Below are 576,716 nucleotides of genomic sequence, written 5' to 3'. Positions count from 1 at the left end.
TGCAAAATATTGACTAATAGGGCAGATGTAAAACGGACATACTAATATATCTCTTTCTATTGAGTTGGAGGACAAAATAGGACTTAGCTGATGTACAGAGTAAACGTTCCTTATAGCGTCCATATTTTAAGTTTCTATTAATGTTAGAAATATTTAGCTGTATTTCCCTTCCTTTTCCCTCACCCTCCTCATTTCCCCAAAACCCCTTCTGTCTGTCTTGCATAGAGATAAACAAGCTGGCTGACCCTCAGTTGCCTGATAGTCAAAACAGGTTTGATTGACCGTTGTGTCCTTATGGATTTTATGGAAAAATTAAAGAAAGAAAGAAAGAAAGTGTGCCGCACATCTCCTTGGGAATCACTGCCATGAATGTTAATAGCATTTTTGTAGCTTCCCACAACAGCCTCTTGTGAGAGTGAGCTGCACTACGTTCGTTTGAGACGTGTGATTCTGCTGTGTTTACCACACTTGTGAACTTTTAAACTCCTTTTTTTTTATTTTGTCGCCTGCTTTTTTTTTTTTAATTATCATTTTTAATAAGGGTGACTGAGGTTGCAGAGAGATTAATGTGTGCCGAGTCTGCATAGCAATTTCAAGTAGGGTTGCCATGATAATAAACAAACCGACTTTGTTGAAATTCAGTTTTGAAAAACTGGCCATCACCGGTTACCTTTCTAAGTCTTATATTCGTAGCTATGAACTTTCATATTTGCTAACCGTTTTGTTTTGTTTTGTTGGTTTTTTTTGGTTTTTTGGGTTTTTTTGTATGCACCCTTTACAAAATTATCTTTAAAAACCTTAATCAATCAAGCCTTTGTTAAATCTCATATGCAGCACTAGTCATTATGAACCTTGATTTGGTCTCGGAACTTTGGTGAATCCGTGCTACTTAAGTAATCATAAGTGAAAATTCTAGCAGGGAGGGTCATGCTCCATGACTTTGGCTCCTGCCGGAGTACTTTGGATGGACCGCTGAAAGTAGATATTATGGCAACCCTATACTCATAATAACCACTAAATTTGAGTTTGTCTCATTTCTGATCAATGAATGCAACAGGTGGGAGGCGACGGCTGCCTGACTTTGTTTCCTATTTCTCTACAGGATTCCTGCCCACTATGTCTACCCGCAGGCTTTTGTGCAGCCTGGAGTGGTCATTCCGCACGTGCAGCCCACGGCCGCTGCAGCCTCCACCACGCCCTACATTGATTACACTGGAGCTGCGTATGCACAATACTCCGCTGCAGCTGCTGCAGCTGCCGCGGCCGCCGCCTACGACCAGTACCCCTATGCAGCCTCTCCAGCGACTGCAGGATACGTTACCGCGGGGGGCTACGGCTATGCAGTCCAGCAGCCCCTCACCGCTGCGGCCCCTGGGACAGCTGCGGCCGCCGCTGCCGCCGCTGCAGCCGCTGCAGCCTTTGGCCAGTATCAGCCTCAGCAGCTGCAGACAGACCGAATGCAGTAAACCAGCCATCTGATCAAAAGTTGAATTGTTTTCTCTTTCCCTCCCAATTTTCCAATTTTTAGTAGCTATTAAGAGAGTTAACATTGACTTAACAGCTTTAAAAAAAAAAAAAAGCGATGCTATTGTGAAGCAGAGTTATTATTATTATTTTTTTTTTATATATACTCCAGGTAGTGTTCTAGATAAAAAAGAGGTGAGAATGAGGGGCATGGGCGCAGTTTTGGAAATCAATCCCAAAGAGCCTGAGTCACTGAAGGCCACCACGAGAGGACGGCAGGCGCACCGATGGAACTTCACTTTTGTAACGGGATTTTTATTTTTGCTCTTTTTATAGTATCAGGGAAGCAAACTGCCTTTTACAAGTTAGAAAAAAATGCTATTTGAATCTAGTTGAACCAGGGAATACAGAGTGAGCAATATGTAGCTTGAAATGCATTTAAAAGCAGATTTTTTTTTTTAAACCAACAAAACGGGAAAGCACTGATTGTCGCTTTTAGCGGTCACTATTGGCCTCTAGGACTTTTCTGAGGAAGAAGGTGGTGTTTATTCTATCTCAAAAATGGGCATCGAACAATCAATCCAGGAGCGTGGCAGTGGGCACGGTGGTGGACAGGCTCCCTCATCTGTCCGCTAGATGAGTGGGACAGTGTGGCAAGTGATGTAGACTTACTGGGCGCAGTCGCTGTACAATCAGTCACCCACTGTTCTGGAAGGAACACATCACTTGTGCATGTTTGATGAGCTTGTCACATCCTAATCCCTCTCCCCATCCTGTTTCAATTTTGGGAAACCTGTATCTGCTGCTGTCAGCAACTCTGATCCCTAAACAGGATCAGACTTTTACTACTACAGCCTTCTTTTTCTATTTATCGTTTCGACTCGAGGCTTAGGAATAGAGGCAGGCCAAGTTTGCAGACGCTAAACCCTTAAGAGCTGTCTTAAGGACAATTTATTTTTCCCCCCCTTTTTAAATAATTTTACACTTTTTAGTATCTATTTCAGAGTCCTATTTAAAACTATTTATTAGTGAATACAGTTACCTGAGACAACAAGGTTATTGAGATTACAATTCTTCAACGGTTAATGATAATGTGGTTTATACTGTGCCTTAATAGTAATGCTATTTAAGATATTTATTTTTAAGTTTTACTATGCTGCACTCTAAAGAAAGGAACTTTAGATGTGACACTGTAAAATTATGTATTCATCTCATGGCATAAATTATTTAGTAGGTCTAGATGTAGCATATTAAATATTAACCTATTCAACTGAAGATGTTGACTTGGATTTATTTAAATTCGTATGTGCACTGTATAAGAGAGTACTCTTACATTAACACATCTTAGTTTATTTTAGTTGAGATTTTTTTTTAAACAAGCTACATTGCTAGTTCCATGCTTTCTTCTCTGATTTTTGCTCGTGTAGATCTCATTTATCAGTAATTCGTTCCTCTAACACTATTCTTATGTAGTTTATGTAGTTTTTAAATGCTGCTTTACGTTTTTCTTCTGAAACCGCAATACTTGCAATTTTTATTCTTAAACTAAATTGAATACTATTTTACACTGTATTGGATTTTTATACTTGAACAATTTCATACAAGGGAAGACAGGTTAGCATTTTTATGGACTTTCTCCATTATCACTGGATTTACTTTTAAGTATCCCCGTACTAGACAGTGTTACGTGATGTAGACATGACTCTCCTGTGCAAATTATTTATTCATTGTGTATATTGCTTTATAACATTTCAGATCTTCTAATCTATTCACTTGTATTAAATATAATTTTTAAAAACTTCTGTTGCAGTGATCATTTCTAATTCTGTAGTAAAGGCGACGATTTCTCCTTTTAACTAGTGTTAATAGCCATGATTCACATGAAATTCTTTCAGCAAGCATAAAACTTTCCCAACCGCCTCTTTTTTTGTACCTTTAAAGTTCACCAGTTGTCTACCTCATCCTTGGCAAGTGATAAGGGCATCCCCCAGGAGTGAACCCTAAAGGACTCTTGGTATCCCTCAGAATTTTTTGGATGAAGTTGGGTGGAAAGTAGTGGGTTATGGCAGGGACCAGTCCGAAGCCGGGATTTGGAACCATAGCCCACCATTTTCTACCAATGTAAGTGGAGCAGACTGCTCTCTGATCCCCATTTTTTCTTGATGTTTTTATGGGTTTCTCATGTCTCATCATTGGGATAAAGATACCAGTCTCTCATAATTATTTAAATATTAAATAAAATACACCAACTACTTGTCACAGAGCCACATATGTGGTAAGTCAATATGTAATAGCCATTGTTATGAAGCCCTACCATGACGGCTGACCAAAAGAAAGGAGTTGGTTTACGATTTTTAAAATTTCTGTCCACAAAGGTATGGTAATATCTAATGAGGTGTGTGTTAGCACATCGAGTGAGAGACGTCACATCCATCGCCATGAAGCATGTGCTCTATTAATTGTAGAATGGGTTGATCTCTGTCCGAATGTTTCCGAATCCATGATAGATCTTTTCTTGAACTCCATTAGTTTCAATAACTTTGAGCAACAGAAAATGGTGATAACAACAGACTTTTTACTTCATAATTACCACCCCATTTAGAGACATCACAGGCGCAGATTTTAATTGCCTATAATTTTCCAAGGAAAAATAGATACCAGGCAGCGGTATTATTGCACTTCAATGTGTTATTTAGGATCAGTAAAATAATTTCTAAGCTACTGAATTCAGTCAGTGCACCAATGACTATCTTCTAAAAGACATGATTTACTTTTAAATTTTTCAGGTTTATGAAAGGTCACTTTTCGTCTGCAATAAGCCATCTGTTGCAGAACTTGAAATGAAGCAGTATTTGATTTATTGATCAAAAATAGGTCAGACAGTTCTGGAGAAAGCTTGTCAAAAAATAGCCATATTCAAGAATGTTAAAAGTCCACCCTCCTCTGGACTTAACTTTCTTGGATGTCTCCTGACATGTAGTAATAGCAGCAAGATTGTCACATTTAATGCTAAGGCATACATTTCTAAAAAGAAACAGATTGTAACAGGTGATCCCGAGAACTGAGGAGTCATCATTTGTCTAGCAGGCGACCAGTACTTGAGTAGGAGTGGTGTGTCTTGGGATCCAAAGTGCTGGCTGAGTCCTGATTTCCTTACTTCCTAATAGGGTGATCTTCACCTCTCCAAACTAGTGAAACGTGAGTTGCTCATACCCAACACGATTGCTCGCTCTGTCTCTGAGGTTATACTGATTAAATGAATGCTACGATTCAAGTGTAATTGTTATTTTTTGGTCACTCGTGTTGAAAATTTGGTCCCCATTATGAGATATTAGGAGGTTGGACCGAGTGAGTCTAAGAGGTGGTTGAGGCTCTGACCTCATGAACGGATTAGCTCATTCGTGCAGTTCATGTATTAATTGGTATATTAGCTTTTCATTGCTGTGACTAAAATACCTGGCAAGAACTCAAGAGGAGAAGAGGTTTACTTTGGACTCACAGTTTCAGAGGTGAAGTCCCTAGCCGCCCAACCCCGAAGCTGTGGGCCCAAGGTGAGGTAGGCCATCATGATGGAGCTGTGTGGCGGAGAGGGGCTGCCTGGCCCATAGCAGCTGGGCAGCAGAGGGGGAGCAGGAAGCCAGGACCTTCCCCCAGTGACCCGCCTCCTCCAGCCAAGCCCTCCCTGTCTACAGGAACTCCCAGCACTCCATTCTAATCATAAACCCACATAGTGGATTAATCCACTCTTTAGTTTACAGCTCTCATGACCTAAACACTTCACCCCTAGACATTCCTGTCTGACTTGAGCTCTGGGGGAACACCTCACATCCAAACCATAACAACAGGTTAAAGGGTTATCTGGAGAGTGGGTTTGGCTAGATCTCCTGTGCGCTCCCCGTCTCTCACCCTGTGATGTCCTGCACTGCCTTGGGACTCTGTCAGTGAGGAGGACATCACCAGGTGTGGCCCCTTGACCTTGTACCAGAACATGAGGCCAAAATAAACCTCTTTTCTTGCTAACTTACCTAGTCTGTGAAGTTGTGTCATTAACCACAGAAAATGGACTAATACAATAAAGTCAGTTGATAGGAGAACATTTTAGAAATTCTAACGCTTTGGACAAATGGCCATGGTTATACTCAGGTGATATGTACGATATTGGTGACTGACTTAATCAATTATTAAGTGATCCTTTGAAAAGGAAGACACAACTGCATTTCACGAGATTGTGTGAAATATGATTTTATGCCAAATGAGTAACAGATAAACAGCAGCATGAAAGTCACACGGAACGAGAGAGAAATCGCCCAGATCAGGGAAGGAAGAACAGACAAAAAGATTATGGAATCCATTTCTCTCGTGGAGGAACTAAATTTAGTCCTTGGTTTGCTCCTGTCAAATATGGTTCTTAATTCTCTGCCAGGTTTGAAGGCGTTCATTAAGCTGACAGCCTGAGGTTTAGAGGGGCAGAGGTGAAGAGGAGCAAAAAATAAACAAATGCATGTTCAGCCTTACCCTAGTGCTCCCTTCTCCTTCAAGAGTTCCAGGCGGTTTCCATGGAAATTCCAACTTTGTTTTTCTTAAGCACTTCAAACAGAAGCAATTTCATTTTGGGTATTTGTTCTGAGTTGAGTTTCAGTTGTTCAATCCCAATTTTAGCTAAATCGTTTAAATCTCAAGCTGTCTTTTAATTTTATTCTATTTGTCATTGACATAATAATTGAATTTATTTATAGAGTGTGATGTTTTGTTATGTGTACACATTGTGCAATGATCAAATCAGGGTCATAAGCCTATCCATCACCTCAAACGGTGAGGTGGTCAGAGCACTCAAAATTCTCTCTTCTGGTCAGGGATGGTGGTTCATGCCTGTAATCCAAGCCACTCAGGAGGCTGAGGCAGGAGAATTGCCAAATTCAAGGCCAGCCTCAGCAACTAAGGAAGTTGCCAAGCAACTTAGCAAAACTTTGTTTCAATATAAAAATATAAAAAGGGCTGGGGATGTGGTTCAGTGGTCAAGTGCCCCTGGGTTCAGTCTCTAGTACCAAAAAAAAAAAAAAAAAAAAAAAAAGACTCTCTTCTGGCTATATTGGCATATATAATACATTATTGTCAACTGCAGTCACTCCACTGTACAATAGATATCAGAACTATTCCTCCTATGTAACAACCAACCTCTCCCCTTTCCCCACTCCCCACGAACTACTCCAGCCTTTGTTAACTACTATCTACCTCTGCTTCCATAAGATCTGTCTTCTAGATTCTACTTACAAGTGAGATCAAGCAGTATTTTTCCCTCTCCCCCTGGACATAATGTCTCCAGGTACATTCATGTTGTTGCCAACGATAGGATTTTGTTCTTTTTTTGTGGATGAGTAGTACTTCACTAGGTATGTATGCCACTTTTAAAAATCCATTCATCCTTGGGTGTACACAAGTTATTCCATATTTTGGTGACTTTGAGTAAAGTGCAGATAGCTCTTTGATAAACTGATTTAGTGTCCTTTAGCACACTGAGTAATAGGATTGCTAGATCATGTAGTTCTAGTTTCAAATTTTAATAATGGTGATAATTAGTATTCCCACCTAAGTGCATGCGTTCCTCTTTTCTCCACATCCTCACCAACATTTATTTCTTGTCATCCTAACTGAGGGGAGGTGATATTTCATTGTGGATTTGGTTTGCTTTTCCCTAATGATTACTGATGTTGAACGTTTTCTCATCTACCTATCGGAATTTCAGGTTTTGAAGTACCAGTTGTAAATCAAGAAGAAAGAATGAGACAACACATATACAAGTCCTTTAGAATTTTTAGATAAGAAAAGTGATCTACATTTTATACTTTGATATAAATAATTCTGAGTAATTGTGCTGTACTGGGCCCTTCTAGACCGACTTCCTCAAGGATAAGGTCTACAAAGCCCTCCTGTCTGGGCCACTGTCTCCCACAGGACAAATGCCATTTCTCTCTTACAATCAACGTGCCGCCACTAATCTATTAATATACTTTAAGTGGATTGGAGGGTACACATTGTTTACCATTCTGCCACCGTTAGAGGTAATTCCAATTACATTATGACAGGGATTGAGTACAAATCGTTATTTCTTTTCATTTAATCGCTCAGAGAATGCATTCATCAAAGGGCCGATATCTAATTCTGACTCCCAACGTGAATTCTAAATGCAAAGGCATGGTTTTGCAAAGCAGAGAACGGTGTTTCAGCTCTATTTTAAAATGCTGTTCATCGGACAGTCCCAAGCAGCTATGGACTCGTTTACTTTATAAATACTCCTGCTCTGTCACCTGTCCTTGTAGATGCCTCAAGAAAAATAAAGGGACACCGTGGGTGCTGCTTGGGGAGCCAGGGCAGGCACTTTGCATTCTGCGTACACTTAACGTACATTTTGAAATTGAGAAAAGGGATTACAGAAAGGATGTTAAAAATAAATAAATAGATGAAGAAAGTGGTTGCTGAAATCAAAAGCATCTCCTAAAAATAGGAGCATGAGATGAAGGCGTGGGGGTCACGTGGGCTGGCCACTAGGGAGACCATGCAGGGAAGAGGGGTGTCACTTGCTGAGTGCTACGAGGTTGGCTCTGATGGTGCGAGTAGGGGGACAGCAATTAGTTGCATGGTTTCCTTCTGTTTAATAATTGAATCAATGGCATTCGGGATAGCAGCTGAGTTCCTTTTAAATTTTTAAATTTTAATTGACAAATAATAATTGTATATATTTATGGAATGCATTGTGATGTTTTGATTGGAATCATCAGTTTGGGCTAATTAACACATCCATACCTCATGCACTTATCATTTAGGGTGAGAACATTTAAAATTCACTCCTTTAGCAATTTAGAAATAGACAGCACATTATAACCATGGTTACCTTACCATGCAATGGATTTCCAGCATCTGTCCCCCCTGTCTAATGAAATTCTGTCTCTTCCACCAACATTTCCCTTTTCCTCACCCACCAACCCCTCACCAGCCTCTGATAACTTCCATTCAATTCTCTGCTTCTATGGGCTGGACTTTGGTAGATTTCACATGTGAGATCATGAGATATTTGTCTTTCTGTGTCTGGCTTATTTCACCAAGCATATGGACCCTGGATTAATCCATGTAATCAAAATGACAGAATTTTGCCCTTTTTAAAGGCTGAGTAGTATCCCATTGTGTACCACATTTTCTTTGTCTGTTTATCTGTTGATGGACACTTAGATTGATTCCACGTCTTGACTCTGGTGAACAGTGCTACAGTGAACACGGGGAGTAGATCTCTCTTTGACGTACTGATTTCAGTCCCTCTGGCCTCATACCCAGAATCAGAGTTGCTGTATCATAAGGTAATTCTATTTTTAGTTAACAGCGGAGTTCCTGAACTATGTTTTTCAAAGGTTAAAACATGATAAAAAATATGTGCTTTGTAACTGATAACTCTTAGGAACAGAGAATTATAGAGCCTTTGGCAGGTTTAGATAGATCCTGGTCACGGACCTTGGACCTCCCAGAGACAGGGAATGTTGGCATCATTTTAATGTTTCGATCATCTTTTCCCATTTTAAGTAGAAAAGCAAGTGAGTCGAAATGGAGGAGATTAAAGGAAATGTTTGCACCTTGCCTTTAGTATGCTTTGTTTCAACATTTTAGAAGCCATTTGTAGCTGGGAAACTTGAGCTCTGATATCTCTTTGCAGGTGATTTGCTGTCTCGGTCTCAGGCTGGTCTGCCTTCAATGAGCCTTTAGAGAAATCAAGGACAGTTTGTGGTGGGATGGACCTGCACCCACTCACCACCCACCCTGTCCCTGTCCCTGTCCCTGTATTTAATCCTCATAACAATGACAGGCAGGCCAAACCACCCCCCTTGTTCAGACAAAAGGCAGCAGCAAGCACCCAGCCCAAAGCCACAGCTTCAGGACGTGCAGAACCCAGGTTTCAAGATGGGGTGACGGAAGCCAATGCTCTATGCACGTCAGCACACCCTCCTGCTTCCTGTCTCTGTCCAGGGAGCCTTGGGAGCTTCACCTGGGATCCCTTAGAGCCACCAGTTCCTGTCCTCTGTCTCTTACTCCATGTGAGAAGGCAAGCTCTGACTTGGAGGAAATGGACCTGCATGAAGATTTGAGTCATGGGGGAGGACGGAGAGGGAGGAGGCCAAAGGGGCTACAGAGCCTTCAGTGGTGCCCTGAATGGATTTGATTTATTCTGAATCTGCTCTTTTATTTGTTGTTATTCTGGGGATTAAACCCAGGGTTACTTAACCACTGAGCCACATCCCCAGCCCTTTTTTGTATTTTATTCAGAGTCAGGGTCTTGCTAAGTTGCTTAGGGCCTCGCTAAGTTGCTGAGGTTGGCTTTGAATTTGGATCCTCCTGCCCCAGCCTCCCAAGCCTCTGAGATTAAAGGTATGTACCACCACACCCAGCTGAACCCCCTTCTAATCTGACTTCCAGTTGTACTTTCTGTACCTGCCTTGGATTGGGAGACCATATTTTAAAAAATTCTTTTAGTGCTAACTTTCCACATTGCATCTCCTGTCTCAATAATATTTTCAAAACACTCTGTATGCTCAGTCACGTACCCTGTTTGGCAGTATTTAACTAATGCTTGGTGGGAAGATAATATGTTGGAAACGTGCAACTGGGTAAATGCAAAGTAAAAGAAAGATTCTGAAGTTCCAGGAGGACTCCAAGGGCTGACGTGAACAGAGAGCCTGACCTCATGGATCCTTTGGCTGTGGCTCTCTCTCTTTATCTATCTGTCTCCTTCCCTCACTCCCTCCAACTCTTGCTTCCATTTCCATTCCAAAAAAATTTACAGAAAAAAATACTGGTTGTCATCAACATCAAATTGAATACGCTATTACCATCATTCACCCCTTCAAATATCTATCTAGATCTTGGCTACAACTTTCTGAGCATCCATTGGTGCCAAACACTAAAACCTCACTGCAGCATGAGGTTTCAAAGTCACAGCGCAAGGTGGTCGAGTGGTGAGGGGCAGCCCAGTCTGGCTGATGCCAAGGACTCCCTGCCCTTGGGATATTTCATCAGTCTTTTTCTCTGTCACTAGGAATTGTCTCAGAAACTAAGGAAAACTGAATAAACATGCTTTCAGTTTGGAGATCAAAATCAAATGTGAGGGCTGGGGCTGTATCCCGGTGGCAGAGCTCTTGCCTAGCACAGGTGAGGCACTGGGTTCGATCATTAGCATTGGGTAAAAATAAACTAAAGGCATACTGTCCGTCTACAACCAAAACAAAAATGTACATATAGAATCAAAACCTTAATAAAGACGGCAGAACATAAACGTGTCCAGGCTCATTTTCTTTGTTTCGTTCTTTTGGCAACGTTTGTTTGGTGAGAGTACTAAAGAGCATGATGACTGTTTAGTCATCTTGACCTCAACTCACTTGAGCTTTTGCAGGGAAAATATTATACAGATGCTGTGATTAATGATGGTGAACTGTTATAAAACTGAATGAGAATATAATAAGAGCCTCATAAAATCAAAGACAAGTAAAATTGTGAATTTATGTAAAAGGATGTCGAATAATAACACGCGTTTCATGAACATTGCCAGGGAGGTTCGTGATAACATTGGACTTCCCTGCAGAACCCAGTTGCTACAGGTAACTACAGGCCAAAGTCCCCTCCGCCCTTCGGGGCTAGACCTCGTCGATTCAGATGGGGAGGAGATTGAGGAGGGATGGTGGCTAGAATGAGTAATGCCAGAGGCAGGAGCCAGGGTGCTTTAGAAGTGGCAGAGGGGCAGGCACAGCATCAGACCTTGGAGCCGGTTTGAGGAGTGAAACTGCCAGGCCAAAGCTGTGACCGTGCGGTGCCTTTAAGGGCACGTGTGGCCGTCCTGTGTCCTGGGCATCCTGAGAATCTTGATAATTCACACCTTCCCTGCAGCTGTTTTTCTTATCGTCTTTGGCTACTTTTCCAGCGTGCACAAAGCCTCTTATCTCGCCAACAGGCCCTCCCTGGCAGGCCAGTGTCTCTCTCAGCTGCTTAGAGGCCACATCCCTGAGACCTCCCAGCTGTCTCTCCTACTCCCAGCCCTTACTTCTTTTATCTGTGTTTTTAAAAACTCTCGCCCAGCTGCCACTTTTGGCATGGTGCTTGTCTCCCAGAATGAGACATTTCAGCAAGGGGATGTGGCGAAGGCTCCCAGCCATTGTAACAATGCTTTTTCAAAATTAGCCCTGAAATCTATCAAGGAAAAAAAAATCTCAGTTTACATCCGAACTATGCTCCATGAATCAAACATTCATTTCTGAAAGGATGAGACGCCCCAGAGACTCCTACAAAGAAATGGATAAGAGAGAACCACGGGGCACTGAATGGTACCAAGTAAGAGACCCTTAGAACTAAGAGACCCTTAGAAATGCAGGTGCTCTGGCTGCAGCCCCCCAACTCTCATCTCAGCTGGATGAAATGCCCACGGGGCCTTCCCACTGGGCACAGAAATGTAAATGCTGGGAGCTGGGAGAAATTTCATTTCATACTGGAAATGATCTGCCAAGGGAAAAACCTAACACCAACACCTGTAGTAGATTCTGGCCTTGACTCAACGTGATTGTCATTTTTCCAAGAGAATCTAGATGGTTCCATGGGATTACAAGATGTTCATAAGGTAATGAATTCTAAGGGACTAAGTGAAATTGCATGCTCATAGTATTGGGGGACTTTTATAACTATGCAATAAGGGCCTGAGGACGTCTGTGAGCAGATGGGGACAGTTCTCACAGTGGCACTGCTGGGCACAGGTAGGCAGCGTTGGCTTGATAGTGATCACTTCTTGATTCCCATTCAAGAAAAGGCTCACAGAGGACCAGCATGTTGTAATAGTCTAGTTCCTTTTGGGATTGGCCAATACCTTCTATATTAACCCCAAAAAAGTGAACAGATTTGTTCAGATATCTTTCTGTTGCTAAGGTAAATGATTATCCCAAAGAATGATATCAACCAATATTAGAGGTAAAGCTCTTGAGTGTACAGAGATCCCTACCTACCATATGTTGAAGTAAGTGGGAATATTTTGTGTGCTTAATTAAGCCCAGGTTCTCAGAGTGAGGAAAGTCAGGAGGTTAAGGTCCCTCTAAGCTGGATTTACTGGTGTTGGCTACCAAGCTAAGTCAAGCGCCACATCTGAATGTGTTCTGTAGAAATCTGCACTGATTACCGTGTGCCAGAAAGAACAGTTGAACAAATACATACACATACACATATGCATCTCCAAGTCACAAAGGACAAATTTTTTTCTAGCTGTTGCTAATTAGATAATAATTTGAACCCTGATAGAAACTCTTTGTATTAGAAAGATAGAGGCTCTCTAAACTGTAAAAGATGGATCGGTACCATGGTTGAGATCCTGCATACGCCCATCCCCTTCCATTACTGAAACAAATGTCTGAGACCAATCAACATAGGAAGAGGTCAGGCTTACTTTGGCTTAGAGTTTTGGAGGTTTCACTTCATGGCATATGAGTCCCGTTGCTTGGGTCCGTGGTGGCAGAGAGCATCATGGCGGGAGTACATGGCAGAGGAAAACCATTCCCCTCATGGTGACTGGGGAGCCAAAGAGAAAAGGAGGAAGGGGCAGGGGTTCCACTATCCCTTTCAAAGGGCACATCCCCAGTGACCCGAGACTTCCCAGTAGGCCCCTCCTCATGGTTCCACCATCTCCCAGTGGTACCAGTCTGGGGACTAAGCCTTTGACACATGGGTCTTTGGGGAACATCCCCAACTATAGCACTGTGATTCCAGACATGGGTGACCTCACCGAGTTAGCTCAGTATGTGACAATCTCAGGGCAGCCAAATGATGCAGCCGGTAGAGGCTACGAATTATTTTTTTTTTATTATTTTTATTTTTTAAGAGAGAGAGAGAGAGAATTTTTTAAATATTTATTTTTTAGTTTTCGGTAGACACAACATCTTTGTTTGTATGTGGTGCTGAGGATCGAACCCGGGCCGCACGCACGCATGCCAGGTGAGCGCGCTACCGCTTGAGCCACATCCCCAGCCAAAAGAGTCTACGAATTATAACTTACAAAGTTGTAGTTAGTTTTCACCTCCAGAGTGGTTCTTTTGTCTTTTTGTCCTAATAGTGCTCTCTGTTCCTGTTCTAATAAATTAATATCAATACTAAAATCAAATCTTGATTGAGCATGTACTATACATAAAATATAGTATGGAAGTGGGTCACTGGATTTTGCTTCTATAGAATAACCCGTCAGCATTGGCTTTCCTGGATTACATTATTAACGGTTACCAGGTCTCTGAATAACTGACTTTCAAAAATCTCTGATTAAAAGAAGTAGGAGTAACTACAAAGGGGGGAGGTTTTGTTGTTGCTTTCTGTTTGTTTGTTTTGGGTGGTGCTGGGGATTGAAGCCATGGCCTTGTGCATGATGAGCAAGTACTCTACCCACTGAGCTATATCCCCAGCCCCAAGCTTATTTCTTAAAAGTAAACTTCTCTTTGTTTTACAGATCAGTTATCTTTCTTACAGTCACTCCAGAGGAATTGTTTGCTATTGATCATAAAATATCAATCCTTTTCCTGAGTTCGATTATGTCAAGTCAGATATAACTAGTGTGGGTTCGTAGATTTTTTTTTCAGATACAAAGGAGATGTCAGTTAAAGCTACAGAAAGACTATGGAAGCCGGTAAGTGCATCAAAGAAGAAGGTGAAGCATTCTCTAGGAGTGACAAAATAAAAACAATGTGTGGCATGATTGAGGAATTAAACATTTGAACAAAGGGAAGCACCAAACTATTTAACTGTCCCAGTTACCTATTGCCATATAATAAACCACCCCCAGCCTCAATGATATGAAAACAAGAAGGGTCGTTCCCTCGTGCTCACTGTCTATGGGTCAGCAACCCTTAGGTGCAAGGCACAGCTGCCCCCTGCCCTTCAGTGTCTGCTGTGGACTCATCCAGGAGGATTAGGATGGCTGGGGGTGACGTTGGCTTGGTGGCCTGAACAGATAGGGCTGGAAGACACTTTCAAGATGGCATCTCAGCGTGGCCTCCTCGTCCTGTCACACTACCAGGTGGAAGCTGCATGTCCTCCCTTGGCCTTGCTCAGGAAGTTAGGTCACATTGCTTCTTCCCCATCCTGTGGATTCCAGGTAAGTCACCAAGGCCAACCCAGAGTTGATGGCAAGGAGCTGAGGACTGCCCCCCACCCCCCTGCACCTTTGTTGAGAACCAAAAAAGTACCTGGTGCCATCTTTAAATCTGCCACAGTAAGAAAGTTTCTCTTTCCTAAATTCACTTTGCCTTTAGTGACATTTTCACTCCAATATCGAATTTGTAAAAAAAAACAAAAAAAAAACAGTTCTCTTCTGCTTTCTATAGGTCTATTTTCCCATTTTTGAAGGGTAGGAATAAGTGTGTTGCATTATGAGTGGCAGAGCCCCTAGATATATCTTCAAGAGGTTACTGCTGATATAGTACTAATTGCTGGTAATAGTGAAACAGAGATCCAAGTGTCAGTAGGATTATGTTAAATAGTTATTACACATAACTCATCAGCCACTTTTTAAGAGACTGACACTTTTTCTAAATGACACTTTTCTAAATGACAACCAATATTACAGGCATGAGGATGTAGGACCGGAAAGCCAGAGGCTCAGAGATCGATCCATACCCTCCCGTAATCCCCGTTAGGTGCTTGGGAAAGTGACGTGATTTCCTTATATCAGTGTCCTCGTCTGTAGAGTTGGGACTGGGTGATCGCAAGAGTGCTTTTCTCCCTTTTCTCTTATAACTAGAAGAGCATTATGATTTCAGCTCAAGTTGCTCCTACACCTCTTCTAACAGAGCAGTTCTTGAAGTATGAAAAGAAGATAGGAAAAATAATTAGGTATGCATTCCTTTGCTAACCTACTTTCTCTTACAGAAGCTCTTGTAACACTTTGTATTTCCATGTATTTTTCCACATAACAAAATGTCTAAAGTAGGAGAAGGAAGACTTGAGAAAGAGTCTGGAAGAGAAGGTATTCTGGGGCCACCAGGTGAAGATGTGGAGTCTGGAGAATGCTGCCCGGCCATCCTGAGAAACATCCATAATGATATCTGTCAGGGAGATGGCGGTCATTGCCAGCATCTCTCCCCACCCCGGGAAGCTCACCTGATACCTCCACTACGCACTCGGCTGCCTTTGAGCAGCAGCTTACGTGGGAGCCACCTCCCACTGCCTTGGGTGAGTACGCACGTGGGTGCTCTCAGGGGACATCTGTGCTTGCTCAAGGAAGGATGAAGAGCCATGCTGTGTTTGTCTAGGGTGACAGGCAGCCTTGCCTAAAGGAGAGACCCATCAATAATCTATGGCTCAGTGGAGAAAGAACCCCATGAATAAGAAATGCTGCTGTTTGGAGAAGCCTCGCCAACCATGCCCTGGTTCCAGGGAAACAGAATATGCTCGGGGTGACACAGCGCTCTCTGAACTTTCCAGTTACGTCACCAGATAGCTTAGATCAGGAGCAATTTTAGAAGATGCATTCAACATGCTAATGCCCTTTCGGCCAGCTTGATTCCTTTGGGTCAAAGTCTGGTCAGAAACACACTTGACCAGAAGTTTGCTTATGTGTTTGCCTTTAAGATTGGTCAAGGACACTGAATTATTTTTGGCACACTCAGCTCCACATCAGGTCACTGTGTAAGTATAGAAATGTCTATCTGGGTGGTTTTAGATCCAATATGGAAGACTGAAAAATCAACATAATTCCCAAATATATTTTCGATTCCATTTAAAGCTCACTATCTTCTAGGTCTGTCTAGTTCTTCTTTATGGTAACATTTAATTATTAATCCTTCCTTACTTTTAGGATCTAATTTAAGAGTGCATTAATAGATTGCTCATAGGGAGTTTGCCAAAATCATGGCTGGACGGAGTCGTCAGCGTGTGAGGGTTGAGTGTGTGGATTTGGAGGCAGGTCGACCTGTGACGGAGTCTGGGCTCCCCCACTCACCAACTGCCTGACCTTAGGCAGATTTTGTCTCCTTCTTCATAAGAGGAGGCCGACTCGTAAAGTACGCAAGCACAGAGCAAGGCGAGTAATGAATTTTCAATAAAGGTCAGGCATTTTTAATTGTTTTTCTTAGTTGTTCATCCAACAAATGTTCGTTGAGTGTTTTGTAGGGGCTAGTGATTGGGGACATGGTAGTAGGAAACATACAGTGTGGGCACTCTTAGGGCTTCTATTCTGGAAGTAGGGTAGACCAAAAACAAAAGTAAGTATTATTTTCTGGGTTGGGTTAAAAACTAATAAAAAAAAAAAGTAGGTAAGGCTGGAGAATGCTAGAGGAGGTAGGGAGGGGTGCTGGCACTGCCTCAGGTTTTCTGATGACATTTAAACCAGGGGGGAAAAAAACAGTAAGGAAAGAAGCCAGGTCACAGAGATCATTTCAGGCACAGGGAACTGCTTGTGCCAAGGCTCAGGGGCAGGAGTGTGCCTGGAGTGTTCAGGAAGAGCAAGAGAGAAAGTACAGCCGGAGTGGAGAAAGCAAGGGGAGGGGAGCAGAACACGTAGAACCTTGGGGGCCGTGACAAGGACTCGGGATTTTACGGCCAGTGAGACAGGGAGCCACCAACAGGTTTTGAGCTCAGGAGGATCATGATATGATGGTGTTTTGATGGGATTCCTCTGCCTGCACCGAAAAGCGTAGACTTCGGGGGTGGTGGGCAGACAGGGAACAGGAAACCAGGTAGATTGCACCTGCAATCACCTGTGAAATAGAGGACAGTGGTTTGGACAAGAATGGTCATAATAAAGAGGTGAGAAAAGGTCATATTTTGCATGTATTTTAATGACAGAGGCAGTAGGATTTTTAGGTAAGGTGGGGTTTGAGAAACAGAAAGAACCCAAAGATGACTCCAAGCCTGCGTAGCAGACACTACAGTTCTATTTATCACAATGACAGACAGGGACTCGGTAGTCGATTTGGCCATATAGAGGATGAGGGGGAAAGAAACTGAAGATTCTGATTTGGGTATAGTAACTTTGAAGTGCCTATTAACTACCTGGAAGAAGATGCCAAGGGTCATTTGATACACTGGTCTAGAGCTCAGCAGATATCAGGGTCTGAGACAAAACGGTGAGAACTCACCAATATGGCCGGCTCTGCTGCAGCTGGGTAGGCCTGTACTTCCTCCAAGTTAGGCATAGCCATGTGACATGCCTTAGCGAATGAAATGAGAGCAGAAGTGACGGACAGCTCAAGGCTTAATCTTTAACAGTATGATTCACTATGTCCTGTTTTCCTGGCCAGATGATGGAGGTGTAGGCCCTGAGTGACCAAGTGAGCAGATGTCCTTGCTGATTTGTGATGGACATTTCAAAGTGAAAGACACAAAATGTGTGCTGTTCCAAATCACTGAGCTTGGAAGGAAGTGTGCAGAAAGATCCAGCCTATTCTGACAATTGGGTATGACGTGCAGACACAGATGGATTTTAAACCCACAAACCAGATGAGGTCACCTTCAGCACAAGTGTTAATGACAACCAGGAGGGGCTTGAGGGCTGAGCCCTTCAGTGTCACTGGGATAGGAGAAGAAAGGAAGTCCAAGGAAAGGAGACTGTTAAGGACTTAATGTTTGGTCCCCACAAAATTCGTGTCATTCGTTGCCTTGATCACCTACCTGAAGAGTATATTTACTGGCTGATTTATTTCCGGCCTTCCCTGTTCCCATAACTGAAGCTTCATGAGGACCAGAACTTTGTGCTTCAAGGAGGGAGAAGCTCTATAATGAAGATCTAGGAGTGTGGGTGACTTAAGAGAACCAGACCTTTGGACAGCTCAGAAGGCCCAGAAGCCTAATGGTCATGAATTAAAACATTACCTATTTAGAAACGTGCTACTCTGTAGAATTGTTCTGTCTTGTTTCTGCACAATCACAAGAGGTTAGGAGAAGAAAATCCACGAGATGCCTGATACTTGGGTTGCCCCTTGAACAAAATTGTGGAATATGTTTTGTGAGCCCCCAAGAGTAATAACTAGCCAACTTTGCCCCCAAGATACCTGTCCACACCAATATCCCACATTTCCTATTAGACACTGGTGTTTTCTTTTTAAGAAACTCAAAGGACCCATCTGGACAGACTATGTCACCCACATTACAGAAAGCTGAACAACCAGAAAAAGAAAAAGAAAAAATTTTTAAAAGCTGTATAAAGTTTGAGTGTTTGATTTGCCTCTTCAGGATGAAGCTACCTTAAAGACCAGAAGAGTCTTTGTTTATAACAAATGTAGTTTTGTAATAGTGGCAACTAATTTAAGAGGATCACAAGGCAACAGTAACGTCTCACTTGCCGAGTGACCAAAAATGCATTCTCTGGAACAAATTAAGACTCATCAAGGTCATGTTCTGTCCTTTCTAGGAGCTGCCTTGCGTTCACAAAGAATGTGGCTTTGGTGGCCCAGCTCCTCAATATCATATTAAACTATTGTCGTGCATTTTCTTGCAGAGGACACTGGGCCCACAATCCCTGATCAGCCCTTGGAGGTGTGCAATGTGAACGGATCTCAGAGGCTTGGGACAGCTTGAATCCTCCTCCAGCCCTGAGAGCATCATGGCTGGCTGCAGCTGTGTCATGTCATCTGCTCTACAGGACCCAGGACAGCCCAGCAGAAACTTGCTGAAAGGTAGCTGGGCAGGATGGAGGAGGAAAAACAGAAAGCACACACTGCTCGTGAACTTGTACATGGATATAATACACATGACTTCGTGAAGCCCATTGTCATGTTTCACAGCAGGCCTGCCTTGGGGGTCGAGCTGATGTCAGCGAGTGGTGATACAGTCTACCAAGAAAGAGACGTCCCTGCCTCCTCTGCTGCATTTCTAGAGCTTCTGAATGCTTCTGTTATAAAGGAGCCTATTATATTGTTGACCTGACCATCTCCCCAATCAAACCAGGACTCTGGGAGGATTAGGATGGCCTTTTATTGTCTTGTCATTTACACAAAGCCTGGACGTGGTGAATGCCCTGCTGAATTAAATGGGACTGGATGGATTGATAGGGATTGGATGAATGAAATGAGATTAGGTGGTTGTGTTGGATTAGAGTAAAATAGAGTCTCTGAATCCACTGGTTGGTGCATAGTGTCAGTAAATGACCTTGGGTAGAACGTGGCATAAGGTTGAACTAGCCTGGACGGGATCTTGGATTTGGATCGCCAGGGTGCTGGGTGTGGGAGCCAGCAGATACAAGGACTGAAGAAACAGACACAAAAGACTTCAGGTGTTTGGATGATCGGAGAGTATAATCAATGGGCCAGACACACAGGAGAGAACTTGTGGAACCCATGGGTCAGTGATGATACTTATAGGTGAGAAAATTGAGGCCCAGGTAGAAGAAATGAGTGGTCCCACGTCATACAGAGTCATCATCCAGTCCGCTATGACTTGGATGTGGTTTGACCTGCAGCAGTTCCCATGGAACCTTGGCCCCCGCTGTGTCCTGCAGTGAGGAGGGGGTGGACCCTCAACAAGCGAGGCCTAGTGAGGAGTGGTCACTGGGGAGGCTACGCTCAGAAAAAAACCAAGGACCCTGGTTATTTCTCAAGAGAGGGCTGTTACACAAGAGCAAAGCTGCCCGCCCCCCAGTCTCTCCCTATCTCCATGTGACCTCTCCTCTCAATGCACTCCTGCCATGATGTCATCCCTGTGATGTAATGCAGCCAGAGGGGATCTCCCCAGAGTTGGCACCAAGCTATTTGGACTTTCAAATTATTCACTGAACTATTGAATTATTTTTGCTTTCTACTGACCTTCACAGTCAAGACTGACACCTTTCCAAATTGTCTTCTTTTCTTCACTAACTTATCATGAAATTCCCCTTTAATATGTTTGTTTTTCTCACCTGTTCCTCGTGCCTCTATTCCTCCACACTTCTTGTCTTTTGATGCATTTGAAGCGACACTTCACTCCTAAGAATTTCAGCACACAAACCACTAACTGAGTCAATATTTGTTTACAATTCTCTTTTTGGAGGATATAATCTAAACACCATGAAATACACATATTTTAGGTTTATCAATGTGTAAGTTTCGAAGCTATCAATACAGTGGTCATTAACAGGACCCCAGAAAGTTTTCTTATGTCCCTTGTTCAGAGCCACTGTCTGCCGCAGCTCCAGCTGAGGCATCAATTTTTCTGATTATTTTCCTTACTCGAGTAGCTTGGCATGCTCTATTTGTATAAATATAATCATATCATTTGTGCTCTTCTGAGTGAGGCTTCTTTCCCTTGGTCTAATGTTTTCGGATTTCATCATGCTGTTGTGTGTATCTGTACTGCGCTCCTTTTTGCTGCTGGCTAGTATTCTATTGTGTACATATACCACAACCTGTTTATCCATTCTGTGTTGATGAACATTTGGGCTGTTTCCAGTCTAGGGCTATTATAAATAAGGCTTCTGTGAACATTACCATATAAGTAATTTTGGGGACATTTTGTTTTTCTTGGACAAAGACCTCAAAAGTAGAGTTGCTGGACCACAGGGTAGGGTTATGTTTAGTTTGCTAAGAAACTGCCAGACCATCTTCCAGAGGGGCTCACAGTTTCATTCTCCCACCAACGTTGTATGGGAATCTTGTTTTCTCTTCCCCTTCACTCACTGAAGATCTACCCCTTTAGGATCTGGTCTTTATATGGGGTTTTCTATTTTACTTGCACTTTGGGTGGGCACAAGACTTCATCTCCTTCTTCTGTGCCCTGAGTATCAATCAAAAAATAGGCTCCATCCTCAAAATTGAGAAAATGCCCTTCAGATAAAATGCCCTTCAGTTTTAGCCACCCAAAGACTCCTAGAGCTAATAAACAAATTTGGCGCAGTAGCAGGTTACACCATCAACACATGAAAATCAATAGCTTTCTTATATACCAACAGTGAATCTGCCGAGAAAGAAATCAGGAAAAACAATTCCATTCTCAAAATTCTCAAAATCCTCAAAAAACATAAAATACCTAGGAATAAATCTAACCAAGGAGGTGAAAGACCCGCACAAGGAAATCTATAGAACATTGAAGAAAGAAATTAAAGAAGACACCAGAAAATAGAAATACCTCTCCTGTTCATAGATAGGCAGCATTAATATTGTTAAAATGGCCACACTACCAAAAGCAATATACAGATTCAATGCAATCCCCATCCAAATACCACTGACATTCTTCACAGAACTAGAAAAAAACAGTCCCAAAATTCATTTGGAAGAATGAAAGATGCAGAATAGCCAAAGCAATTTTAAGCCAAAAAAAAAAAAAAAAAAAAAAACCAATGCTAGGGGCATCACGATATCTGACTTCAAAACATCCCACAGAGCTATAGTAACAAAAACTGCATCGTACTGCATAAAAACAGACACATAGACCAAGGGTACAGAATAGAAGTCACAGAGACAAACCCATGCAGATACCATCATCTGATCCTTGATTGACAAAAGGTGCCAAAAACATTCACTGGAGAAAAGACAGCTTTTATATATATAATACATGATGCTGGGAAAACTGGTTATCCACTTATAGAAAAATAAAACTAGACCCTTATCTCACACCCTGCACAAAAGTCAACTCAAAATGGATCAAAGACCTCAGAATTTGACCAGAAACTACAATTCCTAGGAAAAAATAACACTCCAGCTTTTAGCCACAGGCAACAACTTTCTCAATAGGACCTTAAAGCTTAGAAAATAATACTAAGAGTTATAAATGTGACAGTATCAAATTAAAAGCCTTCTGCACAGCAAAGGAAACAATTAGGGATGTGAAGAGAGAACCCACAGAATGGGAGAAAATCTTTGGTAGCTTCTCTTCTGACAGAGAATTAATATCTAAAACATAAAGATCTCAAAAAACTTTGCACTAAAAATCAAATAATCCAATTATTTAATGGGCAAATGAATTAAACAGACACTTCTCAAAAGAAGAATTATAAATAGCCAACAATTATATGAAAAAAAATGTTCAACATCACTGACAATTAGGGAAATGCAAATCAAAACTACACTGAGATTTCATCTCACACCAGTCAGAATGGCAGTCATCAGGAACACAAATGATAACAAATGCTGGAGAGAATGTGGAGAAAAATTCACACCTTTCTACCTTTGGAGGGATTGCAAATCAGTGCAATCGGTGTGGAAATCAGTATAGGAATTTCTCAAAAGGCTAGACACAGAACCACCATATGACCCACTCCTCGGTATTTATGCTGAAGAATTAAAGTCGTCATATTACAATGATACATGCACATTCATGTTTATAGCAACACAGTTCACAATAGACAAACGATAGAACCAGCCTAGGTGTCCATCGACAGATGATTGGTAAAGAAAATGTGATATATATACACAATGGAATTTTAGTCAACTATAAAGAAAAATGAGATTATCTCATTTTCAGGTGTTCTAAGTTTCTCATAGCCAGAGCAAAACTCCCCACGTGGTTCCACACAACTTCCTCCCGGGGCCTGGTTCCCAATGTTATGCTCTGGTCATCGCCGCATTGAGTTGGTGGAGGAATACTGTCTTTCTGCTTCCTTGGTGCCACTTGCAATTGTCTATTCCTCTCCATCCCCATTACCATGGGTTTAGCCACGTTCATTATCTCAGCCCTGGATGTTCTCTGGAGTCTTCTGTCACCCTTAAGTCACTCTTACACATACGCTACGTCCATATCATGCATATTATGGATATCAGATAACAGAGTGGCCACTGTGCCACAATGTCATATTTTGCAAAATCATATAATGCATTAGTCTTTCTAAAGTTTCAGTCGGATCCTCTCTCTGGCCCCACTCTACCTGCGGCTCCCTGTGACACAGCTATGCCACCCTTTGTAACCAGGACCCATCTCCGGCCTTGTTCCCCAACACTGTATTCACACCCATACACTCAGCCATGCAGACAAAACCTGTAGTCTCCTGAACATGCTCTTTCACGCCTGAGAGGCAGGTGGAGCCTGCCCTCACCACCTCAGACTGCATCTCCTGGGTCTTTTCTCTCCTCTCCGTGTCCTGGTGTCGTGGCAGTCACCCAGCTGTATGGACCTCCCAATGTGGAGCCAGCACTAGCCACATAGGAGATGGAACAAGCACCCGTGGAGTAGACGGGGGACTCCTCACGTGCCTGGTAACTTTCTCCTAAGGAGCACCGTCTCCAGTCTCTGGTTGATGAGCTTGAGTTGATATTTCCCCATAATATTCTCCCTTTAGTACTTTAGGACACACTTCTCTTGCTTCTTTTGTAGGTCTTTAGAGCAGACTTTAATTAAATCATCCTTAATAGAATCTCCACCTAGCTACCGCAGGGAGAAGAGCCTGGGCTTGGAAAAGAAAAGACAGAGCCCTGGTGTGGGGAAGCTCACCTGTCTCCTGTGAGACAATGGTGCCGTCACTAAGCTGGAAGAGATGCTCCAACTTTGATCCAGCCCCGAGTCTTACAGAAGAGACGGTGGAGGTGGGGGAGTGGGGACGACGCGGCGAGGCAGGTTGGGATCCAACCTGAATCTCCTCCTGGGAACGATCTGACACACAGGTCCACCTGTGCAGAGAAGGCGACCCAGGGCCATGAAGAGCAATGAGCCCATGGAGCATTGGTGTGTGGCCAGAAAAAGAAACACTGCATCAAAACCAAGAAATGCAGGTGAAGTGACTGAGGCCGAGGTAGCCTTAAACAGTTGTTTAGATTCTTCCCACCCCGGTTTCCTGGCTTAAGGAATAGGAAGAGAACAGCTACCCTTCGGGTGCCCTGCGGGTGCTGTGGGGATTAGGATGTCTGCCAAACGCCCCATCAGATGGGGATAGCTCTTGCCAATCACATAAAGCCCAACCGATAGTATGGTAAGCAAAGAAGAGGTTATTTTCTCATGTTGAAAATGCGGAGAGAAGAGGCTTCTGACATCAGTCGGGTGACCTGTGTCACCCAGCATTTCTTGGCCTTTATGTTAGAAGCCTCATGGTGGCCAAATAGCTACAGCTGTCACGTCGGCGTGCAAGGCAGAAGTGAGGGGAAAAGAGGAAGACCCTGCCAAGCACATCTATCCCTGTGATGGGGACAGCAAGGTCACCTAGCAGAATTCTGCTGTTTCATGGGCCCTGTGCCATTATATTATCACCCTCAGCTAGACAAAATGCTCCTGAAAGTGAAATGTCTGCCTTTAAAACTCTTTAAAACTCATGGGGACAGCAGGGAAACAGAACTAAGAAGAGCATCCGACGAACAGGACCTGCCACAAGAGCCTCATCTAAAAAGAGGGTTAACAAAGGGAGGGCAGGTTTGGGGATTTTGAATAAATCTTTGAAGTTTGCCAGGAACCGACCTGGTCACCTTCACCTCTGGGCCCTTCAGCAACAAACCTTATAAAGAGACCACAAGAAAGCCGTGACTGGCTTCTGGGTGAGGTTTTGTGGCTTCATTTCTTTATTTCTTTTTCACCTCTGGTGGATTTTTCTGAGATCGCCCTGGGATTATGGGATTCGGTGATGTGGGTATTGAACACCATTATTTTGACACCAACCTTCAAAGTCCAGATCCAAAGATTAAGCTGGTCCTTGTGCCTGTCTTTCCTGCCTCGGATCTGGAGCTCAAGGAAGTTGGATGAGCCTCGAACACGCACTCGCGATTGTGAAAGGATGGAAATGTAAGCGAAAGCACAAAGATTCCCTGTGCCCCATATCATCCTTAACAGCCCCAAATAAAATGACCGACTATTCCTGGAATCCAAAGCAATTCAATTCATTTCATTGGCAAAGGTATTTTAAGGACCCATCTCTTTCTATTTTTCTCCTGTCTTGGTAAAGCTATGAATTATGTTGCAAGCATTGAACATCTTGAAATAGTTACTAAGACAACGTATCAAACGAAAAATTAATAGGATTTTTAAAAATTCTCCTGTGTGAGCATACAAATATCTTGGTCTTGTGCTTCTTGTTTTTCCTGGGCACTGCATCTTCCTAAGAGACGCCTACGTGTTCTTTAAATTCTGAAAGCTAAAATATTCTCATCTCTATAAGTACGTAGAATCATTTGAGCATCATAGCAGACCTCCTTCCTAAAAGAGAATTACTTATTACAAATTTCAGAGCCATAGTATATATTCATTAGTAGTAGGTACTCAGTCTGACTCCCAATCAGATTTTCGTAAATACAGTGTCCCTCAAGGGATTGGTTCCAGCCCCCATTCATACTCAAATCCCAGGTGCTCAAGTCTCTGATGTAAAATGATGTCGCATTTACGTATAACCTATGCATAGCTTCCAATACATCTTACACCATCTCTAGATTATTTATAGTAACTAATATAATGCAGTGCTGTATAAGAAGACAGAAAGGTAGGAGGGTGGACATGGGAACAGAAGGAAGCTGGGGCTGGGGGCATAGCTAAATGGCAGAGCCCCTGCCTAGCATGTACGAGACCCCAGGCTCAATCCCTCGAACCATAAAATAATTAATTTCAATTAATTAAATGGAGCCTCTGATTTCATCTTCTCTAAACAGACACTCTCAAAGAAGTAAAGTAATAGTTTTGTGTCCAACAAGCTGAAAGAAAAAAAAAAAACTTGAACTCAGTCATTGACCTCTTTACATGTTCGTTTCTTGATCTCTCAATAAGAATGATAGTAGACGGGCACAGTGGTACACGCCTGTGATCCCAGTAGCTTGGGAGGCAGAGGCAGGACTATCACAAGTTCAAGGCCAGTCTCAGCAACTTAAGGAGGCCCTAAGCAACTTAGCGAAACCCTGTCTCAAAATATAAAACCAAAAGGGGCAGGGATGTGGCTCAGTGGTTGAGCACTCCCTGGGTTCAATCCCAGGTACCAAAAAAAAAAAAAAAAAAGAATGATAGAAATGCCTGTCCCCTACCTGTGACAGCGTGGTGAGCTAAGACCTCTAATCGGAGCATTTTAAGGGGAAGAGAGCTTCCTATTACCAGAGACCTTCAGAAAATCTGAGTTTCATCATGTATTTATCTTGTCTAGCTTTTCCCACCTCAAATAATTTTCCCCTCGAGGCTAAGAGAAAGCCCTCCACAGCTGGCTCATGTGCCTCTTGGATCTGGTGGCTTCCAGGGCTCTTGGTGATGCAAAACCCCTAGAAATCACAAGAGTGAAGGGTGGGCTAGGAGTGGCTCTGTTGAGTCCATGGGGATGTGTGGAGGGGAAATGGAGGGAAAGTTCCGGCAGCCTTTGCAGGCTTCTTAGCTGCCAGCCCCTCCCCTGGGTGGCTCTGCAGCAGGGAAGACTGAGCCCTGTGGCCTCAGGGATCATGGCGTCTGCTCACTCCAGCCCCGAGGACAGCGAGAGGCACTGCTTTTTAGCTGAACTAGGAAAGTGCCATTGCCTTCCCTGGGAGTGAGGGACTGGAAGCACCGCTGGCCTTTCTCATGATCATAAACGATCATTATTTTCTCCATTAAAAAAGAATATGTTATTTTTTTAAATCAGAAAAGGAAAAATGTTGCAACATAGACCCTTAATGTTTTGAAACTTTGCCATCTTTCAAATGCAAACACGTCTGTGAATTTTTGAAAAAGTTTTGAGTTTAATGGTTTGCTAAAATTAGATAAATGAATATCAAAATCTTAGCACTGTTTCATGAAAAATGCTTTTCTTGGCTGAAGCTTTAGAGTGTCGTAATAAATGCATTCAGAGGATCCATTTGCATCATTTCAAGTATCTTGATTGGATATGCATACAATTATGTATATTTAGGGTGTGTATTTATTGCCCATACAGTTAGGAAGCCTAAGTGAATATACATGATTTCAAGGATAGCTTTGCAATCGTAATAAATTAATATCTCTTACTATAGGCTTCCTGGACCCAGTGAAAAACAAAAATAAATGTCCTCAAAGAGTTCAGAGCCTGGTTGGGGAAACAACCATTCATTGCTGCCAGAAACTGACCTCACTGTCCTGTTAGCAACTACTGTCTGTGGCCCAAGATCTAAAAACAGTCACCCAGCTCACACACCAACTGCACGGCCAAGGTGATTAAGTGACAGAAGAAATACAGTGGCCCACCCACCACCAGTCTCATGGTCTTTATCTCTGTATTCCACCTTCTTAGGGAGAAACATGGGATTCTGGGACTTGGTCACACTCACTAAGTGCAGAACCAAAGACATCACTCCCGTTGGCCCAGTCACTTGGGGTTTTAAAAAAACAGATGATTTGCCCATGGAAAGTTTTGCCCTGAATTACCTAAATATCTGCCTTGATTTTTTTCATTCATTTTTGTGCGTATCCACAGGGTAAGATCAAGTCCTAGTCAAGAAAATGTTTGTTTATCTGCTTATCTGGTACACTAAAAAAGGAAGGTATATTTATCCAAACCTCGGTTGCTTAGCAACTGCATTGCTTTCCATTCCACTTAACAGCTGTGGGCAGGGCCTGACCCACGGAAGGCTGGCGCTGACACTCGTCATATGCACAGGAGGCTCAGGACCCGGGTTAGGGATCGAGCTACCATCACAATAGAGTCCGTGTTTTTTTGTTTTTTGTTTTTTTCATTCATTAAATAATGGGCTCTCCAACCTGAAAAGAGCCTTATATAATATTTAATGTAGGTGCCATCCTGTCTAGAACGTCATCGTAGAACTATGGATCAACCTCTGTGTGATCTTCTGCCAAAGTCAGTGAACTATTTAAACTCAAAACGTTTGTCCCCCCAATGCCCTAGCAGGCTTGAGTTTTAACAGGCTTCAAAGTACTAGCCATGTTATATTCCACCATTTTTATTTTGTGATCTTTTAAAAAGGACAGGCCTCCTTCTTCCAGTGGGGGGGAAAAAAAGGTCATTATGGTTTAAATGCCATCTTTTTACAGAAAAATTCTCCCTTATAACCAGACAAAAATTGATCTGTCCATTAACCTCCCCATGTCGGTGCGTCACAGTTCAAATCTAACTTCTTTGCCATATTCCAGCCTAGCCACACCTTATCTTGCAGTTTTTTCCTCCCAGAGAGGTCTCCCCAGTTTCTTCAATCACCCTTCATACACAATGTCAAGCCCCTCCGTGATCCTGATCAGTCAATCATCTCTAAGCTCAATGTGATTTTTGCAGGCTGTGTTTGAACCAGGACCCTGCGAGGAGAATACAGCCCTTCAGAATTGACAGTCAGTTGGAACCAGGCCCTAGCTTAAGTTGATGCCTCGTTTCCATTAATGCTACTCAAGGGTCCAAGATCTGATTGATATAAACAGTCTTTGAAGTTGGTACGTGCTGAGTGCACCGAAGATAACAACTCAGTGACTTCAAGTCTCCTCCACCATGGTTACATGACTTAGGATTTTTTTTACACCCAAATGCAAGTCCTTAGATTTATCCAGTTAAATCTCATCCCAATTCTGTCCCTCATGTTAACCACAACCCAAATCTAAATTTTTCCCAAATATTTCCTTGCTATCACGTTGGTGTTATACAAATATCTGATGAACCACATGACTTATGCTTTTGCCCAGGTACATAAAAAAAATTTTTTTGTGTGATGCTGTGGATTGAACCCAGGGCCTATGCATGTGAAGCAAGCACTCTATCAACTGAGCTATCCCTAACCCCAACAAAAATGTTTAATAAGTAAAAAGGACAGAGTCCCGTGGTAAGGATTGAAACCCACAGCCAGATTAACAGTGACCCTTTAACTCACCCTTGATTCTAGTCATTGAAGCCATTGCTTATCCTTGCCTCAGTCCATAAACCTCCCTTCAGGAAGAACATGCCAGAAAGAAACTTACCAAATGCCTTGCAGGAACAAAGGAAGAGAACTAAGCTACACTGGCTACAGCCAACATGCAGGTAACTTGATATTAACTCATTTAATTCCCTTTTCAATAAAGATTTATTGAGGACCTATTGTATGTCTGGTGTTATTTTAGGCTCTGAAGATAGATCAATGGCAGATAGATAGTAGATTGAACAAAACAAGTTGTTTATACATTGTCATACAAATGAATCTTATCCTCCTCATTTTCCGGGGTAGGAAAACGAGGCTCAGAGATGTGAACTCACTTCCTAGGTGAACATGCAAGAGTGCCAGAGTCAAGGCCAGTTTCAACCAAGCAATAGTCTTTCACTACTGGTTGCCATCTCTGAAGTCCACTTCCACTACTGTAGCTCCCCAACCCCCAGCCCCTTCAAGTATTTAACTTCAGCTTTCCATGCAAAAGGATTCCCTCTTTATTATAATCCCTGTCCACAGTTTGTAGCTTAACTCTAAGGAGTGACGATAGTGATTTAATAGTATCATTACACACTTAAGCACTGAGCAACATCCCCAGCTCTTTTTATTTGGAGACAGGTTCTCACCAAGTTTCTGGGGCTGGCTTTGAACTTGGACCCCTCCTGCCTTAACCACCTGAGCTGGTAGAATTACAGGTGTGCACTACCATGCCTGGTAGTAGTAAATGTTATCCATGTGTCCTGGCCTGAAATCATGGTTTGGAGAAGAGAGTGGACGATCTTCAGAGGTGCTCCAGTTCCCAGAGAAAACACTAGAGTTGTGTTTAGTACAAAAAGACGCCAGCAAAGCACTTCAGAATCTCTAACACTTGTCTTTACTTTTTCAGATGACACAATTAAGTACATGTCCTTAATTTTTTTCAATAATCCTTTTTTTTTCTCTTAACAAAATTACAATTAACAAAATTAGAAAGCCAGATTAAAATTTTTAATGGAACCAAAGGGGTATATAATACAAAGGACATCTTTAGAATTCCCAGCTCTCTTTGTGCATCTCAGAAGTGATGGTAAATAATAGTTACCTGCATGTTTTTCCAGACCTCATTTTCTATGTAGACATGTATATGTGTGTGTATTATTTTTTCTTGGACATCTATACATATAAGACAGGGGACTGTGTCCCATTCTTTTTCAGGGGACAAGTTGCATTATATACTCCTGTATAAATGCACTGCGTAGAACCAACTTCATACTGATGGATGTTTAGACTTTTTCCCACTCTTCACAGTTATTTAATTTAAGTATACCTATGTGACTTGCCTGAATGCCAAGCTGTGCCCTCAGACACTTTGTAAAAGTGAGTGCATTTAGTTTCTAAAATAGCCCCCTGGAATACTCACTAATGTTATATCGTCTCTGTTTTCCAAATGAGGAAACTAAGTGAAGAGTAGTGAAGTGACTTGTCCCAGGTCACATGCCTGGTGAAAGCCAGAGTGGAGTTCAGGGCCAGGCTGCTTGGGCTCAAGACTGCACCAGTCATGCGGGAGTCTTGATTCTCTAGATTACTGGGCAGGATGGTCTATTCCTCAGCAGATAAGCTGCAGGGCAAAAGGAATGAAAAATGCTTTTTGAAGCCAGCATTAAGCTTGTGAAAAAAACTGGGAAAGAAGAGGAAAACATCGATGACCAAATAAATACAAAGAGCTAGTCCCATCCCATGCCACCACCCTCTGTGATGTTTTTTTTTTTTTTTTTTTTAAGAGAGAGAGAGAGAGAGAGAGAGAGAGAATTTTAATATTTATTTTTAGTTCTCGGCGGACACATCTTTGTTGGTATGTGGTGCTGAGGATCGAACCCGGGCAGCTCACATGCCAGGCGAGCGCGCTACCGCTTGAGCCACATCCCCAGCCCTGTGATGTTTTTTTGAAAGGTAGACTGAATCCTCCTGCAAACCTGATAAATCACCCTGCAAATGTGAAACCCCTTTACCAGACCTATTGAGGGAGTGGAGGTGCCAGCTCCGAGAGCTTTGCCTGTTGGGAAGACCATGATGCAATTTTGAACAAAGCTTCATTGGGGCGCATGGTTTTAAGTTCAAGGTGAACAATCTAATCAAGGCCCTTTAAAAGAAGAATTTGTCTCAAGAAACCTTTTCATCAGAGCTACCAATGGAGTTTCTCAGTCACAAGAGAAGCAGTTTTGTGGCTCTGAAAAGCTCTGAGGCCGAAAGGCATTCAATTTTCCCAGATGCAGGGCACTTGGTTTTCCTGTCCAGTTTTGGTATTTCTCCAGGCTGGTATTGCTACTGGTGGTGGTGGTGGTGATAGTGTTGGAATCTTCAAAGACTTGAGGTGAACCTTGTCAGTGTTCTGGGTTTTCAACCTGACCCCAGCCTTCCATTCCCAAGTGGTGAATACGAAATGTAACTACCAGATCCTTTTAGCACATACAATGCTCATTAGTTCTCTGCTCTGGTTTTCCTCCTGGTCTTGGGTACAGCTGAAACATCACTTGTGTATTAGTAATGACATAAATGTTTGCACATTTTCCAAAGTCTGAGGATATGAATCACCTTGAAGAAAATAACTTTGATCAGAACATGAGAGCTACATTTGAACAATATCTTTACTGTTGTTAGCAGCAGTCGAAAAGGAATTTGAATCTCAGGATGAAAAAAAGAATCATAGAAAACAAGTCAAGAGGGACAGGAATGCAGCTCAGTGACAGAGCACTTGCCTAGCATGCACCCTGGGTTCCATCCTCTACATCACAGAAAGAAAGAGAGAGATGAGGAGAAGGGAGTTCAATGTCAAGTATCCGCAGCTCTTGGAGAAGGCAGTCAAAAGAGGAACAAAATCAGAAAATGAATGACTCATCTGTAAAGACGCAAATGAAGCTGATGATCTGATAAAAGAGAAAAAATAATGTTTTCCTGGATTTAGAAGAATCTACAGATAAATTTCCAGAAATGACGAAAATGTTTAAAAGGCTTCTTGAGATTGCATTTGACAATCCCAGAGGTCAAGTCCACTGAGGATTCAGACAAAACCTCTGCCCCCTTCCATCCGACGCTCCCTCAGGTCTGATGTCTCCCCTCCCATCTAGTGGGCTCTCCCTAAGCCACGGGAAACATGCTCCAAGATGGGAGCCAGTCCTCACTAGCCATTGTGTTGTTCTGCTCCTGCAAATTAAACTGAACCTCACCATCCAAAAATAAATGCGTACCCTTGCACTATTTGGAATGAAATTTAATCTGATAAGCCTCCATCTGCATCAGATATGCAAACTAAGACCTTGAGACAATCATAGGAATCATTCAGGAAAGTGTCCTGCTATGCCTTGGCTTTAAGCCATCTATATAGGAAAAAAATGTTGTAAAAGACTGAAATGTACCAGCAGATTGCCAGATATCTTCAGTGAAAAACGATGTTCTGCTTGGATCACATCCTTCATTATCTGCTTCCCTGACCTGTGTGTCTCTCATTGTCTTGGAGCTATGTCCCAACACTCAGATGCGATGCAAAGATTTTTTGTCAATAGACCCGTAAATAAATTCTGTGTGGTGGAGACGCAATTTGTTTCTCTCCCTCATCCTGGAGAAATAGCCGGTTTTTCATCTATTGGTGAACTTATTTCATGGCCTCCGCATGCTGCCTCTTTTAAATTCTCCTTGGAATCAGTTCTAGAATCTCATTGCTTCCCATATTAACTCATGAGTTAAGCTCCTTAGCATTTATTCATTTTGTATGCGTATAAAATTCATGATTTTACCTTTTTATTAAATCATCTCTGACAATTTAAACAAGTGCTATGCATTCTACTATAAGAGATTTTAAAAATTGTCCAAGCTATTAACTTCATTTTGCATTTGTAGAAATCCTTTGGGTTCTTTTCCCAAGAGCAGGATATGGAAATATACTAATTCCTCCCAGCTCTGTTCCTCTTCCTTATCTCACAAGAAAATTCTTTTTCTAATAACCTCATAAGATCTTTTGTTTTCCCCTACAAATTTTCAACCAAATATTTCCTTGGAAGTCTAAGTCAGAGATTGTCAAACAGGGGCCAATCCCTTAGTGGATGGGTTTCCTTTCCTTTATTTTTTCCCTCCGTGGAGGGGAAGGTACATTTAAAATACATACTTACATTACCATCCTTCCCTTTCTCTTTTTATTTCATAATGGCTAAGACAATTGAGCCAACAGAGTGTGGCTAACTAACATTTAGGTACAAAGTGTGTTTGTGAGGAGCTCAAAATTTTAAAAGACCCCCAAGGAGGCCTTTGAAGAAATGCAAGCCTTGCACATTTTGTCTAGGTGCTTCTGGCCCATAAATGAATGCTGAGTGTGCATTGAATAGAGTCTAGAAACTAGACTCTCTTGCTTTCAGGAAATCTTTTAATAAATGAGTAAAACAGTTCCCTTGTCAGTAGTCACTAGGTCTTGTACACGCCATCAATCCAATCATCCTAAAAGTACTGACACAGAGGTGTGCATTTTTCATTTAAAGTTGACTTCATTTGGGGTCTTCTTTAAAACTGCAGTCACTACAGCCTCCAAATAGGTGGACACATTTGTGTGATCCCTGTGTTGTTCGAGTATCAGAAACAGAAGGAAGACCAGTAGCTTAGAGGGACAGTTTTATAAACAACTTGAACCATCTACACAGAGCCCATAGCTAAGGGACACAGAAGAGGCTAAAGAAGGATCACAAAGGTTTGTTCCACTCAGTGGTGACCCAGCACCCCTGTCTACAGCAACCTCTTTATAAGGGTTAAGAATCATGGTTTATTTTCTCCTTTGTCTTATTCTTTCAGGAAACCTAGGAAGAGGAGCTAGGGCCAACTCTGATCCTTAAGCTCCCCAGGACACAGAGTATCCATATAAGCAAAAGAGACCAAAGAATGCACTTATGTTTACAGATTAAGCCATTTTGGTTTAGTTTTATATTTACTAACTCCATAAATGTCAACACTTTCTATAATACTCTACTTAATAGCAAAGTGACTTTGTGCGTGCAAAACCCTCAGTCCTGCTGACACTCTTGCTGATCCTCCCAATAATTCCACTGGTCACCTCTAAGAGAGGTCTAAGGTGGCGTTTAAGAATCAAGTCAGATTCCACCATCTGCTAGCACTTATTCAGTCTCCAAATTCCCATTCAGGAAAATGACTAATGTATCTATTTTAGAGGGAGGCTTTGAGGATTAAGTCAATTGATGTGTATGAAGCACCGTATTCTGGGATGCAGTTGGATATTCAATAAATATTTATTAGCAGCACAAAGGTCATAGATTGGCTTAAAAGCCAGTACATGTGGAGTCACCTTAGGCAATAATCCAGGAACAACCCAGTCCAATGAGCACAACTCTGCCTGGCTTCTTCCAAGACAGAGTGAGAGCAGCCCTTTGTCTTGAGGTAGAAGACCGAGGGCAAACTCAACTAGAAAAGCACCCAACAAAACTGAAGCAGGGGTCCCAGGATGCCCTGTTACAGACTGCCCAGAAGCAGCAGTTCTCAAAAGAGGCACACATATCTCTAGTGGCTCTTAAATACCTCCAGATGGTCTGTGGACTTGCCTATCAATTTGATCTAAGTTTAGGTCTCCCAACCTGCAACAGTTATGTCCGAGAAAGAAGAAGGAACTGGCAGATGAATATATCAAATAATTATAATAATATCAAATAATTATAAGTGAAAAAGGAGTCTTGGAGAATGAAAGGCACATCAAAAGATTAGGGAAAACATTATTTTTCACATTCATAAAGGGCAGCTACTGTAATTGTCAATACATATATTGAGCAGAGATCCCAGAGAAAAATTCTAAGGAATATTATTAGATTAGTAGATTTTTAGCACTTGTAAATTAAAGGGGAATGAACAAAATTTAAAAGACTGACAATATCTTATTTGGATGAGGAAAAGAATACATAGAACAGTGCTTATCAAAATTTTATGTGCATATGAGTCATCGGGGAATCTAGTTAAATGGCCACATCTCATTAATTAGATCTGGTTGGAGCCTGAGGTTCTATATTTCTAACAAGTTCCCAAATCATTCCACTTCTCTTTGTCATAGGGTCATACTTTGCACAGGTAGGTTATAGACTATTATCATGTGCACTCTTGAAATATAAGTTGAAGAAAAAAATCATCAGAATTTTAAAATGTGCATGAATTTTAATGTAGAAATCCTATTTCTAGCTATACTACATGAATTATTTCCCATTTGCTTGAATATGTATATGAAAAGATGCTTATACAGTGCTTAGCAGCACTGTTTATAAAAGCAAAAAAAAAAAATAACAATAATCTAAGGGTACATCAATAGGGGGATAATAAGGCAAATTGTGGAAAATGCAGGACTACTTTGAAGCCATTAAAGAGAATGTGTACTGACATGGAAGAGACTCTGGTATTTTTTTCAGGAGGTAATATGGAGGACTGTCCATTATACATTACTAAATAATATATACATTTATTGTTACAGGTGTAAAAGAAAGTATCCCGCAGAATAAGCAACAATTCAGTTTTCTTCATATAAGGTTATGAAATTAAGTAAGGGGAGAGAAGAGGGAATGGTCATTTTACTTCTGTATTTCATGTGTTTTTACCATGAGAATCCATTTTCCTTTTGTGAAATCATTTTATAAAGAAAGGCAAGAGGTGACCCATAGAAGTTGGCATGGACTTGTTAGGAACATGCTTATGCATGATGTCCTTATAGATGGCTTGGATCCAAGGACATTGAAGTGATTGTTAGAAGCCACAAATCTGGTCCCTTTCACCAACAGGTAGGTCTCTTGTGGTGTGATACAGGTCTCTGTCCTTGGTTATAATTTAAAAACATTCACCTGTAATTTTCATGAGAAAAAAGTATTTGATTAAATGTTTAAATGATATGAAGCTAGAAAAAAATAACTAGTTATTTGGATGTTAAAAATTAGCATTAAAAAATGTCCTGGTTTCTGGAAACATTCAATCAAATCTAACAAAATGAAAAATCATTTGGGGGCTAGGGTTGTAGTTCAATGATTCAGCACTTGCCTAACATGGGTGAAGCACTGGGTTTGACCCTCAGCACCACATAAAAACAAGTAAATAAAATAAAGGTTAAATTCTTTTTAAAAAATCATTTGGAGTAAATGTAAAGTCCTGCCCTTAAGTTTCAAAACCTGACTATACAAGAAGAAAATGGGGGAGGGAATCTCCTATAATAAAGTAGGGATTTTGGCAGACTAACACTTCTGATGAGCTAAGAATATAATTTGGATTGCAGACGCTATGCCTAGTGCAGGATTAGTTCCTGATCAGATCACAACCAATGTGTTTTGTTTAGTTCTGTACTGAATTATATAAGACTATTTCAACCAATAAAGAACACCCAGAGTCTCACATCCAGGAGGTAGAGAGGATTTTCAACACTATATCATATGAGAGTCATTGTGGGAAAATTTTTGAATTATTGGGTCACAGGAGAAGACTTGGGGGAGGGAGACAGGAGGATAATTGAAAGATGATTTCTCAAGACTCAAACAAGGACCAAAGAGTGCTTAAGTTGCATAGAGACAAATTACAAGTTAATACAAGGAAGAATTTATGCCTGTCTAGAAATAAAAAGGAATGTTTTGTGAGGTCTTGAGTTCCCAACAGCTGGAAATATCCAAGCAGAGATCAATCTACATAAAGAAGTAAGAGCATCAGACCGGTGATATATGCAGCCAGTGCTGGCATTCTAAATATGTCCATTTTTTTGTGACATTAGTGTCATTTATGTGTGACTTTTAATGTTTAAAGACCATATCTTAAATAATTCATTTAGCACTAAAAAATGTCCTGATTTCTGGAAGCATTCAATCAAATGTAACAGAATGAAAATCATGCATTCATTTGATTAATTCTATCAAGAGCAACAGAGTCTTTTACTAGGCAGAGGGGGTATGACAGGTGGCCCAGGGTTTTCTGCCTCACTGAACCTGGTGGTACATACATCCTTATGAAAGCTGCTTCCTCAGATTCCAAGTCTAGAACCTTCTAGTCTGGAGCCATCGGGGTGAACATGAAATCCCACTGCACATCCGCAGCAGGGTGGATCCTGATGCTCCACTGGCTCCCTCTCGCTCCTGGCCCCTCTTCACCCTTCCTCTCTTGCCTCAGTTGTTCAAGGGCACCTGGTGTCAAGGATGCCTGCTACCATTTGGGATACTGGTAGTAGTGATGTTCCTCTCGGACGCCTGTCTACCCCAACAGTAATTTCTGGTAATACTCAGGAAACAAAATCCTGTATCTCTGAGACAAGACGGAGCAGAGTCTTGGACAGTTTTTCTTCTCTGGACTTAGTTCCCAGTGCAGGACTGCCAACTGGCTTCACTGATGTCCATGAGAGACTTCCTGCCAAAAGATTTCCTTGTATCTCTGGCATAAAACTACTTGGCAATGAGTTTATTTTTATCCTCCCCCACCATCAAATTACTCATCCCAATATTTTCATGTTTAAATTTTTTCAAGCTATAAAAAAAGAGCTGGGTACCTTGATTGGAAGAGTAGTCAGCATGGAAATGGAACAAAACACCACATATTTCTCTTTGTCATAGGGTCATACTTTGCACAGGTAGGTTATAGACTATTATCATGTGCACTCTTGAAATACAAGTCGAAGAAAAAAAAATCATCAGAATTTTTAGATGTGCATGAATTTTAATGTTAGTGCTGGTGTGAAGTTAGGTAGAAAATGACCTTCAAAAGAAAAGCAAATCGATTCATTTTGGGAGTTCAAGGTTGAACACAGGAGGGGAGTATTTGTTTCTGGGAGTGTCCTGCAGTCAACTCTAGAATCTAATGCTGGTGGGCAGAGCCATACAAGGAGCCACTTCCTCTCCAGGAAGAGAAAGAGAGCTGGGAAATACTCCCACGATGGTTCATTTCAAGCTACCCACATGCACACAATTGAACTCGGGGTTGGAAAAAGGTATACTGGGCTCTCATGAGTTAAGTGAACCCCCTCAACTGGAAATGGGAAAACGAATTTAGTGGGTTATATTTAGAGTTAAAAAAATACCTATGACACTTGACATCTTTTCCATAAAGGACCTACAGGGGTATTTAAGGCTGGTCTATGCCTGGTTCATTAAAATAAAGCAGTATTTGTTTCTTCTTTCTGTCTTTTTGCCAACTATTTTGATCATCCATCTAAATGTGTTTTATTACTGAAAAAAAAAGTATTTTAAGAATGAGAATTGCAGCTATTCTAGTATTTGTCTTGAGGCTCTGCCCATCATTACAAGGCTTAATCTGTACTTTTATAATAGGGAGAAACAATCAAAGCTATGTGGTTATAAAAAGAAACATCATTTTATATCTTTAGAATGATTCAAATGCCAGTGATACCTTTCCCCTATAATTTATTTATGCACACAGTTTGATCCCCTTTCATATAATGACATCTATTACTTAAGGCTGATAAGTCTCCAGAGGAAAAGCAAAGAAGGGGGCAGGAACTCTTGGCTGGATACACCAATACCCATTCACAGCCCTTCCTTCTTGCCTTCCTGAAGAGAAGCTAGAAAATGACATCTGTAATTTTTGAGCATGACTAGAAAATTCCATGTTTAAGAGGTCTATCCATTAAGATATAAGTTGAAGTCTGCTTAGGTCTTACAGGTAAGCTTGTTTTCCTAGCTCTTTCTACTCTTCCTTTCTTTCTGGGGGTCTGCGGGTAGTGTACAGATGAGTAGCAGCCAAGATTGTGGAGAAGGGGCATGAGGTTGGGGTCAGCACCCTGAGGATGGCAGTGTGGCTGGTGAATCCCAGTCATGGTCAAATCCTTGACTAGACCTGGAGTAGGTACATCAAGACATCTTATTAAGAAAACATTTCTATTTTAATAGTTTAACTTCAGAATAATTCATACACTACAAGTTTTGCCTTTTGTTAAGTATACCAATGACTTTTTAGTAAACATATTGAATTGTGCAACCATCAAAACCCACCTTTTTATTCCAGCTCATTTGTGGTCAATCTGTATTCCCACTACTGGTGCTAAACAAAGGCTGATCAGCTTTCTGTCTCTAAACTTGCCTTTTCTGAACATTTCATAACTGCCTAAATAGAATTATGCAATATATAGTACTGTGCATCCAGCTCCTCTCATTTACAATAGAGGTTTTGGGGTTTACACATGTTGTAGCATATAGTGGTATTTTATTCCATTTTAATGCGGACTACTCTTCCATTCAAATAGATACACTTTGACTTGTTTATCTATTTGTCTATCTACTGACAATTGCATTCTTGTCAGTTTGGGTCTGTTACAAATGTGCTGATATGAACATATATGTATGAATCTTGATGCAGACTTAAGTTTTTCTTTCTCTTGGCTACATTCCTAAAAAAATGAAATGAGGGGCTCAGGGTGTGGCTCACGTGGTAACGCGCTCGCCTGGCATGAGGCATTGGGTTCGATCCTCAGCACCACATAGAGGTGAAAAGAAGATATTGTGTCCACCTAAAACTAAAAAATAAACATTTTTAAAAAATGAAATGGGTGGGGTGGGGGGATCATGTGGAAAGTTCATGTCTAACTTTTAGAAAAATTGCCAGACTGTTTTCCAAAGAAGCTATACCATTTTACATTCCCACCAGTGACGTGAGAGTTTCAGCTTCTCCACTCCGTGTCAACAGTTCTTATCCTTAGCCTTTGCTGTCATAGCCATTTTGAACAGGCAAAATAGCATCTTATGATGGCAATAGTTCTCACTCCCCTGGGAACTAATGATACTGAGCACTTTTTTATATGCTCATTAGCCATTCATATGCCTTTTTGGTAAAATGTCCATTCAAATCCTTTATCCTTTTAACACTAGGTTGCTTGTCTTGTTTTTTAATTGTAAGTGCTCTTTGCAGATTCTATATATTCTTTTATCAGACTGATTTGCAAATATTCCTCTCAATCTGAAGCTTATCTTTTAATTTTCATAATGTCTCTTGAAGCTCAAAGTTTTAATTTCAATGAAGTCTAGCTCATCAATATTGTACTTCAATGGCTTGCATTCTTGATGTCATGGCCAAACTGCTAACTCAAAGTTGTTAAGGTTTACTCCTGTATGTTTTTCCCCCCCACCCGGGTAAAACTTTTATTTTGTGAAAATCAGTCTTATAAAATAATGCACTTCACTAGGTAGACTGCAAAAGTAAGTATGCCATTATGTATGATATTCTGTACTATAATATAAGCTCCATGAAGACTCAAACTTTGTTTTGTTCAGCACCTTATCCATGCCACCAAGGATACAAGTACTATTTTTGCATGAATTAATGCATGCTTCTAACTTTTTAAAAAATGTTTTTTAGTGGTCAATGGACGTTTATTTTATTATTTATATGTGGTGCTGAGAATCAGACCCAGTGCCTCACACATGCTAGGCAAGCGCTCTACCACTGAACCACAACCCTAGCCCCTAACTTTAAAAAAAAATTTTAAATTAATTTTCCAAAATTTATATACGACAGCAGAATGTATTACAATTCATATTACACATATAGAGCACAGTTTTTCATGTCTCTGGTTGTATACAAAGTATATTCACACCAATTTTTGTCTTCATACATGTACTTTGGGTAATGATGACCATCACATTCTACCATCATTTCTAACCCCATGCCCCCTCCTTTCCCCTCCCACCCCTCTGCCCTATCTAGAGTTTGTCTAATCCTCCCATGCTCCCCCTCCCTATCTCACTATGAATCAGCCTCCTTATATCAGAGAAAACATTCAGCATTTGTTTTTTTGGGATTGGCTAACTTCACTTAGCATTATCTCCTCCAACTCCATCCATTTACCTGCAAATGCCATGATTTTATTCTCTTTTATTGCTTAGTATAAAAGCAAAAATGTATATATGACACATTTTTTTATCCATTCATCTACTGAAGGGTATCTGAGTTGGTTCCACAGTTTAGCTATTGTGAATTGTGCTGCTATAAACACTGATGTGGCTGTGTCCCTGTAGTATGCTGTTTTTAAGTCTTTTGGATATAGACCAAGGAGAGAGACAGCTGGGTCAAATGGTGGTTCTATTCTCAATTTTCCTAGGAATCTCCATACTGCTTTCCAGATTGGCTGCACCATTTTGCAGTCCCACCAGCAGTGTAAGAGTGTGCCTTTCCCCCACATCCTTGCCAACACTTACTGTTGTTTGTCTTCATAATAGCTGCCATTCTGACTGGAGTGAAATGAAATCTTAGAGTGGTTTTGATTTGCATTTCTCTAAGTGCTAGTGATGATAAACATTTTTTCATATATTTGTTGATTGATTGTATATCCTCTTCTGAGAAGTGTCTGTTCAGGTCCTTGGCCCATTTATTAATTAGGTTATTTGTTTTTTTGGTGTTTAGCTTTTTGAGTCCTTTATATATCCTAAAGATTAGTGCTGTATCTGACGTGTGAGGTGTAAAAATTTGCTCCCAAAATGTAGGCTCTCTATTCAACTGAAAGATTGTTTCTTTTGCTGAGAAGAGACTTTTTAGTTTGAGTCCATCCAATTTATTAATTCTTGACTTTAATTCTTATGCTACAGGAGTCTTATTAAGGAAGTTGGGGCCTAATCCGACATGATGAAGATTAGGGCCTACTTTTTCTTCCATTAGGCGCAAAGTCTCTTGTTTAATTCCTAGGTTCTTGATTCACTTTGAGTTGAATTTTGTGCATGGTGAGAGATAGAGGTTTAATTTCATTTAGTTACATGTGGATTTCCAATTTTCCCAGCACCATTTGTTGAAGAGGTTATTTTTTCTCCAATGTATGTTTTTGGCACCTTTGTCTAATATAAGATAACTGTAGTTATATGGGTTAATGTCTGTGTCCTCTATTCTGTACCATTGTGTACAGGTCTATTTTGGTGCCAATACCATGCTGGTTTTGTTACTATTGCTCTGTAGTATAGTTTAAGGTCTGGAATAGTAATGCCACCAGCTTCACTCTTCTTGCTAAGGATTGCTTTGACTATTCTGGGTATCTTATTTTTCCAGGTGAATTTCATGATTGCTTTTTCTATTTCTATGAGAAATGGCATTGGAATTTTGATTGGGATTGCACTGAATCTGTATAATGCTTTTGGGTAATGATGACCCCAAAACACTTTTGGTAGTATGGTCATTTTGACAATATTAATTCTGCCTTTCCAAGAACAAGTTAGATCTTTCCCTCTTCTAAGATCTTTTTAATTTCTTTTTTAGCATGCTGTAGTTTTCATTGTAGAGGTCTTTCACCTCTTTTGTTAAGTTTATTCCCAAGTTGTGTTTTTTTTTGTTGTTGTTGTTGTTTTTGAGGCTATTGTAAATGAGGTGGTTTTCTTAGTTTCTCTTTCTGAGGATTTGTCACTGATGTACAGAAATGCCTTTGATTTATGGGTGTTGATTTTATATCTAGTTATTTTGCTGAATTCATTTATTAGTTCTAGGAGATTTCTGGTGAAATGTTTTGGGTCTTCTAGATATAGAATATATTGTCTGCAAACTGATACTTTGAGTTCTTCTTTTCCTACCCATATCCCTTTAATGTCTTTTGTCTGTCTGATTGTTCTGGTTAGAGTTTCAAGAACTATGTTAAATAGAAGTGGTGAAAGAGGGCATCCTGGTCTTGTTCTAGTTTTTAGAGGGAATTCTTTCAATTTTTTTCCAGTTAGAATGATTTTGGCCTGGGGCTTAGCATAGATAGGCTTTACAATGTTAAGGTATGTTCCTGATATCCCTAGTTTTTCTAGTGTTTTGAATATGAAGGGATGCTGCATTTTATCAAATGCTGAATCTATTAAGATGATCATATGATTTTTATCTTTGAGTCTATTAATGTGATGAATTATATTTATTGATTTCCATATGTTGAACCAACCCTGCATCCCTGGGATGAACCCTACTTGATCATGGTACACTATCTTTTTGATATATTTTTGTATGTGATTTGCTAGAATTTTGTTGAGTATTTTTGTTCATCTATATTAATTAGAGATATTGGTATGAAGTTTTTATAGAGCTTTTACCATTCAAGTTCTTCTAGGGTTATGATTCCTTTGGAGATAAATTGCGTGTGTGTGTGTGTGTGTGTGTGTGTGTTACTGGGAATTGAACCCAGGACCTTGTGCATGTGAGGCAAGCACTCTACCAACTGAGCTATATTCTCCGCCCTGGAGATAAATTTAAATTTTTTAAATAATGTGAGGTAAAATTCTATGTTTGCTTGTTGATATAATTTGCTTATATATATATATATATATATATATATATATATATATATATATAAAATGATGATGATAAAGTTGAGGAACTGCAATAAAGACCACAATATTGCAAATAATTACCATATGGCCTTTTATAAACATTTACCAGTACCTAATTTATGTGTTCATCCTTATGTCAGTACCATATTGTCTTGATTACTATAGCTTTATGGAAGTCATGAAATCAGGCAGTGTAAATCTTCCAGCTTTCTTCTTAATCAAAATTCTTGGGCTATCCTAAGAACTCTGTATTTCTGTGTACATTTTAGGATCCGCTTGTTAGCTTCTTCAAAATGGCATGCTAGAATTTTTATAGGGATTGTATGAAATCTATAGATCCATTTGGGGAGAACACCTACCTTGGTAATGTCGAGTCTTCTTTCCCATTCATGAGCATGACATCTCTCCATTTATTTCAACCTTCAATTTTTCTCAACACTTTTTTACTTTTCAATGTACAAACTTTGACTTTTTATTAAATGTATTTCTAAGTAATTATTATTTATGATGTTATAAATGAAAGTGTTGATTTTGCTTTCAGATTTTTATTGCTACTATATAAATATAAAATTTATTTTTGTATATTGATTTTATATCCTATGAACTAACTAAAGTAGCTTAATACTTCTCTTATTGTGTGTGTGTGTGTGTGTTGTATGTGGATTTTTAAGGATGTTCTATCTTTAAGCTACAAATACAGTTTTACTTCTGTCTTTCCAACCTAGACTATATACATTTTTTTTAACTTATTGGTCTGTCTAGAATCTTACAATAGAATGTTGAACACAGAGGGAACATCTTGGCTTTTCCTGCCCTATTTTAGGGGGAAAACTCTCAGTCTTTCCATATGGTGGTAGGATTTTAATCTTAGGTTTTTCATAGATGCCCTTTATCAAGTTGAGGTAATTTCCTTCCCTTATGAGTTTTTAGATTTTTTTAAACTCATGTGTGTGTGATGGGCCTTTTACATGCTTTTTCTGCATCAATGAAGACAGTCATGTGATTTTCATTCCTTCTTATTCTATTACTGTCGGGATACTAAAGTAATTGATTTTCAGGAACTGAACCAACCTTGCATTCCTGAAATACATCACACTGTTTACCAGGCATAACCCCTTTATCTATTCCTGAATTCTGTTTTTCAAATCTTTTGTGAAAGACTTTTGCATTTTGCTCATGGTATCAGATAGTCTTTATGAGTGTCTTGCTTTGTTTTCAGGGTCATAGAGTCCTCTATTGTAATGAGTTCAGAGTTTTTCTTCTCTGTTTTCTAAAAAAGTTGTGAAAAGTTATTATTTTAAAGTTGTATTTTTTTTTTTAGTACTAAGGATTGAACCCTGCCAGGGTTGCTCTACAACTGAGCCACATCCTCAGTCCTTTTTATTTTTTATTTTGACACAGGGTCTCACCAGGTTTCTTAGGACAACTAAGTTGTTAAGGCTGGCCTTGAACTTGTGATCCTTCTGCCTCAGCCTCCTGAGCCACTGGGATTACAGGTATGTACTAGCACACCTGGCTAAAGTTGATGGTATTTTAACTATTTTAAAATATGTAGTAAAATTCACCAGTTAGGTCACATGGACCTAACTCTTCTTTGTAAGATTATTTTTAATTATTAATGAAACTTTTCTCATCATTTTGAGTGTACTCAATTTTTCCATTTCTTCTTGAGTCCGTTTTTGGAATTTGTCTTTCTAGAATTTTTTCCCCATTTCACTAATCTTTGTCTAACTTATTGGAATAAAATCACTATATTTCTTATATCCTTTAAATTTCTCTTCTGTTCCTGGTTTTTGGTAATGTGTGTCTTATCTTTTGTTTTCCTAGTTAGTTTAACTATTAGTTTTATTGCAGTTTTTATTTTTTATATTTTCTCTATAATATTTCCTACAGGCTCTTGGTCTAGTTTTTCTTTTTCTAGTTTTTAAAGTTAGAATCTTATGTTATACACACAACTTTCTTCCTTTCTGAAAATAGCTTTGCTGAAAATTTGATGTTTCTTAATTAACTTAAATTATCAGGTAAAATAGCACTCAGATATGTAGTTTATAGTATGTTGAAGTCATTTATATAGTACCTAATATTGTTTAAATCGTGAATAATGTCAACATGCTTTGAGACTTCCTGTGCTGGTAAAAATTAAGGTAAGAAACATCAACATGCCAACTTTCAGTACTGTCTTAGTCAACCTTGTGTTGCTATACATTATATGCATATGTATATACACTATATATATATATATATATATATATATATATATATATATATATATAGTGCTGGGGATTAAACTCAGGGGAACTTGACCACTGACCCATATATCTGACCCTATTTTGCATTTTATTTAGAGACAGGATCTCACTGAGTTGCTTAGCACCTCACTTTTGCTGTGACTGGCTTTGAACTCATGATCCCCTTGCCTGGCCTCCCAAGCTGCTGGGATTACTTAAATATATTTTTAAAAGAGGTTTATTTGGCCCACAGCTCTGGTGGAGTTTAGATGGCATTGGTCCTACATCTTGGGAGGGCCTCTGGCTGCATCATAACCTGGCAGAGAGCATCACATGGAGGGAGCACGTGCAGAAAAGAGGAGGGAGAGAGGAACCGGTCCACTGTGCAGAGACTCACTCTCATAAGAACTGACTCATTCCTGTAGATCAGACTCACTTCCACAAAAGGGGCAGGAAAGCATTAATTCCCTCAGAGAGTGTTGTCTCCAGGATATAATGACCTCCCGTGAGGCTCCACCTCTTAAGGGTCCCACCACCTCTTGATACCATTACATTGGAGACAAAGCTTCCAGTCCATACACTACTTGGGGGAAAACCCTATCCAAACCATAGCAAATGGATCTATTTTCTGATCTTAATTTAAGAATCACATAGAATTCTATAAATGCCTTACAAGCAATTAACATAACATTTAATTAACATATTTTTATAATATTATATTAATACTTAGAAGTACCTACCTATTTGTTTTAAAAGATATTTTTCAAATACATAAATGCACGTGAATCTTAAATACATGAATACATAAAAACTTATCACAGATTAGCATTAATAAATGAAACTTTGTAGTTCACTTTGATGATAGGGAACTCTAGATCTGAATCCCAATTAAGTAAAATGTCATCTCAAGAAAGAACCCTATTTTTATTATTAGACATGTCTTAGCAAAAAAAAAAAAAAACAAACAAACAAACAATAATTATGATTGTATTTTGAACTTCATCAATAAAATTGCATCAAAAGGGATGTGTGTGTGTATGTGTGTGTGTGTGTGTGTATGCCTGCAAACCCTAAATTATTTACTTTCTGGTTCCTAATTAAAGATTTGCCAACCTTATTCTAAAATGATATCTGCCTGGCAAATTACAGATTTATCCTTTCTGAAAAAAGATAACATCTCCACCCCTCTAGAATTTTTTATATACAATGCCTGGCATTTAAAAAAAAAAAAAAAAACCTTGTAGTAGGCATACCTAGCAATAGAACCAAATGGCAAAAAAAAAAACAGACAATATAAACAGAATTATATACATTCTAGATATTGGGGTTATCAGGCAAGAGTTTTTTAAAATTGAAAAGATAAGGAATTTAATCAGATAATTGGTGTACATGAGAAAATTTTCCAAACATCACAAAATTTAGAATAAAAGAAGAATGCTCTTGTTTGTAATATTGACACATCACTATAATGCTCTTTTTCTGACTTTTGGGGCAACTTAATCTTGTATTGCCTCATTGCATGAGAAAAAATTATAATTTTATTTTATATGGACATAATATATAGGTTATTCAGTCTAACAGGTTGAGTTTGTAGCAATTTTGGGTGCCACTTCCCCCAAAGCACCAAACTTTGTCAGGGCAAGCTGTATGAATTATGCTAACACACCATTCAACACATTGGGATACATAAGATTTGTGACTCCTCTCTTAGACAGTTTCACTCTTGTGGCACTGCTGGTTTGTGTTCCACAAATGCAGATATTCTCAACAAATGTGATTTTACATAATTCTCATCAGAAAAAAAATCTGTGGTATGTACCATGTCCTCACGTGTAATCTTGGGGAAAGTATTAGTTCTGATCAGATGTAAATAAGAATCAAATCATTTATCATTTGGTATGTTTGATGTTTGAAATAACTTTCCACAGACTAATTTTGGTTTTCTACTCTTCAAACATTATTTCTGCTCTACTATAAGTGTTTCTCCAGTGTTGTATACACTTTGACATGTCCAGGTAGAGATCAATTCCTGGCCATGGACGGTAGGAATAGTCCTAGAATCTACTCCTACCAACAATTTACTATACATAAAGTAGCTGTAAAACACATAAATACATACTTCTAAGCCTAAATTAAATGTATCCCACAGTCAACTTCCTTTGGTAACACCCCAAAATTGGATGGAACCACTTTATCACCACACAGGTGAAAAGAGCTGTATTGGAGGGAAAGTTGAAATGGAAAGAGACGCTGGTCTTAACTCAGCGTAACAGAAAATATCTTATTCTTGGAAAGGTTACAAAAATATATCTCTTTGTGAACTCGAACCCCAAACAAGAGCTTCAGAAGGGACGTAGTAAATGCAACATTCTGAAGCTTAAGCATCATTAGCTGAAGAACAAAGGAGAGCTGGGCGAAGTGGTGCACACCTGTAATCCCAGGGGCTCAGGAGGCTGAGGCAGGAGGATCTCAAGTTCAAAGCCAGCCTCAGCAACTTAGCGAGGCCCTAAGCTATTCAGTGAGATATTGTCTCTAAATAAAATTAAAAAGGGCTGGGGATGTGACTGAGTGGTTAAGAACCCCTAGGTTTGATTCCCAGTACTGGGGGGGGGGAGAACAAAGGAGAAATAGATAACAATGACCATACAGTGGAGCTTTGGGAACTGAGAAGATAGGGGACAGGAGTAAGAGAGACACTTTCCACAGTATGCTTTCTTATCACTTTGATGTTTATATATAAACTATTAAAATTAACTTTCTATGTTTCAGTTGATGCCAAATAGAATTATTATTTGGAAATTCCTGGCAACTACATTAAGTACTGAGAGAACTCTGCTAAAATAATAACTTTCTGGAGAGAAAAATCAGGAGCTTACGACCGTTATTAATAAAGCAATCTATCCTCAAACTCTGAGGCCCTCAGTAGGTCCAAATGCCAATCAAGTGGTGAAACAACCACTATACTTGTGATCAACCTCCAGCCTCTGCCCTCCCGGGGGGCCCTTCACAAATACGATGCTGAGATATAGCCAAGTTCTACTTAATGGGACTCAATGGGCCCAAAAGTTCTGCTACTGTAACTGCAAGACATGTAGAATTCTAAAGGTACCTGTGCCAACCCCTGGCCACATGTGCCTACTGAGCACTTAAAATGAGACTAGTATGAGTGAGTTGTGTTCTAAGTGTAAAATATATACGTATTTCAAAGATTTAGTGAAAAAAAAATCTCAAAAATCAACTTCACAAAAATTTGGAAATCGTGTTTTTAATATGTTTATTGAGTTAAACAAAGCATATCAAACAGTATTGAAATAACATTAGAACACTTGTTGGAATAATATACCAAAGTAATATTTAAATGATATTGGGTTAAATAGGGCATATTAAAATTAATTTTACCATTTTTCTCCCCACTTTGCGTGAGATGAACTACAAAAATTTAAAGCATGTGTGTGCTCACGCTACTTTCCAGTGGGCATGCTGCTCTACATGTGCGTCCAATTTGTAGGTCTACTGATAAAATAACTCACACATCCATACTTTGTCACTTTTTCAAGAGAAAGTTAAATTTCAAAATACCAAACTCTAAAAAAACGCCCAGAATGAGAAAATTACATATCTATCACCACAATTGAATAGCTCTATTAAAGTATTATGTAATTACATTGTTCCACGAGTTTGAAATCATCTCGAGAATTCTCTTTAAAGTAATAAGCAGTTTCTCCAAATAGTTCATTCTAGTTTTTTTTTTAATTTCCAAATCGCTTTTTTTATGATTATCTAAAATGTCTTAAATTATATGAAATTAGAATGATGGACTTCCATAATATTTTTAAAAATCATGAGAAAAAGTTATAAACAGCAAAGTGACACATACAAAACCTGAAGAATTTTTTTTAAGTAATCGAAATTATTAGAGTAAAAATTGTAGTGTCTCAGGCTTCTGTATGAGCATGTTCTCAGATCAAAACCTCCTGTGGGAGAGTTCCGCATTTGAAAATCCATCAAGATAACATAATTTGCCAACAGAAGAGAGGGGGAGAAATTCCGCACAATCCTCTCAAATTCTGCAAGGAAAGCATTCAACAAAATTCAGCATTCATTCATGAAAAAGAAAAAATTGAATAAACTAGAAGGAAATGACCTCAAGATGATCAAGATCCATGTATGACAACCAAGCAGCTGACCTGGCTTCCAGTGGTGAAGGACTGAAAGCTTTTCCCCAAGGTCAGGGACAAAACTAGGTGCCAGTTTCTGCCACTTGTATTAAATACGGTACTGGAAACTCTGTCTAGGACAATAGGCAAGAAAAGGAGATACAAGGCACTCAATAGGAAGTAAAGGACAAAATCACCCCTGTCGACAGACAACATGATATACTGATACATATACATGTACCCAAACTGGAAGGTTTCACCCATGTACACACCAAATAACCAACCAACCAAAACAACAACAGAATGACCTTTTATGAACTAAAAAGTGCATTTATCAAAGCTGCAGTCTACAAATTCAGCATTTAAAATCAGATGTTTCTATACACTAAAAATGAACAATGTGGAAAAAATACAATTTCATTTATAGTAGCATGAAAAAGAATAAAAAACTCAGGAATAAACTTATCAAAGGAGATGAAAGACTTATACACTGAAAACTAGAAAAGTATTGCTAAAAGAAATTAAAGAAGATATCATTAAATAGGTGACCCATGTTCATGGATTGAAAGAATTAAGATTGGTAAAACAGCAATACTACCCAAAGTGATTGACACATTCAGCTCAATCCATATTACTGTAACAACAAATCCCACTACTGCATATAACAATAATGCCCTAATAAAAATATGGAAAAAAATTAAAATCTGAAAAACATAAAATCAAGTTTTTATTTTAACAGGTTTTTTTTAAAAAAAAAAAAAAAGAAAAAAAAATCCTAAAATATAAGGGAGCTTAAGAGATCCAGAATAGTCCACAGACAATCCTGGAAAATATAAAGTTGGAAGTTTCACACTTCCCGATTTCAAAACTTAATACAAATTCACAGCAATCAAAACAGCGTGATGCTGGAATAAAATCAGACATCATATAGATCAAAGGACTAGAACAGGATCCAGAAATACACCCTGCCTGTGTGGTCAAATAATTTGTTTTACAAGGATGTTAAGATTATCATAGAGAGGGCTTCTCCCTCCCCCCCCCCACAACAAATGGTGCTGAGAAAGCAGGAGATCCACAAGAAAAAATAATAATAATAAAGGTGATCCACCACATTAACCACACTCAAAAATCAACTCAAATGGACCAAAAACCTGGAGTAGAAGCTAAAATTATGAGACTCTTAGATGAAAATTTAAGGGAAAACTTTATGACATGGGATTTTATAATATCTCAGAGGTGACACAAAGAAGCACAGGCAACAAAGGAAAAATACGTGAGCCAAACTGCATCAAAATTAAGACTTTCATGCACGAAAAGTCTACCTATAGAATGGGAAAAAAATAATTGTAAGTCATACATCTGGTAAGAGATCCATATCTAGATTATATAAAGAAATAAACTCAACAACAAAAACGACCCAATTTAAGAAAAAAATAGGCAAAGGACATGCATAGACATTTCTTCAAAGGAAATATTGGAAGTGCCAATAAACATACGAAAAGATGCTCATAATCACCAGTCCTAGGAAACGCAAATGAAATCTTCCATGAGATACCACTCAACACGCATTTGAATAGCCATAAAGCAAATGAATAAACAGAAATTGCGTGCTGATAACTTTGTGTAGAAACTGGAACACCTGTGCACTGTTGATGGGAATGCAAAATGGCCCAGATCCTGTGGAAAATGGTATGAAAATTCCTTAAAAAAAAAAAAAAAAAAAAAAAAAACAGGGTTGGGGTTGTGGCTCAGTGGTAACGTGCTTGTCTTGCATGCAGGGGACACTGGGTTCAATCCTCAGCACCACATGAATAAATAAAATAAAGGTATTGTGTCCTACAATTAAAAAATAAATAAAATAAACATAGAGGGGCTGGGGTTGTAGCTCAGTGGTAGAGCATTCACCTAGCACGTGTGAGGCACTGGGTTCCATCGTCAGCAACACATAAAAATAAATAAATAAAATAGAGATATTGTGTCATCTACAACTAAATATACATATTAAATTTTTAAAATAAAAATAAACATAGAATTACCAGATAGCCTAGCAATCACACTTCTGAATAGACCCAGAAGAGATGAAAGCCGAGAATCTGATGGATCCCACACGCCCACGTTCCTAACAGCCTTACGCCCAGTCGTCAAAAGTAGAAGCAACCCAAGTGTCCATCAGTGAATAAAATGGCTGACAAAACGTGGTGCGTCCATAAGATGCGGTGTTATTTAACTTTAAAAAGGAGGGAAGGACATGATGAAAAAAGCCAAGCACAAAGCACAAACGTGTGATTGCACTTATAGAGACACCCAGGGTAGCCAGTCATAGAAACAGAGAGTAGTGATGGTGGCCAGCGGCTGGCGGGAGGGGATGGGACTGTGTTGAGCACATAACAGAGCTTCATCTGGGAAGGGGAAAACACTCTGGAAGGAGACGGTGGTGATGGTGGAACAATAACACGAATGTAATTAACTGTGCACTTAAAGTGGTAAATTTTATGTTGTGCATATTTCAACATAAGAAAAAAAAAACGTGGAGGAAAATGTAAGGTTTTGGGGTTTTTTGGAAATTCTAATTATCTTTCTTTATTAAGTGTCTTGAATTTGGATGCTTTTAGGCAAAAATTAAAGCACTGTTTTCAAACCTCATTTTTTGAAAATATGTCTTGAGCTTTGGTAATAATAACAATTTCTTCTTTCCTGAGGACAACCAATTTAGAAAACAATCTCAGTTATCAGCTTGAAGGGTTGATTAGGAAAGCGGAAGAGATCAAGAATGAACAGTGGAACTTGCCCTGACATTCCTTCACCCGGGGAGCTGGGAGATTGTGGGACTTCAGGGTCCCTGCAAGACCAATCACTTGTCATAAGGTTGCTGAAAACCATGCAGATCTCTCCGAGAGATCACCATTACTGATTTCTGTTTAGTGGTGTATTTAGTAACTCCAATTGAATGCGTTTAATAGAAACTGGGAAAAGATACAGACTTGAAAAAAAAATAAATGATTAAATTTTTAGTGATTCAAATGACTTAGGGTTTTCTTACCACCCACCAACATGCCACATTGTTTTTTCTTCATATAAACATTTTTTTTTCAATTGAGATACAATTCATGTACCATAAGAATTACCTTTTAAATATATGGTTCAGTTTTCTTTATTACATTCACAGTTCTGTGACCATCTCCACTGTCTAATTCTAGAACATTTCATTAACCCCAAAGAAACTCCATACCAATTAATTGTCATTCACCATTTCCTGCTTTCCCCAGCCTGTAGCCACCACCAATTTACTTTCTGTCTGTATAGATTTAACTCTCTGGACATCTCATACAAACGGAATCATACAAAGCCACATGTCTAGTGTCTGCCATGATGGATAAGAGAACTCTGGAACACGGATGTTAGGAATGTGTCATTCTTTCCTTGTCCAACTGCTATTTTATTCTTCTGTCCTTACTCAGAAGAGCAGGAGGCTTCTGCTCTGAAGGATAAATCAGGGGGAGGGAAAGCACACCTGGACTTTTCCAATTAACTTGGACACCAACACTTCCATTATCACAAAGTCCTTCTGGACAGCACTGCTCTCCAGAGAGTGGCCAAAGGCGTTTGCACATGATAGACTTAAACTCACTTGCAAAATAAAACTTGCCTTCTGCTTAATTCCAAAGCCTGGAAGAGTGATTGAGCTGTACTGGCTGCCTGTCTTGAAATATACAGAGCAAATGACTGTCATGATAGAGCTTGCTCCAGAACACAGTCTGGACTTCGTTGCTGCAGACACCACGGAAAGACAAGATCTGGAATTTTGGCACTCGGGACTGGATTTTGTATAGAGTTGAAAAATCTATCTACAGAATGTACTCTTACATAATGGATAAGCTTCTCCCACTGATAAATGCCAGTTTTCCAGTGGACCGTGGAAAATTATCTATTTTTGGCCACTCAGTGGGAGGCCATGGAGCTCCTACTCCTGTTTTGAAGAGCCCTGGAAAATGCAAAGCTGTTGTTCAGCATTTGCGATCAGTTCTCTGTCTTTGGGTGGATGGTTGAGTGGGGACAAAACTCTCTCAATGGATATTTTGAGTTAAATCAAAACAAATAAAGGGCTTATGATGCTTCTATTCTAGGGAAATGCGATTCAGATTCTGGTTAGAAGAGACCAAGGGAATGATGACGAAACACTCCAGGAAGACAGTTTCTTCCTGACATCAATTGTTTTCAGATGACAAGAGGCGTGTAATTATACTTACTGATCTTCGAAGTCTTTCTTAATACCTGCATGAGACTTCATGTGAAATACCTGAACACAGAAAACATCAGATGCTGGAATCACTTCTGAATTATAGAAGTCAGAATAAAGAAAAATGCAGTTATTAGATTTTAAATTATGGGTTTTCATGATGCTAAGAGAGCTTCATTCATAGAAGAATCATATTCAAAAAAATGTGCATAATACACACAAAAAGTTCAGAAGTATGCTGAATGATTTTCAAGTATATTTAAGACTTATCAACCACCAAACATGTTTGAATGGCACCACACAGTTCTTCAGACTTTCTGCAGTTGCTTTTACAAAAATGTGAAGCAGACTGGTCTTATTTTATAGATCCCTTTGACACTTTTTATGAGGCTGTAGTAAATCATTCAAGACTTGTCTGAAGATTAGGTTTTGTTGCATGAAGAATGGATTTTCACTGCTACATCTGTGAGAAGTAAGAAATTAATCTTTTTTTTTTTTTCTTTTCTAGGGTCAATGTAGATTTTGGCCCCCAAGATTCTTTTTCTTCATCAAGTCAGAAACTTGAGATATCAACTTTAATTCATTCTGTGCTGTAGAATTAATTCTTCCCTATACTGTCTACCACCCTTTTCTCCAGGGATTTCACAAAGGTTCCATGGATTTTTTTTCATCCACTTTTATTTCATTATTAATCTAGAAATCCAAAAATCCAAAATGCTCCAAAAGCCAACAAGTAAAAAATTTCACACCTGACCTCATGTGACAGGTCGCAGTCAAGACACAGGTGCACTAAAAATGCTATATAAAGTTACCTTCAAGCTATGGCTATAGTTAAGTATGAAACTTAAGTGATTTCCTGTTTAGATTTGGATCCTATTTCAGTTAGCTTTTTATCACTGTGACCAAAATACCGGACAAGAACAATTTAGAGAAGGAGGACTTTATTTTGGCTCATGGTTTTAGAGGTTCAGTCTATGGTCAGCCAACTCCATAGCTCTGGGTGGAAGATGAGACAGAATATCATGACCGAAGGGCATGGTGGAGGAGATCTGCTCAGGAAGTGATGGCCAAAAAGCAGAGAGTGCTCTGTTTATCAGGCACAAAATGTAAACCCAATGACCTTCCTCTTCCAGCCACACGCTACCTGCCTACACTTAGCATCCAGTTAATCCATATCAGTGGATTGATTCACCAATTATGTTGTACCTCTCACAACACAATCATTTCACCTCTGGAAATTCTTGCATTGACTAACACTAGAGCTTTTGGGGGACACTTCATATCTAAACCATAACAGATCCCATACTCAAGATATCTCATCATATGTATCCAAATATCACAAGATACAAAAAAAAAATATTTAATATAATTCTGGTCCATTTTGGATAAGGATAGTCAACCTGTATTAAGAGAAACCCACAAAATTATAATTAGACACTGATTAAAGTTCCAAAAAATGCATAATTTCACTCACTCATGAATTTTAAAACATTAAACATATTCTTAAAACATGAAAAAAAAAACCCGCAGCCCCTCTAAATTCTTTCAGTTTAGATTTAGGATCTCTTCCAATTGCCACAGATGGTGGATCTGAAAGTTTTTGTTCCAGCCAGATCCTGGTGCCACCATTTGATGACACCTGCCAGCCACCGCTTTTCACCAGTCCTGGCTCTGTATTCGGTCTTCTCTGGCCTGCACAGTGTCCCACACCTTCTGCATTAGTTAGTTTTCCGTCACTGTGACAAATACCTCAGAAAATCAACTTATAAGGAAGAGAGGTTTTCTTTGGCTCAACTTCAGAGGTTGTAGTCTGACGTGGCTTGCCCCTGTGGCTCTGGGGCTATGGTGGCACACTGCATCAGGGCAGGATCTTGTGGCAGCGGAGGGCTGCTCATCTCATGATATCTGTGAGGTAAAAGAGAGAGGAAGGGTCTGGGGTCCCAATACCCCTTCCCAGAGCTCACCCCAGAGACCTGACTTTCTCTCTAGGCCTGAGGTCCTGAAGGTTCCACCCCCTTCCACGAGTGCCCCCAGGCTGGGGACCAGGCCTTCAACACACAGGGACTTGGGAGACACTCAGGGTCCAAGTGTGTCTCCCTCCCAGTGTCCTCCATGACCTCCATCCATGCCCAGTCCTGGGGGTCCAAGGGTATCCTGCCTTTCCACCTCCATAACTGTTGTGCCTCCAGTTTCTCCAGGTAAAGCTGAGCTCTCTCACCACACAAACCCAGCTGATGGTGATCTAGTCCCTCCTGAAATCTGCCTCCCAGGAACAGGGCAGAAACCAAAGCACAGCAATGACAGCACAGTGTCTTTTGTTTTGTTTTGTTTTAATTAAGTTGTAGTTGACAAATAAAAATTGCCTATCTTTTTTTTTCTTTTATCTGGGATTGACCTCAGGGGTCCTTAATTACTGAGCCACATCCCCAGCCCTATTTTGTATTTTATTTAGAGACTGGGTCTCACTGAGTTGCTTTGCACCTTGCTAAATTGCTGAGGCTGGCTTTGAACTTGCAATCCTCCTGCCTCTGCCTTCCCGGCCACTGGGATTCCAGGCGTGCACCACCATGCCCAGCTTAAAAATTGTATATTTTTACAGTGTGCAATCTGATGTTTTGACATGAGTACTCATTAGGAAGTGGGCTAAACCAAGCTAATTAATATATCCCTCACCTCCCATACTTACAATTTTTTTTTTGTTGACAGAATATGTAAAATCTAGTCTCTTAGCAACTTTCAAGACTACAATACCTTATTATTACCACGCTGTACAATGCATCTCCCAAACTTATTCCTTCCATCTACCCTCTGATGGGTGTTTCCTCATCCCCACACTCACCCCTCTTTCCAGAGTCATATCTGCCTTCACCCTACTGCCTCATACTCTCTGCACTTATAAATTCAACTTTTAGAGTCTGCAGGCTGAGTCTCAAGGGTACTTCAGACACCCTTTGGGGTGCACTGTTGAGGTTCCCCCTCGACTACCACCAGAAGCCTGCCTGGAGTGGTGCAAAGTGCGCATGCGGATTCTCCCTCCTTAAATCAGGAACTTCCTCCTGAGTGATCAAGTTCTTGTGCTGGCAGCTGAGAGCGCCGTGGACAGCTGGGGAGTTATTTTCTCCTTCAGTCACAAGACGATGAAGCTAATCTGGATGGGAAGTGTGGGGGAGAGGGGGACAAATGCTCCTGCTCTGACCAGAATTGGGCAAGGTGGCTCACCGCGCTTGCTTCCCTGTCAGTCAGACACCTAAATAACTCATGAGTCTACCCTCACAGTCGCTGAGAAACCACTGGATCCCATCCGCAGGACTCTGGTGGGGTCAGAAGGAAGGGTCAGGGTTTAAATCAGCCTTCTTGTTATTTTTAAGCATCACCACAAAACATACTCTGTACTTACAAACATGTGAAGTCAATAATATAGAAATGATACTGCGTTTATTGAATTCATGAGAGGCTGCTGACATCTTATGGCTTGGGGGATAATCAATGTTTCTCCTGGACAATGCATATTTCCCTGGTTGTTGCCTGACTGCTGTATGTCACGGTGTTCAGATCAGCAGTATCTGTTGAGAGCCTCTACTTGCCACATAGCTGAATATTTTGGCATCTTTTTCATTTAAAAGAGGATCATAGCTGGGCTGGGTGGTGCATGCCTTTAATCCCAGTGGCTGGGGAGGCTGGGGCAGGAGGATGGCAAGTTCAAAGCCAGCCTCAGCAACTTAGGGAGGCCCTAAGCAACTTAGCAAGACCCTGACTCTGAATAAAAAGGGCTGGGGTTGTGGCTCAGTGTTTAAGTACCCCTGGGTTCAATCCCTGGTACAAAAAAAAGGGGGGGACTGGGGAGGGTTTATTCATCTTGGCTACATTCTAGGTAGACGTCTCCATGCCTCTCGAAATTTCTTTCTCCATGTCTTATGCCCCTTGTAGAGCAATACTGTAAACATTTATTTCTGCTATCATTAAATAAGAGGAGCAAGAAAACTCTACTTAATAAATATAGTTATTTTATTATTTATTTATTTATTTTTGGTACCATGAAATTGGACCCAAGGACACTTCACCATAGAGCCACATTCTCAGCCCTTTTTATTTTTTGAGACAGGGTGTCACTAAGTTGCTTAGGGCCTTGCTAATTTTCTGAAGCTGGCTTTGAACTTGCCATCCTCCTGCCTCAGCCTCCACAGCCCCTGGGATTACAGACATGCACTACCATCCCCAGCTAATAAGTATAGTTTTAAAAAAAGCTGAAATATAATCCCCCATTTCAACTATACATTACAGTTTCATCTTTAATGTATAATTGTAAAATATGTCACACAGAAGAGAGATGAACTGCACATGCCTGTAATCCCAGAGAGGCAGGAGAAGCACAAATTCGAGGCCAGCCTTAGCAATTTAGTGAGACTCCGGCTCAGGGAAAAAAAAAAAAAGGGCTGGGATGTAGCTCAGTGGTAAAGCCTCCCTGGATTAAGTCCCCAGTACCCAAAAGAAAGAGAGATGAAAATATGAAAGAATACAGAACTACTCACATATAGTATTAACATGATGAAATCTTTTTTATCTATTCTTATCCTCATAACTCTTGAGATATTTAAGTGGAAAATAAGTAAGCCTGCCTTCTTACTGACAAACCCTGGTCTAATCACTAGCCTCGTACAATTACGTGGTCTTAAACTGTTGAGAGCCACAACCAGGTCAGGATGGTGCCTGGCATCTTGCCAGAAGGAGTGGTTGGGAGGTGACGCCAGCGAGCCATTAAGATGATGATAATTAAGTTAAGCTGTGTATAATTATTAAGATAATGACTGATTGCTGTAACTGGATGATGCTGAATTGAAACAAGCTGTGTATTCAGTTGTGTATATACACCTCTGCTGTCCGGCAATAAGGCAGCTCCTGCCACCTCGGGTGCCTGCTACTTTTGAGTTCCCGTTGGTTCTCAAGGAGTTTCGGTTGAGTTCCGGGTGTGTTCTCGTGGGGTTCTGGCAATAAAGTAGTTCCTGTTTGAACCTACAAGTGGCTCGTGACCTCCTGGTTATTTTGTGCCCAGCCAGACTGCGGCATTATACCTTTGGGAGGAGGCTTCGGGTTCCACTGGTAGCTTTTTTGTATACTCGATCTGAGTTCCAATTGACCTGCAGGTCCCTGAGATCCTCTTGGATAATCCCATTCCCTTAGACTGTCTCTGAACTTTTAAATCTGACTCTTCTTGATTAGTTTTGCTTTCAAAGCCATTCTCTTAGCTCTTCCCAAAAATTGGATTTTAAAAAACTACATGACTTTTGGCAATAGCTTATTTCTGGGTTTTGGAAAAATGTCTCTATTTCTCTAAGATTTGATTTTACATCTTATTTTGTTTCATTAAACAACCAAGTGTTTACTGACCACTGATCGCATGTTCTATACAGTCCTTGGTGCAGGCCAAGAACTGTTCCTGGGCAGGGGTCCCTTACACCTGGGCATCTGGCTAACAGATAGATGGAGGGTGGATGGAGATTATTTGCTAATATGTGACAAGAGGAAGAAATGTCATAGGGACTGGCAGCAGAATTTGGGGGGGGTGCATTGAGAAATGATGTCAAAGAAATTCTTAGGCACTTAGATATTGATAAAAGAGAAAAAAATTAAGAGAGTGATGTCTTTCTAATTCAACGAGTAAACGGTAAATTTCAAAGAGACAACTGTGAATCTAAGCTGAATAGCTGCACTATTTAGGTACAGCTCCAAGGAGTCAGTGGAATTTTAAAAAGGTCTTCAGGTCTGTGAAGGTGGGCTGTCTTAGCTATTTCTAGTTACACGAAACCTTTATGCAGAGACAATCTTACCCACCGACTGGGTGACTGGAGCCAGGCACCATGGTTTCCATGGTGCTATCAGCCCCTTCCTCTTCTCAAATGCTTTCTGACCTTGACCTACACCTACCCAGTCCCTGGAAGAGTTGGGTTATGCCCTCAAAGGAAAGTGCAGGCATCTCAAGATCTCCTTTATAAAAGGAAGGTTTTCCCAGAAGGCTAGAGGTGTGGAATGTCAAGGACTCAGATGATTCTGCCCAGGGCCTCTGCTCCCCAGGACCCAGAGCTTGTGCTCACCTGAGGCTGAGTTGCTTCCTGTGTGAAGGGACTCAGAAAGAAAAGGCAGGTTGGAATTGCTTTTCTGTTTTTGTTTGGGTTTTGGTTTTTGCTTCTGGAAACTGTTATATTTCAATCATTTTTAAGATATAGATCACTGAAAATATGACTAAAGCTATGAATTGTCTTCCTGGACAAATGCACAAACGTAAAACCTTAAATAATACAATTTGCAGACTCTCCAAACGTCTGTAGAGGAGAGCTGGGCATGGTATCACACGCGTATAATTCTAAGGACTTAAGAGTTGAGGACAGAGGATGACAAATTCGATTCCAGTCTCAGAAACTCAAAAAGACCCTGTCTCAAAGTAAAAAATAAAATGGACGGTGTGTGTAGCTTAGCAGTAAAGCACCCGGGGTTCAATTACAGTACCCAAATAAGCAAAAGCTTATCTGATAACAAATAAACAAAAGCTTATCTAGAGGTGAGAGGATGGGTTAATGGGATCAAGGTGCCATTGGATGGGAGGAAAAACTTACTGTTCTGTAGCCCAGTAAGAAAGCTATGGATGACAATTACTTGATTACTTCAAAATAGCTAGCAAAATTTTGAATGTTCCCAACACAAAGAAATGGTGTTCTGTCTGAACTAACAAATATGCCAATTACTTTGATCGGATCATTACACTGCATTCATGTATTGAAATTTCACATTTAGTACCCTTAAATGTGTACGGTGGCTATATGTCAATTTAAGAAAATATGTTTTAAAAACCTACCTAGGGGCTGGGGATATGACTCAATCGGTAGAGTGCTTGCTTTGCATGCACAAGGCCCTGGGTTCAATCCCCAGCACCACAAACACAAAATAAAATAAAATAAAACAAATTTTTTTTTTTAAAAAGCCTATCTAGAGCTGGGCGCAGTGGCAAACTCTTGTAAGCTAGCAACTCCAGGGGCTGAGGCAGGAAGGAAGATCAAAAGTTCAAAGTTAGCCTCAGCAAGGTAGGGAGGCCCTGAGCAATTTAGTCTGTTCAAAATTAAAAAAATTTAAAAAGGGTTTGGGATGTGCCTCAGTGGCTAATTACCTCTGGATTCAATCCTTGGTACCAAAACAAACAAACAAACAAAAACCAAACAATGATCTAAAGATCCCAGGTTAAGAATCCCTGTTCCTTGCAGCCATGTGTAGTGGCCATGGGGCCTGAGATAGAAAAGTAGGGCTAGGGAGACTTGGATCTTCCCCTTTGCTGTCTGCTCCACTCCTGTACCCTCCGGCCCTCCACTGTACCATTTGTGGGTGGGCAGGGTCATCTAAGAGATGACGAAGAATCATCACTCTGGGAAAAGGAAGGCTGGGTGCTGCTGCCATCCAGTTTATTTCTGTGTTCTAGAACCACTTAACGAAGAGTGAGTTGCAGCCAAGGGAGGCTGGCTCTCTGGACAGTGGTGAAGGGAAGGCAGGTGACCGTGGAGGTGAGGTGGCTGCAGTCAGTGCGGCCCTACTTTGCAGCTCCTCCATCACGTGAAAGCTCAGCATGGCTTCTAGAGAGCAGGGGAAACCAGCGAGACCGTAAACCTGGATTGTCAGCTTGATGGGAGTGATAGACACCTAGGAAACGTCCAGGATTAAGAGGTTTCTGGATGTGTCTGTGAGGGTTGTTCCTGAGATGATTGGCACCTGGGACAGCAAACCGAGTGGGAGATCTGCCCTGAATCTGGGTGGCACCGTCCAATAGGATGTCCCCACCTTCCACGATGGAACAAATAGCAGCAGGAAGCCATGGAGGCTCCATTCTTCTTGAGCTGGTGAGCCTGGTGAGCCTGTTGCTGCTGCCTTCTGCCCTGAATGTGGGACTCCAGCTCCTTGCTCCCTGCTCTTCGGAGCTCCAGGCCTCCAGCCTAGGACTGGGGCTGCATCCCTCATCCCTCTTCTGAGGCTCCAGCTGCTGGGACCAAGGAGCTGCTGTTTCTCTCCAGCCTGCAGAGGGCCAGGCCATGTGGGACAGCAGGTACCTCCTCGTGTCAGCCAATCTAATTAATGCCCTCTTATAATTAGATATCCTGGTGGTTCTGTTTCTCTAGAGATCCCCGACTAATACAGATCTGGGTACTGTAATGCCAGATTCGGGGCTGGGGTTGTGGCTCAGCGGTAGAGCGCTCGCCTAGCACATGCGAGGCCCTGGGTTCGATCCTCAGCACCACATAAAAATAAACAAACAAATAAAGGTTAAAAAAAAGACATAAACCTCATGTAATGCCAGATTCGTGGGACCCCAATAGACCTCCAGGAGCCGAATCCAGTGCAATCACACAAGAGTCTTTATTGCAAGCTCGAGCCTGGACTCACAACCATTTCTGACGCATTGGTCCCAGGGAGTGAGTCCCAGTCCTTTGTTCAGTGAGATTTTATAGGTTTTGGGGGGATATTCCATGCGTCACAACATCACACAGCAAATCATTCCACACCACGGGAAGAACAAACAACAACTCTTAGCATTGATGAGCACATTCACTGGTGGGAACAAGTTGGGTAGGGGTGATTGGTTAGTACAAGAGGGGGATTCCTTTGAACTGATTGGTTTAGGCCACGAGGGGGGTACGTGCTGAACTACATGGTTTCCCAACATGTTATCAACCACCATAAACTACTGGGGGATCATCTGGCATCCCAGGTATTTCCCTGTCTCATGCTGATTGGTGGTTACTAGGGGGTTCCTATGGGTCCCCACCTAGCCTGACTGAGTCAGGGACACCTGGCGCTGCAGATCTCTCCTGTTACTTGTAGATAAACAACTCAGCAGGGTGGGCATGTGCTTAGGAGTGCTCTGTGGGTCTTTCCAAGGACAAGAGTCATGCCCCCTTCCTTAGGGCAGGCCTTGAGGTTGAAGCTGGTTTCTCAAAAATGGAGTCACATCCGTTTCTCAGGTACCAAGAGTGGATCTAGAGAAACCACACTGTAGAGATGAATTTCCTGAGTTGGCTCTCTGGGTTTTGGAGTTAGTTGGTTCTCTGGATTGTTTCTGCCTGAAGTTGCTGAAGCCTCTCCAGCCGGTAACATGGACGGCACCAAGAATCCGTGGTGTGAACTGTTGAAAGAGATTCGCAAAGTGATTGCACCCCTTGCTCCTCATTCGCCTCTTGTGAGAAGCAAGGAGTTTAGTGACTGTGCAAGTGATGCTTTTAACCATTTCTGGAAAATGAAGAAATAAGAAGATGTTGGCTGGTTGCTTCTGGATTCACTGGACAAAGTAGAAAAAGAGGAGGATGAGCTCAGAGATCAAGTTTCTCAGCTCCAGACACCCATGGATGAGGTGACAGCTTCTCCGTGTGCTTTGAAGGAGACTCTTCTCTCTAGTAAGCACAGGGCTGAGGTTGCTGAAAACCAAACTCAAAACTCTCATCATGTGATTAGCTGAATGAAGATGCAAATCTCAGCCTAGAAGGGTGTCTGCAAGGTGAGGGTGCAGCTTGGGAAAGAATGGGCTAGTGTAGGTTCAGATGGGGATGTGAGGGAGGACCCCAAGAGGCTGGGGACCTTGAACTCCTACCTTCCCAGGGTTGGTTTTGCCAGAGGAAGTGGCCTCCCCACCCACCTCCTGTGGTCTCAGCCTCCCCACCTCCCCTGAGGGAACTAATCCTGAATCCTCTGTGGAAACTGTCATGACCTTCCATGATGCACTTCCCAAGGGGGACAAAGCCACTACGCCTCAAGACCCACCCCAACCACCTGCTTTTGCCTCTGGAACTGGAAGCAGACTCAAGCCCAAGCAGGTCCCAGAGGTGAGGTAGACAGTGTGACCCACGAGGAGGTGTGCTTCTCTCCAAAGGAACTTCTTGAGTTTTCTAATTGGTACAAGCAGATGACTGGGGAACAGGTCTGGGAATGGATTTTAAGGGTATGGGATAATAGTGGGAGGAACATGAAATTAGGCTGAATTGATTGATATGGGCCCTTTAAGCAGGGATTCTAGATTTAATGTAGTAGCTGACAGTGCCCCCCCACCCCAAAAAGGCACTAATAGTTTATTTGGTTGGTTGGCTGACATATGGATCAGAAGATGGCCTACTGTGAGCTGGGAATGCCTGACCTCCCTTGGTTTACTGTTGATGGAGGGATTCAGAGGCTGGAATGCTGGAGTGGCTTAGCCACGTGAGACCTTCTCCACACTTCGAGGGTCCAGAAGATGTGCCCTTCACTAGGACTTTAAGGAACAGATTTGTGAAGGGAGCGCCAGCATCCTGGAAGAGCTCTGTCATTGCTCTTCTCTGTTTGCCAGAACTTACTGTGGGAGCCACCATCACTGAGTTGGCAAACTTAAATGATATGGTGTAATTGGATCCTGGAGGGGCAGGGGCCAAGTGGTGGCTCACAGCTGCTAAAGGCAATATTCTCCAGAAGGCTGTAGGTGCTCTGAATGTACTGTTTCTTCCCCAGCCAGGATGGAAATGGGAGTGGGGTGGTACCACTCACCAGTATCCCAGTGACCCACTAACAGATTTTTTTTTTGGTACCATGGATTGAACTTGGGGCACATCCCCAGCCCTTTTTGGTATTTTATTTAGAGACAGGGTCTCACTGAGTTGCTTAAGGCTTCTCTAAGTTGCTGATGCTGGCTTTGAACTCACAATCCTCCTGGCCTCAGCCTCCTGAGCCACTGGGATTATCCACACCCAGCTCACTAACAGGTGTTTTACTTCCTGTGCCACCACCTTATGTTCTGTTGGCCTGGAAGTCTTAGTTCCAGAGCGGGAAGTGTTTCTATCAGGAGGCACTTCTATCAGATCCCCTTGAACTACAAGTTAGGATTTTCCCACGGCCACTTTGGGCCCCTCCTGCCTCTGAGTCAACAAGTTAAGAAGGGAGTTAACCATGTTGGCAGGGGCGATGGATGCAATTGACCAAGGGGAAATTGGACTATTCCTCCACAGTGGAGGCAAGGAAAAGTTTTTTTGGCATGCAGGAGATCCTTTGGGGCCTCTCCGTATTTCCACAGCCTGTTATCAAGGTCACTGGGAAACTGCAGCACTCCAATCCAGGCAAGATAACAAATACCCCAGGCCTTTCCACAATGAGGGTATGGGTCACCCCTCCAAGTAAAGGACCAAGATCCGCTAAGGAACTTGCTGTGGGCAGAAGGAATCCAGAATGGGTAGACGGTAGTTATAAATACCAACTACGGCCATGTTACCAGTTATAATTGTCATGAATATTTCTTTCCTATTTTGTTTAAGAATATTTGTGCACATGGACACACATCAAGCAGATATCTTGGTTTCTTCGCCTCATATTCTTTCATTATGTAACATTTATTAGATGTCAGTATTCGAGAGGAAAAGCTACATGATAGTATTTCAGGTATGAGATGTTAGAAGAGTAAAGTAAGCATCACTCAAAAACTGCCTCCCACTCTGGGGAAGAAACGAGAGCCTTTGGGTTGTATGTGAAATAATTACGTCATATTAATCAGGACTGTGACCTTGTTACTGTGTTTATTTGGAGATTAAGGATGATTTAAAGAGACACGTGGGGTTATCAATTGACAAGGAATGGACTCATGATGGTTAATTTGGATTGACAACTTGATTGGATCGAAGCAGCTAGGATTTAGAGACTCCATGGTGTGTCTGTGAGGGCGTTTCCAGAAACCATTGGCACATGGGACGGCAAACTGAGTGAGGAGATCTGCCCTGAATATGGAGGCACTGTCCAATAGACTGGGGTCCCAACGGAAGAAAGTGGAGGGAGGAAGCCCCTACAGACCAGACGCAAGCTTGGTTCTTCTTGAGTGGGTGTGTTGATGCTGCTGCCATCTCCTATGGACGCTGGACCCCAGGTCCTTCACTCTCCCAAGGTGGACTCTCCCCAGAGACTCTCCAAGGAAATTCCAGACTGTCAGTCTCAGGCTGAGGCTGCATCATGGGGTCTTTCTGAGGCTCCAGCTCCTTAGACCGATCAGCTGCTGGTTTCCCTTTCTCTCCAGCCTGCAGACAGCCATTGTGGGAACATCCTGTACCCCACTGTGTAAGCCAATCTAATAAACCCCTTTCACCATCATACAGTCAATTTATCATACAGAAAATTTAAAGTATGTGCAGACGTGTCCTGTTGGTTCTGTTCTCTAGAGAACCCTGACTGATGATCAGATCATATGCCGCAGCCATGAAATTCCTTCTGCCAAAGGAGTTTGTATTTTGCAGAGAAAGGGTAAGATCGTCCATATTTCTTGAACTTGAGAGTATCACTCACCCACCCTTCCCTGCCCTCCTCTCTACACAGCTGACCCTGAGGTATAGAGTCAGCCCTCGGTGTCCTCTGGTTCTACAGCCATAGATTCATCCAAGTGTGGATCAAAATCACAAGATTAAACATTGTGTCTGCACTGAACAGGTACAGACTTTGTTCCCTGTCATCACTTCCTAAACAATGCAGCTATTAATAGGACATTTACATCCTATTAGGCATTAGAAGCAACCTGGAGAAAATTTAAAGTATGTGCAAGATTGTGCCTGGGTCCTATGCCACTACTGTGCCATTTAACATAAGGACTTGAGCTTCCTGGCTTTGGGTATCTGCAGGGTCTGGGAACCAATCTCCCGTGGATGCCAAAGGACCGCTGTGTGAAGTTCTGCCACTTTCCTTGGGACTTTTCATCCCTGAAACATCAATACAACAGAAGTGAAATATCTGTTTCTGTTTCTAGGTTGACTCTAGGTGATAACACAGAGAACGATACTCAGATATCTCATATTGGGAGGCTATTTGTGTTACTATCAGTCATTAGCTTTCTGTTTGTTCCTAGTTGTTTCCATAAAATGCAGTGATTAAGAGCACAGTCAAACCAGACTACCGCATTCCAAATCCCACCTGATTGTGGGCTATTGTGATATTGATCAAATGACTAAACCTCTGTGTCTCTTCTTTTATAAAGTGAGGATAAGGGCCGGGTGTGGTGGCACATACCTCTAATCCAAGTGGCTCAGGAGGCTGAGGCAGGAGGATCACAAGTTCAAAGCCAGCTTCAGCAACTTAGCAAGGCCCTAAGCAACTTAGCGAGACCCTGTCTCAAAATAAAATATTAAAAAGGGGTGGAGATGTGGCTCAGTGGTTAAGGACCCCAGGTTAAATCCCTGGTATCAAAATAAATAAATAAAGTGAGGATAGGAACAGTACCCAACCTGTAAGGTGGAGAGTTAGCCCATATAAAATGCTTAGGACAGAGCTTGACAAGTAATAAAGGCTTGGTAAGTTTTATTGATCACAGTGGTTCCTTGGTATCCATCCATGTGGGTTGGTCCTAGGACCCCCTTGAATAAAAAAACCTAAGGATGCTCAGGTCTCTTGTAGTATTTGCACATGACCTACACACCCTCCTGCATGCCTTAGATCGTCTCCAGATTACTTATAACACCCAATACAATATAAACAGTTTTATACTGTATTGTTTAGCGAATAAAGGCAAAGATTCTGTTGCTATACACTACAGACACATTTTTTTTAAAAGATGTTTTGGTTCCATGATTGATTGTGTCCTTGGATGTGGAAACTGGATATGGAGCACTAATTGCATTTTTATCCTGTTTGCTCAGTACCCACAACGTGTGGAACACAGATCACTGACTTTATAAAATAAATGTTCTTGAGTCAGCTGATAATAAAATTACCTACTGATCAGTTTCCACTGTGGAGTTATTAAAATAAGATACAAGTTCCCCTAATACACTGGTCACATGTTCTTCAGAACTTTTGACTCAGAATAGGTGTGTTTGTGGAGGCACTACATCATCACCATCATCCTGTCCCCCTTAGCAACAAGGAGAAGCTTCGAGAAAGAATACTGTGTCCATTGGCCATTTTCCATTGGCCAGTCAGAGACCAACCCAACAGGGCAGGTGGGATCACGGTGAGGCAGCAAGAGCCAATAATCTGGTCTCAGTAATTTCAGCAGCCACATGGGAGGAACAGGTTTCTCAGATCGAGCGCCCTCCGTAGCCTCATTTGGAATCCAGTGACCCATTCTCTCTTCATGTGCCAATGTGGCCACTGCTTAGCAACAGGAGTTTATTTGGGTTCATTTGTTCCCATTCAGTACACCCCTTTAGGGACAAATTTTTCACCAAGCCAACCCAGATGGTTAGCCCTCCCACATGTCGGACTGATGAACAGGTACTCTGGGACTTGCTATATTTTGAATGCATGTGTCCCTCAAATTCATATGTTGGAATCTAAAACTCAGTGTGATAGTGTTACAAGGTGAACTGTTTGGGGGCCCCATTAAATCACGAGTGTGCTACCCTCATGCATGGAATCTGCATGCATATAAAAGTGGCTAAAGGTGGCCCGCTAGTCCATCTTCTACCTTCATGTGAGGACGCAGCATCAGGAAGCAGAGAGCAGAGAGCAGAATCTGTCTGCTTGATCTTAGGCTTGTCAACCTCCAAAAGTGAGAAATTAGTTTCTATTATTCATAAATTGCCCAGTTGGATGTATTGTGTAAATGCAGCAGACAGATAAGATAGGATCTCAGTAGATTCTGTGAAGGAATCATAGAAGGCTACCTGGTACTCCTATAAGCTTTGTAGACAATGAATTTTGAGGTCCTGGGTTACCTTCTCCATCAAGATTTTAGAAAAACCTGTTCATAGGAAATAGTTTATTCAGAAGTCTTATGCTACGTAAAGAAAGGCAGAAGAACTGTAGGACCACTCCAGTGTTGGGTTCCTCCTCTTCCCCATGTGTGCACTGAGTGGTCAGCTCTTAGAAACAGCCCTGGCTGGGTAAAATTGGAAAGTAACCCACAGGGACAACACAGTGAAGGGGGAGAAACCCAGGATGCAAGAGTAAGGGTCCAAGTGGAACAAGAAAAGAATATTCTTATTTTGACAAGGAAAGGGACATCAAAATAAATAAATGACAGGGAGAGGAGAGGAGAATTTTAAGGTAGAGGGCAGAGAAGTTGAAGGAATAGAAATTAATATTGGTTTCCTCGTATAGCAAATAAAGAGATCACCCTCCACAGAGACAGACAGGCTTTCGCTGTAATCTCAAGGAGGACTGACAGTCACAGAAAAGTTCAGCATCTTTTCCATTTTCCACTTCCACTGCCTTCAGAACTGATCCTGTGAAAGAAACATTTCTCAACAAACATGCTCAATGATCCTTATTTGTCAGCCCTGAGTTTTGGGGGTTTTTTTGTTTTGGTTTTTTTGGATTGGGGATTGAACCCAGGGATGATGTATCACTGAGCCACATTCCCAGCCCTTTTATTTTCTATTTGTGAGACAGGGTCTTGCTAAATTGCTGAGGCAGGGGTTGGGGATGTAGCTTCATGGTACAGCAGCGGTACAGTATCCCTGGGTTTATGGTCAACCTTAGCAATTCAGCAAAGCCCTAAGCAACTTAGTGAGACTTGTCTCAAAGGGGAGAGGGGCTTGGGATGAGCCTCAGTGGTATAGTAACCCTGGGTTCAATCCTCAATTCAAAAATAAAATCTCAGATTGTCCTTCACAGGTCTCATCCTTTGTCACCTCTTCAATATTGTCCCTAATGTTCCTTTTTTTTTTTTTTTTTGTACCAGATATTGAACCCAGGGGTGCTTAACCTGAGCCACATCCCCAGCCTATTTTATTTCAAGAAGCATCTTGTTAAGTTGCTGAGGCTGGCCTCAAACTTGCAATCCTCCTGCCTCCGCCTTCTGAGCTTCTGGGATTACAGGTGTGCGCCACTGAGCCTGGCTTGTTCCTTTCATCTTCAGTGTTCTTCTTGCACCATTCATTCTTTTATTTTGTGTGGGGTACTGTCGATTGAACTCAAGGGCACTTGACCATTGAGTCACATCCCCAGCCCTGTTTTGGATTTTATTTAGAGACAGGATCTCAACTAAGTTGCTTAGTGCTTTGCTTTTGCTGAGGCTGGCTTTGAACTCTTGGTCCTCCTGCCTCAGCCTCCTGAGCTGCTGGGATTATAGGTGTACAGTCAGCGACCAATCACCTTTCATGTCTCATTTCTTCTTGAAGACTCAGTTCTTAACTCCACAGGAAGCATTCTTTGATCTGGAGTAGTAGGAACAACCTCCTTTCCTATACAGCCACAAATACTGCTCTAACTTAGGGTATGTTTTGCAATTTTCCTTACACTGTGCTTATTTTTATACTCTCCACATCTTCCTATTATGTCATAAACTTGAAGACAGAATTTTGCCTCATTCAACCTTATTCTCCACAGTCAGCCTCCTATATCTGAGGGGTTTGCATCTGTGGATTCAATGTATGTTGGATTGAAAATATTTGGAAAAAATTGTAGCTGTACTAAAGGCATTCAGACTTTTTTTCATGTCATTATTCCCCAAATAATACAGCATTGCAACTATTTGCAGAGTATTTACATTGTGTTAGATATTAAAAGTAGTCATGAGATGATTTAAAGTATAAGGGAGAACTATATGAATTATATGCAAATACTGCACCATTTTATATACCCACATGGATACAGAGTAACGACTCTATTTAGCTAAAAGAAATACTCTATTATTAAGCTAATGCTTAAAATTTTAGCCATGGATGTTTGGAAGTTTCTAGTTATGGTCCTGAACAAGTTGGTTGTTATTGACATATTACTTAATGCATATGCATTCCTGGAACATAAATCCACCCACCCATCCATCCATTCATTCATCCCTGTGTTATTCAGTACAAATTTATTGAATATCTAATATATGCAAAGTATGTGCATCATAGGGTTGGTGTTGGCTGACCTTATGTAGTGTACCCATTCATCGAGTACCCATTTCATCAATCGATGTTTATGTCATGTTGTTTACCTGTTTTCCAAACAAAGGGGAGCAAAGAGGCACTGCACATCATCATTACTAGCCAAGAGCAATATGTAATAGGAATGACCTTGACTTAAATTGCGACCTCTTGGGTCAGAATAAGCCTTGTAATGCAAAGAACTGAACAAGAAGTGGTTTTAACATTGACATAGAATTCTCTTTTCAGAGGTTCATTTTCATGTTTGTTTGGAGACTTTCTTTAAGAGGACAACAATTACATTCCTGCTGCCCCCCACCCCCCACCCCCCAAGCAATTATTTTTCTGGCATTCATTCAACCAAGAGGTTCAAGTGCACTTTTTTCAGATTGAAGTAAACTCCAATGAAAATTGAAAATCAATGCTTTCCACCTAATAACGTTAATAAAAAAAGAGGAACACGTCCAATTTTGTAATTATAATCCATATATAAAAAGGGACGTGGCTACAATATCCCTCTTAAGAAGTAGGTTGTTTTTAAATAATCAGGCAACTTTTTAAAGTTGCTGTATATATAGTACTTTAAAAAAAGAATCATTCCAAGATACACGTGCATCTGACCCTGATGCCCATCTAAAAGGTTGGATAACTGCTCCTACCCACAGCCTTTGTCCTTACATCGCGGATGGGAGGGGTGGGGACCCAGGCCAGTCTCTTGCTCCCTAAGGACCCGTTACCCATTGGGGACCCAACCTATCTGTGCCTCCTTCAGCCAGGAGCCTCCAGATCTTTCCAGACTTCCTTGCAACACTCCCGATGCAGTGGATGCCTGGCTTTCGCAGGCTGGCGTTGGCAGCCAGTCTCCCTCGCGCGTCTCTGCCGTCCCCATCTCCCTCTTTTCTCCCACGGCCCATCTGCCCCTCCTTCCCTCCACCCCCTCTCCTCGCTGCTCCCCTTTATTTCCACTCCTCGCCCTCGCGCTGCGCTCGCCCTCCCCCTCGGCTGCGCTCGTCTGTATTTGGAGCTCCCGGAAGCCGGCGACTCTCCCCGGGAGCAGCGTGACCGACTCCCATTCAAGGGGGAGGAGGCAGCGGGAGGAGCAGGGGAGGGCCGGCGGGCGGAGGGTGCCGGTGGCCGCGCACGGCTTGGCATCGCGAGGACCGGACCCCGGGGCGCCGGAGCAGGTAATCCGGGCGCCGCGCGGGCAGGGGCGGGCGCAGGTGCAGGGACTCGGCGGCCGCGCTGACCAGTTGCGCCCCCGGCCGCGGTGCGAAGCTGCAGGGTCGCGGCGGCGCGCGGGGAATAAAGGCGGCGCGGGGGCTGCGGGCTGCGGGCTGCGCCGACCCGACCCCGGGAGCGGGGCGCGGCGCGCACGGCCCCGTCTGGGTCAGCGCAAGGTGCGCTCCGCCCGCGCCGCCTCCTCGGCCCTGGCCCCGCAGCTCCGGAGGCGGGTGCGGACGGAGGCGGGCCGGGAGCTGCCGGCCGCCGAGGCCTGCCCACCCGGAGCCGCTGCAGCCCGGGCCGGTCCAACTTTGGGGGGGTCTCGCCCACTCGAATCTGAGGCTCGTGAGGCTCCCGGGGATGGGGGTGGGGGTGTCCTTGAGATGGAGCTGACCAGAGCCACCCCGATCAGAAAGTGCTGGAAAGAAACCGACCTGGCCTCTCCGCAGAACCTGACTTGAGGCCATGAGTCACTTGTTAAAAATGCAAAGACAACTGAGGCATGGAGCGACAGCGCCGAAAATGTACCCCGCAGCTGCTCTCGGACTGCTTAGGGTAGAGGGCTGTTGGTAAAAGTAGCCGCCTCGTCATCAGTTGGAGGGCCAATAACCGGGCGTGCAGATGGGAATCTTTATTCTCATCAGCACCACAGATATGCTGCAAGTTTGGGCGATATTTGAATTCATGCATTCTTTAAAATGAGTGAATGTAGGTGACTGCATTTAGGATAGTGAAGCTGGGTTAGGTCCAAACCGCCAAGGTGAAGAGAAACGCTTGGCCCAAGGGTCAAGGACCTTTGGCTACGTGGTCATGACTGCAGAAGCCTGTGAGACTCAGGCACCACCGCTTACCAGAATTGTTGGTAGAGCCTGTATCTCTTCTGCTTGTCCAAATTTCTTTTAATTTAAGGAATGTGCCTTACAATGTTTGATAAAACGTCTAGGTCCATTTTGGGAAGGATTACAACATAAGTGTGATCTTTAGGGTAATTATGTTGTTAGAGTCTAATTAGACTGTAAGCATATTGAGGGCAAGGAGGGTGTGGGGGTGGTATAACAGTCCATAGAAATTGACTCAGTGTATTGTGAATAGGCAGTAAAAGTTTGTGTAAATAATCAGGTGAATAGTTTTAAGTGTGACCATAACTTGACAAGACTGTATATTTGCAAGAAAAGCTGATTTCTCCATGGATCCCCAAATCTAAAAATCCTTAATAAAATTAGAATCAAGGGGCCATGTAACTATTTACTAAGGATAAAGAGAAAAAGAAGCTGACTTTGAGAAATCATGAAGATAGTTACCAAGGTGCTTTGCTAATAGGAAGTAGGTGTTGTCTGTTTTTCTTTGAAACAAGAAATAATTTAACTTATTGAGTAAAAACCCAGAGAGTAAATATGTTGGCTTTGCTGGCCATGTGGATTCTTTAGTAATGATTAGGTTTTGCTGTCATAGGTTGAAAGCAGCCAAAGATAACATATAGAGGAATGGTGCAACCATGGTTCACTTTATTTGTGGATATTGAAGTTTGAAAGTCACGTACTTTTCACCAGGAACAAAATATTCTTTTTTCCCCCCAGGCACTAAAAAAAAATGTAAAAATACTATTCTTAGCTTAGGGGAGGAGGGAAAATACACAGGAGAAGAGAGGAGAGTAGGTTGGTCCTGCTGGCTGGACTCTGCCTTCCTGCCACCCTGAGTTAGAAAGGAACCTTTTGAAAGGATTAATGGGCTAGATTTTCTAAGTGCCAAAATTATACCCAAAGAGTTAAGTTAAACACCTTCAAGAAGAGCATTAACTTATTTGGGGGCCTTATGGTCTTTCATTTTGAATATTTATCGTTATACAAGAAGTTTTGTTTTTAATTCATCAATTATATGATATTTTATACATAAAAATAATGTTAATAAATCTATGTAACCTAGGAACATTATGTTCAAATGAACACCTACGAGCCCATTACCACCCATCACCAGTTTAAAACTAAGGCTTAAGAACTAGATCGTTTTGAAAAAAATAGCTCATCGAGTGGGAAGAAATATTTAAAAATCATATCTGATGAGAGGGACTTATATCCACAATATATAAAGACTTATTAAAACTCAATAATAAAAGATAAGTAGCCCAATTTAAAACTGGACAAAAGATCTGAATAGATATTTCTCTAAAGAAGATATACAAATGACCAATAAATGCATGAAAAAAAAATGCTCCACATCATTATTCATCAGGAAAATGCAAGTCACAGCATAACTTCTTGATTCTGGCTGACAGCAGTCATAAAAGGGGAAGGTAATTAGGAAAGTGGGTGAGGGAGGAAACACTGGAAGCCTCAGGCACTGCTCAGGGGAATGTAGCATGTTGCCTTCACGTTGGAAACCAGTTTGGCAGTTCAAGTTAAATGGTGTTGTATGACCTGCCAGTTCCATTGTAGGTATGTATTCAAGAGAAATTAAAACATGCCCACAAAAACCTGTGCGCAGATGCTTATAGCAGCACCATTCAAAATAGCCAGAAGGCAGAGGCAACCCACATGTCCATCAGCTGATGAATGGTAGATAAAATGGGGTCTGTCTGTACAATGGCATATGATTCAGCCATAAAAAGGAGAGAAGTGCCGCTACATCAGCAGGGGTGAACTTTGAAAGCACCATGCTAAGTGAAAGAAGCCAGTCACAAAAGGCCACACACTGTATGAGCCATTCGGGTGAAAATGTCCAGAGCAAGGACGTCTATAGAGTTGGAACGTAGATTAGTTAATTATCCCTTGGGGCTGAAGTTGGAGGTGAGTTTCTAAAAAAGTAATAAAGCGGATAGGATTTCTTCCTGAGCTGATGAAAATTTTCTAAAATTGTGGTGATGGTTGCACGAGTCTGTGAATGTACTAAAAATAATTGAATTGTACACCTTAGGTGGGTGAATTGTACAGTATGTGAAAAACATGCCAATAAAGCTGTTAGGGAGAATAGAGGCTCCGGGGAGAAAAAACTGGGCGCTCACCTACCTGGCTGCACCTGCGTTCCTCCCCCGGGTCATTTCCCATGTCCCTGCCAACCCTGCATTTGAGTTAATCATTCCTTGCTTTAATTGTGAAACAGTTTTATGTCATGTACAAATTCCTGAACAACATATGTTAAGTTCTACTTGGTTTTGATTTATAAGAAAGTAATATATAATCTCACCTTTTTTTTTCTTTTTACTTTTTTTTTCTTTACCTTTTTTTTCCTTCTGGTCCTGGAGATTGAAACCCAGTGCTTTATCCCTTAGCCACATCCCCAGCCCTTTTTATTTTAATTTTGGGGCAGGGTCTTGCTGAGTTGTCCAGGCTGGCCTCAAACTTGTAATCCTCCTGCTTCAGCCTCCTGAGTTGCTGGAATTACAAGCATGCACCACCTCACCTGGCTAATCTCACTTTCTTTAAACTCAATGTTAAGCTTTTGAGGTCACCCATGTTGTTATTTGAAGTTATATAATAAATTTTGGCAAATATTCCGTCATTTATTTAGCCGTTCCCTATTGACAGGCCTCTGAGTTGCCGCCTGTGTTTTGCTGTTTCCAACAATGCTGCTTTCAAAGCGCTTTCTCATGTGCCTGGGCAGGACATCTGTGGGAACGTGAAGATGTCATATATTTTACTGGCAAAAAAACAAAGGTTGTTTCTCTGTCATTTTCCATGTTGGTGGTGTATACCTTTGTGTTCATTCATCTAACTCAAGATGAAGTGACTAATTCTGAGAGTCTTGCTTCTGATCTATTTAAATTCCAAATCTAATGTGTTTACTTTTTTTTTTTTTTTTTTTTCCCCAGGGGTGGTTAGCCACCGAATCACATCTCCAGCCCCTTTTAATATTTTATTTAGAGACAGGGCCTCACTGAGTTGCTTAGGGCCTTGCTAAGTTGCTGAGGCTGGCTATGAACTTGTGATCCTCCTGACTCAGCCTCCTGAGCCGCTGGGATTACAGGCGTGGGTCTAATATGTTTTCTGATGCCTTAGTGGGAAAACACTAACCTAAAATTCACAACTGAGTTCCCCAGTATGATCTCATTACCCAGTCACTCATGAACACCTCCTTTTAGACGTCGTAGGTTTAGGATAGACAACCTTACGAAATCAAAGGGGCATTACTTCAGGCAAGGTACAGGAAGGGTCAGTAAGCTTCACTAAAACATTCCATGTATTGTGGACCTTGCTGCAGCCCAGGATTCTACTGTGATTTAGTTGTTCTGATAACAACAAGCTGATCAGTTATTTGGGCAGCTTCTGATTCAGGCTGTGAGATTTTGCAGTTTATTCAGATATTATGACTTAGGAAGGGAGGAAGCACCCATAGGCCAGAACAGGCGATTATAAAGCATTTAAAAGAATTTCTTTTTGTTGTGGAAAGAGACACATAATATAAAATTCACCATCTTAATCGTTTTCAAGTATAGAGACTTCCAATGAAAATGACTTTTTACTTGTGTTTAGTAACTGTTTGACTAAGTCCCTTCACATCAGTACTGCCCACCTCCAGAGCTTTGTCCTCATCCCAAGCTGAAGCTCTGTGCCCATTACAGGACAGCGCCCCAGACCACTCCACTCTCTGCCCGCCTGAATTTGCGCATTCTGGGTTCCTTCGTGCAAGTGATACCATATTCCACCTTTCAGTACATGAGCTTTTTTGTCCAGAGGAATTTTGTCTTGTTTTATTTTTCTCTTTATAGATTCTTTTTCTACTCAAGGAAAACATGGCTTCTTCTCTCAAGAAATTATTTAATAGTTCCCCCCCCCCTGTAAATCTCCTGCCCCACAGAGAGAGAGACACAGTAAGCTGCCTAAAAGCAGAACTTTTGAGTAATGAATGGGGTCTTCATGTGCCCTGTCTAGTAACTGGACATCTGTCTAAGAATCCTGGGCTTCTCATTGGCCCCTTTGCCAAGTGAAGAGGGTCCAGTAGTCCTGCTTCTCACAGCGTCACACACTCCGATGAATGGATGGACTGGGCACACTTTGAGGCCTCCTGAGTCTCCAGTTCTCAGACTTTGAAGGCCATTCTGTAACCTAAAAGTCTGTTTTAAAATCTGCATTGATGGGATGGGATACTAAAGGGCAGGAGGGGTCTGGGAGGCTGAAAATGGAGGTGAGGTGGTCTCAGTGGCAGTGTTATGAGGACAATGTGACCTCTGCAGAGACACCAAAGGCAGATCTTTTAGTGCCTGGACATCTTGGATGTCTTATATCTGAATTTGTGCACAGTATAGTGAGAAAATAACCTCTGTCCTTCCACGTACAAATCCAGAGAAGGTCTGGGATCCATTGATCACTTATTCATGGTCTCGATGTTGAGTGAGCACTCCGTGCTCAGCATCTGTCACTGGGGACCAAGAAATGCACATCAGCGAAGGAAGATGCCATGAACAGAAGACGATGTCTGAGCCGGAACCTAACTAGAAAGATCTATGCCAGTGATTGTCTCCATTCCTTCCTATCTTGTTTCCATTTAGAAGACTTCCTGGGTTCTTTTGAGATAAGTTTATGATTTTACTCTCTGGCAATGAAAAGCAGTCACATTGGGCCATACCAAGGGAACTGGCCAATCAGGATTTCCAGAAGCAGGTTCCGTAGACCTCTAAGCCATGAGTGTTAGGTGTAGTCCTGGCTGGGTGCTGCTTCCAAATTTATCACCATTTGATGTTTGCCTAGAGGACTGGGGTCCACCCTCTGCAGTCCTCACCAATCCCATGTGTAATTCTTCCTTCACATTGGGGAGGGGGGTTTTTGACCCTTGCTGGTTCTCTCCAGAACTGTCCTGGCCTCCATGCCATTCAGTGGGGGCTTCATCTACAAGCCAATCCTGTGTCAATGTGGGTGCTGTGGTCAGTGCACCAGCAAACTGTCTCAGTGCCCTTGGAATGAAATTTACCTTCTGAAATACATTGAGAAACCTGTGACCTCAAAGCCGAACTGCACAGTAACCCCAGGTGACCCGTCAGGACTTAGCCCCCTGGATCTTTTCTTCTTGACGTGTTTCTTGGGTTCGTTCGCCTGTTGATTTTCTACAAGTTACTTGATTGTTGGTTAAAGGCGGTTCAGAGAACCCTGTGGCCCTCTACTGCTCATTACTACCTACCTAACAGCGATGGGTCACCTGATGGTGGAGAAGTGGACCCGGAGGTGACCACGTGCACAAGGGGCCGGGCATGTGGGGCAGCCCTGCATTATAACACCACTGACCCATCCCTCACCCCTTCTTCCCTCTCAGTAAAGGCGTTAACCCATCCATGCCTGGTGCTGACTGAGTCACCGCCCAAAGCAGTGACTCCTGACATCAAGCTTCAAGTGGGTGGCATCCAGGATGGGTCATGTCGTCACCTTAGCAAGGTGAGACACTTTTCATGCTTCTCACTGTAGATCAGCAGCCCTTTTGCCACGTGCACGTGCCACACCCAACGGCTCCCAGAGCTGCGTGAACACAAGTGCTTTGAGAAATCATCCCCCTCCTCACCTCTTGCCTGCACTTTTCCCTAAGACTGACCCTCCCGAGAGGGCCTGCCAGGGGGCAGTGCTCACCTCCTTTCCCAGACTTACCTCTCTTACCTCCATGGCCCCCCTCCCAGTTCCGTCTCTAACCCGTGCTGGTAACTTGTTTTGCCCAAGAGGGTGAATATCTAGTGGGTGGGAAGAGCAAAAAGGGAGGGCATTTCAGAATATTAAGTTTTGGGGATGAGGAAGTGGGTGATTCTAATGCTTGAACAGAGATCCTTTTGCAAATCGTGGGTTTTCTAAATCCTTATCTGAAAAAAAACAAAGTAAAACGGTTGGTCAGTCTAGACACATTGTAAACTGAAGTAAAAGGATAAACATTAAAACAAAATCATGACTCTCATACAAATAAAAATGAACATTTTAAAACCTACTTTTAAAACAAGAGACTGAATCAGTTCAAAGGAAACCACTTTTTAAAAGTATTTTTTGAGTTGTCGATGGACTTTATTTTATTCATATAAATAAATATGCGGTGCTGAGAATCGAACCGAGTGCTTAATATGTGAAACTGGCTTCTTTCAGTGAGAGGCTGAAGACTGCTGATCTTCCACTGGATAAAGGTGTTTTGGTTTGGTTTTGCATATATATATATATATATATATATATATATATATATATATATATAGTAGCTATTTTCCTTACTGTCTATTTTTCACATGTTGATTTCTCTCTGTAGAGTTAGCTGTAAAATAGCCTAGTTGAAGGCAGTGAATGGCTGGCATAACCCAGATGGATGAGCAGGTAGGGTGCTCACCAACTTTGTCTTTCCTGATTTATTCTTACAGTGATAATTAAAATAATCTTCCGTATTTTACCATCAAGTGATCTTTAGCATATAACTCAGGAGGCATTCAAAGAATTGAATGGCATTTTTATAATAATTTTTTTTCTTCCATCTGCATTTACACATCCCACCCTTACACTGATTTTTAAAATGATATGAATCAAATCGAGGCCCAACCTTGACCCATTCTCATAATAAGTACACTTATCCACATATGCACAAGATACTTGAAAAACAAAAGTACTCAGAAGAGAGGGGTTTGCAATGGAAGTGACTATTTGTTAAAATTTGTGATTTGTGTTTTGATAAGTTGGGTTCTAATAATAGTAACAATGGTATCAGAAGAACTTTAAAAGATACTTTTACCCTGAATTAAAATTGAAATTGAAATAAGTTTTTGATACAGAAAAGTACAGTAGGACAGTAAGTAAAGGACCTAAAACCACAAAATACGTAAAATGAGGATGAACTTCTATAAGGCAAGGAGAAAGAAAGTGTAAGTTCAAGGGGAAAGTGGAATTCTGCACAATTTATGACCATTAAAGAGCAACCTGCCCATGTATTCTTTCAAAATGAATAATGATGATTTCATCGGATATAATTTTGATGAGTGGTAAAATCATTTCTCTATTACATGTCAATATTTACAGGGTGCTGGCAGTTATATCCTTTGCAACTATTCATATTTTGGCAAAAAAAATATGTGTCAATCTAAAAATGTGCAACAGGGTTTCGCAAAATTCTTTTAGGCTTGATTCAAGTAAAAATGTGAGAACTCTTATGGTTTGCCCTGCCTCTTCCTGATTTCTGAGCAAAAATCGAGGATCCATAAATGTGGAAACCTATTTATTTATTTATTTATTTATTTTAATTGGTCATGCATGACAGTAGAATGCATTTTGACACATCATACATAAATGGAGTATAAGCTCTCATTGTACATGATGGAGAATCACATGGATCATGTAATCATATATGCATGTAGGGTAACAATGTCCTGTTCATTATACTGTCCTTCCTACCCTCATATACCCTCTTCTCCCTTCACTTCCCTCTGTCTAATCCAAAGTACCTCTATTCTTCCCTAGCTCCCCCACCTTATTGTGAATTAGTATCCGCATATGAGAGAAAACATTCAGCCTTTGGGTTTAGGGGGTTAGCTTATTTCACTTAGCATGAAATATCCATTCATTTACCTGCAAATGCCATGATTTCATTCTTCTTTAAGGCTGAGCAATATTCCATTGTGTATATATACCACCTCTTCTTCATCCATTCATCTGTTGAAGGGCATGTAGGTTGGTTCCATAGTTTAACTAGTATGAGCTGAGCTGCTATAAACATTGATGTGGCTGTGTCAATGTAGTATGCTGTTTTTAAGTCGTTTGGATATAAGCCGAGGAGAGGGATACTAGATCAAATGGCAGTTCCATTCCAAGTTTTCTGAAGAATCTCCATACTGATTTCCATAGTGGTTGCACCAATTTGCAGTCTGACCAGCAATGTATGAGTGTACCATTTCCCCCCACAGCCTTGCCAACATTTATTGGTGCTTTTATTCTTGATAATTGTCATTCTGACTGGAGTGAGATGAAATCTTAGAGTAGTTTGGTTTGCATTTCTCTAATTGCTAGAGATTTGAACATTTTTTCATATACTTGTTAATCGATTGTATTTCTTCTTCTGTAAAGTGTTTGTTCAGTTCCTTAACCCATTTATTGATCGGTTACTTGTTTTTTTTTTTAAATTAGTGCTTGCTGAGGGCCATTGCCAAGTAGGAATGACGCATCAAAATTTCCTTGCTAGCGTACCCCATGTTAAATGGATTTCACTGTTGACATTGCATGTAAGGTGACCTTGCTCAAGGACCAAGGCGGATCCGGGTTTAGAGCTGACCAGGTTTGAGGAAGTATCCCGCTCCTTGAGTTTAGGGCGTTCCCGGTTTAAGACAATAGGGATTTTAGGGAAGTTAGAGGTTGAAGATTATTGCTACTGGGATTAGGGCGTTCCTGCTGCCTGAGCTCCCGTTGAGTTCTTGTGAGATTCAGAAAGTAAATTGGAAAAGAAAGCCTCGTGGAGTAGGTGAATTGGGCGGCAGAGAACTGGGATTGCCCCAGAATGTGTGTAGAGGCCCGTGTGAGTTCGGGAATAAAGAATTGCTGTTTGAATCTACAAAGCTGTGAGTGGCTCGTGATCTGTGCCCAGCCAAGACATTGGCAAGTGCTCTATCTGATGTGTGTGTGGTAAAGATTTTCTCCCATTCTGTAGGTTCTCTCTTCATGTTATTGATTGTTTCCTTTGCTGAGAAGAAGCTTTTCAGTTCAATTCCATCCCATTTATTTTTCATGTATTCTTTAGTTGTAGTTGGACACAATGATTTTATTTTGTTTATTTATTTTTATGCGGTGCTGAGGATCAAACCCAGTGCCTCACACGTGCTGGGTGAGCTCTCTGCCGCTGAGCCACAACCCCAGCCCTCCCTCTCATTCATTGATTCTGGATTTTACTTCTTGCATCTTAGGAGTCTTGTTAAGGAAGTCAGGTCCTAGGCCAACATGGTGGAGATTTGGGTCTACTTTTTTTTCTGTTAGGCACAGGGTTTCTGTTCTAGTGCCTATGTCTTTGATCCACTTTGAGTCGAGTTTCATGCAGGGTGAGAGACAGGGTTTTAATTTCATTTTGCTGCATATGGATTTCTAGTTTTCCCAGCACCGTTTGTTGAAGAGGCTGTCTTTTCTCCCATGTGTGTTTTCGGTTCCTTTGTCTACCTTTTTGGCTTGGTCCTCGAATGATCCTAATATTAAACGAATCAACTTACTTATTGACATAGTTCTAGTGACTCCTTGTTCTGCAAGACTCATGGAGGACATTTGCAAACTAAAGATACTTATATGAAACCTCCCCAAAGAGGATGCTGGCCCTTTGCATTTTATTTATTTATTTATTTATTTAGGTGGTTAAAGTCTTACTTGACTCTTCTTTATTTTTTTCCCCTTTGGCCACACTCATTGTAAGGCTGTGTGTGTGTGTGTGTGTGTGTGAGAGAGAGAGAGAGAGAGCGAGAGAAAGAAAGAAAGAACTAACAAAACAGTGCTATTTGGATCTGTAAATGTATGTCTTTCACCAATTTAGAAGCTATTGCTTCCTCAAATATGTCTTCTACCTTGATTTCTCTCTCCTCCCCTGAGACTTGGGACATTAATATTAGAACGTTAGTGTGGTCCCACAGCCTTTCAGATACTGTTAATTTTTTCAGTATTTTTTCCCTCTGATCTGAGACAGAGGTAATAGTATCATCAGATTCATGGACACTCTCCTCTGTCATCTCCTGTCTGTTATTGAGCCCATGCAGTATACTTTTGATTGTAGTCATTATATTTTGCTATGCTAGAATTTGCACTCGGGTCTTTCTTGTGGTTTCTGTGTTTCTAGTAAGACCTTCTGCCTTTCCATTCATTTCAAGAGTGTTCACCTTCATTTTCTCAGTCACAGTTAAAATAGTTTCTGTAAATCTGTCTGATGATCCCAGTGTCTGCGTCATCTATTGATTATCTTCTTTCTTGAGAATTGGTTGTGTCTCTCTGGTCCTGTGCATGCCAGATATTTTTGGACTGTGTTTTGGACCTTGAGTGTTATATTGTGAGATTTGGGACCTTTGGAAAATGCTCGAGTTTTTGTTTCACCAGCCAATCGCAGCCGTTTTGTTTGTATGCTGTGGCAACGGTTCCAACGTCGGTTCCATTTCCAAAGCTTTGCTGTGTGGCTTTGGGTCCCATGCATGCACTGTTCAGGGTCAGCCTGGGGCTTAGCTGTGGTTTATAACGTGCTTTGGTTCACACATGCGCGGCTGGGGGACGTTACTGGGACATACACCCCTTGCACAGTTCCAGGTTAATAACCTGGAGAGAAAAGAGGAGACAAAGAAACAGCTGAAAGTCAAGGGCACCATGGCAGAGTGGGACAGGGCCTTCCTGCTTCCCCCAGCCTGGCGGGAGGCGGAAGGGCAAGTGGGCATGTGGGGAAGAGAGAGCTCAGAGGGGACTCCTTTGACCCTTCCTGACAACCAGCCACCTTTCAGAGGCTGCACCTCCCTGTTAGAGTTTTTGCTTTTCTTCCTTTTTCCTGTTTGGTGCTGGGGATTGAGCCCCGGGGCCCTGCACCACTGAGCTGCATCCCTAGTCCTTTTTGTTTTGAGACACGGCGTGATGGTTTGGATGTGAGGCACCCCCCAAAGCTCACGTGTGAGACAACACAAGAAGGTGCAGAGGAGAAGGGATTGGGTTGTAAGAGTCTTCACCCAATCAGTGAATCGATCCCCTGATGGGGTTAACTGGGTGCTGACTGAGGCAGGGGGTGTGGCAGGAGGAGCTGGGCTCTGGGGGTGTGGCTTTGGGGTATAGACTTTGTATCTGGAGAGTGGAGTCTCTCTGCTTCCTGATCATCATCTGAGCTGCTTCCCTCCACCACACTCTTCCACCGTGATGTTCTGCCTCACCTCGAGCCCTGAGGAATGGAGCCAGCCTCCTAAGGAGGCTGAAACCATGAGCCCTCAAATATAACTTTTTCCTCTCCTATAATTGTTTGGGTAAGATCTTTTAGTCACAGAAGAAAAAAAAACTAATTCACAGGGTGTCTATTCAGACAGTGATATTTTATGATTACAATTCCTTTTTCTCTCCTCTTTCTACCTTCTTTCCTGTTGGATGTTGAAGATTCAATTTTTAGCTCATCATGTGTGTAGTCTGTCTGTCTGTCTTCTTTATTTATTTAACTGGGGGCATTTTACCACTGAGCTACATCCCCAGCCCTTTTTATTTTGAGACAGGGTCTCACTCAGTTGCTAAGGCTGACCATGAACTTGTAGTCCTCCTGCCCCAGCCTCCTGAGTAGCTGGGACTATGGGCATAGGTTCACCAGGACCAGCTTCCTGCTACAGTTTGGCTCTTAATGTCCCACAAAGGCCCGTGTGTTAAAGGCTTACTCCCCAGCTTGGGGCTACTTTAGGGAGTGGGGCCTGGGGAGAAATCTTCTGATCACTCATGGTGTGCCCTTGAAGGAGATACTGGAACCCTGGCCCCTCCTCTTCCTCTTTCTTCTTGGTCTTAAGGTGAATCGGCGTCCACCCCTGGGCTCCAGCCGTGATGTGCTGCCTCATCCAGGCCCTAAAACAATGGGGACAACCGACCAACCGTGGAATGAAAACCTCCAACACTATGAGCCAAAATAAACCTTTTCTCTTTTTAAGTTGATTATCTTAGGCATTTTGTTATAGTAATAGAAAGCTGAGATCCTCCCTCCCTACTGGGTGGCTTTTTCAAGTTGGCTTCTTCTCCTCAGTTCCTCAGCTCCAGCTTGTCCTTTCAGAATCCAGCGGTTGCTTTTGCATTCTGAAGGCAGTTCAGGGATAGGCCAATGTGGGCCTGCTCCTTCTCCATCTCCCCTTGTAGCCCCCCTTTTTGATGACTCCCTTTATTCCTTCCCCCGCTGTTTCTCCCACACCCACCATTTATTCTGTTCTTTCCCTTTTTCCCTCTTTCTCTCTTTCCCCTTTGACTTTGGGTTCCCAGGTCCAAAGAGCAAAAGAAGAATCTCTTAGTCTTTGGGGTCGCCCACAGCACTGTTTAAACACTCTGTTGAAGTCATCATTTGAAATCAAGCATAAAAATAGACCCAGGAGGCTGGGAGCAAGAGGGACCAAAGGACCTGACCACCCGGCTGCTCCACGCCCAGCGAGCACACTCCCCCAGGTGGAGAGCTCCGCATAACAGCATAACACGGGTCCAGCCCCTGGGGCCGATCCGTAGGTTTTTCTTTTTCTTATTAAAGAGTTGTTGGAACTGTTATTCAATTACGTATTAATCTTCTGAATGCCATGGATTATGGGATTAGAAGGGCTTTCGGCAAACCTTATTAGTCACTATTCTAGAGAGACAGGGCATTCTTATCGCTGGATGGCAGGATTTAATGAATTCAGAGTTTTCGAGTCATGTTGGGAGAAGCGACTGACCACACAGAATGATGCCCCCCGGTGCCTCCAGGCAGCAGTGTCCCCGCAGGGGTCTGCTCATTGACAGGGTCTCCGCAGCGTGGTGTGTGAGGGGTCACGGCCGTCCGTCGTGCTTGGGGATGGAAGGGTTGGTGACCTGTGAACTATGACTCATGGGTGCCAAGCACAGAGCTGTGGAGAGATTAGAATAACGACACGGAGGGTCACTTCTAGTTCACAAAGTTCACTTCTTCACCTCCTTTCATCTCCCCCAGAACCTGGGGGGTGCTTCTTATCATAGCTGTGTTCCAGAGGGAATTGCAGATGGCCCCCAAGCTGCCACCTGTCACCTAATGCCATTGTGGACATGTCACCCTCGTCCTCCAGGGCTGACCTGCTCCTCTTCATTTTCCTCCTGTTGGCATCGCCTCACCTGGAAGCAAGACATCGAGGATATGTGGTATCCACTGAGGAATAGAATGGCTGATTCAAATGAAATACGTGCTGAACTTTTTAAGGAACTCCCAGTTTCTATTCCACACCCCTTTGCAGCCCCAGCAGTGCCTGAGGTCCATGTTCTTCACATTCTCACCAGCATCTATTTTATATTGTCTTTCTAGTTGTCTTATAATTGAGTTGCAAGAGCTCTTTATATATGCTGAGTACAAGGGAGCATGATGATCACTTGGTGGAAGGAAAACAGGCTGTGTGTAGTAGCCTCCCCACCAGCATCTCTGTGGCTCTTCTTTTCTCAGTGCCAGAATGTGGCCCTCGGGGGCCTCTGAGAAGCAGCTTGTTGACTTCTACCTCCTCCAGGGCATAAGGGTCACAAGGTCAGAGTGAGGACACAGGAATAGAAAGAGCTTCCCAGACAGCATGGCACTTAGAAAGGGCCACTGAGGGGTTAGAGAGAGCTCTTTTTTGGTGAAGGGTTCCTACCACACATTTAGCCGAGAGAGCTCCCTCCACTTCATGGTGGAGGAATAGGGGATGAATTGTGATTTTATGACTCCATCCTGACTCTGCTCCACCACCCAAGGGGGCACAGAACCAGCCTTCTGGACATACGTGGGCTTCTCCCGGCCTCAGATCCCACTGGGCTCAGTTCCCTGTGATGGGCTGGCTTGACCCCATGGCTGAACTGTCTATTCCTCAAGGAGATCTGGGGGCCCTGAAGGTGCAGTCTGTGTCCCACCCTGTCGTGTAGCCTCAGGGGCTCAAGCCACAGCTCAGAACATGTTCACAGACAGTTTTTCTTAACTTAATGAGTGAAGAATAAGAAAGGAATTCACTGATTGGAAATAGGGTAACTGAGACTCAACAAGTTAAATAATCTACCCAGGGCGCCCAGGAGTACGTAGGCTGTCACTGAAGGGTGTGGTGAAGATTCTTTGATCTCAATAATGCTTTTTCTGTTTCATCAAGGGACAAGTCCTCATTTGTATCTTCAGAGCTTTCAACCCAGAGCAGAATTACTTATACCACAAGACCCGCCAGGCATGGTTCTGAGGGGCGATCCCACCAGGGGGAGAGCTCACGTGCTGGGGAGGCCATTTCCCCACCTGGGGGTTCAGTTTGCCTTCCTGGGTTCCACTCTGGGTGGGTGGGTTGATGGAGAGGACAGGAGGATTTCCCCTGATCCGTGGGACTCTGCACCTCCTCTGGAAGGACTTGGGGTTTGCGGGATGGGTCAGTAGTGCCAGGAAGGACCTTGAAGCAGTGGACACAGAGGACGCAGGCATCGAGGTCTCCCCTATTCTGATCACACTGTCTATAAACAGAGTCTTGAAACATTTTTTGCAATAAAATAAAAGAAGAAAACTCGTGGCAGTGGTAGGTAGCTTTGCATCACTGTCTCAAAACACTTGAGGTGAACAGCTTAGGAGGAGAAATGGTTTATTTGGCTCGTGATTTCAGAGTTATCAATCTGCAGTTGCTCCGCCCTGTTGCTTTGGGCCTGTGGCAGCCTAGCAGGTCCTGGTGGGGGCACATGGCAGGAGAGGCTGCTCCCATCAGCGAGGTGGAGGAGAGAAGAAGGGGCAGTCCCCATAGCCCTTCAAGGGCCACACCCCCAATGACCTCACTTCCTTCAGTAGGTCCCACCTCCTAACAGCTCCCACTGGTGCACAAACTGGGAACCAGGCCTCCAACAGGGACTTGCGGGGGGGGGGAGGGACGTTTCAGATCCTAACTAAAGCAGCAGCTGTTTGCTGTTTGGTGAGAAGCCGGCTCCAGAAATGCTCTGCAGGAGAGTTAGGTGAACACTAGGAAGGGAAGGCAGGGCCTTGGGAAGCAGCTCCCTGCGTGAGTGAGTGGGGTCTGCTCTCATCTCCCTCCCACCACAGCGGGGCAGGAAAGGTACTTCAATCAACCCCAGCCTCTGAAACATGAGCATCATGCCTAGCCGAGGGTGGGTGCTGACTGGGTGAATAAAGCAGACATGGTCCCTGAGCTGGCCAGTGGACGGGTGAATGGACACTATGATGCTTGTTTCTCCCCTACGTCCCCTAAGCCTGAGTGATGGTTTCCTGGAAAAGAAAGGCAGTCATTGATACATCATGGAAAAAGAGTGTGGTTTCATGGTAGTTGAACAAATACGTTTGAATTGTAGTGCCCTTCCAGAGGAACCACCATAGTGACTTGGCTTTTTGCAGAGTTCTCCTATGAACCAGTTGCCTGCACTCACTGTGAGAAAAGGTTTGAGAGTCTTCGATTTCCTGTTCCTTCCAGTCTTTTCCTGCTTAATCTTAGACTCGTGGTCTTCAGAACCCCTGTATCTGAGCCTCCTTTGCCATCTCGGATGGCATCTTGGACTTTGTGAGCAGCACTCTGAACCGCAATCAGGAAACCTTTTATTATCAACATGAAAATGTTCTCCCCTTTAGTTATTTCAGGAGCTCGCTGTGAGGAATTTACAGAGCCCTTTGAACAACATGGAGTTTGTTTTAAAAATGGAAATCCTAAAGCAAAAGGAGCCCCGGAAGACTTAGAGGTTTCTATCTGGAGGGAGCAAGCTTGTTCTTTCAGTCACCGGAGGGGGAAGCTGCTGTGGTTCCAAGTGGGAAAAACTAATCTAATGCCTACTTTTAAATGGAAATTTCTCCTGTGAAAATCTGGCTTGCAGCCCCATCTGGGATTGCGCCAGCGAGTGGGCAGGCAAGGAAAAGGCAGTGAGTGGTAGCCAATTAATTAGTCAATCAAGAAACATTTATAGAATCCTCTAGGCATATGGCACCATGCTGGACCCAGCAGGAGGGTCAGAGAAGAGTGAGATACGACCCCAGCTCATGGAAAGCTCTGGACCAGGCTCCTTGGGGTGGGGAGGAAGGTGTACAGGTGCTAATAGGAGAGGAAGCAGAGGGTGCATTTTAATTGGACAGTATGCCTTACAGATGCTGGGGAGGAAATCCAGACAACTGGGCTTATTCTGGGCCTATCACCATTTACAGGGTCGCACGGGGGCCAGTGTTCCAAGCAGCTCTGAAAGCCGGATTTACAACTGATCAGAACCAGTTAGGGAAAACCTGGGCAGACCTTCACCACTGAGCATGAGGTGGTCTGGATGTGATATGGGGATGAAGGATGCTCGTTTCCAAAGCTGGTTCCACAGAGGCTGTGCGTGTGTGTCCTTTGTGGAGGACCATAGAAAGGAAGGAAGTCGTAAAACACTTATGAGGAGAATACAAAATACTAGTTACACACCAAATTGATCACTTTCTAGTAACCATTACACACAGACTTGAGAAAATCTCAGAAATATTGTAAGAATAAGTGAATGGAGAGGAAAAAAAATGAAGTGTCTTCCATTGATGGGACTTTCTCGTTGACTGCTTAACATTTCCAATACTGTGACTATTGCCACGGAGGGGCAGTGAGGTGGAGTATCTTATAGCATTAGCTAACGTGCATCTTTATGCCTCAGAGCAAGTCTATGTATGGGTAGTGACAGGAGCAAAGCAAAATTAAGTTCTTTTCTCATAATCCTCTGCTTGACAAGAGCCAGAGGACACATCTGGTATGTCTGACTCCGAAGTCATGGCCTCTCTGTACTATCCAGGTTAAGGACGAGCGAGACCTTTGAGACTTTGTGTGAAAGTGTGTGGAAATCTCTGCTTCTGGAATTGTTATGGAGAAGGATAAAACCCCATCTCTCTGAGTCTTTCTGCACGGTCATTGCACTGGGGGTGTGACACTGGACATTGGACATGGAGTCAGATGGTGTTAGGAGCTAATATCCTGGATGGTTTCGAGGATGGTTTTTGTAAAATGATCAATGAGGCAGAACATTTAAAAACTAATAGCCATATTTTCTCTTAGGATACCTTATTATTCCAAGAGAGCATATTAATGAATACTGGCTGGCTCCATTCTGAAGTGTATGGAGTATTTGGAAACAAACAACTTGGTTTATAAAGTCACTCAGAGATAAACAACATGCAAGACCCACCTTCCAACATTTTCTGGGCCTCTTGAAAATCATTTATAAAGAAAATATATATAGCCAGGCACAGTGGCACATGCCTGTAATCCCAGTGGCTCAGGAGGCTGATACTGGAGGATTGCAAGTTCAAAGCTAGCCTCAGCAAAAAGTGAGGTGCTAAGCAACTCAGTGAGACCTGTCTCTAAATAAAATATAAAATAGGGCTGGGGATGTGGCTCAGTGGTCAAGTGCCCCTGAGTTCAATCCTTGGTACTCCACCTCTGAAAGAAAAGAAAATATATATTGACAACAAAGCATATCGTCATAGTGTTCAGAGAGAAGACTCCAAATCTACCTTCAGAAAGAAAACGCTGGGTGTACTCAAGGGGTCAAGAGTCAGAGGGCTTTGGACTTCTCAGCAGCAGTCCAGTGACCCTGAAGCCGCAAATTCATCCCTTTTGAATTCTGAGGGAAACTTGCAGCCTGGAATCCTGTCCTCAGCTCAATCACTGAACAAGTATCAAAAAGATATTTTCAAACTTGCAGGTCAAAAATATGACCTTTCTTTTTTTTCTCAGAAAAGAGAAAGTCACAGAGTCCAGGGAAAAGGTGAGACAGCCTAAGAGAGGCGAGGGAAGTCCCTAGCCTGGAGCGGGCAGTGACCTGGGTCACCATGTGCAGCACCTGCTGGGACAGCCACGTGAGTCGGAGCAACATGCAGAAGAGCTGTGTCCCAGGAGTCTAGAGAAGCCCAGGTGTGTTGGCGCCGTCGAATGGAGGAAGAGCCAGAGGAAGAGCAGGAGGAAGAGGTGGGGTGTGAGCTGTTGTGAGGTCCACGGGGACTAGGAAGCTGGAAATAATCACTTTGGGGAAATAGGACGTGCAGAGCATGGAAAGCTGACCGCTGTGTACACCTCGTGGCTCAATGCGCACAGGCACAGTGTGCTGATGCTGAGTGGCGTCACACAAAAACGGAGACAGGACACAATTGGGAGGATTGTGAGATTTTCTTTTGCAGATGCGTAGTTAGTGGGGATTGTCAAGAAATAAGTCAACCCTCGAGTTTTGGGTGGAAACTCAAGGGAAAATGCCACAACAGAAGAAAAATAAGCCAGACACAGGACGAAGCATGTTACTTAGAGACAAGGAGGTAGTTGCCAAAAGAAATAGATAAAATAATTGAAAATGGTTGACTCTTGAGACAAAAAAAAAAAAAAAAGACAAGGGGCAAATGTTACCACCATGGACTTAGTCCTGACACCTGTGTAAAAATCATGTGCATTGTATCCTGAAAAGCTGCAAGAAAGGATATTCACTGATGTCACCATGAAGGCGTTATAGATACTTGAGGAGATCGACGTGTCTAACCTGACTTAAGCCTTGTGCAGTGTATCCACATGTCAAAATGTCACATGGTATCCCATTAATATATTAATGTTATTATGTATCCGTTAAAAAGAAAGGAGCAACGGGCTGGGGTGGTGGCTCCGAGGTAGAGCACTCGCCTAACATGTATGAGGCGCTGAGTTCGATCCTCAGCACCACATAAAAATAAACGAATAAAATAAAGGTATTGTGTTCGACTACCACTAAAAAAAAAAAAGAGAGAGAATTTAAAAAATAAATTAAAAAAGAAAGGAGCCGGGCTGGGGATGTGGCTCAAGCAGTAGCGCGCTCACCTGGCATGCATGCGGCCCGGGTTCGATCCTCAGCAACACATACAAACAAAGATGTTGTGTCTGCCGATAACTAAAAAATAAATATTAAAAAATTCTCTCTCTCTCTCTCTTAAAAAAAAGGAGACATGTAGAACTGTTGACTCTTTCTGTTCATGTATAGTTTTGATGAAAAAAAAATTAAACTTTAAAAAAAAGGACAAGATATGTGAACAAGAAATGGATAAAGAAAGTAGGGTATATATACACACTAGAATAGTATTTGGCCATAAAAAAGAATGGGATCCTGTCATTTGTGGTAAACAGGTGGCAGTGGAGGACTTGGTGCTAAGCAAAATAAGCCAGATGCATAGACAAGTACCGCGTGTTCTCACTTAAATGTGGGGAAGCTAAAAATGTTGATTTCAAAGAAGAAGACGGTAGAATAATGATTAGTAAAGACTGGGAAGCGGGGGTGGGGAGAGAGATTGGATGATGGGCACCAAAATGTGGTTCCATGGGCAGAATAAGTCCAAGTTTTCCACAGTACAGTAGAGTGACTATAACTGACAACCAACTTTGATCTGTTTAATGAAGAACTGGGAGAGAGGAGCCCAAGCCTCCAAACACAAAGGAATGCTAAATGGTAAGGAGAGGGGATGCCGATCACCGTGGTGTGACCATTGCACGTTGCAAACACGCACTGAGTTATCATACTGTCACCTTTAAGTAGGTCCAAACAGTATGTGTCCATTAAAAGAAAAATAGGTAGAAAAGGAAAAGTGCGGAAAGCGCAAGTAATAATAAGAAGGAGATAAGCTAGGGTGGGTGGGCTTCTCATCGCAGTGGAACTCCAAAGAGAACACCCAAAAATGGGTACCAAAGGAGGAATTAAGAAGAACCCCAACCCTCGCTTCTTTAAACGGCCTTAGAAAGCCAAAGCCGTGAAGCGCCAGGCTCCCTCTCTCGCTTCTCCAACCCTGGTCCTCTGGAATGGCGTGCGTGTGCATCCTCCCCAAGCCCCAGGTTATGGAAGCTCTCGCCTCGGGTTGGTGCTTGAAGGGGATGAGTGAGCCTAGCAGGACCAGGCTGAGTCTCTGGGCTCTCCACCTGCCAACGCGGCTTCCTGTTCTCGGCTCCTTAGGCTTCTCCCCTCCAGCCATCTTGCCGTGCCCCCCACACACACACACACTGCTCCTGTGCAGACTCCCCAGGCCGCCTCGCTCTGACTCCTGCCCCATCCTGCCCCTGCTGCCTGCATCCGCCTTGCCTACCTCGTGTGCTTCTTCAGCCTCATTCTGAGATCCTGGCTCCTGTCCAAACCTGGCTAAATGCACTTTGAAAAGCCAAGGCAGATGGAAGTGCCCGGGAAGAATTTGGAAAATCTGCAGCTCTGTTTTTTCCCTCATTCTTGAGGGTCTCGACAGCAGCCGAGTGTGTGTGTGTGTGTGTGTGTGTGTGTGTGAGAGAGAGAGAGAGAGAGAGGGAGATGGAGGAGAGGGCTGGGACCTCAGCAGCCTCTTGGAGGTGTTAACATGTCCCCTGGTATACTCTTTCTTTTATTTTTCAGTTTCTCATAGAACCTGTTCTAAAACTTTAAACCCTTTCGAGCTTCATGGTATGAGCCACATTTTGGTCTCTAGAGAAGCCGTGGCAAGACTTGGGTCTTGCTCATGGTGATTTTACACGGAATGACATCTGATGCATTCCATAGCAATCTGCCCAGCCCCGCAGTTTATGGGCTGAGTCCCGTTGTCTCTCACCATATGGAGCGCCATTAGAGGGTGTGAGTGTGGGTCTTGTCAGGGGGTCTGATTAGGCAGCACTCAGAGATGGCAGTCTCAAGTGTGAAATGTAACAGGCCTTCCCAGGGCAGCTCCCTCTGTGAGCTGCTGGGGGGGGGGGGGCTGGTGCTTTCCTATGGGCCCGGAGCTTGCTAACAAAGCAAACGTGTCCCCCCCCCCCCCCCCCCCCGTCAGGACTAAGTCCATGGTGGTAACATTTGGCAAGTTGGGTAACAGGGAACAGAGATAACTGTGAACAGATGGGCAACTATTAAAAGATTTGAGGGGCTTTCATCCTTTCTCAAATGGCCTTCACCCACCTAAAAGATACCCTGTTCCCTTGCAAGAAGATTACGTAAAGGGTTCAATTCAATTTCTTCTTCCTTTTTATTTTTCCCCCCCTCTCTTCTATTGCGGTGGAATCAAAAGCTCTGACGTGAGGAGGAAAAGAATAGATGAGAAATTTCTAATTCTGAATCCCCTCAGGATTTGATGCTGGTTTCGGCCGTGCAGAGAACACTGCTCCATATTCTAAGAGAGTGGCTGCCAGCAGTTTTCAGAGAGATAACTTTCCAAAATAGGCAGTGAGCCCTGCCTCCAAATCTGATGACTGACATTTGGAGGCAGAATCACAGAGAGGCACACACGTTTGGATGAGCAGAGCCTTGCCTTGGAAACACGCAGCGGCGCGTCATCGTGGTATTGAAACCCCAGGCGCATGGCATACAGAGCCCAACAGGAGTGCATTATCCTGGTTCCCAGGAGAAATGAAATGTTTGCCCATCTCAGAGCAGTGCCCGCTTCCCATGCCCGGGGCAGCCGCGTCTCTGGATGAGAAGCAGAGTGCTCCTCTTTGGCTCAGAGTAATGCTCGGAAAGTTCTTAAGAGTGAGAAGAACCCCGGGCACCCGTTAAGAGGAGGCCCGTTTTATTCTCTTTGGGAATCTACCCTGTTGTGCCAAAGGCGGTCATAAGTGGGTGTGGTCAGGGTCATGGTGCCTACACAGTGGCACTCTCGGAACCGCCTGAATTAGAGTGGGTTCCACTCCCCAGAGGAATGCAAATGTAAATTCTAAGACCAATAATTTTAACATACTTACCCCATATATAGTCATTTAAATATTTGTTTGGGTCAGCTAATTATGGTGCATGCCTGTAATAATCCCAGTGGCCTGGGAGGCTGAGGCAGGAGGATCACAAGTTCAAAGGCAGCCTCAGCAACTTAGCGAGACCCTGTCTCAGGATGTGGCTGGGGATGTGGCTCAGTGGCTAAGTGCTCCTGGTACCAAAAAATAAATAAACAAGCAAATACATAAAAATATGTGTGCATATATGTTTATAAATAAATACGCACAGAGACATATCTGTTTAGAAGTGGAAGGGATGGCTAGCCAATCCCACTTTTATCCCCCATCCCTTAGTCCACTTCAATTCCTATTTATTCCAGCAAGAATACTGAGTAACTGAAGAAAGAGCCTGTCTCTAAAATCCACCACACCTAACACAAAATTTTACTACAAAATAGCCAGCAGCCTTATCCAAGGAAAAGAATCATTTCTAATATTTTTGGTTAAAAATCGCCCACCATTCAGGATCATTTTCATTTAAACTGATTCAGCAATAGAAACCCACTGGAACCAACTGGCCTTGGGGAGGGACTCTCCTCCCCCCTTCATGGCACATAGTTTCATAAATTCAGTTCTGTGCTGGGCTGTTTGGTTTTCTCACTACTCAGTAAATAAGGATTATCCCTGGGTTTAGCAGCCCCTGGGGAATAATGCTTTGCCAGAAAAAATTGTGGGAAATAGTTAAAATATTCCCCCACCATTCAGCAGAACCAGAGTTGGCAATATTAATTTTGGGATATGTGCTTGTGGGCGTCTAAGCAGGCACCATGTCTGAGTTGTATCTTGTAACGAGGAAGCACAGAGCAGGTGCTGGAGGGTGAGGCACAGGAGGGTGGTGTGTCTGACATATCACGTCATGTAAAAAGCACTGAGTTGGGTAGAAAATAAGCTTTCAATTGTTTGCTAATTTTTTTGTTCCAAGTTCTGGTGTTCTCTTGAATTTCACGTACTTTCCCGACGACGTGTGGCGATGGTCTTTCGGTCATTCAAGCCGCTCAGAGGACTTCTCATTTTCCTCCTGCGGGCAGGTGTAAGGGTGTCACCCTGGTGCTCACGTGGCCTCCCTTTGTGTGTGTGTCCTTCTAGAATGGAAGACATGCAGGGCCTGGTGGAGAGACTGGAGCGAGCCGTCTGCCGGCTGGAGCAGCTGTCTGCAGAGTCACACAAGCCTCCTGGGAACTGTGGGGAGGTGAACGGCGTCCATGGAGGTAGGGCCACACAGCCGTCATGGCTGGTCTCCGTGTGGGTCACTTAACTTTGTCCTCATCGTTTCATTGTCCAGATAACAGTCCACCTGCTTGCTGCCACCGTGCCTCCTCCTTCCTTTCTGTGTGGCCATAAGCACGCAGCCCCTGAAAAAAGGAAGGAAAAAAATGAGTTTTCTTTCTCCAGAAATACGAACAAATTTTTTGCACCAATTATGAAAAGCAATAACATTTTAAAAGTTTCAACCTGCAGTCCACAAAAATTTACCAACATCTGTGCCTCTTAAGAGTAAAAATCCATGTGCCAAATGTCATTATTCTTGGTTTTAGTGTTTATATGGCTGTTCCAATACTCAATGGCTGTATTATCTAAAGTGATTATTAAAAGAAAAAGAAAAGAAACAAATGTTCTCAATGGCAACGTGATTGGAAGGAATTATCCTGCGGATGTTGATTTTAAGACAAGTCCTTGCATTTAGGAACTGCAGCTTTGAGGGAAGCCAGTCTGATGTGGAGGGAAATTTGAGAAATGTGCCAGGGCCACCTCCCATGGTCACCTTGCCTATTCACTCTTTGAAAACTATAGGCCAACACCACATTTAAACAAAAAAGATTCCTAAAAATTGTAGGTTCAAAAAAACTCTTTCTCTAAGAGGGTACCCTATATGGCAGACTCTTCAAATTATCTATAATAATTTCTCCAGTTTCCTTCTTGTCTAAGTCTGCAGTTTAACAAGTGAAAATACAGGGCACGAGTTAAATTTGAATTTCAGATAAAGAAGATTTTTTTTTTTTTTGGTATAAATGTGTCCCAAATACTGCCTGGGCATACTGCATGGTACATATTTACACTAGAAATTTATTCATTGCTTCTCTGAAATTCAGATTTAACTGGGCAATCTGTGTTTAACATGGCAGTTCTGTTCCTGTCCCACGTGCACCTCCTCCTTATCTGACCCGTTTTGAAGCCTGTCAGCTTTTGGAGGTCTGAGAAAAGCCTTGGAGAAGAGGAGGCTTCAGAATCCACTTCCCCAGGGAAGACCTCCATTGGTGCTTCCAGAATCTCGGGCGTATTTGGAGCCGTGCCTTGTGTTACATGCCAGGGGACAGGAATTACTGGGTGAACACAAATGTGCCGGCTGTCTCTTCCCCCTGAACACAATGAAAATTAAAATGCCCTGAATGAATTGGGAGGGGCGGGGCTTGCAGGCCGGCTGCCAGGGGTCTGGAAGTTTTTTCCACAACCACTGAAACACATTCATGATTTCATTTTAAGTCTTTGTTAGCTGTGCAGTGGGTCTAGGAGACTCCTCAGTCTTATTGGTAAGAAAATACTTTACATGTTCTTCAGTAACTTTGTTTCGTTATGCCCTGACCTCATCCCCAGTAAAGACATTTCCCTGAGGTTGCTGACCCCAAATGTAAAGTCTGTGAGTGATTAAAAAAAAAAAAAAAAGACAAAACCCACCCTCTGAGGATTGAACTATGCTCTTGAGTAAAGAAAAATCAAATCAATGATTGGAATCTTATGCATCTAGAGGGGTAGTAGACTGAATTTTGTGCTTTCTTTATGAAAATAATTTTTCTGGGAAAATGAATAGGCTAGCAAAATTGGAGGACATAATTTAATTATTTGGTGTTTAAACAGATATTTTCTAATATAGCACATCATTGCAAACCGTTTATTAAAGCAAATATTTTCTAAAACAACTTAGCTAGCAATTTGTTATCCTACTTGAAATGAAGTAGGGTAATTAATAAGGAAGATAATTAGTAAAATGTCTGAATGAGGCCCATCGTTAGAATATATTACAAGTCCTAAACAACATCATTGACATTTTTTTTTCCTTCATTAGTACATGTTGGTAGCTTCCTAAATTCTATTCTTAAAAAATTCTTAAGAACAACTTTTTAACCTTAAATATAAACATCATCATTACTATTATTTAACTAGAGTCAAATATTTTTAAGGATTAGGGAAAAAAATTAAATAAAGCACATTCTTTTAAAAAAATATTTATCTTTTAGTTTTAGGTTGAACCAGTATCTTTATTTTATTTTTATGTGGTGCTGATGATCGAACCCAGTGCCACATGCATGCTAGATGAGCACTCTACCACTGAGCCACAACCCCAGTCCCTAGAGTCAAATTTTAAAAAATTTTTATTTAGGGGCTGGGGGTGTGGCTCAGTAGTAGAGTTACTTGCCTAGTATGCTCGGGGCCCCAAATTTGATCCCCAGCACCAAAAATATTTTGTTTTGTTATGTTTTACTTTAAAAGAAATTTCTAGAAAGAACATAATCCATTACAAATACATAGTGCACATAGCTCAAAGGTCTGCTGTTATGTGTGTCATGACGTGTTTTATGATGTGGGGCTCCGCACTTATCCCCCTCACCATAATTAGATAAGTCCAGCTTAACAAGTGAAGAGGTACTTTTGCATTCCTGCCAAGTGACAAACACGGTGCGAGGTGCGAGGACATCTTAGATGAATTATACACAGTCCTAATCCTCAGGAACCTTTGGTCTCCGTGCATTACTATTCAGAGCTGCAAATGCTTTGATTAAGAGATGCTCAAAGGGTGCAGACTGGTGAGAGGACAGATCATTAAAGGCTGCCCGGAGGAGGTGTGAGCAGAGTAGAGTGATGAAAGGAAATTAGAAAATATTCCCTTTCATCACCGAACCTTCTGCTAGGTAGAGGCCTCTGTCACATTTCCAAAACTTTCTCCCACTTTAAATACTCGGCGGAGACCTTTGGGCCCCTTCCATGACAGCAAACAGGGTTTTCCATTTCCAGGTGAACCCGTGAGGCAGCTGGGGCTTGTGTCCTCTTATGCTCAAGAATTTTGCATTTAAGATAGCACAGTTTCAACATCTGCTTGAAACTTTATAGGTGCAGAGGGCTGTACAGAACATTTCCATCCCCTTTGAGCTGGTAAAACTGGGCAAGTAGGAATAAGAGAGAGGGGAGGAAGCTTTCTCCTCTAGCTTTATGGGTGATGATGTATTCATACAACAGAAGAAAGGAAATGCTAGATTTGGGTTTGGATATCAACAGTCTATAAGTCTAAGTTTCTCAATATTATGTTTCTCAGTCTTAGGGGCAGGAAGTCAGAGACCCAGGTTTTCTTCATTTGATCAAAAAGTAGGGAAAGAACACAGAGCTGGGCTGTCGTCACTTCAGCTCTAGGGTCACAGGCACTGAGAACCCGGTGGGCTGTTCATGTCTCTGCCTTTCCATCAGGGCCGCCTGTCCTCCGTCTGGGACAGAGGAAGGAGCAGGAAGAGTGGAGTCAGCAGTCTTTGCCTCCCTACCCAGGGTCCATCATGCTCATTTTATTTTGGCCCCCAGGACAAAGAGTTGGTAGCTATTTGTAAGGATGACCTAGCACCTGGACAGGTCCCTGTAGAAAAAAAGTCCAGTGGCCTTGGGTGAATCTGGCTCAGTTCAGTTTGGGGATTTGCCTTTTGTTCCGTCCCTAGCAGGGAAGGGCAGGACACACGCTCTGTTGCCTCTCCCTTTCCTCCTCTGCACCTGTGAGGGTGCCACCTGAGCTGGAGGAGAGGAAAATGAGAGGCTGTGGGCAAAAGTCCTCACTCAGGAGGGTGGAAGACACTGTTTTCCTGAGCCCTTGAGAAGTGCTCGGTTCGTCGGGGTTGAGCCAGGGAATGACTTCGGGAACACATTAGCGGTGATGACGGGACATTCATGGGCCACGTTACCTAGTGCGAGGCAGGCCTGGCTCTCATTAGACTGCCAGGGAATAACTAAATGTTCCTCTCCAAGGTGTGGCGCCCTCCGTGGAAGCCTTTGATAAGCTGATGGACAGCGTGGTGGCTGAGTTCTTAAAGAACAGCAGGATCCTTGCCGGTGACGTGGACACTCACGTGAGTAGTTCCTTCCGTTCCCCATGGAGAGTCAGAGTGGCCAGCCGGCCTCTGACGACACGGGTGGCATGATGGGATCTTATTTACTTCTTTTTCACTGGCTAGCATGGCGGTAGCTAAAACCCTCACTGATGGTCCCTGGCTCACTCCTTCCTGCAGCGCCTGCTGATGGGGCATTGCCAGGCACGGTCCTAGAAGCTGGGAGGTCAGGAATGGATAGGAGAGGCCAAGCCTTAGCCTCATGGAACTTTGAGAGCAGGAGGCCAGGGAGAAGGTGAGCTGGGGAGAGAGAACAGGAGGCCCACCCCAGAAGGCCTGTCAGTCACAGTAAGGAATTTGGTCTTATTCCAAGCGGGAGGAAGCCACGGAGGGCGCTGGGCACAGGACCGAGGGCCACTTGGCTTGTGTTTTAATAAAGAGACGTGGGCTGCACTGACTCTGTCACCAGGCCCCTCTTCTTTCCTTAAAGTGTAGCCTGAGGATATAGCCTCACATCCGTTGGGGTGACCACTCTCAGAAAAAACCCAGAAAGCTGTAAGTGCTGGTGAGGATGTGGGGGAAATGGTGGAAATGTGGAACAGTTTAGCTGCTATGGCAAATGGTGTGGCTGATCCTCAAAAAAATGAAAAAAGAGAATGATCTCAGTCTGACAATCTCATGGCCGGTGTATCCCCAAAAGCAGGTTTCGAGGAGATGTTATGCACCCCCGTTCACAGCAACACCGCTCACAGTAGTCCAGGGGGGAAGCCGTCTAAGGATCCGTTGACAGATGAACGGATCAAGTAAATGCGGTGTAGATGTACAATGGAATATTATTCAGCCTTAACAAGAAAGAAAATCCTATTACATGCTATAAAGCAGTGAGCTTTGCGAACTTTCTGCTCAGGGAAATAAGCCAGACACGAAAAGACAGATATGTGATTTCATTTATCTGAAGTACCCTAAGGAGTCAGATTTACAGAGACAGAATGGTGTGGTCAGAGGCTGAGGAAGGGGGTGACAGGGAGATGCTGATGAATGGGTACAGTCTTAGTTTTGCAAGATAAAGACGGTCCGGAGAGAGCACAACACCACGGACATCCTTTACACCATCGAATCGTGTATGTAAAGGGTGAAGATGGTAAACTTTGTTGTGTGTCTCTTACCACATTTTTTTTAAGTACATCTGGAGTAAAAGTAATATCAGAAAATTTGAGAATCCCTAGATTGGAAGAGACCTTGAACAGTGTGGAGCCAGCCTCCCGGTCTCCTGTTGTACACTTTTCACTTTTTAAGATATTAGCAAGCTTCCTGAGGTTGGCTGTTATTTGCATGCATTTAGTAGAAAATCTAAATAGCCAAACCAATTAACAACTTAAAAACAAACTTATCAGCAGGTTCTGTTTTTCGCTGGCCTTTGTGAGTTTCAGAGGAATGAATTCCAAATCTGTCTGCCTCTAGATTTCTTACTGATGAGACCGTGGGGTGAAACCATTTTCAATGGAGACTCCCAGAAAATATGATTCTGGAATAAAGTTGTGGTTTGGGGTTAAGGTGAAAAAGTGGTTCTTTCTTTGCTCCTTCCTCAATCGCTGGCGTACATGAGCCCAGCTCTGGTCTTGCAGGGAATTCAGGGGCTCGGTTTTACCAGAGAAGCCAAGGTGGCCATGAAATGATAGCTCATCTTATAATATTGTTCCCCGTTGTACTTGTTTATCAGACCTCAGAAAACCAAAGATTCTTCTTTTTTGTTGAATATTTCTGTTGAAGTACCCTTTGGTATAAGGGGGGACCTCTGTTACGCCTGAGTTCCAGAAAAGACTGTACTAAGACGTGTCCCTGCCAGAGGCTCCCCACAGCTCCACCATCACACTGGTCTGTCCTCTTTGGTGTTTTTATTTACAAGAAACCTGTGTGCAGCAAGGTAAGGCAGGAGCCGCTTGTATGCCAAGGCATGACCACACCCGAGAGCCGACATGCCCACATGTCCTCAGGACAGTGAAGATAGGCTGGAGTGGTCACTGTTACCATCGGTTAATGCTGATGGTGTGCTTCAGCGTCCACAGGACGTTGTAGTTCTTACTAGTGACATCTCACAACGTTCCAGGTGGAAACTTTTCACTCGAGAATAATGAGGCCTATGAATAAGTAGTTCTTGGGTGGCACAAGCCTGTAATCCCAGCCGCTCAGGAGGCTGAGGCAGGAGCATCGCCAGTTCAAAGCCAGCCTCAGCAACTTAGAGAGCGGCCCTAAGTAATTCAGTGAGACCCTGTCTCTAAATAAAATATAAAAAGGTGGCTGGGGATGCCTGGGTTTAATCCTCAGTACAAAAATAAATAAATATGAGGCTGGGGATGTAGCTCAAGTGGTAGTGCGCTCACCTGGCATGCGTGCGGCCCGGGTTCGATCCTCAGCACCACATACAAACAAAGATGTTGTGTCCGCCGAGAAATAAAAAAAAAATTTAAAAAAATTCTCTCTCTCTCTTAAAAATAAATAAATAAATAGTTATTTGCATTGTAAAAAAGAAAAAGTAGGATCTGCACACTTTAAATTGTGAACAGTCTCTTGAAGTTCTTTTTAGAACAAAGTGAGTTGTAAACTCCACCTTGACTCATTCCCTTTTTCCTTCTCCCACCATCAGCCTATAAACAGCATGTCTCCAGGGAAAGAATATGGACCATGTAATGCATAAAGAAATTTATGTTTTTAACTGGTTTTTGAAAAACAGAAGAAAGGAGGGAAGACAGGCAGGAAGGAAGGAAGGAAGGAGAAAGAGAAAGGGGGAGACACACGGTCACCCACAAGTTGAGGCCACGGCACCACCACACAAAGAAAAGCCCAGGCGGCTACCGTCCATCTGCCTATTGCTTTCATACTTTGAACAAGTCGTTTATTTTCTTCTCTCTTGCAGGACCATGTGTCACAGGCATTAAGCCTGCAGCTGCCGCCTCTCACATAAGCCAGAAGTGGGGGCTGAACTTTGTTTCAGGAACACACCTGTTGCCCAGGAAAAAAAAAAAAAGCCCTCACATACCTGATTGTACTGTATGGAAATCTGAGAATGACACAAATGGGCATCATCTTAAATAAATCCTGTCCCTGGGCTTAGAAGCTATTCCACAGACACGAATAATGAATGAGGGCCGCCAGGCTGTGATTTAACGTCTGTCTCCATGTGTTGGCTCCTGGTCTGGCTTCATTTACCCAACACTCAATAGTCCATTGACAAGGGACCACAAGAAAGGGGGAGCTAATAGCTACAATTAGGAAGCTCCACTAAACCGGAGGACAGAGCAGGTTTAGAAAAGATTAGATCTCGTGAAGCTTTCTTGTATGCAGCACACACCAAAGGGCTTATTTCAATTACTCCTCAACCTGGCAACACCCACGCCGCTTATACTTCTTTTAGGAAAGAATAAACAATGCATAATTTTGTAATAGATGTTTATGGTAAATACAGTCCTTAATATTAAAAGAAAAGTTCTCTAGATAATGGGAGCACATAATACCAAGTGCTTGGCTGGGCACTGTTTATCCACAAATGGACTGATACTTTTTTTTTTTAACAAAGCTATTCTACTGTTATTTCCGGTATATGAAACAATCTCAGTTCTGTTTCTGAGTGGTTTGACAATTATGAAGCAGCTGCAGATCATAGCTCTTCCTAACCTTCCTTTTGGAAGGTTCATGGACTTTACATTTGGAATGTCTCTAGGGGTTTGGAATGTTTATTCCCTGTTCTTGATTAAAATGGATTTTTAAAAAATTCTTATTGTTTCATGAAACGAGAGATCCACAGTTTGAACAAAAGGGCAATACAACTCAACTAAGCAGAGCACACGTTTAGCATATGAGTAAATGACACACCGGATGATATGATGTTCTTTAAAGGATGAATCTTCTCAGGTGGTTTCCAGCCACCCTTCTGATGGCTCATAGTGACCCTGGATGTGCCTGGTCTGTACCATCTATTTAAATCATCTACAAAACGTTTGGTTCTTTTTATGCTGTGCTGGTTGGGTAATGAATTTGAGGAATGGCAGAGGGAGCCCTGTGTGTCCCCCTGACCAGCACCGGCGGGTCCAGGTCCGATTGTCCAGCTGGCCTGACTCCTACATCAAGAGCAAGATCATAACCAAGTCATCTGCTGCTTAGTGAGAAGGACGATGGCACTGGCAAGAGCCTCCTCTGGCTCTCACTGCCTGAGCCCTTTGTGATGGTCCAAGTTTTCAGGGAAGGAAGCCCTTGGAAATGGTCCATTTGTCAATCACTCCCCCCTCCCCCACTCTGCCCCCGCCCGCCTGCCTTCTTGCCCACATTCCTTCCTCCCTTCCTTCCCGCTTCATCCTTCCCTTCCTTTCCCTGGTCACTCTGTCTTTCTGTCTCCTACAAAGAAGGAAGCTGGGGACTGGACTAGTTAGGTGATGGCGGCGACGGGTTGAGAGTGGCAGAGCCAGGGATCTGGTCTCCAGAGTTCCATCCATGACGTTGGCACAGCCAACCTTAACCTGCTGGGCAGCTGTGTCTCCCCCCACCCCGTGTGGGTAACTGGATCCCTCGTGGGCATGAGCTGGCCCTGGCCTGCCTCCCTCTCCACCCACTCTTTCTGTGCAGTGAGGAAGGAGGAACAGGGCTGGGCACAGGTGGAAGCTGACGTACCCAGTGACTGGTGCATGTCTTCAGCATGGTGCTGAGTGAGGGCAGGGAGATGGCTGACCTCCAGGACAGAGTCCCTGGCACCTGACCTCAGCCTGGCCATTACTCACAGTGCTGTTGGCACTAAATCTGCAGAATTCAGAAAGGTCATGGAGAGATGGACCTTGGTTATCGTTTCTTCCCAAGAACATGAAAGACTGAGCACTGAACACATCCTTTGCTACCAAATGTGTTCTGACGCACAGCCCATGTCCTGCTAAGCTGTTGTCCTCAGCTGAGCATCGCTGTGGTGAGCTTGTCATTTAAGGAAGCCTGGCTTTAGAGTATATCATCCCCACCTCTCATGGGGTGTTCTGATTAGAGCTTAGGGGACTGGCTGATGAGAAACTGGACTTGGGATCAGAGTGTCTCTGAAGGACCACCAGGCATCATGACCAGGGGATCGCCCAGTTTACTCTACTGAAAGTTAAAGTCAGCACCGAATATTTGCTAAAGTAATGAATTAGGTTCCTAAGGTTGAGATGATACCTGTTTTTTTCTTTGCTTTTTGAATTTAATTTAGTTTAATTATTATTTTTTTTTTTTTTGGATAAACAATATGTTTGCCGGGTTAAAGAATTTCAGCCAGGAGAAGCTGTGTTGAGAAGTTTACCAACTTACTTGTTCCTCCCATTTCCCCATGCTGTGGTGTGTGTCCCCACAAGTTCACTTGTTGGAACCTTAATTCCTCAAGGCAGCAGTGTGGGGAGGTGGGGCTAGGGGAATGTCTGGGGCCAGGGCAGAGCCCTCATGAATGGGCTCAGTCCATCTTCCCGGAGGGAGTCCTTGCTCTCTCAGGAGTAAATCATTTACCACTGCAGTGGCTGGTTATGAACTAGGCTGCCTGTCGGGTCCTCCTTTTCCTTAGGAACCCACTTGCCCTTCCACTTTCTGCCATGAGCTGAACCATGCTTTAGACTTCCCAGCCTCCAAGCAGGAAGTAACCATCTGCCTTTATAAATCACCCAGTCTCAGGTATGCTGTTATAGAAACAGAAAACGAACTAAAACATCCCCTGCCCCGAAAGGTGACTAGTTTTCGTTCTTATGTATCCTTTCAGCATTGATCTTTGAAAAAATATGTTTTCTTACTAGTCCCTATCTTACTAAAAGGTCACCTCATTATCGATACAGCTTTACACTCTGTTTTCTTCACTTAATGACATGTTCTAGAGTTCTATCAGTACATGTGGAGCCTCCTTGTTTGTTACAGCTTTGTAACAGCCCTCTGCGTGGACACGGCATAGTTTATTTGACCGTCGGACCCCTGTTGCCGAACATGGAGTAGTTTCTAATCTTTTACTTGCCCTTCCACTTTCTGCCATGAGATGAACCAGCAGATGGCTCCTTCCTTCCCGGAGGCTGGGAAGTCCGTCTTTTCACCTTGTGTGCACAGGATTTCCTGTCTGTCCAAGATGGCTGAAGATAGGTTCCCCAAAGTGGAATTGCTGGCTCCCAGAAGGCTTAGGTGCCATGGATCAAACCAGGGGACTGTAAGGAGAGTTTAATGAAGGGACTGTTGACATACAGCACCCAGAATGTGCTACAAGAACCAGGGTTTGCCAGGTCCAGGGGAGGGAGTGGGACTCACAGCCTTCAGTACAGATACAGCCAAGTCGTGGAAGCCAGCAGGGAAGAGTCGGGGATGGAGCCCCTCTCCCCTCTACCTGTGTCCCCACTTCTTGCCAGGCCTTCTCCCAGCCAAAGCCAGTCAGCAGCCAGGAGCTGGGTGGTCACCCTGGAGAGAAGAGCAGTGTGCGGGAGGATCGAGAGGGATCTGGGATGCCCGACGGAGATGTCAGCTCCCTGGGCAAAGGGGAGGGCACTTTGCTTGAGATCTGCTTGAATCGCCATCCCTGGGGGGTGTGCAGTTTCTTGGCTCAGCAGGGATGAGCGGATCTGTTTCCCCACGTTCCCTACAGAGGACGATGCCTGCGGATGTTTTCCCAGTCTAGGCGCAAGAGGGTACTTCCGTGAGGTTTTAATCTTGGCTTCTCTCATGACAAGTAAGGTTGGGCATCCTTTCCTATGTTTGAGGGTTGCTTGTGTTTCTCTGGCTGTGAGTGGTCTACTCCAGTCTTTTGTCCATAGACAGGAGTCCCAAAAGAAAGGCTGTGGGTTTGTCATTTCTAGAGATCTCTGTGTATTTGGGAGAGTAACCTTCTGTCTGAAAAGTGCAGATACTTTTCCCACTTTATTATTGTCTTTTGACATGTCTTTGGGCTATTTTTTGACCATGCAGAAGATTTTTTTTTTTAATGTCGCAGCATTTATTATGAAGGGATCTTTTTTTTTCTTTTGTGACTTCTGGATTTTGAGTTGTGACTTAAAAGCCTCTTTCGTCTGACATTGGTGTGGCTTCGTTGTTTGCGTGTAAATTGGATCCACACTTGAGTTCATCCTGGCTAATGCCGGGTACAGATCCAAAGGCCCTTCTCCAGTGGCTCCCCACCTCCCGCCGCCATCTTGTTCATGGGCCCATTCCCTGCTGACTGAAGGGTGCCTTCCCATGCACCCAGCACCCGAGTGCCTTTGGGTCTACTTTTGTGCTCTTCATTCCTCCCGCCGTGCCCTGTGTCTCTTCATGTCCCAGGACGGCGCTGATCACTGAGGATTCAGAGCTCATTGGCATGTTGTGGGTTCTTCCCCTGGGGCCCGCTCTGTCCAGTTTCCCTGGCTGTTCCTGCCCATTTGTCTTTCATGAAGAATCAATGTGTCCATTCCCGGAAGGAAAATGTGGATGTTGTCATTGGGATCAAAGTGAAGGGATAAATGAGGATTCCGAGTTCGCCTCTGTGGGATGTTGACTGTCCAGGAACGGGTCATCTTCCCATAGGTTCTCACCACTTCTGGGTCCTTCTAGTGCTCTCTAGTTTTTCTTGTAGAGCTTTGTACAATTCCCGGCTTCTTTTGGAGGGGATGGTGTTACTGCTGGTAAAGGGACCAACTTTATCTCCGTAGGTTCTTACTGGCCCTTCATACACAGGCAGGCTCTGACTTCTCTGCTCATTCTGCACCTTGTTTCCTTTGGTTCTTTCCTTTGCTGGTGGTTTATAGTAGCTTTTCATTTAATGATCCAGGATTTTGTAGGTGTGTAATTATTTGCCAATAATAATTGATGCACCTCTTCCTTTCTAGTTGTTAGAACTTCTGTGTCTTTTCTTTTCTAGTACATTTAAGACAGTGTTAATAAAATACTGATAATGGCTCGTCTTTCAATAGTAATGCTAATCCATCAAGGATGATGCTTATTTGGTACTGAAAAAAGGTGTGTGTATATGTGTACACGTGTGTGTGTGTGTGTGTGTGTGTGTGTGTGTGTAATCATTTTTAATGTCCAATTGTGGGTCTTCTTTTTTTAAAGCAAGAAAATTGTTGGATTTTGTCGAGGGTCTTTTTTTAGAATCTGTGGAGATAAGCATGTGACTTTTCTCCTTAATTATTTTAATATAGCCCCTGGTGTTGAATCATTCTTGTATATCAGGAAACTAATTATATTGAATTGACCATTCTAAACTTTCTTCTACATTTCTTTCAGAATGTTCAAAATTTTTCAAATGAGATAAAGGGAAATGTGAAGTTTTCTTAGTCATATGAAACCTAATTTGTTCAAGAAAGATGCATTCTTTGAAAAATCCTTATGTACTTTTAAGCTTTATTATTGGTATATTGTTAAATACCAAAGGCATTTTAAATAGCTTTTGTATGCTTAAGATCATTTATGTACAGTGCATTCTTAGGTAAGATCTCCTGCTGAGAGCCATAGCCAAGTAGGAATGACGCATGGCAATTTCCTTGTCAGCCTACCCAATGTTGCTTAGAGGGAGGACTCTCCATTGTGGAAATGGGCTTGCCTTGGACCGAGGTGACATTGCATGAATGTTTGAGAAAGGTGACCCTGCTCAAGGACCAGGGTGGATCCAGGTTTAGGGAGGATCCTGCTGGATTAGGGTAGGTCCAGGTTTAAGGTGGACCCTGCTGGGAATAGGGCGTATCCTGCTGCCTCAGGTGTATCCTGCTGCCTCAGGTGCCCGCCCCCTCCTTGAGTTCCCGTTGGGTTCTCGCGGGATTCAGAGAGTATTTGGGGATGCAGAGCCCAGTGGAAGTGTGGATTTTCCCCAGAACGTGCATGTAGAGTGCCGGTGAGAGTTCCGGAATAAAGAATTGCTGTTTGAATCTACAAGGCTGTGAGTGGCTCGTGATTTTGTGCCCAGCCAGGCTGCTGCAATCTCCTGTCCAAATACAAACAAAATTTCTATCATAGACTGATAGCTAAATGGAAGCTGACAGATTTGAAGTGTGTAACTGTTAAGAGAAAACATTCAAGACTGGGGTTGTGGCTCAGCAGTAGAGCACTCGCCTAGCAAGTGCAAGGCCCTGGGTTGCTGAGCACCACATAAAAATAAATAAATAAAGGTATTGTGTCCAACTACAAGTTAATATATATATATATATATATATATATATATATATATATATATATATATATATATATATTCAAATTAACTTTAAAATAGCAGTTACAGCCAGGTGTGGTGGTGCATGCCTATAATCCCAGCAGCTCTGGAGGGTGAGGCAGGAAGATCGCCCGTTCAAAGCCAGCCTCAGCAAAGTACTACGCAACTCAGCGAGACCCTATCTCTAAGTAAGATACAAAAAAGAGCTGAGGATGTGGCTCAGTGGTTAAGCATTTTTGGGTTCAATCCCCATTACCAAAAAAAAAAATTGCAATTACATTGTTTTCTATTATGGATGTTATCTAAAATTTTCAAATTTGAGATTGAAGAAATAAACAGCACAACAGTGTGCCCGACATGGAAAGGAATCCTGCTTTTTTCACTTCCTCACATAACCCTTTATTGCTTATACTAACAAATCAAGCAGGAAGGGGAAGGACCTCACAATGAAACCAGCTTTTACTGGCCTGTTGTCAGTAACAAATTCTTTAGGGGCAATTGACTTCTTTGGTTGAGTAAGTGGAATGAAGCCGAATCCTCACCAGGTGGCTGAATCTGAAAGACATTCCTGTTCTCCTGGAGTTGAGGCTGTGAATGGAACAGGGGGTGCAGGAAACCTGCTTCCAGGTTGGCTGTGAGCTGCTGCAGAACTGTGGCTGAGGTTCTGCCTCCTGTGCACCTTCGGATCTCCACAGCTGGTGTTGGCCATGGGAAACCCATGGAGTGACAGCCCTGGTTCAGCCTTTCTGCTCTGTGTTCACTGGCATAGGTGAGATGGAACTGCCAGCACCCGGTGCACACTCCGAGCATGCCCACCTGGTTGGGTGTCAATGCATCCCACTTAGTACCACTTTACCTTCCTGGGGAAGAAATCAGGTGTCTGAGTCGCAGGTGAACAGCATTGTTACAGTTCAGTCCGTGTCAGAAGCTCCTGCAGGTAACCAGCAAATTTTCTCCTTGAGAATACCCTTCGTTGGATTGTTTCCCACGTCAGAAATCAACCCTGACACCTGCTGCTGCAAAACACGTGTCCTTTCCTTTGCATGTTTCCTTGCTTTTTTCTCTTATCCCAGCTTTACTTCTTTCTAAAGTGATGTCAATAATTGCAGTGGATGTTGTTCTATCTGGATTTCAGGATCATTAATTGCTTGCCTGGAGGCTACTTTAGCATTAATACTTTGACCAAAGTAGTGACCTCTTTACATTCTGATTTCATTTAGATCATCTCATTATCTACACACCCATACACCCGTCCTCACAAAACATGCACCACACACACACACACACACACACACACACACACACATCAGTCACTTAAGAGTTCCTCATAATATTATGTTAGTACCCATCAATGTTATGTGTGCTCTGGCCCACAAAGCACTCTGATTCTAGGTATAGGTATTTGCATATTTGTTACTGGGCACACAGAAAGAGCAAGATATACTTTCCAGCCTTGATCATATTTTTTTCCCTTACCAGTTGTATCTCGATTGTGGTTTAACGCCGTTCACTTTAAGATACCACGGTTTGAGCTGAGCACCAGTGGCGCATGCCTAGAATCCCAGTGACTTGGATCGTGGTTTGAGCCCAGACTCAGCAATTTAGAGAGACCCTCAGCAACTTAGCGAGACTCTGTCTCAAAATTTAAAAATAAAATAAATAAAATAAAAAGGACCACGGATGTAGCTCAGTGGTAAAGTGCCCCTGAGTTCAATCTCCCAGAAATAAAGCAAAATGAAACAAAAAATGACTTTTTAAAAACATGACAGTATATGTATACACACACACATGAGACACATTACAAGGCAAGACTTTTAAATATAAAATGTTTGGTGATATAAGAACACAGTATTCAATGAACTAATAATTTGTCACTCAGATATGTTTGCTGTACAAATCCTTTTCCTTTCAGAAAGCCCCTTTTAAAAGAATTATTTTAAATAATAAGGGTCTCGGAATGTGTGGCTTTCAACTGCTTTGGTTAAAACAGATTGTTGTCTGGGTAAGACAGTTCAGGTAGGGTGCCGTAGCTTTAGGCCCACCTGAGTTGGCTTGTGGTTTATTACGAGATTCTCCACGCCTACTGCTTTCCTCCAGCCCTCCTGGTGTCTAACACTGTGCCCAGGGTGAATGGTTAACAAATGTTTGCTAAATAAATGAATGCAAGTGAATATTAGATAAATGAATCAAATTATTAACGTATAATTGAATCCATGGATGGATGACAATTCGAATCAAGCAAATCTGAACTGGCAGTTGAAAATAAATCATCAAAGCTAGTTTTTAAGTCATGAATTAATAAGTGAGATAGTGAGGAACATGGGGTGTTGGATTTCTGTGTCTCTAGATTTTCGTTTCACATACACACACACACACACACACACACACCTCTCACAGATGCACACTTTTTGAATTTATCGAAGGCCTGACACTTTGTCTGGTCCCTCCTCACTCTCTTCATTCTCATTCCTGTTTTGTAGCTGGGGAAAGTGTGCCATTGAAAACTGGGGCTCTCCGGCGGCTTTCAAAAGCAAGACAAGAATTCCTAAGTAGCAAGTTCATCCGCCAATGTATATCGACCTGCAGTCGCTGCCTGTAGAAATCCGTGAGCTCTATCTGAGAGGAGACATTTTTGTGAACCTTACTATAAGTATTTTAAGCTGAAGGTCAGAGTTAAAAAAGAATAGAGTTTTGTTTGTTTTGTTTGGCAGGTTGCTTTCCCCTCTATGTTTCCCAGTGTTAGATCAGGCAAGAAATACCTCCGAAAGGGTAAGCTGGGAGATGGAATTTTTGGCTGAGACTTAACAGCCTATTTCCAATAATCAAACTTCCCTGGTTTTCAGAGTCTTGCTGTGTTTGTATAATTGTAAACCATCCAGCTGGAAAGTAAAAAATCCAGTAGATGGTTTCAATATATCCAAATACAGACAATCCTCAACTTTAAATGACACCTCCTGCCTCGATTCAAGTTCATTGTCAGGTAGTTGCTATAAACTTGAGAGTTGTTGCCCCAAGACCTGAGGTAAGCCAGGGATGATTTGCTACACAGTGAGCAGCTACTGTGTCGTAGCGTTCAGGTAAGTGGCTGCGGTGCAGAAACTACCAAGTACAGAGACGGGGAGTAAGACTTCGAAGATTTTTATAGCAATCCAACAGGGGAACTTCAAGTCTCCAAAAGCTAGTCATTGAACAAAACCAGGACTTATACTTTTATTTTAAAAAAATAATAATAATTTTTAAAACATCTGAAATTTTTTAAAATTTCATTTTCTCTAATGTCTTTTTATTTATTTTATAAAAGTATCAGCCATGGAAAAGAAAAAGCGGCACTGTTCACTGCAAAATGCTGGGGGAAAAATTCTCCCACCAAGCTTTTAGTTAAATGAAATAGGGAAACAATAACATTAAATGAGAAAGAGTGGTTTATTAAGATCGCTGATACCTGGGGGCATGTGAGTTTAATTAGGGATACGGGAAACTGGGAGGGATTCCTATGCAGGTTCTGCAGACTCTAAGCTGCAGCTGAGCCTGAGTTCTTTCTACTTTGCTACCAAACAGGATTTTTCTTCTCTTTTTTATGAGTGTTATAGTTATACTCCTTTGATGCTTAGCAACCATTGTGAAGGTAACCTCGGAATTCACAAGTGGGGCAAGAAAGATGGGAAAAGAGATTTTCTGGGGATAACTGAACAGGAAATGAAAGAAGAGAGGGTATGGAGGTGAAATGTGCACTTAAGAAGGATTTGCCTTGTTAAAAATAAAGTCTGGAAGGATCCCTGATAGTGGTCATCCTTGGGGGTGGGGTGACTGCAGGCTTTTGCCCCCTAAATGTCCCTTGTCTTCGAACTTTTACGAAAAGCATGTGTTGGCTGTTACCATCAGAAGAGGGGGAAAGAAGATTTAGGGCTAGAAGAAAATATCTTGGAGTCAAGGTATGGCCTGAAAGGGAGTTCACTGAGCAACGAAAGACAAAGAGAAATCGTGGGCACCAGGAAATGTCACCTATCCTGCACAGCTTTGTGGCAGGGCACCCTGGCCTGGGAATCCAAAGGGCACGGGCAACCAGAGTTTACCCAGGACCATTCTTGGTCGAGGGTTCATCATGAGAACCAGTCTAGATGGGTTGTTCTGGATAGACAAGGTTGGTGAATGAACGATTTAGCCAAATTTCACAGCCCCTACAGATTAACTTGGTCTCCCTGCCTCGTGTCCGCTTTGCATATTGGTAAGAGGGGCGACTGTAAAGAAGAGGAGAGAGGGGCTGGGGATGTGGCTCAAGCGGTAGCGCGCTCGCCTGGCATGCGTGCGACCCGGGTTCGATCCTCAGCACCACATACCAACAAAGATGTTGTGTCCGGTGAGAACTAAAAAATAAATATTAAAAATTCTCTCTCTCTCTCTCTCTCTCTCTCTCTCTCTCTCTCTCTCTCCTCTCTCAAAAAAAAAAAAAAAAAAAAGAAGAAGAGGAGAGAGAACTTGTATTCGTTGAGGACCCGCAGTGTGTCAGGCCCGGTGCAGGGCTCCTGACGAGGGTTATTTCCTGTGATCGTTAAGAGAACCCTTTAAGGAAGGTAGCATTCAAGATGAAGAGACCAAGCCTCAGGGAGACTGGGGAACTTGCTGTAGCCATGTACCTTCAGGCCTCTCTGAACCTAAACCTCATGATGTCCCTTCTTCTACCCCACACTGCTTTCTAGTGATTTCCCCTGTTCATTATTAAGCAGTAGTTACTGAGTTTCTGTTGTAATACATACTTTTATATGTGGGTAGCCACTACTTAGTTCTCTGGGACACAATTTTCATATACATGCATGAAAAGTTGAATGAAAAATATGGCTTAAATACCAGGTACGGTGGCATGTGTCTGTTGTCCCAGTGACTCAGGAGGCTGAGACAGGAGGATTGCAAGTTTGAGGCCAGCCTTAGTGAAACCCTGTCTCAAAATAAAAAATAAAAAGAGTTGTGGATGTAGCTCAGTGGTAGAGGACCCTTGGGTTAAATCCCTTGTACCAGAAAAAAAATAACAACATGTGTGTGTGTGTGTGCGTGTGTGTGTATACACACACAAAATGAAAGACTAGAGCTTGCCTTCTAGTACATTCTAGAATCAGGAGTGTTTTGTTATCTGATTGTTCTGAGTGGTCTTAAGGCAGCCTGATGGCTTTCACATGTGTAGGCCCAAGAGTCATCTACCTCGAGAACATTGCTGGCTTCCTGCATCCAAAGATTTCACCAAAACATGTTGATCAAGTATTTTAGATTCCTTAAGTGTTAGAAAAAACAAATTAGAGAACTTGGAAAGGAGCCAATCTGCCAAGTATTTTGTAGCTGCACAATGATTGAATTTGAAAATTAAGTTAATTTAGGGGAACGGTTTTGTTCAGAATACAGACTTGTAGCAATATTCATGCCTGTCAGAAAAGCAAATGGATTTGAACATACAGTGGTGTTTTCTTTCTTTTTCTATTCCCATGCCTGGAGAAATGCTGTTTTTAACTCTTTCAAATCTTTGATTTTTTTTTTCACATCAATTGGGATAATCAATTATTTAGAAGAGCTCCACGTTAGGCTTTTTAAATGAGTGGTTGGCTTATGTTATAGGCTCTGCAGATTTTTCTGCACATACTGTTTTTGTAATCTGCTTATTTAATTTAGGCCATATGTTCTGGGCCTGTCTCCAGGTCAGGCAGTGGAGGCCTGCATTATCATTTGTAATGACTGCATAGTATTTTGTTGCATGGTTACGCCATAATTGACAGTCACAAACTGTATGTAGGTACAATAATGTCCTGATGAGAATGCAGAACACAACCCAGAGGGAACCGCTAGCCTCCTCTGGTCCACTCCCTGTGAGGATGGTCATCTGGTATTACTTATAATCATTTTAGAAATTTGTGACATTTGATTTGCTTGGATTTTTCCCCCCTGCCCTATTGTTCATCAAATCGCTGTGACTATCCCTGGGCTAACGCTGGGTTATGATTATGCGATTATTTTCTCAAGGAAAGCCCCTACAGTTACAGTGTTAGGCCAGTGGCTCCTACTTACTGCCACATCATCCTCACCCACACACCCCCCCCCCCACACACACACACACACACACACACGCAGTTGCGCTGACTCATGGTGTCACAGTGACTGCGAGTGCTTTAGGCTGTTTGGTGACAATGAGGCATTTGGAAAAATGAAAGTTTTAGGGAAACAATGGGTGATTTTTTGAATACCCATTAATATTCATGACATGGAATGTTTTAAAATACTGGATGAGAGGGAAAATAAAAACAACTCATACAAATCATCCTTTTGGCCAAAGGAAACCATTTCCATGTACCCAGAGGTTTGTTTCCGGTGCCTCCTTGGGGTTAGAGAGGACCCATTTGCAGTGGGGTTGGTGGCTGCTGAGGTCATCTTAAGTGAGACCGGCTCTGCGGCTCTGAGTCCTAACAGAAGATTCCAGGGGCGAACGTGGGGGAGATAGGCTGGAGCTGCGCCTTCGCGTCAGAACTGTGTGAGGTGGCTGATGTAAATACTTTTGTGAGCTGGATGTTGCCATGGCAACAGTCCTATTAATGAAGAATGAGCCTCATTTATTATCAGTGCCTGAATGATTCCTTTTTTTAATAAGTGTACCTCGTGGTCGAACATTGACATTCTCCATCTACCTACTCCTCTACCCTTTCCAGACTGCAAAACTGTTTAGCCCTATTCAATAAACAGGCCTCCTTCCTCTGCCAATGAGAGTAGAATTGAAGGTAAAAAAAAAAAAATCGGTAAACTTTAAGGGCAGTAAAAACATTAATTTATAACAATTACCTAATATAAAATTATTGCCCTTTTGATATATGCTTTGGCTAAGGCAGAACCTGAAATTGACTGTGACTTGGTTGGTATTTGAGCAGGCCAGAGTCTTTAAATTAGCTTGCCTTTATGATTTAATGGATCATTGCCAACATATTTTTTTAAGTAAGTGGAGTGTGACATTACAGCTTCCTTCCCCTAGTCAGCCTGTAAATTTAGCTTCCATTTTATGTGCATATGCTGGAAACTTCTAGAAGGCAGCCACGGGGAGTTGGATGTTTGCTGAAATCCTTGCTGTCCTAAGAGCCAGAGCCCAGGAAGAGACGAGGATTGGAAATGACAAAGCACCAAGCGCTATGCTCCCTGGGTTCTAGAGGGGTCTTCTCTGGATTCCCCTTGCACTCTCTTTTTTATGAGAACGCTTCCTTATAAACTGGGATGTTTTCCTGCACAGCCATGGGCTGGTGGTACCAGAGCCTGTTCTCTTCTGGACAGACATGGGTGGTGTGTCCTCTCCATGAGCGCTCACCACTTGTTACTACATAGACTGGCTCTCCTCTGTGGTCACATCTCGTCCCACTGATTCATACCTGATCTAGCACATAGGCTCACAGTAGGTACACAGAATATACTTTTTGTGTGTGTGGTGGGGCTGGGGATTAGATCCCAGGAAAGCATTCTACCAACTGAGCTATATCCCCAGCCCCAGAATATACTTTTGATTATAAAATTAAATAGTAAGTTTCTGTCTTTCTTGATAAAAAATTTTAAAAAATCTTTTCTGATGTAGGAAAATTTTGGCAATTGATGTATAGAAAAGAGAACAAAAACCACTCATATCCCACAACCCAGAGATAACCTCCATGGGTATCACTGTGTATTTATTTCATAAGGACATTTTTCAAAATCTTAATCATCGTCCATTGTACAACCCTGTTTCTTCCTAAGATGGAATCATACTGTAATCTGTGATGACCCTATGTATCGGCACAGGTGACATATGCCAAGCACTGGCAGGTACAGGGAGTTCAGGTGGTATATGAGGATGCTAATGCACACGGTAGGGCCAGAGTCCACGCAAAGCTTGGCCCTCTCTGGTCCCGCTGTGGCAAGTTTTAGCCCAAGCAGATGTCCACGTTGGTGACAATTCTGGCTTGCTTCTTTCTGCCCTTTCCTCCTGGCACTGGAAAGGGAGAGAGTGGTTCCCCAAACTTACCATGCAAAGATAGGCAGACGTTCCTGGGAACCAAAGAAGTCACAGTTGGAGGGACGTGTGCCCTTGCCTGGTTCCTTCTTGGCTGTGACAGCATGCAGGGGCAGGTGGGATGTCAGGTTGGTCTCCTCCCATCTCTATAAGCACCAGCAAGCACTGCAGAATAAATGTGATAGAAATAACAAGAGACACATGCAATAAAAATCTCAAATAGTGAAGGTGAAAAATCTTTAGAGAATTTTGCTTTTTGTTAATAGTCCAAGTGAAAACAGAATGCTCATTGCAGAGTTGCTCCGTGACCTCTACATCGCCACCTGTGTGGTGTGCATAACACCTCTCCCTCCAGAGAGCCCCCCATCAATGTTTTGTCCTCAAGAGGATGAGGTCAGGGTGGAAGTTCAACAATGTTGCTTGAAAATTAAAACTGAATATGATTTTTCTCATTAAAAAAAAATGGGGAGGGGGAGCAGATATTTTAACTCTCAGGCCTGGTGGCTGAAGTTGGAAGGACACAGGGAGGGGGATTCTAGTTTTCTCATCCGCTGCTCATAAGTCAGCACTGAACTGTTTGCACTCTGGTTCAGATCCTGCCCCTGATCTTCTAGTCACCATTGCACCTGCTCAGCAGCCCCAAAGCCCCTGTGATGCATCCTGGCCATGGGGAGGGTGGGGACAGATTGGAAGGAGATGGGACTTTGAAGTAGACACTTGGGAGGTTAATAGAGGGAGCAGACCAGGACAGAATCACGCAGGGCAGAAGGCCCCGTTGGTGGCTTGGGAGGGCCTCTCTGTTCAGGGTGGGATGTGTGGTGTGAGGGACTGCGGCCTCCCTTCCATTGTTGATTCAGAGCATGACAGGCATCTGGGAAAACAGTCGCCTATGGGATGCATTTTGATCCACTTCCGACTGTAGCTGCACCCAGTTGGTTGTTCTTTGAGCACTCAGCATCCGCCTCAGCTTCTGGCCTTAATTTTCTGTCAGATGGCCTGACCACTGCAAGCGGAAGCCTTGCTGAACAGTCTACAAGTGTCATTATCTACTGTATGCAAAGCCTCATGCTCATCTTGGCAGAGGAGATAAAATAATAGGATAGGAAACCTTTGACTCTTAGGGACTTCTAACTTCTTAAAGAAGCAGGGAGCATGTTTTCCACAAAGCTCGCCCCCTGGGGGGTGAACCACCGGAGCGAGGGAAGGACATAGCCTCTCATCAGCAGACCTGAGTCTCATCCTTCACTGTCTCCAGCCCTGGGGAATCGGCTACCTCTTTCTTAGTCTTGATTTTGTTTTCTTAAGAAGAAATAGAGCTGCCTGGCAGGCTCTGGTGCATATGTGCATTTCTTGTCCCCCGGGATCTTTCAGGAAGAGCCCTGAGGTGTTTGGGAGGCCACCCCACTGGAGCACTTGCAGAGAAGTGGCCACTGTGATGCCATCGATGAGCGTGTAATTGTGCAGGACTCAGGAGGCCAGGCCCAGTTCTGGGCTTTGTCAAACCCTTTAAAAGCAATGAGAGCCCTTGGGGGGATTGCGCTGAGCGCTGGGTGAGCAGGGAGGAATGAGGAGTCCTCTCGGTGGCCTGCAGCACCTGCTCCTAGACACATCAGCACATTTCCACCCAGGGCTCTGGTTCTTTCCTGACCCACTTCCTTTGTCCTCTCCCTTTAGCTCGCGGGCCCTGTCCTCAGCGCACAGGCAAAGTGCTCATGTGGCTGTTTGATGAATATTCTGGGGGATGGTGCTAGTCCCGCAACTGGCTCCGCTCAGGCCACTTGTCAGTGGTCACAGCTACGGGTCAGTCTTGCTGGAACTTTTCCAAGCACCGTTGGCCTGGTGCAGTCACATCCAGCCCTGAGGATCTGGATTGTCGTCACTCATTTTGGCCAAACCAACCTGGTTTGTGTGCTTAGAGTCTCTCTAGGGAGGAATCAGGGGTTGGCAGTTCTTGCCTCTGCTCAGCCGCTCACTGGCTAAGTGACCTTGGGCAAAGAACTTTTTTTTCTAGAACTTCATCCTTTCGCTTAAAAAGAAAAAAGCCAGGGTTGAATGAAAGTCGCTCCTCTGGCTGGTCTGGGTTCAAGGTTCCAAGTGGAACCCTGAGAGCTGCTTTCTAATTCGGCTCCTGATGGAAATGAGAGAATCAACAGACAACGTACAGGAGAGAAGGAAGCCGGTGGTTTTCCACGTTGGTGTCCAGACATGAAGCATGCCGACTCTCGGCCACCCGAGTCCACCGGGTGGCCGTCTGTTTCAGCAAACCCTCCCGTGCATTCAGACCGAGAACTGCCGGCGTAAGCCTTCCTGAGGTTCCTGACATACCAACTCAGACGTCTGTCATGACCCAGCTTTATGGGGTTGGTGACTACAAATTTAGGCATCTGCCATCTTGTTTTGAGCAAAACCATGAAGTGGGTGACAGTAGTCTTCGGCATCCTTTCACCTCATTTTTTGGCTCATTTTCTTCTCTTGCCTTCTTCTGAGCTCCCTCTTTACTTCTTCATGGGTCAAATTCCAGGGACTTCCTAAGGGTAGGGCAGAGACCCCTAAGAAACACATCTGAAGACACAGCATCTCTAACTATGCAGTGTGAGGTGCTGGGGGCCACCTGGGGAGCGCGGTGGGGGGCCTTGAGAGTGGCTGCCCGGGACCTGAAGGTTGCACTGAGAACCCCTCAGGTTCTCAGGAAGAGGCTGATGCACTTCTAGAACCAGACGCAGGTGCCTCTGGCACTGACACCTGACTGGATGCTCTTCCATCTTCCGCATCTTCCCGTGCCCCTCCCGCGGTGGTGCCGTTTATTTTGCCGCCCATTGTTTGCAGCCTGTGGCTCTTCTAATGAAACACTGCAAACCAAGCTTTGGTGGGGATGGAGAGGTTGTTGGGCTTCCCCAGGGGAAGGCGCCAGCTCTCACTCCCAAAAGGGTCACATAAAGCAAGTCATATTCAGCTGGTGTCTGCTTGCTTCCCCAAGGCTTGCTTTAAGCCATTCCTGAAGTTCATTTTCCTGCTCCAGGACCACAGAACGACAGGTGTCCCCCAACCTGCCCGAGAACCAGAGTGCTGATGGAGTTCACACGAATGCACAGTCTGGGCCTTTACCAAACGGTCCCTCTCCTCTGTGCACACACGAGGCAGCGGCAGATAGAGGCGCATGTTCCCCCACAGAGGTCACCAGGGCTCTCAGAGCCCTGCACACGTGTGATGGACAAACTCAGCAGAAACCCTCAGTAAATCTGCCGTTCCCGAAAACCCCTGTGTGTGGCTTTTTCTTTCACACTGTTTCGAATTGCCTGAGTGAGCCAAATTCTCCCTTTGCAGTCACCAGACTCAGCAGGTTCAATGAAGTTTCTCCTCAATAGGAGGCTCTCTGGTGGGGACCACTCATGGAACTTTCCAGAAGGTAGAAGCAAGTGGCTCAGAATATCTCAAAGTGGGAATGAAAGTGCTTTGACTTGTGGACTGATGAGTTTCAAAATGAGTGGGGTTTGGTTGGCTAAGGGGACCCAGAGTTCCAGGGAGCTGAAAGAAGGCACAGGCAAATCCTCAGAAAGGTCTCCTCTACAGAGGCCAAAGGAAAGGGATTTGAAGCAGATCTCCAGATACCCTGCAGTTCTCCACCCCAGCCTCAACCCCCATTGTTCAGTGAAAGGCCATTTGGAGGAAGAGACTAATTAATGAAATTGCCCATCTTCACTAATTGGCCTTGCCAGAAAATTGGTCTATTAGCAACAGGCTGAATGTCGTTACTAGGGAAAATGAAAAACCGCTAACGACAGTGTGCATCTTGGGGTAACCACGAAAATGTCGTTACCGCCACCTCTGAGCTACAGTTTTAACTATAGAAGTGGGGCCATCCCGAATCACCGTTCCCATGGCAACCATAATTCAGGCGAAGCTGCAAGGCTTGTCGTGGATGCGGAGGGTGCCCGAGTGGCATCGTTGCTGGGAGAGTGCAGTTATTTTATTTACAGCCGTGCTGCAGGAAGTTTTATCTTATGGTCTTTGGAAATATGGTCATTAGAGACCAACAAAAGTCCTTCTGAATCACCGAAAAATATACGTATTGAGAGGTAGAAAAATGTGCAGCTCAGAGCTTCACATTTACAAGGTCAAAATGCAACAGAAATTGGAAAATTCTGTTCTTCCCTAAGCAATATCTGAAATCTGAGACTTTTGAGCAATATAGTCCCAGCAATCAGACAACCAGGACAAAGAGGAAGGAAGATGGCATCCCTCAAAAATGGCTTTGAGAAAAATATGTGCCCATTTAAACATTCACAAGACTTCATCATGCCAGCAATGATGTCAATTTGTGGTTTTAAGGATAAATGATCCACAAATCTTAGTTTGATTTCAAACATTTTCTTCATGGAGGAAAAATAAAATCCTTAGATTGAGAAGTAATGAGGAAGTTAGAATCAAAATTAAGGCATTCATTACAGCAAACGTTTTGGAAAAATGTGTCAGGTGCCCAAATGTGGTAAATGGAAGGATAAAAACTGGTCATTTCTCATTTGGTGGGCATTCTGTGCCCTTCCATCCCAGAAAATCGTCTGATATTGACACTGGGGTTAACCCAACCCATCCAGGGTGTCTATTTTTAAAAATAGTATTAAGCTGGTACTTACCTATTATTTATCATAGAGTTATGTCATTTCCGAGAGTTAGAATCTGACCCCAAACAGATAAGAAGCTAACAAGGAAGAGATTAAGAAGACATCAGTAAGCAAAAAGGAATAAAAACTCATGGCCAAATCAGACTGAATCACTCTTTAGGGAAAGAATTTTTCTTCCCACAAATGAAGGGCAGGGGATGCGGGGGTGGGGATAAAACAAACAAACAAACAAGAAAACTCCCTTATATCACCAAACCAAAAAAGCCATAATCTAAAACAAGACATGTCAGCACCTGGTGGCTGAGTAGTTGGGTTCCTAACTCTGCTCCTTCTCAGCCCTTAAAGACTCACCTTAAGGAAGTGAAATCAGGAAAGGAGAATGGAAAGCAAGAAAAGAGCCACAGGGTGCTTCTCCCTGTAGATGGGAGGCTTTGTGTCTAGGTTGTAAATTGGAAAAATGGCCCAAAACCCGAGGGGACTGCTCTTGAGAATGGCAAACATTGCAATTAGGTAGAGTTAGCAGCACCCAGAAATAAAGACTGGATATCCCCTCCACTGAGCTCTTCCTTTCCCTACACCCTGTTCCTTTAGGCCCTAGAAGAAGAGAGAGCACAAAGCATTTCACCCTCAAGTTGTTGCTTGAGAGGAAAGACACTAGCTTTACTTTGGAAGCAAGAGACTCAATGAATCACTTGTGTTTTTACAGAAATTTTTAAGTTTCTGGACAGGGAGGATCAAGTATGAACAAGATGAAAAGAACCAGGAGGGCGGCTACAAAAAGTGTACCAGAATAGAACATGAGGTGAAAAGTAGAGAGATGTGGGCTGGCCCTTTGTGTTAGTCAGCTTTCCATTACTCTAACCAAATACCAGAGGGAATCAAATTAAAAAGAGGAAAGGTTATTTTGTCTCACAGTTTCAGGAGGCTCAATCCACACTTGTTTGGGCCTGTGGTAAACCTTATATCATGGGGGGAGTGCATGGCAGAAGAAGCTCTCACCTTGCAGCCAGAAATGAAAGGGAGAAAAGCTAGACCAGGACTCCATGATCACCTTCAAGGACATTTCCACCAGTAACCTAAAGACCTCCCTCTAGCCCCCACCTCTCAAAGGTTTCTCCACCTTGCAGTAGCGCCAGGTTGGGAACCAACCCTTTAACACATGGTCCCTGGGGCACAGTCCAGATCCTAATGCTAACACCCTTGAAGAAAATAAACTTAAGTAACAGAAACAGAATCCTCACCATGGCTTAATAAGAACAAAACTTGCACTCTTTGAACTTTGACAAAGTGTAAAAGTAATTTTTAAAAAGCTTAAAGACAAGGTGAGAGAATGATACTAAATGAAAAGCAGAAAATCTAGTCAATCAACTGCTCAGAACAATGGTGGCGCACCAGACAGGAGGATCATGGGTTCGAAGCCAGCCTTAGCAAAAGTGAGGCACTAAGCAACTCAGTGAGACCCTGTCTCTAAATAAAATACAAAACAGGGCTGAGGATGTGGCTCAGTGGTCGAGTGCCCCTGAGTTCAATCCCCAGTACTCACCTCCCCACGAAAACAACTCAGGACCTCATTAATACAGAAATGATTAATTAGACACATTAACACGTGAGACCTGTTAAAATGTTTACAAAAAGTAGAAAAAATATTCATCTGATCACAATGAACACAGGTTTCAGACAAATAAGTTCAAGGCAGACTCTAAACACTATGGAGATAAGTATTCCAATCTGATAATATATTACAATTTTTTTAACCTTAGAATGATCACTTAGGACATAATAGCTATTATAGTGCAGTAAATTTTTCAGTTTAACAGTTAATTTTCTTTTCATATCTACTATTCAATTAAAATTAAAATATATGCTTTTAATTTAAAAAAAAAAACAGTGGTAGGTATGGTCTCATTTTGTAAGTTTCTCTACATTTCTTCTTCTTTTTTTTTTTTTTGGTTGTTGTTGGTGGGGATCAAACCCAGGGCCTGTGCATGCAGGGCAAGCAGTCTACACTGAGCTGCATCTCCAGCCCTCTCTGCATAAATTCTGTAGGAAATTATGTTTAGCTAATACTGATAATGATTATTTCTAGGTTATCAGATATATTTTTAAAAACTTTTATCTTTGAAACATTCTACATTTCTAATGATTATTTCAAATCATTATGCTGTATCTTACCAAAAAAAAAAAATCTTGAATTGTCTTAAAAACTAGGTAGTAAACTTAAAACGATCAATTCTGGGTGATAAGGTATTTGACATGATTTTTTTCTTGATACACTTAACTGAACTAATTACTTAGGTATGAGTAGAGAGTGAAAGAAAGAAGGTGTTCCCACCTGCACACATCCTTTTGTGAACCTGCGGTCCTGGCACCCCCTGGCCAAGGCCCAGAGTGGCATTGAAAACTCTTTTCCAGACCTTTAGGAGGATCCCAGAAGCCATGCCTCTTGGTGACCCTATCTTTGTGGGGGTGGCTTATGGGACGGTCCTCTGTCCACTAGAAGGTGTCGAACAGATTTGGGCACAGGGAAGGAGGACAGGAGAGACACTCTGTGAAAACAAGAGCCTGTTGGGGCTTGAACTTTTAAGCATGTGGTGAGATAGAATTCACATACCCTAACATCCGCCCTTTCAAAGCGTAGGATTCCGCAGTTTTTAGCAGATTCACCAAGTTGTGAAACCATCACCGCTGTCTAATCCGTCCCTCCCAACAGGAACCCCTGCCCATCAGCAGTTCACCCTCTCCGCAGCCCCTGGCAGCCACTGATCCCCTTTCTGTCTCTGCAGATTTGCTGATTCTGAACATTTTGTATAAATGGGGTCATACGAATGTGCTCTTTTGTGAGTGGCTTCCGTCGCTCAGCATAATGTTTTCAAGAGTCATTTATGTTGTAGCATGTGACAGGACTCGATTTCTTCTTTTGAGGCTGAATAATACACCATTGTGTAGATACATCACATGTTATTTATCCATTTATCTGCTAATGGACCTTAGCAGGTTTTTTCATTTTTTGGCTCTAGGACCGTTCATCAATGAGTCACTGTGGGAAGATATGGTTACATCCTTCTTGGATTTGTTCCTTGGGGTGGAGTTACTGGGTCCTGGGATAACCGTTGGTATAGGGACCCAAACACTGAAGATGCCATCTTCCTCTTTATTTTCAGGCGGAAATGGTGCACGGTGCCTTCCAGGCCCAGCGGGCGTTTCTTCTGATGGCTTCGCAGTACCAACAACCCCAGGAGGTAAGAAGAGTCGTGAGAGTCAGGCTGCCCAGGGAGTGGCAGAGTAAGACATGGGGCAGGGAACCAGCAGGTCCATTTCCTGGAAGGGAAATCCAAAATGAGACTACTAGCACTTTCAGATTCCGCCTTTTCAGATTCTGATCCAATCGTGGTGTGGAACATTTCTTCTGTCTTTATATGATCTTAGGAGGCAAGTGTTTAAGACTGTATATGCCAGGCTGGGTCTGTGGCTCAGTGGTAGAGCGCTTACCCAGCACGTGTGAGGCACTGGGTTCAATTCTCAGCATCACATAAAACTAAATGAATAAAATAAGTGTCCATCAACAACTAAAAAAATTTTTTTAAAAAAGAATATATATGCCAGTTACAAAAAGAAAGCATTATGTGTGTCTTCTTACTACCGATATTGTGTCATTATGGCTAAATCCATAGCCCAACAATGGACATCACTAAGCCAAAAGGTCATCTGCAACCTGTTCTTTTTACAGGCCTCCCAACGTTTTTATGATTGAGGAAATGTTCACCCCTAACTTTTACTGCTGATTTTGTGCTGCTTTGTTGTCAAAGACAGTTCACCTCCACGATCAGCCATAAGTTCTTCGTATGGATTTGATTAGCTCCTGGGTCGTAAGCAGCAGGGCCAGGCGGAGTCAGAGCTTCTCAGGCCTCTTCTGTTTCTGGGGGACCTCGGGAGCATTGTTGCAGTTTCTGATTCATTGGGTCTGGAATGTGGCCCGAGATGTTCTTGTTAATCAGCTCCTAAGTGATTCCCAAACTGCTGATCTTCTTTCTCATTCAATAAGATCCTCTCCAATTTGGGTGTTTTAAGAGTGAGGATGAGCAGCTTGAGCATCACTTAGGAGCTGATTAAAAAGCAAAAACACCAAAATGGGAGAGAACTCTTATGAATCTGTAAGTATGCAGGCCTAGCCCACCGCTCCTTTCTCTGCCATGAGGAATACAGATTAACATTTCTTAAACGTATTTAGAGATGTTAGAGGGTTTGATGCTAATTGCAACAACATTGTTGATGTTATCATTTTAATGACCTTTAACTTATTGTACATGGCCATGTAGGGCCCAGAGCAAATTCTAATATATATAGGAATAAAAATGATAAGAGCGGTTGGGTGTGGTGGTGCACACCTCTAACTCTAGCTACTCAGGAGGCTGAGATCACAAGTTCAAGGCCAGCCTTGGCGATTTAGTGAGTCCCTTTCCCAAAATTTTTTAAAAAGGGCTGGGGAGGAAGCTCAATAGTAGAGTGCTCCTGGGCTCCATCCCCAGTACTCAGGGGGGAAAAATGATAAGAGTAAAATGGTGGTTGGTATGGGTCCTTCCCATTTCCCAGACCACCATAAAATTGCTCATTCTCTAAAGCCAGGCCCCACCCACAAGTCCAAACCAGTGACATCATATCATGCAGATGGCCACATTCCCTTTACCACACATTCATAATGTCTCCATCATGCCGAATTGGTAATGAATGAAATTATTCATTAAAAAGCTGATCTACTGCCAGCATATTTTGTGAGATAAGAGATACAAATTGCTCTTTTGACTAAATATCATGCATCTAAAGTTGATCAACATGATATAAATAAAAAGGATAAATTGATCCTATATGATGACACAGTAGCTTAAATGTAATAGCTTACTTTGAATTTAAAAACACCTCCTGAAATTAAAAGAGTTGAGCTGAGAATCAGGGAATACAGAACCTTGACCTTCAGGGGCCAACACTCAGCTCCGGAAAGGAACAACCCCTGAGACCCCGTACCCTCCCTGGAACAGCCATTCCCAGCCTTGCCTGTGCTGTGGGATCACCTGGAAAGTTCCATTCTGTTCTGTTTTCAATGCCAATGCCCCGAGCTAGTCATGGTGGTGCACACCGCTAATCCCCGCAATTCAGGAGGTCGAGGCAGGAGGATTGCAAGTTCACGGCCAGCTTTAGCAACTTAGGAAGGTCCTAAGCAACTGAGCAAGATCCTGTCTCTAAACAAAAAATAAAAAGGGCTGGGATTGTGGCTTAATAGAAAAGCACCTCTGGCTTCAATCCCCAGTACCCAAAGCATAAAAATATAAAAATAAATAAATACCGATGCTACCCTGAGTCATTCTGACATAACTTGTCTGAAGAGTGACCTTGACCTGACTTTCTTTGCTGGTGCTGCACTCAGTCCCTTGGCCACAGCTCCAAAGGTAATTCTAACTGTAAATAGTGCTGTTGTCTCCCATCTGAAGATGTGTCACTTCCCTCCGTGTGAGAGGGGGCATGAGCACACTGCCAGGCAGTGGGTCTGCAGAGATGCAAAGATTCCATTTTCCCTGGTAGAAGGAAATGCCTGCGTGGCCTTCTCTGTCCCTGCTTTGCAAAAGAAAAATGCAACTAGGAAATTACGGTATAATACCTTCTGGGTTCCGCCTGAGCCTGCCCTCTGATTAAGGGAGGAGAGGAGGTTTCAGTTGTGTCTCAGGTGGACGAACTGTGACTTATCCTCCCTGGTGATCCTGGCAGTCCCTTCTCTAAGCCTCATGGAAGAGTCACTCACTAAACACTGATGAGGACTGAGTTAGTGTGGGGTGAGCTGGTACACTGGAACTGGGGGACCCCACAGGAGCCATGGTCAGGGCACCTGTGTGGCTTGGCACATGGCTTGCAGAGTTGGGTTATGGTATCTTCAGCTTCTCCCTCTTGCTCTGCTGCATTCTTGATAGAAGGAGGCGAGCATGTATGGAACTGTCCCCAGAGGCACTTACACAGTGCTCTCAGTGTACTAAGGCCCAGCAGGAACAGGGAGGCAAAGGCACAGCAGTTTTTTGGTGCCCGCCTCCATTTCTGACCTTACCATCTACTTCTCTTTCTCCTTCACCCAGAGTACTGGCCTGCAGCTTGCACCTGGGAGAAAATCAAGTTAGAGAGGATAGATCATAAAGAGCATTATCATAAAGCTCAGGGTATTTTCTCATGGGAGCAATATTGTATCAGTCTGTGTTATTGTTTTTTTCTTCTTTCAGGAGGGACAGGATTAACTGCTATAATTTTAACTCCCACTGACATCCAGTAGTGCATGAGAATTTTTTTGGTGTGCGTGAGAATCCCCTGGATGGTTAAGTCACAGAATACTGGGCCCCACTTACCGAGTTTCCAATTCAGTAGGTCTTGGTTGAGCCCCGGCTATCTGCAGTTCTAAGGAGTCTCCGGGTGATGGAGATGCTGCTGGTCCAGGGACCACACTTTGAGAAGCTGCTGTGTGTGGATCGCCCTCCCCGTTAAACCTTCAGCTCAAATGTATTTCAGAAGCTTCAGAATTTACCTTCCAACTGCCTCTAGACCACTGCTTCTCAAACTTTACTCTTCACCTGGAGATTTTGTTCAAGTAGAGGGTCTGGCTTAATAGGTTTCAACTGGGCCCAGAATGTCTAGTTCTGACAAATTCCCAGGTGATACTGCTGCCACTAGTCTGTCCCTACACTTTGAGTAGCAAGTCCTCACCACCCAAAGTCTCCACATGCACAAGATCCCTCAGTACTCAAACCTCAAACTAATATTCTCTTCTAACATTTCTCTGTCAAAGTAGGCTACACCATGCTGCAGTAACAAACATCTCCAAGACTCAGTGACTTAGAATTGTAAAGATTGATTTCGTGATCCCACTGCATGCCCATTACAAGTTGACTCACTTTCTAGTGGAGGAGTTATTAAGTAATTACTCATATAATTGTTTTAGAGTCATAATGGGGTTCTGAGAGAAAATGGTAGAGAATGACTTTTTAATTGGAGTTTTGGATATGGGGAAGGAAGATATTTTAGGATGGGAGGACCTTCCAAATGTGCCTTGGATTCTGATAATGAAGGTGACCACCCACAATGCCAAAGTATAAAGCAAAGCTCAACCAGAGAGACTCTATTACACCTATTCAGATTTCTGACCTAGAGAAACTGGAAGGTAATAAATGGGTATTTTAAGCCATTCCATTTGGGGTAATTTGTTATGCAGCCAGCAATAGAAAACTAACATGGGTTTCCTTGATTCCCTTCATGCTGTTTTTTTTTTTGTTTGTTTGTTTTGGTTTTTTTTGAGGGGGAACTGGGGATTGAACTCTGGGGCACTTAACCACTGAGCCACACCCCTAGACCTTTTTTGGGTTGGGGGACAGTTTCTTGCTAAAGTACTGAGGCTGGCTTTGAACTTGTGATCCTCCTGCCTCAGCCTCCTGAGCCACTGGGATGACAGGCATGAACCACCATGCTTGGCTCCTGCTGGATTCTGAAACAACTTTTTGAAATAAGGATATGGGACCAGGCATGGTAAAGCACATGCCAGAAATCCTCGTGACTCAGGAGACTGAGGAAAGAGGATCCTAAATTTGAAACCAGCCGTATCAACTTATCAAGACCCTCGGTGACTTAACGAGACCCTGTCTCGAAATAAAAAATAAAAATAAAAGTTACAGGTACGAAAACACGAATGGTGTAACTCTACTTTGTGCACAACCAGAGATATGAAAAATGGTGCTCTCTAGGTGTAATATGAATTGTAATGCATTCTGCTGTCATAGGTAATAAATTAGAATAAATTAAAAAAAAAAAAAATATATATATATATATATATAAAAGGGCCGGGGATGTACCTCCATGTTAGAACACCTGTGGGTTCAATCCCTCGCACAAAAAGAAGAAAGAAAGGAAGGAACCCAGGGAGGGAGGGAGGGAAAGGAAGGGAAGGAAAGATTAAAGCTATAGGCTGCAAACCAAAATGAAATGTGCCCCCTAGTACCTGAATCCAAATCCTCCATCTATCCTAGAAGAAGCAGGATAAGAGGTTGATCTACAGCCCTGATTGACAATGGTGACATCCAATTCCAAGTTTCCTTTCTCACTTTGGTACCGAGCAATAAGTCTCTTGCGTTCTCTCATATAAGGGCTTTCAAATTTTTCAACCATGACCCACAGAAAAAAAATATATTCTTTCATCACTTAGTTTCACAAAACAACAATTATTTTTGCCATGTGCATAGCACTTTGATATTTTCCTTCTGGTTTCTCCTATTGCTGTTCCTTTTTTTTTTTTTTTTTTTTTTTTTTTTTTTTTTTTGAGAGTGGTCATGACCCACTGAATCAATTTCACGATGTACTAATGGATCACCCTCTGCAGTTCCAGAGCACCTCTCTCTCATTGATATATTACAATACTCATGACATAAAACACATTACAAAACATTTGCAGAACATCTCATGCTTTTCTTGTCTCCCTTGTTGTAATTTATAAAATTAATCTCTGGGCGAAAGAATGGTCCGGGCCTTAGAGCATCATCATCTAGGAATTTCAGTGACAATTTATGAAGCCTGTCTTCTTCCAGTTGAAAGGAGGATTCTTACATGGAAAATTTCCAAGAAGCCCCCAACCTAGCATGCTCAACCACTCGTTTCCATCTAGAACAGGTGGCCACAGAGACAGTATGTCCCTTCTAATTCACAAACAGGAAAAACAGCCATACATTAACAACCTGGCCACAGGACGAGACCGGGCACGTTCTTTTATTCACCATCTGGGTTCGTCTGTTTTCTGTTACTCTCAAGAAATACCTGAGTCTGGGTATATTTTTAAAGAACAGATTTATTTAGCTCGGGTTTGGAGGTAGAAAGTCCAAACAGCATGTCTCTGGCTCTGGCAAGAGCCCCCCCTAAGCCACATCATGGTGGCTGGCGTCATGGTGAGAGTGTGTGTGAGAGGGAGAGAGCACAGGATGCAGGAAGTCAGAGACCAGGGAGGGGTTGGACTTGCTCTTCTTTTTTGGTACCAGGGACTGAACCCAGGGGCGTTTTAATCACTGAGCTGTATCCCCAGCCCATTTTTTATTTCACTTTGAGACAGGGCCTCGAAATCCTCCTGCCACAGCCTCCCGAGCTGTGGGGATGACAGGCGGGTTATAAAGACTTGCTGTTTTGTAACAAGCCCCTTGCAAGAACTAGCCAGGATCCCACCAGAACTTCCTGGGTCCCTCTGAGTCAGCGCTCCCAGTGAGCCACTCTCCAAGGTCCCACCACCTGTCACATGGCCGCACTGAGGACCAAGCTTCTTGGACACACTCAAACCCCATGCAAACCATAGCCCCATCCAAAGTCCTTTTCACAGACCCTACACCTAAGAGCTACACTGCACTGTCATTTACTGGAGTTTTATGTATAATGTGGTCAGATCAATAGGGAGAGGTGGAATTTGGGGGGGCCTCGAAACATCTCCCATCACCGGGGAGAGACAGGAAGCGGGATCCTTAGTGATCTGTGCTGGGTGTGACCCCAACTCTGGCCTGAACTAAAAATGCAACCTCTAGTGGGCCACAGCCTCAGACCCCCTGGACGGACGCCACCCCAAGGAGGACTGTAACCAGGGAGTCGGGAAGGTCTCCCCCCAGCTCTGCTGGCCCAGCTCTGGTTATCCGCAGGAGCAGATGGGAAGTACCTGGATGGGGAGAACCGCAGCTGTTGTCCATAAGCACACAGACTCCTCCTTCCCTCCCACTCACTTTCCAGATTTTTCTCCAGCGTTTCTTAATGCTGCTGAGACCTGTCAGTAAAATGATGTGTGTGTGTGTGTGTGTGCGCGCGCGCGCGCGCGCGCGCATGGAATTAATGTGCAAGGACACACAGAGAAAAAAAATTAACCCTAAGTTTTCCAACCTCCAGGAAGATGATTGATCAGTCACTGACCACCCGTATTAGCCAGCTTTTTGTCACTGTAATGAAATGCCTGACACAGGCTACTTAGGAAATAAAGAGGTTTGTTTTCCCTCATGGTTCTAGAGATTCTAGTTCAAGATCAGGGGCCCTGTTGGTTTGGGACCCTGGTGAGGAAGCCAGATGGCAAAGGCAGAGAGCTTGTGTCAGAGCAAACCACCCACGATAGGAACTGAGAGGCAGAGAGTGGGGGCAAGCCCCCAATGGCCTAAGGACCTCCCACTAGGCGCCTCCTCCTAAAGGGTCACCGCATCTCCTAATATTGCCACCCTGGAGACCAAGTCTTTGCCGGTGGACCTTCAGGGGACACTATCCAAATTCAACCCATAGCACTGCTCTGTAGATTGTATTCTATCCAAAAGGTGAGGAAGCTGAGCTTGGTACTCCTCCCGAGGGGAGCGCTTCACCCTCCCTCTCCTGACTGTATCCAGACTTGCAGTCCTCATGCTGGGGATCACATGCTCTACCACCGAGTTCTGGCCCAGCCTTGGGATTTGCACTTTAAAAGGAAATAGTGCCTGTGCACGAGCAGAACTTCACCTCTGATCCTCTCCTTTCACTCCCTGCACAGTCTGAAAACTGAGAGGGGGAAAGGAGGGCTGGAGACACCTGCTGGCTACCCCTCCCTCTCTGAGGCATCTGCAGGCCGCAGGGCGGACCTCTGCTCAGCCGGCTCTCACCTGACAGGGTTGTTCTGATGTTCGGAGCCATAACAGTGTGCTAGTGATCTGCTAATCTTCAGCTAAGGAGGAAACCTTAGGAGTGATCTCATGGCAGTGACCTTAGGAGGTCAGCCAATTAGTTAAGAACCTGAGGATCCAGATTACCAGGGGACAAAGGTGTGTTTGGGATTTTAATAAAATTAATAGTAAATGATAACTGAAGAAATAGATATGTTTACCCTGATTTAAACATTACACAATGTATACACACATGGAAGCATCACATGGTACCCCTCAAATAATGTGCAATTTTTTGAGGGGGTCCAGGGATTGAACTCAGGGTCACTCAACCACTGAGCCACATCCCCTGCCCTATTTTGCATTTTATTTAGAGACAGGGTCTCACTGAGTTGTTTAGTGCCTCACCATTGCTGAGGCTGGCTTTGAACTCCCCATCCTCCTGTGATCCTCTTGCCTCAGCCACCTGAGCTACTGGAATTACAGGGTGTGCCACTGCACCCGGCAAATGATGTAAAATTTTTATGTTCTTGTGTATCAATTAAAGAAATAAGTTTAGGAAAAGCACAGTGGCACATACCTGTAACCTCAGTGACTGAGGAAGCTGAGGCAAGAGGATCACAAGTTACAGGCCAGCCTTGGAAATTTAGTAGTACTCTGCCCCCAATAAAAATAAAAATGGCTGGGGTTATAGTTCAGTGGTAGAGTGCCCTGGGTTAAATCCCCAGTACAGAAAAAAAAATTTTTTTAATTAAAAAAAAATATATCAATTTGTAAGGGTGGCCAGGAGCAGAAGCTTTGGAGTTGAGCTTACCTGGATTTGAATCCAAGGTCTTTTACACATTAGCTCTGCTAATCCAAATGCAAGAAAAACAAATTTATCTGTGTCTCTTTAAATATATATATATTCATTTATTTATTTTTTAGTTGTAGTTGGACACAATACCTTTATTTTATTTATTTATTTTTATGTGTTGTGAGGATCCAACCCAGGGCCTCGCACAGGCTAGGTGAGCGCTCTACTGCTGAGCCACAACCCCAGCCTGTCTGGATCTCTTAATGGGGCAAATCCTCCCTCTTTTTCTGGGTGGCTATTGGAGAATGAACCTGGCAATGTCCACCAAGCCACTAACTTTTCAAGTGGCCCCCTTGGTGCAAGGCAATCCAAGTTGCTAAGTGGGTGTCTTCTTACCTTTAGAACAGGGATGACAGCCCCTACTTCGCGAGTTATTGTGAGCTCTAACTGACACAGAGCACGCAAGGGTCCGGTGGCTGAGAGAGGAGTTTGGTTATTAGTCACTGGGTCCCACCCTTCTAGCTCAAAGTCCCCAAAGGCTTACCACAATAGAACTTTTTTTCCTAGCTCACCTGAGGGCTGACCCGGTGTTTTGGGTTGACAGGCTCCTGTGGTCATCAGGGAGCAGGCTTCTTCCATGTTGGGCTACCCTCCCCACCTCCTCTAGGTCCTCAGCGTTGACTTAGGAAGGAGAATGCCAGATCACTTCCAGAAACGTTTTATTGGGCCAGGCCCAGAAGTAGCATGTCACCTTTACCTTCATTCAATCAAATGGCCACCCTTGCCACCAGGGAGGGTCAGAAATCTAACCCACTCCTGCACCTGTAAGGAATAATCCACGTACACAGCGAACATCTGACCCTCCACTGGACTGGGCCGTTTGGCATGACTACGGTGAGGTCTCTCTGCAGAAACATATTGTCTGTCATTCCAGAAACTCACCTGGGTTTTCCAGGTTAATACCCCATTTCTCTGCCCAGCCAAAAACAAAAGACAACAAAGTCTTTCAAATCTAACAACTGAATTTTTTATTATATTTGTGCATAAATAGATAAAGGTATATCCAGGCTTGGGGCAGGGGGTTGCGCACCTGTAATTCCAGTAACTCTGGAAGCTGAAGCAGAATTGTAGTTTTGAGACCAGCCTCAGCAATTTAGCAAGGGCCTAAGCAACTTAGCAAGACCCTGTCTCCAAATAAAAAAATAAAAAGGGATGGGGATATGACTCAGTGGCAAAGCACCCCTAGGTTGAATCCCCAGTGCCAAAATTAAAATAAAATAAATATAGGTCTATCTAAATAAGTAGTTCAGTTTCTTTTAATCAGAGTGAGTTCGTCCTTTTTGCCTAGGTAACATATACCATAACTGTAAGGTGGCGAGTTATTGTCCGATATTTTAAAATGACAACCAGTATTCCTGTGACTTTGATCTCAGAACCTGCCTTGGGTGGATTACTCAGTGCTAGGGGAAAGTCTGGAAATTGTAAAGGGAAAGCAAACCCATGAACGAAGCCAAACTCCCAAGTGTTTCTTTAGTCCATGCCCAGAAAATGTCTCAGCATTGCTCAGTCCAGGTTGCTGAGCCTTCTAGAAAGATGGGGCCGTGATGACTGCTGCTGAGCTCTGTTGTCAGGGCCCGCATGACAGGGAACATAATATAATAAATCAGCTTTGGCCCTAATGTAAAATGAAATGCCTGCTTTGAGATATTGCTCGAACATTGGAGCTTTTTCTTAATACAAAGGCATCCAGAAAATTATCTGTTGAATCACAACTGTTAATTATGTGGGCAGAGCAAGTTTGTTAATGGTTTTTAAATATTAAAATTTTAAATCCACATTAATGAGTTTTACAATAAATCATTTCTACATTTATCTGAAAACGGGGGGGGGGGGAAAGCTACACAAGAAAAAGTGAAGTTTTCATCTTTTGTGTCAGTGTGTTATGTTTTCATTTAGTAGTGGTATTCCCCGGTGGTCTGCACGGACAGTTTGGGGAAATTACAGCACCTACAATCTAACCAGTGGCTCACGTTGTGGTCTTTTTCCAAATTAACTCGATATTCTCGTTTCTTCAATGTGCATAAGTTTCTGCTCTACCCATTGCTAAGTGGGGTGGTTGTCTTCACGTTGACTCAAAGGCACCCAAGGTGACATGCACTTTTTATTTTTGGAGAAACATGTAGGCTTAAGCATCAAGAAATACCTGCTCAAATGTAATCTCTACAGGGCGAATAAAAATGATCCATTGCTGATACTGTGCTGGTTGGCCTTTTATAACCAGCAGCTTCCTGAGGGGATGGAGGAGTGGGGCCAAAGGCAGGCTTAGCTTTTCATGGGAGTTTTTCCACAATGGCAAGTAATTACACCCTGGCTGGCATGTGAAGGCTGCTGCCCGCGCTGGGTATGGAGGCTGGTTAACACAGAATAAATCACAAGGGAAAGGAGAGGCCTCGGTTTGTGTAATGTCATCAGGGTCTGCTGGAGTTGACTGCCTGAAGCTACCCAGTCAGGGCTGAATCCCAACAGGAAAGCTAATCATTTCGTTTATCAGGATGCAGAGAGGAGGGTAATCAGAGAGGAGGGTAATTCTGTCATTCTTCTGCCCAGACTGTTTGCTTTAGCCACATAAAGCTGTGGTGAGCCTGCGAGCTGGCACTATGGGTCAGTAGCTTTATAGGTATTTAGAAACCCAGGACGGTGGAGGCAGGAAGGATTTGCTAAGATCCTGTGTATGGGACTCTCGCCCGTGGTGACCTTTCTTTTCTTTTTTTCTGTTTTTTTCTAAATCTGATAAAGCACATTAGCTCATCTCTCTTTGTGTAAGACACGAATTAGATAATGAATGGCTGCCCAAAGGAAGTGAGGTGGTTATCACACACTGGGGATTTGGGCGATTATCTGAGGGGTAAAGGTTAATAAAGAGAGATAATGCCCTTTGTTTTATCAACCATTTCGTCCTAAGTTTGTTAGAATTTCCTGCTGGTCTTGATGCCACAGCTACATCAACAACACAGCTGTGTATTTATTTGACCAGGGCTTTTTTTTTTTTTTTTTTTTGCATTCTCCATTTAGTTTACCATTTGGGATCAGTCTGTATTTTTAATAAAATAATTATCGACTGCTTATCATTCTCCACTGCGAAGCTAAATAGTTGCTTGCTAGCCATCATGAACCTGGTAGTAAAAGCTGGAGGGGGTTACAAGAGTTCCTCTTACAACCCGAGTCAACAGGCAGTTTAAAAAGGAATCAACGGGTCTCTCAGCAAATGTCTTCTAGCAGTGGGGAGGAGCCTGTGTGGGCCTCTTCTTCAGAACTGCTCCTCTCCCCTGGACTAATGGACGCGGCTGCTGTGTATGTGAAAACTGCCGACGGGGACAGGGTAGCATTCCAGTCTGGATCTGCTGTCATGAATTACTTAGCAGAGGGCACGGTCCCTTACTTTTTATGGTCATGTTCTATATTTGTATGTGCTGGGGGATGGATCACATGATGAGACCATCACTTGATATTAGTGTTTATGTGCACCGGCCAGTGAGGCTCCGTTGAAGCTTTGCTGTGCCGCACTTTGAACTTGTATATTTAGCTCTGAATTGAAAATGCAGCCGCTTCCCTAACTACTAAAATCCCAAATAACCCGGAATAAATTTTGTATAATTGTCTTTGGGAGGAGACAAAGTGCGGTACACCCACCTCATTGAAATGCACGGTGCCTTCCAGAGATTTTTAACACATACATTTTGAACATGAGCGAGTCAACATTGCCAGAATAATAAAGACCAAAATTCACTATTTTACATTTTTTTTCCGCTCCTCTCCTGATTTGGATATGAATCATCCCGGTGTCCATTTATTTGAAAGGAGAGACTTTTCTCAAACTAATCAAGAGAGAAGAAAACACAGTGCAAGTTGCTTTTCTCCTTCCATTCTCCGCAGCCCTTCTCCCGGTGCAGTTTAATATGTAGGTTTCCAGCGGCAGACACCTAGGGAATGAACTTCTTCTTTGATGATTATTCCTCTTCATAAACTAAACAGGAAAAAAAAATGTTCCTGTCAGGTTTGGGTGGATTAGCTGCTATGAGCTGGCTTTCCATATCTGGAATCGTTTAGGAGATAAATTTGACTGTAAGTAGCTGCTTTGGATCTTGGAAGGCCCTGTTCACCTTATATGCTCCAGTCCTCTTTAACTTCCTCGACTCCATTAATTTCTTTCTCGGGGCTTTTTTTTCTGTTGTAAACCAAGCAGTCATTGGATGCCCAGCCCATACAGCCAGAGTGCCTAGGGGACTCTCTGGGTCTGTTACTGCTTCATTTCTGTGGCTCATGCCTTGGGAAAATGGAGCCTGGATGATGTTATCTGTCACGATCTCTGTGGCCCCGTGCTTTCCCTGTCTTAGGTGTGCCCAGCTCCATCCCTGATATCTTGCCCTCTGCCTCCGCCCGGCTCTCCTGTTAAGGAGCCCACCTTCTGCCTTCCGATGCTCTCTCGCTGCTTTGGGCTTCTCACGTGCTGGGTAGTAGCCTCTGTCAGACCACGTCTAACTTGCTCACATGGTACTCTGGACACGTGCCTCTGTTGTCTTGTAGGTAATTTCCGTCTCCTGGATGGATTCTGAGAGCCTCAAGGGTCTTTTTTTTTGCTTTATGCCTCATTGTGGTCTTGACAATGATTTATTTGATGCCAAGTTTGATAAGAAGACAGACCCAGGCTCCCGAGCACCTTTGGCTGGACTGGGGAAATAGAAGCTGGGCCAATGGATTATGATGGCACAAAGGGAGGGAACAGAGGGAAGGGACATTTTTATTTAGTCTCACACTGTTATCTTTTACCAAAAAGAACTCAATATTCAGAGGCATCTTTGGTGAAGACCTCCGTCTCATCAAGTAAGGGTGCAAATGGTAAAGTGTAAATCATGATTCCATTACGCAGACTTAGCCTTGAGCGAATGAATATTCCTTATAGGAATAGGAAAGGGGGAAATCAGAGGCAGAACAAGACTTACGGGGCCATTAAGGCATTTCATTTCAGAGACACCATCTCTCTTATGTACCCTTTTACAAAATAAATGCTTTTGTGGGCTCCACGGGATGGCTCATTTCTAGATGCGTGGAGCTAACGATGAGAGATGATCACAACCAGATTTGGGTGACAGATGTAGCTCAAGCATTCAGTGATTATAGAATATAGGTTCTGGGAAGAGTGTGCTGATTAAATTCACATGGGCGGCAGAGAGCCAGCTGGCCTGATATTTAAACGCTGTTGAAAAATGTTCCAATTAAGAGGGATTCTTCCCTGTGCAGAGTTTTCATGTAAATCGGGGAAAACGGTGCTTTCTTGAGGCAGTGAAATTGTTGAGTGTCCAATATTCATCCTCTGAAGCTGGTAATTACACAGTGCAGACCCTCAGGTGTACCCCATCTCTGCGCAGATGGATTGTCTACATGGACAGCCCATCACACAGAGTGGATTTACGTGCCGGGGATGACAGGAGTCTCCTCCTTTTCTCGGCCTGAATATCGTATAGTTGAACGTGTACAGGATTCCTCTTGGAAAGTCATGCATTGGATCATCTTTTCCTACGGGGGCAGGGTTATAATTTGAAACTTCATGTTGTACCGGCAGACAGGAAATAAGGAACAAACCAGTTTTTACATCATAAAAACTGAAGATACAGCTAAAGCCTTTATACTTATTTAAAATGGAAAATGGTGGCTCCCTGTTTTAGAAAGTGGTTATAAATATGCTGTTCGTGGTGATTATAAGAGTCTCTGATCAACTCTAATCAGCCTGGAACTGAGGAGGGCTATGGTCAATATCCACCAGTAATAACTTCAAGACTCTTTAGAATGTGGAAGGTCTTTTTGTAAGGACGTCCTGGGATCACCTGTATCTCAAAACTTTTTTTTGTCTTGTGTTCTCTCTCTCTCTCTCTCTCTCTCTCTCTCTCTCTCTCTCTCTCTCTGTGGCGGGGGTCTAACCCAGGGTCTCACAGATGCTAGGCGTGTGCTGTACCACTGAGCTATGTCCTCAGCCCTCTTTTTGTTTCCTGATAATATTTATCTAGCCTGGACCAAGAGTTCAAAATTAATTCCCTAATTGTTCTTAAGATGATTGGATCACCCTCTTCAAAGTAGCACCCACAGAACCCAACATTCGGAGGTCACACCCAGGGTGTCTTGGGGGGCTTCTCTAGGCTCTGGTCTTCTCAGGCAACTTGTCTTTGTTCTTCCATCTCCGGAGGCTTAAACGGAAAAGACATCAATCAAACAAGAGCCTGAAAGGCAAGTGAGGAGAGGGAAGAGGTGGACGAGCCCTGCCACTTACCAGCCAGCAGGGAGGGAGGAGCCGGCCACACGGCTGTGACCTCACTGGACCACTCAGCTCTTCTTCTGTGTGCCTTTGTCCATCACGTGCAGACTCCAGTGGGAAAGGCAAAATGCAGGTGTTCCTCATCACAAAGGCAGAGACCAAGGAGTGAACAGGGGAAGACGGGACGGGCGCACTGGCTTCTACCTGTCAACTGGCCGCTTTAATTTCCTGGACTTCCTAAACCAAGTTGTTTCCCCAACATTATTCTTGGTCCTCCTGTGATGTCCTTGGCACCCATCAGTTGAACTGTTGTCTTAGGCACTGAGTCATCACTTAAATGACAACCAGGAAGTGCCAGGGAGGGGCTGATATAATAGAATGTGATGATTTGGGTCTTCTGAGCCACGCCTCGCCCTGGGTCCAGCTGAAGGCAGGTGCTCAGAAACAGCAGGAATACATCATCTCAACCAAACAGACTCCCCAATACTCAGAACAGTTAAGACCTTCCCCCGGGATCACTTATTCAGAGGGTCTCTGAAACGCTTCTCTTGTCTTTTTGTTGAAACAAATATGCAAAATATGCATGGAAAATCAACCCCAATTTTTTTTTTTTTTGGTACCAGGAACCAAAGCACTTAACCACTTAACCACAGGTACCAGGAGCACTTAACCACTGATCCCCATCCCCAGCCCTATTTTGTATTTTATTTACATCAACTGAGTTGCTTAGGACCTTGCTAAGTAGCTGAAGCTGGCTTTGAACTTGTGATCCTCCCAAACTGTTGTGACTGTAGGCTTGCTCTACCGCACCCAGCTCCAATCATTTTTTAAAAATATTTTTTTGTAGTTGTAGATGGACAGAATGCCTTTATTTTGTTTGTTTTTTATTTATTTTGTTTATTTTTATGTGGTGCTAAGGATCGAACCAAGTGCCTCAATCATTTTTTTGATATTAAGAGAATCACAAGTTGCAAAAAGGAGATCCATCCCATCAGTAAAGGCCTCGGCGTGTGATCCCCTAGCCTATGGATTGCTGACGAAAAAATATTACTCTCACATAGGCAGGAAAGATTCCTTGACTGATCTCACTCCAAGAATTGAAAGTTAAGGTTTTCCAGCTCTGAAACTGGTGACCACAAATGTATCACCTCACCATCTCTTTGATTTGGCTTTTTCTTCTTTTTTCCTGATAAATATTGGAGAAAGACCTATTTTTTTTTTCTTGAAAAGAAACTGAGTACATTTTAAGCAGCAGTCACTGAGGCTGTCTCATACATCTGTTCATTTTTTTTCCTTAATTGTTGAAATGTTCAACTGTCTCCATTCTTGGATCCAACACAGAATTTTAAGTTATATAATTATGAATTTACTTCTTCTTGCAGCACGCACACACACACCACACACACACACCACACACACGCACACGCACACACACACACACATTGCTTGGAATGAAAACTGTTCATACAGTTTGTCCCTCTTGGGACCCTATGATGGCCCTCATTGCTTTTCCTTCTGACCTGTAACCCCTGTTTGTGTGGCTGAGGTGAGCTCCTCTACCTTCAGCAGAACCTTATCTCCTCAGTCATTCCCGTCTCTGTCTCCATTGGCTCCTTCTGTTTAGTCTACAAACCAAATCAGGCTTCTCTATCCAAAAAAACACCAGAGCAAGTCCCTGGATCGCTGTGCTGCTTCTGTCCCCTCCTTCTCTGCCAGACTGCTGGAGACTCCTCTGCCACCTTGGTTTCTTGTCCTCACTTCCTGGCACTTCTCAGTCTCACATCTTCCTTATCATTTTACCAAAAAAGACCTTCCCAGCGCCCTGCCCTCGTCCCGATACCCCCATCCCCCTCAGCCTCCTTGACTCATTCCCACCAGGCACTGTCCGCTCCCTCCAAGTTTTCCCGCTTGCAAAATGAAACGTTTTTATTATTATTATTTTTGCAGTGCTGGGGTGGAACCCGGGTCTCCTGTGTCCCAGGGAGGCACCCTACCACTGCCACATCCCTGCTCCCTGCTCTTTGAAGTTGCTGATTTCATTTCAATTCCTTCCTCTGGCTCCTCCTCCTCCCTCTACCCCCTTCAGTATCCACTTCCTTTTTTTTCATCAGCAGAGGACTTTATCAGGCCTGGACCCTCCCTGGTTGATTCTATCCACTTCCCTGGAGCCAGCTGTGCCCCTCCAGGCGGAGATGCTGCTCCCCCCTGGGCCCAGGTGTCCCAGGTGACCCTCAGTTGCAGCTGGCCCAGAACCACACACACCTCCACCAATCTCGGTGCCCCCTCCTGGTTTTTGTTCCAGGTGGTGGACCAAGCCACTGGTCACTGGTCTGGAAAAGCCTACGCCGTCTCGACACCTCCTTTCCCCCCACCCCCCACATCCAGCCCGTGTCCTGGTGACACCCTGGCCAGGAGACGCCATGGGATCTGAAGCCTTTCCTCTACTCCTGTTTTCCCTGCTTCCAAAAGGGAAGAAGGAGGGGAGGAAGGAAGGGAGAGAAGAAGGAAGGAGCAGAGAGAAGAGAGAAAGGGCGCGGAAGGGAAAGAGATCACCTTCTTTTGGAATTTTTCACATACAGGATATTAAAACAAGTTTTCTCTTTGAAAACTGTGGAGTAAAGAAAGGACTTAAGAAGAAAAGCTGTCCTGGGCACAGTGGTGCCCACCTGTAAACCCAGCAGCTCAGGAGGCCAAGGCGGGAGGATCACTAGTTCAAAGCCAGCCTCAGCAACTTATCGAGGCCCTAAGCAACTTAGCAAGACCCTGTCTCTGAATAAAAATATAAGAAGGGCTGAGGATGTGGCTCAGTGGTTAAGCACTGATTTAATCCCCAGTTTCAAAAAGAAGAAGAAGAAGGAAATCCTGCCAGCCCTTGACAAACACTCTCCTGTGGTCTCTTAAGTGCCAGTCTCTGCCTCAAAGATCCCTCTCCTCCAGTCTGTTCTCCACTTTCTTCTGCTAGTTATTGTTACAAAACAAAGCAAACAAGCAGAAAACAAAATCAATCAGGACTCCCCGCATTCTTCCCCAGACTGCAGAGGGTGGCATGCCACCCGCTGAGCCACTTACTGTTTCAGCCTTTGAATCCTTCCCCCAAAACTCCTCCCCCAAATAAATCCAACATCGCAGACACCAGAGCTCCCTGAACATGTGCCCTGCTCACGCAGGGGAAGGATGGGCCGGGAATATCTATCTTCCTAATCATAAAAACTCTATTTTAATAGACTTGTCATACTCCATAATTTTATCAGCTGTGCTTGGAGACACCAAGAGCTCCTGTTTTCTCCAAGACTTCAAGGTCTAATGAGGGCAAAAGATGAACCTAAACGTGGTACAAGTGCACTGCCATGAGTGCTGAGCTGCTGGGGCCAGGGCAGCTGGAGAAGGCTCCAGGGGAGCGGCCCCTTAAGCCTGGTCTAGCAAGATAAGCAGGATCCGTGTCCTGGGAAGGGGTGCCTCATGTGTGAAAAAGCCTGCAGTATTGTTTGTTCTCTGTGTCCACACGAGTGGGTTGAATCGCAGACCCTTTTCCCTCCACCCCATCTACCCAAATGACGTGGTGCCAAATGTATCTCCATAGCAGATTGTTGAATTTTATTTTTCCATCCTATCAATTACTGTTCTTTTTAATAAGCAAGGTTGGCTGTTCACATTGGCTTTTTTGAGACCTTATTTGTCCATAAGCCCAAGTTAGTTTATCTTTCTTGTCATCATTTCTTGCTTTCTTTGTTCCCTTCTGTAGTTTCGATGGTGGATGTTAAGTTCTTTCTTTTCCAGCTGGGCTGAAAGATAACCATAAGCAGCCTCATGTTAACATTTTTCACGTTAATGTGTTTCAAAAAAAAATGATTTTAATTGCTTCTATTTGTTTATATTAACTAAATAGATGTTGATTCCTTCTAGGAAACAAAAGGAGTCTTTTATTCTTCTGCTGCTGTTCATTCTTAGTAGTTATCATCTGAGATCCTCTTGTGGTTCTGCTAATATAGGATAGTCTCAGATTTATTTCATGAATTTACCAACCATGTTCATCATAGTTTATTAATCCTTGCCTAATATTTATTTGTTCCTGAAAAGTGTCCTTAAATCTCTGTCTAGTCTGATAATTAATTGTCCCTTCCAATGACATCATGAGGATGAGTTTCTGTGACTCGCTGTTTGTCTTTTTAATTGGCCAGTTGTTTTAAGTCTTAAAATTGTCAAAGAGCAGAGGGACCGTGGGTCAGGTCCTGTCCCTTGGCCTTGTCAGCTTCTCCACCCAGTCTTTTTCTACTCCAGAGTCTTAGCAGAGAAATAGAATTAAATTGTCCTCTAGTCATCATTTTCCTCTGGATATCTCTAAATCTTTTTTGTTCATTCTATTTTTAAGATGAAAGACAGCCCAGTGAGGTGCCCTGGGGCACGTCCACCTCTGAGCAGACTTCTCTGGATTCTCATGGTTTCCGGGCCAAACTTCTGCTTCAGCCCAGGACATGTTCTGTTTCCTCGGTCCCCAATGCTCTGCTCATCACAATCCCTTCCTGACACTATTGGTATTCCTGGCCTTCAAAGCCTGAGGTTCCCTATTCCCTCTCCAGGGGGGTTAGGTTGTAGGGCTACCTTAACAAAGGACCGTCAATTGAGTGGCTCACACAAGGGGAATTTATGGTCTCTCAGTTCTGGGGCTGGAAGTCTGAGACCAAGAGGTGGGCAGGGCCCCGCTCCTCCAGAGGTGCCCGGGCAGACTCTAACCCGGCCTCTCTCCTAGCTCCTGGGCAGCTGGTGATCCTTGGCTTGTAAATATATCACCCTGATCTCCGCCTTCATGTTTACACATCATTCCCTTCTGTGTGCATGTCTCTGTTTCTAAATTTCCCCTTTGCATAAGAATAGTATTTGCAGATCACAGGCGCACGCCTGTAGTCCCTGCAGCTCGAAAGGCTGAGGCAGGAGGATGGAGAGTTCAAAGCCAGTCTCAGCAATTTAGCAAGGAGCTAAGCAACTCAGTGAGACCCTGTCTCTAAATAAAATACAAAATAGGGCTGGGGATCTGGCTCAGTGGGCAAGTGCCCCTGAGTTCAATCCCTGGTACCAAAAAAAAAATAGTATTTGTTTTAGTTCATTTGTGTCGCAAAAACAGAATATTCAAGACTAGGTAATCTATAATGAACTTACATTGATTTCTCACAGGTGGGAAGGCTGGGTTGTCCAGGACCAAGGGGTCCGCCTCTGGTGAGGAAGGGCCTTCTTGCTACCTCATAACCTGGTGGAAGGCATCATATGGGCACACGAGGAGCAAAGGGAAGCCAGACTCATCCATTCACAAGAAACCCACCTGTGATAATGACAAAACCCTTTCACGAAGGTGCTTAATTCCTCTTAAAGGTATCGCCTACTGATGCTGTTGTTACCATGGCAACCAAATTTCAACATGAACTTGGGAGGGGACAGATATTCAAACCACAGCACCAGTCATAAGATTAGGGCCCGCCCTGGTGCAGTATGCCCTCGGCTTAACTAATCACATCTGCAGTGACCCTGTTTCCAAACAAGGTCACCTTCCGAGGTACATGGGGTCTGGACTTCAACATACAATTCTGCGGAGGGCACACAATTCAACCTGTAACCCGAGGTGTGACAGGTAGTGCTCTAACACCGTGCACCACCTTTAGCTGCCACAATTTGGGCCACAGCTGTTCAGCTTGTCACAGCTCACACTGCTGCCTGTTCCCCTGCCGCAATTACTCTCCATTCTCTCTCTATGTTTGGAAGTGGTTGTCATGGGCTCTTCAGGCCTGTGCAGGTGGGGCACCCCAGGCTCACTGGGGTCTCCTACTAAGGACTTGGGCTGTCACCTGGTGGAATTTTATTTCTGTGATTGGTGAACTGTGTATGAAACTTTCCCTATTGTGTGTGTTGTTTCTTTGTTTCACATAACTTTATATAGAATGCAGGGAGGTATTAGCCACCTGAAATTCCTTCTCGTGAGTCCAGAGTACATGGCATCCGGTGAGTTTTGTTTGTTTGTTTTCTGATAGTGGGGATCGAACCCAGTGGTGCTCAGCCACTGAGCCACATCCCCAGCCCTTTTTATTTTTTATTTTGAGACAGGGTCTTATTAAGTTGCTCCAGCTAGCCTAGAACCTGGGATTCTCCTGCCTCAGCCTCCCGAGTTGTTGGAATTCCCAGGATGCACCACTGTGCCTGGCTCATGAAAATCTTTGTCACTTCCTGAGAGGTCACGTACACACACGTGTAAAGGGGAAGGAAAGACATTGATGGTGTGCCCTTGGTCACAGGGAGACACAGCCAGAGGGGGCTGGCTTTGCAGATGAGGTGATGAAGAGAGAGAGTGGACCGGGGTTCACTATTAGACGATAGTGTGGGGTTTAGGCTCCTGCGCAAAACAACAAAATACAAGTCTGTGAAGGGAAAGTATGAAAGATGGGAATGCTCACCATCACAGAACCCCAGGACCCCTGATTTATCACCCACGTACCCCACTTCTGGCAGAGGACCACAGGGCCTGCAGGAAGCCCCACCATGGAGGCAGTTTGGAGGTCTCTATCCCTGGTACTGATGGAGGATTGTTCCCAGGTAACACTAGCTCGTGGCTCAGTCATGAGAAAAGTGGACCAACTCAGAAACTGGGTTCAGGAGCACCCCGGGTGGGGGACAAAACAATAGAAGAGCTTTCCCTGGAAAATAGCCCCATCAGCTCTGTCCTGTGTGCCTTCTGACCACTGCTGTTTGGAGTAGTGGAAGTCCAATGACCCGGAGCACGTCCACTCTGCTGCCTCCCATGAGCATCAATGTCACAGACCAAAATGAAAAGTTACCGGCTCCCTTCATTTTCCCCCAAGCTATTCTCTGATATCAAGGATGTCTGTGGGCAAGGAAAGACAGAAAAGGATCATTTCTATTCCAGTTTCACCAGTCGGCTTCTGTGTGTTTGGACTTGGGGGGAGGGAGAGGTCCTCCCAGGCAAGGCCCATGAGGAGCTCCCAGGTAATGAATTGCTGGAAGCCACAGCCTGGCTCAGATGACCACAGGGTGCCTCTTTGTCAGGCACACGCTGTGCATCTGGCGGTATCGCCAGGGGTAATGTGATATGGTTCACGATTTTAATTTTAACAAAAAATACATCTGTCAGGCTCATTTCAGCTGACAGGATAAATATCATATTTCGTTGCCAGTTTGTAAACACCTTGCCTTTCATCTCTATCTAACACGTTTCCTGGGCGGTTTACAAATTGAAAACCCAAGTGGAATACAGATGGGGCTGCGCATGCGTGTCGGCTCCGTGGCTCTGGAGGCAGAATAATCTAAGTGAAGTGGGTCTGGGCGGGCAATGCGCTTGGAGCTGACCAGGAAATCCGACTGTGGAAGATTTGTCTTGGGTAAAAACAACAATGGAGAAAGTGGTTTTGAAAGCACCTGCCCGTGGACACCTGGAGCTATTTCTGTGACAGATGAGGGATGAGCTGTGTCTCCGGATCCATCTCTTCTTGCTTCTCTGGCCACACACTGCTCCCAACCAAAGATGGTTTTCCTTCACTGTCTTTGGAAATCGTTCTTTGATGGTATAATATGAACATTTTCTGAAATGAATCCAAAATGCAACCTTCAAACTCTGTTGTTCAATTGCTTTCCTCGGCAGATAAGCAAAATGGCACAAATAGAAATAGGAGAAGAAAAAACCCAGACCCAGGTGTCTTCTTTCTTCCCAAGTCCTAATATAAAGGCATTTTATACTGTACTGATGGCAATTTTAAGTGAATATTTATGTATGAATGTTTATGTACTGATGCATTTTAAGTGAGTATTAATGAGAGATTTTTTTAAATTCAAGGATCTCAAAATTCTCTTGTCACCTGTTGGTGCATTTTCGCAGGGTCACGCTGGAGCTCACGGGTAGCCATGTTACCCTCCCTGTGCAGGTGGAGGGATCAAAGCCCACAGATGTTGAGTTGCAGAACTTACCAGAGACCTGCAGAGACCAGCTGGACTTTTCCCAGCCGTCTTCCCCCAGCCACCTTTGGTGACCAGTGTCTCCCCACCCACAGATGGCAAGAGAGCTGGGTGGCAAGGGTCAGGCCCAGGGCCATCCTGGCAAGCAGTGGGATGGTGGCTGGACCTCACCCTCTGGCACCACGGCAGTGCCTTGGTCACCTGGGTGCCCACCTCCCGCCTGCTCCTCCTCTTATTGCTCTGGGCTGATTTCCACAGACCCTCCAGAAGGGCTCTTGGTAACTCCGTGAATTTGCATTTGTTCCCTTATTTACCAAACGTTCATGGAGATTCAATTTTCTGCCAGATCCTGGGCTGGTGGAAAAGTGTAGTGAGCAAAACAGACATATATCTATCTTCATGGCGTTTGCAGTCCAGGAGGGCAGTGATAACAGAGGCTCCGTTTACTTAGCCAGACCTAATTCTTCACAACAGGGCCCTTTGGAAATTTATGAGGGTCTTTTTTGGGTGTCAGGTGCAAGAGAATGAGAAGCCGCACACGACAGGGCTCATAATCCCTCATCCTGCGTGAATTTCAGGGTCCCACCAAGTGTGCAAGGAGGCAAAACACACAGAACTGAACTCCACTCTATTCCATGGAGTTTGGAATAATAGTTATGTTCAGGTTGAATATGCTGAGTTACGCTGGAATGCAGCTGCAGGACAGAGGGAAGATGACTGTTCCGTTCTGAACTTGACCAGATGCTGGTCTCTATTTCAGAAGATCATTTCTCCAATCATCTCCAGTGGGTGGGTTCTCCTATTTGAGTTGCTAATGCTCTCACCTGTCAATCCACCTCTCATTCCCAGGACTGCATGGATAGTTGCACTTTGAAGACTAATTTCCCGCCTTCCCTGGGTCATTATGGCTAAGCTTATTGAAGTTACTTCTGTTTCCCCCTTTTTCTTTCGGAGTTAGGCACCATATCAATTTTTTAAACCATATGTGTGTATGCAGCTTATATTATTTGTGAATTTCTTTCAGGCTGGGAAAGTGTGACTTACCATGAGGTTATGTCCCAATAAACTCATTGCAAGTTGAAAATGTGGTGAAATGGGAGTGCATGTAATATAGCCAGTCTGCAGACATCCGGGCTTAGCAACCCAGGGCTCTGTTGAGCGTGAGTTGTGCCTCCCTCCTGATCACTGGGCTGTCTGGGAACCGTGGCTTACAGACACTACCCAGCGTCACACACAAAGATTGGACCATGGATCACTCTGCAGGGAAAAGATCATAATTCAAAATTCCAGGCACACTTCCTGTCACTTTTGCCCCAGCATGAGGTCAGAAAACCTAATTCAAACCATTGTATATTGGGGACCATCTGTACTTGGGATTGGAAGTAGAGTGGTGAGTTGAGTGGGGTGTAGATCACAGAGTTCCTGGCATCTTGACGGCACTGTGAGCGGGCAGAGTCCTGCCTGTGAGTTTTAGGTGGTAGCCCTCAGGTTCTCCGAAGGTCAGATCAAAACATGAGCCAACAGAATGGAGCCCTGCAGCAGGACCTCAAGGCCCGTGGGGGACCAGGTATTACCCGTTGGTTGCTGGACTGTGGGGACTTACAGGAGTCCTGGAGGAGGTGCTGGAGCAGCAGGGGTTGGCTTGGCCAGTGACCATTTACCAACGACCACAGCGTGGTGCCTTGACCACTGGTGTAGCTGCCCCGGTTCCCTGAGGCTGGGGTCAGCCATGAGCAGACCCTATCCGCGACACGTCTGTCTCCCAGCAAGAGAGAGCTCCAGATTGTCCCTCTGCTGCCCTGGGTATTCCCAGAGGAGCTGGAAAACCCTGCAGTCTTCTCAGTGATATGAACAGTTTCCTTGACGCTCTACTCTTGAGTCCCCCTGAGAGTGTCCATGTCACCTCGATGCGTTGGCTCCACCCAGAGAGTGGAAGGACAGTGCTCCTAACGGACATCTCTTCCTCTCTGACCCTCTTCTACTGTGAGCTACTGGAAGCCAGTGCCTGTCCTTAACTTTGCACCCAGAAAGGTGAGCTTCTGGGCCTGGGCTTCTCACAGTCCCCTCCTGTTGAGTTTGGGAAGCCTTTCCCAAGGACAGTCCCCACAGCGCTCCAGAGATTGTCACGGTGCCCTTCCATGTGCTCCCACCTAGGGACAGACTCAGATAGAGATGAGCCAAGTCCCACCGGCTCCCAGAGGGCCATCAGGGGACAGCTGGCCCTCTGACGGCACATCCTGGTGGGGACTGTACTTTCAGTTCTGTCATCGAGGACAGTACTTAAGTGATCGGTCATTCCATTTTGTCCAACTGTCAAAGACAGACTTTTCTCCCGTATCCAAGGTCAGTAACGGCTTGAATAATTACAATCATAATAGCAGCTACTGTTGTTAGGCTTCAGTTATGTTTCGGCAGGCGTTCTGCACACGTTATCTTACGTAATCTGCATCAGAACCTTACAGATGAGTAGTATTCATTTCAGAGGAAGGTGCGGGGCTCATCTCGGTGTGAAAGCTGTGGTTGGAACCCAGAGGTGCCCTTCTCCAAACCAAAGCTTCTCTCATTATGTCTGAATCCGCCCTTCGAGAGCCAGACAGAACTGGGTCCAAATCCCACTTCTAGCCAGATGATCTTATTCAAGTTACTCATATTTCTCAAACTTGTTCCTCATTCATAAAACACAGAAATTAATGACAACCGTTGAAAATGTTTGTGATGTTTGCATAATACACAGAATACAAATTCCAGTGCCTGATTGATAGCAAGCAATCAGCAAGTGTTCATTTCCTCCCTCCCTTCAAACTGTTCTGCTGAGGATACTCCTCCAACAGACTCTTGCACACGGAAGTGGCCTCTTCGGCCACTCAGGTTGCTCTCCGCACCCCAACCTGTGCCTGTGTTTACTCTGGAAGGAGCGCTTGAGGTGCCACAAGGAAAGAAAGAGTCACACCTTTCTGGTCTTCTTCCTTTGCAAGAATCGCCCTTTGTGCTTCTCAGCATTCCCGTGGGATAGTACAGAGGCGCATCTTAGGGATTTCAGGGAAATCGTCTAAAACCAGTGCTGGGAAATGGCTGCCTGCTGTATATTTCTCTCCCTCTCATCTTACCTACTTCATGTGACATTGGCCCCGGGGGGAGGGTGCATAGTTGGTATTTTAATTTTTCAGGGTGGGGGAGGATCACCAAAAATCCCCCAAAGAAACTAGGTCTGTTTAATAAAGTAATTCTGCCACTGGGAGCGAGGAGGGCCAGAGTTGGTAAAAGGAACCAAAAGAGAAATCAAGACAGCGAGGGGCCTCGGCCCGGGGAACTTCGCTAGTGGGTTTGCTCCGTGATGCGATTCACAGCGAGCAGGTCATCCTGTGCTGTGTGCCAGGGCCAAGGGCGCGGGTTGGACATGAGGGTAGCCGAGCGGCTGGACTCCAGATGGCCAGCTGAGGGAAGGGGCAGTTTTGTCCCCCTTCCACTTCCTGTTTGCTCCTTGCTCTGAGCAGCTGCTGCCCGTGACAGGTGGGCCACATCACCAAAGCCTTCTACATGAACATTAAAGAAACCTTTGTAGAGCCTCAGACCCTTTGTGTTGTTCTCCTTTGTTTCGTGATTTTTATTTGTTTGGGTTTTTTGTTTTGTTTTGGTTTTGTACCAGGGATTGAACCCAGGGGTGCTTTACCACTGAGCTACATCCCTGGCCCTTTTTATTTCTTATTTTGAGGCAAGTTCTCACTAACTTATTTAGGGCCTCGCTAATTTGCTGAGGCTGGCCTCCAACTTGTGATCTTCCTACCTCAGCCTCCCGAATTGCTGGGATTACAGGCAAGCACCACTGTACCAGCATGATATAGTTAATAAACCTGTTGCCCACCCTCTGTTCGGATATTGCTTGTAAACCCCATGGGGAGCTCTTTTTCTCTTTCCTTACTGATGTATTCCAAATTCCTAGGACAAACCCTGACACATAATAGGTGCTCAGTAAATACTTTAAGAGGCAAAGAGACAGAAAACATGAAGTCACAATGACTAAACATCAGGGGGAAAAAGAGGCTTAGCAGGGAAAACAGAGAAGCATGTAAAAGAAGATATCCTTTTGCTCATTTATGGACTTTTGAAAATATGTACCAAAATAAGATAAGCTGTCATCATCTTTTTTTTTTAAGAGAGAGAGAGAGAATTTTAATACTTATTTTTTAATTCTTGGCAGACACATCTTTGTTTGTATGTGGTGCTGAGGGTCGAACCCGGGCCGCACGCATGCCTCGTGAGTGCGCTACCGCTTGAGCCACATCCCCAGCCCCTGTCATCATCTTTTGATAGTCATATTTTATTTCTGCTCTGGTACCAGGGATTGAACCCAGGGACACTTTTCACTGGGCCAATCCCCAGCCCCCCGCCAGTTTTTAATTTTGAGACGGGGTTTCACTAAATTGCTGAGGTTGGCCTCATGCTTTCAATCCTCCTGTCTCAGCCTCTGAGTCACTGGGACAACAGGTATGTACCTCCACACCCAGCCCTCTCTGACTTTTGGAAGCTTCATTCATCTTTATCACCTCGACATTAGTGTGCATTCATGCACCCATTTGTTCTGTCACCTACTATAGGACACTGTTTGGAATGTAATCTGGGCCACCAGAACCTACTCATATAACATGACTGGGCCTACAACAAATCAACCCTCTTAAATGGGCACGGTAGTTCACACCTGTAATCCCAATGACTCGGCTGAGGCAAGAGGATTGAGAGTTCAAAGCCAGCCTCAGCAACTCAGCAAGACCGTGTCTCTATCTAAAATACAAAAATGGGCTAGAGATGTAGCTCAGTGGTTAAGTGTCCCTGAGTTCAATCCCTGGTACCAGAAAATAAATAAATAAATAAATAAAAATGTGTACTTCTGCCTGTTACCTGAGTCAGTTAAGATTTGGTACAGTTGATGCCAAGTCCAAAGATTTTGTCTCCTTAGGATCCTGGATACAGAGAGTAATTGAGCTGAGAAACTAACAAAAGTACCTTGACTGCCACCCACAGACAGTAGGTGTAACCCAGGAGAGTTGTGTCCCAAGCCTGTGCTGCTGGCCCGAGGGGGACTCTGCGCGCGCCATGCCAGGAGAGAGCAGCTCAAAGTGCAGCCCTGGCTGTCAGAGGCCAGAAGCGCCATTCCCGGATATGCAGAGCGTCTCATTGATGCACCATGTTGATCTGAATCAGAACCGATGGTCGGAATACAGGGACACACAGCCCGTGGATGTACACTGAGCATGCTGAATTACAATCTGAGCAGAGGCTCCTAAGCAGAGGAATGATGGAGAGTGGAGACCAGAAAGGGACTGAGTGGGGCAGGGAGAGGTGCAGGGGACATTAAGGACATTGACCATTGCATTGCAAATGACATCAGTGAATTGTGTTCCCTGGGGGCTTTTAACACATAACAGGCTGTATTTAATTTAGTTAAACATTATGATTACTGTTCTTCATCTGTGCCTCCCTATAATGGTTGATTTTATGTGTCAACAAAACTGGTCTACAGTGTGTACAGATATTTGGACAGACACTGCCCTGGGTGTTTTGTGAGTGTGTTTCTGCACGAAGTTCACATTTGAATCAATAGACTGAAGTGTGTGTGATCACACGACCAGTGAAACCCACATCACGTGCAACCACAGGAGGGGATCCTGATTAGAATAATGCATACACCGTGCATGTACAGTATGTCAGGTACACTCTACTGCTGTGTGTACCTAAAAAGCACAAATTTAAAAATGAACCAGAAGGAAAGAAGATCTCTGCTGAACTTGACCTTTTTCTATCATGGACCTTGTGCACTATACATTTAAAACATGGAGGCTTAGAGGAGGTTGCGGCCCACCTGTCATATCGACAGTACCATGTCCTAGCTCTGAAGAATCAATTGTAGGTTTTAGGGTGAGCACCACCCCAAAATTACAGCATGAAACCTAGAAGTGAGAGAGAGAGCTTCCGCCCAGGAACAGTGGTCAAGACCAAGAATAGTGAGACTGACCAGGAGGGTCTGCTGCCCACTGCATCAGTGGCCCCCAGACTTTACGTAAGTCTTTAAGTGGTTCCAGCAAGTTAAAATACATTGACAGGAACAGTGTCGATCCACATCTGAAGAGGAGGATGACTTCACAGAGGGCTCATTAGCCTGGGATTGACTGAACACTTTTGTGGAAAACTCTTTACATTAAAAATGTCTAGTTGTGGGCTGGGGCTGGGGCTCAACGGTAGAGCGCTCTCCTAGCATGCGTGAGGCACCGGTTCCATCCTCAGCACCACTTAAAAAACAAATAAAAATTTAAAAATAAAGGTGTTGCATCCACCTAAAACTAAAACATTTTTTTAAAAATGTCTATTTGTTGCTGAAAGTACAATGTTCTACCTTCATGAGAAAAATACATCAATTTGATGTCAAGCTTCATCGCCCCCCCCCCCAGGTCTTATCTACTTAGTTCCCTGGCCCCGGCCCCAGATCTCTGCATTGCCAGGTGTTCTTCAGCAAAAGTCAGCAAGGGGACGTGGTAGTGATGATCCTGGGCCCCCATGAAATTATAGTTCATGTACCCGTGAGCTTGTCCTTAGTATTTTTGATGCTTTTTATGTCTGAAATCATTTGTTTTAGGAAGGTTTAACTGAAAAAAAATTAAAATGTGCTGATGAATATAAGGGGTTGTTGAAAGATTTACATGAAAAGTTTGGATAGGAGTTTGTACCTGCTAAAAGCTGGTGTTGGGACAATACCACTGTCCAAAGCAATTCAATCCCCTGGAAGACCAAGTCCACCAGGTTTCAGGTTTGTTTGTTTGTTTGGTTAATATTGGGAAGTCAACCCAGGGTGCACTACCTCTTAGCTATATACCCCAGTCCTTTTTTATTTTTTACTTTTGAGACAGGCCTTGCTAAGTTGCTGAGGCTGGCCTTACTTGCGATCCTTCTGCCTCAGCCTCCTGAGTGGCTGGGATCAGGGATCACAGGTGCACATACCACTGCACCTGCCTTCTTCTGGCCTTTCTGAATGTGTTTCCCTGAAGCTACTTCCCTGATTAGAAGAAGGAGCCTGACTATTTTTTTAAGGGGGGGGGGGGAGAGAGAGAGAGAGAATTTTTTAATATTTATTTTTTAGTTCTCGGTGGACACAACATCTTTGTTGGTATGTGGTGCTGAGGATCGAACCCGGGCCGCACACATGCCAGGCGAGCGCACTACCACTTGAGCCACATCCCCAGCCCCCTGACTATTTTTTGATAAATGCAAAATTAATAGCACCTCTGTGCAATTTTTTTTCTGCCCTGGAAAGTATAAAACTGTTTAATATGCTTTAAAATTTTTCCTTTAACTAGAAAGGAAATATATGTACATATTAGAAAGTTTAAAATATATAAGTAAGCCAGAAAACTACATGAAAATTCTGTGTTAACACTGTTACATATGTCTTTTGATGTGTTTTTCGTGTTATACCCTCACCCACCCCTTGAATCCGCTGGTAAAATTTTGCACAAAAATACATAAGTGAGTGGTGGGGCACTTACCTAGCGCACCTGAGGCTGGGGTTCCATCCCCAGCATCACAAGAAACAGGCAAATGTATAAGCCACAGTAATAATGCTTGGCATTTGGTAGCTTGGCTTGCTGAGAAATAGTGCTTGATATGAGCTTTCCTAAAATTGTAGAGGTAGATGGAATTTAAAGATTAAAAAGTCAAAATTTTACTTGAATGCAGCCTTCCTAGGATGACGGTGTGCTCACCATACTTACAAGAATATATTGATGGGATTTTATTTGGTGCCTCGCTTGCTTCTTTTAATTGAACTGCTTAAATTCAACTTTGAGATTCATTCTTTAGGGATTAAGTGGCCATTATTTTTAAAGTAACTGTTGTTGTTTTTGAAAATGTCCATGGGGTGGAATTAAGAATATTTTTTGTTTATGTGGATTTTCTCATTTGTATTTTCTAGTGCTTCTCAAAATGCACATATTAATTTTAGAGAGAGAGGGAGAGAGTGAAAGGGAGCTTTTTTTTTTTTAAGTAGCAAATGATTGAACCATTTTCTACCTGATGCATAACTACATGAGAACTCTGGATTCTAGAAATAACAGGCCAATTTTATTTGACTCAGTGACACGTCTTTAAGGTCAAACTCCCAGAGTTTGTTCCATGTCTTACAAAACAGCGTGAGTGGGGATTTGGTTTTCCTTTTTGGGTAAAGTTTCTACAAAGCTTGCTGATAAAACTCTTTTTTATTTTACTTTCTGCAACACAATTCAGTTACTTCTGGAGCTCACAGGAGATGCAGCTGATAATGGGCTTGAGTCTTCCAGTTTAAAGCAGAAGTAGGATCATAAAGATGCAGAGCCCCACACTACTCTCCGGATCAGAGGTCCGCCCTTGTAAACGTGCTCCTGTCTCCTCCCTTGGTCCATTTGCACCTTCTGAAAAGCCACGGAAGCCTGGGGAGAGGCAGGGAAGGTTTTTGGTCATCTTCCCATGAACCTTGAAAAATTATTTTGTTTCGGGGAAATGTCTCAATAAAAGAAACCAGAGGGGAAAGTTAAAAAAAAAAAAAAAGTACTCTGGGCAGCTCCTTTGTGACAGTGAATGATTTGAAGTCATTCAGAGGACTGCTAGCCATGTCTGGAGACTGTCACCGGTGCACTCTTACTGGAAAAACTAAAAAAAAAAAAGAACAGTAAACCTGGACAGTTCTTAAGTTACCGCTTTGTCAGTGGAAAGCCCCTCTGTAAGTTTAATTGGCGTCTTCACAATTCAGCCTGCATGCGTTGAGGATGCCTAGTAGGTGTGCCTTGCTGAGCAGGTGGAGGATGTGACGAGCCTCCTCCACTGGCCTCCACTCTGACATGGCGCGCAGCCAGCCTTGATGAGGTCACACCATTCACTCCAGTGTCCTCTCCTCTCTCAATTCCAGCTGCGAAAGTTCAGGATGAGCTGGAGAAGACAAGCCCACCTCTCAAGTAGAGGAGAAATCTCCTGGCAGGGAATAAAAGCCGTCCTGTTTATCAGCCTTGTGCAAATAGCTGTGGTGCTTGGCTCTCTCAGCACACTTTCTTGTTTTTTCACGATAGCAGTTCTTCACCCGACAGCCAAGCGAAGGCTAAGGGAAACTTTCTCAGTCCTTATGATGCTTTCATCAGATAACCAGTGTCAAATATCTTCCAGAATACGGTGTCTCCTCCGACTTCAGAGTTTGTTCTTGGGAAGTTAGAGATAAAAAAGAAAAAGATGGCCTTCATAAATCTACCCTTGGGAGTACACAGTTCCTAGCTCTGTTTTCCCTTGGGGCAGTGGACCCGATATTACAAACAATTCAAATATTCTGGCCTTTCTTAGCCAACTTTGGGAGACTTTTTTTTTTTTTTTAACAATTCTACCATAATTGAAACTCAGTGGTCTTCTGCAGAAAACCAAGGCCACCCCTTTGGTCAGTATTGAGTTTGGACTGAAAAGCATCCCTCGAAGAGGGAAATGTTTGCTTCTTGCAGAGTGAAATTCCAGGGAGAACATTTAAGACTGACTTTTTTGGCCGCCGTTGACAAGCCAGTATGGAGAGCTGTGTTTGGGGCTGGAGTGGTTGGAGGGGTTTGTTTGTGTTGTTATTGACAGTCGGGGAGGGAAGGGGTGAGGATCTTTGCTTGCTTTTCCTGGATGCCCGTAGACCCCTGCCATGACAAGGGATCAGTCCTTTATGTTCTCCCAGTTCTGCAGGCTGGGAGTCGGAGGGCAAGGTGTGGGCAGGGTCGGTCTTTCCTGAGGCCTTCCTCCCGGGCTGGTAGCTGGCCCCCTTCTCCCTGTGCCCCACATCACCTTCCCTCTGGGGGTCTCCGTGTCCAAATGTCCGCATCTTTTAAGCACACCAGTTAGGTTACGTGGCATTGGAGCCCACCCTATGACCTCATATAACGTCCCCTCTGAAGACCCCCATGTCCAGTACTGCGTGATTGCATGCTGAGGTCCTGGGAGTCCAAGGCTTCAACGTGCATCCGAGGGAGACCTGTCCGCCTGTAACAGCTGGGATCCAGCATCTTCATGCCAAATCTGTCAGACCCTTGCTTCATAATGACCGGAAGAGACAGGAAGAAGGTGTTCATGAATCTTCCACGAGGACTGGCTTGCTTCAGGCCATTTTGCCTTTGCCCTCCTTCAATGTGGAAGAAGTTAAGAATGCACTGAGAGCTCTCATTTATGCCTCATAAGACCCCTGTGAAGTGGGTGCCGTTGTCAACCCGGTCCTGCAAATGGGGTGATGAATTGTTGCTTGTCGTTGTGTAAAGACCCAGTGCTGCTCCACCGTGGAACAAGGGCTTGACCCAACTGTCCCGTCCAGAACCTGAGCTCTTACTCTATCCACGGTGCCTATCTTTGTCTTGTGGGCAGAGGAGAAGGCTGTGTCACCCAGCTGACTGTATTCGGCTCAGCACCCAGTGGAACATGGAGAGTGGTCTCAGCACCTCCCAGAATACCTAGGAGCGAGCTGCAGCCCCACCTACTCTGCCCGCTGGTCTTTAACAAGTGGACCTTTGTGAGCCTGGTGCACATGTGCGAAATGGGAGAACTGGCTCAGGTCCTTGTTTGTCAAACCTTTGAGCTGAGGTCCACAGTAAGAAATGCACTTTACCCCACAGCTGAGTCCACAGACAACCCCACACCATGCCTGACTGACACAAACATTGCCCCAAATACCCGCCCTTACCCCATGTGAGTACTTTCTGTTCCGTCCAAATCCATTTATTCTTTACAAAACTCGTTGTGACCTACTCAGCTGGATCTGTCTAAAGGCTGAACTAGGCTACGCAGTTGAGACTCCGGGGATCCTAAAATCCTGTTAATCTTCAGGGATGGGCGTTTGGAGCCTTTCCCCTCTTTTATTTCTTTTTTTTTTATTTTATTTTTTAGTTGTAGATGGACACAATATCTTTATTTTTATTTATTTATTTATTTTATGTGGTGCTGAGGATCAAACCCAGGGCCATGCCTCTCGCATGCGAAGGTAAGTGCTCACCCACTGAGCTACAACCCAGCCCTGGAGCCTAAGTTAAATACCTTCATTGATTTGAGGCAAATGGACGGTAACTATTTCAGGGACAGCATCCTCCGTATAAGCTAACTCCTCACAGTGATGATCATCATTTCCACGGATGGTGCATCTCCTGCAGCCTATTGGTTTGTAGGTCTTTGTCTCTGATTTATTCTTGAGGAAACCAAGGATCACACCCTTTGCTCCAGGCCCTGGAGGTAGTAAGGGGCAGAGGTGAGACTTCAACGAAGGCCTTCTAATTCCAAAGCCCTGACTTGCAACTTTCCCTTCAGGGGAGGGCATTTCAAGGGGCTTGAGAGGCATCTGGAAGCCACTCCTGCCGAACAGAATTCCTTCCCTAATGACCTGCTGTCCCTGGTAGAAACGACTGTCCGTTGGGGTGTGAAGCCAGCGCCTGCCAGGCCACCTCCAGACCTGCTAAATCAGAATCTCTGGGCGTGGGACCCAGGCAGAGGTGCTTTTTAAAGCCCCCCAGGTGGCTCCAATGAGTAACCAGGGTTAGAAACCATTCCTCTGAAATCTTGGTTAAAGAAATTAAAGAGCTGTAGGAATTTTTCCATTTATTTCCTGCAAACCAGATTTATTAAAATACTGCCCAAGCCTTTCAACTGTTCTGTAAAGCTCTTTTTTTTTTGGACACACACACACACACACACCAGGGGAACAACGCTGTCTGTCTGCTCTTCAACACCTAGAGGGAGCAGAGGATGCTGTGGGCATGGACAGGGTCCGGGTGGGGGCTTTGAAGCAACCGGTGTTCTGGAGTGTCAATATCCACAACACCTTGTCACTCAGCTCACATAGTTTTGAAAGTCATTTTTTTATGTAACGTAGAGAAGTCAGGTGTTGATTTAATCAGAACTGAGCCCGACCGGGAGTCATAGGCCTATGGGGACTGGGGACAGTGTAGAAAGCCAAAGCAGTAAGGCCACTGAGAATATGACAACATGAATGATAAGCCATCACGGTTTCTTCAGAGAGCCACAGGGAACGTTCTCTCTGTTTGCACGTGGACCGTGGGAACAGTGGCCAAGCCCAGGATGCTGTCCCACATCCTGTCCCCACAGGAATAGGGAGCCGTCCTTTCACCCTGACTTACCCCTGTGCCCTTGCTGGTGGATCCCATTTGGTTCCAATGACACTCTGTTTCACTGTGTTCAATGCAGTTATCTCCAAAACAGGGCTCTAGCCCACTGCTGGGTTTCCCATGTCTCAGGAGACAGCATTTATAATGTCAAAAATACCTGCCATCTTCATCATTCAGAGAATGAAAATGCAAAACAGTTGTCCCTGGGTATCTGAGGACAGCTGGTTCTAGGACCTCCTACAGACTTCCGCATCCACAGAGGTTCAAGTGCCTCCTGTCAGTGGCACAGTGTGTGCACATAACCAGCTCACATCTTCCCATATACTGTGAGTCACCTCTAGATCACTTACCATACTTAATACAGTGTAAATGTTGTTAATACCATATTATTCCAGAAATAGGGACCAAAAGTGTACATTTTTAGTGCAGATGCCATTTTTAAAATGTTTTCATTCTGCTGTTGGTTCGAGATGTGAGACTCGTGAACAGAGGGCTGGCTGTATTGCCCTCACAGAGCGAAGTTCCATTCTCTTCTGGGACAGTTGTTTGTTTCTTTTGGACCCCCGGACAGTCCCAAGTCCCCTGCTTAGGCCGGTGTGGCATGGCTGGAGGTGCTGAGCTTCTGTCCTGTCCTTAGTAATCCTCTCGACATTCACTTCCAGAACGACGTGGCTGCACTTCTGAAACCCATATCGGAAAAGATTCAGGAAATCCAGACCTTCAGAGAGAGAAACCGAGGGAGCAGCATGTTCAACCATCTCTCGGCAGTCAGCGAGAGCATCCCTGCCCTGGGGTGGATAGCTGTGGTGAGTCGGCTGGGCCCTTCCCCTTGCCCGTTGGTGCAGTGTTTAGGAGACCTCGTAGCCACCTTCTCCCCCTCCGCAGCCTGATGCCCGAAGCAGGGCTCCTCCTAGGCTGAGCGTATCGGCTTTTCCTCATCCTGTTTGAAGTTCAGTGCTGAAGGTGTTTCACCAGCCTCTCCAGAGCACAGTTTGCCTGCAACTTTCAACCATTGCTTTTCTTCTTTTTCAAGTCATTTTCTTTCTTATCCTATTTTTTGTTTCCTTCTATGCTTGGGTGATGGTCCTGTTCTCTCAGTCCCCCAAACCTGGTCCTTATGTCAAGGAGATGAACGATGCTGCCACCTTTTACACTAACAGGGTCTTAAAGGACTACAAACACAGGTACGTGCCTTCTTTTACTAGCCGGATTTCCAGTTGGTCACTTGTTAGATCTTTGTTCCTAAAACTTAATGCGGCTGGTTCCGAATCCCTTTCCCGTGAACCACGCTAATGTACTACAGACGCTAAGGAAAAATCCATCTTTGCAGGTCAAGCCCAGGGGGAAGTGGAATCAATTATGCAGACAGTGAGTGTGTTCAGAAAACTTCCCTTGGTTGTGTTTGCATGGATCAGCTGTCCCCTCTTGAAGGCGCATCACTATGCTATGTATTTCTGTAATCCTGAGAGAGCTCTGTGATGGACCGCCCTCCGTGGGCACCAATCTTTTATACTAATGGAAGTAGAGTTGGTGGGTGAGCAAACGGAGGACAGACAGACTCAGGGAGCACAGAGTAGGTCAAGAACAGAGGTGGGATGGGGCAGTTAGAGGGAAACTGATGGAGCCAAAATGAAGTACACATGGGGTGGACCAGGAGACGTGGGTGACAAGAATAGCTATTTACAGGGCTGTCGAAAGCACAGGTGATCATGTTACGTGCATGGACAGGCATGTCACAGTGAATCCCACCATTATGTATAAGTATAAAGCACTAATAGAAAACTAACTTAAAAAAAAAAAGAAGGTACAGGTGAGTCCAGACCAAGGGCTTTGTCTAGAGAGCTCACGTGAAAGGACCTTGCGTTCTACAGCCCAAACTACAGATCCTGGAAACTAGAACTGGGATCAGGATGGAAAACGGAACCCGGGGGAGACATGCCAAAGCTGAGGAAACACCCAGAAGATGTCCCTGAACCACACAGGGAGCATCTCACCCTGCGATAAGGTCTTGCTTTGCCCCCCACACAGCTGGCCAAATGTTCTGGGCTGGGGTCTCGTAACTAAGGGAAGAGTTGGAGCATAAGTAAGAGCAGCGATGTGCCCCCTGCCTCGGCTCTGGGCTCCATGGTGATCCCCATGTGAGCCCTTCAGTGCCAGCCGCAGAGCGGGGCATCAGTGAGCTAACGCAGGGCTCTTGGGGACATCTCAGCATGGGTCCAGACTGTCCCACTAAAGGAAATTTGAGGACCTGCATCGTCTGGATTATCACCTCAATTTGCCTCTTTATTTTACTAACACAGACCTGAAAACAGAACCAGAAGAAAAGAATCCACAACAAGACGAATATTATATGGAACATAGAAAAACTACCTACCATAGTTCTAAGTCATGGGCCAATCCAGCCCGTACTCCAGATTTGCACCACTTTTTATTTTATAGGTCATTTTTTTTGTTTTAATAAACATTGAGTAGATTCAAAAGACTACTTTCAGAATATACGTAGGTATAAAGAAGTACAATGCAAAGAATACCCACCTTCCACTACCCATTTTAAGAACTAGCTAGGAATATTTTTTTTTACTACAATTCCACTCCTAGGTATATATCCAAAAAGAAAGGAAGAATCTAGAAGTGAGGTGTAAAATCAAGACCAGAGGTGAGATGAGTCAGTAAACCAGACAGTGACAGGGAAACCTATCGAGTTAAAAATGAAGTACAAACGGGGTGGACGGGGAGACGTGGGTGACAACAGCAGCTATCAGAGGGCTGTCGAAAGCCCAGATGAGGAGCCAAGGGTAGGAGCACCCAGAGGCCCTTCAGCTGATGACTCCAACGAGATGTGCTGTCTCCATGCAAGGGAATATCATGTAGCCATAAAAAAAGTGAAGTATCAATACAGATGCCTACATGGGCAAACCTTGAAAACACTGTCCAGCCAGACACAAGAAAGCACATATTGTATGGTTCTATTTATATGAAATTCAAAATAGGCAGATCTATAGAGATAGAGCAGCTGCCCAGGGCTGAACAGTTTAGGGGAGATGGGGAGTAACTGCAGATGAGTACCGGGTTCCTTTGGGGGACAAAGAAAATGTTCTAAAGCTAAATGTGATGACTGCTCACCTCTGTTGAGCTAAATCATTGAATTGTGTACTTTAATTATACGGGCTATGAATTCTGTCTTTATAAAACTGTTGTATTTTTTAAAATAGCTATAGTTTTTTCATTCTGTGTTAGCAAAGCAGGCCTTGTAGCTTTTAGGAACAGCACCATTAGCAGATGCAACTACTAACAATCGCACAGGCCTCGGGGGCCTCCTTCCTTGAGAGAGCTCTGATTAAAGCAGTTGGGCTCAGGGGCAGACTTCCTGTGACCACAGCAAGTAGCCAGGCAACCATGCCCAGGGATCTGATGCCACATGTTGCCGTGGGGTGCCTGAGAAGGGGCCTCACAGGTGCAGGACAGCTTGCCCTGGTCACACGCAGGTGCCACTTCAGAAGATGGGGAGTGTGTTAACAGACCTGGGTGTGATATGTCGGCAGGAACACACCCTGGGTGACCTCCTTTTTCGGGATGTTTAGATGCTTCTACCTGCCAATTCAGGGCAGCTTCAGCACTGTTTGGGCTTCTGCCTTTGAGAAGATCACCCTTGAAGAATATTTTTATTCGTGTCTCAGTTCGGGGGCACCTGCCCTTCTCCCAGCCCCAGCTGAGTGCATGTCGGGGCCGTGGGTGTGTCATTCCCCCCTGAGGTGGCATGGCTGGGGTGGTTGGGGTTTCCACACGTGGCATATGTACTAAAGAATCCAGTATTTGCCCCTCATGTCAGCCATTGAATAGAAAAAGTATTTCCAGCAGCCTCACGGTTGACTCGGTCCAGTCCAGTGGACCATGAGGACAAGCCAGACGTTCAGGTGCATCCTTCCACTTCCAGAAGTGGCACACCTGTCCCCGTCCACCCTCAATCTCCTAGGGCTGGTCACCAGATGACAGCAGAGTACCCCACAGCCTCAAGGCTTGTGGTGGACCCCAGCCTGCAGTGATGGACCCGGGTGGAGGAGCTGGGGGGTGGAGGAGCTGGGGGGTGGAGGAGCTGAGGGGTGGAGGAGCTGGGAGGGTGGAGGAGCTGAGGGGTGGAGGAGCTGGGGGTGGAGGAGCTGGGGTGGAGGAGCTGAGGGATGGAGGAGCTGAGGGGTAGAAAAGCTGGGGGGTGGAGGAGCTGGGGGGTGGAGGAGCTGAGGGGTAGAGGAGCTGAGGGGTGGAGGAGCTGAGGGGTGGAGGATCTGGGGGTGGAGGATCTGAGGGATGGAGGAGCTGAGGGGTAGAGGAGCTGAGGGGTGGAGTAGCTGAGGGGTGGAAAAGCTGGGGGGTGGAGGAGCTGAGGGGTAGAGGAGCTGAGAGGTGGAGGAGCTGAGGGGTAGAGGAGCTGAGGGGTGGAGGAGCTGAGGGGTGGAGGAGCTGAGGGGTAGAGGAGCTGAGGGGTAGAGGAGCTGAGGGGTGGAGGAGCTGAGGGGTGAAGGAGCTGATGGGTAGAGGAGCTGAGGGGTGGAGGAGCAGAGGGATGGAGGAGCTGAGGGGTAGAGGAGCTGAGGGGTGGAGGAGCTGAGGGGTAGAGGAGCTGAGTGGTGGAGGAGCTGAGGGGTGGAGGAGCTGAGGGATGGAGGAGCTGAGGGGTAGAGGAGCTGAGGGGTGGAGGAGCAGAGGGATGGAGGAGCTGAGGGGTGAAGGAGCTGAGGGGTGGAGGAGCTGAGGGGTGGAGGAGCTGAGGGATGGAGGAGCTGAGGGGTAGAGGAGCTGAGAGGTGGAGGAGCAGAGGGATGGAGGAGCTGAGGGGTGAAGGAGCTGAGGGGTGGAGGAGCTGATGGGTGGAGGAGCTGAGGGGTGGAGGAGCAGAGGGATGGAGGAGCTGAGGGATGGAGGAGCTGAGGGGTAGAGGAGCTGAGGGGTGGAGGAGCTGAGGGGTAGAGGAGCTGAGTGGTGGAGGAGCTGAGGGATGGAGGAGCTGAGGGGTGAAGGAGCTGAGGGGTGGAGGAGCTGAGGGGTGGAGGAGCTGAGGGGTGGAGGAGCTGAGGGGTGGAGGAGCAGAGGGGTGGAGGAGCTGAGGGGTGGAGGAGCTGAGGGGTGGAGGAGCTGAGGGGTGGAGGAGCTGAGTGGTGGAGGAGCAGAGGGGTGGAGGAGCTGAGGGGTGAAGGAGCTGAGGGGTGGAGGAGCAGAGGGGTGGAGGAGCAGAGGGGTGGAGGAGCTGAGGGGTGGAGGAGCTGAGTGGTGGAGGAGCAGAGGGGTGGAGGAGCTGAGGGGTGGAGGAGCTGAGGGATGGAGGAGCTGAGGGGTAGAGGAGCTGATGGGTAGAGGAGCTGAGGGGTGGCTTCCTTTAGGTGAAGCAAGGGCAGTGAGCATGCCCCTCCTCTGTGTGCTGCCATGGCTGGGCCCTTCGTTCAGGATGACAGGGCAGGTGGCTGGCTTCCTCAGGGTGTGGCCTCCTTCTGTCAGGGCTCCTTCCCCTAACATGGCTCCCTCCAGGGTCAAGGAAAACCAAGGGAGTGTGTGCCGTTGCCCCTGGATTTTTGGACCCTGCTCCATTTATCTCTTAGGGACTTGAAGTAAAAGTCACCATACTGTTATTCCTTACTACCAGTTTTTCTGGAACTTTCTTCAAGTCAGACTCATGCTGTACTGATTAAAAGGAAAGGTGAATATTCCTAGACAGATTTGGTCTTCGCTGGTTGTTAAATGTTTTAGTAAAGTTTGTTGAATGTGCACCACCATGACATGGCATGTTTGTGTTTCATACACACCATATAATGTAAATACAGGTGTACACTTACATTAAAGTGGTTATGTGCTCTAATAACAGCTGTGTGCAGACTGCTTCTCATGTGCAAGACACCGTACCAAGACCCTCACAAAACCTGTGGGTGAGGAAACTCATAAGAGGCATATAACCTTCAGAGACTGACACAAAGTGTGTCATGAGACAAAGCAACAGTGAGATTCTTCATAGATTTCGTTAGATTCTCAATTTCTCAATTAATCGATTATTAATACATAATAATTTATATATATAATTAATTAATTGAGAAATTTAGAATGAAACTCCATTCATGTGTTCCCTCCTGAGGAGAGAATGAATGAGAAGGTAGGAGTCCCCCCCACGCTCCTCGAGTGGCATGCTTCAAACAGTGGGACTCCAGACAAGCTGGTGGGACTTGGAATGTTCCAAGGAAAACAAAATGAAGTGTGCCTAGAGACACGTCATTATTGGCAGGAGCTTTAATAACAGACATTTCCTTTGGTGATTCTCTTCAGATTAATGACCCAGGTGTATACTTAAATGTTCATTAGCTCAACTATCATCATCTTCTCCCTTACCACCCCTTCATGCCAAGTGGGAAACGAACATTGGGCTGGATGAGGTGGCGCACACCTGTAATTTCAGCAACTAGGGAAACTGAGGCAGGACGATCACAAGTTTGAGGCCAGCCTCACCAGCTTAGCAAGACCCTAAGCAACTTAGCCAGACCCTGTCTCGAAATAAAAAGGGCTGGGGATGTAGCTCAGTGGTAGAGAGCCCCTAGGTTCAATCCCCAGTACCAAAAAGAAAAAATATATGATGAAAATTACCAAAAGGAAATATAATTACCTTCATCTATCTGTGAGTTTCACGCTCCTGCCATAAAAGGTAAGCACTTGGCTAGCACTCAGTTCAATAAAGTAAGAGATAAAAATCCCGGTTGTGCCCCACCTCACTTGGGATGCCAAGAGTATCAAATCAAGGTCATGTAAGTGAATGTCCCCCTAGACATACAGGGTATGACCTATTGGTGAAGAAATGTTTTTCTTTCATACTGACTTCCTTATCAGTCAAAATAACTAAAGTTCTCCAATCAGTTATACTTTTAACCAAATAATTCAACTGAATTATTAGAAATCAACCAAGTGACTTTTTTCTCTTAAGTACCATTCTCATTTCTGAGAACACGTTGTTCTTAATTCTGCACCAGAAGCCATACTGGAAGAAGTGGCCTCCCCCCACAGTCTCCTCCGTTAGGGATGACAGAGACTGCCAGAGGACACGTGGCCCTTGTTGGCCCTGTTGGGTCAGGTCCCCTGTCTGGTCTTTCCATTCACGTTTGGAGCTCAGGACTTGGGCCGTGTGTCCACCTCCCTCAGGAGAGTCCTGGGCCACCTTCCCCGCTGGTTCTTTTGTGGCTAGAGGGAGAGTCGCTCTGGGTCATGTGGCTGCTGGTTACTGGATAACCACATGGCCATCTATTTTAAATTTATTTGAGATCCTAACTCTGCTCTCTTCCACTGTCTTTTGTAACAAAGTGACTTACGGCACGTGGATTGGGTGAAGTCCTACCTGAACATCTGGAGTGAGCTTCAAGCCTACATCAAGGAGCACCACACCACGGGCCTCACCTGGAGCACGACAGTGAGTACCAGGCCCCTTCTGCCCAAGTGACAAGGCGTGAAACTATTTATAGAAACATGTCCCCGATGGCCCACTAACCCAGTATGACCCTAAACTTTGTCCCAAGGAAAGAGAATAAAATGTGCGTAAGAAACCATGTGGGGAAAGATGGTGGCAACATAGGAAAATCCAGGAATATGTGACTACGGAAAGAAAATGGGATGTCGTCTATGGTGACACTCAACAGCCACTAAAGTTAACGCGTGGTGATTACATGGAAGGCACTTTGCCATTAATGTCAGGTGGTAAAGTCAAGCACAGACATGTGTGAGAACCAAGATGGCGTGAGTGTTAAGAAACTGATGAGAAAAGAAGGGAACAGGAAGCTTTGAATATGGGTGTAATTTTAAAGAGGTAAACTGATCAGTAGAATGATCTTTCAAACATTCTTGATTTCTCTTTTGATGTGTTTTAAGTGTATTGAACAATGTTTATGCATAGCTGGGTGATCCTGGTCCTCCAAGGGAGCCGACCAGGAGGATGCTATCCCAGGCAGGGTCTGCCCCACTCTCATGTCCACAGGGGGCCTGGACCTGGCCTCTGCCTCTTGTGGGGCTTTGCATCTCCTGTCATGATGGCCTCACCGAGCACTCCAGCGACCCGTAGCTACTTGTAGTATCTGTGCACAAGCCCCACTTAGGTTGGACCAAATGAAATTGTTCCTTGACCTTAATTGCAGTGTCCTGAGCATATATCCTGCTGAATAACCGGAGTTCCCCAGGGGAAGCACCGCTGCCCCTTGTCCACGGTGTAGCCCAAACGTGGTCACCTCCTTCAGAAAGTTCATGGACTTTCATCAGCTCCCCATCTGATGGGTGGCTCTTTCTATCCCTCCTTCGTGTCTTGAGTATACCTTAGTCAGAGCTCTTAGCACATAGAATTATAATTTTGTGTGCTTTCGGGACTCTCTGACTTGACTGGAAACTCATCTGTATCCCAGCCCCTCACATAGTACCTGGCATGCAGTAAGTGCTTAACTAATGATTTGAATGACAACACGAGTTAGGGGTATCTTAGAATCTCCCTTGCCCTTTGGAGTCTCTGCATTTGCTTCCCAATGGAATCTCCCTTCCAGTAGTGGATGATCTTGCCAGAGTAATTATTGAGAAAATGAAGCAGCCGTGGTGAATCCATTCAGAGGTGAAATCTCCCTCTGCTGAAGCTGTACCCCAGCACCTACCTTTCCATTCTGGTGGCTGCTGTCAGTACAGTAGCCCTAATGTGAGGGCAGTTTGTGATTTTCCAGGGGAGTCTAGCATTGCTACATTTGTCCCCAGCAGGTAGGCACCGATGACATGGCCTCCTCGAGATGATGTCTCTTTTTATTTTTCACTTTGTCTTTTTCCTCCATAGTGTTGAAATGCACCATGCAAAACTAACTAAGCTGACCAGTTATTTTTATTCTGCCCACAACACTATGACTTTTGAGAAGAGAGTTCATAAACATCTGGAGGGTTTTAATAAGAAAGGATGCATGTGTGTGAGGATGGGTGTTCACATCGACTAGTTGGGATGACTTTTCATCCCACTCAAATGAGATAATATTAGTTAGATCAATATGTCATGAAGGGACATCGTCATATCTTTGCCATGGAAACAGCCCATCATTAGAAAATAGTAAACTGAAAAATCAAGAGACCCGGGATCTGTTATTATTTGATGGTAGATAAATGGAAGAGAAATGAGAATCCATTTATGGAATATAATGTTAGTAAATGCTCGTCTATTACTTCTGTAATGGTACCCATGGAAAATGAATAGAAAATTATTTTTAAATGGTTTGAATACCTTTAATGCCGTGTACAAAGTTGAGTAATTATGTTTATGAATATAAAGGAAGAGCATTGATTATTAATTGTAGCACAAAGTAAATGTAGCTTTTTCCTTTGTTCTAGAGTGAATACTAGAACAGTTTAATGAATTAACTAGTGAATACTAGAATATGTTTGTAAGAAATAATGCCTCGTAGCAGTAACTCTCAAACTTTTTAAGACAAATTATAGAAAGAAATGCATTTTACACACACCCCCCACATGCATAATACTAAAACAAGTTTCACAAAACAATCTACTTTCTTACTGCGTACGATGCATTCAGGTATTTTCTTTTTATGTTTATGTCTTTTTAAATAAAATTGTGGTTAAGACTCACTAAATCAATTTCATGACCTACCAAGGGGTCACATGTATATTTTAAACACAATGAAAAAGTGTTGTAAAACATACATGTCATATTTATGCAAAATGCAGGTGATCCATAGAGCACACATTGTGAATTGCCATTACAATGAAAGCTATTGTTTATTAAGCATATAATATGTTGTGGGAAAATTCTATTTAGAAAAATAGAAGTGAAGCATCTACTCCACTTCTTCCCCCATCCTACCCCCAAACCTGGGTGCTGGAGGTTGAGCCCAGGGCCTCACGGTGTGCTCAGCGGGCACTCTTAGCCCCAGCCCCACCATCAGCCCTACTTCACTTTTGCAAAGAAGAGCAAATGATAAAGTGTTGGTTCAATGTTTAAAGTAAGAAATGATTACAATGAATAACGTTGGTTCAGAAATAACAGCATGCTGGGTACAGAGTTGCAAGCCTGTAATCCCAGCAACTCAAGTGGCTGAGGCAGGAGGGTCTTAAGTCTAAGGCCAGCCTCAGCAACTTAGCAAGACCCTAAGCCACTTAGTGAGACCCTGTCTCAAAATAAAAAATAAAAACAGCTGGGGATATGGCTCAGTGATTAAGTGTCCCTGGGGTACAATCCCTGGTACCGTGTGTACAAAATCTTTTGAGCTGCTTTAAGACCTGAACAGAAACATATTTCCTGATATTGCTGTGTTCTTCTAAGGTTTGGAGAGAAGCTACTAAAAAGTATATCCTAAAATCATACTTTTGATTTTTAAAATTGTATTTCTATTTCATATTACTAAAATCAATTTAAAGACTCTAAGCATAAAACAAACTAATCTCTTCTCCCCTACCATGTATCATCAGCATACCAGCACAAGAATGATAATACAAAGCCTGAGCCGCAGCTTTCCTGCAAAGAGGAAAAAGCTGTTTGAACAGTCTGGTCAACTGGGCTTGGGGAGAAAAAATAAACTAGATTCTTTTATTTATTCGTCTGCTGATCATGACTATGTAAAAACTCTGTGTTTAGAAAATGATACGGATTAGGAAAGAAGGTAGAAAGACGTAGTGTTCCCAGACACGGCGGGACTTGGAGGGCTGTAGAAATAGGTTTGGCCTCTCGTGGATGCAGCCCTTGCCACACTCCTGCACGTACCACAGAGAACCTTCCATGACTTAACATCTCAAGAATGTTGAGCCATTGCTTTCTTCTGTTTTCAAGTTGGAGTTTGAGATCCATACTCCGTGCAGTTTTCGTGACCGCCAGCTTGCTGCGTGAGGGTCTCCCAGGGAGCCTGGCTCTAAGCCCCCTCGCCTGGCCTGGGTGGGCCTCTGGGACGGAGCTTGCCTCTTCCACCTCCTACCCTTTGCCTTCAGGCTGCAGCTGTGCCAGGCAACGGCTGCTCCTGTCACTTGTCACAGTGAAATGTGAAGCTGGGGGACAGCGATTGGAGAGGCTGGGTGGGTGCACAAGTGTGCTGGGGTTGGGTGGAGGTGTTGGGGACGGGAGCAGCTGTGCGGTAATCCTTCTGGAATTTCTGAACGCATCTGCGGTGGTAAATGGAATCTACTCATTTCTGTGGGCTTTTCTTCAACCTGAGGCCAACTGTGAACCGGAAGGACCCTCCACCCGAAGTGACCCCGGCTCTTCATTCTTTCCCTTTCAAACCAATAGAAGCCATTTCTTTAGCGCCAAGGTTCAAATACATTTTATTGAAGAGATCAATCTTTGGGCAGAAACCCAGCAGAGAGGCTGGAATTTATCACCCAAATTCGGTCAGATTTGTAATACTCATTGGCAGTCCTTTCAAGTCAGATGACTAACGAAAGATGAAGGCCTAGTCTTCACAATTACCAAAACAATTGATTTTTTTTTGATGAATTGTCTGGTTGGTATTCAAACCGGTCTGTTCTTCGTGAATTGAACCAGAAAAGGAACATGAAAAGAATTCCACAGATAGGATAATTGTGATTATTTTATTAACTTTTCTGGTGTTAAACTTGTGGACGTATGTCTGTCTTTTCATGTATGTCTGAATTACTTTAACTTTAGGAACAATTAGGGTGTAATTATCTGTAGAATAGAATAAAACTATACATAGATGAATGTATGCAAAGTCTTATATAGTGATATAGTGCTTAGGGTTAGAAATGTGAGTTTTAAAAATATGTTAATTTTTATGTATGCTAATTGTCGTCTGCCCTGACTTAACATCCAGGCAAATGCAAATTATTAGGCTGCTTAAAATGATAGTCAAAATAATAATAATAATAATAATAATAAATTTCCCAAAGCAAGACACGAGATCATTTCTTTTCTTCCAGGTATTCTTTCAGCTTATTTCTCAACGTAAAGGCTAAATGTCCATTAACAAAGCAAAAGATAAACAGTTTGCTTTTGATCAAATTAAAACTCAGCCAGAGGGTATCCTGACTTCTTATAAATAATGTAGACTCGGTAGCGTGTCATGAAATATGTATATCTGGTAAGTTTTCAAGTTGCCTGGTCTCTCTGGCTCCCTCTTGCTATTTACAAGAGAAAGCTCTTGCCCTTTATATCAGAGTTTTCATTTGGCCCTTGTGCTAAACCCCTGCCTTGGGTTTGTTAACCAATGTGAATGGGCAAAGCCCCCGTGGGGTGTCCTTTGTCTGGTTCACAAAGTCCACCACTGTCCTCTTCTGATCTGCCCGCAGAGTGGCTCTCACCATTGTCCTGGACCACAGCTGTGTTAAATGTACTTTCCACCCCTTTATGGAGCTCTGGGTGACCAATTACAAACCGTTCCTTGACTTACAATGGCCTGACTTACGATTTTTTAACCCTATCATGGTGCAAAGGCAGAAGGCATGGTAGAAACCACACTTGGCATTTTGAACATGGATCTTTCCTGGGTAGCAGGGAGCTCTAGGACCCTCCCTTGAGATGCCAGGAAGCAGCAGCCACATAGCTCCCAGTCAGCCCCACAGTCACAAGGGGAAAGGACCAAAGCTCTGCAGTGCACCACGTTGCTAAGCAACGGAGTCCCCAAAGTGCACAGATAATAGCATGAGGCTGGAAAGGGTCGTGAGTTCTGCCTGAAAGAGACCACCTAGCTAAGCCAGCCATGCTGAAACTCCTGCTGTGCACTGAGTATGGGCAGGGTGCTGAGGATACAAAGATGGTACGTGACACCCAGGATGCAATTCTCGACCCCGTCTCTTGTGTTCTAGCTGTAGAACACAGGAACAGTGCAGCAGGAAGGAAGGGGGTCTGCAGTGTTAGAGACAAGCACAGTGCTGGCGTGTTCTAGATACGCCCACGCTCCACCAGGGTGGTTCTTGGCCAATCGCAGTCTGGGCGCTTGTTAGACACGCAGAATCTCAGTCCCACCGAAGGCCTCCTGCATCGGACCCTGCCGGTTTACAAGGTGCCCAGGAGGCTTTTACATAGAGTACAGCTTGAAAGGTACAGCCCTTGTATATTTCAGTTGAGCCAAAGGAGCTGTTACGGGAAGATTATTCATTTTTACTAATTTACTTAGCAATTCATTTACATAATAACCATTAGTTGGCTCCCTACCAGGTACAAAGCACATGTCGGGCCTTATTTTACAATTTCTGCTATTAATCAGCAGCATTTTTCTGTTGCAGTACATGTGTTAGTCATCTTCGTGTCACTGTGACCAAAATACCTGGCCAGTTTCAGAGGTCAAGCCTGCAGCTGGCCGACTCCATTGCCCAGGCCTGAGGTGAGGCAGAATATCAGAGCAGCAGCGTGTGTCGGAGGAAAGCAGCTCAGGACGTGGCCACCAGGGACCAAATATATACCCCAAAGGCATGTCCCCGTGACCTACCTCTTCCGGCCATGCCCTACCCATAACTGATATCTGTGGATTAATCCACCGATCGGGTTACACTTCTCATCATCTAATTATTTCACCTCTGAAAAGTCTTGCAGTGCGTAAATAAATATCAACAACATAAAGTTATGCTGGAAAATGAACTTTACTCATTAGACTCCCTGGGGGGCAGGAAGGGCCACGAAGAAATAGGCCCTTGGTTTGGGTATTGAAGGATGAATAGGAGTTCCCTGGGCACGCAGCACAGAAAAGGGCAGTTCCTGGCAGAGCTTTTGGCATGTCACGTGGAGCAAGAACAAAGAACTCTGAGATGGAGCTGAAAGGCTGGTGGCTTCGCAGAGCTGAGCAGGGTAAGCTATAAGGCCAGGGAGGTGGGTTGAAGCCTGCCCACGAAATCCTCGAATGCTGGGAAGTTGAGCCACGTGCGTCGGCAGGTTGTTTCCTGGGAATTGAAGCAGAAAGTTTCCTGCTGCGAAGGATGGTTTAGAAATTGTGTAAAACAGAAAGGGGAAGGGATTGGAAACCTGCCAAGTGCGGAGGTAATTAGCATATGACCTAAAGTGTGACCGAAGCAATGACAGAGAAGGTGCAGCCACGGAGTCAGAGGACACAGGTGGCGGTAGGAGGGGGAGGAGGTGTCAAATCTGGACACACTTCCCACCTGGAGCTCTGGAAGAATCATGGTGGCATCGGTCAAACAGGGAAATTCACAAGGAGCAGCTGGTAGAGGAGGAAGAGAAACCTCCGGGCTCTGTGGTGCTTGGGGGGCAGCGGAGACTCCATCCAGAGGCAGAGGTGGAGGGGCAGGTCTAGGACCCACTCGGGGAGCCCCGGATTTACACGCTGGGAATCATCTGCCTGGAGATGACAGGTAACTAGAGGAGAAGGCAGAAAAAGAGATGAAGGGAGAGAATAAAACCCTGGGCACCCATCATTTAGAGGTGGGGGCGACCCTGTCAAGGAGACAAGGAAGAGAGAGGGAAGGTAGAACTGGAAGAATCAGTGGCCTCAAAGCTACAGGAAAGGTGGTATGGCCACTGATGTGCACCTGGTGACCTGGGAAGGACAAGATTCTAAAGGGTTGTCATCGTCCTCGACTGTCTTGTTAGCAGTGACCTCAGAGAGGGCCTTCTGGAGAGTTCGAGGTAGATCCAGCTGTAGAATTAAGGAGTACCGAGTTTTCATGTAATGATCTCTTGATTATTTACAGGCCAATTGTCTAATTTGAGGGACGATTATTTATAGCTCCAATTTTTGCTCAAAAGCTTTGGAATTATTTGTGGATTTTTATTTTGATCTGTGCTATACCTTCAGTAGAGTAGGTCAAAAACAGTCAAATAACTAGAATTTCATAAACGATCCTTTAGGGTTAGCAGTACTATAAACTCTAAATGTTTTACATTTAGAACTATTTCTATTATCACATAAATAACTTTGAGTTTTAGTGCTTGTTGATTAGAATGTGTAAGTATTTTTAGAGTATTTAAGCCTCTCTCTCTCTCCATAAATCAAAACAGGAGAAGCTTTTAAAACTGCCTAATCTAACAGTTAAGGTTATTTTATTGACTAGTTTTTTTTGTTTGTTTGTTTTATAACTATGAACTCAAACTCTCTAGACCTAAGGGCTAGGAAGTTAATACACATTTCTAATTTATTTAAATGATTACCCTGAGAATATTTTAATAAGATGTGTTCATAATGTTGAAGTCCACAGAGTAGCTGAGGATGTCCTCTTGCCCATCGTCTCCTTTACTTACTCCTAGGATTATCAGGAGGTTGTGGTGTAAATAGACAGGGAGTGATGCTCCCCACAACAGAGCGGAAGATGTGTTTTGATCCAGTTCTGTTGCTATAATTAAACACCTGAGGCTAGGGGCTTTATAAAGCAAAGAAGTTTATTGGTCTCACACTTCTGAAGGCCAAAAAGTCCAAAATCCAGCAGCCCCCTCTGTTTGAACTCTGGTGAGGGCCTCCTTGGTTGCATTACAGCATGGCAGATGTCATCATGAAGAGAGTGCCTACAAGAGGGCAATTACATGGTGTAACAGGAAGTCAGAGGATTCAGGGATCTGGCTCACTCTTTGTGCAACACCTATACTTGTGGAAACTCACTCCCCCAAAAGATTACGTTAATTAATCCCTCCTAGTGTCCCCAGTGACCTCACTGCCTCTCTCTAAACCCCTCCTCTCGACATGGCCACACTGGGGCCAGGCGTCCAGCACATGTACCCCTGGAGGACACACTCAGCCATGTCCACCCTGGAGCTAGTGCACTTGGCTCTGGGCATCTGGGTTTTCCCTCATCACAGATGCACCAGGCCTCTGGTCCATCCCTTGGCTTTTGCTCCCCAGATCCCCCACAGCTGAAGACTGGCCCTCCCGGGACGCTGCCAGGGCTACAAGACTTTGTGCATCTCACCCCCCACCCCTAGGGAGAAAGGGCCCTGGCAGAGAAAGCTGCAGCCCATCCTCGTCACTGAGGGGTGGGGGATTCTCATCCTCCCTTAACAACAAGTTTTATCTTTTTAAATGGCCCAAATCCATCAAGGACTCCTTTGGAGAGGAACGGATTCAAACAATACCCTTTTCAGTCCAAAGGGGCAGAGCGGGGGTGCACTGGTGACGTTTGGTGTGCACGTTTCCGTACAGGCCTGGAGGCCATCCTCACCGTGTCGCCGAGGGGCAGTGGTTTCCCTGAATGTCTGCAGCATCGGGTGGTATTCTGAAGGACAGCGCTGAGTGCTCTGAGATTGCATGGGATCCTTAACAGCTGCTTCGTTTATTTCTTGTGAGGATGGCGCTCACGTCCCCTGCTCCTGGCATCCCTTCCTCTGGCTTCCTGGTGTGGCATCTTACCACCCTTCCAGCTCTGTTTAAATCAGTCTTCTTTCTAGAAGCTTCTCTGAGCTGTGCTCATCACCATGCCTGCCCCAAAGCCCGAGTTACCCGTGCTCACCTCCAAAGCTCCATAGCACTTCTTAGAGTTTGTACTTGAGCACTTTCTCCCTTGTAAAGCAGTAATTTATTCACGTCAGTCAATATTTAGGAGGCAATTCTGTGTTTCAGGCATGGTGCCTGTCACTGGTGGCATTAAGGTGTGTAACAAAGCCGGGTCTGGCGGCGCACACCTGTAATCCCAGCAGATTACAGGCAAGAGGATCAAAAGTTTAAAGCCAGCCTCAGCAACTTATGAGAGACTATCTCTAAATAAAATATAAAAAGGACTGGGGATGTGGCTCCATAGTTAAGCATCCCTGAGTTCAATCCCTAGCACCAAAAAAAGAGTAACAAGAGATACAGGCTCCAAAGATGACCAAACCTTAATTCACAGCCAGACAAATGATGAGGATATAATGAGAAGTGTCCCGAGAGAGTCCTGACGGGCCCTGTCTAGAGAAAGAGGGAATTCCTCTTGGAAGAGCTTTGTAAAACCTACAAAAAGAAGAAGCATTTGAGTTGAGCTTGAAGGGTACCAGAGAGTTTTCCAGATAGTAAATTGGGGAAGAGCTTTCCAAACCAAGTCAGGTCTTAGTGAAGACTCAAAAACCAAGAGCCAAGCGTCTGGGACCACAGAACTCTCTCCTTTGAGGCCATGAGCTCTGGGTCCTTTTTCAGTTGAACCTGAGATCTGCAGCAGTGACTGCCCCAGGGCCTTAGAAATAGATGACGTCCACACACGTTTGATGAGTCAAAAGCATTCATTTGTGATCACATTTCTTGGCAATGAAATTTGCAAAATGTTTACTCCGTGTCCGTTGTTGAAGAACCAGGTAAAAACCATGCCTTTACTTCTACTCAGTGATGGCAGTGGCATGGACGGGGCATCCTCTTGCAGGTCAAGGACACCTCCCCTGTCCCTTCCCCTGGCTGCTGCTGCCTCCCATCTTGAGAGGACTGTCAAAAGAAGCAGAAGCTGGTATTAGATTAAGCAAAAAGGATTTCTTAAGAAAATACAGGAAGGAAAGACAGACTACCTTCTAAAGGTAAAATAAAACCTTCATAAGACAGAGCACAGAGGCAAGCCCTGGCCACAGTTCATTGAGTCTACCTTTGATGTCAATGGAACTAATCGCAGTCCCTTGCCTAGGTCTAAGCACCAACTGACCTTTTCCTGTGAACTTTGGAACTGACGTTGAGTCAACAGTCCCTTTAACTTAGTGTGCCTCACTGATAAAGCTCAGGAACTTGGTTCTTCTTGGTTATTTTCATTTAAAAAAATTTTTCTTGGGTAAATAAAATCCATTAAGATACATTATGTAATACAAAACCTAATATAAATAGTCTTTCCAACAGCAACTATTTTTCCTTTGCCTTCACCCCGACCATTTACCAACCATGGATAATTTGAAAAAGTACAACAGTTTCTTTATGACCCTAAAATCCAAAGAAAAACAAAAACTTGAATTCAGGGTGTTCAGACTTAAGCTCTTCTATCCAAATGAAGTAGTTGTCCAGCTAATTCAAGCCACATGTCACTCTCAGTCTTTATATAACTGTTGGCTCTCTGAAGTTGGTCTCTTTGATGGGGAAACTCTGCTATCTTTAACTCTGCAAAGTTTTCCCATGGAAAATTTAATTTTATCTCTTTTTTTTTTTTTTCATGAGAAATTGTATTTTCAAGTTGCCAATGCTGACAGAAAAGAGGAAAAGACAATCTGGAAATTCCAGATTTGGTCCAGATATCAGCAGCAAAGCAAGGCCAAACTAATCATTAAGGCTACTTATCAAGACGATGTTCACGGAACATCTGGATCACTTGAGCTAATGACACTGTGTCCCATGTATTCTTCTGGCCTCTGTTTCAAGGGCTTGGTCTGCTTATATGGAAAATTTCTACTTTGGGGCTGGGGTTGGGACTCCGGTAGAGCATGAGTCTCGCTTGTGTGAGGCTCTGGGTTCGACCCTCAGCACCACTTAAAGATAAATGAATAAAATAAAGGAATTGTGTCCAACTACAACTAAAAAAATGTAAGTTTCTACTTTGGGCATGTCAAACAGAAGTCACCACCTACATTTTTGGAAAGGACACATCTGTATAGATCAACTGGTCAACAAGCAGAGAAACACTAAGTCAGTGGCTGAGACACTAATGTGGGCTGTTTGTCTCTCCCAGGCTGTTACTTCTCTGGAGGGAGTTTATTTCTTCTTTCTTTTCATTTTTCTCATCTACTGTCAAACCTGGTCCTTCCACCTCATCAAAGGAGCCACATTCAGAGAGCACAGGAAGGTGGGAGGGACGGGGAAGAGGGAAACGTTTAGAAATCATCACTGAAACCCTGAGATTTGGGTTTTTAATGACCTTTGCTTTTCCGTCTGGGGGAAGGGCATCTGGAGCTTTGCCTCGGAAGCAAACTGAAGGTAACAGGCCCACGTGACCTTAGTCGTCGTGGGGCCAGCTTTTTATGTTGATTACATATAAAATGCTATTGGCGTTTCTATGGGAACCTGCTATTCCACCGTGTTCCCTTTCCATAGATGAAGTGGGAAATGGTCCCCAAATTAACATTCTTAAAATTATTAATAAACATACTGTTGAAGCGTAGCACAGGACTTCATTATGGCATTATTAGCAGTCCTGTTTTCTTGGAAATGTTCCCAGGAATTTTGTTTTCATTGGCAGAAGAGAAGAAGTCTCAAAATTCTAAAAAGTGATGCAAATAAGAAGAATAGAGACTTAAAGTCCTCCATTCACTTTGGCTGACAGTTGTTCAGGATGATCATCTGTCAGTTTCTGCACAGTCGTCTTTCTTGATTACAGTGATCTTGCCATGAAAGCATGATAGAGATATGAATGTAAAATCTGCAGGTTCTTATAGAGGTTGACACCCTTGGAAATGTGCCCGTTGGGCTAAGTTATGGACCAAGGTACATCTGGCAGAAAATAGAAAGAAATTAGTTTTGATATCTAAAACATGAACCCCAAATTGTGAATCTGTGAACTTTGATTTATTCATTTATTTATTTATTTACTTATTTTGCTGTTAGGCTTCTGATTTATGTGTTTAAAGTCGTTGCCAGTGTTTCTGAAACTGATGGTTCTTTCTGTGCATCACTTGCTCCTATTGGAGCCTGAGAAGTTCACACCCTGTTGGTTTCTGTGTTACATTGTACCAGGTCATTTGGGATTCTTTGCCTTTGAAAAAATTAATTAACGGCATTTTGTTAAAACATTATCGTAGGGCTGGGGTTGTGACTCAGTGGTAGAGTGCATGCCTTGCATGTGTGAGGTGCTAGGTTTGATTCTCAGCACCGCATATAAATAAAATAAAAGTCCATTGACAACTTAAAAAAAAAAGTTGTTGTAAAACACAGTGAGCTCCTGTGGTTAGAGTGTGAAGATGTAAGTGTATTTGTGATTGTAAGGGCCTTGTGACTTTTAAACTTTTTATGATTGGGCACAGGTCACTTGTCACTGTCACCTGGAGATCATTAATGGTAAAGAGGTGACTGTTGAGCCCAGATGGTTCAGCAGTGGACAAGGAGAGAATCTGACCCAGAAACTGGAGGGAGCTGAGTGTGTGTCCCAGAGGGACAGGTGACGGGGTGGGAGGGACCCACAGACACCACTGCATGTCAGCTGTTTGATTTCTGTGGCTTTATCTACGATTTTCACAAATACTTAAGAACAGGTGCCTCAAAATATCATCATCACTGGGCTAGTTTCATAGAAAAGATCCTAGCAAAGGCTCGTGGGCAACATAGTCCACCTGTTTCATGAAATTATTCCATGATACTTTTATTTTATTGGTTTTGCTTTTTAAAAATTTGTAAAAATACCAATCAAGACATTGATGGCCTGGCCAATTCTTTTTTTTTGGCGTGGGGGGGGGGGGGCGGGGGGCACTACTGGGATTGAACTCAGGGGCACTCAACCACTGAGCCACATCCCAGCCCTATTTTGTATTTTGTTTAGAGTCAGAGTCTTACTGAGTTGCTTAGTGCCTCATTTTTGCTGAGGCTGGCTTTGAACTTGAGATTCTCTTGCCTCAGCCTCCTGAGCTACTGCGACTACAGGTGTGCACCACTGCACCTGGCCTGGCCTATTCTTAAAGTCAGTGGTGAATGTCATTTATATATATATATGTTTCTCCCCTGCTTAAGTCCCCTCGGTCTCTTCTTGCAGGATAAAGAGCTCTGCAAAGCCCTCCGAGGTACAGTTTAGGCCTGTACCACAGCAGCCCCTCCTCTGGCCTCGGACGCCTTGAAAAGTGCCTTTTTGGTCTTACTTTCCATAAACTCAACAGAAAGGATAGTTGGAGCAATTTTTATAGCTTGATTAAATCCAAATGTAGACTGCACCTGAATTAACTGGATAATTAAGACAAGTGTTTGTGCTGGGGAGAAGGGAATAAAAGTGGATTGTTAATTATATATACAATTGCCACCAGCAAAGCAATATGGAGACTCCATTTACGAACCAGAAGCAATTTTTCCTTCATAATAAAATCTAAATTCTAAAGTAATAAAATGATTAGTAATTATTTCAAGAAGTAGCTTGTAATGAAAACAAATTACAGTGCGCGTCAGTGTACAACTGTATTATATATAGTATATGTCACCAAAAATTATCAACTTTCCATGTGTGTTGCTTACAATGGCTTCATTATTTTACAGTTCATATATTTAAAAACAGAAGAAGCAGCTGTTCCCAGGACAATGAAATTAATTTAGAGAAGGGGATTTGCAGTACATTAACTTTTAAAAAAGTCTTTGTACCAGAAAAAAAAAAAGTATATAATCAAACATCTGCTCTCAAAATTAGTCTTAATAGACCTTAAAAGCAGCATTTTTACGTTTTGTGCTGTGTTCTTGCAACATAAGTGAACTTTTGCACTGTGAACATGGCCATTTAAAATCCTAAGTGTGCTGCTTTCCTTTTTCCTTTTTTCTTTTTAACTTGTAAGCCATTGTTACATGACTTTAATAGAATGTCTTTTTCAATTGTCCCCAATCTATGTCTCTAAGATACTTAAAAGACTCATTTTATCAACATTATAAAGAAGTTTTTTTAAAAAAGCATTTGTGTGCGGGTCATTGCTGCTTCAGCAGAGTTAAGTCCCTCTCCCTGAGTTCCTACAGCAGGGTACTCCATTCAGCTCTCAGCCTGGCTTTCCCAGCTCTGTGACCTTGACCTTGTGCAAGTCACATGACATCATTATCCTAGGTTCCAAGCACTAAAATGTAAGCTTTTATATTGCGGCGATAAAATGAAAGTAATTGTTAGAGTAAGACATATTGTAGAAAAAAGAATTAAGGAAAGCCTTCTTTGAGAAGGACAAGAAATATTCAAATAATTTGCAATTAAACAAGTTGTCTCATTAAAAACCCTTGTTTATTCTACATGTGCAGATCTGACCTCCATTCAGAGAAACGAATGCAAGCAAATTGGTGCAACCACTCTGGAAAGCAGTATGGAGATTCCTCAAAAAACTAAGAATGGAATCACCATATGACCCAGCTGTCCCAATACTGTGCTAAGGATTTAAAATCAGCCTACTATAGTGATGTGCCACATCAGTGTTTATAGCAGCTCAATCCACAATAACTAAGCTATGGAACCAATGTAGGTGCCCTTCAACAGATAGATGGGTAAAGAAAATGTGGCATATATACTCAATGGAATATTATTCATCTATAAAAAAAAGAATGACTTTATGACATTTGCCAATGGATGGATCTGGAGACTATTGTGCTAAATGAAATAAGCCAATCCCCAAAAACCAAGGGTCAAATGTTTTCAGTAGTAGGTAGAAGCTAACCCACAATAAGGGAGCTGGAGGGATTAGAAGTTCAGTAGATTAAACAAAGGATAATGAAGGGAAGGGATCGGACAGGAAAAGGAAAGACAGTGGAATGAATCTGACATAATTTTCCTATGTACATTTATGAAAATACCACGGTGAATCCCACCATCATGTACATCCACAAGTATAGGGTCCTAATGAGAATAAGATATAACCCATGCTTGTATAATTATATCAAGATATATTCTACTGTCATGTATAACTAAAAAGAACCAATCACAATTTTAAAAATAAGAAAAGGTTTTTTTAAAAAAGAAATGAACGCAGTTTCTCAGGACCTCCATGGTGCCCAGCAGGGAAGGAACCCTGTCAAGGGTCATCCTCTCAGGCCCCTGGGGCAGGTGCTGTTGGCTCAGAGACACTCCTAAGGTTTGCCCACCAGGGATTATCCTCCTGTGCCTCTAGATGGTCCTAACTCCAATTCAAAGATACAAACTCTGCCCTCTCTCCTTGAGTTCCATTCTCTTTGGCCCAATGTGAACAAGAAGCTGTGGATCCCTTAGTGGAGACTGATCCTCCAGGCCCTGACCTGAGGCACTCATCCCCATCCAGTCTAGACAACCAGGTGTGTCACCGCTAAGGATGGTGCCCTTCAATTTCCAGTCCCCAGGAGAAGAGCAAGACCCCATGCTGGAGCAATGTGAGCACCAGTTAGCCAGCCAGGACTTGGGCATGAGGACCCCACTGCTGGAACCAGTGGATATTTAGGAATCATAAATTAAGGCGAGAACCAGGGCACCAAGTCACAGCAAGACCAACATCAAGCCTGACTTATGTCCACCCAAGGGATCTTATGGCCTTATATGTTGGAGTCTGGTTCCAGAGTCAGCTGTAGGAGCTTGATCAGCTGCTAAGCAATAGAGTAAGGGTGGATATAAAAACTAAGCTGAGTTTCACATGCCACCTCCAGCACCCCAATCCTCTAATCAGAAGCTCAAATGCAACTCTACATACATGTCAAGGCAATGCATACCTCTGGTGTTTCATTTGACTAGTGACTTTTTTAAATTTTGTTTTAGTTGTAGATGGACACAATACCTTTATTTTATTTATTTGTGTAGATGTGGTGCTGAGGATCAAACCCAGTGCCTTATACTTGAGACGTAAGGTCTCTGCCACTGAGCCACAATCCCAGCCCATTGACTAGTGACTTTTTCAAAATCTAAATACAACATAAAGGATTTCTCAGAAGGCTTTGGAATCAAACAGATACACTCATGAATTATGTCTCTGCCATGAGCTGGTGGCTTTATTATGGAATTTCAACAACCTCTCTGATTCTCTGCTTTATGTTTGAAAGATTTCAATAGTCCTGGTAAGAATGTTGTGATTAAGGTTAATCTCAGCACATAGGACAGAGCGGTAGTCCTGAAGATGTGCTTTGGAATCACTGAGGGAGCTTCAGAGGACAGGTGCTACCCAACCCCATCCCCCAGAGAGTGTCTGTGCACAGTGGCCTGGGCTTGGAGGATGTCAAAAGATCCCAGATGCTTCTAATGTTCAGACAAGCTTCAGAACCCCTGGCATAAAGACTGTTATTACTAAGCATTAAATATTCACTAAATAAATGAAAATGATCGGTGCTTAGTGCATACTAGACTACCCATAATTCTCAGGCCATCCCTTCCTGGACCATTGATTGCCCCTTTTTCTCATTAGGATGCCTTGAGATTCAGTGTCAGGCTGGGATTCCAGTTGGTGTGGCTGCTACTTGTGGCCGGGATTCCTGAGAGCATGTGATGCAGAGTTCCAACAGGTCCCAGGGCCCCGATTTCTTTGACTTTTGTTTTCAACATCTGTCACAGTAAATCATCTGTCTTCTGTCCTGGGTCAATCACATAAAAGCAACAAAATTCCAAAAAGCTGACTACGTGGTTTATCAGTTTCCAAGTCTTTTACTGGCTTGTGGAGAGAAGTTCAATTCTGAGAGCCAAAGAACCATCTAAATCATTCTAAAATTTAGAAGCCAGTATCATGTCCCCTGTCCACAAAATAGGAGATCAGTAAAGCTGCAGTGTTGCAGGGGGCGGGGGGGGGGAACTGTTCCCTCCACGGCTATATGAATTGTTACAGGCTTATGAGCAGAAGTGGTTTCTCGTGTCTGTAACTGAGGACTGGAATGTCATTGGATGCATAAAGCTTGTATTATATGCTGTTTATGATTCAAAGCAGATTCTCAAATTGCACCCCAGTGACATGATAGAAAATTGTGTAGATGCTGGGGAAAAATTGGTTGGTCTCAAGAACTTGAAATCATTTTCTACTTGACCCCAGAATCCTGATGGAGTCGGGCTGCTTCCCTAGAAACAAAAACTTATTACCGATGACATCTTCAAGAGACGAGACTTCCGGCCTGCTGGGTTTTAAAAACACCCTTTCTGAATAAGAGATGAATCTTTTCAGAGTAATTCTACATTGAACAGAGATTTTATAAGTACTATGAAAAGAGCTTGTTTTCGAAAACTATTATAGGCAAAAACTAACTAATTTTGGCACCTGGTAATACTGAGCTGTTTGTGAAAGAAGGAATGTTCTGTGTTCGTTAATGTTTATTAACCCCTATGGAATATTTTACCTATTATATTTTGTATTAAAAGTCTATGAATCTAGGCCACACTTCCATCATTCCCAATATTTTAAGATTCCTGATTTTTTTTTTAAATTTCTTTCTCACCTTTATTTTATGTATTTATTTTTTTATGTGATGCTGAGGCTCAAACCCAGTGCCTCACACATGCTAGGCAAGTACTCTCCCGCTGGGCCACAGCCTCAGCCCAAGTATCCTGACTTCTTAAAGTTGAATTGGCTTATGATTTCTTAACATAGATAAAACAGTTCTACTTCAGGGTTTAAAAATAAAATATATGTGTTTGTGTGTGTGTATATACATATATAAATATCCTTTATTAAATATGTTTTATTATTTATATGTAGTTTATATAGTTTTATTGGTTCTTTTTATACATGACAATATGATTTCTTTTGACATAATTATAAAAGCGTGGATTATAATTTATTCTAATTCAGTCTCCAGTAGTTCCCTCTTCCCTTCCCTCCTCCCTCCCCCTACTCCCTTCCCTCTGTCTACTGATCTTTGTTATTACTTATATTTTTTTTCAAAATTAGTGTCTTGTGGATGTGTACCGTGGTGATATTCACTATGGTATATCTGTACCTAGGAAAGTTTGGTCAGATTTCTTCCACTTTCTTTCTCTATCCCGTCCCTCTTCCCTTCCTTTCATTCCCCTTTGTCTACTCCCCTGATCTTTCTTCTGTTCTTTTTTTTTTTTAATCCCCCTACCTCTTATTTCAGACCAGCTTCTGCACATCAGAGACAACATTCAGCCTTTGGTTTTCTGGGGTATCTTTGGATGTCTGGGATACCTTTTCTATCACCCTCGACTGCCATTTGCCCTCGTTGGACCTCCATATTGGAAACCAAGGTTGCACTTCACATAGCAAAGAAGATGAAAATGAGCCCAGCCCTTTCTCGGGAAGGCTCTGGTTTCCGTTGGTCTCTTAGTGGCCTGCCTGCCAAGAGCCCTTTGCTAATCTTTAGGTCATTACCTGAGACGATCTGCAGGTCTGACAGGTCACATATGGTCTTTGGGGGTCAATTTGAAGCATGTATATGTGGAAAAAGATTTCCAAAGATTTTCAGTATTTCTCTCTTGAGCTGCTCAAAAAGGTTAAAAAAACAGCCAGGTGCAGTGGTGCATGTCTGTAATCCCAGTGGCTCAGAAAGCTGAGGCAGAAGAAGCAAAAGTTCAAAGCCAACCTCAGCAATTTGGTGAGGTCCTAAGCAACTTGGTGAGACCCTGTCTCAAAACAGAAAAATAAAAAGGGCTGGGGATGTGCCTCCAGGGATAACCGCCCCTGAGTTCCATCCCTAATACTGGGGGGAAGAAAAGTTCAAAAACATTAGGAACCCTGGGTTATTTTTCGCCTTCCCCCCTTCTTGTCCTCTCTGTCCTGGGTGGTTGCAGTTTCCAGTGTCCCTGTAAAGCTAATTTTATCAGCTGGACCACTTTTCCCCTTAGGATTCTGAATTGGCCTAGGTCCAGTTCTTTTCCTATCCTGAGCGTTGGACGTGAACTTGTGAATGTGGCCTTGTTTGCCTGAGTTGGCAGTGGGCTCCTGGACATGCAGATTCTACTGACAGTCATGTCCCCAGGCAGGCCCTGCCTCCATCCAGGATCCTGAACAGACCCACACAGCACCCATACGCCTGGGGAGCCCCTGGGGGTCCTCAGCCCCACTCCCTCTCTGGCAGCAGGTTCTGGGGAACTCTGGCCACACCCCAGCAGGCCCCCGGCTCAGGGCAGCCCCCTCCTCTGCCTTCCGCAGGGTCCTGTAGCGACCACGGCATCGGCGTTTTCTGTCCTCTCTTCTGGGCCTGGCCTCCCGCCACCTCCTCCTCCACCGCCTCCCCCAGGACCACCTCCACTTTTTGAGAACGAAGGCAGAAAAGAGGAGTCCTCTCCTTCTCGTTCGGCTTTGTTTGCCCAGCTTAACCAGGGAGAAGCCATCACCAAAGGTGAGCACATGAGACCCCAAAGTGTGCTGCTTTCCCTTTGCCTCCAGGAACATCATCCTGTGTCAGTCCGCTTTTTGTCACTGTGACCCAAATGCCTGACTAGAACAACTTAGAAAAGTTTATTTCAACTCAGAGTTTCACAGGTTCAGTTCATTTGTTGGACACCTCTATTCCTTGGGCCAAGATGAGGCAGAACTTTGCATCAGAAGGGCAACGGAAGGCCGCTCACCTCCAGGCAGTCAGTAAGCACAGAGGCAGAGAGGGAGAGGAAGGGACTCAGGCGTAGTCCAAGGCCAGGCCCCGGGCGCCCTACCTCCCCCACCTATGCCCCATTTGCCTACAGTTTCCACGCAGTAGACTATAAAGCTCTCAGTAGATTAATCCAGCAAATGGATTAATCAGCTGATGAAGTCAGAGCCCCAGTGATTACCTAAAAGTCCCACCTCCAAAACTTGCTGCATTTGGAGTGGGATCTCATCAATGGAGAGTATATTTACATTCATGTTCATGCACACATTCATTCACACGTTCATGCACACATTCGCAGTCATATTCATGCACATGTATGTGTGGACATTCACATTCTTATTCATGTACTTTTTAAGGTACATGTACATATGCATAATCATATACATATGCATATTTATACACATATGCATATTCATACACATATTCAATTCATGCACATGTAAATGAACACATTCTTATTCATGCTCATATACACTTTCATATTCATGTGCATGTATTCATACTCATGCACACATTCATATTCTCATATGGAATCATACACATGTTCATAATTATGTACATGACACCTTCATATTCATATTTATGTACATGTTCTTATTGGTACTCATATCCATATATATTTGTATATTCATGCATGTGTATGTGTACATGTTCATTTTCATGTACACATACACATCCATATTCATGTACCTCTACATGCACATGGTCATATTTATGTCCCTGTATGCTATATATGTATTGATATTCATAAACATTCGGATTAATTTTCATCTCTAGAGATCTCAACACATGGGCTTTGGGGGGCACATTCCAGATTCAAACCATAAACCCCAAGGCCAGCGATGCATGAGTCATTCCACTCCCACCCCCAACACAAAGGAGGAGGGCACCATAGCTGGGAGGGCGTCTACACTCTTCAAGTCTAGGCAGACGGTCTCAGTGGAGCAGGAAGAACTCAGAGACTCTGGGTTCTCAGTCAACCACTGCACTACTTCACCCCTGCAGCCTCTGGTGCTCCAGCAGCATCCTCTAAAACCCAAGCATCGAGGTCAAGTGAAATGAAAATGGCCAACGGCAGCACCTCTGTCCTGACGCGGTGTCCTGGCTTGCTGAGGAGCTCTATCACCGAACTACCTTTGTCCTCATAGTGATGGTTAATTTTTAAAAATACAACAGTTAAGATATATCAGGGTCAAAAGCGCTTGCATTCTAAACCATAAAGGCATTCTGTACTCTGAATCAACAGGGCATAGAAGTTGATTCTATACTCTGATATACACTCACCCGAATGCCTGACTTTTCAGGCCCGTTCTTGTGGGTGATTTAGCCATGAGAAAAGAAACAAACCATGAGATTTTTTGTGGTAATGTAGTAATTGATATGGGAGTTGGGTTTTTGTTGTTTTGTTGTTGTTGTTTTTGTTCTGGCTTTTTTTTTTTTTAAGAGAGAGTGAGAGAGGGGGAGAGAGAGAGAGAGAGAGAGAGAGAATTTTTAATATTTATTTTTTAGTTCTCGGCAGACACAACATCTTTGTTGGTATGTGGTGCTGAGGATCGAACCCGGGCCGCACGCTTGCCAGGCCAGCGCACTACCACTTGAGCCACATTCCCAGCCCCCTTTTTTTGTCTGTTGCAGAATTTCTACCTAAAGACGGAGGGCCTCAAGTTAAAAAGTGCCCATGGTGCTTCTATCAGTATCAACTTACACAGGATCCCTGTTCCCCTCCCCCACTACACACACACACACACACACACACACACACACACACACCCCAACCTCCATTCTGCTCTCTGTCTCTCTGAATTCGGCTGCTCATTTCCATCAACTTTTAACTAGGCAGCAAGAAATACCATTAACATGCTTAGAACTACTCTGTAACAAAAATAGCACCACCAGAAGTTCTGCTTGTTTACATCAAGCATCTTTCCTTTTGCATATGTCATAAAGAAATGTGCCCATGTGTGTTGCTTTCCTAGGGCTCCGGCATGTCACAGACGACCAGAAGACATACAAGAATCCCAGCCTGCGGGCCCAAGGACAAGTGCGATCTCCAACCAAATCCCACACTCCAAGTCCCACATCTCCCAAATCCTCTTCTCCCCAGAAACATGCTCCAGTGTTCGAGTTGGAAGGAAAGAAGTGGAGGGTGGTGAGTGAAGACCTTTGACCTGTGTTCTTCACACACTTTGATGAATGCACCATCCATTTTCCTGGGTCTTAAGAAAGGACGCTGGCTGGAGGAGGCACTGTGCATTTCCAAATGCTTCCATAAATTTTTTCTGACTCTCATGCATTATTTTCTTCAACATTTTTAAAGTTGTTTTTAATTGTGGTAATATACACATAACATAAAATTTACGCGTGAACCATTTTAAGGGTACATTTCAGTGGCATTATTAAGGGCAGTGACGTTGTTGTGCACCATTACCACCATCCAACCATGGAACTCCATGGAACTCTCTGCATCTTGCAGAACTAAAACCCTGAGCCCAGCATATGATGCTCCCCTAGCCTCCTGCCCGCAGCCCCTGGTGGCCACCTTCTCCTTTCTGTCTTTGTGAATTTGACTACTCATTTCTATGAGCTTCCAACCAGGCAGTGAGAAACCACAATAGCTTGTGGCCTGGGGAAGGTGTGCCCCGTTCTGATCTGCGTAGTGTTCCCTTGGTGCCCCTTATGGAGGCCCTGATACAGCCATACACTACCGCTACCACCCCCACCTTCAGGGCTAACGCTGTGAGCAGGACAAGGACATTTTGAAAGTGGGGAAAGCTAGTGTCCTCTACATTCCAGAGAGCATCCCAGAAGCATAAGGACCAAATCCCTGGAAAGGTTGTCATGGCCTGAAAACACAGTGGAGCTGGACCGCTGTTGTGTCCCTTCAGCAGCCCCTCTGCCAATCTCCTACGTGGCACAGTGGATTTTGCTGCAGGATCAAGGCCTTGGCATCAGTGTCTCCACAGCTCTCACATCCTTGCTTCAGCCCTGTCCACTCACCAGGGAGCCAGTACCCGATGCTTGCACATTGACCCTGACCCCCTTCTAGGTAGTTCCATCCATTTTCGTCATTACGATGACAAGGTAAGGCCTGGGCGGACATGGATCTGAACGAAGAGCACCCTGAAAAGCTATCATCCCAGCTGCATGGTGACTTCAGTGCCCGGTGGACTCGTTTATCTGTGTATCCTCGAACTTAATATTTGTGTCTGTTTTAATTTTAGGAGTATCAAGAGGACAGGAATGACCTCGTGATTTCAGAGACTGAACTGAAACAAGTGGCTTACGTTTTCAAATGTGACAAATCGACACTCCAGATAAATGGGAAAATAAATTCTATTACCATTGGTAGGGCCAAGGGGCGGCTCTGTGGTTCCTCTGGTGGGTTGTGTTCAGGCATGCTGTATTTAGTGGGCTTTTCCCCCTCTAGATAACTGTAAGAAGTTTGGCCTGGTGTTTGACAATGTGGTGGGGATCGTGGAAGTGATCAACTCCAAGGACATTCAGATCCAGGTAAGCAGCCCTTTCAGCCCTGCTCCACCCTGGCGGTGGCCTCACATGCACCGCCCACTCTGCCTGCAGGGGGACCCTCACTCCTCCTCGTCCACCGGGAAAACTCCTGCTCCTATTCTTTCCAAACATAGCTCTGTCGTTGCCTCTTCTGGCTCATCCTGTCTTTCTTCTGAGCATTCACTCCCCCTTCTCCGCCTCTAACACATCCCTCTACTGGTTTACTGTCTATTTCAAGGACAACTAACTAATCTTTACAGCTCCAGAGATTTGCACAGGACCTGCACACAGTAGTTGTCTAATAAATAAATGTTTGGTGGATTGGAATGGATCAATTACATGTGTGTGTAAAAATACTAAGCAGATTTCTCAGCATAGCACCATCATCCCCGGGAAAATTAAGGCACTCTTTCCCAACCCTACTGGGAAAATTGGTCTTAGAAGAAAAATTCTTCTTAAGAGTTAGTGAGGTCATCAGAATAACACCTGGGAAGTCAAATTGAAATTGAATTTTCAAAAATAGAAGAAAACCTGTAGTTGTTTAGTAATTTTGCTTTAGCCAAATGGGATTTAACGATACACCAAAATCTAGAGGGTGTCTCACATCTTTGGCCAACTGTCTTTGGCTACATTTTTCCCTATTGTTAATTATCCTTCACCACCTGATACTTCCCAAGAATGTTTGTTCAAATTAGATTTTGACTGCACAAATCTTTTTGCTTTCCTGACACTTTTTTCTTTTTCTTTCTTTTTTTTTTTTTTAATAGCACTGAGAATTAAACCAGGGGTGCTCTAACATTGAGCCACATCCCCAGCTCTTTTTGTTTTCTTTTGAGCCAGGGTCTCACCTCAAAATTGAATCCTCCTGCCTCAGCCTCCCAAGTTGCTGGTCACCACTGAAACCTTTAATTAGAGTCCCCTGTGTGCACATTTACATTTCACTGATGGTAATTTTAGAAGTTAGTTCTGCATGTGTCTGTCAAACGGAAATAATCCTGACTGGGCATCAGGACACCTGGGCACTAATGCCAGCTCTGGAGCTATAGCTGATAATATTAGGAAAAAGTCAGAGAAGCTATACTACATTCTGTCAGCAAAGTAAGGGTATCTTGAAAAATGCTACAGCAAAACTCAAACTTAATTTAAAACTTTAGAATTGCCATTAAAGTCAGAAAAATAAGAAAATTCCTTCCATCATTGCTTTTAGTGATGTATTAAAGGTACAATCTGTGCAATAAGATGAGAAAAATAATTGAGGGATATAAAACTGGAAAAGGAAGAACAAAGATGTCCTTATTTGCCAACAAAATGATTGCCTTGGGCTGGGGTTGTAGCTCAGTGGTAGAGCTCTTGCCTAGCATGTGTGAGGCACTGGGTTTAATTCTAAGCACCACGTATAAATAAATAAAATAAAGACCCATTGACAACTAAGAAAAAAATATTTTTAAAAATATGATTGCCTTTACATAAAATCCAAGAGAGTTAACAAACTATGAAACTGAAGAAACATTCAGCAAGATAGTTGGATACAACATCAGCATGCAAAAACCACAACCTGTCTTTATACTACAAGTAAGTCTTAGAAAATGTAATACAAAATAATATTTAAAATCACAACCAAACTGTAGGGTGCTTAGGGAAAAAATAACACCCAAAATGGAAGGTATTCATAAAGAACACAAAAGAGATGTAAATAAATGGACAGAAAGACGTCAGTATCAGTGGTCTCCATTTATTTAACCCATAAGTTCAGTGAAACTCAACTCAAACATCTCAACAGGATTTTTGATGAAAAATGGCCTTAAAATTCATTTGGAAAACTAGTGGACAAGAATAGCTAAAACGATTTGAAAGCAAATGAACAAGCTGAATGGACTTGCATACCAGATATTGAGTCATTGAAAACGTTATAGTATGGGAAGTATAGAAAAAGACTCACAAACAGCCTGGCAAGCCCTGAAATAGATAGATACATTAAGAGAAGTGTGTGTTTAGGACAATTGATTATCTATTTGGGAAAAAAATATATACTGAATTCTCATCATACATAAAAGTAAAGTTTTAATTATTAAAAGAAATACTTTTGAACTCTGAGAATAACATGCAGAACGTCTTGGTGACCTCAAAGAAAGAAAGAAAGAAACTAATTGGATCAAAAAGCACAAACCATAAAGAGAAGAACCAATTAATCTAAAATTAGTAAATATCATTAAAATTAAAATGGGGGGAAGGGAACTCCCCATGATGTTCAGCCGTAAGAATGGGAAGTTATACTCCATGCATGCATAATATGTCAAAATACATTCTACTATCATGTATATAAAAAGAACAAATAAAAAATAAATATAAAATTATAGTTCAACAAGTAGACCTGATATACAAAGCTGAAAGACAACCATAAATTTGGGGAAATCTTTGCAGATAAACAAAAAGGATTTATGTCCAGAATATATAAAGAATGGACCATGAATCAATAAGAAAAAAAACTAACAATCTAATAGGAAAATGGGCAAAGATTATTAAAGCAACTCAGAGAAGGAAAACAGAATTGTTTGATACATATGAGTATACATACATGTAGATATACATGGATATCTATGTGTATAGAAACATACGTATACATCCCTATACCTATATGTAGGTGTATATGTAAGTGAATACATATATAAGCATAGGCATAGGTGTATGTAAAGTTAATAATTAGAAATATATTTTCACACAGTTTTGGATTCAGAATGCCCTTTGCAGGGTGCCTTGAACTGAATCTCATACTCTAAGAACTTCGAGTTGAGGATTGCCTGTATGTTAAGAGAAGTGGAACATGAGAACCCTGGTGCATCCGTGTTGGGAGAGTGATTCTGTTGCACTCACTGCTGAGCAAACTGGCCCCATCTCATGAAGTCACATCATACTGTGTGACTAATTTGCTCTTAGGAATAAACAGTAAAGAAGCACTCGTACATATGCCAAGGAGACTCGAAATGTATTTGATGCCGTGTCATTCAGAATGCCAGTAAAAACAACCAGTTTAAATGTCCACCAACTGGCAAGTGAATACATCCTCCTCACAGAACACTGCACGTTAGTGAAAATGAAGGCTCCGCAGCTGCGTGTATAAAACGGTATTGAGCAATGAAGGCGTTATAGAGTGGCAGACGTTGTGCAATGTACCTATTTATAAAAAGATTGAAGACATGCAAACAATACCACATAGTAAATGTACTTCTGAGAACTCAGGGTAGCCATGCCAATCGCTTTAACCAACAGACAGACCTGGTAAACAATAGACAGACTTGGTGAATCAGAAGCACAAAATCCAGAAGAGTAGTTACAGAGGAAGGAGAGATCAGTGAGGTGGTATATGTTATGAAGGGGCTTCAACAATATTAGAAAATTTTAGTCTCTTAAAAAAATAGGAAATAAGCCAAAATGAATCACTCGGATGAAGCTATTGGTAGCATATACACATTGCTGTATTTGTTGTATTATTCTTTATATATTTTTCTATTTTTGAAATATATTGTAATATTTTTAAGGATAAGCCATGTTTTCTTGTATCAGAATGATAGAAATTCAGCAGTGCAATTCAGAGAAAAACATTTAGTGAATACTTTTTGAACTTTGGCATGTTCAAACCAAGGGAATGTCATTACCTATTTAAAGCACTTAAAAGGGCCTGCACACAATAGAAACAGAAAACCGATTAGTGGTGGCCTGGGGTGGGGTGGGGGTGGGGATGGATTGTGAGTGGCCATTAGGGATATTTTGAGGATGATGGAAATGTTCTAAAACTGGGTTGTAGTGATGATTGCACAAGTCTGTGAATTTATTAAATATAACGGAGTTGTACACTCAAGATGGGTGAATTTATTTTTGCAGGTTTTCCTTCAATAATGCTATTAAAAGATTGAAAGGAATAACCAGGTCAGGACTGAAGTTCACAGGATCTGACCAGTCATCCTACTTTTGGCAAACATCATAGTAAAATACACAAATTATGGGAAAAGAGAGAGACCCAAGAAGTCAATGGGAATGTTAAAAATTTTATGGAGAAACATGTTTGTGAAAAACTACATGAGACTAAAAGAGGAACTTAGAGGTAGAGCAGGAGTACCCGCCTGCGCAAGCTCACATGCCACCTGTCACTCAGCAGAGGAGCTCTTTGGCCCAACTCTCCTGATAAGAAACACTCTCTATTCCTAAAGTATTCAGAGACTACCAGGGAAAGCCATGTTTATAATGTATTCAAATATGTCATTGACCAAAATGCTGTGGAAATTGCAGTTCTTAACATAACAGGGCTATTTTTAATTTTTGCTATTGCCTTTTCCAATACCCAGGACACTTTAGGATTTTGGCATACTCTAGCAATGTCTAAATACGTTCTAAGAGACAGTGACAAGACATCCCTTTGCTCTGCTTGCCTAGTATTCATACAGCTTTGGTCAGAATGTAAATGCTCTACATCATTATAAAATAAGCAAATCTCGATATTATCAAAACATAGCTGCTGACACATTTTTTAAATACACATATGTACTATTATTCTTTTATTTGTGGCTGAGCCCTGTACTTACCTGACCTTGAACTACCTCTGCCTTTACTTTAGCACTGAGGTTCAATTCCAACTCAGTGTTCAGTTTCTATGCAGAGAAGAGAGAAAACAGAGAAGTAGGGCGATCTGACCAGATGCCCCCCAAGGAATTCTTTACATCACCTGCACCATCAACAGGACTTGCTGCTTTGGTTTGCAATCTAGCCTTTTCTTCAGGGTGAAAGAGGAGATGTCTTTATCACTTTAATTACCATTACAAGAAGGAAAATCATAGTGTCTTTGGGGGCATTCTGCTCCTGTGCAATTTGGGGTGATTTCTGAAAACTGTTCAAAGAGAAACTTAAAACTGATCAGAATTTTTACAGCATTTAGTATTTGTAAACAATACCAGGAATTGCCCTCTCTTGTGCACAGTCCTGTTTATCCGTATAATGAGTATCCTGAGCTAAGCCCCCAGTTTTGGCTCCTAAAATAAATACACTTCTAAGAACTCATCTCATATAAACTTTGCATTCATCCACTGAGATTTTTATCCACCAAAAGTACATACATGAAAAGAATTGTAGTGTTTCTTACTTATTCTTAATTTAGGAACAATCTACTCAGTTTCTGCTCAAGAATAATCCTATTCTTAAATGTCAGTATTAGTACTTGTTTAAATCCCAGTTTCTAGATATTTGTCAAAACGAAAATTTTTAGCAAATAAAGCAAATGCATCTTGTTTCTTTTATCATGAAATCAAATATATGGTTCAGATCCACTTACAGGTGCTGCAAGACTTTTTCTAAACATTTAGCTGCTGTTTCCAAATTAATCCCTTAATTTTATCTTGGGAAAGAGGCCCAGAGGTTTGAGAATCCCCTTGTGTGGTCTTTTCATTGTATCCCCAAACGACACCTCCCTATTCACCCTGGAGCCCATTAACCAGTCTCCCTAGCTTCCACCTAGCACTTCCTAACGTTTGGCTAAGCCCAAGCTAAGGCCAAGAAGAATCTAGATGGATTTATTGGGGAACACTGTCATTTCTATCGGTTTGCTTTGACCCTAGATTTCCCCCCACCTCATTTCAGGTAATGGGGAGAGTGCCAACAATTTCCATTAACAAGACAGAAGGCTGCCACGTGTACCTCAGTGAAGACGCCTTGGACTGTGAGCTGGTGAGCGCCAAGTCTTCCGAAATGAATGTCCTTGTCCCTCAGGATGGTGATTATGTAAGTACTTCCCAGGCAGCTGTCATTATTAAAATTCTTAGAGATTGATTAGACAACAAACCACCAGCATGGAGCTCCATCACAGGTGGAGCTCCATCACAGGTGGGAACAAGTTCAGGGAGTTGCCTTCCACCACTCTTGCTCAGCTCCTGGGCTCTGCCCACTGCCCATTCCCACAGCAGGTCACTGATCGCTACTATAATAGGCCAGCTGCTACCGAATAGCGCAGCATGCATCTGAATTCATATTGTGTAGGGCTAAATATTTTTCCTGAGCTCTGATGGAGCGGAACAGGAAAGGAGAAGGCTTTGGGGGTGGGGGGATGGGAAGGAGGAGAGGGGACAGTTAAGTAGAACTGTTTGTGAAGGTTTGCTCAAGTCAGAGATCCTCCACTTACCATAAGAATCAGTGAGAAGCTTGGTGAGATGGGCTGGCATGTCGCTCAATGGCAAAGTGTCTGTCTTGCACTCACAAAGCCCTGGGTTTGACCCCCAATTCCAAAAAAAGACAAAACAATAAAATGAAGAAGAAGAAGAAGAAGAAATGGCCAGACTCAAACCCTATACCTAGAGGTGGGATTGGGGAGGCTCCAGATGGAGCCTCTGGGCGTCTGGATTGCTAATTGCATCCCAGGTGATTCTAATGCCATCGGGCCACCCAGTGGCCCTTCTGAGAAACACAAGCTTAAGTGATTTTGCCAGCATTTCTTTTCTTTGCTCCTTCCTTCCAATAGCATCTAAAAGAAGCATGCAGGTATTCTCATCCATAGAAAAGGGAATTTAAGTGAATAAATAACATTTCTGGATAATGGAGTATCATGGATCTGCTAGTTGTCATTACTTAGAAGTAGGAGAATAAATAGAGATCATTCCCTCTGGGTCTAAGCAGGGGACTAGTGAACCAGGAAAGAATGGAAGAAAAGGTAATTTAGCAGGCACACCTTAGGAAGAGGGGCCACATGAGCTGAGAGGTCAGTCTCCAGCTGTCTACACGGCAGTCAGAGACAGGTTGACCTCCATGGACAGACGTGGCTGCAGCCCACTGCTCCTTTCCCCACTGCCAAGTTCTTCGGCTCCACAGGCCACATACCATATAGAGCAGCCTAGAATTCATCCTTTCAGTTTACAACACAAAACTACAAGCATCAGAGGGTGCTTCACCACTCCGCATGTGGACACCCAGCCCTGAGCAAGAGAAGAGTCCCGCAAGAGAAGAGTCCCTTCTTGGGCTCTCACCCTAAAAATTATGGAAGAGCTCAAGGCAATACCGAAGAGCCTCAGAGTAGGAGAATTCTCCAGAACTGAAGAGCCATAAATCATATGATCCCTCGCCTTCGCAGCTGTTTAAGCAGAAGGCTCAGCTGCATGGGAACTGGACCTGCTAAGGAAAGCAGCGGGGTTGGCTGAGCACTGCAGGCTCATTAAGCTGGACTCTCTGGGCATGCCACCCAGCATCTGTGGTGTTAAAGCTTTCCAGGTGGTTCCAGTGTGGGGCTGAGATTAAGATCCGCTGGCCTAAAGAGTGACTACAAGCAGTGCCTGAGTTTTTATGCTGGAACTGTAGTCTTGCCTGTGCAGGTGAATTACCCTGAGTCTTCAGTCCTTGACCCCCTTCATACATTTTTAAGTTGGAGGTAATGGGAACCATCCTGAGGGCCCACCATGGTCATTTCCCTCCAGAGATGGATGGTGGGGTGGTTCATCCTGAAGGAAATCAGCCTCCCAGAGCAAATCCATCATCACGTTACTATCTTCTCTCTGCCAACAGAGAGTTTAGAACACCTATAGGACAAAGCTTCATTTATGCATCAAAAAGAGCTCCAGAAGTGATATGAGGTACAACACACACAGACACACCCACAGGGACACATTGGGTTTTGAAGACTTAAAGGTTTCCCATTTCAGATTTCACTCAAGGAGAATTCATTGCTCTTTATAGCAAAATAAATAATTCACTTCTTTCAAAAGAAACAGTTGGATCCTCCATCTAGGAAGATAGGGGTCATGTGTGTTCCAGTGAAATGTCACATCTCATGAGCAGAGACATTAGCTTATCCCGCATGTGGGGTTTCAGTCTGCTTGGCACATGCAGGAAGTTCAGGGAGGTTCCAGGAGTCAGGGCCAAGGGGGCCGCTCAACAACAAAAATATCATTTTTGAACTGTAAAATTATTCTAAGAGAGAGTAAAATTCTAATTGTTTAAATACTGGATGAATTCTGGATATTAAGAATATTTTTTATTCCACTTTGATTTTTCCACTTGGTCCCCTTCCATCTTCCTCTTAAATGTCTGGAGAATCACTGGGGAAGAAGGAGAGTCCTTTTTAGACTAGTCTGTGCTTCTTTGTGTGGTTGTATGCGTGGAGGTGGGGGACAGGTGTGTATGGAGTGTGTGTTTTCCACTGGAAAGAGTACAATGGCAGGATAACAAATGTTTACACAAGCTTACACACATTTTTTGCAGTTTCTCAAACAGCAGACAGGTGATAACTGGAATAAATTCCACTCCCTGTGGCTGGGGCCATAAGCCTTGAGGGCGTGCTGGAAATTTGATTCTCATTTCCCTCTCTGATCTACTGAATCAGAGTCTGCATGTTAATAAGACACCACCCCGATGTGGTAGAGAGGAGTGGATTAGAGACTGCCTTGGGCTGGGGTGGTAGCCCAGTGGTAGAGTACCTGCCCAACATGTGTGAGGCACTGGGTTTAATCCTCAGCACATAGTAAAATAAATAAAATAAAGTTAAAATAAATAAAAACAAAGAGAGAGACTTCATTGGTGTGGATTCTGGCTATCTGCTCTGTGGCCACCCCCCATCTTGGGCCAGCTGCTTCCCCTCAGGCCTCTGCTTTCTGTAGATGGCATCACATAACCCCTAGCTGGTTCTCTGTAAATGCTAGTTCTATTGCTTATAGGCACAAAAAGGGACACATGTGGGAGTCTCTCTGTGACAGAAACCTCTCCACGGTGCAGATGTGGGTTCAATGGAATTGCTTTGCCCATGACATGGCACTCACCAGTCTTGAGGCAGCTTGAATGTAAAGTTCAAGTTCTGTTCTTCTTGCCTTTTTCCAGAGAGAATTTCCTGTTCCTGAGCAGTTCAAGACAGTATGGGATGGATCCAAGCTGGTCACTGAACCTGCAGAAATTATGGCCTAATCTCCAGAAAGCCTGGGCCCCCCCACCTCGGTCCCATCACACAAACACAAGCAAGCAGCATTCAAGAGCTCCAGCGCCGACTCGTTTTAGGTTAAGCCTCCAACAGACCCGAGCTCTAGAAACAGCGTCGTGTCTGGCACGCCTTTGTGGGCATTCTGAAATATTTAACATTTCTTCATGACTTACCTTTGTGTGTGATTTTAGTTCCACATAACTTGTGAGCACTACTGATTGAAAGAAAAAGAAAAAAGAATTCTGTTCCCCTCGTATCCTTAACACAGTCACTGATAGGTAAAAATACTGCATGTATCACTTTTACACTTAGGCTTAATTGCTAGTCGGAAAAAAAACCTTTGGGAATCAACGTCCTTTTTACCTTTTAGACTATTTCAATATGATGTAATAGTAGTAGTGTGCCCAGAAAAATGTATGATTTTTTTCTTATTTTTACTACATTTTCATCTTTATCGGTGTGGATACACTATCAGCATGAATTCATATTTCAGTCCATGTCCTAAAAATAAATAAGAAAATTCCACATAAGGCCCAAATTTGGTTTCTTGGTCCTTGGAAGACCTATATCCTTAATAGTTAGTAAAATACAAAAGTAAAGGGCTAGGGTTGTGGCTCAGCGGTAGAGGCTCGCCTAGCACATGCGAGGCCCTGAGTTCGATCCTCAGCACCACATAAAAATAAATAAAGCAAAGGTTAAAAAAAAAGTAAATTTCTAATTATTCATCTTCAGTATTGTTCCTCCATGTCACGTGACAACTCACTTTTCTGCATACTCTTCTGCCAAAAGATCGGCATAAGAAGAAGCAATGTTTCTGCTACATGAAATCTCATAATTTTGCTCTGAGAACAGCTCAATTTTTGTTTTCCAGTTTTGAGCCTGTTAAATAAATATCAGATGCCTTGTAAATGGTGTCGTGCTTTTTTTTTTAATTTTTAATATTTATTTTTTTTAGTTTTCGGCAGACACAACATCTTTGTTGGTATGTGGTGCTGAGGATCGAACCTGGGCCGCACGCATGCAAGTCGAGCACGCTACCGCTTGAGCCACATCCTCAGCCCCTGGTGTCGTGCTTTATTATAGAAACATTTCTTCTTTCCCACTTGCCAGACGCTAACCAGTCTCAAAAATGACCATGAAAAAAAGCCATAGATGTATTACTTCTTCTAAAACCTAAAGAATTGTTTGTTGGTTTGGCTTGCTGCTCCTATTTTGTAGTCTTGATAGTATCTGCTTTTTAAAAATGAGTAACTAAGATATTCCTTTGTATCTTTTTGGTACATAGTGCTGAATTGTAACTTCTTGGATCACGTGTGATAAAGTGTCATTCTGTGCTTGCAGAAACAACACAAGCATATATATTGTGCCTATGACAGCCTTTGGAACATATCATTTCCGTTTTTTAAAAATATCTTCTATATCCATATAGCATTCAAATTACTAATGCTCATGTACCAAGGTTTTGCTACAAAAAGTTTTGTCTGTATGAATATTGTTGTGGCTTTAATAAATATCATTTTTGAACTGTAAACTTATTCCAAAAGAGAGTAAAATTCTAATTGTTTAAATACTGTGATGAATTCTGGGTATTAAGATTATTTTTTGTTCCACTTTGATTTTTCCCCTTGCTCATACATGAAACTTAAAAGACAGATGAGTCCTTCTGGTTGATAGTGTATTCAGCATATGATCAGCTTTCCTAAAGAATGATTCCTCAAGGTAGATACCAGATGAAGCCATTGTGATTGGAAGGCCTTCACAAAATTCTAGAATCAAGGCCTCTTCACAGAGAAAACACCTGCTTCAGGCCTTTTTAATATATAGATGCCAGAATAGATGATTTTATAAATATGATACTACATACTATATGTTAATAGATTATAATAGGAATGACATGATGAATTTATGAATAAACTTTAGAGGAAAGTAATTAAATGAGAAGAAATTACTCTTATAAGGACATATTACACACCCATTATATAGTAATAACTTTCCATGGAAAAATAAGTCCACTCAAAATCCTTAGGGTTTGTCAGTCAGCCTTGGATTAACATCAGCTTTTCAACATGCTTTACCCCTGAAATGCAAATCGGGACTTAGGATCAAATAATGATTTACCAGCTCTGTATGCCTTAAGGCACCTTCCACCTGCCAGACTTGTTAACCAGTAGGTTAAATTTGTTGAAAATTTTTTGGCAGTGTATAAAAATTTAAAAAGAAAATGCTGTATTTCCAATAAGCTTTGTTTCTTGTTCCTTATTGAATTCCAATGCTATATCTATTGAATAAGAAATCCACACTTTGCAGAATCAATGACACATCCATTCTTAAGAAGTCAAAATGAGGACTGGGGCTGTGACTCAGTGGTAGAGCGCTTGCCTAGCATGTGCGAAGCCCTGGGTTAGATCCTCAGCACCACATATAAATAAATAAAATAAAGGTATTGTGTCCAACTAAAAAATAAATTTTTTTTTAAATAAAGAAGTCAAAATGAGAATCTGTCAAAAGTAAGCGGGGCAAGGGTCTCCTATACCTCTTTACTTTGTAGAATTACAGGATAAAGATGAACAATCAACACAGGCATCATGCTTGTGATCCCAGTGACTTGGGAGTTCCAACAGTTTGGGAGGCTGAGGCCCTAAGCAACTTACCAAGACCCTATCTCAAAATAAAAAAGGGGCTAGGGATGTTGCTCAGGGGTTAAGCACCTCTGGGTTCAATTCCTGCTACCAAAAAAAAATTTTTTTTGAAAGAGGTTTTATCTTCAAAATCCTATCCTCAATGATATTGTTCTCTTAGATAATGCATTGCAAACAGTTTTCCTTATACAGCAAAATGTTTTGATGTGAATAGTCAGTACTAACCACTCTTTATCTAGGGAGCCGATAGGAAATACATATAGCTCTATTCATTTATTCTTTCTCTCATTGAAAATGTCCACTTCAAGTTCTAAGAATCTAGATGAGTGTATCCAGGAAATCCTCTCATTTTAAATACAAGAAGGCTGAGATCCCATGACATTAACTTCTTGTAGAAGCAGCAAATGAACCTAAGGTCAAAACACGTGGGCTTATGGTCTCCTATTTCTGAAACTCTGAAAGTTTATCAAATCCAGTGTCTTCGTCTCAGTCCTTGTCCATTAACATTCCTGGCACTGCCCTTTTCTTACTAAACTCCCTTGATTTTGTGATAGGCCACATGCTTCTCTGGTTCCTTTCCCTTCTACCCTTTTGTTTCCCCTCAAAAGCTCATCTGTCTCCCTTAACTTCATCACCTCTACATAGATGACTCCCAGATCCACCTCCAGGATTCCTAACTCCTTTTGTCCACACAGAGTGTCCGTCCACCTGCCTGCCCCAGCTTCACTCAACGTGGCTAAAATTAAAGTGCATTTTCCACACACGTCCCTGTATTTCAGTCAAGGCACCTTAGGCTTTCCATCAGAAGATTTAAAATCATCCATTTCCTGTGTTAGGAAATGCTGAGAAAGCCAGAGATGGGGGAAACGGGAGTTCTGTCTTGAATATGTATAATATTTTAACTGTAAAGGGAAGGTAAACATTTGGGTCTATGGATCTGGAGTCCTTGTCACTGAAACCAAATACTTAAGAATTATCTCATGAGTTTAATATTCCAAAAATTAATTTCATTAAGCATTCTCATTTCAGAAGAATTTATTTAAAACCAATGGCACTTTCTGTACCACTTCAGATACACATGTGATTTTGAGGGCTTTAATTGCTTCAAAGGAGAGAGGCTGATTTTACAATGTCACAATTTCTTGTGCACTTTTAACCATTTCATTGTTTCTTTCTGTGAGGAAGCTTATATCTGTGTTTCAAGAGAAAAAGAAACCAGCTCAAGTTACCCAGTGATAATTTGATGATTTTTTTCCAAATGTTTTTTTCCCTCTTTTGTTTGCTTAGTACAATGGCACAGAATATGCAGCTAACAAAGGGTAATGTTTACCTATCAGAAAACTTTGGTTCAGCTTACCCTCCAATTAAAGAGTCATTTTATATTTAAAGGTAATTTTTGCCTACAACTATCATTTTGCACATTTTGAGTTATATGTCCACTATATTTCAACACATTACCTTTTAGGACCATCCGTTGTCAAAAAGAATACCCCATAATGACATGAAGACTCAGATGAAAGGAATACATTACTTACTAAACCATAATAGCAGTTTATAAATTGCATTTTACAGTGTCACAAAGGTTTGTTCTTTTTAAAATCAGTTAATAATTTCCTCTGGCCAATAATTCATCCTGGCAACTAATCAGAAACTGCATCTTAATTTTTTTTTGCTATTTTTAGTAATCATTCCTTGAACTCATTTCATCCACCCAAAAGTCAATAAACCTATAATGGAAGTCTTCCTGTGAACAGAGTGGTTCTGTAGATTTGTTTGGAAAGACAGACTCACTTGGGAAGCCTGTGATTGCTCTTTCCTGCTCATGGTCCCTGTGGAGCCTAATCGTGTCCACACATAATGAACAGCAGGCATCCCCCAGAAAAGCTGATGCTAATGACACATGTCCTCTGGCTGCCTGTCCCTCGTTCAGCTGATATTATGACAGCCCTTGCTTCAGGCATTCTCTTCCGTTTAAAAGCTGTAGAGAAAATATCAGAGTTAGGCAGATGCAGTCTGTTGGTTCCAGGAGAGTGATTGCTTCCTGAAACCATGCTTCTTAAAATCTATGAGGCTTACAGATATTTAAAGACACTGTCCTGTAGTATTACTGAAAGATGTGCAGAGCCAGAGAAAGAGTTTTCAAGAACCATGTAAAATATGCATCTATAGAAAAGGGTATAGATTCACAGCCATATGCTTTTAAAGAAGTTGTAAGGTTAGGCATTCTTTATGTTCTGGGACAGAGATAAAAGTTGGAGGAAATAATCAACAATTTTCTATTATGAATGGCATTACTTTAACTCTGACCGTGGCCAAATGAAATATAGATTTTGGTATTCGTTTGGCTGATTAGGCAGAAGGAAGCTAACTTCATCGATTTGCTGGAAAAGTGAACTTGAAAACCTAAGTTATCCAAATTGCCTGTCTAAATCCACTGAATATGTGGTGGGCATTTTCCCTGTATGCTCAGTCAGAGTTGATGTACAAGCCTCTGAAGAGTACAGACGGAACATTTTAATGGAAGCCCATTCAGGGAATGTGGAATTCAGGGAAAGACACCCCATTGTTAACAACTGAAATCTGGTTCATAGAGTTACCAAAATGTTCTCTCATTTGTTAGCATCTAAAATAATCACACCAGCAATATGGTCTACATTCTGCAGACTGCTTTTACCAACTGGCTAGACAGCCATTTTCTCTAATTAAATTAACCTCCTACTCTGTAGTTTACAGAAATAAGTCTCTCTGGCTCAAAAAGGCTTCAGTGTCTCACCAGATAAAGATAATTCCAATAGGGTTTTTTGTCAATGGGGAAAAAAGGCATACTTCATTAAGGCTCCAAAAAAGTAGCCCTTACATTCATGGAAAGGAACTTGGCATGGAGGCAGAAGGTCTGGTTCACATTCTGGAGCCACTAAAGGTGTGTCCATAATACCTTTAAAGATGTCCGTAATACTTTTGAAGATATGATCATTTAAAATGAGATCAGTGTGTTAAAATTCTTTTCAAACATGAAATTAACAAATATACAATAAAAATTGTCTATAACAGAAGCCCCTGCCATCCACCACAATTTATTCTCTCCTTAAGTTCCCAGCCTTCCTTGCAGTTGCATGGCCTTCCAACTAGATGTGAGTGATGCTGGGTAATTTTTTAATGTGGGAAGTCTCAGTTAAGAATAACCTTTTTTCCCCAAAGGGGAGGGAAAGGAAGGAAGGGGGCATAGGGGTAGGAAAGACGGTGGAATGCGATGGTCATCATTACCATAAGTTCATGTATGAAGACACAAAGGATGTGACTCTACTTTAGAATGATTACTAAAAAATTGTTCTCTATATGTGTAATTCATTCTGTTGTCATATATAACAAATTAAAATTTTAAAAAAGAATAACCTTTTTTAAATTTTTATATTTTAGTTATAGATGGACATAATACCTTTTTTTTTTTTAGTGCAGTGCTGAGGGTTGAACCCAGTTCCTCACACACACAGGGCAAGCACTCCACCACTAAACTACAGCCCCACCCCTAGAACAATCTTTTAAAGAGCATGTTTCTCCATATTCCCTTTCCCTCCACCAACCAGATCCTGGGCATGGCAACCAGCCTCAATCATGCAAATGACAATATTATCTGGTTAGACAAGAAATACCAAGTGGAAAGAGCCTGTGACTCATACCTGAGTCACAAGATGGAAGATAGACAAAGACAGGAACTTGCCCTAGTTAGTCACATGAGAAATAAACCTGTATAGCATGCAGTGGATGGTATGTATCCCCCAAAGTGCATGGTTGAAAACTAAATTCCAACGTCAAGAGACCATTGAGATCATTAGGGCTCTACCTTCATAGATGGATTAATATCTTCATCATAGGAGTGAGTGAGTCAGTTACTGTGGTAGTAGTTTCCTGATGAAAGGAGGTCTGGTCCCCTCCCCTGCCCCCACTCCATCTTCCCTTCACCTGAATGGGCACAAACATGCACACTCTCTTGCCCTTCTGACTTTTCCAAAGGGAGAAGAGAGCATTAAGGGACTAACCATAATGGGCCTCTCGGCCTTGGACTCCCCAGCCTCCAGCACTGTAAGAAACAAACCTGTTCTTTGTAAATTACACAGTCTCACGTATTCTGTTAGAGCAGCGCAGATGGACCAGGACGACTGTGCTTAAACAACTGCAAATTGGATTTACTTACCAGAGTAGTTTAATCTACCAAAACAAACATGCTACCTAAGGAGCTCTGGTTTGCTGGTTCAGTGGGAAGAAATACATTTTAAGGACTTGGAAAGAGGTGTACAATATGCTATCAAGCAAAATGAGCATGTATCAGAAAACAGAGTGTAAGAACATTTTTACTAAAATGCAAGTCAATTAAAAGAACAATATTGTGTTTGATTATAAAACTGTATATTTGATGGCAGCATAGTTTAGTGCTTAAGAGCAAGAACACTAGTTTTATTACTTATCAGCTGTATAATTGTTGGAAAAATCATTTAACTTATCTGCACTTCAGTTTGTTTATCTCCCTTAGACTTATCCCATCGGATTGTTGTGTAGGGTAAATGAATTCATACATGTGAAGTATATGATAAATGTTATATAAGAATTAGCTGTGATTATCATTGTAGCATACAGAAAATATGAAAATACACACACTAAAATGGTAACAATGACTCTCTTTAAGATATAGGTTAGAGGGAAATACTTTTTGCTTTCTACTCTCTTCATTTATTTGAATATGTCAGAACATGCATTTTACTGTGAAAATCTCCATAATCTTTTGTGGTTTACCAAACATCCGATAATTTTTAAATGCATTCAGAAGAAGATAACTACCTTTTAGTGCATCATTTTTTGTCTGTTTCAGATTACAAGTTGTTTCAAAATAATACACATGAGAAAAATGTTTAATAAAAAACAAGAAAAATACATAATCCAAAAGGAAAATCAAGTAATGTTTTTAAATGCTTATTTAAAAACAAAAGATAGTAAAAGACAATTGCCAGCAAAATTGCTAAGAACCTAGTGATTTTAATTCAACAAATGAAATATTTTAAAGATATTTTCTATGTGGTTGGTACTTAGGATATAGAGGGGGGTGGGAGGATGAAATAATCCAGTCTGCCTTGAGGGAAAATAAAAGCAATTTGGGAGGCTGAGGCAGGAGGATCTCAAGTTCAAAGCCAGCCTTAGCAACTTAGTGAGGCCCTAAGCAATTCAGTGAGACCCTGTCTCAAAATGAAAAAAAATATTAAGGGCTGAGGATGTGGCTCAGTGGTTAAAAGCCCCTGGGTTCTATCCCTGGTACAATAAATAAGTAATAATAATTTTTTTAAAAAAGGCACATACCAAACACAGTATTTCACAATGTTGGAAATAAAAAGATAGGCAAATAATGGGAAATTAATAAGCACAGAACAATAAAGCAAGGGTTACAATATTAATAATATAGAATACAAATTAATAACATATAAAGTGAAACCTTAGAATCTGCAAAGTAAATATTACATGGGCCATGATCTCTGAATGTAAGACAATAAAGCAAAAACTTAAAGCTCAACCAAAGTAATTTAAGCACTGAAAAGGTGAGCTGTTTAAACCATTTGTTTTTTGAGACAGGTTCTCACGGTGCTGCCTAGGCTGGCCTCAAACTCCAGATACTCCTGCATCAGCCTCCCCAGGAGTTGGGATTACAAGTATGTGCACCACAGTACCTGGCTTTAAAGAGTTCTTGAATCAAAGAACAAAACAGAATTGCAGTAACAGTTTGGTGACTACAAAAGCTCTGTCTATAAAAAACTATAGGACAATTCGCATTTTTGCCAAAAAGTTAGGAAACAGAAGCAAAAATAATTAAGAAATATAGGAGATATGAATATGCAAAAATAAAGCAAAATTAAAGAATTTAGAAACTTAAAAGGTTATTTTTGTGTGTGTTTGAATAAGCAGTAAAGAGTGTGGAAATTGCCTTAATAGAGGAAATTCTTTCGGAGATTAAGATAAACATCTTTCCTTGTGATTCGAATTTGCTATAATAGGCTTATATTACTTTTGTAACTAAAAATAGATGATAGGTAGGCTAACAAATAAAGAATATTCTGATTTTTGAAGGAGAGCTAGAAAGTTCCAGCTATTATATAAACTATTTTCCCAATAGGGTACAGAACACATTTAAAATTAATCACATAACAGTTGAAAATTACTATTTCAAATTCCAAAATGGAAAAATTATACAGGCATTCTCTCTAAACTCAAGACAAGGGCTGGGATTGTGGCTCAGTGGTAAAGTGCTCACCTAGCACGCATGAGGCACTGGGTTCAATCCTCAGCACCACATAAAAATAATAATAATAATAATAATAATAATAATAATAATAATAATGTGCCCACCTAAACTAAAAAATAATACATATATAAATAAATATTTTTTAAAAAATAAATAAACTCAAGACAATAAAGCTACAAAATGAGAATTAAATAACTAAAAGATTAACTAACTTTGACAGGTAGTTCTATAATTTTTAGATTTCTTCAGTGGCAACAAATGTCTTTAGATCTGACTCAATTTTGACAATTTACCTTTTTCTAGAAAATAACCCACATTCTCTGGGTTTTCACAATTGCTGGGATGAAGTTGAACACTGAGTTCATTAGATTGTATTATTTATAAAAATTGTTTCAGTGTTTTATATTCTTTCCTCTTAATGTTCTAGAGTTGCAATTTCTCCTTCTTAACATTGACAAAATTTTATGCATTGCACTTTTTTTCTTCAAAGAACTAGTAACTGGATTTATTAACAAATTGTATTATCCCTATGATTTCTAATCACTGAATTTTTGATGACTAGCTCATGTATTTTTGTTGTTTTGCTTTTATAAATATAATTTGCTTGACTTGAATCTTTGTACCCTAGTGCTCATATTTCTGTACATTCCTAAAAGGGGGATTCATGAGTTATAGGCCTCACAAATTCTGAATTTTTGTGGATGCTGCCAAATGAGCCTTCAAAGAAGTTGTGCAAACTTGTTCATCTGACGGCAAGAGCAAGAAGAGCCAAGAACACAGTGGGAAGCTGATGGAGTTAAGCTGAAGTTTCGGTGCCTGCCCTGCTTGTGCTCAACGCCAGATTGGCTAGGCCAATTTATCATGATGATAAAGATCATGTGCAAAATAAATAACAACAGGGGAGGGGAAGTGCAGCACTCAGACTAGCGGCATCCACTTTGGAGAGAGGTCAGGGAGGAGTTTGGGAAGAGCAGGGCCACCCACCATCAAGGGCAAAATTCCAAGAGAAGGATCTGAATCAGGCCCAGAAGAGCTAAACTGACCCAGTGCTCAAGAGCTTCCGTGTTCACTCCCCCTGGGTTGGTGGCTTCAGTGCCAGTAAAGGCAGCAGCAGAAGCAAAGAAATGTTTCCCATACCCTTCAAGCCAACGCTTTAGATGTTATAAATATTTGCTCTTTTGTCTTTCATAAGAGCTTTCCTTAATTTATTTCATAGAACCCAGAGCCTTATACAGACCAGGCAAATGCTCCACTACTAAGTTATAATAATAATTATGATCATGTAATCATAAGTAAATAATAATGTTTAATAATAATTATTAGTTAATTATTATTTTAAAATATTTTTTAGTTATTGATGGACCTTTATTTGTATGTGGTGCCGAGAATCGAACCCAGTGCCTCACCCATGCTAAGCAAGTGCTCTACCACTGAGCCACAACCCCAGCCCCTAATTATTATTATTAAATGATAATAATTTTGTTGACTGGATCAAAGCCAAACTCGGCTCCCTCACTTGACATTTGTGCGTAACATGACTCTCTAACATGTCACCCAGTTCTCTTTTTGACCCTTTCCTATGTATGTCACAATCATTTTCTTCACACATCCTACTTATTTTGAGCTTTTTGTCTTGTGATGTTCATACCTAAAAGAATGCTCTCCTTTCACCCCAATTTCATATTTCAAAGGTAAAATCTAGTCCTCACTTTTACCAGAATCTCATGGGCAATATAAATATATGCATAAATAACTTGGAGCTAATTGACAGTCCTTCATTTTTGTTAATATAAAACAGAAAAGGTTAAATGGATGTTCTTTAAGGTCCTGGGGTACTGTGGGGCCTGAAGGACGCGGTGGTACTCTTAGCTTTGGAAACTCCCCCACCTACTGGTTGCCCTGAGTCCTGTTTACATTACATAATGAGGCTTCTGGTTGTTTTACAGTAAATAGGACCTGCTTTTAAAAGTAATGTGTGCCTCTTGTGATTGATGATTTATTTATAAACCACTTCAAATTCCTCAAATCAAGAAGTCTATCATAAAGAAAAATATATTCTGATAATATAAAATCTTTAAAAGCAGATGACAAATTTCATAATGCTTTTTAACAACCACTGGGGGGCAGAAAAGCATTATGCAGCAATTCACTCCAAGTCTGGCTAGAGGAGGAAAAAAATGCCTTCATTTATGTGTATTTCTAAAAAGTTAGCACTGAAATTAAGTCATTTTTAAATTTAGCCTTTTATTTAGTGCATGTGGGCATCTTATTTATAAATAAGCCTTTGGTAGCAGTTCCTTTTTTTTTTTTTTTTACAAATTGCTTTCTATCAATGTATTAAATCAGGCAAAATTTATCCCTGACTAAACACTCTAAAGACCAACTTGATAACCATGAGGACTGTAGACCACATATTACTAGTAAGAATAGTTCAAATAGGATGATGAGTTAAAGTGTTTACGTCACTAAAAATTAGAGAAATCCATAGTAAAACTACAGATTCATGTCTGCCCAAGTTTTAAGCCTTTTCTTTTCAAGTTGGGCATGGTGGCACATGGATGGCTCAGTGGTAAAGCATCCCTTTCCAGGACTGGAAAAAAAATTAAATGAAAAAAAAATACCCCTTCTCAGTTCTATCAAAATATGGATTCAAACATTGTTAAGAACAATCAATCAGGGGCTGGGGATGTGGCTCAAGCGGTAACGCACTCTCCTGGCATGCGCAGGGCACTGGGTTCGATCCCCAGCATCACATACAAATAAAAAAATAAAGATATTGTGTCCACCAAAAACTTAAAAAAAATAAATATTAAAAAAATTCTCTTTAAAAAAAAAAGAACAATCAATCATTCTGAAAACAAATATATCACTTCTATGAAAACCACCACTTTCTCTGCCCACAATAACAATAAAACAGTAACAATAAATCCCTAAAATAATAATTAGCCACTCTACTAGCAGCTTCTCCTCCAAAACAAACTCCTTAAAGATCAGAACACAGTTATTTATCTCTGCTTCATTTCCCTCCCCTCACCCCATGAAACTATCCAAAAGCCATCTCACAGCCATATTATTAGCTGGAAGGATCATAAACCAGCCCTTGCTAATTTAATCTTAAGAGGAAGTTATTGAAAGGATATCAGAGCCCCTGAAAGTAAAGGAAGAAGTTGAAGTTGCAAGAGTTCCTCAGCAGTCTCTTCAGATAAGGACTGCAGCTGGCATTGAATTCACTCCATTGGAGGATCACTTGGCTCAAGTTTCCAAGTCCCAGCTAAGGTCACTCAGCTGAGCCTGGGTCACCTGCTGACCTGGTGGCTTGGAGTGTGGAGTGCCCCTGCAGTCCTACCACAGCAGCACAGACCAGGAGGGGTTTATTCGGTAGGAAGAAATTGGGGAGCTGTCAGAAAGAGGGAGATAAAAACAGGGAAGGTGGTCAAAAAAGGAAAGGCAGAGCTGGGCGCAGTGCACGCCTATAATCCCAGAGGCTCGGAAGCTGAGGCAGGAGGATTTTGAGTTCAAAGCCAGCCTCAGCAAGAGCTAAGCAACTCAGTGAGACCCTGTCTCTAAGTTAAATACAAAATAGGGCTGAGGATGTGGCTCAGTGGTCAAGGGCCCTGAGTTCAATTCCCAGTACCAAAAAAAAAAAAAAGGAAAGAAAATGCCCACCAGAGCTCTCATCTTGATTCCTTCTCTCTGGTTTGACAGCAGGTATTGCCCCCAATGTTGGTTAATTCTAGTGTCAACTACATTGGGCAAGGCTGAACGTTGCTTCTGGGTGTCTGAATAGAACAAAAAGTGGGGAAGGCGGGATCCCGCTGTTCTTTTGGTTTCCTGCCTGTCTTGTGAGTGGGAACATCAGGCTTCTCCCCACCTTGGACTGGAATTCACACCATTGATGCCCTGGTTCTCAGGCCTTTGAACTCAGACTAGAATCACATCGCTGGCTCTCCTGGGTCTCCGGTTTGCAGACAGCAGATCCTGTGCCAAATTCTCATAATATTATCTTCCCGTAGCACACTACTGGTTCTATTTCTCTGGAGAACTTTATTCATACCACTCCCTTCTTAGGGAAAGTGTCTCTTCCCACTCAATCCTACTTTCCTTCCCATCTCAACAATTCCTTTTCTCCTTCTCCCCCCAACCCCATTCTGTTCTTGGCTTTTCTTTCTTCTCATTTCATAAAACTTTGCACCTACTCCTCACTTCAAGTTCCACCTGTAGCTTGACCTTATCTTTACAGATACACTGTGTTCAAAGCTGGAAGCCTTGGATATCCCCGTACAGCCCCTTCTGCCATCTTGCTCATCCTCCTTCCTTGTTTCCATGAATAGCAGCACAATCCACGCCCTCAGTCATCCAAGCCACAAACTGTGTGCTTCTCTTTCACTCAAATCCATTCAATCACTAAGCTCCGCATGTTGGGTTTCCTTTATGTCACGCAAGTGCTTGCTCTTCCTTACGTCCCCCTTGCTATTGCCTTCATTCAGTGGGTTCTCTTTATCTTATCGAGATGATAATTTCCCAGGTGGAGTCCATGTCTTCCTGTTTACACCATGCAAACCATTTTGCACACTATTACTAGACAGAGATGTCTTTAAAAAGAAATATGACTACCTTTATTTCCCTGATAGAAATTGTTTTATAGCTTCTGCTCTCTGTAAGACAAAGTCCAAACTCCCTCACCTGGAGAAAAAAAAGTCCAACCCCTCCCTACTGTTGCGATTCATCTCTATGTGGGGCTGTCTCAGGCTGCCTCAGCCTGGCTCTTTTTACATGAACTCCGCTCCTGTTGCACCCTCTCCCTGGAATCACCCTCCCTGCCAGGTCCATATAACAAAAGCTCAACTCAGAGTCACCTCCTACAAAGCCATTCCAAGTTCTCACCTCTCTCTTTGCAAGCAGAACTGATCACTCCCCACTTTGGACTGACACATTAATCCTGTACTAACTGACACGCCAATTCTCCCATATGTTCTGTCATCCCCTCAACCACAACGGTGGTGTTTCATTCACCTTTGTATTCCAACACCCAGCACACATCCAGCACTTAACACACTCAGCAAATGAGTACAATGAATTGTGGCTAGAGGAGATGGAGAAGGTCTACATGTTCACTTGAGGAACTCAGAAGGAACAGAGTCACCATCACTTTCTGGTTAGAAGTCCTATGATTAATATATATATATTTTTCTCTAGATAAGCTAGGCTTATCTAGAGAAATGCAATGTGTGCTGGTAACCCAACTCAGGTTGCATAGAACTGCCCAAGGAACATGAATGCTTTTTCCATTTTCATAGTTATCTTATACTAATATTTTAGAATATAAATCCATCTTGTACTCTTTTAATCTTGGGTCACTTGCCAATTTATTGACTTTCAGAGCTCCAAATCTTTGCTTTTTCTGCAATAACGGAACTAAACTCTGTAAATGCTTCTTCCATGCTAGCTGGTTTGGTGGTAAGAAGTAGCGTCTCTTCCTGGGACTCCTGGCTTATCATTCTGAACTTCAGTAGTGCCTAGTAGCTAGCAGCAAGCAGCTCCTTCTCTTGGAGAGCTTCCCCCAGCACACTGTCCTTGAGATGGTTTCCTTGTGGTATACTGGTGGTGAAGCTCCTTCCTGCAAGGGGCTTCTCCTAGCACGTTGTGGGGAATTCTGAGATGAAGCACTGCCGCAGTCTGGCTGGGCACAATTCAGGAGCCACTTGTCAAAAGAAACTAACTTTATTTTTAGAACCACACACGCCAAACAAAACAGCTCCTCAGGAAAAAACCCTCAGAGCCCAACTGCCACCACCGGCTTCCCCAAGCCTCTCACCCCCACACACACCTCACCACCTCCCACAATCCTCCTGCTCTTGAGGCTGATTGGCTGGGTCGCGTGGGTGGAGCCAAAGAAGTCCTCCAATGAGCAGCTCCGTGGAGGAGCCAATCAGCTAGATGTTGCTGGGGCTGCTGTGAGCCAATCATCAGCTGGCAGTCTGAAGGGGAGGGAAACAGCCCAATGAACATCACCGCAGAGGAGCCAATCAGCTAGATGTTGCTGGGGCCACTGTGAGCCAATCATCAGCTGGCATTCTGAAGGGCAGGGAAACAGCCCAATGAACATCACCGCAGAGGAGCCAATCAGCTAGATGTTGCTGGGGCTGCTGTGAGCCAATCATCAGCCGGCAGCTGGAAGTTTGCTGGCAGCTGGAAGTTTGCTGGGGCCCCTTCGGCTGTGGCTCTCAACATCTCCCCCTCTCTGTTTAAACAACAAGCATGTGGCTTGGGGACCGTGCCTGCCTTAGGTTGTCCAATACTACATATGGTCCTTACCCGTCTTTGGATGAGCTGACCTCAGGGCGTCAGCCTCCTGTCTTAGGTTGGTACCATTGTAATTGGATCTTACCCGTCATTGACTACCGGTCCAGTATACAGCCACACCTGTGGAGAGGTCTTTGTCATGACAAGCAGAAGGGAGGAAGATACACCAAGCCAACTGATGGCTCTTGTTGGAAAAATTGTACCACCGATGACATCATCAGCAAAAATACCCCAACACTACCACAGGTCGCTGCACCAACAGATAGTTCACAATGCATACAAATGAGTTCACAATGCATACAAGTGACACATAGTTTAGGCAAGTTCTGCAAGCAGTTCAGTGATGGCTATTGCAGAAACTGTAGATTAGTTTTATCTTTGTCTTCACCAGCACTGGGATGAAGATAGGAATTCTGGCAATAATGGCTAAAGAAAAAATTATGTAACATTCCAGAAGGCATTAAAAGAAAACAATTTTCTTAACAATTTACATTATCTTGAAGAGAATTATTAAATATAATGAAAAGGAAAGGTGAAAGTAAACAAACAGATCTGTTAACCTTCTTTTTTGTTTACATATTAAAACAATTCTTAATAGTTATTTACCTAATTTAAATTAAACCATTTAAATCACGTGAATAAAAAAAAATTTGGATCCATTTTTTCATGAGCGCTCATCATATATGATATATGGACATTCAAACATATAGCACAAAACACAAGTGTGCACACATAATATAATACATACAACACATAACATAATAGTAAAGGCCTTATAACTTTTTACAGGTGAAATCTCCATTGCAATGTTTAAAAACTCTATAGTCAGAAAAAAAAAATAGAACTAATCAGCAAAACATTAACTTAGGTCTGTATGAGCTCAAAAACCAAAATAGAACTTCATGATATGGGAAAGGGCAATAATAAAATAGATATTGAAAAAAGCATCCTGGTTCTGTCACAGATGTAAGGATAGCCAAATTGGAGTTTTGGATATCAGCTGTTATGGATTTGAGCCAAATCATCTTCTTTTTGGTCTGTAGAAATCGCTTTAGTTAATCTCTCTGGAATCCAAATCGGCTGCTGTTCTCCCTGTGGAAATACACAAACAGGCCCCCGACTCCAGACAATCACTGGGTCAGGACTTTAGTTAATCTCTCCGGAATCCAAATCGGCTGCTGTTCTTCCTGTGGAAACACACAAACAGACCCCTGACTCCAGACAATTACTGGGCCAGGACCTTTCCATTGTCCTGTTAGAATATCTTTCCAAAGTACCTTGGGCTTATGTACATTTTTTGGACACATATGCCTTTCTGCAGCACTAAGTCCTGATGAATCCAAATTTGAAAAGTTTAGAGTAAAAAGGGTTATTTTAAGTTTATCTTTGGGGAATATATACCCCTTCCCAATTCCGTCTTTTTGCTTTAATAAGTACATTTTAATAGTTTGATGAGCTCTTTCAACTATGCCTTGTCCCTGTGGATTGTATGGGATTCCTGTTATATGAGTAATGCCAAATGATGAGCAAAATTGTTTAAAAGAGGTAGAAGTATAACCAGGGGCATTATCTGTTTTTAACTGTTTTGGAATGCCCACAGTGGCAAAATTTTGTAAGCAATGAGCTATAACATCTTTAGTTTTTTCTCTGGCATGAAGGGAGCCCATCAAAAATCCAGAAGAAGTATCAACTGTAACATGCAAATATTTTAATTTTCCAAATTCTGGCAAGTGTGTGATGTCCATCTGCCAAATATGGTTAGGTATCAATCCTCTAGGATTGACTCCAAGATTAACTTGTGGTAAAAAGGTCACACAATTTTGACATTGTTTTATTATTTGTCTAGCTTGTTCCTTAGTTATTTTAAAACGCTTTTGTAAAGTATTAGCATTGACATGGAACCTTTTATGAAAATTTATAGCTTCTTCTAGTGTAGAGAAAATATGTATGTCATGTGTAGTTTTATCTGCTAAATCATTGCCCAAACTAAGGGCTCCAGGCAATCCTGTATGTGCCCTGATATGTCCTATAAAGAATGGATCTTTTCTGTCCCAGATTAAACTTTGTATAGTGGAAAACAAAGAGAAAACAGTAGAAGAAGGGGAAATCCTACCAGCATCTTCAAGGGATACTATAGCATTAACTATATACTGACTATCAGAAAATAAATTAAATACAGAATCTTTAAACATCACAAAAGCTTGTAATACTGCATTAAGCTCTACCTTTTGAGCTGATTGTTTGGGTACTAAAAATGTAAAAGTTTGATCAGGTGTAACTATTGCTGCTGTACCATTATTTGACCCATCAGTGAATATATTTGGAGCATTCATGATAGGTGTTTTTCTTGTCATTTTTGGAAAAATTACAGGATGCAATGACCAAAAAGACAATAAAGGATTAGATGGTAAGTGGTTATCAAATGAAACATTAGATTTGCACATGATTATTGCCCAAGTATTTAACTCATTAGCTAATTCATCAATTTGATTCATAGTATATGGAGTAATAATTTTATTGGGAGAAATTCCATATACTCCCTTAGCTGCTTTTATTCCTTTGAGTATTAATTGTCCTACAGCCTCAGGATACCTAGTAAGAATAGTGTTAGGAGAATAAGATAAATGTATCCATAATAATGGACCTTCTTGCCAAAATACTCCTGTAGGAATATTTTTTGTTGGTAGTACAATAAATAATAAAGGCAAACTTATATCAATTCTATCCAAATGCATATTTTCCATATATGTTTCAATGATTTTTAATGCCTTTCTTGCTTCAGGCGTTAACATTCGGGGTGAATTTGGATCTGATGGACCTTTTAAGATATCAAATAAAGGTCCCAATTCTCCTGTTGGAATACCTAGATAAGGCCTTATCCAATTTATGTCTCCTAATAACTTTTGAAAGTCATTAAGTGATTTGAGTTGATCTACTCGTATTTGAATTTTTGGTGGACGGACCATGGTTGAGGATAATAGAACTCCTAAATAATTAATTGGAAAATTTAATTGTACTTTATCTATTGCTATCTCTAGATTATAATTTTTTAATAAATTTGTAAGTGTGGCATAACATTCTAGCAATGTGTTTTTAGCTTTGTGTGCTAATAATACATCATCCATATAGTGAAATATTTGTAGTTCAGGATTTTGATTTCTAAGTGGCTGGATTACTTTGTTAACATAAATTTGACACATAGTTGGGCTGTTAGCCATCCCTTGAGGGAGTACTTTCCATTCATATCTCTGATCAGGACCTTCATGATTTAGTGCAGGGATAGTAAATGCAAAACGTGAACTATCCTCAGGATGAATTGGAATTGAAAAAAAACAATCTTTAATATCTATAACTAAAACATACCAAGTTTTTGGCAAAGCAGACAATTGAGGAACCCCCAATTGAGCAGGTCCCATAATGACCATTTCATTATTAATGGCTCTTAAATCTTGCAATAATCTCCATTTACCAGATTTCTTTTTGATGACAAAAATGGGAGTATTATGGGGAGATACAGAAGGTTGTATATGTCCTTCCGCTAATTGTTGTTTGACCAGATCATGGGCTACTTGTATCTTTTCTTTAGTCAAGGGCCACTGAGGAACCCATACTGGTCTTTCTGATTTCCATGTAATTTTTATTGTCTCAGTGGCCCTTTGTGAAAATCCAACCCATGTCTGTCTGTTCCTTGATCTATTTGTATTGGTGCTGCTATACCTTGTTCTTGTTTTTCTAATCTTTTTCCTTTCCTAAAACCTTGTCTAGCCATAATAGTGGGTGCATTTTGATTGATATTATTTGTTAATGTCAAACCTAATTGATCTAAGACATCTCGTCCCCATAAATTTACGGGAAGATGATCCAATACATATGGCTGTATAGTTCCTTCACATCCTTCAGGATCCTTCCAATCTAATACCATTGCACTTCTATGGGGATTAGTCGCCACTCCTAGGCCTTGAAGCGTTTGAGTGGCTTGTTGTAATGGCCAATGTTTTGGCCATTCTTGACAAGAGATGATGCTAAGGTCTGCACCTGTATCCAGTAGCCCATTAAATTCATGTCCTTGAATATTTAGTTTTAGCATGGGGTGAGAATCTAAATTTAAAGAAAGCATAGCCCAATCTACACCTGTGGAGCCTAATCCCTTGGAACCTCTTTCTACAGCATGACTGGAAAATTTATCATGTAGGCTTGGTATTATTAGTAACTGTGCTATTCTATCTCCTGGTGAAATTACTGATATACCCTTTGGAGAACTGGCTATAATTTTTATTTCACCTTCATAATCGGGATCAATTACCCCAGGACTTATCAAAAGTCCTTTTAGAGTAGAAGAGCTGCGTCCCAATAATAAGCCTACTGTTCGTTTGGGAAGAGGTCCTTTTACCCCTGTGCGAATGATTTGAACTCCCATCTCTGGAGTTAGTACTGATCTGGCGGAGGCACAGATGTCCAACCCTGCGCTCCCTCTGGTTTGTCTGATGAGGGATCTGATGGACAATGTGTCCTGGTCACTACCCTGATGGGGTTGCTGGGTTCCTCCAGTGCTCCGTATATTTGTGGTTTGGGGCCCCGGAGCATTGGGGCCCCCTGTCCATTTTTTGGCAATGGAGTCCGATGCCTTTGTCCACGATATTGTGGATAAACACCTTGTCCTTGTTCGTTTTTTGATAATGGAGTACCCTCTATGGTGGTTTGAGAACGGCATTCATTAGCCCAATGTAATGGAGTACCCTCTATGGTGGTTTGAGAACGGCATTCATTAGCCCAATGTCTCCCTCTACGGCATCGTGGGCAAATACCCGGTATTCTACTCCTTTGATACCTAGTTTTGTTAAACCCTCCTCCTAAGGGGCAATTCCTTTTAAAATGTCCTGTTTGTTGACAATTGTAGCATGTTCTTGGCCTGGTATATAAAGCCTGTTTTACTGCAGCTGCCACAATTTGCCCTTGTTCATTAATGTCTCTACATAATTTAATATATGTGTTTAAATCTTCCTGTTTCCATGGTCTAATGATATCTCTGCACCAACGATTCGCTTGGTCATAAGCCAGTTGTTTTATTAGTGGCATTGCTTGTTCTGTATTCCCAAAAATTCTGGTAGCTGTTTGAATAAGCCTATCTACAAATTCAGCGTAAGATTCATTAGCTCCTTGTATTACCTTAGATAACTGACCTTGTAAACCTTCATGTCCTTGTAAAGTCTTCCATGCCCTAATCGCCTCTGCAGCAATTTGTGAGTATACGCCAGGATCATATGCAATTTGTTGCTGCTGATCCTCATAAGGTCCCTTTCCTAACAACATATCTAGATTTCTCTGAGGATAACCAGCTGCTGCATTTCGCCTAGCCGTCTCCTTGCAAAATTCCTCATTGGCAACCTTCCATAACAGGTATTGACCTCCATTTAGCACAGCTTTACACATTTTAGCCCAGTCTGCTGGTGTCATGTTCAAGTTGTTAATGGATTCGACCAAGCTTACAGTGAAGGGTGCTTGAGGACCATAGGTTGTTACAGCCTCTTTTAGCTCCTTTACTGTTTTGAAATTTAAACCCTGGTAAATTCGCTGTCCTCCTACCTCAAATACAGGGCATGTTAATACTTGAGATCCTGTCTCAGGATCCCAACTATCAACTGCGGGGGTTGGGAGCCTCCTAGCATATGGAGGTGGTGCTGTTGATTGGACACTTATGCCCTCTGGTGATAGAATGCTGTTAGTAGCAGTCTCCTGTAGAGGTGGTGCTGTTGGTTGGACACTTACGCTCTCTGATAGAAAGGTGTTATTAGCAGTCTCCTGTTGTAACTTTTCCCCTGATGGCTTTTTCTGCTCTAAACTTCCTTCCTCTGTCTCACTAGCTCGAAAGACCTTCTCTTTTACTTGAATCTTTTCCTCTTTCTGACTAATTTGAGAGACCTTCTCTTTTACTTGAATCAATATGTCTTCTCCTTCCTCTACCTTTGTCTGAATTGAAGGCTTTGGACTAAGCAAACCAGATACGAACATCCACAATGGCAATGTGCCAACTGGCAGAGTCCCTGGGTTGTTCTTTTCTATTCTTTTTAAATCTTCACCATGATGGTCCCACTGTGATATATTTAACAACTCCTCCTTAAAAAGCCATGGGCTACATTTTTGTATTGTATCAACGTATGCCCTGACTGCTCTTGATTTTACTGGGATGCCTCCTTCCTCTAACAATTTACTTAACAGTCTTTCGGTTTGTTTTTTACTAATTGCTGATCCCGTATTTCTACTATAATACAACCCAACAAGATAACACCAAACAAAACCGAGACAGAATGCAATAAAAATGGAACCACACAAAATCATTATATCAGCCTTTCTATCCTCCTGACATGTGCATCCGTCCTTTCTCCCTATCTGTTCCTCAGACGCAAATAGTTTTTCCTCAGATGTGAGCGGTTTTTCTTCCGTCTCACTCATCTCCAGGGACAGGCAACTTAAAACAAAAATGAAGCAAAACAAAAGAGGAAACTTAGAATGGCTACCCATCCTCTCGCCCTGCCCTCAGAGGCGAGCAGTTTACTTACCCTCAGTCGCTCCCCGTGCGAGCCACCAAATGCCGCAGTCTGGCTGGGCACAATTCAGGAGCTACTTGTCAAAAGAAACTAACTTTATTTTTAGAACTACAAACGCCAAACAAAACAGCTCCTCAGGAAAAAACCCTCAGAGCCCAACTGCCACCAGGGTTTAAATTGAGAGCCACAGCCTAAGGGGCCCCAGCAAACTTCCAGCTGCCAGCAAACTTCCAGCTGCTGGCTGATGATTGGCTCACATCAGCTCCAGCAACATCTAGCTGATTGGCTCCTCTGCGGTGATGTTCATTGGGCTGTTTCCCTGCCCTTCAGACTGCCAGCTGATGATTGGCTCACAGCGGCCCCAGCAACATCTAGCTGATTGGCTCCTCCACGGAGCTGCTCATTGGGGGACTTCTTTGGCTCTGCCCACACGACCCAGCCAATCAGCCTCAAGAGCAGGAGGATTGTGGGAGGTGGTGAGGTGTGTGTGGGGGTGAGAGGCTTGGGGAAGCCGGTGGTGGTAGTTGGGCTCTGAGGGTTTTTTCCTGAGGAGCTGTTTTGTTTGGCGTTTGTAGTTCTAAAAATAAAGTTAGTTTCTTTTGACAAGTGGCTCCTGAATTGTGCCCAGCCAGACTGCGGCAAGGCACTTCCCAGTGGATAGCTTCTCCCAACAAACCAGAGACAAGATTTCTGAACAAGTCCTTGGTGACCCTCTTTGCCCACCAGTGAGCCACAATCATGCTCCCTTGAACAAGGTCTGGCTCTCAGCCCTGGTGGTGTAGAAGTTCTCCTCCTTGGGCACTTCATTTCAGTCCTACAAGTAGCGGCTACTCCATGTATCTGCTATTCTTATATAGTTTACAATTCTCTTTGCTTCTTATTAGCCAATCCTCATTTACTACAAGACTCTTTATTTTTATTTATTTTTATGTGGTGCTGAGGATCAAACCAAGTGCCTCATACCTGCCAGGCAAGAGCTCTACCACTGAGCCATAAACCCAGCCCCAACTTCAAGACTCTTAATAGTTCCTTCCAGCAAACATTGTCTGTTCAAATTACTATGTGCTCTCTATGTCTTGACTGGACTCCGACTGATGTAGGTGCTCATTTAACCCAAGTTTTACAAGTAATTAAATATTTAATGTTCACCAACCATCCTTCTGCCATTGTCTGTTAGACATTACTCATTCTCCAGTAGACCTCAGAAATAACTCAAGCGAATAACCTTCCCTGAGTTCTTTCATACTGAAAATAAAATAGCCTATTCTCAGGGCTACTCAAAAGTCAGTTTTCTGGATCTAATGACCTTGATTCACATTTTCTTTGAATTATTAAATGTTACACTATTTTCTTCTCAAATGAAGTGTTAAAGTCCTATGAGATATATATATATTGCCTAAATGCTTTTTTAAAAACATTGTCTAGCACTTTTACTAGAATACATTTTGTTCATTCTCAGTTCTCAGACATATAGTATACTCTTTATATATAATAATACACAGTAGTATATAAAATATATAAAACCTTTATCCCCCCACTTTGTACATATATGTGCATATATATTCTCAGGAAGTTTTCTTGAATTATACTGCATTATATTTATTGTTACCTGTCTTGGACTTTCTGAATCGATGATTCAATGTTTGCGTTGGATTTTTTTGCCTTTTTCTTTTTGACTTAAAAAATTCATGTTCAACTTGTATTGAACATGAATTGAACAGGCACCGTTATATCTGCTTACTCTTGTGTTCCAGTTTTCTGAAATCATTTTTTATTTCTAATTCTTTCTTGAGTTATGTTACTTCTTTTCTGAGTTTTTCTTATTCTCTTTTCATGTCTTATATAATTTTCTTAAAATCTTTACAGTAGCCCTGTGCCAGTTATTCACACTCATTACAACCTATCTTCCCTCCTTCTGGCTTCCCTTTCCTCAGTTTAGAATGATCAGCCCCTGCCTCTATATGGTATTAGGGAATCAAAGTCCTACTACTACCCACTGAGAGGCTTATAAAGTTAAGGACATAATAAAGTATATTAAAATATAAGTATGTAGCCAGGCATGGTGGGGCTGAGGCAGGAGAAATGCAAGTTAAAGTTCAGCCTAGGCAAGTTGTTAAGTCTCTGTCTCAAAAATAAAAAATAAAAAGGACTGTAGATGCAGCTCAGTGGTTCAATTTATATATATGTATATGAATACATGTGTGTATGTGCGTGTGTGTGTATGAAATATTAAGTCTAGCAATTCTGGTAGAATATACTCTTTTGGTGGCAGGGGGATAAGAGTTATCCCGCATGGGCTAAGGTACTGAGAGAGGGCACCAAAGTTCTGGGCCATGGTCTTTTCCCAGCAAAATAAAGGGAAAGGTCCCCTGGGCTGAGGCAGTGGCTTGGGGAAAGGCACATCTGCGGAAACGGGAGGCGGCCAGACAGCAGGAGGAAAGCACAGTTCAGAACCGCGCTGCTCGGGCACTTAAATCAGCACAACCCTTCTTCTCTTAATTTCAGTTGAAAATGTCCACATGGAGACATTCCATCTTACATACGTCTCAGTTGAGTGTGGCTTTGGATCTATCATCTAAGGGCACAAACCCGGCATCCTCGGGACAAATCGTGAACTGGCGCGGACCACACACTCTGGGCGTCGCAGAACAGGCGGCGTCCGCCCGGGACATCTGCGGGAAACCCTCCTGGCCCTCCACAGTCTTCCCGGGAGGACCTCGGCCCATCCCCACAGAAACATCTAGAAACGCCTCCACTTGGATGCCATTAACATCACAAAACGCAGCGCGAACCAAAGAGCAGGGCGACCACCAGGCTGCAGCTACTGAGGAGACACCGCCCCCCGCTCCTCCCGGCGGCCTCCGAGGGGCGGGGTTTCCGCTTCCGGCGGCGGATTGTTGACGCCTGCGGTGCTGCGGTGGCGACGGCGCCGTTGGGGAGGGGCCGCTGGGGGAGGGAAAGGCTCAGTGACAGGTACCGCGGAGGGTGCTGCTGAGGCGACGATGGCAGAGGGGCCCGAGGAAGTCCGAGGCCGCCCTCCCGGGCGGGAGGAAGGCAGAGGAGACCACGAGCCGGTCCCCGCCCCGAGTGGCCCCCCCGCCGCCGCCGCCGCCGCCGTCGCCGCCGCTGCCCCCGGCTCCCGGGACGGGCCGCAGGCCGAGCCTCAGGCCCCGGGCCGGCCTCCCACCCCGGGCCCCGCGTCCGCCGCCGCCGAGGAGCCGGAGCCGCCGCGCGAGCTCCGGAATCGCAGGGAGGCGGCCGCGGGGCCGCCGGAGCCGGCGAGCTGCGAGTCTCCCGAGGCCGCGGCGTCCCGGGAGAGGTCGGCGCGGCTGAGCGCCCGCGAGTACTCGCGGCAGGTGCACGAGTGGCTGTGGCAGTCGTACTGCGGCTACCTGACCTGGCACAGCGGCCTGGCCGCCTTCCCCGCCTACTGCGGCCCTCAGCCGCCGCCCAGCTACCCCGCGGCCGGCGCCACCTCCCCGGCCGCCGCGCCGCAGCTCGGCTACTACAACCCCTTCTACTTCCTGGGCGCCGGGGCCGCGGGGCCCGAGGCGGCGGCGGCGGCGGCGGCGGCAGCAGCGGGCATCGCCACCCCGGCTCCGGTTGCGGGCTTGGGGCCGCGGGTTGCTCCCGTGCCTGGGACGGTCCGGGCGACACCAGTGACAAGAGTAGGAACCGCGGTGCCTGCGCGGACGGCGAGCGACGCCGCGCGGCAGGCGGGTGAGAGGCGCGGGGTCGTGGGCCGCCTGCGGTCGTGGGCCGCCTGCGGTCGTAGGCCGCCCGGGGTCATGGGCCGCGGTGCCTGGCGCCCGAACGGGTTCCCTCATCCGGGGCCACGGCGCCCCGCGCGCAGCGAATCCCTCGCTTGTAGGCCGCTGCGCTCAGCCGCAGCCCCCGAGGGGGAGACCCCTGGCCCGACGGCCGGTCTGGGTCCCCGATGGCGGGACCGCGCGTCGGGGAGGGTAGCAGACAGAGAGGAGGGATGACCTCGGGCCTGGCCTACTGACCCAAGGCCCTGTGCACCTCGGGGTGGGCTAGATTACGCCGAGTTCGTTAAAGCGAATCCTGTGCATGGCCGAGCACTGCTGGATGCCAGAACACGACCCCTGACAGAATTAGGTTGGGAGGTTGATATCAGGGTTTTTTTGTTGTTGCTGTTTTGTTTTTGTTTTTTAATAGAAAGCAAAACTAAATGAAGGTAGCATGTGGGATATAGGGATTTACTTAATACTAGTTGTCCATTCTTAACCTTGATTTTTACTAGAAGTGTTAGATTTTGTTTCCTGTATGTGATCATCTAGTTCTTCTAGTCCCTAGTGCAATGTATTGGGCACTCTAGTCATTAGCTAAGAAATCAAATTTTAAACATTAAGATGAAAGCAATTTGTAAGCTAACTAGTCTTATATAAATACTCTCTAAATAGTTGTTATATTTAATAGTACCCTTATGGAATCAATACCTGATAATTGCTTCAGGTTATATATTTTTTAGAATTATTAAGTTGTGCCCTGACTTTGCTTTTCCCCCTCATTATCTGACTTTGGTTCCCAGGTATGAAGTCATTGGGTTTCCTAACTTTTTTTTTTTTTTTAATTTGCAGGCAGAGAGTATGTTATTCCATCCTTGGCCCACAGATTTATGGCAGAGATGGTGGATTTCTTTATTCTCTTCTTTATAAAAGCAACCATTGTCTTAACCATTATGCACCTCAGTGGAATAAAGTAAGTGAAGGACATTTGTAGAAAGGTTTTAGTTCTATTTTAGAGTCCCTTTGTTAAGTTCTGTTCAAGCCTGCAAGTGGCTATGTGGGTAAAAGGTGTGCCATGGTCATGATTTCTTTATAAGAGCTTTGTTAGAATTACTGTTTTTTGTTTTTGGTGGTGGTGTAGTTTTAAAGAAATACCTATAAAGAAGAAAAAAAAATTAATAAACTTCTTTTAAAATTTCTGGTAATTTCACTGTGCAAAAGAAGGTAAAAGAACCTTCCAAATCTCATTTGTTCAACTATTCTCTTAGGCCAGGAACTAATTTTCCTCTTACTATCCCGTGGAGTCTCCATAGACAAAGACATGAAGGGAACTGGCAGGTGACTATTAATAATAAACTAGTGACATTTCCAGATGGGATTGCTCATACTCTCAGACAAATCCTGAGTGAACTGCCAAGCGAGGCATTTACTCATAATAATCATAACAGCAGTTACCACTTGCTAAGCACTGAGGCACTGAGCTTACCTCTACGGGTTATAGACTGAAATTTGGGCTTATGAGAAGTTAAACCTAGAACTTAGTCATGAAAGTTAGCCGATGTGAACCTGAGTGTTACTGTGCTTCCTCCTTTTCCCTCCTCCTCACAAAACCACCCAATGCCAACTCCTGTGTGTCTAGTTTCTCCTGGATAGCTTGAGCCTGGACCATTGCCTCCTCAGTGCCAGCTGCTTTGCCTCATCATGGTTTCTCCCTACTCCAGTCACTGTCATCTCTTGCTTGGATCATAGCCAGTCTCTTGTTTTATCTCAACTGAACCTCCTATGTAAAACCAAAGTGATCATAAATTCTGATTCTGCCCTCCCCTGCTTTAAAACCCTTTACTTGTTTCTCTTCACCAAGATAAAGTCTGAATTTCTTCATGTGATTTAACACATGCTCTTATTTCTTAATTACTGTCACTTCTCATACTTAATATCTGAGCCATATCAAACTGCTTATAACCTCCATCACACACTGTCTTGCTCCACAGCTTTCTCTCCTACTGTTCACTTTTCCTGGAACTTTCTTCCACCTTAGTCTGGCTAACTTCTTTTCATCCTTCAGATCCTAGCTTACTTGTCATTCACAAGGTTAAGTGTAACTGAAATGTTTCCCTGGTATTTGTGGTTCCCTATTACAGCTGGCTTCCTGCTTTGTCATTATTATTACTTATTGTTGTTTCCCTTTTTGGGTTGAATCTCCCTGAAAATAGACACATTTCAAATTATCGTTGTATCCCCAGGGCTTGCACAGTATTCACTCATGATGGTGCAATTTTTGTTTTATTTTTTGTAGTGCTGGGGATTGAACCCAGGCCCTTGCTCATACTAGGGAAGTGCTTTAGCTACTGAGCTATCTCCAGCCCAGTGCATAGCACATGTGGCAGGAACATGCTCCTCCACCCAGCCATGCCTATTTGTTGAATAAGCTAGTAAATGTTTTGTGCAACTAGATGATTGGGACCCTAAAGTTTAGCTTAGAATTTCATTTAAAATTTATGATTTAACAGCTGAACACCATGTTGTACACCTATAATCCCAGTGATTTAGGAGGCTGAGACAGGAGGATTACAAGTTTGAGCAGCCTCGGCAGTATAGACCCTATCTCAAAAATTCAAGAAAAGGACTGGGGATCTAGCTCAGTGCTAGTCCTTGGGTTCAATCCTCAGTACCACAAAAACAAAACAAAACCATAACTGTTCTTGTAACTAATTCTGAGTAACCCCAAATTATTGTTTTGTGTAGGGATATCTCTAAGTTTGCTATGCATTATATAATAGAAGAAATAGATGAAGATACATCAATGGAAGATTTGCAGAAAATGATGGTTGTGGCACTTATATACAGATTATTAGTTTGTTTCTATGAGGTAAGTTACTGCAGCAAATAATTTTTTTAAGAATCAATCTTTAGATGATCAGCCTTAGTAATGGAAATTTATAATTAATCATTATTTTTCAAGTATTTTTCTGTTTTTTCCACATTTTCTTTAGTTAACTTTGTTTTCAAGGTAAAAAACAACTTTTAGAAATTGTTTAGAAGGGAGACATTTTATAATTTCTTTGCAGTGTTTTTTGGTCTTAAAAATAAAATTCCACTCATAAAAATACTGTGACCAATAAATATACTTGTAAGTTGGTTGGTTGAGGACACTTGGGAGTATTTTTCCTTGGGAACAACTTACTAAAAAATATAATGGGTCATAGAGAAATATTAAATATATTGTAGTGTTGCACATATTAAGAGACCACAGAAATAAATGGCTATCCTTTGAGTATTCTTTTAAGTTGAAAATTTTAAAACATGAAGTTACAGGAAACTTATCTTTAAAATTGGTATAGTTGAACCAATAAATTATTTTTTAATTTTCCTTCTTTCCTTAGATAATTTGCATTTGGGGAGCAGGTGGAGCTACCCCCGGGAAGTTCCTGCTAGGGCTTCGAGTTGTGACATGTGATACATCAGTGCTTATTGCTCCAAGTCGAGTTTTAGTGATTCCTTCCTCAAATGTTAGCATTACAACGTAAGTTCTTTTCTTAGCTTCATCTACTATATATTTGGGAAAGTGTATATTTTAGGTATATTTTTGCACTGCATAATGTTTTGGTCAAGGATAGACCACATACATCACAGTGGTCTCATAAGATTATATTGACTAATGTCTTTGTGTGGGAATCTTAGTTTTGTATAGTACATTTAATAGTAAACAAAATCATCTTATGATACATTTCTCACTGTGTCCCTTCTTATGTGACACAGGACTGTATTGAATATGGCATAAGTTATAATGCTTGTTATAATATTTTTAGAATATTGAATTTAGATTATTCTCACTCTGTTCTTTATGACATATACTGCAATTATTAAAGGGTTTGTGAACTTTTTTTTTTTTTACTGGTTGTTCAAAACATTACAAAGCTCTTGACATATCTTATTTCATACATTAGATTCAAGTGGGTTATGAACTCCCATTTTTACCCCAAATACAGATTGCAGAATCACATCGGTTGCACATCCACATTTTTACATAATGCCATATTAGTAACTGTTGTATTCTGCTACCTTTCCTATCCTCTACTATCCCACCTCCCCTCCCCTCCCATCTTCTCTCTCTACCCCATCTACTGTAATTCATTTCTCTCCTTGTTTTTTGTCCCATTCCCCTCACAACCTCTTATATGTAATTTTGTATAACAATGAGGGTCTCCTTCCATTTCCATGCAATTTCCCTTTTTCTCCCTTTCCCTCCCACCTCATGTCTCTGTTAAATGTTAATCTTTTCCTCCTGCTCTTCCTCCCTGCTCTGTCTTAGTTGCTCTCATTGGTGAACTTTTTTTGATTGTTTCCTCTTCAGTATACATATTCAAGATCATTTTTAAATCACAATAATGAGAAAATGATTTAGGTGTTGATGCTGTACCAATCCTCAGGGCCCAGCTTTATAATTCCCTAGGTCTGGGATATTTAGTCAGTTACTACTCTGTCTTGAGCCACCATTATATCTCGTCTTGAATAGGCTAAGAGTTTGATGATATGCATAATACATGCACATATCCTGTTGCTCTCAAATGCCAGAGCTTGTAATACCTCCAGTCCCCTAGTAGTTGGCGTCTAGCTTCTAGGGAGGGCACCTAGTGGTAATGTGAGTGGTAAAGGTGAGTGGGTGGTAATCAGTTGAGCCAAATAAAATCTAGCTGTAAATATTGCCAGAATGAGTGACACCTGGATTGTTATAAAAGAAAGTGGGTAAGAGTCAAAAATGGCTAATACTTATCAGTTATACCAGGCACTGTAGTGACATGTGTATTAACTAATTTAATCCCTAGAGCCTTATAAGATAGATATTTTTTGCAGATGTGTGACACAACCAGAAATTAAAAGATGGATTTGGAAACAACTAATCTGCATTCAGTCTACTCTTTTAGCCGTTGCTTTTTTTTTTTTCCCCCTTTTGGTAACAATATAGTGCACAAAGGGCAGAAATCTAATATTAGTAGGATAATTCTTCATTTTGATGTTTGTTGTTGTTGCACTTTTTACGGCTTTCCTACAAAGGAGAGAGGGGATGAAAGACTAGACAATTTTAAAATGCTCGCACTTCATATAAGGTAGAGAATGTGACATTAAGCATTCAGTTTAGAAGGAAAGTTTAGAAGGAAACACGTGGTAATAAAAGGGACTATGGGCCCAGCGTGGTGACACACACCTTAATCCCTGTGACTTGGGAGGCTGAGGCAGGAGGATCTAAGTTCAAAGCCAGCTTCAGCAACTTGGTAAGACCATGTCTCAAAAAATAAAAAGGGCTAGGGATGTAGCTCATTGGTTAAGCACCCCTGGGTTCAATCTCTGGTACCAAAAACAAAAAAGATGTGACTATGGAAAAGGTAAGCCAGGAACAGTATTCTTCCAGAAAAAAATACTAAAATATACTGTAAACCCTTAGTTCATATTCGAGATTTTTATTTATTTATTTTTTTAGTTGTTGATGGACCTTTATTTCATTCATTTATTTATATGCGGTGCTGAGAATCAAACCTAGTGCCCCACACATGCTAGGCAAGCAAGCGCTCTGCCACTGAGCCATAGTCCAGCCCATCTGAGATGTTTTTCTTATGAAAGTTCTAAGTCTTATGTTGATGAACTCTTTGGAAAGAGCCCAGTAGTTTGGTCATGATATATTTACTTGAAAATAACACATCAAGGGTAAAAATTCTCTTAATTACATATTGACTGTTTCAAGTACAACTTGAACTTGGGTAGGATACCACTCATCTGTATGTAGTCATCTATACCTTGATATTTTTGCTTTAATTTTTTAGGTCCACCATACGAGCTCTGATCAAGAATTTTTCTATTGCCTCTTTTTTCCCTGCTTTCATCACACTGCTGTTTTTTCAGCATAATCGAACAGCCTATGACATTGTAGCAGGAACCATTGTGGTAAAAAGAAATGGGGTCAGATGATGTCCCAGAAAACCCTGAATTCCACTCTTTGGAATAATGACAAGACTAAATTATGTGTCAAGGCCATCAGTATCCCTGGGTAAGATTGATTTAGAAATTAAAGCAGTCACTTCAGTGTGATACAGGTGACAGTTCTGAAAGTATTGATTTTACTTGAATGCCAAAGAACTTTTCCAGAAGAAAAACATATATATTAAATTCAAGTGTTAAAAAATGTTTAGATCAACAAGAAGGCCAGTGGTTTCATAATCAACAACGGACAATATATACTTTCTTTAGATCTAAGGCATTAGAATTTGTTGAAAGCATTTTCAGCTTTGAAATCTCCAAATGAAACTTTAAAATTTTTATTTTGGTTTATCCCAAAATGATGGAAGAAGTCCAGTTGTGTTTTGTAAACACCTACTTAATTTATCTTTTAGTTAACACTTCTTGGGGAAATGGTTCTTTGTTTTGGTGTGGGAAGGGAGTGAGTGAGAACTCTTCACTCACCTCCCTTGCCAGCAGGTGTTGAGTCAGCTGCAGTGTTTTTGAAAGGGGCAAGTGAGGCAGGCCTAGCAGTTCCTTGCCTGAAGTTTCCAGTCTGTGCTGCAGTTCACTGCAGTAAAGGTGTAACTCTGCAACTATTCTTAATGCTTAAACGTGTTTAGGGGCAGATTTTTCATAATGATGAAAAAGTATTAAGTCATATTGCTATATTATCACTGATTTTTTTTAATGAGAAAAGTTAAGTTAGTGATTGTTTATAAGGGCACGGGGTGTAAATTTTTACTGTAAATTTAAAACATACAATTCATGTGCAAGTATTTTCACTGCCCCCCAAAACTCACTACGACTATGTGGGGAAAACTTTTATCAAAATGTTGCATATTTACTATAAAATTTGTGTGCAGCATGAAGAAAGTGTTAATGCTTTTCAGTGTTGTGAGTGTAACTTATATACTTCATACTCACATAGTAGTTCCTTTCCTCTTCTTATATAGTTCCATGACTGTTGAGACATCAAGAGTTAAATAAATCACCTTAGTTATTTCATGAGTAACTCTAAATGCCAGTAGCCTGTGAAATGCTAGCAATTTTCCCATCCTGAACTATTCTCTCCAAAGCAAGGGAGACCGTCATCTCCAGACATCATTTCAGCTGCTTTCAGCTCATTTTGGGCCTGCTTGGGATGGAGTTGTAGGGGAAATGTGAAGCAAAATAATACTTTGTGTATTGCCATTTTACTTTACTCTGCTGAAGCAAAGTCATGGGGTTTTGTTCATGTTTGCGTGTGCTTTTGTTGTGTGTCCCAGTTAGCTGTGTTGAGAGAGAGATACCCGAACTATTTGTAATTTTTTGATTCTTACTCATTTTCTCCAACTCTGACACTATTTTCCAAAAAACACTAAACTGTACTGTACAGTTTAAAATTAGACTGCTTAAGGGATCAGTCTAAGCTTTGTTCTTGGTATTAAATTTATAGCAAACCCAAGACATGTCTGTTATCACTGTTCAATTTTTAAAGTAGATTTTTCTTTTGATATTTAAAACTGTGAAAGTAACATTTAATGTGTGTAGAAACTTTAGACAGTGTCCTTAGTAAAACTTAACAATAAGATTTATTAGTTAAGTGTGTACAAGTACTAAATAGATGATTCAATTGTAACCTCTGTGAAGGTTGTTTTATGGCTCTTCAAAGGAAAAAGAAAACAAAAAATCTTTTATTTATATTGAAAATTGGGAAATGTTATACAAACTTTTTAAATAATATAGACACTACTGTTGTCACTGATTGGGGAATTCAAGTTTAAATGTCCTTCAGTCGTAACTGTGGAATGTATCTTTGACTTGGAATTTCTACTGAAATAAGTTGTCATCAAGGCTTTTTATTTATACAAAAAAAAAAGTTCAGTTTAATTAGCTATGGTTAGAGAAGTACAATTTGCTCTAAAAGTGTGGACTCAAGTTATAACCATGTATTCCCATAGGATACACATTAAGTCTTACTTTGCCTTTACAACAAAACCAAAGTCTGTTTCTATTTATGAATTCAGTGCTTAGAGGAAGTACTTTTTCATTCCCAGAGTTGAAAAATGTGACAAAACAATGGGGGAAAAAGAGAACATGGCCCAGTGCCCATTTTCCCTTGTGGCTATGAGGTGGACTCTCCCTTTCAGGAAACCTTTCTATTTGGTATATTTCACTTATATAAATATTTCACTTATATAAGTGATATTGGCTCTTTTCTGTGTCAAAATCTAATTCTCAAGTTGAAACTCTAGCCTAAAAAGGCCAAAAAAAAAAAATCTTAGTACAAACATTGTCACTTTAAAAGTATCCTGGAATGGCTAGTCTGGCAGGCTGACCACTGTTCGTGTTGGGAGGCAGAAGCTGGGCCCTGGGTACACAGTGCCGAGTAGTAGCCTTGCTTTATAAAGACCACTCTATAAACAAAGAGAGCAAGCCTGCACATTTGGATGAAAAGTCTTTACTTGCCAGTATTATGAGAAAGTATGGCCCAACTCCGTTAGCACTGGTTCAGTAGTTCTACCTTAATGTTCACCTTCCATCACTCAACGTGTTTAAGATTGGGGGGAAAAAAGACATTCTATTTGAGGGCCACTTGTCTAATGTTTTAATGTCTTAAAATACTAGCAAAATTTAACTCCTACATTTAAAAGATTTGTTCTTGTCAGTGATTTGAGTGTTTTGCTTACACATAAAAATTTATACTTGGGCTGGGGATGTGGCTCAAGCCGTAGCGCGCTTGCCTGGCATGTGTGCCGCCCGGGTTCGATCCTCAGCACCACATACAAACAAAGATGTTGTGCCCGCCGAAAAATTTAAACTTTAAGAAAAAAAATTTATACTTGGGAATATAAAGGGTGTAGTATTGAATGTTTTCATTCTACATTTAGCCCTATTAAAAGAGGCTATTGTTTCTTCAAAGAATATGCCCAAATAAAAGTATTCCTAAAATCTGGCAAGTACCATGTTTAAATTCTTGCCATTCCCCCTGCCCAGTACCAAAGTCTTCACAACGTGTGCTTGCATGAGTGATGTTCCTCGTTTCAAACAGTATGTGCACATTATAGTAGGATTTGACCTGCAGTTTCTGATGTCCGACCAATAAATAAAATCCATCATTCTATTTTTTAATAATTTGTATGCCACCAGTTTGTATTATTTTTCTCAATAAATACTTGTGTCACCAGTGCATCTGTGTTTTGTCTGTTTATTTGAGGTTTGCTAGGGAGACCTTGCTTCCAAGTACCACTTTCCAGGGGCTACTCCAGTGAACTGGGTCATTTTTAAAAATGGGTCTATGAAAACATCTGCCTCGGGATATTTCTTTCCCACACCAATTACAATCAATCCAGTCCTTAAAGAGTCATTAGCTACCACCATATAAGACTATGAGACAGCTGGGCAACTTAAACTCAGTTTTGGTCTTACAAACTCCTCCCCAATCTAACCTACACAGACAAGCTAAGGGAACAGATAAAGTATCCTCGGGAAAGGCAAAAATATAGTCTGGTTTGAATCTGTAGACAATGTGCTATTAAAAACTTAGCTACTAAGGGCTGGGGTTGTGGCTCAGAGGTGGAACACTAGGTACATGAATAAAATAGAGGTATTGTGTCCACCTACAACAATAAAGCCCTAATTGCACATTTTAGAACTGCATTTTCCTTTGAGCAAAGTTTGTAAAAGCTGCTCCATATTTCTCTTGACTGACTTGGTTAGGGTTAGGGAGCAGTAGTGTGTGGACATAACACCCCCATTTCCTCAATACTACATCAAATTAATTTCCATTAAACACACAAGCTAACCTTTAAAATTTTTCACTGAATTTCAAATTTTAAACAGGCCCCCAAAAGGACATGCCATCAGAATAGAAGGAAACATTCTTCCCAGGCTAAACTATTAACAGCCTGGTAACAAATTGTTAAAATGAACAATTTATTTCAGTAAAGAGGGTCACAAGTTTGAGGCCAACCAGGGCAACTTACCAAGACCTGTCTCAAAGAGGGCTAAAGATATAGCTCAGTGGCAAAGCATTAGGTTCGATCCCTGGTACTGAGGAATAAAGATTGGAAATAGTCCCAAGTTCAAATACAGTTCTATAGACACTCAGTTGGGAAGCTGAAAGATCCCATTTATGGGATCTTAAGTATGGTTTATTGGTAACTTGTTTAAAAAAGGAATACTAAACATTTCTAACATTTTTTGAGAAAAGTAGAAAGCCTGACATGCCTAATTACCTGGGATGGGTAATGGCAAAGAACCAACCTATAAGAGCATTAGATGTTAACTTCCTAGCAGTCACAGATTTCCAGTTACCTTTTCTAACATTGACTATCACCATTTGACACCTAAAGAGGTCAAGTATCAAATACATATTATTAATTATAAATGGATGATGGTTGAAGATACCTTAGGTAAGACAAACATCGTTTTATGGAAAACAGAAATGCTTCTAAACATTGTAAAATTTCAGAATTTCAACTCCAACCACCTCAAATTAAAAGCAAGCACATATTAACTGCATTCAAATTGCAGTTTAAAAATACCAAATGCTATTCTAAGAGTTCATTGGGCCACAGGAAAAAAAGTGATCAGTAAAATAATAATTTAGTAATTTAAAAAATTACACAAAAGGACCACTAAAGTTTTTGAAAATTGCTTTAGATACATATCCCTCCAAACTATGAATAAACACTGTCCAGTCACCTATCAAGGAAGATATAATACAAACAAATGGTTGTGTGTGTGTTTATTTTCAACTTCAAAAAAGATCTATGTGCAAATAGGCAAGACCCCCAGCACCAGACAGGCAGGGTGCCTCCTTCATGCTGTCAACTCAGACCCTTCCCTCTCTACATTAAATATACTCTCTGGGATTTCTAACTGAACACTGCTGAATTTTTCTTTAAAAAGTCCCTTTCCATGGCTACTGTGTACCTTCATTATGAGTTAAAACTCTTTTAACAAAAAGTGCTTCATAAATTTTTATTGATGGCATTTATCCCATGGTTTAACATGTTAATTATACTGTAATAAACATGGCTTTAATATTAAACTTTTCCTTATTATCCAAAGTCACCACAGTCCATTTCAGTAAATATAAAAATATATGCTTAATACTTTGTACAATACTGGTTTTTGGTCCAAACAAAACTGGATCAGAAAAGCCAATAAATTCAACTTTAAGTATCCCCAATTTTTTTAAGATTTCTAAATGGATTTAGGCAACTTTGAATAATGGGATTTACATAATAAAATCTGAGACAAGACTAAACAAACAACAAAAAAATGTCTAACACAAAATTTAAATTTCAAGTTCACAGATTTATGTTATGCCAAAAAAGTACAGAAACAAAATTATATTTACAGAAGTTTCATAATAAAATAATGAAAAAGGCAAGACAGGTGATAGAAGAATGAAAATGTAGAAATAGCATATAATTATTAAATGGACGATGAACTAGATCTAACAAGTCCTTGGCATGGACCGTTCTTTAATCAGGCTTTCTCTATCAGAAAATCTTAGTGCACAACACACCCAACTCACTCACTTCACACGTACACCAGCACAAACTTGGCATAGAGATCATTCATTTCAACATCCTCTAATCTATACAGAATTCCTCAGATATAATTACAAGTTCAATGCGTTCCACAAACGCTTATCAGCGCACATTGCGGTGCAGACGAAGAGGGTCTATACAAAGCCATTCACCGTGCAGGCTCTATTCCTGGGAACAGCCAGACTATGCCAAAATCAGTGAATAATGTGCTGAATCATAAAATATTTTTGCTGAAGAATCAGTCACCAGTCTAGCTATTATTTTTTTTAAAAAGGGGGGTGGGGATTGGGAGAGGTGGGAGTGGAGCTTCCGTAAAGAAAAAGGAGGAAAATTCCAAAATTAAAGAAGTCCTTGGGCAGATGTGACTTCAGATGAGCCCAGTTTGGAGTACAATCCAGTATCTGAAATAAGGGCACCAGCTGTCGTTAAAACTGTGTGTGCAACACCACTGTGACCTTTATTTCTTGCGCCTAACAGCAGTCTTTATTTTGCGAGCAGGAACTGAAGTTCCAGAAGAGGAGAACATATTTTTCCCATTTGACCTGTGGGGAAAAAAACTTCATAATGTGACATGATGCTCAATAAAAAAATGTTAGAATCATAATAACTTTTTACATGACCAGCAACAGGGAAAAGAAAGCAGGAAAGACACTGTGAAGCAAATACATTTTCCACTTTATCTGACACACACTACTACTACAACTAATATTTTTTTCTCAGGCTATAAATCTCCAAAATTAAAACAAGGCAAATTGGTGTTGGAGAATATATTAATTTCACCCAAAGTATATTGCATCTTAACGACTTTCAGGAAGCAAAACACATGCATTCATACACTCTTGACCTTCACTTGAATAGCAAATCCTCTTACCCCACTGTGAAACCTGCTGTAGGCTGGTTGAATGGAAAGCCCCCTGAGCCTGAAGGCTGGGCAGAGGCTGCAGGCGTGCTAGGATTTGCACCAAATGTGAACACTCCTGATGGGTTGTTGTTTGTGAAATTGAAATTTGTAGTGCTGCTGCCAAATTGGAAACCGGAACCTATAATAGTTGAAGCAGAAACACTTCATTAAAGGAAAAATAACAGTTTTTCTTTAGTAATGATTCTGACATCAACATACAAAAACATGTAAAGAGTTAAGATCTCTTATGGGGGCTGGGGATGTGGCTCAAGCGGTAGCGCGCTCGCCTGGGATGCGTGCGGCCCGGGTTCGATCCTCAGCACCACATACCAACAAAGATGTTGTGTCTGCCGAGAACTAAAAAATAAATATTAAAAAATTTTCTCTCTCTCTCTCTCTCCTCTCACTCTAACAAAAAAAAAAAAAAAAGATCTCTTATGATTATATAATCTGCAGAAAATTAAAATATTTTCTCTGACACCAATTGGTATCTCTAACAAGTGAAACAATTTGGCCTTGACCAAGGAGAAAAGGGCAGAGTACACATCTAGTTAAAGGCAGTGGAACAGACAAACATTCAGATCTATCTTCTTTGAAAAGTACATTAAAATAACAGGAAAGGGGAATGACCAGGTACAGTGATGCTTGCTGGTAACTTCAGCAGGAGTCTGAGTGAGAAGGATTGCCAAGTTCAAGGCCAGCAAACAAACAAGGACAAGGATGACAACAAAGAAAACCATCAGAAAGAATGTGGATGGTTTTCAGAAACAAACTCTAACACCAAACCAAAGTTTAGTCTTTGGAGAGGTCTCTGGAGCAGGGGACATGACACCAAGTCAAAGGTAAGAACATGACAGGTTGCCATAATGCATATGGTGATCTCAGCCCATCCTCCCTGACCCAGCTCCCAGAACACTGGCAAGCAGGAGGATCCCTGTTACCTTCTAAGCAGATGACTACAAACATTTTCTCTGGGGAATTTAACAAACTAAGATGAAAAACCTAAAGATACTAACATCCAGGTGTTTATTATAATAATAATAATGATGCTAGATAAATCAGAGAAGCCTACAATAAAACTGAAGAGGCATACTCTTCAGCAGTATGTAAAGGATTTAAGTGGTATTTAGGTATCCTACATTCTTACAACTAAATTCTAAATTCTTACAACTAAAACCAGTAACTCAGTATCACTAACATCTTAAGGGATAACAGAAAACACTCTATCCATGAAACAAAATCAGAGAAATAAAAGAAACAGCCAGAAAACAAATATAAAAAATAATTCAAAAAATAAAAAGTAATAATACTAAAGGTAAAAATCTCAAAAGAAGGGACAAGAAAAGGTTAAAAAAAATCTCTTGAGAAAGTACAAAAGACAAAAGTCATGCTTAAAGGAACTCCTGAGGTGATGGTAAGAGAGCACAAAGCCACCACTGTAGAACAGCTGGGCTAGGAAGCCTAGTGGAAGATCAGATTCAAAAGAAAGTTTTCAGATGTTAATAAACAGTTAATGGCTTTAAAAATACTAAGGAAATATTTATACAAATTCAGGAAGAGTTTAAACTTTAATTATAAGTACAAAGAAAATGTTAAAAGAGCAGGAATCATTGATGTCAGAGGCAACAAAATTTTGAATAGAAAAGAAAATCACAGCTACTCAGCAATATACAGTATTTGCATTATCAGAATACTGGCCCAATCATACTGTATCTCTATTGGAATAGAGAGAGATGTTACTCGTGTAAAAGAAAGCCAAACTGTACAATTCCACACTACAAAAAAAAAGTCCTGATTAAAATGGTTAATATGTGTCACAAAACAGGAAAAATCTTGCAACATTTATTAACCAATAAAGTATTAATACTAGAATACATAAAGTACCATTACAAACCAATAAGCAAAAGCAAAACAATCAGAAAATGGCCAAAAATGCTTCAAGAAGAATCCACAAATGACATTAAATAGAATCTAAATAGAATCCAAATGGCAATTTTTTTCATACAATGATAAGAGAATGTGAATTGGTGCAAACCATCAACTGTCTTCTATGTACAAGATACATAGACCTCTTAATCCTGTGACCTCACCCAGGGTTATATACTCCAGAAAAGCATGCACATGTACCCCAAGGTTCATATCTAAGAACATGCAGAGCAGCAATTTCTAATAATTGAAAACAATTTAAACCTTCATCAACAGTAAATGGAGGGGCTAGGGTTGTGGCTCAGCGGTAAAGCGCTCGCCTAGCTCACCTAGCACTTGCGAGGCCCTGGGTTTGATCCTCAGCACCACATAAAAACAACAACAACAACAACAAAAAATAAAGGTATTGTGTACAACTAAAAAATAAATATTAAAAAAAAAAAACAGTAAATGGAAACACTGTGGTATATACATACAATGCAGGAGTGATAATGAACACACTAAATGCAATCACATGAACGAACCTTACAAACCAAAGAGAAAAAAGTAAAAAAACAAAAGATTGCATACAGTAAGATTCTACTCTTATAGATTAAAAAATCAGACAAAACTATATTTCCTAAAGATGCATATCTGTAAACTTTTTTTTTAAAGTCCAAAGAACAATGATTACCAAACACACACACACACACACAGATCACAAAAGAGCTAAGTGGAAAGGAATGGGATCTCTAAGGGGCTTCCAGGTGGTGGGTACACAAGTATTTGCTTCAGTGTTAACACTGTTCATTTGTTTTACCCGCTTCTATAAATGAGATTACATTTCATAATAAGAAAAAAACAGTGCAATTCTGAGAAAATATATGATTAAAATACAGCATGATCAGTCATATTTAAAAAGTCATAGAAACTTCTGTTTAAATATGCAAGTCACCCTGTGCACTGTGGCACATGCCTGTAATCTGAGTGGCTCGGGAGGCTGAGACAGGAGGATCACAAGTTCCCAAGCGCAAGGTGCTAAGCTATTTGGTGAGACCGTCTCTAAATAAAATACAAATTAGGGCTTATGGATGTGGCTCAGTGGTCCAGTGTCCCCAAGTTTAATCCCTGGTATTCAATAAATAAATAAATATGCAAGCAAGTAAGCAATCCCTAGTACCCAATCAATTAGTCAATCAATAAGCAAGCAAGCAAGCCACATGGAAAGATTAGTATTAATTATCATCAAAGTGTCATGAGACAATACAGTAGGCCTATCCAAGGAGAGTAATCGAGATATAACTCCCTGTAGTAAGACACACGGACTCCAAGTATGGGACACAAACCACATTATTGTACAAACTTACTGGGATTGGGAGCTGCTCCAGAGCCAAATGCTGACTGATTAGGCTGTTGTCCAAACACAGGAGGCTGGCTGCTACTTGACACTGTTCCAAAAGTAGGTGGTGCAGGCTGAGACCCAGCAGAAAACAATGTTGTTGAAGATGATATAGATCCAAAGCTTGGGGGATTGGGCTGGCTGGCACCTTGACTCTGTCCAAATGTTGGGGTCTGGTTAGCACCAAATGCTGGACTGGCAGATGGTGCTGGAGGCCCAGTGCCAAATACAAAGGAGGACCCTGGAGGCCAAAGTAATGTGTAAATCATCAAGAGGGTCACTATGGTCAGTCCTCAAAAGATTCCATAAACCCTCAAAGTCCATCCTTCTTTTCAGATGCTTACCTTGATCAAAACAAGTTGTAAGTAATGATTGAGATTATAACTCTACTCTTATGTAGTAAAACAGAATCCACATAAACAGAGATTTCAATTAACATGAATGAAACTCCTCCACCTCATAGCCAAATTTTTTTGGTAAAGGGATACAACTAAAAAGATAAATCTCCTGGGCCTGGGGCTGGGGCTCAATGGTTGAGCACTCACCTAGCACATGCGAGGTGCTGGGTTTGATCCTCAGCACCACATGGAAATGAATAATAAGATACTGTGTCCAACTATTACTTAAAAAATATAAAGATAATCTTCTGCCAGAAATTCAATACATGAAGAAATAATTACTTGATGCTGTATATACATGTACATATAGCATTCATGAGAACTGAATAATAATAAAACCACCACCATTGATTACTTATAACTTGACATTTCAAAATGAAAACTCAGAAAAATTAATTAAATTCTTGCAAAGGTTAGAAAAACTGTTGCCAAGAATTAAACATACTCAACCTGAACACAATTTGTATACTATTCTATACAGTGAATGAGTACAACATCCCAGGCACAGATGACCAAAGGCACACATGCCACTGAAGAATGCTGGCAGCCTGCTATATTATTTGCTAAGAACAGACATTTTTGTATTCCAGCCAATCTAACTACACAATGTGTTATGTACCTGTAGTGGTTGTAGCTCCAAAGCTGAAACCAGAGGTTGCAGTACTATTACTGCTGGCTCCTGGCCCAAAGACAAATGGGGTAACCACTGTAGCTGTGCTGGATGTGGTTGCTGGTTTGCTATCCTGAGAAAACAGCAAAGACTGAGATGTACTGGATTCAGCACAGTTACCAAAAGCGGAGCTGCTCACAGGATTGCTGACCTGTCCAAACACAAAGGCAGCCACAGGTGGATTGGAGGAAGAAGTGGAACTACCAAATATGCCACCACCAGCTGAAGTTGCTGGTGTACTTGAACCAGAGGAATTATTGTTCAAGAAACTAAAAACTGGCTTTGCTGCTCCTTGATCTGTAAGACAAAATTAAGAAAACAACATTAACCCTTAAGTACAAATCATCTCAGAAGGCATTTCCTGCACTACAATCTTGGAAGTCAATAGTTTTAAAAAAAATAGAAGCTTGTATTTATATAGATTTATTCACAGAATGATCATCTATTAATTCTAAATTTTGAAAAATATCTTTTCTTTTATAGTTTACAGATATTTCCCCCCACAGGAAGGCTTTTGGCATTCAAGACTTAAAAAGTATATATATTATCCCTCAAATCCAAATATAAATTGATACTGTGTTTGGAGAACAATCCAGATTAGCTGTACTTTTGTATGTTTGATTTTGCAATTTATGTTGAAGTATGCAGTACAACAACTTCAATTTATCCAAAAGAATTGCTAGTTCTCCCAGCACTATTTACCTCTTACTAAACAATTTGCAATGCTACCTTTATATATACTGTTTCCTCTGATGTTACTGTCATTAGACTGTTTTCATTATTTAAATGTCACATACAGTTTCATAGTAGGACACCCCTGTCTGTGTGCCTGCCCTTCTCCCCAATATTTCTTATGTTATTTTCCCTTCCATGTACATTTCAGAACTAGCATAGCTTATATCAAGCTCCACAAAAGTTCCTCTAAGAATTCATGTTAAGGGATGTGGAGTAGCTACTCTCAGGAACAAGAACGTCTTTTATTCTGCATGCTATAAATTCCACTGATGCTATAAAATACAAAATTAGAAATGTTAGAAAACACAAATGAGACACGCTATACCACTATTATTAGTTCCATTAAAATAGGAGTTCTTAGAAGATGAGAACTTAAAGAAAACCTGATGGTTTTTATGTGGTGACCCTCAATACCTAATAGAGGACTTTTTACTATTTCAGTGTTTTGAGTTCCAATATTGCACACTAGTCAAGGCAGTTCACAGTGTCCTATGGGCATTAGTATGATTTATAAAAAGCGGAGCCTGTTGGCTCACTTTCATGTTGGCTAACAGGAGGGTGGTTAAAAGCATTTACTATAGTCTAGGGATTGCATGACCAAATTTGATTAGATCTGCTTTGTTCCTTTTCAAAAGAGTAATTTTAGTTATGATTTTCTTTGTAGGTTGCTTTTAAAATTCCAAGAAAATATCTAATAGAAAAAATTGCTTGCAACTATTTGATGAATTCCACATTATTTAGGTTCTTGTTTTGAGTATTTTCTAATTTATTGTTAAAAAGTGTTATTAATGGGTTTTTAAATTATACCTTGCATGTCTGAAAGACCTCTATTTCGTCTGGATAAATTCGGCTTATTACAGAATTCTAAGTCCAAAACCATTTTTATTTTGAGGGCACTGCTCTTTTGTTTTTTTAGTGTTTGATGCTGGCAAAGGAGAAATCTAATGTTACTCTGATACCTGTTTGTTTATGGCAAACAGCTTTTCTCTTTGGAAGCGTTCAGAGTTTTGGCTTTGGTGTCCTAAAACTCACTGATCTTTGTCAATTAGTATGGGCCTTTCCTTTTTTTTTTTCCTCCTGGTACTGGGGATTGAACCCAGGGCCTTGTGCATGCAAGGCAAACACTCTACCAACTGAGATATACCCTGAGCCCACCTTTCCATTTTTAAGACAGGTCTTTCTTTATATCTAGAAAAACTTCTCATCTTCTAAGAACTCCTATTTTAATGGAACTTACTGTAGATCTAGTTTATATCAATATCTATTTTTGCAATGTGTTCTGGGAAATTCCATTTCACAAATCTGATTATCACCTGTGTTCTTTCTGCTACTAAATCCATATAATGGCTTTAAGTTTAACAACCATGCTCTTTACTTTTAAAAATGCTATTTTTATTTCTTTTTCTTCAGGACTTTTGCTTTAGAATTGTCTGTTTTGTCAGGATTTAATTATATTTCTAGGCTGTGTTCCTTAAATGTCTGATGATAAATGTTAACTATTTGTAACTGAAGGACTTCACATAAAAATTATACAATATTTCATAAGCTTATTTAAAATACCTACTTTTCTAGATAGTATAATGCCAATTCTGGTTATAAAAGCCCAAGTAGAAGGCCCAATTATGAGGGAGAAAGACAAAGATACATTATTATGAGCTTTCCATTAGAGCTGTTATTTCTTAAAATTAGACCTGCAGTTAACTTCATTAGAATCATGAGGGTTTGGAGCAATTAAAACTGAAAATCCCATCTGTCCTCTATAGCTGGTACTCTATCAAGCATGTTCTATGTAACCATTCCTTGACCTACTGCATTTATGGAAATATTAAAGACCCTTTTAAAAATTTTCTAATATTTACCAACTGTAGTATTGGTTTGAGCTCCAAAAGCAAATGTAGACTTTGCTGGTTGATCAGATTCCTTCTCAGATGGTTTTGTCATACTGAAACTAAATGTTGACTTTGAAGAACTCTCATCTTTGGTTTGCTCTGAATTCCCAAAGGAAAACACTGGTTGACACTTCGGCTCTTCATTGTCAGCTTTCTTCCCAAAAACCAGAGAAGTAGAAGTGACGGGCTCTTGTTGCTTCTCTTCTGTCCTTCCCAAAACAAACATGGAGGCAGAAGGCAGAGAGGAAGGTTCCATGTTGCCAAAAGTGAACCCTCCCTTGGTTGTAGGCATTTCTTCCTTTTTAGCTTCGGTCATTTTACAAGTGAAAGGAGCCACTGAGACGCTCTTGGTTTCCATGGTTCCAAAACTGAAGCTGCTCTTATTCTCAGAGGTCACCACAGTTTCAGTAGCAGCAGGGGTAGGGTTAATAACACCTGTACCAAAGCTGAAGCCTGCAGGTGAAGATTTAGGCAGTTCCTCTTTCTTTTCTTGCTGCCCAAGATTAGACACTCCAAACTGAAATGAAGCTGATGAAGCTGGGTTGCTTGAACCAGAAGAAAGTCCAAATTTAAAATTATCATTCTTACTGTCTTTTTTAACTTCTTCAGGTTTAGAATCTGATGAAACTCCAAATTTAAAATCTCCAGTAGGTTTAGAAAATTTAAAGCCTTCACTGATGGGGTTTATAGATCCAGAGTCAGATGATACACAAGGCCCAGAAGATGATGGGATACCAAATTTGAAGGACGTAGTTGATGGATTCAAAGACGAAGATGATGTGCCAAAGCCTTCAAAAATATAAAATGCCACAAAGACACTGAATCAATGCACTCATCCTTTCACAATGTAAACATTAAAAGCCAAAATGACATAAAAACAACTTTGAAAAGGCCTACTTTGAGGAGTATTACCAATGGTAAAATAAAATATGAACCAAACTGACAAATACTCAGTATAAAACTTATATCTCAATCCTCAACTATACTGATCTGCCACTTTCCATCTATGGGAATGGCAGAGATCAAAAAGGTTTGATAAAGTTTTTAGTGGTGGTGACACTGGGAACATCCAACACTCTATTGTAGATCAAAGTATAAACCAGCACGAGCAATTTGGGATGAGCAATTTGTCAATATTTAACAAAAATTATACCCTTTTACCCCAGATATTCTATAGCTAGGGCTTTGTTTTAAAGACAAACTAACAGGCATGCAAAATAACACGCAGTCCAAGCAACTGCTAAAGAATGAAAAACAAATATGTCCAAAATAATCCATAATAAATCAAGAAGGCAGAAAGAAAGTGAGGTAAACAACTTTTCCTTACAAGGTAGAGGGAAATCAGAACACATCAAATAGGAGCGTGTTTGCTTAGAATGGGTATAAAGAAATTAGAAGATTTTAAAAGGGCCACAGCTATCACCTTTGGGAGGATGAAGATTTGGAAAAATAAAAAATAGCAACAAGAGAGCAACTTTTCACTGTGAACCTTTGTCACAATTTCCTTTTACCTGTAAATGTTCCTTACTTGAGCATTTAAAAAATTTTAGCAACAATAAATAAGAAAAATTATATGACCTGAAGCAATATTCATAAAGATATAGTATTAAACTGAGAAGATCAAAATCGGTCTCTTGCTGCTTTCCTACAGCTGAAGAATCTAAAAATACAGTGCAAGGTTCAAAGAGAACCATTAAAAGGTGCTAAGATATGCATATATTACTTATCCATGAGTAAATTTTTTTAAAAAATCAGCCACACTTTTTATAGGCCCTCCTCCTCAGATCTCCCCCTTAATGATTACCCACCAACCTCACCTTTCATTAGGAGAAACTCAATTGGAAAACTACATGAGAATCTTAGGCAAGTAAGTGGCCATATACCTACTCTCTAAACTACTAAATAATACTGACAGAAAGCTAAAAATAAAGGAGCCAAAGATAGGAACTAATTACTTCTTTCTATGGGCAGATTTAGAATATGGTGGTCACTGAACCACAGGCAGAGAATGTGGTAAAGTAAATGTGGAGCAACAGCTAAAACATGAGGTTAAATGGCATGGAAAACAGTGATCTTCCAAATCAACCAGATGCAATGGTTTTCAAAATGACAGTGGTATTTCATTAGTCATCCAATTAAATGCTGACTGTGGCCCCCTAAAAACTAAAGAGAACAGAAAACACCAGGGTACTTCATATATACCAGAGGGAAGTATTATTTTGTAAAAATGTTATTTCAATCATATAGACAAATATGATGTGGGTACGATGAGTCAAAATATAAAAGTTCATATCTAACTTTGATTTTTCAGTCAGAAGAGTTTGAAAGCCACCAGTCTGAAGCAAATTAGAAAATAAGAGAAAGCTTGGGTTTTGTTTGTTTGAGTACTGGGGACTGAGCCCCTGGGGCATTTTACCACCAAGTTATATTCTCAGCCCTTGTATTTTCTATTTTGAGATAGGGCCTTGCTGAACTGCTCAAACTTGAGATCCTCCTGGCACAATTATGGTACTCTTTTAATTCCTCCATATTCCCACCTTGTCAAGATTAAAATCTTGCTCACCTTGTCAAGATTAAAATCTTGCTCACTTCTCCCTGACTGGTCCTTCTGATATTAAAATTTCTTTTTTCCCCCAGGTTTATCAAACTTTTGACTGAAATGTGTACATGATTAACAAAATATTCAAGAGTTCATTTTCTGGGTCATATGCTGGGGAACCAAAGCCCAAAGCTATATTACCTATATATAATAAGGTTGTAGGTCTGTATAAATAAGATTCTGTTAAATAAGAGTCGGAAAACTCATCTAGAGAGTTAACATTTAAAAGCAACAACCATGTAAACGTATGATTATTTAACAATGAATACCACCATTGCGGACATCTATAATGCACCAACTTTAAAAAATGAAAAATAAAAACACTACTCTCTTTCAATAACAAGAGGTCATTACCCAGTTGCAAAGATATCTCACTAATGATCTACAACTAATTTGACTTAATAATTCAGATGTATGTGAATTAAAAAGATCTAAGGAAAATATTCCATTTTATATGAATTTAACAGAGAATGAATAACTTTTTAAAAACTTCAGCTGTTTGTAAATACTGCACTTTAAAACAGCATTGTAAAGAGGCATTCCATTACCTTACCTTTAAACTCAGCTTTCGTGCCTGGTTTTGCACTTTCACATGCAACACACTTGCTAGAGTCTGCTTTATTCTGGACTAGGCACACTTCACAGTCCCAGCTTCCCTCAGGTTTTTTGAACTTGTCCAATCCTAGGCAGCCTCCCGAAGACAGAGAGACAGACACAGTGCTGCTACTTGAAGCAGGTATTGAACTTCCTAAAAAGTAATAGGGAAACTCATGAAAATTTAACTACATTGTATCAGCATCTTAATGATATTTTTAAGTGTTCAATGTTTATTAACTTCTCATATTAAGAAACCGAATATGCCAGAAAAAAACTCTAATGATCAGCTTGCTCTAACCTTGCTTAGTGATGAATTCCTTAACCTCAAATTTGAATTGTTGTGGTTAAAAAAAAAAAAAAAAAAAAAAGAAAAAACAAGTCATGCTCACAAATTAAGAGGCTAAAAGGACAATGATGGCTAGCTGGGATCCTGAGGCAGAAGGATCCCAAATTCAAGGCCAGTCTCAGCGATTTAGACCCTGTCTCAAAATACAGAACAAAAAAAAGACTGTAGATAGGTAACAGTTCATCAATAAAGGGCCCCTGGGTTCAATCTTTAGTATTGAAAGGTCAATTTCTTAAATAGCAGTGTTTTTAAGACACAAGATGCAAACTATAGGCAATACCCTAACACAAAAAATACACAGCCATATACCATATTCATTGTAAGATCTCAAGGCACAAGTCTCCACATTTGAAATGATTGTTTTTGCACAGAAAACAATCATCCACTTTACAATTCAACCCTACACTCCATTACATGCTGACCATTTAACACATTTATTAAACACCAGAATATAGTTGGGTTCTGGGAACATCAAGTTGAGTAAAATAACATTTAATTCCTAAGGTAGGGGAAAATTAAACTCATGGCAGCACCATCATCAAGTGATAAATGACTTAAAACAAGTGTGCAAAGAAGGAAGAAATGAAGAAGAAGCATGGAAGGATTCCCAGAGATGATAATTACATTTTTTAAGCAGAACCAGCATGTTTATGGGTAAAGTGGCTTGGGAAGAAGGGCTCACCCAAGCACAAGGTATGAAGACATATAGCAAGAGAGCCCAGCCATTCCTTCGACCACCACCACTTCTCTAAATGGTTGCAACTGTTGTCGATTCTCCCAGTTAACTGAATAATTTCTATATTGTATAGGCATGTTCTGTTTTGTTCTCTTGCCAATACAACTGCTCCCTGGGTTCCATTTCTGGTCCACTGTCCTGTCATCTACTCTAGTGGTCTTAGACACCAAAATGACAGTTTCTTAATCTGTACCTGCTTCCCACACTTCTCTTCTGAGCTGTCACTGTAGTCTTAGTTGGTGGTTCTGCTAATCCACTTGGTTAGTATGTCTAAATGGCTCCTTCTCCTTTAAATATTTCTCAAATTTATTTCAATCTTTCTCTGACACTTCCACTATTCTGGTAAGTTTCCCCCTCATCTGTTGTTGAAATCCATTCTCCTCAGAGGCAATTACTGTCATGCAGTTTTGTTTTTCCTCTGACTGTTCCTTTAAAAGATTAACTGTGCAAGTTTTATTCCTACCACTTCCTAAATTAGCAGTTTGGGCTGTCTTCTCTATTTACTCCACTCACCTCTATTCCCATGACTTTGATAACTTCAAATAACAAAAGACTCCCTCATCTTATCTCCAGCTCTGAGGGTCAATGATCCATATCAGCATATCCAAAGGGCTCACATGTATTTGATGTCAACATCAGCAACTTGAAATTAACATGCCTTCCAATGTACATTAGTTCTATATCCCTCCCTCCTAGATTTGATTCCCTTAGTACACACAATCATTATCTATTGCATGTTATTCATAGGACTAAGAATATTAAAAATTCTATTGGCATCAAATCCATTAACCAAAAACCCAGAGTGATTTATCAAAAAAATACAAATTTGAGTCATTCCTGTGGTGAAAATGATCATTCGTCATTTTCTGGATAAAGTTCAAGTTCTTTTGTACCTCTATAAGACTCCTTTGTTCATGGGTAAAAGTTCACTTACTGAGGATTCAAAGTTTTATTACTCTTTTGTCAACTTAATCAATTCTGGTTTCCTCAATGTATCAAAGACTTTAGTAAGGAGATGATGCCAGATGGGAAGAAAAAGATATTTCGGAATGAAGACTCTGAAACCTTAGTGTTGTAGTATCCGGCATGAATTAGAAATATGGCTCAAGTGCTGAGGCAAAGAGTGTGGCTAGTAATGCAGCTTCATTTTACAAACACAAAAGGAGGAGCTGGGGCTATAGCTTAGTGGCAGAACGCTTGCCTTGCACATGTGAGGCACTGGGTTTGATCTTCAGGACCACATAAAATTAATTAATTAATTAATTAATTGATTAATTAATTAATTAAAGGCAAACAAATAAAATAAAGACATGCTGTCCATCTACAACTATACCCCCCCACACACACACACAAAAGGACACATCCATAAGTAACACAATAAAAACAGGAAGTATAACTGTCAGAACATTCATGTTCTATTCATATCTATATCATGTTCTATTCATATCTATATCACTATATCTGTATCATAAAATTATATACTAGTATTACAAAACAAGCAAAGAGTCACTTCCAAGTGAATTAAGATGTGAATCTTCAGTACTCAATTTTGAACAGAGAAACAGAAGAAACTCAATTAACTCCATTTTTCTAGCTGTTAGAATTTTTTGCATTAATATTTCAAAAATCTACTATCACTGCAACATTGCTGGCAAACAGCATATGACTACAGGTATCAATACTGCTCAGCTACAGCCTTTTCATAAAGCGTCAGTGTTCACCCCTTAAAGAAACATCCCTATAAATGACAAAATTATCTTTATTTCTACTTAGAGAAAGAGAGAAAAATAACATTTTATTCTGTGAAGAATTGAGTGAGAATGCCCCATTCTGAAAGCTTTCAACATCTACATTACGCAACATTGAAAATTATCAGGAAGGGGGCTGGGACTGTGGCTCAGTGGTAAAGTGCTTGCCTCCAATGTATGAGACACTGGGTTCGATCCTCAGCACCATATAAAAATAAAGATACTGTATGTTCATCTACAACTAAATAAATATTTTTTAAAAAAGAAAGAAAATTATCAGGAAGAGCAAGAAGCTTCTAATAAAAGCACATAGAAAATGGAGGTCAGAGTATATGCTGGACATACAACCTATCCAAGCAAACATGAAGATCTAGCCCCTACTATCAAGTCATTTTAACCTCAAGATGGTTTAAAATAAAGGGGGGCTGGGGATGTGGCTCAAGCGGTAGTGCGCTCGCCTGGCATGCGTGCGGCCCGGGTTCGATCCTCAGCACCACATACCAACAAAGATGTTGTGTCCGCCGAGAACTAAAAAATAAATATTAAAAATTCTCTCTCTCTCCTCTCTTACTCTCTCTTTAAAAAAAAAAAAAAATCAACATGTGAGGAGATGCTCATCTTGAACCATTTAAAATACTGAGATTGTTCTTAGCTGTTTTTACAGAATAAATTAAAACACCCTACTAAAGTAATGAGTAAAATTATTCCATATAGCCATAAACGTACCTGGTTTCTCAGAAGTACAGGACACGCATTTGTTGTCTTCTGCATTGTTAGAAACACAGCAAACTGGACACTCCCAAGACCCCACAGGCTTTTTGAATTTATCTCCAAATCCTAAAGAACCAGATGCCACAGTGCAGCTGGAAGATGACGCAGCCATGGTCCCAGCACTTTCTGAAACCACTGTCAATGTGAGCACTCGCTTCACACCAGTGCCAGGTTTCGGTGTTTCACAGGCTACACATTTCATTGCTTCCGGTTTATTTTGCACTAAACAGGTGTCACAATCCCAAGTTCCTGGTTTAAATTTGTCTCCAAAGCCTGTAGCCGATGCAGAAAGAGTTGCTTTGCCACTTTTGGTTGGTGTCCCACTTCCAGTTTGTTTGGCAGTTTCCCTCGATGGCAATTTTGCTGCTTGACAGGCTATGCACTTGTTGTCTGTAACTTTGTTCTGGAGTAGACATGTATCACACTGCCATGATGATCCACCCTTTAAATTCTCCCCAAACCCAATTCCACTCAAAGAAAATGTACTTATTGCTGGTCTTGTATAAACCACTGGGCTTGTTGTGGTAGACTGAGCAGCAAGAGGATCTACCTTTGGCGATGTGAAACCTACAATGGGGAAAAAGAGCAGAGAGTTTTTAAAAAGAGAAGTTTTCCAATCAAAACGTTAACTGCAACATTATTACAGAGGAAAAAAAAACATCTACCTTCTTGCAGAGTTACTACAATACCAAATGGACTGCTTTTAAGGATTGTTTTTCATACATATTTATTAAGAGCATAAATAAGCAACATCTAGACAAGTTAAAATTCTACAAAAGATTTTTTTTTTTTTTTTAAATAAGCACACATCACCTTCTCCCTCAAGGAATTTCTAGTATAATGATGTACACAATTGTCATCCACATTTTACTGCAGTCTGCCTTCCCAAAATATTAAACTACAGCACAGTCCTAATGTCCCCTCATGTCTGTCCCTTCATTTGGGTGTTCTCTGGGCCCTGCCAAACAACTTCAATATCTACAATGTTTTAATGCTATCCAGTCATAGTCCACTGTTGTGGTAACCTCAACCATCAATAAAACCAGCTAAGCTGAGCTGAGCAGGCATGATTATTTGATAAGTATTCCTCAAAGTACAACAAGGTGCTAAGGAACATTTGTAACTATACTAAACTCACAAAAGGGTTAGGGGTTGTGGCTCAGTGGTAGAGTGTGCGCCTTGCACTTGTGAGGCACAGGGTTCAATCCTCAGCACCACATAAAAATAAATAAATAAGTAAATAAATAGTTAAAGGTGTTGTGTTGTCCATCTACCACTAAAAAAAAAATTAAAAATTAAAAAAAAACCACACAAAAGCTTTAAACTATGTTTCAATAACAAATGATACCATAACCCAACTAGTAAGTCCTAGAAATATAAAAATGATTAAAACACAGTTTTTTAATCCTCATTGAACAGCAGCTGATGTTACTCAAATACATGTTCACATGTGGTTCGTAAACAGTAACTCAAACACAACTCAAATATATTTCTAATATAATCTCAGAATCCTTTCATAATTGTCAAGTATCTTTTTTAAAAATATTATTTTTAGTTGAAGTTGGACACAATACCTTTATTTTATTTACTTATTTTTATGTGGTGCTGACGATCAAACCCAGGGCCTCGAATGTGCTAGGCGAGTACTCTACCGCTGAGCCATAACCCAGTGCCAGGTGTATCTTTTTGTAAAAATGGAAGGTATATTTAGACAATTAGGGTATTTTCAAAGCAGTCATTGAATTGATTCACTCAAGCTATACTTTATTCATGAGAATGACTTTCTAATCCTTTCCTGGGGACAACAAACTTTTAGTTTATACACAGCAACACTATCACCAAAGAAAGCATTAGAAGGGAAGACAATATAGAAGGTCCTTACAGGTTTTCTACTGGTATCAAGAAATAATCAAGCCTATAGCTACTTTAGTATAACGGCAAAATGATACCATATATTTCAGTCACTCCCAGCAGTCAACAATGTTGGGTTTTTTAAAAAATATTTAGTTAGTTAGTTAGTTTTAGGTGGACACAATATCTTTATTTTTATGTGGTGCTGAGGAACCCAGTGCCTCATGCATGCCAGGCAAGCGCGCTACCACTTGAGCCACATCCCCAGCCCAGCAATGTTGTTTTGTAATGGTTTATTTGAAACACTAAATTAGGAAAACTGACAGTATTAAATTTATTTTCCTTTTCATTGTCACTCAAATAAACTTTATAAGAAGACTCTTATAAAATTTTTCCTATTTAAGCTGGACCTGGTGGAACATATCTATAATCCTGGTGACTCAGGAGGCTGAGGCAGGAGGATCACAATTTCAAGGGAAGCCTGGGCAATTTAATGAGATCACGTCTCACAATAAAAAATAAAAAGGGTTGGGGATATCATTCAATGGTAAAGTATCCCTAGGTTCAATCTCTAGTACAAAATAAAATAAAATACTTGAAAAATGTTCCTATTAAAAAAGTTAAAAGGGGACCAGGTTGAGAAACAAAGTGCAACCCTAAATACATGTATAGGGCAAAACAATACACCACCCTTTCTAGGGACTGAATCCAGGGCTTCACATATGCACTCTATTTTTCAGACATATCCCAGTCCAAAAAACTATACAGTTGCTGCTTATCTACTAGTTGGCTAATAATTCTACTTTTTAGATCATAATAGTCATTTATTACCACTGACTAATAATTTTATTATAAGCAAGCATTCTGGAATTAAAACTAACTCAATTACTGGAACCCTATAGGTAGTATACACAACCTATGAAAGCAGAATCAAACAACCTAACCCTAAAACTTATTGTAGAGGCCAAACTTATTACATCCTCTGTTTAGACTTGGACTCATCCCATTCTATACCTGCTTTACCCTGATTTGTTCATTATACTACTGTACCCCACGATACAAACACTGTGTTGATTAAAAAATAAAATAAACATCATCATATAAGTGACTTAGTTTTCAAGTCTTATTTCAAGTGAATACAATTTCCTACATATCTGTGTTAAAATTCAGCAAATTTGGCCTCATTCTATATGTACCAATCCGGGGAATAATGTGAGAAGGCAGTTCAGTTATTTCAAAGACGTAATAGGTGTTATCGTCAAGTTTACTGTTATTCAATATTGGCCCATCTCAATTAATAGAAAACTCATATTCTCTTTCTATACTTGCCTCTTAAAGATATTTCTTTATTATATACAGAGATCTTGAATTCTAAAGTAGTATTTCTAAGATATTTCCCATGAAAGAATTAGATATCACTAAATCTACATTCAAAATTCAACATCTTATCAAATTATTGGTAGTTACTTTTTTTAAAGGAATCCACATTATAACACAAATAACATTAAAATGAAATCAAGGGAGTTTAAAATTAAGATTTTTTTTTTTTAAACTATCTCAAGGGCTACTATCATCTTACCAGGGCTTTTCAGAACATCTAGAACACTTCCTTCTTTCAGGATTTTTACAGGTCTAAAAAGGCCCTCACAATCTTCATCTCGCTTCTTATAGCTTGTGCTGTTCACCACAGTGATATCTTGAGCTGTAATTTTTTTTAAATTATAAAAAATATTATGCCAAGGAAAGCACTGGATTCTTGAACTAAATGCATTTTAAAAATCTAAGCCCTTTTAAATCAATTTCTAAAACTTTGACAGTCACTATAATTCAAAAATAATGAGCAAACATAATTTACCATTATAAGGAGATAAAAATACTTTCCCCTCACCACCCCACATGTCACAAAAAGGCACAGAAGTATAAACTACAACTGTTAGCAAGTAAATTCATTAGAAGAAAATTAAACTGAAACACTGGGGATACAGCCACTGGGGCAAGACTTGTTCACTGCTTAAAATAATGTATTTGATTGCTCAGCAATTTAAAATAGTGATTTAAAAAAAAAAAACCTAAAACAAATTCAACAGAAATTCATGCTATGACTAAAAATATCCTTCAGTTATATTAAAAATCTGTATGATACAGTATCAATAAGGATCTGGTTACATAAATTGCCTATAACAGTGACATAATAAAATGCATATTTGCTGAATGATAATGCATGATAAAATGCATATGCTAAAAAGCATAGTTGTGGGCAAAAGCAGGTTAGAAAATCTAGAAAATTTAGAATGTTTCTATCTAAAAATTAATGGTGGCTGGTGGCTGCTAGTGGTAAAATGAATTCATATTCATTGTTTTTACTTTTTATAATCAAAATTAAATTGTTTTCAGTGAATTTAAGGTAAAGTTTTAGGATTACCTGAAGCGCACTCAAAGAGACAAAAAGAAGAAAATGGGAAAACTAGCTCCTGTCACAAAATAATTAATCATGACTTCCACATTTTCAATCAGCTTTGCTAAATGATAGAAGTGATGAGAACCAGCCGGGTGCGGTGGCGCACGCCTATAATCCCAGCGACTCGGGAGGCCGAGGCAGGAAGATCACAAGTTCGAGGCCAGCCTCAGCAATTTAGCGAGACCCTGTCTCAAAATAAAAAAACACAAGGGCTGGGGATGTAGCTCAGTGGTAGAGCACCCCTGGGTTCAATCCCCAGTATCAAAAAAAGAGGGAAAAAAAATGGTGAGAACATACAATTTTGTAGATGCCACTCATAAATGTACTCGTAATCACTCATTAAAAAAAAAAACTGGGTAATTTCTCACATTATAATTTCTCACAAAATAAAAAGCTATTTTAATAAATTGTTACACGTTCAGTTATTAGTAAAATCTGGAAAGGACTTTAATACCTTTCTTCATAACAAGTCATGAGAGGTTTACTACATAATTCAAGGTTTAATCCGTAAATTTTATGGTAAAAAGTACAATTGAAATGTCTGCTACTTTTTATTACATACAGCTGTTTGATTAAAAAAAAAAGGTAATAAAAAAATTTAGAATCACAAAAAAATTTAGAATCACAAAGCTCTCTCTCCAACCTCACAATAAATTTTTTGATATTTACAAAGAATGTAATGTTTTTTCTTTTGTTACTGTACCCTTTCCCTTGGCTTTATTTCTTGGGGAAAATGCCCTTGTTCAGAATTCTTATCCTAAGTAGCACAGTCCATGTGAAAAGAAAACAACTACTACTATAACAAGATCCTATTTTAATATCTAATTCCTTTTCCTCAAATACGTCAATTTTTTTTTCAGTTCAGAGATTATGTATCATCACCTGCACAGGCCAGCATAACCTTTACAAATGAAAATGCTTATGAAATGCTCAGTAAACCTGGAGATGAGATCCACCACAATTATACTGTAGACAAATTTACAGTAAAACTAAACTAAATTTATAACTAACTTGCTCAGTATTTTGACTAAACACAGAGAATAAATTTGTTATGATGACTGTCCTGCTGAAAAACCATTAATAGAAAGTATTATTAGAAAGCAAAAACTTCTTTTCAGAGCTAACTTCATTCAAGTGAAAGCACTTAGAAGAATTACCAAAGGTGAAATAATTTGAAATACTATGCTAATGAATATAATTGTATTTGCAAAAATATGTGAAAAAATTTTACTTACCAGAACTACTTATACTTGGTTCTGAAGTACTAGTGGAGCCAGAAAATTCTGTTTTTGCAACAGGCACACTAAATGTAAATCCAATCTGTAAAAACAAAAACGTCTTCTTAAGTGTCAACTCATTTCTAAACAAATACTTTATTATAAGTATTTATACATACACACACACTCTAAATTTCACCTATATAATTTCCACAATATCTAAATCTGGGATTCATAAGCCAGGCACTGTGGTGTATACCTATAGTAACAGCACTAAGGAAGCTGAAGCAGGAGGTTCATGTGAACCTAGGAATGAGACCAGACTGCTGACTGGGTAGCACAGCAAGACCTTGTCTCAAAAAAAAAAAAAAAAAAAAAAAAAAGAATTTCTTAGGCCTTATTTTCCCCCTTTCAAAACATTCCAGAAAATAATGCTGCATTCCTAATGCCCAGTTTCTGAATGCAATTTTTTTAATAAAAAGTATGAGTTGGGGGATAACTGATGGGTCTCCGGCAAGCAGCAAGGAAATTATACTTGATCTGTAACACTAGTTGGGACCAAAAAAAAGAGGAGACAAAAACAGAAGGCAAAATTTACAAAATGCCAAATCTGGAACAAAATGTACATTAAATTTATGCATTATCTCTTTCAAAATGTTATTTAATCATGAACAAATATATGTTGCATGACCAAAAAAGCCCAGAACTTTTCTAGATTAAAAGGTCACTCATCAGGGCTTGGGTTGTGGCTCAGCATTTCCCTACATGTGTGAGGCACTGGGTTCAATTCTAAGCACTGCATATAAATAAAATGAATAAAATAAAGGTCATTCAACAGATCTATTAAGTACATGCAGCATAATTCAGTAATTAGGTCCTAGTCTTTATCTGGATCTAGGGCCAGTAGACATAAAACATCAACTAATTGACAGTCTAGGGACAATGGGACGTCTAAATATGAACTGTATTATAAAATCATGATAAAATTTCTTGGGTATGATAACTATATTAAATGGAGCAAAGGAATGTCCCTTTTCTTACAGGTCACAGAGAAGGAGAATTAACTATCAAATTGTATATGCAATTACCTTTTCTGTACTATGAATATTTAAGTTGGAAACAAAAAGTTTCTTATTACCAATGACATCACAGATTTGATAAAATACAGTAGGGCTTTGAAATAGTTTATATTTATAAAATACAAAATATGTGCTTTATTAAGTTATGATTATTAAGTTAATATATATATTAAATATGAAATATTTATTACTACTTACAGAGGATGGAGGTAGTATATCTGCCTCAGTAGATTTTACAATTGGAGATGAAAATCTAAACATGGGACTTCCAGGGCTGCTCGGAGATGTCATTTGTACCTGGTTTTCCAAATTATTAAGAAATGACACAAACAAAGCTACTTAGGAAAAGAAACTGTCAATAAAACACACCTTCAGAAAATTATTTCAAAAAAATTCAGTTTTTTTTTTTTTGCTTTTAGATTTAAAAATCAGAACTTCTAAAAAACACTGAGTTTCTTCTATAAAATCTGGCTGCCTCTTAGAAAAGGAATATATACAATCTTAGAGCTAGATAGTTGCCTACATGAGAAAAATAAACTACATGTTGAGAAAAAGTGAAAGTAAGGAACTAGGGACGGGGCACAGAAGCAAACTAAAAGATATTAAACCTAACTGAGAAAGTAAAGACGTAACATCTACTCCTACCCCCATCCCCAAATCTCATTGGAAATATTGTTGGGAAACAAATTAATCTTTTTTCTCTAATGCACTGCATAAGAGTTAAAGAATTCCATTGTAATGTATATAAAATATATTCAAATTTTTAATATTAAGACACCATTTTATTTTTCTTTACCTATGTTGAGGTATTAATTTCCATAAAGAAATTAATCACTGCTTTAAAATAAGCATTTTCAGAAGTACATCACCTCATTTATACAATGGCTCTGTACCTTGTTTGTTAACGACTGAGAAGGACCGATGGGTGACAGAGAGGAAGTTGTGATTGCTGGAGAACTAAAATTGAAGGTAGGCAGTGAAGAACCGGTGATTGGTAGGGGTATTTTCGGTAATACTGGTACTTCCATTTCCTAAAACACAGCATGTATTATAATGACAAGTTTGCATCTTCCCCATCATTCTTTTACTCCTACTCTTATTTTCAGGTAGAACTGATGAAGTTAAAATAAATTTAGATAAGATAAATTTAGAATACAAAGAAGATAGCACCATATAATATTAGCAATGTAAGCTCTCAAGTTAAAAAACAAGATCTGAATCCCAGGTTTATGTCACCAACTGCCATATAACTCTGAGAGCCTAACTACCCTCAGCACCAATTTTTCTAATTGGCAAAAATGAGAGGAAAAAGATTCTTACTCTACACATTAACAGTGGTAATAATGCAAAACAAAGTTCTATATTATCTTTGCATTAAAACAAACAGTAACTACCAGAACCCATGAAGTCTAGTAAATTGCTTTGGTTTCTAACCAATAGAGCAAAGATCATCCCAAGTTTCCAATGACCCAGATTAAGAACACACACAGAGTCACTTGTACTAGTTGGTAGTGGAGTACTTTATGTGACCAATGCCTTGGAAACATAATAATATAGGAGAAAATGTGTTAAAAAAAAAAAAGTCAACACCAAACATTTGGAAATGCTGAAAAGCAAGGAAAAAAAGTAGGTAGGAAAGGGCACTGAGTGAGCATCCTGTTCTCTTTGAGTTAGTGACTCTGAGCAATTGAAAACTTGACAGAATACTGAAAACCTGTTAGCTGACTAATCAGAAGACAGTGTGGCAAGAACACAACAGTTAGAAATGAGGGGAGATGAAAAAATGAAAAGCCACAGAAAGGAATTCCCAAGTCTGAATGCAAAACCACTCAAATCTGCTAAACCTGAAAACTCCACAGGTATAAAGCAGACACCAGGGAACCTCATTGGAACTAGAGTTTAAACTGCTGTCCACCAGAGGAGAAAGAGTTTTAGTTCCGGTAAGTTCACTGCCAGCTAAAACAATCTGAAAAGTTCATAGTACATAAATCACAATTCAATTAAGTTGATCCAAAAATCAAAGCAAAAATTGACACTTGCATTTTTACCTTTTTTTCCCCTCCAGATAAAATAAAACTAAGAATTTACAAATTTGTCACCATAAAACTTGCTTTATAATTTCTTCAGGCTGAAGTGAAATGATACAAAATGGAAACTCAGATTGGGAAGGAAATGAAGAATATGTAGGCAAAATTAAAGCACTTTTCTTTTTTAGTTTCTTTAAAATATATATAATTATACAAAAAACAAATAGAAGGCTGGGGTTGTGGCTCAGTGGCAGAGCACTTGCCTACCATGTGTGAGGCACTGGGTTCAATTCTCAGCACCACATATGAATAAAAAATAAAGGTCCATTAACAATACAAATATAAAAATAAAATTTAAAATGCCCTTAAAAAAAAAGAAAAGAGGATATACTGTGGGTTTACAGTCTGCCTAAATGTAAAATGAAATGATACATATAGCATAAAATGCCAAGGATGAATAGTAGCAAATATGAACTATATAGTTGCAAGATACTTAGATTTTATAGCAAGTGGTACAAAAGTAACATAATCTGCAAAAAAGATACTAACAAAAAAGGTAAAGCTAAAAGATAAATTAAAATGAAATTTTAATAAATAATTGATTCACACCAATAGAGGCAGCTTTCAAAAGAAACAAACAACAACAAAAAAAGGGAAAATGGTAGACCTAAATCTAACCACATCAATAATTACATTAACTATAAATGAATTAGTTAAACATCCCAATTAAACATCTAAACTCAAGTTTATGTCATATATTTAAAAACTTACTTTAAATATAAAAAGACTGAAAGCATATGGATAGAAAAGGATATAAACTGTAATTACTATGCATAAAATGTATTCTAGTAAGAATTCAGCACTTATTATTAATGCCAGACAGAGAAAATTTCAAGACAAAGAATATTCTTAAAGATCTTTTTGGACATTTGATAATAAAAGATCAACTCATTACACGCTAAGGTGTGTGCTCTTAATGAGAGCCTCAAAATATATCACACAATAATTGATACAATTAAGGGGAAAAAAACAATCTGAATATATAAAAAGTTGTCAATTTTAAATCTTCACCTCTCCATAATTTAACAGACTAACAATACGTCCTTCTCGAAAAATAAAGAGAGGGCTGGGGATGTGGCTCAAGTGGTAGCACTCTCGCCTAGCATGCGTGAGGCACTGGGTTCGATTCTCAGAACCACATAAAAATTAAAAAATAAAGATAAAAAAGTTTAAAAAATAAAGAAAGGAAGAAGATCTAAGAAATATCAATCACCTGTTGACATCTAAAGAACACTACACCCTCAAATTACAGTATATTCTTCAAACAGAACATATGTTGCACTATATTAAACAAATCTCCATTCAAATTTAATTAGAAATCCACAACCCAAATATTTGGAAATTAAACACACTGCTAAATAATGCATGAGTTAAATTTAAAAAAAAAAAAAATAAGGGGCTGGGGATGTGGCTCAAGTGGTAGCGCGCTCGCCTGGCATGCGTGCGGCCCGGGTTCGATCCTCAGCACCACATACAAACAAAGATGTTGTGTCTGACGAAAACTAAATAAATAAATATTAAAAAAAAAAAAAAAGAAATTGGGGGTGTGTGTGGGGGGAATAGGACAAAAACAAAACCCAAAAACCAGGAAGCACAAACACAGATCTTCTAGAAGAAGACAGTATCTTTGCAGCCTGGAGAAAGACAATGGTTTCTTAGCATATAAAGAACTGCAAAAACAACAGGGGAAAAATATCAGACTTTATAAAATTTGGCAACTGCTGATCAAAAGACACTGTTGAGAAAATGAAAAGCTTAAACTAGGAAAAAAGAAATTTATATGACAAAAGTACTTGGGACCTCTTACAACTAATTATAAGACAACCCAATTTTGAAAAAGACAAAGATCTGAGCAAACAACCCACATACAAAGCCAACAAGCACATTAAAAAAATGCAATGTTATTAGTCATCAGAGAAATGATCATTTAAACTTCAACACAATACCACCATACACAAGCTAGGATGACTAAAATTTTAAAAGATGACAACTGCTGGTAAATATCAGGAGTAACTAAAATGCTGAGAAATTCCTGGGTAGGAGTATAACATGCCACAACCACTCTGGGGAACAATTTGGCAGTTTCTCAAAAAGTTAAAACACTCAGAATACAACCTACCACTTTTAGGTATTTACTGTTAGAGAACTAAATATGATTTCAAAAAGATTTGTACAAGAATGTTCACAGCAGCTTTAGTCACTATAGCCAGAACAAAAGAATATTTACTGAATAATTGTATTTATATGGAATTCCCGGAAAAGCAAAACCAAAATTTGGAAAAAATGAGCACAGTAATTTTATATTTGAGCATAGCACAAATATAAAACATTAAAATCTAAGTGCTTTAGGGTAGAAGGTGACAGAAATGGACTGGAGAAGGAATGTTAAGTAAACTTTTTGGGATAGTGGCTATGTTCACTACCTCAATAGAGGTTTAGTTTAAGCATTTGTTGAATTCATTAAACATTATACCTAAGAATTTTACATTTCACTATAAGCATATTTTTGCTAAGTTAAAAAAACAACAAATATTTAATTCTAGTACATTATATAACCTTGATGTATACTGATATCTTTAACTTATTTGAAAAACACCCCCCCAAAAGGGGGGAGATAGATGTCCATCTTTTTTTTTCTAGTAGTACCTTTTATTTTATTTATATGTGGTGCTGAGGTTCAAAGCCAGTGCATCAATATGCTAGGCAAGCGTTCTACCACTGAGCTACAACCCCAGCCCGACAGATGGCTATTTGATAGGACAAATATAATACATTAAAATCTAAGTGCTACATGTGTATTTGCAGAATAATTACTTTGATGTTTTATGTTTGGAACCTGATAGTCAATTTGGGGAAGTGGGGAGCAAACAAAAGATACACCAGGCTAGTTTTGAAGGGGACTTTCTACTCTCCAACCTCAAGCTTATTTTCTTGCCTTTAGACGTTAACATACTGTATGACCTACTATTTTGTGCCAATTCATTAAGCCACAAACAGCCACACTGGTTGTTTATATTATTCTGTAATTTGATTTCTAATGCCCCCAATAAGGACTTGGAGATAAATAGGTCTTAAAAGGAGAAAAAAAAATGTCAAGAATTCTGCTAACCGGATGGTTAGACACAAGCTGAACGCACTAATCAATCTGAACAGGCCAACCATCAAATGTTTCATGGCTTAATACCTTTTAAACATCTTTATATGTACTTGAGTTATTTTATATAAGGTAGATGTGATACAAGAAGAAATTGGAGCAGGGAAATACTTGGCTTACTATCAAGTGACAGATGTACTACAGATGTAAGTTCAATATATTGGGTTTTGTTTTTGTCCCCCATCCCCCAATTTCTCATTTGATTTTTTTATTTAACGCATGCATTATTTAGCAGTGTGTTTAATTTCCAAATATCTGGGTGGAGGATTATGAATTTCTAATTAAACTTGCATTGAAATTTGTTTAATATAGTACAGTATATGTTCTGTTTGAAGAATATACCATAATTTGAGGGTGTAGAGTTCACTAGATGTCAACAAGGTGTACCGGGGATTGAATCCAGGGGCACTTAACCACTGAGCCACATCCCTACTCGTGTGTGTGTGTGTGTGTGTGTGTGTGTGTGTTTTATTTTGTTTGTTTTGAGACCAAGTCTTTGCTAAATTGACAAGGCTGGCCTTGAACTTGCGATTCTTCTGGCTTAGCAGGCTGAGCCACTCTAGGACTACAGGCTCTGACCACAATACCCAGCAATATGTTGATTCTTATTCCCATTTTAGAAATAAGCAACTAAGGAGACAGTCGGCATGATAGAAAACACCTTTAATACCAGGGACTTGGGAGGCTAAGGCAGGAGGGTCACAAGTTCGAGGCCAGCCTCAACAACTTAGCCAGACCCTGTCTCAAAATTAAAAATTAATAAGGGCTGGAGATGTAGCTCAAGTGATAAAGAACTCCTGGGTTCAAGCCCTAGTACCAAAAACAGAGACATAAAGGCAAAATGCAAGTCAAGTGTAGTGACTATAATTCTTACAAATTTTAGAATCTAAGATAAAAGTTAAAACACACTCTATCTCAATATTGCAAACTTAAGTTACTTTAGATATAGATTTGTATTAACCTGAATGTTTAGTGAATCAAAAAATACAAATTCCTGCTAAGTAGTAATTGTATCTGAGATCAGCATTATCTGTTTATGTTCCATTTTAATTTTCTCCCACTTGGCCTTTCCCTAAAGGTCATTAAAATACCTACAAAAAAAAAAAAAAATCTTGAGTAATTCGCCAAAAATTCTAACTATAACTAAAACCAGACCCTACTGGTCTGAACATCACTAACATGTGAACAATAATTTAAAAAAGCAATGCATTCAAAATAATTATAAAAATGTGTAGCTAAACCTATTTTATCCAGATAAAAAGCAGTGAGCAGAAACGTGGGGCAGTCTTCCCATTAGTACCTCTTTCCTCAGAAATGTGGAGATAACAACTCCAATGTGGAAAAGAGCCAGGGATGGACAAGGGTTGGGTGAGGCAGCCTGGGATGCAAAATTGACAGTTGGCAGTTGGCCAGAATGGAGGAGGGGCCCAGGAGCAGGGAGGTGGTGACAAAGATATGAGATAGGGGTTTCCATGTAACTCTTCACAATTGTTATACCAGACAATAAGAACAAAAGTAAATAAAACCAATAAAAACCCTACCGCAATACCGCAAAGTTAACACTAAACGCCACCTTTAAGACAGTTAAAATCAAGCTGCAGACATCATCAAGCTTCAGCTTAATATCTTTAAAAATTAAAAAGTGAAGGGAAATTAAGAATATCTACACAATATGTCATCTGGCAAACATAAAAGCAACCCAATATTTTCCTCATACAGGGATAAATAATATCACAATATTAATGAAAAATATAAAAGTATGTCTAGAAAAACAAGTTTATCTTACATTATTCAGATAATCATGAAATTTCTTTTTTGTACAAAGTAAGACAACTTATTTCTCAGGGTGTACTAAGAAAAAAACCCCAAGTCTCAAGCATGCTAGGCAAGGCTCTATCACTAAGCTACATTTTCTGTCCAGACAACCTATTTCTTAAACATAATTAATAGTTCTGCATAAAAGCTTTTAATAACAAAATAAAATAGGTTTGCTAAAATTGTACATACTGTATGATCAATGGCATTAAAGACTGAAGTTTTCTTTTGAGATAGTGAAATACACTAATATATTCCCTTCCTTCACAACTCTCCAGCAGCAGAGTGACACGCAGAACCTGAGGGAAAGAGAGCGTCCAGACCAGTAACTGAACCAAGGCCCTTAGCATAAACCCAAACATCATGGCAAAGGTACATACAGGAAGTCCAACCGGCAAAGAAATCATGATTCTGATAAGCCAGATGCAAAAGTACTGAAATGTTAACTCGGAAAAGGAAAGAGAAAAAGTGAAAAAGAAACCAACTTCCCCAAACAAGACTGCTAATCAAAACACCAACTGACATTACGAAAATTAACCCTAAGACATTCAACAACTTCAATCAAAACGTGAATTCACAGTCACTTACATGTTAAATTTAAGAATATATCCCACCAAAACATTTGTGGTCAAAGAGGATACAAATGAGATTTTTGAAATAAATGGCAAATGAAAGCATTATGTACCAAAGGTTAAATGATCTAGTAAGCTTTATAAACCTCTTCTTTACAACAACAAAAAAATTTTAAATGATGTAACTTGGTTGAAATCATTTATAAAAAGTCTTAAATGAGACCTGTATTCAATTTAAACTAATAAAAAAATATATAGCCAACTATAGGCAGAAAGATTAATCAAACCAATCTTCTATTAGTCACTGATTTTTTGCAAACATTCAAGGTCAGTATATATAAAGAATTGTTCCTAATTGAAGAAATAACCTCATAGAAAAAAAACTGATAAGAGAAAAACTCAAATGGCCAAAAAAGATGCCTTCCTGCCAGTAAACAAGATGGAAAATAAAACTCCAATGATATATCATTTCACAACCATCATGCTGGCAAAAATTCAAAAGTCAACAAAATCAAGATCTGGTAAGGATACAGAAAAAGTCTATCTACCCACTGTAATGTGCAAAGTGTTAAACTGCAAAACTACCTAGAAGAGCAATATGGCAGCATCTAATACATATGAACTTGTATGTCATCATCTATAATCTAACAGTTCCATTTCTACAGAAATATACTAGAGAAAATATTGTACATAAAGAGGAAAAAGTGGGCTCAGGCTGTGGCTCGGTGTTGGAGCGCTTGCCTGGCATGTGTGAGGAACTGGGCTTGATCCTCAGCATCACATATAAATAAATAAATAAATAGATAAATACATAAAGTCCCATTGGCAACCAAGAAAAATGTTTAAAAAAAAAGAGGGAAAAGTGCATGAATATTATTAACATGTACTGGGAATCAACCCAAATACATCCTGATAGTAGAATGAAATCACTGCGGTAAAGCTTTACACTGAATAAATATATAGCAGTGAAATGAAACAAACTAGTTAATTTTCACAATGTCAAAAGGAAAAAAATGGAGAAAAGGACAAGAATATATATAGCATTAACCATATATATGGTTTAAGAACAGACAAAACTATATAGTAACACTCCAAGATCAAGTAATCTTGATGGCAATCAATTCCCATATTTGAAGGACGATAATGTTTTTATATTTGTTTTTATTGTGGCTTTATAATATTCACTAAAAATACTACAGTTAGCACACACACACTTTTTGGGGGGACAAGGGGGTGTAGTGGGGATTGAACTCAGGCGCACTCGGCCACTGAGTCACATACCAGCCCTGTTTTGTATTTTATTTAGAGACAGGTTCTCACTGAGTTGCTTACTGCCTCGCTTTTGCTAAGGCTGGCTTTGAACTTGTGATCCTCCTGCCTCAGCCTCTCAAGCCAATGGGATTACAGGCTTACACCACCATGCCCAGCTACACACATACTTTGAAGAAAATGTTTCAATGGCAGATAATTCTTGCTCTGGGTCCTCCCCCACCCTTATAGGTCTCCCCTTAAAACTACCACATCAAAGCTTTTTAAAAACCTCAGGAATATTTAAATATATAACCCTACCTGCTCCTCTGAATGTTTAGAAGCAACAAAGCGTGTTCTCTCTCGTCTCATCTTGCCACCTCCACCACCTACTCCAGAAGATAAACCATTGGCTGCAGGAATACTGAAATTTGGATATGAAAAGCCACTAGCAAATAAAAAGAAAATCAAAACAATTGATATATTATTCGGGTCCATAACCTGTTAACTAAATACCTAAAATCCAGAACTGCTAACAAGGAAGAAAAATAAATGCAAAGCTCAATATAATTTTTAAAACTGACAGGTTTTTGTTTTCTTTTTTTGGCATAAAGTTTCTACATTTAAATTTCTTAATATTCAAATAGGTATCTGAAATCAAATATGGACCTTACAAATTAAATATAAAGAAATTTAGTGGATATGAAATGACATTACCTTTCTTGTTCTCTATTTTGTCTTGGTGTCATATTTTTTTCATATCCAGTCTAGGAAAAAAAAAATAGATGCCATTAGATCCCATTTTTCTTTTTTTCTTTTATTTTTTTTTGGGGGGGGGGGGGTATCAGGGATTGAATTCAGGGGCCCTCGGCCACTAAACCACATCCCCAGCCCTATTTTGTATTTTATTTAGATACAGGGTTCTCACTGAGTTGCTTAGCACCTCACTTTTGCTGAGGCTGGCTCTGAACTCTTGATCGTCCTGTCTCAGCCTCCAGAGCCACTGGGATTACAGGTGTGAGCCATATCACCCAGCTATACCATTTTTCTTCCTATAAATTTTTTTTTGTATTGGGAATTGATCCCAGGTGTGCTCAACCACTGAGCCACATCCTCACACTTTTTTTTTTTGAGACATGGTCTCACTAAGTTGCTGAGGCTGGCTTTGAACTTACGATCAGGGAAGGGGGGGATCAAATCTAGCAAAATTAATCTAGATAGTAAGTATAATACTAATATTTACCAGTAAATGCTAATTTAGGATTTGATCAAGGTGAAAACTATTTAAAGGCATATACATAATCATCATTAATACACCAATTTTACTCATTATATAGATGCTAGATTATAATGAGAGAATACCTCCTTTTAACATTACTCATTATTATTCATCATAACCAATATTCAAAGAGTGGTGAAAATAAATAAATACTCACACTGTCCTTTTTATCAATTCTTTGATTAACCTTTCTTAATTCACCAGATGGGGTCAGAGATGGTTTAAAATAAACAGTTCGATTTGCTGCAATGGAAACTGGCTTTGGGGTCATAAGTCTCTGAACAGGGGGATACTGAGCATCCACCTTGATGGTAAACAGAAATAAAGACAAATAATTTCATACATATCAATGACTCATATCTAAAAATACATGACAAAATCTAAAGTTACCTAGAGACCATGAACACTTCTAAAGAAACTCAGCAGATGCAAATATATACTACTAGGAAAAACTATTAAAACTGAACCTAAGTGGTACTTTATCTATTTATATGTATAACATACACACAAATTCAAAACAATTTCATAGGAAGATTAACTATATTTCATTCCAGACTCAGTGATTTTTTTCATATACATGCACATTTGCTCACCCATAAAATGGAATTTATTTAATTTAAAACTGCTCAGTTTTTAAAGCATGAATTTTAAATATGTCTAAATTGGTTTTTCTCACATTTTCCCCCAAATTATTGTCTACATTTTCTTTATCTTGCAAATAAGATACTGTATGAGTGATGGGGACATACTTTATACTAAAGTCTTATCTAAGCATGTGCAAGGCCCTGGGTTTGAACCCTAGCACCTAAAAAAAAATAACGTGTGTGAATATTTTTTAGCTAGTCATAAAAATACTTCTAATTCCTAAAAATATGAACAAAGTCCTAAGTTGGTTCCTCCAATGTTAATTAAAAAACAAAGTCAAAACCTTACAATGTAAAAACTTACAGATTCTGAAATGAACTGGTTTTATTGTCTAAGTACACAAGTGTTTTTCATTAATAGCCCTTGGCTTCTCTAAAACACAGTAAAAATCTTGATGGTGTAAGGTCACCATAAAGCCCAGAATTTGAACCCTGGATGGAGACTGCAATATCATGAATAGAGCCCTTGCACTCAGCAGCAGCTGTGAACAACCTGGGTTTTCTGGGCAAATTTTCTGTACAGTTGCTAGCTCTTCCCTAAATCCTTTTCATTAGTGTGACCACATAACTGAATAAGATAGTTTATTTTGCAGACTGTTCTGGCGTATCTGTGAAACATGAACTTTGCTGTACCCCAGCATTTTGTTTCCAATACGCAATCATTAATAATACGACATAGTAAGACTTTTACTGACAATATTATTATGGGATAACCTTAAAACTCCACTTGTTTTTAAACAATCTTACAAGAGAGTCTAAGAGTTAACAATTTAAATTAATACCATGATGACAGCTAGTAATAGATTTCCTCTTGCCCAAGTTCAAACATCTAGGTAATTCAAAAATTGAGAAGCAATACTTTTCCATGAAAAATTCAATTTTAGCTTTCTTTATACTCAATTTCATAATTATAATTCATCAACCTCTCATATAGTTCCCAGAGTGAATTCAGACAATTAGGATAATTTTAATAATCACTTTTGGGAAATTTAGTGATAAATGCTTTCAACAGTACGAATTTGAGAATCTGCATTTCTGGAAGGATATTTAACCAGTCATAAACATAACTAACCCAAAGCCTCAAATTATTAAGCATTTTATTTTTCACACAGTAACCTCAAGAGCTAACTTGAACCGTAAAAAACACAATGGAAGTGTATCAAGACATCTATATTACATTTTTTATAATTCTGGTATCCTGAAATAGTATGTTGGCTGGCTGACGAAATGTGTACCAAACTGAAATTCTATTTATACACATTAGATTTGTCATAATGTTAGATAATTAGGAAAATCTCCAAAGGTTCAATGTTCAATGAAGGTTTTAATTTTCTGACCTTCTAATTACTAAACAAATTTTGTTCATTCTCATTTTCATTTATCAAAAGAACAAGTCATAAAGACCATAAAGAATCTAAAGATGGAAATGGCAGATCACCAAAAAATACTGAATAAGCATCTGCTATGCAGCATCTTTTTTTTTTTAGTTGTAGATGAACAATATCTTTAATTAATTAATTAATTTAATGTGGTGGTGAGGCTCAAACCCAGTGCCTCACATGTGCTAGGCAAGTGCTCTACCACTGAGCAGAAGAAGGAACAATGTCCAAGTACAAAAAATGTCATTTTTCAAACACGTGCCATGACAACTATCAACTAAATCTAATTTGTGTATCTGTTAAACTTTAAATGCTACAAAATTGATGACACATTAAATAATTACCATACCTTTTCTCTTTTGGCCTGAAAATCTGTGATATCTATCCCGCTCCTATCAAGAGGCTGAAAAAATAAAACAGTATTAGAATATACAGAAAACTGTAAAAAATATGTCTCTGAGAATACAACAGCTTTAAAGATCAACTTACAGAGTTTAGAGGAGAAGAAACAACTGATGGAATTCTTTTTGCATCCTGTTAATGTTATAATAAAAATTTATTTAAAAATTTTTATTTTTTATGAAATAATAAAATTAAGATTTTTCACTAAACTCAAATTTTAAGAGTGATTTTAAAAATTTACCGCTAGAGGACTTGACATCTTCTCTAAAGACTGCAATATTCGCCGAGCTGTTGAACTAGTCACACCGTAAGATTGTGCATTAAGTTGCTTAGCTTTCATCTGTCTTCTGACTGGTGCCTGTGAAGTAAACTCTATATTATTTGTAGCAACAAAATCTAAGTCACATATTTTATGTAATGAAAATATCTACAAAATAAAATGTCTAATGTAAAACACGATATATTAACAACAACTTATCTCTGAGAGGTGTCATAAAATAAGAGTTTAATTGTTTTTCTTCTTCATGCCTTTACTGAAAATCCAATTCCCTGCCGGAGACAGTATTTTTATAATTAGAAGTGATAAAATAGTACACACCACTCTGAAGAATGGATCTGTAGTTATATTACACATGGTGAAAAGGTATAATTGGTAAAAAAGTTCTAGCAATACCTAGACCTGCGTACTCTTGATATTTAAATCAAATAATATTAAATTAATGAGAAGTGAATTAAGATAGCTGTTATTCTGAATATTAATTAACATTTAATTCAAGCAAATTCCAAGACAGATAAACAAAATACTATAGATTCTACTGCAATGAAAATCTAACATTTTAATACTAATAACTTGTTTCTCAAAAGTCAACATGACAAAAGGAACATTTTTAAATACTCATGCTATTTCTTAATAAAGTGACTTACTTTCTTAAAATTGGGATTAGGAAAAAACCTTAAAGACTAGGCAATTACCCTTTAATACAAAAGCAAAATGTATATATTCCAATAAAAATATACCCTTCTCTCAAGAATGCACTACAAGATTCTAATAAACATGTGATACCACAAAAACCAAGTAATTTGGCAATGAGTAACATAAGGAAAAGATAATCTCACAACCAAAATATAACCTAGTTTTTAAAATTTTTCATCATCTTATCAAATCAGAAACTCTGCGTCTGATAGAAGAAAAAGTTGGCTCCGATCTACAGATTGTGGGGTCGGGCTCCAAATTCCTTAATAGGACACCCATAGCACAAGAGTTAATAACAAGAATCAACAAATGGGACTTAATTAAACTTAAAAGTTTTTTCTCAGCAAAAGAAACAATAAGAGAGGTAAATAGGGAGCCTACATCCTGGGAACAAATGTTTACTCCTCACTCTTCAGATAGAGCCCTAATATCCAGAGTATACAAAGAACTCAAAAAATTAGACAATAAGATAACAAATAACCCAATCAACAAATGGGCCAAGGACCTGAACAGACACTTCTCAGAGGAGGATATACAATCAATCAACAAGTACATGAAAAAATGCTCTCCATCTCTAGCAGTCAGAGAAATGCAAATCAAAACCACCCTAAGATACCATCTCACTCCAGTAAGATTGGCAGCCACTATGAAGTCAAACAACAAGAAGTGTTGGCGAGGATGTGGAGAAAAGGGTACAGTTGTACATTGCTGGTGGGACTGCAAATTGGTGCGGCCAATTTGGAAAGCAGTTTGGAGATTCCTGGGAAAGCTGGGAATGGAACCACCATTTGACCCTGCTATTGCCCTTCTCAGACTATTCCCTGAAGACCTTAAAAGAGCATGCTACAGGGATACTGCCACATCGATGTTCATAGCAGCACAATTCACAATAGCTAGACTGTGGAACCAACCCAGATGCCCTTCAATAGATGAATGGATAAAAAATGTGGCATCTATACACAATGGAGTACTATGCAACAATAAAAAATGACAAAATCATAGAATTTGCAGGGAAATGGATGGCACTAGAGCAGATTATGCTTAGTGAAGCTAGCCAATCCCTAAAAAACAAATACCAAATGTCTTCTTTGATATAATGAGAGCAACTAGGAACAGAGCAGGGAGGAAGAGTAGGAAGAAAAGATTAACATTAAACAGAGACATGAGATGGGAGGGAAAGGGAGAGAAAAGGGAAATTGCATGGAAATGAAGGGAGACCCTCATTGCTATACAAAATTACATATAAGAGGTTGTGAGGGGAATGGGAAAATAAACAAGGAGAAATGAATTACAGTAGATGGGGTAGAGAGAGAAGATGGGAGGGGAGGGGAGGGGGGATAGTAGGGGATAGGAAAGGTAGCAGAATACAACAATTACTAATAGGGCATTATGTAAAATTGTGGATGTATAACCGACGTGATTCGCAATCTGCATTTGGGGTAAAATTGGGGGTTCATAACCCACTTCAATCTAATGTATGAAATATGATATGTCAAGAGCTTTGTAATGTTGTGAACAACCAATAAAAAAAAATTTTTTTCATCATCCAAAAATTTGAACCATAATTACTACTTTAAAAATTTCTTCTTATATATCAAATATATTCATTTATTTTCAAAGTAGCTGCATCAGTAATAATAATAATAATACATTAGTATTATTACAAATTTGGTGCCCCCTATGGATTGCTGTTGAGAGACTAGAGGCTTCAGCAATCACGAGAAAACATTAAACTATTCACCAGGATATCACTGAAGTCTACTGGCTCTCAGGGCCTCAGTTCACTAATCAATAAAACAGAACTGAACTGGAATGTTGATAATATCTTTTAGCTCCATAACTCTAGGAATGAAATGGCTAATAGACTGCATTCCAAATGTCAATTACAAGGCTGAGGGTGTAGCTCAGTGAAGAACACTTGCTTAACAAGCTGAAGGTCCTAGATTTTATCCCCAGCATGACAAAAACAAAAGTATCTAATGTCAACTGTAAATATTTGGATGCTTGATTGAGGAAGATTCTAAGGGTATATGAGAACTCAGCATTAAAAAGAACAGAACTCAATACTGGCAATAAAGAAGAAGGAAACAGGAACACACTCAAGACTATTCTATGAATCATAGGCTTGCATCATCGTCTAACACGCTGAACTATATTAACTATAAATTTTAGTTTTTAACATGATATGATCCAGCTTAAGAAAAAGCTTCCTATGTAACTCTGACATTCAGTTAATGCTTTCTCTTATAACAAAATGTCCCCCCATAAAAACACTCAGAAATAAGGCTCATAGCTTAGCGTGGTGTTGTGCATCTGTTCTCCCAGTAACTTGAAAGACTTAGGCAGAAGGACCACAAATTCAAGGCCAGCCTAAACAATTTAGCAATCCCTTGTCTCAAAATAAAAATTAAAAGAGCTGAGGATGACCAGGTGCAGATGGAGCATGCCTATAATCCCGACAGGTTGGGAGGCTGAGGCAGAAGGATCAAAAGTTCAAAGCCAGCCTTAGCAGAAAGCGAGGCGCAAAACAACTCATTGAGACCCTGTCTCTAAATAAAATACAAAATAGAGCTGGGGATGTGGCTCAATGGATGAGTGCCCTGGAGTTCAATCCCTGTACCTCCCACCCTCCAAAAAAAAAGGCTGCGGATGTAGCTCAGTGGTAAAGCACCCCTGGGTTCAATTTCCAGTAGCGCAGAAAAAAAAAAAAAGTCTCATAATTACTACTGTTTATTAGACAAGAAAGAATCTTCTAATCAGGATAAGAAATGACTACCCTTAATGACAAAATTAAAATGTTTAAATATCCTAATTTCAAGCATTGGTTGATTCCTATTTGCCATGGATTCTCATTTCAATAAGATTTGCTCCAGAAATCTTAATGTTTACATTCTCTTCCATCTCTAAAAAGGTCAAAATCTGTAATATAAAATAAAAATACTATAACCCACACAAACCAGCATTTGTACAGTCCTCAAGAAAATAGCAGGACAACGAACAGGATGCAATTTCCCTTAAATTGGTATTTCTCAAAAAGTTACTAATTTCTAATTATTGACTACTAACATATACACACATAAATACAAATTGCTCTCTATTTTGGCCTTGTATCTTGTGACTCTGACAAACTATTAGTTCTGATAGCATTTTTTGAAGTCCTTTGGTAATAGATATAAATAAATACCTACATTCCTGAACAGAAATTATTTTACTTCTCCCTTTTCCATCTGTATACCTTGTTCTACACTGGGTAGGCTGAAGCGTAGCAGTTTTGATAAAGAGACTTCCCTGCTCTTCCCCCCATTTCAGAACAGTATTCAGTCTTTCACATTAAGGAATGGTACATCTGTAAATATGCTTTATCAGGATGAATCTTTTATCTTTTCTTACGTTTGGTTTGCTGAAAATTTTTATCATGAGTGGATGATGGACTTTGTGAAATGTTTTATAATATCAAATGTTCATAAGGTTTTTATTCTTTAATCTGCTTACGTGCTAGGTTACAAAATTTTCAAATGTTGCTTTCCCAGGACAAATCCCACCTGATCATGATACAGTTTTCTTTTTATAAACGTTGAATTCAATTTACAAAATTTTTTGTTGTAAAAGCATGTATCCATAATTAATGAGAAATGCTGTCCATGTTTTTTTTATATATATAATGTCTTTGTCTCATTTTGGATCAAAGTACTGTTAGCCTATTAAAAATGTGTTTGGCAGGGGGTGGATATAGCTGAGTTGGTAGAGTGCTTGCCTTGCATGTACAAGGCCCTGGGTTCGATCCCCAGCACCCCCACCCCCCAAAAAACTGTGTTGGGGAGACAGGCATGGTGGTACACCTATAATCCCAGCAATTTAGGAGGCTGAGGCAGGAGGGTCAGAAGTTTAAGGCCATAATCAGTAACTTAGTGAGACCCTATCTCAAAAAGAAATTTAAAAAATAGGGCTGGGGATGCAGCTCAGTGGTAAAAGCCCCTGCGTTAAATCCCTAGTATCCCCCAAGAGTTGGATAATGTTCTTTTATAATACATGAAGAGTTTATAATTGGTATTCTTTCTTTTTTAAATACTTGTTAGAATTCATCAGGGAAGCTATTTGAGCCTGAATGTTTCTTTGCTGGAAAGACTTCAACTATGAATTCAACTTACTGAATAAATAACACTATTCAGACTTTTGCTCATGCTATGCCAAATAAAATGAAAACATAAATGTGTCAAAATGCATTCTACTGTCATGTGTAACTAATCAAAATAAACAAAAAATTCTAATAAAATGTGTTCAAGGTCTCCATTGTGAACACTACAAAACACTCATGAAAGAAATCTTAAAAACACCTTAATAAAGAGATATACTGTATTCATGGACTGGAAGACTCAATTTTGTTAAGATGTCCATTCTTCTCAAATTGATCTTTAGACTCAATGCAATCCCAATCAAAATTCCAACAGCCTTTGTAGGAACCAACAAGCTGAATCTAAAATTGTATGGAAAAGCAAAGAACCCAGGAAAGCCAAAACAAGCTTGTAAAAGAAAAGAACAGTTAGAGAGCTCACATTTCCGGATTTTAAGACTTACTATAAAAGAGCTATCAAGACAAGGTAATACTGCAAGGACAAATGCAGATCAATGGAAAAATAATAGAAAGTCCAGAAACAGAGCCAATGTATAGTAAACTACTTTTCAACAAATGTGCAAAAGTAATTCAATGGAGAAAAGATAGTCTTTTCAACATATGGTACTAGAACAATGGTTCATCCATACATAAAACAAGTGTTGACCCATACCTAACACTAGATAAAAAAATTAACTCAAAATGAATCACAGGTCTAAATTAAAACCTAAAACTATGAAGCTTCTGGGGACAAACAAAAATGTCTTAGATATAATAGCAAAATCATAAAAGAAAAACAGAACAATACACTTAGATGTAATCAAAAGTAAAAATTTCTCTTCAAAAGACACTGTGAAAACATGTCACAGAATGTAATATCTGCAACACACATTTGATAAAGGATTTGAAAAAAATGAACACTCAAAATTCTTTGATAGCCCAATTTAAAAATGGTCAAAAGATTTAAAGACACGTCACCAAAGACACTGATTGCAAATAAGCATATGAAAAGATGTTCAACATCATGTAAGATTAATGTTGTCTTTTTTGTCAAAGTTAAACCTATAGTCTGAGTTTACTAATATGTAACAAAAATGTGTCTGCTATAATCTAAAATCTGAGTTTCCTAGTGAGTAGTTAGGTGGAGCTATTTTTAAGTTACTAAACCATGTGGTTAAAATGTAGCCATTTTGATTCCCCCAACTATTTCTCTTTGTCCTCTGTCTTCCATCATAATGCCTACAGTGTACTAGGTGATCCAATCCTAACTAGAGTCCTTCCCTTTGCCCTCCCCAATTTTAAATTAGTTAATCACATATATTGTAATCCTAAACTCCTTCTATCAGAGCAAAAGGATAAAAACCTGGGCAGACTTCCCACCCAGTGTGCTTGCTTGCCAGATTTTTTTGGGTAGTTTGCCTTGCTGAGTAACTTTTGAGCACATGTCTGATTTCTTGCAGTACTAATAATCAATAGCCACTAGGGAAGTACAAATTAAAACCACATGTTGAAATTACCACTGCATGCCTAGTTGCATGGCTAAAACAAAAAGCTAGCACCGAGTCCTAGGAAGGATGCAGAGCAACTAGAACTCTTACACTACTAGTGAGAATGCAAACTGGTACCAATCACTCTGAAACAATCTGGCAATTTATTATATACTTACCTTGTGAGCCAGTAATCCAACTCCCAGGTATTTACCCAAGAGATGAAAATTGACATTCATACAAAATGTTCATAGCAGCTTTATCCAAAACAGACCAAAAAACGAGAAATAATACAGTGTCCTTTTACTAGTGAAAAACTATAATTATACTACTCAGCAATAAAAAGGAACTATTGACATGCAAAAACAGACTGATCTCAAACGCATTATGCTAACTGGAGTAAGTCAGATACAAAAGTCTACACCTGACTAAAATTTGTATGACATTCTGGAAAATGGCAAACTACAGGGAAAGAAAAACATTAGTGGTGGTAAAGAGGATGATAGTGAAAGGACAGACTGACTACAGAGATGCACAAGGTAATGTTCTGAGGTGATGGGAATATTTGTTAAAAAATCTGCAGAAATGCCTACACAACTGCATGTGTTTTATTATATAATTCAAATACACAAATAAGAGCAAATTTTTATTATGTAATTTATTCCTCACTTACAAAATAAATTAATCAAACTTCCTAAGAGACACACAAATATAATACACAAAATGTTCACTTAGACCTGAAATAATATTCACATATCCTAAAAAGGGTGATGGTGGAGGTGCAGTCATCTCCATAGTTCTATAATTTTTACCAAAGAATAACTAAAAGTTTATTTTTTTTTTAATTTTTGAGTGTCAATAGTGAATGGCTAATTAAAAGCAAAACGAAAAGAAGAACCATCATCCATCTCCAATGAAACCAACCTGATAAGGTGTATTTCGTAGCTTAGACTGTCTTGCAGCAGCTGCCCCACCATATGTTGTTTTTCCAGGATAAAAAGGAGAATCTCCAAGCTGACTTGTTTTAAGATTTGAAGAATTCCCAAGTGACTGCACAGAAACACAATGACAAACTTCAAGCAAAAAATACTCAAAATGAATGTGATTAAATCCAATCCAGTTAGTACTCACAGAGGAAAGTGTTCCAAAGGCAGATAAGTTAAATGCTGGTTTTTTTGAGCTGGTGGCAGTATGTTGAGAGAGTGAATGAGAACGTTCAGCTTCTGGGGACCACAGAGGTGGCAATGAAGTGTTCTTTGAAACAGCTATATCTGAAACAAAAGTAATAGCGCCAATTATAAGACTCTAGATTTTCACATAGAAAAATAAAAATTAAAACTAAGTCAAATAGCCAGTAATTGGTCTAAAACATAGACCAACAGTACAGAATAGAAGACACTTAGTCAAACCCACACAGATACAGTCATCTAATCCTTGACAAAGGTGCCAAAAACATACACTGAAGACAGCCTTTTTAACAAATGGTGCTGGGAAAATTCGTTATCCATATACAGAAGAATGGAAGTAGACCCTTATCTCACAACCTGCACAAAAGCCAACTCAAAATGGATCCAAGACCTCGAAATTAAACTAGAATATGCGCAACTCTTAGAATAAAATGTAGGGTCAATACTCTAGCTTTTAAGCACAGGCAACAACTTTCTCAATAGGACCCCTAAAGGTCAGGAAATAATGCCAAGAGTTAATAAGTTTAAAAGTTTCCGCACAACAAAGGAAATAATTAGGAATGTGAAAAGATAACCCACAGGAGAAAATCTTTTCTAGCCAGCTACTCTTTTACAGAGTGTTAGTGTCTTGAATACATGAAGAGCTCAAAAAACTTTACTTTTATCAAAACATCAGCTAGCCCAACTAATATATGGGCAAATGAATTAAACACACACATCTCAAAAGAAGAAATAGAAATGGCCAACAAACACATGAAAAAAATGTTCAACATCATTAGCAATTAAGAAATGCAAACCAAAACTGAGATTTCATCTCACACCAGTCAGAATGGCAGTCACCAAGAATATAAATTAATAATAAATGCTGGAGAAGATGAAGAATAAAGAACGTTTTTACAGTCCTGGTGGGACTGTAAATTAGTACGACCACTATGAAAATCAGTTTGTAAGCTCCTCAAAAGACTAGAAATGGAACCAGCACATGACTCAGCTTTATCATTTCTCAGTATTAACCCTGAATAATTAAAGTCAGATAATATATAGTGATACATGCATACCCATGTTTATAACAGCAAAACTATGGAACTAGACTAGGTGTCCATCATCAGTTGAAAGGATCAAGAAAATGTGGTATAATACATGAAAGAATTTTATTCAGCCATAAGGAAAACAAAATCATGTCATTTGCAGGAAAATGTCTGGAACTAGAGATCGTCATGTTAGGGTAAGATAAGTCAAACACACAAGGTCAAGGATTGTTGTCTTCTCTCATGTGCGGAAGGCCAGAGAGGTAAAAGGAAATCAAAGGTGAAGGTGGATATCCTAAAAATCAAAGATCAGCAGGGGAAAGGGACTAACATAAGAGGTGGAGAGGAAGGAGGCAGAAGTGTTTTCGAATGATGTTGGTCAAATTATATTGTTCTTCTGTGTGCATATATAAACATGTAATGACAAATCCCACATTATGAACAACTATAATGCACCAATAAAAAAATGTGGGGGAAAAAACATTCCATGAAATTTAATTTTACTACCAAACTTACTGTCAAGTGAAAAAAAAAAAAATACCTTTATCAGAGGCTCTTGAAGAAAAACCACTGGTAGTTGAGATGTTGTCATCATCATGCTGAGAGGTAGAATCTTTTATTTCTTTTACAAGGGAAAATCCAGAACTGCCAATTGGGAATGCCGAGGATGTAGATGGCTGACAGTGCAACGCTGGAGATTCCAACATGGAGAAGTTCAGATGACTACGGTGAAGAGAAGGCCTTGTCAATACATCTGGATAATTGGAAGCAGTACTTGTTGTCGAAGGTTCTTTAATTAAAAAAAAAAAAAAAAGAGAGAGAGAGAATAGTATAAATATTCAACTTAGAAAAATCAATACACTATCAGTATTTCTTTAAGAAACACTATATTAATAGTTTCAACTACAAATCACTGAAGATTCCCATGATAAGACAAATTTAAGATACTCCTTAACCAATTAACTAAACTTGAAGTTACCAAAACTAGTGTCAAAATAGTTTAGTGATCATGTACAACTTAAAGAACATGTCCCAGATTCTCCTTGAACAGGTGTTATTATAACATCTGCTCATAAAGTCATAAAATAAGCATTAAATCTCTCCCTCCAGATTTAGTCACTATTAACTCTGTGTATCTCTAATATTTTCTATGTATACACAAAGATACATTGTCCCAACATAATCATGTTATCATCTTGTTCTTTAACCTTTTTTCTTTTACCAATAATTTTTTGTACATTGAGCATTCCATTTAAAAACCACCCTGTATTCTATTATACCCTCAAACTGCCTATAATTATTCAATTATTTTCCCAATAAGAAAATAATTAAACACAAATGCACTTATATCTGCATATTTTAAGAGTATTCTTTTGCATAAATTCATGGTTCTATAATTTCAATACATATGACATTTGTAAGAACTGATATTAAACAAATCTCTCTGAGCCTATCACAGCCTATGTATGATTCAGTTAAGTCTGAAGCTGAGTGCCAAAATTGGCCCAAGCAGTCCTAGGTATCCTGAAAATCAACTGCTCTGTCAAACTGGACCCAACTGCATACTCCTATTTATTTTTTATAACAGATATTAAACTGTGATTTCAAAGGATTTCATAAGTTGTACTCACACAAATAGTAAATGACAATATACATTTTCTGATAAACTCCAAAGCTGGATATTAACCTTTTCTAATTTCTGTCAAATGGAATCATTATTTTATTTGTACTTATTCAAGTGAGAGAGTTTTTGAGTATCCTTCCCTATATTCGTTACCCACTTATATTTCTTCTGTTAAATGCTTATTGTCATAGTCTCCCTTACAATTAAGATTAATAATAAAAGACTAATAAGATGTATAAAGTGTATTTTTTGCCCATAAGACCATGTGATATGACAACTGAAATACCACAACCATTTTTCCCCCAGTTGGTTCAACTCATTTATAACTTTTACTCATTTCCTCGGGTATTGTTGCTTATTGCATCTTGACTCCATCTGGAATCAGTTACAATGCAGGAGTGAAGAAGTAAGCTACATTCTTTCCAAAGGGATAAGCCTGTTTTTAGTATCCTAAGATAAAATCTTAAATAAGCCATTCTTTCCTCATCGATTGTCAATTAAAAGGCTTTACTCCTTCTTCCTCTAATGTTACACCTATATATTTCTGTACCAGTGCCATAATGTTTTAATACTTTGCTTTAGAACACACTGAATGCCTGTTAAATTTACTCCACTTCACCCATCTTCACCTTATTCTTTTTCAGAATACCTCTGTTCATCTTCTTGTGTATTTCCAAGAACTTTAAAATCATTTGTCAAGTTCCCATTAGAATGGAATAACTAAGACCAAACTAGTTCTTCTAATGTAAATATGTATCAAACTGGTGAAAGTACAAGGCAACTGTGTTTAGACCACAAAAAAAGAGTTTAAGAAAAGATAAGCCTGAGAAATACTGTCTAATCTGGAACAGAGTCCTGATGAAGTCCATGCAAAACAGCATATAGAATCAGAACCAAGGGCACTACACTCACAGGAGCCCCCAGAAGTTCACATGGAAATGTTCAGTGGGTGAATGGATTGTACATACACAAAGCAACACCACCAAATAGCAGCTGCAATGAAGCTGAAAACAGAGACACCAAGAGCACTAAGCAAAAAAAATAAAAAATAAAAATAAAAAAAATGTGCCAAGAATTCTCAAGGGCTGCCAGAACTTAGAAATCTAGAAATCCCATAAACACTTCCCTGGCATTCAGCTGAGGTACCAAAACATTTCCCTGTAGGAATAAGAACTATGTTCTAGTGTTAGATCCATTCTACAACCATTCTGAAAAGTCACAGGGGAAACAGAAGGTTAAGTCTAACCATATTGGAGGCTTAGACTTAAGCCCAATATCTCAAAACTCTAAAATTCCAGAAGAAATCAGAGGAAAAACATTAAGTTATTAGGATCTGACAATGATTTCTTACATACCATACCTAAAGCTTAGGCAACAAGCAAAAACAAAGGCATTACATTAAAATTTAAAGCAAGGTGTGATATCACACGCTTTAATCCCAGCAACTCGGGAGGCTGTCTCTCAGCAACATAGTGAGACTGTCTCAAAATAATAAGTAAAAAGGACTGGGGATGTGGCTCAACAGTAAAGAGCCTTTGGATTCAATCCCCCCATACCAAATTAATTAATTAAACTGTGGTGACAAAAAAAAAGAGTGAAAAGACAGAACACAAAATATCTGGAAAGCCTATAAAGAGGCTAATATCCAGAAGATATGAATAACTCCTACAACTCAAAAGTCAAATTACCAAACCAAAAAAAAAAAAAAAAAAAAAGCAAAGAAACTGAATAGGCATTCTTTCTCCAAAAATGATACATACAAATGGCCAAGAAGCACAAGCCAGTTCTTGCTACTTACAGAGCTTCCTATCTTTCACACCTAACCATACGAAGAATATAGTCTGGGACAGGAAGATTAAATAAGGCCATGTCACCTACAGATTCACATCAGCCATAAACACCCAGTTTTCTAAGAGTACAACTATGAGGCATAATAGTCCAAAACTTTTTAACAGGTACATGGATTTGGGGTTTTTCTCATCATTCTATTCTTCTAATCTAGCAAAAGCAATCTATATATCCAAGGCTCATCATCATTACAAGAATCAACAGAGGGTGCAGACAATACATTTGAAATGGGCTGAAAACTGTTTTATTGCATTGTGCCACTTGAAGAATAAAAATACTCTCCAGCCCCACTGTTACTATTAATACAAGTTATTTTTGTAAAAATTAATTTTTAGGAAACATTAAGAACTTTCATGTTATTTTTAGCCTTCTGCAATTTGACACTACTTCGACAGTAGATATATCTCTAAATTTTGAGAATAATTTCAAGTGTAATGTTTTGCAAAGTTGATATAAACTGATTTTTTTTGTTGTTATATCTAGTAATAGCTACGTTCATCTTATGGGAGAGTTACAATTTATACTTGAAGTTTCACACTATCTGACTGCAGGCATTAAACAAATAATTTGAGAAAGGTCAAGGCAGATTATAAGAACTGCCTAGGACTCAGAAGGTTTGGGGACTATGAGTCAGGTCTAAGAAAGGAAAATGTGATATATAAGTTTTTGAAACATATCAAAAAGCTGCCCACAATTTGCTTCTAAACAGCAGGAAATGTAGCTCAGTGGTAGCGTGCTTGCTTAACATGAGGCTCTGAGTTTAAGCCCTAGCACCATAAATAAAAAATGAATCCTCAGGGGAGTGAAGTGGAGAGGTGGGCTAAAATGTGTGAGAACCGAGAAAACAAAACCAGCCATAAACTGTTGTTGAATGATGGGGAAATAGGGGCTCATTGTACTATCCTCTGTACTTCTATAAATTTTCCATAATAACTTGAGTTTAAAAATTACAAAGGCATGTATAATACATATGAGAAAAGCTATCTTATAAATTTAATACAGTAATGAACACAATCTGAGTTTGAATTAACCTTAGCAAACCAATGAAGTTAATTCCATCGTTTCCATGTAAATACAAACACAAAAAATAATTTTACAGGTGTAGAATTAGAAACTATCCATGAATCCCACACCTAAATCCCTATATAGGTTTAATTAAACCCTATAAGTATTCTATTAGGATTGAGAGAACAGATTCTGTTACTGTGACTACATCAGTGCATACTAGAAAATCTCTAACAGAAAGAAAGAAAAGTCAAGCTGGATCCCATGTGATTGGCAGGGTGGGGGATTGGAAGCAGTCATCTTAGACATCTACCAAATAAAAAGCCTCCAGATGGTTGTTGTCATATATTTAAAAGAAATCTTGAAAACTACAGATATTAAAACTAAGTTGGAGACTGAAGTTGTGACTTAGTGGTAGACTGCTTGCCTAACATGCATGAGGCATGGATTCAATCCCAGATTTTTTTTTTTTTTTGGCAGGGGGAGGGCAACGGCGACACAACACCATACCCAAAGCACAACGAAATATCATTATACCTACTAAGGTAACTATAATCAAAATAAGTTTTGGTAATGATATATAAAGAAAATAAAACTTTCATATACTGCAGGAAGGTAAGATGATACAGCCACTTTAGAAAACCCTTTGGCAATTTGTCATAATGTTTAATATAGAGTGATTATATGACCCAGCTATTTTACTCTACACAAAAATTTGCATGCAAATATTCACAGCAATATTCATAACATCCAAAAAGTGAAAACAACTCAAATGTCCATTAACTAATAAATAAGGGGTAAATTTATCCATACAATGGAATATTGTCCAACAACGATAAAAACAAATGACATTCTGATACATGCTGAAAACACTGTGGTCAGTGGAAAATTGGAGACAAAGAATACATATTTTATGATTCCATTCACATGAAATGCCTAGGATAGGGATCTACAGAGATAGAAAGCAGATCAGTGGTTGTCAGGAGTTGAGGGAGAAGGGAATGAAGAGTGACAGCAAAGGTTCTAAAATCAATGGGAGTGACAGCTGCAAACCCCAATGAATATACTTAAAACCACTAAACTACATTTTAAATAGGTGAGTTTTATGGCATGTATCTCAATGAAGCTGTAATGAGATGAGCTATACATCAATACAGATATAAAAAATACATATCAAGTGAAATGACAATAATAATATCTCCAAATATAGCCTAGACGTTGGTTACACTAAATTTACAATACTTGTAAACCCTAACAAAATGCTGGAAAGTAGATCCTAAGAATTCAAAGATTTAAAATGCAGGGTCACTGAACAATGATTAATGGAATAACCCAATTGAGTTTGCTCTAGAGAACAGGACACAACTAGTTTTATTATACCCAAATTCACGAGTTCTGAGAGGCACTAACAGTTGCATTCTAATGGTTAACATTTGTGCAGTGTTCCCTTAGTGCTAGGGTTTATTCTAAGGGCTTCACAATTACTTAAAAAAAAAAAAAAAAGACAAGGTCAGTCTCAAATTTGTGGGCTGAAATGGTCTTCCCACCTCTGCCCCCAATAGCTTAGAGTACAAGAGTGCACCCACCATGCTCAGCTCACAATTACTCTTTCTGAAACAACTTAGGAAGGCAGAGAGGAAGAAACGGTCTCCTGCCAAACACTACATAGCTAATACTGCTGATATGAAAATTCAAACCCAAAGTCTGACATCAGAGTTTGTACTCTTAACTAATGTGTCAGACTTCCTTAATGAACAGAAGGTTGGTAAATAACAAAGACATTCAATTTAAACCTAATCACCACCCTCCTTCAGATGTTTTATGTTCTACTCAATGACATTGATTAACCACAGCCAGGTAAACATAAATGTATTTAAAATTAGGGCATGAAAATCTATCATTCATAAAAAATATATCCATATGTTACTTACCTTCTGTATTACTGACAGCTGGCTCAGGGGTGATTCTCCCATCATTAATATTAGAGCTCTCCTCATGGCCATATATCACATGATCATCATCTCTATTTTCTGGCCAGTGTGGAACCTCACTTGTTTCTGTTGAGCAGCTACATGCATCTTCATTCTTGTTGAAATATCTTTGTAGCCACCCTGGCACAATATTCTTAACAGATTCTGTAACCCTGCTAAGAATGCCCTGTTGGGAGAAAACAAAAGACAATTTTAGAAATTAATCTTTTTAAATATATAATCACTTACAGAAAAGAAACTCATGCCAAGCAAGACACAACTATTTCCAACAGAGTTTACTAAAATTCGGTTACTAAAGTTACGATGACACAATATTTTAAATTTTCTTTATATGAAATCCTTACTTTTTCCTTTGTTCTATAGCATACATGAGCTAATATTTGTCCCAAATGCCTAATTATTCTAATCCTTTAAAATACCCCATAAGCTATCAAATAAGCAAGATCTATTTTAGATTTAGCAATAAAATACGTACTAAATGTTTTAATCCAAGAAAAGGCATCCTTTTCTATCTCAATGTATTAAAAGAAACCATATAAACCATAACTTCAGTAACAACTATTTACACATTCTTTAAGAAAACAAAACAATTAGACTAATAGAAATGAGGGTTTAAGAACAAAAGACAACTAATCCAACATAAATTAATCCAAGAAATATTCTAATATCTTTTTTAAAAAATATTTATTTTTTAGTCGCAGTTGGACACAGCACCTTTATTTCACTTTATTTTTGTATGTGGTGCTGAGAATCGAACCCAGGGTCTCCCATGTGTGAGGCAAGCACTCTACCGCTGAGCCACAACCCCAGCTCCTCTAATATCTTTTGAAAGTGAAATTTTACTGTATTGACTTTTAAAGGAAGAAATATAAAGTGGTATTATAACTACAAGAATTATTAACATTTACAGTGACTTCAGTTATGAGTCAGGCAATGCTGTAATCAATTTATTTCCTTCAATTTAATCTTACAATAATTATACGAAGTTGAAACTAACACTCCCATCACTTTAAGGATGAAGAGAGACAATAAGTAACTTACCCCGGGCACAAACACAACTACTTCAGTATATCTAAGACAGACTAAAAGCATGGGCCTTGGGATTACTATGACCCATTACGAAATTTGAATTTCTCCCTGTTCTTTGATTTACTCTAGCTTAAGTAAGAACACCCCCTCCTACTAACTACTGAAATTATAGTGAAAATTATGTGACAGTAGTTTTCAACTTACAACATATAACAAACATATTGGTAATTTTATTACTAACCAGGAAAAAGCCAACAGAAAAAAACTCTGCTAAGGTAACCAATTGCAAGCAACAATTTCCTTCATTAAGCAGTATTTACTAAAAAACACAAATGCACTGTTTCCTTTTTCTATGCTATGATGCATAATATTAGTTACTTTGGAAAAAAAGATCATATTATACCTACTACATCTAGAGTTAACATTTTTAATAATATAATATAGTACCAGTTCTTTATCCCACCCTCCACTATTTCAAAAGACCCAGAAGTACTTACAAGGTAAAATTCAGTTTAAGACAGCCTTTCAAAAAAATAAAACACATACGATATGAGGTTATAGGTTAGCTAAAGCACTACAGAAATAACAGGGTGGAAAAAGTCATTTGTGGACTTCTAAAGTATAAAAATGTAGAAAATATAAAAATATCAAGGATCCTCATGATCCTTATCCATCTAAAGCAAGCAGAGAAAATGACACCATATTTAACCAGAAGTCACTTGTGTGACAGCAGGAGATATGTTAGAGAACAATCAAAAACCAAATCTGAATAATCAAAACAGATACGAAAAAGCTTATTCTCTGAAGTACACATGAACTGTGCTTACAAGACTTTCTCTTTTCTTTTTTTTTTTTAATTTTTTTTTTTTTTAGTTTTTGGCGGACACAACATCTTTGTTTGTATGTGGTGCTGAGGATCGAACCTGGGCCGCACGCATCCAGGCGAGCGCGCTACACCTTGAGCCACATCCCCAGCCCAGACTTTCTCTTTTCTAAGCTAAAATTTAACCAACTTATCTAGTCTCAGCCCAGAGCAGCTTAGTACAGGAAAATTTCAGTGGGACAGAGCAGTTACTAGTGGCACAGTAAATGACAGCAAAAGGATTTTTTTCCAAAAAAAAAAAGTACATTCAGTAAATAATAAAAAGTACTTAAATAATCAAACATACCTCTATTAAATGACACAAGTCATCAGGACAAAGTTAAATTAAGTTTAACATATTCTAATCCTAGTGGTTTCTCAATGTGTGGTTCCCTCAGCTACAGTAGCATTAATCTCAGGTAATATCCACCCAAGTGATTCTGATGTTATGTTAAAGTTTGAGAAGACATTAGGAAATTAGACCCATTTCAGGAAATTATCATTACATTTAGGGGGGAAAGCTGCTCTACAACAGGTTAATAAAATCAAGCATACTTAAAAAAAAAAAAAAACTCAAAACTTCAACTGTTTAGAAAACATACATGTGGAACACTAGTCAGACAATAATTAAAATATAATGAAAATATCCTAAAGTGAATCAGAACAACAAACTTTGCAGTGACCATTTTGGACTGTACTGAATACAATGCAGTTCACACACTGCTTTTCTTCATTCAATCAATACTAACTGCACACCGTAGTGTGCATCAAAAATTAAACACTGGTGGGGCCGGGGTTTAGCTCAGTGATAGAGCACTTATCTCACATGTGTGAGGCACTGGGTTCAATCCTCAGCACCACATAAAAATAAATAAATAAAATCAGGGTATTGTGTCCATATACAATTAAAAATATTTTTTAAAAAAGAATCAAAACACTGGGGATACAGTGGTGAACAAGTTTTTGCCCTCATGGAGTTTAAAAATCAGTGAGAAAAACAAAATATGTCACACATAAACATACGTGTGAGATAGTGCCATGAACAAAAATCAAGAGAAAGAAAAATGAGATGGGTGCCCCATTATATAAGCACAGAAAATGTCTGAAAAGGGTGTTTACTAAATAATAGGCTATGCAAATTTCTACTGTGGAAGTAGACTAAGGGAACAAAAGTGAGAAGACCTAAATAAAGGAGTGTCCTTCACATATGCTATCCAAACTTAGGGTTACCTTATCAATAAAGGCAAAAATCTAATATATCTTAAGATAAACTTGAAATCCTTCAAAAATCCCCTTGAAACATACACTTATATGTGTGTCTTTGCACATGTGCTTAGAATCATCTGCTTCATCTTTTGTTCTTCAGTTCACGTATCTAATCATTATAAAAAGACTAATATAATTATTCTCAAAAAAGTGTAGTCCTCAATTGGGTGCAGTGGTACATTCCTGTAATCCCATCAGCTCGGGAGGCTGAGGATCACAAGTTCAAAGCCAGCCTCAGCCTCAGTAACTTATTTATTGAGGCCCAAAGCAATTTAGCAAGATTCTATCTATCAATAAATAAATAAATAAATGGCTGGGTGATGTGGCTCAGGGATTGAGAGTCCCTGGATTCAATCCTAGGTACCCACTCCGCAAAAAGTCTTCAGATCAGAAGTACTGTTATACTTAGATAAATACAAATTTCTTTTTAACAAGCTCTTAGAGTTATCATTATGCAAAGTAAATTCTGAGAGCCACGCTACTAAAATTATTTAAAAATCCAGTGACCTATTATACTAAATAAGACCTTGATAAGCATAACCTTATAAACTTAACTATAATATAAAATAACATTTTACCTAAAAGACCACCCTATTTTCAAAATTATCAAGTTCATCCAACCATTACACCTATTTTTATAAACATTATAAACTTTATAATATCGACTCCGAAAATCAATCAGAAGTAAATATGCACCCTGGAGCTAATTTTATTTCCACTTGTTAAAGACTTGCACAGATTATGTACTTGCTTTTAGTAAATGACCAACTAGGAGATGTCAGGATTGTTTAAAAATTCCTCAAGAAGAAAAAAACATCTCTTGATTATACACAGAATTATACTGAATAAGATCTGAAGAAGTATCTTCTTGTCTGTCAATTTTAAAAGAGTTTTAAAGAACCAAACACTTTAGCCCTTAATGAAAAATTGAGAGAGTGAAAAGAATTGGAAAAGGGGAAAAATGGCTTCCTTTTGGAGTTAAGTTTTCATTGACCTTACTACTACCAAAGAAGGCCCAGTGTAACCCAACTATCTTTTCAGGAGTTCTTGAGGAGTTCTTCAGGTCTTTACAGGAATGGGGACAGTCAGTTTGAAGAAAGAATGCTTTATGACTTAAAAAATATAACAAGCCAGGAATAGCAGTGCACATCTGTAATATCAGGGACTCTGAGGCTGAGGCAGGAGGATTGAGAATTTGAGTCAGCTGCAGCAACTTAGCAAGACCCCCATCTCAAAGTGTGTGTGTGTGTGTGTGTGTGTGTGTGTGTGTGTACACACACACACACACAGGGCTGGGGACGTAGCTCAGTGGCAAAGTGTCCCTGGGTTGCCCCCAGTACCAAAATAAATAAATAAAATAGAAAGAGTTGAGAATATAACTCAAGAGATAGAATGCTCTCGGGTTCAATCCCCTATTCTGAAGGACATGGAGAGAGAGGGAGAGGCATGCGCGCGCACACACGCGCAACATAACAAAAGGAAAAACCGAGGAAGAAACACAAGTACTCTGAAGAAAGGTCCAGTGAATACTTAAGTCCTACCTTTTTCCAGATCTGTTTCATCAGTAAGCCTAGCAGCCTGATGGAAGTTTTCCTATAGAAAACCGCCTCTGACCTTCCAAGTCTGGGACACTCATTCCCTTACAAGAGTACCAGCAGTGCCCTGCTACCTACCACATGATGGCAATCTGCCAAATAGCATGGTAATTACAGTCTGTCTGTGTGGCCTTTACCAGAGCACAGTTCTGTGAGAGCTGGCATCAGGTCTCACAGAGCACAAATTTGTTGGTGCATGGGTTTAATTTACCTACAGCCGCACTGCTCAAATAACAGCTTATTGCCACATATGAATATTCTAGAGCAAGTTTCTAAAAACATCAATAATTCTAAAACTCTGAAAAACATATAACTGGGGCTGGGGATGTGGCTCAAGCGGTAGCGCTCGCCTGTCATTCGTGCGGCCCGGGTTTGATCCTCAGCACCACATACAAAGATGTTGTGTCCGCCAAGAACTAAAAAATAAATATTAAAAAAAAAAAATTCTCTCTCCCCCCCCCCTTTAAAAATAAATAAATAAATAAATATGTAATACATTTACATGACGTAAGTTTCACTTTCAGCAAGTATCATTTTTTATGCCTACTAACATCTCTTGCCCACAAAAACCAACTGAAGCTGTCCAAGGACAAGGAGAGACTGAACCATCCTCTGGAATGATAAATAACTAAGCCAATTAAATGACAGCAGAAAAGCAATCCTAAAAAGTCAAATTAATGAAGTGTTTAGGAAAAACAATAACAACAAAAGGCATTAAAATCTTAAAAACACTCCCTGTGGCACTGAAGCAAAGTCTACACTAGATGATAAGAAATAACATGAGTTAATAACACGAGGGTCTTGCTAAACTGAAGAATTAAAGGAGTAAATTTTTAAACTTGGATTTCTCAAATCTAGTGGGTTCTCTCCCCATTACTGAGGGTTCTTCATTTGGCAAAACACATCAAATGTGTCATTAGATCAGGCATGGTGATGCACACCTATTATTCCAGCAACCAGGGAGGCTGAGGCAGGAGCATTGCCAAGTTCAAGGCCAGCCTTGGCAACTTAGCAAAACCCTGTCTTGAAATTAAAAATAAAAAATTCTAGTGTATGGCTTATTATATAAAAATAAATGAATTTTGGGAAAGTAAACTTAAAAAGGACTGGAAAAAGCAACCCTGGGTTCAACCCCAGGGGATGGGGAGGTGGGGATAACTGAGATTTAGAATAATTAAATATCCAACTTGGAGGCCACAATGAAATTAAATTCAATACTACACATATATCAAGAACATTCACTGTGTAAAGCACTGTGGACATATTAGCTTTTCAAATATATTTAATCAGAGTTCAAGGATTAAAGAAAGAAGACTAGAGTGGGGGAAGGGGAAGGGTTTTTCTATACAACACCAACTCAGAATTCATTTGTAATTATAAAGACATTCTTTTCATACAAATCTTTCATCAGAGGCATCTTCCAATATGGACACAGGATATATCCTTCCTATACATATTTTCTTCTCTTAGGTTTGTTACTTCAGTTCTATTCCACTCCCTTTTCCTTTCTGGGTTTGTTTAGTCCTAGGAATTTGCTTAACCACTGAGCACATCCCCAGCCCATTTTTATTTTTTATTTACAGCCAGGGTCTTGCTAAATTGCTAAAGCTAGCTTTAAATTTGTGATCCTCCTGCCTCAGCCTCCTGAGTCCACTTGCTTTTCTTCACATTATCCTTTATTAAATGGTAGTACTCAGATTCTGAAATCTCCTTTCTGAAATAATTTCACTGGATCTGTAACAATAAAACCAAAAATCACCAGTGTCAAGTTTGGCTGTTTTGACTGCTGTTTCTGCATTACACAGAAACCTGTCACCATCCCTTAAAAAGTTTTCTTTCTGTATACACCTTCCCGATCCATTTAACACCCATGTCACTAGACCCTCCTTCCCAAACTTTTTTCAAAGTCATTTCATATAGTTTCCCAAATGGGTTTTCTCCTTTGCTCCCTCAAATCCCAAGAACAATCTAAGAATCTACCTGACTTAAGAAAATAATAATTATTTTAAAAAAACACGAAATGGTAAAGGCATAAGTCACTCTATTCTTTCAGAATTTATAGCTTTTAAATATATGCATTCTAAAATTACTTATTTTAACATAGCTTCTCTGTTAGGTTAACAGTTGTTTCCATAAGGGGGAAAAGTAATTGGTATTTAAATTCTAATGCAGTTATACACCAAATTCACTTTCAATATCTTTAATTCAACTTCTAAATCTAAGGTACTGCCATATTTTATAAGCTGTTAGTCACTCAGTGGCCAAACTTACCCCATCCAAGCAGCTCGAGTTCTCTAGACACTTAAAATACTTTTCTGATGAAAGAACAAAAATTCTACAATTGGCTACAGACTTTAACCTTTTTAAAAACTTTCTTCCATAAATACAGCTAAGGAGAATTCATGACCCAGTAAAAGCTCACAGCAGTTAAGCCCACTAAAAAAACATCCATAAGATACAGCCACATTTTTCTCACCTAAGATGTTTGAAAACTGGGGTAAAAGTTTATTTCTTAAATCACACTATGAAAAAAGATAAGCAAAAGCAAACAAACTGACAAGCTGACATATATGGATAAGAAAGCCATCTATCTTATCATTTTATTTCTGACAATTAGCTGTAGCTGGCAGCAAGAAGTTACAACAGGCTTTCCAATGCACAATCTTTTAAAAATATATTTCAGCCATAATCAAAGTAGCTACAAGTGTTTTAAAATATGGAACCATTGCAATCTAATAATACTCTTTACCTAAAGAAAACAATTTTCATTAGGTAAAGACCAAAGTTTTCATTTTACTTCAAACTAATAGCTACCTACCTTAGCAAGGTTCTTTCTAGGAAATAAAGGATACACTTGGGCTTTTTTGTCATCTTAATTTAAAAATTTAGTAAATAGCTGGAGCAGTGGCACACACCTGTAATCCCAACAACTCTGGAGGCTAAGGTAGGAAGCTCACAAGTTTGAGGCCAGCCTTAGCAATCTATCAAGACCCCAACAACTTAGGGAGACCTTGTCTCAAAATGAAAAATAAAAAGGGGTAGCAATGTGATTCAGTGGTAAAGCATCCCTGGGTTAAATCCCCAGTACCCCCCAAAAAAACAAAACAAAACAAAAAAACAAACCTAGCTCTCATTAAACAATATTTGTGGCTTTTTCTCCATATACTTAAAATGACTGGCACTTATATGAGGAAAATACTAAATACTTATAAACAATACTTGTGGCTTTTTCTCCATATACTTAAAATGACTGGCACTTATATGAGGAAAATACTAAATACTTAAAAGGGTAGTAGTTGTTTTATATTTGGTCTCACCACCTCATCACTCAGTAAACAAAGATCTCAAATCTTATATAAACCTATTAAGGATTAAACTTGGGAAGGGGGTAGAACCTCTAAGAGGAAGCAAAATTCAGACAATTCATGCCAGGTATCAGGGGTACACCTGTAATCCCAGTGACTCAGGAGGATCACAAGTTCCATACCAGCCACAACAATTTAGCAAGGCCCTAAGCCAGATCCTGTCTCAAAATAAAAGTTAAGCAAATAAGGCTGGGAATGTGGCTCAGTGGTAAAGCATCTCTCATTCAACGCCCCCCCCCACACACAAAATCAGACACAATTTAAAGACATTTAAATTCAAAGGTTCTACTTCATCACAACAATTTCAAAGGAGTCCTAACTATACATGTCAGATCCTATACTAAAGCTATACTTGTATTGTCTCATTTAACCCTCACAACAAGTTTTACTTTACTGATGAGGAACTTAAGAATTTAAATTGCCCAAATCAGAGCAATCTAATGGGATTCAAACTCAGTTAATCCCATTAGAGTATGTTTTTCCAATCAATCAATTATTTCCATTTTTATATCCATTTAAAATATTAAGCATCTAGGATAAAATAACGACAAAAGTCAGAACTACTTAGTGATCTTCTTTTTGTTTTTTTTTTTTTAAGAGAGAGTGATAGAGGGAGAGAGAGAGACAGAGAGAATTTTTCAATATTTATTTTTTAGTTATCGGCGGACACAACATCGTTGTTTGCATGTGGTGCTGAGGATCGAACCCGGGCCGCACGCATGCCAGACAAGCGCGCTACCGCTTGAGCCACATCCCCAGCCCCAACTTAGTGATCTTCTAGAATGAGTTTAACACTCAACCTTTAAATATCCCTTCTTACCAAAACCAAAAACACTTTAGCCATCAGATAGCACACAGGACATACTTACCAGGGGCAGAGTATCAAAAAAGAAGATACCAAAACAAAAACCACACTATCATATAAACCAGCTTAGCAAATTATGGTCTGTAGGCTAAATTCAGGCCTTGGCCTGTTCTTACACAGGATAAGAATGGTTTTGACATTTGCAAAAGGGTTGTAAAAAGGAGAGAGGGGGGCTAGGGTTGTAGCTCAGTGTCTAGTAGAGCACTTGCCTAGCATGTGTGAGGCACTGGGTTCGATCCTCAGCATCACATAAATATAAATAAAATAAAGGTATTGTGCCACTTACAGGTAAAAAAAAAAATAAAAACAGAGAACTAGCAATAGCAAAGTCTAAAAATTTACCATCTGTTCCTTTCCAGAAAAAGTTTACCAACCTCTGATGTAAACTATCTTTGTTTTTGTTTGTTTTGTTTTGTTTTTGTTTTTTTGTACCATGGACTGAATCCTGGAGCTTTTAACCACTGAGCCATATCCCCAGCCCTTTTTATTTTGAGACAGAGTCTCACTAGGTTGCTTATAGCCTCAAAACTGCTGAGTGGACTCCCTTAGCTTCAAACCAGAAGACAAATCTCACAATTCCAATTGGAAGGCAAAAAACACCAGGAGATGGCAGTAGTTTCTTCCAGAAGAAGCCCTTTCTTTCAGTTCTGAACTGATTGCTGGCTCGTGTGCTCGAATAATTTGTAGTAGCTATTACAAAAGGCAAGAGGTTTGACCTCTCCACAGAACACAAAAATGAGATGGGAAGTGACAAGAACTAACCACATTCTCTTTAGTGACCTATTCACTCCCAAGTAGAAAAATGATACCATTCTCTTCATAAAAGTGTCTAAGCTAAAAGGTATAAGAGGCAGAAGAATTCAAGTGAAAATTATCAGCTTGCACTGTTCAAAGCTATTCTTCATTTTTGCTTCTGAAGCCAGATTTAAAGTTAGGTAGTCAGTGTAGTCAGGTAAATCGGGTCTAATATGGAGTAAGATCCAAAATAGAGGCCATGTTGAGAATGAATTCCGGGAAAAGCAGAACAACTCTTGGAATATTAATGTCTCCAAGGCCCAGAGCCCATCCCAAAGAAGTGTTAATGAAACAGCTCCCAGCAAACTTGAAGATGCTGACTCAAAAGTCCTTCCTGCCCAGATTACTTCTTTGGCCCACCTGTGCCACACCCTTCGGACCTTCCCACCTACATTCCATCACTGAAAGATAACAGAACAAAGGACAGGAATGGAGGGGGGGGGTGGACAGACCAGATGAAGACCCTAGGTATAAAAAGGGGAGACAACCGCACTTCCATGGATTCCATCTCTTGGGTCCCCTTCTTCCTTCGGGGTAAGTCTTTTCTGCTGTCCTTTAATAAACTTTTACCTTCCACTCTGACCTTGCCTTGGCGTGCTTCTCTGGTGTTATACTTCAACATTGGGGAAGCAAGGTCAACAGCAGTAACAGTTCTATGCGTTACTATCCCTCAGTGAGTTAAGAAAGATGATGGATTTCTGTCTCCACATCTTCAAGCACAGTGACATTTTAAAGATCATAAGTTACAAGGAGAAAATGTTAATCTTTACACATTTCCCTCAGAGCTAAACCAGAAGTCAAAACAGGAAATTACAAGTCAACTGAACATGTGCAGAAGTCACAGGTACCAGGTGACTGCACTAGCTAGTTGGCCTGACAGGGTTTGGCAAACACCCATGAACTAACAGTGCCAGACCTCTCATTCTTATTCCAACCTTCTACTACAAAACCAAAGGCTTCATTTTCACCCAGAAAACCTTGAACACTTAATCAGTTAACATTAGTACAAAACATGCCATGTCATGAAGCTCCTTGCTATTCATGATGACTCAGCAGCTGCTGCAAAACATCCACTGGATTGTCTAGTATAGTTGAGAGCAAGCAGGTCCACCAAAGTTCCAGTAAGGACTAAGAAAGGTCCTTATTTTATGTTGAAGAGGAAAAAATAATAATAGGAGAATATTCTTTAATATATCCCCAAATACCACGTAGTTTCTGCCAGTATTAAGTGATCAAGAAACCCCTAAATATCTCAGATCCCAGTTCAAAAGCTAAAATATATTTTCTTTTTCAATCAAATGGCTGGTACAAGAAGAAAAAAGTACTTTAGATAAGAAATGATGATAAATTATCAAGATTTAAAATAAAACCACACAGCCTGAAATCATAGCAGCTCTAAAAACAACTTGACTTTAGGTGTTGTACTGTTAAGGCATCATCCCTCCCAAATTAGATTTTTATCTAAGTACTTTTAAAATAAATTGTGATTGTAACTTTTGCCACCCTAGAATATATAATTTCCCTTCTAAATTCAATCCAAACCATTCATTGGTCTTTATTTTTAAAAATTCATTTTTTTCTATAGCAGCATAAGATCTAGGAAAACATTCAGTTTATTCTTAGGAGAAACAGAAAGCACGTAATTCTAACTTCCATACACAAAGGATTACGTAAGGTTAAATGGTCAGGCTTGTGACCTGAATTCTAATCTTAAATCTGTCTCCAAACACCCCTGTTCCTCACAAAGAACTCTGAAAGCCAAGCTTTTCTGCACATATGGGGGGGGGGGGGGAGATTGTTGGAAGTGTTAATAATGTCCAGACTTCTAACCACGCAAAAAACGACTTACTACATAAAACACGACTTATACTATTATAAAATTTCCTTCAAATCTCTACTTCTAAAAATCTGTTGGTAGTGATACAATTTAACAATACCACCAAACAAAACGTTGAAGGGTTCGACGTTCAAGCAATCGAGGAAACGTACCTTTAACAGTATGCAACAAGTTCTCAAAGTCCTTGTGCGGTCTGTACTCTTAGTTTGAGGAAACTGAAGACGCACTCCCCACCTTAGAGCCACCGAGAAGTTTTACTAGCGGCTCTGCCAAAACAGGGCAGGGCTTCCCGCTCAGTCCTCCCGCAGAGCCCCGTCTCAACGCGCGATTTTCTCGGAACCAAACGTCTCACCCACAACCACGAGGAACCCCTTTTTCACCATCTCCAGCATCCCGCGGGCGCAGGGTGGCCCCCCGGGGTCCTGAGCACCTAACCCTGGAGCACGACCCTGGCTGTTAAGACCCCAGGTACGGGAGCCTAGGGCCGGCGACGGGCCAGCCGCGGGGATCTGCCGACTCCGGCCTCGGAAATGCAGAGGGGGAGGAGAGAAAGGGAGGGAAGAGTCGCGCGGCAGAGCCCGACGTAAGGGCGGAGGGACTTTCAAAACGCCCCGGCGCACGGCAGCCACAGCCAGGAGGGGACCTAAGCCGCGGTTCTCGCCGGAGGGCCTCGGGCAGGGGACGAGGGACGAGGGCCACCCTGCGCCCTAGAGCGCCCCCCAGCTCCTCGGCGCCCCGAGGCCCGTCCAGGCAGCCCCCTCCCCGCGCCCCTCCAGACGGCCAGCTCCGGGGTCACCAGCCACCTCTTTCCTGTCCCCTCCAAAGGGCGTGATACCGTCAAAGCCCCAAAACCCGCCAAAAAAAAAAAAAGCCCACGTAGCCCCAAGCCCCGCTTTTCCTTTCCCGCCCTGCGCCCGCCCGGGAAAGCCCCGGGCCAGCCCGGCGAGGGCGGCCCAACCCCACGTGTGCGCCGCAAGGCCCGGCCTGGCGCAGCCCACTTCCCGTCGCCGCCTCCCGGCCTCTGCCCGGGCCTCCCGGCCGCTCTCCACGTGGGGCGCCGGGGCCTCACACCCGGCCCCGCCCGCCGCCCGCGTCCCGTACCTGGTGTTGCGGTGGCCCCGGCTGGTAAGGCTTGATGGGCCTCTGGTGGCAGCGCCGCGTCCGGATCTTGCCGCCACCGCCCCCTCCTATTCCTCCGGCTCCCGAGGCCATGGCGGAGCCTCGGCGGCTTCCCGCTCCCGGGCGGGAGAGGCAGAGGCGGCGGCCTTAGGGCCTCCCCCGCCCGGCCCCGGCCCAAAAGTCGGCCCGCGCTGCCCAGACAGTAAGGCACAGACTCACGGAGAACCGCGAGGTCGCGAGCAGAAACCGAGGGTGCGCGCGCGCCGGCGGCGGGGGGGGGGGGTGGAGGAGGGTGAGGCCGAGGACCCGGCTCCAGAACGGCAGCTCGCGCGGACCCCGCTTCTGTTTGTCACGGTCTCTATGGAGATCTCCCGCAGAGGACGGCGCGAGCCGCTCCCGGCGCCGCTGAGGCCTAACCCGACCGCCGGCCGGCGGAGCAGCCTCTTCCGTCGCCCTAGCTGTCGCTGCCGCAGTTGAAGCCGCCGGCGCCGCCCGCCTACCCCTCCCCTCTGCGCACAGCGCCCGCCCCGCCGTCGTCGTCGTCGTCCCTGCAGTCGCCGCCGCTGTTGCGCCTATTGCCGCTGTTTAGGCCGCCGCCGCGATCGCGAGCTAGAGCACCGTCACTCGTCAGCGCCCGACGCGTCTGCATCATCACCGCCGCGACTGGGGGAGGCGAGGAGGAAGGAAGGCTGGTCGAGCCCGCGCTCTTGCCGCGGGGCCCGCTGGGAAACGTAGTTCGACGCCCGGTCGCGGACGCGCGGAAGGAGTGGCGCCCAGCCGGCAGAGGCACAAAGCCTGGGCGGCGCGGCTGCTATGGGCTGTAAAGGAGATCTCGGAGAGACGTTCGGCTTGAGCACAGTAACCTCCTCCCACTCTGCTTCTCCCCATCATGGTTCAGCTGGCAGAAGGTGCATGTGAAACCAAAGACAGGAGCTGTTGATGCTTTATTAAGATGAAAAAAGAGAAAAGCAAACCTGGGGTTGAATAAACACTGTCCATGAACCGTAGGCCGAAAGCAGAACTGGAAAATACATGCAGCTTACCAGTGTTTCTTTAGACACATAAGGGCTTTGCTGCCAAGCACACAGGGCTGGAATTCTGGCTTCGCCGCTCTGCCTATTGGACTTTGGAGGACTCAAAACCTTCTGGGCCTTGGCTTTCTCCTCTATAGAAGGGAGACTTTAAAATCCACCTTATAAAACCATAGTGAGGAGTAAATGTGATCATCTGTGTACAGCACTGAGTGTATTTACTGGTATGCAAGAAGCACAGTAAATGGATGCAGTTATAACCTAATGTAGTTAGCCAACATTATGGGTAAGTAATAATATTTCTAGTAATTTTAAAAGTGAACATTTTTTTTCCCAAATAGCATTCTATTTAGGAAAGTGAATAAGCCAGATTCAAAGATTCAATTCACTACCTGTAAAGATTCTAAGAGCTGACAGAACGATTTGGTCCAGTTTGTCATTCAACCTTCAAAATGGAGGTTTTCAAAGATTGTAGCTGGAACCATCAAGGACACTGAGCTAGGCAGTCAAAGCCAGTATTAGAACCCATCTGTAAGAGCTGAGACGCTATCTGGATGCAGTAGTGCATGCCCGTAGTCCCAGTGGCTCAGTAGGCTGAGGTAGCAGGATCCAGAGATCAAAGCCTGCCTCAGCACCTTTGGGAGACCCTGTATCTAAGTAAACATAAAAAAGGACCGGTGGATGAGGCTGGATGGTTAAGCACCTTGGAGTTCAATCCCTAGCACGACAACAATAACAAAATAAAACAAAAGATTAGGGAGAAAAAAATCTGTTGTGAAAAACCATAGGCTTTATGTTCTATTTGAGACAATTATTTTTGAATCTATAATAACTTTGAAATCAAATACACAAATCTATCACTTACTAGCTGTGTAGCCTTGGAGAAGTTACTTATCTTCTTTCTAAGCTTCAGTTTCCTCATCTGCAAATAGAGTGAATATTGACCTCAACAGGGTGGTGGCCCCGCTGAAAGGGTTTATAACTAGCTCATAGTAACTTCAGATAGAAAGCATCTAATAATATTGACAAGGTATTAGCTACAGATAACAAGCTCCAAGAATTCTATACCCTCTCACCCCCAATCTGTATGATTCAAGTCACTGTTTAAATCATGTAAGTGAAATTGTAAAACCAAACTTATAGTACCTTGAACTTGTAATGCCTTTTAGCACTTAAAGAAATCATGCTGTACCGGATACAGGCTGCAGAGCAAACGACTTTCTGTGGCACCTCTGACCATATCCACTAAGACTAGTTGCCAAAAATGATAAACAGAATTAGTCTACTTCTTCTTCTCCCCAGTCCTAGCTTCCCTCTACTGCTATTACTCCACAGACTCTCCAGGTATTTTCTTCCCCCTGAAGCACTGCATCTTTTCCACCCCAGTACTAGTGACTGAACCCAGGGTGCTCCATTCACCTCCATCCCCAGCCCTCATTATTATTTTTTTTTTTGAGACAGGGTATTACTAAATTGCAGAGGCTAGCATCAAACTTGCAATCCTCCTGCCTCAGCTCCCAAGTCATGGGGATCACTGGCCTAAGCCATTGCAACTAGAAGAAATCCTCTTCTTAGGTAGGTAATTTGCCAAGCAGAGTAAGGTTATTCCTGGTGCTTACTGACAGGGAAGATCTGTACCTGATCTTTTAATTGGTCTTCAATTGTAGGAGATTGAACTGTATCCACATCTCATCTTCCTTTTCACCCTATCAGAATCAAAATTTCCGGCACAGGAAACCATCTCCTTGAGAGGGACAGCCTTCACAGCCAAGCTTTGAAAGGAAGAAACATGTAAAAGAATTGGGCCAAACCTAGACAAAACTTCAGAGTAGAAGATGGGTAGAATTTTGAGGAAATCGGGGAAAATGCACATCTCTCTTAACCTTGCTCTCAATTGTTTCCCTCATTCCACAGGTATTTCTTGGAAGCATAACAATATTTAAAGGGACAATGATACAGTAGTCCTACATTCATGTAACTGATTCACTGAAAGCTGTACCATACAAGAAATAAGAGGAAGAAATCTGAAATGAACCTGGACCCAGTTGGTTTTGTTTTTTGTTTTTAGCTGAAACAAATAGTTTATTGGGAGACAACTCAGCTCATGAAAATCCTATTACTACTACAGTATTTCTTCACCAAGAAACTTTTTTATTTTTTTCCCTATGACATGGTAACCATCTGCCAATCATAAATCAGCAAATACAGAAGCTGCTAGCCTTTCACTAATAGATGAAGAATATCCACTAATTGCAAAAGAAATAAATTTGGTCAAAGTCCATCCTGGATTAAAAAAATAGCCTTCCTTTATTCTTCAAAAGGTAAGACGATCACTTAAAGATGACAATGAAAGGAAGTTAGGTAGCTTTATGTGTTTACTTTGTATAGATAAAAAAAAATGAGGCATGTGCTATGATATCTACTTTGTTGAGTAGTTTTAGATAGATCTCCTTGAGCTTCTATATATCATGTGATAATTATTACCAAGCATTTCATTAGATAGAAAAATAATGTTAAAGTAGTGAGGTTCACATGCTACTATATACAATCACAGCTGGAGAAACTCAATAAATATGACAATGCAGAGTTCAAATTCTAGAAAGTTATTGGAGGTTTTTGCTTGTTTGTATTTTAGGGGAAGAAGGGCCATGGCAGTGGGAAGATTTTTAAAGATATAAATCAGTATACTCTCATTAACTTATTATATTTTCTGTCTTTGGAGAATAAAGTAATATTTAAGATGAAATGAATTAACTAATATAACCAAGTTTTGATTAATTACATCTATCACATGATTCCAACATGCGTTAGATTTTTCTTCTTCCTGACTACAATGAATGAACATAAACACATGTAACTCAAAGCAAATTTTAAATTCATTATGTTTTTGTGGGTGGAGGCATACCAGGGATTAAACTCAGGGGCACTCAACCACTGAGCCACATCCCCAGCTCCGTTTTGTATTTTATTAGAGATAAGGTCTCACTGAGTTGCTTAGCACCTCACCATTGCTGGCTTTGAACTCGAGATCCTCCTGTCTCTGACTCCTGATCCACTGGGATTACAGGCATGTGCCACCACGCTCAGCCCCTAAATTCATCATTTTTGAATGAAATTGTTTGGATAAAATGACAACTGAATTCAGGTCAGTTCCCATCAATTCAAGGTCAATTCCCATCCTAACATTAAAGACAGCTAGTGAATCATCAGCTGAAATCAAATGATTAAAAAACAAATATTCTGGGCACCGAGGTGCATGCTGGTAATCCCAGCAACTCAGGAGGCTAAGGCAAAAGCATCAGAAGTTCGAGGACAGCCTCTTCGACTTCACAAGACCCTCAGCAACTTAGCAAGAGTCTGTCTCAAAAAATAAAAAAAGGCTGGTAGTGTACACGCTCAATGGTAGAGCACCCCGGGTTCAATCTCCAGTACCAAAAATATAAACAAAAATAAAAACAGTTATTTAATCATAGAAATGTAAAATTGTGCTGCAGTTGAATACAATGAATCAAAATACATTCTGCTGTCATAGACCTAATTAAAATTTTTAAAAAAGAAAAGAAAACAATTATTTATTGAGAGCCTAATACATGTTGAGCTCTTAGCATTTGGTATGTCATTGAATACAACTGTATCCTCTAAGGATTGTACTAAGTTCTCTTAAAGTTTAATGCATTATGCTCCACTGACCACAAGGTTCTTGACACAAACAATTCACCTACAGAATTCTACAGCATAAATTCTAACACATTATTGAATCTATTCCATACAAACAACCTATTGGCTTGTTCAATTTTAGAGTTTTTTAAAAAATATAACTGATCAGTTACTTTAACCAGACTCATCATTATGGTTGCAAGTATAAAACAATTAAGAGTCCCAAAATTCAAATTGCTAACACCAAGTCCCAAGCTTCTTTATTTTTTAACGACATTTGTAGAAAATACTCCAATTGATCAGACCCTAACTTGTGAAAGCTTTTCTTTTAAAGTGCATTATTCTAATTAGTATGGAAACAACCCTAATGTACACATCACCCCACCACCTCCACCTGAAAAGCACAAACTACCTAGTTTAAACTAACAGTGGCTTTTGGTCCATTGCTGCTCACTGACTGTAGCAGCAGTGTCCCCTGGGAGCTCGTTAGACTAGAGCATCTCTGTCCCTTCCAGGCCTACTCAATCAGCACCTCCAGATGAACAAGATCACCAGGTGACTTGTATGCACATTAAATTGAAAAGCACTGTTTTGAAAATCAACTATGTCACCAGAATTTATTAGGCACATCTGAAATGTTAAGAATCTGAAACCAAAGATTAGTTTTGAAATAACCTTGAGTGGAGATATTTGAAAAACACTTTGCTAATTCCCAAACAGCCTTCTTATAAAACTTTTCTTTTAGAATTAATTCATGACAGACAACAACCAGAAGACATAGATTTAGAGTAAACCATAAATCAAGAGCCTATGACCAGTTGGGTGTGGCAGTGCATGCCTGCAATCCCAGTGACTCAGTAGGCTGAGGCAGGAGGATTGAGAGTTTATGGTCAACTCACCAAATTAGCAAGGCCCTAAGCAATGTAGCAAGATTCTATCTGGAAATGAAAAGAGCTAGGGATACAGCTCATTGGTGAAGCACCGCTGGGTTCAATCCCCAGTGCAAAAAAAAAAAAAAAAAAAAGCCATGAGCAGAGAGAAATGCCAGAAAACTAGTGGTAAATCATTACTATGATTTTTCTGAAGTAATCATAAAGTCTTTCTGGGGGCTGGTGCTGGGGATTGAACTCAAGCACTCAAATACTAAGCCATATCCCCAGCTCTATTTTGTATTTTATTTAGAGACAGGGTCTCACTGAGTTGCTTAGCACCTTGCTTTTGCTGTGGCTAGCTTTGAACTCATGATCCTCCTGCCTCAGCCTCCTGAGCCACTGGGATTACAGGTGTTACCACCATGCTCAGCCTCACAAAGTCATTTTTAAGGAAGAAAACTATGCAAAAGCAAGTAAGGGATATTCTTGAGGACTGGATCATTTATTATCTAGTATCCAGAATGCCAGATGAAAAGTCAGGTAACTTAGAATAAAATCTGTAGATTTCACTTTCTTGAACTGTAAAACTTTAAAGGTAAGTATGATAGCTGCTTTCTCCTTGATAAAGCAGAAAAGCAAATAGATTGCCTCCTCAGACTAGATTGATCTCTCAAAGAGGCACCATGAAGCCACAATGATGTGTAGATACAGTATTTTCTCCAAAACTTTTTCTTCTGTCAAATTTCAATTTTATAACCATAAAGGATCCTTTGGTTCAAAAATTCCCCTTGAAGTTGGTCATCCATAGTAGTCTTCCCACAACACATCTAGAGTTCTTGACTCCTACAACAAGAAGGCCTAAAAAGTGATGCAGTACCAAAAAATGGAAAATTATGATTTAAGTGCTCATGTGCATCTCCCCTCACACAAGCCAAAGAGAACCACGGCTGCTCCTGTGAGACTCACATTGATGCAGGATAATGACATAAGTAGACCCCCCCAAAAAGAGACCATCTAGGAATTTCTGATCCTCATGAATCCACAACAACCAAGAATTAAGAGTTGATGGATTGAGAGCTTATGGAACATGTAGATTTTTCCCATCTTATTTACCAGTTGGTAAGTTCCACCTTTACCGCCAAAGTGAACAGAAATTAAACATTTTTAATGATTATTTTCATTAGCTTCTTTTTCCAAAGGAAGCTACACTATTACCTGAAACAGTGATTTAGTACATCCTTATTTTCCATTATCGTAGGTGGCAGAGTTCATTGAACAGAGCAATTAGCCACCCATAGTGATTAGTTAAAATGATTTGAAGCCAACACCGCCAACTCATGTTTGGCTTGGGGCCATGACATGGCTCACCTTGTTTGGGTCCATTATAGGATATCTTGAGCTAACAGAAATATATGGGTCTTCAAAACCAGAACACAAACAACAAACAGAACTCTTCAAATGTTCTCTCCAAGGTAAAAATGACCAAAGCTGTGTCATTCCACATTCAGTATCAAACAGGCCGCATAGCCGGACAAACCCAAGGCAGTAGAGACACGGAGGAGAACTGGTCACACTGCTCCCCCACTAGGAAGAGAGAGATCTCTGCACACAAAGGCTGATGCTCACCACGTACACACGTGATATATCACGTCAGAGGTCGCCACAGGGGCCCAAAGCCAATGACAAACAGCTTCTACCAGCCCCAATTAAGCCCAAGCCACCCCTGAAGTGCTTTAAATGAGGAACAGTCAAATCTCTCTCTTGCAGGGGCGGAGAATCTTGCCCCTTCACTGAATCAGCAGCCACTGAGAAGCACTTACGAGAAGCACCTGTGGGCCCATCCGTCCAGCTGAAGGCCTGAGACTCATGATGGCTGGAGCATCATCCTTGCTAATCAATGCTGAAGTGCAGTCGCTTACCTCACTCATTCTGAAGTCCACACCAAAAGGCAGTCACTGTGCAAAGCAGTAATGGTCTGCCTCTGGGGACTGAGGAGCGGGTCTACACAAATGGGAAGGAGCCCCCACTCTTCCCTGTCCACCACCGACTGCAGTGAAGGTGCCTCTCCCCTTACTCCTCATGGGGTCTACCTTTGCAGCTAGGCTTCCTCACACACCGGCCATGGTCCTTCTCTCTCAGGGTTTGGTTTTGACTTTCACTTCATTTTTCCTCCAGCACTAGGGTCCCTTGAAAATATGAAAAACTGATGGAGAGGGGGAAATGCAACACTTCTCAGCAACTTTCCTAATTTCAGGCTGAGGACAAGTACAGCCTGAAATTAGGAAATTAGATCTACACAAGACAAGTCAGGTCATCAGTTTAAATTTCCCTGGCAACTTTCTGCCAAAAAATTCCTATATACACCAGCAATGTAGAAAAGGCAAGGGGAAAAGTTTAAGGGGTGGTGTCAGAGGAAAGAGAGGGAGGCTGAGAGGGGAAAGGCGATGGCAGACCTTCAATTCTGAATGACAGTCTCGGCTCGCCCCTTCTAAAAACACTCTCAAAAATCCTGCCAGATCACGGCCAGCCTGAACTCACCTTTGGTGTAGTTTCCCCTCTGTTAAGTCACTCTTCTGGGTCCAGATTGGCTCCTTGTTGACCCAAATTCAAAAGCTGTAAAATGAACGAAGGAAAGATGAATGATACCTTGCAGAAATGGTGTCACAGAAGACCAGAGTGTCACTTACTAGCGTCGTAAATAATGAAGGACTAATAAATAATACAAAGGAAAGAAAAGCCTCGCCTTATTGTCACTTCACGTTTTGTATCCATAGTGCCAAACACAAATGGGATAAATGTTTACTGAATGGTGTTTAGCTCTGGCCTAAATGGAGAGGAAAGTATCCAAAACACCTGTTCATGCAAGGTTTTGCAATTCTTTATTTTCTTCAACTTTTATGTTATGCAAATTTTTTGTGTATTTGGAAAAATACTTCAAAATAAAATTTGTTAAGATTAGCGTTCATGGGGCTGGGGATATGGCTCAAGCGGTAGCGCACTCGCCTTGCATGCGTGCGGCCCGGGTTCGATCCTCAGTACCACATGCAGACAAGGATGCTGTGTCCTCCGAGAACTAAAAAAAAAAAAATAAATATTAAAAATTCTCTCTCTCTCTCTCTCTCCTCTCTCTTTAAAAAAAAAAAAGATTAGCGTTCATTGTTAAGGTACTTTTAAATCTCCCCTTTCCTTTTAAACATAATTTTTCTCAGACCTTGTACTAATTGCCAGAGACAAATGGTAATATCACTTTTTAAAAAAAATCTTTTAATTGTAGATGGACAGAATACCATTATTTTATTTATTTTTCTTTATGTGGTGCTGAGGATCGAACACAGGGCCTTACACATGCTAGGCAAGTACTCGTACTACTGAGCTACACCCCAGGCCAGTAATATCACTTTTATGCAATCAGATCAACACAGTGCCTTCCCTGAGAGGCAATACCAAAATAGGAACTGTGAACTAAGGAGAGAAAGATACACACAGTACTTTAAAAACTGACATACTTTCTGCAACCTGTATACTCAGAAAAATGAGATATTATATCCCATCTGATTCAAATGTATGATATGTGAAGGTCATTGTACTGTCATGTGTAACTAATTAAAACAAAACAAAAAAACATTAAAAAAATGACATACTGCTAGGTGTGGTGGCACATGCCTGTAATCCCAGTGACTTGGAAGGCTGAGGCAGAAGTGAGTCCAGCCTCAGCAATTTAGGGAGACACTGTCTTAATATAAAAAACTTTTGAGGGGCTGGGGATGTGGCTCAAGCGGTAGCGCGCTCACCTGGCATGCGTGCGGCCGGGTTCGATCCTCAGCACCACATACAAACAAAGATGTTGTGTCCGCCGAAAACTAAAAAATAAATATTAAAATTCTCTCTCTCTTTAAAAAACAAAACAAAACGTTTAGGGCTGGGGCTGCAGCTCAGTGGTAGAGCGCCTGCCTCGTATGTATGAGGCACTGGGTTGGCTCCTCAGCACCACGTAAAAATAAACAAAGATATTGTGTCCGTCTACAACTAAAAGATTTTTTTTAAAAACCAACACTTTCAAAAGGGCTGGGGATGCAGCTCAGTGGTAGAGTGCCCTCAGGTTCAATCCCTACTAATGCAAAAAAAAAAAAAAAGAAGAAGACATCCAACAAATATTCACTGTATTCCAGACACATATTCTGCAAATAAAAATGTGATCACAGCATAGGTTCTACCATTTAGGGACAAGTAGAGATGGTCCTACTTAAATATTTTAATTAAATGCTTATTCACATAGGTTTACTTTTGGAAATATGTATTTCACAAATGGCTTTATTTATTTAAATGGCTTTCCGTTGATATTTTACATTTTAAGCAATTTTTGGAAGGCAGACAACAAAAACTTCATATAAACCATCATGGTTCCCACTGCCCAGCTCAAAGAGACTGTGCTCAGCACTTACAGTCCCTGAGGACAGTTCAGTGACTTTTCAGCAGAGGGTGCCATTCAGTTCTTTAGTTCCAAATTAATTCTTCAGGACCAAAGGCCAGGTTACAGAATGTACTTGACAGAGATACATGGACCCAAGTTTGCAAAGGAACAAACTGTGTCCCCAAATAATTTCAAATAACTATGAGATCCCCCAGAACTGAAGAAGAGGCCAAGAAATATGATTTGTCCATCTGGCCCCTTCAATCCTGCTGCTTTCTGTCCCCCCCACCACCTGTTCTCTGCAGGCAGAGGCGGCAGCAGCAGCAGCTCACAGCCTTGTATCAAGCCAAGGCTCCAAAACTTCTGGCAGTGTGGCCACAGGCTGGCTAGGGTGTTATCACTGGGCTGGGAATCTGCAGGATCTACTCTTCCTTTAACTCCCACAAACACATCTTCACCCCAGGGAGGGTCCAAGGGCACTTGGGTCCTCTGGGGCTCCTCTCTAATTCTTCTCTGCCTGGACCATCTTTTTCTAGCAGTGACTGGAGGGAAGCCTCACCCTCCTCAACACTCCACCCTGCAGCTCCCAAATGCTTTTCTTATATCTGTTCCTCCAAGGATCTCAGATTTGTGGAAGACACTGAAGGGTTGTTTCCTTTTCACCCTGGTGAACACAAATGGCTTAACTGCTTGAAAGTAGGGAGAGGAGGTGAGAGAATAGAGAGGAAAGTATCCTGACAACCAACTTTAAACATCCTCAGCCCTATTTTCAAGGCCAGAGCTAAAAATTAGTTCCTAATTTGTTTAATTCGTTTCACGGTCGTCCGCAAATCTGGAATCAGCATGAGATGAATCCAAAGTATGGATTCTCAGTCCATGTCCCAGACCTACAGAACCTCTAGGTTAAACCTAGAAGTGTGTGTGTGTGTGTGTGTGTGTGTGTGTGTGTGTATCAAATTCAGGGCCTTATGAAAGTTAAGCATAATCTCTACACAAGGCTATATTCCCAGTCCCTAGAAGTCTGTTTTTTTTTTTTTTAACAAACTCCCAGTTTTTTCCCTCCGACCTCCTTTGGGGTACAACTCTCTGCAAGTCATTTTCTTTTCCACATCCTGACTTCTTTATCTTTCTTTCTTAAGTTCCCTTGCATAGAATGAAAATCCAGAGTGGAGTTCTGTATCCATCTTTTTTTAAAAAAATATTATCTTAGTTGTAGATGAACACAATACATTTATTTGTTTGTTTGTTTGTCGGTTTATTTATTTATATAGGTGCTGGCGATGGAATCCAGGGCCTTTGCACACAAGGTAAGCACTTTACCACGGAGCCACAACCCCAACCCCCTGTATCCATCTTTGAAAGAGAGGATAACGCAGAGGCCAAACAGGTGTTCACACGTCTCATCTACTCTTACTGGTTTATGATCCCATTTTTCTCATCCTTTAATCTCCTTTCCATGTTCCAAGAAGAAATTCTGAGTCTAATGGACCACATAAGAGCATCCAGGTCTTCAAGCTGTGTTCAGTGCAAAAATATTTCCCAGAGACCTAAATACTGCTTGATTCTTAGGGAAAATTATTAGCATATAGAAGCCTCCTAGTTTTTCAGGGTTCAGAGATACTTCTAGAATAAAGGCTCTATGTAACTAATACATAGTCCCAAAGTAGACAAATTACAAAGTGAAATCTCTTTAGATGGCTTGCACTGATTTGTTTAATTTCTTGTTAATTTATTTGGAGAGAACAGCTCACCCTTTTTTTTCTTTTTTTTTTTTTTTTTTTTTTTTTTTTTAATGGAAGCTGGCTAGGTAGGACATATTAGGCTGGCAATATCATTGACCTATTTGATTCCAGAAGGAGGTTAGGAGTGCTGAGCTAAATTGGAACTCCTAAAAAGGATTAAGTCCTAGAGAAAGATGATGGACACACTGACTGAAAATCATTCACAAGCAATGATTAGGAAGACTCACCCCCTGGAATGGTTGTTGATATTGATCAAAGTCAGCTATGTTTATTGACTTAACTCAACAAAAAAGTCACATATTGTTACTATGACATCAGAATCCTACTCCATGTTCAATAACCATGGCCAGGGTGTAAATCATGATGGGGATGGGCAGGCCCAGCAGGAGGCAGAGAACTTCTTGGCACTGAGCAAATTACCAGAATTACTTTCCTTATTCCAAGAGCCCTCACACTCCAGGCTTCAGTTATTAATATCTTTTCCCTTAAAGTTGACTAAGCATCAGTACCTGATTGACCAGGAAGTATCAACTGCCTGCAGAGCACTCTACTAAATGCCATAAGGAAAGAAAATCATTCTTCTGAAGAGAATGTCCTTTTTATCCCCGCTGAACATTTGGTACAGAGATGGGGTTAGTTAGGGACCAAAGAAATCAGACTTCATGCAAGGGTCAAAAGGAACCTCAAGTTCTCCTAGGCTGGTGCCACCATTGATTGGTGAGTTATTTCTCCAACTTCGCCTACAGGTGCCCATTCTGTTTGGGGTTTATTCTATCTGGAAATGGAGATCCATGCTGTCTGGGGTGGACAGTGGTCTCTGCCGGGGACAGCTGTTTTTCTGAGTGAGAGTCAGGACGAGGAGGGTCACAAGGGAAAACTCAGGCTGCTCCTTGGTGAGCTCTGGAGCCCTGGAGTCTCAGCCTCCATGAACTTGAACCTCACGAAGGCTTCCTCCGCAAGTCTTGCACCTCTGGCTGAAAAGCTACTATTCCCTCAGACTTGTGTTGGTTTAGGCATCTCTACTTTAAACAAAAGCCCTTGTTCATTGGAGTGGTTCATCCATTTGGGATTTTATTTCCATTTTGTTATTCATTTCTTCATTTAATAAACTTGTATTGAGCCATTTTTGTCTCTCCTTGTAGGAAATTGAGGGCCAAGAGCTCAGGCTATATACTCAGCCACAATCAATGACTTAATGATGAATGGACATCTCCTGACTCAAAATTCCAGTGTGTTTTTACATCATTTTGGGAATGGTGTTATTTTGTTATCGTAATTTTTAAAAAACATTATTTATTAATGTACATCTCATTTCTCTTTCACTAGTGGCAACAAGAAACGATAGCACCAGGATGACAGGGTGTGGAGAGGACACAGAGGGGCATGCACTGAAATTCTATAGCATGCCAGGCTGAGCACCAGACCCTCTCCATGTAGCACCCCACTTAATTTTCATAACCATCCTGTGACAAATGGAATATGGTTTCCATTTTACAGATGAGGAAATTGAGGCTCAGAGATGTTAAATAACTTGCCCAAGGTCATGGGTCATCTAGCTGCCCAATGTCAGAGTGGGGGTGTGTGTCTGTTCTTCTTTGTTTTGGTTTGGTTATGGGAATTGATAGAGATGGGAATTGTTAGAGATGGGTATTGAACTCTGTTCTTTCTGACTCAAAAGCCAATAAACTATATTGCTTCCCATGCTCCAAGCAAAAGTAACTGAGCATCTAAATGCCATTTAATTCCAATCATCTCTGCGCTGATTTTCATGCACTTCAAGGAATAGCCTTTATATTGTTCATTGATCTTGAGATCCTAGCAGTCTGTGTAAAAAAAATTTTTTTAAATCCTTCTTCAAGTAACGCCTGTATTATTACCTAGTTATGTTACTGAAGAGAAGTAAACAAAAAGTGGAACAGAAGGAGATTACTAGATTTTCTCTGATCTCTGACCTCCTGGTACATCTGTTGTGAACTTTTTGCTATGAAAACTGATTTTAATTTAGTCCCTGCGAGCCTCTGTCATAGATCTCTACAGAGGGTCACTTACACTTGGAGTCCTCTTCCTCTTCTATATGATGGTACTTCATGTTGTTTGCATTGGCTGTCAATCTTTCTAGTCGTAGCGTAGTTGGATCTGTGGCTTCTGATTAAAGCTGGCAGATTAGTCACATGGTTTGTAACTTCTCCCTCTCTAAACTCATCATGTGTGACAGTAAATGAATTAATAAAATCATTACACTACCAGGGAGAAAGAACAGATGACCCCCGTGGAAAAAAGATTTTATTACAACTTGGGGAGAGAGAAACTCATTTGCAGGGCAGGGGAAATGATAGCTGAAGGACCAGCCGTAGGCATATCGGACAAAATGTAAGGAGACCCTCAAGGAGGCTCTTGGTACAACCGGCCCTTGGCTGAACACAAAATGGGTACAGTGTCTGGGGCACACCGCTGACTGCCCGCTCTTCTTTCCCACCCAGAGCAGCTAGGAAAGGGAGTTGGTCTCCCACCCCATAAGAGCTTAGGGGTGCATTCTCCAGGGACTTGAGAATCCAGAGGAAGAGACCTGGTTGAATGTTTTCACTTAGCACAGCGCGTGCTCCGAGATGGGAACACCTTCAAACTGGCCGTGGGGTTGGACCCAGCCCCTTCCCCCACCTATGCTTAGAACATCACGAAGCCTAAGTTAAGTACTTCCCCTGCCCTCGTGCTACCCGGAGAGTCCTTGTGGAGGAAAAAGAAAAATCTTGGGGCTGGGGATGTGGCTCAAGCGGTAGCGTGCTCGCCTGGCATGCGTGCGGCCAGGGTTCGATCCTCAGCACCACATACCAACGAAGATGTTGTGTCTGCCGAGAACTAAGAAATAAAAATATTAAAAATTCTCTCTCTATCTCTCTCTCTCTCCTCTCTCACTCTCTCTCTAAAAAAAAAAAAAAAAAAGAAAGAAAAATCTTGTTTAAGAAAAAAAAAGATAATTTTAGCCTATTTAGATGTATTCTGAATATGGATTTATTCGGATTTGTTTTTACCTTTTCATCTTGTTTGCTGCCTTTTTAAAAGAAATTTCCATCTGCTTTTCCCACTTCATTCTTCCTCTTAATAGATTGCTGGTTGTGTTACCTTGCTCTCCCCCAGTCCTTGGTTTGGAAGTCACTTTTTTTCTTTCTGAGTGATCACTTTGTCACTTTCACTTGAGCTGGATCAGCACCCTACTTTGGGTACAACCAGAGAAGTCAAAAATTGTGCTCCATTTGTGTACAAGGAATCCAAGAGCATTCTGCTGTCATGTATAACCGATTAGAACAAATTGATTAGTTAAAATAAAATGGATCAGCATCTCCATCCTCCCCCAAAGCAACATGGACATTCTGGAATGCTTCCATTCCAATCCCCCGTCCCTTAACTGTTGACTCTGTTGACCATATTTGAGTCCCACTTCCATTTTATTGCCCCCACACAGGTTTTATTTTGCTGATGCTCATTTAGATTTATCCACATATCGACTGATTTCTTTCCTCATCATTCATGCCTTTATCTTCATTCTGGACTTTTTTTTCTCCCCCCACTTTCTGGACACTGAACCCAGAGCCTCATGCATGCTGGGCACGTGCTGTACCACTGTACTATATCTGCAGCCCTTTATGAATTTTGATTTAGGGCCTCACAAAGTTGCCCAGGCTGACCTAGAACTTATGATCCTCCAGCCTCTGCCTCCTGTGTGACTAGGATGAGGTGTACTCAGCTTTTCATTTCCTTCTTTAAGTATTACCTTAAATAGTTCTTTTAGTGGAATTGTCTACAGGTAGTCAATTCTTTCAGTCTTGGGCTAAAATGTTATAATTTGTTCTTATTCTTGAATCTCTCTCCCTCCCTCTCTCCTCCCTCCCCCCCCTCACTTTAGCTATTGATGAACCTTTATTTTATTCATTCATTTACCATGCGGTGCTGAGAATTGAACCCAGTACCTCACACGTGCTAGGCAAGCGCTCTACCACTGAGCCCCAGCCCTCATTCTTGAATCTTTAAGTAACTGGCAACTAAATAAGTTAGCAATTTCAGAATATTGAAACTATTCCATTGTCTTATGAATTCTATTGGTGTAGTTTTTTTTTTCTTTTTTGTGGTGCTATGGATTGAACCTGTACGTGCAAGGCAACCACTTTACCAACTGAGCTATGTCCCCAGATTTCTATTGGTGTGTTTGAGAAGGTCGCTGTTAATCTAATTGTGATTAATTTATAGATAGTAATTGTTTTCTTTATATACTTTTTGGGGGGATGGATACTGGGGATTGAACTCAGAGGCACTCCACCCCTGAGCCACATCCTCAGCCCTATTTTGTATTTTATTTAGAGACAGGGTCTCACTGAGTTGCTTAGCACCTCACTTTTTGCTGAGGCTGGCTTTGAACTTGCGATCCTCCTGCCTCAGCCTCCCGAGCCGCTGGTATTACAGATGTCTGGCTCTCTGAATACTTTTAAAATATTTTTATCTTTGGAGTTTGGCAATTTCATGTCATGTTTAATTGTTGACTTTTTAGTTTTCTCTTTATGGAGTTATTGTACTTCCTGAATCTGAGAACTCATGCTTTTCACCAGTTTTGGGAAATTTTCGCATTGACACCTCTGCTTTCCTATGCCTCTTTTCCTTTGATGCTCGTATTAGATGTATATTTGGTCTTGTCATGCTATCCTGCATGCTGGTTCACCTCTTTCCCGCACTTTCCATCTCTGTCTCACAATGCAATATTTTGAGTACTTTCTTTAAATCTCTTCCGAACTTACTTTCTTCCGTGGAGTATTTTCTGTTGCTCACACATTCACTGAGTTTTTAATTTGAGTGAATTTAATTTTCATTCCCACAAATTCTTGGATCTTTTCCCAACATGCCTGTTTTGGTGATATCTGAAAGCTAAGCAACCCTATGAAGGAAGGTGTGTCATTCACGCTATGAGTGGAGAACCACAGGGTACCATGATTGGTAGCAGGAAAGAGATGTCTGTTTCATATGAACACATATCCCATTGCCTGGTTGTTTATTCAGTATAAGGGATTTCACACGCATTGTCCCATAATGATTTCAACAACCCATGAGGTGGATACTGCTGCCTGTCCCACTTTGTGGTGGGAAAACTGAGCTTTAGGCTTAGGATTAGTCAAGATCAGAAAGGCTAGGTGGCAAGCTGGATTCACACCCAGGAAGACTAGTTTCAGAATGTGTTAGTCTCAAAATCTTGTCAAAAGAACTTCATAGTGGATGACACAATTATATTTGATTCTCAGTCTTGAATTTTCAGCAGAAAACAGAAAATGAGGGGCTGGGGCTGGAGCTCAGTGGTAGAGCACCTGCCTCACATGTGTGAGGCACTGGGTTCAATCCTCAGCACCACATAAAAATAAGTAAATAAAGACATAGAAAAAAGAAAAAAAAAAGAAAACAGAAAATGGTAGGCAGTGAAATTCCTTTCTCCCCGTCAGCTCAGATCCATCACCATCTGTATTTCCTTCATCCAGTGATCTCCAGCCCAAAGGAAATGAATCACAGGGGTTGAATGAAGGTTGAGTGCCCCTCATACAGATTGGTGGATAGGCAAGACCTATCGAGAGAACAAGCTTCTGCCTGTGTAAACTTCATGGTGACTTCCTTCCAAAGAATATAGAAAGAGGGAAGATGTAGCTTGATGGTGGAGAAACCAAACAGCATTCAGGTGACCGAGATCAACGGTGAGATCACCTTGGTAGCATGGACCACGACGTGATGAAAATGGCATGTCACCTCTGCGGTCTCCCCACTAAAACCCAAGAACTCCAGTCTAATCTTGAGAAAAACAAAAGCAAATCTAGTAGAGGCTCTGACATTACACGACTCAAAACTGCCCAAGACAGCAAAAGCAAGTGAAGGTGCTGGCGTAGCCCAGGAGATAAGAAGGTGTAGCAAAGTGAGGTACAGTGGCTCATGTATGTCACCCTGGCCTCTCGGAGGGTGAGGCAGGAGGATCGAAAGTTCAAGGCCAGCCTCAGCAACTTAGTGGGACCCTGTCTCAAAATAAAAAAAATAAAAAAGGGATGCAGTTCAGTGGTTAAGCACCCCTGGTTTTCATCCTTGATGCAAAAGCAAAACAAAACAAAAAGAACAAACAAAAAAACAGTACAACAAAATGTAACATAATATACTGAATGGGATCCTGAAACAGAAAAGGGAATTAGGTAACTGAAGAAATCCAAATCAACTATTAAGTTCAACCATATATGTGTGTATGTACAGGTATCATGTCTTTTTGTTGTTTGGAGGGTCCTGGAGATTGAAACCAGGGGCGCTTAATCACTGACCACCTCCCTAGCCACATCGGGGTCTTGCTGAGTTGCTTAGGGCCTGGCTAAGTTGCTGAGGCTGGCCACCAATTTGGTGATCCTCCCACCTGAGTTTCACAAGTCACTGGGATTACAGCCGCATATCACTGTCCTGGCTAAATCATGTTTTTAATGGAAAGGAGAGGAATGGAGCACTTGGAGAGTATTCTGTAAACATCAACACTACTGTAAAGCCTGTCCATACTCCTGGATCCTTGTTAGGAATAAGCCTTGGGTCTTCCAGGTCAAGTTCTGGGTCTGATGTACAGCTCTCCCCACTAGCTCACCCTGTTGAGAGCCACAGCCAGTCGGAATGGCCACTGGCATTTTGCCAGATAATTAAGTTAAGCTGTGTATTCAATTGTATATAGACCCCTGCTGTCCGCCTCAGGCGCCTGCTACTTTGGAGTTCTTGGGGGATTCCTGGGGAGTTCTCGTTGGTTGGTGAAGTTCCAGTGAAGGGAGTTCTGGTGTGTGGTATTCCTGGAAGGGCCGCGTGGGTGGCGTTCACGTGAGTTCGGAAATAAAGTTTGTTCCTGCTTGAGTGGCTCGTGATTTGTGCCCAGCCAGACTGCAGCATCACCCCTTTAGCAGGCTCCTGGACACCTAATACATACCCAGCCCTGCACTATGCAGTTGGAGTTCAGGGTTGGAAAATACCATAGCCCTGCTCTATGAGGGAGGAAACCAGAAAAAAAAAATGCCATTATTTCATTATATCACGTCCAATGGTGTAAACCAGAGCTATAGCACACCGTGACCATGAGCAAGAGCAGGAGCCAGCCTGGTCTAAGGGATCAAGGAAAGGCTTCTCTGAGGAATTTGTCTTTGGTGGAAGTTTTATTCCTAAAGTCATCGTTACTATTACTTGTCTTCATAAGTAAGGATGTGCTTGGATTTCCTGCATTGAACAAAGCCATCAAATATATTTATGGACTTGTGCCTCTAATGAAGCAGATCCAAAAAGAACCAGATGAGAAAATACAACTATAAGTAAAAGCAAAATTTATACTGTCTGATCATTTGCTTCCACCAGGAATACCATAGCAGTCTGATCATTGACAATCTCATATATTCAAGTAATCCTCACATGTTCCCTTTTATTGCTGTCTCCTTTGCCCTCCAGGGGATGCAGCTTTCCTTGTTACATTCCTCTTCATGAATGAGAGCATTACATCAGGAATTGGATTCCTGTGTTCACTTAAGGTTCCAGTTAGCTTTGCTTCGGGCCCTGGCTTCTGCTGTACAACTTCTAACTAGTTATGGTGGTTTTGAAGCATGTCTAAAATCTGTTTATAGTTCTCTTCTCAAAAAGAAGAGCGTAGCTGTGGGCCCAGTGGGGCATGCCTATAATCCCAGCAGCCTGGGAAGCTGAGGTAGGAGGATCACAAGTTTGAGGCCAGCCTCAGCAACTTAGTGAGGAAATCAGTAAGACCATGTCTCAAAATAAAAATAAAAAGGATTGGGGATGTGGCTCAGTTGTAAAGCACCCCTGGGTTCAATCCTGGTAACAAAAAAAAAGGGGGGGGGCGGGGGAAAGTCTGATCATCCTTGACTTGTTAGTATCCCACTTCAAAAGAATATAGCGTGGTAGAAGTTGGCTTCTGAGCCCAGGTCAGGAGAGGCGCTATAGCTTCTGTCTTCTCTCTTGAACCACTGACTTCAGGGAAGCCCATAGCTATGCTGTGGGGACATGCAAGCAGTATAGAGAGGTCTACACTACAAGGAAGAAGCACCAGCTTCCTGAAGAGTGGATCCCCCCAGTCCATCAAGCCAGGGCTGCAGGTGACTGGAAACGCCTAAGAGAGTAGAGCCAGAACTACTCAGATCTGCCCATGCCTGAATTTGGGACCCGTAGACATTGTGTGAGATGATAAATGTTGTTTTAAGCTGCCAAGGGTAAGTGTAATCTATTATGTGTGTCAGATAACTGCCCTTCTTACAAATACATGCCACTGTAAATGTAAGGACTAGCTTGAAAAACGTAGGCATGCTGACATCCTCCACCATCATCAAAATCACCCTGAGTACCTGTGGTACGAAGGAAGACCTTATGTTCTCATTCTCAGTAAACTGCTCTCTTGTTGGCAGCGGCTGCACCTAAGTATTTTAACTCTAGTGTTTGGAGGAGGCTTGTTTTATTTGTGGTTAACCACACACTAGGTAGATTATGCTGATTCAACAAGGGCGATTAATCAATCACACAGAGCTGTGGCTTTTTGTTCAAAGTGGTTTTTTTTTGACAAAAACTCTTAGGAAAATTGATCTACTGTGCTGTGATACCCCCAAAACTTCCTGCTGGATTAGGAAAAGACAAACAATAATAAAGAAACTTAAGGACATCTCCATGATTTGACTCACGTAGACATTTAGGAGATGAAGGCCCCAAGTAACTGCTTACAGCTGTTATAAACACCAATTTTAAAAACTAAATAGTTCAAAGCATTTTAGATATTATGAAAGGGTCAGGTTGGCTCAGATTTTGCTAAAGTCTTCTTCCAGAGACTCCAATTTCAACACTTAGCTGTTTCTTTGTACCATCTTCATTGTCCTACAATGCTATGCTTACCTGTTTCTTTGTACATGATTCACTGTTCAGATACAGGGTTTAAGACACCCCGTGCATCTTCTTGAGCTAGTCTTCTCAGTGAGAGAGCAGTGTGCAGGCACCGGGGGCCTCCCAGACGGGAAACAGAATACAGAGGCGGGTGCATGTCCCAGAATGTTGGAAAGAGAAAAACCAAGGTGTTTCATTTCAGCTTTACGCATGCACCGTGTGTCCAAGAAACAAGGAGCAAATCGATTCTTCTCTCTTCCTCCCCTCCGGGATTAAAGACAAAAGACAAACTGGGCAGGGCACAGTGGCACACACCTGGAATCCCGGCACCTGAGGCAGGAGGACTGTGGGTTCAAAGCCAGCCTCAGCAACTTAACAAGGTCCCAACAACTTAGCGAGACCTTGTTTCAAAATGAAATATAAAAAAGGGCTGGGGATGTGGCTCAGTGGGTAAGCACCCCTGGGTTCAATCCTTGGCATCAAAAAAAATAAAAATAAAATAAAAGACAAGCTCATTACATTTAGACTCCGGGTTTGCTTTTGCTCCCCTCAGCCCTGGCTCATGCTCTCGGAAGGACAGAGCTCCCCTTCGGGGTCTTCTCGCCTTCCATGGGGCCATCTAGGTCCCACTGCCCCACCAGTGAGAGGTCACAGATCCCTCCAGGATGTCTGGTGGGAAGCTGCTGGCCTTGGAGCCTTTCTGCGAGGACAGAAAACCCCAGACGCCTGCCACAGACCACAGACAGGCCCTCCGTTCCTGTTTTTTAACTTGGGAGGTAGACTCGGGAAAACACGGACACTGCTGTCACTGTAGGAGACCAAGGCTGAGTACGGAAAGCTTTCGACATGACTGGGCCAGCAGCATGCTCTTCTATTAGCTGTTGGTCCAGAAAGAAGAGGGCAAGAAATCTTCGTCAATTACACTTTCCTCCAAGGCTCTCGTTACGTAACCAGAAAGCTTTACTTTTTAAAATAAAGCTTAATCATGTAATTAGTTGTCTCTCTTTCCAGTGTAGTTCCAAGGCTCGAATATTGTAACTTAAATTGGCTGGGGTGGTATAATTTAGTAGAAGATACTGTGTTGCCCTTACTTAACCCTAAAGGTATTTTAATAAAGTTTTCCTACCATAAGTCAGTGCCATAGAGTCACAAGCTATGTTTCTGTTAGGAGAAAACGTGTCCAAATGACCGTACACAAATATGACGACACTGGTAACACTGGACTTAGGAAATTAACTGTTCAACACATGCCTGTACTATATATTCAATAGACTGTGTCCCCACACCATTTCGTTCTCTTATAATCATAACAAGTGACAATGTGAATGTCCCAAGTACCACTGATCTCACACCAGTAAGGGTATGTTGATTTGTTGTTGTTGTTTTGGTACCAGGGATCGGGCGCAGAGGCGCTTTACCACTTAGCCACATTTCTAGTTGCTCACAGCCTGGCTAAATTGCTGAGACGGGTCTAGAACTTGCAATCTTCCTACCTCAGCCTCCTGAGTCGCAGGTATTTACAGGTGTGCACCAGTAAGCCTGGCAGACTTGTTCATTTTTGTCTTGAACAGTATTTCCAGTGTCTACCATTGGCTTAAGCGTTAAATAGCTGAGTTTCTCTCTTGCTGAACCTAGATTATAAAACTTGAGTAAGTTCTTGAGTTTTTTCTTCCCCTCTCTATTTCCTCCTGGAAGTCTCTATAAAGCACTGTATAGATCTAACTCTTGGTGACTTCAGAAAGGCTCTTGTGAACAGCTGAGATTTTCCTGAAAACATTCTGTAATAATACCATTTTTAACAAAATTCTCATAGTAAGCAATCTTCAGCCACCATTTCCAAGTGTGTGTGTGTTGGGGGGCAGGGCAAGAGGGCACTGCTACTTGCTTTGAGGGTTTGCCTAGGCATTGCTGAGCATGGTAACCCACATCCTACCTGCTCCAGAACTCCCCTCCCCCCACACCAGAGTGCTGGTCAGCCGGGGAGTTGTGACGCTCACCACCTCCTGCCCTATGACTGCCCAGCCCTCCATCCAAGTACCTCACCAAGCAGCACAGAGGATAGGCTGAGGGAAGAGTGGGCTGCCTCCCGGCTTTGCCAGGACTACCACCAGGTCCTGGGTCAGCTTTCCATTTGTCAGACCCTTGAAGACAACAGCAGCTGTGGTCGCTCTCAGATTAAATGATAATAGATATCCAATGCTGGAGCAGTGACCAGCCTTCAGTAACCCCCGCAAATGTGACACTGTTCGCCGCTCCAGTGACATACATATATGCAAATACGGTAAAGTGGATCAGAAACGAGGGGCAGGATTATGAAAGACCAACAACCGATGTTTTAAAATCTGAATTAGACAGTTTGTATTCTAAAACACACACAACAAATCTGTACCAATTAAATACAATAAAGTCAAAAGGGGATATAAATTACAGTTTTTCTTCCTTTAAAACAGACAATAGTAAAATACTACAGTCAGCTCACTATACACAAAAATCATGAACAGCAGCTTTTCAATAAAGTCTCCAATGTCTCCTCATTTCCCAATGCTACGAAATTGAAGGAGAAAGGTAGAGCGGGCTGCGCACGGTCTCACGCCTCCTCTCACCACCCGTAGACAGCTGCGCAGCCGGACCAGCGGTGCAGGCATCTCCGGCACAGGGACGTAGGCTACTCCTGTAAAACTCCACACACATATTGTACAACATCATCTCCATTTGCAGGAGAGTTTTACAAGTGAAGACACGACAGCAGGGTCGTCCGTATTCAGCCGTCTCCTGCAGACACAGTGTCACGTGAACCGGTGAAATTCATTTATAGCTCAGTCTGCCTCTTCAGCATTTTTCAGAATCAAACAAAACAGCAGCAGCAAAACCACACCACGACGAAATCTACCAATACCCAACCAACCCGCAAAACCCCACATCAGCACCCTTCCCCAGCACCCACCCCAACTCGAAGTCCGCCCTTTGTTGGCTCACATTAACACTGCTCTCTGCATCCCACCTGTCACCGTAGGAAGCTGGGCTGGAGCCAGGCCCCAGGTCTCGTCAAGGTTATCATACAATGTCAGGTCAGCAGGTGTCAGGCCGGTGGAAGACCAAAGAATACAGCTGTGAGACTCCTCAGTGTGCTTGTGAAACAGAGGACAGAGAAGGGCAGCATGGTGGCTTGGTAGCCAAGGGAAATATGGCACCAAACTTGCAGTCAAACGTATACGCTCACACAAAACAAGAGGGGACAGCAAAGACGTGCTGTCCCGGGTAGGTTCTTTGGTTATAAAGAACAGCGATCTCCAACCTTTTCTGTAAAGAGGGATTTGCAACCTCTTTCTTAGGCAATAAAATCTTTTTCATCTGCTCATGGAGAAGCGATGGCCCGAGTTGCTTTGTAACAAGGTCCAGTACCTTTCGATTTTCTACACGTCACCTGGATCTGCCTTTTACTGTGCAGTCTTGTCCGTCTCTGAACAGACATACTATAGATACACATTTCATATACATAATATATATTATTTATAAAACAAAACACATTAGAGCTTGACTCAAGATTCTACCTTAAGAACTGATTAAAACTGTACAAGAATACAGTCTGTTTGACTCTGTAGAGGTTCTACACAGCGGGATGTGTAGGAAGTGCAAACAAAAATACTGTCACTTAGTTAATCCGGGAGTTCAGTTCTCTTGCTCTCTGGAGAAAGCAGAGGCGAGGATTCACCCGAGGGACAAAGTGCTGATTCTCCTGCTGGGGAGGGGAAAGCACGAGGGTCCCCACGCTGGTCTGAAGTCGGCCGTGCTGCAGCGGGTCTTAAGATGGGCTGGTGCTTTCCTGGCCACCAGGTAAGCAGAGCTGCCCAGCTGGGGCCAGCAGAGGATGCGCTGGCTGCCTCTCACCGTGCAGCCCTGGTGCCCTGGAATGCAGAGGATGGTGAGTCCAGGCTCTTTTTTTTTTTTTTTTTTAATATTTATTTTTTAGTTCTCGTTGGACACAACATCTTTGTTGGTATGTGGTGCTGAGGATCGAACCCGGGCCGCACGCATGCAAGGCGAGCGCACTACCGCTTGAGCCACATCCCCAGCCCAAGTCCAGGCTCCTTGTCCCCACCTGTCCACCTCCCCACAGGGCCCACCCGTAAGGGATTTTAAATTTTGGGGTTTTTTTGTAGTTGTCGATGGATATCATGCCTTTGTTTTGTTTATTTTTTATGTGGTGCTAAGGATCCAACCCAGTGCCTCACACATGCTAGGTAAGTGCTCTGCCACTGAGCTACAACCCCAGCCCTGGGTTGGGTTTCTTATGGAACCCATTTCTGGAATTCACACCATGCAAGGCAGAAGCCAAACCTTGAGGTAAAACCTCAAGGCAAAGCAAAGTCAGCAAAAAAATAATAAAATTTTAAAAAGTTGCCTCTGATCCACGTTCTAAGTCATTTCGGGGTTAGAAATGAACTAGAATTTTAACACAGAAAAAGTTCTCAAATACACACTAAAACTTCCTAAACAACTTATTGAAACCAACATGGGCTGGAGGTGCAGCTCAGCGGTACAGCGCTTGCTCAGCGCCCCACCCAGAGGCCCTGCGTTTAATCTTCACCCCTGCAAACAACAGCCAGAAGAGACCTACCGAGCACTAAGGCAAATGCCTAGGGGAGAAGAATCTCCATCCTCCCATTATTTGGAGGCAGCAAACATTTCTGTAGATTCAACTTTTTTTTTTCCTTTTTCTTTTCAAAGACAGGGAGTGGAATCTAGGGCCTTGCACACACAAAGCAAGCATTCTGCCACTTGCTATTCTGGGACCTTTCGCAAGTGAGACCTTTCCTGTTTGTCAGGTTCTAAATAATCTAGGCAACAAGGCCTTGAGGGGGCTGTAGGCCCCTCCCTTCTGTTTTAGGGCCACGCTGCTCACAGTGCAGACCTTAGACACCTGCCGCCTCTCAAGTGACCTCTACCACACGGAAGCAAAGTCTTGGTGCTGAGGGACTCCTGGGATTTGAAAGGCTCTGACCCGGCCTTCTGAATGCAAAGGTGAAGCAGGTCATCCATGCTGATCCGGCTTCAAGGTCAGTTTGCAGGAAGTGGAGGATTTTTCAACAAATGCTCGGTTTGGTGGCAAGAACAGATACTAGCAAGGAGGGACTCTGTTCTCTTGGAGCTGGGGATGGAACCAGGGCCCCATGCACATGAAGCACCCACTCCACCACTGAGCCATAGCCCCTATTATTCTCATATGGGGGAAAGAAGCCTTTTTCTTATTGCAAAAGGTCACTTTTGTAGTTTATTTATGGAAAATGACCCCACACTTAAATGCAAAGGGCTGGTACAGAAAGCAGGGGGAAGACTGGGGAGAAGAGCAGCCTCATTGGAACGGCATCTTCTCCCCAGGCTTCTGAGGGTGTGAGTGACTCTGTGCACCGCCAGGGCTCCTTCATAGCTCACAGGAGTATGGGGCCAAAAATGTTATGAGAATAAACCTGGCATGGTGGCACATGCCTATAATCCCAGCAATTTGGGAGACTAAAACGGGAGGATCATAGTTTGAGATGAGCCTTAGCAACTTAGCAAGATCTTTTCTCAAACTAAAAAAAATAAAAAGGGCTGGGATGTAGCTCAGTGGTCAAGTACCCCCGAGTTCAATCCCCAGTGGCCCCCTACCAAAAGTTATGTGAATGGGAAGAAGTGGTGGTACTTGGGAATACGACACTTAAAGGCTGATAATCTCTTGTTTATGTAATTTGTTATGTTTTCCTTAGCAAAGGTCTATTTTGTTCCAATCTGGGTAACATCCAAACTTTATTTTTATTTTTATTTTATTTTTTTTTAAAGAGAGAGTGAGAGAGGAGAGAGAGAGAGAGAAGAGAATTTTTAATATTTATTTTTAGTTCTCGGCGGACACAACATCTTTGTTGGTATGTGGTGCTGAGGATTGAACCCGGGCCGCACGCACGCCAGGCGAGCGTGCTACCGCTTGAGCCACATCCCCAGCCCCACATCCAAACTTTAATTGCTCAGGAAGTCTGCCTGTATTTCCCCATGAAGCACAGTCCCGTAAGGGTACCAGATTACTGTACTTTATCAACTCTTCACCACCTATGTTTCCCCTTCCACTATAACATGTCTAAAACTAGGGTGTGTCTTGCAATTGCTGATAGTCATTTCTTTTTTTGTGATGCTGGAGATGGAAATAGGCATGTTAAATAGGCATCTTCAACTTATCTACATCCCTTGCCCTTTTCATTTTATTTTGAGACAAATTGCTCAGGCTGGCCTCAAACTTGTGATTTTTCCATATTTAGCATCCCAAGTAGCAGGGATTACAGGTATGCACCTGGGCACCTGGCTGTTTCTTTCTTTCTTTCTTTCTTTTTTTTGATACCGGGGATTAAACCCAGGAGTATTTAACCACTGAGCCACATCTGCAGCCTTTTTTAATATTTTATTTAGAGACTGAGTTGCTAAGTGCCCATTAAGTTACTGAGGCTGGATTTGAACTTGTGATCCTCCTGCCTCAGCCTCCCAAGCTGCTGGGATTATAGGTAAGTGCCACCGCACCTGGCTATTTTCCCTTCTTAATGATATATAAAATAATAGATCATATAATAATCAAAGGAATCATAGATTTGATGAAATAGGATAGATGCTACCAGATGACTTTGAAGAGCCAATAGCTAAACATCTCAGGGAAAGAATATGAGGTGAATTGATCCTTATCCACCTGGGTGCTCAATTAACACCAACTCATACGCTAGTTAAATAAAATAAAATAAAAACCCACTGGTCCTATGTATTTCATGGTTTCACTCTGGTTCCCAAAGCCAACCTGCTCTGACACACAGAGTGAACGGGACAGGTTGAGAGCCTGCTCCCCGGTGGGCATCTCCCCTGTTGGAAATATCAGGATGACTCTTTCCCACCCTGTCCCTGCGATGAAGGGCCTCTGGAGCTCTGTGTACAATCCGCCCTGCTCACCGACAGCACAGGACCCAAAAGGCTGCCTCTGGAATGTGTTACCTGGTCATTCTCTAACTTGGAATTCAGCTGGCCAGTATCCCGTGGCCCCTCTGGGACACTCTTACTGTCTGTTTTATTTGGTAGGTTCCTCCTGTTGGAGGCCTCTGCAGCAGAAGAATGTGTCAGACCGTCAAAGTCTCTTCCATCGGACACACCCATGAACTCTGTGAAAGAATGATCCTCGAGGATGTTCGTGGTGTGTTCAACTGTCACCTCCCTTGGGCAGAACTCCTTGGCTGCTTGGCCGTTTTTGCTGGGACAGGCATCCGGCTCGGACCATGAACCAGTCCTACACAGCAGTCTGGAGCTTTTCTCGGGGGCGCTCGCTTTGGCTAAGGCACTGTGTTCCTTGAGTGGCACCGTGTTCGTCTTCTCCTTTCCCAAGCCTCCTTCTCCTTCTGGCAACTCTCTGTTTGAGGGTAGTCTGGAATCGTGCCCAAGTGACAGTCCGGAATGTTCGCTGGAGTCTGGATCCTTCGTCTGAACGGCTAGCTGGTCTGAGCTGTCACTAGTAGGGACCACCATGTCCGACAGGGTGGCATTGGAGGCACTGTGGGAGAAGTAGCCACTGGTAATACTGCTGGTGGTAGGGCTGCGAGACACCTCTTTCTCCAGGACCCGTGAGTTTGTCAGATCTCCTTTAGAAGAAAACCATTCCCGGTTCTCCAAGCTGGCGTTGTAAACACTGAAGTCGGCAAACTCCACAGGGACGTAAGGCTGGGAGTTCATCAGCTGCCTGCTCATAGCTTCCAGCTCGTTCTCCTCCTCCTCGGAGTCCTGCAGAAACGAGAGTCAGCAGCTCACCCCGCAGCTCTGCGGCATCGAGACAAGCACTACTAAAGGCCCCCCGTCCCATTTTCAGTTCTGTTTTATATTTTCTTCCTTCTTTCCAAGTGGGTCAAATCTTATCACTTATTGTATACAAAAGTATATTATTCTCAGAGACCCGTGAACCCATGATCATCTAGTAAGAAGCCATTTATTTTTTTCCTACTCACCCAATGCTACCTGGAGATCTTTCCTTCCCTGGATTAAGGGATGGGACCCAGGGCAGTGGACCCTTAATTAGTTACTCGTGATTAACAGCAGATGCGATGTTTCCTCTTTTTCTCATTAAACCAGCAGAGGGAAAGCTAGAGGGAAAAGCTGCTCCTTCCTTTGGTCTTAGAATCTTACCTTGAGAAGCCAGGTACAGGTGGCTCAAGTCATTTGTGAAAACCTGAGCTATTTTATAGGGAGAGAGGGCAGTAAAATAGAGACCCCCAAGACCAAAAGCATGCAGTATTCCACTAAATAGTATAATATCCACTAAATAATATAATATTCTACAATATGAACGACCAATTACAGTTTTCTAGGATCACTGAGAAGCCCAGATGGAGGATTGGGCTAGAAAACAAGGAGAATAGATACTGAGGTTTAGATGAAAATCTCTTTCATTAAGTAGTTTTAATGAAGATTTGTTTTGCAAATATGGAAAAGTGGTGTTATCATCTCCCCAGACTCTCTCCAGATGAACGATTTTTAATTTTTGGATGGTGCTAGGGATGAAACCCAGGACCTCACACATGGGAACTATGCTCCCAAGTCATAAATGCATAATTTCATAATCATGCATAATTTGATAGAAAATGTTGTAAAACACATTCTAATTTCATATTCAAATGAAATAATATATTATCTAGTCCTCATAAGCAATTGATGCCACTACAAATAGTGCTTTCAAAAAGTTATTTTCATTCAAGAAATATTCATTGAGCACCCACTATGTGCCCGTCATTGTCCTGAGGATTTGGGAGTACCAATGGTGCTCCCTCCTTCAGGGAGCAATGACTTTGGTCCTTGCCCTTGGAACAACCCTGAACTCTGCTTGGATGAATGAGAATTTCATTCAAAATAGAACTTATAAACCTTAAAAATAGGTAGCTTTTTTACATTGGTCATCTGGTTTAACAAGATATTTATTTTTTTAAATATATTTTTTAGTTGTATATGGACACAATGCCTTTATTTATTTATTTTTTTTATGTGGTGCTGAGAATTGAACCCAGTGCCTCATACATGCTAGGTAAGCACTCTACCATTGAGCTACAACTCTAGCCCTAATAAGAGATTTTAAATGTCTGACTGCCAGGTGTGGTGGCACAAATTTATAATCCCAGCAATTCAGGAGGCTGAGGCAGGATTGTAAGTTCAAGGCCAGCCTCAACCACTTACGGAGACCTTGAGCAACCTGGTGAGACCCTGTCTCAAAATAAAAAATAAATAGGACTGGGGATGTGGCTCAATGGTATAATGCACCTGGATTCAATCCCCAGTAATAAAAAAGAAAAAAAAAAAAAGAAAGAAAGAAACCTCTGTTATAACAACAAGGTGACTGTAAAAACCTACAACCAAATATCAGCTTTAATCATTAAGGTTACATTTTAAGAGAGAGATCAAGAGAGAGACAGAGGCAGAGAAAAGGGCTTATCTAAGAATGTGCAAAAAAGATAGATCATTGTGCCGTGGCAGGTGGTTCACAAATGAACGGAAATTTCCTCTGTTGAATTTCATGGTAATATTTTCTTTTGTATCACAGAAAATGCTAGACACCTCAAAAATAGTTCAGTACTCTTCAATGCTCTTAGTTTAAAAAATAATTTAGTTTTTATTTATTCATTTTTATTTTATTTTACTTTATTGCAGTGCTGGGGATTGAACCCAGGGGCTGCACACATGCTAGGCAAGTGCTCTACCACTGAACTACACCCTCAGCCTTCATTTAGCTTTTAGAATAGTATTTAAAATGTATTTGAGGGTTGGGGGTGAGGCTTAGTGGTAGAGCATGTGCTTAGATGTACAAGGCCCGAAGTTCAATCTCTAGCACCAAAAAAGGAAAAAAAAAAGAAGAAAAGAAAAGAAAAAGAAAATGAAAAGTTTTTGACTATAAATTAGCTAAAGAAATCAGTAGCCTTAATTCCTTGGCCATTAAAAAGTAAATATCAAACAGCAGTCATAAAGTTCCTGAAATCAGCAAAACAAAAACCTTGCCAACACTAACTTCTCAGCATCTTATCTTTAGCTGCTTTCTAAGTTAAATAGCACTGGTAAAGTGAGTGGATTGGAGAAATTTAGGGGGGAATATTGGCAAAGGAATATTGGACGGAATCGTGTAATTCAGTAGGGTCTGCCTGTATTTTCTTTTTTGCTTTTTTTTTTTTTATTAGTTGCTCATGACAATACAATGATCTTGACATCTCTGCTTGTCATGTTTAGACTCAAAATTGAATTTCAAGTGTTTGTATCTTATACCTCCTTTAATCTCAGCTGGCACAGAAACACAATCCTCCAAGCCCTAAAGTACCTGATGCAATTAATTACTAAAAAGATCACCTCTTGCAAAGAAAAACTAATTTGTAGATGAAAATGAGTAACTTGGGGCCCGTTTGATGCCTGGAGGTTATTTCTTCTCAAGACTAGGAAAGGCACGTTATCCTAAAATACAATTCTGCTGAATGAAATATGCAACCATGAGTTTAACAAGTAGAAATAGGTATCAATTTATCAGACTCACAAAGATGAAAATTTCTTCCTAAAGGATCTTGCATGATCTTAGTAAAATCAAAGAATCTAAAGAGATTTAAGTTCAAATAGGAAGCAGTCTGCAGTGATATACTCAGGGAGGGAAAGGGCCCCATTGTCCCACAGGGACAAGCTAAAGGAGCAGGGACAACTTATTCCAGGAAAAGAAAGCTGAGTAGAGATCAGACACTTTCTAAACATAAAGGAGACTGAAAGGTTATGGAATTATTGTCTTCAAGGAAGAAAAAAAAATAAGAGGACTTCAATAGCTTAAAATGAATGTCGAGGGAGTTTGGTTAAATAGACTTTTCATACCAGAAGACTCATTGTTATTATTCTATCTTACAGGAGACTACACTAAGCACCTTCCTACAGTGTCTTAAGGCAAAAAGGATGAAAACCCTACCTAAAAGTGGAGCATGAAGTCAAGTTCTCAAGCTTCTCTATAGCTACAGTCTTCCATGATTTGATTTTTTCAATTTAACTTAGGCAGCTCATATTTACCTATAGACAAAACACCTTGATTTTAAAAAGGGATCACAACCCACATTAAAACAGTGACTCTCTGCAACGAGTCTGACTCGATGAGTGTGACTTCCACTCCTACTATAATCAAGCCTGTGCAGGCCTCCAGACAGTCGGCTTTCAGGATTGTATCTGCCAAGGGCTCTCAGTACTTCTGTCCATGGTACTGTGGGCAGGCCGGCTGGCTATCACACTGCACTGTGGGGAGCATGCGAAATCAATACAGTCAGCCCAGTCTTGCTGAAGGATGAGGGGTTGTTTGTCTTACACTATCATTAGCTGTAGACCTTGGGCAAGTCGCTTAATAATTCTAGACCTTTGTTTCTTCTTATAAATGAAAGAAATAAACCACACCTTGTCCATACAAGGCCTCAGAGATGGGTCATATGGTCACTCTATTGCCTTTATCTTAATTTACACAAAATAGGAAAAACACCTGTATATCTTCCCAAATTATGAGACAACAAAGTGTGGCTTTAAATGTGAAGCACAGCAATATATGCCACAGTTTCATTATATTTTCTGTAATTACAGAAATTCCTTTGGTAATTCAGTGGGTTTAAAAAAAATAACAGGAATAGTGTTTTGATAGTACTTTTCAAGAATAACTGCAATTTTCCTCCATCAGTCTGAACCATGATTCACGCTCTGATTTTTCAAGAGTGGAAGAGAAAAGAAAGTGAAGTAGGATCAAAGGCAGGCAAGAGGAGGAATAAAATTAAAGTTTCCTAAAGAGAAACTGAAACCTCTGATCAAACAAGCCACATACTGAAGTTCTATCAAAATATCCTGGAAAACTACTATCTGGAAAAAACTGGGCAGGAGCCTCAAGAGATGACACTGGAGTAGCTGTCATCAGAACCTGGCAGGAAAATGGCCCCATTCGACCCACGTGGCACACTTCAGGCTGCATTCGGTCGGAGTCTAATCGCTGCTTGAGATTTCCTGGGTCGAGAGAATCTGGTTCTGTCCCACGCTCTCCCAGCTGAGTGGTTTTAAGATATTTAAAACAAAGTGAAGAAAACAACTGAGGCAAGCAATCAACAGCAGAACCGCCCGTGGGGCAGTTCTAGAGGCTCACTCAACAGTCACTTGATGGTATTGTACCACAGCGGAGCATCACCATAGGTTTGAATCGTGTGCCTGTGCAGTCCAGTGATGTCCACAAAGGTCCATGCAGACAGGGCGCCAGAGAGTCCGAGGGGAAACAGCACAGCCATGTGGCCCTTTTAGCCCTTATTAATTGGGCAGGGGGTGGCCAGGAAAGTGGCTGGAGAGTTCATTAAAATTCACAGAGATGAAGGAGCAGCTGCTGCAATGTGTCCTTTTCTCCATAAGGAACTAAGATAGGGTCTTTGGGATAGAGGGACAGAGGAGGCCAACAGAAATGAAGGGGAAAGGGTGCATTTCTTCTTTCTTTTTTTTTTTAAATATTTATTTTTTAATTTTCGGCGGACACAACATCTTTGTTGGTATGTGGTGCTGAGGATCGAAGCCGGGCCACACGCATGCCAGGCGAGCACGCTACCGCTTGAGCCACATCCCCAGCCCATTTCTTCTTTCTTTATGTGAGGAATGAGGAAGTCATTTCCTAAGATCCAAGCAAGCAAGGAGTGGCCTGCTGCACACCCGGGTCAAGCTGGGGTTACTTCTGCAGGGTCCGATAGCAGCATATTTTGGAACTATTAAAGGATCACACTAATGAGGCTTTGGAATGGGCCTGAAGTGGAATAGCTGGGAGAGGAGACCCCCTGCCCCCCGACTCGGCCCGCAAAGCGGATCACATGCAGCCATCAGCAGCACAGCCTCCTCCTGCCCCCAGCTGGCTTTACTCCTCTCAAGTCTGGGAAGCCACAGGAGAGAGGAAGCTGGGACAGGATTAGGGAATTCTTTCCAGACTTCAGAATATACGGGTTTTCAAATATTTTTAATTGAGGTAGTAATTTAGAATCTGAAGTGTCTGGTAGGACACCACTTAAAAAAATTCTCTCAAATGCATAATTTTAAAATCAATGGCTGGGGAATGAGGTTCGGTAACAAGAGTTTCAACCTACCTGTGTAAACATAGGTAAGCCATCTTGAAAGCAAGGCTGAGAACAAGGGGGTTAGACCATATTCTGCCAGCTAATTAACAAAGGCTACTTGCACAAGAGCGATGAGGATGATGTGTACGGGAGGATGAGGGACCACAGAGCAGCTACAAACTACAGAATCACCTTGGCAGGAGCTCAGGCCACACAAAGAAGCTTCCAAACACACCCACGGCTAAATGCATTGTTACTTACTCCAAGTAAGTGCAATTCCTCTAGGTAGATTAACTTCAGGATCTGGGTAATACGTACAGGCACATTAAAAAGGTTTCGATTTTAATTAAAGTGATCACTATTACTTTGTGGTTTTTTTTTTTTTTTTTAAGTAAAGACCAGAATCATCAAAGACGTCTTTCTCCCATTTTTAAAGCAAACCTATCCAAAGCAAAAAGAAAAAAATAAAATAGAAGGAAAACTTAGAAAAAAAGAATAGGTCATGTCCACAAGTACACAAAATTTCATTACCAAGGACCATTTAAAAAAAAAAAAAAAGGAAAAAAACCAAAGATTTATCACGTCTTAATTTCTTGGAAAGCTTTTGTAAGACGATCTGTGAAAGGGCTTTACACCCACCACCAGGCAATATGACAGAAATGGTTCCAGAACTTACAATCTTCTTCTTGCTATGGTGATCTACGGGCATGCTGCTGCCATTGCTTCCAGGGGGGACAATGCAGCCAGGGTTAAGTGCCTGAGATGGAGGCATGCTCTGCAAAGGTTAAGACACACAGACGCATCACACACAAAGGACGACGACAGCGAAATACATAGTGAGTACATGCACGTTAGAAAAGCAATGCCAATGCCTAGATTGCACGTGAGCAACGCAGCAGCTGATTCTGTAGAGTTAAACTACTGGTGAAATCTGACAGGACTACACAGATTCAGTGGCAGAAAGCACCATTAGTTTTATTAAAAACTGAATAAGTAAAAGCTTTTAATATTTTCAAAAGGCCTAGGGGACATCTTTTACTCACTTGAAAGAAGAAAATTACTTGGAAAAGCCATCAACACAGAGATGTAAAACCACAACAATTAACAATTGAAAAAAATAGCCTACCACAGCCCTGTGTGTTTGAGAAAGAGGTACCTAAGAACAGAACCACTGAGAAATAACCCATGCGTGTCCACATGCAGCGTCCAACTTGTGAATGCAAACTGCTGTTCCCCCGAGACGGGGTGACACCACTCTGATTTGCACGGTACAGACAAGTCAAGCATTTACCTCTTGGCTTAGAAGAGGTCTTGCTTCAAGAGCCGTCCTTTTTTTATGCTCCTCTTTGACAGGCATCAGGGGCTTGAAAAACTTTGGTGGTTGAGGAGAGAATGCTTTAAAAGGGCTCACTGTTAAGGTGTGAGGACTCTCCGAGGCACAACCTGCGGAAGACAAATGGCATGAGTTTACAGCCACAGGGTGTGTTCACAGGCACCCAGGAAGGGAGGCGAAAACCTCACCAGAGGACCACGTGGTGTAATGACGACATGAAGACATGACTATCTGGTTGAGCATTAACATGGACATAGGCAAGAACAGGGATAAATCTATAAAATCACAGAGTTACCAAAGGGCTGGGCAGTGCGAGAGAAATTGGAAACAAAATGTTCTCCCTTCTTTCCATGACCCAGCTTTAAGTACCACTGAGCAGAACAATCTCAGCCCATGGACTTCCCACCTCTGAGTCCTCAGGCCCTTGTCATCTGTACATGCACATTTGCACTTTAACACTGAATGTTTTTTTATATATCTTATTTCCATGGTTACATTTTAAAAATATCTCTATTTTGTTTATTTTTATTTTCATGTGGTGCTGAGAATTGAACCCAGAGCCTCACTCCTAGGCAAGCGCTCTGCCACTGGGCCCCAGCCCCAGCCCCATGGTTACATTTTTAGAGAGCAAATAGAGGTTCAATAAGTATGCTCAATGAATGACTGAGCTCAGTGAAGGTTGACTGCCTGTCCCTTTCTGCCTCAGGCTACCCAGCCCCATACCGCTAAAGAAAGATAACTCTTGCTTGTTCTCTCATGTTACCTTGTCCGCAGCCTCTTTCCCCCTTCTATAATTTCTTCCCTATTCTTAGTACAATGACACTTAGTAAGTAAAATATAAACTATAAGGTAACAGATGATTGATATTTCTCGAGAACACTGTTTTCTTTAAGGCACTGGGAGGACTAAAAGTGAAGGTAATATATTGCCACTGATCAAATTGACTTTTGATCATTTTTGGACTTTAGGAATCAGTCATAATCCACGCCCCTTCTTTTGTGCTGAGGATGGAATCCAGGGCCTCAAGCATGCTAGGTAAGTGTCCTACGACTGAGCTACACACATCCCCAGAACTTCTTTTTTTAAATTTTATTTTGAAACAGGGTCTTATTAAGTTACCAAGGCCTCTCAAGGATTAGAGGCATGTGCCATTGTGCCCAGCCCAATCGTATTCTCTTAAAAAACTCCTTTAAGCTGGGAATGTAGCTCAGTGGTAGAAAACTTGCCTAGAATGTGTGAAGTCCAGGGTTTGAGCCCAGCCCTGGAAAATACATACATACATACATACAAAAAAATAAAAACAAGAACTCCTTTGATTCAAGCATAGTGGTATACACCTGTAACCTCAGCTATTCAGGAGGCTTAGGCAGGAGGATTACAACCTTGAGTCCAACCCAAGCAACTTAGCAAGATCCTATCTAAAAATAAAAATGGCTGGGGATGTAGTTCAGTAGTAGAGTGCCACTGGGTTCAGTCCCCAGTAACACATATATATAATTCCTTTAGGAACACCAAAAAAAAAAAAAAATTTTGGAAAATCTGAAGTGATATGCAATACACAAAAAGCATGCTACTATTATTATTTGGATATGGTGAATGGAAAGTAAAATGGAAATCCAGTAAGAGGACAGATGGCTTCAATCCACGAGCATACTTTGGTTCATCTAGCTGATAAGAATCTAAGCTTTGTATGTCATTATGTGATAGCCGTGGAAGACTGTGTATGCTGTTCCCAAGTAATTAAAAAGAAATGTCACCGCAAAACCATGCGACCACTACCTTCTTTGCTCCTCCGAGGTGAATCCCTGGGTAAGGTTCCGTAGCACGCCACATCTTGGTAACTGGAGCTGTAGTCAGACATGTCTAACTGGCTCTCTGGCCAACCCTACAAGGTAAAAGTACAGGCTCACTGTGAGGCAGTCACTCCAAAAGGAGAAAGAAGCCTAGATTTGAGTTTCTCCTATGTTTAATGGCAGTTATGTGCCTTTTATTATGACGTATTTCAAACAGAGATAAAAGTGCTCAATATAACAAACACCATCAAACCCAAGGTATCCCCAGAGTAAAACATGTTAATTTTATTGTATTTCCTTAAGACTTACAAACACAGTGACATCCATTTGTGAACCCCTCTCAGAGGCAGCCCTTTCTATCAGTCTGGCCTACATCTGTGGTGACTGGATAGTGCAAGGACGATCCATACACACTTGAGAGTAAAATGGTTCCATTGACAATTCTGCCTGGTAGTAGCCCAAGTTAGCACTGAACCAGGCAAACTAGGTGGTGTGCTGACTTCATGTATACCTGAGACTCAAGGTGCACTAAGTGTACTAAGTGGTGTACTAAGGGAGAAAACTTACATGTTGTTTGAGCTTATCTACCTGATTTCAACTTCTTAGGAGTGGGCTACCTCTGAGGAATAGACTCTGGATTTCTTGAGGACATAATCAGAAAGTATAAATACCAGTTATGTTCTCAAGAGCTTGGATCCTGCTAGTGACCCGGCAACGCCCACAGATGCATACCTTGTCATCTTCGTCAAAGCCAGAAAGGTCTGGTCGACTAGAGGAGACCTATAAGAGATAAGTAGTTTTTATAAATGTGGCTCATATAGTTAACATAATTGTCTATTTTTACATACATATATTTTTTTAAAAATAATATTTTAAAAATAAATAAATAAATAAAAATTATGTGCCAGGAATTGAATCCAGGGGAACTTAACCACTGAGCTACATCCCCAGCCCTTTTTATTTTTTATTTCCAGATAGGGTTTGCTAAGTTGCTCAGGGTCTCAAAAAGTGAGGCTGGCTTAGAATTTACAATCCTTCTGCTCCTGAATTGCTGGGATTACAGGTGTTAGTCACCATGCCCAGGTATAATCTTTTTGTTGTTATTGTTTTTGTTTTTGTCAACAGGGATTGAACTCAGGGGCATTTAACCACTGAGCTACATCCCCAGCCCCTGCCACCCACCACCCCCCTTTTTTAAAAATTTTGAGACAGGGTCTTGCTAAGTTGTTAGGATCTCACTAAGTTACTGAGGCTGGCTTCGAACTTGAACTTGTGATCCTCCTACCTCAGCCTCCTGAGCCATTGGGATACAGGCATATACCACCATGCCCACCTATAATTGTCTTTTTATAGAAAGAAATGTCACACCACGGATGTCCTGAATGCTGTGTGACCTCTCTCTTCTTTCATTTCCCTCTCCAGGAATAATGACTACACTCAATAAGAAGTTACTTCCACACCTATGTTGTGTAATTACATGTGCATACACAGATAAACAATGAATAGCAGCCAGGTGCAGTGGCACAAAACTGTAATGCCACCAACTCAGGGAACTGAGGGAGGAGGATTGCAAGTTCGAGGCCAGCCTCAGGATCTTAGTGAGACCCTCAGAAACGTAGTACTTGAGATAAAAAGTAAAAAGGGCTGAGGATGTAACTCAGTGGTGCAGTGCTCTTGGGTTCAATTCCTAGTAACGATAAAGGGGGAAAAAAGCAATAATCAGTATCTCTGTAGTCCCCACCCCAGCCCCCCACTGCTGGAGATGGAACCCAGGGCCTCCTGTGTGCGAGGCAAGTGCTCTACCATGCCCATTTTCCATATTTTTGTACTTCATGTAAGTATTGTCTTACTACACTTGGTCTTACACAGCGTGATGGATTATTTTGTTCCCTTCTCCTGTTAACGGATATTGAGGCTGCTTCTAACTTTTTTCTATTAGAACTCTGATGAAAACACCCCATAGCCAGGCATGGTGGTGCCTGCTTATAATCTCAGCTACTCAGGAGGATGAGACAGGAGGATTGCAAATTTGAGGCCCACCTGGACAACTTAGTGAGACCCTGCCTCAAAATAAAAAATAAAAAGGGCTGGGGATGTAGTTTGGTGGTAGAACACTTCTGGGTTCAATGCCCAATACTGACTAAAAAAAAAAAATCCATCTTCTCATTTCTAATATTTGTATCTTTTCTCATATTTTCTTTTCCTCCCCAATGAATCTTCTTTAAAAAGCCAGTCCATGTGACCAGACTTTTTAAACAACCTGCTTTTCAGTTTTGCTGATTCTTTATTTTTCTTAAGTTTGTTCTAATATTATTTGAATATGTTATTTTTCTGTTCTCATATTTATTTCCTTCCTTACTTAAATGATTCTGGTTTTCTTTTTTTCTAACTTAAAATAAACTGTATCTATAACTATTTGCCTATTATTTTTATTTTTTGCAGGACAGGGTATTGAACCCAGGGGTGCTTTACTGTTGAGCTACTTTACCAGCCCTTTTCAATTTAATATTATTAATTTTATTTTGTGATACTGGGGAATGAACCCCGGGGCACTCTACCACTGACTTACATCCCCAATCCTTTTTATCTTTTGAGATAGGGCCTAGCTAAGTTGTCCAGGCTGGATTTGAACTTGTGATCCTCCTCCCTCGGGCTGGGATTATAGGTGTGTGCCACTGCACCTGTCTTATCTATAAATCTGTAGAATATAAGGAACTCTTCCCCTGGCCTTTTTAAAAAACCATAACCACAATACATTATCATTTCTATACAACTTAGGTGATTCATAGATACTATCAAATATACAGTCATGTTCAAATGTCTCGTAAACATTTTCACAATTAATTTATTTTGGATCTGGACCAAAGTAATTCATACATGCAATTGACTGATATATTCAGTGTCTATAAATCTACGAGTTCTCCCTTTTCTTAAAATTAATTTTTTTTGGAGCTTTATCTGTTTTTAAAACAATTTAATTAAATTTAATTTGTTTAAAAAAATTAGGTCATTTCCCCTGTAGTTTCCCATAGTCCGGATTTTGCTAATTGAATTTCTGTGGTGGTATTTAACACTTTCATCTGTGTTCTTTGAAAGTTAGTAGCTAGACCTGGAGTCTTTTTTTTTGGGGGGGGGGGTTGGGCCGTGGGGGAGGGGCAGGGATTGAACTCAAGGGCACTCAACCATTGAGCCCATCCCCAGCCCTATTTTGTATTTTATTTAGAGACAGGGTCTCACTGAGTTGCTTAGTGCCTTTGCCGTTGCTGAGGCTGGCTCTGAATTCTCGATCCTCCTGCCTCAGCCTCCCAGGCTGCTGGGATTATAGGCATGCACCACTGTGCCTGGTTAGACCTGGAGTCTTGATTAGGTTAAGGTGTAAAGAAAAAAAGAAAGAAAGAAAGAAATTTAGATTATTTCATGTTTTTGTTTTGTTTTGTTTTGGTGTTAGAGACTGAATCCTGAACCTTACACATGTCAATCACACACTCTATCACTGAGCTACATCCCCTAGCCCGTTTACCCCCCTTTCCCCTTTCTGAAATAGGACTTAATATGTTGCTGGTCCTGAACTCTTGGGCTCAAGAGACCCCCTCCCCCCACTTCAGCCTCCTGAGTAGGTGGGACTTCAGGTACACACTACCATACCAACCTCCCCCTCCCCGCCCCTCCCGTTTTAACGTAAGAACCATAAATTTCCTAATAGTAACTCTCACTCTTTCATTTTATCTATTGTCTAGTATTTTTAAAAATATTTCTTTTTTTAGTTGTCAATGGACCTTTATTTTATTCATTTATTTATGTGTGGCGCTGAGAATCAAACCCAGTGCCTCATATAAGCGAGGCGAGCATTCTATCACTGAGCCACAACCCCAGCCCTACTGTCTAGTATTTTATGTATAAATAAGAAGAACAGGGAATTTAGGGCTCATCATTTCCATTTAAATACCACTTGAACTGCATCCTACAATATCAACATATGCCTGTTTTTATTATCATTTAGTTGTAAATACTTCCTGATTTCTATCCTGATTTCTTCTCGGGTTCATTATTCAGCAGGACCGAGTTTCCTCTATTACAGCTGTCTAAGTCTTATTATCTGTCCTAGGGCCTGCACTGTGGTCAGAGGCAACGCCTGGGACAGAGCTTACTGCTCTCTGCTGTGATTTCCTCTGTGTGCTGTAAGACAACTTTGCAAACCTTCACCATGGTTTAATAGTTTTCTGGTAATTCTGGAGATAGGGAAGGCAAATAATCCTGTACTTTTCCTTGGAAGGCTCTCACTTCTACTCTGCTGCTTCTGGGAAGGGAAAGCTTTGAAATTGGTCCACGCACTAATCTGTCCTTTATTCCCATGACAGTGTCCCCTCTGCCAGAGGCAATTTCTGTCGACTGAATTTTCTAGGTGAATTGGTCGAGAAAGATGATCAAAACAGTCAAAAGAAAGACTAGGAACTGAGAAGCAAGGATACGTTAAGCCTGGCTCTCTGCTGTGTCCCTGGTACAGAAAAGCAGGCTCAGCACTCTGGGGGAGGTACTCCCATGCCAGGAGTGACAGTCCCACTGTGCCAGCCCCAGCCTCCCATCCCTGAGGCCCCCACCCAAATCCTGAGGCAGGTCATGCAGGAAGCCGGTCCCCACCAGGGCGAGCTTACGTTGTGAACATTCGGTGTGCTGAGGCTCCTCCGGATGTGCCGGGCTCTGGTGGAAAGTGCCTCTTTGACCGTGACGGCCTGTCAACGTATAATTTAAAGACAACGTTCATGAATGTCTCATCTCATTATTAAAGGAACACATGTATTTGTAGAAGATTTAGAAAATACAGATGAAAAGATCACTTTGCTAATATGGATCACACGTGCGCACAAATCCATATTTACAAAACTGCAATTTTGCTGTGCCCGCTTTTTTCTTTATTCGCACAGTTTCGTTGAAAACAGTAAAAAAAAAAAAAAAAACAGAAAAAATGCTGGGCAAAATACATTTCAACTGTGAATGTTTTCACACAAGTGACAGAGGAGTGTGCAGAGAAAATGAGGAAATGAGAAGATATCTTTAGCTGTATGTTTCACTTTCAAAACAACAAAGAGTTTTATGCTATTTATGTTTCACTCAGGTAGCAAATTAGGTTTCTACTAAAGGAAGATGATCCTGACAGGTGCCAGTCTGGTTTCTCCTGCTGCTTTGCTCAACACAGACTTTCCATATTGCCAACCACTTGCTCTCATGCGGTCAACACAGGACATACACCTGGTTTTACAGTTCCAATACAGAGTGAACCACTTTTGCTTGAATGTCTCCGCTGTTATCTCAAAAATTAACTTGGGTCTCAGAATTAGGCAGAGAGTGGCAGCATGTGGTTAAACATATGGACTCTGGAATCCAGCTGCTTAGGGTTTACATCTGACTTTGTGCCCTTTCCTAAGTAGCTGTGAAATCTGTGGCAAGGAAGCTGACTTTTCTCAGACTCGATTTCTTCATTTAAAAATGGGAATTATAACAGTTTTACCTTTGACAATTAAACAACATATCCCTAATGGTTTAGATACGAGGTGATCCCTAAAAGCTCATGAGTGGAGCATGCAAAAAAGTTTAGAGGTGAAATGATTGGGTTAGGAGAACCTTAAGCTAATCATTGCATCAAACCACTTGAATAGATTAACTAATGGTAACTGTAGGCGGGTTAGGTGTGGATGGAGGAGGTGGGTGGGTGGGGTGTGCCTTTGGGATTTACATTTGTCTCTGGCAAACCAGAGCACCACGTCCTGAGCTGCTTACCTCCTCCACACCCTTCCGCTATGATGTGCTGCTTTACTGTGGGCCCAGCACAATGGAGTTGGCCATCTGAGGACTGAGACCTTTGAAACCATGAGCTCCTCAAATAAAGATTTTCCTCCTCTAAAATTGTTCTTGTCAGGATTTTGGTCACAGTGATGAAAAAGCCACCAGAGAACAGTATCTAAATTATATTCCGGCACAGTGCTTGGCAGATTGGAAGTACTCAATGAAAGTTCGCATTATCTTTATTTGGGACACTATTTTGTCCAAGTCCTTTCAGTAAGGACATTTGCCACATGACTGCTCCTTCTCTGATAGATTTAGACAGGTGCTTGGTTACAAATTCGTCCCTGCTCCCTGGGGTGAAGGCTAGTGACTTCCTGCAGTCCAGCTATTCAGATACTCGCCTGCCTGAGCCGTTCAAGGCTCAGAATGTTCTCCACCTGCAGAACGCCCCGCGTGTACTTCTCGATGTACGTCTCTCCGTCGGACGTGCCCTCGTTTTCACTCCGGGCTGCCAGGAGAGCCAAGGTTTCCCGGTCCTCGATCTCCTCGGTTGCCTAAAGAGAGAGGAAAGAAAAGACAGTACTCACGTGGACAACGTTTTCATCAAAAGTGTGGTGAGACCAACTGCGGTAATCCCAGCAGCTCAGGAGGCTGAGGCAGGAGGATCTCAAGGTCAAAACCAGCCTCAGCAATAGCAAGGTGCTAAGCAACTCACTGAGACCCTGTCTCTAAATAAAATACAAAATAGGGCTGGGGATGTGGCTCAGTGACAGAGTTCTTGCTTAGTTACTATGTACTAGGCCCTGAGATGGATCCCCAGCATTGCAAAAATAAATAAATAAATAAATAATAATAATAAATTGTTTTTAAATAATATAAATTGTACCTTTGGTATGTTGGAGACTATTTCATAGGTTACACCACAGGAATAAAATATATTTTTCAATGATATTCTCCTCTTCAAACTCTGTGTAAAACTCTGGCGGAAAAGAAAAGGATAGATTAAACTGTGTAACAAATACAGGTTCAATATTTTACCAACTATAAATGCTTTATGCATACTTATGTTTCTGATATATACACACAATATTCCGAAAAACAGGAAAAAAGGAAAACCCTATAAACTTAAATATCCTGTCTATACTTCTGAGGGACAACAACATCCAGGAGTGACTTGGAGACTGCATTGCGGAGGGTGCAGCACAGAGTCTCTGTGGTGGTATTCCCCTCCCCTCTGCTAACTCCATTTAGTCTCTCCCTTTAATCAGACTTTCCAGAACCCTAGGGGGGTGAGTTTTGCCAACAGCACTCTGAGATGTGACCTGGCCAAGTGGTTGCACAGGGACTCATTTGCAGTCTGTGTTTTGTCCTGGTTTTGTTACTAACCTGACTGGGCCTGAGACTTAACCTCTTAGTCTATATTTCTACTTTTCAAACCATAAAATGTCATTGCCAGGATGACGGGTTTCCTCTCAGTCAAGGTGGCCAAGTGTTCTGGGGATGACATTTACCTCTGAGGGCCTGGCGCCCAGTGATCTTGGAGAAATGACAGTCAGGCTCTAACCTGGCCAGTGTGGCCACATTCTGCACCTTCCCTGTATTCACACTGTGAAACAGGACTGGGACAGAAGGAAGACTGGGACCTGGGAGACACAGCAGAGCGCCTCTGTTGCTACCTGTTTGTTGTAAATGTTGGCTGCAATCCGTTTCCTTAATACCAACTCCATGGCAGCCGGGTGGCTGAGCTGGACGGTGGTCTTCACAATCAGGTAAATCCTTTCATTCTGCGGTGTGACCCTGTTCAAGTGAACAGAGTCGTGTACTGAGGAGTCCCAAGAGGCGGTAGCTGAAACCTAGGAGGGAGGGAAAACATGGCGAGATGGAAATAAGTTCAACTCGACCTAGTCAGACACACTTCTTTCCTCACCTATTCGGAACAACACAAATGGTTTATTTTTTGAAGTCCCCGCTCCTCCTTCCCAAAGCAGACCAGAAGGGCTTATCAGGAAGACCCCCCCTCCCCCACTGAGTGCTAATCAGAGGCCTCCAACAGACCTGGGGATAAATTACCTCGTCATCACTGTGCTTTATAATGGGCAGGTAGAAAAACTGGCTGCCATGCTCCTTGGGCAGGATGGAGTTCACGCCCGATGCGTGTGGACCCACGAGCTGCTCGTTGGCACTGAGGTCATCCGCTAACCAAGTTCAAGATTAAGGCACAGGATAAAGAGGTAGGGGAAAGATAGTTTTTAAGCAATCACCCAAAATTCAAAAACATATATATATTTTTTTCTTTTTGAGGTGCTGGAGATTGAACCCAAGGCCTGTGCATACTAGGCAAGTATGCTACCACTGAGCTACACTCCCAGCCCCAAAATACACTTATTATAGAAAATGTTAACATGCGACATATTTTTTTTTCTTTCATTCTCTATCCTCAAATTGAAATAGATACTCTAAGATCACAATGGCTTTAATTCCTTAAAAATACAACTCTAGCCAGGCAGGGTGGTGCATGCCTGGAATCCCAGAACCTTGGGAGGCTGAGGTGGGAGGATTGAGAGTTCAGAGCCAGCCTCAGCAAAAGTGAGGTGCTAAGCAAGTCAGAGAGACCCTGTCTCTAAACAAAATAAAAAAAAAATAGGGCTGGGGATGTGGCTCGCGGAGTGAGGAGCGCGCACCTCAGCCATCTGGCCGTCTGGCCCATGGGTCTGGGGCAGGTGGACCTCCGCAGGCTGATTGCATCTGCTGGACCATGTGAGGATCCTTATCACACAGGAAGAACATTTTCATGACATTTAGGTGCTTTTATATTCATCTCAAAACAAAATTCTGAACTGGGGACGTGGCAGGTACCTCTGAGCAGACTCCTAGAGCAGGTACCACTGCCTCTTCCATCAGCCACTTTCCCCACTGAAATGCGGATATCTTTCTACAGGCCACCTCTGTGGTTTGGAAAAGCCTGCTTTTTGTTTGTTCCAGCTTCCAGATCAACCAGAAACTCTTAGGATGCAGTTATCTGCTGACTTCTCCAGGAGGGAAAAAAAAAAAAAAAAAAAAACTGACATAGGTCTTCTGTTGCAAATTGCTTAATTATCAAAAAATTATTTTGCAAGCTGAAGGCTGATTTTAATTTGAAACAGGTGCTTAGGTCGTGGTATTTGTGAATTCTTTGCCTATTGTTCCAACAAGACTAAATACATGGCAAGAATGGATGACCTTCAGGGTTTTTCAAAATGTCTTCCAGTTTTGGCCACTAGTATGATAAGCACATACTAGACCACAGCAGTAAATTCCAAATATTTGTTGAAACTTGAAAAGAAAAAGATGGTGAAAGTCATATATATCTCAAAATCCTGGTTCGTCTTATAGCTTCACAGAACAGAAACACAAATCCAGTTTTGTAGCTAACCCTTTGATGTGATAAAGAAGCATAAAGACATGAAGATGGATTTCATATTGGAATAAACCATCAGAGTTTCTTTACAAATACACATTTTTATAAGTATAAATTCATATTTTTGGATGAAAGGAGGGATTTTTCTCCTGGAGAAGGAAGCTATGATTGACTTTCTCAAAAGTCTTGTGACGTTTGCTATTTTAAGATTTTTTTTTTTATTCTTCTACAAAAGGAGCAGATTATACAGCAGCTGACCCTGTGAATGCACACCTACATTTGGTTGAAAGAATGGTAAAAGCAAACAGCATAGTCTGAGCCCAGTGATGGAATCCTATTCACCTCCCTGAGATGAGAGGCGGCTCTATTACATACAGTCTTAGTCATCTTTTTGTGGAGTCATATAACACATAAGACTGTTTTCCATGTGACCAAGGCTGGAAGAAAAGTAGCATGAGTGGTTTTAAGTTATTAAGAAGATATGATGGGGGATTGGGGTTGTAGCTCAGTGGTAGAGCGCTTGCCCAGTATGAGTGAGGCACTGGGTTCAGTCCTCAGCACCACATAAAAATAAATAAATAGGGGCTGGGGTTGTAGCTCAGTGGTAGAGCCCTTGCCTGGCACGTGTGACATGCTCAGTTTGATCCTCAGCACCAATAAAAATAAATAAATAAAATAAAGGTACTGTGTCCATCTACAACTAAAAAAAAATTTAAAAATTAAATAAAATAAAGATATTGTATTCATCTATAACAAGCAAACAAATACATGATGGATCCTAATCTGTCTTTAACTTCAAGAAGTTTCCATATAATTCCTTTCTCCTAAGAAAAACAAAAATGTCTTATGTAGCACCATTTCACTTTTTTTTTTGGGGGGGGGGATTTTACATTTCATAGTTCCATTTTTTTTAATAAAATAAAAGTAACTCCCTTCAACTCCGATGGGTACTTGAATTTATTTATCTAGAGACAGGAATAACGTTCAGCTGGAAACGCTAGGACTCAGGTAACTTTCCCCACTTGGAACTGAACTTTCTCATCAGCAAATGGGTCTTTCTCAGAAACCATCCTACGCTTCAGAAGTAATATCAACGTTTCAGAACAACTGCTTTAATATTCTTGTACATAATTCTCAATATCCCTAAAGTGGGGTGTGTGTGTGTGTGTGTGTGTGTGTGTGTGTGTGTGTGTGTGTTGCTAAGGATCAAACCCACAGCCTCATGCATACAACGCAAGTGCTTTACCACTGAGCCACGTCTCCAGCCCCTAACTGTTCTTATTTTTTAAATTAAATATCTACATCTTTCCGTCAGTGATACTATCTGTCAGGCTTACATACGTCTGAACGGACCACAATGTCACCAAGACACGGCATATGAGCAATTACAAAAGTGATTTACAGATGGAAGTAATGTGAGTCTGAATACATGACAGATCTTAATTAAATGTGGTGGCTCCTGGAACTTACCATTCAAATCAAGGAAGAGAACTGGTATGTGGGTCTCCATTCCAGAAGGTGGAATCCTAAATTTAATGACAAAATTTAACAATAAAGTATCTGTCTGCTATCTTGCTGGTCATGGAAGCAGGAGAGAAGCCCTGCGGAGAGGCAGGTTCTGTGGCTGGCCTAGTTTTACACGCTCACCTCCCTACCACCCAATCCCGGGGACTACAGGATTTATGTGCAGGAGACGCCAGATATGTGAATTAAATGCAACCAATTGAAACAAAGGTTATTTGAAGACTTTCGCATAAAACAAACCATGTAACTGGTTACAGCTCCATGCATCCACAGACACGCAGACGATATCACGAGGGTTGCTAAGTGTGTCCAAATTAAACTATCTGGGCATGCACATTTTGCATTCAAAGGGAATCAGTCTCAAGGGCATATTTTTGTAATTAGAGAATGAGAGCAAGAAGCAGCCCTACCATGTACCGAATAGTGGTGCAGCTATTTTATGTACATCGTAATCTACAAGGAAGGCTGTGTGAAGATAAGCAAGGTGTTTAACGTGCCTTCTCCCAACACCACACACACACACACACACACACACTGAAGAGCTAAAACCAAGAACTAAATCCCAAACTATTTCACTCCAGAGCTTTGGGTACCAGGCTGTTTCTCAGGAGCATACCAAGCATTGATTATCAATCAAGTGCTTACTTTTTGCTAGTTACCAAAATAACACATACTAGGGAAAATAAGAACAAACAGGGTCGTGGATGTCACTCAGTGTCAGAGATCTTGCCTAACATGCACCAGGCCCCGAGTTCAATCCTCAGCACCCCAAAAACCAAACCAAACCAACAAAAAAGGCTGGGTACAGTGGCACACCCGGGTAATCTCAGCCAATGACTCAGAGAGGCTGAGGCAGGAGGATCGCAAATTTGAGGCCAGCCTGAGAAAATTAGCAAGATCCTATTTCAAAAATAAAATTCACAAAATGGGCCAGGGATACAGCTCAGTGGTAAACTGATCTGAATTTGATTCCCAGCACTACCAACAACAACAAAACCTAAAAAACTGCCCTCTACACTCTGGGAATATTCTTTTTAGCCAACATGATAGGATTCCTAGAGAACAGAGTCCAAGTTCTCATTCAGAGGAATACAGGAGTGGCACTGGATTCTTGGAGGGTCAGCAATCTCTCTGGCTTCCTGCAGGAGGAGGCTGGCTGCAGTGGGAGAGAGCACTAGGGTTGGGTGGCCCTTACTGACAGCTCAGTTCCTTGCCATTCACTGTGATAATCCTAGAAAGCCATGGACATGGCTCTTGCCACAGGCAGTGGACACCCACCCCCAGGGCACAGAAGACAGGGGGCCTCACCAGTCAGCCGGGGCGCCGGGGATCCCACTGCCCGGGGCAGGCACCAGCACAGCGTTCCTTTCCTCCGTCAGCCCCACCCACTGCTCCACCAGCCGCGCTTCCCTCTCCACATCGTCCTCTGTCTTGTCTGCAGAAGAAAATGATAGGATGGGTGCCCAGGAGAGGGAAGAACAGTGTCCATACTGAAGACGGATGTGCACTCAGTGACACCCACATGGCTTACACATCACTAGGTCCCAAAAAAGCGTTTGCGGCTTTGAAGGTCAGGCCTGAGCATCGAGGCTGGGAGAGGCTGGACCAGACCCGGTACCCACCACATGCCAGGAAAAGAAGAAGGCAGCGAGAGGACTTAGGTTCCTGGCACTGAAAATATGGGAACGCCTTCAAAAGACAAGTCTTAGCTTCCTAATCTGTCAAACAGTGGTGACTGAGGTCAGTGTGTTTCATGACCTTGCTGAAGTGATCAAATGAAATAATGGATGTGGCATATAAAGCTAGATACCATCTTATAAAGACAGTCAATTTAAGGACATCATAAACTATGCTTTGTAAAACTGTGTGTGTGTGTGTGTATGTGTGTGTGTGCATGCGCGCACTGGATATTGGATTGAACTTGGGGGCGCTAACCACTTAGCAACATCCCCAGCCCCTTTTATTTTGAGACAAGGCCTCGCTAAGTTGCTGAGGGTAAAACTTTTTTCTCTTCCTTCCTGCTTATTATGAAAAGGGATTTTATTTGCTCTACTTTGGAATGCTCTTGCCATGATTCAATTCTGGGGCTCCCCAGGTGTAGTCAACGTGAGTTCTCACAAGCGGGCTGAGCACATTCCCCACCAGACACCACAAGCTGAGCCAAGATGTCTCCTGAGAGAACGTTGGCTGACTTCTGAATAAAATGGATTAACATTCAAGATGTGTGCGTTGTTGCTGGGTCAACCTCAACACGTAGACCATGAAGTCCGAGGGAGAGACTAAGGATTTTAAGAGCATATTTCTATTCCAGAATCCAAGTGGTGTGGTCAGCCAAAGCAAGCTGCGTCCTTGGGCAGCAAGGGAGCTGCAGGGAGCACTGTGACCCAGCTGAGGTCAAGGCTACTGCCCACCAGGAGCCAGGTTCCCAGCATGGTCTCAGAACCTTCAAGCTGCCGTGAACCCTTGACTCTGGCACCTGGCACACCTCATTCTGCTATATTGAGATCCATCACATTTTTGTTCATCGAAGCCAGATGCGAGGGGCTGGGGTTGTGGCTCAGTGGTAGAGCCTTTCCTAATGTGTGAGGCACTGGGTTCGATCCTCAGCACTGCATATAAATAAATAAAATAAAGGTCCATCAACAACTTAAAAAGACCCAAATGTGAGTTTGACCTTTAATGTGACAATTTTATGACAAAGCTCAGAGATTTATGAAAACATCTTACTTTCAAATTCAGAGCCTTTGTAAACCAACAACATATAATTAGATTCACAAGCATCTGTATGCCGTTTCAAGTTCAGAAAACAAAGATTCTTCTGTCTAATCAAGGGAAGAACACAACCTGCTGCCGCTGCTCACAAGCACAGAAGTTCGTCCCGGGAGTTAATCGCACGTACCTTTCTTATTGCTGACTTTTTTAATCTGCTCATCTAAGTATTCTCGTCGTTTGATGAGTGCATCTGACCACCTCTCTCGGACGCAGTTTAAGTCTTCTTCCTGATAAGACGGAGGAAAGTATCTCCTATACAGTGCGTAGAACACCGTTTCTTTCTTTTTAAAAAGATGTTCAAATTGATCAGGAAACTTTTCATTAGAAAAAGGTCATTGAACATCGCTGGGTGATTAATAGGCAAGAAAGCAAAGAGGCCTCAGTAACACCGCATGCGGATCAAGGATGTCGGGATACAGAAATCAGAGCCCTGGATCTCCAAGAGGATAATGGTATAGAAAGCAAGATAAGCTCAAACCATACCAGCCGCTGAATGATTTTTATACTATGTGTGTGTGTGTGTGTGCGCGCATTTAAATGGTAGCTATTCACTGACAGATGTGCAATTGAAAGCAGAAGGATACCATGAACAGAGCTCAAATCACATAACACCAAGTGGAAAGGAAAATGTCAGGCATTTTCATAGTTCATAGTTCCATGGTCTAATAACATTTATTTTCTGAAATGCAAACAGGGAACCTTTTGAAGTTGCTGCACAGACCTCATGTCCAACCTCCACCATGAGTCTAATCAAGGTTCTTCCATGCAAAAACCCAACATGCATTCAGCCATGCTTGAAGAAATCCGCGAAGCGGCTGTCGGCCTTCGCTGGGACCAACGCGGCAGGAAGCGCGGAAAAAGCCACAAGACGTTAGTCAACGGCACTGCTGAGGTCCAAGGGGACACTGACATTGCCCGAAAAGTTTGCTTTGCCTTTTTTTCTTTCTTTATGAAATTAAGAGTAGGGGAAAAAAACCCATCAATTCTATTTGAAATGCTATTGGACTGGCCTGTTTTAATATAACTCTTAAGATATTACATTAGGAGGAGACTCTTGGGGTCTCTGAAGCTTTTCCCACAATGCACCCATAATTGACATACAGAAAGGCACACTGCATAAATACCCTCTTAACTTGTGTAGAAAAGCACAAACTGGGAATCAATCCCCAAAACCTTCACTTAGGTGTGCTACTTTGATCCTGACCACACTAACCGACTTTTCTGATATGGAGCCAGTTAGTGCTTGCTTTGCATGTGAATATATTTTTTGTGCATTTCCAAAAGAAAAAGCTGAGATTTAAATCCTATAGGTTGTGAAAAAACTAAGCTTAACCCTAATATGAGGAGAAAACTGGCCAAACAAAATGAAATGCATGAATGTCTCCCATTTTTCTAGCCAGTGAAGTCTTTTTAAAAGTAAAGTGGCTTATTGGAAAAATGCTAGTTCCTTGGATGTGGGAAGCACAGTGCATTTCAGCCTAGGAAAGACTACACTATGGATGGAGAACTGCAGGTCTTTTTAAGTGATAATGGTCTTGCCTAGCAGGGCTTTATAAGCTAGTGATTCCAGATGGCAGAGCACCAAATACAGTATTGGGTTTCAAATTTTGAATTAACAGGGAAAATAAGAGAAACAGGACCGCACCCCTGATTACATAGAAAGCAAATATAAAGCAAGTGAAAAACTGCATATTCTGGCTCCCTGGTCCTCCTTCCTCCTCCCTGGCTTCCACTTTGCAAATGCTGGCAATTAGCAATAGCTGTGCCCCATGCCACAGGATTGACAGCAGTAGCAATACCTGGTAACTATCCATATCATCACCATCCTCATCACCTCTCTGGTAGGAAAAAAATAAACACAAAGGACATGCATTTTGTTTCTCAAACAGCACACAGGGAAAATAATTCTTAGAGCTTAACATACACATTATAATGGACGGCTCACACAACGTCAGCACAACAGAACATTTCATTGAATCTCAAAAAGGGTTACGGATTTAATTCACTTGTCTAAAATTTGAAGGATTCTCCCCCCCACCCCCCGCAGTCCTGGGGATGGAACCCAGGGCCTCACACATGCTGGGGAAGCACTGAGCGACATCACTAGTCCTTTTTAAAAATTTGAAACAGATTCTCACTAAATTGACCAGGCTGTCCTCCAACCTGCAGTCCTCCTGCCTCAGCCTCCCAGGTAACTGGGATTATAGGCGTGTGCTATCACACCCGGCTTCTAAAGAATTTTTAAAATATAGAGCAGTTATTTAAAAACAGAACTGTCTCTGATGGAGATGGAAGCCAACACCATTGGGCCAGGCCTCATACCAAAGGACAGGTAATATGTATTTGCGGCTAGGCTAACTGAGATCTGGGGTGGGCTGAGGGAGGCGGAATTGAAAATCCGTGAGGGACTTGAGAGATTCTTTGTCCCAATCTTGGTTTTGGTCAGGAAGAAACTAAGACCTGTAGGATGAGATGAATTAATCCTGGAAGCCAGGCTGGAAGCTGGGCCTCTGTCTCCAACCTCAGTGGTCTTTCCTGCACCCACCCTTACATGGATAAAAACAAAGTACCAAGGTGCAAACACAGGTTTTTGTTTGTTTGTTTTATTTTATTTTGGTGCTAGGCATTGAACCCAGAGACACTTTACCACTGAGCTACAACTCTAGCCCTTCTTGATTTTTTTATTTTGAGACACAGTCTTGCTAAATTGCTAAAGCTGGCCTTGAACTTGTGACCCTCCTGCCTCAGCCTCCCAAGCAGCTGGGATAACAGGTGTCCACCACCATGTCCAGCAACAAATAAGTTTTGATTAAGACAATTTTCCTGAGAAACAAGATCATAAAAACCCAATTTATAACGAAATGCTTTTCATTAATAGAAGAGATATTAACCTAAAAGTGTTTTTAAAAAGTTAGAATTATATTCACATTTATACTTCAAAATACACTACACTTTTTTTTGAAGGTCTAGTAACCATCATTACCAGTTATATGACTACCTTATTAAATGTAAGTCTAATCTTAAAAAAATTTACCTTAAACTGATGTTGTGTTTGTGCGCCTGTGTGTAGTGTTGGGGATTGAACCCTGAGCCCTGCCCACACTAGGCAAGCATTCCACCATTGTGCCACATCCCAATCCTTTTTAAAAATTTTTGCTTTCAGACAAGGCCTCACTAAGTTGCCCAGGATGACCTTGAACTTGCACTCATTGGGCCTTAGTCTCCCCGAGTCAATGGGGTGACAGGAGCACTCCACCACACTTGGGGAGTGTAAGCTAAGGAGGGACTTCCCTCACCTGAAAACAGGCCAGAGTTTTCGTGATGTGACGCCACAGGGAAATGAGTACACTCTGTACTGGCTCCTGGCTACTGAATAAGAATTATGAAATACTATGTCCACAAAAGTTAGTAGCCATGACCTTGAACATGGCAGCAAAGGGAAAAATAGCCTGCAAAGTGACTACACTTTTCATTAACAGAAGAGATATTAACCTAAACATCATTACAGTTTGGCTGGGTGCAGTGGTGAACAACTATAAACTTGACTAGGGGAGCTGAGGCAGGAGGGTCACAAGTTCAAGGCCAGCCTCAGCAACTTGGTGAGACCCTAAGCAACTTAATGACAGCCTGCTTCAAAATAAAAAACAAAAGGGCTGGGGATGTGGCTCAGTGGATTCAATCCTTGGTATCAAAAAAAAATTTTAAACCAGTCACCAGCATAGCTGGTGCTATGCTTTTTGTGTGTGTGAATGTGTGTTACTGGGGAAGGAACCCAGGGCCCCAGACAGGCTAAGCACACACTGTATCATTGAGGTATACCCCAGCCCTGGTACTATATTCTTCAAGAGAAAACAGCTGGGCGTGGTGGGTTTATGTCTGTAATCCCAGCAGCTTGGGAGGCTGAGGCAGGAGGATAACAAGTTCAAAGCCAGCCTCAGCAAAAGTGAGGTGTTAAGCATCTCAATAAGACCCTGTCTCTAACTTAAAAAAATACAAAATAGGGCTAGGGATGTGGCTCAGAGGTTAGGTGTCCCTGAGTTTAATCCCTAGTACCTACCCTCCACCACTTCCCCCCCCAAAAGAGAACAGAGCACTGAGAAAAGGCTAATGGTTTAGAGTTCACATTTTGATTAAAAAAAAAAAAGTCAGTTTTAACTCAAGAGGTTGAGCCATTCTAAAAAAATGCAGATAACCAATCCTTACAATTTCCCTGAAATGGGAACACTCAGCCAGTTGAAGATCCATGTTTTGTAAGGTCACAGTTTAAGACATACAAACTCAATGGTTCATCTAATATCTGAGATTTATTAAGCCACAAAGTTTTACTGCAGAAACAGACCTCAGGGAATTATTGTCTTCACCATTTGGGACAAGGGGGGACAAAAAAACCCTCAGTTTTAAATTATCTGGTGAAGGCAATGACTTGGCAGAGTTGGAGAGATGATGAGCCTGGTCTACTGACCCCCAGGTCTCTGATCACCTCTACCAAGCCCTGCAGTGGCCCCCGGAGTTGATGACCAGGTGAGGGACTGAGCTGGGATGAGGCTCCTACAGTCCACCTCCCTGCCCAGGCCAGCGGAGGTTGGGGAGAAGCCACCCCACAGAGCCTCACCCTCCACCCTGGAGCAGCACATCGCACTCGGGGCTGGAAGGACGAGGGAAGGCGGGGTCTGGCGACGCCATCCCTTCTTAAAGCCCCACAGTCTGTGCCCTGATTGTGAGCTTTCAGAAAAATCTGTCTAAATGCCACAAAGCCAAAAGGGTCTGAGATGGGAGATGAAGCATTCGCAGGCGGCAGGGCTCAGGCCCAGGCTCCAGACAGACGATGAGCCGGGAGCACACGCCCTCCGTCAGGCCGGGCAGGGGCAAGTCCCCCTTTAAAGCTTATTCTTGGGGATGACTGAAGAGGGTTTGCCTGGCAACATGAAGACCGATTCTTTAAAGTTTTCATCTTTTTATTTTTAAATGAGAGCATAAGATTTGGGAAATGGAGATTTAATGGACAAAAATGATCACGAGGACAGCTTTATAATTTAAAAAAAGGAGTAAAGCTTTAAAAGAACTGGTTCATTCTGAAAGTGCACGGTGGCAAATATGCCATTAAAGTGGATCAGGCCAGGCCGTGACATCAAATGTCCAACATATTTTGGGCCAGATATGAAATAAACCTGCCTAAAGTAAAAGGACTACTATAGCATTAATATGTGTGTTTATAAATAGGTTATTATTAATTAACAATAAGCAAACACAGTATTTCAAATCTAGGGAAACAGGCAAGGGGTGGAAATGTGAATTGGGAGAAGATATGTGATTAACAAGTTCTATTAGATTCCCAAGCAGGTCCTCATCAGAGAGCATTAACTTCTTTACTTCTGCACAATCTAATTCCTTTGCCTCAGTGCTGGGTCTCCAACCGCGGTCTCATGCATAGGGGGCAAGCACTCTGCGACTGAGCCACAACCCCCACCCCGATCTTTGTTCAATACCATTTCACATCTGTGTGTCTTACCTGGTAACTGTCCAGCCCTCTTTGGAGTTTGGTGGACCTGGCAGTTACACAGCCAATGGATACCGACAAGATGGCTTCAACCATGAGCGGCAGTGTCCCCGAATGCTGAACAGGTTTCACTGTGACTTGCACTCTACGGGAGTGACCCTGCAGAGGTGTGGTGGTGGTGGGGGAAGACAGGCATGGGGATGGGGAGGCACAGGAGAAGGAATAAGGGAAGGGAAAGTATTGGAGAACAGAGATATGAATAATTAGAAAGTTCCCAGAAACCGTGGGAGAGTGGAAACACGGATGGAGCAACACGCTTAGTACCTGTCTGAGCTGGAAGACGCCCCCCGTGTTGACATCTTTAGCCTGATGAAGCTCCACGGCAGCATATTCCCCTAACTCATTCAGTTCTAATATGGAGATCCACATCTCTATTCTTCGAGTTACTTCATTCCACCTGCAAAACGACCCAACAAGAAACAGTGCCATTGACCAGTATTAGTAATGGAGCAAGCCACCAGTCACTGTGCACGCCCCACGTGCTGGGCACCGTGCCACAGCCATCACATAGGTCATCTCCTATGGGCTTGCATGTAATGAGACATAACTTACCTTCAGTGACACGCCCAGATCTCCAGCACAGAGCTGAAGAGTTTGGGCAAATGCACACACCTGTGGACCCCTCCCACCACTACCTTAGAGTTTGCTCATGTTGCTCCCCGTTCAGTCCCCTGAACCTGTGGCATGAGGCCACCCTCTCAGGTGAGTTCTTCCAATTCCAGAACTTCATATAAACGAGATCACACCACATGGACTCTTTTGGGTCTGGCTTCTCTGGTTTCATAAAATGATTTTTGATATCCAAATGGATATCAATAGTTCTTTCCTTAATGCTGAGTAAGACTCTATTGTATTTGTTTACCAATTCACCCACTGAAGGACATCTGGGTTGTTTGAAACTTCCCCAAGTTTTTTATCCACTATGGATAAAGCTGAAATGAACATTTGTATACACCTCTGTTTATGGACATAGGTTTTCATTTCTCTTGGTTAAATATCTAAATACTTAGTGGTGGGATTGTTGGGTCATAGAAGGAATTGCCAGTTTTCTCCCAGATGGTGGCTTACCTATTAATTTTCATAGTGATATGTTTAGATTGGCACAGCTCTTTTTTTCAAAATTTTTTTAGTTGTTGGTGGACCACTATTTTATTTATTCATTTATATATGGTGCTGAGACTCAAACCCAGTGCCTCCCACGTGCCAGGCAAGCACTCTACCACTGAGCCAAATCCAGCCCTTGATGGGCACAGCTTTTAATTTTGATTAAGATCAATGTAAAAAATTTATTCTTCTCTGATTAGCATTTTCTGTGGCCTGAGAATTTGCGACCAACTCAAAATTGTGAAGATTCCCTCCTGCTTTCTTCCATTAGCTTTATAGTCTTGCTTTTGCGTTTAAAGCTAGGGATCTATCTCATATTAATTTTTGTGTCCAGTGTGAAGTAAACTCAAGGCTGACTCCTTTTTGCAGTTGTTGTAGTTGTATCTGTTGAAATAACCACCTTCCCCCTGTATCTCTCTAGTGCCTGGCTGCTCCTTCAATTATTCTCACGGAGGAAGCAGGCACTGAGACTTTGAGTAACTTGTCCAAGGTGACAACTACAGTCCAGGGGTCACAGTCTGGCTTCTCTCTCACTAACGAAGTGACCCTGTGCTTCCAGCTCACAGCTGACGACGCACCTGTCGTGCAATGTTCTTGTCTTAGCGTGAAGAGAGTCCACTTCCCAGACGGAGCTGCCATTGCCAGCACACCGGTGGCCCCAGACCTCAATTGCCAGCGCTCCATCTGATATGAACTCTAGGAACTCCTCGGTGACATTCACCACATAGTCCTGGGTAAGAAAGGAGAGCAAGACGGGAGCCACGCATAAGCAGACTGAGAAATCCCTTAGCCTTCAACTGCACACTGATTCAGGCTGGAGGATTCTATCCTGTTTCTACCTTAAACCCATCCCTTCTATTTTCTGGGGAAATGATAAAGAAGCACAGAATATTGGATCTGGCAGGAAACTGTGAGGCTATTTAATTCAACCGCTTTCTTTTCTAAGTGAGGAAACTGAAGAAAAGGACTTATCCAAAGTCAAACTGCTAGCTGGTTTTTGCAGAGCTCAATCTGCATTCTCTTCCTCTTGCTTCCTTCTTGGTTCTGCAGGGCCACTCTGACTTCCAGCTGGTACGGACTCAATCAAAGGATTGCTCCTCACCATGGCTTGGGAGAGTAATAATGGAATTCAATTTTCTACAGTTATCTTCATGACTTATGTATGCTCTTGCCCTTAAGCCCTGCCACCTCCGGGTCTGCATTCTAAAGCACAAACAGATGATGGTGTGGAAATGGATAGGGAATTGGCTGAGAGATGTGGCAGATCACCCCGAATTATGCAGCAGGCAAAGGAACAGAGCCAATTTTCTCTCCATTAGCATCTCAGAGGAATCCCAAGTGGATACTCTCAGGTGGAGTCACTGTGTGACGGTAATTTATAGAAACAATGTGTTACACTGAGTTATACTGTGTTTTCATTCTATTTGGAGACAGACCCAGAATTTTAGAAGGAAAAAAACCTTAAGGTTTCATAGTGCACCTAGGGCTGTGGACATAGTTTATATTAAATAGTCTTTAACCAGGATGCACCTAAAATTCAGACATCATCCTTTTCTACTTCTAAAGAAGCCACTTGGTAGATCCAAAGAAACATGAGGAATATTTAAAAGAATGAATATTCAGAGGGCTGGAGTTGTGGCTCAGCAGTAGAGCACTCGTCTAGCATGTGCGAAGCCCTGGGTTCGATTCTCAGCACCACATAAAGATGAATAAATAAAATAAAGGTATTGTGTCCAACCACAACTAAAAAATAAATATTAAAAAAAAGAATATTCAGAGAACAGGCTGAGTATGATGCACACACCTGTAATCCTAATTACTTGAGAGGCTGAGGCAGGAGGATTGCAAGTTAGAGGCCAACCTGGGCACCTTAGTGAGACTCTGTCTCAAAAAATAAATAAATAAAAAGGACTGGGGATGTAGCTTAGTGGTGAAGCATCTCTGGATTCAATCTCTAGTACAAAAGAAAAAGAATATTCAGAGAATAATAACAAAAGAATGATTGATAAATATTTGGAGAACAGACTTGCTAAATACCAGTAAAGACATGAAGGCTATATTTAGAAAAAGACTTGACAATCTTTCCCTATGTGAAATTTGATAGGTGGTGATATGCATGTGTTTCCCGAGTGTGGAGCTGGAAAGAACAAGCACAATTATATTGAAAAAGAAAGGGTCTTGAATATCTATTGTCCAGGAGTTGTCCAGGAAAAGGACAATTTCAGAGAGCATCGAGTTGGTCTTTCAGAAAAGAACTGCTGGCAGTCCCCTGTGAAAGGAGAGCGGGCAGTGCCTCCCCAAGGTCAGTCACCTGCACTCACCATGAGCTCCCCTCTTCCATTTTATATTTTCTTTAAAAATTCACACAGAACGCTGTGCTTAGAATATCATGCCACATTCAAAAGAATGAGAAGTATCTATAACAACTCACACATCAAGAGGCTCACAATTCTGCAGGGTCTAGTGTGATCCTCATTTTGTAAAATATTTTTAAACCAAATTACATGGGCATGATGTAAAGGTGTACATCCATGTCCATTTGTGTATATGCACATGTTCATCCTACACATACGAGAGTTGCAAGGCATAGAAAATATTTTACTAAAATACATTGCAAGGTGCAGTGCCATACATCTGCAGTCTTAGCTACTCGGGAGGCTGATGCAGGAGGATCTCTTGAGCCCAGGAGTTCACGGCTGGCATGGGCAACACAGAGAGACCCTGGCTCAAAAAACCAACATAGAAAACTGCTACTGTAGAAGCAGTAGTCTGTAGAATAAGACTGCAAGTTGAAGTCTTTCAGATTTTGTTTTAAATATTTCTAAATTATTCAAATTTGTAAAAAGTTCATTTTGAAGTTAAAAAGTCCAATAAGATGTTACGTTTAATGAAAACTCTTACAGGGAAACCCTGGAAGTTATGATTGGATTTTACGGCTGCACCTGACTCCACTGCCCGGACACAGTTTGCTTCGTTACTTTGTTTTTCTGCAGTGCCCGACACTGACCCCAGGGCCTGGAACGCATACAGTGTACAGGTGTACAGCGAGGGCTCTAGCTCCGAGTCACGCCCAGCCCTGGAGCTCATTTTGCAACGGCATCTGTACCTTACAGTGAGAGAAGGTCACTGTGTACTGGGCATCCTTGGAGTGTGGGGAAGGCACATCAGGGTCCACCACCGGGGCAGCCACGGCAGACTCACACTGGTCCCAGAAGGTGTACTGACAGAAGACGAAATTGGACAGGCTTAAGGGCAGCCCAGTTGCCTCTTTGATTTTGACCTGAGGAGATTAAAAGATGCAAATATGACTCCTTTAAAGGGAACATTAAGTCACACACTATTGTCTCCAAGTAAAGAGAAGGTGATGAAATGAAGCAGTCATCCATTTGTCATCTGAGAACATTTGACGCTATTTCATTAAGGGTTCTATGTAGAGTGAAATCTGTACCAGAGTTCTCTATCTACAGTGGAAAACCTGGTAACAAGTACACACATCCCTGCAAACCTTCCTACTGACCAAGTTTCTGATGCAGATGTGACCTGACTCACTAAGCAGCACACACTCCCCATGAGCCCAACACAGGTGAGCCAACCACACCTGTGGGCTAAACCGACAGAGGACTGAAAGTGTTTGAAAAAATACCAAGCCTGTGCAGAACCCCTGGAGATTTCTTTTCTTGTCATCAATTCCTAAACAACACAGTAGAATAGCTCCTTATGTAGCATTTAGCTGTATTACTCAGTATATGTGATCCAGAGATGAAAGTCTATGAGGGTGCACAGATTATATGCAAATCCTCCTCCATGGTAGATAAGGAGCTGGAGCCTTCGTGCACTTTGGTATCTGTAGTGTGTCCTGGAACCAACTCCCCAGGGGTAGTGAGGGAGGAAAACGTGTGCTTTTGGAATTTTATCCAACTGTCTTCAGAAAGCGTGCTATGCTTCTGGAGAAGATGCCGCTCATGGTTCCATCTGTTTTCAGACAATTTAAACTTTATGACTCTGGGTGAAAAATTCTCATAAACTTCTCGACCCTTTGCCTGCACCCTAGAGGTCATCTGTGTGCGCCTCCTGGGCTGCCCCGCTCACCCGGCACGTCAGCTTCTTGACGCGGTGGATGATCTCTCCGCTGCCATCCACGACTTCCAGGCTCCCGCTCTCGCTCGAGTTCTCTGAAGAGTCATCCTCCACCACGCGCTCGGGAACAGCCCCCGTCACCCGCATCACCTCCACATGCAGACGCCCTGCCACCTGGGGACCGAGTACCGTGAAGTTACAAAGCTTGCCACCGGCTCACTGACATGACTCAGAAACCCACCTACAAATGCCCGGGAACATCTCTGCGGCCCCCACCTGGCCACGCCCAGCGATGGGAAACCCACCATGCCCAGAGCCCGGCGCCTGCAACAGTCCTGCCTTACTTTGAGCTAAATTTGCCTCCTCGCGATTTGCCTTTTGGAAACATCCTCAGTCTTACCTTTTTTTACTTCAGGTCAACCCAGGAACAACTGGAACTCTGTGTGCCCCACGTCTGTTTATATATTTGTGCAGGCATTTATTTGACCAAATGCTTCCGGAACTTATTTATTTCAAACACCTAAGTTCATGGGACACCAAGATAGAGATACAGGCCCTGCCATGAGGGGACTCCCAGTCAAGCGGGAAGAGACGGTGAGAAGTCAAAACCCAATAAGAATACACAGATAGAGGATAAACATGTCCATTTATGGACTCAACAAGTATTCACTAAGAATGGACGGTGCCAGAGAAGGTGCTAAGCCGCGCTCACAGTCGTAAACCAAAGAGATGTGGCTCCCACACTCATGGAGCAGAGAACTGTGCAGCTCAGACTGGCCCGAGGGGTGCTGATCCCAGACACACCTGTGTCGGGAAGAACGGCCTGAAGACAGCCACGCAGATATAAGAACCAGCTCTATTACAGCTGTTTTCCATCCCCCCATGTGGTGGTAGTTCTTGGATAGGGGCCGGTTCAACAGCGTTCCTCCTGAAGTCGCTGGTAGGGAACTGAACTAGAGCACAAGGAGGATGCTCAAGGGGTGTTCTCAGCGCCCTTCTGCAGCCGGTCACCCTCCAGCGCACAGGTCAGGTCAGAAGGACTGCCCAGGAGGGGGCCACGTCCTCCGTGCTGCCGCCTGGGCAGGGAGGGTTATTTGGAAAGGTGGCTCAGACTCAACTTCAACACGGCCACTGGCACCAAGAATCGGAGAGAAGCTGATTGATGATATTGGACAAGTGAGACAAACAGAAGTGGTCAGGAGGAGGAGACAGGACACATGATAAACCAGCCAGAAGATAGTGGGTCAGATGGTATTCTTTGATTTTTTTTTGGGGGGGGGGGAATCTAATACATTTGTAATGTAATTTAAGGGGGATTCATGAAGTATCACAGCCTACCTCAGACCCCAATTTAAGAACCCCTGAGCAAGGGTCTCAGCTATTAGATTCCTTTGCCACATGAGCTGTATAATTTTGGGGTGGGGTGGGGTACTGGGGTGGGAGCCCAGCGCTATTTTACACTGGGCTACATCCTAACCTTTTTATTTTTCATTTTGAGACAGGTTCTTACCATGTTACCGAGGCTGACTTTGAACCTGCCGCCTTCCTGCCTCAGACTCTCGAGCCTCTGGGATGATTGGCATGAGCCACTGTGCCCGGAGAGCTATGTATTCCCCCCCCCCCCATACAAGGGATTGAACGCAGGGGTGCTTAATAACCGAGCCACATCTCCAGCACTTTTAATTTTTTATTTTTAGACAGGGTCTCTCTAAATTGCTTAGTGCCTCCCTTTTGCAGAGGCTCTTTGAACTCTCAATCCTCCCTCCTCCACCTCTCAAGCAGCTGGGATGACAGGTGTGTACCACCATGCCTGGGTGGGCTATGCATTTTTTAACATGGGAAAAAAGCAACTCTGGCTATTGGTCCAGAGCAGAATAGGTGGGGGGGGGGTTACTACACACAGACGTGGGCCGTGGACCTGCAGCCCACCAGGGCACTCGGGTCTATTTCTCAGCATGGCTCTGGGAGAACGGCATCTTATCCCCAGGCTGCTCTGAGTCACAACGCAACTTGGTACTTCAAATTTGTAGTTATGAAGGACAAGCTAGATAGTAAGGACATTGCTAAGCTAAAAATAGAAACATCAGCTGATGAAATGATTTTAAAAAAGAAAAGGTTTGAACTTGAACATTTTCCCAAAATGTCTTAGGCCTATAGCAAGCCACTGTATCTAAGTAACTGAAATAGGAGGATTCAAAAGGGGGTAACAATGGGTTATTTAAATTTGTTATTTTGAATATTTTGGGCTTCATAATAATCCTCCTAAGTTATATCATCTTATAATCATCATTTAGGGGTCATGAAGGAACTAAAGATATGAGATTGCCTTTTAAAAGGGAAAGTAATATGGGGCATAGAACTGAATCTTGTTGCCAAAAGATTTCCAGTTTAGTTAAACATACACCACACACACACATACACACACACACACACACACACACACACACAGACTTGTGAACCACAAACATCAACTGTGTTATAATTACCTTTTAAGACCATGACGTAATCTTGAGTTTCTACTAGTACCAGTGATAAGCTGAGAAAAGAGCAGGCAGATGGTGTCCTCCTGCCCTGGTTTCTTTATCTACCTCAAGATGGCTTTAAAAGAAGTCAGACCTCTATTTTGAGGCAACCCGTCCTTACCTCCCCCTGCTGGCTGATGATGGGGACTGCGTACTGAAGCTTCACGTCACAGAACAGGCACTCCAGGAACACGTTGGCCACGCCGATCAGGTTGTGGTTCTCCTGGGCTTCGTAAAAAGGGTCCCCTCGCTTCCCGTAGAGCCTCTTGGCCTGAGCAGTAGGGAGGGCAGGCGGTGGGTGGGCAGGAGACAAGACATCAGCTTTGTATTATTTAAAAACAGCATTAGAAAAAAAAATCATGCTTTAAGGAAGCTTTAGTGGAAACAAATAAGTAAAAGAAGAATCATGTTCACGTCATACAACAGAATCAGCATGTGAGATGGGCTTCCTTGTTGGGAACTAAGGAACCGCATGGAGGATTCTCAGCTGCTGCCTCATCTTCTCCTTCACAGCCACCTGCAGTTTCTCCACCCCACATTTCTGCTTTGCCTGTGGTCTTTGCCATGCCTTCTCTTCTATTACTAACCTCCAAAACAATGGATTACGTGCACAAAAGTCACTCTTCCAAGCCCACCCAGCCAAGGCCACCCCTAGGGGCACATGCACACACGATGAATGCAAAACCCGTGCTGCCTCTAGACAAACCAATTTTCAGGACACCGACACGACAGCACAGGTCCAATTCTGTCCCGTTCACGTGACTTGAAATGAGACAGTGCCTATCATGCTATGCTACTGCCGCTACTAAAACTCTTTCAAAATCACTTTTGTTTTTCCCTAGTGTCACGGGTGTGCGTGCATGTGTGCTTGGGAGCACGTGTATGTGCATGTGGGTTTCTGGTGATGACATCATCTGTGGTCTTGGCATTTGATGTGACCAAATTTCCTTTACGTGTTGTCCTTTTACCTCAGGGACATTCTCCTTCCATTCTTGATAGAGGTCTCTCATGTCAATTAGCTTGTTCTCCAGCTTCTCAATGGTCCAAACTTGGGTGCTCTTCCCCTTTCTCCTCACTTGAATAGCAGGCTCACTCACTATCGCACCTCTCTGCAGGACGAAGAAAATCAACAAAATGAACATTGCAGCTTTTTAAAATTGTTAAATCCTACACACACACACTCACACTAAAGTAAAGAGTTTGCAGAACACATAAAATGTATATAAAAAAAGATAATATTCTCATCATGCTAAGTGAAATAAGCCAATCCCCCAAAACCAAAAGCCCCATGTTTGTTATGCAGATTCTAATTCACAATTGGGGTGGGGTGCGGTGGGAAAAATAGAGTTACTTTAGGAGTGAGGGGAGGGGAGGGAGTATGGTGGTAGGAAGGACAGTGGACTATGTAACTATATGACTGGTGGGATTCTACATCATGTATAACTAGAAGAACGAGAAATTATACTCCATTACATGATATATCAAAGTGCATTTTACTGTCAGGTATAACTAATTAAAACAAATAAAAAATTTTAAAAAAGCTAACATTCTCTTACCTAGGAAATACTGCAGTTTATTTTCTATCTTCTATGCACACCCATGCACACACTTGTCATTTATCTTTCTGTTATTTATTTGGTACTAGGGATTAAACCCTGGGGTGGTTAACCATGAGCCATATTCCCAGCTCTTTTTATTTTTTCATTTTGAGAGTCTTGCTAAGTTACCTAGCAACTCACTAGTTGCTGAGGCTGGTCTTGAACTTGTGATCTTCCTACCTCAGGCTCCCCAATCACTGTGATTACAGGCGTGTGCAACCACACCTGGCTATACTTTTCATTTTTATTATAACCAGGATCAAACAAAATATATCATATCCCAATTCTCTCCTTGTTTTTACATTGTTATTATTTTCTTAATATTCTTCACAAACGTGATTTTTAATGGCAACACAGCAGACCACCATTTGGACTTACCACACATGACTGATTATTCTGTTGTTGAACATCAAGGCTGTTTCAAGTTTTCACTACTACAAAGGCCACCGGACACAGCAACTGTGTATACGAAGGACATAAAACTACATACCCTTCTAGGCCTATGTACTCAGAACTACTGGGTCAAAAAACTACAACCTCGCAAGACCAATGAGGTGCTCCCTGACCCCCTTCCTCACTAGCTTCCTGGATTGAAAACAAATGGATGAAGGGCTGTTTTCTTTCCAGTTTCCGCTTACAGGAAGAATTCCCCAAGTTGAAATGACAGGAAACCTCCGTTCCTCCTAGGTTTCACTCTTTAAAAGGTATTGTAACAAAATACAGATGGCCCCCATTTCAGGAGGGGACGTTTCTGTGCAAGGGGAACGCAGACATGATCACTTAAGTATGCTTCTGTCAGTAGGAAAGTATTTAAATTACAATTCCTTCAGCCGCCCAAACCCTGCAGATCCAGCTTAGAGCATATCTAAAGGGTTTGTTTAAGGAGCATTCTTACCTGGAGAGGGGTACAAAGGAAGGCTTAAAAAGGAATGAACACCTTGGGTCACATCAGGATCTCCCGAAGGTGATCTGGGGATTTTAGCTCACGGTGCTGCTGACCACCGTACGACCCGCTCTCCTTCTTTCGGGACAACCTTACCTTTCTGTTGGCACTGAGGTTTGCAGCAGGGATCTGGAGAGTCACTTGGTAATCAGTGAGTTTGCTCATTTCTTCAGCTAAGAAGTTTGCTTCCCGCACCAGGGTATTAGCTTTGACCAGCTGCTCTCGTAGTTTGGCCAGGCTCTGCCGGAAGAGCTCATCCCTGTGGGGTCACAGACAAGGAAATGAGCTCATCTAAAACAAAACCATAAACCTGTTTGTAAGTGAGTGGACTCATTAGAAAACGGAGAAAACTTCTTTTAGACAAAATTTTCCAACCTGTTTGACCAAGTCCCCTCTGACCCCTCCAGCCCATGCCTGGGTCATCTCCTGGAATCACAGCTGGGGTCAAAGCTGCAGGGGCACAGAAGTAAAACCCAGGTTTGGGGGCCGGGGTGGTCGCTCAGTGGTCGAGCGTTTGCTTAGCAGGAGTGAGTAAGGTCCTGGGTTCAACCCATAGCAGCAAAAAAAAGAAAGTTATGTTTAAAAAACTACCCGATTTTGACATGAGGATTTAATTTTTTTTTTTTTTGAGTAAAGAAAAAGAAATGATGGTTATGACTTTTGTGTGCTGCAGGCTGGCAGAGGCGGGGGTGTTGGGTTGGGAGGTGAGAGACCTGGAGTTAGAAGAAGAAAGAAACTGAGGATTTCTTCAGCTGGTAAAGGTCACCGTCTCTGCAGCAGCGGGGATTCTTTTTTCAACTATACACAATAGCACTTGGTGATAAAAAGCTTCTCCAGCCACCTGACTCGGTCAAAACCTCATGACTGGCTCTCACAGCTCCACATCTTTTGCCTCCACATCTGTCACAGTTAGGACTTTTCATTTACCTGCATTAATTACTTGATTAGGCTGTAAGTGCCCCTCGGGCAGGGACGATGTCCTTTTTGTTTCCGCTACACTTAGTTCCTGGCCAAGTGTACGGCCCAGCAGAAGACACTTAAAAAGACCCACTGCATGGAAGAAACGCACACTCCTGGATTTCGCTTTTGAATCTGGGTTCAAAGATAAACCAGATGCACGACTGCTCTGTGCCCAGAGTGGAGGGCTTCTTTTCTACCCTTCACATGCCCCATCCTTCCTGGGAGAAGATGAGCTCAGAACACACAGTTCTGCTCCTTTCTCGCCCCCTGGCAGGCGACATAGGAGGCACACTGGAGAGTGTGCACATCCCCAGGATGGTTCCAGAAGGACATGTCCATTTCCAGGCGCCCACCCTGGCTCTCGCAGTAAGCTTGGTCTCTTCTCTTTCCCACAACATCCCGAGCCCTGTTGATGCTTCTCTGAAGCATTCCTAAGCCCATCTCTGCTTCTTCAGTTCCCTTCTCTACAGGGCATTCTCCTGCCTCTGCCAGGCCACTCTCTGGCTCAAAATCTAGCAGGGATGCTCTTCTCCCAGGGGATAAATCTCAGACATTCACGTCTGTAGGTCTCCCACAGGTTGTAATAGTTTTAAAATTAATTCTCCACGCTTCTCTATAAATCACCATCTAGACTAAACAAAACAGTGCCGCCTTCCCCAAACATCTCCATTGCTTTCTATCTGTTCATGCCAACCCACACCTGTCCGGGGACCTCTGACTGGGACAAGGGCTATAGCTTAGTGAGAGTGGACATGCTTAGCATGGGGATTGAACCCAGAGCCTCCCACTGCTTAGGAAGGAAGGAAGGAAGGAAGGGAGGGAGGGAAGGAAAGAAAATAAGAGAGGGAGATGAGGAAGGAAAAGAAATGCCCTTCTCTGCTTTCTACCTGTTCAAACTCCATGTTCCAAACTCACTTGAAATCTTGCTTTCTCCTTGAAAATCTCTGCAGAAGACTCCACATGGCTGGGGTCTCATCCTCCACTAAAAGGACCATCACCCTTACCATGCCCTTGCCCACAGGGCGACCACACACTTCCTAGCCACGTCAACAAACTCACACGACCAACACAGACGGTATCTACTTGTTCCCTACCAAGGGACATGGTTCGACGCACTAGAGACACTTCCATGAACAGAACAGATTCCCTGTCCACAGGACGCATTTTCCAGTGGAGGAGACAGAAACCAGATAAATAAATAAATATAAAGTCACTGCCTTTCCGACTGTGGAATGAAACCGTTCCGTAGCCTCCAGTTATGATTCAAGTTTTCATATCACTGTCTGGCTCCACATTACATCCCACGTGTACAGAGAGCATCTGAAGCTTTCTCTGCAGCTCTGGAACATACTTGATCCTCTGCTACAACATGGATGTGGACAGGAGGCTCAGCCTCTCATCACCAGCCACACTTCTTCACCTGGTGAAACCCCATGAAAGCGAGACGACAATCCTGCTTATCATTCTGAATGACATTCCCCAGATATCTGCTTTTCCAGTCTTTCTTAAGAATCTAAGTCCCAGTGCCTCTTGCCTCCAAGAAGACCCACTCTCTCCCTCAAGAGTCTCCCCCTTCCCTTTCTCATCCCTTCTAATAAACTCAGGCCTGTTACTCTGGAGGGGAAAAAAAAATTAAGGGAAGTGAAAAAATTTAGATAATTAACTGAAGGATGCTATAATTAAAGGCAAATCCACTTTCTCTATCAGGTACCTTTCTTGTCTTTAATACTCTTGACTGAACAGAAAGGGCATCAATGGGTATAATTATACCCAAACCTTCAAAAGCTGGCTACCTGCTCACAGTAGATGTGGGAAAGGTGGCTCTTGGGAAAGCGCCACTGGGTCACTTTTGTCAGCTTCTCCCAGGGACAGGAAAATAAAGAGTAACACTGACACTTGATGAGCCTTCACAGCCGGGCATAGGGACAGATGAGTCAGCAGCCCCTGGGAAGACACAACCGACTCCTTTCTCCTGGCTTGGCACAGCCCGGCACCAGAGCACCTGGAGACGCGGTGCAGGGCGCGCTCCCCTTCTCTGGGCCCAGCTCCCTGGATGGGGCTCCTGTCCAGCCTGTCACTACCAGGGACAGATGCGGAATGTGTGGGCCAGAGTCAAGGCTCCTGAGTCAGACTGCCCTGGCTCCAACCCCACAGCTCAGTTTACCAGCTAAATGACCTTGGGCAAGCCCGAGCCTCAGTTTCCTCCTGTGTAAGAGAGTGAGCACAGCAAAAGACAATGGCAGGTGACGATGACAAGAGGGAAGGTAGAGCACTCGGTGCCCAGAGCACAGTAAATACTCTGCAAAACCTCTGTTGTTAATTATAACACAGGATTTGTCCAGGAGTGTAGACAGACCTGGATTTAAGCTCTGGCTTTTCTACTTACTAGGTAATGGGAGTTTATAAAGCAGGAATAAGCTGGGAGTGGTGGCACATGCCTGTAATCCCAGAGGCACAGGAGGCTGAGGCAGGAGGATCTTAAGTTTGAGGTCAGCTTCATCAATTTAGCAAGGCCCTAAGCAACTTAGCAAGACCCTGTCTCTAAATAAAAAAATTAGAAGGACTAGGAATGTGGCTCAGTGGTAAAGTACCCCAGGGTTCAATTTCTGGTAAAAAAATATATATATATCAAAAAAAAGGGCAGGAATAATAGTTCCTATGCACAGTGCTGTTGGGAGTGTTGAGTAAAATTAGCACCATGCCTAGATTGTGGTGTGAACACAACGGAAATCAGTGTTAATTTACTGTCTCACTGTGGTGGCCGTCATTATTATCATTTCTTCCACCACTGCCTCCTTTGAGAGGTCTGATATAATCATTTTAAGTCTTATGTCTTGAAAATTCACATTTAGATTTCTCTACCCTGAAGTTAAATTTGAATAGAATCAAAAGTTTCTCTACCTTGAGGTTAAATTTGAATAGAATTAAAAGTAAAATAAATAAAAAAGAAGAATCTGCTTTTTGTTAAAGACTTATTCCAACTCATCCTCTTTCAACACTGAGCAGCGTGGGCCTTCTACACTGGCTCCTTGTTCAGAAGGGTAAAGTGTGGGGTCTTTCTCGGGGTGTGCTGCGGCCCACACACCCGACACATCTGGGGTGGATGGTGTCTCTGAAAGGAAAAGCCACTGCCCAGCAAACTAGGTGCCCCTTGGGCAGGCCTCACGAGCCCCTGGCGCCTGGCCCTGGGCCGCCTGCCCGCCAGCTCTTACCTCTCCTCTGCCCACTGGGTCACCTTCTGCTGGGCGGTCTGGCTGCTGTAGGACAGGCGGTCGGGGCCGCTGCTCGGGGGCTGCCGCTCGGGGGAGAGCTGTTGGCGCAGCTGCTCCAGCTCCCGCTCGTACATGAGTCGCTGCTCCTCCAGGGCGCTTCTCTTCTCTTCCAGGTACTGCTTCTCCAAGACCTGGACCACATTTTGAACTGGGTCTGGGGAGTCAAGAGACAAGGCAAGTGTCTTGAGTGGAGGCTGAGGCAACATCCAGGCAGCCTGCCGGGGCTGCTGCGGCTAGAGCCGTCACCTGCCCAGGTCCTCGCCCACAGTCCCCTTCTGTGAGATGCCTACGGGCTCACAGGTCAACTCCTCTCCGTTTCCTTTTTAATAGCATTTTGGATAAATGCCTCTTAGGTACACATTCTTCACATCCACCCCGTGACTGCCTTCATGTTCGGACAGATCACCCATCTCCTCCCAGCAGGTGGGGGAGGAGACGGGATGTGATCCTAGCCCTTGAGAAGAACATCATGAAACCCAGGCAGCGCCACAGATAATGGGATCTTTGCTGACTTGGTTCCTCGGCACCTCTAACTTCGATGTGAGTATGTCAAAGGGTTTATGATTTCTACTACATACCTCACTACTCTTGAATTTCTCTAAGAGGAGAGGAAACCGAAAAATCACAGCATGTGTTTGAAAATATGGATCGAGTATATGGTCTGGCCGTTTCTGAGGTGGCAATAGCTAATACGGTCATTAATTTGCAAAGCTAACAAAACCTGCACCTGCCATCTTGCTGATCCAGGTCTGAGCTCCCATACGTGTGCACAAGGGTAGACACACAGATGGACTGCTCAAAGGGGCCATGTGATGACTAGTGGTGGCTGTGGTATAGGTAGGATTTGAGCCCAATGAGATGACTGGCTGGGCAGGACATGAGCAGGCAATGACCAAGGAGCTGGGTGCCATGGAGACAGATGAAGGCGCTGACCACATGCACCAAGGTACAGGCATCCCATGGGGGCAGAGTGGCCTACAGGGGAGTGTGCCAGACCACCTCATGGGAGAGCAAGACCTCACCACTGTGGTGAACGCCTCCGGAAAGGACACGGAAGCAAGAGGAGATCACTTCTAGACCTGCCTGGAACATAATTCCCCCTGTGCATCTATGCACTGGCCTGTATTCAGCGCACTATGTTGTATACCACACTTTAGTTCTCAGTTCAATTTACCAGAAAGAAGCTGGAAGTTAAAGTGATGCAGGAGGGAGCTTTGTATCATCTGATTATGGCACCGACTGACTTTTCCAAAATACCCCATCAGGTTGTGAAATAAACACGTAAATTGTACCGATTTTTTATATTAGCGTTAGGAGAAAAGGTAACATGCTAACTTTAAAAAAATGAGGTTAAGTAATACAAAACAGAAAGAAGCAAATTTTTTTAAAGTCACAAGATACACTCAGTATGGTGAGTTGTTTTAATGAAACACAGTGGCAAAATTAACTCTACCAGCTACATCTCAAGCAGAGGACTCCTGCCCAGCATGCGGCCATCTCTTGAAAGCCTTACAAAAGCCCCCAGGTGGATTTCATCCTGGTTTAAAGATGAAGAAGTTGGGACTCACAAAGTTTAAGTAGCTACCTAACATCACAGAGCTAATAACTGATAGAGATAGGTTTGAAGTTCAGGGGACTAACTAGCGGATTGGCTGGGTATTAACTTGGTAAATAAAATGTCTTATTCTTACCCACAATGTTTTGCTTAGAATCAAGCACTCTGTTAAAAAGCACACTCTTGAAAAAGAGAAAAAAACATATACCATTCTTTCCTGACATAAAATTCACCACCTTAAAAAGCAGAATAGTTTCATAGAGAAATTGCACTCTTAGGGTTTTCACTGCTGCTCAGGGGCCACACGACTCTGCACTCCTCCCTCTGAGCCTCAGTGGCTAGCCTTAGAGGCCTTGCCCCAGGGAAGGGCTTTTGTGGAAACCCCTTTCTCGCAGACATTTGTGATAACTCCCTCTCCCCAAAGCGACCTGTATCAAGCCTCTGCCACAATTCTGCACCTTCGTAAGTCAATCATCTTGACCAACAAGGCCATTGACTCTATGATATGGCCCCGAACAGAAGCCAAAGACCATGTGGCCTGTTCTCCAGTGACTGGATTGAATATTAGAAGATTATCCAGTTTATGTTTTCCCGTCATTTTCCTCCTTTTAAATTTTCTTTGTGATGGTGAAGTTGTCACCCGGCGTCCTGTGCATGCTGGGCAAGCATTCTGCCACTGAGCCCTCTCTGTGGCTCTTGAATGAACTGTTTTAAAATTCAGTGAGCCTAGTGCCTCAGGCCAAGATACCAGAGAGCTAAGTCTTTGAGGAAGAGAGAAGGACCACAGTGATTGGGGGGATATAGAGCTCTCTCTTCCTCACCAGTTTGTGATTTCCCAGGTAGGAAATACAAAATGAGCCCAGACCAATCAATCCTGCAGAGAATGGAAGAGAGGATGATAGTGGCAGTGGTGTCGGCAGAAACCCTTCTTATGTATTCACCTAAGAAAAAGTATTAGAATTAACTTGCACCAACATGGCCGGAGCACTGATGGGAGGGGAGTAACCCTAGAGAAAAGTGAAACCTTTGAGTCTTAGGTGGAATGATTGGCTCCTGACCCCTGCTGGCCCCTTAACAGTTCTTTACTTTAGAACTAGCTAGAAATTAGGAAAAGAGGTATTTTTTGTTTTTTGTCCTAGTGTGCAACTCGCTTCTGTGCCAGGAGCCTACAGGCCCAGAGGCCAGGTTCAGGGCCACAGGATGCTCTGGCATGGGACACCATGAGAGGCCCAGGGGATGCGGCTGCCGTTAATCCAAATCCATGCGTAAGATGAGTGTTAATTCCTATTGGAACCCTTGGGCAGAAGGCACCATTGTTGATGGGAATGAGATTTTTCTTTTACTTTAAATTCTAAAGGATTGGGTTTTAGATCAGTTTTTCCTCTGGAGACCCAGACGCCTTACTCTCCTGTATCACCAGGATAGTGGAGGGGAGTGCATTTCTGGAAGCACCAGGCCCTGCTGTATTGCTCCTGGGTACCACCAGTCACCTTTGTCGGTGCTCTTGGACATGGGGACAAGAGTGTCAAGGAACTTTAACCACTGATGAGGTAGTGGAGCCGGGACAGGGAGGGGCAGGACAAAACTGAAAAGAACATTTTCCAGTCAAGAACAGAGTACATAGCCAGTCCTGGTCGGGGACACCCATGATCCCAGCAGCTCAGGAGGCTGAGGCAGGTTCAAGGCCAGACTCAGCAACTTAGTGAGCCTCTTGTCTCCAAGTAAAAACTTTAAAAAGGGGCTGGGGATATAGAGCTCAGAGGTAGAGTGCTTGCCTAGCACGGGACAGGCCCTAGGCTTGATCCCCTAAACCACGAGGGGGCAGGGAGAGAGAACACAGAGCACCTCTCTCAGGCAGAAAGCTCCAGCTTCTTGCTGATGTCAATCAGATTCGGCCAAAGCGGCAGCACAAGCACCAGACAGCAGCCCTGCGGAACCGCAGCCAAGCCCCGCATGCTGAGGCCAACTGGCTAAGAACCTCTGTCCCACTGTTTGTGGAGGAGCTTCGTCTGGAACCACACGAGAGGGAAGAGAATCTTCAAATAGGACCACCAGGGGGATGACCACCAGGCAGACAGGCTTACCATCGGGAAGCCACCTAGCAGCAGAGCGGAAGGCGGTGAATGCCATGGGGCCACCAGCCCTGTGGCACGTGCACCAGGGTATGCTGGTGTGCCCTGGAGGCAAGTGCCACTGACCAGTGGATCTGGACACTGGAATAAAGACTGTGACTTTTTTTATTCATCTCTCTTTATTTGATGCACCCCCAATTCTATATGCAGAACCCCCAATTCCATATGCCAGAGGTCCAGCCATGCCAACCTCCTCCGGAGGCTTCTTCCAAGCGGGAGTGAGAAAGTCACTCTCTCAGGGAAGAGTTCCACTGTGAATAACAGTGCTGCCCAGGGTCCTGTCGGGTACAGGCTGCCTATGTCAGGGTCCTGGAGGCCCCTGGCTCAAGCTGGGGTCCTCAGGCGCCCCAGGAAGAGGCGAGTGGGAGAGTGAGCTTGGCCACACCCACAAAGGACCTTCTCTGGTGCTCCTGAGTGTAGCCCTGAGCTCCTGCTTGGAAACAGGTCTAGTCCCTGCGGTGCCTCTGATGCCAGGCAACAGGAAAACTGTCCTGTCTGGTGTCCCAGGCCCCACGTCTGGGGACTGGAAAACTGGGGACAGGAAGAAGGGGCAGGAAATCAGCAGACAAGGGAAGCCAACTGCAGTGGTTATAAACACACACAGGTGTGCACAGCCCAGAGGGAGAGAAAAGGAATCTGTCCCTTGGGACACAGAGGAGGAACCTTACATGAACACTGAAAACCTTCTGGAAAGAGGGACCCGGCAATACTGCTGCCAGGAGAGGGCCTTCTTCAGAGACCCGAGGCAGACGGGGGCGCAGGTCAACAGGACCTATAAAACTCTTCACAGTCACTGTCATTTGTAATGAGGTTACTTGGGCTTATTTATCAAATAAGCCTTTTGGGGACTTATGGTTTTCAACTGAGTTTATGGTAAAAGGCTATAACTTCTATCTCCCCATTAGATTCTATTAAAAACTCCTGGATTCCCAACGTTTTCTTGGGAAATTTTCACACTCTCATGAGTTCAGAAATGAAAGTCTCAGTCGGGGGCAATTTTGATAAGAAAGGCTGTCGACGTCATTCAGTGAGTACCCGAGAACCAGGGGAAGTTATCGCAGTCTGCTCGGGAACAAGGGGTCTCAAAAAAGCGCCTGCTGGCTTTCTGGTTCTACCCGAGGCAGAAGACCATCCCCAAATCTGCGCACCACGGCCGGCCTCACGTGTCAGGACTAGCAATTTTGTGGGTCTACATTTGAGAAAGACACTTCCCACTTCCCGACTCCTCCCTGAACCCCCGGGGGAAGGCCGTGCCCAGGAGGCTGGAGGCTGGAGTCGGGCCTCACCGTTGCTGTTGAGGGTTTTCATGATGACCTCCATCTGGGCGAACTCGTAGTTGTAGTCGGGCTCCGAGGAAGCCTCGCTGGCGGCGTCCAGGTCATGCTCTGCCGGGCTCGTCTCCTTCTCCAAGTCTTTCAACCAATCTCGCCGCTTCCTCTTCGGTAAGTTGATCCTGTGGGGTTTTCACCGTTGGAGAAAGTCAACTCCTTGGATACTTAAATAGATAACAGAAAGCATGAATCTGAAAATACTAGAGAACGGGAAGATGTTACCTAAAAAAGTGGTTATTTCCCCACAGGATTCTGTCACCGTGCCACAGCTGGGTGGCAGCGCACACAAGAGCACCGTTCACACAGGACCTGAAGAGGCAGAAGGACAAGGTCAGGGGAGCAGAGAAGAAAACGAAAACCAGTGCAGTACTCAAGAGAGATAACTGGGGGAACTGTCTTAGAAAGTGTATTTCAAGTAACAAGGGAAGAAGGAACCAGAGAATTTGTTGTAGAAAAGCACAATCCAGTAATGAAGACCCAGGGCTGCCAGCATCCCCCAGAGAGTGAGTCTCACGTGGCGTGCTCCCAACCAAGACGGAAGCGTACCTGATGGAATATTCGGTCATCATTTGCAAAAACCAAAAATGTGTGGGGCTGGGGTTGTGGCTCAGTGGTAGAGCGCTCACCTAGCAAGTGTGAGGCCCTGGGTTCAATCCTCAGCACCACATTAAAAAAAAATAAAATAAAGGTATTGTGTCCAACTACAACTAAAAAATATATATTTAAAAAAACCTAAAAATGTGTATTAAAGAAACAGCTCAAAACAAAAAGTTTTCATGGTAATTTAAGAACCTTAGGGGAAGGTATAAATAATTAAAGACCAGTCTGTTAAGGGCTGTCAAGTCTGATAAAGGAAAACAATGGACATTATTTTGAGTTTTAATTTTCCAGTAAGTTACTTCTCACATATAATCTCATTGTCTGAGTCCTGTTCTTTCTAGACTTCTAAGGCTCAGAGGGAAATAAGCAGAACTGGAGTTCACACATGCAAGGAATCACCACTCCCCTTCATAGGAATATTTCAACTCTGGTTTTTTGACCATGACAGAGCCGGTGCTCTTCAGTGATACTGTGCCAATTCCCACAAACGGAGAGCAGAGCCTGAGGATTCAGGCATCCTCAGTTCTGATAAAAGAAAGAGGCGGCTGTCCCCTGACAGCAGGCCCCAGGAAAGCGTCATCATTACTTCTTACCTCGCATTTTCTTTTGGAGTAAGAGTGACCTCTCCATCGGAGGCGATATCGATCTCACAGTGCTCAGGCTGAATCCCTATCCCGAAGAGCTGGATATCCTGAGAGGTGTCTGCGCCCACCCTCGTGTGATCCTAGTGGGGTACATCACAGAAGAATGAAAGCCCCGCTTTAAAAAGTGGCTCAGTTAAAATTCATCACAACCAATCTGAATAACGCAACAGCCTGCGTATGACGTTACATGAACGATGCATGGTACCTGGAGTGTCAGGGGTCAAAAGGCCGCCTGAGCACACTATAGTTAAAAAATGTTTAAACGTGATAATAAGGTGAGTCCCAATTATAACCTATTTATTACCATCTGAGTGACCATGAGCCATTTCTCCCTCTGAGCGTAGGTTTCTTTTCCTTTTTATTAGGGTGGGGAAGAGCCAGGATAATATCTATTTGATCTACTTAACTATTGGATAAAATTCTGTTTAGAATCATCCGAATTAACAGTGGGAGTGTTTTGAAAACAGCTAAATAAATTTTAAAACCACTAAAAAGCAGTGTTAAGGAAAGTTGTATCTGTCTATCTACATAAAACTTTTGCGCTTTCATTGGTGCTGGGATGGAACCCAGGTAAGCATGGGCTCTACCGCTGGGCGACACCCCAGCCACGTGTATACATAACATTTAAAATGATGCACATAGCTGTTTTTCTAATATGTATATATGATACAGAGTACTGAAGGTCACGAGTGACACATGGTACAGGTGAGCTGATTTTAAGGTCCCTGAACCTCAGACACACCAGAACTGTAACTCCTGGTGATTCAGTCGCTGTTCATTCGTATGGTAATTTTTTCAACTGTTCTACCAATTATTTAATCCTTATGATAATTATCCTAGTGTGGATCTGGTCTTCCCCCAAAGACTCCTTTGTTGAGACCTTGGTCCTCAGCTGGTGACACTCTGGGAGGTGGTGGGAACTTCAGGAGTGGGGTCTAGTTGGAGGAAGGATGTGACTGGGCACATGCCCTTGAAGGGTATGACCCGGCCCCCGGTTCTGCTTCCAGGTCACCAGGAGCTGAGCAGCTTCGCTCCCCGCCATGATGCTCTTGCCTCAACACAGGCCCAGAAGCAACGGGGCCAAGTGACCAGGGGCCCAAATAAAGGTCCCTTCTCTAAGTTGCTTTCCTCAGGTATTCTGTCACAGTGGTGAAAAGCTGACTACCACAATGATACTTCCCTAGGCATCAGAAGAAGGGTAGGTCTTGGTTCTTCAAAATTAAAATACCAGAAGTAATTCCTCATCTCTTAATCATTTCCTTAATAAACAGACCTTAAATCTGTTAGCAGATTCTGAGGCAGAGGTTGTTGTACCATATTTATGTCTCCGGAAAAAATAGAAAGAAAAAGGGTCACAGACGATTGAGCTCCTTGCTTCAATTCTAGCTTATTGTCCACTGTATTTTATCAGTTTACTAGGCAGACCAGAACCCTTAACAAGTACCCATCTTCACCCTTCACAAGCAGGTAATTCCTCTACACTTGGAAATCCAGGCATGTGGACAGTGCAGTGAGTTGCATTCCAGGCCCAGGGGCTCAAGCCCCGACAGTTACGTCAGTACTCCACATATATATATTTTTTTCTTTTTTCTTTTTGGCACGGGGTGTTACTGGAGATTGAACTCAGGAGCACTAAACCACTAAATCTCATCCCCAGCTCTATTTTGTATTTTACTTAGAGACAGGGTCTCACCGAGTTGCTTAGCTCCTCGCTTTTTGCTGAAGCTGGCTTTGAACTCATGAACCTCCTGTCTCAGCCTCCTGAGCCGCTGGGATTATAGGTATGCATCACCGTGCCCAGCCTACACATATATTTATATACTACCATAATTCAGAGTTTGTGTGCATGATTAAGTGTGCTCCAATGGTCAGCTGAATGTCCTAGGTCAGCTGGGGTGCCCCATGTCAATGTTAGGGGCCTGTTTCAGGTTTCTTATTTCTTACTAAGCAGAATAAGCCAGCAGTTCTAAAAGCATGTTCATGACAACGGGTACAGAGGCCCATGAGCTGAAAATCACTTCAATAAAGATATTACTGATTTCCTCTGCTTTCTCATTCATCACCATGGACAGTGGAGTCTTTGAAGGCCATTGATGGGTGATGAGGCAGCTCTGGAGACTAACTGCTGTTATATTTGTCTTTTAAGATGTCTTCAGTCTTAATGTCATGCAACAAACACAGATAAAACCTACAGAGTCCTTGATACTTTTAAACATTATCATTGGGTTCCAAAGCCAAGGAGTTTGAGAACCACCATAATAACTTGACAAACACGGTCAGTGAACACTCTGAGGTTAAGGTGCCAACAGGCTGATTAGAGGACCAAAAGTCTCTTCCTGAGGATAAAGGTTGAGAGACGACCGACCTGGAAGACCCTTGCTATCTCATCTAGAACGACTTCAGGTGGATCTTGAGATGTCCTTAGAATTATTCAGAAGCATAACAGAGTCTCCAGGGCCTCTCAGGATCTTTGTGGCAGGACCTAATAGTCATCTCACTGTGGAGTCTTCCCATAGGTGGGGCTCACCTGGACACCTTCAGGTGCCCACTCGTGGTACCTGACAGCTGCATAAGGAGGGGATCCTCACCCCAGCTGCCCAGCCCCAGGTGAAAACAAGGAGATGCTTTTCTTCTCAATGGAGATGAGATCGCATGTTCTAGTGTCTTACTCCTAATGAGAGTTTAGCTGGATACAAAAGCAAAATCACGGAGACAGGCATCCAGGTCAACGGGGAGCCGTACGTGGATGATTCAGGAGCTCAACTCTTCAAATACTCTCACCTTTAAATAATAAACCAGAAGCTCGTTGAGAGCAGGGTCTGCGTTCAGGTTGACCAAGTAGCACTTGTCATCCCCCACCTTGATGCCGGACGTCTCCAGAGAAATGCCCATGCTCTCCAGCTGTCGTTGTCTCTCCTGGGCACACACAAAAAGACAAAAGCAGGAACACTATTTGTTGCCGTATTCACAAGATGTATCCATGGAAAGAGTAAGTCACTGTTTCTGGGGACGATGCCAATGAGATGACACATTCTTCTCCACTGAACCACGTTTATTGACAGCCTGCCACGGCGTGACATCTTGGGTTAGTGTCACAGGGGCACCAAGGGTGAACCAGACACATCTCAACCAGGAAGGAGGTAAAGTCCTGGCAGAGGAGACAAAAACACATAACTGGATCTAGAAGAGGAGAGCCCTGTGCCCCGGGGTATGGAGAGCTGCAGGAGTCACAGGAGGGAGACGGCGGTAGGAAGAGGCTCAGGGAAAGTCTGTAGGGGGAAGGCACGCTCAGGAGGGTTCCCCAGCATGAGAAGAATTTCAACAGGAAGAAATGAGGGAGCAGCAAGACCAAGGTGGGTGTAGGGAAGCCCAGGACAGACCCTGGCACAGTGGCTCGCCTTGGGGACCGAGAGACCCCAGGGAATAGGGAAAGGCCCTGGAGACAGGTGGAACAGCAGGGTGAGGCCTTAGATTCCAGGCCTTGAATTCACTGGTGCACTAATTCAGATGAGAGTTATCCTATTCAGAGTCTCAAACTGGCAGGTATTGATGGAGGGCTGGGAATGCAGTAGTGACTGGGACAAAGTCCCTCCTTTCTCTTCTAGTCGAGGAGACAGGCTATAAAAACCAGACAGGTTACTGACAGAATCCGCAGTGGAGTTAAGTGCTCTGGGGACCCATGAAGTAGTGTGGGAGGGAGAGGGAGGGGTGTGTGAGTGTGTGTGTGTGAGTGAGTGTGTGTGTGTGTGTGTGTGTGTGTGCGCGCGCGCATGCATGTGAATTTTTTCTATAAGAAGCATTAGCGTACGAATATTTTCTTTGATATCAGGAGGCTGATTCATAGTGGGATAGGGACAGGGAGCATGGGAGGATTAGACGAACTCTAGGTAGGGCAGGGGGTGGGAGGGGAAGGGAGGGGGCAGGGGGTAATTAGTGATGGTTGAATGTGATGATCATTATTATCCAGAGTACATGTATGAGGATATGAATCGGTGTGTGTATACTATATATACAACAAGAGATATGAAAAATTGAGCTCTATATATGTAATAAGAGTTGTAATGCATTCCCCTGTTTTATATATATGCATATGCATCAGCACAGGATGGACTGGGTTCTAGTGATTGTTTTTAAACTACTGGATTGGCATAGTCCAATATTTCCATGTGGTCAGTAGGATTAAAAATGTTCATGAGAGGCTGGGGATATAGCTCAGTTGGTAAAGTGCTTGCCTTGCATGCAAAGGCCCTGGGTTCAATCCCCAGCATAAAAAAAAAAAAAAAAAAAAAAAAAAAAAAAAAAAAAAACTTCATGAAATGCACAGTATAGAGAGATTCATAGCATACACACTCTGTAGAATTAGTCCTTGCTTTATTTTATTTCAGCATCTTCTTTCTTTCTTTTTGGTGGTACTAGGGATTTAACTAAGGGGATTTAACCACTGAGTCAAACCCCCAGCCCTTTGTCAAATTTTTACGTTGAGACAGGGTCTTGCTAAGTTGCCCAGGCTGGCCTTAAACTTGCCATCCTCCTGTCTCAGCCTCCCAAATTGCAGGGGTTAGAGCCCAGAGAATCAAACACACTGAACAAATCATTGTTATATGTGTTATAAATTCGGGGCCTATTGGGGCTCTCAACCTCGTGCTTTGCCAGGTGACCTAAAAAGCACAGAACAGGCTGTGGATGAGGGCCAAGCATGAGGGCACCTCCCGAAGCCCAGCCTGCTCAGGGGCAGCACCCGACACTGCAGACAGGTATGGACCAAGCTGAATCAATGAAAGACACGAAGCTGGTGTCTAAAGCTGAGCTCGAAGCCTCTAGCTGGGCAGGGACCCTGAGGACAGCAAATCTACGTGAGAAGAACCCCGTCCGCCGGCCTCAGTCAGCGGCTACCTGCGCGATCTCTTCCGTCTTCCTCAGCTTCTCTTCCCATGTCACTGTCAGTTCTTTTATCAGCTTCTCAGACTCTTCGAGCTTCTCCTTCAGTTCAGGAGCCTTCATGGCCTTTAAAATGAAAGCAGAGACGTGTGACTTTCAGAATTCTCCTAGCATTAGGTACAAGACACGTACAATGGTGTCCTCATGTCCTTCCGAAGCAGGCACCAATGTCTGTTGGAAGCAATTAAGTCACGCACTGTCAGGGTGGGGTTTAGACCTCTACCAATCACACAGAACGGAAGAGGGTGTGGCTGCTCCTGCTTCAAGGAAAAGAAAAGACACCAGAGCCCTGAATGAAAGTGGGGCAGGTCACAAGAGTCATCTTAGGGCAGAGGGTGAGTGCAGTGGTAGGGTGCCTGCCTGGCATGCACGAGGCCCTGGGTTCCATTTCCAAAATCACTTCAGCTATCATGCTTAGAATTTCACACCTAAAGACCTAAACGCTAATATTTATCTTTGAAATGTTAAAGTGGGAAAAAAGGTTACTGAAATCCCTTGTTCATTAAGACAAAGAGAGCAGCTCGTACCACCAGTAAACAAACGAACTACATTAACTGACCAAGAAAGGTGATGATTCTTTTCATTTATTTAAAAAATCTGAATCTCGGCCCTTTCAACGACTTTTCTCTGTGGATGGTAATGGACATTTTGCCAACTTATGATTCATTTGGAACCAGGACATCTGAGAAGTTTCCCTCTGAGTTTGTTCAGTAAGAATAATTAAGGGGTCCAAACAGAGATACCTGCAACTTAAAAACTTGGGGGGCTACGCTTGGCATGGATTGCTCTGATACTTTGCAGCATCATGAGCCTCTGAAGACCAAAGCGCTGTGAACTGTTACGATGGCGGAGCCTGGTCTGGCAGCGGGGCTGGTGATGGCCTGCTGGCTGAGCAAGCCGAGTCTCCAGGTGCTACCAGAGGCTTGGGGACATTCATTGCTGGATACAGGGTGATTGCCAGGAAACTCCAGCTGCACCAGGGAGCTCGTCTTCTCTCCCCCTGACCAGGCACTGCTCCGGCTATCTGGTCTGGATCATATGGTCACAGTGGGAATGCAAATCCAGAAACTCTGCCTCTGAACAAATTCCAGAACAAATACACGTTCCTCCTGGGATCGTGACTCTTTTAAAACTTCATCAACGTTTTGATTTTCCTGGTGTTTTGCTAACCCTTCTTGGCATCAATAAAGCAATTATGCTTTATGGTAAAACACAAACCAGCAGCACTTCCTGGGCTGGCTGGGTGAGGAGTTAAGGATAAAAAAAATGAATAAAACAAAGGCTTCCTGCACTTTAAGAGCCCACAGTCTGGAAGACGACAAGGCGGTAAAGAAAGAGTTACCCCGCAAGGCTACGGTCGCCAACCTCGGTGTCTGTTCTGTCTCTTGCCGATTACTTTTTAATTAAATAATGTTGACAGATAAAGAGTATGAAAAGATGCCCGGCACATAAGCAATCAATAAATGATGGCTATCGCCCTCCTCCTTCATTTCCGACTAAAGTGGGGTCAGAAGACAGCAGCAGGAAGAAATGTGAACGCAAGGGTCAGGTGTACACTTGAGCCCTGCCGTGAGGAAGCTGATGGCTGCAGCTACGGCCTTTGGCCTCCATCTCTGTCCCCTCACCTAGGCCAAATGAGGTGGTGCCACGCCCAGCTATCTGCAAAGACCAGCACTTGTCTATGAGAGTACATGGTTATTAAAGTTTCAGAAAAGCCAAGGAAGATGGTAACAATGCGAAAATACTGATTTGTTGCCTGATGGAGGCTGATGTAAAGGAAAAAGAAAAAAAAAAATTCTGAATCATTCCTAATGCTTCATTACCTGTGCTCATGGCATCTGCAAGACTCGACATGGAGATGATACCCAGCTTCTTTGAAAACTGCAAGGCCCTGTGGAAATCCAGTCTACGATATTGGTAAAACACCACACTAGGTTCTCAGGATTTCACACGGAAGTACAAGGGCCAACCTGTTTACTGGAGTGAACAATCAAGAAGTACCAGGAATGTCCTTGTTGACTGCACACTGCTAGGACAGAAGTCATGTAGGTCCTCACGATGCTCGGCACAGAGAAGACGCCAACCAAAACTGCAACGTCGAGTCACAGGGAGCTAGACCCAGAGCTGCAAGCAAGCACGTCCTCACCCCGTGAGGGAAGAACTCGAAAACGGAGCATCTCCCCGACTTTACCTCGGCCTGGGAGAGCTGCTCCCGCAGCTTCTCCACTTCCTCCCGCAGTTCTCGGATGACTTTGGCATTGGGGTCCTCGTTCACCACCGCATGGTTCACAATCCGCTTGGCTCGGTCTGCGTATCTTAACGTGGACAGAGTCTCCTCGTAGTTGTCTGCTGCGGGGCTGATGGTGGCAATCATGGAGGTCTGGCTATTGCCCCCCAAATTGTCCTGCAAAGCATTTCAAATAGCATCTCAGGGAAGCCCACTTCAGACACAACACATTTGATGAAAGCAGTAAATATGCATCTGTGACATTACTCTGTTTTTCATATGGTACCAGGGATTGAGCCCTGGTGCATGCCTGGTGCATACTACGTAAACACTGTTCTACAAAGTCACAATCCCAGCCCTTTTTGAGACGAACGCTCGCTAAATTGCCCAGGCTGTCCTCAAGCTTGCGATCCTCCTATCTCAGCCTCCCAAGTAGATGGAATCAGAAGCATCAGCCACCAAGTGTGGCCATGACATGACTCTGGATAAAAATGCTATGGGGAGACGTGTTTGCATTTCACAAATAATTTTTATGACAAGATTAAATATGACCTCCTTATAATCACAGCAGCAAATAATGCCTGTCAAACAAGGTTATAATAGAACTGGCCCTGCCTTCCTGGGACTTTGGGCGACAGTGTTGCCAGCATAGATCCATGTGTATTTGGTTGGCTCTGCACACACCTTCCAACTGTCACATCTGATATTGCCAATTTTATTTTCATTTTAACTTTTGGGAGGACTGGGGACTAAACCCAGGGTTGCTCTACCACTGAGTTACATCTCCAGCCCTTTTTATTTTTTTGAGACAGGGTCTCACTAAATCGCTGAGACTGGCCTCAAATTTGTGATCCTTCTGCCTTAGCCTCCTGAGCCCCTGGGATCATAGTGTGCACCAGTGCACCCTGCTGAAACGGCCAACTTTTAGGTGGAAGAGGGCACCAGAGCAACGGGTTACCTTAAGAAGCCAAGTGAGGACCGAGTCTCGATAAGGCACAAATTTGTTTTTACCCTTGCCTGCAGCCTGGTCAGCCAGCGATGATATAACAAGCCCTAAGGTTGTCAATGATCTGCCGAGAAAAAAAGAAAAGTTACTTCACGAAGCATTCGCTTTGCTTTCACAAAATAATTTTCTTCTGCGTATAAAATTTGCAGAACAGGCAGAACAACAAGACCTTAAGGTCAGTGCAATCGACTCGCCATTAATTTGCCAAGAATCAAAGAAAAACAAAATGTAACTCCATTAGTTTTTTTTTTCTTTCTTTCTTTCTTTTGTTTTGTTACTGAAGATTGAACCCAGGAGTACTTTACCACTGAGTTACAGCCCCAGCCCTTTTTATTTTGAGACAGGGTCTCACTAAGTTGTTTAGGGCCTCACTAAGTTGCTAAGTTTGGTCTTGAATTTGTGATCCTTCTGCCTCGGCCTCCCAAGTTGCTAGGATTACAGATGTGTGCCACCGTCCCCAGCATAACTCCATTAATTAAAAATAAATAAATAAATTTAGAATCCCAATAAGAAAATACTGTATTCAATCTTAGGGCCTATGTGTGAAACATAGGTATTTTAAAACTTGGAGACATCTGTTTAAAAGATCACATCAGTCAATTTTAACTTACTGCAAATATTACAGTTAAAACTCTGAAGCATTTATTTACTTATTCATTTATTATTAGTAGTAGTGCCGGGGACTGAATGCAGGGGCGCTTTACCACTGAGCTACATCCCAGCCCTTTTTATTTTGAAACAGGGCATTGTTAAGTTGCTTGGGGTCTCACTAAATTGCTAAGGCTGGCCTCAAACTTGTGATCCCCCTGCCTCAGATTCCTGAGTCATTAGGATTATAGGCATATGCCAGTGTGCTCAGCTTTATGCATTTATTTTGGACCATATGGTTATACAAAAACAAAGAACTACCCAAGTAGAGAAGAGCATATGACTCCCTTTTTTGTATGTGGTGTTGAGAATCCAACCCAGGGCCTTGTCCACGCCACCAAGTGCTCCACCACTGAGCTATACCCCAGTTCCACGCCTTGTCTTTCACGCCCTGCTACTCAGAGGCCATGGGATGACCTGGGAGCTACTCAGATCCTCTCAGAAGCGTTCCCCAGCCAACCGAATCAGACCAGCACATTAAACTTTGAGAAGTTCTAGCTGAACAATAATCCAGGAAACACACTTTAGTTGTCCAGGCTTATCATTCTCAAAGTGTGGACCTGCAACCAGCAGTAACCCCATCACTTGGGAACTAGTTAGAAGTGCAGATTCTTGAAGCCAACCCCAGATCTTCCGGCTGGGAAACTTCATCTACACCCAGCAGTGTGCATTCTGACAAGCCCTCCAAGCGACTGTGATGCAGGCTACAGTCTGAAAATTACTAGCCTCGGCTCACAAGCTTTCTTCTTTGGTGGCCAACACACCTTCTCTGCACCTGAAGAAAAAAGTGCTCTAAAAACAACAGACCCATGACTCTGGTGGATGAAGGGATCCTCTTGGGTCACAGGTGAGTACCCATTACTCCTCTGAGCACCCAGGAAACAGCAACCTGAGCTGATCTCAAAGGACTACAGGGAGGGTTACATGATCCCACAAAAGGAAAGTGCTTTGTAAATGGCTAAAAGAGCTAAATGATACTGTTTATTTATAACAAAGAAGAGCACAAACCAGCAAGGGAAAGACCGCAGCTTTCTTTCTACTGTTAGCAAGAGATTTCCACTGAATACGATGAAAGAAAGCAGAGTTCCCGCAAAACATAGCTAAGTCCCAAAAGGAAAGTCACCGAAACGAAACGTCACTAAAAGATAAAGCAACTTCAAGAGGCAGAAAATGAGCCAGAGCTCATTCAAAGAGAATGGCAGTAACTACCACCCATTACCACAAAACGGCACAAACATACACACCATACTTGGCAGATTAAAAATGTTAAGCAAGTTTAAGACAGGAGAAATGAAAGCATATATCCAAACAAAACCTGATACATGCATTTTCAAAGCAGTATTATTAACAAAAGCCAAAAATGCAGAAACAATCCAAGTGTCCATCAAATACTAAAGGGATGAATAAAGACCTAAATACACACAGTGGAATATTAGTTGGTCATGAAAAGAAGGAAGTTTTGGATGTAGTTCAGTGGTAGAGTCCTGTCAGAGCATGTGCAGGACCTGAGTTTGATTCCTATCCCAACACAAAGTCCCAAAAGAAAATGAATGAAACTACAATGTGGATGAACCCTAACACCGTATGGTAAGTGAAAGAAGCCAATTAGGCAAGGCCACTATCCTGGATCAAATAAGCATTTCACAAAAATCCACACAACCAGAACCTCAGAAATAAAGGCAAGTATATACTGCTTACATTCAGTATACACATTTCTGCCTTAACATAGAATATAGGACATTTTTTTTTCACATTTTGCAATCATTGAAATGAAAACATCAGTTGGAAATGGCTCTTCAAATAATTGAAGACTTATTCAATATATTTTACTAGCAAGTGCAGAAGAATTTTTTTCTTTTTCTTTCTTTTCCCTTTTTTTGGGGGGGGGCAGGGCAGGGGGGAGAGACTCAAGTCTTATGCATGCCAGGCAAGTGCTAAAAAACGGAACAGCATCTCCCACCCAGAAATCTTTTTAATTAATAAAAAATCTAAATAGCTCTGTGACTCAGGAGTCACCATGGCAACGTTATGGTTGAAAGTAACCTTATAACAAGGACGCGGGTTCCTCATCTCTGAGGATTAAAGCCTTGGCATCTCTGCCTCCATTTTGCATCCATGTGCTTTGCTCTAAGTGACCTTGGATTCCAGGAACAAGGTCTGAGCTGATCAACATCTTGTGATGGGCAGAAGCCCCCCCCCCCCCCAAGGAAACATCAAGTTTCTTATCTGGGACAAGCTCTGCCAGAGACAGATGGACAGAGATCACCTGTTAAAAGCCTCCAGCTCTGCAAACCCCCAACCCCTGCCCTCATCCTCCTATCTATAAAATCTCCAAGTTCCCTTCACTCCTAGAAGGCAGGGCTAAGGACCCATCCTCTTGTCTTCCTGTGCAGCTGCGCTGACCAAGGTTCCTGTCCTGCTTTTTACCATCACCTTTGCTGTTTGCCTTTTGGGGTGAACGGCCAGGTCTGGTTTGTTGGCTCCCTGAAGTCAGGCCTCTAGCCTGGGACTCCAGTAAACAACTCTCACATGAAAACACGTCTGGGGCATGACACGGATTTGTCATTGCTGAGGAAAGATTCTACTCTGTCTTGTGGCAACTGCTTATATTTTTCTAATTTGACAGTGTGGGGAGACAAAAAGGAAAGTTCTGGGTACCCCTAAACAAAGAAACAAAATCCAGTTAGGACTTTGAGAGAAAAAGGAAAGGATGATGCAGCGTTATCGAAGGGTACCAGAACAGGCCACTCCAAGACACTGTACTGGGCAGAGGGGTCATCTGGGGCTAAAGGACTAAGTGAAAGTCTTAAGAACTGGGCACTTTTGTCTTTCTGGACCAGGAAAAATCCCATTTCTCACCAATGGAGAAGTCAAGGCTGTAAATCTGCATAACAAACCTACTAAGCCCAGGCTCACTGCTTTCCCTCCTCATCTGCCCCCAGGAGCTCCCAAGCCTCTCCTTCCCCTTAGTCTGTACTCCAATTCTAACCGCCCCCCATGGGGGGGGGTTGTTACTGTTCCTGGGAGCTTACTTGTGTAAACAAGACGCATGGGCTAATAACCAACCTAGTGCAGCGTTTCTGCAAATGTGTCTTTGACCAGTTTAATTTCCAGGGGAACCTAAGAGGGCAGAAGTGGGTCTCACCTACAACAATGCTCAGTATAGCGTTGTCAGAGGACGAGATGGAAAGGATTTAAAGATCTTACTTTGCTTAATCTTTGATTCTAGATGCAGGCAACACTTCATTCCACAGAATAGAATGAATGTTCCAGGAAGCTGAGCACAAGAGGATGGTTTGCTTAACAGAAAAAGTGGCTGAAGAAAGGGGGTCAGAGGGATCGATAAAGAGGACTGCCATTTCAAACTCGGTTTCCTTAGAAGACAGGGAGAGCGAGAAAGAACAACAGGAAGAAAACCGATTGACACCAGGCTACTTTTTTGTGGGTAAGGTTCAGGGAGAGCAAACGTCACCATCATGACAATTCAAACTGGCCTGTTGGGGAAAGCGGGCTCTCTCTCCATGGCTTCCCATCTCCAGAGGTCACATGAACTGCTTAGCTTCAGGGTGGTGAGGTGCAATTCCAGGGATTTCATTTTGATCTCTAGCCTGCTCTGTTGGGGTCCAGTGCAGGAGCCTAGTCCAAAACCAGGGCTTCCCTATAATTTATATTTAACAGCCTGTAGGCATTAGAGGTATACGGAAATGGTTACAGGGCTCCAGTTTCCATGGTATCCATGAGAGATTGATTTCAGGATGCTCCCTGCCATGGGTACCAAAATCTGCAGATGCTCAAGTCCCTTATATAAAAGGCATGGTGTTTGAATACAATCTACACGTATGCTCTGACACATTCTAATTTTTAGGTGTGTGTGGGAGAAACTCAGGGGGCTTTGACCACTAAGCCAAATTCCAGAGCCCTTTTACTTTTATTTAGGTCCGTACATACCTATCTACCAGGGATTGAACCCCAGGATGCTTAACCACTGAGTCACATCCCCACCCCTTTTAACTTTTTATTTTGAGACAGGGTCTCACTGAGTTATGAGGCTGTCCTTGAACTTGAGATCCTCCTGCCTCAGCCTCCTGAGTTGCTGGGATTCCAGGTGTGCACTACCACACTGGGCTCACTAATATATTTCAAATCTCTTTTATACTGTCTTGTTTAGAAAATAAAGACAAGAGAAAGTCTTGTAAATGTTCGGCACAGATGGAATTTTTTTCTCTAGTATTTTTGACCCGCCACTGGCTGGATCCGTGGTCGTGGAAGCCCTGGATACAGAGGGCTACTGGTTTGCTCTGTAACACATCCAGCTTAGGAGGTGCATTATTAGTGGAAGCCACACCCTTCTACCCAACAGCCTTTGCACACTCAGTCCAAGAACTCCTCTACACCCACTAGGATCACCGTGGAGCAAAATGGAAGTGCAGGGCGAGTGCTCCCTGACCAGTGACGGGTCACCCAGCCTTCCCGCCCTCTCAGGTTCCACCCAGGGGCAGCTAGAATCCCCCAAACCCAGGATTCGTGGTCTGAAAGTTGACAGGCAGACTTACATACTTAAATACGAAAGGTACCCCAGGGAGTTTGGTGACTTAACAAGACCACTCATCTGCGGGTCCTGCTGTCACCTTTGCAAACCGGAAGCCAGAGGCCAGCTGTCGGCCCTCACAGGGTCTAGAAAAGGGTGGCAGCTGTTTGCCAATTTTAGAGGCAGAAAAAGTTATATCAGGAATCTCTCTAATTCTACCAAAGTGCTGCTCCACCCTGGAACCTCGGGAGTCAGATGTAGTCAGGAAGTCCCTGATCTCTAAATCTCACAAGTTCTTGAGGAAGAAGAGTTGGGCTAGGGGACAGCATTTATAAACAGATGGTTTTCTTTTTTTGGTACTGGAAATTAAACCCAGAGGCACTTTACCACAGAGCTACATCCCAGGTCCTTTCTTTTTATTTTGAGACAGGGTCTCACTAAGTGGCTGAGGCTGGTCTCAAAACTGCAATCCTCCTCCCTGAGCCTCTCAAGTCACTGGGATTACAGGTGTGTGCCGCAATGCCTGGCTCTAAACTAGGAAATAAATTGGGGGAAATAAGCAAAAGAGATGAAAACTATTCACGAAGGAAAAAGAGAGGATCGAGTCACTCAAACTATTAGAAGTATAAAGCTTATACATTATTGTAACAAATTATATGGCACAGTTTCAGAAATGCCATAGGTGTACATCTGTGAAACAAGTGTTCAATAGAACCCATTTTGGGGTGACATATACTTTATTCCCACCACAGTAATTAAATGGAAATGTGACAGGAATGATCCTCATCGGTAACTGGTGCTTCCCTTTAGTGCCGGGCTACTGCTGAGAGGAGGGCATCAGAGGGAGCTGCAGGATCTCAGTGGGTTCGTGGAGAGGAGCAGCAGGCTAGTGTGACACGCAGCCCCCATGAAGACCCGTGCACAAGGCCTGCACCCTCCCTCTGCACGATCACAGCCGCACGGCACCTCGGCTCTTCCAATGAAGTGCTCAGTGTGCTCCAAGGCTCTGAAGAGGTGAAGCTTTTAAATCCACGGCCCATTAGGCAGACGCAGGCCTGGGTGAAGTCCTGGTGGGTCCGAAAGAGGACTGCTTAGGCTCCACCCAAAGATGCCAAGAAGAGACGGAGACGCTTAGGAAATGTGTCAGAGATCTCTTTGAGTTCTAACACTCAACGGGCCGCCGCTTATGAGGCTTAGAGAGCCCCGTGTGGGGCCGTGGGGCAGGAGCGTCAAGCTGTTTATTAGCACACACTCATACCCACAGCTCCTGATGGTCCAAGCGCTTTACAAAAAGCAACTGATTTGATCCTCAGAATGACGACTCACCGAGGAGTCCCCTCGGCCACACGTTACAGACGAGGAAAGTGAGACCCAGGGAGGTCACAAGGCTGGTTCATATGACCAAGAACTGCGGAGTACCTGCCGTGGGAGCCTTCCCGGTGCATCCACGGTTACACACCCGGGCGCCCACTGCCACCCAGGTACCCACCTCCCTCCTTCCCGAGGCCAGTCTTACTGCACGTCTTGCCGCGGCTCGTCAGTGTTCACACACGTTCACCAAGATGGAACTTAAAGGTGCGTGTCTGTATCTCTTTTCTGAAATCCCTGGGTCTACATGTGTCTTGAAGTTCAGAATACTTGGGATTTCAGGAGTTACCTCAGTGTGTGCATTACTGGACCTCCCAAGAGGGCTCTGAGACAACACCCATCATAAAACACAACAAAAAGTGAGTAGAGACTGAAAATGCACATAAAGACAGAGGCAGCCTCAGACAGGGAAGTGACCCTGACCTCCATCCAGTCAAGGAGACCCTCCTAACTTCTTCTGCAGTCCTTGATCCTGGGTGTCCAAAATATCCCGTGTTGGGGGGTCCACGCTCCTACTGGAGGCTTCAAGGGAGGACGAGAATGCTGACCTGCTCCAGCTCCTCCAGGCTGCCCTCATCCCTCCGTCTTCCAGCAAACAATGCTGTCAAGTCGTTCCCACCCCGTGTCACTCTGCCTCTTTTTATTTGTAAGGACACGTGCAGCTACGTGGGGCCTACCTCGATAATCTCCCCGAGCCAGCAGCCTTACCTTGATTACACCTGCAAAGGCTCCGTTGAAGGTAACATGGATACAGGTTCTGGGGGTCAGAAGGAGGACATGTTTGGGGTGGAGGTATTCTGCTACCTACCACAACATCCAAATTCCTTCTGCATCCTCGCATCTACTGCAGTGCCAGACACGTAGGAGAGGCACAGTTAATGTCTGATGGGCCTGCATTTATGATATTTGATGTCTCCAAGTTTCAATTTTCTTATCTCTAAAAAACTCTTATGTTAACAGAGATAAAAATACCTGTTGGGAGCTATGTATCAAATAATGCCTGTGAAAGTGCTCTGAGTACTATTAGGAGCTCTCAAAAGAAAGGGCCTATCTCATAAACTAGGAGGAAGGAATACTCACATAAAAGATCTAAGATGTACATTAGGAAAGACTTTTGATGCTAAGAGATTTATATTAATTGAACAAGTCCTTAACTGAAAGAGCCAGTTGCTGGAGGAGTAAATCATGTTATTACACAGCCTTGAGGTCATCTAGTTAGAGACAATACATCTTTTTCTTTTTTAGCAGGGCTGGGGACTGAACCCAGGACCTCCCACATGCTAGGCAAGTGCTCTACTACTGAGCCTCACAGATATAGCCCTCTTTAGCTGGTTGTTGAGACAGGGTCTCACTGAGTTGCCCAGGCTGGCCTCTGTCATCCTCCTGCCTAAGCCTCCCAAGTAGCTGGGATTATAAATGTGCACCAATGCACCTGGCTAGAGACACTATAAAACATAGGTTACAAATTTAAAGGGACACCGTTGCTATTTACTACGGAACAAAAACTTCAAGTAGCCTCTTCCAGGTAAAAAGAATTCCTGGGCACCCCAATGCAGCACAGTGGGTAAGTCTGGGCCCCAGAGCCTGCATATAATCTAATCCAACTCTCGCACTTGGAGCTTGGGGACCCAAGACACATGACCATCATTATTCTTTGGTACAAAGGACTGAACCCAGGGGCACTCTACCACTGAGCTACACCCCCAGCCCTTTTTATTTATTTATTTTTTTAATTTTAAAACAGGGTCTCTCTAGGTTGCCCAGGCTGGCTTTGAACTTGTGAGCGTCCTGCCTCAGTCATTGGGATTACAGGTGTGTCCTAGGGCTTCCGGCTCCTGAGACAGTATTAAAGTGCTCTCTGCCTTGATTGTACATCTGTACACTGGGTTGATAGGACCCATTTCACAATGCCAGTGGGAAAATCAGATGTACCACTACATAAGGAGCATTCAGAATAGCACCTGGCACTAGAGAGAGTCTGATAAGTCAGCTGTACATACACGCTCAAAATTTTCATGAGCTTACAGCAAGAGCTTCCTGTGTTGGCCGCCTAGCCCTCCAGCGGACAAAGGGTTGGCCGAGCTCAGTACCAGAAAATGAAGCTCCAGGACAGGTGACTTTCTCTCCTCCCTCCCGCCCCTGGCTGCACATTCCCAGAGTACGTGGTGGAACAGAGCTGCGTTGCCCGCCTGGGATCCGGCCACGCTTTGTCATGAGACACAGGGAAATCCCTTGTTGTCAGAGCAGGAGACAGGATGCCTGGAAGATTAACTCCTAAAGCAGCAGTCTGTCCAGCAACTGCAGCTCTCTCTGTCTGATAGAGGACGTAATAATGCTTTACGTTTAATTTTTTAAACTTTCATATACTCAAATCACAGCAAAATACAATGCCAACATCACTGTAAAATGAAAGCTGTATGATCATTCCTGAATATATTTCCTCTTGTCCCATTTTGTCCTAGACAAAACCCCATAAAAAGTTTTGATGGCTCAACAGAAACAGATTACAAGTATAGACGAATCTACTTTGTGTAGAACTTGGAATAATGATAGTGATTGTGCTTATTATGAAATTAAAACTAGAACAGCTGGGTGCAGTCATGCATACCTGTAATCTCAGAGACTGAGGAGGCTAAAGGAGGAGGATCACAAGTTCAAGGTCAGCCTTCATAGTTTAGTGAGATTCTCAGCAACTTAGTGAGAGCCCATCTCAAATTTAAAAATATATAAAAAGAACTGGGACAGTAGCTCAATGGTAAAGCACCCGGGGTTTAATCCCCGGTACCAAAAAACAAAACAAAAAGCCAAAGCTAGAACAATTCATCCTTCCTCCTGTAGTATTCATACATGCTAGACATTTTCCCAAGTGCATTACAGGCATTTCATCTTCAATAATTCTATGAAATAGACACCATTGTTATTCTCGTTTTACTGATGAGAAAAGTAAGGCAGACTGGCAAAAATCACTGGCTCAAGATGCACCTACCCAGTAAGTGGTGGGGGGGGGGGTGGGATTAAACACAGGCATTTTTAGATACAAACTCAGGTCCACCTCAAGTTGGAAAGCAAAGACTCCTCCCTGCTTGCTCAGAGCTTCCTGGGACCCTGCCGACCATGCACCTCATCTCTGCCCCCACAGAGCCCTCTGCGTTGAATGCCTGCATCTCCTCCATCTCCCTGACAAACCCCCACTGCTCTGCACCCTTTCAGCCTTTACTGCAGCCCCAGGCTCTCTGCAGGCACTCAAGGCAAACAGCAAGATTCCAGTCTGGCCACAGTCCAGCTGTTGTTAAACTTTTCCATGATATTTAAACAGTGTTAGCCTCACTAAGGGATTCAAAGCAGATTTTGAGAACAAGCCAAGTTGATTTAAGATGTGATGTGATTAATCGATTAATTTTTTTAGTGCTGGGGATTGAATCCAGGGATGCTTAACAATCCACATTCTTGTTTATTTTTTGAGACAATAAACACCATGTACTCTGTGGGAATGCTCATTAAGTTGTTCAGGGCCTTGCTAAATTGCTGAGGCTGGCTTTGAACTTGTGATCCTCCTGCCTCAGCCTCCCAAATTGCTGGGATTACAGACGGGCACCACTACTACCACCATCGCTGGCATGATTTGATTTATAAAATTGTGATCCACACTTTACCCAAGACTGTTACAGATGCTCCTTGACTTAGGACAGGGACTAGGTCTCAATAGGCCCTAAATTGAAAACAATGTGAGTCAAAAATGCATTTAATCCAGCCAGGTACAGTGGTGCACACCTACGATCTCAGCGACTCAGGAGGCTGAGGAAGGAGGATTGCAAGTTGGAGACCAGCCTCAGCAACTTAGTGAGATCCTCAACAACCTAGTGAGACGCTGTCTCAAAATAAAAGAATAAAATATGTATCCATTCACCTCATTCACAGTGGTAGGTAATTTGTGGCTCACTGGTAGGTAAATTGCCCCTGGGTTCAATCTCTAGTACTAGAGGAAAAAAAAGAAAACGCACCTAACACTCCTAACCTACCAAAGCGCTGGCTCAGCAGCACAGCCCTGACAGACTCTCACTTATGGACCCCCTGCCCCATGCCCCCTCATCAGTGTGATCAAGCCACGGGGGTCTGTGGTTGCCACTGTCCACTGTTCCGAGAAGATGAGACCAAAGGTTGCTAGCCTAGAAAGAGATGCAAATTCAAAATCTGATGTAGGTTCCCCTTGAAGATAAAAATGCCCAGTGGAACCACCCTAAGCCGGATCGCCTGTGGAGATGGCACATCAGCCTTGGGGCATCTTTGTGCACCTTCCTAGAGCACGTGTTGACTTTCCCCACCCCAGGGTACTAAAGCTTGGAGCCGCCTTGCCTGGGAACCTTCGCACCCTTACAACACAACAAACCCGGGACAAGATGACCCTTGGCCGCCAACTCGGGTCCCTACTTGTTGATGTTGCTGCCCTCCTTCAGTCGCTCGCCAGCAGCTCCGGTCTTGGACACTCTTTCGCTGCCCGCCAGGTCTACTAGGCTGACCTTACTGACTTTCTCTCCCGAGTTCTGGGGTAGGGAACAAGAGAGAAACAGCGCGTGTTAGTGCAGAACCACAGGGCTGCGCAGGACCCAGGGCCACTGCGCAGGCACCCAGCGCTCCACCCCACAGCGAGGTCTCAGGACCTTGGGCGGGTCCCCGAGTCAGGGGAACCAGCATTAAACGTCACAGCCCAAATTTGAATTGCTGGGGAAACGCAGCTGGACAGCTCCCACCCAGCTTCCCAGAATCTAGTGAGAAGTTGGAGACGCTATGTGCCATTAAGGAATTGGGGGACACAAGGATTCCTGCATACCTGGGTCAAATCTCTCCTCTCCCGAGTGTGACCCATCAGCCAAACGTTATGGTTTTCACTTTAACGCCCCTCAAGGCCTCTGAGTAGACTGGTTGTTTTGGGGGTAATTCCGGGGTGAATGGATACGTATTAGAAACTACATAGCGATGGCCTCATGTTCTTTAGGGAGTTTACGCACAAAATCCAACTTTTAAAAAAACGAGGGTATGAAAGGAACCCCAAACTAAAATGCTTTAAGAACAGCAGCTTGTTGAGTAAGCAAAAGAGCCAATAGACAAATTCCCAGCTGCTGAATCCACCCAGACACCCGTCCCACGTGGACACCGCTCACCCCGGACTGCAGGTCGTACAGCGTCTGGGTGATGATGATGTTGAACACGGCGTGGGAGCGGCTGCTCTCCTCGTTCATGTTGGTGGCGGCAACGGTTCGCGACTTATTTCCCTCAGACATCAAGGACTCAATATCCTGGAGGTAAGCACGGGGGACACACCGTGAGCAGAAGCCCCTGCACCCAGGACGTGTGCTCATCAGGGTCCCTCTGGCCTCCCCACGCCCTCCGTGGAGACCGCTGACTTCCGGGCAGGACCGTGAGCTCCCACCCCCTCAGAACCTTCTAGTATATTAAACGCTTCCCCCCTTCTTCTTTGCCTTTATCAGGAGTCTCTTTTTCCTGTTAGGACCCCTATTTCTCCTTTGGAGGTTCCAAAGAGAGCCCCCATTTATGGAGTTCTCAGATACTAAGTAACCGTGCGACTGAGCCCTAAGTCTCCTGCCCTCTGCAGCCTGCTAGCGGCCCACCTCCCGCTTCTCGCTCCCTCCTCCAACCTGAGGGGACAGTGGGTCCCTGCGTCTTCTCTACACCTGTACGCACCTGGAAACCATGAGGTCTTAGCCAGTGTTGGCTGAATGAACTTTACGAAGCAAGCACTTTCCTGATTTTATACACAAAGAAGCTGAAATTCATGGAGGTCAAATTACTTTCCCCACATGTCCTAAGAGGCAGAGCTGGGATGCAAGTCAAGAGCTCCTGGCTCTTACAGGATGACAGCCACACTGACGTCACACTGAGCTATGGGATATCACCTTAGTGATGGTGCAGGATGAGCATCCTTACATCAGGGAAGTTCCTGCTCCTTTCAGAATCCTACTATGTTCAAAGGGAGGACTGCACCCTCTAACCTGAGAAACACCATTTGTATCTTCATTCAAATACCTAGAGTCAGCTCCCAGGTCAATTTCAGTCATACCAAGTCTGAAGTGACAGCAGGTCAGCCACATCCCTCAAACAGCACAAGGATAGGGATTCATTTATTCACTCATTCATTCATCCACTCATTCATTCACCCACTCACTCACTATTCATCCACTCATTCATTTATTCATTCACTCACTCATTCATTCATCCACTCACTCATTCACCATTCATTCATTCATTCATTCATCTACTCATTCTCCATTCATCCATTCATTCATTCATTCATCTACTCATTCATCAATCCATCCATTCATTCATTCATTTGCATTCTTCAGCAATAGAGACAGGAGTTTGTTATATGAGATTTTCAAAATAATGATTATAGTAATAAGGATAGACTATTGAGTCCAGGCATAAAAGTCAAGAAGCAGGAAAAGGAGAACAGGTCAGTCAATGGAGGAGTGAGTCAGACAAAGGGGCCACAAGTAAAAGGAGAAAGAAATAAGACAGGAGACCCTCCTAACAAGATGGGGCTGAGTGACCACCAAGTACAGCCGAGACTGCTGGGTCTGTCTGGAAGGACCTCCCGAGGAATCAAGGGAGAACCGTTTCCACAGTGTGGTACTAGTGGACCTCAAACTGCTGGGCCCCTGGCCACACTGTGAAACCTTGGGCACAGGGCAGCCTGGTGCTGTGTTCTGGGGCCATGAACGGTATCTCTGTACTGTAAAGGATCCGTGTGAAAACACACCCCACATCCCAGTCCCTGATTCACTGCCAGTTTTTGTTGTGACATTTTTAAGAAATGGCACTTACCTCAAAACTGGTGACAGCCAGTTGAGATAAACCATCTACATATGGTCCCAATACTTTATGTTCTCGAACTTTGAGAGACTGTCTACTCCTGCAGAAGGGAAAAAGAAGGAATGAAAGAATTTGACTAATCTTGGAAGCTTTTTCTTCCCAAGTACTCAGAACTAAGATTACAATTTCAAGACTTTAATGATTAAAAAAAGAAAAAAGTATCCTAAAAGCTACTTTATTTGGATTAGTGGAACAGCATTCCATATGAGGAATGTCTCTTATGCTCTGATTTCTATTTAAAGTAACATTATTTTAAAAATCCTATTTCTAGTCCTAAACTAAACAGCTGGGGCATAGAACTCAAGCTACCTTGTTTCAGTAGATGAACTTCAGTTTCACATAAGGGAAAACAAGACCAAAACAAAAACAAACAAAAAAATATGAAGCAAAGAATGCTCCAGGTCAAATCTAACTACGGCTATTTTGTAAGAAGGCACATCCTCTGAAATGTCTAGAAGTTCTCTAACAAATTTTGAACAATGCTAAAACATTTTTAACCTCAGTTTATTTTTTCAGGTTGCATTGGATCGCGCTGCTTCTATGCTAGTAATTTTATATAGAAAGTGAGATTACAGTACAGAGATTATAGTCATTGATATTTATCCCATATTTAGACTGGCTCTGCTGGGGAAGATCTGTGGGCTCTTTTGCATCTTTAAATAACAGCTGTGGTTAGGGATCCCTTTGAAGAGCTTATCAACAGATGATTGAGCTTAAAAGCAAAACTGTATCTGTTTCGACTGTATTGTGTATGTCATCTTTTTCATGACACTGGCTATTAATCATCTTTCATATTAAGAGTCAAAGGTTGTAGTTGGGAGTACTAGCATACACCTATAATCCCAGCAACTTGGGAGGCTGAGGCAGGAGGATCTTAATTTTGAGGCCAGCCTCAGCAACTTAGCAAGGCCCTAAGCAACCATTTCAGACTGAAAAATGTTAAAAACGTCCAAGAATGTAGAACCCAGCACCTTTGCGTTTAACTCCTGGTACCAAAGGGAAAAAAAAAGTCAATGGTTAGCCTCATTTCAAGTGTGAAAAAAAGAAATTCAGATTAATGACTGCTTCCAGGGTCTGGGCATTGCTCCCTAAGCACTTTTCAGCCCTCCCATTCAATCTTACAACATGTACACAGCAGGTTGGCTGTTTGGATTCTGTATCATGGTGGACAGAAGGTGGCCCTTGAGCGTGCCAGGCAAGCACTCTGCAACTGAACTACATCCCCAGCCCCCTAGTAGGTTTTACTACATGTAAGGATGAAAAATTCAATGTGACAATGAACAATTCGGCTGCACTGTGCAGGGACCCATCACGGTGCCTAGCCTTAGTCACTGTATGCTCACGAGCAGCACACCGGATCCTCCATACAACCAGAGATTCTACGATGCTGCTATTCAGTAGCACAGAGCTGGGGACTGAACCTAGGTGTGCTCTACCACTGAGCTGTCCTGAGCCCTCTTTATCATGCAAGTGACCAGGGAAGGGATAAATTTACCGTATAATCATACATTGAAATACTAAATAGCAGTGAAAGGTAATGCATTATTACTTTAAAAATGACAGTGAATGAATTATTGCATGTGTGTTGGAGGGCAGATCACCAAAGAACACATGTTCTATGATGTTGTTCACAGAAAGTAAAAACTTGTATCAAATTATGTACAAATGCTCAGTAAGAAGAATGACAAACACAGAGTTTCTGCTAGCAGTTATCTTGGGGAGGGGGAGGCAATGGAATGGATCCAGGAGAAACACAGGAGGTGTGGCTTTACAGTATGAACACAATGAGCAACGTGTCAATAGTAACTCAACTTCCATGAATGGCTCAAGGAGTACTGGATACGATATCAACAGTACTTTAAATGGCATATGTGAGCAACTCTATATGAACGCAGGAAAAACCAAATGCAAACTAGGTATACCAATATATAGGTGTTGTGAAGCCACTGAATTCTCGGTAAATGAACTAACCCCAGAGTCGTGACCCAGGGCTGAAACACACATACCCGCATGTGTATCTTCTGACATCATTTAATATAATTACTGTTTGCAAATTTAATTTCAATGACTTACCCCTTGGGGTCTAAAAGATCCCGAACTTTCTCATTATAAATTTCCATATAGGATACTTCGACCTTAAAAGTCTGTGACTCATTTTGCTCCAAAGAGATCCTTTTAAATAACGCACAGCACAGCCTTGGAATGAGGCCCAGCTGCTCAGCATGGCCCATCATGGAGAAGGACTTTCCCGAACCTAGAGAAGGACAAGCAAAGGGACGAAGGCAATAGGGGGTGACAAGGACATGTCGACCCACAAGTTCTCGCCATATTCCAGCCACCGCTGCAGAGAGAAAAGGGATCAACCTGGTCCTCAAAAGCAGACCCTGGGTGTCACAGTTACTCTCCTTTCCATCACACCTGCACCTGAGTCTGCCTCTCACTGTGAGATCCAAGGAGCCCCCGTCGGGGGTGGATGTTACAAACGCAACCACGACAAAGGCTCAGGGAGCCGGGCACAGTGCTGCACACCTGCAATCCCAGTGGCTAGGGAGGCTGAGCAGGAGAATCACAAGTTCAAGGCCAGCCTCAGCAACTTAGTGAGGCCCCAAGCAACTTAGTGAGACCCTGTCTCTAAATAAAATATAAAAGGGGGCTGGGGATGGGGCTCGGGATAAGCACCCTGGGGTTCAATCCCTGGTACCAAAAAATAAAAAAATAAAAGTAAATTTCCACCTGTACATTAAGTAACAGGAGCAGTACTTTACTGTTATACCTACCATACATTATATCAGACATCTGCTCCCACTGGATTCTCCTAGTTATCATGAGATGTGAGGCCCCCGCTCTGGTGATTTATTTATTTATTTCCATCTTATAACTGAAATCATCAGGGCTCAGAGGTCACGGCGGAGCTATGAGTATGTCTGGTTTTGTCTGTTTCGACCCCTGCTCCACCAGCCCTGGCTGCATGCCCCAGCGCCAGTTTTGTATCCTAGGAAAAGTCCTCCGTTGGAGAGGGCTCCATGGGGTTTTCTGTAGTTTTCACTAAAACATTTATATCAAGAAACTGGTCATTATTTTTCTAGTTCAAATTCAGGTTAACACTATAATTTAGGAAAATGACACTTAATGGTTTGAAACTAGCTTTGCTCATTAACACTGAAATTACTCCATTTCCAGACCTGTGGTACCTTCAAAAAGGGGTTTCTTTGGATCATCTGATTCAGCTAAAATCCATGAAGTCAAAGCATTTTTCTGTTGTTTCTCAAACTTTTCTTCCAGTTTTTTTAAATGTTAAAAAAATACATATTTAGGGCTGGGGGTGAAGCTCCTCAGTGGTAGAACTTACATTTAGCATACATAAGGCCCTGGGTTCAATCCCCAGCACCACCTCCAAAAAAAAGGGGGGGGACCGCACATTTGATATCATTGACTAATAAGAACAACTTCTTACCTGTCTGTCCATATGCAAAAATACAAGCATTATACCCTTGAAAGGCTTTTTCAAGAATTCCTTCCCCAAGGCACTTGAAAACCACTTCTTGTCCTAGAAAACAAGACACACAAAAATTAAAACCAGAATGCTTATTTCCTGACGTATGTGTGCTAACATTCTCTCGGGGCCCTCTCCCATGTTGAAAGTGTACCGAATGCCAAAGACTCCTAGGGCTCAGTTTTAAGGGACCAATCGGTGCGATTTCTTCCTTTCCACCTGCACGACTGGGTCTCGCTATGTTGCCTCGGCAGGTCTTGAGCTCCTGGGCTTGAGTGATCCTCCTGCCTCAGTGTCCCCAGCTGCTGGGACCACAGCCCGTGCTACTGCACCCAGCTTGCAATTTCATCTTTGCTTCTAGAGTCAGTGCCTGGATAAACTTACGACCCCATAGTTTCCCTATTTGGCATTTCTCTGGGCATTGAAATTTCTTTCCCATTGTAAGTGGGCAAGATGAGAGCACCATTCAAATTTGGTCATTTCTTCTTACGACTTAGCATCCAAGGCATCATGAAATATGACCTGTCTGGTCTCCCCGTCTGGATTCAGAGCTTCCGATGATGTCGTACACATTATGTGAGCCCCTGCAGCACCAAGCCCTGTGCTGAAAACTGCTGCTCGCTGCCCACTGCCCACAGTGGAGTGAGTTGCTGCTGCCAGCAGGACCCCTCACCCCCATTCCCACAGGGACACAAGGACAGTTCCCTCATCCAGGGGGCCTCGTCACGCACTATACCGTGGTAGACTGAAGGTGTGACAAGCTTCTTAAACACATAGGGGAACATTTACTACCCTTTGAAATGGACTACTTTATAGCATCCATTTCCCATCGTTAAGAGAATTAAAATTATTCTCTCTTTCCTCTTGCTCCCAAGTGCTTAGAAGAGTCATTACTAGGCACCTGCAGAAACTACTGGCTTCAACCCCAGCTTCCCCCACTGGATTGAGAGTCCCTGATGGCAGAAACTATAATCTCTTTATCTTTGTAATCCTGGTTTCTAGTGCAAAATACTTAGTAAATGTTGGTTGAAGGAGTCAGTCTAATCGTTTTATCCTGCATGACATTTGGAAATCCTTTTGCGTTAGAAAATAATGTAACATACCAATAAGCTTCTTTTTTTAAACCAATAAGCTTTTGGTTGTATATTTTTTATTTATGCAATGCTGAACCCAGTTTTAATGTTCCCTTATACATCGTGATTGCAAAACAAACTCTTTAAGTGTGTTGACATGAAACAAGAGTTAATATTTTCAGTCAATCACTATGTATGCAGAATTTTTTTTCCCCTTTGGGTACTAGGGATTGAATCCAGGATGCTTAACCTCTAAGTCACAACCCCAGCCCCTGGTTTTTGGAATTTTTAATTTAGAGACAAGGTCTCGCTAAGTTGCTTAGGCCCTCACTAAGTGGTTGGGGCTGGTCTCAAACTTGTGATCCTCCTACCTGTGACTCCTGAGTCACTGGGATTACAGGCATGTACCACTAAGCCCAGTGTGGCATATCAATACATTAAGTGGTTGTAATCCTAAGAGCCTTTTGTAAACACACAGTGGAGTGTGAAGATTGCCCCCAGATATGTGAAGGTACTCACATATGCTCTAAGAATAAGGTATTATCCACATTATCGTCTACTATATATACACTTTAGAAGTTGCTTTTATGCTACAGTCAAATACAAGAGTTTTGTGTTCACTGAAAAACTAATCTCTGTGGTACTTGATTTTTTTTTTTTTTTTTGGTGGTACTAAGGATTGAACCCTGAAGTGCTCTACTACTATTACATCCCAAATCCTTCATTTTTTATTTTAAGGCAAGGTCTTGCTAACTTGCCTAAGCTGGCCTCAAAACTGTGATCCTCCTGCATAAGCCTCCTGAATCATTGGGATTACAGGTGTGAGCCACCACAACTGGCTGGTGAATGATCTTTCATACACATCAGTATTTCTTCTTCTGTTTTCTCAAAGGACCTTTCCTAGTCAACATGTATTCCCAAGTCCTGTGCCAAAGGCAAGCTTTACATTGGAGATGAGCCCTATTTCAGACATGATTCAGAATCAAACTCAGCCTGTTCCTGGGCTCGTTAGAATTGCTTGTGGTCCTCAGCCAGACTGAGATGCCACTCTAACATGTTCCAAAGGCCCAGGCTTTGCTGGCACAAGTGGCTGAGTAGAGCAGTCCTGTTTGATCCGGTATGCTAGTCAACCAGTCCCCAGGAAAGAGTGAGGTCAGGGTGGACAAAGCTAGGTCAAGCATCCTGACCACAGTTCATGAGTTCAGTTCTGTGCAGCTTGTGAACAAGCAAGAGCGCAGAGAAGCACTGGGGTTGAGATTTTATCACGACTTCATAGAGCCTGTGGTTGTTAACCCATCAGACTTCCACCTATCTATTTCCTATCAGGCAGGAAACGCAGTCACTAACCAATCAAAGAATTTCTATCTGTTCCCACAGCGGATAGGAAATGTGATACTACTGACTTCAGCTCCTGATGCTACGAGTAGACTGGAATTAGGAGGGATTATTTTCTCTACGTTCTTTCAGAAGTAAATCATAATATATCTTTTTCCTTGTCAGGAAATGACCCTTTAAAATAATTTTCCAATTATTAGTTGGAAAGAGCAAGAAAGTCAAACAAACCAAGATGTGTATGCTAAAACTGCATGAAAAAAATAAATGATCAAAGAATTCCCTGGCACGCATACAAATGAGAATAAATTTCAGTTTAGCCTATGTCCAAATTAATTCAAACACTAAGAAGAACATGAGCTGACCTATTTAACCTGGATTTATGATACTAAGGAGCAGAAAGAGAATTAACTTTTATCCACTGGACACTGATAATGCACTTTTCATATTTTATATCATCAAACCCTCATAATACCCAGGAAGGGCAGGTATAAATCATGATTAATAAGGTGACTGGGGCTCTGAAAGGTTAAGTCACTTGCCCAAGATCTCTTGCTAGTGAGTGGCAAGCCTGGCTGGCCTGACTGATGCCACCATCGGCAGTAATGCTGTGGGACACTGAGCCCAGTGACTCCCATCCTGTCCCCTAGGTACTTTCTACAGATGCCAGAACTTATCCCCTGCACCGTGTGCCTGTGTGTATGTATGTCAGTGTGTGTGTGTGTATGTGTGTGTGTGTGTGCGCGTGCGCACGCATGCACACCTCGACCACTGGGCTGTGAGCTCCTGCACCCGGGGATGTTGAGCCTTCCCAGAGTGCATGGTCTACACCAGGAGTCGATATTTTCTGGATTATCCTTGTAACTGACACTACTGTTCTCAGACTAAAGTATTTTTAATTGAGGACCCGTTTTCTCTTGACTGATGATTAAGTCATCAAAAGACTGCTCTTTGAATATAAAGAGGAATGCTCAGTTATAGTACTTTATACTTTGGTCAAAGCATGAACTTCTAGTGACCCCCTAAAAACCAGAGCAGGCCTTTGTCAAGATGCCAGTGGGGTGTGGGGAGAGGGGCCAACCTAATATGCCAGGCTACCTGGGCAATCTTGATAAAAAATTATAAATCACTCTTCCTGATACCCACAGTCACCTCTTAGGCATTAAAACAATAACTTTATATGACAAATAAATGACTACCACTAAATACACACACACACACACACACACACACACTCTCTCTCTCTCTCTCTCTCTCTCTCTCACACACACACACATATATATATACACATATGATTTCAGAAATAATCATTAAGTATAATCATGTTTGAATATAATTCAGACTTATATTTAATAAAGTTTTATATATAACTGATAAAGGAAAAATTTGAGAATAATGATATTTTTAAAAAAGAAAGAAAAGGGGCTGAGTTTATGGCTCAGTGGTAAAGCGCTTGCTTCCCACATGTGAGGCCCTGGGTTCGAGCCTCGGCACCACATAAAAATAAATGAACAAAATAAAGGTATTGTGTCCATCTACAACTAAATATATATAAAGGAAGGAAGGAAGAGAGGGAGAGAGAGGGAGGGAGGGAGGGAGGGAGGGAGGAAGGAAGGAAATTAGCCTGGTACGGTGGCGGACTCCTATAATCCCAGTGATTTGGGAGGCCGGGGCAGGAGAACTGCAAGTTCAAGGACAGCCTGGAAAATTAGTAAGACCCTGTTTGAAAATAAAAGAATTAAAAGGTCTGGGGGTGCAGCTCAATGGTAAAAGTGTCCCAGGTTTTAATCAATGAAGGGAGGGAGGGAAAGACATAGTTGAAGTTCCACAAGGCACAATTTATAAAAAGATAAAATGTAAAAAAATATTGTGAAGTTCATGTAATCTTACAAACCTAAGCAAGACAGAGTGGAGAAGGACTGGAACACACTCTATTACTACGGCATCATGTGCTAAAGGAGATTTTCTCTTAGACAAGACATGATCAGCACTCTCCCTTCTCATCTGTCAGCATTTTAAACAGCTGACTAGCTTTCCATTCTGAGTAACTGATACAGCCAGCTCCCTGCTGTAGATTACTTCCTTTTATTTTTCTGAAATATTTATCCATATCTGTTTGTCCCTGTGCATGTCCCTATGGGCTGCAGCCTGCAGGACCTGAAACACCAAGCGGCTGGGCTCACAGGCCATGCACCAGCGCCTGTCCCAACAGACACTCGGCACTGCTGTTAGCACTCTGGTTTTGACCAAGTCAAGAGCGAAAAAAGTCTCTTGTTTCATTAAACCAATTTTCCTTGATTGGTTATTGTTCATCTGTATTTAACCTTTAGTAAATGGGCTACCTTTTAATTAATTTAATTTTTAATTAATTAGGTGGTGCAGACACTGCTTGTCTTATTTTAAAACATTAGTCATATATTAATGAGATGAACCTTTGGTCTGTCACCCCTATAGCTAATCCCCCCCACCCCCCACCCCCCCACACACACTGTCATTTGCCTTTCAAGTCTTGCGTCACTCTTTGTCACAGAAAAGCGTCTGGCCTTTCATGATTTTTGCTCCTGGTTCATGTTAGGCTTCCAAATGCTTTTCTAAGCCCAAATTATGCAGAAGGTTCACCTACATGTTCTTCTAGTTTTGTTGTTTCGAGGTTTTTAAAATTTCAATCCCAAGCTCTTCCTCTTCCCAATCAAGTCACCCTGGCAAGTTCCCTTTCTTCGTTAGCAAGACAGGAGCCACAGCTGCCCTTCCTGGGGGCTGGGATGGTTCCCCTGTAGCCCGGGCTTCCTGGGTGCTCACCAGGGAAGTGGAGCACACTAAACTCCCAGCTATCAACTCTTGGTGCAAAGAAGGAAGTCCTCATCTGATTACCTTCCTTCCCACAGTGCCTCCAGCTTTTCAAGAATACTGCGGCCAGATCCAATTTCAAGATACGAAAGAAAAAAAGAGAAGACCTTTGTTTCTAGGAACTTTCCCAAGTACCAGGGATGAGACTCAAGCCTCTTCCTTGCCAGGCAAATGCTCTATTGCTGAGCTACGTCCCCAGCCCTTTTTTTATATTTTACTTTGAGATAGGGTCTCACTAACCTGCCCAGGCTGGCCCTGAACTTGTGATCCTCCTGCCTCAGCCTCCTGAGCAGCTGGGATGACAGGTGTGCGCCACTGAGCCTGGCAGGAAGATTTTTGAAAGTCATCATTTACTGGTATTTTTCTGACTCACCCAGAAGTCTGACTTTTAAAGCACACCAAATATAACAATGGTGACTCTTAGAAATGAGGGCGAGAGATGAGACAAGCATGCGCAGTGGGTGGTGTGTGTGTGTGTGTGTGTGCTCAAGCGTGTTAGCACATGGGTGTGTGTGTGCCCAAGTATGCTTGGGGATGATGAGAAGGAAAAAAGAGTACTGCTATTTGGCCTAGGGTATACTGCCCAGTAAAGGAAGAGTACCTTCTGTTCTTTTGAGACATCGAGAAGAAAGTCACAGGGGGAGGGGAGGGGACAGTTTAATAAATCACAACAATAAAACTGTGAATGGGACAGATCCCACCAAGTGTCCACTCTTTTCCAGTGTGTGGCGGGATGGTTGTAGCTGTACGAACCCCTGGCTGGGGTTCTTTCACCTGATGTCCTTGTGGACACCAACATTATAGTAAGAAAAGCTACAAAGAAGTCAAACTGTCAACCAAATCCTGAAAATGTATTGTGGACTCATAATACAGCCTCTGCCTCTTCATCAAGCAGCCATCTGCGAAACACACGCGGCTGTGCTGCACGCTGCCTCAGAACACAGGAAGTATCAAAGACCCCCACATGGTCTCTTAAGGACCCCAGGTTACCCAAGAGCATGGAGGCTTTCTAGCATTTTGATTGGTTCGCTTCTGTTTTTAAAAGTCCCCGTTCTCAGCATAGGAAAAAAATGGCCTGCCCACTGCTCTCTCAACCTCAGTTTACAAGAAGAGAAGCGCTCACGCTGGTGGTGGGGATCAGGATCCACACAGCGCATGGGTGGGCCCCCTAAAATTTGCAATCTCCTCACCCCAAATGTTTCCCAACTACAGTTTATACTCAGAACAAAGTGCTGTTTTTCTAGGGGAAAGCCCTCGGGGAGCATTCAGAAGTCCTGTGGGAATGGGAGACCTATGAGCATTTGTCCCCATCCCAGACAAGCCAAGCCAAGCCGCCACATTGCCAAACCCAAGAGCCCTGTGGCTTTTTAGTTAGGACCAATGCCAGAGGGGAGGGGGCCCTCTGCAGCCAAGCCTGATGTTTGGTGAATACACAGGGCGAGCCTGACCTCACCGTTAATGACCAGGACCGTGATGCCAATTTCCTCTGGGGTTTATGATCAGACCTCCTGTAACCATGCAGGCAAGTCTTAGAACACAGACATGCCCAGAGAAACTCATAACAGTGTCAGAACCGTCAAGAGAGCACCTGTGTAAGATTTCTACAAGCAAAATCACAGACGTGAGTCACCTAGCCCTGAATCACATATGACACAGAGAGAGAGCACAGCCTTGGGCTCATGCTCTCACACAGTCTGCCCTCTGGAGCAGCAACAGACTCGAAGGTGCCAGGCTGTGTCCTGGGAGCTGGGTAACCAAGGCCATCCTCCCTGCACAGCACGGCCCCAAGAGCAGGGCTCCAAAGGACAGGAACCAGGGGGAAGGGAAAGCGCATCTACCATTCATCTGATGAGTGATGAGGGGAGTGTAAGACACAGTGGGCTGTGTCCTAGGAAGAGGGAGAAGGAAGTGGGTGGTGTGCCCCCCTGTACGGCTGGCGATCTGCTCTGAACGCAGCAGACACGTATACAGCGTGGCCGGATGAAATACCACGCAGAGGACGCACTGGCTCAACTACACACAGAACAGTTCTGGTTGTCTAAAGTCACTGCTGGGTAGAGGGGCTGAGGTTTGAACACTGCTGTAGTGTGGATTTCCATTCCCCCACACTCCCATGTGTGAAAGGCTGGTGCTACTGGGAGGTGGTAGACTCTTTACCAGGGCAGGCCTAGCAGGGGGTCCTGAGCTCACTGTGGGCACGTCCCTGAGGGCGTTGAAGGACCACAGTCTCCTCCTCCTCAACAACTCCTGCCATGATGCATTGCCTCACCACAGGACCAGAGCACTGGGGCCAATCCACATGGAGAACCACCAGAACTGAAAGCCAAAATAAACCTTTTCTCTTTACAAGCCAATTACCCTCAGGTATTTTGCTACAATAACAGAAAGCTGACTAATACAATCAATCAATAATTTTATCAATTTAAACAGAACTCCTAATTTTCCTTCTGTCCCCGCTACCTTTGGAATGAGACGAGAAAAAGAAAAAGACTAGGCTCAACATCTGTGATTCAGGAATCCTGAGCCTCCTATCCTTCTGTGAAGGCGTTTTTCCACTTCTAAACCAGGCTGACAGCCACAGAGATTTTGATGAGTCTGGACTTGGCAGGTGGCCCAGCTCCAAATCAAAGCACCTGGACAGTGCAAGAGCAGACAGGCTCTGCACACATACCTCAAGGGGTGAAGAGTGCTGGAGAAGTGGATAAGGCTGAAATAAATTCCTTTCTCAAACATTTTTGGTGTGTGGAAGTGTAGCTCTCAAAAATTCACATCTATGACTTCAGACCAGGTTTATATCAGATGCCCCAACCTACAGAACTCAGATAAAGAAAGGCACTGAGGCGTGGCTTGGTGACGCAGGATGTGACTTTTAATCACCTGCAGAGGGTGCCTCCGAGGGGACCTGGTAACAGGAGCCTGGAAACGGGGCCCCGGTGTGTCGGCAAATCATGGGGCCATTTTCCACAGGGGTTTCCAAAAGCTATGAGCACGGCGGTCCCTGTGGGTCTCACTGCGGCTTGCCTGGTGTTTGTACCCCAGGGACAGCACTGGGCTGGCAGGAGCGCACCTGGCGTTCTGTTGCTGGATGAGGTAGTGGCTCACCAAGGACAGGGCCGTGCCACCGCTGCCGTGGCCACTGGTGCCAAGGACGAAAGAAGAGAACAAAGCCTCCTTGCCCCCGAAGACGGCCCTGGAGCTCACGGTGGAGTCCCCGTGCCCAGGCCGCTCGGCTCAACGAGTCTCCCACAGTGCCTGCCCGCGTGGTGCGCAGCCTTCACAGCCCTCGAGGGGGTTAGGACAAAGCCCAGCCCAAACACAGCATGCCCCACTCCAGAGAGCTCGCGCCAGAGGGAGAAGGCTGGGTTCCACGCGGGAGCACTCCCATGTGACCCCCTTCACACCACCTCTCTCTGGTGAGAGAGAAGAGAGAGGGGCCGGGAGGAGGTGAATCCACGCTCCTCACTAGCACACAGCAAAGTCACTGCTACCCCACGGGTCCCACTGCCTTCAGCTCTCACCCATGACATGGGGACAACAGCAGTTCCCAGCTAACTGGGTGCTTTGATGATGATATTATGTCCTGCGGGTAATGGGATCAGCGCGGGGCTGGGTGTCTATTTTGTGCTGTGGTTACTGTTCCTCACTCCCCCAAATACACTGAATTAGCTGAAGTGTTGTCTCTGGAGCCAACAAGTAGTCTAAGGAAAGTGAAAGAAGGGTTGGGTAGGAGGAAACACGGGAGTGGAGGTGAGAACAGAACAAACATATCTATGCCATGAAAACATCATACATGTGTACGATACACATACAAACACTCTTTTATAAAAAGCTAATGAGATTAGATTAGCTCATTTATTTTGGACATCTTTGAAGACAAAAAAAAATTTTTTTTCTTGGTACTGGAGATTGATCCCAGCCGTTTTTATCCTGTCTCACTGAGACTGCCCTTGAACTTGAGATTCTCCTGCCTCAGCCTCCCAAGTTGCTGGGATTACAGGTATGTGCCACCACAACCTGTGGAGTTATGTTTTTGTAAAGGGTCAGTTGAGTCTGCTCCTGAACTGGTTTATGTCCACTGTGCTCTGTGATTATATAATTTAATTAACAAATGCAAAAAGAGAGTTGCTGATTCTAAGAAAACTTAGTTGAATGCTTAGGAACAACTTGATAAAGATGAGTCATGAAAGAATTGTCAAATCAGGTATAGGTGAGACAATTTATAACAGGCTGTAAAAGGGCCAGATGTGGTGTTGCATGCTTATGATCCCAGAAACTTGTGAGGCTGAGGCAGGAAGTTCACAAGTTGGAGGTCAGCCTGGGCAACTTAGTGAGAGACTGTCTCAAAATAAAAACAAAAAGGGCTAGGGATGTGGCTCATGGTAGAGCTCCCCTGGATTCAGTCCCCAGTACTGGGGGGGTGGGAGGGAAGACTGTAAAATAAAAATAAAAATTTAGAAGGATTCTATATTCAGATTTTTTTCACAAACATCTTTTAGGATAACATTTATCATTTATAACGAATTGTTCTTTTAATAATGTTCAAACAGCCAACTACTAAATTTTGGTTTAAACTGAAGGGCTAACAATTCTCAATGTGTCCTCTGTGCAGGAACCTTGCTGAGCACCTCAGACACATACTCTGGTCCCATCTGTCCCCGTCAGACTTCTAACAAGGAGAACTACTCTTGGTGCTTCCGGCCACACGGCTGGGAGGTGTCAGGGCCAAGACGTGAGCCCAGAATGTCTGACGTCAGTGCCTCTGCCCTTCACCCTAGAACCCAGGACAACACCTTATGGTCTAACCAATTAATGTTGCGGAACGAACTCCACTGAGAACCAGTTCCTCCAGACTTTGTTGATTTCTGGAATGTCAACTTTGATAGACCTGTGTCGTCTCCTTACTAGTCCTGCTTTGGTTAAGCAACAGAAACAAATCATTTCACCTCTGATCATATAAACTCCCCATCGTGGGGACACAGAAACCCATGGCTGCCTTCCCCACAGCACAGCCCTGGGCCTGGAGGCGCTCACCCATCCTCCCCAGCAGAATGCAATGTGAGCACAGTAAGAATCCGACAGGCAACCTTCCTCCTGAGTCGCAGGGTATTAACAATGCCGGAAAACACATGGCTTCGGCTACGCTGAGCCCCATACCATATGGCAAGAATTGTTACGTAATTTCTAAGTCAACAGTTCAGACTCTCTGGGGCCAGAGAAGGTTCACATCCACCCTGACCCCAGCTATGCTGTGGCACAGGCTTTTGTATCTGGTGTGAAGATTTATAGAAAACCAGGAAGGAAATGAAAACCGAGGTTACTGGATGTCACTGTCATCTACCAACATGGAACAACATTTTAGGAATTTTTTTTTTATATATATGTAATTGATTTGTTGTCCAGAATGTGGTAATTGCAATCTGCGGTGATGGAAACATTTATGAAAAGCACTTGGGGTTTATTAGCATTGACTCTCACATGGTAACTTTATCACCTCTAACTCGGACCTCGCCACGTGCGCAGGCACACGCGAGGATGCGGGCTCATGGGGTGATGCCACGCTTGGGGCCCAGCGCTGCCGCTGCTCAGGATCTTCTCAGTCCAAGCACGAGCATTTCTGCTTCAGACTCAGGCTTATCTGCCAAACTCGCTCAGAACTACCTAGTCAAAGGGCAATACAGCGAAGAGGTAACACATTTAAATGAAAAATGCCTCAAAGCATGATTCAGTGCAAGGCGAAGCGCTTAACAAAAAAGGCTTTGATTTTCTTCTGAGAAGTCCGCTGGCGCAGCTGGACAGTCTGCATAAAATGTCCCCCCTCCACCCCGTGCCTTTTTTTGGTACTGAGATTGAACTCAGGAGTACTTTACCACCGAGCTACATCCCCAGCCCTTTTTTATTTTTTATTTTGCAACAGGGTCTTTCTAAGTTGCTGAGGTAGGCCTTGAATTTGTGATCCTCCTGAGTCACTGGGATTACAGGAATGTGCCACTGAGCCCATTTCTAATGTGTTTCTTTCTTTTTTTAAATCAGAGAGCTGGAAGGGATCTAAGATCATACCAGACCAGTATCTTCTCTGGTCACAGATGAAGAAAGAGACCCACAAAGGTTATCTTGCCCAAAGTCTAGCAGCTTGTGATAGAACCAGGTCTCATTAAATCCCAGTATAATGCCCTTTCTTTCCAAAGTACGGATGCTACTACTACCCTGGTTACTGTCACAATGAGATGACAATAATGCACATCAAGGGAGGGTGACCCTGCGCTGGAGATTGCCTTATCACCTCCAGTTACTGCGTGGGGAAGCAGAGGTCAGCGAGAGGCAGTGCCTCACACTGACAGAGGGCGTGGGGCCGGGACTGACCCAGACAGTCTGGTGTAAAAGCCCATTTCCTTGGCGGCTCCACGCAGTCGGGGATTGTGTGCTTCTGCATGGAGAAGACCGGAGGAGAGGCTCTTGCTCTAGCTTTTAACCAACAGCGGAGCACGATCGGGAACACGGCATTTTCACACACCACATGAATGTGGAGAGCTCTCGCCTCCCCTGGCCTCCCCTGGCCCTCCCAGTCCACTTGCTCATCCTCTCCCTCCCCAGTTTTGAGAGCGGCTTTGAGAGGCCGGGTTCAGTATCAATGATGCCATTATCCAGGGAGCCTGACAAATAGGTTGGTTTCAGGAAATGTGGGCTCCCCCTTCCGTTTCCTCCGTTTCCCACCAGAGAATGGAAGCTTCTATCTTAATGTGTCTATTCACTGCTAAAAACTGAATTCTTTTTAAATGAAGAAAAAAGGAAAATCGAGTTAGTATGAAAACCCAACAACTAACCTACTATTAATGCATTTACTAGACAGATTATTTATGGCGGATGAAAACTTGAGAGACACGCAACCAAGAATCTCACTTTTTTGTTAATATAAAAAGGGTCTCTCTCTCTATATGAGCCAAGAGACCCTCATTCAGGTTTAACTGAAACATAATCTTGATGTGATCCTGTAGTTAAAAATTTAGTAAGATGTAGGCTCTCAGCCCATTAGAAATCACTTCTGTCTTTTGACGTATTCCCAAACATGCTATTTGTAATGAAGCGCTACAGAAATCTCTTAAGTCCCACCATTGAATTTTATCAGCTGTACGTAATAAAGTTATATCTAGTTTTTTTTTAAAAAAAAAGAAAAGGTTTGTCCTCTATGCTGGAACATGAATGACCCATTGCAGAAGGCTGAAGTGGCCTTTGTGGGCCACCGTGGAAGATGTGATTCCAGCAGGTGCAGAAAAGAAAGAGGACTATCTTCCGAAGCATGATTCTAACCACATGGCTCCAACAGCCCTTGTTTTTTACCTTATCAGTACCATCTTCTTAGTTTAGCTTCCAGGACTTCCTGTTATCTGGCCTCGATCAACACGTACAAATAGGTCTCCCACGGCATCCCCCCCACATGCAGCTTCTGCTCAGCCCATTTTTGCATCTTCCCTTATGGAAAAGTGAGATGAAGTATCATTTATGGGTACCTCCACTAAGCAGCAAGCAAAGCCACCTATTTACCACAACCACAACCATATGACACAGGTGCAGTCATTTTCATCTTACAGAAAAGAAATGATAGCTCCAAGAAATTCATCGTCCAAGAGAATCAAAGCACAAGCCCTGAGATGCAAACCAGGTCTGACCTCCAAGTCGCCGAGCCTGCCTTGATCCCACGTCATTTCCTCACCTGGTGCCTTCTGTACCCGCCTTTGACTGAGCTTTATGTTTCACTTTTCTTTTTTAAATTGATAAGTAAAAATTGTACATATGTATGGTGCACAACATAATGTTTTGATATATGCATGCCTTATTTTACCACGTGATCATTGAAGATTTTTATGCCCAATTTTTTGCAAAAAAAAAAAAAAAAAAAAAGTGGAGAGTAACCATTAGGTGAAGCTTTTCCAAAAAAGAAATCATGTCAGTATTATTTAAAAATCAGCTAATACTAAACTGTCTTGGGTGCAACAATAGGACACACGGACACTTGTGACTGAACATCATACGGTGCCGATGATTATGCAGAGAAGCAGAGTACAGGGTGGAAGGGCTAAATCAGGCTGACATCACAGCCCCTCAGATACTCCTCAGTTTTCCTCCTCAGCTTAGCCTTTATGCTCAGTGTCAGGCCCCTCACGATGGTTTCCTTGTAAACTTCAGCCTGTCCATATTTAATCTCTCTTTGGATTTTCCATAGTACTTAAAACCTATAAAATGAAATGTTGTTTGATAATGCACTGCTTTTGCTTCCACATATATTTTTAGACTTCTCAAGGGCTCCCTGGCTCTATGCACAGCAGGAGTTTCATGAATCCTTCAGGGATTATTCTGAGGTATTCTGGCTTCCTGGTTGTATGAGAGGAACTGATGTGAGAGGCCAGGCTGAGGCACAGACTGGTGGTGGGAGGTCACAAACCAGAGCGTGGGAGGGCAGGCTGGGCCTATCTGACCAAGAACCTTCAGTGCAGTCCAAGGAGTACAGATCCCCAGGTGATGAGCATCCCTAGAAAGTATGTGGGGACTGCACAGGAGAAGCTCCAGCCGAGGCAGAGGTATCTGGCTGCATTGTGGACAACCGCAACTAAACAGTAAGAGACACTGGGCTTTGAGTGGCTAGAGCACTTGCCCCCATTCGTCTCTGCAACTGTAGGAGATATTTTACTTGTGTCGACTTAAATCTAAAAGCACACATCCAGAACAAAAATACACATAGTGCTACCAGTCAAGACAAACGACTCCACACTCTGTAGAATTCATTATCTAAAATCCCAAAAGGATGATTTAAAAAAAAAAAAAGACAATTATAACCAACATTAAGCACTAGTTACCTGTTTTAATAAAATACTTTGCTGAAGTTGCAGGAATGATGTTTGGACAGGCTGATTTTACCTAATGTGAGCAATAGAAGGAATCTTCCTGGTTCGTGATGATGAAGATTTGAAAAGATTATACGTCAAATAATTTTTTAACAAGTTTGCTTTAGGTAGAAAGGAAAATATGTGAGATAATTATAGTCACCTTGATTTAGGTGTTCACTACATACATATATATATTTCAAAACATCACGCTGTTCGTGATAAATATATGCAAACTCTGTCAATTAAAAGTTACTTAAAAATATTTAGGGACACAATTAGAAGGAAAGGAACCAATGACTTTCTTCACCAAAACAAATGCTTCCCTCCCTAATTAAAGCAAACGTGACGGATGCCTAGCAGGGCCAAGATTCACCAGGGTCACCAGTCGTGTAACACAGCAGCAGGCAGGAGTGCCACGTGGAATGGGGTGAACACGTCAATGGCTGTGAAAGTGGGGTTGGGGCAGCCTTTCCCTGAGGAGCATGGAATTCTGTCCCTGTGACCAGGGACTGCATCGCTTGGGACCCCAGTGGGTCTAGGAAACCAGCAGCCCCTGTGCTTTGCCCACACACGTAGTGAGAGCAGGAGTTGCTGAAAGCCAGCGTCGGGGAAACCCACCGTGGAGGACCCAATGTGGCTCCCTGTTATCCCCAGTGCTGAAGACAGTGCTGCCCCTTTACAGGTGACGAACTGGACGTTTACCTCCAAGGCTGCTCGGCAAGTGCGGGGCAAAGCCAGGGCTTGAAAACAGATCTACTGCCTTCTAAGCCCAAGTGCTGGAATTTGAAAGATGGGTGTGAATCATGTGGGGGAACAAAATTCCAGACATCATTAGAGAAAACAGATAGGAGGGAAGAAAGGCCAGAGGACCAGGTGCAAGGGCCAACTTACCGGCATATTTTGAGGTGTTAGACTCATCCATGGACCAAAAGCAATAATCAAAGGCAAATACCTGAGTGGGAGAAAAAAACATCAAACTTGAAAATTAACTCTTTATGAGTAAATCTGGCTTCAAATAATAATGATGATGACGACGATAATAGTGCACTACTGAAGATGAGCAGGTGCCCGCCGCATCTCCTGGACACTGCATCGCGTGAAGTGCCGCTCAACATCCCTTCCCATAGGAGAGTAGCTGGTATGTGAATATAACTGCATGTCCAGAATCCAAAACCCAGACACCTTAGCCAGATTTAAATAAATACACACACACACACACACACACACACACTAAAAAACACAAAAAAAAAAACCACAAAGACCTCCAATAACTCTCTTCCAAATGTAGTCCTAGTGTCTGCTAAAACCTTTGGCTGGATATTTCCAGGCTTCTCAAGTAAGACTACAATGATAAATGTTCCTTTAAACCAATTGTTTCTCCATAGCGAAGCTGAAAACTCCCCACACCCCCCGTCCTGGATAATTCACCTTTGCATGTGTTAACTTTCCAAATCGCTACTGAGCTAGGTCTACTATACACCAGGACAACTGATGCTTCTCCCTCCAACCACCATTTCCATGCACAGTACCACCACCTGGGTTCCAGCATCATTATCAAACGCTCAGAGCCCTGTTGCCCAAAGTGTGTTCCAGGGAGTGGTCGTTTCGTGGGATAGTCCATGGGAAAAAAACATTAACTCATCAGAAATGGTGCACACGTTACTCTGTTGGAGATTCTCAATGCAGTTCTTAAACATTAACAGCTCTGAAAAGTTCTCCAGTAAAGAAACTCATTTGATGGTTGGGCTGTTTTGATTTCCCTGATTTGGTGAAGGTACGCTTTTTGGGGAATACCTATTACATGCCTTGAAACTAGTGTTTCTCAGTATGGCCCTTATGGGGGCAGGAGCCATATCTAACTCATCTTTGAAATCTGCACTGTTCATAGTAGTTGCTTTAGAATTATTACTTGTCTAATGATCTGCTAGGAGCCACAAGCAAATATACGATGTATGGCACCATTGGTTGTAAAGTGACGCCAGCTAGCCACTGAGATGATTATGTTAAGATTTACATTCATATGGAAATTGGACTCCCGCTGTTCACCTTGGCCTGCTACCGGACTCATGTTACCAGACTCTTGGAGAGTTCCCATTGGTTGGGGAAGGATAGTAGGAGGAAATTCCGGGGGAGGTCCGGGGGACCCCGGGTTCCGGGAGACGCACAGTTCCGGTGGACGCCCGCATGGGAGGACCGGGTTTGGCTTGCCGGCGCCTACAGAGTCTTGGCGGCTTTTTCAAAATAAAGTTTTGTTCCTGCTTGAGTGGCTCGTGATTCTGTGCCCAGCCAAGACTGCGGCAATGATCAATGGCACCAAAACTTTGCAAGGAAGCAAAGTGTTTTACGTCACAAAAGACTGAGTTACACTCCCACAATTTCACCACTCCACCTACTTTATTTTAATGCTTTTACAACTGACTGAATTATAAAACTGCATCCCATTTACATCATGAACCCCAGATTCAAATTCAGTTCGGATACGTACACAAACATTCACTCTGGCCTTATGATAGCCAAGTTCAAATGAACAGTATGAAACAACTGTTTGGCCAATGGACTGTGGAACATTGACTGCATTCCTGACTTCTCTACCACCCAGGCACAGTCCAACTAAACTTCCTGGCCCTGAGCAGGACTGAACTTCAACCCTTCTCCCAGGGGATGCAGATCTGTCTTCCAGAAAAGGAGTCCCCACAACCTCCCTTTAATGGCACCTTGTAATACCTGTCATCCCAGGGCTTTTTCCTGTCCCTTTGATCCACGCCAACTCCCCTTACTTTATTTGAAATGGTCAACAGAGTCTACTTTCCAATATTTAAGTATCTTTATACTGTAGCTCTCTGGAATCTCAATGAGTTTATTTAGTAGTTGCTTATATAAAAGGAGAATAACCATCCAGGTGTAGTGGTGCACACCTGTAAACCCAGTGACTGGGGAGGCTGAGGCAGGAGGACCTCAAGTTCAAGGTCAGCTTGGGAAACTTAGCAGGACCCCTTGTACCATAAAGAGAGAAAGAGAAAGAGAGAGGGGGTAGGGAGAGGGAGTGATGAGAGAAAAATAATCATTTATTTCCCATATATTAAGTTTCCATGCCTGCCTACCTTAATCTTTTGGGGTGTGGTATTAGGGATTGAACCCAGAAGGATTCTATCACTGAGCTACATCCAAGCCCTTTTTATTTTTATGAGATTGGACCTCTCTAAATTGCCCAGGCTGGCCTCAAACTTGAGATCCTCCTGCATCAGCCTCCCAAGCTGCTGGGACTCCAGGTGTGTACCACTACCCCTGGCTCTATGACTGACTGGATAGTGACGATTAGAGAGCTCTGGATTTATGTTTGCGGTGAGGCTATTTAAAATGAAATGAAATCCACCCCAGATGCTGTGGGTCTTCCTGTAGGAATCATTGCCAATTCTGTGACGATTTCCTTTTTTTTCTAACAGTTGAGTGCTTAAAGCTGCTTTTGCTAATAAAAAGATGAAAATTTCATTTTAAGCCTGTGCTCCATAAAATTCAGACAAATATTAAAAACCCACAAAGGACCCCAATGTATGAAAAGGCAACTGTTCTTTGTGGGCCAAATATCAACCTCTCTAAGCTGAGGATATCTTGAATTTCAAAATCACTGAAAATCAGTCAAGTCATATAGGTTATTATTTTAGTGTTTATAAGAAAGCAAGCCAAAGCCCGGAGATGTGAGTGATTTCCCTAAAACCCCTCAAAGTAAATAATTAAGAAAAATCCTTATTTTTTTCCTTTACTCTTCAGCTAATAGTAATTCCCAACCCTACTTCCACACGGGGACTGGGACGGCACTTTGTAGCTCCTGTGGCACTCATGCACACAGGGTCCCTTCTGTGCCTCCGCTGTGTGGGTCCCACTCTAATGGTGAGCTACTTTGTGGTCTGTGTACCTCACCGTGCCTGACGACGTCCTGTCCAGACCAGTCACTGTGTATATATTTTTCTTTTCTTTTTTTTAAATTTTTTTTTTAGATGTTGATGGACTTTTATTTTATTCATTTATTTTTATGCAGTGCTGAGAATCGAACCCAATGCCTCACCCAAGCCAGGCAAGTGCTGTGCCACTGAGCCACAACCCCAGCCCTGTATGTATGTGTATGTGCGTATATATACGCACATACACATACATACAACTAATAACACAGAAAAGAGCATGGAACAGACGTGTGAACTCTGTAAATAAGCACAAGTGCAAGACACAGGATGGACTTCCAGATGTAAGTTTTGGGGGATCTGGGTTCCTTCGATGGTCAAACATGGGTTCAGTCTCTAAATCAGCACTGGGGTCCTCTCTGGCACCAGCACACCCTAGTTGCAGTGGACAAACAAGTACGGCCCCATCACGCGCAGTCTGTACTCTGCCCAGGGATTAGGGCAAGTGACTGTCATGAGAAAAATTATTTGTCACAGCCAATTCTAGGAAATTTTAAAGATGTTTTGGAAAACTTCTTTGTCTTAGGCAGTCTGATCATTTCCTTTCAATCTTGTTGGTACACTAAATCATTCACAAATGATTATCCTTTTTTTTTCATAGCCAAAATTTAATTAGAATTGAATGACACATGAATGCTACATGAGGAGACATGATTTTCTCAGGACTTACAGTAATCTTGATTTTCTAATTCAACATCCATTGACATTTCAAAAGACATAAAATCGGCTTTTTAAGAGTTATTCCTTTTTGTTCACTTTGTTCACTTCCAGAATTTTTTTTTCAAAGTCACCACATTAGAGAAACGTGTTATTTTAAGACTCTAACTCATTCCATTGGAATTCCTCAATATCTATTTAGTTATTCATTACAAGTCACTAGCATCTGGACTGGACAGTGAGAGATGGAGGATTTCTTAATGCATACAACTAAGAAAAAAATCAAACTGGAAACTACGTCTAAGTTTTATAATTCACCCACACCAACCAACATTGTGAGAACACTTTTTTCTTTTTAAACATCTATTCTTTAGTTGTAGGTGGACCCAACACCTTTACTTAGTTTTTATGTGGTGCTGAGGATCGAACCCAGTGCCTCACGCAAGCTAGGCGAGAGCTTTTGCTCTGAGCCCCAGCCCCAGCAACCCCACTCCACCCTAGAACACTTTCTGTAAAAGGCTTCACACCTCCCCAACTAGCAAAAGAGCCAGAGCTACAGCTGTTCTCCAGTCCTCCTTACAACCTGAGAGCCACTGTTGTCCTTGTTTTCAACAAAATTCCACCCACCATCTCAGAATCCCGCTGCTGCCTCCACTCAGGTGAAGGCTCTGGCCAGTGTTTAATTCCCGGGAGCTTGCCACACACCTGCTGCACCTCCGTCTGCCTCTTAACAACGTGAGCTTTGCATCTCTGTGAACCACTGAACATCTAGTAAAGTTACCAAAACGGCATTTAATAAGACACGTGTTGAGTGACACTCTGTGGCAATGGAGCCCCAGCACTCGCAAGCAGGATGCACCAGGGTCAAATTCCACTCTTTTCAGCAAAATTCAATTTACAGTTTAAATATATGGAAGCAGTATCTTCTATGTTTCCTGGAAGAGTAGAAGGCACGGGCATTCTAAGGAACATCACCTATAATTATTTTTCTGGTCCCTAAAAAACAAAAGTGGAGGCACTTCCAATGGTGTCACCTCGGTGCCCTTCCAAGAATCCCTTCCTAGCTCTGTGCTTTCCTGTGTTCTCCACCTGCAAAATGCTTCTTCTAGAAAGCAATCTGCAAACACCTGCTTGCCACCTCTTTCGTTTTTTTTTCTTTTTTTTTTTTTTTTGCTAGAGGGAACTCAGAGATGTTCCTAGGTATGTTTCGTGTCCTCTAGTTGCTTACGATCTAGCGAGGAAGACAAAACAGCAAAGCATTATTCCTGAAGATGCACATGTTGTTTCTAAAGCCACTTCAATACCTCCCGTCTCCTCCCCAGGCACAGTGTGGTTAAGCTAATACTCAGGTCCACATAGCTTCATTTGATGTGAAGAAACACTTTGAATAGACACATCAGATTTCTGCAGTGAGTCAAAGCCCACCCTATGTCAACTGCTTTCTTCATTAAACTCTTCCAATGTCCTCTCAAATGTCACTCCCTTATGAAAGCTTCATTTAAGGATACTGCTTCTTATTACTCTGGATCCCATACCTGCCTGACAAGATTTCATGTGTGTGTGAACGTGTGTGTATACGCACACATCTGCGTAAGATTCCCTTTGTTCTATGTTATTAGTTCCTAGAGGACAAAGTCTTGGTTTTCCTAATCTTTCACTATTATGCCAAACAAAAGTACTCTGAGAATTTACACCTTGGAGGAACTTGCTGATGAATTACCTCTGAATTAATCCTGAATTAAAACTGTATTTTCACATATAATCACTGCTTCAAATAACAGCACAGAGCAGTGAGTGCAAATCCTCAGGAGTCTGGCCAGACTTGAAGAGGTCACTTCTGCTACAGGAGTGACAAGACTGGTGTCCCCTGTAGTCAGTATCTGTGTTCACTGGGTCTCAGTGCTTTCCCCAAAACACGGGCACAAGCCACCCATTCATCTGTATATGTGTCTCTGGTCGGCCACCCCCACAGGTTGCTGGGCCCCACCACTGACCACGAACTCCTCCAGGTATACTGAGCGCCGTGAGACGCTGAAGGAGAAAATGAGAAACTGGAGAACTGTGCAATCCCTTTCTTCTGCAGTCCCTTTCTACTGCCCGTCACCTCCCTGGCCAGCAAGGCGTACCTCACTCTTGTACCTTGTATTAGTTCCTACAGGACAAAGTCTAGGTTTTCCCAATGCCACCTCCTCCAACACTCTTTGACTTCCGCTGTCGAGTAATTCTCCCCTTCTCTGTGCTACCTTGGCCAACAGCTGCGCCACCCAATACACACTTACCGACCCGGATAAGTGCACGCAGCACATGAGGAGGGGATTGTGGGAACTTAAGCAAAACACCTAATACAATCCTCGGCACGGAGCTCAGCTCAGGGGGCACCTGCACCCCTACCCACACTAACATCAACCTTCAGGCCTCCTCCACAGCCGCCACCCGCGGGCGTTCCTTAGGCACCACCAGTCTGAGGGCTTTGCCCGCTCACCCAGCTAGCTGGGAGGTTTCCTGAGCCAGAGACTGTGCAGGACACAGTAGGTAGGTGCTCTGTATTTACTGGATTAAATACACAGAGAACAGTGAACTGGCAAAGAAAAAAGAAGAGTTGTTACAGACTGTTTAGTTCTGCGTCAAAATATCCATGCAACACACGCACTTCCCGGCTCCTGAATCCAAAATCCAAGGGGCTTCCCTGGGGGATGCGTCTGCCCTGAGGACTCGCCCTGCTCTGTGAAGGAGCGTCTCTCTCCTCTACACTGTCTCCATCCTCTTTGAACAAGGGGCCCACTGTCCCCATCTGCGGACCCAGCTGCTGCTTGCTGCTCGCTCTCCCACTCTTGGAAAGCTCTGCCGAGATCTCCCTGCAAATCCCCCTTTCTCCAGTTGTAGGGATACTGGTTCGTCAAAGTCCTGTTTTGTGGTTACTTCTCCACTGCCGATTTGCAAGACTACACTTACAAGACAATGAATGCACTATGTTTCATTTCCTGTAGAAATTTCCCTTCTAATGCCATGCTTCAGTACTCGGCTCATTTTCATCTCTTTCCCCTAACATCTGAGACATTTAACAATGAAGAGTCATTTAACAATGAAGAGCTGCACTTCACTCACCATGGAAAAGCTGGACTGAAATCACACAGGAAGCCCCGCACCAAAAGCCTGCCCATTGCGGGACTGTCTGACCCGCGGCTGTTGGCAAATGTCACTCAGCCAGCACAGACTCTGGCCTGTGGGAACGTGTCTGCCAAGGGCCACAGAGAAGGAGCGCCAGGGCCATCACCGTTGCTGCTACTTAGCTCTATTGACAGACCTACCTTCCTGTTGACAAATCTGTCAAGTAACTGCTGTCTTTCTGTGATGTCATTAATCATTTCCTTTATATATGTCTCTATCTACATACCAAACAATGAATTGGGTTACACAGTCAACACTGCCCGACTGCGAAGGTGTCAATGCATCTCAGAGATTCACAGCAAACGGGCAGCATCCTGAACTCGGTGAATTCACAACAGCTTCAGCAGGCAACTATGCTGTGAAATTACTGCACTGGAATGTGGTTCGAAGTCCTCAAAGTGCAGAGAAAATTCCCTTCAAAGAACTCATCCATGCTTGTATTCTTTTATAAATTTGAAAACAGGAAAGAGTTCTCTCAGATTCTAGACAACATTATAAAAACAGAGCTTCCATTTAACACTATGCACATGTAAACTAATGGTGCTTAAGCAACGAAGCACTGACTCAATTTTGACTCTTTCAAATACCGTACGCCTTTCGTGTTTAATCCTCCACTGAGCATCTGCATTATCTGTCTCTCTGATAGCTGAGGGCTGTCACAAATGCACAATCTGTGGTTATTTCTCATTCTTCCGTGCTCTGATTACTTCTCAGAAATCTAGCCCCTCAAAGAACTTCTCCACCAGCACATTCAAAAGGTAATGTGAATATCTTCAAACACAGAATATCCCTTCTTCAACAAACAGCCGACAAGGTAAGCGGCAAGGGTCTAAGCAAGTACTATATTATCCTACACACCATCTCTGACAAACGGCTACTGAGGCTCATTACAAAAGAAAAAAGAAAACTCAGTCACCCAGACATCACCTGCCACGAAGGACACCTGGGTCGGTTCAGAGCATGCACTCAAGACCTCCGTCATGAGCCCATCTCCCCTGCTGGACCAGGTCAGCACACCCAGCCAGAGAGGAGGAGGCTGGGCTGATCCAAGGCCCCAGGTCCCCAGGGCCTAAAGAAGGCAGCTCAGGGGCTGTAAATATTGACTCTCAGTCAGCTCACACTAGAAGGAGCTGTCACGGAGGTCACTCTGCAGGGGATGATTCCAGGACTCTACAGGGTCCAGGAGGCTTTCGCTGTTCTGGACAGGGAGATGGAAATCTTTTCCTTTTGGGACCCATGACCCGAGAACCTGGTACCCCACTGGCTGTACCTAGAGGCATCCATAGGCATAAAGCCATGAGGGGGACATGGGCTCTGACACAGCCAGGCACAAGGAAAGCAGAGGGAGGTAAGTCCGGAGAAATATCGAATATAGAAACAGCACTACGGTGCGCTGTTTCTGAACATTTTTATATTTAAAAAATAAATAAAACCTTGAGAAATGTTTTGAAATGTGGTTTAGGACAAAGTGTGATAAATTATATCACTGTTCCAAATCACTCACTGCCGTCCCGTAGAGGACCACCTGTTCCCACCTATTGCCATGTGACCTGTAGTACCTGCAGTAGAGAGGGGGAATATAATTCCTGACCCTACTCGTAAGAGGCTTGGTCGTGTGACTTGCTCTGGCCCATTAGTTGCAAAGTCTGACTGGCAGTTCTGAGCAATAGCTTTACCTTCAGCCACCACCTGGAGTGCCCCCACCTCGCCCCCCACCACCTCCATCATATAGCAAGTCCTGGACAGGGGCTGTCCTTGAGACTGAAGCCCAGACTAAAGTCACATGGTGCACAGTCATAGCCAACCTCGGCTGACATGTGACAACAGAGAAGAGACTTTTGTGGTCTCAAGCCACTGAATGTTTAAGGTAGTTACTGCTGCATCGCTTAGCATAAGCTGGCTCGTGCAAACCAGCTACTGTAAGGTAGATAGCTACCACTCAGCAGTCTATCCTGCGTCCTACAGCCAGGCGAATTTCTTGCATATGCGGTTTTGATCACGTAACTTTTCTATACAAAATTCCTAAATGATCTTCATAGCCCACCAGCTGAAGGTCTGACTCCAAAATCCTCCATAAGCTACCTACTGTCCCCTTCACCTGCCTTGTACTCTAACCAGAGTACGCAGTGCATTACTTCCTGACACATCAATCACTGGCTTGTTTCTGTCCCTTACTACCATCTTGATTCCTGTCCCAAATTCAGCTCTTGGAAACCTTGCCTGTGCTTGGAAGGCTTCCTGAAGTTCCCAAGTTGCTATGAATTCTTTCTTCCTCTGAAGTTGCAAAGGACTGAAGTTTTGTGCCCAGGGACATCTACCATAATCTGTCCTCTGTTCCTTGGACCTCAATGTGTGATCATCCTCATTGCATTAAGAGTTCTGGAGAGCAGAAACTCTCCTCATGGAGCTGCCTCTCGAGCCCCGTGACCTCCACGACACCTCTCGCAAGAAGTCCTCATTTACTGTTTGCCCTAGTCAATGAATCTCAAATGGATCAGTAAAAATGATGCCGCGGGAAGTGAGATGGGGAAGGCTATGGTGCCACGCAGTTCCCGGGCTGTGGCCCTCCTGGGCGGACACAGAGGCACAGGGGTGAGGGAACAGCAGAGCTGAAGGCCAGATGCTGGCACGACCTCTGATCCCAGCCCTGGGTTTGCTCTCGAGTAGCTGAACGATAGATAGGAAGATGATGGAAGCCACATGTCATTCAAAATGTCCCCATACACACACTGGAAGTAAAGAGTTAAATGATTTTAATAACATTGCATGATGACACAGGCATATAACACAAAACATTTATACAAAATGTTTTAAGTCTGACTTTTAAAAGCCAACACAACCGTTAGAAAAAAACTCTCTCTCAGGATCAAAAGAATCCTAACTTGGAGAGAAGGGTAAGGATTCTCAACCCGGCCACCTTACAGAGAAATATCCAAAATATTTCTCTGACATGCGATGTTTCTCCCCTGTAGTAAGTTCTAGAAATCTGGCGCGGGCTTCACATTCACCACACATCTCAGTTCTCACCAGCCACGTATCACAGGCCTCAGAGCCACATGGGGCTAAATGGCTGCCGCACTGAATGGTGCACGTCCAGAATTTGCTTCCTGAGAGGCCTGGTGCTTTGCTGTCGGAAATTTAATCAGCAAAACAGAGGAGGCAACAGAGAGGGAGGGCAGTCACGACCGAGAGCAGACTGAACCCACCACAGCTCAGCAGGCAGAGCTGGGCCGGGGCTTCCCTTGCTCTCTGAGCAAGTTTTGCAAAGGCAGGTTTCTGGTGGACAGGGTGAATCTCCTTAAAGGATGCGGCCTTCGGGAAAGAGCAGGTTTATTTTGCTCCGCTGTCAATATCTTCAGCTCCCGATTGGGTCAACAAAGTAGACACATAAAAGCAGGATCAAACACCTTGAGGTGGAGCGGGTCCTAACCCACTTATAATTAAAAGAAAGGGAAAAGCCTGCTGGAGCACACGGGGGTCCTGGGAGTCCATCATGATCTGTCCTCTGTCCCTTGGACCCCGACGCGTGACCATCCTCACGGCGTTAAGAGTTCTGGCGAGCAGAAACTCCTGGGGACTGGGGAGGCGGCGGCAGCAGTCACAGGCTCAGGGTCAGCCTGGGCAACTTTCAAGACCCTGTCTCAAAATAAAAACAAAAAGGACTAGGGGTGTAGTTTAGTGGTAAAGAGTCTTGGGTTCAATCCCCCAGTATGGAAAAAAACAAAAATTGAATTCACAAGATTGAATTATTCAAATAAATCATAACTACATTATGATACTGAATAAAATCATCATGAATTTAAAATGAATAAACTGGGTTAAAATGATTCTAAACAAAGTGATTTTGCAGATATTTACATTTTCCTCAAAACTCCGCCTTCTCACCCTTTATACCCAACAAAGAATAACTCCTCTGCTCCCTCTGTGCCACTTCCTGCCAAAATCCCAAGCTGATCTGAAGGTAGCTAAACTGAGCAGCCATTTCCCTCTATCTCTTTGGCCTCTAGGACAGAAACCTTGGATCACTTCTGCAGTCACAGGGAGCAGGAAGGACACACCTACTTCAACTCTGACAATTACGTGACAAAGGTTCCTTATTGTCTTTAACTACAGAAGAGGAATGGAGCAGGTGTCTCCATGTTTGGCCCCAAACCTTTTCTTCTTCTTCTTAAGGGAAGCAGAACTCGTTCCCAGAAACACTGCAGGACGTGCAACTGGTCCAAGTATCAAAAGGTCTGCACACTGCCTGAAATACATGTTCCCCAGGCAGGAGCACAACCTCATAAAATGGAATACTTGTCCAAGAGAAAAGTCCAGGGATATGGTGAACACAACCTATACCGACACACCTTTGTATAAATTTCCCTTTTCATTTTGGCATGCAATATTACACAGGCATATTACACAAAACATTGAACAAAATGTTTTAAGTCTACCTTTTAAAAGCCAACACAATAGTTAGAAAAAATCTCTCTCAGGAACAAAAGAATCCTAACTTGGAGAGAAGTGTAAGGATTCTCAACCCGGCCATAGTAGCAGCAGGATTTTTCTTTTCTTTCTTTCTTTTCTTTCTTTTTTCTTTTCTTTTCTTCCTTTCTTCTTTTCTTTTCTTCCTTTTTTTTTTTTTTTTTTTTTTTGTGGTAGTGGGGATTGAACCCAGAGGTGCTAAACAACTGAGCTACATCCCCAGCCCTTTTTTTTTAAGACAGGCTCTTACTAAGCCCAGCTGAGGCTGGACTCGAATTTGTGATCCTCCAGCCTCAGCCTCCCCAGCTGCTGGGATTACACGTGTGTGTGGGAGACGAACCTTGCATGTGACTGAGTCACACTCCCCAGCTGGACCGTGAGGCGCTCAGTCACAGAAATGTGGCAGAGCTTTCCCCACCCTTCTTGGGTTCGAGGGTCAGTGTCTCGTGCATGGGTGTGTCTTGCTACAGCCCCATGGGTGAAGCTACGCTCACCTGTTCCTTTGTAATCTAACCCCTTGCCCTGTTTAGGATAGAATCTTCCTTGGAAGTGCCTTGTGTGTGTCCCCTGCTCCTACTGTGCCCTTGGGTGTGGCCTACCCAGGTGTCAGTCAACCTGCTGACAGTGGACACCATGAAGATATAGACTCAGCCCCCTGAAACCTGACCCCTTGCCTCATTTGAATACTTCTCCTCAATAAAAGGGTCAGCGCATGCTCTCGCCCTCTCTCTCCCTGAGGACCCTTAAGGTCAGAGGAGCCGTCACAGCGACCCCAAAGAAAAGGGTATTTGTGTCTCTTGTGTGGTTATCTTGTGCAGCCCAGTCAGCCCAGTTCAACTGGAGTGACCCCTGAGCCTTTTAGTCGCGAGAACAGAACCCGGCAGGTGTGCACCACCACGCCCGGTCGGCAGCCCCACTGTTAACTAGCAGATCTCGTCTTCATCTTCAGTGGCTCTCCCTCCTCTTGCCCCTGCCACAGCGGGATGAGTCCCATCAGCACTTAGAACAACTGTTAGATAACTGCTGAATCCCTACCCATCACAGGACGTAAGTGCACATCGCAGCTAGGTGATGGTTACTATCTGCCATCGTCTCATGATTATCGACACAATTTCAACCACTGTTCCAACAGACTATGTGAATATTCCTTGGAAAAATCACAAATTAACCACAAGAGGATCTAAATGGTGAGTCTGCCCTTCCAGGTCAGGGTAGGGTGACGTGCACCGAGGGATCATCAGGGCCCAGGCCAGCCAGGCGGCTAGGTCCTCCTGAGGATGGATTCAGCCCAGCAGGCTTTCTCCAGCCCAGTCTCTGACAAAGTGGCTCCGTCCATCGCGGAGGGACTTGAACCTTCTTTCTCCTGTGCTGGTGGGAGTCCTCCTGCCCCAGCCAGCCCAGCTGCCTCCCTGCCTTTCATTCTCTTCCTCTTCCTCCGTTGGTTCAACAGTCCTGGAGCAGGTCCCGTGAGCTTCGAGTACTGACTTTGGGGACCACTGGTCTTTTTAATGAGTGTATAGTTTTGCCTTTTCCAGAATATCACAGAGATGGAACTGCACAACGTACAGCCTTTTCAGACTGGCTCTTTCACTTAGCCACACGGGTTTAAGGCCCTTCCATGTCTGTTCATGGATGGAGAGCTCATTTCCTTTTTATCACCGAGTAATATTCCACTGCATGGAAGTTCTAGTGTTGGCTTACCCTTCACCTGCTGAAGGACATCTTGGTTGCTTCCAGGCTTTAAAAAATAGGAGTGAAGCTGTTGTGTGGGATTTTGAACAGACATGCTTCATCTCATTTGGGTAAATAACTCAAGTGACGCTGGGTTGTATAAAAAGAATACGGCTGGCTCTGTAAGAAACTGCAACGGCTGTGTCACTTGTCACTTTCACCAGAGTTCCCGATGCTCCATACCCTTCCAGCTTGGATGCTGTCAGATTTTTCGATTTTAGTCATTTTAATAGGCAGGTAGTGACATCTCATTGTTTCAATGTGCATTTCACTCTATGTTGTTGAACACATTTATGTGCCACCTGTAAGTCTTCTTTGGTGAGATGTCTATTCAGATCTTTGGCTCATTTTTAAATCAAGTTGTTGTTTTCTTACGGCTGAGCTTTAAAAGTTCATTGTATATAAGTCCTTTATCAGGTGTGTTTTACAAATATTTTTTAGTTTGAAGATTTTTTTTCACTCTCTTAACATCTTTGGCAGAGGAGTGTTTACTTTCAATCAAGTTCCACTTATTAATTTTGCCCCCATGGGTCATGCTTTTGACATTCTGTCTAAATGATGATCACCAAACCCAGGATCAACTAAATTTTCTCTTCTGTTTATCTTCTAAAAGTGTTATAATTTTTGCATTTTATATTTAGGTCTATGATCCACTTTGAGTTAATTTTTATGAGGAATGTAAGGTTTGTGTTTACTTCTTTTTATGTGGATATCTAGTTGTTCCCACACCATTTGTTTTAACATTTTAATATTTTCTGCCAACTTACCTTCCAATTATTTGATTCTCTCTTCAGCTGGATTTACTTGCCGTTAAACTCTAATACTAAGTCCTTAATTTTAATTTTGAGTTTTTCAGATTGAGAATTTCTATTGGGTTGTTTTCCAAATGTTTGTATAATTTTTAGTTCTCTTGAACATTCTTCAATCTATTGTTTTATCTTCTTAACATAGTAAGTATATTTAAAGTCTGTGTCTATTCATTTGAACACCCGAGGCATTTGTGGTAAAGTATAAAAAATATCTGTACTTTTTATTTTTCTGCTAGCTCTTGTTTTATGTCACATTATTTTGTCATACATCTTCTTTATCTTTGGTTTTGTGCTGGATATTGCTCTGTGTGTGTGTGTGTGTGTGTGTGTGTGTGTGTGTGTTGCTGGGGAATGAACTCAGGGTCTCATGTATGCTATGCAAGTGCTCTACCACTGAGCAAAACCCTCAGCCCCAGACATTATACTTTTTTTTCTAATTTGTATTTTTTAGTTGTAGTTGGACACGATACTGTTATTTTTTTTTTTTTTTTTACTTATTTTCATGTGGTGCTGAGGATTGAACCCAGGGCCTCGCATGTGCTAGGCAAGCACTCTACCACTGAGCCACAACCCCAGCCCCAGATATTGTACTTTTAAAAATGTTTGTGGAATCCTGAATGACTTAGGGTTACACCTGCTTCTCTCAGTACTTGTGGGCACCTGCATCTGGTAGTGAAGAATTACTAGATGAAGTTCTAGAAGGAAGTGAAAATTTAGATGAACTTTGATCCAATTTTATAGCGTGAGATTTCCTGGATCACACAGATAACTTACAGCTCCTTGGCAATCCATGTGAGGGCTGATTTACTTTTATTTCTCATTCATAACCCAAGTCTGAATCTCAATCCATTTTGCCAACCAAAAGAACAAGAAGATTACCAAGGACCCCACCTCTGGCAGAACAAGGACTCTAACACTTCTGTCCCCCGTGGGTCTCACATAACTGTTGGCAACACTACTGTGGCATTTATTCCTTTGAAAAGTACTTCCCAAAATACTATGTTAATCCAAATTTTTACTTCCTTTTAGAACTTCATCTAGTAATTCTTCACTAAATTTAGAAAATCTCCAATGCCATTAAGCACAGGTTTTTAAACAATTTCTCTACTTCTAACAATCCTTCCAGTGGGAGAGGTGACACTGATTACCTAATCTAATTTGTCATTTCTTTTTTTTTTTTTTTGTATTGGGGATTGAACCCAAGGGTGCTTACCCACTGAGCAACACCACCAGCCCTTTTATTATTTTGAGACAGGGTCTTGCTAAATTGCTCAGGGCTGCACTAAGCTACTGAGGCTGATCTAGAACTTGCGATCCTCCTGCTTCAGCCTCCCAAACTGCCGGGATTACAGATGTGTACCACTGTGCCTGGCTCCTAATTTGTCATTTCTGACTGCAAAAGTCAGAACAAGAACTTTCATCCTATGAATTTCACACATATTTTGTCTCTGTGGCTTTTAATACAATTGATTTTATATTATCGTGGGCATGTATTCCTACCTCCATTATAAGGCTAAGATTGAGTCTAATCTGTGCAGCAACTGTTCCTGCCTGGAATAATTATTTGTTAGATCAAATAATCCTGTCTTTTCTGATGTCTTTGCTGATTATTCATGCCCAAATCACATTGTTTTAAATAAATTTAAAAAAATTGTTTGAGTTGGGGTCTGTGTCGCCCAGGGAATAAAGTCCTGGCTCAAGTGATCCTCCTGCCTCAGCTTCCTGGGGAGCAGGGACTACTGGCCGGCACCACCAGCACCAGCACAAATTCCATTCTTCTATAAGCATTGTCAAAAGCATCGTTCCTTTTCCTGTTGGTTTGCAACATCCTGTGTCATTGTAAATGTTATTCTATTGCATCATGTATTTGAATTCAAATCGATCTTTATTCTTTCCAGATGTGCCTTATAGTGCATGTCTACAATACATACTTAAAATACACATATTTTGTATGTATTAAATATTTAAAAGCTATATTAACATGACAACAGAACATTCATTTCATCTCAAAAATTTTGTGACACTTCTTAGAAACTCTCGTCAAGAACACTTGGCAAAACGGAGGTTGCCAGCCACAGGCTAGAAAGTCACCAGAACACTTCTGTGTGTAACATGATAGTGATCTCGCAAAAACATTTTTGTGCCTCTTTTCAATTTCAGTTCTTTTTCTTCACTTAGCAGCAGTATATGGAATTGTTCTGTATTTTCCTGCTCCCCCGCCCCGCCGGCCCCCGTGGGGAAAGAAGTCAATATCATGAGATCGATGGTATGTTTTGAAATTTCTGGGAACCCGTGGTAAGGGAAAGAAGGGCTACATAAGGGGCATGCATCTATCAGAAATAAAGATATTCTCTAGGTTGCAAATTTCATGGATAATATTCATATCAACTCAGGAAGAATTTATACTGGTCCCCAGACTTGGACAGCATGCCTGCATGGTGCATACTTCTATAACAACATATCTCCTCTTTCTTAATGCATCTCAGAGCATTTGTTCAAGGCATACCTTCCTTGTTGGAGTTGAAAGTCTTAATGCCCAAGGTAATTCCCCTAAGTTGCCTTTAGTAAGTACAAAGCATGAAATAGCATTTTAGTGGGTTTCCATAATCCAAGAGCTATAAACTGAATTCTCCTTCATAACCCAAGGGAAAGTAAGCCTTGCCTGTCTGGATCCCACGCCCTCACCCAGCACTCTTAGACTCTGACCACTCATCATGTGTAGGAATAGCCTGTCCTAATCTCATCTCAAGAACTGTGGTCCTCATTAGCATCATGGGCTGGACTCTGGTCACACTTCTTATTTTTGGTGCCAAGTGTCCCTCTGAAACTCAACAGAATGCTCACTGGCAACAAAATCAACCTTCAATCACTCAGACGCTGGTCACCTCTGAAGATATTAGCTTACTTAGCAGGGCACAGAAAGGAAAGCCTGCCCCATCAATATCACCATTAACGTGCTCTCATTCTGAGATGCCGTTTCTGTCCTTCTGCCTTCTGGTCCCCACCCACTCACCCTGAGAATCCTGCTGACCCTGTGTCCTCATCAACAAAACAGAACAAGCACCTGAGAGGCCAGTCTGAGGACTAGGGCACTCCTGCCGAGAACGGATGTGTGGGAAAGTCTCCGTAGAGAGGCACTCCAGCTGGGCGCTATTATCAACATGAGTTGTCTGCTCATGGCTTTAGTTTCAATTAGAATGCTACTTTTTTTCTTCCTAAGAAGACAGGTAGGTAGCATATGTTGATTTTTGTTTTGGGTTTTTTGTTTGTTTGTTTGTGTGTTTTGTTGGAACTAGGGATTGAACCAAGGGGCACTTAACCACTGAGACACATCCTCAGTCCTTCTATATTTTATTTTGAGACAGGGTCTCACTAAGTTCCTTAGGGCTTAGGCTGGCCTTGAATGGGTGATCCTCTTGCCTCGGCCTCCAAAGGGATTACAGGAGGGCGCCACGGCACCAGGCTCTTACATGTGGGTTACTGCAATGAGTTAAAGACCCTACATTTCTGCACACCAAGCCAGTACACATGCCCAATTTCACATCCGAGCTTACCTTGGGAGGTTTCCTTAATGATGGAAAGAAAAAATTTCAGCGGCAGAGATACAGAGGGTGGTCAACACAGCAGCCACATCAGGGGACACAATGAAAGAGAAAAAAACAGAAGGTAAATTCAGCACCATGGTCACAGATCTGCAAAACACTCTACTTCCTGAGGCTCAGGGGCCCATCCAAACACATCCCTGCCTGAAGGAAAGGACTCTGGAATCTGTTCACAGACATAGCCTACACGTCATGAACTTCCCCTGTCCGGGTTTAACAGAGCAGATCCAGACTGTCACTGGGACGCGTTTTTAATGATTCTAAGAAATGGCAATGGATGAGCATTGCATATTGTCCAACGCTTTTAAATCAGTTTTCACATTTAACATTTTTCTTAAAATTGGCATTGATATATATGCATTTTTCCTTAACAAACCATGATATATTAGAGTATTTCTCATTTGAAAAGCATGGTTCTAAATGATGATCTTCACCAATTTCAATTCTGAATAGAATAGAAACTTAAAAGCCAGTTAACCCCTTTCACTGTCAACAAGCACACATACATACACTTTGTACGATGACCATTTTTCCCTGTTCATGACTCCAGAAGCACTGAAACCACACCTGGAGGGAACTCGGATGAGGATCAGGTTTTCAAAGACACAGAATATCAGGCTGTCTTGCTTTGTAAGTATTTTCCCATGCGCGAAACCAAGGAGCTGGTTTTAGATTTCTAAGGTGGGGGTTCCTACGGCAGTTCTTGGCCCTCTGGATGTCATTCTTGGTCAACCTGTGATCATCACCGTTCATCAGCTGAAATGACTATTTCCCAGGGCTTTACTCCACCCTCACAGGGACATCGTCACAGGGACATGACAATACATTTCCCAGGCAGAAGGCATGGCACCTTTCCCCATCCTTGGGCTGGACAATCCCGCAGAGCTCAGCAGCAGGGGAAATGCCCTCTGACCCCACAGTCAGGTGGACATCCTCCATCTCTAAATGCAGAGAAAATCACAACATTCCTATTGTGGCAGAGCTGAAAAGCCATTTTCTTGGAATTCCATGGGTTAGCCAAGAGGAAACGGGCCGTTGGGCCTTACGTCATTATCTTGGACAAGCACAATGGGAACGCAATTTTTTGTCTTCAGGTTTTTTTGGTCTAGAATAACTGGTATCCGGCAAGTCTCAACATATTCGTGTGTCTATCCCTTAAAACGAGATAAATATTTATAGATGTTGGAGTAAAAAAATGCATGAGTGTTTTTAATTCTAAAAAGGTCAGGAATTTTCATTCTGTATACAAAGTCTGAGGTTTTTGCCAAGAAAATTTCCTTAAGTGGAACACTGCTCTGGCAGGCATCTGCTCAGAGCAGGTAGGAGGATAATGAATACCTCACGCACTACACGCTTTGTCCCTGGGATGGGGATTGAACCCAGGACCTTGTGCTTGGGAGTCAAATGCTCTACCACCAAGCTACACCCCAGCCTCGGCACTGTATTTTTGACTAGGACTTTTCTCATTTTGCTTGCTTTATGTAACAAAGGAAGGAAATGTCACTTGGGTTACAACAAAGCAATCACCTGAAACGGCATGCACCATGTCAGTAAGACACAGTCGTTCCTAGGAATCTATGAGGGGTTGATACAAAATCCACAGATGCTCAACTACTTTACACATAATGGTGTAATATCTGCATGTAACCTGTGTGCATCCTGTATAATTAAAATCATCTCTAGCTTTCCTAATATAATCTAAATGCTCTGTAAATAGTTGTTATGCTGTATTGTTTAGCAAATGATGACGAGATTTAAAAAAAAAAAAAGGCACACTTTTTTCCTTGAATATTTTTGATCTGTTGGTGGTTGAATCTGAGAATGCAGAACCCACAGGTGTGGAGGACTGATTGTCTAGTTTCCTTTTAAGGTTTCCTGATAAACCACGTAATCCAACAGAGGTGGGACAGGCTAGCTAGATCCCCGGGAGCTCTCCAGAGTTCCTGTGTGTGTCCTTTACACTAGAGCCACACAGTACTTGTCCCCAGCAGCCAGGAAGCAGGGCTGGTTGGCAGCCAGTATCAGCACATTGATCTTGTTAGCTGTCAATAAAAAAATGATCCTTTCTTCCCTGACATTCTAATAGGCTTTTTTCATTCTTCTTAGAAAACCTAATCCTATTTCAGCCTTCTAAGTAGTTTAAAAGGGTACTCCTTTCACGCCGAAAGCACAACATATGGTAATAACACCACAATTCTGCGAGGGTCCTTCGTGTTTTAAGGACTGCTTATAACCAACGAGTGGGGGCTGGGTAGCAGGGAAAATGAAAACCGCGAGGCTCATCTGCTTCTCCCCACACGCAGTCAACATTTCCTTTAGAACAAGGCGTCCCATTAGAGCAGAGAGAGAGGCGGAGGGCATCACAACTGTGCCTTATTAACCGGCCCACCTTTCTTAAGATGTCAATCAGGTGATGAGCAGAAGTGGACTCTGGTTCTAAGGCAGAACCAGAGTCCACTGCCCAAATCCCTGGAGGTTGCACGTCAATCTTTGGTAATTGTGGAAAAAAAAAATTCCCAGTGTGAGTAGTTTGACAGCATAATCAAATACAGTTTGCTCTTCTTTGATAGAAACTCATATGATATTATAATGTAAAAATAAAAGGTTTCAAGGTTTCATGTATATGCAGGTAAACTATAAAAAGAACAGGAAGCCACTAGGAGGAGATGGTGCCAGTGCTCTGGGGCTTCTACATTTAGAAAATGAACCAAGTCCAGACAATCGAAAGAGGCTGAGCATTAGTTATTTAACCAGGAACATTCCAACCAGGACAGTTCAAATAAGGCAACTCCTCCAACTTGAACCAAGCAAGTAATTCCTCTGCTCAGCCTCAAGTTCACCCTGCAAATGCTTTCCCCTCGTGTTTCTTTGGTGGAGCCCCAAGCCACTTCCCCTGTGGAGCTGCACAATTCATGAAGCATTATCTGCATAAGTAAACTCTTAAATATGTTAATGTGCCCAAGTTCACCTCTTAACGATATGGAAAAGGAAGAGATGCAGACGAATCATATAAACACCTATGTGATTCCATACCATCGATATTAAATACAGTCATATACCAGAGTGACAGTTAAGTCCATGACAGACATACAGACAATGCTGGCCCCATAAGATAATGCTGCCCAGGAACACCACAGCTGCCTAATTTGTGGAAGCACACTCTATGGTGTTCAAACGAAAATGAACTCGCTACCAAGGCCTCCCTCAGAACATCGACTCTCTCAGCCTGTCCTCCTGCTGTGGAGTGCCCCTGCCTGGGTGTAGATTTAAGGTTGTGGCCCTTTGCTGATGACATCAGTCAAAGCCACATCCCTATTGTTGAGAAACCTGTGTGGCTCTGTTGCGGAGGGAGGCAGTGTTTCTGCTAACCAACTGTCTAGTAAACTAAGAAGAACATTCCTTCAAACAGACCTCAATGAATGACCCCAAGACGCAGGTGTGGTTGCTGACTCCTTAGCAAACATTTGACTGCCACTTGCTTGAAAAAGTGTAACTCCCGAGCCTTCTCGGCTGCCTGCTCTCATTCATTCTCCAAAAAGCCCTTGTTTTTAATTGCACAAGCCTCTGGAAGGGGAAGTAGATTTTTCTGTGTATGCCAAAGAAATAAACTGAAAACAACTTGATGTTTTCAAAGCCAGCCAAGTAATCTTGTTTGCAGGTCTCGGGATTTGGAGAGAAAACGAGCAGATGTGGCTCTACCCTGACTGTGGTACTACTTGTGCAAGACACTGAAGCTCCTCCCCGCTCCCAGGAAAGGAGGGTTGATCTCTCTGCACCAGGTGTATTTACCACACAGCTCATGCAACTTGCATGCCCCTGACCCTCTTCTGTCCCCCAGCTCTGCCTACCCCTCAGGCAACTCTTCAAGACCAGTTCAAGGCTCAACTCTGTCAATTCCTCAGCACTTGGCCCTCACTGCCTCTAATGCTCCAGGGTTCCTATGTCCCACAAAACAGCTTAGCGCCTGCTGGCACACACAGCTGGGGAGCCTTGTAGTCAAGTCTTCTGTGTCTTTAAAATTCAAACCCCTTGAAAACAAGGCCATTCTACACTGCTTTCATCACCCCTCTCCATCTCACCCTCTCAGCACAAGAACTCAGAAATAATATTTTGCCTTAGAGAATTAAACGTAATCCAGATGTGGAATTTACTTAGATCACCACCAGGGTCCCACAATTTTGGGGCAAGACTGCCTTCACTTAGCAGATAGGCCTTCAGAGGGACCAGGAGTGCTGCTCAGAGGTCAATCATGTGCTTAGCATGCAGAACCAAAAAAATCTTCAGAAAGCACAGACAACCTCTCATGGTTTATTTAAAAACAATATTCCTCTCGGCCCACATTACATACAGAGTTGATGTTCTATGGGATTTTAACAAAGGTCAACTAAAAAGTTCTGATGTCATTAAATTGGGAAATGCACTAAGCCCAATACGGGTTATTTGATGGCAGAGCTTTCTATGCTGATGTATGTCTCTGATGTCACTGAGTAAATGCAGCATTTCAACAGCAGCATTTCCCAACGTATTTGACCACAGACTTCTTTGAGAGTAACGTCTTGGAGCATATTTTGGGAAACACTTCTCATTGACTTCAATGGAAAACAACCAAAGAAGCTTTCATGAATGCAATGAGATTTCAAGTCTCTGCCAAGATGTGTCAATTTTGCAATAGAAACAATAAAATTCTGAAATAAAGTGATTAACAGCATGTTACTATTCTCACCAGGAGTTTTCTATTCAGTTCAAGTTTTATAAATCAAGTTCATTATTTGAAAATTCTGATGATTCAAAAAAAATGTTTTGGAGGTATAATAGCTTGTAAACATAATACAATAAAATTCCAATTTTAAATCATTATATTTCCTTTCTGCACTTGTATAAATCTGTCTGCCATCCACTAAGATTCAAGTTTTTCTTTTTCTCTCTCCCTCTCCCCTGACCCTGCAGGACTAGCGATTGAATACAAATGCACTCTACCTCTGAGCTGTATCTCCAGGCTTTTTAATTTTAGACAAGGTCTCACTAAGTTGCTGAGGCTAGCCTCAAACTTGCAATCCTCCCACTTCAGCCTCCTGAGTAGCTGGGATTACAGGTATGCACCAGTGAGCCTCGCTAGACTCAAGTTTCAATAATACAAAACATACCATCTCCACTGGCTAAACAGTGAAACCCACAGTAGTGACCCTCTACTTGGAACTGACCATAGCTCTAATGGTGTGTGTCCAATGCCTTACACAATTTTCATACAATAACTCTTGTGAAAGGAACCAACCAATCAGTAAGTTATCAACATTCCCTGCTCTCAGGCTTCTCTCCACTGTGACAAGTAACTGTGAATATGCTTCTGGTAAAGGTCTTGGCTAATAGAAAAAGACAATCAAATGTCAGCTTGAACCTAAAGTCTAAGATACAAAAAGTCTCTTGGTAATTGAGGTTTCATCATTTGATGAAGTGACAGGAGAATATTCAGGTAATAAACTGGGTTCTAACCTCCAGTCTGGGAAGAATTCTGGCCAGGGCACCAGTGGCCCAACCTGCTAGACAAGCAGGCCAGGACACAGACAGGACAGGTGCACTTGGAGTACCTGCCCCTCTTCTGCTCTTCCCTGAGCCCTCTCCAGCATTCAGCAGACACTCAGCAAAATCCACCAGTAAGCCAAATGACCCTCCATACCTTTACCTGAGGCACGGCCTTTTTGACTTTCACCTTGTATACATTCAAGTTTCTTTTTTCCATCTCTGAATTCATGTTGGATTTTTAAATATCTTACAGTAAGTCAACAGATGGCTGGGAGAGACGGTCACGTGAAAATCTACACCTTCCCAGCCACGGTCTGGAAGCCCTGAGGAGGGGTTACTTGCTTCTCAAGCCCTCCTCCCCATCCAGGCTCCGACCCTAATGGAGAAACCCCCACAGACACTGATTGCAAATATGAGTGCACAAAGGAGGACTTGTTGAACCTCTAACTCCTCTAATTCCCCTTTCTGCATAACTTCTGCATGACTTCAGGCTTCCTGAGGCGTCTCTCACCCTCTCACCTTATAGCTTCCGAATCACCCAAGACCGGTCCCTTTTACCAAAAAGTTACTCTGAACTCAGAACAGCAAGGGCAGGCAGGAGCAGGAGCCAGAGGTAGATAGTCCCGGGACAAACTCTGGAACATCCTACAAGTTTTCCAAACCACAGATCTGGAGAATTACCAGGTCCTTATTCTTATGGAGAGGAGGCACTCAATAATTGAGGTCTTTCCTTCTCAGTAAGTTAACTTTCTTATTAAAATAATCCTGGATGGGCACTTCAACAGGCCTTGCTCTCACAGCAATTTAGCAACATACAACTGCATGCTGTTCTGAAAAATGCAAAACAGAAAAAAGCTCCATCCCTGCTCTCCCAGGTGGAGGAGAGCAAGATTTAGAAGCAACGTTGACATTGTGAGGCAGGTGAGGTCAGGGAGCTGCCTGCATCTCAGTCTCTGCCACTCATGTTTTTATTTCAAATGAAGAGCCAGGAGGGAAGGTCAGCCCAGCCAACCGAGCCTGGGAGAAGAAGCGGGTGTGTCGGGCAGGGAAGGAGGTAGGGGTGTGCAGAGGCAGGAAGGACGGAGTCAGGATCCTTATTAGTCCTGGCTAATAAGCCAGTCACTGCCACCTCCTGAAGCTGAAAGTGGGGCCACAGGGTTGGGACTGATGGGCACAAAACTAGACAGAAAGAGGGGTGAGGAAGGGAACCCGCTCTCTACCTAGACGAATCTGCCACACCACCTGGCCCCGCCCTCCTCGAAGCAGGCTGAGCACCGGTGCCAGGCCACAGCTGTTTCTAGGCCAGAGACCTCTTCCAAGGCACTGGCCACTCTCTTGCTTTCTTTTAAGGGTCCGATGTCACAATGCTTTCGTCCCCCAGCATCTACTAAAGTGTCAGTCCCTGACTGGCTGGAATAAAAGGGAAAACAAAAATAAAAACTATCTACTACTGATTTTTCCAGAAGCACTGAGTTCAAGGACATTTCTAGTCTATAAAATGTTCAGGTCAGAAGCCAAACATCAAATACCTGTTACCGAATGCTAAAAAAAAAATTAAATAATTTGTACTTGCTTTTTAAAACTACATTATTTGTGGTGATCCTTGTCACCAAATCAGTGATGTTTTCTCTCCTGAAAGTTTTTAATATTGCTGCCTGTAAGCTGAGGGAAAGTACTCCAGAATAAAATTGCATTTCCTTGTAACTAACTGGCTAATAAAAAAATTGCAATAAAATACAAACCTTGAAATAAATACTCACGAATAGACCACAATAACTATTGGTATCACATAATGATGTTCCTGTGGCTTCTATTTCCAAAATCAAAAAGGCTCCACAAAGCAAATGGAGTGTCACAATTCACATGATGTCCTTTACGTGATCACTGTCCATCATAACTGCTTTTCTGCCTTTTTCCTAAACACTGCCCAGCAACCCTGGATCGTTCCTCCTGACAAACAATCCAGCCGACCCCAGCCGGAGCTCAGGGGCACAGGCAGGGAAGGCTGCGTAGAGCTTGCTACTTGTCCCTCCTGCTCCTGAAGGCCATGCCTGGCCACTTGTCCCTCCTGCTCCTGAAGGCCATGCCTGCAGTTACCATCCATGGAGCCACGAGCTCACACCAGGTGACGAAGACAAAATTAACAGAGGAACGTGGCTCTGGTGTGGTTTTTTTGTCCCATCTTCAAAAAAGTATCCTGTGTGAATCTTTCCCAGTGCTACAGCAGGGAGTTCCAAGTTCATATTTAAAAATCCAGAATGCAGCACCTCTATAGGTCACCCTCAGGACACAGTGTACCCACCCCAGCCTTGGCCACTGCTGGAGACCTGACTCCAGGTAATGTGCCTTTGGCTACCTGGTTCTAACTATGCAGTTTCAGTTTTATTTCCTAGATTAATTTGCGATTTATGTGAGATCTTATGTCTAACCATAAAACATGCTGCTGCATAACCATGGTGTAGAATTGTACAATGATGATACGTTAGACTTTTCTGCATTTGGCAGAACCTGACCTTGTGCTCTTGAGACAGTTTCTTGAAAGCACTGATGGTTGCTGAACAACCTTAGGTCCCTGTTGACACCCACCAGTGGCCTTTCGTGATAGCCAGTCCAACACGGAGGTCACATGCAGGAACACAGAGGCCAGACTGCCCACTTCCATGCTGCCTCACTCCCTGCATGACGCAGCGTGACCTTGGACATGGCATGGAGCTGGCGGGAGGGTTAAGTGAACTGACACAGGGAAAGCATTTACAGACGTGAGAGTAATAGAGAGTAGGTGTCAGCCACCTACTTTACCTACAAACTCTGCCCAGAAAACCTCCTCTCCATCTGCACAGAAGCACCTGCTGCTGCAGGGCCCGAGACCCCTGACTCAGCAGCCCACTTGCTCTGTGCAGTACAGATGCCGACTGTGCAGAACCATCTAGTTTCAAGGTCATGGTAAGTCAATCACCAAGGCAGGAAACTGTGTCTCTCATGAATGACCTTTTAGGAGGTGTGATGGCATGTCTTCCCCATTCCCTGTGAAGGAGACTGCCAAGGCCATGTCTGCGACCCAGGTCACGCTAGTGATGAGCACTCCTGGCAATACTGCTCTTTAGGTTAGGAAGTGTAAGACAGCAAAATAGCAACCGTTTAAATCTAACCTACTGAGCAGCGGTGAAGGAGGGTGTTGTGGTTTAGATGTGAGGTGTCCCCCCAAGGCTCAAGAGTGAGACAATGCAAGAAAGCTCAGAGGTGAAACAATGTGTTAGGAGAGTCTTAACCCAACAGTGTATCAAGCCACTTGAATGGATTAACTGGGTGGTGCCTGAAGGCAGGTGGGGGTGGCTGGAGGAGGTGGGTCACTGGAGGTGTGCCTTTGGAGTTTATATGTTGTCCCTGGCAATGTGCTTCTCTCTCCCCTTCCTGGTGGCCCTGTCCTCAGCTGCTTTCCTCCACCACACCCTTCCACCATCACGTTCTGCCTCATCTTGGGCCCAGAGCAAGGGAGCTATCTATAGACTGAGACCTCTGAAACCAAGAGCCCCGAAGCAGCTTTTCTTTCTCTAAAATTATTCTTGTCCGTTCTTTTGGTCACAGCAACACAGAACTACTAAAACAGAGGGACCTACAGATCCATTCCAAATTACACCCACCTGTGCTGCAAGGGGGAAAAAGAATGGGTAGGAACAGAGGGGCCAACTCCTTTTGAACCCTCATGGGTGTGTGATCTCCCTGGGGTGCCCACCACCTTGTAGAGCTAACTCCACGAGGCAAGTCTGAAGCGTGGCTAAAAGGGCCAGTACTAGAATGGGCCAGATCAACCTCCAATGGGAAAAAAAAGGATTAAAAAATAATAATAAATAAAAAATAGGAAAGATTGACTTGGCAGGGGGAAAAAAAGGAAAAGAAAAAAGTTTTCACGGGTGGACACTGAACCCATGACCTCATGGGGCCGACGGTGGGATTAGCAATGCTGTCCCCGAGCCCACCAGAGCCTGTGCTGTCTCTGTGGCACCAGGACAATTCCGAGCGTACTCGTGCATCTCTGAGGAGGACAGAACTAAGGCTGCTGAGCATATTCTGTCCATTGCACCAGGCTCCTCCGGCCCGGCCTGATCCATCAGTGCTCACCCCAAAGCCAGAATGGCAACCTGGCCTGGGATCTTCTGAGCTGTTCCCTTAGCTCCAGAGCCCACCTTGCAACCAGTGAGCTCTTGGAAATGCTTCCTCCCATGCCCAGGTTTAAAACCCTGCAACCATCTTATTACACTTGGAAGAGCAACCAAATTCCCGACTGTGTCCGCAGGACATGGCAAATGCTGTTCCTCCTGCCACCTGCTCCCACCCACGTAAGCCTCTCTCCTACCTTGCAGCCCTCCCACACGCTGCTCTCTTCCAGAGCCCCCAACACAGCCCCCTGGCCCTTCCTGCCCTGCAGAGTGGCTCCTCCCCAGGGGCCTCTTCCCATGACTCATGACCCCTGCTGGCAGCCTTTGCCATGGCGCCCTGGGGCTGTGTCTCTTGCCCACTGTACAGCAAGCCTTGCCAGGGCAATGCCTGGGCCTGCTTCTCTCTGCCCTCCACCCCTCGCCAAGCATCTGGCCTGGTTAGGGCCCCACATCTCTCTGGTTACGAGTGCCCTGCAGGCAGAGGCTGGATCACACCCGCTCTGGGTTCTCTCCTGCTGGGTCTGGCTCAGGGCTTGGTGTGCAGCAGAGGATAAATGTTTGCTGGATAAATAAACACATGCATAAAAAGAACCTTGGAACGGCATGCCAAAGGATGTAGGCAGTCCACATGGCTACTTATCACAAGCCATACTTGAAGGGCAGCCTATTTTTATATAAATTACGAGGTCCATTTATTTTACCACTACTGAAAACTGTTTGCTTTGTTTTACTGCCAATCCGAGAGTCTTTTAAGAAGGACACATTTACCATCTTGTTCACTGGGTCACTGGACAGCTCTTAAAGCAGCAGGTAGCGAAGGGGGGAAGCCAATTCTTAATTCTGGGCCTCAGTGACTGCATGATCCTCTTCTGGGTCTGTACTCCTACAGCACAGAGGTGGCCCCCAGAAGAAAGCATTTGCAGCAAGGGCCTATGCACAGGCTCTCTCTGCCTGGACCTTCCCTTGGCTCACCCAGGGGACAACCTTCCCATGAGCTCTCCCTCCCTGTCACTCAGTCTCCTGTTACCCTGCTTTATTTTCTTCACAGCACCTTCCAGGATTTTAAGCCCTCCCATTTTCTTTCTTCCTTTTTTTTTTTTTAGGGGGTGGGGTACTGGTGATTGAACTCAGGGGCACTCCCTATTTTGTATTTTATTTAGAGACAGGGTCTCACTGAGTTGCTTAGAACCTTGCTGTGGCTGAGGCTGTCTTTGAACTCACAATCCTCCTGCCTCGGCCTCCTGAGCCGCTGGGATTACAGGCATGTGCCATTTCTTTATTTGCCTAACTCCAGATCTTCTCCGCTGGACCTGGTAGTCACAAGGTCTCTGGAAGAGGAGCCTTGTCCGCTTGTGCCCTGTTCTGTTCCCAGTGCTGAAAACACCAGCAGACATTGGAGCTTCCTAATAGATGCCTGCTCCATGGAGGGATGGAGTCCTTGGCTCACGTCACCAGGTCAACAGTAACGTCTGAGACAACACGGCCAGTTCCCCGAGTTCGCTGCTCCTTGGGGTTTGTTTGAACACCAACCAAACCTATGTGCAGCACTGTGCTTTCCCAAAATGCTTTATCAGTGAGAACGCCGACACACATGGCCGGAAAGGCAGGGCCTCCCCTAACGGCACGGCAGCATCATCTTCTACGGCGGCTGCCAGCCCTGGCTGCCCTCTCAGGAAAGGATCTCAGTGTGCTGAAACAAGGCTTCGAGAGAACTTTGAAAGTTATGCCCATGACTCACATTCAGTTTCCAATTTCCAAACTTCCAAAGGACACAAACCATTGAGAATAGTAAGGGCTCCCTTTCCCAAAGACCTTAACCCTCCTGTACCCAGAAGTCAGAAAGCCTCTGAGCACCTAAAGATGTCCCACAGCCCTGGGTCGACCAGGTCCCCCATTCCTAGTGCCCTGAGCACTGCTCTGCGCCCCAGCTTGACCTCCCCCATTGTCTAGTGTTCCTGCACACACAGCCCACAGGCAGCCGACCGGCCAGGCTGGGCCAGGGTGGGGGGCAGCAGCAGAGGGTGCCTCCCCAGTCCCACGCTGTGTGACAGCAGAGGCAAGCAGTCACAACCTGAGCTCCAGCAGCCTCAGCTTGAATGGTTAAGGACCACAGTCTGAAAGTCCAAACTTCAGTTATCTAGAAAATTAACTTAGAATACTCTGGGGGCAGAGGATGGGGCTGGTATACCTGGTAGAGAGAGGAAAAAAAATTTTTGTTGGAATAGGAATCATTTTAGATAAAGATGCCTGACAATTTTCAACTGCTCAAGAATGAATTTCTCTGGTTGATGTTTTAGTATTTAGCTGAAAAAGATGTAATTATATGTAGATTCCACTTCAGGCTCAGGCTCTATGATAGGTTCAAGGTCAAGAGAATGTGGAGGAATGACTAACATCCTCCTTCTTCACCACACTCTCATTTAAAAGAAAAATACTGGGGAGGGAGGTAGAGAGTGAGAGAGCGAGAAAGAAAGAAGGAAGAAAGGAAGGAAAGAAAGGAAAGAAAGAAAGATGCTATTTAGCATAAACTTTCTAAATCAAAAGTGAACCAAAAATAAGTCTGCCCTTAAGGTTCACACGTCCATCAAGACAAGCAGCACATCTTAAGGTGCTAGAGAAGTTCCACTGCACTCCTGAGGCCAAGGTAGAGGGGACCACTGGGGTTGTGGGAACTAGTCAAATGGTGCCTTTTCCAGAGTGAGCTCAGAGGGTTATCTGAGATGGCGTGCACAGGCTCTGAGCAGTCCTGCATTAAATAAACTCATTTTATTTTCCCCATCTGGTAAACATGCACATCCAGTTCAAGGGCACACAAGCTGAACAAATTTCAATAATGGCCAGCTAACACAGGAAAATACACCTTGGGTCTTACTTTATAGAGGAGGAAAAACACACTCAAAGACCTACTTTTTAAAGTGTCAGAGGACAATGACCTTAACAATGGTGCAAGTGACTCTCAGTGCAGTCTTTCCAGAAGTTTTCTAAATTTGAAAGTAAATGCAAACAGCTGACTTTTTTTTTTTTTTTAATTAGTTCTGTGGTCATTTCCATAAGAGTATTTTAAAATGAGACAAGGGGCGTGCCCTCTGCCGACTCCCTCCTGAGGACACAATGGAACAGAACATCTGCCAATAACTGGGGAGGAGCAAGGTGGGTGGGAAGAGGGCGAGGCCCTGGGAAAGCCTGAGCAGGAAGAAGGAGGCTCTGGGAGTCTTCCTGTGATCTCAGACCAGCCTGCTTCCAGCCACCTCATCTGGGGTTCCAGGCTGGCCCCCATCTCACTAGCACTCAGGGTGGGGGTGGGGGATTAAACCCAGAAGGAAGGATCACATGGACGGCTCATCCTTGCAATTCTGCAGAGAACAGGGCTTCATCTCCACATCTGGGAGTGCGGGTCACGAGCTCGCCCTCTCCTGGAAGGTCTCCAGAGACAGGCAGGTCCAGTATTTCCACCAGGGAACGCGCACCACCAGGAAAGTCCAGCCCGACGTGCTTCGGCCACAAGAGTCAACGACCTTGAGACCTTAAATGGCAGCTGACCTGCAGGATCTGGGCTCCAAACTGTTCTCCAAAAGCTAATGGAAAAGCAAACCCAGAGAAAAGAAATAAAACCACGATGGTGCGGACACCTGGACGCTTCTCAGCAGGCCAGGAAGGTGCGCTGAGGTTCCACACCCCAACTCCGAGGGACCCCGACAGCCGACGCAGAAGGCCGCAGCAAGTCCCTGGATGGCACGGCCAGCGCGATGCCATTTATGCAAGCTTCTGCCAAAAAGGGCAAAGCTAAAAATAAACTGCCTGGGGTGCGCGGCTGAATGTGAAAGCGGTTCATAAAAACAGAGGAGGATGCCCATGGAAGTCAGGGAGGCGCTGGGGGCGGCTCTGGGGGTCCGCCCCTCTGCACAAGTGCGGGGTCAGCTGTTTCAGAGGGGCGCAGGCTGCAGGCCTCTCCTGTCCCCTGCTGTTCTTCATCCGCACACGTTTTACACACTTTTGTGTAGGATGCATTTTGGAATTTTAAAAAGCAAACAGCCTCTCCCCAAAGCTTAAAGAAACACAGAATTAAAAAATAAAAGTGGATGAGCTGGGAGACTTCAACGAGAAGGGACTCATTCACCCAGGTAAGGTCAAGTAGTTGGCCCCTGGAATTCAATAAGTCTTCTTAATTAAAACAGGAAATTCCAGCACATCCCTGTTCCAAAGCCCTGAACTTGCCAGGCATGAATCTCTCTCTTTGTGGTTGGCAGTCTAGGTCTTTTCCTGTGTGTGGAAAGACAGTTGTTGGTGACCGGGGGTGACCCTCCTCACTATTACTGCACTAAGAAACACAGATTTTCATATGAACCACCTACACAAGTGATAAGTGCAGCAGCCACACCACAAGCTGGCCTTGTGGACTGCAGGAAGGCTCTCTGCACCTTCCTGCTCCCTCTGGCCTGGTGACCAGTGTCTGCTGGGGCAGAGTGGGAAGGACTTCTTATCTCAGGACTCAACTCTCAAAAACCTTTCCCTAAGAATGTCCAGCCTGGGACCCCAGGAGGATAACAACCAGAGTTCACACATTCTGGCCTCTCGGGTCAGGTCTGTGTCTCAACCCTGCTCAGCATACCTATCAGGATCCCATACACAGAGGTGCTGGAAAATCTTTCAGGGTACAATTCTAGAATTTTAAAATAACTTTCACTTAACACTTTTCGTGAAATCTCAGGGTTACTAAATACATGTATGTTGAAACTGTAAAATATCATGGCTGGAGATGATAATGACACATTTTGAGATGGGATTTACTAACATGCTTAGAAAAGTCACATACACAGGTACCAGCAAGGTGGATTCTTGATCTGGAATGTTTTCCTGACAATAGTTAACCATCCTAGGTAGAGTTCCTTACAACTTGGGGAATTCCTGAACAGCTTCTAGTCTTGAACTTGAGAAAGGTATAGTGGCTACAGGCCTGTGTGATATGATATGCTGTTAACTAAAGTTCACTGCATTGCTGTGCTTCATTTCCCTTCTCTGACTTAAAAGCTGAAGTGGATTAATTGATAAAACTATTTTTGCAAGTATATTCCACAGATTTTTTTTTTTAGTTTAGTAATAATAGGTCTTAGCGGTAAAATAAAATATCTATAGACAATAAATAAGATCTCTACCAAGGGCAGCCCCTCCTAAATGAAGCCTGCACTGAGGGTGAATTCCACAGCCCTTTTAGCCCAGCTCTTCTTTACAAACACAATGGAACCAGGGTCCTGGCAAGGACAGCACCTGAGCTGAGAAGTGGATGGGGCCAGGCAGGACTGGGGAAGACTCAAAAGAAGGATGCTAGGAAGCAAAGCCCCCTCCGTACCTAGGAACCCACTCAGCACAATTAGTACTACATCCCAGGCACTTCCCCCCCTCTTCTTGCTGGTTGTAACTGGACATGAACCAAAAGCTCAGCTGGGTTCAAAGGTGACCGCAACAAATTCCTACAAAACCTGGGCTAGCTGGTTCCCCACACCTTACCTGGTAGAATATCTAAGAAGACAAGATTAATGGAGATGCTAAGGCCACTTATCACCTTTATATTCAAGCTCCACATCTGATTCAAATTAAGTTCACTCCTCCTTGAATACCCTCCAGATGAAAATAACAAAATCAACAAACGCTTCAGATCCATCCCTCGGCTACCTGGGGAAGAACCTCCAGGGTGGAGGGTGGCAGGTGACAGAGCCAGGGCAGGGCCCGAGGGGCCTGAGGATGAGCCGATTGGGGGGTGGGCAGGTGAAAGAGGCACCCGGGGAAAATCGGGGCCAGAGGAGAAAAGCCCCACCTTAGGGACGCTGCGGGTGGGGCTGGTTTGCTGGAGGACAAGAGGACAGTGGTGGTGGACACTGAGATGCCCTTAAGACTCCTTTGTGAAGCAAGCGAGCTGCAGCCAGGGACCCAGGAGTCTGCAAGGCTGAAGCTCTGGGCAAACACGTTCTCCGTCTCCTGTGGGCAGGCTGGCCGCCAGGTGGCAGGGAGTAAGTACCGTGGCTTCTCAGCCGTCAGTGAGAAGAAGACATCACTGTGTCTTTCACAAGAGAAAGCACAGGATTCCCTGGACGCTGGGCTAGCAGAAAACACAAAGTCCCGTGGGCGGGAGCAGGTAATCAACAGTAATTGTGTGCGCAGGGGTACAGTTCTCAGTTACGGAACACTTAACTAAGGAATGTGTTTAATTGGCAGCAGTCATTCACAGAGAATGGAGTGGTCAGAACAGCGACAAAGGCCAACAGTGTCCCCTGTTGGGAGGAGCAAGGAGACACCTGGAAATTAGTTACTCATGAGGAGGATACTTGGCCAGAGGGAGGTGAATCAGAAAGAGAAGCTGTTTAATAGCACAAATGGCTACATGTACTAAAGATGCCGTTTATTCTCATCCTGTCCCTAACCCCTAGGAGGAGCGACTGCCCCAGCCCAGAGCAGGCTTCTTTAGGTCATCCTTGTGTAAAGGACTCATCTACGATGGAGACGTCAGAATCCAACACGTAATGAAAGCGGTTGTCATGTCTAAGTCACTCTCAGTTCTGAAAAGAAAATGTTCATCTTTTGTTAAAACACAAGACTGCTGGGGAAAAAAATCCCAGTTTTTGTGAAGTTCCAAAATTTATTTCCTGGTGCATTTCTTAGGACACACTTAGAGGGTTTTCCTGGTATTCAGAACAGCTTCGCTAGCTGCTGCTTGGCTGGGAGGCGTCCCCAGTTACAAACACACTGAAAAAGCAGAGGGCTAAGGAGGAGACTCAGGGGCTGGGGTGCAGCTCAGTGGTACAAGAGCAAGGCCCAGGAGGGACAGGACATTGAGGAGGGGGAGGAGGAGACTGAAACTTTGATGAAAAAATGATTTAGAGTTTAATTACTTGGAGAATGCTTAATTAGGGTATATTAATGATTTTAAAAATTACGGTCAGTATCTAAAAGTACCTTAAAATGTAATCAGAATTCAGTAATCCCACTTTCAGGAATATACTCCAAAGAACTGAAAGCCCCTTGAACAAATATTTGTATACTCATGCTCATAGAAGCATTACTGACAATAGCCCAAAGGTGGACATAACCCAAGAGTCCATCAATGGAAGAATGATAAACGAAATGGGGTATATACACACAGTGGAATATTATTCAGCCACGAAAAGGAAGGAAATTCTGATACATGCTATAAAATGGATGAATCGCAAAAACAGGTTAAGTGGGTTGAATGAGGTTGATAATGGAAGAGATGATGAATGAGATCACTTCTAGTTTTTATGACCCTCTGTGCAGTTACCTACGCTGTGATTAATGAGCTAGAAAGAGTAAATTTGTCTGTAGCTCAGACACTCAGAGCCACGTTCACTAAGGCTGAAAAAGAAAACCTGGGTTTTCACACCTGGGTCTCACACAAGACATTATGAAAATTTCAGAGGAAAAAGGTATACAATTTGGCCCTGTGGAGAACCTTCCTCAGATGGCAGCTGATGGTGGAGAAGAATATATAACTGAACAACCAAGCCAGAATTCCAAGATCTAAGTGAGAAGGCCCAGAACTTAAGCAGATTCTCAGTAAGATCCCAGCCGAGACCTATGCCAGAGCGGTTTCTGCAGACGAGCAAGGATACAAAGAGTGCAGTTTAAGAGACCTTCTTGATACAGTGAATAACGTTGTCAAGAACCAGCAATGCCAATCCGCAGGGCCCCTGAACACCAAAGGAAAGACTCTAGTGTATTCCAAAAGTTCCAGCAATACTCTGAAAATGTATGTTAACGACATCAAGGCAATTCATGTGCTCAATGTGCCAACCCGCCAATTCATCACCCGCTCCGATACTTCAGACCTTCAAAACTGTGGCCTGAAAGTCAAATACCTTAAGATATGTACGTCTCAGTGGCAGAATTAAACTGCCTCCATCTCTCCGTTTAAAAGTTTGACTGTGTTAATTATCAGTCCCTCCCAAAGGGACCCAATTCGGGATGCTGGATAGGGGTTTGCCATCTCACACCTTAAATTTTTGCAAAATGTAGCTTCATCATATCTCCTACAAAACCTGGGTTAGCTGGTTTTACATCACTTTTGGTACTATCATTCTTTTAAGAATAATAAGCCAAAAGAATTTGCACCTCAATGTGTCATTAGATGATTCCTTAAGAGAACTGTAAATAATGGGGTTTGTTTCTGACATTTTAACTTGAAAGTGATATATTGAATAATATTTGGTGGCAACTATTCAATAAATAAACATTCCTTTACTTGAAAAAAGGTGTGTGTGTGTGTGTGTGTGTGTCAGAAGACCAAGATGATTAACTTGATGTAACATCTAAAAAACTTCTAACAAGAGTTTATTAGCAGTTATCTAACAATAAAGCAATAAGAAGTCCTTTAAAAAAAAGTGAAATTAATCAGACACAAAAGAGCAAATATATAAGATGCCACTTACATGAAAACTACGAGGAATCAAATCCATGGAGACAAATCCACAGGAGGCTAGAGGCTACCCTGCACCGGGGGGGAGTGGTGGGGTTGTTATGGAGTGAGTACAGAGTTTTCTGTTTGAAATGACAAAAGAAGTCCTTAAAATGGACAGTGGCTGTGTTTCCACACTGTCCATTAGGTACTGAATTGTACACTTAAAAAATAAGTTTAAATGATAAATTTTGTTGTATATATTTTACAATAATAAAAATTCTGGTCAGGGAAGAGCAAATTCCCTGCTTCCTTGGTTACTGTCACTGAGGTGGAGTGACAGGGAGACGTCTCCTGGAGCGATCAGGATGGGGAGGACACAGGAGGCTGGCCAGGCAGAGACTCCTGGCCCGACAAGCAGCTGGCTCCTGCAGGCCAGGAAGAGGGCTCCCACAGCCTGGGTCCCCACAGCACCAGAGCCCCAGCCCAAGATACCCCGGAGCAGTAGCTGGCAGGCCCGATGACCCCCGGGCCCCCACAACCCTCACATGACATGAGAGAGGTGGCAGAGTCGCCCTGTCGGGTGCAGTGTGCAGAAGTGAGGTTGCCAGAGTTAACCTCAAAGTCCAAAGTTCTCAGAATCTGAAGCTTTTTGAGTGCTGACCCGATGTTACAGATGGAAAACCTACATCATGAAACCTTGCTTCATGCACAAATGGAACATACTGTGTCGAATAAGCTTCGGGATATAAGGGCCATCTCTATATGAAATCTGAATGAATTTTGTGTTTCAACTTGGGGCCCATTCCCAAGATAGCTCATCAGGTAAGCACATGTTCCAAGATCCAAAAACTTGAAAACCAGAAACGCTTCTGATCCCAAGCGTTTCAGACAAGGGATGCTCGACTTGCAATGAGAGTCAGGATCTCCTGCAGAAGTGTGTGTTTCTACCTGTGGGTTTGGGTTAGCATGGGGAAATGAACCCAAGTGTGCGAGCCCACTCACCTCCCTCAGACTTGGCTCAGTCCCCTTGGATGGACTGAAGTGAACCCCTGTCCTGGAGGCATATTCTCTCCACTGCTGAGGCATTTTGTGTGAGCAAATATTTGGAGCTTCTCGTTTTCCAAAATGTTCAAAACACTGTGATGCTGTCTCAGATGAAGTGTAAGGAGATCTTTCCACACCAGTCAGAGCAGATCCCAGGGAGGCCTGGGGTGGTGGCGGTGGGTCCACACAGCTGCAGAGCCTGGGAACATCGGTTTGCCAGCTGCCAGGGGCTGCCACCAAAGGCCACAGGACCAAGAGTCAGCTCCGCTCCCTCTTGTTCTGCGCTATCTCGGATGCTACGTGTAGATGACAAAGCCATGACAGGCCTCCCATAAACACCCTCTCCCTGCATCTCTGTACTGCACTGTGCAAGAAATCCTGATGTCAGAACAGCACAAAGTAAGACACTGTGTTTTCCGGCTCTGAGTCAGGTCACGTGTGCTCAGTGTCATAAGATGACCATCCAAAAATCCATCGTGCTTAAAAGGATGTTCGAAAAACACAGGGAGGGGTCCCAGGGAGCCCCGAGCTTCAACTTCAGAAGGACGGGAGCCCTGCCGATCACCCAAATGTGAACTCAGACTGATACACAAGGGAAATGCTGAGAGGGACTTCAATGTCACATGGCAGACGCTGTAAATAACGTGAAAGCTAAACACAAGATTACAAACAACTGGGTCCTGAGAGGGCTGCAGAGCAAGCTTGGGTCACCAGCGTAACTCAGAGGGAAAGACTGCGTCCACGGTGGCTCCACCAGGGCAAGGGCACAGGAAGCCTTCGGGGGGACTTGGCTAATCCGCCCCTGACTGGCCAAAGTTGGAATACAGTCTGACTGAGGCTAAAACCTGACTCCCGGACACCTGGGGCTTCCCCTCTGACCTCCTGCTCCAGCAGGTACAAAGAGACACAGGTGGAGCCCTTGGCCGCCTTGGCCAGCCGTCCCTCGGGCACAAGGCAGCCATGACGTGAGACTCACAGAAAGGGAATTAAAAATGGGCCCAGGATCTCTGTGGCACTGAAAGAGATGCCATCCGCCAGTGTGCCACCCCTGGGCTCTCTGAAGGATAGAATGAATTACCAGGGGCCCGAATGTTGGCCTCTCCTGGAGAAAGCCACCGTGAATTTGGGACTTTTGTCCACGCACGTGGAACCACGATGGAGTGCTCGCTTAGAGGGAGACGGAAGAGCAGCTCAGAGAGCCGCCAACTACCTGAGACCCGGGAGGGCGGCCACCGATGCCTGATGCCTCGGCTTCCCAATACGGCCCTGAACGACGAAGTGACAGATTCCTCGGGTGAGGTCATTCTTCACTGTAACAGACTCACGATTTCCAGAGACAGTAATGGCTAGGCTTCCTGGAGACGCCAATAGGAAAGGACTTCAGCGTTACCAGGACCAACACCGGCCGCAGCTGAGTGACCTCAGCCAACCACGGCTGGCTCACTGCCAAGCGGTTGGGCAGGGCGGGATCTGGGTCCGCCGCGCCCTGCCACGGCCTCCCCAGGACAGGAGATGGGCTTCAGTGAGTCACCACAACAGACACGAGACTGGGGGAAGAGGGGCAGCCTCCCCCACCCTCCCACCTCAGGTCACAGCCAGCCTTGGAGTTCAGGGGGCGTGAGGTGCTTCTAACCACCTCCTCCAGCTTCCACTCCCTGTCCCCAGAGTCAACCCACGGCACCCACAAAGCTGACGCTTCCACTTACGCACGAGGCCTGATCCAAGGGATTAAGGCACTTGCTTAGAATTTGTAGAATTAGACCTAAACATCAGTTCTCTGGACACTCATTCTGGTGTTTTCTGACCTAGTCGACCCGTAAGCTAACTGCAACAGAGCAAGGGCTTTCTAAGACATCACACGGGGGAGTGCGGCATTCTGGAGATGCCTGTCACTTGTGGTGTGGCACACATGACTCCTGAAGCCGTGAAGGCACACACACGTGACTCCTAGATCGCAGCGAGCCCCCCTCCTGCTCCAGAGCCACTTCTAGCACCAGGGTTTTGCAGTGGGTTGGAGGATCGTCCTTGTGGCCTTGACTTATTTTGCTACCTTAGAAGAACTCTTTACTCCCCTTCCAGATTCGGAGACCTTCCTCCTCCCATCTGTACTCCCGAGACGGCCATCCTGGGGCTAGAGAGAAGCCGACTGGTGTCAGGGAAGGGAGGCTATGCTCATGCTTCCCGTGTGCCTGTGCGCCAAGTGACAAATAGGCCCCTCTCGACGCCACCTCTTGGGACGGTGAAGTAGGAATCAGGGACACAAGTGCACTGCTGGGGCCTGGTTCCTACAAGGACAGTGTGACGCAAGTGGACAATAAGAACCATGTGCTCCTGACGCCCTGAATACCCGAGCCTCAAAAAACTTTTGAATGCTGCTTTTTCTGAGAAGACTATGACTACTTCATCTCTGGGGAGAAAGAAAATCAACGCAGAAAAGTATAAAGGGAAAATGAAGAGCCCCGGTAACCCACTGCCCGGGGATGAGATGACGACTATTAACGCCAGGGAATCACCCTCTGGATTTCTTTCTAGGCTTTTCTCCACCATGGTTCTCAGACTGGGGTCCCCAGACCACCAGCATCAGCCTGTAGCTGGAAACATGTTGGAACAGCAATGCCCACTGCAGACCTGAGGAACAAGAAATTCAGGGGTGGGGCGTGGCAGTGCGTTGGACAAGCCCTCAGGGTGATGCTGACGTACCCCAGAGCTGGAGAACCACTGACACCTGCCCCCACACACATCTCTGCCCCCAAAGTGGGGTTAACATACACATAATGTCTTAAATTTAAAATTCAGATTTGGCACCAAGCTTTTACTTTGAAAGTCACCTAAACACTGCACACTCTACTGCATGCCCAAAGGCCTTGCACACGGGTGAGCAGGATGGCAGAATGGTTCACATAACAAATGCAATTACACACCAGGAGTCAGCCAGACTAAAACACTCCTGGCTGAATAAACCAGTCTCTTAGCAATGTTGGGATCTAATAAAAGCCAGTTTTTAAAAATAGCCACATAGTTCATATAAATTTTTTAGATTTTTTTTTAAAAATAAGGAATATCTGCATTAGCCCCTCTATTCCTGTCTATGAATCTTCTTAGAAACTCGCTTTTTCTTTCCAACATTCCTGCACAAAACACACACACACTTCCTGGCCTGTCAATCTGAGGCAGCGGAACTGTCACCTGAACACTCTGGCTGTGTCTCGGGGACCCCGCCCCAGCAGAACATGACTACATAATCCTAGAACAGCCCTGCAGGCCCAAAGCTCACAGCCAGGACTCCCAGAATGAGGGCTGGAAAGGAGGGAATCTGTGGGAATGGAAAGAAGAAAACTGGACCATGCACCACCGCATCTCAGGAGATTTTACTTCATTTGGAGAAATTATTTCTGCAGTTTGGGAATACCTTTCCAAAACCTTTGCCAATCCCAGGGAAACCACCATCGAATAAAGCTGAGTAAAAAGTCAAGCTTTTCCATTTGATCAAGGTCACTCGAAAGTTTATCCTAACTAGGAAACATCAATTCATAGTAAGAAAAATCCCAAATTTTGTTAGTCTATAAAAATTGTCAGCTTTGTGATCTTGGACGTGACATTGAACCTTTGGGCCTCGGTTTCCTCTTCCTCGGGAGGGACGTGATTAGAGGGCATGCATGTAGGAGTTACCCAGCCTCAGGGGCAAAGGAAACCGAAGCCAGGGCAAGCTCAACGTGAGTGGTCAGCGTCTGCGAAGAACTGACTGGCTAGCAATCTCTCCTCCACAGCAAAGGAAGAGGACATTCCAACTGTGTCCTTTATCAGAACCTCCCGAGTAGGCCAGACCCCCAGAACAGGCCAGCAGGAAAGGCATCTGGAAGGAACAACTGGCCCCAGATGGGGACGGCATGCCTGGCCTGTGGGCAGGAGACCCCACTTTCTGGCTTGCTGAGGGGGCAGATCACTTAATCCCATTGAGCCTCAGTTTCCTTGTTTAGAAAGTGGATTTCCAGGACCCTGCGAGGATTAAATGATTAGGTAATATGCTCCACATAAGTCCTGGCTATTATTAACTACCAAGTATTGGTTCTTATTACCAATATTATTGGTAATTCTGAAAGCCCTATTCAAGAGGGAGTGCGTAAAAGGTGGCTAGGCTCTGCAAATGTCATTGAGACATAAAATACACCAAAAGACAGGAAAAAGTGCCCATGTGACCACAGAAAGCCATTTTATTTGATTCTACAATAAAATCTCATTTTTAATTTTAAATTATCATATATTTTGTGCAATTTTTTACTGTTTTTAATGGCCAAATTAATTTCTCACAAATGTGAATGAGTTTTATTCGTAGAAGGTGTGACTATTCGAACAGGAACTCTTTAATCCTGACATTTTGAAATTTAAATCTTACCACTTAAAACACCATAAGTATTCCTTCAAATTATCTTTGGAGTCCTACAAAGCAAACATTGATGAAATGTATGATATTATTATAGTTATTTTCCTCTATGGAATCTAAACATAAAAACCAGATTGAAAATACAACAACTTATAGGATAATAATTTATAGGGTTGTGTTTGTTAATCATGTTATTTGTGGTCACAGTGACTTTAATATTGAGAGAGATCGTGTGAGCCACAACTTCTGTGCAGATGTTGAGTAGGAAACGATGGCTGGACTTGAGTCTCCTTGCTGGCACGCACCATCCAAATCCATGCACCATCAAGGCGAGGTGGGCTGGCCTTCTCAGGCATCCCCGCCCGGCCTGCAGTCACTGTCTGCCAACAGCCTCTCCCCTGCTTCATCTTGTGGGGAGGGGGATTGCTTATGGAGCTTCTCAATAAAGTTGTTTAAAAAAAAAAGGAAGAGTATCCCTTCTTATGGAAGACGAGCTTGTTTGGAAAGTCATGATCCCACCTAGGAGGAACCGTCAGTTCTCTTTCTTACAAACTGAGGCAGCAGCAGAGACCCTCTTTTGGACACCTTTGGGATTGTTCCTGAGGTTCAGTCTCCAGTTGGCCGACTCCACCGCTCTGGGCCCAGGGTGAGGCAGAACATCATGGCGGAAGGACGTGGTGGAGGAGTGCAGCCAGCAGGTAGAGAGCTAAGACCTCCTTACCTTACAGCTGCTTTCCCTGCAGCAGACTAACGTCATTCACAATAACTTAAAATCCAAGAGGACTGGCCCCGGGAGAACGGCTTTAAAGTAACTGTAGAAATCCGAACGAGGGAATGGAACTATATATAATAATTAGGCTCAGCTCTGAAGAGGAAACCAAGATTATATTTTATGTGAAAAAGATGAAGAGTTCTGGCTTTGACTCTGAGCAGATACCGCCTGGGATTGGTCTCAAAAATAAGGAACTCTAAGATAGTCGTCGTCGTCTTCTCTTTCTTTCTTTCTTTCTTTCTTTCTTTCTTTCTCTTTCTTTCTTTCTTTTTTAATTTTTTGTAGTTATAGATGGACAGAATGCCTTTATCTTATTTACTGATTTTTATGTGGTGCTGAGGATGGAACCCAGTGCCTCATGCATGCTAGGCGAGCTCTCTGTCATGAGCGACAGCCCCAGTCCCTTACTCTTCTGAATAATTCAATCAGGTTTTCCAAACCTGTATTGACTTTGACATTTTGTTCTATTTCATGCTCTTTTAATTTGATGTCATGAACAATAAATGACATCCCTGCCCTAGTTGAGGGAAATGGGGGTAAAAATTTAAAAAGCAACAGAAAACACCTGTGGTTTTCTTATGAACTTGAATAACTATGCTTCTACACAGCAGATTTTTTTAAAAAATGATAATCAAAGTGATCAATAATTGCATGAATGGTAAAACCTCACTAATAGCTTGCCCAAAATTCAGCTTCAAGTTAAAAACCCATCTGCTGCTGGGCACGGTGGCGTATATCTGCAATCCCAGCGGCTCAGGAGGTTGAGGCAGCAGAATAGTGAGTTCAAAGCCAGCCTCAGCAAAAGTGAGGCACTAAGCAACTCAGTGAGACCCTGTCTCTAAATAAAATGCAAAACAGGGCTGGGGATAGGGCTCAGTGGTCAAGGGCCCCTAAGTTCAATCCCCGGAATCCTTCCCTGCCTGGAAAAATATCTTGTCTGTGGTGTCATTTGTGTTTTCAAATACAGCACAGGGAACACAACAGCCAAACTGTGAACAGGGAGAGAGGCTGTGAAACTCTGGGTCCCCAGGAAGCAGCACAAACTAGTTCGCAAATCTCACTCAGAATCATATAAACAAGTCCGTCTACCAGCTGCAAGAGCCCTACATTTACACGGGTCAACAGAAAGGAGGTAAAGGTCCACAGACCCAGGTGAGGTCCTCCTACCTGTCTGTATCACACCTACAGTGAGGGTTTAATCACTCTTTGGAATTTTATTCAAATCTAGACAGACACACACACACACACACACACACACACACACACCAGATTTTATACCAAATCTGTCATTTCTCAGATCAGATTAAATTTAGGAAAATAAAATAAACCAATGTAGCCTCACACAGACTGCCCAGTTTTACTATCATAAAACAACAATAAACACTTCAAATGGAAACATTATTGCAGGGCTTCTTGATCACGCAGCACTTCCTTCCTCTCCCCACTCTAGTTCTCAGTATTTTCACTTGTCAATCAAAGAAGCACATTACATAACTGATGTTCATTTAAAGCTCCCCCCACCAAATAAAAATATCATTTAAGCAGAATAAAAGAAATAAAAGGCTTAGACCAGGTAAAACACACGCAACCTAACGTCTCCAGTATTTTTTAAATGTATCTTTTAGTTGTAGATGGACACAACACCTTTGTTTCATTTATTTATTTTTATGTGGTGCTGAGGATCGAACCCAGTGCCCCACATGTGCTAGGCAAGCGCTCGACCTCGGAGCCACAACCCCAGCCCTCCAGGATTTTTTGAATAAAGAAAATGATTTCGTGAATGGGAGTCAGAAAGGACCAGAAATCACAATGACCAAACCAGTGATTTGGACTTTTCAGTGCACTGAGTTCCTGGCATGGAGGTGAAATACCCCACACGGCTCCAGAGGAGTGACGTTGGCCCACGTGTTCTAGGGGTGGGTGAAACCCAGACCCCAGCACAGGAGCCCCCGACAAGCCTCCCGCAGCCCTGGTTTAACTCAACACCGAGCATCAGAAAAGCTTTTCTTCAGCTGGCCAGCCCTGTGAGGGAGCCCTGGGGGCACCTGGCACCTCGGTTCTGGGTAGGGCCTGCAGAGCCCTTAGCCCTGCTTCTGTCCAGCACAGAATCAAAGTAACGGTGCAAACTGGCTCTGCAGCTGGGTTTCCTCTTATAAAGATGGGCCTTTTATAAACTCAGTTCATCGAAACTGCATCCGCTAAGGTTGACATTTATTTTTTTAAGGATGCAGGAAGAATTAAGCATTTGAGTGGAAAGAGTTAAAAAAAAAGAAAAGCATTTTATAAAACCCAGGGCAGATCTCCTTCCTACGGACAGTGAAGGCTACATTTCCCTCTCACGCTCTACTGTCTACACGGCCAGAGGACACTGGCCTGAAGTGACCCTAGTGAGGTCAGAGCAGAGAGTCTGGCTTGCAGCAGTCACTTGCCGATGGGTGAGAAAGGAGCCTGGGCCAGCTGCCTAGTGGGGACAGCGGCGGTGGCCATTCCTCTCCTAATTAGGAACTCCTGGCTGCACGCTCCTGAAACAGGTAGCATTCTCCCATGAATGCAGACCGCCAGGAGTGTCACAATAAAAATAACCCTCCAGTCATGTCATAACATGGCCACTGTCCAAGGTAGGATGGGGACTGACCTTTGTTGGCAAGAGCTAAATATAAACCCCCACATCCCACACCTTATACTGGGGATTGAGCCCAAGAGTTCTTAGCCACTGAGCCACATCCCCAGCCTTTTATTTTTTACTTTAAGACAAGGTCTCACTAAATTGCTTAGGGCCTCACTAAGTTGCTGAGGCTGGCCTTGAACTCATGATCCTCCTGCCTCAGCCTCCTGAGTTGCTGGGACTAGAGGCGTGCGCCATTGTGCCCAGCCCAGATATAAAAACTCTATCAGTCTCACAAGCATCCCTCAGCTTGCCACCAGGTAGATCATGCATGGGTAGGTTACTGCCACACCTGAAGCAAGTTCCTTCGTACCCAAGTCCCAGACTGCTCCTTACTCCAAAAGTTACGGCAATTGCACCTGTTTGCCCCAAATATTCTAAAAGTTTACTCAGAGCTATTTTTGCTATTTTCATCACTGATCTGGGAAGGAGGAGTGGTGGTTTTCTCATTAATGGGGAAGGATTGGAAATATTTTTCTCTTATTTGTACTGTTTTTACAATTCACAAATTTTCTGCAACAAACTTTCTCAGGCCTTAATAATGTCTTTCCTCTTTCTGTCATTCATTCAAAAACTCAGTCACCGCCCTGAGTAAACATCACAATCAGATTCTGAGGAAACACTGTCCTTGAAAGAAGAGAATTCCCGTTGGGGACAGTCAATGTGAGGCTCCAGCCCTGGAGTTAAATGAGGGAAGTGCATTGCACGGGTTGCTGGGGGGAGAAGGGTGCAGGGGAGGCAGCCCCCACAGTCATGCAGGTGGGGGGTCCTCGCTGTGGCCCACCTGGCCCCCAAGTCCTGGGTGGCATGTCTGATTCTCTTCTATCCTCTCGGTGACCAGGAGGTCTGGGGCTGCAGCCGTGGCTGTACCCAAGTGACCTGGAGCTCCAAAAAAGATACTCCAAACCGTGGATCTCTGACATGCTGAGCTGAACAGACTCAGAACCAAGCTCTCTGAGCTCCCCCCACTGCCCTAGCCTCAGTATCTTTGATCCTCTTTCTTGCCAGTGCAGGGAGGGGCTTCCTCTGAACTTCCCTTATCTACCTTAAGACCTGATTCACCAAAGAGGAAGAGGAATGCCTTCAGAGCTTCTTCCTGCAATTTCCTCAACCAAAGACGACTACACCCACGTCAGAGAAGAAGAGACCCTCAACAGCAAACCCCGAGCCCGGGGGAACTCTGTCCAGCCCACTGTCTGCTCCCCAGTCTCATTCATTTCCCCTAAAAATTATTTGCTCCCTGCTCTAAAAGCACTACATCCCCATTTCCCTGTCCCATGAGAAGAGGCCATTTAAGCCTGAACCAGCTCACTCTTCTTTGGGCTTCATGTTTTATATGGCTCCTGTGCACAAGAGGGCACTTGCATGACTTCTGTCCTGTTTACCTGTCAGTTTTTGTGTCCTGTTGGGTGGCTTCAGTAGACTCAATCATGAAACTTTCAAAGGGAAAGTCTGGGCTCCCCACAGCTTCTGACATGGGACAATGCTGTGGACCACCGCCCTGGTGAGTCCAGGGACCACCAAGCACCAACCCCCACAAAAAAGAGAGGGGAAATTCAATTCAGCTCTCTCCCCATGTGTAAGAGGAAGAGAGCAGGGGTCCCCTTGACAACCTCATAAACATTGCACCTTGGATTTATGCAGGTATGTAAAGAGCTAGGTACTTTAAGTTCAAAAACCAATTTAATAGACATGCCAATTGATTGGTATGAATGGAGCTTTTAAAAAGATAAATTACACTTTTCCAACCAGATTACTGATGCAAGAAAAAATCCCATGGCTTAACTGGCTTTAAAGAGATCTTGAAACCAGTCTCCCTCCTCTCAAGCCTTAGCTCCTCTTACCTGATGCTGAGGGCATGGAAGTTGTGTTATAATGAAAGCAAAAAAAAATTTCCTGAGAACACATTAAAAAAACAAAGCAAAACAAAAAAATCCACACTGACCAACACAAACAAATTTGAATGATTAACTGTAACTTCATATCACTCACGTACAAGTTAATCTTAATTGAACACAATTAGAACAGCTCAGCCAGGGAGAAGGCTAAGCCTCTCTTCATTGCCCTGAGCTTTCAGTGAATGTGTCTTTCTCCCCTTCTCTCTCTCTCTCTCTCTCTCTCTCTCTCTCTCTCTCTCACACACACACACACACACACACACACACACACACGCAGGCGCACGCATCATGGCTTCAAGAGGTTGCAATGCACACACTCTTGGATGCACAGTCCCAAGCAAAACTGTAAGAAAAAGGCGGCCAGGGGAGTTGCAAGGCACCACATGCACCGCTGGAGCCAAGAACTTCCCACACAGCTTCACTGAGTCACAGTGAAGTCACCTGTCTACAGAGTGGGTCCTCTTACCCCAGGTCATGGGAAGTGAATGAACAGCGTGAAAATCAGCAAGTCAGCATTCAACAAATCCAAACACCTGTTTTCACAAGTAACATTAATGAGAGAAATACCAACATTATTTTAAAACCACATGTCATTCATTTCTGACACGCATAACAGGATTTCTACGAAGCAGATTTATGTGCCACCTTGAAATGTACTTGCATTTCCACAGGGGGAGAAAAATGCAGGTAGCAGCAACCAGAAAGTGTTAGGTAAAAGGAAAAGGGACTCTGGGGTCAGCATTAGCCACCAAAACCAATGTGGGGAACAGTGACTGGTCCTTTGGAATTCCAAGAGATCTCTGTGCTGATGGGTCCCACATCCAGGGATGTGGATCTCAGCAGGACCCAACTCCAGAGGCAGCACTGACCCAGGCAGTGAGTTCAAGTTGTTTTAGTCCTTGGACCTTACAAATGTTTCTTCCTGTAACTGTCCAAGCCCCGCTTGAAATAGTTTATTCCACAGTCCTGAAGACATAGCAAATCTATGTTGCTTGGGAAGAGGGCAGGAAGTGTCTTCATGCAGTCATGGGTAGCAAAAGGGCCTTCAAAGTAGGGCACTGGTGGCTGACAGAGGACTCTGACGAGTGAAATTATTGAGTTGGAGACCTGTGCCTCGAGCACCCCTATTTATTTGAGCACTGGGAATGCAAGATCAGATGTAAAAGAACCTATTCTGCTTTTAAACAGATTTCTGTCCAAGTAGGAAGCACAGTGCCTGATATAATTGCTCAATAAAGACAGAAAAGAGCTGCCCAAGGAGTGATAAAAGGAAGGAAGAAGAGTAATGAAACCAGCATGCAGAAACAGCAAAAGAGCACAAAGTGCGACCGAGGAAAGGCACAGGTATTCTTGGAGTTTGGGGGATGGAGCTCCTGCTCCAAGCAGAAGCAACCGTGAAGGGCTCTGAGATTGGGATGGCCCTGGAAGACAGAGGCTCCCATCTCCTCTTCACTCATGAAGAACTTAGCTCATTATAATGTGGCACCTTGAAAACCATGCTTATGACTGGATCTAAACAAACTTCATGTGAAGAAAAGGGACATTTAAATAACCTTTCCTTCTAGAAATGGCAACTAAACTGGACATGGTGGCACATGCCTATAATCCCAGTGACTTGTGAGGCCAAGGAAGGAGAATTGCAAGTTTGAGGCCAGTCTTAGTGACTTAGAGAGGCCCTGTCTCAAGATGAAATCTTTTGAAAGGGGTTGGGTGTACAGCTCAGTATAGAGTGTGTTCAATCCCCAGTCTTACAAAAAGAAAAAAGAAAACAGCAACTAAATATCCCTGAAATGTCAGAAATCAGTGTCTGTTTTCTGAGCTCCAATGGATTCAACATGGTATTTTAAAAAACAAAAAAACACCTCTTTCCTTCATTCTTTTGCCATATGTAGAGGTTTTTCTTAAATCAACTTGGAACTAGAAGCCTTAAGAATTTCTCTGTTGGACGTGCAGGTTACGCGTCCAACAAAGAAAAAAAGACTGTTGCTATCAATGGGACGTACTTAGTTAACTTTTATTTACTTGTTCAATAAAACCAGTTCAACGTGGTCAATCAATCTCATGAAATTGCATAGCCTCGAATGCCAAAAATCCCATGATGGTAAAGACCTGGATCATCCAACTCCTAATACATATGCAATTGCTGTGCAAGAACTTGGCAGAAAGCCCTTCTGCCACAGTGTCACTTGATGCTTTGAGTATAGCCCTTGCTGCTCTGCCTCCGCAACTTATTTTTAAAATGGACATGTTAAAGAAAGTTCTTCCTCTCTCTCTGCTCCTCCCCAATCTCAGGGGAAACAGAGTTACCTTTCTGCCCCATCCTAGACAGAGTTGTCTGTCCTTGAGCACACACCCACCACAGGAAGAAGTAATTCAGACTTGGGGATGGCACCAGAAGATCCCAGAAATGACTATCTCCCAAGTTAACAAGTGGATTACAACTCTGGACAAAACACATGAATCACTTCTTTAAAAGGCCCCTGTTCCCCTTGATGGGCAGAATCACAGCCTCTGGGACAGGAGAGTCCCTTGTGTCTCTCCTTTTTCTCAAAACTCTGTGCTCATTATTGGATTGGCTTTGGGGTTAAGGACAGTAACACTCCGTTGCTAGGAACCTAACTGAATCACCATAAAAACAGAAACAAGTTCGAATCCTGGAAAAGCTCTCAGGTGCTCTGTGGTGCTTTCCCACCGCCTCCCCACCCCCGTCCCCGTGCATCTGCTACCTGGTAACAGCCTTAAAACAATGTTTCCTGCTAGAAAGGCATCACACATTCTCCGCAGAGCTTAGGGACAGATGTTTTGGTGCATCTGAAACCCAATATCCTGCCAGGCAGGGATGAGGTGCTCCACTGTAACATGACAGGGAAATATGCTACACTTGATTTGTTGTTATTGGTAATAGCTCCTGGAGGTCATTCTAATCCAAGTTCATTGTTCCTTCAACACTTGCTGTCAGAACCCACAGTCTAGAGTCAAGGAATCCAAGCATTTGAAGAGGACATGAAGTCTCACAGAGGCTGTCTTGGAACGCCGCAGGCACTCACAGGGTCAAGAATACTAACGATAATCGGGTTGGACTTCGTTTCATGTATGTGCGCTGTGCTCAGGTCAGCTTGGCTAGTCAGTGATGGGCGGACCAGAGCCCGGGTTCCGGAGCTGCGGGCACAACTCACAGGAACACACCGTCTCGGCACACAGTCTTCCCAGGGAGGAGGTCCGAAATGCATATCGTGAGCATCTTTATGGCAGGCGAGCAAGGGAAAGATCGGAGAGTTCATTGACACTGTTCCACACCAACTTTTTTGCGGGAAAAAAAGTTGTCATTTCTTGTTGTTTTAGAGAGGGGTTTAAAAACTTGGGTAAAGGGTTTGGGGAGCTGATCCATCCGCACTTATGGTGGGCACTGCTTGTCATTCACCTGCACACTAGGCACCTCCCCAGACTAATCAGTGCTGCTTGCTCTGGCTATGACATCAGCAGTGAGGGTGGTGGTCACAATTAATAAAACAAGGACAGCAGTCATGTGACTCACACCCCGCCCAGGCCGGCTCTAAGGATGATCACACATTTGCTCCTGAAACTGTCCACATAAGGCATCGCCTTCACTTATAAATGAGGAAACTAAAGGGAAGAGAAGGTTATCAGCTGGTGAGTGACAGAGCCAGGGAGAGTCCACGAATTCTGCCTAGAGCAACAGTGGAACACTGGGACAGAAGGGGAGGGGAGGCAGGGTTCCACTGCAGGGGACTTTTAGCGCAAAAGGCCAATTAAAGCGCTGCTACCATCTCCATGCAGAGCCATGCTTCTTTTTGTTTTTAAATATTTTTTTGTTGTTGTAGGTGGACGCCATACCTTTATTCATTTATATGTGGTGCTGATGATCAAACCCGGGGTCTCACACACGCTGGGCGAGCGCTCTACTGCTGAGCTACAATTCTAGCCCCAGAGCCATGCTTCTTCTTCTTTTTTTTTTTTAATAATTATTTTTTTTAGTTGTAGATGGACACAATATCTTTGTTTTTATTTATTTATTTTTATGTGGTGCTGAGGATTGAACCCAGGCCTTGTGCATGCAAGGCAAGTGCTCTACCACTGAGCTACAACCCCAGCCCCAGAGCCATGCTTCTTAAACTTGACTATGTACACAAATTGCAGGAGAATCTTTTTTAAAATGCAGAACTTTGATTCAGTAAATCTGGTGCACGTTCTAAAAGTCAGAGGGTTTTTTTGTTTTGTTTTGTTTTTTGATGTAGTGCTGAGGGTTGTTGAACCAGGGCCTCCGCAGGCTGAGCAGTGGGCACAAGCTCTTCCACGAGCTCTGCCCTGGCCTGCGACTCTGCATTTCTAACAGGCTCCACAAACCACACTGAGAACCACTGGACCCGAGTGTGAAAATTATGTGTACGGTGAAGTGTTTCATGGCTTTGCCCGAGTGAGGTAAACACCTGAGGTCTCAACCTAAGATGGAGTCAAAGGTCAGACAAACAGAACACAGGTCACACAGGTCGTACTTCCAGTCACTGTCCCCTTTCAAGATGTGCCAGCAGTGAGGTCAGAGTGCCCTCTCCCCTGCCCAGACTCTGCAGCCGGTTTTCAGGGAACAGACCTCACATGGAGACGACCCATAAAATACAGAGAAACAGGCTTGGACTTAGGGCTACATAATTAATTTGATGTAAAGCAACAGGATTATTTGCATTTCAAGTGCTACACATTTTTATCCCCCTAACAAGAATTCCAGGAGTCAGCAGGTTTTATTTTATGACAAACTTTTTAATTGGTTAGTACTTAACATATGTTAATTCCAGATCATCAAAGAAAGCTTTAATTGGTGCTTTAAGAGTGGAGTCCATTCTTCCCGACTCAAACACCCTCCCCTCCTAAGCCCATTAAGAAGCTGGTTTGCTGTCACTGCACTTCCAGTGCCCTGGGTCTGAAAGTGAAGTCAAGAACTTGCAAATCTCCAACCAAAGATCTTGACCTTTGGGAGAAGCTCTGAATACCTAAAAAGCATCTTGGATGCTCTTATGGACCCAAGTGTGTCCCTCCCACCCTGCAGGCTGCAGTCCCAACCCCCAGGTGCTCAGAAGGAACTATGTGGAGACAGGGCTGTTAAAGAGGCAACTGAGGCAGAATGATATCAGAGTGGGGCTCCTTCCACTACCCCTAGGAGGAGAAGAGGACACAGACACAGGCAGGGCACAGGAGAAGATGCCATCTGCGAGCCCAGGGCGGGGGAGCCTCAGGAGAAGCCAACTCTGCCCATAACTTGACGTCAGACGTCAGGCTCCGGAACTTGAGAAAGCAGAATGCTCTTACTTAAGCCCTCCAGTCTGTGGTGTTTTGTTATGGCAACCCCAGCAAATGAATACAGCTGTTTTGTGCTCTGATTCTCAATTCAGAGTGAAGCGCAGCCAAGACACACAGACAACTGGGGAGAGGATGCTCTACCCATACTATTTATTACCAGCATCACTATCAGCAACGCTGGGACAAGGAACGGCCCTGTGGGCATTGAAAGGCCTCGGAACGGCTCCCAAATTACCTTGCTCTCCATACTCAGTGATGGATGGTATTCTATACCCACACAGGCATCTCCCTTGATTACAGCTAGACTACGCCACAGGAGGACAATCTGAAGCCCACCTAGGTTTAAATTTTGCTGTTGTCATTTAATTAGCTATATGATCTCTGATTTTCCCCTCTCATCTGTACAATGGGACTGTCTCATGAAGCTGTGGCAAGGATTCAGTGGAATCATGTATTTCTCATATTCTGTCTGTCTCTCTTCCAGCACATACTGATGCCTGTTGGCCTAGTTATCAGGTTTATCAGTCAAAACCTCTCCCTGCTGTGGACCGCTTCAGCAGCCAGACAGGACTCTGAAACAGTGAAGCAGAAGACAGTACAAACGGACACTTGTACTTTTAAACATGTTTATATTAATCAGAATCATAGAAAAGTCCCTCCATTCACGGACCTTCAGATGTGAGATGAAGCCATTTCTCTGAGTGCTCTGCTAACTGGAGTTCTGGTGGTGCCTTCTATGTAAACTACACCATGACGCATGAAGAATTGTCAGTGTGTTTCTTTAAAGAGGATCAAGAGCTGAAAATAGTTGGAAAACAGGCCGAGTGCAGAAGCCGCCTAGTGTTTTTATAAGCTCTTTCCCTCCTGGACGTCACATAACAGTAATATTTTTAGTGTGGTGGTTCTCAAAGGTTAGCATGCTCCAGAACCACAGATTTCTGGGCCTTACCCCTAGTTTCTGAGTCAAATAAGTCTGGGTGGAGCCCGAGAACCTGCATTGTAGACAAGTTCCAAGAGGTTGCTGAATGTGGAAACCAACATTTTGAGAACTCACCTCCCCTGATTCTGTCTTCCACAGAAAGCACCTTTTTTCTATATTCATATTTCATCAATTTATATAATTTAATGAAATTCCATAACTTATGGATAGTGCCATACATAGTTTTTTAATTTGTGTGAGTGTGTGTTTTTGTCTCTTTGTTTTTGTGGTGCTGGGGACTGAACCCAAGGACTCCTACAGGCTAGGTTAGCACTTTACCACTGATGTACCTGCCCAGCCTTATTTATATATTCCCTCATTTGTTTATTGGTACTGGGCCAGGGTGACTTTACCACTGAGCTGCATCCGAGCCCTTGCTTTTTTTGAGACAGGGTCTTGCTAAATTGCTGAAGCCGACTTCCAACTTTCGATCCTCCCGTCAGCTGGTATCACAGGTGTGTGCCACTGTGCCAGCACCTCTGATTCCTGATAACTTACAATTCAATTAGAAGGAGTGGAAGTGGGTGGACATCCAGTTGAGATGGACAGGAACACTGGGCCCACCATGGGCATCAATTGGCATGTGTTACAGGAGGATAGAGAGCACTAGTTAAGGCAGTCATTAATGCCATTGAGATACCTTCAATGGCATTAATAAGTTGATGTTTATATCTTTCCTGCATGCCCCCAACACAGAGGAGGAAAGAATCATGAGCCAGAGACATGTAGTTTTCTAATAATCACATGCCTATTAGATTTTTCTCATTGCTGGGCATCTTACAATTTAACTATGTCACTCTACAGGGTGATCATTCTGGCTTTAATTTGTAAATACGAAACCCTCTGCTGAGGGCCAGGGCGTAGCTCGGGGTGAACTGTTCACATGCCTAGCATGCACAAGGCCCTGGGTCAAACCTTCAGCCCTTAAAAAAAGAAAGAAAAATCCCCTGTTGAGACTTGACACCGGAGCCTTACTGCCTTGACCTCTGACGTCCTCTGAGAAATCACACTGTAATTTATGACTCAATATTTTTTTGTGACTCTAGCTTGCTTTTAAAACCCCACCCTGTTTCCCAGGAGTTTCACTGACCCACGCACACTGCAGTCCTGGACATGCCACTGCAGGACAGTGGAATTTGCTGTGCCCTTCTGGGCTCACCATGTCCCAAATTCATTACATTCAATTAAGTCAGTAGCAGGCCGGCTGGAACACAAGTCGTCATCCCCCACCATCTCTTGGACGTGCAGCTGCACTGATAAGCCAAGGGGACACTAACCAATTCTGACCACTTGCCAAGACCCCATGAAAAAGATGCATCTGCACACATGAGAAGGAAGCCACGGACCAAGGTAGTTTGCCACCCCTGCCTCACTCCTCCCCAAGCTTAGTCCCTATAGAAACCACAGTCACTGGCAGCAGAACCTCAAAGGCAAAAGAAAGAAAAGAAAGAAAGGAAGAAAGAAAGAAAGAAAGACCTAGGAATTCCAGCTCAATTTTACTTCCAAAGTCTTTTTTTAAAAAATAATATCTTTATTTCATTTTTTTATATGGTGCTGAGGTTTGAACCCAATGCCTCAGGTGTGCTAGGCCACAACCCCAGCTCCACTTCCAAAAGAAAATCATATAACATTTATAAAGTATAAACCCCCATGATCTTTACATCTGGCTTGTTTTGTATTTGATCAAAAGAAATGAAAGATAAATAAAAACAAAATTATTAGCAAACAAAATTGGTACATATAAAGAAAATCCAAACAATTTATGAGGTTGAAGAATTGGCAAGAATTTAGCAAAGTTACTGCCTATGAGATCAGTATATAGTGTAAGAGTCAATGAATGGTATTTCTAAGCTAGCTACACAATAACAAAATGCAACTTAGAATGACCACCTGCAGGGTGTTCACACAGCAAGGAGAAAGAACCGTCTACAAATAAATGACCACAATATAACCCTGGGCCAGAGAAGCTAGACACAGGAGAGTGAGCTAGCTCTCTGACTCTGTTTATGTACAGCACCAAACGCGCCAAACTAGACCATGGCTTCAGGAATCAGGGCCAGCAGCTGGGGGTGACAGGGGAGTAACAGGAGGACGAGGAGGGAGACTTCCAGGGAGCTGCTCCTCTCCATCTGGGAGCTGGCGTTCAGTGTGATATTTCAGCAAGCTGGACACTTCCATAGACAGAAAAACGTATGTGAGATATTGTACTGCAATAAAAATTTTAAAGAAACCACTTAAGATAGTAAAAAATAAAACACACACACCAAAAAATAAATAAATAAATAAAAAGAAGAAGAAAGAAATTGTGCTTAGATACAATCCAACGAAAGATATGTAAGAATTTTACTAAGACTTTTTACATGTAAAGTTCTCATTGTTGAAGAAGACCAAAGTAAACCAAACGATATACCACATGCTTGGATCAGAAAATCTAATACTACGAAGATAACAGTTTTTTCTACATTGGAACATACACCCAGTGCAATCCCAACCTTATTATTTATGTATTTATTTTTGGCAGCACTGGGGGTGTAACTCAGGGCCTCCGGCATGCTCCCTCCAGTGAAAACTAAAAGAAGGACCAAGCCGTTCCACAGTATAGGAGCGCCATGGGGAAATTAGCCCTACAGTCATCAGCGATGCAGACCAGAGGGTTCTGCCCTGGGGACAGACAAACACTGAACTAGAACAGAGATGGAAGAAGGATCCTCAGGTACTTGGAAGCCTGATACAGCAGAACCAGTATGACAGACAGGGAGAAAGAGTGTACTACTATTCAATAAACAGTGCTAGGGCCATAAGCGGTGGTGGTGGTGGGGGGGGAATGAATCCCTACCTCACACCAATTTTTCAAAAATCATTTAAGGACTTAAATGTGAAATGTTGAGCTTTAATACTTTTAGAAGTATATATAAGCTTATTTTTGTGCCAGGAATTGAAACCAAGGACTCATGTATGCTAGGCAAGTGCTCTACAGCTGAGCTACAGACTCCATAAATAACTATTTAAAGGTGTCGATCTTAAAAGATAAATTTTAGCATTTTTTTAAACCAGAACTGCTGATTAAAAAAAAAAAAAATTAAGCCAACTAAAAGAAGAACCGCAAACTAAGGAAAGATAATTGCATGTGACAAGAGATTAGTATGACAATATGTAAATGACTCTTGGGAATCAATTAGAAAAAGGCAAAAAGTTAGCAGAATGAGCTAAGAGAAGGGGCATCTTACAAAACAAACTAATGAATGTCTAATAAATACATATGTGTGACTACAAGGGACAGGCACCCAGAGCCTTACTGCCTTGACAGAGGAACAAATGAATTTTTTTCACGAGAAGGGAGACTGGGAGGCATTTGCACAACTATCTATTTAGAACCCACGTTCATCAGGTAAATTGCTATTTTCGGTGAATTTACGCACCAATAAAGCAGTTAAGTGAAGCGGGAAAGCGCAAGGAGTATGATCTCATTTACAAAAAAAGGAATCAAAATTGAGCATAAAATTAAATGCAGTTAAATTATAAAGAAAATTATGGAAAAGAAATACACAAAATTCAGAAGAGTCCTTCCCTTTCACAGGAACAATGGGAAACCAGAGACTGAGTAAAGTCACAAGAGACAAAGGGTATGAGCTGGTTAGGGACAGAGGACACTGACATTTTCCTTAACTGTTTAAAAACAGACTATCTTCTACTTTGTTAGACATGCAATATTTCAAACATTTCAAAAAAAAATTTAAATGGTTCCATTTTAGTGAGACCAATTTAAAGAGAACAAATTTCTCTGAGCAAAGTTTGATAAGTAATAATTAATGTTGGCTACTTTGTTTTACTTCCAGATTCCTCCTGAACTTCAAAATTCCAAAATCCCATTGCCTATTAAATTTTCTGTATTTGGCAATATTGTTAGAAAATAAACCCTTAAGTACACCCACTCTCAGAAAGTTCAAGTAATAAATCATATATGTTATTTCCACAAAGAAATAATGGTACAGCAAATGAACCAAAGGTTTAAAATGTGCATGTTTGCTATTCTGACAACTGGGCACTTTTTTTCAAAAGTTTAAAAAGTATGTTGCCCAAAGAGAGACTGAAAACTCAGGGTAAGGGACCTCACTTAGAACTGAGAATACACCTTTGCTTCTCCCCTAATCCTGCTCTCCCTACAACTGGCCTGAAGAGGCGCTGGAGTGGCCAAGCATCAGAACCTCAGAAGAGGTGAGCCTGTCTGATCAAGGGACACCAAGCATTCACAAATTTTGCCTTTGTTTATTTTTATGTGGTGCTAAGGATTGAACCCAGTGCTTCACACATGCTAGGCAAGTGCTCTGGCATTGAGTTATAGTCCCAGCACCACCCGCCCTTTCTTTTAAGTTTTGAGACAGGGTCTTGCTAAGTTGCTGAGGCTGGCCTCGAACCTGCGGTCCTGTCTCAGCCTCTCCAGTTGCTGGGATCACAGGTATGCGCCACCACGCCTGTTCTTCGCTTCTGATGTGGCACAGAAGAGCAGGGCAAGAGCAGGTAGACAGGAGCTCTTTGAAAACCAAATCCACCTGCAGATACTTTTCAACTGATAATAAGCGGGTTTTTGCATTCTTTGCAACATTATATTCAAAATTAATATATAAGTCACATGTACAATACACGACATGACGGAAGGAAAGATAAGACCAGATGAGAGAGGACTGTGCGCCAGTTCAAAGAAGATGCTGAGACTCGCCTGCCACATATCACAGCTCCTTAGGAGTTTGCATTAGTCTCCTCTGGGTCAAAAAAATACTCTGCACAGAAAAATTTATCGTGCTCTAGTGTACCATAAAATAGATCTTTTAGGAAAAAGTCACCAGAGTGTACCATAGCTCATTGATAAGTTAATTACTAGTGAGACGAAGCATGTGACTGAGGGCTCTGGGGGAGGCTCTGCTTAGTATTTCTTACAGTAACCACAAAGGCCTTCCTGCCATGAATTAAAACCACCCACAACATTTTAATTCCTGCTACTGAGTGATCAGAGAGATAATAGGTAGCTGCTGATATATTTTGCACTTTAATATAAACAACAGTGACAGCCTGCAGACCTTGGCTGGATGTGGGATATCTGACTGCATTCTGGTGTTAGCGCAGGCCTACGGAAAGGAAATAGGGAGACAGCAGGAAAGACAGAAACGAAATGTTTTTTCTAAGCAAGACCATGGCATATACCTGACACCAGTGTTCTCAGCTTTCTGCAGGTGTGGAAACCTTACGGACACTTAAAAATTTTGACCAAATGCATGAATGAGCTCTCATCCCCGGGGAGCGCACACAGACATACTATTTTACATTTAATTTCAGGGCACTCGCTGACCCAGTTTAAAATGTCCTGCCCTACACAGAGTGCCATAACATTGCACATAAGGTGAAAAAGTGAGTGCCAACAGAAGCTTCTGTGCCTAACGAATGACAAACCAACCAGCCAACATGAATCACAGTAAAGAGATGACAAATACAGTCCTGGCGGGGTTTGAAAGCAATCATTACAATGGTTCTTGCATTCATAAAACTCACTGATTAACTTACATGACAATTTCCTACAAAAGGCAGTCACCAACTTATTTTAGCCAGCTCCCTCCTTCTTAAACAAAGACTTGCACGAAGACAATAATTAATTACAACCAATTTACTGGGCATTCACAGCGCTGAAAACAAAAACTAGTGACCCAAATAGCTCTCCCAGGATGTACTCTGCAGCACCCTGCTGAGACGGTTTAACTTCACCGGTTCTGCTGTAATCCTGTTCAAATGTAAATTACATCTGGCACTGCTCAGAGTGTGCAGGATGCGATCTTTTCTGTTGATCTCCATAAATACAAAATTACAAATCCCTGCTTCCTTGCCTAGGAGTAAAAAGAAAAAAAAAAGAGCTGAGAAGGAGCTGATTCAGTTTTAACAAACGAGAGGGGATTTGAACAAATCTGAGTGCAAACTTTATATTTGATTAGAGGGACAGAAGATTAAAAGTATAATTACTGAAATGCATCTGCTGCTATAAAATGAGTTGTTAATGGATTACTAAGTAAAGCTCCATGATTATGGATCTCACTGGTCAAATTTACCTTCTTACTTTCTTTAGGACCAAGGAATACATCACACACGAGGAAGCCACGCTGCTTTCTTACGGCCTACTTGCTGGATAAGTGCCCTACAGAACTCCACAGAAGCACCATTTATTCAACAGTTGAGAACCTGACAAAATTATAAAGCAATAACCAACTCTCAATCTTAGGGATTTGTCTTTGTCTATTAATAGTCCTCAAATACACTCTTTTATTATACCTAAAAATATCCTAATGAACCATAAAATGAAAAAACCAAAAACGCTTATGGATACTTAAAAACAACCTTAAACCAACCACCTAAAAACAAAAAACAAACAAAAAAACCTCTAATTACTAAAAGACTTAAATTTCTCTTTAAAATAATGCCTCACATGAAATGCCATCGATTGCCAAAGACTCAATGTGCGGAACACAGCCACTCAGCACACCTAAGGAGTTTGCATAACTGCAAACTTTGCCGAATGCCCCCTTCTTCACAGGAGAGCTGGAAAGAGGCTAAGGCAGTCCCCCTCCTCAGGATCCCCCAGAGAGGCCAAGAGCAGAACCACAGTCCGGACTCTCACCCATTTTTACTTAAACATGACAACAACGAATCTACCCTAGAATTCATCAACGGGCCACCTGTTTTCTCCATTTTTGGAGCATTCAGATTAGCAACAGACCAGGCAATGTTTCATGTGGACCGTTTCCTCTCTCACCTGCACATGTGGCCAAATGACCCGCAGAGGAAACGAAATCGTCCCTGTCATTCCCACAGATACACTTGAACACGTGCTCTTCTTGAACATACATGACGACATACATTCACTACATTATATATCGTGCAAAAAGTAACCATTTCTGAGTTGAAATCTGTCTTTCTTCAGTACATCAATGGAACCAATCTTAAAGATTTGGCTGTTTGGAGAAGATAACAGCTGGGGAAAGTCGAGCTGAGGGGATCACCCAGCAACTCCTCGTGGTGCTCTTGGCAAAGTCCTGGGATCAGCTCGTACCAGCTCAGTGAAGGTTGTTTTCCTGCATTAACTTGTGTGGTCATTCACACCAATTTGGTGTTCGAGCATCTTCACTATTGCCAAAATACAAGCCAATTGACTCATCATGCCAAACATCGTCGTTTAGACCTAAAGCCAATGTTTCTTTCACTACAGTGCTTTTTTTAATATTTTGTTTTGACACAGGGTCTTGCTAACAGCTAAAGAGTTAAGAAGGCCGGCCTGGAACGTCAGGTGATGGTGACTGCTGTCCTATGGACAGGTTAGCCTGAAAAGACTGCCAGATGATAAATGTAATTTAAAAAAAAAAAAATCTATTAACCTTGCTTTAAATCTTACAGTCTCGCAACTTGAGGGTGTCCAGTACCGTGAGGTGACAGGTTCACAGTGCAAGGCTCTGCTCCGAGCACTCAGGCATTACACATGAGGAAACTGAGGCTTGGAGAGGACTGGTAACTTGCCCAGAGCCACACAGGGGTGTGTGGGAAAGCTGGGACTTAACCTCGGACCAACTGGCACCAGGGTCCATGCCTTTAATCACCACTCTCTACCAACCTTAAAAAATGGGTCCATTGTGAAGAAGGTCTAGGAAAGTCCAATGTGGGCACACTTTTTCAAAGAGGTACATGGCTGGGTGCCACCTGCCTGTGGCCCTTCCTTTTCAAATTAAGTACCCAAAAGCCTCATCCATCATCTTATAGTGCCGAGCACTCTAAGAACCGCAAGATGGAAAGAGGAAATCTAAGGCAGGATCCCAACATGCAAGACACTTGCGGCCTGACTGGGGAGACGAGGTATGCCTGAACAAAGCAGTGAAGGCACAGTGTTTACCACAGTATTCAAGACAGGATGGGCCCGGGTTACAGACAGCCAGGTGGAGCTGTTTGGGATTTTCCCTCTTCACTTTGTTATGAAGTTTAACATCACAGTGGCTTCACTGCTTTTTCAAAAAAAGCTTTAAGATTAAGAGAATCACCTAATGTGGACCAGCCTCCTTCTAGAAAACATTTGCAACAGTGAAATGTCTGTAAAAGCTGTCTCAAGCCAGGCTGTTCCAACAGCTTTCTGTCTGTGAGCCTAAAACAGAACGGAGAGCTCTTTGTGTGACCCACGCCTGCCTCTACAAGCCCTGTGCTTCCAACCACAGTCTCAGCCAGGCCTCCAGCACAGGGAAAGATTTCCCAAAGAACCATCACCCACCATGCCAATCACCTGTCACTTGTCTTTGGTAACAGTGATTTCATCTACTAAAGCTCCAAGATCACCAAACCCATTAAACTCCTCCTGACATACAGAAGGGGCTTACAAAGAATTTCTCCAATATTTTTTCTCTGGTTTCCTGCTCCTCTCAACAGAAATTCTTCCTCTAATAGCTTTTTAAGAATATCAACACTTGCAGAGGGTGCTCTAGAAAGTACACTTGGAACCATGTACCTAGTAAGAACGAAACACACCAGACTTTTGAATATCTGAAATTACTAAGAAAAAGGTCTATAAATATCCAAATACATAGTTTGTTGCTCATAACACAAGTTCACAAGCTATAAATAGTAAAGATTATTCTCTATAAATGTAGTACAGCTGTTATTTGAATTTTGAAAGGCGGAGACTGCAACAATTGGGCATTCTAAAACCAATTTACTTTTTCCATCAACTCTCCTTCTAATTCAAATCAAGACAATTTATTCAATTCTATCACCTTCATTTTGAACATGTGTAATGTGAGATTTTCAATTATTTCCTGATGTATGATTTACTTAACTTTCACTTACTCCACTTAATCCATTGTTCAATATTTTTATTCATCCAATCACTAAAATGATATTCAGCTACCTCTGAAAAATCCAATTACAATATCATGTGTGCAATTCATCATTTATTTCTAAGTATATAATTATTGTATTGGTAAGCCTCATACAGCTCACTACTGAAGGAGCTACATATACCTTACTATTCACTCAATGTTCATTGTATGCCTTTGAGCTCGGTTTACAATGACCCAAGACTGGCAAGATGCCTGAGGCTTTGTTAGAGCTTCTAGAGACCACCTCATTTGTTTTTATAGGGCCTGGATGGAAAATTCATCCGTACTCCTAGGAAACTGTGTATTTTATGTACATTTTCAAACTGCTTTTGATTAATCACACTACATGGTGTTCGAGGGCTGCAATACAAAAAGTTCTATAAAATATTCAGTTGCCACCAAAAATAAAACTCTCAAATGACCAGATGTTTCTCTGTGTGAACACGTAAGAGTCCAGAACTGGAAAGCAGGAGAGGAAAGAATGCATTCTTAGGAAAATAAACGGGGGGGGGGGGGGGGGGGGGGCGGGACAGGCGGCCAGCGTCAGCAGCCCTAAGACACAGGGCAGCCTCCACACCTCCTGCATCAGGTTGGGGGGACTGTCTTGCAGCAGGAGAGATCAATTTCAATTCTTACAATTAAACCTCCATGTTGATCTAAAAGCAAACAGAAGTCAGAGGCATCTGCAGCAGATTTCCTCATGCCATCAGGAGCTCCCGGTCCCCACCCAGCCAGGAGCACTCCCTGGAGGCAAGGGCTGAAGCCTGTTTGAATGGCAGTTGGGATTCCTCTAGCAGTGGGCAAACCTCAGGACATAAAAGTCACCAACATGGTGGAATCTTAAGCAAAGGGCATGAGTTGATGGGAAAATTTCTGTCCAGATATTAAAAAAAAAGAAAAAGAAAACTTGCTTCCGAGTGGGGAGCCAGGAGAAGCAATACTGGAAACATTAATGGATTGGCCTGTGGACAGGACGTTGGCTGGATGAACTCAACAAATGAATTACGACTAAAAATAACAGCCCTAAACTTCGAGATGCCATTGCTGAGCAGCCACATTCTCTCCACCAACAACTTCTTTCCTTCTTTATTCTAAATATGCATTTATGAATGGGAATCAGGTTAGCCAAAAAATAAGTGACTGTTTCAGAGTCATGACCTTGGAGCCTGCTCCCTGAATGACAGAGTCCCACATCAGTTACAGCCGTCAGGGGGCTACAGGCGGGCCCCTCCCTTTCCCCAGGAACACCTCAGAACATCATCTCTTAAAATGGAGGTGAGACTTTTTTAAGTTGAACATACTTGGCAACGTGCTCTACTGCTGAGCTCACCCTGGGCCTGAAAAGTACTTTTATGGATCAGTACTCAGAAATGTACCTCCGGGACATCGAGGAAAAGTGACGGGTTGGGATGTGCACCTTGTGCAGTGTGTGAGGGGGCAAAAGTGAACGGAGCCGGGAGGAAGGCCTCGCATTTCCCGTCACAGAGGAGCACCATCAGCGTCCAGGCTGAGCATACCCCAGCCAAAACCTAGAGTCTGAATGAAAAGCTTCAAATTCCAAAGACCCAGAACCCTATGCATGCAAAGCACACTCTCCAACACCGGGCCACAGCCCCAGCCCCAATCCCAAACTTTCTGAGTGCCAACATGTCACCAGGTGCAGAGAACCCCACACCCGACCACATCATAATGGAGTCATAGTCAAAGGGTGCACTAAAAATATTGCATAAAATCCTCTTCAGGTGTCTCATGATACATATGCAAATATCCCTCAAATTTGAAAAAACCTGGTATCCCAAACACCTCTCATCCCAAACATTTCAGATAAGAGTTACTCAAACTGAATAGCGTTTTTTCCAACTTTTAAAATATTTTCGAATTTGGGCTGGGGCTCAGTGGTAGTGCACTTTCCTGGCATGTGTGAGGCACTGGGTTTGATTCTTAACACCACATATAAGTAAATAAAGGTCTATCAACAACTAAAAAAACTAAAAATTAAATTTAAAAATGATGTATTTTTTTTTTTTAATTTAGGATTTGGATTCACCTAGCAATCAAGACTTAATGGTTCAATTGGCAAGAGTTTCTCTCTCTTTTGGGGCACCTACATACTGACGAATACAGGATGGGATTTTTAGACTCAGTAAAAATATGGTAACACTTTAGGAAACGAGCTCGAAATAACCACAAAGGTCAAGCTTTTCCTACAAATGCTGAGACACAGGAAAGAAGTAGAAAGTCACAACAGAGATCATACAAAATAAGAGCAAAGAGAAGATCTATGAAGAGATGGGCACTGCCTTCCAGGAAGGGGCAGGAGCCAGGAGGACTCACTTGGGAGGGTAGGGATCAGCTGAGAGCGAGGGGCACCCGGACCTCTGCCTGAGTCTGCATCTGTCCCACCCAGGTGGAGGCCAGGGGTCCTTTCATTCTGCTCCCTGTTTCCACACGTTGGAAGTTATCGTGGCCAATCTGTACCTTTCATTCCATGGGAATCCTCCTCCTGCTTGACTCGGGGTGACTTCTTCTATTAGTTCTGGCTTATTAGGGACAATGTAATGGACAGAATCCTGTGAGCAGCCAGCCAGCCCCACGTTTCTCACAGGAATGTGTTTATTCAATGACGTAGAACCCAGACCTATCTGTCCTCTCTCCTCCTTCACCGTGAGCTTGAAGTACATGAAGTCAGCTTTTTCTTCCGTATTGTACAATGACATGACCAGTGGGTCTAGACATCAAAGGGTTTTGCTCCCCTTGAAATGTTGGGACTAAGAGAAACGGGGTGGACGACCAAGGGTTACAACATGAGAAAAGTACCCCGATGACGGCAAGAGTCCAAAAGAACTATTTGGGGGAAAGAAACTTTCCACATCTTAGTGATGATAGGGGGTTACACAAGCGACTGTGAAATCTCAAGAAAGGGCATCTTAAAGTGGCTTCATTTCATCTTAAGTAAATTCACCTCAATAAAGATGATCTGAAAGTCTATTATCCCGGCAGTAATAACTATTTGGTTTAGGTCAAGTCAACTCCACCAAGTCTCTTCACTCTCCCTTAGCTCCCCTCGTTGTAAGCCTCCCCATTCATCCTCAGTAAATGGTACACGAGAGGCAAATGAGACTCAAATCAGTCCGATCTACTTTTGACAAGCTGTGGTCATTTCCCAGCCTGAAAGGACGTTTTAATAAATCTTGTTTGTGGTTCTTGAAAGTTGACATTGTTGGCTGGGGGTTTAGCTCAGTGGTAGAGTACCTGCCCAATACCTGTGAGGCCCTGAAATGTAGAAAAAGCAAAGATGATGAAAAAAAAAAAAAAAAGTACCAAACCCAGTCACTGGATAAAGTACAAGGAAGTCAAGTTTATAAAAGCCACAAAAACATCAGAGTCACAATGAAGAAGGAAATACAGGTGAAACTTTTTTTTTTTTTTAACACACGTAAAAGTAGACAAAACAGAGACTACCCTCGTAAATTTTTCATGTGCTCGGGTGACACTGTAGAGCTTCATAGTTGGCTTGATTTCAGCATAGATTAATGTTTTTAGAGACCTGAAAGGTAGCTGGGTGTGGTGGCACACACCTGTAATTCCAGCGACTCAGGAGGCTAAGGCAGGAGGATCACAAGGTCAAAGCCAGTTTCACCAATTTAGTGAGGCCCTCAGCAACCTAGTGAGATTCTGTCTCCAATAAAAACAAAAAGGCTGGGGATGTGGCTTAATGGTTAAGTGGCCCTGGGTTCAATCCCTGGGGGGTGGGGGGAGAAGAGGAAGGAAGGAAGGAAGGAAGGAAGGAAGGAAGGAAGGAAGGAAGGAAGGAAGGAAGGAAGGAAGGAAGGAAGGAAGGAAAGAAGGAAGGAAGGAAGGAAGGAAGGAAGATTGATTGATTTAAAATGTAGATAAACCGGGCTGGGGATGTGGCTCAAGCGGTAGCGCGCTCGCCTGGCATGCGTGCGACCCGGGTTCGATCCTCAGCACCACATACCAACAAAGATGTTGTGTCCGCCGAGAACTAAAAAATAAATATTAAAAAAAAAAATTCTCTCTCTCTCTCTCCTCTCTCACTCTCTCTTAAAAAAAAAAAAAAAAAAGTAGATAAACAGCAAAGGAAATGTAGGTGTCCTAAAAGCCAGAAGCTTTCCTAGGAACCTGGGTGACTTTTCTCTAATAGTTCTTAGTTTTGTGCTTGGACACATCCTGGTCATGGTTAATCTTTAGATATGCTCAATCCACACATTTAACCAGGTAATAAAAGAAATAGATATGGCTTCCACCAGGGTGAGCCCTCGAACACTTGACTAACTAAGAATAGTTTCAAGCAGGGAATCCAGGGTGGGGAAGAGCAAGACCTCTGCTGCCTTTTCTCAAATCTCTTACGGGCCATTTTCATGGCAATAGTTCAACAATGCTTGAGAGACTCCGAGTTCCAATGTAGACAGTGGTTCTCTGGTCCTTACAGAATTCCTCCCAGCTTTTACTGAGTCAAAAGTTCCATTCTCTTTTTAGCAGCAGGAAGGAAAAAAAAATATCACAGTGACTCAAAACAAAGCAATTTAACTGTGCTTCATTAGTGGCGTGTTTTGAGCCCACAGCACTGAAGATATCTGGGCTGTTACACATCCAGAACTGTCATCAGGGCTGATCTTGGCCTTGTCATTTTGGTTTTAGAATCACCTTGCGGTGACAAATGACACATTACTTTTAGTCCTAACTTTAGATTAAGGAATAACCACAAACTCACTAAATTAAAAAGAAGTACCCTATTGGTTTGGGTGAGGAGTTAAAATTTCTCAGCTAGGTAGGTGGTGGGATAAAGGTTAGGCTAAAATGAAAATTATCACATCGACTCATAAAAAGCATGGGTGTGTGTATTATTATTATCTTATAATTCTACCTCTAAAGTGGCCTAACAGCAACTTTCATACTCAGAAGAAATGACCAGATGTGCCCCTGAGAATTTGTCCTTAATTTTCACTAAAAGGATTTTTATCTCAAAACAGTAAGTATTCAAGATTCTGGAGCATATTTTTGCCAGCAAGTAAGTTCAAAAAAAAGCTAAAAAAATCCACTTCAGACTCTCACCAGTCAAGTACGATAACCTGTGCATTCACTAACAGAGAGGAGAGGGAGGAGGGTGGAGGTCTCTTGCATCCCACCCAACCCTACCCCATATCGGCCTGCTGATGCCAACAGGTGCCGGCACAGATTCAGGGGGCCTCCTCCCCATCGGGAAATTCAGAGAAATCGTCAGGAAGGGTTTTTATTGCAGTCTCACTGTGCATTCTGCTATTTCAGCATCACCCCACAGTCTCATCTCGTGGCCCCGACTGCTGCATTAATAACGGTTAAGCCCCAGGGAAAATAATGACATCACTGAGCTGGAAAGGAAGGCAGAGCAAGTCAAGCTGCCCACGGGGTTCCCCACCACCACCCCGAGAAATCCACACCTAGGGGCGCCCCAGTCTGTGCTCCTAATGCTGCTTCCTCCGTTAGGGAAAGAAGATTCCAGGACGCCTTCAGGTTAGTGGGCATTATGGCCCTCTTGGCACCTGCCCTTGCTTGGGGGAAAGGCAGCCTGGGAAGAGGGAAAGGGTGGTGAAGGGAGATATTACAGACGAGGAAAACCTCGAAGAGACAGAACTTGACTTGGACTAGGCGTTTAGCTGAGCTTAGTGTGGTGGATATTTGGACAGTGTTACTACCTGGAGGTAATATATAATTGCTGCTTTCGTAACTTTAAGAGTTATTCATCTCAGGAGTATAACATAGTTTGCACAGAAAAATGGGAACACAGCAAAATGCTAACAGAATAATAAGCAATTTGTATTTTGCCTCTAATCTATATTTTTCAAGAGTTCAATAGAAAAAGGACATCAGGTTTACACTGAGAACCAAAGTTGTCAGGCATGATGGTGCACACTGGTGATCCCAGAAACTCAGGAGGATGAGACAGGAGGATCACAAGTTTGTTTTTTGTTTTGTTTTGTTTGTACCAAGGATTGTGCCCAATGGCATTTAACCACAGAGCCACATGCCCCGCCCTTTTTAAAAATATATATATATTTTATTTAGAGACAGGGTCTTGCTAAGTTGCTTAGGGCCATGCTAAATTGCTGAGGCTGGCTTTGAACAATCCTCCTGCCTCAGCCTCCCTTACAGGCATGCTCCACCATGCCCAGCTAGGGTCACAAGTTTGAGGCCAGCCTCAGCAACTTGGTGAGACACTGTCTCAAAGTTAAAAATAAAAAGGCCTGAGTATGTAGCTCAGTAGTAGAGCATCCCTGGGTTCAATTCCCAGTACAGAAAAAAAAAAAAAAAGAAAAAAGTTACTTAAGATTTCAAAAGAGAAGGAAGGAAATGTGGTTCTCACTTCCCTACATGAGGAAATTGAGCCATGCAAACATCAGCTGCAAGTCCCTAAAAAAGCCACCTAAGCATTTTGATTAAAAAATCATAAGGTGGCACAGAGGTGTAGATCAGGCAGAGTAGGTGCTTAATGCATGCAAGAATTAAGGTTCCATCCCCAGTATCAAAAACCATACCAAAGTACAAGAAAAATGATGTCACTCACTGTTTTGTGATGTGGACAAGTTCTGTAAATAAGGGAAGACAGAAAGAACCCATCTCCCATTCATTCACTCAGAGATGGAAAGCTAAAACTTGTCTTGAGGGAAAGAAAACCAATGGAAGCCTTTCCCTAAGACTGTGAGTTCCAGGAGCCAGGGTGCCTGGTTACTCATCCCCAGAGTCAGGAAATACCCCACCATACCCCATGCGAGGCCACCATCTCCTAAAGCTGCCCATCTTTTTTTTTTTTTTTTTTTTAATAAAGAGAGAGTGAGAGAGGAGAGAGAGAGAGAGAGAGAGAGAGAGAGAGAGAGAGAGAGAGAGAGAGAGAGAGAATTTTTTAATATTTATTTTTTTTAGTTCTCGGCGGACACAACATCTTTGTTGGTATGTGGTGCTGAGGATCGAACCCGGGCCGCACGCATGCCAGGCGAGCGCGCTACCGCTTGAGCCACATCCCCAGCCCCCATCTTTAATTCCCAAGTAAAGACCTACAGCGAAGGTCTCCTGCTCTCAGTAGGTCAGCTAGGAGTCCTCTGCCTTCCTGCTAAGACTTCCGAGCTGAGACTCCACCATGGAACTAGGACCAGCTGACACCTGGTAATCGCTGTGAAATGTCACCAGTAAATGTTAAACAGGTGCTTATTAAATAAAGTTTGTAAATGTTTACTTGTGACGTCTTCAAAATCTTAATAAAGACAACAAAATCTGCAAATTTACTTAGAAATACAATAAATTCAAAGCCATCCCCAGGAGCAGAATGCCTCTCCCCTGGGGCCTCCACTCCAACGTGCAGTATCATGAGCACGTGGAGAATTGCCCAAATGCTCCCTGGGGCAGCGACAAACTCAGGAGCATCATTAGATGTGCGTGCTGCAGAGGGGAAAATAAAACAGGGTGACAGCTGCCACAGGGGCACGGGGGAGATGGAGAGTCCATCGGACCGCCATGGAGGACCAGAGGATGGAAGCCCCAGAGAGGCCCTTCCTCCCCAGGAGGAGGAGGATCGAGGGGACCAGCAGCTGCTGCTGTCCTGATTCACAGGCAACTGACTGGGGTGCAGCCGAAGTGAGGGGTCCAGCACCAGCCAGCATCTCTCCCTCCTCTCCACCCCTTCCCACCTCCCTTCCCAGGACAACAGGAAGAACCTCCTGTTCTGGCTCACAAGGACACCCACGGTGGCAGGCCCACCCATCGGGTCTGGGATGACACATCACCTGGGGGGCAGTCATCAACTCCAGCACTGGAGGAAATGAAACATTCCTGATCGCGTGTCCTCATCTAGGACAAAATTCCCTCCCACTAGTTACCTGTCCAGAACTCTGAGCTGCTGAGAGGCAGCTCGGTGGGTTATGCAGCAAATGTTTAAAAGGCAAACTTTTGCCAAGGACTGGGTGATTCTTGGCTGGATGAGCCATTGCTTATCTCATGTAGTGCAGAGCCGTGACAGCCTCTGACCGTCAGCCCCAGGCAGCGGCAGTCAAAGTTGTGAGGATGGAGAGCTACATTTGTACTGCCGTGATCCAAAAATGCCACGCGGTGGCCCCCGAGCCTGTCATTATGTAATACTCTAATGCAGAAATTAGAGGTCTCCCAGGGCCCAGCTTGGAAGCGCAGAACCACAACAGATGAGGTAGGAAGTCTGAGGAACACTTCACCAGACTCCCGTTCCTAGGAACCCCTCTGGAGACATTTATTTCCATATCTTTCACTGCGACTGATCATGGGACATCTAGAAGCCACATGCCAGGTACACCACACATGTTAGCTGTTGAGAGAAGAAAAGAGGGGAAAAAATAGATGCTAAATAACATGAGGGACTCTGCCCTCAAGGAGCCTGCTGTCTCTCGGGGGTGATGACCCCTGCAAGGCACAGATTTCCCCAGCATAGAACTTACTGTGGTGCCTTATTCAGGTTTGGGCCATGTAGACGAAGAAAGGGCACCATCACATGCAGGGGAAGGGACACCAGGCTTTTAAATGGTCACAACTATGTGTGCTCACTACTCCCACCTGGACCTGTCGCTGACACCACTAGGAAGAATTTAGTCACTGAGGGGTTTGGGGAGGAGTTTCCTGTCATTAACCCCCAGCTCTGTCCAGAGTCCCACAGTTGAAGTTAAGGACTGAGTTACATTTACTACTTTAATATTAAAAAAAAAAAAAAATGGCAATCGAACCAGGCAAACTACTGGAAGCATGTAACTGATCTGAAATCTATTCACTTCCTCCGAGTCAATGAATCTCTTCTCAGAATCCTGACGACATACAAATGCTCCTAGGCATTCAGAGTCATACTGTCATACTTCCGACAGGCTCTGACCTGTGCTGCTTAATAGCTGCCTAATTACTAAGGATGATTCGACAAGTAAAAGGCTTTGTCTCTTTCCAGTGTAAAAATCAAAGACGACCTAATGCACACCCCACACGCTTTACCACGTGCCACTGTAGGACCTTCCTGCACCCCAGCCGGCTGTGAGGAGGGACCGGAAGTCAAGGGCATCAAGATGCAGGCCTGTCCTCATCCCTGACTCCTCTCTCCGGCGTCCTGCCTTCCACTCCTTGCAGGGAGAGGCAAATCGGAGAACCAGAGGCTTGTACTTCCCTTATTTACAAAGCCAGGGCTGCTGAGGAGTGTCCAAGATGCTTTATACGCAAAGGAAGGAAGAAGAGGAAAGCAAACACAGGCTTCAAGCTCCTTCACGTGAGTGTAAAGCACCCAGCACAGCAGGCAGGCTGTGCCCACCGAGGTGACCCACCTCCAGCCCCCTTCTTCCTGCCCACACTTTCCATAAAGTGTCAAACCTCTGTCAAGTACATTTACCTCCCACAGACATCCACATACGATTCTGGATGTAAATGTTTTACCCAAATGAATGACGGCCAAACAGCCAGAGAGAGATCGGTGAACACCTGCCTGCTCCAGAGAATTTCCCTCTCGAAAAAAATCCACGGCACCTATCTCAGCAAAGCAGTGTCCCTGTGCGCCTGGCAGCCGAGCAGTGAGAAGGGCTTCACAATGTACACCCCGCGAAACATGCCCACTAAGCCCAAAAGTCATCCAGAAAGTCAGTCTGAGAGCTTTTTTTTTTAATTGCTGCTTTTAGATACTAAAAAGAAATTTCCTTTCTTAAAACCTGAACGAGTAAGAAGCAATATGAAAAAACAAAGCCAAGTTAGCAATCTGCAAGTGTCCCAGGTAGTGAAAAGGATAACTCTGTCAGCACCTGGTGCGTGCTAGATGCTGGGCACCAGGACAAACGGTATAACCCTGTACATCCTGGACTTCCATTATTCTAGTTTTACAGATGAGGAAACCAAGGCACAACGAGTTAAGGGATTTGCCCAAAATTTCAGATTCAAGCAGCTTATCTCCCCAGTCCATTATGTAATCCTGCAATAACATTTGAGAGTGTTTTATAAAACAAGTTATTTATACCCCACTGATGTCTAAAAAAACACTGCAAAAGACAAATATGAAACTCCTCTTCTTCCAGTGTAAACGCTGGGACTCAGATACAGACTGAGCACTCCTAATCTGAAAATCTGAAATCCCAAATCCAAGACTTTGAGTGTCTACAGGATGCCACAAGGTGGAAGATTTCACACCTGACCTCACATGATGGTTCACAGCCAAAATCCAGAGCACAAGACAACTACCATTTAAAATGGCCTTCGAGGGCTGGGGTTGTGGCTCATTGGTAGAGTGCTTGCCTGGCATGTGTGAGGCACTGGGTTCAAGTCTCAACATCATATATGAATAAGTAGAATTTTAAAAAATAAGATAAAATAGCCTTCAAGCTGTGTGTGGAAGGTGCATATGAACCATAAATGTATTTCATATTCAGACTCAAATTCCATACAAGATCTCTCTTTACATATTTACAAATACAGAAAAAAATACCTGAAAAAGTCAAACCGAAACACTTCTGATCCCAAACACTTCCGATAAGCGACACTCAATCTGACCATGATAACTTACAATATGTAAAATTTTTAAATTTTATTTAGGCTAACTTCTTAAAAGATTGGCAAGGCTTTTTTCAATATACCAAACTATGAAAATGAAGATCTAACCTGCCATTTAAACAAATAAGGGAGACTCTGGTTTTCTTGAGGTTTTATTTCCCCCTGGAGATGGGGGCTTAGGCCGAGCATGGTGGTGCACTGCTGTAATCCCAGCACCTCTGGAGGCTGAGGCAGGAGGATGGCAAGTTCAAAGCCAGCCTCAGCCATTTAGCAAGGCCCTAAGCAACTTAGTGAGACCCTGTCTCAAAAAAATAAAAAGGGTTGGGGGTGTGGCTCAGGGGTTAAGCATCCCCTGAGTTCAATCCCTGATATATTAAAAAAAAAAAAAAAAAAAAAAAAGAGAGAGAGAGAGAGAGAGAGAACAGGTCTTACTATGTTGCCCAGAATATTTGCCAACTCCTGGGTCCAATGACCCTCATGCCTCTGCCTCCCAAGTACCTGGGACAACAGGCATGTGCCATCTGCCAGGGTAGTCCATTTTTATGGGTGGTAAGGGGCATTCTTTAACCATTTATGATACACGTTGACCTGAAGGATCAAAAAAGTTCAGGAGGCTCAAAACTCTAGCAGATGATAGAATATTAGACATCAGAGCTGCCGAGGGCGTCCGGTCACATCTCACAGTTCAGGGGTCACCTGTGGTAATGTTCCCTTCAGTCCCCAGGAAAGGCAGGAATTGCTACGTTTTTAATAAGATTAAGAGTATCCAATGTTTAAATTCTGGATATCCTTCCTCCTGTTCTGACATTGAAGGTCCTTTATTTTATTAAACGAGGTATCAAGATACAGTGGTGTTCTTATTTTACTTCACTTATTGGTCACATTGAAAAGAAGCTGAAAACTCTTTATCCAAGTATATATTCCCCCTATTCCCTAAATTCTCAAGTCTGGGAACCAATGAGCAAGGATAGCTAAAAAGTCACTCTAGGGAAAACTAGTTAAATAACCTAGCTAGAGAACTTTAAAAAAAAAAAAAAAAGTCCCTTAGGATTTTAGTAGACCAGCAATTTTGGAAAATTTATTTCCACTGCATAATTCATTATGAAAACATAGATTAAACTGTCATCCTGAATAAAGGAACACTACTCAACCCAGGCCTGCTTCAAGGCTCCAGAAAACTGCAAGTGGCATGACCATGCTAAAGTTACCCGTTTGTACTGTAATTCTAGCTTCAAAAGCAGATGTTTAAAACTGAATAAGGCTGCTCAAATTCAACACCAGGATCTTGATAACTTCCCCTATCACCACACTCCTCCCTTCTTACCCAAAACACCACCCTTGACACAGTAATTGTGAGGATCCTTCTCAATGTGACAATGTAACCATGTAAGCAGGAACCACCGAACCATTCCATTCAATTTGCACAGTGAACACACTTTAATTAACTATATAAATAGAAGCAGTTAAGGATAAATAGGAAAAACAAAACCAAAACCCTATTCCACTTAAAACCTTACAATTTAAAATGTTCCCACCAAAACTTCAAATTCAGCTAGATCTCTTTGCACATTTTGTGTAGCTGATAAGATAGGTGGTTACAAAAAGCATCAATTGTGAGCACTGTTTTAATAAACCCTGGAACTGAGTGTGTGTGTGTGTGTGTGTGTGTGTGTGTGTGTGTGTGTAACCCAAGGATGCCTTACCACTGAACTATATCCCTTTTGATTTTTTTTTTTTTAATTTTGAGGCAGGGTCTCACTATGTTGTAGAGGCCATCCTCCTGTCTTGGCCTCCCAAGTTCTGCAATTACAGGTGTGTACCACTGTGCCTGGCCAGAACATAAGTATATTTAAAGGCTTGTTAATCTTTTCCACAAACTATAAATTGACTTCCACAATTTGGGAAAAATCTACTAACAAAAAACTCCTGTGCAGTCCACCATCATTAGCCCCTCCTGATTCTCCCCTGGGACCCCCTGCCTGAGCATGTGGATGTTTGTGGTCACTCATGGTGGGTGTCCCCTCCAGGGAGTGTTTCTTCCAGACAACACAAAGAGCCAGAGGCAGAGGCAGAAGCTTCCCTTCCCTTTCCTCAAAGGCGTCCTTCCTGTCCCTTGTCTTTTAAAACAGGAAGCCTCTTCCCTTCAGGGAATGGCAAGCAGATGCTCTGCCCAGGCCTCTGGCCTCCTCTGACAGCAGCAAAACTCCGCCACACACCTGCAGACCAGACTCTGAAGGGCCTCATGGAATCAGTAACTCCACTGCACTTCCAGAAGTCAGGGGACAAGGGGACACACGCAAACCAGAGCTCACCCCACAGAAAGACAGAACCCTGGGGTCAACTGGAGCTGGGCAGGTTGTGCTGGAACACCCAGAAACCGGAGGAAGAGCTATGCCAACCGCTCTGGAAATGCCATCTCTCCACCCCCACACACACAGCAGGACGGCTGCCAGGAAAGCTTAGAAATCACTGCCCACCGGCCAACCCCCACGCTGGACACACACACGTACAACATGTTAGAGGAAGACTACTAAAAAGTTCCACATCCAAGGGCTTTTATAACGTCCTCCAGGCAATGTGCCTGGGGTAGGAGCTTGCAAAATGCCTGGGAGAAACCCAGGCTCGTCACCAGCTCCCTGATAACGACTTCAGATACTTGGAGTCCTGCTGTCTTATTTCATCTGACACCTTCAACCCTCCCGTCAGCCACTGCAGGCTGACCAAACCTCCCAAGACCAACCACGCTGTCCTCTCCAGTTCCCCTAATGCTCTGACAAGAAGAAAACTGGAACCCCCTGCAGTCCTTATAGATGCGATCTACTTTGACTGAACTCTGTGTGTAAGTAAATTGGGATAAATCTGAATGTTATAACTGGGGGGGCTGGGGATGTGGCTCAAGCGGTAGCGCACTCGCCTGGCGTGCGTGCGACCCGGGTTCGATCCTCAGCACCACATACAAACGAAGATGTTGTGTCCGCCGAGAACTAAAAAATAAATATTAAAAATTCTCTCTCTCTCTCTCTCCCCTCTCTCACTCTTTCTTTAAAAAAAAAAATAAAAAATAACTGGGGGTGGGGGGGGGGGGCTCTTAGATCATCTAGTCCAGCTCTCAGTTTTAAAGATGGGAAAACTTAAGAGGCTAAAGCGATCCATCCAAAGTCAGCTCAAAGACACAGTCCACGACACTGGCAGAACCAGGCGGCACCCTGAATTCGAACCACTCATTCACTACAGATGCTGCTTCTCCAGGGCCCAGATCCCGTCATCTGCATGGACCACAGGGATTCACCAGAAGCCAGGAACTAAGCCCACAAAGCTAAATGGAAAAAGAAAATGTGCTTCCCAATAAGTCAATATCAGGTAAAAGGACAAGCAAGTACCCAGCTCCTAGATAAACACCCCCATTCAAGTAAAAATAAATAACGAGGCATATTAATTAGACACACCTGGCTAGTTGGCCCTTAAGTTGTGAAACTGGGTTTTCAACCTTGGCCACTCATGAGAATCAATTGCCACGTCTGTGAATTAAGAAAAAGAAGTATAATTTAATTAAGCCTTTTTGATCAGAGATAGTTGCAAAAGCTGTTAATGCTCTTGGATATGAGCCTGGCCAGGTCATCAGGTGGCTACATCTCTGAACATGATAAAGCAGAGAAAAGTGATACCTACTTTGCCCCATCTAGATTCCTGACCCACAGAAGCAATCCATGGGCTTAAGAAAATGTTATTTTAGACTGCTGAGTTTTGGAATGGTTAAGCAACAATGTTAAATGGAACACTCAGGAAGCTTTTTAAAAACCCCAATGTCCAAAGTGCACTATGGCAAATTAAGCTAGCGTCTGCAAGGGTGGAACCCAGTCCCAGGTGATTTTAACACCGTGGCCAACATTGAAAACCACTCTCTAAAACTGCACTGTTCAGTGCAGCAGCCACCTGTCACCCGCAGCTGTTTACATTAATGGAAAAATAGAGTCTGCAATTTAGTTCCTCATTCCCACTAGCCAGCTTTCAGGTGCTCAATAATCACATAAAGCTAGTGGTCCACACTGGATGGTGGAAATAGAGAACCATCTCCATCATCAGCAAAAATGCTATTGGATGGTGCTAGTCTAGACTCGTTCCTCAAAGTTTGGTCCTGCACTACACCAGGCACCAGCATCCCCTGGGAATTGGCTAGTATGCACTTTTTCTTTTCTTTCTTTTCTTTTCTTTCTTTCTTTCTTTTTTTTTTTTTTTTTTTTTTGATACCAGGGATTGAACTCAGGGGCACTTGACCACTTAGCCACATCCCCAGCCCTATTTTGTATTTTATCTAGAGACAGGGTCTCACTGAGTTGCTTAGGGCCACACTGAGTCGTGAAGTCGTTGAGGCTGGCTTTGAACTCAAGATCCTCCTGCCTCAGCCTCCTGAGCCAGTGGGATTACAGATGTGCGCCACCGTGTCTGGCTGATATGCACATTCTCAAGGCCCACCCCAGACCTACTGAATGAGAACCACCTAATTCCCAAGCACACTCAAGTTTGCAAGTTAAAAAAGAAAAGGACTTGATAGAAGTTTGTTTTCTTACTGCCCCCACAAAATCATCTTTTCCATGTCCTCTCTTGTCTTAAATCTAGAAACCATCAACTTTGAGCCTCACTGTAGCAAAAGAGAATAGCTATGTTGTCACAGAATTTCAAACACAAGTTTTGGGGTTAACAAGCTTGAGAAGAAATCTTGCCTTTCAATTAATAAGCATGGATTCTGAAGAGAGGCTGTTTTTATAACTGCTAAGAGAAACAGCCCTGAGGTCTAACAATATGGAAATAGTTACCAATTAGGAGACTCAACAGACTACATTTAATTATGAAAGTTAAAACTGTGAAAGCTATGTAACATGACACAATATAAATGGGAGAAACGCTACACACAAATATTTACATTACATGGCAAGGACAAGAAGGCGGCAGAGGAAAATTCAGAATGATCATTTTCTTGGGCTTGGTAGGACCAGGGCTCTCCTCTTCCCCTTTATGACTCTGCCATGCTCCTTATAAAGTAACTCAGGCAAAAAACATTTTAAAGTATTGAAGCACCGGGTATGGTGGCACACACCTATAATCCCAGTAACTCAGGAGGCTGAGGCAGGAGGATCATGAGTTAAAAGCCAGCCTCAGCAACTCAACAAGGTACAAAGCAACTCAGTGAGACCCTGTCTCTCAATAAAATACAGAAAAAGGGCTGGGGATGTGACTCAGTGGTTAAGTGCTCCTGAATTCATTCCCTGGTACCAAAAAAAGTATTGAAGCAATTTTTTAGAAAAATACAATTGTGCTTTGATGTGAAAAATCCTTTGAAAGGATAATTTGGTAAACCAGTTCTACTTCATCAATGACATGCTGAGCTTTGACCTCATGGTGACATGAAGTTGCCACTCGGTTCAGTCAAAGCCCAGGCTTGGGCTCCCAGGTTCTTCTAGTCCTAAGGGTCTGGGAAGACTCTCCTCTGTACTTCTCCTTCTGAAACTTAGGTCTACAATCAAACATCAGAATTATGCATTATTTTACAAATTTTAAAGATGTGAAAACCCTACATCTTTGCATGTGTTTAGTTTCCATTTGATTTCCAAGGAGGAGAAAATCTTTGCACATTTAGAAGTGTAAATTTCCCAGAATATTTTGTAGAGTGATCTTCTTTTATAAAGACAGCTCCCGAGTCTCACATAAATCAACTCTTGGTTATTTTAATATAAAATTTAGCATTTCTTCTTTATGGACCGCTCTGTTGCCAATACACTTCACTTCTTTCACTGTCAAAGTACCAAGTAATCGGAGCGTTTCTGCCAGTCTCCTTGACATCTCTGCTCTTCGTTTCCTTTGCAGGTAGCACTCTGAAAACTCCTTTACACTCTAGACACAACACAGACCTCTGCCCCGACTCTGGGAAAGACCTGAGAAGAGGTGACTTGGTTTGCGCAATTCTGAAAACGATGGAGTCTTCGGGATGCCACTATTTGAAAGAAACCTGGGTCTATGAATTTTCCTAAAAACATGAATGCATGCAAGTGTAATTTTACTGCCAACTTGAAACACTCCACATTTTCTACTTCCCTCTTACTAGATTTTACCAGAAAAGACTAAGTGGTAGGATGGTAAGTAGCCAACTTGGTATCATTATAAAAATTTCTTATGACATTTTCCCCCAGCCCAACAGATACACACCTCTTAAGGTGGACAAAACAACTTCTTAATTAAAGTTTTTGCAACAGTGGTGCAAAAATATGATTAAAAATTGCACCCCACTCCCAGCATTTTGTCCTAAGCCCAGTTAATTACCTTCATGAATGTGGGTAATTGAGAGCTGTCTACAGCAGCAACTATGTTCAATTCTAGCATTTATCTATCCCTCTTATGAAAAAGGAAATCATTTCTTTTATTTTTATTGCTGCAAGTTAAATGGAAAAGGGATTTGACAGGCATTTTTAATCATAATAATAAATAGTAATTGCAGAGAGAATTTACAAAATGTTTTCTGTGTGCTGGAAATTATTGAATCCAAGTACTGAAAATACAAAAATAAATCATACAGAGCCCTTGCCCCGCAGAACCCCCAGAGCCTGGCTGAGATACTGCTACATCTGAGAAAAGTCCTTAACATAAAAGAGACCCCAAAAACAAAACTGTGCACTGTAGGAAAAAGAAAAAAAAAAGCAGACTATACAAAGAAAACTATCATTAATGTCCTTTGACAGAAGATATCACAATTGAGAAACATGAATAGAATGCTATTTAAAAAAAAAAAAATCAGAGACCAGAAAAAGAGCTCTTAGAAATTAAAAAATATAATAGCAGAAAAGAGAAATTAAACATAGTGGTTAGAAGATGAAGGAAGGAAATGTCCCAGAAGGTAGGACAGAGAGACAAGAAATAGAAAGGAAAAATAAAACCACGAAAGGTCCAGTTCAGGAAACACCATGTCCAAATATGTGTTCTGGAAAAGAACAAAGATAATAAAGAGGAAATAATCTGTTTTAAAAAATGATTCAAGAATTTTTGTCAGAACATGAGTTTCCAGGTCAAAGCTCTTTAGCAGGAACAGTGGTACACACCTGTAATCCCTCCTTGGGAGGCTGAAACTGGAGAACTACAAATTTGAGGTCCGCCTCAGCAACCCAGCAAGACTCCAAATAAAATTTGAAAAGGGCTGGAGATGTAACTAAGTGGTAGAGCCCTTGCCTAGCATGCACGAGGTCCTGAATTCAGTTCCCATCCAGTACCACACAACAAACACCAAAAAGACCCATGGTGACTTCACACAATAGGAGAGTAAAGACTCTTCCACAGACTCCAAAGAGGAAAAAAAACAGGTGGCATCCAAAGGATTAGAAATTCAAACAACTTCTCAACAGAATCACTGGAAGATAAAAGACACTGGAGCAATGTCTTTAAAGCAAAATTTGATACCCATTCCAACTATCAACGAGGTAAGTGGATGGGATGAAGATAGGTCAAGGGTTCAAAAAACTTTCCGCCCCAAGCACGCTGTCTCAGGAAGCTGCCCAAGAACAAGTCTACAAAACCAAGGCAGCAAACCAAGAAAGAAGGAAAGGGAGACAAGGAACAGCAGATTCCACACGGATGTAAAAGGAACCTGGAGAATGAGGTGAAGGGGAGCCCAAGGAGAGGCAGCTGCTCCGAGCAGCACAACCACCAGTCCCCAAAGAAGCCTAAAGAGGGCGGAGGAGAGACTTCCCATCTGACCTGCTGCAGAGCACACCTGCGAGGGGGGCAGGTCTTGAGGGCAGCTTTGGTCAAGAGGCCGAAGTACCCAGAGAAACAGGCAGACTAAAGAAAGAAAAAGAACTGTCCACTCCAGGGAACATGAAAGGTCTTGTAAGACAAGAAGATCATTCAGGGAAGATGACAAGGCCCAACTGAAAACAGTGTTCTGTGTGGTCAATATAAATTACATAAACACCAGATACTCATCCAACCAAAGGTGCCAGACATTAGAGAGAGAAAGACTCTGGGGCAGGGTAGAAAAATCAAATAAAAATGTAGCACTACCAGTATCTCTTCAGAAACAGGGAGGGAAATTCCAAAAGAATGATCTAAAAATCACCAAAAATGGCTGGTTGCCTCTGGAGACAAGATATAAAGAGAAGGCGGCTGCTGCTTCTTTTTTACTATAACATTTATAAATTATAGAGCTTCATAAACTTTATAAATTATGACTTCACACTTCACACTGATTTTAAAAAGAAAAAAAAATGAGAACACAAAACAAAAACAGAGCCCAAACTCTTACCCACTAAACTTGTGTTTTCAAATTATCCATTTGTGACTCATTAGTGGCTTGTGAAATCATAGGTAAGTCACAACCATCTTTTTGTTTTGTTTTATTTTGGCACGAGGGATTTAACCCAGAGCGCTTTACCACTGAGCCACATCCCCAACCTTTTTATTTTTGAGACAGGGCTTTACCACATTGCTGTGGCTGGCCTAGAACTAGTGATCCTCCTGCCTCAGCCTCCCAAGTCACTGGATTACACAGCACAACTATCATGTTTTAAATGAACAGAAGAGAACAGAAAATAAGAAAGACACTGTGTATATTTAAGACTATACTTCCATGAACATTTAAAATACACATACACACATACAGGGTTTATTTCAAAATGTAAAAGGCATTTTGAATCATGGACTATATCAAAATAATTTTCAAACCACTCTATACTGCATTATAATTGCTTTCAAACTTGTTTTAAAAAGAGATTTCCATGTACATTTATTTTCAAACAAACTTAAGACATTGACAGCTAATAAAAATATCTGATTGTGATACTCTTTAAAATCCCACTAATGACAAACCTGAAGAATGCATATTTCTATATTAGTGAACCCTAAATATCCTTTACTTTTATATAGTATACTCTACAATAAAGCCAGAGAGAAGAGTAACAACACAGAAAACAACTCAAAGTCCCTAAAAATGATTTGATGATAATGTGGAATATTACTGTTTCTTAGGTGATTTACATTTCTAATTTTGTGTGACTTTCACTAATTTTTAAATTTGTGGTCTATCCACAAAGACCCTTGAACAGGAGGAAATATCCTAGAAGACTCTGGAATGGCAAGTGAAGTCAGCTTAGAAATAAAAACACAGAAGTATAAACCAGAAAATATACATGCAGGTGACCAAGGTTCGCTTTCTCCCACCAGACCCTTCCTCACAGAGGTAGTAAGGTACACTACACACCCCGCAGTGTGGAAGAAAATCAGAAGTATAAAACTCTGATGTTCTTCTACTAAGAGCCCATATTAGGCTCAATATTTTCTTCTTACTTAGGCTCAATACACACTTTACTGTAGATGCTTACCTTACAATTCACTTACATACAATAATGACAAATTCCTGTAGAAAGCAAGTTCCATCATGCGCTTTTCCTAATAAAGCTTCACTTTCCAAAAGTTATAAGGATCAGATTCTGAGGCTAATGATCTATAGTTTAAAAAAGCAAAACAAAACAAAACCCACCACTATGGAGGTAGGGGCATAGCTTAGTGGTAGCATGCTTGCCTAGCAGGCCCAAGGCCCTGGGTTCAATCCCCAGCATTAGGAGAAAAAAAGAAAGGATGAGTAAGTCTTCAATATATGCTAGTATTGAACAGTAACAAAAGTATTTGTTACAATATACATATGTATGTATACATATATATACTTGCAAGGTATACTTATTGCATATACATGTCAATATAGACTATATAGGCAAGAAAATTCATGAGAAATAGATGACTGTGGTAATCCTTTTTTCAAAGAGGTAAGATGAGAAGAGTAGAGGAGACAAGCAGGAGTGAGTGGAAGACTTTTCACTTTCTATCTCACACACTTGGGCACATAAGGAATTCTCATCCATCCCCCCCCCCACATACCCCCTACCAGCAAATAGCCTTGTTTCCACATCCTAATCCACACCCCACACTCATACTCACATGGTATAATCACCCAGAAGTAATCTGGCAGGCATGCTTTCACTTTGATCCACAAAGGACTTTACCCCACCTTGCACAAGACCAGCACAAATGCCACCTGTCTCTGCAGGCTGCCAGAACCTAAGGGGCTTGCCTAGTCTTTCTCCAGTGCTCACATCACTCTGGAGAAAGGTGCTGAGCGCCTGCTCTGTGCCAAGCACTGTGCAGGGATACAGGGCACAAAGGGTACAAGGTACCTGCCTTCAGGAAGCTCGAAGCCTTCAGGGCAGGACAGGAGAGAAAGCAGGCAATGTCCAAATGATAAGGTACATATAATGGCAAAAGTATATGCCCATGTAATTACCCCACTGTATTTTAAGTATTTTTTCCTCTTTCTTCCCACTACTCTCAAGTTGAGAACCTCTGGAATAGGCAGCAGACCTGTAGTTATCTCTGGATACCCTGTGCCAAGCATAATATTCATATGAACTCTGTAAATGGCTCCTGAATAGCAAGGCAATGAAATTTTAAGAAACAAACTCCTATATCTTACTGTTCAAGTCAACTATTAACCTGGACCTACATCATGTATAACAATCTTAGAATTTCAGCACCAGAACAAACATCTGTACCCTCAGAAGTCCTCTGATCTTCTAGTCCTAACTAAGCAGTCTGGCCTTTGATTCCATAAAGGGGGAACATTAAGAAAGCTAAGCCTGTTTCTTTTTCTGGAAGTCAATGCATTCTCACTTTCTCTTGCTGGTAAGACTGAAAACTTTCACCCAGTAACTCTGAATTGCCACTTGTGACTAATGCATTGGTGATTTCTTGCAACTTTCAGAAAAACAGTAATTCTCAATCTGACACAATTTGGCCAATATTATGTAAGGGCCTCTTATACCTTAAAACTTGGATTTCTAGGTATGAGAAATAATAAATATTCTCAGTATACAACTGGTTCACACTTGCCCTACCCGGAGCTCTATCCAAAAACAAATGATAGAAATGAATTGCAAATATAACATGAAGCACTATTGCAATTAATCAACCTAGAGCCCAAGGGAGTAATTGTTTCTATTTTTAAAAGCACTGTTGCTTTAAGGGAGAGCTCCCTGAAGAAACATGAACCAAGCTGCATAGTGAAAATCAAAATCAAAATCAAAATCCATGCAAAGACGGTAATTTTCATCTGCAAGTAGCATCTACAAGTAGTGGGCTGACTCTCCTGCTCGTAAATGGAATGGCCAGGACACAGGCAGAATCCCACCAAAAGGGCCCATCCACCAACACAAAGCATCACAAGGATGAATGAGAGCACCCATATTTCAATGCTACTCTCACAGCTCCAGACAGGGGCTGTCCCAGTAAGAAAGCCAATGGGAAAAAAAAAAAAAAATACCAAAATCACCTCTGAAATCTTTACTGAAAAGATCTGATCAGTGACTAATGTGGCAGTCCCCAAAATGATCAATTGATTATTTAGCACAGTCTGAAGTTACAAATTCTATCCACAAAATTAAGCCTGTTTCTCTGCACAAATGACACGCCTTCATTTCATTAAATAGTAACTAACAGTAGTGCTCTTTACGGAAGGAGTGACAAGGAGAAGGTGCCACCCCAGCTAGGATAAGATAAGTGGAAAATACAGGAGTCAAAATATTATACCTGTTTCCCAGACTGCCTTGAAGAATGTGACCCACCAAAAAAATGTTTTTTTTCTCTGAAATAATAAAACAATATCCTTTTTCAGGGGGTAGGGAGACTTTAGTGTTGTGTTCACATAATATGTAAATATTTTAACTTAATTTACTTACTATCACCATGAAACATACTATCTACTCTGCTATATCTAAAAATACTGTAAAAATATTTCAAATGCATCTAAAAATACAGCCCAAGGATAAATCCATTCTTTAAAAGTATTTAACATAACATTTTAAATTTAACATCACCATAAGAATCTGCTATGGGTAGCAAAATATTGTCAAATCAGATTAAAAAATTGCTAGGCTCAACAAAAAAAGTGAAGAATCCTAATCTTACCTTTCCATAATGTCATTCCCTCAATTTAGCAAAAGGGTGCCTGATACCACATTATTATTGAATAGGAGCAGCTGCCTCCTTTAGCAATAAAGTAACAAACACTACTTCAGAGCCTCTCTTCAATGAAAATCTCTTAAGAGCAAAATCACTACATTGTAGCTCATCAATCAACAGGTGACTTTTAGAAACAAACTCATACTCATTTCCAAGAGGAAATAATTTGGTAGAATCCCGGGTTTTCTTTGATATTTTTTACAAGCTACTGAATTGCCATACTGAATGAATTCCAACACATTTCTTCTCCAGGGCTTACCAGAAAAATGCCAAATATTCAAATTATTTTAGGGCATTTTCCCATAGTACTGCATGGAACACAGCAGAATTAATAAGGATCCAACAGTTACCACTTTTCAAATGCAAATATGTTACGGTCTAGGAAATGCAGCCCCCTTTTAAACATCCCTCCAGTGTCAGGGCTCTACTTTTGTTTCCTTGAAAATCAAAATTCGCGCATTACATTCAGGCATTAACTCAACACCAAAAAAAAAAAAAAAAAAAAAAAAATAGATTTTAAATGGTCCAGCCTGAGCCTGCATCCTACAAGACTGTTTCTGCTTTAGCCCCTGCCCCCCCCCAATCCCCATCTTACACACAATGTCCCTAAACAATTCTGCCCAAGGAAGCCCAGAAGGAAAGAATCTCGGGCGCTGGGTGCCACGGAGGCCGCGGGCTGGTCACTGGCCACTTCGGGCCTCAGTTTTCTTATCCATAAAATGTGGCCACTGAACTAATCATCCCAGGGTTCCACCCGTCCCCCTAGCTCGGAGTGCCTGCCGAGAAGCCCACGGGGACGCAGCTGACCGGTGCTGGCGGTGGCCGGAGCGCCGGCTCTGAGTGACAACGCTCGGGAGGGGAGGGAACCGGCAGCGGCGGGGGTGGGGGAAACAGAGGGAAGAGAGGAACTTGGACTTGCAACCGCTTCCAACGGCAGCGTGAGACAAACTTGAAGCCGCCCTCTAACAATGGGAAGGCGCACTCGCGTTTTCCTGGCTCAAACTTGCAGGACCCTGCGAGCTGGGTCCTCCCGCCCGCCCTCGCGGAACGCGCCTCACCTTTCTCCCTGTTTGGTGTTGGAAGGAGGAGGGTGCAGGACCGTTTGGTTCCCTTCCATCTCCACCACGCACTTGGTGTTCAGTTCCAGTTCTGAAAGCACAGGGCACACCAGCGTCGCCACCTCGCCCCGCGCTGCCTCCCGCTGCCGCGCGGTCCCGGGAGGCGGCCGAGCCGGGGACCGAGCCCCGGGCACCGGGTGGCCGAGCCGCTGCGGACGCCGCCTCCGCCCGGCGCCCGGGCCCCGGCCGCGCTCTCGCCGCCCGGCCCCGCCGCCCCGCAGTTTCCAAAGTTGCCCCCGCCCTCGGCCCGCCCGGGCAGAAACGGAAACGCGCGGAGAGCTCCTCACCTCGTCGGTTCATGGGCCGGACCCGGACGGCAACTTTTACCTTGGTATCCGACATGTTGGCGGCGCCGCTCGGCCAGAGGCGGCCTCACGCGCCGCGCCGCCGCCGCGCGCCCCCCGAGCGCGGCCGCCGCTCCGCCGAGTGCTCCGCGAGGCAGCGCCGAGGCGCGCGGGCCATCCCGGGGGAGCGCGACGCGGGGCACGGCCGCGGCCGGGGAGGGGCGGGCGCGGGGCGGGGCGCGGCGGCGGGCGGGGAGGAGGCCGCGCCGCGGCCCAGGCGCCGCTCTAGCCGAGCCGGCCCAGCCGAGCGCGCAGCGCCGCGGCCCCTCGCAGCCGCCGGGGGCCCGGCCGCGCCGCCATCTTCCGCCCGCGCCACGGCCCGCGCTCCCCGGGGCCGCCTCGGCGCGCGACGCCCACCGTGGCCGGGCGGCGGGAGTGCGCGCCGCGCGCCTGCTCCTGCGGGGTGGGGCCGCCGCGCCGAGGCCGCCCCGGCGCCTGCGGGGACCGGGGAGCGCGCCGGGAGCTCGAGTCCCCCTCGGGGGGCCGCTGTCACCCGCAGAGCCAGAGCCCTGGGCGGAATGCAGGGCGCGGGCACGCCGTGCCAGGTGGGCAGGCCTTGCCTGCCGGATAAATGCGCCCCAACCGAGAGCCCCGGCCCGCCGCCCCGCAGCGCCCCGGCGGAGCTTGCAGCGGGATTCCAAGGTCCCTGTGGGGAACCGACACTAGAAACGAGTCGGTGCCTCTACCACCAAACAGTGCGTGTTTGTAAATACTGCACTGGCCCCCTTCCCTTCCCTTGTCGTGCAGGGATGTCAAGTGGGCCGGAGGGTCATTAACTCTTACATAAGAATTTAATAGCAGTGGAATTCTGTCATCCTGCCAAACGCAGACCTCGCGCTGCCAGGGCGGAGCTGGGAGAATCGGATTTATTCTGTTTGGTTCAACAAGTGCTCACTATGTGCCAAGTGTTTTGAAATGTACATAAGTCTAACATCCAGAGTTGACATCCAAGGACACTTTCAGCTTTGCCTAAAGGTAGAATTCCATTCATTCGTACATTCATTTAATGGATGTTGTACTGAGGGCCTACTGTGTGCAGAACACAACCACCAATAGGGTTACAGAACCGCACTCCAGAGGCCATGCTAAGGTGGAAGAAATGGCGGTAGACACATATTATGGTGGACAGTGTGTGGCAGGTAATGCGAGAACGAGAGGGATTCAGTTTACCTCCAACAGGTGCCAAGTTATTAGCCTGACTACGCTTGTCCCACGCACGTGGAATCCAGAACCTGGCACATGTGCTCTTCCACTCAGCTACCCCTCCCCCACAACGACCTTGAGCCTGACTTTTAAGTGGTGCAGTACTTTCTTACCCTCACCTTGTTACAGGGCCACCAGTCATCTCCCCTCTGAAGGTTCTGTTGCATTTTTTTTCTCCTCCCCATTGGTACTGCTGCAAGCTTACTAGGTCCATCAGTTCAGCTGTTCAACGATGTTTGGAGCATCCTAGGATGTTGAAGACCCCTTGGCTACTGTTGGACAAAACCAGAAAAATTCCTAGCCCCCTGGGCCTAACAGTCTGCTTCTCTGCCCACTTTCTCACCTTTGGGCTATGGGGATATCTATCAACTGACCTTCTTAGCTTTACTTCCAATTATCTGTCCTATATCCATCCAACTTCCATATTGATTTTGACATGAGATTAAAATCCTGTCCTTCAATCATGCATGCGCTTCTAGTGTTCAAAAACTTCTCGGACCTGTCCAATTTAATATTATTTTCCACCATTCCTGAAATTCTACACTTCACCCAGGACCATTTCATAAACAAGTTGGCAGCCCTATGCTACATCATTGCTTGGGCAGTTTCCATCCATTAGGAATTGTCAGGGGGTTCAGTTATATTCCCCAAAAGATCCAAATCATAGCTCCCTGTGCTTGTGAATGAGGCCTTATCTTGAAAGTAGAGTCTTTGCAGATCAAGATGTGGTCATACTGGGTTAGGAAAAGCCCTAAATCCAATGACTGGACTCTTTGAGAGAAAGAAGGAGGTGGACACACACACAAGGTGGAAGGCCATGTGAAGATATAGGTGGAGATTGATGTGGCTACAAGCCAAGGACTTCTGGGACTGACCAGAAGCTAGGAGGCAAAGAAGGATTCTTACCTAGCACCTTCAGAAGGAACATGGTTCTGCTAACACATTGAATTTGAATGCATAGCTCACAGAACTAGGAGACAACAAATTTCTGTTGTTTTATAATACCCAGTTTGTGGTTTATTATGGCAGTCTAGAGATACTAATGCTGGGGTTATAGGAATTAATCAATTCTCCCCTTTCTAACTCTATCCTCTATCTCTGTCTCTCTTTCTTCTTCTCCTTCATTCTCTGCTAGATTGTGAAAGCCTTGAAGATCAAGAATTTGCATCTTTGTCCCAAAGGCAATGGGGATTTAATGAATTTAACTTGGGGCATTTCTTTAGGGTCATGAATTTGGCAACAGTCTATCTATCCAGAGTGGCCGCAGTCACCCAGAAGAGAGGTGAGGATGGGGTGAACAAAGCCAGGGCAGGTGCAAACCAGGAGAAGAGACAGGTGCAGCAGGCAGTGGGGTGTGAGCATGGAGGGAGACCAAGGGTTGCAGTACCTAGGAAGGGTAATGGCCCATAACCCCCCAGTGGACGAGAACAGGGCTGAAGGTGAGATGGGTGTGATTGAGTTGGTGGTTAAGAAGTTCCCACTGGTCTTTTGCAGAGTGGCCCTTCCTTCTGCTTTTCCAACACTTGTCCTCACCTCTTCTAAGAAGAGCTTACTAAATGTTTTTTCTTCAAAACAGTTCACCTCCTCTTATTGGGAATTATATATTTTTAGAGTTGGAAGCTACCTCTGGGGGTCTTCCAGACCCCTCTACTACAGTCTCCAAAATGACCATCTATCCTCTGCTTGAATGTCCAGTGACAATGCTCAGATTTAGAAGAGCTGAGCCAGGTATTTTGGTGTACACCTGCAATCCCAACAAACTCCAGAGGCTGAGGTAGGAGGATTGTAGGTTTGAGGCCAGGCCTCAGCAACTTAACAAGGTCCTATGCAATTTCCTAAGACCTTACTTAAAATAAAAAATAAAAAGGGCTTGGGATGTGGCTCAGTTGTTTGATCGCTGGTACCGAAAAAGAAAATAATAAAACAAAGAAAATAATAAAACAAACTATTGAGTGACTCATTCTAAAATTCTGCACTTAGAGGTCTCCATGAAAAATCAAATTTACCTCCTGCAGGTTTTACCTGCTACTCCTTCACACGCCGAATATCATTTTTCTTGTACAGAAAGGCTTTCAAAACACTGCAGATGGTTCTCATGCCTTTCTGTTTGGAATGAATTCCCTCCAAGCTTACACCTCAAAACAACACCAATCATAGCATCTCTCACAGTTTCCGTGGGTCAGAGACTTGAGAAGGGCTCACGTGGCGATCCTGCTCTGGTTCTATCATGCTATGGCATTCAGATGGTAGTTGAAACAGTGGGTGGCAGGAGCCACTGAGGCTGGCCAGACATTTCTGTCACTCCAGGTGTCTCAAGGTTTCTCTGTATAGTCTTTCTGCCTGGATGGGTGCTATAGTTTGGATCTTGAATGTCCCCAAAGGCCCATGTGTTAAAGATCCCGTTTCCAGCCCGTGTCTCCACTGGGAGATGGTGGGACCTGTCAGAGACAGTCCCAGTGGGAGGAAGTTGGACATTGGGGGCGTGCCCTTGAAGGGGATCTTTAGACCCTGGGCCCTCCTGCTCCCTCTATTTGATTTTTGGCTGTCAACAGATGAGCAGTTTTGCTCTACCATGATGTTCTGCCTGGTCAACAGGCTCAAAAGCAACAAAGCCCAAAGACCACGTACCGCCACTTCTGAAGCCAAGAGTTAAAATAAACCTTTCCTTCTGTAAGTTGTTTATCTCAGGTGTTTTGTCACCGTAATGAAAAGCTGACTCCCAGTCGGCAGTATGGTGGTTGGGTGAGAATTTTCAGGGAGCCAGCAGAAGTTCCCTCATCTTTTATGATCTGATCTCAGAAATCCTACAGTGTTGCTTCTGCCATAGGAAGAAGCCCTCATAGATTCAAGGGACAGCCGTAGTCTCCTTATCTCCATGAAGGAAATGTCAGTTATATTTTATGAAGAGCATGTGGGGTGGAAGATACTTGTTGCCGTGACTTTTTAAATACTTTTTTTTTTTAGTTGTCAATGGGCCTTTATTTTATTTATTTATACGTGGTGCTGAAAATGGAACCCAGGGCCTCACACGCCAGGCAAGCAATTTACCACTGAGCCACAACCCAGCCCTGTTGCAGATTTGGGGCAGTACAATCTGCCACATAATGCATTTCTACAACTATCCTAGCATCCTCTGATAGCTTGTTATCATTACATAAAACTTAGGAATTAGAATCTTGTGTAACCTGAAAGTTATTTAATCAGTTTAGTCTTAAATCAGTTCCTGAGTAACCAATGGGGAATCTGAACTCTCAAAACCCTGATGTAGAAGACAGCTTTTTGAATACATGCGTGACAAATAATGTCCGACTTTCCCAAGTACTTCTGTTCCTTCCTCCCCCACACTGCATCTCTTGTCTGCTCTGGCAGCCCTGTTGGTCTATATAATCTCACCTGACTGGTACAGCTATTCCTACTGCAAACGGAGCCCATCAGACCCTTCCCTCTGGAAATCTTGGCTTGGGGTTCAGAGGATGGTGATTAAGGTGTGGCCATCAGAATCAGACTATCTGCTACGAATCCTTCCCTTTCTGAGCAAGAAAAATCCATATTAGCTTTTCTAAGTCTCCACCTTCTTATAAAAAAAATAGGATGAGGTGATGATAATAGTTAAAGTACTGACTTTGTTTGTTTTTTATGAGGATAAAATGAGTTAATGCCTGCAAAACTCTCACCACAGATTGTGAACAGGGGCTGGTAATCCCTCAAGTTGCCTGGAGGATCATAGAGTCACAGAAAGCTACTCTGAGGGAAGAGAATCATGAGGCATTGTGCAGAGGCATTTAGGGAAAAGAGAACTGTTCTGGTTTCTAACAACCTTCCAGGTTTCCCTTCTAGGCTCTGCCAGGGTTGAGCTGCATCCCTGCCCCCAGATCCCTTACGGTGAGTGTAGAAATAAGATGATGTTATGATCGAGATGTGAGGAGTCCCCCCAGAGCTCACGTGTGAGACCAGACAAGAAAATTCAGAGGGGAAATGAGTGGATCCTGAGAGCTCTAACTTAATCAGCGCATAAATCCACTTGAATGGATTAACTGGGTGTGATTGTAGGCAGATAGGGTATGGCTGGAGGAGGTGAGTCACTGGGGATGTGCCTTTAGGGTTTACATTTTGTCCCTGGTGAGTGGAGCTCTCTGTTTCCTGGTGGCCCTGTCCTGAGCTGCTTTCCTCCACCACACTCATTCCCTATGATGTCCTGCCTCACTGTGGGCCCAGAGCCATGGAGTCAGCCATCTATGGACTGAGACCATGAACCCCTAATAAGTTTCTCCTCCTCTACATTGTTCTTGTCGGGTCTTTTGGTCACAGCGACAAAAATGAAATAAAACAAGATAAAATAAAACTAAGTAAAACACACACAAAAAAGAGACTGAGAAGAGTAGAAGACAATCGAGGAATAGATGAATAATAGTTGTTGTGTTTTGTCACCAGGGAGAATGTTGATGAATTCCACCAAACAGTGCTGTCATTGCTCACCATCCTGTAAGTCCCTCTAGGAAGGAGGATATTTAGAACCGGATGCAAACATGACAAACAGGAGTAATGAAAGTGATGAAAGTAGTGCAGGGCACAGAGGCTGGCTCTGTCACACTCCCAGGTTCAGACTCAGCTCTGCTGATTGTCAGAGGCAACCTTGTTCAAGACAAGGATCCCACCTCTGCCTCCACCTCCTCATCTCTGAAACGGTGATCACCAAGGCTCTGGTCTGGCTGTGTCAACAACACAGATTAAGTAAACATCACCTGGTGTCATCGTCCTTGTGGTTGACAGCGTCGTCATCATCTCTATCACTATTGTCACGGCTGATCCAGGACTCTCTCCGTGAGCTTAGATCACTGGCAGCAGATGTGACACTTCCACCTTCTTTAAGTGTCATGCCCAAGGCTTGTCAAGTGGGAGACAAAGAGCAGCCTTGAAAAGGACCCCCAAGAGGGCAAGCTCCATCAACATCCCTGGAGCCCCTAGGAAGAGCAGATCACCCCATGGAGCCACAAATGAACCTCTTGTCCCTCTACAGCTGGCTTTTTAGGCCAGTTTGCTAAGGAGCACTAGGGTCACCCCAGGGCACTTCTCTTGAAAGAAGGTCCCAGAAGACTAGAGGGAACCCCAACCTCAGACATCTGCAAGCAGGAATTCAAGTGGTCATCCATTCAAGAGAGAGTCGTAGATCTTAAGTACAACAGGAATTCTAACTGGACAGACCTCTTATGAGAATCTGGAGCTTTTGAATTCACCCATGCTTGGTCCCCACCCCCACAACCATCCCTGTTTATTTAATTGAATTAACCAGCAAAAATGGCTGATAAAAGAACACAAGGTTTTTCTCTAGCAAGAAGGTTTCTAGGAGATGGACAGACAGTGGCCCATTCTGTGGGCAGGGCACAGCAAGCAGCTCTTTGAGATGGAGGCATATGTGTAGGGCTAAAGTCCCACTGCAGAGTTGGCCTCACCTGAAGAGTGACTCTTATGGTTTGGATGTGAGGTGTCCCCCTGAAGCTCAGGTATGAGACAATGCTGGAAGGTTTAGAAGAGAAATGATTGGATTATGAGAGTCTTAATCCAGTCCGTGATTTCATCCCCTGATAGGGTTGACTGAGTGGTAACTGAAGGTGGGCAGGGTGTGGCTGGGGGAGGTGGGACCCTAGGATGGGCCTTTGGGGGATATATTTTGTATCTTGAGAGTGGAGTCTCTTTCTGCCTCCTGATCATCCTGTGAGCGGCTTTTCTCCACCACATTCTTCCTCATGATGTTCTCCCTCACCTCGAGCCCCAAGGAATGGAGCCAGTATCTGTGAACCTCTGAAACGGTGAGCCTTCAAACAAACTTGTCCTCCTCAACAATTGTTCTGGTCAGAGCTTTTAGTAACAGCAGCGACTGGGTAAGCTACGGTAGGGCTTCCCTCCGAGCACAAACTGACCCGGACACTCTTCTCAACAGACCCACAGTCCCCAAAGCCCATATAACCAACCAACACAGCTGTGCACGCTCATCACTGGGACAGCCCTGAGCTATGCACTTTAAGCATATGCTTCCTTATCAAGAAGAGCTGGTTAAATGACTTGACTTTAGAAATTAGAATGAGGGAGGCTCTAAAGAACTGGCGGACAACTGATAACAAACATCCCAGGCACCCTGGAGCCATTTGATTTCTATTTCAGTCAGAAGTAGGCTGCCAGGCTAACCTAGAAACTTACCAGTGTTGTAAGTCTGCAAAGAATCAAAGAGTAATCCCAGAGCCGCAGATACTTAAGTAAGAGGATTTCTATAAATCTAGCTTAACCACTCTATCAGTCAGTATAGGATAAGCTACCCCGTGGTAACCAACAATCGGGGAACCCCCGTGGCTTACAGAAGCAAAGCTCTGGGCCTCACCTACAGGATTTGTCCACCACAGCCGGTCTGTGGCTCTGCTCATCATTTTCATTCTGAGTCTCAGGCTGACAAAACAGCCCTTAGCTGTGACAATGCTAGTTTTGTAGCAGAAGTTAAGAAGAGGTGGCAAATCACAATGGCTCTTTAAGTTTGGCTCAGAAATGGCTCCTGACAGTTCTTGATTTTCATTGGACAAGGCAAGTCACATGGTCAAGCCAACCATCACTGGAGCAGAGAATAATAAATCTCCCCTGGAGTGGGGCTCCAAACCATCTATCACAAATATATTTATTTTTCACAATAGTTGACAGTAGAGAATATTCATTAAACCTTGACTACTTACCATCCACGGGCTCTATTATTTAATTCTCACAAGAATCCTATAGGGTAAACACTGTTATTACCATCTTTCATTATAATGATTAGTGAAAAATGAGGAGAGAAGATAAATAAATTTTCCAAGGTCACATACCTGGGAACTGATGACCTTGGCATTTGTGTGAAGGTCTTTGAAAACCGCAGATCTCTCTTCTACACTGGAACTTCTTCAGGTGAGTTGTCCAGAATACAACTAGCAGGGCCATCGCTCAGTGGTAGAGCACTTGCCTAGTATATGTGAGGCCCTTGTTCCATCCTCACCACTGAAAACAAAACAAAAAAATCCTCAAAATAATGGGGGCGACCTATGTGATCGGGACATGCATGTGAGTGGTTTTTCTGAGGGTGATACTGAATTTTCCCGGCTCATCTATATTTTCTATCACCAAAAAATGTGCTAAGCCATATAAATAAAAGTACGTTAGTATCATGGTTCACAGTTTAGTATGATACGTACTCTCCCCAAAATAGCTGCAAAATACCATGGGAGGTAGAAGACAAGGCAGATCCTTTGACAGCAGCTTCCTGGGACAAAGGAGGCAGTATTTACCAATGCCACTGGATTCACAGGGTGTCACAGAAAGCTGACTTTGATGTCAGACCCAGTGTGGTTTGTTTCCCACCTCTGAAGCTGCCCTGCTATATCTGCCTTGGACATTCAATTCTTGGGTCTCCAGTGTATAAAACGGATATGACCATTTGTGTTTTACAGGATCATGATGAGGATCAAATAAAATATATCCATAAAACACCTGGTTTGGTGACTGGTCCATAATGGAAATTGAACAACTGGCAGCCTTTACTGTTGCCGCTGTCCCTGCTGTCGAGGAGAGGACAGCACCCGCACAGGAGCAGGTGTGGAGGCAGTCTGGGTTGGAGCAACCTGCAGGGACGAAGCCCCGAGGCAGGAAGCAGGGAGATATTGCATCAGGCCCTGAATCCTGGAAAGGTGGGCCCTGGGATAATTCAGACACTGAAAACCATTTGGGAATGGACTGTCCATCCTGGGAGTGAGGAGGAAAAGAAGGGGAAGCAGAGCAGGTACCAGGGTGAGGAGGAGAAGGCTCGGACACATTCCTTGGGCATCTCTGTCCATACCAGAGGTCAGTAGCTCTCTCTGGCCTGGCCTTCTGAGTAGGACCAGCAGTTGACCAGAATAGGGTCTACAACTGTCACAACACTCAGATGCAGAAACCAGCCTGGTAAGCACAGAGATGTAGCCAGGACGACCCAGCAGGACGGGCCACCCTTTGCTGCTGAGAGAGGAATCCCCGAGTCTCCCCTCAGGCTGGTTTAGTGGGTCTGGGCTGGGCTGATCCTGAAACAGCCCAGGCCTGGAGTGGCATTTAGGAACAGACTAACTAGACGCCCCCCCCCCCCCCCCAGTCACACTAGCTGTAGCCCACCACCGAGAGGACAGAGGGATTGTCCTGGTCATGGCACAACCTCAGTTCTTGAACATGGTGGGCTCATGGAATGCTTTGGAACTAGCTGAAAACAATCCAAAGTGAGAAGAGGGAGGGAGGCCCAAACCAACCAGAGGCCTTTACCTGAGGGATGCATCCCGACAGGAAGCTGGCAGGTTGGCAACTGGGGAACTCAGCCACCTGTGCCCAAGGAGCAGGGGATACAGCCTACACGAACGTCCACAGAGATCTCTGACAGAGAGTGGGAAAGCACCCTCTATCCATCTCCTAGCATGAGGGTGCTCAAGGAGTCGAGGGAGGAGCAGGTGGATGCAATCTGCACCCAGCAGGGCACACGCTCACTGCTGTGTGAGCCAGTTGGTGGGAAGCAGCGATTCCCACCCTGAGGGAGACTTCACACTGGAAGGGACACTGCAGCTGGAGAAGGCTGAGGTAATTTGCAGTCAGGGAAAGCGAATGCCCTAGCCTGGCATCATTCTGTAGCAAGAGACAGGTGACAATGTTGGAAGAGCATAGCTCTCGGGGAAGGGCTGCTGACGGGGTCCGAAAGGTGGGAAATCTAGGTCACTGTCTGGTTTCCTTAGCCCTGTGGTCTTTGATCCCATCTCCCCCGTCCCATTTAGCCATCTCCCTCTAGATGAGTTTCTTCATCTTCCACGTACACATGCGGGAACAGCCACCTTGAACCTCTGTGTGTGTGGCCTTCTTGTTTCACTTCCCAATAATCGTCAACCAGACAGGACAGGGAGAGCACTCATCCCTCTAGACCCTTGGGGGTTGGTTCCAGGACCCCATGAAGATACTACAATCCACAGGTGCACGATCCCTTATGTGGTATTTGTGCGGAGCCTACGCACATCCTCTTGTATGCTATAAATCATTTTAGATTATTTTTAATACCTAATACAATGTAAATTCTATGTGAGTCATGGTCATACTATATTATTCAGGGAGCAATAGCAAGAAAAAAAAAACATTCGTATGTATTTAATACAGATGCAATTAAGAATATTTCAATTCACAGTTGATTGAATCCATGGGTGCAGAACCCACGGATATGAAAGCTGGCTGCAATATCTTGTCTTTTAAGTGGATTCAAGTTCAAAGTCAGAATGTGTGTGGGTAGAGGAGCAGAAAAGGGCTTAGTGGGAAGACAGCAGAGACAGAGGAGCCAAAAGTGTTGGCAGACCAAAGAAAAGGCCAATCTGCTGGATCCGAGAGATGACAGCACTAACTAGAGAAAGGGGCTGTTCCGCAAAGTGGAGAAGGAGAGGGCAGAGGAGGATGGGAGAGGGTCACGGAGGAGGGAGGGAAGTTAGGGATGGAATTTGGGCTTTTTAGGTCCTGTGTGTGTGACAGCTGGTAGTTCGCTTCCCCAGGTTCGCCATGCCTGCTTTGTGGCTGTGCCACATTCAGAAAGGATAATTTTTTTTTTTCCCTCCGGTAGAAAAACAGATACTGACAGCATCTGCACATGACCTTCAAGCATGGGATCATTCAGTCAGACTCCTGCCCCTAGGATCCCATCTGATATTTCCCTTCCAGATGGGAACCATGTCTAATCAGCCACAGGAAGTGGCCAAAGGAGGAAGGAGGAGCTCTGGGATAGGTGTGAGGGGATCAAGGCTGGACTGCCGCTGCATGTCCTCTGCATGCTTTCCCTGTGTTGGTGGCAGGAGCACAGTCAAAGACACATAGAGGACTGGTCTGGAAATCGTGGGGCAGGGCATGAAGGTTCTCTTGACCTGTCTTGTCACCGATGAGTCATATATAAAATATCCTGTCCCCGGAAGTTCTAGCACCTTAACTCATAGAAATGGAAGGAAGGGAGGGACAAATGGCCCCAGGGAAAGTCCAGGGCTGGAAAAGCCTGTCTTTGGTGCTGCCCTCATCTGCACTTTTCCAAAGCCCCTTTGGACGGCAGCGCCCCTTGCCCCCTTTCTTCAGAGCCTCTGGTCTGATTCTCTGCTCATGGGCAACCCATGCCATGATACCCACACAAGGCTCGGGTATCAGGTCGTGGGAGGACCTACGACATCTTCAGCCCTCATCCATTGCTTCTCCTTCTGCTCTTATTCCTCAGGGGCAACCATTTTTCACCTATGCGCCTGCTTTCTGCACGACCTTGGACAAATTAGATCTTCTCTATGTCTCAGTTTCCTCACCTACAAAATGTCACTAAAAACAAGACTACTTCATAGGGTCATTGTGAGATGAGATGAGATAATTCCCTAGTTGGGGTTCTCTAGAGAACAGAGCCAATAGAATAAAAGATTTATTATAAGGAAATGGCTCGTTATAATCCTGTAGGGTTTAAAATGTTCAGTGACCTTGCCTGTAATCCAGTTCCTTGGGAGTCTGGGGCAGGAGGAGCTCGAGTTTGAGACTGGCCTGGCGACTTGACTCACATCTATCTCAATAAAATAAAATAAAATAAAAAAGGGCTGGGGAGGCAGCTTAGTGGTAGAGTGCCCTGGGATCCATCCCCAGTATGAAAACAAACAAATAAACAAACAACAACAACAAAACTTCTGATCTCCCCTATGCAGCTAGAGGCCTGAGAAGCTGCTGATGTGACTAGGATCCAAATCTGAAGGGTGTAAATCTCAGTCTGAGATCAGGGAAAGGCTGATGTTGAGTCTGAGTAGGTAGAAAGAGCAAATTCAACCTCTCTCTGCCTTTTTACTCTACTCAGATCCACAATGGATTGGATGGTCCACCCTGGATCCCACACTGGGGAGGACATTTTGTTTTATCAGTCTACCAAGTCAAATGTTGATCTCATCTAGAATCACCCTCTCAGGCATCCCCAGAAATGTTTAAGTGTTTGTATTAACTTGGTACTATCGCCATGTAACATGGCTAACGTTGTGCCTTCACATAGTAAGTTTTAACTAAAAGTTACCTATCATGATCACAGTGCAGTGTAACCCATTGATCCAATTGTTTCCTATACTTGACCGTGAGCTCCTTGAGAAATTAGAATGTGATAACAGCTCAACAGGAAAAACAAACAAACAAATAACCCTATTGAGAAAACTCAGAGGACCCAAATAGGCATTGCTCAAAAGAGGACAAATGGCCACAGATATATGAAATGAGCTCACCATCACTACTTGTACAGCCATTATGGAAAACAATATGAGTGTTCCTCAAAAAATTAAAAACAAAAGTGCCGTATGACCCGGCACTCCCACTTTGGGGTAGAGATCCAAAGGAAAAGAGATCAGTATGTTGAAATATCTGCACTCCTGTGCAGCCCTAAGCTAAGGTGTGGGCACAACTGAGTGTCAGTTGATGGAAGAATGGGTAAAAAGGATGATCTACGCACACAAGGGAATGCTTCCATTCAGCCCCCAAGAAGAAACACTGCCATTTGTGCCATGGATGAAATTGGAGGGCATTATGCTAAGTGAAATAAGCCAGACAAAGAGCGACAAATACCCTATTTTATGTAGAATCTAAAAAAAAGTTGAGTTCTAGAAACAGAGAGTTGAATGGTGGATACCAGAGGCTGGGGGTGGGGGAGGTAGAGAGATTTTGGCCCAAGACTACAAACATTCTCTTATAAGTCCTGAGGATCTGATGTAGACCATGGAGTTAATATTGCCACACAGGAGCTGGGGTTGTGGCTCAGTGGTAGAGTGCTCGCCTAGCACTCGGGAGGCCCTGGGTTCGATCCTCAGCACCACATTAAAAACAAATAAAATTTAAAAAGGTATTGTGTCCAACTACAAATAAAAAAAAATTAAAAAATATTGCCACACAGTTTACTTGGAATTTGCTAAGCAAATAGCACATAAGTGTCCTCACCGTCCCGCTCCAGCCTCCCAATGACACATATCTATATGTGGTGAAGGAGGTATTAATTAACTCAACTGTGATCACCATGACACAATATATGCATTAATCCAATCATCACATTGTACATCTTAAATTTTTATTACTCTTCAATACAGCTGGAGGAGAAGAAATTCCAGGGCATGAGATCCTTATCCAAAGAAGAAGCTCTGGGGAAGGTACTTTTTTGGCGGGTACTGGCGATTGAACTCAGTGCCACTCCACCACTGAGCCACATCCCCAGCCCTATTTTGTACTTTATCTAGAGACAGGGTCTCACTGAGTTGCTTAGCGCCTCACTTTTGCTGAGGCTGGCTTTGAACTCACCATCCTCCAGTCTCAGCCTCCTGAGCTGCCGGGATTACAGGTGTGCACCACCCGCCCAGCCAGGTACTTGTTCTGCTGTTGGGGAGGGTGGAGAACTTGCTGAGCCCCACCTGAGTGTCCCAGCTCCTGTCATGGGTACTGGCAAGTAGTTCCTTCTCATGGAGTGTCCACTGGATGAATTAATTGAATAGTCAGGTCTCTGTTCTTTTCAAAATACCCAGAAGGAAACCGTATGCACCTCTTCTTGTGATATTTTCAATTTTCCCCGACTCAGAGCCTGTCACACATTCTTGTGACTGTTGCCAACACTGGAAGTCTTTGTGCATCATCTAGTACTGGGATCTTTATGCTAGAGCGGATCTTAGATATCACTGAATCCAAATACTTTGCTTAGGACAGATTAACAGGGACTTGAGATATTAGATCACAGAGCTCAGGTCACACAGCCACTTAGTAACAAAGCCAGGAGATAGGCCTGTTCTCATAGCTGTAAGTCATTTGCAATTAAGTATGGAGGTAAAATGGGTGGATTCAGTGGGAAACACTGGTTGATTACAAACTGAGTATGAATGAAGATAAGCCAGACTGCCTTGTTCTCATGGCACTGAAGGTGATCCAAAAAAAGTCCCCTATCAGCTGGGCACGGTGACCCATGCCTGTGACCCCAGCTACTAGAGAGGACGAGGCAGGAGAATTACAAGTTTGAGGCCAACCTGGACAACTTAGCGAGACCCTGTCTCAAAAAAAAATAAATAAAATAAAATAAATAAAAAGGTCTGTGGATGTAGTTCAGGGGTAGGGGGTGCCTAGGTTCAATTGCCAATACTGAGAAAAACAAAAAGCAGAGCCCCCCAAGGACTGCCTGGAGGCAGGTGCTTTGAAGGAGGGTGTCCCAGTCAGTCCTCCCCGTCCTCAGCAGCACCCAGGCTGTTAACCCCTGGAGACCCCACAGGGATTTCATTAAAACTCCTTTCCTTAAAGGTCGCAGGCCTGGAGACTCGAGGCAGCCTTACTGACCTCAGCTCGAGACGTTCTGCCTCGGCCTCTCCATCGGGCTCTCTGTCCACCCTTCCTTAATTGACACTCTGAAGACTTTTCCAACCCGTGTTTCTCCTCTGAATTACAGGTCACAGAAGGTGGTTCGAGGGACTCTCTTCTTGTTTCTCCCAAGGTTGACAGGCACAAAGCACCACTCTGGACTTACAGGCGGGAAGTTCATTCATTGCATACGATGGATGTCATGGGTCATTAGGACCTGTTCTTTAATGCAGCTGGTGGAGAAAGGCTCTAGCGGATTGTCCCTGTAATTCTCACTGGCCAGCCTCCAGGGTGTCATTGCTCCACGCCCCTGGAGATGCGAGTTTCCACCACTCACCCCCTGCTATGGTTTGAACAGTTTTCCCTAAAGCGCTGAAACTTAATCCTCCTAGCCACAAGCTCCTGGTATATGGAGGTGGAGGTTTGGGGGAGTCTTTAGGATCAGATGAGGTCATGAGGGTGGGGTCCTCATGATAGTATCGGTGGCTTTGTAAGAAGAGGAAGAGCGGCGGAGTTCACCTGCTTGCTCTGCTGTGTGGGGATACAGCACCCAGGCCCTCACCAGATGTCCCACCGTGTTCCTGGCTTCAGCCTCAAAAGCCACGGGCCAAACAAGCCTCTGTAAGCCAGGTGGAGCATCAGAAAACCCACGAGGAACTCTCGCTGCCCCTGCTCCTGCCTCCCCCAGCCTCACTGAGCGTGTTCCGTCTGCACATGCCCAGCTCGGTGAGGACTGAGTCAAAGGCCGCTGAAGCTTAAACACTGTTTTCTTTTTCTTGGCAGAGAAAAGACCCTTTTCCTTCACTCTGCTCCTTTGAACTAGGATTCCTCACGTCCAGGGCCTTGTTATACCCTCTGCACATCTTTGCCTGCACGGGCTGCGTTGTCTCCTACGTGGTCTCGGAGACGAAAGGAAAACGTAACTTGCCAAACCTTTCTCCAGGGAAGGTGCCTCTGGTGCGCCAGGAGGAGTTGAGGCTTCCCCACGAGGCGCCTGCTGACGGATGGTGGGTTCCCTTGCTCGCTGGGGCTGCTTTCCAAGTAGTGCTGCAGGTACAGCTTTGTAATTCTAGAAAGTGTTGTGAAAGCCCTCTCCAAAAGTCTGAGATGAGTGCAGGAAATACGACTGTTCCCTTCTGCACAAGGGCATCCCGCGTTGGTGTGCAGGGAGCCAGGCTCAGTAGAGGCAGCCAACAGGCGCGTGTCCAAAAATAGTCTGCAAGGCAGCGTGTGAGGTTCCTGAGAAGCTCCCTGGTTGTGTGAATGGCTTCTCGGATGGAGCCAGAGTTCAAGCCCCTATTGACCTTAAAAAGCTATAGCTGTATAAGTATATTTATTGCCTCTGCCATCTATGGAATTGTTGTTGTAAAAAGTCAAATCCCTTCATATATTTGAAGGAAAGAGAGAGGAGTGATAATAAATTTTCCTGCAGGAGTTTTTAATACAAAACTTAATCAAATGTATTGTGTAGAGTGTTGGACTGACGAGAAGCAGGTATCTTGAGGGTCAAGCAGAGAAATTAAATATGGCTGAGGATAAGATGATGATTAAGAAAGTACTTAACTTTTTGAGGTGTTATATAGTATTTTTGTTGTATAATTAAATGTCACTTGGAGGAAGATTAAAAGCAAATAATGAGGGCTGGGGATGTGGCTCAAGTGGTAGCGCGCTTGCCTGGCATGCGTGCGGCCCGGGTTCAATTCTCAGCACCACATACAAACAAAGATGTTGTGTCCGCCGAGAACTAAAAAATAAATATTAAAAAAATTCTCTCTCTCTCTTTCTCTCTCTCTTTAAAAAAAAAAAAGCAAATAATGACGTCTTCTATTTGCTTTATGTTGCAAATTGCAATAAATGATGCAAAAGAGTGGCCCAGTCTCAATAATGTAAGTGCCTGTTATTTGGGGGTTTATTTCTCTTGATTTATAAATGTTTAAAAGTATTTCATAATAAAGTGTTCTAAAAATAAATACAAATACATTTTATAAGAGATATTTTAATACTACAAATAGGTAATTACTCACAAAAGAAAAAAACACAGTTTTGTAAACAAAATCACGCACCATGAGCCTGAAATAGGTTGTTTGTAAGCCCGTGAAGTAGGTCATTTGTTAGCCCAGTGAGAAGCGAATTAAGTTTTTAAGTGACTGTTGTCAATAATTCACGATCAGACACAAGTTGGTATTTAACACGTGAGCGTGACCTTGATACAGAAGTTTCAAATATCATAAAACAAAATTCGCTTATATAAAGCCCAAAGTGTACTTTTAGATGAAAAAGAAAGTTCTTAGATAAGAACAAAGTCAGCATTTGTTTCTTAGTATTTCTTTGATAATTTGTAAAAAACAAAACAACAAAAAAATGATTCTTGTTCGTGTCAATGCACTATAATCCTCCTATCTTTTCTATTGGTTGATTTTTAGAAATAGGTGGGTTCTGATTTATGGGTTCTTTAGTGAATATTCCCTAAAGTGTCGGAAGTGCAGAATCTCTGCAAACCCAGAGCATGGGAGTTGCATTGGTGCCCAACACAGTAATATAAGATCCCGTAGGGAGCTGTGTTATCACAGTCACAGTGTCTCTCTGGTCGGAAGAGGAAGAATGCTTCCTCGGTTCCACACTGCCAGCGAGCACTCCACGTAGATTAACCTGCAGTGCAGCCTCAGCTCTGCCGGAGCAGGGGAGCATCCACAGTGTTTTCTAGAAACCTCAAGGACCTCTGTGAAGGACGCCTGTGTGGAGTGGAGCTGAAGAGCCCCTAGGGCCAGAGCCCCTTCTAAGGAGAGAGAGACCAGACACACTTAGTCATTGGAAGACAGTGAGGATTCTGAACAGAACGGAGTGTGTTTGGATCTGATTCTTGGCTGGAGATTCTAAAGATGAAACATTGGCCCCTGAAATTAGGATGACTAGAGGGGAGTTTGGGGACCTTTGATAAAGGGGTGTTTAAGGGGAGTCACAGAGACAGTCGGAACAGGGAGATCTTGACGTACTGTGTTTATACCCATATATGCTCACAGATAGATCCTTGATTGACTGATTGAGAGCTGCCGCAGGGACCCGACATTTCATAGCTATGGGAGTGACGAAGGAGTCTCTCTGTGGCTGTTGTCTCCCCGTGTGGTGCCTTGAAGTCCAGGGAGCGATCAGGTGGGTGCATGTGGAGTAGTGAAGAGCAAGAGCCAGCGCTGGTCACTGGTAAGAGCCAACACCCTTGTGAGGACAACTGAAATCACGTCAGCAGACTCTGTCTGGGGACCTTTGATAAAGGGGTACTTCTGGGTGGGCACCCTGCCGAAACTAAGGCTGTTTGTCTCAGGGCTAAACACATATATCTGGCCCAGGCCGAAGGAGCTGGAGACAGAGCAGTTGCTGGCTGCTGCTGCATCCTGACTGTGCGGTGAGCTAGCACACTGGCCGCCAGGTGTGTGACTTAGAAAAAAGTGGCCTGGTTCCTTTCCACTGACAAATTCTCACGAGGAACACAGGGAGAAGGGAACTCTGGGACATGGACCCTCGCTGTCCTGTTCTTGACTATGGTCTAGGTGGAAGACACTCAGAAACTCCCAATGGACTGGACACCGCTTCCAGAGTCCCCAGGGATCTCTCTCATGTCCACCTCTCCTTGGGCCAAGCACACCGCTCTGAGGTGTGGCCATGGGTGTCTGTTCTCAGAGGTTTACCTGGAGTTTGGACAAGCAGGCAAGTCCACAGAGGTGTCCCTCTGTGTGTGTACAACACTCACAACACAGGACAGGTAGGGGATCCATTTTCTGAATTTATGTACTTCACAATGCAAAAGGGAATAATGATGCTGAAAAGTATAGATCCATAAAAATGCCTGTTTCTCATGGCCCCTTTCAGAAATATTACAAGTTTGTACATTTATATCCCCTCTTTTAAAAATTTTAATCTTGGGCTGGGGATGTGGCTCAAGTCGTAGCACTCGCCTGGCATGCGTGCGGCCGGGTTCGATCCTCAGCACCACATACAAACAAAGATGTTGTGTCCGCCGAAAACTAGAAAATAAATATTAAAAAATAATTCAAAAAATTTTTTTAATCTACATTTTTTTGCAAAACATTTGTACTATTATTCATCTTGCTTTACAAATTGTTTTATCAGTACATGAAGAAATTCCTCCTTCCTTACTTATATTTATATAATATTTATAATTTCTTTAACTAGTTCTGCATTAAGTGTGCACATTTGCGGTTACCAGTAGTTAGCTATTACAAACAACGCCAGAGTGAATACTTTTGTACATGCAATTTAATAACAATATTATTAATTATAATTAATCATTATTAGTTAATAATAATAATAATTATTATTATTATTTTGTGGTGCTGAGGATCAAATCCAGGGCCTCCCACATGATAGGCAAGCACTGTACCACTGAGCTACATCCCAGCCTTTGGATGTACAACTTTACACAAGTAAACATCTCTCTAGGAAGAGTTGGTGGAGGTAGAATTTCTGGCTCAAATGGATTGTACGTTGAAAATTTTTAAAGCACTACCAATTGCCTTCCACAAAGGAGCTTACTCCAAGTCACCCTCCCACCAGCAATGTGGGAGAAGTCTAGTTCCTCTGTCTCTGCTCACAAAGAATGTGTGATAGCCTTGAATAGGAGCCACTGAGACTTTTTGCTGCAGGAAATGTAACCGCTGCTGTGTTCGGAATCCACTACTGTGCACACAAGAGACCCAGCTTCCCACAGTCTGCTCCCAGCCAGGCAAGGAAGGCAGCCCGGGTGCTCGGGAGGGGCTGTTCTGCAAGATCCAGGACTCCTCGGGTAGGTGAGTGCAGCTCCAGGACTATCAACCCAGCCACGGTCTCTAGGGATTAGGCCCCACCCTGGTCTCCCTGACTCTTCCAGTTTCCTTCCGCTCTTTCCTCTCTTCTCCCCACCTGTCTTCTGCCTGTCGGATCCCATCTTGGTGCCCATTTCCCGGTAGACCACGCTGAGGCAGCCTGTTGTTGATCTCTACCAACTAGTAGAAATTAGCTCATCAGGAAAGGCTATTTTCTCACTTTTTAGCATAATTTGGCACTTTTAAAATCTTTCAAAACCATATGTATGTTTTTCATATTTATTCATCTCTTGCCCATTTTTCTATTGAGATAATGGCCTTTCTTATTGACTTGTAGGATCTCTTTATATTTTAAATACATTGAGCCTCTGCAATATGAATTGCAAAATTTCCTTTATAGTTTTTTTTTTTTTTTGAGTTTTGTTTAAGGTGTTTTTCCCCCATGCATGACCCATTTATTTATTTATTTTCAAATTTATTTCTGAGTTTTGGTTAACATGGCATCAGTTTTGCTGAACATTTTGGAAGTCCTGTGCCACTCAAAAAGGATTTATTTATTTATTTTTTTTAAAGAGAGAGTGAGAGAGGAGAGAGAGAGAGAGAGAGAGAGAATTTTTAATATTTATTTTTTAGTTCTCGGCGGACACAACATCTTTGTTGGTATGTGGTGCTGAGGATCGAACCCGGGGCCGCACGCATGCCAGGCGAGCACGCTACCACTTGAGCCACATCCCCAGCCCCTCAAAAAGGATTTAAATTTCTCTCACCAGTACTTTGATTTTCAACATTTAACTCTTTAACCCTTCCTCAAATCATTCTGGTGTAACCCATGAAGTAAGAATCCAAACTCATTTTTTCCCCATATGGCTACCAGGTGTTCCAACACAATTTATTAAACAACCCTTTTCCTACCAATTAGGAGTGCCATCTTTATCATGTGGTAAATTTCCATTTCTTTAAGTTTTTTTTTTCTTCCTGTGTTTCTCATGATTCTACTGATCTGCCTCAGCCAGATATTTCAGCCTGTATTTTATTAGTCAAGGCATATAAAAAATAAATAGGCAGATATCCAAGACTTTGGCACGAATTTACTCACACTCCATTTAGAGCAATAGAGTCAAACAGATGGATTTTTCTTTGGGGGGAATTTTCTAAAATCCAACATCTGCTAAAATCCGGTCTCCCCATAGATTGAGGCTGAAGTCCAAACGGTAACTATTGTTGGTATTCGTCCATGAATCTCGACTTCTGTGGTCAGACAGCTGGTGTGTTTGGCTTGGATTTGTGGGTCGAGTCAGCACCTTGGTAGACGGTGCTCGTACAGTCATGGGGAGAAACGGAGTCCCCCGATTCTCTGCTCCCTTTCTCGTTTCTCCCAAGTCATGGCTTTTGTTTTTGCTTTTCATAGACACACCTCGTAACCACAAACCACCCTCTTCTCAGTAGGAGTGGCATTTTGATTTGTAGGCAGCTTTGGGACGACCACAAGGCTACGCCTCAAAGCCTTCCAAGTTGGGGAGTGTGACTGACCGGGACCCAGCAGCGGGCCTTGAGCTCTACCCAGTGTTGTGCTGAGACACTGCCTCTCAAGGTGCCAGGTGCCAGGCACGAGGAGGGCACCAGGGCTGCTGGGGTGGCCTTGCTGGGCCTTCGTTTGACTTCACAGCAGTCCAGGGCTCTCCGGCCCAACCTTTCCTCCATCCCTTCTTCACCTCGGTCATATTTTCCTGGTGGAGCAATGGATCTCCAGGTCTTACCCCCATTTCTCCTCATATCCCCCCCAATAAAATCCTTGCCCATTTAATCCTGATTTGACATCTGATTCTTGGAGGACTTTGACCAACACAATAGCCATTTATTGTATTTGTTGCGAGTGTCCTTATAGACCCATGTGGATAGCAGGTCCCTCTCTCCCCATAAGAAATAGCTCTTCTTCCCAGTTGGGTACCGCATGCTGCCTACCGCGGAGATCCAGTCGGAGATCATTAAGTCTGTATGGCCTTAAGTTAGCACTTCAGTGGTCACAGAGCTGAATGAATGGGACATTCATCTTAAGAACAATAGGAGCCTGATTAATCCTACAAAGAGGTGATTTCAACCTGAGTTTCACAGGGGGTGTATCCAGACCAGGGTGCTCTTCCCCGAGGCTGACTCCGCTTCTCTTGTAGGTGAAGCCCGAGTGACGCATGGTCTTGATGAGTGATGGACAGGCACACCCTTGAATTTAGTGAAGTATTCACCACCACCACCCCTTCTTCTGCCCAAGGACCTCAGTATTTCCGGTTTCATGATTTAATCGCAAACTTTCCTCTTTCCAACTTCAGGGATTCTGATATCCTGGAGAAATCAATCGTTATCCGAGGGGTAAATCTCCATTATTCATCCTTTCCCGGAGTTCCAGGACAATGTCACTAGCTTTCAAGTGCGAGATGCTCCACTAGACAGCTGTTGACTCCCACTCTGGCCAAACCCTTCCCTGCTGCGGGGAGGATGCACAATCCTTCTGGAATGTCTCTGAGAGGACTTCTGCAGGCGAGAGTCTTGCCTCCGAGTGTCTTGGGGCTAGATCAGTCATGCCCACTTCAGGGCTGATGAGCTGTTTGTGTGAAAAAGACTTTTGAAATGGTTTTCTTAACAGCCCTGATGAACATTGAACGTTTGGATCCTAATGTGTCAGTTATAGGCAATTAATCTCTCGTCATTAAAAAGCTCTGTTTCTTGAGTTGAGCAGAGAAGGATTTCTGTGAGCAATGTATGGGTGGAGTTGATCTGAAAAGGAATTTAGGGAGGGGAAATTATGCGAGCTCTCATTTTTTCAGGGAGAACCTAAATCTACCTCCCTGTGAGTACTGTGCTGCTTTGCTCAAAGTTCCACTCAGTGTACAGACCATCCCAGTTTGATGTTTATTATGGCTTGAATGTGAAATGTTCCCTGAAAGCTCCCATGTTGAGGGTTGGTCCCCAAAGCGGAGTTCAGAGGTGGAACATGCTGGAAATCCCTCTCCCCGCAAGCTACTTCTCCAGCCCTTGTCCTTATTTTGAAACAAGGTCTGAGTTGCCCAGGCCGACCTCAGCCTCCTGCGTGGTTAGTTTCAAGGCGTGCATCACAGGGCCCTGCCAGGACCTGCCTGATGCAGGGTCCCCAAAGAGCCATTGCCTCCTATGGGTGAACGAGAGTACCGTGGAAAAGATGAGTCTTCCAACACTGCCTCAGAACTTGCCCTCAGCCATTTCATCAGCTTTGAAGCTTGAACGCTGGGTGCAGTGGTACACTCCTGCTATCCCAGCGGCTCAGGAGGCTGAAGCAGGAAGATCACCAGGTTCGAGGTCAGCGTGGGGCAACTTAGCCAAACTGTCTCAAATAAAACAAAAAGGTCTGAGGGTGTAGCTCAATGGTAGAGCACCCCTTGATCCTAATAAACTGAAAATCACCACCCATCCTCACAGCACCTCAACCGTGTATTTTATTTGATAGCTGTGAAATCCACTGCAACCTGTGCTGATACACGCATGTTGATTTCACATAGTTGGATCATACTGCGCAGGGAATCATATCTTCTTCATTTCACTCGTTTCAATGGCATACCCATCATATTTATCATTTTAATGGCTCTATCATATCCCTTCATTCATATGAAATTTACTCACTCCCAATTGCTGAATGTTTGTGGGTTTTGTTGGTTTGTTTGTGGGGGTACCAGGGATTGAACTCAGGGGCACTCAACCACTGAGCCACATCCCCAGCCCTATTTTGTATTTTATGTAGAGACAGGATCTCACTGAGTTGCTTAGCGCCTAGCAGTTGATGATGCTGGTTTTGAACTCACCATCCTCCTGTCTCAGCCTCCCAAGCGCTGAGATTAGAGGCATGAGCCACTGCGCCCAGCAACATTCTTATTTTTTAGGTCTCTGATTTTTAAAAAATCCTATTAATTTTATTATAAATATTATTATATATAGTTTTTAAAAAATAGACAAATAGGGGCTGGGGATGTGGCTCAAGTGGTAGCGCGCTCGCCTGGCATGCGTGTGGCCCGGGTTCGATCCTCAGCACCACATACAAACAAAGATGTTGTGTCCCCCGAGAACTAAAAAAATAAATATTAAAAATTCTCTCTCTCTCTCTCTCTCAACAAAATGGACAAATAATAACTGGACATATTCATGGGGTGTGATGTGACAATTACATGTGTATAAAATGTGCAATGCTGAAGTCAGAATACTTATTTTTCCTTTTCAAGTATTTATCATTTGTTTGTGATGGGAAATTTCAAACTCCTTTTTTTATTTTTAAAAAATTTTATATTTGGGCTGGGGATATAGCTCAGTTGGTAGAGTGCTTGCCTCACATGCACAAGGCCCTGGGTTCAATCCCCAGGAACACACACACACACACACACACACACACAGAAAATTTTTATATTTGTTCTTTTTAGTTATATATGTCAGTAGAATGTATTTTGACACAGTATACATACATGGAGTATGACTTCCCATTCTTGTGGTGGTCCATGATGTGGAGTTTCATGGTTGTGTATTCATATATGATCATAGGAAAGTCATGTCCAGTTCATTCTATTGTCTTTCCCATTCCCATCCCCCTTCCCTCCCACCCCCTTTCTCGAACTCCTTTTTGAGTGCTATATAAAATACACCTTGCTATGACAGTAGACACCTGCTGTGAGGCGGAGCACATTAGAACCTACTCCTCACAGGTAACTGCATTTTGACACAGTTCTTCCTCTGATCCTCCTCCTCCCTCCTCTTCCTGACCCTGTTCTACTCTCTTATACATAGCTCCTCCAAAATGTATTTCCCTTCTGATCGATTCTCAGGAATAGTCTCCATGAATCAAAACATGTACATATTTTAATGATTTTTGATAGGGAGCCAAATAATCCTGCAAAAAAAAAATACGATATAGATTCATAAGACCACCGGCAATAAAGAACATGTAAGGCATGCATTTTTAAAAATTCATTGTGTGTTGCTCTCAAACACAAAAAGGGAATGACAAGTGCCATTGAGGAGTTCCGATTAGCAGGACCTGAGGAGGAATACGCAGGACAGGCAAAGGCTCAGAGAACCTTGCTCCCTCCTAACTGAGGAGTCCCCAGTGCAGAGAGTGTCGCCGATGAGGTTTTAACCAGTCTGCCTCGTGATCTCTCTCTCTTTTTATTGCTCTCATTATTTTAAATTTTGAGACAGGGTTTCGCTGAGTGGCTGAGGCTGGCCTGGAACTTTTGAGCCTCCTGCTTCAGCCTCCCAAATCAGGGATTGCAGGAGCCCTGCCATGCCTGGTTTTGACAGTCTCTTCTAGAGAAAGAGGAACTTGAAGAAGACTATGGTCTCACATCAGAGGAACTGGAGGAGGGCAGCGTGGTGTAATAGGAGCAGATTTTGGATCCAGAGAGACATGAGTTGAAGTCCCAGATCCACTCTTTAAACTGTGGCCTTGGGCAGATTACATGCCCTTTCCTGGCTTTATGGAGAGCTGTCCTGAGGATGAGGGATGCTACCTGTGAAGAGGGAATGGCAATAACTCAGGAGCATCAATCAGGAACAGTCTGACACCGTGGGTGGCAGAAGCAGCACAATAAAGAGATTGTCACAGCCTTGGGACAAGAAAAAGCGTGTGAAATGCTACAGAGGAAACACAGGTAAAAAGGAAGAAGAGAACAAAGTGGGGTCATGAAACACTGTCCTCGTGTGGTCCTCTGGGGGAGGAAATAAATTCTGTGCTCCCGTCGTCACTCGGTGCTACATTCCCAACAGTAAGGACAGTGTCTGGGATGTAGTAGACACCTCATAAATAGTTGTTAAACAAATGGAGCACATTTGGGAGAAATGCACACATCGTTCGCTCTTGCAGAGCAGTGATGCACAACATACTGAAGAGTCCGGGAGTAAAGGAATCAGTTATTAGTCAGCTGTCCGTTACTGTGACAAAATACCTGAGGTGATTAACTTAAAGAGAAAAGGTTTATTTTGGCTTACAGTTTTGGAGATTTCAGTCCACAATCAGTTGATTTGTTGTTTTGAGGCCAACAGGAACGTAGTACATCATGGAACTTGTTCACCTAATAACGGATGGGAAGCAAAGAGAAAAAGAAGAAAGGGTAGGGGTGGAGTACCAATATCCCCTGAAGGGCACACCCCAATCAACTTCCTCCCACTGGGCTCCACCACCAAAAGACTCTGCTACCCTCCAATAGCACCCGGGCTGGGAATTAAGCCTCCAACACATGGGGCTTTGGGTCACACTGATCCAAACCAAGGGGTAACTGCCATTCATCCACCATTTCCTAGCTTCACATATCTTTTTTGCATAATATTAATATATATCCTTTCGTTGTTTTCTGCTGCATAGGAACATTTGGGAAATGCTACTCTGATCCACTCATCCTGATTATTCTGCTGGTGAGTCACAGAAACCACATAAAGAGTTTTAAACCAGACCCAACTGCAGTGAAATTCAAAAGTATCCAAATTGCAAGGACCTAAACCCCAAGAAAAGCAAGGTTTATGATTATAATAAACAATAAAAACTTGTGTAGGGAGCGGGTGATTGCCCTCTGGTTTAGATGGAAGCAGCTGTCTGGGTGGCCTGCTGCACCTCAGCTGTTCCCTGGCCTGGCAGAGCTACTTCCCCCTGGTTGCCCTCGGTTCCTGTTGAGACTTCGCAGGTTTGACAACCTGCCCGATGCTTGCTTTGTCTTACTGACCTGGATCTGCCATTTGGAAGGGAAAAGCCCTTTTTCTTACTCATAAAGTTGAGGAAAGATCCCGAGCACCTCTTCCTCCAGTAGAGGATTCACTGTAAAGAATGTGGCGTTTAAGACCTGGCCCTTCACTTAGGCCTCTTTAACAATTTCTGTTTTTCAATTTCTTTTCTTCTGTTTTTGGTGTGGAGATTAAGTCCAGAGCCTTGTACATGCCAGGAGCATGCTCTATCACGCTACCCCTTAACCCCTGTATTCTCCTTCTTTGTTTGTTTGTTTTTTTAATTGTCAATGAACATTTATTTTATTTATTAATTTATTTACGTGTGGTGCCGAGAATCAAACCCAGCGCCTCACACATGCTAGGCAAGCGCTGTATCACAACCCCAGCCCTGTACTCCCTTTCGAGCCCCTGAATTGTACTTCAGACCTCATGCAGCTTGGACCCCACCCTCCTTGGGCATGGTGTGCTGCCAGTTGAAAGCTGCCTGAGAGCAAGAGCGCCCCCACCCCGCATTCAGAGCCTGGCTCACATGTGATAGGAGCTCAGTAAACATTGTTGAGTGTTTAAGGATCATGGACTCAGCCCTTGGCAAATAGTACTCATTCAGTGGAGTTTCTAGGAATGAGGAGCCAGAGGCAGAAAGGAACGAATGTGCCCAAAAGTATTTACATTCAGAAATGCACAAATGTGATTGGTTTTGAAGTGACCCATAATACCTACAAAGACCCTGCAACATCCTAGGAATGCATTGCAGGCTTAGGAATGAAAAGTTGCCTCATTTTTCTCTTTCCACCAGCCACTGTCATCTGAAGTCTGCCCTTATCAGCAAGAGCATGACAAAGGAGGTTTTTTTTCTTTCTTTTCTTTTTTGGTATCAGGGAGTGAACCCAGGGGCTCTTAACCACTGAGCCATATTCTCAGCCTGTTTTTTTGTTTGTTTGTTTGTTTGTTTGTTTCCACTTTTGATTTTGAGACACGGTCTCCCTCAGTTGCTAAGGGCATTACTAAGTAGCTAGGGATCCTCCTGCCTCAGCCTCCAGAGCTGCTGGGATTATAGGAGTTCACCTTGGCAACCCACTGGCCCAAAGGGGGCTTTGAGGCAAGGTTTAACCATGTTCTAGCTCCACACCCTGCAGGTGAAATCGCCACAACAGCAAACCTCTGACATTCTTTAAGAGACAGATGCTTTTCTCACTTAGTGCCCACAGCGATTCTTTGGGGGAATGATGGGGTGGGGGAGGTGGCGCGAGGGCTCTGGAGGTCGCTGAGGCTTGGGCAGCTGGAGGAGGAGGAGTGTGCCTTCTGCACGGGGAGGCGCTCTGTCACAGCTCCTCTGCAGGAGGAAAACCAGCGGAGGCACCGTAATTAACTGCAGCAGCCAGGGCCTGTTAAGTCAGCGAGGCCCATGGGCAGCGAGCAGGAGCGTGGCCCTTCTTCCCCCACCTTGGGCAGAGGCCCTCCTAGAAGATGCTCAACCTGCTCGCCATTGTCACCAGGAATGGCTGGAACTAACCCCTGCTGTTCCATTGTCTGGGCCTCAAACACTGCTCCAGTCTCCTCAAAGGCAATGGGAGCCCAGGGACAGCCCAGCCTATAAACACCGGGGACAGGACGCCAGCGCTGCCCCGGAACACTGGGCTATTTGTCACACAGAGCCCCATCTGTTCCAGGCAGAGGAATGCTATTGGCTTGGGAAGGAAGGAAAGGGAGAGGGGACAGCAGTCCTCCCGAGCTTTTTCATTAGAGAGTTTGACAAATAGCCCAAGAAAGACACCTTCATATTCCAGTTGAGTTATGGACTTCAGGGCAGGACTGGGCTGAGGGTCATCATCGGCCCTCGTGGAGCCCGAGGAGCAGAAAGAAGGCCTCCAAACCCTCCCTTGGAGAGATCGGCCCTGTTTCCTGAATGTGGCAGGGGAGGGGTTGACTTATTCTCTAGGAAGCGGAATTTGAAGGGCAAAAGGGTGGAAATAATGATGTTGTGGATAAAAGAATATTTGCAAACTGTGCGTGGTCCTCTCCATCCTGGTGAGGGATGTCTTTGAAGATGATTATCCAGAACCAACCAACTCTGCCCTTCACCCGGTTTGTAGAAGTTCATGTTTGCTGTATGATAACGATGACTGTGGTTGTCTTCATGATTACACTGGACTTTGTAGTCCTTTAAATCGGGAATTGTAGATCTCACAGTTTTGCGAAACATCCCTTCTTTATTTCGCAGTTCTCTCCTTTCCTTCACCCCATTCTCTCCCTGTGTACCTATTTGCTGGATTTTGTGCCTCTCGGAATAATTATCTATTTTTTCTCACATTTTACTGCTGTTCTCCATTCTGTTCTACATCCTGGGAGAGTCCACCAACATTAATTAGTATCCAACATTTCTATTAAATTTTAAAACTTGGTTAGCCTATTTTTTTTTAATTTCAAAGAGCTCTTTCCTGAATTTTGTTCTTTTGTCTCAGCATCCTGATTTTGTTTTTTTTCTCTCTTCTTTTTTGGGGGGGTGGTGGAGGATGGGGTGGGATGGAGTGGGTACTGGGGATGAAACCCAGGGGCACTCGACCACTGAGCCACATCCCAGCCCTATTTTGTATTTTACGTAGAGACAGGGTTGCACTGAATTGCCTACTGCCTCACTTTTGCTGAGGCAGGCTTTGAACTCACCATCCTCCTGCCTCAGCCTCCGGATCCGCTGGAATTACAGGCGTGCGCCACCTCACCTGGCTTGTTTTCTCTTATTAACTCTAGTTTTGCTTTTATTAGTTTTCTTCTGTTCTTGTCATTGTTTTTGTTTCTTCTGGGCCGCTTTGTTTGTTTTGAATTCTCTTGTGGCCGAATCATTAGCCATTAGCCATAGATAGAAATGGACTTTTCCCTCTGGAAGTCCCTCTTTCCTGGTAGAGTGGACGATTGGACATCCCCTTTGAAGCCCTGCCCACCAGTGGGCACTCCCTCCCCCTTCCCTCCCTGCCCAGTCCTGAGTGGGGCCACAAGGTGGCGTCCAGCTGGTGCCAGCATATGGTGTGAAGCCACCTGTGACGCACCCTGGAATTTTCTTCCTCAGTTTGCTCCTTATTACCAACTCCAGGGAGGCCCTAGCTATGGGGTGAGGAAAACATCAGTGTACCAGAGGAGGTGGTGTGGAGACTGTGCCAGCCACAGTACCTTTATGAGCTGCTCCGGGTCAGTCTTGGAGACACCGTTTCCTCGTGATGGTAGGTGAAGCCGTCAGAAGCCGACTAGCGGTGTGTGTGAGGGGTACTTTTCAGCTCATGGCCCTCAGAACAGTGTGACCCTGCGCCCAGTCTCTGCTTTTTTACCAGAATAAACAACAAATGTCAGTTTGTAGAAATGTTTTTTCTGGGGTTACTTTTTTCTTTTCCTTTCCACATTTTTTTTTTATTGGTGAATTATAGTTGTACACAACGATGGGATTTGTTGCTACCTATTCATACAGGCACAATATAACAATATAATTTGGACAATTTGGGGTCATGTTCTATCAAAAAAGATTCCTCCAATTTACTTCCTAAAGAAATCTCTTCCTGGTGGAATACGTATTCTCGTTTGTGTTTCTGGTACCACAGGCAAAACATTCTGACAGATACGTTCCCCTTTCTAGCTTCAGAAACGATTATCAGAGGTACTGAAGGATTCCACCACAGTCCTATCCTGAGGTCGCATGGTACTATGATATACGGATGTTTTCATTTTTGTCCTTGGTTTCTGGCTTAGACCCCAAGGCATGTTGTAGAAACTCTAATCTTCTCCTGCCGTTAGCTGCCCATAAATTCTCTGACCTGCCTTGTCTGATAGTGGGTTATGAGACCTTCTCCATCCAGAGGATTTCTGCTCCAGACCCTGGAGGAAGGAAGGCCACCCAGCGAGGCCAAGAAGAATATGAATAGACAGGCCTTGCTGGGTGGGCTTCCTTACCCAGTCTCTCAGCAATCATGTCTGCATAATGAAGTCTCCATGAAACCCCAAAGGAGAACACCAGAGATCTTGCTGACACATGGAGGTTCCTGGAGGGCCGTGTGCCAGGAGGAGACATGGATGCTTGTGTTCCTTCCCCCAGACCTGGCCCTATTCATCTCTTCATCTGCATCCTTTATAATAAACCAGGAAGTGCATTTACCTGAGTTCTGTGAGCTGCTCAAGCAAATTAATTGAGCCTCCAGAGAAGGATGTGGGAACTCCAAATAATAGCTGATGGATCAGAAGCACAGGAAAAACCACCCAAGACTTGTGATTGGCAGCCGAATTGATGGGCAGTCTTGAGGACTGAGCCCTCCACTGGCGGGATGTGACAATATCTCTTGCGGTTCTGCAAAAATCAGAGGGTTCTGGATAAATCTTAATGGTCCTTCTCAAGGCAGCTCTCTAAGTAATGACCCCAAACCAACTGGATGGTGGAATACTAGTTGGGTTGTGTCAGAATTATGAATTGCTTACTTTCTGGTGGGGACAAATCTCCCCCATATCTGGGGTTGGAAGTCTGTGTAGACTGTGGTGTGAGAGTAGAACAGACTCTGTTTTTCCTAGAGCCACAGGTATGAGTTCCTATTGTCCAGCCAGGAGATAGCCATGTGCGGCACCTGGGCACTATGGGAAGTCTTGCCTGCCTGCCTGTCGTTGTTGTACCCGGCACGTGGTTGTATCTGGGTCATTTATCTTGTCTGCCTCTCCCCTTCCCATGTCCTCCGTCTGCTGTTATGTGTACCTCTGCATCTTCTTAGGTCCACCATGCTGCTGCCACCAAGAGCGAATTTATCAGCACTCAGCCTGCCTTCTGTGCCCGGAAACATGGTGGATTAAGATAAGTCTCAGCAATCTTTTGAGTACGTTTCCTTCATTTTATAGATGAAAGGAGAGAGCTAGTGCCCCATTAAGCATTTTTTCTCAAGATGGAGATTTTTATGGAAGTGTCCATAGACAGCTGGTCTCCGGATCTGCAGTCCATGTTGGTCACAAGAGAGAGCTGGTGTGCCCTAGGATAATGGTCATGGCCTAATGATGTGTGGTGACCTTGGTGTCAGAGGGAAGAGATTTGGTCTGATAAAAAGATAAGTGAAGCCATTGAGAGAAAGTGGCAGCCCCTTCTCTTGGGTGGACTGCTTCTGTTGGTTTCTTCCACATCACTGATAATCCAGGGATGCCTCTCACCTGGGGATCCTAGGACCATTAGGGATAAATAGTTCAGGTTGGTTTTGCTCAAACCCCTGGATCTGTAGCCCCCCTTTTCTAGTGGTGTGCTCTTCCTCTGCCCTGTCTCTCCTCCTTTCTTCTTGCCGCTGACACACCAGGATCTAGAGGACTGTGGAAATGAAGGCTCAGAGCAGGGATGATAAATCGGTTTTAACCTGATTATCACGCCAGTTGCTTTTTCGTGTTTATTTAGAGGGCTGTTTTGAGAAAGACCTTTAAGATTGACACAGGCTCAGGACAAAAAAAGCAAGTAACATGGCTAATTAGTCATATATTCTGACATGGTCACTCTTTTTTTTTCTTTTTTTTTTATTGATTATTTAAAACATTACAGAGCTCATGATATATCATATTTCATACATTTGACTCAAATTGTGTTTTGAACTCCCATTTTCACCCCAAATACAGATTGCAGAATCACATCTGTTACATATTCACATTTTTACATAATGCCATATTAGTGACTGTTGTATTCTGCTACCTTTCCTATCCCCTACTATCCCCCCTCCCCACCCCTCCCCTCCCATCTTCCCTCTCTACCCCCCCTGCTGTTGTTCAATTCTCTCCCTTTTTTTCCCTCCCCCTTGCCCCTCATAACCTCTTATAATTTTATGTATCATTGAAGGTCTCCTACTATTTCCATGTGCTTTCTTTCCCTTCTCTCTCCGTTTCTCTCCCCCCATTCGTCTTTGTTTACTGTAGTCTTTTCCTCATGCTCTTCCTTCCTGTTCTGTTCTTAGTTGCTCTCTTTATATCAAAGCAGACATTTGGCATTTGTTTTTTAGGGCTTGGCTAGCTTCGCTTAGCATAATCTGCTCTAATGCCATCCATTTCCCTGCAAATTCTATGATTTTGTCATTTCTTAGTGCTGCATAATACTCCATTGTGTATAGATGCCACATTTTTTTATCCATTCATCTATTGAGGGGCATCTAGATTGGTTCCACAGTCTAGCTATTGTGAATTGTGCCACTATAATCATTGATGCAGCCGTATCCCTATAGAGCGCTTTTTTAAGGTCCTCAGGGAATAGTCCTAGAAGTGCGATAGCTGGGTCAAATGGTGGATCCATTCCCAGCTTTCCCAGGAATCTCCATACTGCTTTCCAAATTGGCCTCACCATTTTGCAGCCCCACCAGCAGTGTACAAGTGTACCCTTTTCCCCACATCCCCGCCAACACTTATTGTTGTTTGACTTCATAATGGCTGCCAATCTTACTGGAGTGAGATGGTATCTTAGGGTGGTTTTGATTTGCATTTCTCTGACTGCTAGAGATGGTGAGCATTTTTTCATGTACTTGTTGATTGATTGTATGTGCTCCTCTGAGAAGTGTCTGTTCAGGTCCTTGGCCCATTTGTTAATTGGGTTATTTGTTATCTTATTGTTTAATTTTTTGAGTTCTTTGTACATTCTGGATATTAGGGCTCTATCGGAGGTGTGGGGGGTAAAAATTTGTTCCCAGGATGTAGGCTCTCTATTTACCTCTTTTATTGTTTCTCTTGCTGAGAAAAAACTTTTTAGTTTAAGTAAGTCCCATTTGTTTATTCTTGTTGTTAACTCTTGCTCTATGGGTGTCCTATTGAGGAATTTGGAGCCCGACCCCACAATATGTAGATCGTAGCCGACTTTTTCTTCTATCAGACGCAGTGTCTCTGATTTGATATCTAGCTCCCTGATCCATTTGGAGTTAATTTTTGTGGATGGCGAGAGAAAGGGATTCAATTTCATTTTGTTGCATATGGATTTCCAATTTTCCCAGCACCATTTGTTGAAGATGCTATCCTTCCTCCATTGCATGCTTTTAGCCCCTTTATCAAATATAAGATAGTTGTAACTTTGTGGATTAGTCTCTGTGTCTTCTATTCTGTACCATTGGTCCACCTGCCTGTTTTGGTACCAGTACCATGCTGTTTTTGTTACTATTGCTTTGTAGTACAGTTTGACCTCTGGTATCGCTATACCTCCAGATTCACACTTCCTGCTTAGAATTGCTTTTGCTATTCTGGGTCTTTTGTTTTTCCATATGAATTTTATGATTGCTTTGTCTATTTCTATAAGAAATGCCGTTGGGATTTTGATTGGCATCGCATTAAATGACATGGTCACTCTTTAAGGTGGGTTTCATAGAAACAGATTCTCAGAGTCAGAGAATTGATCACAGGAGGTTTACGTCTTAGGGAGGACCTTGAGAACAACCCTTCTAAGGAAACGAGGGAAGAGAGATGAGATACGCGCAGTCCAACAGAGGCTTGACCCGTCATGGGGATCTCTGGAACTGGGTTTTCCCAAATGAGGCCACGATTCTAGGCTTCAGCATCAATCGCTTCCCCTCACTCCCTTCAATTTGCCCATGGATGGCTGCAAGCTTGGGCAAAGCAACTCCCTTGGACCATGGTCATTCCTCAAGAAGGAGGCAATTATGAGCTTCAGTGGCCCACCGTCCTGGCAGACCAGGGAATGAATGCCTGGGAACAGAAAGGGAGATCTGGGCAGCAAACCACAGTGTCCACTACAGCCACAGAAGCCCACTACAGCCCCCTGGTGCGTGTACAGTCATGGCCTTTTTATGGCCCAGGGAGGAAGACTAAAGAAATGACTGTTGTGTTAAGTGTGAACTGAAGGCCAGAGGGACAAGATGAGCGTGCAGCACCCAAGTCCAGTCCATCTCCCTGGGAGGCGATGCTGAGGTCAGGACCGGAAGTCCTGTTGTCATAAAATATCTGTGTTGCTCAGCTTTTCATTGCTGTGACCAAAATACACCACAAGAACAACTTGGAGAAGGAAAGGTTTAGTTGGGCTCAGCGTTCCAGAGGTTTGAACCACGGTTGTGAGTCCATTGCTCTGGGCCCAAGGTGAGGCAGAACATCACGGTGAAACTGGTTTAAGATGGAACTCGATTCTCCACTTCTGCTGGCAGATGGAGTCCTCATAAGCTGCAGCTTCGGCAGCTGAGAAGCCTGTTGTGGTGTGAGCAGCTGATCAGGGCTGGGAATGCCTGCTGGCGCCAGCCCCGAAGGTTGCAGTGGGTGAAGCTCGATTCTCCTTTCTCCATTCTCCATTCCACCTTTGAGTGGCATGCTGCAGTTCCAAATGGTGGGCTATGCCCTCCAATGTTGCTGCAGACCCCAGAGCTCACCCTGATTTCTATTTATTTATTTATTTATTGGTGCTGGGGATTGAACCCATGGCTTTGTGCATGTGAGGCAAGCACTGTACCAACTGAGCTACATCCCCAGCCCTTCTTTTTTTTTTTTAAAAAAAAAATTCTTTATTTTACTCATTAATTTATGGTGCTGAGACTCGAACCCAGTGACTCACACATGCGAGGCAAGCACTGTACCACTGAGCCACAATCCCAGCCCCATCACCCTAACTTCTTTACAGGTTTTTATCCTTGAATTTGAAGAAAAAATTCCACATGAGGAAGAGTGGGTGCAAAAGAGTGGGATTTATTCATGTGGAAAGAAAAGGGACGGAGCTCTCGTAGGGCAAGAGGAGACCCAATCAGGGCTGCTACTTGAGTGCGCTAGTCTAGGTGTTTCTATAGCGCTTGGGTCAACGCTTTGGGTCCAGATTTATGCGAATAGTGTTGGGGAAAGTACTGATGCCATGGGTTAACCCTGAGTCTGCCCCGCTTCCGTTTTCTTGCCGCTTGTTGCCATCCCAGCTTCCCAGGAAGTTGAGTTGGGGGTGGTGTCTGCTTCGGGGTTCTGGGACGCAGCGTTGTGGGCAGTGGGCATTCTCACTGGGCCTGGGTTGGGTGCCCTGGCTTGCTTCAGTCCTGGACTCTGCGCCGCAGGCTCACGCTGACCTGGCAGGCTCCATGCAGCGTGGCCCGTGCTAGCCACCGGGGCCCCAGCCCACTGGGCTCCAGCTCCAGGACCACGTCTTGGCTTCAGTGGTGGAAAGGCTTGGTGGAGGGCCACTGTTCCTTCATGGCAGCCAGGAAGGGGGGGTGAGTGATGAACTCTTCCAGGTCATGCTCCCAGTGACCCACCTCCTCCAGCCGCGCCCCACCTGTCTACGTTACCACCCAGTTAGTGCATTCAAACTAGGAAGGACAGACTAGGGTCCAGTTCTCACAGTCGAATCATTGCCCCTCCAAACAGCCCTGCATTCACAGGAGCGGTTAGGAGTCACCTCATAATGTTCTTCCTGTGTCTGGCTGTGCATGTACCTCCTCGGGGAAGCTCAATGGGATGACAGCTGCTTCCTTCACAATTGGAGATCTAGGAATGGGACCCTGAATTCTTTGTCATTTTTCTCAATGTCTGTCCGTATTGTAGATGTGACTAACATCTACTTAATGATAGCTCGTCCTAACTCGCCTTATGATTCTCCTTGGCTTTCCCACCTTGCCTGTCTTCTGTGCTTCCTGGCTCTGGAAGGGTCCATGTTGGAGGGTATGAGGGCTCCAGCTCTGACCAGTCTTCAGGGACTGCAGAAGCAGCCCAGAGGCAGGTGTGACTCTGAACCCTGGAACGAGATTAATTTGAAATCCAGGATTTTCTGCAATTCTATAGATTTTCCCAATCCCCCCAAACTCTTTAAATCTCCCAAACCATTAACTCTACAAAAGCCCAGGTATAGCTCATCAAATATCAGGGTCAAACTTGAACATTCCCTAATGTAAATAATGAATAATCACATAGCTCACCATTTATACTGCTTTACTTCAGAGTAAGTTCTTTTCCCCTTTTAGTGAAGGAGAAGGAGGAAGAGAAGGAGGAGGAAAAGGAAAAATTATCATAGACCTAAATAAGAAATCCCAAACTCCAAAGCTTCCAGGAGAAACCATAGAGAAATATTTTCATAATAGGAAAGTATTTCTTGGATAAGTTACAAATGCATAGAACATAAAATTGAAAAGGGGACTTGATTAAAATTAAAAATGTCTGCCCCTCAAAAGATACAGCAAAGAAAATAGGTAGTTTTGGAGAAAAGACCTGTTGGGCTGCCCGGTGAGATTTCGGTCAATGATTGGAGCACACTTACAGTGGTGGTCCATAAGATTATAATTGAGGGCTGGGGATGTGGCTCAAGCGGTAGCTCGCTCGTCTGGCATGCGTGCGGCCCGGGTTCGATCCTCAGCACCACATACAAACAAAGATGTTGTATCCGCCGAGAACTAAAAAAATAAATATTAAAATCTCTCTCTTTAAAAAAAAAAAAAAAAGATTATAATTGAGCTGAAACATTTCTATCACCTAGTGACATCATAGCTGTCACAGCATTGAAGCAAAATGTATTACTCAAGAGCTTGTGATGATGCTGGTGTAAACAGACTCTGCTGCCAGTCATGTAAAAGTACAGCACGCGCAATAAGCATCAGTGCATGATACTTGGTGAGCAGCTGTGTTACTGGTTTATGTATTTTATGTTTATGAAAACAAATATATGTATAAATAAAAATAAATATAATGATATATAAACATATTTGTATATAATTTAAGTATATATAAATTTGTATGTTTTATATAAATATATAAAATATATGGGCTTTTTTTTTTTTTTTTTTTTTTGCAGTGTTAGGGATAAAACCTAAGGTCTTGTGCATGTGAGGCAAGTGCTCTACCACTGAGCTACACCCCCAGCCCAGCATAAAAGAAAAATTAACATTTTTTATGCACTAAGATCATGGAAATTGTGTTTATGGCCTCTATTGATTACGTCAAGAGGACACATGGAGTGACGGGCCTGGACTCTAATTTTTACTGTTTGCACAGTGATAAAAACAAGTGGCGATACGTTTCTCAGGATGCATTTCTGTTAAGTGACGTGTGATTGTGCATTTGACAAAGGACATATCCAAAATACAGATAGTTCCCAACTTAATAGAGGTTTAACTTAAAGATTTTTTTTTTTTTTTTACTTTAAGAAGACACAAAAGCAGCATGCAGTCAATGAAAATCATACTTTAATTCTGATCTTTGCCCAGGCAACCTTCTGCCTTCTGGATCCTGGGCAGGACGGTGAGCCACAGCTCCGTCTGCCACATGATCACAAAGAGAGGAAACTGATGCTTTATATCAGGCTGTGCTCCTGAGCCAGGTTGCTGGCAGGGCAGGTGGAATCAATGCATTTTTCACTTACAATATTTTCAACTTATGATGTAATTTGAAGAGCACGTGTACACATTTTTTTAAAAAAAACTCCTAACAACACTACTAATAAAAAGAAAATTTCACTTGGAAAATAAGCAAAAGATCATCACAACACAAAGGGAAACTGAAAGGCTATAAAGCATAGGAAAAGATCCTTGGGATCATTATGCATTAGGGAGATTCAAATGAAATCCTCGAGATATGACTACAGACTTTGCAGAATCAATAAAAATAAACGAGGCTGGTGGAGGATGAAACTGCTACCACTTTGGAAAGCTGTTTGGCAATTTCCAACCCAGTTAAACATATGTGTACCTTAGTGTTCAAGAATTCCATTTCTGGATATTTATAGTCCATATCCAAAGGTTCCACATCTTTAGATTCAGCCTATCAAGAATCTAAGATATTCAAAAAGAAAAAAAGATTGTGTCTGTATGGAACATGAATGAATTTGTCATTATTCCCTAAATGACACACTGTAACGACTGTTTACATAATATTTACATCACATTAGGTATTAGAAATAGTTTAGAGATGATTTAAGGCGTACAGAGGGTTACTTAGATTTTGTATTACACAAGGGAATTGAACATCTATTCGTTTCAGAATCCAGGGGGGAGGACTGGAACAAATTATCCACCGATGCTGAGGGATGGCTGTACTCATAAATTAATGCGTATGTGCACAAAAAGGTTATATGTGAATGTTTACAGATAGATGCTTTATTCATTTAAACCCAAAACTGGAAACAACCAAAATGTCTATCAGTAAGAGAATGGATTTGCACATTATGGTAAATTAATACAATGGAATACTGCCTTAAAAAGGAACAAGCATTGCTTCTAGTAACAAAATGGAACACTTTCAGAAAACATTAGACTTAGTGAAAGAAGTCAGACACCACTAAAGAAGATATTTTGTATGATCCCATTTACACAAAGTTCAAGATTAGAAAAAAACTAATCTACAGTGATGGAAGTCAGCAAGCAGGTAGGCGAGTATTAACTGAAGACAAGAGGGAAGTTTTGGGGTGATGAAAATGTGCTACATCTTTATCTAGTGGAGTCATGTAGAGGCAGGCATATACCAAACTCCGTAACTTTTCATGTAAAAATTCATTTTAAGATTTATGCTTGCTTAGGATGCATGAGATCATGGGTTCAATCCCAGAACCACCCCCCAAAAATTATGTATTTTGCAACAAATAAGTTATTCTTCAGTAAAGTACTGATAAATGAGTATATGATCTTTGCATAAAAATTGAAAGTAAAAAAAGCCAAAAAACAACTGTACCCAATCCGATCATCCATGATCACTTCTCCCATCTGTTTCAATGTGCGTTTTTGTGTGGATGAGATATTCTGGCACATAGATATCTCATTTAGCTCTTCCTCCTTCCCCTCGCATCATAAGCACTTTCTCATGACACTAAGAGCTTCCCACAAACACCATTTCCGGGGCCCGCCGCACCATCATCAGCTACACGTGCTGTAAATAATTCACCACGCCATTAATGGGGGATTTCCTGTGCTTTGGGTTTTCACTGCTGTAAATAATGCTTAGATAAAAAGCTGTGCACAAAAGTTTTCACATACGTTGTGTGTGTGTGTGTGTGTGTGTGTGTGTGTGTGTGTTCGAAGATGGAACAGGAGCCTTGAGAATGCTTGGCAAACACTCTCCCACTGAGCTGCATCCCCAGCCCTGAAGTTTTTATTTCCCGCATTTCAGGTTACGTGTGAGGTCATGTTCCAGATCTGCATCTTTTTTTTTTTTTTTTTTTGGTACTGGAGACTGAACTTGGGAGTGCTCCACCTCCGAGATACATCCCCAGCCCTGTTTATTTTTCATTTTGAGACAGGGTTTCCCTGAGTTACCTAGGCTGGTCTTGAACTTGTCACACTACATCTGGAATCTGCGCCAGGTCGCTGAGTGCCTCGGCACCTTGCAGGGAATTCCAAGCCAACTTCTCCTCTCCTGTGACTTGCTAGTGGAGCGCCTCCTCTGCCGAACCTGGGGGGAAATCAAAGCAGATTTAGATGGGATGGGATGGGATGGTCCCTGCTCTTAGGGAATGATCACTAGGAAGAGGGGAGAACGGAAGCCTTCTCAGATGACGTGACGCTTTCACCAGGTCAAAGGATGTAGGGTATTGCCACCTGGGAGGGGAGCTATAGGGAATGAGTAAAAGGGTGGACGCACAGTGTCAGCCGGTATTAGAATAAGGAGAGCATTGAAGCATCGAAGTGTTTAATTAAATTTAAGCTTTAAAGTGACAGCATCATAGTTGTGATTTGCAATTGTCTGGCAATGTTCCAGATCCAGGATGGATTGAAGTAGAGGTGGATACTAGGGTTGGGTAGAAAAACTAAGGCACTTGGGGCAAGTAGGCAGGATTAGTGGAATTGAGATGGAAGGAAAGTATCTGAGAGGGGTTTGGGAACAAGACTTTAGAACAATGAGTGTGGGGACAAAGAGGAGAGATTTTATTCAAAAATAACTTCTCGCTAGGCTCTGTGGCACACACCTGCAATCCCAGAGACCTGTGAGGCTGAGGCAAGAGGATGGCAAGAGCAAGTTCGAGGTCAGCCTCAACTTAGAGAGACACTGCCTCAAAAATAAATAAATGAGGCTGGGTGCACGCAAGCCTGTAATCCCAGCAGCACAGGAGGCAGAGGCAGGAGGATTGAGAGTTCAAAGCCAGCCTCAGCAATTTAGTGAGGTGCTAAGCAACTCAGTGAGACCCTGTCTCTAATAAAATACAAAATAGGGTTGGGGATGTGGCTCAGTGGTAGAGTGCCCTTGAGTTCAATCCCTGGTATCCCCTCCCCCAAAATATAAATAAGTAAAATAAAAGTGACACTTTGAATAAATAAATGAAATAAAAAGGACTGGGGATGTAGTTCAGTGGTAAAGTGCCCCTGGGTTCAATCCTCAGTATAAAACAAAACACAAAAGAAAGAGAGAGAGTAAGCCTTCCCTCTGAATTCCTGAATTTACAATCCTTGCTACGCTATTGACTGATTGTATGAATTTCATGCTTCTTTGGGGGCATTTCTAAACTGTAAAATAAAGAGATCAAACTAGATCAGGCCTATAGCAAAGGCAGATGTTGCTGACTGGACAAAATCTCTTCTCCTCTGAGCAGGGAGAGGGCTCTGGGCAGCCACACTGTGATGAGATTTGGAAACAGTGAAATCTATATTGTTGCCCATGGCCTGTGAATCTCCAGGGTTATTTCTAGTTCTGAAGATATGATTATAAATTATTCATCACACTCTTCATGTGGGAAGTGGAATTAGAAAAACTACTATTAAATAAAGACCCCTCCTTGAGATAATGTGAGCTTGTTCCCACGCTCTGGGGACTTGATAATAATAGGAGAGATTTCCCTTGGAGTGTAAATAGTAATCAATATTAAGCAATAAGCACGGCAGTAGATCCCTCCAATTAAGACCCTTCTAGGTTCCTGTTATCTTCTCAGTCAGTGTCTCAGTTGGATGTAACATCTAAAAATACACACAAACAACCTTTCTCTTGAACTCATTTAATTTATTTGCTTACTTAATTATCTGTTTTTGTTTTTTTGTTTTGTTGTTTAAGACAAGTTACATTTAACAATTCATTAATTTGAATGCAAAAAAAAACAAATGAAAAACATGGTGTCTCTTCTTTTCTTTTTTGAGGCGGGGTCTTGCTGTGTTTCCCAGGCTGGCTTTGAGCTCATGGCTCAAGTGATCCTTCTGCCTCAACCTCCTGAGTAGCTGGGACTACAGGCATGCGCATACCACCCTGCCTGGCTTATTTTATGTAGATACCTGATGGATTCATAGAACTTTTGCATTACTGAGAACTGAACCCACATACTCTGCCATTGCTCTGCCACGGAGCCTCATCCTTGGCCCTTTTTATTCTTTATTTTGAGACAGGGTCTTGCTAATCGTGCAGGCTGGCCTTGAACTTGCAATCCTCCTGCCTCAGCCTCCTGAGTAGCTGGGATTGCGTGTGTGCACCACCATGCCTGATGTGATATGATATTTTTGAAGGAAGGAATGAGATGTTTCCAAAACCTAAGTGGAAAGATGACTTTTTTCTTCAAATAGAAACACATCCCTAGTTTTTTGCTTTTATCATGTAAATCATCTGTTTTCACTGTTGGCTCCTAATAACCAGATGAAAATGAAAAGAGCTCCATTCCTATCGTTTGGTTTCTAAGAGTGAGGAATGTTAATAGGTGGACGGACAAACCCGGCTTGATCACGTCTCTCCTGCCCAGAGGGTAGAAGGCACCGTCTGCGGCTCTGCTGTCTTTCCTGGTGTAAATACTTCTCCTCTGTGGCTGACTTCAAGTTGCCCCCTCACCTCACTGGACAGGAAGTAGGGAAGAGGTGCCCCATGGGCTTGGTCACACCAGTACCAGCGAGGGGCCTCCAGTTGGCAGCGAGGGCTGTGAGCCTTCCCTTTCCCTCTGCTAGGGGCTCCACCCTCCTGCACTGGGGCTGAACCCAACCAAAGGCGCTCTGCAATGAGCCATGTCCCAGGCCCTTTTTCTTTCTTTCTTTTTAATTTTTTAATTTTAAGATAAGATCTCACCAAGTTGCTGAGACCGACCTGGAACTTGAGATCCTCCTGCCTCAGCCTCCTGAGTTGCTGGAATCACAGGCACATGCACCACCGTGTTTGGCTTGCTAGGCTCAGACTGTTGGCTAGCCTGAGGAAGCACTGTGTTTGTGTTCCACAGAAGTTTTGTTTTGAATTTGGATATCAGTGTCTTCAAAGAGAGCATTCTGTCTCCTCTGGCCACAGACTCCCTCATTCCTAATACCTCACTTCCTAAACCAAGCCCACCTGGTTCCTGAGACGTTGGAGTTTGGGATCCCTGGCTCACACCATGTCTTTCACCAGCCCCGATGTTCTTCCTCTAGCGGCTCCCACATCCCTCTGTCACCATCCCCGAGGCTCTGTCCTGGGAGCACTGGAGCATTCTGTGTCCTCTGTGTCCAGCGCTGGTGTATTTGACTCTGATTCCTAAGGGCTTAACAAACGCCTGGTGCAGTCTGGGTCCTGGATAAATGTAATGAGTACCTTCATGGATAAGTAAACCTGGGTATGTGGAGCCCTGTGCTGTGCTAAGTACTTTCTAAGAAATGACTCCTTTGAAATTTGAAGGTCCTCTGGAACCTTCCAAATATTTTTTAAAAAATCCAACAACAGCTAAATGAAAACATTACACATTACACAAGACCCACTTATCCGAGGGCATCTTTCCACCATCATCCTTTTAGCCTACATTAGATAAAGATACCCAAAGCTTCACAAATAATGACATTATCTGATGTTTAATCACCAACAAACCCACAAAAAATATCGCACAATTAATAACAGTATGGGCATGGTGGCACTCGACGGTCATTCCAGAAGTTCAGGAGGCTGAGGCAGGAGAATTGAAAGTTTGAGGCCAGCCCAGGGAACTTAGCAACACCCTGTCTCAAAATTAAACAAACAAACAAACAAAATGGTGGGGGTGCAGCTCAATGTTTAAACACCCTGGGTTGGATCCCCAGTACTGCCAAAGAAAAAAAAAGCAAAAAACATATCCCCATCCTCCCATGGTGACAATGGTCAACAAGGCCAAGGGGTAGCCAAGTGGCAGAGCCCTTGCTGAACACGTGCAAGTCCCTGGGTTTAATCTCAGCACTGCAGGAACCAACAAGAAACGGGAAAGAGGAGGGAATTCCTCAGCCCACTGAAGCCCGTGGTGAAAGACACCACCCAACACCACACTCACAGGAAGAGAGGGGACGGGGCAAGGCCACTCGGTCCTCCCAGCCCTGCTCAAGGCTGGGCTGGAGGCCCTCGCCAGGAAGAGGCAAGAGAAAGAGTGAAAGGCACCGGATTGGAAAGGAAAAGACGTAGAACTACCTCAGCATTAAGAAAGTACAAAGCCCACAGTAGAAGAAAACAAGCGCTTCTTACGCGTCAGATGAGCAAGCGGTGCCTGGCACGGAAAGTCCTCGAGGAACTCAACAATCAGCGGGAAGAGGAACAAAAAGTCCATTTTAAATGGACAAAGTATTTGAACAGGGTTTTCTTCAAAGGAATACACAAAGAACTAATAAGCCCTGAAAAGCTGTTCAGTATCTTTAGGCAAAGGTAAATCAAAACCACAGTGAGGAGCCACTTCATTCCTGGAGGCCATAATCAGAGATAAAAAGCGTTGGTAAGGATGTGAAGAAATCCGAGTCTTCCTAGTTGATGGTGCCACTGTAAAATAGTTTGGCTGCTTTGGAAGATAGTTGGGCAGTTCTTTAAAAGGTTAAGCATGGAATGAATGTATGACCCAGCGACATAATATTCTTCTTAAGTGTATACCCAAGAGAATTGAAGCACGTGTCCACACAAAAATCTATTCATAACAGCATTATTAACAAAAGCCAAAACATGGACCCATGTCCATCAACAGATGAGTGAATAAATACCATGTGTTCTATCCTTATAATGAAATACTCATGGGCCATAAAAAGAAATGGAGTATTGCTCTGGGTGTATCGTGGATGAATCGTGAAAACATGCCGAGTGAAAGAAGACAGACGCAGAAATGATGTGCTATAGGGTTCCACTTCTATGATATGTTCAGAACACGCAGATCCACAGAAAGAAAACCCATTAGGGACTAGCAGTGACATTGACCGCCTTGGGACAGGTTCATATTTGTCTGGCCAAAGTCCTATGAATAAATCACACGCTTAACATTAGCTAGATAAAGAAACTGAAGATCAAAAACTAGGTGTGGGTCTGGGGGTCATAGCTCAGTGGTCAAGTGCTTGCCAGCCAGCACGTGTGAGGTCTGATTCTCAGCACCGTATGTAAATAAATAAAATAAAGGTCCAAATATTTAAGCACCTGCATATTTAAAAATGCATTTTAGTCATGTATAACTAACTAAAAAAAAAAAAAAAACAACTGTCGGGTACAATGGCGCACACCTATAATCCAGGTGACTTGGGAGGCTGAGGCAGGAGAACCAAAAGTTCGAGGCCAGCCTCAGCAACTTAGTGAGGCCCTGAGCAACTTAGTGAGGCTCTGTCTCTAAATAAAATATGAAAAGGGCTACAGATGTGGCTCAGGAGTAAAATGCCCCTGGTTCTGGTGCCAAAAAATTAAAAAATAATAAAAAATTGTTAAATTAATTTTACCTAAAGCAAACAGCTAATAGGGGGTATGAAGTCGAGCTGAGACCCTATCTATGTCTTTCGGCACATGCTTTCCACTGGGTTATCTGTGCCCTGTTTTCTCTTCAATACAATGTTCATCACAGCAGGATTTACAATTGAGGAGATAGCATCTATGGAAGATAAAAACAAAATTTTAAAAATAAATGGATGTACATTTTTTACTTTTAAGAAAAAAAGATGGATGTGTATAAATTTGTAGGCTGATTATTGACTAAGCAGAAGAACTTTTCACTATTTAATGAATTGTTTTAACACTTAGATGGGAGAAAAGAAAACAAAGTACCATTTGTTGATTTCTGACATTTCTAATTACCGAGTGTCCGGATTCAGAGGACAATCCCGCGGTTCAGCGGGTTGGGTCTGCGATCTTGGGTTGTGACAGCTGAAACGAATTGCTCTCTCTAAATGCCAGTGTGGCTTCTGGGATTAACCTTCACAGGAGGTTTTGGACAAATATTGTGTTCTTAGGGCGGCTAATGCCATTAAACTAGAGGAGAGAGATCTGGAAAGGACATAAATCTGTTTCCCCCCGTCAGCCTAAGGAAGGGCATCCTTGAGGGACAGCGAGGGACAGGATCCAGAGCATGGAGAAGGAAAGAGGAGGGGGCTTCCCACTAAGATAAGTGTCCGCCACAGAAATGGGTGGGAGAGGCCAGAGGGACCTGGGCCCAGGGACATTAGCTGCTGAAACCTGAACTGCAGCATCTAAGTTAGATCTCTTCAGGTGAAAACAGAACTTCTCAATCTTTTAAAGCTCTGCTCTCTCAGATAGAACTCCATTCCCGGCCCCCTGACATTGTGACACAGCCTCCTGGGATAGGGCCACCCTCAGCACTTTGCTACTGGCCAAGATTCGTTCAGCTTTACAGTTGGTACTTTGTATTCCTTTCATTTTATTTGCTGGGCAGGGGCTCCACCACCGAGCCACACCCGGCCCTTGGATTGCTTTTCAATGTTCCCGTAGGAGTTTGTGCCATGATCTTCCACAGGCTCAGTTCTTGCGAATGACCTGAGCCTCTCCAGTCTCCTAGCAAAGAGGGCACTGGCCTTTTATTTCCTTTTCTGTCTCCCTTCACTCTGTTGTTTGAAAATCAGGAATTAAGAGATTATCATTCTTAACACCAAAAAACCCAAATGGCCTATTCCATAAATGGGCAAAGGAACTGAAGGGGCACTCCACAGAAGAATCAATACGATTGGTCAACAGATATATGAAAAAATGCTCAACATCTCTAGGAATTAGAGAATTACAAATTAAAACCACACTGAGATTCCATCTCTCTCTAGTCAGAATGGCAATCATCAAGAACACACGTAACAATAAATGTTGGTAAGGATGTGGGGGAAAAGGTGCACTCATACATTGCTGGTGGGACTGCAAATTGGTGCAACCACTCTGGAAAACAGTACAGAGAGTCCTCAGAAAACTTGGAATGGAATCACCATTTGACCCAGCTATCCCACTCCTTGATATATACCCAAAGGACTTCAAATCAGCATACTTCAGTGACACAACCACATCAATGTTTATAGCAGCTCAATTCACAATAGCAAAGCTATGGAGCCAATCTACTAGGTACCTTCAACAGATGAATGGCTAAAGAAAATGTGGTCCATATACACAATGGAATATTACTGGGCCATAAACAAGAATGATATTATGGCATTTTCTGGTAAATGGAAGGTTCTGGAGACTATCTTTCTAAGTGAAATAAGCTAATCCCCCCAAATCAAAGGCTGAATTTTCTCTCTGATATGTGGATGCTCACACACAATGGTGGGGGGAGGGAATAGAAGTTCATTGGATTAGACAAAAGGGGAATGAAGGGAAGGGAAGGGAGGGAAGCTCTGCCTGCCGGGCTGGTTCACGGCTCCTGCTCCTGCTCCTTGTCCTCTGTGGTTAGACCTTCGTGGTCACAGTCTCCCTTGGGCACCAGTCTCTGCCCACTTTGGGCTCTGCCCCTCCTAAGGCTACCCTCTCCTTTCTGTGGAAGTGACCGTGGAGAGAAGCTGCCAGGCCCTGCTCAGGTACATGGCACATTAGACCCAGGCCAGGCCAACTGGGACCCAGGGCCCCTCCTGGCCCCTCAGCCACTCCAGAAGGAGGAGGTGGAAAACGTGGCCACCTGACCTGACCATGCTGACGGGGCTGGCCTGTCCTGCTTGCCGGTGCTGTTCCTGGCGTAGAGATAACCGTGGCACTGAAGCCTTCAGCGGCGTCACCCCTGCTCCATCTCAGGACTCCAAGTTTGGGTGGGTCACGCTGTGGGAATCCCACAACAGCCTTCTGTTTGCTTCAGCATTAGCCTCTTAGACTCGGGAAACTGAGGCAGTTCAGCAGACGGTCCAGGGGGACAGCAAGCGCACAGAACCTAAAGCAGGTGCACATTCTGTCACGTCGCAAGTCCCTGTTGGGCCTTCCTTATGGTGGCCAAGCACTAAGATGGCAGTGCAGGTTGTGCACTGCACAATTCCAGGTAGTACCTTTTTACATCATCATTATGGTTGCCTCACCTTTGTCCCCTAGGCCACTCATCCTTTTCCAGTCGTAGAGAAAATGTGAAAAAGAGCATTTCCATCCTTCTTGTCCTTTCCATTAAAAAAGTCCTCCTCCAAACACATGCCAGCCCATTGCTAGCCTACCCCTAGCCCTGTGTTTGTGGCTCCTGGGCCAATAGGAGAAGTTCCTCTCTGTAGGTGAAGTAAGGAAGGGTGTCCCCACCACCTTGTGACCTCAGCACTGGAAGGATGCTTCTCCCAAGGGGGATGAAGGTGCTAGAAAGCAGATGGCGAGAGGCAAACCTGACACCCCCCCTGCCATCCTGGCCCTGCCAGTCACAACACAGGAACCGCCCGTCACCATCAGCACCAGGACAAGGGCCTGGATCAGATAGAAGCAGCTGATCTGGGCCCCCGAGGCTGTCTTTTCTCCCCTCCAGCACCTTCCCTTTTAGAAAAGGAGGGGTGCAACTTGGAGGCCTCGCCTGGGGAGGAGGGTCAGGGGACACTGGGAAGAGACCCCATGTCCCTGTGCACGGTTCCTGACAGTGTCTGGGTCTGTCTGGGTGACGGGGAAGGGAGCCAGGTCTTCCCGGTATTCCCTGTTTGGCCACATTTCTCACTTCCGTGAACTTACCCAGCACCTTCTGCCTGCGACTCGGGAGTTCTCTCTGTGAACTCTGTCATGTCCAGAGATGAGCAAAATGGAATTCTCCTCAGGCCAAAAACATTGTTTAAAATTTCTTTTTAGCATGAAAATCTTTTTAAAAACATGAAAACGGAAGGAAGAGTATAACATCCTTAGGAATGGGTTGATGGAGGCCTTCAAAAACCCCTGTCTGAACCCTGAGAATCTATGAATGTCACCCTAATTGGACAGATCATCCTGCATTACCTGGGAGGCCCTGAATCCAGTGACAAGAAGGCCTTGTGACCAGGGCACATGAATTAGAGCCAGGTCACTTCAAAGACCAAGAGCCCCTCAGCCACAGAGGCTGCAAGAGGCAAGGAAGACCCTCCCAGACCTCCAGAGCGTGGGACCCCCAACACCTTGATTTCAGACCCTGGTCTCCAGAACTGGGAGAAAATAGATTCCTGTTGCACTGGACCTAGGTTCCCCAAATCGCTCTTCTTTTCCAGAGAGATTAATACTGGACCTTCTCCCTGCTGCCTGGGTAAAGGGGTAAAAGACAATCGATAGTTCTCACAAAAAGGCAGGATTAGAGCCGGGTGCAGTGGTGCACGCTTGTAATCCCAGCTACTCATGAGGCTGAGGCAGGAGGATTGCAGCTTCCAGGACAGCCAGGCAACTTAGCAAGACCCTGTCTCAAATTTAAAAATACTTTTAAGAGCTGGGGATGTCGTTCAGTGGTAAAGCACTTGCCTAGCACGCGTGCAGCCCTGGGTTCCGTGCCCATAACCCCACCCCTGCCTCAAGCACACACACATACACCAGGGGTCTTGGCCATCAGGTCAGTGATATGGCACAAAAGCCATAGTAGGATCCTCTGCCACATTCACCCACATTCACCGTGCACACTGGGGGTTCTAGAGAAGGCATATTGACCTTCTCGCCACCGCACAGCCACACCATCCTGAGTGAACTACCGTGAGTTAGTGCCCATCTGCCTGAAAACTATAAAGGTGCTCTTGGACTTGTGGTGGGGTTACCTCCTGATAAACCATCCTAAATTGAAAATATCTGTAAGTCAAAAAGAGCACACCTTCGCCTCGCCTTCCACAAACACACTCAGAATACGCCAGCCCAAGATCGGGCAAAATCTTCTCACCCCAAGCATATTTGATAATGACCTATTGAAGGTCAGGCAGCTACTGCACAGAAAGGGAGAACCAGAGTGGATGTGAGGGTGTGGGAGAGACCGATGGGCGTTCTGTAGAGATGACAGGACGTGAAAACACAAAGTACACTGGCAAAACCGGACCCCGTAGAGTGTCAGCCGTTTCCACCTGTGATCCCGGGGCTGCCAGGGAACACACCTCCACTACCCGACACAGAGAGAGGGTCGCACTGCGTATGGCTGGCCCAGGAAATCACCCACGTTCACCATGCACACTAAGGGTTCTAGAGAAGGCATAGTGACCTTCTCGCCACCGCACGGTGACACCATCCTGAGTGAACTACTGTGAGTTGGTGGCCATCTGGACTTCCCTCCTACGCATTGTCTAAGAAACGCCTTTGTTCTCAGTTACCTTTTGTCACAATGTGGTGCTCCTTGGGAAGGTCGTGTTTTGCACGTTCTGAAAAATGGTGGTGATGTGAGCCCAAGGGTGTTGATATCAGCAGCTGATCACAGGCCGAGAGCCAGCTTGTACCAATTGAGTTCTGGACATTTGGGGAGACAGAGAGAGGGTGGTGCCCTCACGAACCTTAAACAGAGAAGTGTCAGGTGCCAAAGAGAAGTCCACTTACCACTGTCCCCTTCAGACCTCCCTGCGCCTGGGCTCAGGGCTGACTTGGCTCCTGGGGCAACGGCTGAAGGGCAGCTGGTCTGTCTGAAGCCCTCATTTGAAGTGGGCTTAGTCAGAGATTGAGAGAGAGCCAAGTGACTCCGCCTCGCTCCTCTCCACTCCTATGTACTCCATGAATGGCTGTCTTTCAACCAGGCAGCTACATCTGCCCTCCGTGGGCTTTGAAGTCCTTGATTTATGCGACTTGTTTGTTCATGCTCGAACGAAGCTCTGGGCAGAGCAGAGGAGCTGGTTCCAAGTTTCTTTCCCTGGTCATATTTTCTTCTATCGTAACCCAGCAAGGTGCAGGAGGAGGGTAGCTGATGGGCACAGAGTTTACAGCAGAAAGAACTGGGAACCAGGAAGGATGCCCTCTAAATTCCAGCTCCTTCCACCTTGTCTGGTAACTTACTTGTTTTCTTGGTACTCTACAAAAGGGAAGGGAAAATAGAACAGGAGAGGTCATTCAAAATACAGGAGAGGCCTGGGGTCAGTTCTAACAGGATGGAGCTTGGACACCATCGCTCCTGTCCTTACAACAAGAGAAAAGAGCTGAATAAATTGAAAACCCATTACTTTCCTTAGACCCATCAGAGAAATGATCTCACTATCCTAAAATCTAGAGAGACAGGTGAATACAGAGGCTTACCTGGAACAGAAGCTGCTAAACAGGTAGGAACACTTAAATGATTATTTGGATGAATTGCTAGGGAAATTCCTGGCTTCCAGTCTAGAAAGACCCTCATACTTTTCTAGATTTTGCCTACAGTAACCCCACCAGGCTCTCAGGATGGAGACCTCAGAAAAGTTCCATGTATTCTGGCAGGAGTCAGGAGAAAGTAAGTGCTACGGCTTGAAGATATGTCCCCTCCAAAATGCATGTTGAAGCTCTGTCCCCGATGCAACAGTCGTAAGGGGTGTGTTTTGGGGGCGGTGATGCATTTCATAAGAGCTCTTCCCTCGTAAACGAGAGCAGCACTCAAATAAAAAGGCTCAAGGGAGCATCCTCTTGCCCTCCTGCCCCCTGGCATGTGAGGACACAGCACGGAGGCGCCATCTTGGAAGCTGGGAACAGCCTCACCAGATGCCAGTCCAGCTGGTCTCTTGGTCTTGGACTCCCCAGTCTCCAGAGACAGGAACAATTTTCTATTATTTATGAACTACTCCGTCTCTTACAGCAACGCAAATAGACTAAGACAGGCGCCATCTTGAAGTTTGCTTAGAATCTTGTTCCTAACAAAGTCCTCCTCTCCAAGGATAATGGTTTCTACCAGAGCCTGTCTGCCTAAGGGAAGGGCACCTAGCCAACTTCAGCCCTCCCTTGCATTCTGTTTACCCAAAAGGGAGGGGAAAAAGGATAAGAGACATATCGAAAGGTCAAAGCCCAGGGACTTAGGCCCACTAAAAGACTGAGACTTAACTGTCAGATTCTAGAACACTCCTTCCCTATCCCTTCCTACTAACGCAGCAAGGTTCTGGCACAGAAACAGTACAACCCAAAGAGTTGCAAGACACAGAGCTCTGTAGGGGGTTCTTAGGCAAACCCAAGAACACAGAAAATAACACGAAAGGAAACTGAAGCTTCTGACAATGACATCGACATAAAACATGAAACATATCCTAGCCAGATGAGCACACAGCCTCACAAGCCCTATGCAGTGTTGTTCTCGTGAACCAAAATGTCAACTACTTTTAGCAAAAAATGACAAGAAAAAATACAGTCTGAAGAGAAAAACTCACTATCAGAATCAGGCTTTGGACGTGATACCAATTGTGGAATTGTGTCCCAGGGAATTTAAAATAAGTACGATTACTATGTTCATGGCTCCAAGAAAAAGTTAACATTGCAGGAGAACCGATGGATACGATGAGTAAAAAGATGGAAATGCATCGGGTGAGGTGGTGTGCACGCCAGGAATCCCAGTGCCTGGGGAGGCCAAGGCAGGAGGATTGCAAGCTCAAGGTCAGCCTGGACAATTTAGCAAGACTCTGTCTCAAAATAAAAAGGGCTGGGGATGTAGCTCAATGGTAAAGTGCACCTGGGTTTAATCCCTAGTAACACACACACATACTCTCTCTCTCTCTCTCTCTCTCTCTCTCTCTCTCTCTCTCTTTCTCTCTCTCTCTCTCTCACACACACACACACACACAGATGGAAAATGTTTTGCTTTCATTTTTTTTCATTTTTTAATTTTTAGTTAAACATGACAGTAGAACATATTTGGGCAGAATATACATACACAGAGTGTAACTCACTCTATTGAGATTCCCACTCTTGTGGTGGTACATGATATGGAGTTACCCTGGTTGTGTATACAGATACAAGGCTAGGAAAGCCATGACCAAGGAATTCTACTGTTTTTCCTATTCCCTCCCCCTCCCTTCCCTTCATTTCCCTTTGTCTAGTCCAGTGGACTTCTATCAGAGATAGAAATTTTAAGTAAAAATCAAAAGGAAATGCTAGAAATTGAAAACACTGTTTCATTTAGAAATGAAGGAAGAGTAGAAATAAAGCAAGTTAAGTCTTGAATGGATTTATCTCAAAATGAAATATAAAAAGAAAAATGAATGCAAAAGCAAAACAGGGCATACAGTAATTGTGAGAAAAACCACAAAATTATAGCATATGTGAAATTGGGATATTAGGAGAATAACTAAAGAGGCAGATGAACTATTGAAGAAATGATGACTGAATTTTTCCCCCAAAATCAACGACAGACACCAAACCATAGTTCCAGGAAGCTCAGAGAACATCAAATAGGAGAAATACCAAAAAATTAAAATGTACACCTAAGTATATCATATTTAAAATGCAGAAAACTAAAGACAAAGAGAAAAATCCTGAAAGAAGCCAGAGGCACAAACTAACTTAACCTATGGAAGAATTGGAATTAAGGATTACCTAAGATTTCTCATCAGAAGCAACATAAGCAAAAAGTGAATGAAATAAAATATCTCAAGTGTTGGAAAAATCCCATCACCCTAGAATTCTGTATCCAATAAAATCATCCTTTAAAAATGAAGAGGAAATAAAGACTTTCTCAGGCAAACAAGAATTGAGGCCAGGAGTGGCAGGACACACCTGTAATCCCAGTTACTCGGGAGGCTAAGCCAGGAGGATCACAAGTTCCAGGCCAGCCTCAGCAACTCAGCAAGACCCTGTCTCAAAATAAAAAATCAATCAATCAATAAAAGGGCTGGGGATAGAGCAGCCCTGGGTTCAATCCCCAGCACTGCAAAAAAAAAAAAAAAAAAAAAAAAGAAAAAAGAAAAGTAAAAGAATGTTAAGAACTCCAGAGAGAGGGAAAATTAAATAGATCAAAAATTTGGATCTATGTACATAAAGGAAGAGAAATACGGAGGGCAGGGGGGTGGGATGCTGGGGTTGTGGCTCAGTGGTGGAGTGCTCACCTAGCAGGCATGGGGCACTGGGTTCCATCCTCAGCACCACATTAAATAAAATGAAGAGAAGTAAATGAAGGTAAAATAAGATGTTTTTATTTCTTAATCTAATAGCTATTCAAAATAATTATAGTAGCAATGTTTGGGATGGTTACAGTGTGCAGATGAGTGAACTGAATGGCATCACTGTTACAAGGGGTGGGAGGAAGCAGACAGGAACACTCTGGTGAAAGCTCCCTACACTACTTGTGAAGCTGTGCAGTATGATTTGAAAGTGGAATGAGACTAATTATAACATATATTGCACATTCTAGGGAAATTACAAAAAAATTAAAGAAGTGTTTTTTATTTCCTAAGAGAAAGAGAAGATGGAATCATATAATAGGCTCAATTAAAATCAGAGAAGTTTAAAAAAAAGAGATGATAAGAAAGAAACAAAGAACAAGAGCAACAAACAGAAAAAAAGTTATAAATATGGTAGATATTACTCCAATTATTTCAATAATCACTTAATTTGTGGATCATCTAGATAATACAAAGAAGAAGAGACTGTCTGGATGGGTTATAAAAAAGAAGACCTAACTGTCTGTTGTCTATAATAAACCCACTGCACACGTAAGACAGAGATAGGTCAAAAGTAAAGGGATAAAGATACACCAGGCTAACATCAAGCCCCCCAAAGCAGGAGTAGTTACAATTTCAGACAAGGTGGACTTCAGAATAAGAAAAATTGTCATAAAAAGGGGCATCACACGTTGGTAAGAGCACTGCTTCTTTCAGAAGGCTTAGCGATCTTTGATGGATATGCACCTAAGAACAGAGTGTCAAAATAAGTGAGGTGAAAACTGATAGAACGGCAAGGAGACGGGGAAGAATCCACGTCTACAGTTGGAGACTTCAACACCCACCGTCAGCAGGCAGACAGTAAAGACTTGGCTGAACCGAATCACATCATCACTCCACCAGACCTAATTAACATTCACCCAATATAGGCCAGTCTGACTTTCAACGGAATTGGAAATCTGAAGACACACAACTGTTCAGGTTTGAATATGAGGGGACCCCGTCAAAGCTCCCGTGTTAATGGGGAACACTCAGAGGTGTTCATCATGCCTCAGCAGTCCATCCTAGTTTGAAGGGACTGGGTGGTAACTGTAGGCAGGCGGGTCCCTGGGGCCGCCCCCTGGGGGGTGCACCTCCCTGTGGCTGCTTCCCTCCCTCCCCCCACTGCTGCCACCAACGGAGCAGCTTCCCTTCACCACGCCCTTCTGCCATGACACAGAGCTATGGAGTCAGCCAGCTGTGGACTGAGACCTCTGGAACCCTGAGCCGAAATAAACTTGTCCTCCTTTAAGTTGTTCTTGTCAGGTGTTTGGTCACAGCAATGCACAGTTGACTAACACACATACTTTGAAAACCTGCACATTTAGGTGTAATTATTCATTATATGGAAGAATTCTTCAATGTCCTGAGTCATCTCTCTTCTTTATTTCACCTAAGACCTCTTACAGAACACCTGTAAACATTTAAATATGAATCCATTTGTAAGTTTACCTTATCAGAAATTGAATTGTGACAAAGATATCATCATAGACCGTGATAAATACTGGGAAAAGTAATTCCATAACTGTCAGTGGATGTCATTCTTGATGACATCAGCAAACAATCCCCATAGAGCCCTAGCCAGGGGGTTTGTCTTGTAATTGTGTGTGTGTGTGTGTGTGTGTGTGTGTGTGTGTGTGTTTCTTTCCTGATTTAGAAGCTTGAGTCATAGCAGGGTGCTCTTCTGCCACACCACGGTCCCACTTTTCAATAGCAGCTGGGGGAGAGAGGGCAAAACACTACTCCTTATACAGAGTGTCTTGTCTGCTCCTTATTGACCCCTGACATCCATTCTTTCCTTCTGTGACATTTCCTGAGCACCTGCTGTAGGCCAGGTACCACCTAGCTGACCACAAGATATTCAGATCCATGGGTGGATAATTAACATCACTAAATGCATCAAAAAAATGATGGCAGATTAGAAAAACTGGAAATTCTCTGTGTGAGTTGTCCATGCAGTGTAGAGCCCAGTGTCAGCTCTATGATTCTCGGAGGGGGGGGGGATGGAATAAGAGCTGTGGCAGGTGGAGCCCGTCTCTTCATCCCTTTCTTCTTCTCTCTCTGCAGAGGCTCCCATTAACCAGGTGGGGCTTTGATTCCTGGGAGAACTTTCAAACCCTGGGTCAGGCTTCCTCTAGGATTCTGGGTGACTGTGTTCGGGCTTTCCTCCATTCGGTAATCACTAAGCACAAGACACAGTGGTGGGGATTACTGCAAAGACAAAGGAGCAGATCTCACTCAGCTGCTGCCCTCTCCTGGTTTGCAATCTACCATATTCCTCCTGACACTTCCTACAGGATTCTGGTATCCTGCATTTCACAAATCTGATTCCTTTCAACTAATTATGTTTTCTCCCTCACTTTTCAAATCCTCTAGAAGCACCATACATTGTACAGTAATAATATAGCTTTCTATCTTTATGTTTGTGTGTGTTATTCTTTAATCACTCAATCAAAACAGAACCCTCCTTGAGGCACAGACTTGAGAATCAGATCTGGCTGGAGCCCATCTCTGCCTGTGTGGCCTTGGACTAGCTGTTGAATCTTTCTGAGCTCAGCTATATCACCTATAAGTCAGGACTACATAGTTCTGCTTTATCTATTGCATAGTGTTTGTGTATGTGCAGATCAAATGAATCACAGAATGTGCAGTCATTTTCTACAATATAAAACGACACGCAGATGTAAGTTGTTATTGTTAAAAGTTCGTAATGGACTCAACCTCAGGGTTTGCTTATGTGTACAGTACAGATGCCATAGAAATAGTAACTAAGGGCAGAAATTGGCCCAGGGTACGTAACTACAGCGATTAAAAAAAAAAAAGACATAAGGAAAAAAAATCAAAGACTTTTCCTTCAAAACAGAAAACTTTCAAACAACAGTCAGTACTTGCCAAGAACATGGTTGCTAAGTGGATCTCTGTAAGGGAAATTCAGGGGATGGCAGAGAGCTTTAGAGAACAAGAAATCAAAGAGACAAGTCTTCAATGTTATCATCTTCCTCCTCCACCCTTACGCCTCCATCAGAGCCCTTATCTAATCAACTGGAGACACACATCTTAACAGTTGAACAATAAAAATGGGATGCATTTTAAGTATGGAGGGTCACAGAGGCCAAAAACAACATTCTGGCCAAGGTGCCACAGAGTGGGCCAGAGGACCCTGGACTCCACTTTCACTTTCAAGGGAACTGCAAATGAAATTCTTACTCCTGAATTTCAGAACTGGTTTGTGGTTAAATCTGGTTAAAACCCTAAAAACTACATCATGTTTACAAAACCTAGCAAAGAAACAAAGTTTATGTTCAGTCTCCCGGCTGTGTACGAACTGGCACCAGTACAAGGACACATGGGGACAGAAGGGCCTTGGCCACTCCTAATTTTTCCAGCCTGGACTCCCATGTGTTATGGTTAGTTGTAGAAAAGTAGAAATAGAAGAGTTTAGTGGAAGTCTCCCGGGCATAGAAATGAGGATGATGGAAATGAGAAGAGTGAAGAAAATCGGAGGGAATTAACTAAAAACCACAAAGAAAATCTCACACCTACAAGCATGGTACTATAAAAACAAACAAAGAAAACAAAACAAAGAAACAGAAAACAGCAAGTGTTGGGAAGCATTGCAGCATTGAAAAGTCAAAAATCATGAGTCAAACCATTGTCAGTTGGAGATTGTCTGTGTATAGCACAGAATGGGAGCTGGGGTCTAGCACAGGGGTAGAGCATACAGTTAGCATGTGTAAGGTCCCGTGTCCAAAATTTAGCAACTAGAAAAAAAGAAGAGAGGGAGGGAGGAAGAAAGGAAGGAGAGAGAGAGAATGGGAAGCAGGTATTTGAGATATTTGCATGTCCATGTTCATAACAGGTAGAAACAACTCAGATTGGCAGGTGAATGAATAAACAAAATGTGTTTGTCTAATGAAATATTGTTTGGCATTAACTATAAAGGAAATCTTGTTACATGATACAATATGGATGAATCCTGAGGATATTATGCTTAGTAAAATAAGCTAGTCACATGAAGACCAATACCACGTGGTTCTATTTATATGGGTACCTAGAGTGGTCAAATTCAGAGGCAGAAGGTAGAATGGTGGTTGTTAGGGAACTGGTTGTCAGGTGGGGAAACAAGCAGTTGTTGTTCAATGGGTATAAAGTTTTAGTTTTGCAAGGTGCAAAAGTTCTGGGGATCTGTTGTACAACAATGTAAATATACTTTTAATTTTTAATTCTTTATTTATTTATTTATTTTTTTGGTACTGGGGATTGAACCCAGGGGCCCTCTCTCAATTAGCTACAAGCACAGCCCTTTTAATTTTTAACTTTGAGACAGGGTGTCACCACTAAGTTGCTGAGGATCTCACTAAGTTGCTGACTGAGGCTAGCCTTAAACTTGAGACTCTCCTGCCTCAGCCTCCTGAGTCTCTGGGGTTACGGGTGTGCACCATTGTACTGAACGTGACTGAAACTGATTTAACGATGGTTGAGAGGGCAAGTTTTATGTTGTCTTCTTTTTATCACAATTAAAATTTTTCTAATCATTTTAAAAATTGAAAGAATGAAAATAAAACCCGGAATGAAATTCTGATGGTTTTCTTCACCCTATATAAGGGTCCAAGCTCCTTAGAGGGACACTCTAGGCCTCTGGACGTGGCCCCAGGGACCCACCAACCCGGCCTCCCCTGGCCCTGCACTTCTGGGCACTGACCGCCATGCCCCTTCCCTCCAGGGCTCTCTGTGCAGTGCTCGCCAAGGTCGCCTCCCGGCCCCAGGACCCTTCTCTGATCACCTCCCAGGGCTCTGCTTCCCCTTGGCTGGAATTCAGCACGTCCCACCTTGGTGGCTTTGGGACTAGGTCTCTCAAGAGCAGCTTGGGCCCGCAGGCAGGTTACTGCCTAACTGGTGTGGCTTCTTCCCAGCCCTGGTCACCAGCAAATGTGTCCTGTCATCCTTCTGCCGAGGCTCCTCCAGCAGGCACAGTGCCTTAGACAGGACCTCACCACGGTCTCTCAGTGGGCATCCTGCTTCTCCTCTCCCCTCCACCATCCTGCCCTCCATTCATCCCTGTTCCCTGGTCCTCGGGGTCCGGGGGCCGTCCACATAGGCTCACCTCTGCCTGACGTCCTCCCCAGTCCTGCTCATCTCTCCGCTTTACCTTCCCGTGTCTTGCCTGAAAGGCACACCCTCCTTTGTCCTATGGTTAGACTCCTAACCCTTCCTCCAGGGCTTTTACCACCAAGTGACTTGTGTTTCATTTATTTGTTTAGTCTTTGTCTCTTCATTGGGGTGTGAGCTTCATGAGGGTTGATATTACCTTACATTTCGATTCACTGCTTTTTAAAAAACCCTCAGTATGTAGTGCCAGCACATAGCACATGTGTTTGTTTTGTTTTAATTTTGAGACAGGTTCTCACTGTTGCTCAGGGCCTCATTAAATTGCCATGGCTGGCCTTGAACTTGCAATCCTTCTGCATCAGCCTCCTGAGTTGCTGGGATTACAGGCGTGTGCCCAGCCCCTGTACACTTTTACAAAAATTTATCTAATCATGTACAACCACAAAAATGGGAAGTTATGCTCCATGTATATATGATATGTCAAAATACAGTCTACTGTCATGTTGAACTAAAAAGAACAGATAAAAAATTCAAAAATTATCTAATTAAATGAATGGATGAACAGAGAAATCACTTGCAATATAAGATAACTGAATAATTTTGAATTGTTTACAATCTGAATATTATTTCTGGGAGTGCTCATCCTGAACTTGGGGGGAAAAACACACAGACCTTTAGAATACAGAGCCTCTTTGTCTTTACTCCACAGGGTTTAACCTGTACTAAGTAGCAATTGACTGAAGTTTTTCTGTTGGCACTCTCTTTAATAATTTCCTGCCACAAACATGAGTAAAGGTCATGTTGGGAAAGCACTCAATTAGGTCTTTACACAATGATGATGTGTAAACAGACGAATTAGTCTGCACATGTATCTAATCCTCACGAGACTGTGCCGGTCGCTTTAATGCTGGGGAAAACGATCCTTGCTAACCTGCTACCAGTGTTCCACTGTGGCTCCCAGTTCTACTGAACCCCTCTCCCAACATTTTATTCTGAAAAATGTCAGACATAGGTGAACTGAAACATTTTATAATGACTCTCCATATACCTATCCTCTAGATTCTATTATTGGCATCTTAGTATCCCTGCTTTAACACTCAACTACATCCACCCCTAATTAAATTATTTTTGGCCAGGTGTGTTAGCACATGCCTGTAATCCAAGCAGTTCGGAGGCTGAAGCAGGAGGATCGCGAGTTCAAAGCCAGCCTCAGCAACTTAGTGAGGCCCTAAGCAACTCAGTGAGACCCTATCTCTAAATAAAATATAAAAAAGGGCTGGGGATGTGGCTCAGTGATTAGGCAAGTGCCTCTGGGTTCAATCCTAGGTACCAAAAACAAAAAAAGGGACTGGAGATGTAATTGGGTGGTTAAGTGCCTCTGGGTTCAATTCCCAGTACGATGAACAATCAGGCAGACAAGTCAGTCAATAACTTTTTGCCATTCATTTATCTATGTTTAAGAATTTTTTACCCTAAAAGTATAGTTCTAGGTTAGAAAAGTATAGTTCTAGGTTGAACCCAGGAACGCTCAAAACACTGAGCCACATCCTCAGTGACCCCCTTTATTTATTTATTCTAATTTGTTATACATGACAGCAGAATGCATCTCAATTCATAGTACACATATAGAGCACAACTTTTCATTTCTCTGGTTGTACACAAAGTAGAGTCACACCATTTGTGTCTTCATACATGTACCTAGGGTAATGACATCCATCTCATTCCACCACCTTTCCTACCCCCTGACCCCTCCCTCCCTTCCCTCCCCTTTGCCCTATCCAAAATTCCTCCATTCCTCCCATGCTCCCCCCCCCACCCCATTATGGATCAGCATCCACATTTCAGAGAAAAAATTCTTTGGTTTTTTGGGATTGGCTAACTTCACTTAGCATGATAGTCTCCAGCTCCATCCATTTACCTGCAAATGCCATGATTTTATTCTCTTTTATTACTGGGGAGTAATATTCCATTGTGTATATATACCACAGTTTCTGTATCCGTTTTTCTATTGAAGGGCATCTAGGTTGGTTCCACAGTTTAGCTATTGTGAATTGTGCTGCTATAAACATTGATGTGGCTATGTCCCTGTAGTGTGCTGTTTTTAAGTCCTTTGGATATAAACTGAGGCATCGAATAGCATCCCCAGCCCTTTTTATTTTTTTATTTTGTCATTTGAGACAGGGTCTCGCTGAATTGCTTAGGGCCTCACTAAGTTGCTGAGGCTGGCTTTGAACTCACGCTCCTCCGCCTCAGCCTCCTGGGAGGCTGGGATTTTAGGCCTGAGCAACTGTGCCTGGTTAGAAATACATATTCTTGAATTTCACCCTAAACTTACAGAGTCCAAATTTTGTAGGAAGAACTGGGTGGTAGGGAGAGGGAAGAGGGACCACAGTCTGATTTTTAAGGAAATTCTCCATGTGATTTGGGGGCTGGCTCACGTCTGGAAAGCACTGTGTTCCTAAATTTCCTTTCATTTCCTTTTTCCTTCCTTTCTTTCCTCGCTGTGCTTTGCATGTGATGCAGCAAGAAGGCTCTGGCTAACTGTGGGCCCCTCAGCTCTGAACTTCTCAACCTCCATAACCACAAGAAATAAAAATCTGTCCTTTATAAATTACCCGTATGCATGTGTTCTGTCACAGTCGCACAAAACACAGGATAGATCATTCTGCTCTCAGCCACTAGTGTGGCAAATATGTGTCACGGGGGCAAACTGAGCAGGGTGGTCCCCAAGCTGGCTCTCCCTAGTACACACACCTACACACAGGCCCAGCGATCTCAGCTCCAGTCTCACCATAACAGAGCCTATATTTTTATTAGGTGTCCCAAGTGATTGTGATGTGTTCCTCTATTATTCTTTTTTTTTCTTATTTATCCATTTCTTTATCCATTTATCTTTTTTTATTTTTTATTTTTTTATTGGTTGTTCAAAACATTACAAAGCTCTTGACATATCATATTTCATACATTAGATTCAAGTGGGTTATGAACTCCCATTTTTACCCCAAATACAGATTGCAGAATCACATCGGTTACACATCCACATTTTTACATAATGCCATATTAGTGACTGTTGTATTCTGCTACCTTTCCTATCCTCAACTATCCCCCCTCCCCTCCCCTCCCATCTTCTCTCTCTACCCCATCTACTGTAATTCATTTCTCTCCTTGTTTATTTTCCCATTCCCCTCACAACCTCTTATATGTAATTTTGTATAACAATGAGGGTCTCCTTCCATTTCCATGCAATATCCCTTTTCTCTCCTATTGTTCCTCTATTATTCAATTCAAACCCACAAATTTAGGGGAAAAAACACTTCTGCTAGGAAAACAGTATTCTCTGCGCGAGGTACATACACACAGCAGAATAGCAGCATATGGTCATTATTCGGTGTGTTCAGAGCAAACCACACCTTGGGAAGGTTTAAGAGGCCTTGAAAAATGGAGTCCATGAAACATTCATCAATCAAAAATTGGTGGAACGCCAGGTACAACGTTTCTGTGATAGTTGCTGGGGCGACAATTGTAAGCGGGAGATAAAACCCTGCCCTTAAGTGGGGACTGTAGCTGTGCAAACTCAGAGTACAATACGTGGAAGGAGTCCCCCAAAGGCCATCAGCCCAGGGCAGGCTGATAAGAGGGACACCTAACCTTAACCTCAGCAGTAGTCCCTCCTAGGGGTCTCGGGCAGGTCACAACAGTCCTGAGTGAGTAGGGGGTGGCCAGGGAAATGAGCCAGGGAAAGGCACTTCCCAGAGAGGAGGCAGTATGTGCAAGGACTCCAGTGACTTGATGTGGTTGGAGAAGGGGGGACAGGAGGTGCAGGGAGAGGGGCAAAGCCTGAGGCCAAGAAAGAAGGGAGGGCTAGAACACAGGGGTGCTGCCTGTGTGGTTCCCTAGACTCATCCAGGAAGGCCGAGGTGTGGAACATGGGAAAATGTTAGGAATTGTTTCTTTTATGTCATCCTTCTCAATTTCTAATTTTGGGTTTTAAAATGTGCATGTGAGTCGTGGGTTCAGGGAACCTCTCTACGTGTGAGTTGGAGCTTTGGGGTTTGCTGACGTCCAGCGCAGTGAGCATCGAGGAGCAGGAGAAGGATTTTGAGTGGAAGGATGACTGTCGGGATGACATCCGGGAAATGTCCCTTGGTGTTGGCACAAGAGTAACCTAGAGTGAGATTTCTTGGATTGTAATTTTGACCCTCGAAACAAGGACCATCTGAAGTTCTCCTCCTTTTTCAATAGCTTGGCCTTTCCCACATTGATTGGCCTGTCTCCAGGCATCCTGGATTTGTGCTGCTTCTTATCGGCTCCTGCAGAAGTACAAGGGAAAGCAAGGAAGAGGAAGGGCCCACGGTCTGTCACTCAAAGGGATGGACAGCCATGGAGCTGTGCCTGCTGCTAGGTCTCCCTGCAGCAGAACGCACTGAGGGTCATGGAGGTGGCTGACAGCCAGCCTGCAGGGCTTTTACGGCGTCTCTGCCACAGCCCTGCCCCATGAGCTTCTGCAGCCAATGTCTGAGAAATGCAGAGATGCTAGGGCCAGATACGGAAGGACTCCACTCAGGACTCCCCAGAGGCTGCTGCAGGCTGAGGCTCTGCCTACCTCACTCTCTTCCATTTCTCTCTCGGTCTCTAGATGCCCAACTTGCATTGCAGTAGAGGCTCTCTGCTGCTGTCTCCTCCCCCCTTTCCTATACAGTCATTTCTCCCAACTAAGTCACTTGCTCATTGTATTAATCTGCTTACATTGCTGTAACAAAGGACCCGAGACTGGGTGACTTAAACCACAGACATTTATCCTCTTAGTTCTAGCAGCTGAAGTGTGAGATCAAGGCATCAGTAGGATTCATTTCTTCTGAAGCCTCTCTAGTTGACTTAGAGATGGCTGTCTCCTCCCTCTGTCTTTCTTGTAGTCTTTCATCTGTGTGTGTCTGTGTCTGAATCACCTCTTCTTAAAAGAACATCATCTGCTGGGTGTGGTGGCACATGCCTGTAATCCCAACAGCTTGGGAGGCTGAGGCAGGAGGATAACAAGTTCAAGGCCTGCTTCAGCAAATTAGCAAGTTGGTAAGCAACTAGGCAACTAGGCGAGACTCTCTCTAAACAAAATACAAAAAAGGGCTAGGGATGTGATTCAGTGGTCAAGTGCTCTGCAGTACAAAAATAAATAAATAAATAAATAAAAGAACATCACCTTATTGGATGAAGGTCCACCCTGGTGATCTTATTTTAAATTAACTACATCTTTAAAGACTCTATTCCAGTAGGGTATAGTGTCACATGCCTATAATATCAGTTACTTGGGAAGCTAGAGGCATAAGGATCACAAATTTGGGGTCACCCTCAGCAACTTAGCAAGGCCTGAAGCAACATAGTGAAACCTGGTCTTAAAATAAAAAGGGTACCAAAGCAAAACAAAACAAACAACAACAAAAAAACTATATCTAAAAAGAGATACATCCTGAAAATTAGGTCTTCAACGTAAGAATTTTGGAAGGCCACAATGGGTCCATAATGCCCTTCTAACACTGTCTTGACATCAGTTTCTCAAGTACTAGGTTGATCTGCTCGGTTGATTTACAGGAGATAAAACCAGGCGAGGTACTCAAATTGACCTGTGACTCATCTCTCCCTGTTCCATTCTAATTCCATAAATCCAATCCAGTAGTGAAAAATGCCTTAAACATGAAATAAATCTCCAATTTCTTGAGTCATCCCTAATCCCTCCAAAAAAAAAAAATCACTATACGGGGATATTATGGCACAGGCAGCAGTAAGAAACTAATAGCTCGTTCCCATTAGTGTCCTCTCTGGATACAGCAGATGACCCTCAAGTCAGCATTATTTCGAGGATGCTGGACATGAGGCAAGCCAGAGATCTGTCCTTTGAGCCTGATACTGGGAACAGTCCTCCGAAGCCAAGATGTCAGATGCATAGCTTGCAGCCCTGTGTTGGGGAGGCTGTGGGGGAAGAATGCATTCCAGGAGAAATGGGGTGATGTTGTCATTTATTGGCTGACATCTGAATACTGTTGGCAGAGTCTTAGGAATATTTTACCTTAATTAGTAGGAAAAATGCTTTAATGGGTGCCTTTTATTTACAACTGTCAGCATTCATGTCTGTGGAAAGTTCCACCACCTTCCGACTTCATAATTTCTGGGGGATTGGCAGCATAGCAGACCCGTGACTGCTTCCGTGGAGAGGAATCCTCTCTCACTCTGCAGACATACTGAACTGCTTGGGCGATGGCTCTCCATTAACACTACCTGGCAAATTCTAATGTGATCCCTCTCAAAACTGTTTTTTCTATCATCCATTGTTTTTAAAGGTTTGTCATCACTTACCGAATGCCCACTGTCTAATAAATTCCATATGAAGTGGGGCTGAGCTTGCAGACACAGTCTTTGCCTATAGTACATGTGTTATTATTTATTATTATTACTGCTATTTTGTTTATTTGAGAGACAGGGGTCCCACTATCTTGTCCAGGCTGGCCTTGAACTCCTGGATTCAATTGATCCTCCTGCCTCAGCCACCTGAGCTGCTGGGGCTGCTGGAGCTACAGGTGTATACCATCCCTCCTGGTTCTATTCCTCTATCTATCTATCTATCTATCTATCTATCTATCTATCTATCTATCAATCATCTATCTGGTTATTTATTTTGGGATACTGGGGACTGAACTCAGAGGTACTCGACCACAGATCCACATCCCCAGCCATATTTTGTGTTTTATTTAGAGACAGGGTTTCACTGAGCTGCTTAGCACTTTGCTTTTGCAGAGGCTAGCTTTGAACTCGTGATCCTCTTGCCTCCCGAGCCGCCGAGTTTACAGGTGTGCACCACCGCACCCGGCTTATTCCTATTTTTTAAATTAGAGTTTCTTAATTTCACAAGAGTTGCCTGGTTATTTTTTTTTAATTTGACAAAAGGTATATAACATAAAATTTGTCATTGTAGCTATCTTCAGTGGTACAGTTCTGTAGTATTCATTATATGGACGGTTCTATGCAGCCATTACCAACATGGATTCCAGATCGCTTTCATGACCCCAAGCAGAGATGCTGTCATCATTAAACAACACTCCTGTGCCCCTTCACCAGCCCTTGGTGATCTCTCTGATCTGCTTCCTGTCTCTATAGATTTTCCTAGTCTAGGCATTTCACATAGGTGGAATCATGCAGCATCTGTCCTTTTGTATCTGGTTTATTTCACTCTGCATAATGTTTTCAGGGTTCATCCATATTGTTGCAGGCATCTGAACTTCATTTCTTCTTAGGGTTGAGTAATATTCCTTTGTAGGTTTGTGCCACATATGGTTTTTCCAATCATCCATGGGTAGACATTGAGCTGTTTACGCTCTTTGGCGATTGTGCACAGTGCTACAAGGAACAGAGGCTTACAAGATCTGTTTGACTTTCTGTTTTCTGTTCTTTTGAGTCTGTGCCTAGAAGTAGAGTTGCTAGGGCTTCTGGTCATTCTTCATTTAGTGTTTTAAGAAATCACCAAACTTCTGCAATAGCTGCACAATTTTATATTCCTGCCAGTGATGTTGAAGAGTCTGCAGTTCCATACGTTCTCAACAATTATTTTCTGTTTTTTTTCTGCTTTATAGCAATCCTAATGGGTATGGGTGTCTCACTATTTTGATTTTCATTTCCCTAATAGCTAGTGATACTGAGCATCTTTTCATGTGCTTATTAGTCATATATTTCTTTGGGAAAATGTCTATTCAAGTCTTTGCCTATTTGTTTATTAGGTGGGTTTCTGCTGTTGTTACATTGTAAGAATTCTTTTTATATAGTCTGGATGCTAGATACTTTATGACATCTAATTTGAAATTATGTGTCTTCCATTCCATATGTTGTCTTTTCACTTTCTTGATAATGTCCTTTAATACACAAAAACTTTAAATTTTAATGAAGGGCAGCTCATGTATTTTTCTTTTGTTATTTGTGCTTTTGATGTCACATCCAAGACATCGCCAAATCCAAGGATATGAAGATTTACTCCATGTCTCGTTCTAAAAGTTTTACATTTTTATCTCTTATATGTAGGCCATTCATTTGAATTAATTTCAAAAAATGTTTTTTAGTTGTAAATGGACACAATACCTTTGTTTTATTTATGTTTTATGCGGTGCTGAGGATGGAACCCCGTGCCTCACACGTGCTAGGCGAGTGCTCTACCACTGAGCCACAGCCCCAGCACCTTGAGTTAATGTTTGTCTATTGTGTGGGTCCAACTCTGCTCCTTTGCACGTGGGTATCCAGCTGCACTGGCACTGTTTGTTGAAGAGACTCTTCTTTCCCCATTGCAAGGTCTTGGCATCCTTGTTGAAAATAAATTGGCCACAGATGTATGGATTTGTTTCAGGACACTCAATTTAACCCCACGGTCTATATGTTTCTCCCAATGGTAACATCATATTGCTCAATTCTATCTTCTGCTGGGTATGTTGGTGCGACCTGTATTCCCAGCAACACAGGAAACCGAGGCAGGAGGATGGCAAATTTGAGTCAGCCTCAGCAATTTAGCGAAGTCCTAAGGACATAAAAACAAAAAATCTAAAGATGTGGCTCAGTGTTTAAGCACCCCTGGGTTCAATCCCCAATACTTTAAAAAAGAAAGAAAAAGAAAGAAAGAAGGAAAGAAAGAAAATTCTATTTTCACCTTTGTTTTTCTTTTTCCAATACTGTTCTGTCAATAATTTGAAGCCCCTTGCATATCATATGTGAATTTGAGGATTTTTTTTTTAATTTCTAAGGGGAAAAGGCCATTATTATTTTGATGGGGATTATGGACTGTAAGGGTTTGAGTAATTTTGACATCTTAACAGTATTCAGTCTCCAATCCACAAACACAGATGTCTATTTAGGTAAGTATTCTTTTATTTCTTTCGGCCATGGTCTGTAGTTTTCAGGCACAAGCTTAACACTTCCTTGGTTACATTTATTCCTAAGAGTTACATTCCTTCTGATGTGATTGTAAATCGCATTGTAAAATCCACTCCTTTTTGGTGTAAAGTTTGATAAATACCAGAAAATGTATGCTGCTGTGCACTCTTCTCCGTAAAGTGGTTTTAGAATATTCACATCAAAGTTCCTTTAGGACTATTTCCTCACAATCTCTGCACTCACCTCACACCCAGACAACTTCAGATATCTTCTGTCGCGATGGTTTTACCCTTTTTCGACAGGTCATATCAGCAGATACGCAGGCGTAGACTGCCTTTTTAAACAACACACCGTCTCCTTCTCTTATTCCTTTTCTTTTTCTTCCTTAGGACACAAAAACACTTCTTAGTTGGTCTATGTCCTGACCTCTCCAAATGACCCCACCTTTTACAGCATCAACTAGCTACCAAATGAGAAGTCTTGGCTTGAATCTGTGTCAAGAAACAAACTAGCCAGAGCAGGCCCTGATTGGGTCAGTTCTGGAGAAAGCACCAGGCAGTGTCTCCACGTAGTTCTGCAGGGATCTGAGCCTTGTGAGTATGTACCGAGCTTCTGTTTTACAACTCTATTACAGAGACTTCGGAAAACCAACCTGTTTTCAAACCTGGTTTGGTTCTCAAACCTTGATGAAAAATCCAAAATTGCAGACACTGTTCAGTCATTGTTTAGAATCCATTAGAATCTGCTGTGTGCAGTTAGCTTGTTAGAATAAAGGCATGCTGCTATGAGGTTAAAAGCTGTGTGAAGCCAGGCACAGTGGCACACAGCTATAATCTCAGCTATTCTGAAGGCTGAGGCAGGAGGATCTCAAGTTTAAGGCCAGCCTTGGCAATTTAGCAGAGACTCTGTTTTGAAATACACTTGAAAAGGGCTGGTCATGTAGCTCAATGTTAGAGAATTTACATTGGCTGTAGTAGGCCCTAGGTTCAATTCTCAGTACTGTAAAGAGAGAGAGAGAGAAAGGAAAAGGGAAACGTGTAAAATGTGAGTTTCTATTATTGCAAGTTATATTTGTCTCTTTTCTGTTGCTATAACAAAATACCTGAGGTTTGATACTTTTTTAAAAAGAGGTGTATTTAGCACATAGCTTAGGAACTGAATGTCCAAGACTAGGAAGTCTCATCTGTTGGCCTCTGCTGAGGGCCTCCTTGGCTGTGAACTGGAATGGCAGAGAACTGGAAAGGGAAATAGCTGCTTGCAGAAAGAGCTAGGCACCTGGGGTGGCCTCAACTTATAACCAACATCTCTTCCAAAACCTCACTCACTTTGCAAGACCACGGATGTCTTCCAAGAGCGGGGCCCCTTGCACTGATTACCTTGTAGTAGGCCCCGCCCCTTCAAGGTTCTACAAACCTCAATTCTGCCACACTGGGGACCAAGTGAGCCCCCTAGCTTGTGAACCTTGGGGGCACACGCTCGAACCATCACCAAGGCAGAGCACAGGTGAATGAAGTGCAGACAAGGACCAGGCAGAGGACAGGAGCTGATCGCCAGCTGCCAGTATCCCAACAGCACCAGAGTCCAAACCTAGAGCTGCTGAAAGGTGTCCTGGGCTCCCCTAAAACTACCTGCTTCCTCCACCCCACGGTCCCCTGGTAGCCTTTGCTGACCTTCTCTTTGAATTCCCAAGATGCCTTATTTGTAGTTTTGCTCCTCAGTTCTCCTAAGGAGGGCCAGCCTTGGCTAACAATGACCCAAAGTGCTTTCATTAGCTCAGATAAAAAGCTCAGTGACGCTAACCCACTTCTTCCTGCCAACTACAAATATAATACAAGGCTCGGCTATTACTAGAAGTTTCTCAGCACTTTTCTATCCAAAAGAATAAGAATACCAGGTTTCTTAGAGGATACCGAAACTCCTCTTGGGGTTTAATGGTTTGTTCAAAGGGCGGGAGGTAGGGTACTAGTGTGGAATGGGGGAGGAGCAGAGGGCCTGGAAATTCGATTTGTTCAAAATTAATGGGGAAAACCTGAACTAAAATCCATTGGGGTCGTTGCTGCCTCCATGTCCGCTCTCTAAGATACAATGAATATTTACTGAGAACCTATGATGTGGCAGACACTCTTCTAGATGCTGGGATTATTGCAGTGAGTCAAACAGATAAAAATCCCTGCTCTTTTTAATTTTTATTTTTGTAGCACTGAGGATGGAACCCAGGGCCTCAGACAGGCTAGGCAAGTGCCCGGCCGCTGAGCTACATCTCGAGTCCTTTTAATTTTTTTATTTTGAGACAAGATTTCACTCAATTGCGTAGGGTCTTGCTAAGTTGCTGAGGCTGGCCTTGAACTTGTGGTCCTCCTGCCTCGGCCTCCTGAGTCACAGGGCTCACAGGTGTGCAATACCACATCCAGTTCCTGGTCTTCTTCCATTCTGGCGAGAGGACACATGACATTCACAAAACAAATCAGGAGATCTCAGTGGCTATGGGGGTAAGGCCACAGGGAGCGCTGGGAGAGGGTGGATGGGCCGTGCCTGCCATGCTGAAGAGGATCGTGAAGGGCTTCGCTCAGAAGGTGGACGGTGCAACCAGCTGAAAGGTGAGGAAGCAGCATGGGAGGAGCGAGGAGTCCTGGAGAAGGAGGAGCAGAAACAAAGTCTGCCCTGCAAAGGAGCAGGGAGGACGGAGGGAGGGACAGGGAGGGACTGGAGGCAGCAGATCCCACGGGGACTTGTACCCCTGTGACCACCTTTGCTGTTTCCTGGGGGGAGATGGGAGCCACCTGAGGGCCAGGGTCTAGTCTTTTCTGGCTGTTGCCATGGACTAAAACATTCATCCTCCTGCTGGGCGCATAAAGTGCGTTCAGGGGGTACTTGTGTGCGTTCAGGGGGTACTTGTGCGTCACAGGGCAGGCCAGTCACCCTGGAGTGAGATATGGGACCTTTCTCCTCAGAACTCTGCTCCTGACAGTGCTGTCTTGAATGTCTGGACATTAAACCTTGAGAACATGGGGCCATCCCTCTGCTAACTAAATGTCATTATTAGGCGTCTACAATGTGCCAAGCACTGGTTTCAACAGCGGGATGCAGGGTGGGGGAATGAGCCAAAGACCACCCATGGCTCAGTGAGGCCTTTGTGGTGGGGTGGGGGGCTGAACAAATAGCACATCAACACATCACACAGGTTGAGTAGCTCTTACCCAAAATACTCCGAATTTTGAAATCCTTTGAGTGCCTACTGCAAGTGGGAAATTCCACCCATGAAACTTTGTTTCATGCCCCCAGTTGTTTGAAAACTCAGGCTATATAAACACAATGCCCATGACACATGAATGAAACCCAGATGTCGACTTGGGTCCCAGCCCCAGGATATCTCACTATGCATACGCAAAGATTCCCAAATTAAGAAAAAAATAATCCCCAATCTAAAACCCTCCTGGTCCCAGCATTTCAGATAAGGCAGCTTCAGTCCGTGTGTGTAACTCATCGGGTTGTGACAAGGGCTGAGAAGCCAAGGCAGTGAGGGGATGTCAAGTGGATATCGAGTGGCAGAGGTGAGGGGCTATTTTTAAACACCATGGCAGTGATCTGCTTCTCCAGCAAAACATGCTGAGATATTCGCTCTACGATTCCAGCCCTTGAGGCTTCAAAGCTGTGGATAGCAGAGTCCTAGGGTGTTACTCAAGATCCTTGCCCGCCGGAAGACACACACTGTATAATCCCCAAGATTCTCATGTTCTAGCCACTAGACTAGGTGGTGTCATGCCACACCGCTGCCTTTAAGAAAGAGGTTGCTCAGGTGAGCCTGGCTTAATCAGATGAACCGTGTTAAGAGGCTGGGCTCATAGGAAGAGCTTTGAAGCATGAGAAAGATTTGTGCCAGGAAGTACCTCCACAGCTGGCATTGACCTGTGAGCCTCTGGGCACAGCCCCAGTCAGTAGCCACCAATAATAGAGGCATCTCAGTCCTGTAGCCCCTAGGAACCCAATTCTGCTCACATGAGTGAGTGTGGGGTGGATTCTTCCTTACCCAAACCTCCTGAGGAGCATTCAGCCTGGATGACCCCTCTGTCCAGCCTTGTGAGGACCTGGCAGAGAACACGGTTGCTGCGCCTGGACTTTGGACAAACAGAACCGACAGGCAGTAAGTGAATGCATTCATGAGGGGGGGACAATCTGCAGGAATGGGGATTGAACCCCAGGGACACCTCACTGAGCTATGTCCCCAACCCTTTTTTATTTTGAAACAGGGTCTCACTACATTCCTGAGGTTAGCCTCAAACTTGCTTCAGCCCCAGTCTGCCATCACCGTTGGGTGGAGCAGCCCACCGTCCTATACATGGCCGGCTCCCCCCCTCCTCATGTCACCCACTCCTCAGCCCCAGGCAGAAGAGACTGGGGGAGCTGAGCCCCAAGGACACCCACACTCTGAAGAAGCAATCACAGCATCGTCCCCTCCTTGCCTGAAGGGTTCAGTGGCCTCTTCGTTCCTATTCTGAATCAGGTCTTTAGCTCAGTCACCAAAATCTTCTGAGATATGACCCCAAACATAAAACTATCTCCTGTGACATTGCCCCTTGCTCAGCATATTTCACTCCTGTGGCCCTGGCCTCGCCCCGCCCCTCTGCTCTTGGCTCAGGTTCCTCTCTATTTCCGCAAGGTCCTTTTCCTTTAATCCACTAACTGAATCCTGAGGCTCCGGGAACTGCTCGCTCCACCTTCCCAGGGAGAAACACGCTGACCAGGACCAATGGGTTCCTCTTCCCTGCCTCCAGGATAGTTTGTTCCTGCATCTATCCAACCCTGCCTTGTCTTTTAGTTATGTACAGATGTTAGGAGAGATCTGTGGGTAAGCACAGACGACCAGGTCATCTAGGCTCAGTCTGGCTCTGTCACACACTCAGTGATTTAAGAAAAATTATTTGTTCTTTTTAGCTATACACGACAGCAGAGTGTATTTTGGCATATCACACACACATGGAGTCTCACTTCCCATTCTTTGGCTGAACACGATGTGGAGTTATGCTGGCCATATATTCACATATGAATGTAGGAAAGTGACTCCAGTTCATCCTACTGTCTTTCCTATTCCCATTTCCCTCCCTTCCCTTCATTCTCCTTTGTCTAATCCAGCGAACTTCTGTTCTTCTCTCCCTGCATCTTATTTTGTGTTAGCATCCTCCTATCAGAAAAAACATTTGGCCTTTGATTTTTGGGGGGATTGGCTTATTTCCCTTAGCATGATAGTCTCCAGATTCTTCCATTTACCCACAAATGCCATAACTTCATCCTTCTTTATGGCTGAGTAATATTCCCCTGTGTGTGTGTGTGTGTGTGTGTATACACATACACACACACCACATGTCTTAGCTTTTTCACTGCAGTGACTTAAAGACCCAACCAGCACAATTGTAAGGGAGGAAGAGTTTATTTGGAAGCTTATCATTTCAGAGGTCCTACTGCATAGAAGGCCAGTTTCATTCCTTGGGGCTCGAGGTGAGGCTGAACATCATGGCAGGAGAGTGTGGCAGAGGCAAGTGGCTCAAGACATCACACCAGGAAGCAAAGAGAGAGAGAGACATTACATTCTCTAGATACAAAATATATACCCCAAAGTCACACCCTCAATTAACCATGTCCTCCAGCCACACTCCACCTGCCTCCAGTCACCACTCAGTTAATCCCATCCACTGGGTTGGGACTCTCACCACCCAATCATTCCTCCTCTGAACCTCCTTGCATAGTCTCACACGTGAGCTTTTGGAGGACACCTCCTTTTCGCTATCCATTTGTCTGTTGAAGGGCTCCTAGGTTGGTTCCATAACTTAGCTATTGTGAATTGACAGTCTGTGATCTTGAGCAAGTAAGTGGATCTCTCTGAGCCTCAGTTTTGTCACCTACAAAATGGGACATATGAAAATATCCACCTCCCAGGATTCCTCATCAGAGAGTAGCTTCCTTGGTGTTAAAATGGACTTTTTCCTTCCTCTCCTCCTCCTCCTCCTTTTCCTTTTTATTTATTGGCTTTTGACACAATATATCATATAGCTAAAAAAATTGCTGGTTGCATGACATCCACTGCATATTTTTGGATTGTGCTGTTTGTTCTTTCATCTTTACAATTTTTGAGTTTCTTTTCTTATCAAGTCACAAGCGACACAGTCTGGACTCCTTTTCTTCTTGAAATGAACACCTACTCCATGTGCAGTGGGCGTCTCCGAGCCTTTCCTTATTCTCCAGAGTCATCCTAAGGAGCTCCTCGTTCGGGGAGGCCTAGGGGCACTTCCCTCCGGAACCACAGATGTCCTTTCCACAAGGGAGCTGCCCTCTTCTGGGAGTAGGAAGAAAGAGGGTGCGGCCCGGAGGCTGCCTGGTTTGGGGATGAAGGCCAAGTGGTGTTTTTTAACACTAGGGAAAGTTTGCCTCTTCTCATTTATTTAAAATAAGAACTTGTTTCGACAGGTTCTTAGAGGGTTGTTCTGCCAAGTGGTTGTTCTATGCAGGATATTGAGCTCGTTCTAGAAGATGTAGCAGGGACGGAGCCACTAGCTGGTAGGAGGCTCTGTAATGACTCCCCAGAAGGACAACCCTCGTGCTCAATCCTGGCTCAGTGGGACTCTGGCTAAGGATCGGAGGCGCACAGAGGTGGGCTCTCGCTTTGACCTGCTCTTTACAAACTGTGTGACCTGGGGGACACTCTCTACATCTGTTCTCTTAGTTCTAAAGTACAAATAATCGCTTGTCCCAACCAAATCACAGACTTTTCCTGAAAGCCACAGGTGAAAGAATGAATTGTAAATCATTTTAGAAACAAAATGATATAAACTATGAAAAAGTACTATAATATGATCAAGTTTAAATTTGCACGATTGTAACCTCCACAAATTCTGTACAGAAGTAGGGTAGAAATCATGTAAACTGGGCAGGATAAGATATTTAAGGTAATAACATTCTCAGTTTATCTTGTGGGAAAATATTTTATGGTAATAGATCACATGCATAAAGACATTTTCCTTGAAGAGCACAAACCCAGTGTTACTAGAGCTTTGGAAAGAGTCCGTGGTTGTGATTACAGCTTGCTCCACTTGGCCAGGTTCATATAGAATCTGGTTGCCACATTTTACTCTTTTGGAAAGCAGTATTATGTAAGTTTTCTATTTGGAAGGCTATATGAGATCTTAGGGGAGATGGAATTTTCTCTGTAGTCAATAGTAGATAAAAATAGGACTGGAAGATTCTGAGACAATGATATGATTATCTTCTGATCTTATTAACTCACCATTATGAAGCAGGTGTGGAAAGACCCCGAGAGAGACCCCAGGGATCCCTGCCTCCTATTCGCAGCTTGGGTTATTCCCTACCTCTGTGGGTGGCACGGGCTTACTGACTCACCTTCAAGGAATAACATACAGCAGAAGTGAGGAAAGTCACTGTGATGTTAGGTTATAAAAGAACTGTGGCTTAGGCCTGGGGGTGACATTTTATATAGCAACAGAGAACTTACATGGAAGCTCTATTTATATTTCACCAGAAGGAAAAGATACATGTTTAAAAAGAAATATCGCCAGCCACAAAGGCTTGCTGATAGCAAGGAGTACAGGACCAGAGCGTGCAATGGAGAGAAATTAAAGAAATTTGATGTTAGAAAACATGAGCTCTGTCGAGGTCGTGACCTTAGGAGCTTCTATAGAAAGTTGTGGGGAAACTGTCAAGACGCCCAGTTGTTGGTGCATTAGGCCCACGAGAAACTGCAGCCTGCTGCACTCTGCCAACTTCAGACAAGAACTTTTGGAGGAAGAACGTTTAAATAACAGACGCTGAAACGAGACCCTCTGGCTTGGTTTCAAAGGAGTTCGCCGAAGCCCAGGACAACATAATAGTGCCCAGCGACATAAGCGAACTTGGTCCAGTCATACGGGGCTCGTTAGGAGCAGAGGCCAGTTGCTCATGAATCATCCCCTACCCTTAAGACCAGATTTGAACAATTCCTAGAAGGAGGGTGACTTGGGTGACAGTGATCAGTGTACTGGGTGTCCCAACCCCACAGGTAGGAAGGCATGTGCTTCAAGTTGAGCAAGGGGATTTGGAAAAACAAACAAACAGACAAACAAACAAAAAACCTCTTGTGGAGTTTGTGGTTTGGGGCCAAGAGAATGAGCATCTGACCCCAGCCCAGGGACATCTGGAGGTCAGAGAGCAAGGCTGGCCTGCCCCTGATTCACAGTGAAGACACGGCACCTCAAGGACCATTGCTATCACGTTTTTCTCTCCTGTTCCTCTCTGTGTGTGTGTGCGTGCGTGTGTGCTGTGTGAGTGTGTCTGTGTGTGTGTATGTGTGTGTGTGTGTGTGTGCTGCTGGGGATCCACCAGGGTCTCAGGCAAAGCAGGTGCTCTGTGCTTGAGCTGTATTCTCAGCCTTCAGCATTTTCCTGGGTTCTGGATTCCAAAGCAGCCAGCCTAGGATTTACTTCAATGTGACTCTTCTCAGCAGGGCTGTCTAGAAACAGTGTGACCCAGGCCGAGGGTATAGGCTTGGAAGGGCTAGGGGTCATGGGAGGGGGTCTGGGAGTCAAGGACTAGATGAGCAGATCTCTGAGGTGACTCTAAAAGCTCATCAGGAGAGAAAGCATTTGCCATGGCTGGGGGACCACAGCTGCCCAAGAGCGAGGGGCTGAGCCCCTGTGCTGCATCCTCTTTCCCCAGGACCCAGCCCTGGACACTTACCCACAGCAGTGCATACAAGGGAAAGCAGGAAGATGACAGAGAGAAAAGAAACTGAGTCAACTCTGCCCCCGCCAGCCTCAGCCAGGTCCAAAGCAGAGAAGGAAAGAAATCTGTTGGGTAAAATCTGGAGTTCTAATTTTTGCCCTGGACCAGATTGGAATTACATGAGTATTAAACAGATTTTATTTCTTAATGTCCAAACAAAGGACTTTTCATTGATTCTCAGAGATGGTTGGAGAAGCCATGGGACACACCCACAGTGCCGTCCTGGGGTGAGGAGGAATCAGAGCACGGAGCAGTACGAAGGCTTCTTCTCAGAAAGAAGAAGCTTATTTTATGCTTGTAACCCACTAAATCCAGCTCATTCAACATGATTACCAGTGTTTATGGAAAGAAGGCAGCAGAGGGGCCCTGCTGCCAGAACCTGCCTCCAGTCACAGGGGATAATGCATCCCTGAAGATAAGGGGTTCCCCGTGAAGAGCTTTGGAAAGCATCTGCTTGACAAGAAGCATGGCCACCCCAGTGTCCAGGCCCCACAGAGCAGTAGGAACATTTGCAAAGGGCGTTTATCCAGGCTTCTGTCCACCTCGTCCAGAGCTTTATAGGTCAAAGTCCATAGCAGTGTTTTCAAAAGTGTTCCCACAGAGCGTGACGTCACAGGATATGAGCTGCCATTACCAAGAAGAGGGCTCCACCGCCCCAAGCTTGGAAAACGTTAATTTAAATGAAGATCAGCAGTTGCCTTTCCCGCAGGACTTCACAGGGCCCCAGGAATGCTAAGGGACGTTGCTTTGGCTTCTGCAAGAGGAGACCAGATGGCTCAGCATTTCCTCAGCTGTATTTTCTACGGAACAACAACACCTTCCCTTGTTCCCAGGAATATACCTTAAGGAACATTGGTTCAGGGAGTTGTGCCCAGGAATGGTACTAACCAGGTGGCCCATAGCAGATGGAGAGCAAACCTTTTATTGGACTTTCCTTGGTTCTTGGAACAGCTTCCTAGCGGTATCTGCTTTTTTATGATCCGGCCTCAGA

The 576,716-nt window shown here is 43.1% G+C and overlaps 5 protein-coding genes and 2 long non-coding RNA genes across 17 annotated transcripts in view; 4 read left to right on the top strand and 3 right to left on the bottom strand.

The window, feature by feature from the left end:
- RBM24 (RNA binding motif protein 24) overlaps positions 1 to 3,263 on the top strand; it is a 12,736-nt gene extending 9,473 nt beyond the window's left edge. The window contains exon 4 of the mRNA XM_081294658.1: positions 1,103 to 3,263. Within this exon, the coding sequence (XP_081150784.1) occupies positions 1,103 to 1,466 (364 nt within the window). The 3' untranslated portion in view covers positions 1,467 to 3,263. The remainder of the gene's footprint in view (positions 1 to 1,102) is intronic.
- A 68,635-nt stretch (positions 3,264 to 71,898) lies between these two features.
- On the top strand, positions 71,899 to 199,487 carry CAP2 (cyclase associated actin cytoskeleton regulatory protein 2). Its single transcript, XM_081294657.1, has 13 exons — positions 71,899 to 72,058; positions 95,461 to 95,582; positions 99,373 to 99,473; positions 124,392 to 124,469; positions 159,750 to 159,893; positions 160,186 to 160,271; positions 166,417 to 166,522; positions 185,678 to 185,867; positions 188,093 to 188,265; positions 189,338 to 189,461; positions 189,544 to 189,626; positions 195,249 to 195,389; positions 198,465 to 199,487. Exons 2-13 carry the CDS (start codon positions 95,462 to 95,464, stop codon positions 198,546 to 198,548), a joined length of 1,431 nt encoding a protein of 476 aa, XP_081150783.1. The 5' UTR covers positions 71,899 to 72,058; position 95,461; the 3' UTR covers positions 198,549 to 199,487.
- Positions 199,488 to 223,203: 23,716 nt separating this feature from the next.
- FAM8A1 (family with sequence similarity 8 member A1) lies at positions 223,204 to 233,243 on the top strand. Its single transcript, XM_081295731.1, has 6 exons — positions 223,204 to 224,051; positions 224,933 to 225,053; positions 226,826 to 226,949; positions 227,464 to 227,603; positions 229,900 to 230,502; positions 230,549 to 233,243. Exons 1-5 carry the CDS (start codon positions 223,334 to 223,336, stop codon positions 230,042 to 230,044), a joined length of 1,248 nt encoding a protein of 415 aa, XP_081151857.1. The 5' UTR covers positions 223,204 to 223,333; the 3' UTR covers positions 230,045 to 230,502; positions 230,549 to 233,243.
- On the bottom strand, positions 232,882 to 297,598 carry NUP153 (nucleoporin 153). Of its 5 annotated transcripts, XM_081295728.1 has the most exons (23): positions 297,466 to 297,598; positions 284,691 to 284,916; positions 278,824 to 279,072; positions 277,199 to 277,338; positions 276,992 to 277,117; positions 269,738 to 269,854; positions 269,584 to 269,628; positions 269,444 to 269,497; positions 267,229 to 267,375; positions 266,510 to 266,559; positions 266,114 to 266,240; positions 257,810 to 257,947; positions 257,115 to 257,213; positions 255,856 to 255,940; positions 253,742 to 253,864; positions 250,267 to 250,878; positions 246,667 to 246,861; positions 243,485 to 244,303; positions 241,042 to 241,187; positions 240,840 to 240,963; positions 239,791 to 240,063; positions 236,489 to 236,657; positions 232,882 to 236,159 (listed from the first exon to the last, which is right to left on the bottom strand). In XM_081295728.1, the coding sequence occupies exons 1-23, from the start codon at positions 297,574 to 297,576 to the stop codon at positions 236,075 to 236,077; spliced, it is 4,260 nt and encodes a 1,419-aa protein (XP_081151854.1). In that variant the 5' UTR covers positions 297,577 to 297,598; the 3' UTR covers positions 232,882 to 236,074. The 5 variants fall into 5 exon arrangements, with proteins under 5 accessions (XP_081151854.1, XP_081151852.1, XP_081151853.1 ...); XM_081295726.1 differs by having other exon boundaries at positions 240,840 to 241,187; XM_081295727.1 differs by having other exon boundaries at positions 240,840 to 241,187; positions 266,114 to 266,216.
- A 1,066-nt stretch (positions 297,599 to 298,664) lies between these two features.
- Positions 298,665 to 306,003, top strand: LOC308649882. Its single transcript, XR_014022183.1, has 3 exons — positions 298,665 to 298,800; positions 300,429 to 300,835; positions 304,811 to 306,003. It is a non-coding gene; the product is annotated as an uncharacterized lncRNA (long non-coding RNA).
- Positions 306,004 to 320,443: 14,440 nt separating this feature from the next.
- Positions 320,444 to 500,544, bottom strand: KIF13A (kinesin family member 13A). 7 transcript variants are annotated; one of them, XM_081295321.1, is made up of 41 exons: positions 499,750 to 500,544; positions 499,403 to 499,493; positions 431,686 to 431,698; positions 414,235 to 414,295; positions 399,174 to 399,266; positions 397,793 to 397,973; positions 395,672 to 395,759; positions 393,991 to 394,125; positions 393,260 to 393,372; positions 382,240 to 382,351; positions 381,246 to 381,458; positions 379,010 to 379,120; positions 376,898 to 377,032; positions 374,066 to 374,196; positions 373,095 to 373,181; positions 372,828 to 372,994; positions 371,388 to 371,507; positions 367,795 to 368,008; positions 363,719 to 363,881; positions 362,050 to 362,190; positions 361,203 to 361,352; positions 358,572 to 358,733; positions 357,589 to 357,762; positions 355,061 to 355,212; positions 353,643 to 353,775; positions 353,331 to 353,477; positions 349,621 to 349,659; positions 347,949 to 348,048; positions 346,358 to 346,484; positions 344,996 to 345,051; positions 342,199 to 342,323; positions 341,805 to 341,981; positions 341,015 to 341,107; positions 340,530 to 340,682; positions 339,000 to 339,077; positions 335,080 to 335,127; positions 334,334 to 334,439; positions 332,513 to 332,664; positions 331,898 to 331,996; positions 325,109 to 325,885; positions 320,444 to 322,008 (listed from the first exon to the last, which is right to left on the bottom strand). In XM_081295321.1, the coding sequence occupies exons 1-41, from the start codon at positions 499,802 to 499,804 to the stop codon at positions 321,988 to 321,990; spliced, it is 5,493 nt and encodes a 1,830-aa protein (XP_081151447.1). In that variant the 5' UTR covers positions 499,805 to 500,544; the 3' UTR covers positions 320,444 to 321,987. The 7 variants fall into 7 exon arrangements, with proteins under 7 accessions (XP_081151447.1, XP_081151448.1, XP_081151450.1 ...); XM_081295322.1 differs by lacking the exon at positions 331,898 to 331,996 and adding an exon at positions 331,483 to 331,524 and having other exon boundaries at positions 499,750 to 500,543; XM_081295327.1 differs by lacking the exons at positions 320,444 to 322,008; positions 331,898 to 331,996 and adding exons at positions 326,457 to 326,497; positions 331,483 to 331,524 and having other exon boundaries at positions 325,713 to 325,885; positions 499,750 to 500,543.
- On the bottom strand, positions 468,507 to 479,518 carry LOC308649624. Its single transcript, XR_014022127.1, has 3 exons — positions 479,226 to 479,518; positions 478,242 to 479,036; positions 468,507 to 469,040 (listed from the first exon to the last, which is right to left on the bottom strand). It is a non-coding gene; the product is annotated as an uncharacterized lncRNA (long non-coding RNA).
- Positions 500,545 to 576,716: the final 76,172 nt, after the last annotated feature.

Source organism: Spermophilus citellus (genome assembly GCF_964194105.1).
Source record: "Spermophilus citellus genome assembly, chromosome: 5".
Lineage (NCBI taxonomy): Eukaryota > Metazoa > Chordata > Mammalia > Rodentia > Sciuridae > Spermophilus > Spermophilus citellus.
The sequence above is the reverse complement of the archived record's forward strand: the minus strand, read 5'-3'. Positions and strand labels throughout refer to the sequence as shown.

Bases quoted from the DNA above. Each gene is read 5' to 3' on its own strand.
- CAP2 (XM_081294657.1), top strand. From the start codon at position 95,462: ATGGAAGACATGCAGGGCCTGGTGGAGAGACTGGAGCGAGCCGTCTGC. The intron at 95,583-99,372 runs GTAGGGCCACAC...TTCCTCTCCAAG, and splicing joins GGTGAACGGCGTCCATGGAG to GTGTGGCGCCCTCCGTGGAA. The intron at 189,462-189,543 runs GTAGGGCCAAGG...TTCCCCCTCTAG, and splicing joins AATAAATTCTATTACCATTG to ATAACTGTAAGAAGTTTGGC.
- KIF13A (XM_081295321.1), bottom strand. From the start codon at position 499,804: ATGTCGGATACCAAGGTAAAAGTTGCCGTCCGGGTCCGGCCCATGAAC. The intron at 399,267-414,234 runs GTAAGTTGGCCC...CTTGTTTTCTAG, and splicing joins TAACACCTCAAAATATGCCG to GACAAGAAGTGGTTTTCAAG. The intron at 361,353-362,049 runs GTAAAAGGACAA...CCTACTGCTCAG, and splicing joins GGAAGGAGAATGTCCCTGAG to GCCAAGAGGCTCTACGGGAA.
- NUP153 (XM_081295726.1), bottom strand. From the start codon at position 297,576: ATGGCCTCGGGAGCCGGAGGAATAGGAGGGGGCGGTGGCGGCAAGATC. The intron at 277,118-277,198 runs GTGAGTACTAAC...GTTTCTGTGCAG, and splicing joins CCTTTGGAACACTTTCCTCT to TCACTTGGGAATTCTTCAAA. The intron at 267,376-269,443 runs GTATGGTAATTA...TTTACCATCAAG, and splicing joins TTCAGGCCAAAAGAGAAAAG to GTGGATGCTCAGTATCCCCC.
- FAM8A1 (XM_081295731.1), top strand. From the start codon at position 223,334: ATGGCAGAGGGGCCCGAGGAAGTCCGAGGCCGCCCTCCCGGGCGGGAG. The intron at 225,054-226,825 runs GTAAGTGAAGGA...TGTTTTGTGTAG, and splicing joins ATGCACCTCAGTGGAATAAA to GGATATCTCTAAGTTTGCTA. The intron at 227,604-229,899 runs GTAAGTTCTTTT...TTAATTTTTTAG, and splicing joins TCAAATGTTAGCATTACAAC to GTCCACCATACGAGCTCTGA.